Here is a 541,528-nt window from a genome sequence, read left to right on the forward strand (position 1 = left end):
CTTTCCACCGTTTGAACTAGGGGATCAGATGTGGTCCAAGGATTTCATCCCAAGTGGCGACTCTCAGAGTCATGTTTTGAAAGTCCAAGAGAGCCTCTCTTTTGCTTGGTTTTCCTCCTTCCCCTTCTCTTAGCCTGACACTCCTCAAAGTGAAAGTGGCTGTTTCAACTCTTCAGCAGCCTGGTTCCCCAGAAGCTTCTCTGCAAGCTGTCTAGAGCCAGGGAGCCCTCCAATTGGCCCCCTCTACTTCCTACCTCGGAAGATACCCACCAGCTTCAAGAGAACCTGGTAGGACCCTGGTAACACTGCCTAACCCCAGTGAGAGGCTGCTGCTTCCAGCCCTCAGTTGACCTAGGCACCGTGAAGGGGGAGCCTAGGGACTGGAGGCTGTGGAGGAAATACTAGAATCCTTTCCTCAGTCTCCCACACTAGGGCGATCTGTAAGGGCTCCACACCCCCCACTCACTGAGGAGATGTCTCAGACCTTCCTGACCATGTTTTAGGAAGCAACATCCTGGATCATCTACTCCCCTTTAGAGATGGGAAGGTGGGAGGTAACAATCAAAATGGTAGGAGCCCAGTCCAAGCCTGCCTCTGGTATTGGGAGGGGGGGTCCCTGGGGCTCACCCCGCAACTGTGCCCAGTGAGGTTTTCTCCAACTCCTTAACACTCCCACTACCTGACTGCTGGGAACAGGGGGCTCCCTACGCCCTCGAGAGCAGGGATTCTTGGCAGAGAACAGCCTTATCTGTGCATCTTCCAGGATCTAGTGCCCTGGGGCAGCCATACCTGGAGGCAGAAAGAAAGCTGACTGCCACATGCAGAGGGGAGAGAGGTGTAGGGTCAGTCAACCTAATCTTAGGGCCCTGGTGTGGGGGACTTCCTTCCCTTGGGTAGTCCTGGACGCCAGTGTCCAGCAATTCTTGGGAGCCAGGAGACCATCAACCCCTAGCATGGAGTTTTTGCATGACTTCCCTGACCACTGGGGCCCTCTGAATTCCCTTGAGGAGGAAAGCATTGGGCTGGAGGGGGCAGCAACACTGTAAGAGGGCCAAGGGGCAGCCTGGCCTCCTGGCTGCGCAGAACCTGGAGGTGGAGTTTCTTGGCCCTGCAGAGGGGCTCAGCTACTGCAGCTCAGGCACATCTCGGGATCCCAGATGGTGCTCTGGGCCCAGAGGGGGAGCCAGGAGTCACGAGGCACTGCAGGCTCAGTACAGGGTTCACATCCCAGTTCTGCCACTTACTACCTAGGGCTGAGCTAGTTAACCCCGCTGAGCCCCGAACTTCCCATCTTTAACACAGCATCTGTTAGGATCGTGGCAAAGATTAAGTGTACCTTTCCCCAGAAGCTGTTGTTAGAGCAGAGGCTGCTGGGCTTGGGAGGAGAGACTCCGGGGACAGAGTGGCAGGGGTCGGGATGGAGTGGGCAGCAGGTCGAGGGACGCGGTGTAGGCGGCAGGAGACCAGCCAGAGTGGAGCACTCACTTGGCCCAGAAACTCTGGTGGGCACTGGGGCTGGCGGGGGGGGGGGGGGGGGGGAGAGTCCAGAGGCGCAGAGCGGCTTTTTGGGCTGCCTTCTCCAGACTGGCCAATCTGAACGTGGCTCGGAAGGCCACCCCACCTCACCACCGCCCCAGCAGGCTCAGGAAGATGGTGAGGCTTCACCTACCCACCACCACCAAGAGTCATTCAAACATAAAACAGTACCAAACCGGAAAGTACAGGGAAAGAACACTAACAAAATGTTCTAATCCTTCCCACGGGGACTCTCTCAATACCCTCTTTAAAATACCAAGTTATTATGAGGCACCTGGGTGGCTCAGTCAGTTAAGCCACCGACACTTGATCTCAGAGTCAAGAGTTCTAGCCCCATGGAGCCTACTTAAAAGATTTTCTTTTTTAGCTGTCAGTGACCGTACTTTGCAAAGTGCGCGGAGACGGCATCTTGCTCAGCCCACATTCGCCTCTCAGCAGGAATGCACTGGTCTGTCTCCATCCATTTCCCCTGGAGAACGCCTCACCCTTCAGCGCTCAGCCCAACGGTTACCTCCTCCGGAAGCCTTCCTTGATCTCCCCTCCCACTGGGGTTTGGGAGCAGCTTCTGCTGGCTCTCCCTAGCGCGGTACTGTTATTATTTAGGAGTCTCCACCCTCAGCCTGGAAGCTAACTGTGTCTGCCGCGTATCCCCAGCACCCAGCGCCACCTGGCACTTAAGTTAACGCCCAATAAATGTGGGGGCAGGAAGGGGGCAAGCGGATGTCCTGCGGAGCCGCTGCGTTTGCGGCATTCGATCCCACCTGTCCGTCCCACCCTGTCCCCAGACGGCAGCGCCCGCGGGTCTGAGACCCCAGGCTGCCCAGCCTTTGCGTTCGACCCAAGACGGCGAGAAAGGCGGCTGCGGCAGATGGCAGCGGCCCGCTCACCCGGGGCGGGTGCGCCGCGGGGCCCCGACGAGCCCACAGCCTCGGCCTCTGCTCGCCCACTCGGGGCCCCGCCGCCTGCACGTGCGCGCGCTCCTCCAGGCGTGGACCCCAGCGGGATGCGCGTCCCGGCGACTTTCCGGACTTGGGAGCGCGGCCCCAGCTTTCAACCCCCAAGGCCGGCGCGGAGGCGGAGCCGGCGCTAGCTCCCCGGACCTGGGGCCTGCGCGCGGCTTGCCCCCACCCCCGGGGGCTCCTCGTTTCGCCCGGCCACCGGATGCTCTGCGGACTCGGTCGCCGGGCACCCGGGGTGCAAGTCAGGCCGGCAGAGATATCACCAATGGAATTAGGGGAGGCACCCACGCCATCGGGTACAAGATTCCGGGAGGTGCCCTGGTGGGGACTTGGGGGACGGAGGCCGGGCGTTCTCAGAACAGTCCCTTGGACCGGCAGCCGCATGCTTGACCTCAGATGCTCTCGGTCCCCTCTGCCTCCCCTTGGCCACTGGGAGAGATCCTGTGGGTTCTGAGTTCTGGAGAGAGGGAGGAGGGAGAACCAAAGGAACACAGGCTCCTGGGAGGGATGGGAAACCTTGTTTCTGAAGTGTGTCAGGAGAGAAAATGTTCTTATTGCGCATACACAGGCGTGGTGGCACATTTTGTTTGTTTTAAACCAGAGTGATTCAGATGGTGAAGGGTCAGCAAACGCTGCTGGATCTCTAGCCCTGCTAAACTATCCTACCTCACAAACCCAGAATATTCCCACCAGGTCTATGAATAATGGAGTGAGAGATTGCACGAGGAGGAAGAGAAACCCAGGTGCAAGGCAAAGGGACTGGGGTTGTCAGGTGAAAACATCCTTTCACGCCCCTACCCAGGAGGAAGGAGACCTCCAATTCTTACCTCCTCCCCTCAAGTTGCCATTGGGCCCTGGCTCTGGCCAGCCCTCCAGCACCCTCTCCAGTATACTCTGGGCAGAGAAGGGCATCAGACTGAGGGGGCTGGGGAGTGGGTGGGATGCATGGGGCAGCTGAAAGGGCAAGGTCTCCCTGACAGTCCCTTGGAAACAGAGCCATTTAGCAGCCTGTTTTCTGGTTGGATCCCTTCTGGTTTCCTTTCTCCAGAAGACAACGTAAAGTGATACACCACCACTCCAAGGAAGGAAGGGAGGTCATTATAGGAGCCACTCATTCCTGTGTCCTTTTCACCTAGCACAATGCCTGGTTTGAGGAAGCTGCTCAGTGGAAGTTTGCTCTGTGAATGAACAAATGAATCACAGGTATTGTCACAAAACGTTGGAACCTTGGGATCAGAAAGTCCCTTGGAAGACACCAAGTCCCACAGAGCATGTCTTGGAGTTGACCAGAATGCAAAGGCTGCGCTCCATCCTTTTTCCCTCCCTGCTTGTGGGTCTTGGGAAGAAGAGACCGGCACTCTGCCTGGCAGGGATGGTGAGCAATGACTTTACTCCTGCCCCTGGGGCCATTGGTGCTGCTGCCCTGGGAGTGGAGGGACAAGGGGCAGAGCTAAATGAGGCAGGCTGGGGAATAAAACCAGGCCCCCAGGAAACCCCCACCTCACACACCCCATTTTCCAGGCCTCCCCTTTCCCAGCTTTTGTGTTCAGTGTTGTTACCCCTAGGAGGAATGTAGCTCCCAGGCCCAATAAATCCTGAAGGCCATGGAGAGGGGTGAAGACTCAGCCATTCCAGGAAGCAGGCCTCTAGGGTACAGGAGGATCCCTGAACTGAGATGCACAAGAAGAAGAAAGATCAGTTTCCTCCTCAAACACATAACTGGCCTTGTGCATAAGGCAGAGAGCCTCGCATGGCCTTTCTCAGATCAGCTGCCTCATGACCATCAAAACCTTGAAACATTCCTCTCTGCCCCCACCCCCACCCCCCTTTCCTCATTCCTCCATCTACATAGTAGTCTGATTTTCTCCACAGTGCTCTACGTTCTATGCATAGCCATCTACTCACAGCCTCAAATACTGTGGAAACTGAGGCACAAACAACAGGATTCCAGAATTTGAAAGGTCATTCCTGGCTCAACTAAGAGGAGAGCCCCCTGACCTTGTCTCCTAATATGTGCCCCTATGCCTTCTGCCTGGGGTAGGTGGGAGGCAGACTCTACCTTCATTGGAACTAGAGACTGAACTACAAGATGCTAATAAAAGAAAGTACGCATGGCACAGGAATAGAACTCAGGGGACCTAGCCAAGACACTCTCTGGCTTTTCCACCAACTAGCTCTGTGGCCCTGTGCAAAGATCTTAACCTCCTGGGACTGAGTCATCTAACTCCTTTGTTACTTCTCCTGTATTTTGAGGAGACTAGGATGCATCTAAAGGCCTTTCCCACTCTGAAAGTCTATGAAATGAGCTCTCGTTTCAATACCCATTCCCAGGTTTGCCCTTACCTTTCCACTGAGGGATACCCGGGCAGTATGGCAAAGAGCTCTTCTTCGGTTGCTGGCCTTAGGACAGGTGCCCAGTACAAGGAGGAAAGGTGCCCAGTACGAGGAGAAAAGGACTTGCCCCTGAGTTTTCTCTTGGCAGCCAGGACAGAGACTCAGCTCCTGCCTCGCTTGTGCCTCCAACGTTGTCCGGACATGGACTGGCTTACAAACATTGACAGGTGCACAAAACATGTTCCCTCCTCTCATTTTCCTCCCACATTTCTGGTTCTGGCAGGCCCTTGCTGGCTCTCCCCACCCTGGATTTGCCCCTAGCCCTCCCCTGCCCTGAGGGCAGTTCCAGTCCTACCAAAGGCCAGGGTAGCCCCCAAAGAGGGAGGGAGGTGAGTGCAGGAGACATGGGTGCTTCTGGGATGTCAGGCTCTAGAGTACACCCCTCACATACACCCAGGTTCCTCTAGACCCCTGTACACCAGAGGAGGCAGCCATGTGATTTCCCAGGCTCTCCCCAGAGGACTTGAATACTCAAACTCCTGTATTTCCTTCTTTCTTTCACTCCTGCATTCCCTCCTTCCCCTCCATTCATCCTCCCACACTCAGACTTTCTTCATCAATTCCCCTGGGATCTTTCTCCTTTGTGCTCTGCTGAAGCTTCGCTTTCTCTCTCTGAACACTCCCTTTCTCTCCTTCTGGGCCATCCTTGAATCTGGCCTAGGGGAGATAAGGGAAGGAAAGTTTCTCCTTTCGGCCTCCATCAGTATCAAAGGTAATCCTTCCGGGGCATCCTGCCACAGGGCCCCCAACAATCCTGAGGCACCGGCCACCTGAGGAGGGATCCTCACCTGTGGCATTTGGGGGAAGACAAGAGATGTTGTGAAATACGAACTTCTACTCAAAGCAGCCTTGCAGTTAGCTGACCACTAACTTGTCAAGTGGTTGCAGATCGAGCACCGCGAGGCCACTGATGAGCACACAGCAGTGTGGGAAATGCTTTACCAGCATCAGGGTTCTCTTCTCATCACAGCTACAGCTCCAGGTGGGGCGGGGGGGGGGGGGGGGTTCCTAAATTTACAAAGGGAAGAGACTGCCTAAGATGACGTCTAGAGTGTGACGAACCTGAGACTGGCTCTTTCTACCACCCACACTAAAACGATTCTAACGTTTTATAGATTTTACATCTTTCATTTGATCGTATTCTCATAGCAATCCTGTGAGGTGGACAACAGCCCTGCGGAGAAGAATCAGCAGTTCAAAGAGGTGAGATGACTTGCTTACAGCAGACTCCAAGCTCCGAACTCCATAGGGAAAGGAGGAAGAAGGGCTCAGCAGCCCCCGGCCCCCCACCCCCACCCCCGCACCAGGCAGTGGCCAAGGGATGCTGCCCAGGACTCCGCAAGGACACAAGGAGAGATTCAGGCCCCGCCCCCGACCTTGTTCTCTGCCCCCTGGGAAGTGGGGAGCTTGGGGGAGGAAGCCTCAGGTCGTTCCCGGGACGGAGTCCTCACTTGTGCGCGCGCCCTGGGGTGAGGCTTCTTCGGGAAGCTGATGGCCTTGCATTCTGTGCTGAAGGGGCCCCGGACGCGTAGGAAAGCCCGGAAACCTGGAAACCTTGGCCCAGGATGGATGGAACGCGGGAAGGACCCGGAGGGACAGGGCGGGAGAGCGAGAGCAGGACCATCTCCAAGACTGTAGGGCCAGGGGCAGGGCGACCCCTCCCGTCTCCTCGAGGGCGGGCACAGAGGGCCCGCGAGGGCCAGGCCCTGGCTTTGTGTCCACGAGGTCTGGGCTTCCCGGCCACCTGGAGGAGCAACAAGGAGCTTCCCGGCCGGGCAAGGGCCCTTGGAGGCCCGCGCTTTCTCTGAAAGTGAAAGGAGTGGGCGGGGGGCGCGGCCGAGGCGGGGCCCAGGCGGGCAGGCCGCGCAGGCTCCGCCTCGGGGCAGTCTCGCGCCGGGGGCGCCGAGCGTCTCCAGTCCTCGCGGCGGCGCGGGCTGGTGGGCTCCGCTGCGGCTCGCGTGCGGGGAGATGACCCTGCCCGGGGGCCCGACGAGCATGGCGCGGCCGGGAGGCGCGCGGCCCTGCAGCCCGGGGCTGGAGCGGGCCCCGCGCCGGAGTGTCGGGGAGCTGCGCCTGCTCTTCGAGGCGCGCTGCGCGGCGGTCGCCGCCGCCGCCGCCGCAGGGGAGCCCCGGGCCCGCGGGGCCAAGAGGCGTGGGGGACAGGTCCCCAACGGGCTTCCGCGGGCTCCCCCTGCCCCGGTGATCCCGCAGCTGACTGTGACAGCCGAGGAACCGGACGTACCCCCGGCCAGCCCGGGGCCGCCGGAGCCGGAGGGTGGCTGGCTCCCGGCCGTGGGCTCCTCACACCTGCAGCAGCCGCGCCGCCTCTCCACCTCGTCGCTCTCCTCCACTGGCTCCTCGTCGCTGCCCGAGGACTCGGAGGACGATCTGCTGAGCGACAGCGAGAGCCGGAGCCGCGGCAACGTGCAGCTGGAAGCCAGCGAGGACGTGGGTCAGGTATGGGCCGCGGGGGCGGGGCCAGCGCGGGGCGCGGGGGCTGCGCGCGGCGGACCCAGCTCTGAGCTGGCGCGGGGCTGACTTCGGCGCTCGGCTCCCTCCGCCCAGGGTCTGGCCCTCACCGCCTAGCTGGGGCACCGGGGTCGCAGGGAGGCGCCGGGCCGACCTCCCGCCTTGGCAGTTTTCTCCGGGCTTCCACCGGCGGGTCGCGGCCCGGGCCCTAGGGCGTCTAAGAAGGAGAGGAAGGAGGAGTCTGCGACCGGCCGTGGGCACCGGGTGGGGCGGGGGTGGAGATCGTGACTTGCGGGCCGGGAAGTGGGGCCGGAGGGATCGGAGGGGCTTGGACTTGCCCCGCGAACTCTCGGAGAGAGAGAGGGGCGAACGAGTCTCCCTCTCTCCCCGCCCCCTCTCCCGCGCGGCGGCCCCACCCCCGCCGTTGCCACGGTTTCCCTCTCCTGAGTGGGAGTGGAGCGGCGCTCCAGGCTCTGCTCGGGAGCTGCCGCCGTCTGCTCCCCGCGCCCGCACGAGGCGTGGACGCGGAGAAGGGAGGGCCTCGGGGCTGGGGGCTCGGGCAGGGAGTGGAACGCAGCCCTGCCTCGGTTTACTGCTCCTAATCAAAGCCGGGAGAAGGTAAACTGAGGCTGAAAGGGGGGGGAATCCTCCTGCTAACCGCCGCCTCTGGTAACCTGGCTGTTCCGGCGCCAGGTTTGACCCTCGGATAACCCGGGTCAGGGTGCAGCGAAGTCATTCCCAGTGCCTGCCCCTTAGGGGTGTGCAGCCCCTGGGATAGCCATCTTGTCCCCTCTTTTTAACCAAGGCCAAATATTTTAAATAATTGCCCGCGGTCAACGCGAAGGAGTTGTTCTAGATCCACGTTATGCAAGTGTCCCTGGAGCGGAGGGAGAGACGAAGGGCGCCCCGCAGGCTCTGGTGGCTCCGGGCCCGCCCAGAAGGGCGGTGAGAGTTGCGGACGCGCGCCGGGGTGGCCTGGGCGCGGTGGGGGGAGCCCTGAGGCGCGGCCTCCGCCTGCTGAACCCGGGCTTCGAAGCTCGTTCGGATTGGACGAGGCGGAGGAGACCCTGTAACGACTTGCTGTGATCAGTTACCCGCTGAGACTTACATTACCCAGAGGGCAGCGTGATTTGTAAGGGACACGAGGGAAAAAGGGCTCCTAGAGCAGGAACGAACACACACACACGCCGCCGCCGCCCTCAAGTGTAGGGTGCGGGGAGTCCCTCTCTCCTCCGGAGATAAGGATACCCGTGATCCGTGATCATTCCTAGTACAACCCTGGCTCCGACAGGGATGCGGGTGCCACCGAGGGATTTCCAGGGCGGTGGAATGTGGGACAGTGAGAGGACTCCTTCTTTTCCACCTCCTCCGAAATGCGGAGCGGGAGTTCTGGGTGCACCGCTGCCCTGGTCAGATCTCTGCCAAGCCCAGAAGCGGGTGCAGAAGAAAGTACGCCAGGAGCGCAGCCCCCCGCTTCCCTCTTTCGCCCCCAGTCTGAGGAGGTCCCGCGACCCAAGCCTGCCTGCAACGTAGGCAGCCGGGCTGGGGTCAAGACTCTGGAGACCGGTCGCAGCTGTGCCCCGGGCGTCTTCGGCCAGTCTCTCCCTCCCCAAGGTTCGCGGTCTTCCGGCGCGGCCAGGAGCTGGAGCAGATGGCCGCTGAGGGCCTTTCCAGCTCCAAGGCTGCGGCTCCCAGGCCTTCCCAACCCCCAGCCCGCCGGGGCCTCCCCGAAGGCAAACAGGCACGGCGGTGGCAGATAAGCCAGTAGCTGTTGACAGAGGCTGCCTGCGTCCGCGTGGAAGGGCCCGGCGCGGACTTTGCCTTGAGGCCGGTCCGGGAGCGGCACAGAGCGCCGGCCCAGGCTGCCTTTAGGGCTCTCCCAGTCAGGAAGCGGAGGCCATCGGCGGGCCGCGAAGGATGCGCCTGGGAGAAGGGTCCTGCAGCAGCCCTCGGGAGCTGCCGGCTGGCCAGCCCCTTACCCGCGGGCCTGGGTACATAACGGACTAGCTCGGAGCAAGAGGCGGCCCGGAAGGCTCTACCTTGCCTCTGCCTGGAACATACTCACACAGGGCACATGGTGTCTTGAGTGTGTCTTGGGTTCACTCAAGACAGAGAGGCTCCGTCTCCTGGGAACACCGCACGTCCTGCCCAGAGCCTGGAGCTGGGCTCCCCCCAGAGTAGTTGGACTGGGCAACCTGCCTGCCTCCTGGGGCCCCTCTTCTGGTAGAGGAGAAAGTCGTGGGCAGGGAAACCCAGACAGATCAGGAGAGGGGTTGGGGGCCTATCCCCAAGAGCAGTTGGCATGACTGTATTCTTAGGCTTTGCCTGCCTCTTAAAACAATTTTGGGGTGTTGCTGTAGCAGAAGAGATGGGTGTTTGCCTCCTGTTCACTTGGTTCTCTTCTTTCAGTGCTCCAGGATAGGTAAGGAGACCTCGATGCCATCCTGTCCTGGACCCAGAACTCCCACACTTCACTTGTCACTAATTATAGAGCAGAATTTAGGTTAACAGACTTCCTTTTTAAAAAGCAAATGCCCCTGAGAGGGTGAAGTCGTGGGTCACTTATACCTCAGTGCAAATCATTTTATAAATTTAAACTGATTGCTCTCACCACCACCACCACCACAGGGAGTGCTGGTTTGATAGGGCAATGGGAACATGAGGAGGAGGTTGGGCTGGCAGAGAGCTTCGGCCAGAGACTGAGTGGTTAGAGGTAAGGAGTGGGAGTCAGGAGGTATAGGGATGAGTAGCAAAGACGAGGGTCCATTCTGGCAGAAGATACACTGAGTATCTGGTGTGATTTAAGGAGTTCTCAGGCCTTCCAAATGGAGCTTGGACAAAGGAGCATCTGAGGCTAGTGTCCAGCCGTGCCCTTCCCAGAGAGAGAGAGATGTCTCCCCTGTGCAGCCCCAGGGGTGAGGATCAGAAGGGGCCCCTGTGACTTCCTCAAAGACTCTTTCACATAGTCAGCTCTCCTGGGTTTTTGCCCCAAGATGCCCAGGTAGCCTTTGGCTGTGAGTTGGTTTCCCAGACTTCTGTGGGGGAGTAGGCTGGGCCAGAGGTTGGGGCTTTGGCCCTCTTTCCAGCTAGATTTCACTCTGTAACATAATAAATCTGCTTTCTGATATCCATACAATAAAAGCCTTACCTGCTCAAAAATATCTTCCCTGCTGTTGTTCATATGCCAAAATCCCCACCCACCCACTGAAGAATGACTCTTCAAGAGCCTTTTTAGATACATGCATTTTTATCTGCATCATGTTCCCTGGAGGAGGTAGCTCCCTAAGATGGATGCTGGTGAGTTCATTGATACTTGCATAAACTCCTTCCACGTTTGACCTGTATCCATCGCTGGCAGGGGAGAGAAACCCTGTCCTACCAACCTCAGGGGGTGGCTGGGAGGGCTCAGATGAAAGCCCTTTGTAACCTGCGGGGGCCGGAACCAGCCCTAGTTGCTGTTGCTCTTGGTTGATATGATCCTCACAGAATTGGAGAGAGGAGAGTAGGTGATGACCCCATTTTACCTGAGATCATGACCTGAGCTGGAATCAGGAGTCAGACACTTATCCGACTCACCCACCCAGGCGCCCCCTACAAAGCTCTTTCTCATGCAGGGTCCCATTTGACCCCCAAAGGGAGTTGGGGTGGTAGCATGGATTTTGGAAACTGCTGGGGTGACTGGAACATGGGGAGGAGGTTGGGCTGGTAGAGAACTTTAGCCAGGGACTGGGATGCTGGAGGCAGGGAGTGAGGGGATATGAACTCCTCTAAGCCTTGACTTCCTTCTGTAAAATGGCAATAATGCTACCCCCTCATGCACTTGATGTGCATGTGCATGATTTGAAAACCATGAGTGGGAGAAGAGGGTATAAGATGGTGCCACTGAATGTACATGGCACATACATCTTCCTGGAATTTTACTTGAGGATTTGGAGGTGGGAGAGTTTTATAATAAAACTTGGATTTATTATGCAGCAGAATGCAAACCTTGTACATATTTAAAGAGTAAAAAGGAGTTTTGAAAGAGATGTCATGCTTCTAGTGGGCTGCTTCTGGCTACACCCCCAGATCCCTGGGGGTTGGACATGTGATCACACCCTAGTGTGCCATGTAGGAACTTCAGTAGGGAAACAGGAGCAGTGCTTTCTGATGGGAGATGAGAAGCGCCTGGCAGGCTGTAGGCGGTCAGTAAAGGGTGGCTCGTGTTATGGCAGCAGCTATACCCTCCCAGAGGAAATAGGCTCACACAGATGAAATTCTCACTTGGGTTCACTCAGCTAAAAAGTGATAGAGCCACCTGATTCCAGTGCTCTGTCACTAACCCCCATCTCCTCCCCATGGGAAAGGGCTTTCTGGTCAGCAGCCTTTCCCTGCTGAGGCCACTGTGCCAATTCTCCCTGTCTCTCATACAACTTCCTCTGATCAGGGAGGCTGGATTTCTAAGTTGAGTTCTAGCCCTGGAACTCCTGCAACGCATACGTAACTCCTCATAGGCAAGCACGCTTGGGAGGAGGCAGCAGATACACAGCTTGGATGAGCAAACCTGTGTACTTCAGAAGTTGGCACAGGACTGATGAGTTTTGGGTGGGAAAAGGAAAGGTCCAGAGTATGAGATGCTCTCAGGATTGGGTGGAGGCCAGAAGGAATGTTTGTGAAGCAAGAGGTACACCAAGATCTACATTTCCCTCCCAGTTTCATCTGAGATGACAGGCTCTCAGCTCTGCATCCCATTTTCTTTTGTTTTTTTTTTTAAGATTTTATTTATTTGACAGAGAGAGACACGGTGAGAGAGGGAACACAAGCGGGGGGTGGGGTGGGAGAGGGAGAAGCAGGCCTCCCACTGAGCAGGGAGCCCGATGGGGGGCTCGATCCCAGGACCCTGGAACCACGACCTGAGCCGAAGGCAGACGCTTAACGACTGAGCCACTCAGGTGCCCCTCTGCATCCCATTTTCCTTTTTTTTTTTTTTAAGAGTTTATTTATTTATTCATAAGAGACAGAGAGAGAGAGAGGCAGAGGGAGAAGCAGGCTCCCAAGGAGCAGGGAGCCCGATGCGGGACTCAATCCCAGGACCTTGGGATCATGACCTGAGCCGAAGGCAGACGCTTAACCATCTGAGCCACCCAGGCACCCTGCATCCCATTTTCAAAGCTCAGGTTTCTGGGTCTAGAGTAAGAAGACCAAGGGTAGCCTGGCCCTAGCCAACTGGCGAGGAGTGATATGGCATCCAGGAATAGCAAGGGGGTCTTGGGGAGGCCCAAGTCGTTCTTTTCCCAGGCCCTGCCAGGCTAGCCTCTCAGCCCTGGGCCTTTGCAAAGGTTTGTTTCCATGTTTGTCTCCCTAAATGAGAGTAACCAATGGTCCAAAGTGAATGAAACAATAATCCAGATTTGTCCAGCTTCTGCTTCGTGCCAAGGAATGGGGTCCCAGGGTGGGGGGGTAGGCACAGGGGCTGGAGCCTGTCACACTCAAACCTCATTTACTACTCATAACAACCCAGTGAGAACGATTATTTCCCCATTTTACAGATGAAGAAACTGACAGAGGCTTGTTTCTCAGGCCCCTGGAATCTCCTGAGGCATTGTTAGAAATGCAAATTTTTTATTCCACCCAGACCTACTCAGAATTTCCTTGAGGCAGACCTGAGTACATTTTTTTTTAAAAGATTTTATTTATTTATTTGACAGAGAGAGACACAGCGAGAGAGGGAACACAAGCAGGGGGAGTGGGAGAGGGAGAAGCAGGCTTCCCGCGGAGCAGGGAGCCTGATGTGGGGCTCGATCCCAGGACCCTGGGGTCATTATCTGAGCCAAAGGCAGATGCCTAACAACTGAGCCACCCAGGAGCCCCCTGTCTGCATTTTTTTTTAACATGGGTGACCATCAGGTGATTCTCATGCTCAGGAAAGTTCTAAATCCTTGACGGAACACTTTAGTAACCTACCCACACAGCTGGAGCAGCAGAACTGGGGTGCAAACCTGAGCCTTCTGACACTAAGTCCAGGGCTCTTTTCAGCACGATGGAGAAGCTGGATATCTGTCATCACGCTGTACCTGTCTCAGTGTCCTCCACACAGGCTCACAATAAACTTTCCTTGAGTGAGTTAGTGAGTGAACGAATCGCGGGGCCCTAGCTGCTTGCGGTGGGCTGGGGCCGGAGGAGACCCTATGCCAAAGGAGGGAGGGCTTATGCATTGCCGAGACGCCAACGTGCGCGCCCGGGACCTGTCGCTTTCAGAAAAGCCACTGGCAGAAGATCCGGACCATGGTGAATCTGCCCGTCATGAGCCCTTTCAAGAAGCGCTACGCCTGGGTGCAGTTGGCTGGGCACACGGGTGAGCACAGGGCAGGCGCCGCTGGGGTGGGCGGGTGCTCGGGGAAGGAAGGGACCAGGCAGCGCTAACTGGTGCCAGTCCGCAGGGAGTTTCAAGGCGGCTGGCACCAGCGGGCTGATCCTGAAGCGCAGCTCGGAGCCGGAGCGCTACTGCCTGGCGCGGCTCATGGCGGACGCGCTGCGCGGCTGCGTGCCCGCCTTCCACGGCGTGGTGGAGCGCGATGGCGAGAGCTACTTGCAGTTGCAGGACCTGCTCGACGGCTTCGATGGGCCCTGCGTCCTAGACTGCAAGATGGGCGTCAGGTACACGTGCCCTGCCCGTCCGGGCGGGGGCACAGGGCGGGGATGAGCGCTCTCCCGGGTGCCTAAAGCCGCGCGCGACCGGGTCCGGGCGTGCGCTCTCTTACGCCCCCACCGCTGCCTGCGCGTCCGCAGGACTTACCTGGAGGAGGAGCTGACCAAAGCCCGCGAGCGGCCCAAGCTGCGGAAGGACATGTACAAGAAGATGCTGGCGGTAGACCCTGCGGCGCCTACCGAGGAGGAGCACGCGCAGCGCGCCGTCACCAAGCCGCGCTACATGCAGTGGCGAGAAGGCATCAGCTCCAGCACCACGCTCGGCTTCCGCATCGAAGGCATCAAGGTGGGCCAGGCCCGCTAAGCTTTGCAGCGCCCTGGCCCTCCCTCTGCCCTAACCCCACTGCGCGGTGTCTGCCTTCCTTGTTGACCCCCACCACGAGGCACCCTCCGGCGGCCTTCCCGCCGTCCCTGGCAGCCAACGTCCTGGAAGGCACCGCTACTCTAGCCTGATCCTCTCCCCTCGAGCAGTGGAGAGACACGGCGACCCTGACACTTCCTGTCCCACTTCCTTCAGAAAGCTGACGGCTCCTGCAGCACCGACTTTAAGACCACGCGAAGCCGGGAGCAGGTGATTCGCGTCTTCAAGGAGTTTGTGCAAGGGGATGCGGAAGTGCTGGTGAGCGCCGGATCCTAGAACCCTGAGGGGTTGGGGAACCTGAAACCGAGGGATGCCCCTAGGTCGTCCGGCCTGGTGCCCTCGCCTGTGACCCCCATCGTAGCATGTAGGCACCTGGGGGCCTGTGTCTTCCTCCCCACGGTATCTGCCAAGCCAAGCATGCATCATGGCCTCTGATATTAGCAGAGGCTCAATTAGTATTTGGTTAATCTGCCCTCCTATCCTATCCTGCCCTCTCCAGAGGAGGTATCTGAACCGCCTGCAGCAGATCCGGGACACGCTGGAGGTCTCTGAGTTCTTTAGGAGGCACGAGGTAAGAGGGGGTAGGCTCACGTGCCAGGACTGTGGTCTGTGAGGGCTACAGCAGGAATAGGATGGGGGGCTTCTCCAGGAAAGGGCTGCGGCCTGACCGTGTGGGGCTCGGCAGGTGATTGGCAGCTCGCTACTCTTCGTGCACGATCACTGCCATCGCGCGGGTGTGTGGCTCATCGACTTCGGCAAGACCACGCCCCTCCCCGACGGCCAGACCCTGGACCACCGGCGGCCCTGGGAGGAGGGCAACCGCGAGGACGGCTATTTGCTGGGGCTGGACAATCTCATTAGCATCCTGGCCAGCCTGGCAGAGAGATGAGGCTGGGCCCCTGTTCTAACAGATGGATCTGCGGCTGCGTCCCCGCCATGCATGCCGGAGAGAGACTGAAACCCCGCGCTGCGGGGCGGTTCACACGGTTCTGCAGGGCCAGGTGCCAACCACTATGGGACGCACTGCACGCGCTGGGGGCTGTCCCCCATACAAGACCCAGAGTTCCCAGAACCGATGGCACTAATTAACAGAAGGGGGTGGGGGAGGGGTGGCTGGGACAATGGGCTCCTTCCTCAGCCCAGCTCTTCTGAGGGGGCTGCATATCTCTCTCGAGAGGCCAGATAATGAATTTTATTTTGCAGGCACTAGATCTATTGGTCTAACTTCCCACACTACAATGGACAGCCTTTCCCAATAAAACTCAAAAACACCAGCTTTGGTGACTCAGGCCTCGTCCCCTCCCTCCTCTGGTCCCTTTCTCACTTCCCTGGCATCCCTCATGTCCACTCAGATCACTGGAGGGTATGAGAAGAGCTCTTTATTAGAGGCATCTGTAGGACTGGGGACTGCCCAGATGAAGGACACTCATGGGGGAAGGGTAATCCAGAGAAGGCTTCCTGCAGGAGGCAATTTCAACCTCTCGTCCCAAAGACAAAAGGCTGGGAGAGGCCAGGCTCTTCACCAGAAAGCCTGAGCTGGTTTCCAGGATGGAGGGTCCAGTGGTGCCAGGCCAGCCCTGAGACAGGCGCAGACATGCAGCACAGACTGCAGGGGACAGAGGCTCCTGGAATAACAAGCTCCCTAGAAGCCTGGGGAGGAGTGCAGGGAGGAACCACTGCGACTGTCATTGCCTGAGTCCTCACCTTCAGTGCCCCTTGAGGCCCAAGAGCCGTAGGGGGGATTCCTTTGGATGCCTTTGGAATCCCCCCTGAGGTTGGAAGTACTTGGATTTGGGGGTCTTGAGGCTAGAGGGCAGCCACGGGCCAACCATGCTCCCTCCCCAGCTCTTTAAGCTCTCCAGATTCAGTTCCTGGGCCTCTGGGGATCTTAGGCCCTCCAAAGACCTGCTCCCCAGCCCAGAAGTCCCTTCCTGCTCTAGGGTGGGCCCCAGCTCCATTGGCAGGGGTGAATTCACATCAGCGTCCTGTAATGCGGGGGGCAGGAGAGCCACAGCATTGTTCCACGGCTGCCCTCCTGACCCTCAAGATCAAGATGGTCAAGGCAAGAGAGGGGGCACACCTGAATTCAGTATCGAAGATGTTCCAAGATGGCAGCAAAACTGGGGCAGAGTTCAGGCGGATGCTGCCAACACTGGGTCATGATATGGTACCTGGGGAGAGGCAGGAGTTCGTCCCACCCATAGCTGTGAAGGACCTTCTTCCCTGGACAACACTCCATACTCACACAGGCCCTGGACAGCCCCTGGGAGGACCCATCCATCTCCCTCCACGACGAAGTACAGCACGTCCTGGTTGGTGCCCCCAGGGTAGGGCATGTATCCTAATGAGAAGATCTCCCAGAGCAGCACCCCAAAAGACCTGCATCACGGGTGGGGGAAACTGAATGAAGCTTATCAGGCACGGCCTCCCTTTTGCCTCACATGAGGTGGCCCAAGGCGGGGGGGGGGGGGTATGTGTGTTATCACCAGGAGTCTGTCTTGAATGTGAAGATGCCCTCCAAGAAGGCCTCTGGGGGCATCCACTTGACCAGCAGCAGAGCCGGGCCCCCTGGCGGTAACAGCTGGCTCTATAGGAGGGAGGAGGGGCGTGATGAGTTAGTTGCTCAAGCGCCACCAGAGTGCTGGTAAACTCCCCTGGAGCGGTAGCCTCCCCACCTCCCCAGACCCCACACCTATAGATATCTCTGGCCATCCCAAAGTCCCCAATCTTGGCCACTCGGCTGGGCCCAGTACAGCTCAGCAGGCAGTTCCTGGCAGCAATGTCCCTGCAGGCAAAAAATCCCCACCAGAACTCAGAAGCTCTGGCCCTGATCCGTTTCCATAAAAGTTATCGAAGAGCTGTTCCTTGGGGAGAGAGCTGGGCTGCTCCCCCACCCCCTCCGAGCCAGGATCACTCCCAACCTGTGGATGAAGTGATTTTCCTCCAGGTAGTGGCAGCCCTGGGCTATGTCTTGGGCCAGCTGGAGCAGGTCCCGCATGGCCAGAAGTGATGGCTGGCCCTGGGTAGGGCAGAGGGTACATTAGTCCATGCTTGTTTTGGGACACATGGACAGGGTCTTTATGTTTTTACTTTTATTTTTTAAGAGATTTTATTTATTTGAGAGAAAGAGAGCACAGGCAGGGGAGGGCGGGGTGGTGGGCAGAGGGAGAAGCGGACTCACTGCTGAGCAGGGAGCCCAATGCAGGGCTCCATCCCAGGATCCTGGGATCATGACCCAAGCCCAGGGCAGACGTTTAACCAACTGAGCCACCCAGGTGCCCCGGACAGGGTCCTTAGATGGGCTCAGAGGGCTGGGAGAAGGGTCTTACCAAGCATGGCTGGCTGTTCCTCAGGAAACTCTTCATGTCCTCTGCAGACATCAACTCGAGCAGAATTAGGTGAGGGACAGTCCAGAGGCTGAGCCCCACACAGTGCACAATGTTCTGATGGCTGAACTCGCTTAGTGGGAGGTGCACATACCCCAGTCGCCAGCAGGGAGGGAAACCAAGCTCGAGGTTCCACAAAACTGGAGACAGGCTCTGTATCCCTAGGCCTGCTACCTCTCAGCCCCAGGGTGAAGAGAAACCATCCAGGCAGGCAATTCTGCTTTCACCTTCCACCCCTGCCCCTAGCCCCAGGTGCACCTGATGATGAGTGCCTCCATGAGGAAATCCAGCTCATCCAGAGGAGAGCAGTTCTGGCAGGGTCTGGGGAGGGAGAGGGCTCCTGAGCTCCCCCAAACACTTCAGGAGAGTGGGTTGACTCTAGCTCCAGCAACTGTTCCAGAAGTTCCACCCCTCTCACTTTGACAGCCACCTGCAGGGGGCTGGGGTCCCCAGGAAGGCCATTTACCAGTCCCTCATAGACTTCTCCAAAGGCACCATGGCCCAGGGCTCTGCAGGAAGACAGGCTGGAAGGGAATGGGTGGCTGGACCTGGGGAAGGGTCCTAGAGGGTCTAGTGCCTCCTTTTTACCTCCTTGCCATCCCCTATATGCCCAGGCGGCCCTATCTGAGGACTCAGGTCTTCCTGCATCATAGCATCTCCCCAAGTACAAGCCCTACAGAGGCGATGTTGACAGGCACAGAATCAGGGCAGAAGAGAGAGGAGGTATGGGCTCAGGGTGGGGGCAGGAGTCTGTGACGAGGTTTTCCTTACGTCCTTGCAGACACCCTGGGTAGAGGCAACCCTTGCTCCAAAGGAATCATAGGGTCCCCACCATCCTAGAATTGGGGATGACGGCTGACCTTGGACAAGTTACTCTGCCTTTTGGAACTTCTCTGACCTCTATCTCCTCCACACAGAGGCTTGGGGCCAGATGCTCTCTGTGAACCATAATTCACCACAGCAGGGCACGGGATGGGAGTGAGAGGAATTCAGAGTGCATAGGTTCTCAGCGGAGGGGGAGAACTTACTTAAGCAGGGTGACATTGGCTGGGGAAACTTCTGTAAGCCCTGGGGGCAGAGATCAGTGCCAGGCCCAGCCAAACCCCACCTGGCAGTAGTAAGGGTTGAGGGCTGTCTTGATGGTGGAGGTTCGAAGATTGCTCAGCTCAAGCTCAGGGCCTGGCAGCCTTGTCCCCCACAGGCCCTGCCACTTCTTATGGTTCACTGAGGAAGAAGGGCAAACTCTCTACGTGCCCATCTGGCCCACCCTGCTTTGCCACCCCTCCGCCCAGGACATCTCTCCAGATACCCATTAAGGCAAACGTCTTCCCTGGGCCTCCACAGTTGCTTCTACTCTTAGAATCCCAGAGGAGCCCATCACTGCTCTGCTGGAAGCAGAGGTCTTGAAATCAGCCACGTCTGTCCCTGGGACCCCACACACAGCTCAGTGAAGAGGTGGGCAGCCTTGAATCAGCCATGCCTGCTGGATGTTCCTTACCCAGAATCAGGACCCCACACACCATAAGGAGACTCAGTGTAGAGGTCACACGACAGTCACCAACAGAACCAGAGGGGCCTGGTGAGTGGGCAAATCTAGGGAGACATAGAGACACCTCCAGTGGGAAGCTCCTCTCTGTCCCCCTCCTCAAATTTTACCCATGCCTCAAGACTCAGCCCAAGTACTAACTTCTCCCTGATACTTGTCCTAGATAAAAGCAACCTTTCCCTCCTGAGAACCCCTAAAACACTTTAAGCCTCCCATGGCAATTGTCACTTTAATAGATATCTATATCTAAATCTAGATACATATCTGGGTGCCTGGGTGGCTCAGCTGGTTAAGCATCTGCCTTCGGCTCAGGTCATGATCCCAGGGTCCTGGGATAGAGTCCCACATCGGGCTCCCTACTCAGCGGGGAGTCTGCTTGTCCCTCTCCCTTTGCCCCTTGCCCCTGCTCATGCTCTCTCTCACGCGTTCTCTCCCTCTCAAATAAATAGATAAAATCTTTAAAAAAATAAATCTAGATACATATCTAGATAGATAAATAGGTAGATAGATAGATCACCCTTTCTATACTAGACCACTAGTCTACATGCTCCTTGAAGGCAGAGCATACACTGATGCATATCCAATCTCCTGCCCAACACCCGGAATGGTGCCTGGCACACCACCAGTCATCTTTCCCAGTACCTCCTGCTCCTCCCAGCCCATGGCCCCAGGAGTCCAGACCTTGGACAAAGGCAGGACTTACCCACGCAAGTGATGTTATCTGCAGCTGGCTCCATGCCCTCTGGGGCATTTGGCTAACCAGAGCTCTGCCTGACATTGGCAGTCTTTCCAAAGGCAATGACTACAGTTGAGGTGCAGTCGGATCTCCACTTCTCCATGGCTCTCCATGACTATGAGTAAAAGAATGGATATCGCAGGGTGAGGGTGGGGGACAGACATACTTTTCCAGCTACGTGGTTAATTCTAGCCCTGGACTTTGGAACAATGAGCAGTACCAGGCATTTGGCGGTGGGCGGGAGGGCCTGGAGGACTTCTGTCAAGCCTGTATACTTCCTCTTCTGGGATCCTTGAGCTCGCAGATTGAGCTGAGAATTCATAGTAGGAGACGTGTGACAAGTGCCCCAGAATGCCCCATACCGACATCACAACTGACAGCCCAGTTCTTGAGTATTCCTGTGCCATGCAAGAACCAGATAGTTCACAGCACAGAGTTGGTGGCTCAAATGGGAGTGGGCTCAGGGATTGAGGAATAAGGCTAGGCCAGGCTGAGAGATGGGGTGGGGGTAGGGGCCAATACCTGCCAGAGGTTGCAGGTAGGGCTCACCACTAGGGTGTATGAAGGATACCTCATCTTCCCCGTCAACTCAGAGGATGTCATTCTCTGAGGCATCACCCCCTGGAAATTGAAAGTGATAGAGGGTTTGGCTACAAAATGGGGGGAGGAAGGGGCACACAAATGGGAAGCTGGCTTATCAATAGTGGGGAAGCTGTTCTCTCCCAGTGCAAATCCCAGAGTCACCCTCCCTACACTAGCATTACAATACAGGTGCTGCCAGCTCATAAGTGGGAGCCGGGAGCCATATGGGTGGGGTGGGAGTCATCAGCTGGAGCCTGAAGGCCTGGCTCAGGCTGGCCGGGACAACCTCCTTGTCTGCCTGAAATCCTCTGACTTCATGTCCTCAGCTATAAAATGGGAGAGGCCCAATCCACATGTTGCATTTTTGTGAGAATGGAGAAGATGTGTATAAAGTACTTATGAACAGGATAGCTCAGACAGACCCAAAGGCTCTGTCTCTTTACACCAGTGATTTCCAAACTCTGGAGTGTATTAAAATCACCCAGAGGATTGATCAAAACACAGATGGCTAGGAGACTTCCCTAGAGTTTCTGATTCAGTAGGTTGGAGAGGGGCTGGGAATTTGCATTTCTAACAACTTCTCAGGTGGTGCTAATGCTATGGTTCAGAAACCACACTTGGAGAACTACTAATTTAAATTATCCCTGCCTGGGGCCCCTGATTGGCTCAGTCAGTTGGGTGTCAGACTCTTGATCTCGGCTCAGGTCATGATCTCAGGGTCCTGGGATGGAGACCCAGGTGGAGCCTGTAGGTGAGCCTCACCAAACACTCTGCGCTGGGCGTGGAGCCTGCTTAAGATTTTCTCTCTCTCTGAGAATATATATATAAAATAATGATAATAAATTATCCCGGCCTTTCTGCCTCTCTGCTCAGTTTGCTAACTCAGCCAGCTCTAAGTTCCTGGGACTGCTGTAAAACAAGGAGACCTGTTGTGACTTAAAAACAAACAAACAAACAAAAAAAGGTCCTGGATTTAAAGAAAATCTAGGGAATTCTGTCTGCTTGTGTGATTTGCAACTTACTTGATCTCTTTTTTTTTTTAAGATTTTATTTATTTATTTGACAGAGACACAGTGAGAGAGGGAACACAAGCAGGGGGAGTAGGAGAGGGAGAAGCAGGCTTCCCCGCCGAGCAGGGAGCCCGATGCGGGGCTGGATCCCAGGATCCCGTGATCATGACCTGAGCTGAAGGCAGATGCTTAAAGACTGAGCCACCCAGGCGCCCCAGATTTATGAGAGACAGCAAGAGAGAGAGCTTGCGCACGCGTGGGGGAGGGACAAAAGGAGAGAGAGAGAGAATCTTAAGCAGACTCCACACTGAGCGTGGAACCCTAGGCGGTGCTCCGTCTTCTGATCCTAGATCAGGACCTGAGCTGAAACCGATTCAGACACTTAACCGACTGAGCCACCCAGGTGTCCCTACTTAATCTCTTTTCTAAGAGCTCTTACTCTACTTGCTCTGGGGCCCGGAGGGGGTGCTCAACCCCTTCCCCATCTATCCTCCAGAGGGCCTGTTGTAAGGTTCCAACGCCACTTCACCCTGGGAGCTGCCGCGCTGCCCTCCTCGAGAGTGCCCCTTCCCCAGTAGCCGCTCCGCCTCCACCCGCAGTACAGGCCCCGCCGCCGCCCCCGACGCCGCCGGCTGCGGCCCAGCCGAGCGTAGCTCAGGCCTCGGCGCAGCCCGGGCCGCCCTCCGCCCCCTCCCGTAGGGAGCGGCCCGCCCGCGGAGAGGGGGCCCGCGACGTCCAGCCGCCTCCCCACCTGCGGGGCGACAGCCGGATGACTGTCAGCGGGGATGGGGAGCACGCCCGCCTCTCCCCGCCGCCCCGCGCCCTCACCTGCCGCGCCGCCTCTCCCGCGGCTCCCGGCCGCCGCCGAGCGGTTCTCCAGTTTCTCAGGGGCGGCCTGAAGCCGGCCTCGGTCCCGCCGCCTCAGTAGGCCCGCCCGCCTCCTCCGGCCGCCACCCGCCGTGGCTCCAGCTCGCCGGCGCGCAGCTCCGGGGCCAGCGGCGTGCCGTCCGGCCGTCGAGTGAGGACCGGGCACCAGGCACTGGAGTAAGGGGCCGGGCCGGGCCCAGGGACTGGGGACCCCAAGGCCCGTACGAAGAGCTTGTGTGTGCGCGCCCGCAGCAAGACGTTTGGGACCCCAACGCGAACTGCTGGGGGCGGGAGCCGACCGCGCCGAGGCAAGCACGTGCCGGAAAGACATAGGTGGCGCCCCCGCCGCCGCCCGCCCCGCGACCCCGAGACCCCTGCGGCCCCCTCCGTCGCCGCGTCCTCCGCAGCGGCCCGAGACTCTCCGAGGCAGACGAGCTGGCTCTCCGGGCTCGCCTGCGGGCGGCGGGCGCCAGATCCGGCGGGGCCCGGATCGCTCCCCTCGCAGCGCCGCCGTCTCGTCCCGGAGGAGCGCCCCTCGCTCCGCTCGGCCCTAGCCCTGAGGAGCTCGAGCCGCCCCTTCCCGCCGCCTCCGCTTACTCCGGGACAGGCGTCCTCCCCCTGCTGCCCCACTAGGATGTGAAGCGGCTCCCCGCGACCAAGGGAGAAGACCGCGGAGACGAAGACGCCGTGCGCCCGCGACAGGTGGTTCTTGGCACCTTTGCCCCCCGCAGCTCCGTAAGCTGAGATCCTGCAGGAAGAGGACGCTGAGTCGCTGGCCCTCGCTCTTCGGTCCTCGGGCTGCCCGCCTGCGGCAGAGGTTAGTGACAAAAGCCGCTCCAGAATTTGTTATCTGAGGGACTTAAGAGGCTGTCGATTTAGGAAAGATGGGAAGACTAGGTCCGCACACCAGAAAATTCGATTTTACACTTATTTTAGGAGGCTTAATGGGGGGGGGGGGCGCTCAAGCCACCGCTTGGCGCCACCGCTGGTTAAGGGCTCTCCATTTGCAGGGAACAGGCTCCTAGGTATTGGATAATTCAGTGGCGACCATTGCCACCTTCCCTGGTTCCGCTGGAAGAAGGGACAAAGTTGCTAGGGTCACACAGGGTTGTGGAATACCCTACGACAACGTAGTGTGCCCGAGGCCTTGGATCCCCTGACTTTAGAACCTCAGACACACGGGTCACCACCCACCTCTCCCTGCTTCACACTTACAGGTACTTGCTGGTTGGCTGGAGCCTGACACAGCTGCATGCCTTTCAGAGGCTCAGAGGCCCCCACTGTCACCACCACGCTGCTGCCGGTGTGTGCCTTGTTACACTGTGTTTATGTGGGCCCTTGCCGGCTGCTGGCCCCACAGGAGAACAGTCAAGGCCCTTCAGTGCCTTGGAGCAGGGAGGGAGGAAAGGGTCATAGAGCATCTGCCCTGGCCTGGTAAGGTGTGCAGAGAAGGGAGGAAGAGCCTGGAGCTGACCTGGGGGAATTAGGGGAGAAGCTGGCTCTAAGCCACTAAATGGGCCGGTGACGTTCACATCTTGGGGGCTAGGAGCTAGCAGCGACGGGGTGAGGATGGCAGAAAATGTGCCTGGGACCCCAAGCTGGAGTGGAGAATGGCTCCTGAAAGGTGACAACAAGACAGCGGGTTTGGGAGAGGTGGCAGGAGGTTAATGGGGGACGAGATAAAGAGATAACCTCTCAACAGCTGGCCCTTGCCCCTTGCGGTCGTGGTCCTAACCCCACCTAGCCCCACCTAACCCCACCAGCACCCGGAAGCCAGCCCTGACCGGCTCCAGTCACTGAAGCCCCTCGGGGTGCCCGCTGATACCTCTGCAAGTTTCTCCCCTGGGGAGTCCTTCCCAGTGAATGACCTGGGGGCTGCACTGAATTCGGTCCTGCAGGCCCCCCATCCTTTCCTCGACCTAGCTAGGTAGTGTCACCCCCAGCGGTGCTGAGACCCCAGAGCCTGTCCCTCCTTCCCAAGCTGCGTGGTGGGGTACCTTGAATTCAGGCCCGCACTGTGCTTCTGGGCCCACTCACCAGGAACACTGACCTGGAAGCATTGGCCTTGAGGGTTCCAGGCCTCTGGGGGGGCCACTAGGACCCAGTCTGTCTCAACTGCTGTTCCCGAGCCTAGGAAGATGCCTCTAGCCAGATGGTTCCTTGACTGAGGTACTCGCCCATTGCTCTAAGCCACAGCAGCAGCCAGCCTGAGCAGTCCCTGGCTTGTTCAGCCTGCCACAGCTAGGGCTGTGGCCTCAGACCTTGTCACCTTGGCCGGCCTGCCCCTTATAGCAGAGTCCAACTGCTTGCTAGACACTGCCGGTCCTAAAGCCAGCCTGGCCACTCCCACCTCAGACCCCAGGATGCTGAAGGAGGGAGGGGTGGGGCATGTGGGCAGCAAGGTCCCCAAGCTTCCTGGAAGATCTTTGCGAGCACCCCTCCAAGGGCTGTCTGGATCCCAAGGTAGGGGAGAAAGTGCCCCCCGCTTTGAGGCAGGAGTGTGGAAAAAGTGGCAAGCCACACCCCAGACACCCTGCCCAGGCTTCTAGGTCTTTCTAGCTCTCTCACATCAGGAGCAGTGGGGTGAGTGCTTCATTGGTGGTAGGATGTGGGTGTATGTAATAACATATGGGAAGTGCTCTTTTTTTAAAAAAAAGATCTTATTTATTTATTTAGAGAGAGAGAACACAAGCCGGGAAGAGGGGCAGAGGGAGAGGGAGAAGTAGACTCCCTGCTGAGCAAGGAGCCCAAGAGAGCTGCAGGGCTCAATCCCAGGACCCTGGGATCATGACCTGAGCCGAACACAGGCACTTAACCAACTGAGCCACTGAGGCGCCCCTCCAAAACACTAATTTTAAAGGCTAAGGCCTATGTTTAATATAAAGCTCTGGAAAAAAAGAAGTGATAGTAGTTAGCGACTTGGTTGTCTCTGAGAATATAGTGCTAAATAAAGATACTACAGTGATTTTGTAAACACTCTAGGACCCATGCTCTATTGAACTCTGGAGGTATCCCACTGTGAGGTCACAGAATTTACTTGGTAAGGTTCCACTAAGCCAGTGGTTCTCAAAGTGTTTGGGCTTGGATAGCGGCATCAGCACCCCCTGAAAATCTGTTAGAGATGCAAATTCTTGGGTTTCACCCTAGATCCCCTGAATCAGAAACACTGGTGAAAGGCCTAGCAGTTTGTTTTAACACACTCTGCAGATGATTTCGTGCAGATTTCTGTCACGAGTTTGGGGAGTATGCTGTTTGCAGATGCAGTGGTTGCTTATAAAACCTACTGTGTAATTCGGTGTCCAGCGGCTCTGTTTATGGGAAGTGGATTCTCTCTACCTACTGACAGGGCACACTGCACTCACTCTGATGACCTGTGAACACAGCGAATCCCACACAGAAAATGACACTGTAAGAAAGCTTAAGTGTTAGAATTTAAAGATTTTTATTTATTTGACAGAGAGAGACACAGCGAGAGAGGGAACACAAGCAGGGGGAGTGGAGAGGGAGAAGCAGCCCTCCTGCCGAGCGGGGAGCCCGATGCGGGGCTCGATCCCAGGACCCTGGGATCATGACCTGAGCTGAAGGCAGATGCCCAACGACTGAGCCACCCAGGCGCCCCAAGTGTTAGAATTTAAACAAAGAACTGAAAAACTCTACCAAAAGAGATGAACCAATGAACCGGAGTTCATGGTTTGATCCACTCCTTCCCAGCCCTTATCTACCACCACTAAAGTCCACAATGGAGGGAGAGTTGTAGGACAGCACTATAGACTGAATGTTTGTGTCCACTCCCCCCTCCCACCCCCGCCAGTTCATATGTTGAACTCTAATACCCAATGTGAGGGTATTTGGAGGCAAGGCTTCTGGAAAGTGATTAGGTCATGAAGGCTCCACCCTCATGGGTGGAATGGGGGTTAGTGTCTTTATAAAGAAGACCCAGAGGGCTCCCATGTCCCTTCCACCATGTGAGGGCTGTCCACAAACCAGGAAGTGGGTCCTCACTGGAGACCAACTGTGTCAGCACCTTGATCTTGGACTTCCCAGCCTCCAGAATTGTTAGAAATAAATTTCTGTTGTTTATAAGCCACTCAGTCTATGGTATCCTGTTACAGCAGCCCAAACAGATTAAGACAGACAGGGGCGCCTGGGTGGCTCAGTCGTTAAGCTTCTGCCTTCCGCTCAGGTCATGATTCCAGGTCCTGGGATCGAGCCCCGCATCAGGCTCCCTGCTCGGCGGGAAGCCTGCTTCTCCCTCTCCCACTCCCCCTGCTTGTGTTCCCTCTCTCACTATCTCTCTGTCAAGTAAATAAATAAAATCTTAAAAAAAAAAAAGTTAAAAAAAAAGATTAAGACAGACAGCTACTGCACAGTTTGGCTTTTGGTTTCTTCATATCTCAGGATAGCAGTTGATGGACCATAAGGAGACAAGACGCTGACCTCACTAAGGATACTTAAACTCCAAGTGGACTGCTGAGAGTCCTTTAAGAAGGACCCCTTCCCAAGAGCATTACCCTGGCCTGGCTCTACTCCAGAACTGGGACCCACATTTTCATTGTCCCAGGTGTGGACTTAGTTTTTTGTTTTGTTTTTTTTAATGTTTTATTTATTTATTCATGAGAGTCAGAGAGAGAGAGAGAGAGGCAGAGGCAGAGGGAGAAGCAGGCTCCCCGCCTAGCAGGGAGCCCAATGCGGGGCTCGATCGCAGGACCCGGGGATCATGACCTGAGCCGAAGGCAGACGCTTAACCATCTGAGCCACCCGGCGCCCGTGGACTTAGTTTTTACTTCCCCCATCTCTCACAGAAGTCCTGCTTCTCCCCTGGGATAATCCATCCCTCCATTACCAATCCTGAAGTACCATGTCTGAAATCAGTCCAAATCAGATTCCTAGGAGATAAAAAAATTGTTTATTTCAGTACACATCTATAGCATTCATATATCTTGGTCTGGGGCAGGGGAAGGAGAGATGTCCATATTTTGTCTTGGCCCCAAAAGAGGGGTAAGTTAAATTACCCTTCACTCCCAGTACAGACTCTCAGAAACTGAGCTTCAGACATCAGGACATAATGGTAGGGCTCACCCTGCTCCAGAAAAGCTCAAACGGCCTGTTCCCAGGAAGGCAAGCCTTCTGCTCCTGTCTCCTGTGCACCCTTAGTACACAAAATCCTTTTGTCTGGCCAGGCACGTGCTGGTGAACCCCAGCAGAATGGATCCATGTCTTCATCTGTAGCAACTCTACTAGGCCTCTGACACCCCATTCTGGAGCATCCCTGAGGTCACGCTCTGGAGGTACTGCTGACGCAGAGGGGGCAACTGGGGATATAGCTCAAAGCCTTCTGGGAGCGCAGAATTAGGGAGCTTATAGTGGAGAAGGTGCTGCCGGAGACCCTGCAAAAAGGGAAGAAACTTTATGAAGTAGGTACTGAGATCCTGTTGAGATCTCTGCCCCCCAACACCTACTATTTTACTCCCCTCTGGGATGTGCCCCATCCTACCTCATCTGCCAGCAGCCAAGTTTTCTGCAGCATGCTCCTGCGGGCAGCCTTTACCTCATCCTAGAGGCAGAACAGGGAGGGAGAGATGGCACTGGGCCAAGGGCCAAGGGCCAAGGGCTGACACCCATCACCGGCCTTATCCGACCCTCCTCTCTTGCCCAGCTGACCCAGAGGCAGCTCAGTTGCAGTCTCTCTTCTTCCCTCTGCAGATGGGGATGTAACTTACTGAGCTCTTGGGGTCCTGGGAGAAGATGAAGCTGTTGACATGGGCCACGGCCACAGCATAGAGCACAGGGCACCAACGTGGACAGAGAGCACCCGTAACCAGGGCCCGGAAGTAGAGCTGAAGGAGGGCCAGGTTATCTTCAGGAGGCTCTGTATAGCACTCCAAGGACACAGGCAACTGTGACAGGGGGAATGAGACATGCTGAGGGTGAGGGTGGGAATCGGTATCACGGGACAACAGGGTGGATGCTTGATGGTCACCTGGCCAAACCGTGAGGGCAGAGATAAGGTCCTGGACAGACATCCATTCCTGTCTATCACAAGGACTGAGGTTAAAGACTGAAGAGCTGGGAAGCAGAGGAAACTGGGAAATTGGGAAGTAGTAGTGAATTTCTACTGCCTACCACTACTTGTTTAATCTGCTTAAAATTAAAACTTTCAAAATGTCACATTCAACTGCTCAATCATATTATGAAACCTTTCAGAAGTTCATTTTCTTTGGACCAGTTAACTCTCTAAAAAAAAAATCACTTTTAATTCCATGCAGAAATGACTGAGAGGGGCACCTGGCTGGCTTAGTCGGTACAGCATGCAACTCTTGATCTCAGGGTTGTGAGTTCGAGCCCCACATTGGATGCAAAGATTACTTTAAAAAAGAAAAGAAAAAGAAAAAAGAAATGATTATGAGAAAAAGATAAAGTTTATATCCAGTGGTGTTTATCATAGTGTTACTTCAAATAGCAGAAAATTAGAAACAACTGTCATGCCCACCAAGGGGTTCTGATAAAAGGATGCACCTACACAATGGATTATAATGTAATAAAAAATGTTGATTTCTTAGAATATTTAATGATTGGGAAATGCTTATTATGTAATGTTAAATGAAAAAAACATTATGCAGGAATCCCAATTTTATAAAAATATATACGTACATATAAAGACTAAAAAAGGATAAATCAAAATCAAAAGTTACTACTGGGCCATAATGTTCTTTTTAATTCTTTTTTTTCTCTCAAAGATTTTATTTATTTATTTGAGAGAGAGAGAGAGAGCACGAGCAGTGGGAGGGGCAGAGGGAGAAGCAGACTCCCTCCTAAGCAGGGAGCCCGATGTGGGGCTTGATCCCAGGCCCCAGAGATCATGATCTGAGCTGAAGGCAGATGCTTAACCATCTGAGCCACCCAGGCACCCGTTCTTTTTAATTCTTAAAAATATTTTACATTTTCTCTTTAGTTCTTTATATAACTTATTTTATATACATGTTAAATGTATTTATTAAAACATTTAAGTTTACCAGAATAAGTTATAATGAAAATAAAAAACCAAACCTTAAAAAAAGTTAACTCTCTACAGCTTATATAAGTTTAAAATCATTTAGCCTGATTTTTGAGGCCCTCTAAGACTTTATTAGCCTTGTTTCAATAAGTTCCTAAACTGAAATCTGGCTCCTCCCTCTTCCAACCCTGTTATATTCCTTCCTGCCTCTGAGCTTTTGCTGATGGTGTTCGACTAGGGACGTTCTGTCCTTCATCCTCAACATCAAATTCTACCCAACCTTCAGTGCCCACATCAATCTCTTGCTTCTTCCCCAAAGCTTTCTCCTTAGGGGAAGCCCACTTTGATCTTTCCCTTTCCTGAATCCTGGCCTAACATCTAAAATGTGAATAATTTAAAACTATATTGGTTTTTACGTCTCTTATCTAGACTATAGCACTGAGCAATGAGCTATGGCTTGTTAATAATAACCAATACATACTGTATGCCAGATACCCTGTTAAACTCTTTTCATGAATTCTCTTAGTCTCCTCAAAATCCCCCAGAAGTAAGATAAGGAACCTGAAGCCCACCAAAGCTCCCCACTGCTCAGGACTGTCCCCCAGGCCCAGTACAGGAAGGCCGCGGCAGGCTCTGCTGGGCTGAGAAAGTACCTGGGTCAGAGGCAGGCCCAGAGCTCGCAAGGCTCCCACATGCTCCCCGAAGAGGGCGAGGCGCAGAGTGACGCTGAAACGGCGCTGCAGGGGAAGGAGAACCAGGGCTCCAAAGAGGTGGTTCCCATAAGAGACAGCCTCAAAATGCTCCAGGAAGCTGGCATAGAGGTCAGGGAAAGACGCCAGGCCAGGAAGTGGGCAATCCAGCTTGAGGTCTGGCAGGACCTTAGGCTGGCAGAGGCGGGCCAGGAGGGCGGCCACCAGATGTTGTACTGGGGTCTCCCGGAACAGTTCACTGTCCACCAGGAACACACACATGAGTCGCGCCAGGCGGGCGGCAGGAGGCATGGCCCAGAGGGCCTGGGGGCGCCAGCTCTCCAGGACTAGCAGCCACTGCAGAGCCCGCAGAGCCGTGCCCACAGTGTCAGCAGGAGGGAGCCCCGAGGGAGCGTCTGAGGCCTGGTGGTAGAGATGGATCAGTGGCAGGAAAGGCCAGTCGGTGGGCAGCAGCGGCTCCTTGGGCACGGGGAGCAGCAGGCCTGGGACTCGCTGGAGCTCCCCTCGGTACAAGGCCTGTGAGGCCAGCAGGCTGGCTCCGGCCAGTGAGCAGTGGGTCAGGTAGCAGCTGCGGATGCTGGGGAGGTCCTGGCAGGCCTGAGCCAGCAGAGCCCCTCGCCCACACCCTGAGTCCTTGCCGCTTCCTAAGGACAGCCGGTCAGAGAAGTCGGCTGCCTCCGGACCCCCTGATGCTCTTTCCCTGCAACAGAACCCAAAAGGCAAAAGTGAGCGCTTGAACCACAGCGCTCTGAACACCATGCCAGCTCTCCAGGGCTTCCCAGAGGTTCCAGGTCCAATCCTGCTCCTCCGTGTTCCCTAATCACTCTCTATCTAGTGTATGTAGCAGTCAGGAGGGTGGGACCCACAGTCTGCTGCTTAGGGGCAGGCTGATGAGGCTTTTCTGTGCCTCAGTTTCCTCACAGTAAAATGGGGATAACAATACAATCTCACAGTACAGAGAAAAAACAACAGAAATACTTAAGAAGCGGCCAGGTACAGAGTAAGCACTCGGTCCCCGTTAGCTGTTCCGTGTGTACAGCTAATTCATACGCCACTTCTTAGCCTGACGGTCACACGAAAATCTCATAATTCTCTAGCGTGGATATCTTCATCCCCGCTTTACTGAGGAGAAATGGAAACTCTGAAATGTAAAGCACGATCCATGGAAGAAAGCGGATTAAGCCCAGGTCTCCCAGCTCCAAGTTCAGGGCTGCTCCATCAACAGCCACAGCAGCCTCTCAAAGGGCTGAGTTGATGTCACCAACCCCGGACTCACGGGAGGAACTCCAGACGGAATACACAGCTCAGCAGTAGCTCATGGGCAAGGTGCTCACTTCCAGGAAGCAGTCGGCCCAGCAGGGCCAAGACCATACTATGATGGAGGGCAGCGTTGATGGCCAGATCTGGCTGGACTGTTGCCTGTGAGCAGAGAAGTGGGGGGTTAGGGGGGGCGGTGTGAGAGGGGACAGAGCAGAGAGATGGGGGGTTACGTGCAGAGAGGATAGCTGCACAGATCCTGGGCATGTCTAGAGCAAAGAAGGGTGTGCATGGACTGCCAGAAGTAGCATGGGTTCCAAAAAACTGGCGGGGGGAATGGGGGGGGAAGGACAGAGGTGGGGGGGCTGGGGTGTACCCACCGCTCTCTGGGCCAGGATGAGTGCCAGGTATTGCAGGTGGTACTCGTGGCGCAAGACCCACGCAGACAAGGGTGTGAGGGGTGGGGCGGCCACAGGAGCCAAACACTGGAGGAAGTAGTTCTGGAGTCCTGGGGCAGCCAGTACGGCAGCCAGCTGAAGAAAAGCAAGCTTGTTCAGATCTAAAGCTGACTTTGATCTTTCCTGGGGTTCCTCAGGTGGCTGCTGCCTCCCCAGAGAAAGTCACAGAAATGGGGGCTGGCAGGAGAGACCTCCCTTCCCCAAGTGGTACCTTTTGCTCTGACTCTTCCCATCTTGCCCCTCCACGCCCCCCCACCCCCGCCTGACCCCTAACCAGGCACCTAGGTCTCACCTGGTTACATAGCCCCTTGTGGATCCGGGCCAAGGTGTTGAAAAGAGAGAGAAGGGCAGTGAGGAATGGGAACGGTGAGGCTGAGCCAGCCAGACTGAGAGAGGGGTGGCCTCCTGTGCTGCCCAGTGACACGAGGCTGGGGAGAGCTTCAGGGGCCCGAACACAGAACTGCGGGTTGCAGAGAGGGGAGCAGCTCCTGGAGGCAGAATGAAGAAGCTGAGGAGGGCTCCGGCCTGATATGTGCCAGGCTGGAAAAGAGCTGCTTGGTCTGTGACCAAGGCCAGCAGGAACCTGGCTACATAGACCAGTACCCACATTCCTCAGAGCCCTCAAGTGCTGCCCGCTAGGGATTCAGGTTTCCTCTGGCTGAGAGGTTCTACTCAGGATGGATGAGGGAGCTAGACCTAGGAGTCCCAGAGGGAGAAACTGCCTCCTCCCTACTACCCCTACCCCCCAACCACACCCCCCCACACACACACAGAGCACATACCCAAGAGAATCCCACAGGCTGCCCAGAGCGGGTGTGCGCAGCAGGGGTAGCAGCAGGCTCTCTGACAGGCGCTCCATATCCTGAAGCCAATCCCCTGGGCACAGGCTTGGCTGGAGGACCAAGGGGCTCACTGAGCTGACAGCCCAAGACACCCATTCTCCTAGACCCTGGGTCCCCAGGCCAAGCCTATTACTCTAAGAGCCCAAGAGTCAGTGTTTGGAGGCTTCCGCCTTCTGACCCTCTGGAGAGAGAAAAGACCCCGAGGTTGCCCCGACACCCACTGTACTCAGAGCATGAAGGCTCTGAGACAGAGCTGCTGCTTGGGGGTCTCTGGTCCCCACCAACACAGCTCCTTGGCAGCTCCAATGGATGTGAAGGGAGAAAAAGGAAGAAAGGTGGGAGGGAAAAGGCAGAGAGTAGGAAAAAGTGGAATGGGGAAGTAGGGATGGAGAAGTGGAAACAGAGAGGGAGGTAGAGGGTGGTGTGTGAAGAGGGAGGCAGGCACCCAGGGCACAGAGGAAGGCGGGCAGGCCACATTCACCTGCTGGCTCCAGGCCTGGTAGTATGCATCCAGGAAGAGCAGGCAGGCAGTAGGCACTGGGCTCAGGGCCCGCCACATCTCAGGTCTGGGCAGCAACTTCAAGGTCTGTCTTAGACAGGGCTCCACAAGAGGCTGGAGCCCGGACACCTGTGTCCAGGTGATCGAGGAAGGGGTGGCCGACACACCGGCCCCAGCAGCATCACTACAGGAGTGCCAGAAGGGGTCACAGTGAAGGTCTGGCTGCCTCAACGCCCCCACAAGCTCTACCCACCCTCTCCATCCGGAGGAGTGCTTCTGCCTGTTCCGGAGCTTAGAGCTATAACCCACCTGCTGGGCTCAGGGGCGGTGCTGCTGGTGGCCAGGGTCAGCTGGGCGAGGAGAGTGAGGAAGGAGGCTATCCGCTGCACCGACAGGGGCCGAGGGGGCTGGGTGCTGAGCTCCCCTGGCACAGCCTGCAGGGCCTGCATCAGCACTGGGTACAGCTCCCTGGGGGAGAACAGTTACTGTCTTTCAGTGTACGAAGACCCTGGACGTGGAGACAGAAGACACAAGGCAGGGCGCCGCCCCAGGGATCTGCAGGCTGGTTAAAGAAGCTCAGGAGGGAGAGGCTCCAGGGCTGGGCACTCTTAGAAGGCTTCAGAGGGAAGGAAGGCTGGGGGCTGAAGGGAAAGAGGGAGACCTTCCAGGCTTCCTCCCAACAGGGGATTTAAATCGGATTTCAGCAAGCTGCTAAGGCTGTTGTGCACAGAATGTGGTTACCTCAGCTTTGTTCTACTATCCCCCTGGCTAGTCCTGGCCCCCAGACTTTCTTCATTCCTCCCAGAATCCCCTCCTCATTTTTAGCCTCCCTCTGAGCTGGACACCTTGGGCAAGGCTGGGTCATCAGATTAGGCCCGAGTGCAGAACTGGAGGGGTCTACAAAGGAGCCTCCTCCCATCTCTCCTCACCTGTAAAAGTCACCTCCCTGGCCATAGGAGGCAGCCACAGCCCACAGCCGGAAGGCCTCGGTGCTCAGCGTCTCGGCTTCCTCTGGGGGCAAGGCCATTTCCTGGGGAGCCTCTGCTATAAAGCGGCACAGGCGGCTCCGGAGATCAAAGCTGCTCAACTGAGGGCAAGAGGGCAGAGTCTGGACATCCCACTCCCCTGGGGGCCCAAGCGGCCTCAGGTTCTCTTACTATGGCGATGGCCTCAACTCAGCCCATTCCAGGGCCCTCTCGGGCCACGGGGTCTTAACTGTGGGCCAGGATGAAACTACCTCATCCATCTCTCCCTCCCTCCCCTCCTTCTTTTCAGCAAGCACTTGCTTGGGTGACTTGGCTATGGGTGATGGATGCCCATCTCTATGTGGCTCTTCTGGTCTGGGTCCAGGGAAGGGGGAGCCCTCCCTTCAGGTAACGAAAGCACAGTAGGCCTATAGGATACACTAGACTCCAGGTGACTAGGTTCCTGGCTGGTGGTTCCTGCTGCATTCAGAGCAACTGGATCAGAGATGAAGAGGAAGATGGCATGAGCCAGTTATCCAGAGTCCAGAGGCCATGCTTAGACCCCAACCCAGCCCGGTCGTAAGGCCCTCATCCCTTGACCTTCGTCTTGCTCACCAGGCGGGCAGCAATATTCCTACCAGCCGAGGCCAGGACACGAAGTAGTTTCATGGCAGTGGCACAGGGCATTTTGTGTAGACTGGGGGCAGGCCCCACCCCCTTGAGGGACCAGCTCGTGGGCAGGAACTCTCGAACCACGGTCTCTATTAGCCGAGGGCACTCCAGGACCTGTGGGGGACAGGAAGAAAAGGGAGGCAGGGAGGCTGAGGGTCAGGCCCAGGCTCACCTAGGCTCTTTGCCCAGTCCTTGTCTCCTTCTCTTCTCTTTCTCACCCTTGTGGCTGACTCCAGGGAATGCCGGGCCAGACGGATGAGCACAGCCAGGATGTCAAGGACTACAGAAGGTGCTGGGCAGGTCACCTCTAGCACGTAGCGCAGCCGAGGCAGCAGGTTGGTAGCCAGAAGCCCCTGGTGATGAGAGAGAGAAACCCAGTGCAAAACGCAGCTGGGCCCCAAGCCTTGACGACCCTTCTTGCCTAAGATGTGCTCGCCTATAGGGGTGCTGAGGTGGCGCAGTAGCTTGAGCATCTAACTCTTGATTTTGGCTCAGGTCATGATCTCAGGGTTGTGGGATCGAGCCCCACATCGGGCTCTGCCCTGGGCATGGAGCCTGCTTGGATTCTCAATCTCTCTCTCTCTGTACCACCCCCCTGCCCCCAAAAGATGTGCTTGCCCTCAAGGTCGTGGGACAGGTGCAGCTGCCCCAGCATCTTTACCTTGATGACGTCATGTCGAGCCAGGTCAGATGGAGGCTGGCTTCCTTCCTCAGGGCTCTTCCTTTTTGCTTTCTCTGCTGGATGTTCTTCATCTTCATCCTCATCATCCTCCTTGTCTTCCTGGCTGGGCATCAGAGGGAACACCAAAGCTCCATGGTACCAGGAGAAGGTGCTGTCGAGGAGCTCCTGACATAGGGAAGAGAAGGGATGGGAAAAAGAGAAAGGGGGCGCCTGAGTGGCTCAGTCGTTAAGCGTCTGCCTTCGGCTCAGGTCATGATCCCAGGGTCCTGGGATCGAGCCCCGCATCGGGTTCCCTGCTCCGCGGGAAGCCTGCTTCTCCCTCTCCCACTCCCCCTGCTTGTATTCCCTCTCTCGCGGTCTCTCTCTGTGTCAAATAAATAAATAAAATAAAATCTTAAAAAAAAAAAAAAAAAAAAAAGAAGAGAAAGGAGTCAGGCCCGGAAAGAGGGCCTAGGAGTAGTCAGCAGAAACCTCACACCAAGAATAGAAAGGCAAGGCTGCTGGGCTTTGGGGCTCTTAGGAGAGAAGACAGTGACACTGCCATCCCGTTCTCTGCTCTGCCTGGCAAAGCCTTGGCAGGGAGGGTGTGCCCAGCAGCAGGGGCAGGGACCCTGATGCCTCAAAGCCCCATTTCTATCCCTGCGTACCTCATCTCCAGGAGCCACCAGCAGAGCCCGAAGAGCCCGGACGGCCGCTGCGATGACCCCATCCACTCTGTCATCCAGGGAGAAGCGCAGTAGGAAGAGGAAACCAGCATCCAAAAGGAGGCGCAAGACACTGCCCACTAGCCGGTCCCCAAACTCACCAGCCTGGGCCTTGGGGACAAGGGAAAACCTTGCTGAAGATGTTGAAGTTACAAAGTCTTTGTCCTAAACCCTTCACTTGCCCACCTATGACCCTGGGTTTGTCCCATTCCCAGTCTGCCCCAGAGAGAGCTGCTGTATGGGCTCCTGGGATCGAACAGAAAGGACAGGAGGTGGGGAAGTCCAAGGCTGCGGTCGGAGGGGGTGAGGCATGGGGGCAGGCAGTCCACTCACCCTGCCGATGACCTGGGCCAACACATGCAGTGCTAATGCTCTCTGCTGGGACACCTGGCTGCGCGTCAGGTGGAAGAGCTCCTGCAGGGAGTACCCTGCTCTCTGGGGCAAGGACAAGATGTCAGAAGGAGCCAACACACAGGGCAGCACCCCCCAACTAATACACAGAAACCCCTATATTCTAGGCACTGAGTTAGCTGTCAAGGGGAAGACAAAGTTAAGTAAGTGATATCTCTCGCCCCCCCCCCCTTTTTTTTAAAGATTTTATTTATTTAACAGACAGACACAGTGAGAGAGGGAACACAAGTGGCGGGGTGGGGTGGAGAGGGAGAAGCAGGCTTCCCATTGAGCAGGGAGCCCGCTGTGGGGCTCGATCCCAGAACCCTGGGATCACGACCTGAGCCGAAGGCAGACACTTAACGACTGAGCCACCCAGGTGCCCCTCTCTTGCCTCTTCTCTCCATGGATTGATCCTCAAACTGGTAAAGAAGGTAAGATTTGCACACAAGTAACCACGGCATAAAGCAGAGAGGGAGGAATTCAGTAATCCGTGTTTAACTTGTAACAAGAGAATAGGAAAGAGAGAAAAGAGGGACATGGAAAAGTGCTATGGTCTCAGCGGGTGGGTGGAGCTTCCATGGCCTGAAGAACTGAGCCTGGAGGTCCTTGAGCACACGCTGTATGTGAGGGGGTAGAGCACCACAGTGGTGTGGCAGGGGTGAGAAGGCAGAGCTATAGGGTCAGCAGGGAGAGACTGTCGAAGGACTGTCTTGCCAAGGCTAAGCAGCCATGACAATTCTGTGAGCAGAAGGGAGCCAGGAAACTTTCCAAGGCAAGGCAAGGCATGGCCTGGGCTGGGCCAGAGGGAATCAGTATGGCAGCCCCATGAACGATGGATGGGAAGACATGGCGACTGAACAAAGAGGGAGCAAGCCTCTTCTCGAAAAAATACCAGGGGAGGTGACAGACATAAAACTGGCAAGTTCAGGCAACTGACTGGAATGCGAAGGAATGAGGAGAAACATTTTGAGCCTAAGAACCTATGGACAGCAAGGCCATGAAATGGAATAGGCTACACAGAAGGTCCAAGATAACTGACCAGAGGTCCTCTTCCATATGGCTGATAAAAGCACTTGCTGAGAGCTGCCCAGTCCTCCCTGAGCCCCATGCCTCACCTCTGCCTCTTCTCCATGGTGGTGCAGGCCCAGATGGGTGGGCAGGTCCACATCAGGGGCCAGTAGCTCTCCCTGAAGATTAAATCGGGCCTGCATCCTCTAATGGGAAGAGAAAAAAGACTATAGGCTGGGGACATGGCAACTTCCCTATATGCACTCCTCGCCTTTCATCCCAGGCCTCTGGTCCTGACTCTACTCCGGAGTGGAAATGGAACTCCCTTGACCCCAGGGGCCAGGCAGGCTGATGGGGAGAGGAGGAGGAGTGCAAAGGAGAAATGTTCCTCAAGCTCCAGGGAAGAAAAGGGCCTGAGTTCGGGTGCAAGAGCATGGGGGAGAGAGGGGAAGGGGACGTGGAGAAGTGATGTGGTCTCAGAGCTTCCACGGCCACTCCCAGCCCGCTCTACCCCTTACAGGCCAGCTGGCCCTCCTTACCTCCTGTGTCCGCTGCCTCCGGAGTGGAGGCAGATCCTGGGTCCAGTGGAGCTTCTCCAGCTCCACGGTGTCCATGTGCACCCATTCTTTGTGGGGGGTCACAGGCAGTGCCAGAGCTAGGAAGATGGAAGCGGAATAGTATTCCCTAAGGAGCTCAGCTCACTGATCCCCTGGGGTCCCAGCCATTACCCCGCAGCTGCCACATCTCCCTCTGCCCAAGGCTCTGGCAGCCTCTGCCTTTAGCTAGACTTAAGTGGCATAGCCCAGGGGCTGGACTCCTGGGAACTGGGCGGATAGCTCAGATATGGCAGAACACACCTAGTCCTGGGCTCTAGCCCGCTGCTGACCCCAAGTACTTGCTGGGAGGGGCAAGAGAAAGAGGAGAAGGTAAAGAAGAGAAGAGAGAGGGAGCAGAGGAGGAAGGGAGGACCATATGTATCAGTGAAAACACAGTTCTCCACTGCCTAATACTGACCTTCTAAAGAAGTAGGGGAGTGGGGCAATGAAGAGCAGAGATCCTGCTTCTGAGGGGCAAGATACAGAAACACACCTCTGGAACATCCTCCTCCTTCTCCCCCGACCCCCACCTGACCTGCTCAGCTGGCCTGGAGCTCACTGAGAGGCAAGAGGATCCTGGCTTTCATAATCCAATTTCTTCTTTTGTTAATTACTAATAAAATAATCCAGGTCCTGGGAAATGAGTGCTCCCACTGACCTCTCTGCTTTAGGTCTGGCATGTTTGTTAAGACCTGCGTCAGCCTCTTCTCCCATCGCCCTGGCCCTGCCATCTCCCCTGCAACATGGATAGCAAGAGGCAGAAAACTGTGGGGTGGATAGAGCCAGAGCTGGGGCAGCTTGTGTAAAGATAGGGTGGAGATGATCTGCTGGGGGAGGGTCCAGCCGTCATGCCCTGCTGCCACTTCCCGGGAGAGAGGGACAAGGAGCAGGAACAGGACAAGAAAACAGGAAGCATATGTAGGAAGAACATACACATCAGCAAATGAAGAGTCATTTCCAGACAATAAGGAAGATTAATGTTAGATGTCCAAGGACAGAGAAGATTCTCTCTTTTTCCATCTGCCAGGCCTAGGAGAAGGGATACTTTCCTTTACTTTTATTCCCCCAAAGATGTCCCCCTTCCTCCAAACCTGGGGCTCCTGGATCCGGATCATCTTCCTGTCTGGGCTCCCTCGCAGAAGTTGGCACAATGGGTTTGTCTCCAGTGACCTCAGCAGAGTGTCCTCCTGGTCTCTGCTGCTCTGTGGCCTTCTCTGCTGCTTGCTCATGGGTGCGGTTGTGAGACCTCAAGAAGGCGACCATGTTGGGATCTAGAGGAGAGGATGGAAGGGAGAGCGGGTGGTGGCCGATCCTCGCCGGCTCCTGTAGACCTGAAACCTGCTGAATACTGCCTATCTACTGGTGCCACGGCCAGGACAAGCCCCTTCCCACCCCTGGCTGAGCCCCCTGGGCACTCCTGGGGCCTCAATGACCTACACCTGTCACTAGGGCCGGCCCACCCACCCTTCTCTCCATCCTTCACAGTCCCCTGGCCCACCCAGGTTCCTGCCCATCCCTGTGCTTGGCTTCAGGTTAGAGGCCCAAAGGAAGTGGCTGTGGAATAAATGAATGAATGCTGACTAGGGCCAAAGAGAAGGCATTTAGGGGAACAATTTCTTTCACTTTCAGCTAATTTATTACACACAAATATTTACTAGAACCTAATATACGTATGCTCTATGAGGATGCTAGGTATAGAGTTTGGGACAAGACTGACTCGGCTCGGTGCTGCTGTGGTGGTGAATGGAAACCAGGAAGGAGGTATGGCACGGCAGAGCGGCACAGACAGAACATACAGAATGCCACAGCTATAATACGGCACACGTTACCCTAGAATAGTACAGCGTACACGATAGAGTGGTTGAAAGCAGGGCCTGGCAGACCCGAGACACCTGGGTTTACATCTCATCCGTGTTCCTTACCAGCCATATGACCCGGGGGAGAGTTTCAGGTTGTGAGACTCAGGTTTTTTTCCTAAGTAAAAGAAGCTAGTACTACCTACCTTACAGGAACTGTTTGAGGACAGAATGAAATAAAGCATTCAAAGACCCAGCCAAAGGCCTGGCCCTCGAAGTAAGCCTTCAGCAGTAAGTGGCAGTCCCTTCCGAGCCAAGTCCCGGCAGGAAAGCCCGGCGTGCCGTACCGAGCTGAGCCAGCAACAGCTGCTGCTCCCGCAGGATCTCCTCAGGAGCCATGGCTTGCAGTTTTGCTATGTTCTCTTCATGGATGGTCTGGGCTTCCTGCTCAGCATCCTGGCTCCCGAGCCCCCTCCCTGTGACCAGATGGGGTCCCTGGAAGCCACGGCTGCCCCACGGAAGCTGGCAGCCCTGCTCCCGAGGTGTGAGTGCCTCACAGGACGCAGTCCCTGGAAGAAGTGTATCATCAGTTTCATGGCCTTGCCCCAGCCGGGCCTTCTGGCCCTCGTCCCTAATCCCATTAGCTCTGGAGACAGATGGAGGCCCCAGGGATTTCCCGGGCACAGAGTTGAGACACCCCTTTTTCCCCCTGAAACACAAACACAGGTTGGATTGGGTGGAGATCTCTCCACCCATTTTGCCCCTTTCTGAGGGATGTTAGGGAAACATCCTACTTTCTGACTCCTCTCTTGAATCTCCATGTAGCTATCTGCTTCCAGAAGCCTTCCCCCTGCTCTTCTGCTAATAATTTGCATCATTAAAGGAATCTTGGTCTACATCTTTACTTTACAGTCTCTGACAAATACCTCTGTCTCCTTCCTTCCTCCTAGGATCGAATAATGGCCAGCATTCTCCCTGCACCTAAGACCCAGATGTAGACCCAAGCCACCCATACTCAATACTGTAAGTGGGCATAAGGGACAGCTATCTCTTTAGATGGCTCAAATGCCATCTAAATATGCCTTCCTATCTGATGCAGGGAAGACATATACCCCAAGGTGACTCTAAAAGGCCATGCCCAAGTCTCTTCAACCCCAGTTTACCCTCTGGTGGATCCAGGGTAGACACAACTTCTCTAACTGGTAGGACTCTGGCTTCAGATGCTCTCTTTGCTGCAATTTCTTGGGCAAAGATGCTTCTCTTACCAGACGTTGCAGACTTCCCCTATGGGGCAAAAAGAAAACTCAGGTGACTGATGCTCACTACCCCATTTTCCTCTCAACCTCTTTACACTAAGGCCACTGGAACAAAGAGATAAAAGGGACTTGCTTAATCTCCAAGGGTCACAACCCTAGTCCTCAGAAAAAGCAGGGCTCTATAGGAGAACAGGTCTTGAAGTCTGACAAATTTGGGTTGGATTTCTGGTTCTTCTATCTATTAGATGTGTGATGTTGGACAAGTTACTTATCTTTTCAGGGTCTCAGTTTCCTCATCTGAAAAATGGGGATGATACCTACCTTACACGGTTGTTAAGTAACGTGTGTAAAGTGCTTAGCATGGTGCTGCCTTAACAAGAGAATTGCTTAACATTATTCATATTATCTGCCTGAGGAAGATGCACTATGAGGCTTACCTAATGTCTCCTAAGTACCATCTAAGCACCTTGCCTACCTGTCTCTCCTGTGAGCGATGGAACACAGGAGGGAAAGCAACACCACTGGGCACAGGCAGATTCACTGCCACTGAACTTGTATCTCGTTCCTGCAGCAACAAAGCACAAAGTAGTGAAGATATTGAGATGTCCCCAGAATGGACACTATCCCACTATCCCCAATTCTGTATGACTAGAATCTCTCTAGGGAGTCCTGAACCCACGTTGCTTCTTTGGGCACAGTGATTCTAAAGCAGCCCCAAACTGACTGCAGGGGGTTAAAGTCCCACCTTTCTGGAATCAACCTCTACTCATACGGCTCACCACTCCCACCCACTATCCTTGCTGCCCCAGGATGCCTCATCCCACTCAACCAGGGTGAGACGCACAATAATCTTAGTCAAGACGGCAGTGATGTGCTGATCGTGCCTGTTCAGCCTTTCTTCAGGGTCTTCATGTTCAGGCAGGGGGCAGCCGGGGCTGGGTCTAGCTCTCTTTGGGGGAGCAGGAACCAAAGCTGGGGGCGAATCTGGGAGATCTGAGAAAGAAAAAAACCCAGATGTGAGGATACTCATTCCTTCCCAGGAAGAGACTGAGGGCAGGAGGAAACCAAAGAAAGAAAGGCAGCTGCTGTGGGGCCCTGGTTCAAACTGTGTCACCTTGGGCAAGATATTTAACCTCTGCGAACCTCAGTTTCTTCATACGTAAAATGGGGCTGCAGCAACAGAGACTATGCAGTGTCTGAAATAATGATGGGGAAAAATCCAGCCACATTAGGAAGAGGGAGAGGACCCGGAGGCCATACCCTCTCTCCTTCTCAGCCTCACACCCACAGCCACTCACTGTCCAGTGTCACCACATCCCGACGATCCTGCAGCAGAGGCTGGTCCAGGTTAGTGTTGCCACCTCCCCTATTTCCTTTCTTCACCAGTTGTACTGCTGGAGCTGCACCAGTTGCAAGAAACTGACTCTGGAAGCGCAGCAGGTCCACCTCGGACTCCCCTGGCTTTGGTCTCGACAGCATCTTGATACTCCAGCTGCCTCTCTTGTACAATTCTTTCCAGCACTGCTTTGGTGTGGGGATTCCCTCTCATTCAACCCTACAAACAATAAAGCTGATGGGCCCTCTGCAAATGAACCCTGATTCTCTTTATTGTGCATCAGAAAAGACACTTTTGGGGCACCTGGGTGGCTCAGTCGTTAAGCATCTGCCTTCAGCTCAGGTCGTCATCCCAGGGTCCTGGGATCCAGCCCTGCATCGGGCTCCCTGCCCGGTGGGAAGCCTGCTTCTCTCTCTCCCACTCCCCCTGCTTGTGTTCCCTCTTTTGCTGTCTCTCTGTCAAATAAATAAATAAAATCTTAAAAAAAATTAAAGACACTTCTTAGGTTCACATCAAGTCATTCTATTTCATTCATAACTTATTGCCATTCCCTCCCTATTTAGCCCTCCTTGATGTCATCAGCCTAATAATATTTACTGCCAACTGAAGATTGTTTACAACCTGTGGATGATAAAAAGTCTCAGGAACAACTGTAGGGAATCTAAGAAAAATAACATCAGGAGCCAGGTGGATAGGGAGTAATGATTCTGTATCAAACTGGAGAGAATATGCCTGGCCTAAAGGTGTTCAAATTATTAAAAACAAAAACAAAAAAACCTTGGGCTTACAAAAGATCAACATATAAAAATCATCTGTATTTCTATACACCAGCAAAAAGAACAATCAGAAAATAAAATTAAGAAAACAATGTCACTTACAATCGCATCAAAAAGAGCAAAACACTTAGGATTAAATTTCACCAAAGAATGGGCGCCTGGGTGGCTCAGTTGGTTAAGTGACTGCCTTCGGTTCAGGTCATGATCCTGGAGCCCCTGGATCGAGTCCCGCATCGGGCTCCCTGCTCGGCAGGGAGTCTGCTTCTCCCTCTGACCCTCCTCCCTCTCATTCTCTCTGTCTCAAATAAATAAATAAAATCTTTAAAAAAAAAATTTTTTTTTTCACCAAAGAAGTACAAGACTTGTACACTGTCTGGCCCGACAACTGCCCCTAGCGCTCTGCGGCCGCGGACATTTCTGGACCATCCGATTCAACAGAGAAAGTACCGAGTCTCAGCTTATGCAGCCTGCGGATGGAGGGCCGTGGCCGGGGTCTTCACACCGAAGAGGCCGCGGCCACTCCAATGTAGAGCAAAGACACTCGGGGAGGCTCCCACAAAGGAACTGGATACCCTGTACCAGAGCCCTCCGCCGCGGAACTCCGAAGTCCGTTCCTCCAGCGTAGCCCCTTACTTACCTTATTACGGCCTGGGCGCCGCCATCTTGCCCCGCAACGGCCGCGCTTCCGCCACCACCAGATTCGAGCTTCCGCCCCGCAGCCCAGCCCCGCCTCTCCCTGGCCTGGCTCCACCCCCTCTGGGGTTTGCTGGCTTGGCGCCGGGACACACACCCCCTTTTTAAAAAAGTTTATTTATTTGGGCGCCTGGGTGGCTCAGTTGGTTGAGCGACTGCCTTCGGCTCAGGTCATGATCCTGGAGTCCCTGGATCGAGTCCCGCATCGGGCTCCCTGCTCAGCGGGGGGTCTGCTTCTCCTTCTGACCCTCCTCCCTCTCATGCTCTCTCTGTCTCATTCTCTCTCTCAAATAAATAAATAAAATCTTTAAAAAAAAAAAAAAAGAAAAGAAAAAAGTTTATTTATTTAAGTAATTTCGACGCCCTATGTGGGGCCCAGCTCCACCCCGAGATGGAGAGTCGGGTGCTCTTCCAACTGAGCCAGCCAGGTGCCCCTGCGCTCGGAACCCTTGAGCGCGAATATACTCTGCTAGCCCTGCCCTACCCCACCACGTAAGCTCTATGCTGACACCCAAGACACTCATCCTTTGGATGTACAGCAGGCATGATGAGGCCCTTCTGCACATACGACACCCGTGACAGAGGCAAAGTGTACTTCAGACGCCCCTCTGCATTCACCAGCCCGGATAATCACATCCTAAACCCAGCACCCAAGCTTGTGGGCAGCACCCAGACACCGGCACACACCAAGGTGACCTCCCCACTGCGTTTATGGGTGAGCAAGAAGGTAAGCATGTAAAAGGAAAGGCGAGGCTTAAGGAAGAAACTGTAGGAATGGCAGTGATGAGAAGAGAGAAGAAAATAGTCTCATTGCCCACAGGGTGATCCCCTTCGTGAGCATCCCACCTTTGTTCATGTAAGTGTCTCTTCGTGGAAATCCTCCCTTTCTTCTCTCCCACCTCCTACCCCCAAAGTCTTTCTCTTCTTTTAAGGCCTAGCTAGAGTGAACTCTAAAACCTCTGCCAACCAGGCCTATTCACTGAACTTTCCTTGGAATCCTCCATTGTGCCACTTGTATGGCTTGTTGGGGATGCACTGCCAATTATCAGCTATCACTGGTCACCTTTTCACAAGCATATGTGCTGTTCTCTTGCAGAGACTGTGAGTTCCTTGGGGGCACCAGGCCTTCTTTTTGCATCAGTAGTGCTCAGCACCCAGCATATTGCCATAAATTTAGGACCTTAGCAAATCATTGCTTCACTGAAGGCCATCTTAGGGCAGCCAGTGTTAGTCCATTGGTTCTCAAACTTTAGCAGGCATCAGAATCACCTTAAGGGCTTGTTAAAACAGATTACTGGGCCTCACCCTCAAGAGTTTCTGATTCAGTAGGTCTTGGACAGGATCCAAGAATTTGCATTTCTAACAAGTTTCCAGGTATTCTATTGGATCCTTCTTTTGGTCTCAACTGCAGCTGTAAATTTCAGCTACTAGGCTTTAGCCATCCTTGGGGTCCAAAATAGTACTGGACCTGGTCAGAAGTTATGGGGAGTGAAGGAGGGGAACTGGAGCTAGAAATGCTGGAAGAATGATAGTAGAAAATCATTGTTTGTAACCACTAATGAAATAATCACTCCAGGCAATGATTGTCAATGGCTGATAAAACTATTAGGTGAAAGGTTGATGAGGATTTTATGTATGATGGATCAGGTTGCCAATTTATGAACATCACTAAAAGTGAGACCACTGGACATAATGTGCTCCTGATTTGATGAAACTGGAAGTTACAAAACACTTCCCAAGAAACCTTCATGCCAAAAAACTGAACTTGAATCTAGTGAAGGATCTAGATCTCACTACCAGTCTACAGGAAATATGAGTGGTAGAGGAACATTTTAATAACACAAGGATACAATTAACCAAACCCAAATTGTGCAAAATTCTACAAATGACCCAGTTTCTTCTATAAATTTCATGTTCCAAAGAGGAGGGGGACCTTTTATAGATTTACAAATACAAAGATTACAATTAAATATATGGTCCTTGTTTGGATCTCGGTTCAAACAAGCCTAATGTAAGAAGATGTTTTTTTGAGACTGTTGGGGAAAACTAAACACAAACTGGATTTTATAATAAGGATTTTTTAAAAAAAATTATTGGTTATGGATGTGGGTTTTTTTTTAAATAAACTTTATTTTGGAATAGTTTTAAGATTTAATTTATTTATTTTTTAAGATTTAATTTATTTATTTGTGAGAGAGAGAGCACGAGCCAGGGGGAGGGGCAGAGGGAGGGAGAGGGAGAAGCCGATTCCTCTCTGAGCAGGGAGCCCAATGCAAGCTTGATCCAGGACCCTGTGATCATGACCTGAGCCTAAGGCAGACACTTAACTGACTGAACCACCCAGGTGCACCATTTTTTTTTTTTTTGTAAAGTTCATTGAATTATAGAGTACAAAGCTCCTGAAAAGGGAGGGGACCTGAGAGAGTTGCCCTTGCCCCCCATTAAAAAAAAGAAAAAAAAGTTTATTTATTTGAGTAATCTCTACATCCAAAGTGAGGCTTGAACCCACAACAGGAGATCAAGAGTCACATACTCTTCCAACTGAACCAGCCAGGCACACCCCTCCCATTTTTTTAAAGTAAGCTCTATGCCTGACGTGGGGCTTGAACTCAGGACTCCGAGATCAAGAATCACATGCTCAACCTACCAAGCCAGCCAGGTGCCCCAGTTTCCCTTGTTTTTAACATTTTACATTAACATGGTATATTTGTTAGAATTAATGAACCAGTGTGCCTGGATGAGAGCCTGCTTGAGATTCTGTCTCTTTTCCTCTGCCTGTCCCATTGCTTGTGTGTGTGTGCGCGCACATGCGCGCCCCTAAGATTTGCTTTTAAAAACTTTAGGAAGAGGTGCCTGAGTGACTCAGTTGGTTAAGCATCTGCCTTCGGCTCAGGTTATGATCTAAGGGTCCTGGGATTGAATCCCCACATCAGGCTCCCTGCTCAGCAGACTCTGCTTCTCCCTCTCACTCTCCCTCTGTGCTCTCCCTCTCTCTTTATCTCTCTCACACATACACATTAATAAATAAATAAAATTTAAAAAAATTAAATGTCTGGGAAAACACCAAAAAATGGGACAATGGAAGACAAATAGCTAAGATTATTTTTATTTATTTATTTATTTTTAAAGATTTTATTTATTTATTTGAGAGAGAGAATGAGAGACAGAGAGCACGAGAGGGAAGAGGGCAGAGGGAGAAGCAGACCCCCTGCTGAGCAGGGAGCCCGATGTGGGACTCGATCCCGGGACTCCAGGATCATGACCCGAGCCGAAGGCAGTCGCTTAACCAACTGAGCCACCCAGGCGCCCTAAGATAATTATTGAAGCAGAGTGATGGATACACGGGGGATTCATTATACTTTTCTCCCTACTTGTGTATATGTTTGAAATGTTTCATAATAAAAATTTTTTAGGGGCAGCTGAGTCGATTAAGCATCCAACTCTTGATCTCGGCTCAGGTCTTGATCTCAGGGTCGTGAGTTCAAGCTCCGCATTGGGCTCCACACCCATTGTGGAGCCTACTTAAAAAAAAAACTTTTTTTTTTTTTTTTTAATAGAACCAGAGGGGCACCTGGGTGGCTCAGTTGGTTAAACGGCTGCCTTCGGCTCGGGTCATGATCCCGGGGTCCTGGAATCGAGCCCCGCATCAGGCTCCTTGCTCAGCTCCGGAGAGCCTGCTTCTCCCTCTCCCTCTGCCTGCCTCTCTGCCTACTTGTGCTCTCTATCTCTCTGTCAAATAAATAAATAAAATCTTTTAAAAATAAATAAATAAATAAATAAATAAAATAATAGAACCAGAAAAGCATCACTTGCCAGCTGTAAAAAGGGTCAAAAAGAGAAACACAGACAGCTAGATATACGGCATTCAAACAAATATACTCACACTCACACATATATATTTCCTTCGTCAGCTGACAAGGGCCCTTTACTCACACATGGAATGCTTCCTTTCAGGGCCATCCCTAGGTGAAATTTTGAAGACAGTTTTTTTCTTTCATATGCTTAGACCCAGGTGCTGTTTCAGAAACCCCAAACTTATTGCTGTCTTCCGACCTCCTAAGTTTGCTTTTGGGGAAAAAGTCTGACCATTTGAAAGTCCTTCTGTGACTGTACATTGAAGTTTAATCTCTTCTAGGGATTTACCTTTCTGTTTTGTCTTCACTTGGGCAAGGCGTGGCATTGTTTCTGACTCCGGAATTTCAGGCAAGGGGTGTTTGGCAGGCACAGGGGCCATCCCCAGTGGCCCCTGGCATCACACCTGCAGGCAGTTTTCCTCCAAGCCCAGTTTTCCTCCCTGCTTTCTCTAAGGTGATGGGGAGCACAGTCTGCGGCCTGCCCATTCTGGAAGTGGCATTTCCCAACTCACCTCTTGAACCAGTAGTTCAGAAAGAATGGATCCTTGCTCACAGGGCAGCAAGACTACCTTGATCCCATGGCTCACCTTGGTTCTTTCTTGGCCCATACAGCCTCTTCCTTGAATGGGGAGGATGGGAGGAGAAGGTCCTAACTCTGACAAAGCTGAAGCAGCTGTTTCCTGAGACTGATGGAAGTTGTCATCAAGGGATTCTGCTACTATGGGCAGATGGTTTTTTGTTTGTTTGTTTTGGAGAGAGGGGGAGGGGCAGAGGGCGAGGGAGAGAGAATCTCAAGCAGGCTCCATGCCCAGCACGAGCCTGCTGTGGGCCTTGGGGCTGGATCTCACAACCCTGAGATCATGACCTGAGCTGGAAATCAAGAGTCAGACGCTTAATTGTGCCACCCAGCTGCCCCAGGCAGATGGTTTTTATTTCCAGGTTTGTCTGTGTCTTCTCTCTATCCCTGGCCTCCTTGGGCAGTCCTGGATCATAAAAGGCAGAGTGGGCAGATACTTACTTCACCCAAATAGGGAGATGCCAGGGCCCAACCTAGCTCCATCCATAATAAGGGGCTGCTGCTAGCCCTTCCTCTCCCTTGTGGTCCCTTCTTACTCCCCTGGAGTAGATCATAGCTGGCTCTGGTTCTGTTCTGAGGACAGGAACTCCTGGGACAGCTGCTCCTGCATTATGTCAAATACATTTCCTGTTGATTTGATTAGTTCCCGTCAAAGCAATGCGTTTATGAAAGAAAGGGAGATTTTGCAGGCATGTATTTGCACAGGCGGCCAACCTCCTTCAAGTCACACACACACACACACACACACACACACTTTCTCCCCATCCACCCACAAAGTGTCAGTCACATTTAGAGTTTGCACAAATGCACACCCTCCCTCACACATCACAATGCACACCCTCTCACCCACCTACACACTTCTTCCACAGAATCACACCTGCTCACATACTCTTAAAGCACGTTCCTATACCATGCTGAGAGAGAGAGAGAGAGATAGGTAAAAATTTGTTGCTAGGGCTCAGGAAGGTAAGCACTCTATGTGGGAGCTAGAAAGTCAGAAGACCAGGACCCAGAAATACTTAGAAATACTAAGAATTGAGAAGGATTCAAAAGCAGGGGTAGAGAAAGCAGAGACTCAGAGCTCCTTGGCCCCACCAGGAAAGCGTGCTGCCCCAGGGAAACAGTGATGTGCCTGAGGCCTGCAGCTGAGATAAGAATTTGTCTAGGCTGTGAGTGCAGAAGGCGGTGGCATCCCCAACATGTCCAAGAAGCCCATTTGGACTGGTAGCTAAGGGGCATCCTCAGTCTGGGATTCCCTGTCAGAGTTCAGGAAACAATGGAGGAAATGAGGGGAGAAAAGGAAGTGGGAAGTTGGGTTTGGGCTCTGGGTTCAACATCCTTTAGGAGAGAGTCTTTCCAATGTCAACCAGAGTCAATAGGAGGAGGCTTTCTTTCACTGGAAACTTGAAGTCCCCTGGAGAGAGAAGAGATGTGGGAGAGGGCCTTGAGGAGTGACAAGTGCCCGAGGGCAGAGCTGTAGCGCCCCCTGGCCCCAGTAGCTCGGCCCCGGCGACCCTGGCTTCAGCCCCAGACTGCAGTCGGCCTGCCCTGATCCGACTCAACCCAAATGCAGAAGCTGTGGCCTCTGGAAAGGAACAAGTATTTTCCTTTAAGAAAGGATCCTGGAGCCCACCCACAGCACCCAAGAAAACTGGCAGAGCACCCAGCTACACACAGACTTCAGGCCCCTGCCATCCAAGTCTGACAGCCCTTCTGGGGTGTCTCCCCGTGTTGCCACCTGAGGGCGCCCGGAGCTGGGTCTGAGGCTGCCGCCAGCACTGCTGTTGCTGTTATCATTAGGATACTTAATAAGCAAGCACTGATGGGGCCAAGTGGAAGAAGAGGCAGGCCACTGCTGCTTGGGAGAATCCCTGGAAAGATCCAGTGGGGCTGTGGGGACAGGGGACTGAGTGGCTCGTTCCTCCTCCCTACCCAGGACTTCTGGGAAGGGCCCTCTGGAGTCGGCTCTGGGGGACAGGTAGAGAGGCAAGGGCGAGAGGAGGGGAAACACTTGGTAGGCTGCATTTGGAACCGGCTCAGCATCTGCCTGACAGGATGGCTTCAGGCACAGCCACCCCCGTGATGACTGGTTGTGGGGCAGACCAAGCTCTGAGGCAATCATTCATTAATTTAACAGGCATCTGTCTGCTTATTTATGGAATGCCTACTGTGTGCAAGGTGGTCTACTAATAATAGCTAAGGTTTTATTGGATACTGTGAGGACACAGCCAACTTTCACACCATGTCTTAGAGGTTGCGGGGGGGCGTGTAGATGCAGAGGAAGCAACTAGGAAGAATGACAACCCCCAAAGATACGGGCCATGGGGCTTTGGCCTGTGTAGTGTAGCAGTGGGGATGTCAGATATAAAACCTGAGGATTACCAAAAAGATCTTGGAAAACTCGAGACCCAAGGCCCAAGATCCTGGAGATAAAGGGGTGGGAAATGGAGCACGAATATCGGAAATTTGGGTGAAAGGCTCAAGAAAGAGGCAGGAAGGGGTGTTAGTAGGTCCTGAGGGGGGAGCCTTGAGTCACGATTTCGGGGGCCCCGACGATTGGGAATTTAGGGGACTGAGATGCTTTATGGCCTGAGACGGGGGACGGGACTCTGGCATCAGAGCCTGGACAAAAGTTGGGGTGCGATAGAGGCTCTAGCGAGGTTTGACAGCAGGAGCCGGAGTGCTGGGTCTGAAAGGATGCTGGAAAGTGTTTAGGGAAAGGAGGGGCGTGGCTGAGTGCGCCACCCGGGCACCCGGCCGATCCTCTGGTCGGCCCTGGGGAAGCTGGCCCGGGGTGCCGCGGCGGTTGGGGAGGCCGGAGGGCGGGGGCCGGCCGGAGAGGCGGCGGCCGGGTAGGCGCTCCGAGCGAGCCGCCCGAGGCTCCGCGGGGGGGCGGTACGAGCTCGGGCTTGAGGGCCGGCGGGCTGGGGAGGAGGCGGCGGCTCGCAGAACATGAATCAGCGGCGGCGGCGACGGCGGCGACGGCTGTGGAAGGAGCGCGGTGGCCCAGCAGCGGCCCCGGGGACCCCGCGCTGCTGACGGCGGCCGCGGCGACTCGCAGCGGGCGCGGGTCTCGGAGGCGCGGGCCCCAGCGCCGCCCCCCGGGACGGCCCCCGCCCCTCCCGCGGCCGTCCTCTCTCGTCCCTCCTCCTCTGTCCCTCCTCCCTCCTCCCTTGTCGCTCGCGGGCCGGGCCCGGCATGGTGCGGCGTCGCGGCCGATGGCGCTGAGGCGGAGCATGGGGCGGCCGGGGCTCCCGCCGCTGCCGCCGCCGCCGCCGCCGCTGCTGCTGGCGGGTCTGGCCGCTCTGCTGCTGGCGGAGCCCGCGGCCGCAGGTAGGGGTTGGTCGGGAGGCGGCGGAACGCGGGGGCGCTGCGGAGGGGCGCGGCCGGGTGGGCGCCCAGGGACCGCCGCGGAGCGAGTCCCGGCCTGGGCGGGCCGGAGACTTGGGTGGGGGGACGAAGCTGGAAGGCCGAGGCTTGGGGGCTGGGGGAGGGGGGCGCAGCGCAGCGTCCGCTGCAGGTTCTTGGGCCGGAGCCCCACCCCCAACTTTCTCGCGTCCGGGGCTCTTCTGGCGGGGTGGAAGGGGAAGGGAGTGGGGCTGTGGGCTGAGTGGTCAGAGGGGATTTTCCCGCCTCGACGTGTCTGGTTGTTTGCTCTCCCCTCCCAGTCCTGGGGACCCCATTCTGCCCGCCCTGCACACGAGAGCCCCACTCTGAAACCACAGGGGCTGGACTCAGCACCCAAGAGGCACACCTACCCCATTTAGGTACAGGGGCTGTGAGGGTGCCCAGTCACGGAAAACATCTGGACATACTCTAGTTCCTGTACCCGCTCAGAGCTTCCTGAAACAGGGAATGCTGGCGAGGATGGGCTGGAGCGAGGTTGCTGGTCTTCGTGGGGGCTAGCCTTGTGTTCCCACGTGGCCATGGAGACATTGGCCGGTTATAGGAGGGCTACTCTCCAAGTTCCCAGGTCCCTCTGGGACTGTTGGGTGTGTATGGGGTGTGAGGTCATCCCTCCCTGCCCTGTGACCGGCCCTGTGTCACAGGCTAAAGCAGCAGCCTCAGCTGGCACCTTGTCTGAGATGGCACTCCCTGCTATATGAGATTCTCAGGGAAGGGAAGGCAAAGAGTGACAAGTTGACAAGTATTTACAAGCTGAAAGATGTGTATCTCAGGATCAGAGAGCCCAAGAATTTGCCTAGGGTTGCACAGCAAAGGGCAGGAAGAAGCAGGACTGGATTCAGCTCTGTGGATAGTTCACCTGCCCCTCTGCTTAAAAACATGACAGGAGACCAGGAGGGGTGTGTGTGTGTGTGTGTGTGTGTGTGTGTGTGTGTATGCAGAGGTAGCATTACGCAAGGTGGCTCCTGTTGGTGTGACAGCTCAGGGGTCTTGGGCTCCCTCTTCAGGGCCCCTCCCCTCCCTTCTACCTCCTACCTCCCTAGCACCCGCCCCTGCACACATTCAGGTATTAATAGAGCGGGTGGCTGCCAGGAAGGCTGCCATGTGTTTGATCTGACGTGGTTCTGCAGCCATATGTTCTCCACTTCAGGGGAGCACCCCCTCCTTCTCTTCCTCAGCCTCCTTTCATTTGCCAGGGTGGGGTGCAGGGGTGTGCCAGCAGCAGTGTGAAGTCTGGCCAGACACCTCGGGCGGGCAGAGAGCTGGCCGCCTGTTGAACTACAGGGGTGCAGCGGTACCTGCCCCAGGTGTATGTGAGGGCCCTACCTTTTTGGCCTGGCTTGCCTTCTTTTTGGTGGTTGGGCTTGAACTTAACATGGCCCAGTCAGGAGGTATGGGGAAGAGGTCACTTCCTTGGAGCTGGGGGGAACTTGGCAGTGGCAGACATGTGGCTGGAGAGCTTGTCATTTTCCTTCCCCCAGCCAAGGCCCAGACCACCTTCCCTCCCACACTGTCCAACCTCTGCTTTCTTGACCATTAGCTGAGGATGAGCCCTCTGACCCAGAACCTAGGTTCTGGAAGAGGATGGGGGATATTTCCAGGGACAGAGTCCCTGTCAAGCGGGTTGACACCTTCTCCTTCCCACCTCTCAGGCCTGAAGCTCATGGGAGCCCCGGTGAAGCTGACCGTGTCTCAGGGGCAGCCAGTGAAGCTCAACTGCAGTGTGGAGGGAATGGAGGAGCCCGAGATACAGTGGGTGAAGGACGGGGCTGTGGTCCAGAGTGTGGATCAGGTGTACATCCCAGTCAGTGAGCAGCACTGGATTGGCTTCCTCAGGTGCAGGACCCTGGGGGAGAGTGTGCATGCCAGCCTGGGGGCAGGTTGTGCTTTTTCCCTGGGTTTGGGAGCTGGGGGCAATGCTGATGCCCAGAGGTCTGGGTTTTTTTATTCGGCAACCTGTGGAAACTTCCAGAAGGGGGGCAGGCTGAACGCACTGAGTCTGCCCAGCATAGCTGCGCACCCCCTTGACCCTGGGAGGTGAGCCTGGTGTCCTGTTTCCACAGCCTGAAGTCAGTGGAGCGCTCTGATGCAGGCCGGTACTGGTGCCAGGTGGAGGATGGGGGTGAAATGGAGACCTCCCAGCCAGTGTGGCTCACGGTAGAAGGTGAGGAAGCAGAGACACGAGTGGGCATGTTGGCCTGGAGCAGGTGCTGTCTGCTAGTGACCACACGTCTGCAGAAGAAAGCTCAGTGGAAGCTGATTTGCCCCATTGCCCTCTGAGGCCCGATTGCTCCAGGCTCCAGGCCTTCCCTACCCCAGACATCGGAAGACCCTACTCATTGGAGTCTGGGTATTTCACAGCCAAGGGGGTGATGAGGACCTCCAGTCTATGGGGTGCAGTCAGTTTCAGTTGTCTGAGCAGCAAGCCTAAGCACCCATCTGGGGCTGGACCCTGTTCTGCCAAGTGGCCAGGCAGAAGGGCCTGAAGGGGAGGGCTGGGGGAGGGGAGGAAGGATCCGCAGCTGCGGGAGCTCAGAGCTGTTCAGCTCAGGAAAACAAAGTGACTAAGAAAGTAACAAAGGGCCCTGAACGGGATCTGGGGCCTGCCAGCAGAACTCTGCTAAAGCTTCCGCCCACTCCCCCTCCCTTTCTGACCTTCCCCCAGCTCCCCACCCTCTGCCTCCTCCCCTGCTCTGGGAAGGCCGTCAGAGCAGGTCTGGGAAGCGAGAATCTACCATGCCCAAGGGGAGAGCATAAAGGATATTCCTAAGGTGCCCAAAGAAGGGAAGCTTCCCCCCTCAAGCTAGACGCCTGTTCTGCAGTTTGACCCAGTCCTAAGGGACCTGTAGGACCTTCTGCATAGAGGGCTGCAAATGGTAGCAAACTTGTGGCTTGGGTAGTTGGAAACTGAGAAGTGGCAAGGCTCATCCCTCCACCCCCCTTTCTCCCCAGGTGTGCCATTCTTCACTGTGGAGCCAAAAGATCTGGCAGTACCACCCAATGCCCCTTTCCAACTGTCTTGTGAGGCCGTGGGCCCCCCTGAACCTGTTACCATTGTGTGGTGGAGAGGAGGCACGAAGGTGTGGGGGCCCGCTCCCTCTCCCTCTGTTTTAAATGTAACAGGTGAGCAGCCTCAGGAGGGGGCTTTGAGTAGGGTTGGTGAGGCTGGCAGCGTGCAAATCTGTGCAAATCACCAAGTCTGCTCTTGTGAGTGTCTAAAGCACACCCTGGTGCCTGGGTACGTGAGCTGCACCGTTACTAAGCTCATTAGTCAGGTGTGCAAGGCTGGCCAGGGAGCTGATCAGTGGTTCAGTGGTGATCCTGCTGGGCGTGCTTGAGGCCTCTGGAGCCTCTTTCCGTCCTGCACGGTAGTCCAGGCCGTGCACAGCTGGCCCTGGGAGATGAGTCCTGTGAAACCAGGGGCACCCGTTCCCCCCACCCCTCCCAAGGGAAGGAGCCGGGAACCAGCCCACGCAGAGCTAGGAGGAGTGTCTGGCAGGCTTGCCTAGAAGACAAGAGTCTAGGGCTGCAGAGTGGGGAATGGCAGGGAGAAGGAAAGGGGGGGGGGTGCAGCACAAAGAAACAGGAGCCTCCTCTCCTAATGACTCTTTCCAGAAATTTCTAGACATTTTCTCAAACAACTATATTTATCCATACCTCCACACAGCTAGACCCAAAGCAGCAACGCCTGTACACCCACCTGGACCCCAAGATCCTCAGGCACATACGAAGCTTGTGAGGCTCCCTTCTCTGTGAAATAAAGCTCGTGTTCCTGGTTGAGGCTTGAACTGACCAAAGAAGTTGGGAGGCTGAGCTTGGTCTCACATACTGGACTGTGGGAGGGATAGGTTCTGATGTGCCAAGTCCCCTAGCAATATGAATCTTGAGAAGAGGTGGGCTACCGGGCCTGTTCGGGAGGTGCTGGGTTGGAGCCTATGAGAGGGAAGTTCAGTTCTCTCCAGATGTGCGTGGTTGGGACCCTCCGGCAGCTGGCCTGATAATAAGCACTCACTGAACTCCTACTCCACACACCACACTGTGCTAGGCACCATGGGGGATCGAAGGAATACAAAAGATATAGAAGCCGTCAGTCCAGCCCCCAAGGAATTAGTGTAATTGGGGAGACAAGACACATGCATAAGATGCTGAGAACTATTGCAGGGCAAAGAATCTGCAAATCAACAATGATGCGGGCATAGAGCAAACAGAGAAGGGCTCTGGATTGTACAATAGAGGAGCGAACAGAGAAGGGAGGCAGCTTTGTGCTGTCTGCGGGAGGTGGGATTGAGGCAGGGGGAGTAGTATGACCTTTCTCAGGTGCTTACTGTGTGCCGCGCGCTTTATGTGGGTTTGCACAATCCTCCCAATTCAAGAGATGAGAAGACAGAGCCCCAGCCCTGGGGTTTATAGCCAGGCTCGTTAGACTCCAAAGTCCCTGGTTGTTCCAACCTGTCTAGCCCCTTCCTCTGGCTGGAGGGACTTCTAGGATATTCAGATCCAGAGCCTGCACAAACCCCCTTCCCCAGTCCCAGGCTGAATGGGAGTTGCTGCTTGGGGGGCGCTGACTGAGGTTTTCTGGCGTCAGGGGTGACCCAGAGCACCGTGTTCTCCTGTGAAGCTCACAACCTTAAAGGCCTGGCCTCTTCTCGCCCAGCCACTGTTCGCCTTCAAGGTAGGAGGACTGGCAGGAGGGAGGGAGGGTGAGTGAGGCAGGGGCGTTTGCAGCCAGCTGTCCAGCAGCCGGGTGAAGTTACAATCATTTGGTGTTCCGGCTTCCCGAGGCCCTGCTGGGACCTGAGGGATGAAGGGTTAATTGGCAGAGCTCCATCCCTAGTGAGAGCACCTGAGACCCTGCCATGGCTGAGATGAGAATAGAAACCTGACGTCACACCAGATTTCCCATCACGATGCAGAGTCCTCGGGAGGGAAGGAGGGAGAGAGGGAACCAGCAGGAGATGGTCAAGGCTCATGCCCAGCCTTGCTTCTGCCAGTCCCTGTGGAGGGAATGGGGCTGGGAAAAACAGCCTAGCAGGATGATAGCGGAGATCCAAAGGGCTGGTGTGCACAAAGGGAGGAAAGTTGGGAGGGAGAGAACCAGTGGGGGGGGGGGGAATGGGTTGTGGCTGCAGGGGCTGCCTCTCAATTGTCTCTTCCAAGGCAGAGGTACTGTTGTCCCCCCTTCCCCGCCACACCCACTCTCTTATCCTATTCCTTGGCCAGATAGGGACCCTGATTCAGAGAGAGGCGACCTCTCCCCGCAGCCAGCTGATAACACTCTCCCTGGTATGAGCAGCTCTCCCCTACTGGCTTCTTGGCTTGTATATGACTGTGGTGCTGGGAGTGCTGGGTAGCCATCATCAGGTTGGGGGGACCCCAGGCCTTAGGGAGGGACTTGAGGCTTGACTCCTTCTCGGGCACTTGAGTCCAGGACGCTGACTCTCACTCCTTGTCCACAGCACTGCCTGCAGCCCCCTTTAACATCACAGTGACAAAGCTCTCCAGCAGCAATGCTAGTGTGGCCTGGACACCAGGGGCCGATGGCCTGGCCCTGCTCCAATCCTGTACGATCCAGGTAGGGAGGACAGGCTCTCCTGGCCATGTTCGTACTGTGGCTGCCTCGGTGGCACTTTGTTCACAGTGGTATCACATTTACCTACACTTGTCCATGGGGCTTGGTCTCCAGCTCTCTCCAGGTGTTGCTCCCTTACCAGGAACAGCCCAGCCCGCCCCTTATCCTAGGTGCTCTGGCCACCAAGTGACTTGGCAAATTGGCTCAAACCCATACATTCTTCAGGCTGGAAAGCAGATCACTAGAGCAGATTTGGGATGCCTGGAGGAGTTTTTCTTCTGTCGGCAAAACCCCAAACCTTTGATTTAGCTGATACCTGTACCCTCATGCCCCATCCCCTGACTCATGCCAAAGAGAACAAGGGGACTAGAAGGGGTTCTAAGCCCCAGAGAGTGGAAAACCTGGGTGAGGTGATATCAGAAACAAGAGGCAATGCAGACTTGTTTATTTTCATCTGTTTACTCAAAGTTTTTAATGAGCACCTTTGAAAGTGTTCTAGGCAGTTCCCCCAGGCAGGAGAGGCCCCTGCTCTGGGCTGTACCATTTAGAGGACTCCACTCTGGCCCTCTTTTGGCTGCACCCTTGCCCCTGGGTAAGGAATCTGTAGAGACAAGGGGATATGCCCATCTAGATCATGAGGACATCCCCTCCCCTTCCCCCAACTGCCACACTACACCATCTTCTAGATACTCAGGACCTCCGCCCTTATGGCCCCCAGTCTGCTTCTAGGACCTGTGTGGGCCTCCTCCCTGGTCCCTCCTTGGGAGGGCATGGTTTGTGCACCTCAAGTCCAAAGGGCAGCCGTTGTGGGGAATCGGTATGCAGGTAGCATTGTCCACACCCGCGCAGTTGATATTCCTCCCGGTACAGACCCTTGGCTCACAGGCTAGCTCTTCTTGTGCCACCACATTCTGGCTTGGGAATCCTAGGGATGAGAGGATTATAAATGCAAACCTGACCTTGATTGAAGCTTTATTTGTCCATATGCCATCATAGGAAATATTTTGTCCAATAATTTGTTAGCTGATTTATAACATTTAAATATTTAGCCATATGGTATGTGGATCTCCATTTGTACACTTGTCCTGGGCCCCCAAAATGTAAGGTGAAGGCCTGGTTCACTGTGCTCCTAGGCTCCCAGTTACTCTGCCCTTGAGAAACTGAGACTTTGCACTTGCGTGTAGTTATAATAAATGGTAACCCTTCTAACTGAGTTATGTATCAAGCATAAAAGGGTATGAGTTTTCTGGAGTAGTTGGGAAAGTCTTTGACAGAAAACGTTGTATTTGCACTGAGCCTTAAAAGATGAGTTGGACTTTGCTAGGAAGAGCAGGTCATTCCAAGCAAAGGAACAGCATTTGCAAAGGAATGGATGCGTGGAACTTGGTGTTATTAGAGTGGGGGCAGGTGGGAGGGAGTGGGTTGCAGGTGTTTGCTGATAGGCTTAGAGGAGGCATTAACTCAAGATCTCCCCCCACCTCCTCTGTCCCCTGCTCCTGCCCATGCCTATTGCATCTTCGGCCTCCCTCCTCTCCATCATTACTTTGCGGCTTTTCTGTAGGTGACACAGGCTCCAGGAGGCTGGGAGGTCCTGGCTGTTGTGGTCCCCGTGCCACCTTTTACCTGCCTGCTCCGGGACCTGGCACCTGCCACCAACTACAGCCTCAGGGTGCGCTGTGCCAACGCCTTGGGGCCTTCTCCATATGCTGACTGGGTGCCCTTTCGGACAAAGGGCCTAGGTAAGGGGCTTGCAGAGCAGAGTGGCTGGGCAGGGCCTGCACGGGGAACAGGCGACGTTGGCTTCAGTCCTGAATGAAGTTGCTTGAGAGAGAGGTTACCTGAAGGGGGGTTCCTGCCTCATTCAGCAAACACCGAGTGTCTGCTGTGTACCTATGAATTAGATAAATCCGGCCCCTTCTCATGCAGCTTTAGTTCTAGGGGTGGAGCAGACATGCAAATTAGAAAAGATCAGATCATTTGGTGAGGAAGAGTGCCCTCAGGGTGGTCCAGGCATACCCCCATAAAGAGATTGAAGTTTGAATGATAAGGAACAAGCCACACATGGGGGAGGGGAAATCACTGCAGAAGGGGGCATAGCAAGTGCAAAGATCCTGTGGCAGGAACTTGCTTGGAGTTCTCCTATCAATAGCAGAGATGCTGGTGGGGCTATGAGGGGGAAGTGGTGAAGGATGCTGCTGAGGCAGTAACCAAGAGCAGCACTGTACCTAGCAGGGTGCTGTGGGTCCTGCCATTGCTCACCCCTCCTCCACAGGACTCTGGGTGAGAGCAGTCAGAACTGGGAGGGAAGTCCTAACCCCCACCTGTAGCTGTCTGAGCTGTGTAGCTCTTGGGAGTTGGTTCCAAAGGCTAGCACGGGATGGTGATAGTGGGAAGGGCAGGGCTCTTAGCGGCCTTCTCTCTTTGGGTACAGCCCCAGCCAGCGCTCCCCAGAACCTCCATGCCATCCGCACAGACTCAGGCCTCATCCTGGAGTGGGAAGAAGTGATCCCCGAGGGCCCTTTGGAAGGCCCCCTGGGACCTTATAAATTGTCCTGGGTTCAGGACAATGGAACCCAGGTAAGGGGCACCCAGGTAAGGGGAGACAAGCCTCTGCTCTCCAGGTACACCGAGTCATCTGTCAGGACTCTTAAGACCTTTAGAGCTTCCGAATGGCTGTCCTTGGTGGGCCTGGGGACTTTGGTGGGCTGGGCCTCCCACCACCCCAGGGAGTCCACTTTTCCCCACCTTCCCCTGCAGGCTTCCCTCCTTATTGGATTGTCTCCTGTTAGGATTGCCTCGGGTGGCCACTTGTAAAGCAGGAAGCACATTCCTAAACAGACTGGGGGAGGGCACGGATAAGGCTGTCTTATCCTCAGCCTGGTTCCTTCCCATCCCCCACCTCTGCCTGCCTGGACTGAGCCTTGTTTGTGTTCAGGGAAGGCCTCTGCGGCCTGGGGAAGGAATGTGATGACTCCCAGCAGGTTGTGTTCCTGAGGTCCCTGAACCCACAGTGTCCCTTACCTCCTGGGTTCCTAGCTGGACCTTTTTCTGCATTCAGGCCCCAGCTGGAGGCCTTTTCCTCAGACTCAAATGTGGGATGGGGGTTTTTCCTGGCTGCAGGGTGAGCTGACAGTGGAGGGGACCAGGGCCAACTTGACAGGCTGGGATCCGCAGAAGGACTTGACTGTGCGTGTGTGCATCTCCAATGCAGTTGGCTGTGGGCCCTGGAGTCAGCCACTGGTGGTCTCTTCTCATGACCGTGCAGGTAAGGCCTGTAGGGGAAGGGCAGAGGGGATCAAGGCTCTCAAGGCCAACCTAGATTGGTGGAAGGAGCTTGGTAGCACCTTTGCTTCCAATAGACCCAAAGACTCAGCAGTTGAGGCCAGGGTTGGTATTTGAACCATATGTCCTTCTTCCCCTGCCCCAGAACTAGCATAGAAATCCCTGGTCGTATTGTAGGTTCCAACAGCCAGGGCCTGTCACTGACAGGGTAGGAACTCTTGGGGCTTCCTTTGGAGCTTCTTTCCCCTCGGGACCTTTATTGACTTAAGAGAACCTCTTGTCCAGGCCAGATGGCCATCAGTGGAAAGTTCTAAAGGGACTCCTTGATGTCAGCCTCGCTCATGCCACTGCCCCCATCTCCCATAGGCCAGCATGGCCCTCCCCACAGCCGCACATCCTGGGTGCCTGTGGTCCTGGGTGTGCTGACAGCCTTGGTGACGGCCGCAGCCTTGGCCCTCATCCTGCTTCGAAAGAGGCGGAAGGAGACACGGTTCGGGTAAGGGGGTAAGGACAGGAGGGAGAGGCGGGCGATGACCGAAGATCTTGGGGCTGACTCCAAGTCCTGGGTTTCCCCTTAGGCAAGCCTTTGACAGTGTCATGGCCCGGGGAGAGCCGGCCGTTCACTTCCGGGCAGCCCGGTCCTTCAATCGGGAGCGGCCTGAGCGTATCGAGGCCACATGTGAGTGTGGGGAATCATAGGAAAAATGGACTATCTGCGCGCCCCTATCTGTATTCTTTTTGTTAGCTCATTAATTTGGCCAGTGTGTCTGAACATTAATGAGTCCTGAGCACACAATAGTGGAAAAGACACACAGACCTACTCTCGTGGAGGTTGCATCCTAGCTGTGGGAGAGCTAAACTAAGCTCATGCCTTCTCTGAGGGCCGAGCCTGGGGTGTCGGTCAGGAGCCAGAGAGGCCCCTCTTCTGTCTCACCACCCTTCTCCCCACAGTGGACAGCTTGGGCATCAGCGATGAACTCAAGGACAAATTGGAGGATGTGCTCATCCCTGAGCAGCAGTTCACCCTGGGCCGGATGTTGGGCAAAGGTGTGTGGGGCTGCATGGGGATTAGCCGGAGTGGAGTTTGTCTTTGATTGCTCCCAGCACTTTGGGGGTGTGGGCTTGGGGCAGCTCCTGTGAACACGATATGCTGGTAGACTGCTGAGTCGGGGATGTTTGGGGGAATGGTGGCTGGGGATAAGGAGGGCAGAGGAGCACTCCCAGCATACTTTCGTCGGCTGTGGACAAGGGAGCCTCCTGCAGTGGCCCCGGAGTCTAGTGATTTGTGTCCCTGGGGAGGGTCACCTTGAAGAAAAGGGGCTGGGGCTGGTAGGGCAAAGGGCCTCACCATCATTTGGGTCGGTTCCTAGGAGAGTTCGGTTCAGTGCGGGAGGCCCAGCTGAAGCAGGAGGATGGCTCCTTTGTGAAAGTGGCCGTCAAGATGCTGAAAGGTGAGTGGAGAATAGTAGACCTGGAGTGAGGAGTGGAAGGGGTCCTGAGCCGGAAGTAGGCTCTGCTGCACCCCTAGACTTTCCAAGAAGAGTTAGTCAGCACTAACTAGGATGCCGTCTGTGCCACGTGAATAATTCAAAAGCATAAACCCACACATGTTTGCGCCCTTTGCTTTCTGTCGTCAGCAGTGACTGTCCTCTGGGCTCATTCAGGGTGATTAAAGCTGGTTGCCTGAGCGTCTGGGCTATCCAAACCAAAGGGAAGACCGTTAGCAAGTGGAAAGATGGTTGGAGAGCCCCACTCCATGGGAGTTTCTTCTGCTAATGGCCAGACTGTTTCCTGAGCCCTCTGGGAAGCCCAGGAAGGACAAGGCCTAGGAGTCTTAGGTCAGAATTGGGGGCACATCTCCCTTATTCCCTCCCTTCCATCCTTCTAGCTGACATCATTGCTTCAAGTGACATTGAAGAGTTCCTCAGGGAAGCGGCTTGCATGAAGGAATTTGACCACCCACACGTGGCCAAGCTTGTTGGTGAGCTCCTTCTTGGGGGGAGGCAGATATACAATAGGGCTAAAAGTATGCTCCCCTAAGGTGGGAGGGCAGCCTGTAGGAGAGAAGTTTGGACTTAGCTGGTGAGGAAGCAGATAGCAAAATAGCAAGGAAGGTCCTGGCTGAAATCTGATCCAACTCCAGGTAAGGAGTTTATCGTGCAGGCCCTATACCAAAGGTCTGCACTTGAAGACTGCTCATGTGAACAGAGGAGAAGGAGGGGACAAGTAGATGCTCCAGAGATCTGGGGGGCAGCCAAATCTTAGGTAGTCACCAGTAGGTAGGGCCAGTGTGGACTTACGGGGAGGGAGGTAGCAGAGCCAGGGCTAGAGATATAGGACCTAGCAAGTGGCGGACTCATGCAAACACCTGAGCCATCTCTTGACTGCTATGTGCCCTGCTCCTGACTCTCCCTTGTCCCCAGGGGTGAGCCTCCGCAGCAGGGCCAAAGGCCGTCTCCCCATCCCCATGGTCATCTTGCCCTTCATGAAGCACGGGGACCTGCACGCCTTCCTACTCGCCTCCCGGATTGGGGAGAATCCCTTTGTGAGTGCCTGAGGTGGAATGGCCAGGAGTTGGAAAGGGACAAAGACCCTGGCATTGAGTTTGGCTTGGTGGGCAGGGCCGATTAAACTGGTTGGGAAGAGGCAGCCTGGCTTTGACCCTTTTTATGTTAGAAGGCTTCCTTCTCCCTCACAAGCCCTGCTGGGAATTTTAGGCGGGGCAAGGGCCCACTTCTGGGAGAAGAGACCTCTAGAGCTCCACACTGGGAGTGTCTTGACTCTTGGATGCTCTCTCAGATCTGCCAAAGCTTCTTTGCCTTGGGAAGCCCCTCCAAACGCCCTCCTTTCAGTAATTCCAAGGACAGTCTTTAGGCTTTCTGGCCAGGGAACCCCCTTCATCCTGCCCTGGCTGGGTGGGCAGATCCAGCCTGAGCTAGCCCTGTCTGCCCACTAGAACCTGCCCCTGCAGACCCTGGTCCGGTTCATGGTGGACATCGCCTGTGGCATGGAGTACCTGAGCTCCCGGAACTTTATTCACCGAGACCTGGCTGCTCGGAATTGCATGTATGTGAATTCTAGAGGGCTCGGGGCGTGGGGTGGGTGGGGAACAGAGCAGCCTACGACAGGAGAACTAGCTAATGGTCGGCTCTCACCTGGGTGCGTGGGGACAGCTGGGGAGCAAAGATGCCCTGGTTTCCGTAAGGCTGACTGCATCCTCCAACACCCCTCACAGGCTGGCGGAAGACATGACAGTGTGCGTAGCTGACTTTGGGCTCTCCCGGAAGATCTATAGCGGGGACTACTATCGCCAGGGCTGTGCCTCCAAATTGCCTGTCAAGTGGCTGGCCCTGGAGAGCCTGGCTGACAACCTGTATACTGTGCACAGTGACGTGGTGAGCAGGGTGGCACAGGGAGGCTCGGTGGGAACGCAAGCAGCGTGGCCTAGGGTGTGGGTGGCCCTTTAGAGTCCTCAAGGACCTAGCTGGGTCTCTTCTTTGGGCTTTGGCTGCCCCCTTCTGAGGCCCCTGAGCCCTAAGATGTGCTTGCCTTAGGGTTCTGCCCAGCTCAGGAAACCTAGTGACATCTCCCCTCCAACCTTGCTTCCGTCCCAGTGGGCCTTCGGGGTGACCATGTGGGAGATCATGACTCGTGGGCAGACGCCGTATGCTGGCATTGAGAATGCTGAGATTTACAACTACCTCATCGGCGGGAACCGCCTGAAACAGCCTTCAGAGTGTACAGAGGACGTGTGAGTGCCCTGGGAAGGGGACCTGGGGAGGAAGGAGGAATTTGGGGTTTCAGGTGCTGCCTGCCACCACAGCTGCTGGTCCAGTGGGAGCGCGGAACCTCAACTGGACCTTTCGTTTTTTTGGTGGAAATGTCCTTGTCCCCAGAGGGAAGACCAACCTCCACTCCAAGCTGCCTCTTCATCTGCTACCTCCCGTTTACTCTCTCTCCTGCTTTCCCATCCTGTATTTTTTGTTCCACCCTTTCTTACACTCTTATTTTCTCCAGTTTCCAGGAAGAACCAGGAACCCCGAGGGCAGAAGGTACAGGGTTGAGCAATAGCACACGATTCTGTCACCTTCTCCCCCCCCCCCCCCCCCCCCACTCCTTCTCAGTCCCCAGCTAGTCTAAGAAAACCTCCCAGGCTGGGCCCTCCCTCCCCCTCAGAGAGGGCTGCACCAGGGCAAGAAAAAACTGCCTCTCTGTCACATTCCTCGCTGGACAAGGAGGGGGCGTGGGGGGAGCGGGAGGTTGGCTTCCTCTTGAGGGAGTGGAGAGACCTAAGATCCTGGGGAGAAGAACTGCCTTCTTTCCTTTCTGAAAGCCTGGAGCCTTTGGGAGTGGGGTAGGGTGGGGATACACCCACTGCACAGTGGAGTGTTGTGAACCCCTCGTGACTGGAAGACAGGGTTACTAGCATTAGCTGGGTACTTTACAGGCATTCTTTCAGGTAATCCCCCTCTAACCCCATAAGGAAAAGACTATCATTATCCCTATTTTGTAGATGAAAAACTAAAGATTAAAGAGGTTAAGTAACATGGCCAAGGTCACACAGCTATTAAGTAGATGAGTTGGGATGTGAACCTAGATACCTGTGATTTTAGAATAGGTGCCTCTTAACTATGACGCCAAATGTAATTTGTCCATTCTAGTGTTGTATTTCCCACCCTGTGCAAGCCAGTTTCCCTGGGGCCCTGGGGGGCCTTTTCACTAGTACCAGGGGGAGGGAGTCCACAGTGACCCAGGGAAGGAATCTACTCCCTACTTCTTGCTGTGGGGCTGGACCAGAGGTCCAGGATCAGGGACAGGCAGAGGAAGATGCCTGAAAGGTGGGGTCCTTTTTCTCTAGGGCAGTTGGTTTTAAGTGCCCTGATCCTCGACTGTGGGTAAGAGGGAAATCTGAGGGCGTGAGCCAGGCCCTACCCCTCCTGCTCATCTGCACAGTTCAGGGCATGGCAGGGGCAGGAGCTCAGGTTTCCCTGTGGCTGTAGCCTGCCTGGGCATCTGGAGCTGCAGAGGTTCTGCTGGGCATCGGGGATCAGGCTCCAGCTTAGCTTCCTCTCAGGTTGGGGCTAGTGTTGTCAATAGGGCGGGCGCTGGCCTCCTACCAGCCAGCCTGGTGGACAGGCGCCAGTTGGCTCCTAGCATAGCCTTGACAATGTAGCCCAGCCTGGCCACATACCCATGGCCCCACATTTCCATGGCCTCTTCGATGTCTGGCACCATTCCTCCCATCATTGGGGGCCCCTGTCAGGAGGGCCAGTGTGTGGGGCAGTTGTTTGGGGCTTCTGTTGTAGGCACAAGAGAGTCAGGCATTTGCTCTGACTGCATCTGGTCAGAACCCCCTTCCCTTAGTTCTTTTTTTTTTTTTTTTTTTTCCCTTAAGCCTGAGGCATTCCCTGGGAACAGGAATAAGACCTCAGGGAATCTGTAAGGCTCCTGAAAGTGTATGTAGAAAGTGTTCCTTCCCGGGGGGGAGAGGGGGAAGGGGCGGGGAGGGCTGGAAGCTTTTCTAGATTCAAAGGTGTCCATGAACAATGAAGATTTAAGTCTGCCTGAGTGGGTGAGGATTTGGGACAAAGGGTGGCTGTTCAAATCCTTGCCATTAAAATAACACTGACTCCCGCTGTGTTCTGCAAGACAAAAGCACGCCTAGTGCCCCTCCCAGCAGAGCCTAGGACGGACTCTGGAGCTAGCTCCATCCCTTTCTACCTGTGTGACCTTGGGCAAGGTTCTTAACCTTTCTGGGCCTGTTTCCACAGTGGTAAAATAGGAATCATTTATTTCACAGGGTTGTGGTGAGCATTAAATGATAAATGTCAACTACTTAGAAGAGGGCCTGATACATAGTCCTACATATGGGTGTGTTAAAGAAAAGTTTCCCAAATCGTGGTTCCGTATGGTGAAGGGGCCTCAGCTTCTCCTCGGGGGTCCTCACTGCCACCCCTCACGCTCCTCTGCGCCCAGGTATGAGCTCATGTACCAGTGCTGGAGCGCCGACCCCAAGCGGCGCCCGACCTTCACGTGCCTGCGGATGGAGCTGGAGAGCGTCCTGGGCCACCTGTCCGTGCTGTCCACCAGCCAGGACCCCTTGTACATCAACCTGGAGCGAGCCGAGGGGCCCGCCGAGGGAGGCCCCCTGCAGCTGCCTGGCGGGGACCAGGCCAGCAGCGGGGCCGGGGATGGCAGCAGTGTGGGGGCAGCGGGGGGCACCCCCAGTGACTATCGGTACATCCTCAGCCCTGAGGGGCTCGCCGAGCGGCCCGGGCAGGAGGAGGAGCCGCCGGAAAGCCCCGCCAGTGAGGCCCGGAGGCGGCTCCTGCAGCAGCAGGGGCTCCTGCCCCACAGTAGCTGTTAGCCCACAGGCTGAGCGCGGCCGGGGCCGTGCTGCTGGCTGTGATGCTGGCCGCGGACCCTGGCCCGGGCCGCGCGGCGTGGGGGCTCCTGTGGCAGCCCTCCCAAGCTGCGCTGGAAGCCTGGACCGACCAAATGGCCCAATCCCAGTTCTTCCTGCGGCCACTCTGGGCTGCCTGGCATCGGCTCAGGCCGGGGCCGGGTGGAGGTGGGCCAGGCCTGGTTGCCTAAACCCAGGCAGCTGGCAGGAGGGGGTGGTTATGTTTCCATGGTTACCGTGGGTGTGGAGAGGAGTTGGGGGAGGGTAGATCCAGCCCTGTGGGCCTCTACCCTCTGGCCGAGCTGCCCCTGCTGCTTTAGCGCATGCACTGAGGTGTCTCTCACCCCGGGGGCCCCAGCCCTGCCCGTGCTCGGGGTTTAAGTGTCCGGTTTTGCTCTTCCTCACAAAGAGATGCCCTGGTGTTATTCCCCTGTAGGTGAGAGTTGGTAAGGGGTTGATACAGTCAGGTCCCAAGTGCTGGGAGACAGTGGGGCGCTCCCAGGTCTGAATCCTCGTCCCCTTCCTGATGACCCAGCCCGCCTAGGCCAGGAGTCAAGTGCAGCTGACCAGGTCACAGCAAGGCATGCTGGATCACTGCAGGCTGCCATTTGCCCAGCCTCTAAAGGCAGGGCACCCAGCCTGGCAAGAGGAAGGGGTGCTGTAGGCCCTGCCCAGGAATGCGTGAGGCCAGAGAGGAGTCCAGGAGCCCCTCTTTACGCCCTCCCACAGTCTGTCTGAGCATGCTACCAAATCCCAAAATATCCTAAGACTAACAAAGGCAGCTGTGTCTGAGCTCAATCCTTCCATGCAGCGTCCCTTAGTCCCAGTTTTCCCTCTCCCTGGAGACCCTCTTCTGTCCCAAATCTCCAGAGACAGAGAGAAAATAGGCCTGATGGTTGGCGTGGGTGGGGGGGAGTTACTGGAGCCTGGACCCCAGCCCTGGCTAGGGGAGCCCCCGGATTGCATGGGGCAGGCCCCTGCTGTTAGGGATATTTCCAAGCCGTTAGAAGCTGTTTAAAAACAGAAATAAAATTGAGAGCTAAAGATCCAAGGCTTTGTCTCTTAACTGTTTACTTTTTTCCAGATCGCAAAAATGAAGCATCTCTGCATAGAGAAAAATCTGGAAAGACATATGCCAAAATGTTAACAGCTGTTATCTTTACATGATGTGAGTTAAAGGGACTTGTTTTCCTTTGTGCCTTCCAAGTTTTCTGCACTGAGCACAAAATGCTTTTGTAATTAGAGAAGACCCCAAAGAATGTTATCACATTAAAGATAATACATAGTCATGTAGACAATTAGGAAAATGTAGAAAATCATTTTTAAAAGTGGCAAATACCTATATTCCTACCACCTAGAGATAGCCGCCCTTGACCTTTTGAAAATGTAAATGTTTTGAAAAAGTTCTTTATCTTGGAATAAGGACAAAGACTGCTTTGGCTGTCTCCTACTCCTCTATCAGACTTCCCTTCTATCGTTGGGTGTGGATACTTTGTTCTCATCTTTACACCATTGCTGGGAGCCAGAGGAAACTCTGGGAAGAAACAGGCAAAAAGAATGGTTTGCCTCTTCCGAATTAGAAGTTAAGAGCATGAAGTTTGCTTCCAAGTATTTCCACCTGAAAATTTTAGTTTAGAAACTTTATTTATTTATTTATTTTTAAAGATTTTATTTTTTTTATTTTTTATTTTTTCTAAAGATTTTATTTATTTATTTGAGAGAGAGAAAATGAGAGAAAGCACATGAGAGCGGGGAGGGTCAGAGGGAGAAGCAGACTCCCCGCTGAGCAGGGAGCCTGATGCGGGACTTGATCCCGGGACTCCAGGACCATGACCTGAGCTGAAGGCAGTCGCTTAACCAACTGAGCCACCCAGGTGCCCTTAAAGATTTTATTTATTTATTTGACAGAGAAAGAGCACAAGCAGTGGGGAGTGGCAGGCAGAGAGAGAGGGAGAAGCAGACTCCCTGCTCAGCAGGGAGCCCGATGCGATGGGGGGCTCGATCCCAGGATCCTGAGATCATGGCCTGAGCTGAAGGAGGATGCTTAACCGACTGAGCCATCCAGGCACCCCATAGTTTAGAAGCTTTGAGAGCAAGCTCGTGGGAGCATGTAGCAGGAGGCATGAGAACTGGGCCTTTCTCTGTGTGGAGGGGTGTGGGAAGACAGGGAGGGACACAGGTATTGCCCTGCTGGCTAAGGGCAATGGAATGGGGCGGGTGCTTCTGAAAGCAAATATCCTGAAAAACCTGGTGCTGGTACTCCAAATTCTGGTTCTCACGTGGATCGTGAGACCTGAATTCACATCCAGGGAAGTGGCTTTCAGAATGTTTCCTGCTGTAATTAGCTTTAACTGCAGGTAATGATTACTTGCGAGGTCATGTTTGGGAATGATTGAGAAGAGCTTTACTCTCAAATAATTGTCTACCATTAATGGGCTCCTATTATGTGCCAGGCACTGCACCAAGCACTTCATATATATTATCTCATTTAATACAGAGAGCATTCCTACAAGATGGGAATATAATTATCATCCTCCGATAGGACAGAAATGAGGGTTAGTAACTTGTCCAGGGTTATGTAAGCTAATGAATGGTCAGTTCAGGCTTGAAACCCACTAAGAGAGCAGAGCCTGTGCTCCTTCTCCCCCCAGCATTCCAGAGAGCACCCTGAAGCAGCTCTGTCATGATCATGTTATCTTTCGGGTGAATGCAGGTCAGTAGTAGGCACCTTTTAAAATGTACAGGAGCGGGGCACCTAGGTGGCTCAGTCGTTGGGCGTCTGCCTTCGGCTCAGGTCATGATCCCAGGGTCCTGGGATCGAGCCCCGCATCGGGCTCCCTGCTCCGCGGGAAGCCTGCTTCTCCCTCTCCCACTCCCCCTGCTTGTGTTCCCTCTCTTGCTGTGTCTCTCTCTGTCAAATAAATAAAATTTTTAAAAATAAATAAATAAAATGTACAGGAGGCTCCTGGATGGCTCAGTCAGTTAAGCATCCGACTCTTGATCTCAGCTCAGGTCTTTATCTCAGGGGTATGAGTTTAAGCCCTGCATTGGGCTCCACACTGAGCATGGAGCCTACTTAAAAAAAAAAAAGTACAGGAGTTCTAGTGTGTGTGTGTGTGACAAAGTAATTAAGTGGGAGTTACCTACCAGTAACTAAATCTGTGTAAATAATTTCCTCAGCTCAGTCTTTTTTCCCCCAAGCATCTTGGCTCCCCCATGGTAAAGGGGTTTGAGGTAGGTGATAATAGTAGAGTTTTTGAAAACTTTTTTTTGAAGTATAGGACACATCTCAAAAAAATACACCAATCAGAACTACACAGTCCTTAAGAATTTTCACAAACAGATCCAAATAACCAGCAACCAGATCAAGAGACAAACATTACCAGCACTCTAGAAGCAGCCCTTTAGGCCCTGCCCCAACCTCTGCCTCCTCCCATCTCCCCAAAGGTAACCTCTATCCTGACTTACAACAACATCATGGATGAAAGTAGCTCTTTTTAAAGTTTATATAGAAAAAAAATAATAAAGTTTATATATGCTCATATAGGTTGATTTTTTTTTTTAAAGATTTATTTATTTATTTATTTATTTGAGAGAGAGAGAATGAGAGAGCACATGAGAGGGGGGAGGGTCAGAGGGAGAAGCAGGCTCCCTGCTGAGCAGGGAGCCCGATGCGGGACTTGATCCGGGGATTCCAGGATCATGACTTGAGCCGAAGGCAGTCGCTTAACCAACTGAGCCACCCAGGCGCCCTATAGGTTGATTATTTTGTGTTTGTGTTCTTGGAACCCACAATATGTTTTTCAGAATCATCTAACCATACCAATTTTGAGAAGTGCGAGTCAAAAAAAAAAAGAAGAGTAGATAGAACAGTGCTTCTGTTCTGTTTTATATTTTTGTTTTTTATTATGTGCCTAGCTCAGTGCCTCTCCTACCTCAAACAAGCTCCCTCAAACAAATCACCTGAGAATCTTGTTAAAATGTGGACTGGATTCAGTAGGTCTAGGGTGGGGCCTGAGATTCTGCATTCTAACAAGTTCTTAAGTGATGCTGATGCTGCTGGTCCACACATTGAGGTGCAAGCTCCATCAGTAATTTGAAAGGGTGCAGGATGAATTTGAAAAGTCAGTCAATGCCTCCACTATATGAGCATTCTAACAAAATTACACTAGTGGAAAAGATTAGAGCATAATTTAATTTCTACATCTTATAAAATTTAATTACTTTTTCTTTATGTGTGTCTGATTGATATTTTTCTACTTAAAAATATTAATTTATTGGGGTGCCTGAGTGGCTCAGTTGGGAAGCATCCAACTCTTGATCTCAACTTAGGTCTTGGTCTTGATCTCAGGGTCATGAGTTCAAGCCCTGTACTGGGCTCCAGGCTGGGTGTGGAGCCTACTTTAAAAAATAAAATAATTTATCTTTCGGATAGATGTCAAATACCCATCGTAAAAAAATTAAAAGGTATAGAAAGGTAGATGGGGGGGAGAGGAGGAAGGTAGACTGTAAAAATAAGTTGCCTTGTCCCTGGCCCTTCAGTTCTCTTTCCAGAGGCAACCACTGTTACTGATTGATTGTGAAACTTTCAATAACCTATACAGTTATTTTTCTTTTGCACACGTGGTAGGTAATTGTACAAGCTGTTCTGCCCCTTTGCTCTTTTTATTAACAGTATGTGTGGGGCACCTGGCTGGCTCAATCGGTACAGCGTGCAGCTCTTGACGTCAGGGTTGTGAGTTTGAGCCCCATGTTGGGTGTAGAGATTACTTAAAAATAAAAAACCTTAAAAAAAAAACAGTATGTATAAGTAAATAGCTAATGGTATATATTCTGGATATTCTAAGTGCTTTTGGTAAATTTTTTTTTCCTGTTTAAATTACATTAAAAATTTTTTTTTATTGTTATGTTGGTAATTTTTTTTAAAGATTTTATTTATTTGAGAGAGAGAATGAGCTGGGGAGGAGCGGCAGAGGGAGAGGGAGAAGCAGGCTCCCCGCTGAGCAGGGAGCCTGATGCAGGACTTGATCCCAGGACCCTGGGATCATGACCTGAGCCGAAGGCAGACTTAACCGACTGAGCCACCCAGGTGCCCTTAAGTGCTTTTGGTATTTTAATTGTAATCTTCACAACAACCTTGTGCAGAGGTACAATTGTTTCTATTTTATGGAGGTAATTCAAATCTAGTACACCCTCCAGAGCCTCTATATTATGAAGATTTTTTCCTAGCTGTACATCTGCATCTCCACTCTTCTATGTGCTGTGTCATAATTTAATAAGTTCCTTATCAATGGACATTTAGGTTGTTTCCAATACTTGGCTATGAATTTTTTAGGCATACCATTCCATACTTGTAGGAATGTATCCATAGAAAAATTCCTAAAAGAAAAGTTGCTGAAGGAATCTGCATTTTAAATTGATATTGCCAAGGTGCCTTCCAGAGGTGAGTTTTGCCTATTTGGTAAGTGAGAATGGTATTTCATTGTAATTTTAGTTTCCATTTCTCTTATTATAAGTGATGCATCTTTTCATGTTTGAGAGCCATTTTGATCTTTACCATGAACCGCCTTTTCCTTTTCTACTAAGTTGTCGGTCCCTTGTTACTAATTTATAAGTGCTCATTTTATATAAAGAAAATTATTCCTGTGTGATATGTGGCATAGATGATGTTTTTTGTTGTGCTTGTTTGAATGTGTCTGTGTGTGAGTGTTTATGTGTGTGGCTTCTAGGTTTTGTGTTATACTTAGAAAGGATTTCCCCACTCCAAGAGTGTTTTTAGAAACCTGCATTTTCTTCTAGTGCTTCTAAAGTTTATTTTTCAGTGTTTTCATTTTGAGTGGTCTAAAAGAGGTGAGATACGGATCCAATTTTTTTTTTCCTGGTGGCTACCCATTGTCCAATACCATATATTGAACGATCTATATTTTCTGAACATTCTTTAATAATCCATCTCTATGTATATATAGTACTTCTTTTGTCATATACTATGTTCACATATGTATTGGGATTTATTTCCAGATTTTTATTCCATTTCCATGTGCCAGTACCACTATGTTACTGTAGATGTATGGTGTAGTTCTCCTACACGTCCCTCTTATGTTTTTTTTTGCAATGTTCCCTCGAGGTTGAAGGAACACCATCATAGGGCATAGCATGCCAGCAGTGTAATAAAGGAATGCAGGTCTCCCAAGGCCCTACAGAGTGATTTGTCCGTGATGTCACCCAGCAAGAAGGGGCACAATCAGGATCGGAACCCAGGAATTTACCTAGTTCCTCTATCTTTCCAATGCCCCAGAGTTGGAAGGTAGAGGTGGTAGAGAGGCTGGATTGACTTTTCAGTCACCATCCACAATTAACAGCTTTCTAAGTCCTATTGATTCCACTATCCCAGTTTCTTTTGAATGGGTTCTTCCTGTGGTCAACATCCTCAGATCTCCCCTGCTCCCCAGACTACTGCAACAGTTCTGGAAGCTTCCTGACCTCTCCCAACCCAGGCCAGGTCATGCCCCCCTGGTTATAAAGCCCCATCCCTCAGCACCTGGGGAGCTTATCTTCAGGGCTCTCATTCCCCTTTTGTAATTAATTAGTTGTGATTATCCACCCTCTCCCCCTTGTAAGTTGAGTGAGCACAGGATCTTGTCTGCTTTATTAATTGCAGTATTCCCAGGCCCTCAGCACAAAATCCTAACCTCAGTTTTCTAAAAATGGAAAGGTAGAATGGGAAAATAATATTTCACAAATCCTTTTGAGGATTAACTGAAACTAATTATCTGTGCCTATAAGAGGGCCTGGCACGCACAAGAGGGCCTGGCACGTACGTAGCCAAGGCTCAGTAAATGCTAGGCACAATTTCTCACCTTTTCCCCAAATTACTATTTTTCCCACCAAAAGGGGCAAAGCAAAAGGGAGAAGTTGTTTGGGTCCTCCCTAAGACACAGAGGACTGGAGGAAGACCCCCTGGATCATTAAAAGGGAGAAAGGAATTTTACTTCTCAACCCTTGAGAACCCAAAAGGCCCCCAGTCAGACTGCCTGGCCTGAATTTGCTGGCGGGCTCCCAGAAGTGCCGGGTGAGGGTCCTTCTACCCGGTTCCGACAAGGGGAGCCTGGGGCCGGGCCCGGGGCCTAGCGCGGCTCAACGCGCTGCCTCCGCGGGCCCGCGAGGGACCGGGCCGCACGCGGAGCCACGCGCAGCGTCACGTGCGGGTCGCGCCGCCCCGGCGCCGGCGGAGAAAGGCTCGGGCCGCGCGGCGGAGCAGGGGCGCCTTTGTCCGCGGCGTGGAGGGGCGCCAGCTGCAGCCTGGCCGCGGAGCGCGGCCGGCCGGCGGGCCCTGGACTGCGGCAGCCGAGGGAGCACTTCCCCGGGCCGGGGGAGCCGCCGGGAGCGGGAGCCGCGCAGCTCCAGGTCGGCGGATGCCCCCCGCCACGCCGATTGCCCGCGCCCAGTGCCCGCGCGGCTTTTGTCAAAGCTGTCCGAAGTTTGTCTCCTCTGGAGGTAAAATTTCTTTCAACAAGGATTGACGTGGCCACGAGGGACAGAAAAGAACCGTGAGCTCCAGTTTTTCCGCCCTGGGAGCTCAGGCGCTGGGAAACAAGGAAGGCACCCGGAGTTTGCCCAAGAAGAGCTAAGGAGCAGTGTGGACAGTAGGCGCGCCCCGGGGAGGGCAGAGGAGGAGAGAGCTGGCCTGGCCGGGGTGGCTGGAGCCAGCTGGGCAGAGTGGAGGCCGGAAAATGTCCGAGCCAGGTGGCTGGAGCCGTGGCGAGGCCACATGGAAACAAGGTCTGCAGATGCTTACTGGGCAAAACGGAGCTGAAGACCCGGAGGACATTGCTAAAGCCCAAAAGAACGTAATCCAGCTCAGTAGACAATTTTTCATTTTTTTCAGTTTCGTAGCAGAAATCTTTTATTAAAGTGAAATATTATGTATAACGTGTCAATATAAAATGGATGAAAATATATGCAGTCCTCAGAACATTTAAATGTTTCTTAAAAATACTTTCTTCTTTGTGACCTTGAAGGACCTTGGTCCGGCCACCGAGAAAAAACAAATGAGGAAGAAAAAAAAAAGATAGCCGGAATCACTTGTTACTTGCTGAAGCTTCCTTTGTAAAATGGAGCATGTATTTCTACCAGCACTATCTCGTATTACTCTGAGTTGTAAACTTGGGATGAGGAAAGTGTCAAACTTCATGGAAATTGAGCTTTGCAGTGCATCGATAGTGTCCTCCAGAAATACAACTAGTATTATTGGAACTGGGCAGCCTTCTTCCAACCCTACTGTGCTTTCTTTTAATCAGATCATGGCCCCTTTTGATGCTTAAAACTGACACTTAGAATCATTGTTCCTAACAGTCTCTGTTCAAGCATGTACTACATACCAGGTACTCTTGTACCTTTGTAAACTTTATTATTTTTAATCCTCAACCATAGTATGTTTTAGCTTGGTTAGTGAACACAACGGTTTGCTTTGTGGTTTTTTTGTTTTGTTTTGTTAGGGAGGGGGGAGGGGCAGAAGGAGAGGGACAGAATCTTTAGCACTTAACCCACTGAGCCACCCAGGAGCCCCAACTTTATGGGGTTTTTCTTTTAAAGAACTTTATAATATTAACATATTTAATCTTGTTAACATAGGGTGGACGCTATTATCCCCATTTTTTTTTTTAAGATTTTATTTATTTATTTGAGAGAGAGAGAGCACAAGAGGGGGGAGCGGGAGAGGGAGAAGCAGACTCCCTGCTGAGCAGGGAGCCTGATGCGGGACTTGATCCCGGGACTCCAGGATCATGACCTGAGCTGAAGGCAGTTGCTTAACCAACTGAGCCACCCAGGCGCCCTCCCATTTTTTTTTTTTTTTTAAGATTTTATTTATTTATTTGACACAGAGAGTGCACAAGCAGGGGGAGCAGCCAAGGGAGAGGGAGAAACAGGCTCTCCGCTGAGCAGGGAGCACGATTCAGGGCTCGATCCCAGGACTCTGGGATCATGACAGGAGCTGAAGGCAGATGCCCAACCAGCTGAGCCACCCAGGCACCCCTATTATCCCCATTTTTAAAGAAGATTTTATTTACTTATTTTGGGGGGTGGGGCAGAGGGAGAGAGAATTCAAAGCAGGCCTCAATCCCAGCTCATAAGCCTTATACGGAGCTTGATCCCACAACCCTGAGATCATGACCTGAGCCAAAATCAAGAGCCATATGCTTAACTGACTGAGCCACCCAGGCGCCCCAGATTTTATTTTATTTTTAACTAATCTCTACACCCAACATGGAGCTCGAACTTAAAGCTCTGATCAAGAGTCACATAATCTACCAACTGAGCAAGCCAGGTGCCCCAAACCCTCAGTATTTTTTTTTTATATTTTATTTGTTTGTCAGAGAGAGAGAGAGAAAGCACAAGCAGGGGAGCAGCAGACAGAGGGAGAAGCAGGCTCCCCGCTGAGCAAGGAGCCCGATGTGGGACTCGATCCCAGGACCCTGGGATCATGACCTGAGGCGAAGGCAGATGCTTTACTGACTGAGCCACCCAGGCGTCCCTCCCTCAGTATTTTTTAAATTAGAAAATACTTTGAATGCTCAGAAAAGTTTTGAGACAATATAGATCTCGATCTTTTTCCATATTTGATTTTGATATTTTTGAAAAAATAAAACATTGTAGATGCAGTTGAAGCCCCTCATGTACTACTCCTTGATTTCATTTCTATTTCTCCTCTCCAAACATGCATTATTTGAAATTGATATCTATCTTCCCCTGCATGTTTTATACTTTTTACTATATTCATATATCCATAAACAAAATATAAATCCATCAGTTTATTTTTAAAACTTACCCACTTTGATATGTAAGTCTAGTTCAATCATTTAAACTTCTATTTCTCCATAGCATGATCACAACAGAGTTTTTTTCATTTTCCTATTGATGGACATTCAGTTTCTACTTTTTTTTGTAATCTGAACAATGCTGCAATGAACATTCTTGCTCAGGTCTCCTCATATACACAAGAGAGAGAGTTTCAGGCTGGTTTTTAGGAATGCACATCTCCAACTCTGCTAGATATTGCCAAGTTCTTACAGTGGCCGTAAAAGTAACATTTCACCAGCAGTAACTGGGAGTTCCTTTTGTTCCACATTCTCAATAGTATTTAGTATTGTCAGATGTTTTAATTTTTGACAATCCGATGGGTGTGAAATGATATCCCATTTCTTTTTTTTAATGAATTTATTTATTTGTTTGTTTGTTTGTTTGTTTGTTTATCAGAGAATGAGAGAGCACCAGCAGCGGGAGCGGCAGGCAGAGGAAGAAGCAGGTTCCCCACTGAGCAGGGAGCCCGATGTAGGACTCGATCCCAGGACCCTGGCATCATGACCTGAATAAGGCAGATGCTTAACTCACTGAGCCACCCAGGCGTCCCTTTCTTTTATAAATTTAGTTTAAAGATTTTATTTATTTGAGAGAGAGACCGCAGAGCGAGAGAGAGAGAGCACGGGTTGCGGGGAGAGGTACAGGGAGAGAGAGAAGCCAACTCCTGGCTGAGCAGGGAGGGAGCCCGACCCGGGGCTTGATTCCAGGACGCTGGGATCATGACCTGAGCCAATGGCAGACACTTAACCAACTGGGTCACCCAGGGGCCCCTGATACCTCATTTCTGTCTTAATTTCTATTTCCTGACTTACTCGTGAGGCTGAGCATCTTTTCAAATGTTTATGGGACACTGGGCTTTTCTTTCTTTGATTTGTCTATAGTCTTTGCTCATTTTCATTTTACTTACTGATTATAGATATTCTTTACATATTCTTGGGACGCCTGGGTGGCTTAGTCGGTTGGGTGTCCGACACTTTATTTCTGCTCAGGTCATGATCTCAGGGTCGTGAGATGGAGCCCCACTTGGCTCCACCCTGGGCATGGTTCCTGCTTCGCCCTCTGCCCCTCCCCTCCCACATGCTTGTGCATGCCCTGTCTCTTTTTCCAAAAAAAAAAAAAAAAGAAGAAGAAAGAAATTCTTCACATATTTTGGACTAATCACATATCAGCTATATATGAGGCAAACAATCTTCTGGTTGCAACTTATCTTTTCACTTTTTTTTTTTTTTGGTACAGAAGTTTTAAATGTTAATGTAGTCAAATGTATTACTATTTTACTTTATAGCTTTTTGTGACTTAAGAAATTATTTCCTACCCCCGAGGTCATATAGTTGGTCTCCTATATATATATTTTAAAGATTTATTTATTTGAGAGACAGAGAGAGCAAGCGAGCATGGGGGAGGGGCAGAGGGAGAGGGAGAGAGAGTCCCAAGCAAATTCTGAGCTAAGCATAGAGCCTGATTCAGGGCTCCATCTCATGACTCTGAAATCATGACCTGAGCCAAAACCGGGTCGGTCGCCCAACTGACTGAGCCATACAGGCGCTCCTCCTTTATATTCTTTTTTTTTTTTTTAAGATTTTCTTTATTTATTCATGAGAGACAGAGAGAGAGACAGAGGCAGAGGGAGAAGCAGGCTCCCCGCGGAGCAGGGAGCCCGATGCGGGACTCGATCCCAGGACCCTGGGATCATGACCTGCGCCGAAGGCAGACGCTTAACCGACTGAGCCACCCAGGCGTCCCCCTCCTTTATATTCTTTTAAAAGTTTTGAAGATTTTCTTCTCAAATCAAGGTCTTTATCTGGAATTATCTTTGTAAATGGTATAAGGTGATTTCATTTTTTCTCCTATGCATATCTAATCCCAGCATCATTTACTGATCAGACAAGAGTAATTCAGTTAAAAAAAAAAAGCAACATAACTATAGCCTGGGTGTGGATGGGTGGGTGTATAGATTTGGAGAGAGCTCTGAAGGGGGGAAATGTTTCCTAGGGCCCACCCAGGTCCAATCTGGGCTCAGGCACACTACCTAGATGGTGCTCTTGGTCCTGGTCCAACCCAGGCATCAGAGGGGGATTTAGAAAATCCTGAGGAAGGCATTTCTGGTCACCTAACCCCCTGTGGGACTGGTTCCAAACTGGGATTTCCCACCGGGTTGGCATTTGTGGCCCCAGCCATTCCCAGCCACTAAGGGAAGGCACATCAAAGCATGGACTCCCTGAAGCAGGCAAATGTCTGGGGCAGGGAGCTGACTTGGCAGGTCTAAGGGCTATATTGACTAACATGGCTTTTTCCAACCATTTTCCCTGGAGCTAAAAGCTCCATAGGTCTGTCTTCCAAGTTTTTACAGGGAAGAGTTTTTCCAAAATCTGATGTGTCACCAAATATCCAGCTTTCAAAATCTGTTTCTCTGTCACAGGCTGCCTTACCAGTAAGGCAGAACCCCATATTTTAGATTATTGTTATGGTAACAACCCCATTTCCATGTACCAATTTCTACATTGTTAGATTATAGGGTAAATTGATACAACAAAGAGACTACAAAATAGAGTGGCTCCAACCAAACAGGAGTTTCTTTCACTCTCATACAACTGTGAGGAGGCGAACAGGATCTAAGGTTTGTAGGCAGCTCCGTTCCAGCTGCTGATTCAGGGACCCAGGTTCCTTCCATCTTGTTGCCCCACATTTTCCTAAGCTGTTGACCTCTTAGGTGTGGTCAAAGCTGGGTTACTCATGCAACTACATTCTAGCCGCCGGTCTTGATGTCTGCGGCTTTCTGGTCTTCTTTGGTTGATTTCTCAGAAAGAACTTATGGGAACAGCAGTCTCTGAGTGTTTGCAATATTCTTAACAGTTTCTCTGTAGCCTTTTTACTTGAAGCTCAGTTTGGTTGGATACAGAATCTGTGGTTCACATTCTCTGTCTTTGTCTTAAATATGTTACTCCATTACTTTCTGGATAAAGTGTTAACTAATAAAAAGTGTAATATTTTTTCCCCTTGGTCTTTTTTTTGCCTGGAATGTCAATAACCATTTATTTTTCTTCCAAGTCCAATAGTTTCAAGAGACCATGTATTGGCCTTTCTGGATCCATTTACCCAGATACATGGCATGCTCTTTCAATATATGATTCCAAGTTCTAGAGTAGAGCTCCCTTTTTGGTTGTATTCATATAGTGGCTTTAAAAAAATACGGGGTGCCTGGGTGGCTCAGTTGGTTGAGCATCTGATTCTTGGTTTCAACTCAGGTCATGATCTCAGGGTCGTGGGATCAAGTCCTGAGTCGGCCTTATATTTGCCTTATATTTTCTGAGATTTGCCTCTTCGGCTTCCCTCCTTACTTTTATTTGGACCTTCTTCCTATTTGTCCCTCTTCCTGGGATTTCATTGCCAGCAGTTTCTCCTCATTGAAGAGCTGAAGAGCTTTGTCCCTTGGAAGGAGATTTGTTTGTAGTTCTGAGAGCTTCTAGGACCCAGTCCACCCCATCACTATGAGACCTTATTGCATCTTTCTGGTCCTGTTGCACTCTTGGCCTGCTGGACCCTGCAGGATCCCCTCCTGGCTTCCACTGAGAGTTGCCGATTGTGGGGGAGGGGTATGCCTGCTTTCAGGGTTGTCAAAAGCTGAGTTCCTTCCCTTTGCCTCCCTCTGCACAGATTCTGATCCCACACAAGTCTCGTAGCTGACAGGGTTTATTCTTGCCAGCTTGAATTTGTGGATTCCGAGGAATGCCTTGCCACCCAGGTTTGTGGCGCTGTTATCCATGAGCCTTTCGTTTGCCAACCTTGGTGCATTTTGCTGGTAGTCTTCCCTCACGCCACTAATTTTGCCATATATTGCATTTATTATCATCCAACCCTAAATCTTTTATTATTTACACACATTTCCTTTATAAACCAAATAGACTACATCTCTGGACGCTTTTAAGAGCTACGTTTGTCAGTCTTTTCCCTTGGGTGGAAAAGCTGCCGCAGACCCTGGCTATAAGCGCTGAGCCTGACTCTAGTTCCTGAGCTAGACTGAAGTACTTTTTGTCCCCTAATGTGCCTGGCTGCCTCCCCTGCATCTTTACTAGGATTCTCACAGCCTGGAGGCTTCAGTCCTACTCATGACTTTATGTTTCTCTTCAGTTCAGGGCCACAGAGATTATAATCTTGCGTTTGAACTCAGCACTATCGTTTTGGTGTTTTCTTTTTGTGTTTTATCTATCCCTGCTATGTATTTACAGCAGAAGGAGTGGCGAAAGAGTGAACTCAGAGAGCCATCTTGACTCAAAGTATTGCAAAAAACAGTTTTGAATGAACAATACACAATGAACTGACGAGGCACTGCGAGGACACAAAACTGAATAAGAAAGTCCTGCTCTCAAAGAGATAAGAATCTAGTGAAAGAGGGTGACCCACAACATACCACCATAAAACACACTGACAACTGCTCTATTGGAAGTGATGAGTAGAGCTGTGAGCCCTCAGGAAGGAGCAAGGACTTGTGAGTGAGGGAGACAAGGAAGGCTCCTCAGAGGTAGTGGCTTTAGGACAGGAGTGGACATGGCAGTTTGGGGACTGCATCCTTGAAACTGGAGCATAGGCTGCTTTGGTGGAGTGTGGGGGATGTACTGAAGGAAGATGCTGGAAGTTGGAGCACAGGTTGTGGAGTTCACACAGATTTAGTTCCAGTCCCACCTCTGCCACTGACTAGAGGTGTGAGCCTGGACAGTTCATCTTTCTGAGCCTTATTTTCATCTATAGAAAGGGAATAGAGTATCCCTTGCCTCAGAGGGTTATAATGAGTATAATTGTTGGTAATGTATATAAAGACACAGTAAACTCTTAATAAGTAGTACCCATAACTTTATAAGCATTATGAAGGGCCTTGAGTGTCAAGCTATTAACTTTTTTAAGGCTTGGTTAAGGTATAATTTACATGCAATAACAAACTAAGCACTTTGCCACTTACTGGTCCTACTTCTCTCTGGAGCAGTCCCTGGAATACTACCCAGACTGTGATAATCTTTGTAGTAGGCAGGGTAATGGCTCCAAAGATGCCTACTTGTTAATCTCAGGAACCTGTGAATATGTTAGGTAGAATGCCAAAGGAGAATTAAGATTACAGATTGTTTGCTGATCTACTACCCTAGAGCGGGCATATTATTCTGGATTGTAAGAGTCTGTGTGGGTAGAAGAGGGAGGGCAGAAGAGGGAAAATCAGAGATGGTGTGAGAAGGACTCCCTGACTTTGCTGTATATGGCTTTGAAGATGGAAGGAGCCATGAGCAAAGGTTGTGGGCAGCCTCTAGAAACTGGAAAATACCAGGAACCAGATTCCCTCCTAGAGCCTCCAAGAAATCAGCACTGCTAACACCTTGACTTTGGCCCAGTAAGACCTACTGTGGACTTCTGAGCTCCAGAACTGTAGATAATAAAAATGTGGTATTTTATTTTATTTATTTTATTTTAAAGAGTTTATTTACTTATTTATTTTAAACTAATCTCCATAATCAATGTGGGGCTCAAACTCACAACCCCAAGATCAAGAATCACACACTCTACTGTCTGAGCCAGCCACGTGCCCCAAATGCATGTTGTTTTAAACCACTAAATTTCTGGTAATTTGTTGTAGCAGAAATAGAGAACTAGTAGGGTCTTGAATAAATGCTTATTGACTCCCTGAATTAATGAATCAGGACAAATCTGCTATCTTTTTCTTATAATGATACATCTAATTTTAGAGGAGAGAAAATTTAATTTGGATCATACTATCTCCCTGTAAGGTACTCATATCTTAAATAACATGGAATTCCTCGGGTGGTGCTAAAGTGATTCTGAGATTGATTGAAGAGTGAGTGTTCGTATTCCCCCCCAAATTCCTGTGTTGAAGGCTAATTCTCAATGTCAGAGTATTTGGAGGTGAGGCCTTTGGGAAGTGATTTGGTCATGAGGGTAGAACCCTTATGAATGGAATTAGTGTGCTTATAAAAGGGACTCCAGGGAGCTCCCTTGATCCTGCCAGCATAGGAGGACAGCAAGACGATGACTCTTTATGAACCAGGAAGTGAGCCCTCACCAGACACTAAATCTGCTAGTGCCTTGACCTTGGACCCCCAGCCGCCAGAACCATGAGAAATAGATTTCTGTTGTTTATGATCCCACCCAGTCTATGATACTCTGTTATAGCAGCATGAATGGATTAAAAAAGAGCTTGGGATAATTCCAGATTGGATGCACCATTGATATGATAATAATTTAAACCATATTCCCTTTGCTACCTCTCTGGGTGGGCCAACAGAAGGCACACTGACCCCAACAAAGCAGCTTGCTTTCTTCTCCCCTCTGGGTGACTTCTTGGGCAGTGTTCTCAAAGAGGCGGAGAGAGGAACATATCAGAGTCAGCTGAGTAATCTTACAAACTGTGAATGCCCACTACTCCCTTCTTTCTTGTCTACCCTAGCAATCTGCTCTGCCTTCTCCTCACCTTCCACACCCTTGAGAATCATTGTCTTAAAGCAAATGCTGTACGGGCAGAAGGGAGAAGTATACATGTAGGAATACACAAAGAGGATTCTTCGAACTGAAAAAGATCTCAAAAAAAAAAAAAAAAAAAGATCCCATTCTCATTTAGAGCTTGTTCTAATTCTTATGCTATGTTTAAACTGTTGACTTTTTTCCATGGCCAGAACTTTCCCAGAGCACACAAAAGCCCAGGAAGACTGAACCCAGCGGTGAGTTTCTTTCCTTTTGTTACTTTCTGTGTCACCTCCAGTCCTGGGAAGACCAGGTTCTATTAGCTAGTTTACCTCCTGGATGCTAGGGAACCCTCCTGTCCTGCCTGGGACCCAGCCATTCCTATTTTGCTTTGGGCCAGGGTTTTGTGTCCCAGAGTTAGGAACTTCATTGTGCTATGTCTTATCTGGGTCTTTTTTTTTTTTTTTTTTTTTTAAGTAGGCTCCATGCCCAGCATGGAACCCAAAATGGGACTTGACCCCAAGACCCCGAGATCAAGGCCTGAGCTGAGATCAAGAGTTGGACGCTTAACCAGCTGAGCCACCCAGGTGACCCTTATCTGGATCTTTAGTAAATGGATTGCCTTGGCTTCGGGCCTCTAACCTTGCAGAAGCCACAAGTTTCCTTGCCTTTTGCTGGGGTTGTCAGGATCAGGACTTACTTTACTGACCCCTGTTAGCTCTCTGACTTGAAATACCCTGTCTGAAGCCCTTCTACCCCAGTATATCCTAGTCCCGTAAATAAAAAGGATTCTTGATGATCTTTAGGTTCCGCCTTAGCTCTGTGATTCTGGGATTGTTCTGTCTCTACCATGTTCTCCAGCCAAATTCTTAGAGTAATTTCATAGATGAAGAAGTCAGATCTCTCTACTGGATTTTTCTAACCCAGTGTGCAGCTTATTTTCTCTAGAAGGTACTGCTGTCAGGATAATTGCCATTTGCCCATGCTCTGACCATATAGTTTGCCTTTAGGGATCCTAGATACTTCTGTCATTATTAGTTGGGTAAAAAAAGTCTTCTCTCTGTTTATCTTTTAGATTCTCTTCTCTTAGCTGTTCTTGCAGTTCCTCTGTTCCAACCCCAAGGCTGGCGACTCACACAACTCAGGTGAGGCTCATGGCCCTTAGTCCTGCCCATTCATTGCTGCAGCCCTTTTTCTTAGCTGCAAACATCCACTCAGTTGGGGTGAGGAAGTGGAAAATGGACTCCATAAGACCACAGTGTTGCCTTTTATAATACTTTAAAACAAACGTTAAACTAGAATATAATCAGCTCCCAGCACCAGAAAGGGCATCTTTCTCTACAAGGAGATGTGTGCATGTGCTCACCTCTGTTGTGGTGGCCTCAGGACAGCATTTTGGCACCATGCAGGAGCAGAAGTATGCAGAAGATGTGCTCAGCCCAGCACTGTCCCTTCCTGAGGTCCTTCAGAGTAGAGGAGCTTATCCTGAACCATATTCCTTTCCGGCAATCGAGAAGTGGCCTATGTCCCTCCCAGTCTTCAGTTCCAGCACTGACATTCCTCCCACCGGCACTATCGCAGGGAACTCTTGACCCTTGAGTGAGGCTACATTGGATTCCCTGTAGGTTTAGGTTATGTTCCATCTGTCAGGGGTCCCAGATTCAACCTGATTCCAATTCAGCATTTCTAGGGGCTTAAAATCAATTCTGCCTTTCTATTACTGGACCAGGGATTTTTCTAGGACCATCTGGACTCTCTGGAGTTGCTGCCAATAGGACAGCAGGGGAACTCCAGACCAGCCCAGGCTGATTGGCCCTCGGATATCAGTGTGGTATCCTGTGATGTCTTCCACTCACCAGGTCAGTCAACCACAGCCTGTTCCTTGGGTTTCAGAGTCCTTGCAGTGGAGCTGTTTGGTTCCTCCAGGAGCACAGGAGGTAAACAGTGAGGAGGAGGAGTGGGGAGAGAAAGACTCATGCAGAAGAGGGAGAGGAAGTGAGTGATGCTGAGGGAGGGAGAAAAAGGCAAATACCAACAGCAGCGGGAGCAGAAAAAAAAAATGGGAATGTGAGGGCGGGAGGGAAAGGCAGAAGGGCAGGGTTCTGCTCATAACAATATTAACCCAAATTCCGGGGTAACATTTTATAGTGACCCATGAAATGTGCGTAGAAAATAAGGAAGGAAGTTTGCAGTTTTAATCAATGATAAAGGCCACTGTCTCCATGGTCCCCAACCCTGGGAAGAGCTGTGGGCTAACTTCCCGGGTTTCCTCTGCAACACGCCTGGGAGTTCAGAACTGGGGAGATTAGCAGAGCCAAGTGGCTTTGCTGCCCTCCTGCACTCCCACACAGTCAGAGGGTCCCCTGTGTCACAAAGGTTGAGATGCCAACAGCTCTCTGAAGACAGTTCACTTTATCTCTTTCTTTCTTGAATTTTCCCATTCGTCTTGCTTTGTGTCCTCTTTTGTGGACACTCTTGACTCAAAAACACTTTCTCTGGCCTTTTCACTAGAGTGCTGCAAAGATCGGATCAGCTCTCATAAAATGCTTTGTGTATCGCAAATTACAACACAAGTATTAATTGTGATGGCTGTAACCTAGGACGAAGTTGCTTTCCCAACACACAAGCTTGCTGTCCCTCATTCTGATCGTCAGAAAGGGTGCTATTGGTATGCTTTCAGAATTTCCCTATCTCCTCGGTCACCAGGAAATGTTAATGTGAACTTGGAAAATGACTGCTGGATCACTGGGGTGGACATGAAGTCTGTCCTCTCAGTTGGTCTTGTTTTTGGCTTTATGGACAAGGGTCTGCCTTGCATATTCACAACTCACAGCCTTGCTCTCCATTCAGTTAAGCAGGTATTCTAGGGCCAAATTCATGGATTCAGGCTCTGCATATCCATTTAGAATAAGTCTACTTGGGCCCAAGAGCCATGGATTTAGGCTCTGCATGTCCATTTAGAGTAAGTCTACTTGGGCCCAGAACATCTGGACCCCATGTAAATATTGAGTGTGTGTATATGTGTGTCAGGGGCGTGAACGTGAAATTTTTATAGAAATAAATCACGGAGGGGCGCCTGGGTGGCTCAGTCGGTTAAGCGTCTGCTTTCAGCTCAGGTCATGATCCCAGGGTCCTGGGATCAAGCCCCGCATCGGGCTCCCTGCTCAGCGGGGAGCCTGCTTCTCCCTCTACCTCTGCCTGTCACTCTACTTGTGCTCTCTCTCTATCTCTCTGTCAAATAAATAAATAAATAAAACCTTAAAAAAAAAAAAGAAATAAATCACGGAGTGGTGAGGAGGGCTTTCCCTATGATTATGGTGAGATAACTCTAAGCCAATAGGAGCGTAGAACAAGGTGACTGAGAGAAAAGACGAGCTGATTTCTGGTAGAAATGTAAAGACTAAATTTTATGTAGCTAAGCAGTGACTAAGAGGGAATTAAATATGATGTAAACACTCAAAAAGAGGGTTTTAGCCTGTCTAAGAGCAAAAGTAACAGGGGAAAGACAGACTTTTATAATCTGTAGGTATCAGTCTTCAGGACAATATAGAATCTTCTGGAAAAGATATGAAGAGAGCTTAAGTTTAGATGGCATGATCACAAGTCTTCCTCAATCTGTGATTTACTTGTGCATGTGGAGGTATAACATCTCTCTCTGATTAGAAACAGTAATTAGAACACTGCCTTCTTTTGCTTCAAGAGAGTAGTTCCTGATACATGAGGGGCCCCGAGGACTGGGGCTGGATAACAATGGTAAGTTGTTAATGGAATGGTTTTGACTGTCTAAACTGTGTCTACTTTCGTGCCAGGCACTGCTGATCTCTCCTGAGCCTTCACGAGGTACAGTGAGAGACACTGTAGGCTTCATGTCCCAGTAAAGGACTAGATGTTGCCATTCATCACTCTTATGTCTGTCCACAAAGAATGAAGTAGGTCTAAAAGTGCCCCTAAGTCCCTCTGAACTGACCTCTGCTGGAGGTCTCTCAGTTGCCCCAGTTTAGCTCTTTCCCCCTCACTGTGAGGAATTAGTCTTCCCTCCGAGGCCGCCAGGAGGAGACAGAGAGCACGCCCGCCTGGGTGATGCCGGGGGCAGTCTTGCGGCACTGGGGTTTGTAAAACTTCCCCCTACTTCCTTCCTCTGACAGCAAATGCAGAGGTTAGTAAGCTCCAAGTTTGTCTCCCAGAGTGGGGAGGAGAGAAAGGAGAGAAGGGAGACAGCATATCAAAATGCACTTCCAAAACGAAAATGATTTCTGTAGCACATGGTGCTACCGAGGGAGAGGTGATGACAGCCTCCTCCCATTTCAGGAACAGTTCCCAGAGTTGTCCGTAGGCGGATTCACATGACACATTCTTAAACCCAATTCCATTCTGTGCTGTGTTTGCTCCTTGTTGACGTCTCAGGAACAATGGATCTCTACATCTTTGTATCCGAGTTTGATTCCCCACTGGTTGTGTAGCTGAACATCTAGGCTGCCCGGCTTGTAATGTATATGTGCCAGTTATTTATCCTTTTGAGTCGTGAAACCTCATCAAACTAGCTTCGCCTGTGCATGTGAACTGGAATATTGAATGGTGTGTATGTCCACACGTCAAGAAAATTATTATTAAGAAGTTGCTAGTTCTTCACGTGTTTCAATGTGCAAAAATACTAATGCATATTGCTGGAGGAAGTAATAACAATGATGCAAATTTGCCTGGAAACTCTTCTGAATCCAATTTGCCTTTCTGTGAAATAAAATTTGGGTTGTGGCATTTTTTGATTGATGTCTCTATATGAGGAGGTTTTTGGCTTTTTAGTGTTGCTGCTTTTCTGTTCTCACTGCTCTGAGAATCTTTGCCAACACACCATTGACATTTGAGGAAGAGAATAGAGACAGTTTGGCTTCTTGTAAATTCTTCTGTTTCCTTGGTGATGTAAATAATTATGGAACATATAAAAAGTTTTTAGCAAATTCAAATTTGGTTTTGAAAAAGCAGGTTTGTTACCTGTGGTAAGGGCTCCAGGAACAATCTCAGCAAGAAATTGTCTTTTCCTCTTTAACTCACTTTTTTATTATTATTATTTTTTTAAAAGATTTTATTTATTTATTTGAGAGAGAGAGAATGAGAGAGAACACATGAGAGGGGGGAGGGTCAGAGGGAGAAGCAGGCTCCCTGCTGAGTAGGGAGCCCGATGCGGGACTCGATCCCGGGACTCCAGGATCATGACCTGAGCCGAAGGCAGTCGCTTAACCAACTGAGCCACCCAGGCGCCCCCACTTTTTTATTATTATTTTTAAAATATTTTATTTATTTATTTGAGAGAGAGAGACACACAGCGAGAGAGGGAACACAAGCAGGGGGAGTGGGAAAGGGAGAAGCAGGCTTCCCTCTGAGCAGGGAGCCCGATGTGGGGCTCGATCCCAGGACCCCGGGACCATGATCCGAGCGGAAGGCAGCCGCTCAACGACTGAGTCACCCAGGTGCCCCTTTAACTCACTTCGAATTAGAAAATCTTCCACGACAGACAGGGCCTACGGAGACCCCAAGTCTAATGGCAATATAAGATGTGCGTTTTATGGGTTCAGTAAAATCGCCCAGGTGTGTGGGAGGCTTCAAGACCCCAGCGCCGACAGGACAATTCCCTGCCAGGTCATGTCCCAGTGAAGGACTAGATGTTGCCATCCAGCTTTCCTAGGAGACTCCTGTCCAAGGGGCAGACCCAGAGCTCAGGAACTTGAAAGGAAAGGCTGAATCATGTACAACTGAGTGAGGAATTACAAGGAGTGAGGAATCTTCAAGGGGAGAGGTTCTGTTTGCAGGAGAAAATAACCGACTACCACTCAGGAAGAGCTCTGACTGGGTGGCTAACTCCATTAAGTGTCTGCCTTCTGCTCAGGCCGTGATCCCAGGGTCCTGAGATCGAATCCCACATCGGGCTCCCTGCTCTGGCGGGGAGCTTGCTTCTCCCTCTTCCTCTGCAGCTCCCGCTGCTTGTGCTTCCTCTCTCTCTCTGTCAAAGAAATTAAAACCAACAACAAAACAAAACAAAGAACAACGACAAAAAAGAGAGGTCTGACTTTAACAGAGCCCTCGGTAGCATATTTTTCACGCTGGCTCTTGTAAAGTTTCTTACATTCATCAAGTCCCCAGTTTCCCTTTTTCCTTCCTTTCTCACTGCTTCCTCTTTCAATCTTGACAAATCGCCCTTCTCCCTTCACACGTCATGGGGAGAAATATGAGCTCTGCTATTTATTACCTTTGTCATGCTGTTGAAGTTACTTCGCTCCTCAGTGAGTCTTCAACTGTAAATGGGGATAACAATGCAACGCCCCTTATGAGGATGTGCGTTAACCTGCGCAGATGAAATGCGCTAACATACAAAAATTGTTGTTGTTGTTATTGTTGTTTTTAAGATTTTATTTATTTATTTGACAGAGACATGGTGAGAGAGGGAACACAAGCCGGGGGAGTGGGAGAGGGAGAAGCAGGCTTCCCGCCGAGCAGGGAGCCCGATGTGGGGCTCGATCCCAGGACCCTGGGACTATGACCTGAGCCGAAGGCAGCCGCTTAATGACTGAGCCAGCCAGGCGCCCCCATACAAAAATTGTTTAGGCCCGTGCCATGGCGAATGCTTAGTAAATGAGAGCTCTTAATATCACTGAGAAGACAGAGGCCAATGCCGCGGACTCCATCCAGACTCCTCTCTACCTCAAAAAAAATCTCTCACTCTCTGTCCTTACCTCAGAGTACAAGACTGGCTTATTGTCGAAGTCGGTGCCCTCCACCTGTGCCTGGATTCCATCGGTTCCGATCTCCTCAAGGGAACCTGTTGCCTGAATTCTCTTCTCCCTCACATTTTAAATGGATTCCTTTTTCCTCGCTCGCTTTTTGGATTTTGAAAAAGGGCTCCATATGACCCCACTCTCTTTAAGCTACTGTCCCCTTTTTCCTCCTCCTTTCACTGCCAAACCCGGTGAGGCTCCATGTCTTCCTGACGCATCCTCTCATTCTCCCTCTGCCATCTGGCTCCTTCCCCGCGCCCCCACTCTCACGTGGCTGCGTCGATGGTCACTCGACTCCAGACTCAGAGGACTGCTCTCGGTCTCTGCCCTCTGGCTTCTTTGCAGGGGTCAGTATTGCTGACCGTCCTCTGCTCTGAGGAGTTGTCTCCTCTCTTGGCCTGTGTGCAAGTCTGTTGTGCGGCGGCTTTTCCTTCCCTGTGGCCTCGTTGTCTAATGCCTTTTACACGTTCCATTTCTGTCTACGCTCCTCAGGTGTAGGCTTGGAGAGAGGGTCAACGTGCAACCTCTTGATCTGTCTCTATACTCTTACACTTCGATCTCCTTTTTTATTTTTATTTATTTATTTTTTAATTTTTTTTTAAAGATTTTATTTATTTGCGAGAAAGAGAATGGGAGACTGAGACCATGAGAGGGAGGAGGGTCAGAGGGAGATGCAGACTCCCCGCTGAGCAGGGAGCCCGACGTGGGACTCGATTCGGGGACTCCGGGATCATGACCTGAGCCGAAGGCAGTTGCTTAACCAACTGAGCCACCCAGGTGCCCTTCTTTTTTTTTTTTTTTTTTTAAGATTTTATTTATTTATTTGACAGAGAGAGACACAGCGAGAGAGGGAACACAAGCAGGGGGAGTGGGAGAGGGAGAAGCAGGTTTCCCGCTGAGCAGGGAGCCCGATGTGGGGCTCGACCCTGGGATCACGACCTGAGCCGAAGGCAGACGCTTAACGACTGAGCCACCCAGGCGCCCCTCCTTTTTTTTTTTTTAATTAATTAATTTATTTGACAGAGAGAGAGTGAGTGCACACAAGCAGGGGGAGCACAGGCAGAGGGAGAGGGAGAAGCAGACTCCCCGCTGAGCAGGGGGCAGATGCGGGGCTCGATCCCAGGACGCTGGGATCATGACCTGAGCCGAAGGCAGACGCTTAACCGACCGAGCCTCCCAGGAGCTCTGTTTGATCTCCTTTTTGTCTCATGCCTTACCATTATATCTCTAAGTATGGCTCCTTCCTCATTGTTTATACTTTGCAGTCTCATCATGCATCAGGCTTGCTCTCTGTTTTGGCTACTCTGACCTTCTTTTAGTTTCTTGAAGGTGCTGCGGCCTGACAGAGGATTTTTGTTATTGGTGTTGTTTCACTTGCACTCATCTTTATCCTTATTGTAATCTCTTTCTCTTTTTAATTTTGAGATGTAAGTCACATACTGCAACATTCACCCTTTTACAGTAGACAATTCAGTGGATTTCAGTGTATTCATAAAGTTGTGCAATCATCATCAGTATCTCATTCCAGAACATTTTCATCACCTTAAAAAGAAACTCTATGTCCTTTAGTAGGCACTCCCTTTCCCCTTCCCTCCTGGCAATCACTAATCTACTTTCTGTCTCTATGCTATAGGCTTTTTACACACGCTATTCCTTTGCTTAGAGCCTCCCCCACCCACCCTCAACTTCTACTCTTCCTTCAGCAATCAGTGCCAACTTCCTTGAGCAGGTCAATTCCTCCTGCTGTATATATTTCATAGGAATATGTGCCTCTTTGCAGTATTTATTATAAATTGCAATTTTATATTTATTTATTTTCTTTTAAAAAATTTTATTTTATTATGTTATGTTAATCACCATACATTACATCATTAGTTTGTTTTTTTTTTAAGATTTTATTTATTTTTTTGACAGAGAGAGACATAGCAAGAGCAGGAACACAAGCAGGGGGAGTGGGAGAGGGAGAAGCAGGCTTCCCGCAGAGCAGGGAGCCCGATGTGGGACTCGATCCCAGGACCCTGGGATCATGACCTGAGCTGAAGGCAGACGCTTAACGACTGAGCCACCCAGGCGCCGTACATCATTAGTTTTTGATGTAGTGTTCCATGATTCATTGTTTGCGTATAACACCCAGTCCTCCGTTCAATACATGCCCTCTTTAATACCCATCACCAGGCTAACCCATCCCCTCACCCCCTGCCCTCTAGAACCCTCAGTTTGTTTCTCAGAGTCCATAGTCTCTCATGGTTCGTCTCCCCCTCTGATTTTCCCCCCTTCATTTTTCCTTTCCTACTATCTTCTCTCTTTTTAAAAAAAATATAATGTATTATTTGTTTCAGAGGTCAATTTTATATTTATTTATTTATTTATTTATTTATTTATTTATTTGAGACAGAGAGAATGAGAGAGAGCGAGTACATGAGAGGGGGGAGGGTCAGAGGGAGAAGCAGACTCCCCGCCGAGCAGGGAGCCCGATGCGGGACTCGATCCCGGGACTCCAGGATCATGACCTGAGCCGAAGGCAGTTGCTTAACCAACTGAGCCACCCAGGCACCCAGTTTTATATTTATTTAAAGAATTCTTTGATTTAGATTTGTCACCTCAATAAGCCTCATGAACGCAAAAACTATATATTTTTTGTAGGGGGGAGAGAGGCATTCAAAAATGAATAAAATTCGGGCACCCGGGTGGCTTAGTTGGTTAAATGTCTGCCTTCGGCTCAGGTCATGACCCTAGAGTCCTAGTATCAAGTCCCACATTGGGTGTCCCCGCTCAGTGGGAAGTCTGCTTCTCCCTCTGACTCTCCCCCCTCTCATGCGTTCTCTCTCTCACTCTCTCTCTTTCAAATAAACAAATAAAATCTTTAAAAAATGAATAAAATCTGTATCTCCATTTATAACACTGTTTCACTTGAATGTAATAGTATGACACCCAACATGGCTAAGACAAAATTCATTATTTCTCCCCAAAGCAATTCCTCCTTCATACTTACCCATTTAATAATGCTTCCTCATTCTCTAAGGTACACAGGCTCAGTTTCTTGAAGATATTCGATTCCTTCTCTCTCTTGTCTCCAACATTCAGGACGCTTCAAATCCTTAAGTCCTCTGGATTCTTTTGTAAGTCCTTAATGCTCAGTAAACATTTACTGATAATGACTGAATTTTGGAGATATCTATAGTGAAGGAAATCGTTGCAGCCATGATGTTGGATGAGCCTTTAGAGACTGCCAAAGGGGTGGGTGAGAGAGAGGGGAGGGGGAGAAAAGCAGGTAGTGGGGGATGGCAGTGGATGGAGACTCAAGAGACACCTATACCACAGAAGGCTGGAAAAGACCAGTAAAATAATGAGAGGAGCAAAAGGAGCTCCTGCCTAATGTATAATAATTCATTCATCATTTACTGAGTGTTTACTACCTGCCCAGTAGTTAGATTATGGTGACACAAAAATGAATCAGAAGTTGTCTCTTTCCTGAAGAAAGTCAGAGTCTAGTAGAGAAACATGAAAACAAAAATTTACACTAGAATATGGTAAGTATTATAATAAAAGTATTCACAAAGTGTTCTTCGAGCAAGGGCAGGTAGTGACTAAGACTGTCTCAGCATAGGGATGGGTAAAGGTGGGTGTCACAGGATGACTGGGACTTTGGCAGTCTGAGATCAGGAGTGACATGCTGGGAAGAGAGAACAACCTCAAAGAGTCTGGGCCTGTGTGGAACTGCAAATCATTTTATTTAGCTTTAGTGTAAATGATGGAAAGGGAATATCCTGGAAATTCAGGCTGGGGCTACCTTGTGAAGAGTCTCCTAGCAAGCTGAGGATCTTAGTCTTTATATTCTAGCTAATAGAGAGTCATCAAAGTTTTGTTTTGTTTTTTTTTCTTACATCAACTTCATTAGGTATAATTTACATACATTATGATATATAGATTTCAAGTCTATGGTTCAAAAAATTTTGATAAATATATATATCCTTATCACTGCTACCCCAATCAAGATATAGAACATTTCCATCACTCCTGAAAATCCACTTGTGTTTTGCAATTGATACCACTTCTTCCCCAAGGCAACTATTGATGATTTTTCTAATTCTATATGTTTTGGTTATTTATTAGTATGTAACACACCCCCAAACCTAGTGACTTAAAACAATAAAAATCATTTATTCGCTCATTGATATTGCAACCTAGGGTTTTGTGGAATCAATTTGTCTCTGCTTTCTGTGACATCAGCTGAGATAGTCTGAATGAGGCTGGAGAATCCACTTCCAAGATGACTCACTCACATGGCTGGCAAGTTGGGATTGGCTCTTGGCTGGGAGTGCAGCTAGGACTGCCAGTAAGAGACTTTGTTTCTCTTCCGCATGGTTCTTTGGACTTCCTCACAGCATGGGTTCCAAGAAGGAGAAGCTGCTAGTCCTTTTAAAAACTAGACCCCAAGGGCGCCTGGGTGGCTCAGTCATTAAGCATCTGCCTTTGGTTCACGTCATGATCCCAGGGTCCTGGGATCGAGCCCCACATTGGACTCCCTGCTCTGCGGGAAGACTGCGTCTCCCTCTCCCACTCCCACTGCTTCTGTTCCCTCTTTTGCTGTGTCTCTCTGTCAAATAAATAAATAAAATCTTAAAAAAAAAATTATAAAAAAACTAGACCCCAGACTGGTACAGTATCACTTCTGCCATATTCTATAGGTCAAAGCAGTCGTGGTGAGTCTGGGTCGCTCCGTTGGTTAAGCAACTGAGTCTTGATTTCAGCTCAGGTCATGATCTCAGGGTCATGGGATCAAGCAAAGCCCCACATCAGGCTCCATGCTGAGCTGGAGCCTGCTTAAGATGCTCTCTCTCCCTCCTACTTGTGTTCTTTCTCTCTCTCTCTCTCCCTCAAAAAACAAAAACAAAAACAAAAAACAGTCACAGAGCCAGCCCAAATTCAATTTTAGTATATGTGCTGCCGAAGCGAGCACAGCCAGCCCAAATTCAAAGGGGTGGAAAAATTAATCTCACTTTTCAGTGAGGATAGCGGCAAAGAATTTGAGCCATCTTTTTTTTTTTCTTTTTAATATTTTATTTATTTATTTGAGAGAGAGTGAGAGTGAGCAAGCATGAGCAGGGAGGGGCAGAGGGGGAGGGAGAAGCAGGTTCCCGCTGAGTGCAAAACCCAATGAAGGGCTTGATCCCTGAACTCCAGGATCATGACTTGAGCCAAAGGCAGACACTTAACCGATTGAGCCACCTGGGCGCCCCTTGGGCCATCTTTATACCAGCATATCATGGATTAGTTTTGTTGGTTCTAGGATGTCATATAAATGGAATCATATAGTGTGGATTATTATATACCTGGCTTCTTTTGTTCAACATGTGTTTTGAGATTCCTCCATGTTGTTACATACGTCAGTAGTTCATTCTTTTTTTTTTTTTTTAAAGATTTTATTTATTCTTTAGAGAGCGAGCAAGAGAGAAACAGCATGAGAGGGGAGAGGGTCAGAGGGAGAAGCAGGCTCCCCGCTGAGCCGGGAGCCCGATGCGGGACTCAATCCCAGGACCCTGGGATCATGACCTGAGCCGAAGGCAGTCACTTAACCAACTGAGCCACCCAGGCGCCCTAGTTCATTCTTTTTTATTATTGAGTAATGGTTTATGGATAATCAATCTGTTTATCCATTTTTCTGTTGATGGACATTTGGGTTATTTCTAGTTTTTGTTTATTATGAATAAAGTTGGTATAAAAATTCTTATACAACACCTCTTTTATAATCTTTAAGTTCTTTTTTTAAAATTTAAATTCAGTCAATTAACATATAATGTATTATTTGTTTCAGGGGTACAGGTCTGTGATTTATCAGTCTTATATAATACCCAGTGCTCATTACAACACATACCCTCCCCAGTGTCCATCACCCAGTTACCCCATCCCTCTACCCTCCTCCCCTCCTGCAACCCTCAGTTTATTTCCTATGATTAAGAGTATTTTATGGTTTGTCTACCTCTCTGGTTTCGTCTTGTACAACACCTCTTTTTGAAGATACATGTTTTCATTTCTCTTGAGTAAGTACCTAGAAGTTGAATTTCTGGTTCATAGAGTAGGTGTATGTTAAAATTTTTTATTTTATTTTATTTTTTAAAAGCAATCTTGGGGGGCGCCTGGGTGGCTCAGTTGGTTAAGCGACTGCCTTCGGCTCAGGTCATGATCCTGGAGTCCCGGGATCGAGTCCCACATCGGGCTCCCTGCTCGGCAGGGAGTCTGCTTTATCCTCTGACCCTATCCCCTCTCATGTGTTCTCTCTCTCTCAAATAAATAAATAAAATCTTTAAAAAAAAAAAAAGCAATCTTGGGGCACCTGGGTGGCTCAGTCAGTTAAGTGCCTGCCTTCAGCTCAGGTCATGATCTCAGGGTTCTGGGATCAAGCCCTGAGGTGGGCTCTCTGCTTAGTAGGGAGTCTGCTTCTCTCTCTCACTCTCCCTCTGTGCTCTCTCTCAAATAAATAAATAAATAAAATCTTAAAAAAAAAATAAAGCAATCTCTTGACACTGGGGAGTGGGGCGTGGCTTGAACTCATGACCCCCATAGGAGTTAAACATGCTCTACAGACTGAGCCAGCCAGGTGCCCTGCTATATGTTACAATTTAAGCAGTTGTTAAACTGCTTTCTAAAGGATGGTTACCGTTTTATACTCCTGGCAGCAGTGTATGAGAGTTTCAGTTGCTCCAAATCTAGCCAACCCTAGTTATTGTCAAGTTTTTAAATTTTAGACATTCTAGGGGGTATGAGTGGTATCTCACTGTCGTTTTAATTTGTACTTCCATGATAATAGTATTTTGCATCTTTTCATATACTTATTAGCCATTTGTAGATATTTTTTGTTAAGTGTCAGTTCAAGGCTTTTGCCCATCTAAAAAAATATTGTGTTGCTGTCTTATTATTGAGTTATTAGGGGTTCTTTCTGTGTTCCAAATATTTGTCCTTTGTCAGATGTCTGTATTGTGACTACATATTAATGGAGTGGAAGGCAATATTATTAAGGTATTAGTTATTCAGTAATGGAGTCAGTGCAATTCCAATTAAAATACCAGGGGTGGGGGGTCATAGAAATTGACAAGCTGATTCTAAAATTTATGTGGAAATACAAAGGACCTAGAATAGTCAAAAGAATTTTGAAAAGGGTGCCTGGCTGGTTCAGTTGGTAGAGCATCTGACTCTTGATCTTGGGGTCATGAGTTTGAGTCCCATGTTGGGTATAAAGATTACTTAAAAAAGAAAAAAAAAAAACCACTTGACCTCAAGACTTACTATACAGCTACAGAAATCAAGGTAGCATGGCATTAGTATATGGAAAAATAAACAGGTCAATGAAACAAAATAGAGTCTAGAAATAGACCCAAACATATGTAGTCAATTGATTTTTGAAAAAGGATATTGTGGTAGGCAGCCTCTAAGATGACCTCCAATGATTCCTACCTCCTGGAATTCATACCCTTATGTGATCTCCCTTTGGGTGAGGGCTGACGGAAATAACAGGTGTTACTTCTGGGATTAGCTTTAGAAAAGACTCTGGCTTACATCTTGGGCACACTCTTTCTCTCTTGGGTGGCTTGCTACTGGTAAAGAGCTAGCTGACATGTTGTAAAGCAGCCTTGTAGAGAAACCCATGTGGCAAGGGATTAATGTCTGCCAAGAACCACAAGAATGAGCTTGGAAGCAGGCTCTGCTTCCCTTCAATCAAGCCTTCAGATGAGCTCCAGTCCTGGCCGATAGCTTGACTGCAACCTCATGAGAAACTTTCTTCCAGAGGCACCCAGGTAAACAGTGCCCAGATTCCTTAACCACAGGAAGTATCAGGTAATAAATATTTGCTCTTTAAACCTAGTAGGTCTGGGGTAATTTGTTACACAGTGGTAGGTAACTAATACAGGTACCAAGGTAACTCAAAGGGGGGAAAAGTCTTCAACAAATAGTGTTGAATCAACTTGATATTTTTATGGGGGCAAAAAATGAACCTCAACCCCTACCTCACACCATACACTGATATTAATTTGGGGTAGATATTAGACTTAAATGTAAAGGCTAAAACTATAATACTCCTGCAAAAAACAGAGAAGAAAATCTTTATAACTTTGGGTAGGCAAAGATTTCTTAGATAAGATACAAAACTAACCATTAAAGAAAAGGTCAATAAATTGGACTTTATCAATGGTTTTTAAATTAAGGCATTATATGATGAGATCTGTGCTTCAGAAAAGTAAGATATATCTGGGAGCAGTCTAGATGGCTGTTTCTCTTTCTGTATCACACACACAAATGCTCAATACTAGTAATCATTGGAAATGGTCACATTCAGTGAAGTTGAAATGGTAAATGAGTATCAGACACATCAGTCTTAGCTTATATATTTATTTATTCCTTCCTCCTGTCGAGAAATATCTGCTGACTTTTTAAAATTGTGGTAAAATATATATTACATAAAATTTACCATCCTATTTCTAAGTGTATAGTTCAGTAGTGTGAAGTATATTTGCAGTTTTGTACAACCAGTCTCCAGAACTCTTTTTTTTTTTTTTTAAAGATTTTATTTATTTATTTGACACAGCAAAAGAGGGAACACAAGCAGGGGGAACAGGAGAGGGAGGAGCAGGCTTCCCGCTGAGCAGGGAGCCCGATGCGGGGCTTGATCCCAGGACTCTGGGATCATGACCTGAGCCGAAGGCTGACGCTTAACAATTGACCCACCCAGGCGCCCCTACTTTCTGTCTCTATTAATTTGACTACTCTAGATACTTTGTATAAGTGGAAACATAAAGTATTTGTCTTTTTGTGACTGGCTTATTTCATATACTACAATACCCTCAAGATTCATCTGTGTTGTAACGTGTGTCAGATTTTCACTCTTTTTTAAGGCTGAATAGTATTCTATGTATATACTACATTTTGCTTATCCATTCATCTGTCCATGAACATTTGGGTTGTTTCTATCTTTTGACTATTCTGAAGAATGCTGCTATGAATCGGGGTGTACAAATATCTTTTCAAGACCCTACTTTCAATTCTTTTAAATACACATTCAGAGGTGGAATTGCTGGATTATACAGTAATATACTTTTGTTTTTTTTAGGGACTGCCATACTGTTTTCCATAGTGGCTGCACCATTAACTTCTATTAACAATGCACTAAGGTTTCAATATCTCCATTTCCTTGCCAACATTTGTTATTTTCTGTTTTTATTTATCTAATTTTTTGTGGGGGAGGGGCAGAGGGAGATGGAGAGAGAGGATCTTAAGCAGGCTCTATGTCCAGTGTAGAGCCTGACGTTTGGCTTGATCTTATGACCCTGAGGTCACGGCTTGAGCCGAAATCAAGAGTCAGATGCTGAAAAAAAAAAAAAAATCAGATGCTTAACCTACTGAGCCTCCCAGGTGCCCCTATTTTCTGTTAAAAAATTTTTATTTTTAAATAGTAACCGTCCTAAGAGGTGTGAAGTGGTATCTCATTGTGTTTTTGATTTGCATTTCCCTAATGATCAGGGATGTTGAGTACATTTTAATGGGTTTATTGGCCATTTGTATATCTTCTTTTGGGAAATGTCTATTCAAAGCCTTTGCCCAGTTTTTTTTTTTTTTTAAAGATTTTTTATTTATTTGAGAGACAGAGAGCACGAGTAGGGGGAGGGGCAGAGGGAGAGGGAGAAGCAGACTTCATGATGAGCAGGGAGCCCGATGTGGGACTCCATTCCATGACCCCAAGATCATGACCTGAGCCAAAGTCAGACACTTAACCAACTGAGCTACCCAGGTGTCCCCTTGGCCCATTTCTTAATTGAGTTTTTGTTGTTGTTGTTGAATTGGAGTTCTTTGTTTATTCTGGATATTAAACTTTTATCAGATATATGGTTTGCAGGTATGTTTTCACTTGCTGTATTTTATATGCCAGATACTTTTCAGGATGCTGAGAATACAGAGGAGGCTTCTACTCTCATCTTGGGTAGAGGCAGAAGGGAAACAATAAAATAAGGTCCTTTGAGAAAATGAGAACTGCCATAAAGAAAATAAAATGGGGTGAGGGGTGCATGGCTGGCTCAGTTGGAAGAGCATGTGACTCTTTTTCTTTTGATAAAGATTTTATTTTTTTGACAGAAAGAGATAGTGAGAACAGGAACACAAGCAGGGGGAGTGGGAGAGGGAGAAGCAGGCCCCCTATGGAACAGGGAGCCCAATGCAGGGCTCGATCCCAGGACCCCGGGACCATGACCTGAGCCGAAGGCAGACGCTTAACGACTGAGCCACCCAGGCACCCCAGCATGTGACTCTTGATCTCAGGGTTGTGGGTTCAAGCCCCATGTTGGGTGTAGAGATTATAAATGAATAAACTTTTATTTATTTATTTTTTAAAAAGATTTTATTTATTTATTTGAGAGAGAGAGCATAAGCAGGAGGAACAACAGAAGGAGAGGGAGAAGCAGGCTCCCCGCTGAGCAGGGAGCCCGATGCAGAGCTGGACCCATGGACCCCGGGATCATGACCTGAGCCGAAGGCAGACGCTTAACCGACTGAGCCACCCAGGCACCCCAAATAAATAAACTTTTTAAAAAAGAAAAAAAATGGGGTGATAAAATAGAGATGACCAGTGGGTGAAGTCAGTCCCCTTTAGATAGGGTAGTCAGTTAAGACTTTTCTCTTAGAAAGTTACATTTGAGCTGATGAGAATCACAGAGTAAGGATGATAACAATGATCAAGGGTGCACAAACCACAACAATGATAAGGAGGTAAGGGCCAGATCAGTTAAGTTCACAGGTCAAGGTAAACAATGTGAATTTTACCTTAAGTGTAATATGAGACATTGGCCATTTTCAAAGAGAGGAGTCACAAGATCTCACTAATATTTTTAAAAGATCACTTTTGCTGGTCTGTGAAGAAGGATTATATAGTGGGGGGAGATGAAAAGCAAGATTCCAATGATTGTTCTTTCTTTGGGCTCTTCTTTTATATCACAATCAGGCGATTGTCCCCCACATTCTCTTATGTTTCTAAATTTATATCACATCGTGGTCATTGGCAAGTGGAGTCTTCCTTAATAAAATGGACTTCTAGCAACTTCCTCCATTTCTATATCATTCAGTGTGTCCTAGGTTACATGTGCTAACTGACAATCCCAAATCCCAGTGTCTCAAAACAACGTAAGTCCTTTCTTGTTCATACTACATATTCACTCTTAGTTGGCTGGGGATATCTGCTCTGTGTCATCCATTTTATGGGACCAAGGCTGATAGAGTAACCACCAGCTGAAGCACTGTTGGCAGCTGTGGCAAAAGGAAAGGGAAAATGGGTAATTGCACATTGGTATTTAAACCTCCCTAGAAGTAATACATGTCACTTCCATTCACATTCATTGCTAAGTGAATAGTCACTCCTAACTTCAAAAGAGCAAGAAAAACAATTATATCATGTTCTAGGAAGTTGGGTGAACCAGAAATATTTGAGAATAGCATAAATGTCTACAATTACTTCCAAGATCACTACTAATACTCTTCAGCACTCAGTAAAATATCTGTCCAAAACATATAGACTTTATAACTTCCTGTATTCTATAATTAGATATATTTGTTTATATTAAAGAAATTAGGGGCACCTGGGTGGCTCAGTTGGTTAAGCGACTGCCTTCGGCTCAGGTCATGATCCTGGAGTCCCGGGATAGAGTCCCGCATCGGGCTCCCTGCTTGGTAGGGAGTCTGTTTCTCCCTCTGACCCTCCCCACTCTCATGTGCTCTCTCTCATTCTCTCTCTCTCAAATAAATAAATAAAATCTTTAAAAAAAAAAAGCTTTAAAGAAATTATTTCACTCATTCTTACTAAGAGCATTCCCCATGTAGGACATTACAAACCCTTTCATCTATTGTAAAACAATATAGATGAAAGTTGTATTCTGAAATCAACTTTAACATGCTATTACCATTATAATGAAATCTCTATATTTGTAGGGTCTCATAAAGATAGGGGTTGAACTAATGAAATGGTGTAAGAAATGGAAAGTAGGGTTTGGACTTACAAGATGTTTAAGCATTAGAAGCAGCAGAACTTTGTGACCATTTGAATGTGGAAAACAGGTAAGAAAGAGCAATGAAGGATAATGGAGGTTGCCTAGACTGAAAGACTTCTTGGAATGGTGGTGTCATTGCCCATGTAAGGGAATGCAGTAGTAGCTGGTGTGTAGAGTGAAGGGTTGGAAAATTAGTTTGACTTTGGAAATATTAAATTTCAGATGTCTGTGGGAAACTCTGCCTTAGCTAAATCCTCTTTTTGTTAGAAATTTATGAAGGTATTGGAAAAGAAACCACTGGAAGGAGACTGGGAATGGAGCATCTAAAACATTGTGTTATATAAGTGAAGAGTGAACTTTGAGGATGTCTTTACTCTGAGGTATGTAAATGTAAACATTTTTTAACCTACTTGAAGCAAAGGCACAGGTGCCCCCTCCACTCTCTATTTCTGTATCATCATTATTTTACTTCAGTAATGTCTACAGTTCAGCATTTTCACATGTTAAGAGAAAAAAAACTTGAAACGAAGGCAGGAGATAATGTAACAATATGCATCAACAGATGGACAACAGTCACCAAAGAGTCTAAAAAAGATCTGCAGTGTAAAAATCTGTTAGTGTGCCTCTAGCACTGTCTAGGGGAGAAACAGAATAGTGGAGAAAAAAGAATTCAAGAGTGTGCTGTGTTGGATAGAGTACAGGCTCCTGGTTAGAATACAACCTTTACCACTAACTAGTACACACATTTACAGAATGCCTCCTATGCATCAGGGACTGTGACAGGTGTTTTAAATATTTTTATCTCAGAATCATCATGACAGTCCAAGACTAGGAGTGGCCATAGTTTGCAGTTAAAGGTACTGAGGCTCAAAAAGTTAAAAAACCTGTTTAGGGTCAAAGTACAGTAAATGAGAGAAATGCAGGTTCACCCAGATGGGTCTGACTTCAAGAACTGGGCTCTTTCACCTATAGCCAGTAGACCCCAAACCTGGTTGTGCACCACAATCACTGGAGAACATGTTAAAACACATTTTCCAGTTTCCCATTCAAGACAGTTTTAGGAGATGGTAATATTAGAATAGTACTTTGCTGTCATGGTTGTTGTTAGGATTAAATGTAATCAAGTATTTTGGAGTGTTTTATTAACTTCAAGTTTAACATAGTTATGCTTATAATTTAAAGGTTTTATTCATTTTTGTAACAGATTTTTTAAAAAAGGTAATCTTTCCACCCAACATGGAGCTCCAACCTACAACTGTGAGATCAGGAGTTACATGCTCTAACCACTGAGCCAGCCAGGGGCCCCTTAACAGTTTTATAAAATGCGATCAACTAATTCCCTTTCTTTTGTTTTTCTAGTCAGAAAATAATTTTCTGATTATTAATTAGGCTTATCGAATATTTTAAAGTCAGAAAAGTGTGCCCAAAACTGTGTGTTTTGGCTCAGTAACATTATGAATTAATACATTTAATTTCTTTTTTTTTTTTAATTTTTATTTATTTATTTGACACACGGAGAGACAGAGAGGGAACACAAGCAGGGGGAGTGGGAGAGGGAGAAGCAGGCTTCCCGCCGAGCAGGGAGCCTAATGTGGGGCTCGATCCCAGGACCCGAAGGCAGACGCTTAACGACTGAGCCACCCAGACGCCCCAATACATTTAATTTCTAGTTTATAAATCGGCACTCTTGTGAGTCTGACCAGCGCTAGTCAAATTCCCCAAGCTTAATCATCCCTTTGTTAACTGAAAAAATAGCTTTGAAATCAGAATAGCTGAGGAATGGAGTTCAAAGCAAAAGAGGTATGAATTGTTCTAACTGGTGGCTTCATGGGATTAAAATATCAGGGTTTGTCCTGGAGGTTGGTCTGTGACTACTACAAAATTAACTCATTCTGATCTAAGATCACCTTTTCTCACCGTTAGCAGATGGTGTTTTTCTCGGGTCCAATATACCATAGCTAGAGCGGGTTGAACCAGAAAATATAATAGGGCCACATCTCTGGCCCCTTTGAAATGCCTCCTGCTTCTTCTACCCCCACTCTCACCAACAATAGCAGTAACGTTACCATGAAAAGTTTGGTCTTCTAAGAGAAACTCCAAGCATTAGTTCCACTTCCTACTGGGTTTTGTAGTTAAGTTGTATTTAAATTAGCATTCTTTTCCACTAACCATGAAAGGCTGATAGTTTCGTAGTAGGCAAATACTCTTGTTGTTTTGTTGCAATATTCACAAAGGCACTCAACAGGCACTTACTAAATGCATACTCCATGAAGAAAGGTTGAGCGGTTTCCCCAAGACCACACAGATGAACAAGTGGGGAAAGGGGCACTAAAAGTGCCTGCTCTATCCAGTCACACTCCGGTAATTACTCAAACCGCCTCACTCCCAGCCCAAGAACCCGGCTTTCACGGGGACATGAAAGGAACACCCCGGAGGTGAGAGCCAGGAAATCGGGAGAGGTGCTTTTCCCGGCATGCTCTGCAGCACACTGAGGGGCGCCAGGCGTATCCCGGCGTGCAACGGGGAGCGCCCAAGGGCGATGGTTCCCGGCTCCTGAAGAGGCACGCGAAGTTAAACCGGTAGGTGTGAGCTTACTTAGTTTTGAGACCCGGCTTTTTCGTTTCCCCTTTATGAATGTAACCCCAAAGCGGCAAAAAAGGAGGTCCTCTAACTACCCTCCCTTTCCGCGTGCGAATGACTTTCGGCGCCGCTTCGAGCACGGTGCCAGGTGATTAGCGGTTAGGGGCGGGCCTGATATGAACACGTGACCAAACCTGGCAGCCAATGACTAGCCGGGTGGTCCGGCAGCGCGAGGATTCCGGGACCCGTGAGCGGAGCGGCGCGTGGGCCCGTTCCGGTCGGCCCCGGCAGGTACGCGCAGGCGCCTTGGTTGCCACGCGCCCCGTTCGTCCCCACGCGCCCAGTGGCGTGTACTTGGCGCGAGGTGTTAAGAGTCTGTTTGGGTGTTTTTGTTGGGGGGGAAGGGGAAAATGGGGGGGGGCAGGGGCGTCACGTGGACGCCGCAGCCAATCGCAGGTTGAGGCGCACCCACAGCTTTCCCCGGCGCCCCGGGGTGCGACGTGTTCAGTGAGGTTCGGCTCAGCCTTCACTGTCTGAGCGCTCTTTCGAAGCGCGTGTGCGGCCTGTAAAATCTGGCCACGGGTTTTCGTGGCGTCCTGCCCCGCTGTGAGCACGGACGACAAGTTCTCGGCAAAATGGCTGCTGGAAAGAGTCGCCTAGCAGGGGGAGCGCCGGGGCCGCGTGAAGGTCACATGACGAGGTTGGCAGCGCGTGCTGCTGGCGCGGGGAAGGGGGAGGGTGGTGGGGGAGAGGCGTGGCCAGTCACGTGCCGTCGACTGCGCCGACCTGTGGTTTTCTCTAGTGTCCTTGCTGCGGCGTGATCCGTCTGGTTTTGCTCCTCCCACCTCGAAGCGTGGCAGTCGTCGGCGAGAGGCTGTATGGTGTGGTGGCATGAGCTGTGGTCTGGGAATTGAGAGGACCTCGGGTATAGGCCTTTGGCTACTTCTGTAATGAAGAAGGCCTGTTGCCACTCCCGGCCTCCATTTTCTCATTTCTGTGTAAGATTTTTTTAAGTCCTCCCTATGGTATGTGACCTCCACCTAATCCCAGTCTCATGCAGATAACAAGAATTAAGGAACGAAATGAGACAAGCCCGTCTCCCCACAAGAAAAAAGAAATCCACACTGTATCCCTCCCATCATTACAGTGATGTGGGAAACCTGGAGATAATTTCTTATAATATTCTGGGCATATCTGTCCATATTTATCAATTGCATTTATATTCTGCCTTTCCACTCTGTCGTTTGAAAAGTATTCTGGCTTTTAGAGGGCTAGTCTCTATGTGTATCCTGGAAAGAAGTCAAGAGTTAAGTAGTATTGTCTATTAACTGTGGAGCTGGGGGAACAAGTAGTTAGAAGAGATTTGCTGATGCTCCATAAGGCTGTGACTAGAAGGACCTAGAAGTCGTCCTCTCCACTGGGTGGTACAATATTTGTAAAATTTTTGAGGCTTCCTTGCCACCGACCTTTGATGTTTTTCATGGTGTTCTGCTCCCAGCTCTAGCCCTTCATTTTGTCAAGGGATGGGGCTTTAGTGAAATGAAGCAGGCTATTATGTATTTTTCATATCACTGCTTATGTTTTGTGTGCTACCCTTTGATGTATCTTAAAGGGCCTTTGAATTTTGTGGGAGCACAATCTGGAAAACATTTTTTGAGTAAGCATTATAACAAGTTACTTTTGAACAATTATAATGTTAAAATCTTTCAGCTTAGTATTTTGTATGTCTTAATTCATTTAGTTAACAAACTTATGAGGTAAGTACTATTACCTCTATTTTACCAGAGAGTAAAATAGATTAAGTAACTTGCATTAGCTCATGCGGCTGATAATTTCACATAATTCCAACCATAATGCCTTTTCAAATTTGACAATGATTCCAAAGTTCATTTGGAAGAATGAATCTGTAAAGTAAGAAAAGTTTTGAAAGAGTGAAGTGGGGGGGGGGGGGACTTGTACTAGTGAATATATAAATAAAGCTATGATAATCAAAATAATGAGTAGTAACTTTGGAATAGAGCCGTGGTACAGAATAATAAATTTGGAAATATTTAAAGCTATTTAGTATTATACAGGTGGTTTTTCACGTTAGTTGAGAGAGAATTTCAAAATTGTGTTGGAACAATTGGCTAACCGTTTGAAAAATAATAAAATGGAATCCTACCAAATGTAAGTAAAATAAAATCCAAGTGAATTAAATAGTTAAATATAAAATGTGAAGTCAGCAGGCACCTGGCTGGCTCAGTTGGTTGCCACTCTTGAACTCGGGGTTGTAAATTAAAGCCCCGCGTTGGGCATAGAGATTATTTAAAAATAAAATCTTTTAAATGTCAAGTCAGAAAATAACCACTTTAAAAAAATGGGTAAACATTTTTCCAGTCTTGAGATGGGATGAGCTGTTCTAAGCATGACTGTAAAGGCAGAATCCATAAAGGCAGGTATTGTTTGAATTACTGCATAAAACAACGTGTAATTGGCAAAAACATTATAAAGTTAAAGACATTTATTTGCTCAGTATTTAATATATTTATTGAGTGCTTACTATGTGCCAGGCAGTTTTTCAGGTGTAGGGTATCCAGTGATGAACAATGCCAGGCAGATTGTGGGGGAAAAAATTTGCACCATATGTTGGACTTGTAAATTTAATGACTTTAATATCTAGTGGATGGGCTAATGATACGTGAATAGGTAGATCACATACATAGAGAAAAATAACCAATAAAGATACAGATTCATTATTTTTTACTTATAATCAGGTAACACAAAGCAACCCCCCCAACCCCCAGTCTGGCACTTTTGCATATACATAATAAAGTGTTAATATTGTATTGGCATAGGAGTGAGGAAATTGGCACGCTCATACACTGCTGTTAGTGGATATTTATATGGGAACATCCTTCTTGAAGGGTATTTTGGCTGTATGTACTGAAAGCATTCAAAACCTGTATGCCCTTTGACTCAGCAGCTTTTCTTTGTAAGGCACTAATTCGTAAGTTTGGAAAGATGTTTATTAAAGAGTTGTTTTTGTGGTATTTTTTTTTATAATAGCTAAAACTTGGAAAAAAATGTTAAATAATAGGCAGTCGGTTAAATAAATATGGTACTTTCATAGATGATAATACCTTGTAGTTAGTAGACATAATATAGATTTCTACTAATTACTTGGAAAGCTTATATATTTTGTTAGGTAAAATGTGTAGGAAGATTGCATTTTTTGTAGGACTGTACGTATATGTGTCCAAAAGTCTAAAATTTACGTAAAAGTCTAAAATGGTATACATCAAATGTAAACTAATGGTGATTTTATTTGAGTGGTAGGGTTTTTGGATGAATTTAAAAAACAAGCATTACTTTTTAGAACAGTTTTAGATTTATAGAAAAACTGCAAAGATGATATAATAGAGTTCCCATACACCCACCCAACACCCAGTTTTCTGTATTAGCATCTTATGTTAGTATGGTATATGTATTATAAAGAATGAACCAATAAATACTGATACATTATTATTAACTAAAGTCCACAGTATAATCAGATTTCTTTAGTTTTTATCTAATGTCCTTTTTCTTTTCTTTTTTTTTTAAAGATTTTTATTTATTTGATAGAGCACAAGCAGGGGAAGCAGCAGGCAGAGGGAGAAGCAGGCTCCTGGCCGAGCAGGGAGCCCGATGTGGGACTCAATCCCAGGACCCTGGGATCATGATCTGAACCGAAGGCAGACGCCCAACCCACCCAGGCACTCCTAATGTCCTTTTTTAATTCCAGGATTCCATCCAGGATACCATGGTACTTTTTTTTTAATGTACTAGTGCTTTATTTTTATTATTTTTTTAAGTTTTTATTTAAATTCCAGTTAGTTGGGGTGCCTGGCTGGCTCATTTGGCAGAACATGCAACTCTTGATCTCAGGGTTGTGAGTTTGAGCCCCACATTGGGTGTAGAGATTACTTAAAAATAAAACTTAAAAGAAATTCCATTTAGTTAACATACAGTGTAATATTAGTTTCAGGTGTAAAGTGTAATGATGCAACACTTCCGTACATCACCTGAAGCTCATCACAACAAGTGCACTCCTTTTTTTTTTTTTTTAAAAAAAAAAAAAACAAGGGCACTCCTTAATCCCAATAATTTATCCCCATCCTCTCGCCTACCGCCCTCCTGGTATCCATCAGCTTGTTCTCTATAGTTAGGAGTTTGTTTCTTGGTTTGCCTACTTCTCTCTCCCCTGCCGCGCTTAACCCCCTTTGCTCATTTGTTTTGTTTCTTTTTTTTCCTTAATATTTATTTAAGTAATCTCTATATCCAGTGTGAGGCTCAAACTCAACCCAAGATCAAGAGTCGCATGTTCCACAGACTGAGCCAGCCAGGCACCCCTCACTTGTTTCTTAAATTCCACATATGAGTGAAGTCATACGGTATTTGTCTTTCTCTGGCTTATTCCACTTAGCGTTCTACTCTCTAGCTCCATCCATGTTGTTGCGAATGGCAAGATTTCATTCTTCTTTTATGACTAATGTTCCATCTTCTTTATCCACTTATCAATTGATGGATCCTTGGGCTGTTTGCATAATTTGGCTATTGTAGATAATGTTGTTATACTCATGTTCTATTAAAGGGTGAAATTCCAGGGAAGAAGGTGTGAGGGAGGAAAAGGAAGTGAGGTAAGGAACAAGTGAAAACAAACAAGGGATGTATTATCAAGATGGCTATAGCTTCATTGCAAACAAAGCTGATTGCTTGATCTTCCAAGGCATCTCCAGAGAGTTCATATGAAGCTATTGCCTTTCAGAACTATTACACAGCCACAATACTTTTGGTAATTATGTCCCTTTGAGAACTTCTTGGTTATAATAGTTTCTCAGACTCTTTTTTGGCATATGAAAATTCATTATGTCAGGTTTTCACCATCAAAACTTATGGTCTTGGTCTTTCCTTCTTGCCTTTGTGTAAGGCCAAAAGAGAGACCCTGGCTACTTTGACAACCTTAAAGTGAACTCCAGGAATGTCACTGACAGCATGACCTTTACAACCAAATCCAACAACTAGAGCCTCATCATTTTCCTGAATAAAATTCAAACAATCATCATTGGGTACAAAGACTGATTTTTTTTTTTGCCGTTCTTGATCAGCTGGACCCTGATATACTTCCTGATGGCAAAATTTGGCTGTTTGGCTTCAACCCCTACTTTTTCCAGCACAATTTCCTTTGCCTGGGAAACGCCTCCCAAAGGGTTGGCCTTAAGGGCTGTGCCTAAATGAGCTTTCTTATTCTGTTTATCATGTCACTTCTGATCTCAGTCGGTGGCTACAGAACTTCTTGCAGTATGAAGATTGCAGCACTTGCTCATCCTGCCAGTGCCACGCACCTGACAAAAGAGAGCTCAGACTTTCTTTATTTTTGATAGCCTTGACAGTTTTGAGGAGTACTGGTCAGTATTTTGTAACATGTCCCTCAGTTGGGATTTAATATTTTTCTCATTAGTGAACTGGGGTTAGAGTATATACTATCAACATGACTTGTTGCTCTTTGAATTTGTTTTTTATTTTTATTTTTTAAAAGATTTTATTTATTTGAGAGAGAGAGAATGAGAGAGAGGGCACATGAGAAGGGGGAGGGTCAGAGGGAGAAGCAGACTCCCTGCCGAGCAGGGAGCCCGATGCGGGACTGGATCCAGGGACTCCAGGATCATGACCTGAGCCAAAGGCAGTCGCTTAACCGACTGAGCCACCCAGGCTCCCTGAATTTGTTTTTTTTGTTGTTGTTGTTGTTGTTTTTAAAGATTTTATTTATTTGAGAGAATGAGAGAGAGAGAGAGAGAGCATGAGAGGGAGGAGGGTCAGAGGGAGAAGCAGACTCCCCGCCGAGCAGGGAGCCCGATGCGGGACTCGATCCCGGGACTCCAGGATCATGACCTGAGCCGAAGGCAGTCGCTTAACCAACTGAGCCACCCAGGCGCCCCTGAATTTGTTTTTTAAATGTTTACTTTTCTATGGTTTTCTTTTTCTGTACTCTCTATTTTTTCTTTACTTAAAAAACAAACCAACCAACCCAGGGATGCCTGGGTGGCTCAGTCAGTTAAGTGTCTGCCTTCGGCTCGGGTCATGATCCCAGGGTCCTAGGATTGAGCTCCGCATCGGGCTCCTTGCTCAGTGGGGAGCCTGCTTCTCCCTCTGCCTGCTGCTCCCACGCTCCCCCTGCTTGTGTTCTTTCTCTCTGATAAATAAAATCTTAAAAAAAAAAAAAAAAAAAAAGCAAACCCAAACTTGTGTTATAAGCAATATAAAAAATATTGGTTACAACTTTCTTGGCATGTCTGCCCATCTTTATCAATAGCATTTATGATAAGCAGTACATTGAAAATTCTGATAATATAGAAAGGATAATGGAAGTTATAGTCAAAGAAAAACAACTGGACAAGTTGCTGACAAGGCTAATTATAGAAAGGAATTAAAGGCATTAGTATAGTATAGCTTGTTTTAACAGTCTTTAAACTGCTTAGTTCTCTGTTCTAGGAAGAAAAGCCTGGTAATCATGAATTAGATATAAATCCAAAAGTAGGGAAGCAAATTGAATTACGCACAACAGGATAAAAATATAAATAAGGTAGATTAGGCCAATTAGGTAAATTTGTTCATTCAACAACAAATAATTAATGAGCCCTATTGAATGCCAGGTATTATACCAGGGCTTGGGATTGAGCAGTGAATAAGACAAAGTCCCTGCTCTCATGGAATTTACACTCTAGTAAATAGACAATAAACTGATAAATAATATGATTTCAGGTATTATCTAAGTGCTGTGAAGAAAATAGTATGAGAGGATAGTGAGTGGTGTGGTGGGTTTGGTGGTTCTTTTAGATAGGTTGTCAGGTAAGGTTTCTCTGAGGTAACTCTTGAGCATAAAGAGACCTGAATGATAAGGAGCATCCCAGGCTAACATGGTGCATTTCAAGTGGTGAGAGAGAGTGCTAATGCAAAGACTCTGGGGTGAGAATCAGTTTGCAATTTTCAAGGAAGTGTAAAAAGGCTGGTGTGCTATAGTTTGGAGATTGCTGGGGTAATAATTGGAAGTGTTAGGAAATGGTACTGGGTAGTTGGTGGTCTCAGATGGTATAGAGTCTGGTAGACCAGAAGGGCTTTGGATTTCATTCTAAGTGTGATGGGATTCATTGGACAGTTTTATGAAGAAAAATGATAGTCAAATTTATGTTTTATTTTTTAATTTTTTTTAAAAATTTATGTTTTAAAAAGATCACTTTGCTGTAGAGACAAGGGGGGCTGTAGGAGACCATTTAGGAAGTCACTGGAATGATAAAAAGAAGTATGGTGGCTTGGATCAGGGAGGCAGTGATGGAGGCAGTGAGAAAGGATCTGATTCAGGGTATATTTTGAAAGTAGAACCAATAGAGTTTGCTGATGGCTTAGTTGGAGGTGAGAGAAGGAGGGAATCAAAGATGATAACAAGGTTTTTAGCTAGAGCAACTGGTGCCACGTACAGAGATGAAAACTGGAATAGCTAGTTTGGGATTTAAAATGAAGAGTTTTAGGGGCGCCTGGGTGGCTCAGATGGTTGGGCGTCTGCCTTCGGCTCGGGTCATGATCCCAGGGTCCTGGGATCGAGTCCCACATCGGGCTCCCGGCTCAGCGGGGAGCCTGCTTCTCCCTCTGACCCTCTCCCCTCTCATGCTGTTTCTCTCTCGCTCGCTCTCTAAAAAATAAATAAAATCTTTAAAAAAAAAATAAATAAAATGAAGAGTTTTATTTTTATTTATTTTAAAAAATTTATTTACTTATTTTTAGAGAGAGAGAGAGTGGGAGGGGAGGGGCAGAAGGAGAGAATCTCAAGCAGACTCCCCACTGAGTGTGCAGGGGGTGGCGCTTGGGGGAGAGGGAAGAGAGAGCATCTTTCTTTTTTTTTTTTTTTAAAAGAGAGCATATTAAGCAGGCTCGATCTCAGTGACCCTGAGATCATCACCTGAGCCGAAATCAAGAGTCAGATGCTTAACCAACCAAGCCCCCCAGGTGTCCCTAAAATGAAGAGTTTCATTGGATAATGTTGAATTTGAGATATCACTAAATATCTAGGAATAATCGTTGAGTTAGCAGTTGACTGTTTAAGTCTGGAGCTCAGAGAAAAGGTTAGAGCTGTGAATATAATAATACATTTGGGATATCATCAATACGTAGTGTTTTGTTTATTTTTAGAACATTTTAAGATTATTTAATACAGTAAAATAAAATTGTATTTCATCACTCCATGAGGTCAAAGGAATTAACTATTTGAGCATTTCAAAATGAGTCAAAATGTCAATCCAATTTAATCAACAATTCTTTTTTTTTTTTTTAAAGATTTTATTTATTTATTTGACAGAGAGAGACACAGCGAGAGAGGGAACACAAGCAGGGGGAGTGGCAGAGGGCGAAGCAGGCCTCCGGCAGAGCAGGGAGCCTGATGGAGGGCTTGATCCCAGGACCCTGGGATCTTGACCTGAGCCGAAGGCAGACGCTTAACGACTGAGCCACCCAGGCGCCTCTAATCAACAATTCTTAATAAACAGAAACCTTTTACAAATTCCTCCTTTATAGTGATTAGCTTCATTAGTTTGAAGCTGTATACACACACAGAAACACACACACACACCCCTAGGTTTACATACATAATTTAGATATATATTATATATATGAATTCATACATACATAATGCGTGTATACTTATTTATTTATTTATTATTTTATTATGTTATGTTAATCACCATACATTGCATCATTAGTTTTTGATGTAGTGTTCCATGATTCATTGTTTGCGTGTAACACCCAGTGCTCCATTCAATATGTGCCCTCTTTAATACCCATCACCAGGCTAACCCAACCCCCACCCAATATGTAGTGTTTTAAAACCATGGGTCTGGTAAGATCAGGCAGGAAGTAAAGAGGGAGAGGGCCAGTGACTGAGCCCTGAGACTCAGTTGAAAGCATGGACAGAGGAATAGGTTACACTTAGATGTCTTTTGTATCTGCATCAGCACAGTATTTACAGAACTGTGTCTATATGGTGTAATATGAAATCATACCTTTGAGATGATTTTAATATGACCTAGACTCTTTCTGTTACGTGAACTGATTCTTCAGGTTTTTGTCAAAATTTCCTCAAGATTTCCACTTTGTGTCCATTACCTGGGGGCATAAATTCCAACTCTCATAGCTTTCATACCAGACCCATCATTGTCTAACTCTATCCTACCTCTTTCTCCTCTGTTTGCCATGCCCAGTGTGTTCTGTTTGTGTATAGCTCTGCATTTGCCAGGAATATTCTTTCTCCCCCTTTTCTTGCTCTTTGCCTCAAACTCCTACTCAAGTCTTCAATGTCCAGCTTAGATTTGGTAGTAATTTCCCCAAATTTCCACAGATAGAGTTGGTTCCTCACTGCATGGTAATTCTTCAGCTCTGTTGGTAGTATTTTAATTTATAGCAGAATACAAAATCAGTTGATATTTTGACTGTTTTTTTTTTTTTAAAGATTTTTTTATTTATTCATTTGACAGAGAGAGACACAGTGAGAGAGGGAACACAAGCAGAGGGAGGGGGAGAGGGAGAAGCAGGCTTCCCGCCGAGCAGGGAGCCCGATGTGGGACTCGATTCCAGGACCCTGGGATCATGCCCTGAGCTGAGGGCAGATGTTTAACGACTGAGCCACCCAGGTACCCTTGACTGGTTTTCTTATTCATTTGTTTCTCTAGTGCTTAGCATGTGGTAGATGTTCAATCATAATGCTTTGAAAAAGTTTAGAAGTTTTATTTTGGCAGAGTAAATAATTACAGCTAGATCTTACACAATCATATGGACTGGTAGCTGAGATTTTTAGGACTTTTTTAATGGTGAATTTTTGGTTTTAATGATATACATTGTGATAGACTTTAGCTAGTACAAAGTTTAATGAAATTATGTCAGTTAGGGGTCTTAGTTCAGAGACATTTGAGGAATGTTTTAATCTCTAGGACTGAGTAATGCTCATTTCTTTGGAGGCAAGCTATTATAATAGATTGTTCCTTCACGGGGCGCCTGGGTGGCTCAGTCGTTAAGCGTCTGCCTTCAGCTCAGGTCATGATCCCAGGGTCCTGGGATCGAGCCCCGCATCGGGCTCCCTGTTCTGCGGGAAGCCTGCTTCTCCCTCTCCCACTCCCCCTGCTTGTGTTCCCTCTCTCGCTGTGTCTCTCTCTGTCAAATAAATAAATAAAATCTTAAAAAAAAAAAAAAAAGATTGTTCCTTCACTTGCCTACTTTTCCACCCACCTTCTCAGTAGTCGGGAATACTATTTTAACATTAGATGTGTACTTTGAGCTCTTTGCTGGAGAAGAAACCTAATGTAATAAATCCAGTAGAATCAGCAGTACTCGCCCCAGGAGTGTCCTTTAAACTGTTGGGTAGAGGGAGTCTTAATGGTGTGAATTGTAGGTGTGAGGGTTTCAGTCTGTGAGCTCAAAGTAGGGTTAATTATTTTGTCATTCAATTGTAAGCATGTATTGAGCACCTACCATATATGGGCACTGTATGAGGTGCTGTGGGGGACACACAAAAGAAATAAAAGAAATGGTTCCCTGCACATGAATCCCTGACAGTTTAGTGGAAGAACTGGAACAGAACATTAAAAAAGAATTTGACCTTAACAAGCAGTGTATCATTAAGTGCAAAGTACTGTGGTATAAATCAAGGACTTTGCATTTCTTTAAACACATAATTATATTCGCAGGGTATATGTAGTCTTATCTTGCGTCAGTTTTCAACATTTTGACTTGATTTTCAAGCTCTGCATTTTCACCGATCTTTTAACACTTTTAGTTTCATTAAGATACTGATTTGGCTATTTGTTCAATGTGATGAAAGCCCTATGTAGCAGGAGAGTGCCCTGCCAGTACTTGCATTCAAATATTTTATTCTTTCATGTCTATAAAGCAACTATGTAATTTGAAAAGGTAGAATGTCATTTATCCTTTGCAAGTGTGACAGAGGCATGCTTTCATAGTTTTGCTGTGTGTAGGTTTTCCTAGACTTTTCCACCCAAGGGTGGGGGAGAAAAGTATAGAACATATAAAACAAATGTGTGCATATTGAATAGGAATTTAAAAATACTGAGTTTTGTATTTCGGTTATAAAAGCAGCTTTATAATTCAGATTTGAAGATTTGAAAAACATGGATAAGCACAAAGAAGGAGATAAAATTTATTTTTAAGATTTTGAGTAGTTTTTACACCCATCATGGGGCTTGAATTCACAACCCTGAGATCAAGAGTTGCATGTTCGGGGCACCTGGGTGGCTCAGTCTTTTAAGCGTCTGCCTTCGGCTCAGGTCATGATCCCAGGGTCCTGGGATCGAGCCCCGCATCGGGCTCCCTGCTCTGGGGGAAGCCTGCTTCTCCGTCTCCCACTCCCCTTGCTTGTGTTCCCTCTCTCGTTGTGTCTCTCTCTGTCAAATAAATAAATAAAATCTTAAAAAAAAAAAAAAAAGTTGCATGTTCGACTGAGCCAGCTAGGCACCCCAGGAGATAAAAATTTTTAATATGCTATCACTGTTAACCTTATTGATAGGCTTCTAGGCTTTTTTAATTTTTATTTTTTTTAAGATTTTATTTATTTATTTGACAGAGACACAGCGAGAGAGGGAACACAAGCAGGGGAGTGGGAGAGGGAGAAGCAGGCTTCCCGCGGAGCAGGGAGCCCCATGCGGGGCTTGATCCCAGGACCCTGGGATCATGACCTGAGCTGAAGGCAGACGCTTAACGACTGAGCCACCCAGGAGCCCCGCCTCTAGGCTTTTTTTTTAATTTAAATTTTAGTTTTATTTATTTTTTTAAGGCCTTTTTTTTTTTTTAAGTGGGAAGTTTTGTTCTTTTAATAAATGAATAGCTCAGATACCTTTAAAAGCAAGTGGATAAAAGTTTATCTGATCAGATTACTTTCTACACAGTTCTTCAGTGGCTTCTCATAGTAAATGGAATCAAGTTGAGACAAGTTCAGATTCCTTAGCTTAGCACATAAAGCCCACTACCCTATGGTTTATTTCATTTGCCGTGTGTCTCCCTCATACATATCTTTGATTTAGCCATACTAAATGTACTATTTCAGGTTTCTAGACGGGTTGGCAGACTTTTTTGTAAAGGGCAAAATAGAAAATATTTTAAGTTTTGTAGGCTTTATTGTTTCTGTCATAACTATTCAACTCTGCTGTGGTAGCATGAAAGCAGCCATAGACATTCTGTAAACAAACGATTATGGCTGTGTTCCAGGGAAACTATTTATGGACACTGAAATTGGAATTTCATATAATTCCTGCATGTCATAAAATTTTATTTTAATTTTTAAAAAAAAGTTTAAGCAATCTCTACATCTGATGTGGGGCTCGAACTCAAGACTCTGTTACCAAGGGTCACATGCTCTTCCAACAGAGCCAGCCAGGCACCACCCCTATTTTAACTTTTTTTCAACTTTAAATTTTAACTTTTTTTTCCACATTAAAAATGTGAAAACTATTCTTAATTTGTGGCCTATACAAAAACCTATGGCAGAACATGGCTTATGGGACTGCAGTGTGCTGACCCCTGCTCTAGACTACCATACTTACTGTGCTTCTGTTGTATTCCGTACTCCCCACCTCCCATTCCTTCTCTAGTATCACTGTCTTGCTCAAACCTACCTTAGATGTCATAGTCTCAGGGAAGTCAGAATTTGTTTTAGAGCTTTTTTCTGTTGATTGGAAGTATTCTGTTCAAACCTCTATCAATGTGCTTATATAGCTGTATTTTTTTAATTGTAGTAAAAAATATATATATTATTGTAACCATTTTAAAAAAATGATTTAGGGGGGCGCCTGGGTGACTCGGTTAAGTGACTGCCTTCGGCTCAGGTCATGATCCTGGAGTCCTGGGATTGAGTCCCACATTGGGCTCCCTGCTCAGCAGGGAGTCTGCTTCTCCCTCTGACCGCCCCCCCCATGCTCTCTCTATCTCATTCTCTCTCTTAAATAAATAAAATCTTAAAAAAAAAAATGATTTAGGGAAAGAGAGAATGAGCACACAAGGAGGGGGGCAGAGGGAGAGAGAATCTCAAGCCAACTCTGTAATCAGTGGGGAGCAGATCATGGGGCTCAGTCTCACCTCTCAGATCACGACCTGAGCCAAAACCGAAACTGGGAGTTGGACACAATCGACTGTGTCCCCAGGGGCCCCCATTGTAACCATTTTTAAGTGTACAGATCTTTGACACTAAGTACATTCACATGGTTGTGCAACCAGTTACCACCATCCATCTCTAGAATTTTCATCTTTCCAAGCTGAAACTCTGTTCTCATAAAATACTAGCTTACTATTCTCTCCCCCCAGTTCCTGGCAACCACATTCTACTTTCTGTCTCTATGAACTTGACTACTCTAGGTACCTCACACAAATGGAATTGTGCAAAATATTTGTCCTTTTGGAACTGGCTTATTTAGCCTAATGTCTTCAGGGTTCATCCATATTGTAGCATGTGTTAGAATTTCTTTTTAGGGGCGCCTGGGTGGCTCAGTCGTTAAGTGTCTACCTTCAGCTCAGGTCATGATCCCAGGGTGCTGGGATTGAGCCCTGCGTCGGGCTCCCTGCTCAGTGGGGAGTCTGCTTCTTCCTCTCCCTCTCCCCCTGCTTGTGTTCCCTGTCTTGCTGTCTCTCTCTCTGTTAAATTAAAAAAAAAAAAATCTTACCAAAAAAAATTACTTTTTAATGCTGAATAATATCCCATTGTGTGTATATATCACATTTTTAAATTTATCTTGTTATCTGTTGATGAACACTTCAATTGCTTCCACTTTTTGTTTATTTTGAATAATACTGCTGTGAACATGGATGTACAGACATCTCTTTGACTCTGCTTTCAGTTCTTTTGAGTATACATCTGGAAGTAGAATTGATGGATCACATGGTGATTCTATATTTTTTTGAGGAACTGCAGTGGTTGTACCTTCATAACTGAGTTTTTTTTTTTAAATACTTTTTTGGGAGTAATTTTAGATTTATAGAAAAGTTGCAAAGACTATACAGAGGTTTCTGTATACCCCTCATCCAGTTTCCCCTCATGTTAACATCTTAACATTACTGGGGCGCCTGGGTGGCTCAGTCAGTTAAGCGTCTGCCTTCGGCTCAGGTCATGATTCCGGAGTCCCGGGATCGAGCCCCACTTCGGGCTTCCTGCTCCGTGGGAAGCCTGCTTCTTCCTCTCCTACTCCCCCTGCTTGTGTTCCCTCTCTTGCTGTCTCTCTCTCTCTGTCAAATAAATAAATAAAATCTTAAAACAAAACAAAACAAAAAACCCATCTTAACATTACTGTGGTACATTTGTCCAAACTAAGAAACCAATGTTGGTAAATAACTGTTAGTAAACTCCAGACTTTATTTGGATTTCATTAGTTTTTCCATTAATGTCCTTATTCTGTTTCAGGATTTAATTGAGGATAGTACATTACATTTAATGTATATATTTTTTAATTATTATTTTTTAAAGATTTTATTTATTTATTTGAGAGAGAATGAGAGAGAGCACATGAGAGTGGTTAGGGTCAGAGGGAGAAGCAGACTCCCTGCCGAGCAGGGAGCCCAATGCGGGACTCAATCCACGGACTCCAGGATCATGACCTGAGCTGAAGGCAGTTGCCCAACCAACTGAGCCACCCAGGCGCCCAAATGTATATGTTTTTTATTGTACTTAACGTGGAGTGTGGTGCATAACAAAAGGAGAGTGTTTCTTGAATGAATCACCTTTTAATTTTCCTCCATTTAAAAAATTTTATTTATTTATTTATTTTAAAAGATTTTATTTGACAGAGACACAGCGAGAGAGGGAACACAAGCAGGGGGAGTAGGAGAGGGAGAAGCAGGCTTCCCCGTGGAGCAGGGAGCCCGATGTGGGGCTCCATCCCAGGACCCTGGGATCACGACCTGAGCTGAAGGCAGACGCTTAATGACTGAGCCACCCAGGGGCTCCGATTTTTCTCCATTTTTGTGGGATGTTTATTAATCTTCCTTTAGGTTGGGTTAGCTGACTTATTTTCCTTTATATCCTTTCTTCCCTCTTCCTCTGCCATCTATTTCTAAGGTCCATTACAGGTTTTTTCACGAACTTTTTTTGAGGAAAAGTAACCATTCTACTCAAATTTGCTCTCCCTTTCTTTGGGCATGTAGTTAGGCAGAATCCCCCAGTCTCTATTGCAGTTTGATTAGTTACATGACTTATTTCCTCTAGTGGAAGTGGGCCTGACCTCCTTCATGTATTACAGTTTTGTCGGCCTTCCCTGGCTATCTGGGCTGCAACATCTGGGATAGCCTTGGAAGCCTTGTAGTCAAGATGGCAGAACTGCTGTCAGCCTGAGTCCTGGGATGACTCTGGAGGAGAACTGGCTTAATTAATGACCTGAATATTCACTCACCAGGCTGATATTTTGGGATCTGTTTGTGTAGCCTAGCTTAATAAGTATGCTGCGTGCCCAGCTCCGAATAAGATTTATATGAACCTTGAGTATTGATTTAATTAGAATTATATAATTATATTGGGAAGACTAGGGGATGGGAAGTGTGCACATGTATATATAGAGATGTGAAGAGGAAGGAGAGCTAAATTCTCATCTTCTATGGTGGGAAGTTAATAGTGCCTAAAACTGGAAAGAAGAAAAAAAGAAAAAAAACATGTAATGATATGGAAGTATATACCAAAAGATTCAGCCATAAAAGTTGAATATTTGCCCCTGGGAATTGGGAAATTGTTGGAGTAGAGGATCACTGTCTTTTGTAATAAGCCATTGTACTTATTTACCTCTTTAATCTCTGTTCATGGATAACTTTGATAAAAACAAAAATGAATTAAAGATACTGGTAAAGAATAAGAAAAAAACCCCTGTCAGATTCTGATTATCCTTTACAAAGCCACTAAAGTTGATCACCTTTTTTTTAAAAGATTTTATTTATTTGAGAGAGAGAGAGAGAGAGCATGCGCAGGGGGAGGGGCAGAGGCAGAGAGGGAAGCAGGCTCCCCGCTGAGCAGGGAGCCTGATGCAGGACTCTGTCCCAGGACCCTGAGATCATGACCTGAGCCGAAGTCATGCACTTAACTGAGCCACCCAGGTGCCCCAATCAGTCACTTTTTGCTAAATACATCTGGTGTCAGAGAGCTTACCACTTTTCCTTGTACTGACATGAAATCTTTCATCCAGAAACCTCAGTTCCAGGATCCTCTGGAGCATATGAAATAATCTATACCTGCTTCCATGACAACCTTCAAATGACCCTTTAAATGATCTTCATAAAAAAATTATCTTCATGATCCATTCCCACATCCTTTTTTTTTTTTTTTCTTTAAGATTTTATTTATTTGACAGAGCACAAGCAGAGGGAGAGAGAGGGAGAAGCAGGTTCCCTACTGAGCGAGGAGCCCGATATGGGACTCGATCCCAGGACCCTGGGATCATGACCTGGGCCGAAGGCAGCTGCTTAACCGACTGAGCCACCCAGGCGTCCCTCCATTCCCACATCTTAAATCTTCTAGCCAGTGATAGTGAAAATCATCTTTGATTTTGAGACTGATTATTATCAAGTCCTTGCAAATCCTCATGGACTATTCAGTGGCTCATGACTATTTTTGGATGTCAGTTTGTTGGTTCTGCATAGACTTTCAAGGAATTTGAGAAAAGTTACTCTGGGCTTGATAGTGCATCATCTCATAGTGCAAGCATGCCAGAGGATTCTATCCTTACATATAGTCAACCAGAGTTCCTGAATAGAGCACACATTTCTCGACTGGCACCTCAACAAGAATTCTTTTTATACCTAAGGTTTTGCCTGGAGTGGGTGGATATGACCTTTTTCTTTTCTGCTGGATGTTGGGGGAGGGGCAGAAGGGGAGGGAGAGGGACATGCAGACTCCGTACTGAGTGCTGAGCTGGATGAGGCTCAATCCCACGACCCTGAGAGTGAGCTGAAACCAAGAGTCCACTGCTCAACTGACTGAGCCACCCAGATGCCCCTGGCCTGTTTCTTATTTAAGCATGTTAGTCCTAATGATGTGGGTTCCTACTATCAGTTGTAATGATCTGCTGCAAACCCAGCAGCTCATTGCCTGCGCTGCCCAAGTTCCTCTGGAAAGGGGAATCACCTCACTCTGGTCCTTTGTTGCACATATAGCAAAGGCTGGAGGTAACATGTAATGAAGAATAGGGGACTGAAGAATAGGGGAATATTAAGTAAATTGTAGCATTAGAAGTAAAAAAATACAAATTAAAGGTTTTGTAGCAACTTTGAAAATAAGTTCTCAAAATAATGTTAAATGGGGGCACCTGGGTGGCTCAGTGGAGGTCCCTGACTCTTGATTTCAGCTTGGGTCATCATCTCAGGGTCGTGGGGGTAGAGCCCCACTGGGCTCCGCTCTCAGCATGGAGTCTTCTAATCCCTTTCCCTCTGCTCCTACTCCTGTTCCAGCTCTCTCTCTCAAATGAATAAATAAATAAATAAAATCTTAAAATGTTAAATGAATAGAACCCAAAATGCCAAGATTACTGCTTTAAATTATGGAAGAATTAAATCATAGAAAAATTTATATACATGCATATGGAAATTCAGAGGAATAAAAGGTTATGGTCAGTGGTAAGATTGTAGGTATTTAAAATTACATTATTTGTTGTTTTATTTGTTTATTTTCTGTGTTTTGCACTAGAATGTAAGCTCTAAGAGGTCAGGGATTTTTATCTGTCCTAGAACAGTGCCTGGCCTATAGTAGTTTTTCAATAAATATTTGTTGATTGTTCAATGAATTTTTAAAAAGATTTTATGTATTTATTAGAGAGCACGTGAGAGAGAGCATGAGTGGGGAGAGGAGCAGAGGGAGAGGGAGAAGCAGACTCCCCACTGAGCAGGAAGCCCAACGTGGGGCTAGCTAGGTGCCCCTGAATGTGGCTTGGCTGTGTTTCAATAAAACTATTTACAACAACAAACATTAGGTTGAGTAGTTTGATGACCCCTATCATAGACCCACCACTTTTACCATCCGTGAAAATAGAATAATAGAAGTCTAGGTTGGAGGTCATTTTTTTTCTTTTTTTTTCCAGGATTTCTGAAGGCAACAACCCTTCAACAACCCCCAATGTCTTATTATTTCTAGCAAAATAAAATCTAAAATCTTTGCAGTGGTTATAAGGTTCTGTGTTGAGCTGATCCCTGTAACTTCTCTGACCTCATCTTTTACCACTAACCCTCCACTCTCTGCTCCAGCTCTTTAGCCTCCTTGTTTTTCCTTGATCATGCCCTTTCATATCTGATTTCTTCTGTCTGGAACTGCGTTGGCTCGTTTCCTCAATTCTTTTGTGTCTTGAATAAAATTTTGCTTTTTTCCTTTTCCCTCTTCTCTATTATTTTGTTTTCTGTCTCATCTATCACTGGATAGCATATCATATCGTATATTCATTTATTTTGCTTGTTTGAAGGTTCCCTTACTAAAATATAAGTACCACAGGGCAGAGACTTTTGTCTCTCTTGTTCATTGCTGTTTCCACATTCATAGAACAAAGCTGGCATACAGAATGAGTGCCCAGGAAATGTTTGCTGAGTGAGTGAATAAATTGCCACAATACTGTGACATGGGCATTGTTATTGCCTTCATTTTGCAGGTGAAGAAACTGAAGGCCAGAAAGGTTAAATAATTTGCATAAGGCCCCATAGCTCTTTTTTTTTTTTAAGATTTTATTTATTTATTTATTTATTTGACAGAGAGAGACACAGCGAGAGAGGGAACACAAGCAGGGGGAGTGGGAGAGGGAGAAGCAGGCTTCCCGTAGAGCAGGGAGCCCGATGCGGGGCTTGATCCCAGGACCCTGGGATCATGACCTGAGCCGAAGGCAGACGCTTAACTGACTGAGCCACCCAGGCGCCCAGGCCCCATAGCTCTTGACCATCCTACTGAATGGCTTTATTTCCTATTATATCTCACCATGCCTTATTTGCTCAATCATAGACACTATTTTTGTGTATGTGATTATCATGTACATATCCAGGCTTCTGTGCTTTTCCTCATGTTATTTCTTCAGTGGGAGTAATCTTTCTTGCCCCCTACTTAGGTAGAACTTTCTTTGCAGAAGAAATGGTGATGTAGAGGAGTCAAGGTTATAAAGTTTGTTTGGGGAGGTGGAGGGATGAATACTGTGAGCTAAGGTCATATGGTGGGAGATGCATGTACATTCAGGGAACAGTTTGGCTAGAATGAGGTTTTGTTTAGGGCTATGATAGAAGGTAAAGTTAGAGAGAGGGAGAGGATTAGGGCCTTGTTACAGGGAGCTTTGAGCTTCTAAGGAGCTGGTGTTTTTATCTTGTTGCCCCTTGAAGGTTTTTGAGCAGAAGAGTGATAATGTAATAACACTGCTTTTATAAAAATGTTTGATTTTGCTGTGGTGATGAGAATGGCTTGGAGTGGGACAAGGCTAAAATTAGGAAGGAGATGTTGGAGATTATCATAATGATATAGTCCTGAAGTGAGGCAATAAGGGCTGAAATTGAGAAGTTAGAGTGCAAATTAAAGCACAGAGATCGGATACTTAAAATATGGCTTATAAAATCCAAACTCCATACTGTGGCCTACAGCATGCTACATGAGCTCACCTTTGCCTATCCCTGCAACCTTACCTCTTGCCATCTTTCCTTTCTTTCTGCAAGCGGTAGCCACACAAGCTGTTTCTTTTCCTTGAATGGGCTGTTTGTGTTGACTTTAATGCCTTTTGCACTTACCTTCCTTTGCCTAGAGTGTTGTTCTATAAGTCTGATTCCTTCCTGTCATTCAGTTCTCAGTTTAAAACACCTATCAGGTCTTTCCTGATCACCAGTTTTAAAGCAACTTCCCTCATTGCTGCTGCTGCTTTTTTTTTTTAATTTAATTTATTTATTTGACAGAGACACAGCGAGAGGGAACATAAGCAGGGGGAATGGGAGAGGGAGAAGCAGGCTTCCCGCTGAGCAGGGAGCCCGATGAGGGACTCGATCCTAGGACCCCGGGATCATGACCTGAGCTGAAGGCAAACGCTTAACGACTGAGCCACCCAGGCGCCCCTCTATTTTTAAATTTTTGAGGAACCTCCATACTGTTTTCCATAGCGGCTGCTCCAGTTTACATTTCTATCACCAGTCCAGGAGGGTTCTCTTTTCATTGCATCCTCACCAGCACTTGTCATTGCTTGTCTTTTTGATACTACGTGGTACTTTCTGATTCTTACTGGTATGAGGTGTTAGCTCATTGTGGTTTTGATTTGCATTTCCCTGATGATTAGTGACTTGAACATCTTTTCATGTGTCATTGGGCCGTCTGTATGGCTTTGGAAAAATGCCTATTTAGACTCTGCCCATTTTAATTTTTTAAAAAATTTTAAATTTTTAAAAAAGATTTTACTTATTTGTGAGAGAGAGACAGAGATAGCAAGAGAGAGCATGAACAGGGAGGAGAGGGAGAAGCAGGCTCCCGCTGAGCAGGGAGCCTGACGTGGGGCTCGATCCCAGGACCCTGGGATTCATGACCTGAGCCGAAGGCAGACACCCAACCAACTGAGCCACCTGGGCACCCTGGTTGTTGTTGGTTTGGTGTTGAGTTGTGTGAGTTCTTTGTATATTTTGGATATTAGCCTCTTTTTTTTAATTTTTTTTAAAGATTTTATTTTTTGACAGAGAGACACAGCGAGAGAGGGAACACAAGCGGGGGGGTGGGAGAGGGAGAAGCAGGCTTCCCGCGGAGCAGGGAGCCCGATGCGGGGCTCGATCCCAGGACCCTGGGATCATGACCTGAGCCGAAGGCAGACACTTAACGACTGAGCCACCCAGGCGCCCCTTGGATATTAGCCTCTTATCAGATATATCATTTGCAAATATCTTCTTCCAGTCTGTTTTGTTCGTATTTTTTTTTTTTTTTTTTGCTGAGGGAAAGCTTTTTAGTTCAATGGATCTAGTCCCATTAGTTTAGTTTTGCTTTTGTTTCCCTTGGCTGGAGGAGACAGATCAGAAAATATTGCTAAGGCTGATAATCCAAGAGATTACTGCCTGTATTTTCTTTTAGGAGTTTTAGGGTTTCATGTTTTACATTTAGGTCTTCAAATCATTTTTTTTTTTAAGATTTTTATTTATTTATTTGATAGAGACACAGAGAGGGAACACAAGCAGGGAGAGTGGGAGAGGGAGAAGCAGGCTTCCCGTGGAGCAGGGAGCATCATGTGGGGCTCGATCCCAGGACTCTGGGATCATGACCTGAGCTGAAGGCAGACGCTTAACGACTGAGCCACCCAGGTACCCCTTTAATTCATTTTTTAATTTTTATTATTATTATTTTTTTTAAGATTTTTTTTTTTTAAATTTATCTTCAGTAGAGACAGAGAGAGAGAGAGAGGCAGAGGGAGAAGCAGGCTCCCAAGGAGCAGGGAGCAAGATGCGGGACTCGATCCCAGGATCCTGGGATCATGACCTGAGCCGAAGGCAGACGCTTAACCATCTGAGCCATGCAGGTGCCCTAATTCATTTTTTTAAAAAAAGATTTATTTGAGAGAGAGAGAGCGAGCAGGGGGAGAGGCAGAGGGAGAGGAGGAGAATATCAGGCAGACTCCCCTCTGAGCACAGAGCTCAGTCTCATGACCCCGCGATCATGACCTCAGCTGAAATCAAGAGTCAGACACTTAACTGACTGAGCCACCCAGGCACCCTGGTCTTTAATCCGTTTTGAGTTTTTTTTTTTTTTTTGGTATGTGGTGTAAGAAAGTGGTCCAGTGTTATTTTTTTGCATGTAGCCATCCATCCAGTTTTCCCAACACCGTTTATTGGAGAGACTGTCTTTTCCAGTTGTATGTTCTTGCCTCCTTTGTGGTCGATTAATTGACCGTGTATTTGTGGATTTATTTCCGGGTTCTCTGTTCTATTCCATTGATCTATGTGTCTGTCTTTTTTTGCCAGTAACATAGTATTTTGATTTGAAGCTTTGTAGTATAGTTTGAACTCTGGGATTGTGATACCTCCAGCTTTGTTCTTTCTCGATTGCTTTGACTTTTTGGGATCTTTTGTGGCTCTGTACAAGTTTTAGGATTATTCTAGTTTTATGGAAAATCTTGCTGGTATTTTGATAGGGATTGCATTTAGTCTATATATTGCTTTAGGTGGTATGGACATTTTAACAGTATTCTTCCAATCTGTGAGCATGTGTACCACCACTTTTTAAATCTAGTAAATCTCTCAATTGTCCTTTGGGTTTAAGCCAAAGCTCTTGATAATCCATCACTACCACTTAATTTATCACATGTTGATATAAATTGTGGTAGGAAGGACCTTGTTACTAGGAGATTGATATTAACTATTAAGTTATAATATGGGAAACCACTTAGTTGGGGATGACTGGCTCTAATTTTTCATGTAGATTTTTTTTTATGATCATTATAAGTTATCCAAATATTGCATATCTCCATCTGGAAGATGGAAATCATCATTGTATTTCTGTTCCTTGGTTTTTCTGCCCCTAGGATATATTTCTGTGTTCTAGTTTTGACTAGGGATGTATTTAATAATGGTCACCTTTTATTTAACCTTTTAACTCTGCTTTCTTCAGTTCATTGATGCAGATGAATTTTAATGTTATTAATGGAAACCTTGCTAACTTTAGCAATCCCATAATTTCAGGTCACTCTGAATGGAAATATTTTCCATTGTGGCTCACATGATAAAAAGTTGAGTGGAGTAAGTAATACTTTTTCATAAGATAGAATATTAAAGTTTTTTAAAAAAGATTTTATTTATTTGAGAGCGAGAGAGCGTGCGTGCATGCGAGCATGAGTGGGGCGGGAGGGGAGGGGCAGAGAGAGAGGGAGAAGCAGACTCCCTGCTGAGCAGGGATCCTGAGATCCTGACTTGAGTTGAAGGCAGATGCTTAACCAACTGAGCCACCCAGGCATCCCAGAATATTGACGTTTTAATTTTTCTCTAAAAGAAATACATCACAGATATCTCTAGAAACATGAAAAGTCAAAGCGATGAACACTAAAAGGAAAGCACTAAATAATGTGTTAATAGGCAAATTTTTTTAAGGTTTTTTTTTAAGATTATTTATTTATTTGACAGAGAGAGACACAGCGAGAGAGGGAACGCAAGCAGGGGGAGTGGGAGAGGGAGAAGCAGGCTTCCTGCCGAGCAGGGAGCCCGATGCGGGGCTCGATCCCAGGACCCTGGGACCAAGACCCAAGCTGAAGGCAGACGCTTAACGGCTGAGCCACCCAGGCGCCCCTTTTTTTTAAGATTTGATATATTCATTTGACAGAGAGAGAGAGAGCACAAGCAGGGGGAGCAGCAGGCAGAGGGAGAAGCAGGCTTCCCGCTGAGCAAGGAGCCCGATGCGGGGCTCGATCCCAGGACCCCGGGGATCATAACCTGAGCCAAAGGCAGATGCCCAACTGACTGAGCCACCCGGGTGCCCCAATAGGGAAATTTTTAACCTAAGTACAAAGTTGTCTGAAGGGTTGCCAAAGAGGTCTGTTAATCTGAGTAATTATAATTCTCTACCTCCTGAGGAAGTGTATAGTGACATTTGGTATCACTTTTTAGAATTAGCTAGAAAGAGTTGGTGTGTTCAGTGCAGCATTTCTTCTAGCTTCCTGACAGTATTGGCTTAAATGACAGGCAGAATATGTTAGCCTAGCTTACAAACTTCAAAATGGAAATCTAGATGATAAGGAAGTGAGCTTAAGGGACTTTTTCACTTTTTATAGTCTGTGCGTATTATAGAATCTGGCACTTAAAAGGTACTTAGGAAACATATGTGAAATGGAAGAATGTGAATAGACAGTTACTTTCACACATTTACTCAATCAAGTAAAATGGCCTGTTCATTTTTGGTACACCCCCCCACCCCTGCCAGGCATTTAATTTGTCCCTTCCTCTCTGTTCTGCTAATCACTGAAACATTTTTTTTTTATTTTAAAAATTTTTATTTATTTATTCATGAGAGACAGAGAGAGAGAGAGGCAGAGGGAGAAGCAGGCTCCCAAGGAGCAGAGAGCCCGACGCGGGACTCGATCCCAGGACCCCGGGATCATGACCTGAGCCGAAGGCAGACGCTCAACCATCTGAGCCACCCAGGCGCCCAAACATTTTTCTAAATTATAAAATTTGTTGACATCTTTTGTTGTTGTGTCCTTTACTAATCCTCTTGTCCCTTCTTTTTTCTTTCTTTAGGGGCCTCATTGTCCTCTTTTTCCTTTTTAAAAATGATTTTACTGTTGTTTTAGAGGAGATTAGAGAGGGAAAGAGAGCATATCTGACTAGTCTACTATCTATTCAGTTTTATTCAGTTAACATTTTAATAGAAGTGTTTTTTCAGTTAATTAACATCCTTCTAAATTGAGAAAATGGGCCTCTGGGTGGCTCAGTTGGTTAGGCATCTGCCAGTGATCCCAGGGTCCTGGGATCGAGCCCTGTGTGGGGCTCCTGGCTTGGTGGAGAGCCTGCTTCTCCCTCTTCCTCTGCCGCTTCCCCTGCTTGTGCTCTCTCTCTCGCTCTTGTTCTATCTCAAATAAACAAATAAATCTAAAAAAAAAAAAAATTGAGGAAACATACCTTAAACTTTTAGTAGCCCCTGTTGTTGGAAACTTGGGTGTTCCTATTACTATTTAAAGAAACTAGGATAAATTTTGGTGCATAAAATGTTTTCTAAGCTTCAAGGTATTTCCTTAGGAGCAATACTTAGATATAGCCTCTGAGGCAGAGGATATGAACATTTAAAAAGCTATTAATTATAATAAACATATTCATTATAGAGCATTTGAAGAATACAGGAATATTATAAAAAAGAACAAGTCAGCTTTAATCTCACAATGCTGTGATAACACTGCTTTAACATTTTGTTGTATTTCTTTCTAGAGATATATATTATCTGTCTATCTGTATATCTTACACATTTTAAAAACCAGTTGAGGTGTGTGTTAGGGCTCTTTCCAGAGGTTGTACTGCTTTTTTAATTTTTAAAAAAAATTTTTTTAAAAGATTTTATTTATTTATTCATGAGACAGAGAGAGAGAGAGGCAGAGGGAGAAGCAGGCTCCCAAGGAGCAGAGAGCCCGATGCGGGACTCGATCCCAGGACCCTGCGATCATGACCTGAGCCGAAGGCAGACGCTTAACCATCTGAGCCACCCAGGCGCCCGAGGTTGTACTGTTTTATTTTTCTGTGAGCAAAGTATGTCAATTAACTTGAGTACTTGACAGGATTAAGCATCATACATTCTTCCATCATTCATAAATGTATGTTTATTTAGAGTGACACTTTTGTCTTAATGTTTACAATTAATCTCCTCCCATTTTTTCTTAAAATCAGGTAGGCTTTTGTCCTCACCACTTCTCTAGAATTATACTTTGTGACCTTTTTATCTCCACATTGCTAAATCCAGCAGTCTTCTCATTCTACATGATCTTTCAGCCCCTGTGCCACTGTTGATTACTTTCTTCCTCTTGAACTGAACCCACTTTCCCACTTGCTTCCAGGACATCACATTTTCCTAGTTCTACTCCTTTCTCAGGGTCTATCCTTCCTGCTGTGTGCTAGTTCCTCCTAATCTCCCTACCTCTCAATGTTAGAATGCTCCAGGGTTCACATCTTGGTTATCATCTTTTAAAAAAAACTATTTCTTCAGCTCATTTAGTTTCTTACACTGATGACTTTCAAATTTGTATCTCCAGTTTTGGCCTTTTCTTTGAAGTCTGGACTCATATTCAGTTACCTACCCAGTATCTCCAGTTAGATATCTGATAGATTTTAAATTTGTCCAAAACTGAGCCCTGATCTCTTTCTGTCCCCAAATCTCCAACTCCCTACCCACCCCCTTGGAGTGAGCAGTCATACAGTAGTCAAGCTGTGGTTACCTTATCTTATTTATTAATTGCCTATGTGAGTAGCCACAGAAGTGGCTTAGAATTAGAGGACAGTTAAGCCTTGTGGTTTAGCATACTCAGAAAATATGTGCAGAGATACTCAGGGCCCATGGTGGACATTAAGTAATCTGCTTCCTCTTCCCCCAGTTACTCCTCTGATCTCATTTTCAATTATTGTTCTCCTCTGTCACTTCTCTTTAGCTTTAATGCTTCCTTGCTATCCCTCAAACACTCTGGGAAAGCTTCCACCTGCAGGCCTTGCCTGGAATATTCTTCTTTCAGATACGACTTATTCCCTCACCTCTTCTCTTTACTTAAGTGTCACCTTTTCATTGAGTCCTTAACCGCACTCCTTAAACTTATAACCCTTCTCAGCACTGCTAATCTCCTTTCCTACATTATTTCTATAGCACTTAGTCACCATACAACATATATATTACTTATTTAATTTTATTTGTCTCTTCTCCCCATCCCCAGACTAGAATCCTATATAAGCTCCAGAGGGACAGTGATTTTTATCTGTTTTGCTGACTGCTGTATCCTCTAGCACCTAGAAGAGTGCCTGACATTTGATAGGGGTAACTGTGAGTGTTAAGAACATTAGCATAATGTTATTTAAAAGCTAATACAGTAATACCTCATGTTCTTCCTTTCCAACTGGGGCCTGGCACATGGCTCCTGCAAAGAAGGGTGATGAGAAGAGGAATGGCAATTCTGCTATCATTGAAGTAGTGACCAGAGAACATACTGTCACTATTAACAAGTGCATCCATGGAGTGGACTTGAAGAAGTGTGTCCTTTAGGCACTCAGACCCAGAAGTTTGCCCTGAAGGAGATGGGAACTCCAGATGTGCGCATTGTCACCAGGCTCAACAAATGTGTCTGGGCTAAGGGAATAAGGAATGTCCCATACCATATCTATGTGTGTTTATCCAGAAAACATAGTAAGAATGAAGGCGGTGTATATTGGTTACCTTTGTTCCTGTCAGTACTTAAAAATATCTGCAGATAGTCTGTGGATGAGAACTAACTGCTAATTGTCAAATAAAGCTCTAAAGCCACACACACACACACGTAAGGCGGTCTTAGAACATGAATAGAAATGTGTCTAGAGTAGTAGTTTCTTTTCTTTCTTTCTTTTTTTTTTTTTTTTTTTTTTTTACAGATTTTATTTATTAAAAAGAGGGAGAGCACACACGCGTGTGAGTGTGGGGAGGGGAAGAGGGAGAGAATCTTCAAGTAGACTCCCCGCTGAGCGTGGAGCCAGACATGGGGCTTGGGGCTCGCTCAATCTCATGACCCCCCAGATCATGACCTGAGCCGAAATCAAGAGTCTGACTGACGCTCAACCTGCTGAGCCCCCCAGATGCCCATAGAATAGTAGTAATTCTTGATTTGGGGGCGTTCAAGGACAGTTTTAAAATTTTACGAAAGCTATATGGATTGCCTTGTTATTAAAAGATAATTAATAGACCTGAAGTGGACTTCTTTAATTACTAGTACTATTGAACATTTTTTTTTTTTATAAAGGTTTTATTTATTTATTTGACAGAGAGATAGAAGAGCACAAGCAGAGGGCGTGGCAGAGGGAGAGGGAGAAGCAGGCTCTGCACCGAGCAGGGAACCCGATGCGGGACTCGATCCCAGGACCCTGAGATCATGACCTGGGCCGAAGGCAGACGCTTAACCATCTGAGCCACCCAGGCGCCCTCTATTGAACATTTTTAGTTGTTTTTAAAAATAGCTTACTTTCTTTCTAAATTTCCTTATTTTTTCCATTTATTTATCAAGTTATATATTTATGGATATGTATGTAATTAATATGTATGTATATTTTATTTCCCATGTTGTCTGTCTTAGTTTATAGAACTTTAAATTTTTTATACAGTCAAATCTGTGTTTTCTTTGTTTCTAAGCTTACAAAATGTTTCCATTTTATCCTTCCTGTCCAGAGATTTGATAAATACTTACTTTTGTTTTGTTTTAGCTTCCTCCTAAGAAAAATGAAAGGGTGTGTTGAGACCATAGAGTTTAGGAAATCATAGCCATATGGTTAGTAACTGAGGGCATGGGTGTGGAAGAGATTGTTCAGGGAGAATGTTTAGCCGAAGAGAAAAGGCAGGGAGAGGGGAACCTCTGCAGAAATGTGTAGGTAGATAATCTGCAAAGGATGATTTAATAAATGAGGTTAAAAAGGAAGTCAGTGGTAGGAAAATAAGGAGAGAGGGATATAGAGCCCAGGGGTGACAAAAGTTTTAGTAAGGGTAGGGGCGCCTGGGTGGCTCAGTCGTTAAGCGTCTGCCTTCGGCTCAGGTCATGATCCCGGGGTCCTGGGATGGAGTCCCACATTGGGCTCCCTGCTCAGCGGGAAGCCTGCTTCTCCCTCTCCCACTCCCGCTGCTTGTGTTCCCTCTCTGTCTTTCTCTGTCAAATAAATAAATAAAATCTTAAAAAAAAAAAAAGTTTTAGTAAGGGTAGAGTGATCAATAGTGTCAATTACCTTAGGACAAAGACTGAACACCTAAGGATAAGAACTGAAGAGTGGTTATTGGGTTTGGCCACTAGAAATTCACTGGTGACCTTTATTTTATTATTATTTTTTAAATATTTTATTTATTTGAGAGAGAGAGAGCGCACGGAGGAGCAGAGCAGGGTGGGGGGCAGAGGGAGAAGCAGGCTCCCTGCTGAGCAGGGAGCCCGATGTGGGGCTCCATCCCAGGACTCCAGGATCATGACCTGAGCCGAAGGCAGACGCTTAACCGACTGAGCCACCCAGTGGCTTCATTGGCGACCTTTTTTTTTTTAAAAGATTTTATTTATTTATTTGACAGAGAGAGACACAGCGAGAGAGGGAACACAAGCAGGGGGAGCGGGAGAGGGAGAAGCAGGCTTCCCGCGGAGCAGGGAGCCCAATGCGGGACTCGATCCCAGGACCCTGGGATCATGACCTGAGCCGAAGGCAGACGCTTAATGACTGAGCCACTCAGGCGCCCCTTCACTGGTGACCTTTAATAAGGAATGTTTCAGTGGAGAGATGAAAGGTAGTGCAAGTGCCTGTAGTTGTAGACTTTTAAGAGTTTAAGTAGGGAAAGGATGGAAAGAGAGTGGGTCACATCTTGTGGGATAGGTAGAGTCGAAGAATTTTGTTTTCTTTTAGGAAGGGAAGAGTTGAGCATTTTTATAGAATGTGGAGATAGAGGAAAGGGAGATATTGTGGAAAAGGAGTTACTTGAAGATTCTACAGGCACTTGGGGTTCTAGGCTTAAGGGTCTGGGTGGGGACTAGTTTTAGAAAGCAGAGATACCCCTTCCTTTAAGATGGATAGGAAGGGGATGCCTGGGTGGCTCAGTTGGTTAAGCATCTGCTCAGGTCATGATCCCACGGTTCTGGGATCAAGTTCTGCATCGGGCTCCCTGCTCAGCGGGGAGTCTGCTTCTCCCTCTCCCTCTGCCTGCCGCTCCCCCAGCTTGTGCTCTCTGACAAATTCATAAATCTTAAAAAAAAAGATGGATAGGAAGGAAGTAAGTTGTTGAGGATAAAGGAGTAAGAGAGCTGAAATTTGAAGGTAATTGTGCCTCATTGCCATGTTTTAGGTATTTGATTCATAATAATGGACAACTTAGGTTTTAGTTTTTTTACTGTAAGAAATTTCTTTTTTTTTTTTTTTTTGGTAAGAAATTTCTTACAGTAAGAAAAGAATATTAATGCTTGCCTTGATTGTTTTATAGACTTCACATGAGTTAAAAATGAAGAAAGTATATGTTAAAATGCTCTAGAAACTTAAAATGCTATACAAATCTGTAGCTTATTGTTAGTAATGTGTTTGAGAAAGTTATGTGCTTTTGTATAGAGTATGTAAATCTTTTTTTTTTTTTAAAGATTTTATTTATTTATTTGACAGAGAAAGACAGAGAGGGAACACAAGCAGGGGGAGCGGGAGAGGGAGAAACAGGCCTCCCGCTGAGCGGGGTGCCCGATGCAGGGCTCGATCCCAGGACCCCGGGATCATGACCTGAGCCGAAGGCAGACGCTTAACGACTGAGCCACCCAGGCACCCCTAGAGTATGTAAATCTTATTAAATCTGGGGCGCCCAGGTGGTGCAGTTGGTTATGCATCCTACTCTTGGTTTCAGCTCAGGTCTGATCTGAGGGTTGTGAGATGGAGCCCGTTTTGGGCTTCTTGCTCAGCTCAGGGTTGCCTTGGGTTTCTTTCTCCCTCTGCCCCTCCCCCTCGTGTGTATATGCGCACACTCTTTCTCCCTCTCAAATAAATAGATCCTTAAAAAAAAAAAAAAGCTTACTAAACAGAATGTTTCTAATAGCAAGAAGGTGTGGTGTTTTAGGACCATGATATGAGAGTCTTAGGTCTCTCAGGCTTTATCTTGTATCTGGAAAGGTTTCTTCGCAATTCAGGAACCTGTTTTAATAAGAACTGCTGCTGACATTAGCACTTGAAATCATTTAAAATGTTGACGGTGGGAATAATTAGGGGAAAATGTGTGGGAAGAAATCTACCTAGAAACAAAGTAAAGTGAATTTTTCAGTAATTTCAATTTGGCATGAGACTGCAAGAGTTCTACATTCTCATGTGTCTTCTGCTTGTTCATTTCTGAAAACATTTGAAAAAACTTTTTTTTTTTTTTAAAGATTTTATGTATTTGACAGAGAGAGAGATAGCGAGAGCAGGAACACAAGCAGGGGGAGTGGGAGAGGATCAGGCTTCCCACTGAGCAGGGAGCCCGATGTGGGACTCGATCCCGGGACCCCGGGATCATGACCTGAGCTGAAGGCAGACGCTTAATGACTGAGCCACCCAGGCGTCCGAAAAAACTAAACTTCCCAAGTGTTTATGAATTTTTTATTTTTTTTTAAAGATTTTATTTATCTATGAGAGAGAGAGGGAATGAGAGAGAGAGAGAGCACATGAGAGGGGGGAGGGTCAGGGAGAAGCAGACTCCCTGCTGAGCAGGGAGCATGATGCGGGACTCCATCTAGGGACTCCAGGATCATGACCTGAGCCGAAGGCAGTCGCTTAACCAACTGAGCCACCCAGGCACCCAAGTTTTTATGAATTCTTAATGTTTTGGTGCCTCAGATTAATTTATGCTTAGCTCTTTTCTGCCATCTTTCCGTGTGGCCGTAATGGTGGGTGTGAATGTCCTGGCAGATGCACTCAAGAGCATTAACAATGCTGAAAAAAGAGGCAAATGCCATTTTTTTTTAGGCCGTGCTCCAGAGTCATCGTTTCTAATGGTGATGATGAAGCATGATTACATTGGTGAATTTGAAATCATTGATGATCACAGAACTGGGAAAATTGTTTTGACCCTCACAGGCAGATTAAACAAATGTGGAGTGATCAGTCCCAGATTTGATGTACAATTTAGAGATCTAGAAAAATGGCAGAATAATCTGCTCCCATTCCCGCCAGTTTGGTTTCATTGTACTGACAACCTCAGCTGGCATCATGGGCCATGAAAAAGCAAGACAAAAACATACAGGAGGGAAAATCCTGAGATTCTTTTTCTAGGGTTGTAATGCACATGTGCAAATAAAATGCCTCAATGGAAAAAAAAAAACCTTCTGAAAAAACTAAACTTCAAGTTTTTATGAACTCTTAAGGATTTGGTACCTCAGAGTGATTTATGCTTAGCTCTTTTCCACTTTATCTGTGTCCTTATGGCATATAGGTATAGTTTTTATATGTAGGGAGTCTATCACATTGTATTTAGTTAAAAAAAAAAGTTTGTATTGTGCTCTTTCTCTTTCTCTCTTTTTTTTTTTTGCGTTGTGTTTTTCTTAGCACTCTAGATTCCACTAGCATTTCCATTACTTTGCCCTTGCTTATCATCAGTCATGGATTTCTGTTTATGATTTCTGGGTGCTGAGGATGACTGGAGAAAACCATATAATTGAGCTGATTGTTCCACTACTGACTGATTCATGCTGCTCATGGCCCTTGATGTTATAGTTAATTACCATGAACATTTCTTGGGATATTGACTCTTTCTCATTCTCCTGGCAGAAAAGTGCATGATATTGTTTCATTTTGTACCCCTATTAATTTATTCAAATCTATTTGAGTGCCAGCTATATGTCAGCCAATATGCTAACGAGAAGAAAATATTAAGAGGGAAACAGTAACAGTGCCAAATACAGTACATTGGTATAGAAAAATAAAGATAGGAAAAATATTAATTTGACTTGATAATTAAGAAGTCATGGTGATCCTAAAAGTAGTATCAGTAGGAAGTTAAGGTGGAATCCCCCTTATAGTTGGTGGAAGAGTAAATGGCAGGTGATAAAGGAGGAGGATAAAGAGAGGAGACGGGAGTGGGGAAGGGAGCCGGGAGTGAGAGGGAGGAGGAGAGGGAGAGCTGGAGCGGAGGGAAGAAGGGAAGAGGAAGTGGGGAGAGGGAAGGAAAGAAAAAGGAGAATAACTTCTCTGTGAGAAGGTTTGCTGAGAAGGCTGGATGGAGCCAGGAAGGACTTTGTTTTTATGTTAAAACCTCACCTTGTATATGGAAAGGTGCTAATAGGGAAGGAGAGGTTGAAGATTCAAGATATGGTGTGTCTGATAGAGCAAGATGTTGAATGAGGCCGGAAGCAGGTGGGAGTGATGATGTGGGTCAGGGTTGCAGATGGATGGGTTGGTTTTGTACAGGAGGAGGAACATCTCATTTTCTGGGACTGAAATAAAAATAGGTAGGGAGATGTATGAATATAGATAAGGTTATAGGTAGGGAAATGGGGATAGAGGGAGGGCATGCCTGATAGTTTACATATCTTTATAAGATCAGAAGCAAGGTTGGACAGGGGATAACTGGGGAGCTTGAGTTGAGAAAATAATTAAAAGAGTTGTGTAGGGGAGGAATGCCTGGGTGGCTCAGTCTTTTAAGCGTCAGACTCTTTGATTTCGGCTCAGGTTATGATTTCAGGGTCATGGGATTGAGCCCCATGTTGGGCTCCTCGCTCACTTGGGAGTCTGCTGGAGATTCTCCCTCTCCTTTTCGCCCACCCAAATAAATAAATAAATCTTAAAAAAAAAAAAAAGTTGTTGAAGGGAAATGGAAGAGGGAATTTGTTAAGTTTATTTTAAAGGACTAAGATTGGAAATAAAGGATTAAGGTTGGAAACTTTATATTGTTATCAGTGTATCTAGTGTGTTTTTCTTTTTTTTTTTTTGTATGGGGGTGCAGCAAAGCAAGATTTATTTATTTATTTTAAAGATTTTATTTATTTATTTGACAGAGACACAGCGAGAGAGGGAACACAAGCAGGGGGAGTGGGAGAGGGAGAAGCAGGCTTCCCGCTGAACAGGGAGTCCGATGTGGGGCTCGATCCCAGGACCCTGGGATCATGACCTGAGCCGCTTAACGACTGAGCCACCCAGGTGCCCCCAAAGCAAGGTTTATTGAGTGATAGCAAAGTGATAGTATAAAGATCCCAAGGAGGGAGGGGACCCGAGAGGGTTGCCCAAGTGTGATTTTTCTTTAGAATGTCTCACTACCCAGAAACAGTATTGACCTGGAGCTGTGGTTTTGTGGTCAGGTTCAGAGAGGGCAGTGCAAATATGAAGTTGCTGCTAAGAAATTTAGATGTCCTACTATGGGGTCTGGTTTGGGGGGAATCAGGATCTGAGAGACAGGAGGTTTCTATAAAGTCATAGTGAGTATGGTCAGAGTAAGATTTTTGTGAGCAATTAGAATAATCAAGGAGAAGGAGTTTTAAATGACAACAAGATCTAGAGTAAAGAGGGATGCCTGGGTGGCTCAGTTGGTTAGGTGTCTGCCTTCAGCTGAGGTCATGATCCCAGGGTCCTGGGATTGAGCCCCGCATCGGGCTCCCTGCTCAGTGAGGAGCCTGCTTCTCCCTCTGCCTGACACTCCCGCGGCTTGTGCGGGTGCAGGCGCGAAGTCGCCCGCTCTCTTCCTCTCCCCCTGACAAAAATTTAAAAAAAAAAAAAAAAAAAAAAAAAATCGAGTAAAGAACTGAAGAATAGGTTCTTAAAATAGAGTTGACCTAAAAATCTTTGTAACCAGAGGCCTGTGAATTCTAATGTACGGTAATTGGATGGGTAATCTTCATGGACTTTGAAAATAACCCAGGATTGTGATAGGAGGTTTAGTGGGAAAGAAGACTCTGAGCTAGGCTCTCAAGTCTTCAGTGATTGAGGAGTTACGACTAAAGGATCAGAAGATCCTAGTGAAGAGAAGATATATCTTGAACATGATACTGTAAAGGAGGATGATCATGATCTAGAAATTTCAGTAGAAAGGCAAGTGAGTGCCAGTCATTCCTGGCTCTGTGGAGGTATGGACTGCAGTAGAGAGAGAGCTGTGAGAAAATCTTAATGGATAGAGAGCCAGGTTTAAGTCAAGGGAAATAAATAGAAGGAGCATTGTTCATAAAGATTGAGGAAGCCTGGGGTTTGGTAACAAGAGAATGATTATTTTCTTGGGCATAATGGAAAAGATTTGAGCAAGTGACATTACAGAAGAAACCAGGGCTGAGGACATTTAGACAAGGAAGTTAGATCATGGTGGGGATATTACTGCCTTTGAAGGTTGGAAGTTTTTGATTGGGCTCTATTGTCTGAACTTTGACACAAGTTATTTTGATACTGAAACTGGTTTAAAGTATATGACTTGATCTCATAGAGGTGGTAAAGCCTTTTATAGAATTAATGGCAAGGGCAACAAAGGCCATATTCTAGTGAGAGGTTGATGTCTTCAGCAAAGTTAAAGTGTCCCTTGTTAAGTAAAGGCTCCCAGGAGGAATGTGGTCAAGGGCTGGTTGTATCCAAGGACTCCTATGATGCTTGTATAAGGTTTTTAAGCCTCTGCTGGGGGGGATATGGTGACAAGGATTATTTTAGAATAGAGTGATTATCAGTTTAAAATTGAATGGCTTGTGTATGTGAACTAGAAGCAAATGGAAATGAATATTGTTTTAGGATGTTGGGATATGGGTTAATTTTTTATTTTAAAATGTGCTAGAATTTTTGTAAAAATTAAAGAGAAATGTGAACCATGGATTTTTGGAGAGCTTCTATATGAATTAAGAATTTTGGTTGCAAATGACAGAAAACCCAATCCAGATTGCCTTAAAAAGAGAATACTTTGTTTTATGTTACTGAAAAGTCTAGGGAAAGCTGGCTTCAGGTGTGGCTTTTATAGTTTAGGTGATGTTACCAGGACCTAGTCTCTTTCTTTCTCTGAACTCAAATCTGCTCTCCACTGTGTTGATTTGATCTTCAGGTTTCATATGGCAGCAAGGTAACTGAAATAGCTCCAGTTGCTGTCTTTTCAGTTCAAGTGTAGTAGAAAGAACTTCTCTTCATCCAACAACTCAAACAAAAGTCTCATGCTTGACTGTCATTGACAAGGTGAGCCGTGTATCCATGTGTCACAGCCAGGGGAATGTGATGCCCTGATTTACTTGTATGTAGGTCACTAGTATTTACAGGTTTGGATCAGTATCTCTCTTGTTTTGGACCCTTTTATGTACAGAGGAATAGTCTTATATGTCTGGATTTTCCTCTAGGTCCAAATTGCTTCTTAGAACAATCTGGGTATCTGAGATTTTAGATTAATATTTCTACAACAAATGAGGTGAGTACTGAGCTTTGTGAAAGGCCCCATTTGAGGTACTTTTGGCAATTCTAAGTTGAGTAAGCCTAGTCTTTGTTTTCAGGAAGGTGACTGCTTAGAAGGGTTATTGGTGTGTGTTATGCTTCTTTCCATCACAGATAACAGATATTTGGATTTCTTTAAGAACTGGATGTTCATTACTCAGGTCCACATGGTAAAAGGGAGCCTGGAATGCCATAATAATCCAGGATGAGCAGAGTGGATCCATACTTCAGAGAGACTGGAGTGTAGTTAGGGAACTGTAGGGATCCACTGAAGCTATAGAGAATATGTTTTCTTATAGCTTTTTCAGCATGTGAATTTGTCATTCTTCCCCTCCATTAGGGTTTCTTTTCTTTCTTTCCTTTTCCTCTTCCTGTTCTTCTTCCCTCTCCCCCTCCCTCCCTCCCTCCCTCCCTCCCTTCCTTCCTTCCTTTCTTTTTCTTTCTTTCCTTTTCTTTCGTTTTTAAAGTAAACTCTCTGCTCAACATGGGTCATGACCCTGAGATCAGGAATCTCATGCTCTGCCTACTGAGTCAACCAGGTGCCCCTGCATTGGGGTTTCTTAATTTTTTTTTTTTTTTTTTTGAACTCTGGTTATACCATTCCTGTCTCATCCATGCCCTGACTTCATCCTCTTCTTTGTGTATGCTTTTCCTTACCTTATGGTGTCATCTCATGTATGGTCTGTGTTATCTTAAGGCCTCTTTCTGGCAATTGGTTCAGATTCTTTTCTTGCTTCTCACCTGCACAAGTCCCTCCTACTACTTCCCATTCTGTTGAGAGAAGAAGTGTATTTGCTTCTAAGAGAGAGAATCTGTCATACCTGTTGGGCTAAGCTCCTGGCAAGCTCTTTCTTCCTAGGCTGATGGCCATTCTGTAGTACTGGTGACCTTTGGGTCAGGTGCATGCCTCTGTACCAGGATCTTGTGGTACTTATATGGAGATTAGGAGAGAGCACGAAATAAGAGGCCACCACACAGCTCTTTAATATGCAGAGGGCGGTTGGTAGAGCTTTTACCTTGAGGGAGAACTGTGATTTTGTTGACCAATCTGGTGAGAACTAGATTGCTTAGAAGACCAGTGTTTACCTCAGCAAGGGCATCTAGATAGGCTCCATAAAAGCACTAGACTTTTAAGAATGAGAGGATTTCTGTATGAGAAGATTAGGGAGAAGGATGTTGATAGACTATGAAGACCAGGGAGAAGATGCTAAAGCAGTGGAAATTGTAAATGCAAAAGGTTCAGGTAAAAAAAGTGTGGGACATATTTAGTCCAGCATACAGTAGTAATGAGAAAGTAGACGAATCCAGAGTATTGAGGTCTTTTTATACTAAGCTAGGGAGTTGAGGTGCAACATGATGTTCATTGTTTAGTTGTCTTGAAACTCTCACTAACCTTAAAATTACTGTGAGAATTTACGAATGAGTAAAGTTCAGTCTAGAGAAGTGTTGTAATTTTTTTCTTGTAGGTAAGATTGCATAACATTTGAATTTAATTTTGTGACATTAGTATTCATTTATTTGTAAGACTTATGGGATTTTCAAAAACGTTTTGAGATATAATTCACATACTATAAAATTCATTTAAAGCATACAGGTCAGTGGTTTTTAGTATATTCACAGTTGTGTACCCATTCTTTCAGCCAATTTTAGAACATTTTCATAACATCAAAAAGAAACCTTATTCCCAGTAGCAGTCACTTTCTATCTGCCCCCCTGTAATATCCCCCGCCCTAGGTAACCAGTATTCTACTTTGTGTCTCTGTAGGTTCATACAATATGAGGTCCTTTGTGATTGAGTTTCACTTATAATGTTTTCAAAGTTTATCCATGTTGTGCCATGTATTGGTACTACATTTATGTTTGTGGCTAAATAATATTCAATTCTTTGGATATACCATATTTTGTTTATCCATTCTTTAGTTGGTGAACATTTGCATTGTTTCCCCTTTTTGGCTACTATAAATAATACTACTAGAAACATTCATGTACATTTTTTTTTTTTTAAGATTTTATTTATTTTTTAGAGAGCGAGCGAGAGAGAAACAGCATGAGAGGGGAGAGGGTCAGAGGGAGAAGCAGGCTCCCCGCTGAGCCGGGAGCCCGATGTGGGACTTGATCCCATGACCCTGGGATCATGACCTGAGCCGAAGGCAGACGCTTAACCATCTGAGCCCCTCATGTACATTTTTTTGAGTATGTGTGAACATATTTTCATTTTTCTTTAGTATATACCTAGTAGTGGAAATACTGGGTCATATTTAACCTTTTGAGGAACTGCCAAACTGTTTTCCAAAGCATCTGTACCATTTTACATTTTCACCCAACAGTATGAAAGTCCCAATTTCTCCACATTCTTGTCAACACTTACTAGTATTTGTCTTTTCTAACTTATTTTTTTGAAGATTTATTTATTTTTTTAGAGAGAGAGAACGAGTGTACAAGAGCAAGCATGCACAAGTGGGGAGAAGGGCAGAGGGAGAGAATCTCTAAGCAGGCTCCCCACTGAGCACGGAGCCCACTGCTGGGCTTGATTTCTCTACCCATGAGATCACACCCCAGCCAAAACCAAGAGTTGATGCTTAACTGACTGAGCCACCCAGGCTCCCCGCACTTAAAAAAGAAAAAAAGATTAATTTATTTATTTTAGAGAGTGTGAGGGAGCGAGAGTTCATGAGTCGGGGGAGGGGCAGAGGGAGAGAATCTTAAAGCAGATTCCCTGCTGAATGCAGAGTCCAACATGGGGCTCGGATTCCACGACCCATGAGATTATGACCTGAGGCGAACCAAGAATAGGTCGCTCAACTGACTGAACCACCTAGGCACCCCAGTATCTGTCTTTTTAATTATAGCCATCTTAGTCTGAGGGAAGTAGCATCTCACTGAGGTTTTGATTTGCATTTCCCTAATCAGTAATGACTTTTAGCATATTTCCATTTGCTTTTATTGGCCATTTTTGTATATCTTCTTTAGTGAAATGTCTGTTCAAGTCATTTGAATTGGCTTGGTATTTTTGGTTATTGAACTGCAAGAGTTCTTTATGTATTTTGGATATTAATCCAGTATCCATGATTTGCATATATCTTTTCCCATTCTGTGGATTGTCTTTTCAGTATCTTAATAGGGTCCAAAACCCAAGGTCATGAAGATTTTCCCTGTTTTCTTCTAAAAGATTTATAATTTTAGTGCTTATGTTTAGATCATTGATTTGTTTTGAAGATTTTATTTTTTTAAGTAATCTTTACACACAACGTGGGGCTCGAACTCAAAACCTGCAGATCAAAAGTGGCATGCTCCACCAACTGAGCCAGCCAGGTGCCTCTAGATTATTGATCTGTTTTGAATTAATTTTTGCATGTGGTATGAGATAGAGGTCCACCTTCATTCTTCTGTATGTGTATAGCCAGTTGTCTCAGAAGCCCTTGTTGATCTTCTGTGATTTAATAAAGTATTCATACTTTGGGTAGTAGGACATTTCTTCATACTTTATAAACTGGCATAAGCTCCCATTCAAAATATTATCATATGAATGAATATAGAAGATACTATTAGTATTGGAATATTATGGTTGTAAGGTACCATAGAGATTTTGTTCAATCCCTCTCATTTTATAAATGTGGAAACAAAGACCTAGAGAAGTTAATTGATGTCTAAGGCTGTATAGCTATTAGCGATAATGCTTTAACCCAAGAGTTAGCAAACCTTTTCTGTAGAGGACCAGAGAGTAGATATTTTAGGCTTTGTGGGACAAGAGGCAAAATAGAGTATTATGTAGGTACTTTTGTAATAAACAAATTTCCACAAATTTTTTATTAGTGAAATTCAAAATGTAATTATAGAGTCTCTCTCTCTCTGTCTTTTTTTTTTGGGGGGTAATACATACCTACTGATGAGAAAAACTGATTCCTTTTTTCGGAGGACAACATTTTATTTGATGTTCAAAATTAGTGTTCCTTAGCATCAAAACTGATTGGAAATGTTCATCTGTTATTGTTAATCTGTTTGAAGTTTTGTGTGTGTTTGTTTGTTTGTTTAAGAGAAGGAGAGAGAGAATCTTAACCCTCCTTGGTGCTGGGTGTGGAGCCGGTTGCTGGGCTTGATCTCAACAATCCCGAGATCATGATCTGAGCCAAAATTAATAGTTGGATTCTTAACCGACTGAGCCACCCAGGCACCCCTGTATTTCATCTTTGAAAATGTCTTTTACATAGAAAAAATTACTGCCAAATACTGATAATCAGTTTGCAAGCATGCTTCTAATTGAGCATGTACATTGCTTGGAAGGCATTTAGAGAATTGCTAGATTTTTCTCCTTGGTATTTGCCTTTTTGATATGAATTGCAGATTAATCACTTCAATTTAAGGCTAGGTGGAACCTTCAGCTGCACAGGCACAGGTAAATAGATTTTGAAATAGGGAAATATACTTTCATTTGTACTAAGGTCTGAAAAACACTGCTGAAATTATAGTTTGAACTTGGAACATAGATCTGTTATGAATTTGTATAGGAATGGGCATCTTTTTTGCCCATTTGTTTATTGAGATATAATTGACATAAAGCACTATTGAGATATATATAATTGACATAAAGCACTATTATTGTAGAGCATAGTGACTTACATATATTGTGAAGTGATTACAATGGTAAGTTAACATTCACCATCTCATATAGATACAAAAAACCAAAATGGGGGGAGAAAGTCTTGTCTTTTTTTGTTTTTTTTTTTACTTGTGATAAGAGCTTTTAGGATTGAGGCTCTGAGTAGCTTTCAGATATACCATATAGCAGTGGTAACTACAGTCATCTTGTATATTACATCCCCCCAGTACTCATTTATCTTATAACTTGAAGTTTCTACCTTTTGACCACTTTCATCCAGTTACACTACCCCCACAACTCCCTTGCCCCCTGGTAACGTCAGATCTGGTCTCTCTTTCAATGAGGTTCCCCCCCCCACCCCGTGTGTGTGTGTGTGTGTGTGTGTGTTTGTGTGTTTTTAAGGATTCCACATATAAATAAGATCATACAGTATTTGCTTTTCTGTCTAACTTATTCATTTAGTGTAATGCCCTCAAGGTCCCTTCATGTTGTTGCAAACGGCAGGATTTCTTCATTTTTTATGGCTGAATAGTATTCCATCATGTATATGTGTGTGTGTGTGTGTGTGTACACAAATATGTATCATTTTCTTTATTCATTTGTTGATGAGACTTAGGTTGCTTCCATGCGTTGGCTATTGTAAATAATTCTGCAGTGAACATGGGAGTGCAGGTATCTTATACATACAGTGATTTTAGTTCCTTCAGATATATATCCAGAAGTGGAATTGCTGAATCATATGTAGTTCTGTTTTTGGTTTGTTGAGGAGCCTCCATAGTGTTTTCCGTAGTGGCTATGCCAATTTAGTGTCCCACTAGTAGTGCACAAGAGTTCCCCTTTCTTTACATTCTTGGCAGCTTTTGTTATCTCTTGTCTTTTTGATGGTAATCATTCTAACAGATGTGAGGCATGGGAGTGGACATCTTGCATATTAACTCTTGACAACATGATGTGTTTATGTAGCTTGACATTACTTGTGATTCAAACCATGTTAATTTTCATTTAAAGAACTTCGTTGCAGTGTAAGTTTTGCACATAATTACTTTTGCCTTTTGATTTTAGGTTGATTTCATTGTGAAACATTATCAAGTCTGTAGGAAAAGTTAATTTCCAAAGCTATTTTATTGTTCAATAAGAGTGTTTGAGGGTGGTTCTTCTCAATCAGAAAAATTTCAGCTAGAAAAAATTGCAATAAAGCTTTACCACTGCTAAGCCTGCCAACTTCTTAGTGGTAAGGCAAATCAGGATATACATCTTCTTTTTCTGACAAAAATTAATGGAATCAAGGATACTTAAGTCCATGAGAGCAAAGTTAACTTTTTTTTTTTCCAGAGTTAACTATTGACACTACTAGTTGAGTAACACATGATAGATGTTTTCTGCAGACTGTTTTCTGATGAATATTGCAGTGAATAACCCTAGGCTTGTTTAAACACCCTACATTTTCACGAGCTTTATAAATTTGTCCAATTAAGTCCAATTAAGACTTTTTTTCTGCCCATATGTATTTTTACCACTATCAGTTGTAACACATTGTAGCAGATTCCACTTCAGATTGCACTGAATTAGTGTTTTCCCAGAATCTTTGAAAATCTTCTTGCCTGTTGTTGTTCCATGCAGATTATTTATTTAGGCTAATTTTAATTACTTAGTTCAAACATGTATTAAATTCTCAAATAAATGGTAATAACTGAGAAGTATTGGTAATTCCTATCAATTCATCAAGAGCCAAGGAAACACTCAAAATCATTTGTTTTGATATTGTGTGATTATTTTATTTATTTACTTATTTAATTCATTTATTTAATAGTAATCTATACACCCAGTGCGGGGCTTGAACTCATGACCCTGAGATCAAGATTTGTATGCTCTGCTGACTAAGCCTTCCAGGTGCCCTCTTTCTTAATTGATAAACAAAATACTTTAATTGATAAACAAAATACTTTTTTTTGAACTACTGTCCTTACCAAAAGGCTTATAATCTTAAATAAATTTTATTTTTCTAGATGCATTTCTTTGGCTTCTACAAACATGATTTAATTAACTCACTGTTGATAAAATGCTTTCCTTGTTTGGCTAACAAGTGAGCACTCAGAAGCTTACTTTGTATAGTCATTTTTATTTTTGTGAAGAAATTCAGCTGTGATGAGGTCTACTGTTTAAATTTTATAATTTTTCTGACTGTGTTTTCCTGTGAATTGGAAATATTGTGATGAGTGCTTAGTCTGGTAATGTTGATGTATAAATAAACATAATGCTTTGTTATCTAATTTGATAGTAAAATGATCTATACTGTATTTAAAAGTATATTTGAGGCCCACTTTTTATCTTCTTTTCTTGTTTTGACTTGAAGGGTATGCTGTGGTAATAAAAAATAAAACATATGGCAGTAAGTATAGTGTTCGAAAAGCTGTCAAGTTATATAATTGCATCACTGTTTATTTGTAGTTTTCTGAGCAGCAGTGTAAAACCATTAGAATGCCATATATGGTCTCGTAAATACTGAAGTCTGCCATTGTAAAAGCAGTCAGAGAACGTAAATAAATGTAGAAGTGTTTTAATAAAGCTTTTTTTTATGGACACTTACAATTATATATAACTTTATGAAATTATTATTATGGAACATTCCTCTTAAATTTTTTCCCAACCATTTAAAAATCTAAAAACCATTCTTAGCTCATAGACTGAACAAAAACAGGCCCTAGTTGGCCTCTGTGGGCTGTAATAGTTTGCCAACTGCTTTAATCCAAAAGAGTAAGTCTAATGGGTGGAAAATCATGCTGATGGAGGTAGGTCTGTGAGAAAAATAAATCATTCTTGACATTTTGGAAACCCTTAAATCAGGGTTTGTGTCAGGATTAATATCAAGATGATATTAGGAAAAAAAGAGAAAGATTGAGAGTTTATGTAGTTTGGTTTTTACTTATTTAAGAAAAGACTTGTACAATTTTGTGTTTTTTGTGCACTGCGTGAAGAGCTCTTAGACTTCTGAGTTTCTAATCTTAGTTTCTTATGTGAAAATATTATATGAATATGAATTTTCTTTTTCCATAAGAAAAATGTGTGTAAGATTTTTGACCTACTAGTAAATCTAGAATAAGTTAAAAAAAAATGGGATGTACTTTTATCTTTGATTTGTAATTTTAATTTTGGCTGATTTTGCATAGGATAGGAAATAAAGTTTTTATTTTTGTAACTCTTCATTTCCACATGTCTTTTTTTTTTTTTAAGATTTTGTTCATTTATTTGACACAGAGAGAGCACAAGCAGGGGTTAGCAGCAGAGGGAGAGGGAGAAACAGACTCCCTGCTGACAAGGGAATCTGGTGCAGGGCTCTCTCTTGGGACTCTGGGATCATGACCCGAGCCAAAAGCAGACACTTAACTGACTGAGCCACCCAGGTGCCCCCGTTTCTACAAGTCTTAACAAATTACGAGGTTGTAGAAACTTTGACAGAGTGGTATGAAATTATAAGTAGATGGAGTTTTATCCCCAGGGAGGATTCAGGAAAGCCAGGTATGCTCTTACTATAGGTATGGTCCAAAATCCTTTACTAGGATTGAGTGAAAACCACATAATCCTTTGTTTCTTCTTATTATGTGTTATGTCTGTGGTGATGATTGTTCATTCTTTAATTTTTTAAAAATGGGTTTTTAAAGAAGATTTATTTATTTATTAGAGAAAGCGCATGCGTGAGCATGAGCAAGGGGGAGGAGCAGAGGGAGAGGGAGAAGCAGACTCCCCACTGAGCGGGGAGCCCCACTTGGCCTCCATTCCAGGACCCTGAGATCATGACCTGAGTTGAAGGCAGACACTTAACTGACTGAGCCACCCAGGTGCCCCCAAAAATGTATTTCTGAAAGAGAGGCTATTATAGCTTAATTGCTAGAGTTGCATTAGATTAAATTAACACCTTAGAAAGACGAGAATCAGTACAAATGTAAGTTTATGTTTTTTTTTTTTAGATTTATTTTAGAGAGAGTGCATGTACATGCGTGCAAGCAGGGGAAGGGGCAGAGGGAGAGAGAGAGAATCCTTAAGCCAACTTCCCACTGAGCACGGAGCCCGATGTGGGGCCCGATCCCAGGACCCTGAGATCATGACCTGAGCCGAAATCAAGAGTTGGCCATTTAATCGACTGAGCCACGCAGGCGCCCCCTAAGTTTGTTTTGATATTTATTTGTTTTTAAGGGGCTTGAACTTATGATCCTGAGGTAAGACCTGAGCTGAGATCAAGAGTTGGATGCTTAACTGACTGAGCCACCCAGGCACCCCAATTATTTCTGTTTTAAAGATGATGAAACTGGGGCACCTGACTGGCTTAGTTGGAAGAACATGGGACTCTTGATCTTGGGGTTGTGGGTTTGAGCTCCACACTGGGTGTAGAGACTACTTTAAAATCTTTAAAAAAATAGGGGCGTCCGGGTGGCTCAGTTGGTTAAGCATTGGACTCCTGATTTTGCCTCAGGTCATGAACTCAGCGTTGTACTGAGCCCTGTGTAGGGCTCCACGCTCAGCACAGAGTCTGCTTGTCCCTCTCCCTCTGCTCCTCCCCCAGCTCATGTACTTTCTCAAATAAATGGATAAATAAAATCTTTAAAAAAAAATTAAGATGGTGAAACTGAGGCACAAAGAAATTGAGTAATTTGCCCAAGTCACACAATCAGGAGTGGTAGAGTTGGGAGTTTATTGGGACTCTAGAATCTTTGCTCTTTACCATTTCATGGAACTGCTTTGATGTATCTGCTCTTATCCTTCTTTTTCAAACTTTAATTACTTAAATTGTGCAATTTTAGGGCCTGCACTTTAGAGATCCTACTCAGAGAAGAGCCGTTAGTCTTTAGGCCCTTGGTGTTTCTTCGATTTTTGCTGAATCTTATCTGCCTACCCTCCCATCTCATCTCTTTTTCTCTTCTTTTGGTAGTGAGAGGTGGTATAGATCAAGGGTAAATAAAACTAGTGAAGTAGGGAAGCCAGGGGATATTTTAGTTTTGGCTCTTGAAAGAAAAAATGTAAAAAGTTTTTATATATATAATTACTGAAAAAATTAAGTTAAAGATAAATGTCTAAATATCAGAGATATTGCAAAACAAGTAAAATCAGAAACAAAAGCCCAGGACCTTAAATAACCTACTCTTTATAAACTCCAGTCTTTTCTCCCCTGTTCTTAGAGATGAACATTTTAGCAAGTAAATGTTGTATTGTGATCATTCCAGGTTACTGGAAAATTATTTTCATAATCTGTGTGTGTACATAGGTTAGCAGTGTATTTTTCATTCTGAATCACAAAAAGTTTGAGAAATACATAGCATATATAGTAACACATTTATTTATTTATTTTTTTATTTTCTGAGTTCCATGCATACTGTCTCTCTTCCTGTATACTTTTAGTTCTTTAGATTTGTTAATCTCATTTGATGAGCTTCAGTTTTTTTTTTTTTTTGAAGATTTTATTTATTTATTTGACAGAGAGAGACACAGCGAGAGAGGGAACACAAGCAGGGGGAGTGGGAGAGAGAGAAGCAGGCTTCCCGTGGAGCAGGGAGCCCGATGTGGGGCTTGATCCCAGGACCCTGGGATCTTGACCTGAGCCGAAGGCAGACGCTTAACGCAGACGCTTAACGACTGAGCCACCCAGGTGCCCCAAGCTTCAGGGTTTTTTTATATGTTGATGTTCTCCAGAGTTACTTTCTCTCTAGCTCCTCCTCTTTTCTCTTTCATCTCTGGAGGTTCTTAACTTTTTGGGGGGTCATACACCCCTTTGAAAATCTTATAAAACTTAATGGATTCTCTCTAGAAAGTTGCTACCATATATACATTACACAAAATTCTCACAATTTTGGGAGTTTCATAGGTCATCCTCCCCCAAGATCGTTCATGGATTCCAGATTAGAGCCCCACCACCAGATGAACTCCCCGAACAATTTCATTCATTTTTTTATTTTTTTAATTTTTATTTATTTTTTTTGTAAGATTTTTATTTAACAGAGAGAGAGAGAGCACAAGTAGGCAGAGAGGCAGACAGAGGGAGAGGGAGAAGCAGGCTCTCCGCGGAGCAGGGACCTCGATGCGGGGCTCGATCCCAGGACCCCAGGATTGTGACCTGAGCTGTAGGCAGCTGTTCAACCGACTGAGACACCCAGGAGCCCCAACTTCATTTCTTTTAATTCTTCCAAATACATTGATGATTTCCTAGTCTATATCTTCAGTGTGAGTCTCTCCAGAGCACTAGACCCTGATATCCATTTACTTCCTGGTCATCGGGGTGTCCTGTTGCACTAGTCTACTTTGTTTATGGGCTATTGATTTATTTTTTATTGAAGTATAGTTGACACACAATGTGTTATTAGTTTCAGGTATACAACATAGTGATTGGACAAATTTATACATTATGTTATGCTCACCACAAGTGTAGCTACTATCTGAATATATACTCTTTGCTGTACCTTTTATTCTGGTGACTTACTCATTCCATAACTGGAAGTCTGTTCTCTCACTCTGCACTATTCTACTTTGTATTTTAAACTTATGAAACGGTGTGTAGTTCCTTGGAAACATTTTTTTGTTCTTCATCCTTTGACTCCTTGGTCATTAGGCCCTGTTGACTGATTGCTTATTCTTTGAGACATTCTTTCCACCTTAGCTTCTGTGATGTTATGCTCACCTATATTTCTCTTACCTCTGTGACATCTTCTCTTCCTCCTTCCTAGATTCTTCTTTTACTGCTTATCCTGTAAATGTCTATTTTCCCAGGGTTCTGACCTTAACCCTCTGATATCTGTCACTCTCTGTATATTTTTGGAAAACTTTTACAAATCCCTGGCTTCAATTACTTCCTGAAACTTTGTATATAGCTAAAGTTCACACCTTTATCACCAAATGCCTGTTAGATGTTTCCACTCAGATCAGTGGTTCCTAAATACTTGGGGGATTACATATCCCTTTAAGAATCTGATTAAAGCTATATCCTTCTCCCCAGAGAAGTACATAGGTACACCAAATTTTGCATACCCTTTTGGGGTGTTCGTGCCCCCCACCCAGAACCCCTCCATGGACTCCTTAGAGGTCTGTGGTCTTTTTTTTTTTTTTTCTTCAGATTTTGTATATTTGAGAGAGAGCACAAGTTGGGAGTAGGGGGTGGGGGAAGCAGACTCCCTGCTGAGCAAGGAGCCCCACTTGGGCCAGGACCCTGAGATCATAACCTGAGCCAAAAGCAGATACTTAATCGACTGAGCCACCCAGGTGCCCCAAAACATTTGGATTTAAAATGTTTTAAGGGGCGCCCGGGTGGCTCAGTCGTTAAGCGTCTGCCTTCGGCTTGGGTCATGATCTCAGGGTCCTGGGATCGAGCCCCACATCGGGCTCCCTGTTCAGCGGGAAGCCTGCTTCTCCCTCTCCCATTCCCCCTGCCTGTGTTCCCTCTCTCGCTGTGTCTCTCTCTGTCAAATAAATAAATACAAAATCTTTAAAAAAAAAAAAAAAGTTTTAAATTGAGTGCTTCTAAGTGCCAGATACTATAATAGGTGCTGAGGGTATAATGTAGAGTTTAAAAAGGTTATGTTCCTAATTTATAGTCTAGTTTGTAGTGTTGGTGGGATGAGGGAGAGAGAGAAGACAATGAAAGAATTACACAAATAAATATAAAAATTAGACCTGTGGTAAATTCTAGTAAGGGCAGGTATGTGGTGTTTTGACAGTGTATCATGGTCAGGAAGGTCAAGGATGTAGAATCAACAAGAACATTTGGTGATTGACTAGATGCAGGGGCCACATGAAGAAGAGATAGGTTTCAAGAATGACTACGTTTCTGATATGAGCAACTGTGTGCATACAGAGAGAAGTCTTGATTGTTTTCTAGTTTCGTCATGGTCCACACCATTTTAAGCAGTGGCCACAGGTAATTTTCTTAAACCACATGAGTTTGAGTATGTCATAGATCTTATTATTTTTAAAGATTTTATTTATTTATTTGACAGAGACACAGCGAGAGAGGGAACACAGCATGGGGAGTGGGAGAGGGAGAAGCAGGCTTCCCGCGGAGCAAGGAGCCCGATGTGGGGCTTGATCCCAGGACCCTGGGATCATGACCTGAGCCGAAGGCAGACGTTTAACGACTGAGCCACCCAGGCGCCCCTGTCATATATCTTCTTACAATCCTTTGGATGGCTCTTCTTTTTCTGCAAGATGAATTCCCAACTCTTGATTGCTAGCTGTATTGTATAATACGGTTCCCTTTGCCTTTTTTAGTCCTATAGCTTTGTTCCTCCACAGATCATGGGCATTTTTAATTGTAGCCATATTACAGTAATTGTGCTCCCTGAATTTGTTCCCTCTCTTGTTCCTCTCTCTTTACATAGGTTGCTTTCTCTTGGAAATGCTTTTCTTTTATATCCATCCTGCCTCTGTTCTTTGATACCTTAGTAATTTCTACTCATTCTTCATTTTCTCTGGGAATTCTTTTTGGACTTCCTTAGTCTGATTTAGCTGCCCTTTGCTTGTGCTTCCATTGTACCCTGGGCAGAGAGCCCATCCTTACTAATAGGATTCTATAGTTTTTGCTTCTTTATTGATTATTGGTTATATGATAATTGGTTGATAATTGATTGCAAGCTCTTGAGAGTGGGAATGTCTTGTCTTTGTATTCCAAAATCTATATGTGGTGAATGCTCAGTAAATGTTTGACTTGAGGAATTAAGGAATACTCTCTTCTTTTATATAGTGTGACTTTGTATAAATTGTTCTGTTTAGAATGCCTTCTTTGCTTTGTCAACTTCTAGACATCCTTTATTTAACACCAAGCCTTCCTTGATACTTCAGTGACAGTTCCTCCTTCCATTGTGCTTCTATAGTTTTCCTTTTCTTTACCCTGGTAAATATTTGACAGTACAGAGTAGAGATTAAGTGTCCATCAGTAGATGAATGGATAAAGAAGATGTGGTGTATATATGTGTGTCCAAAACACACACAACACATACACAGACACACCATGGCATATTACTCAGCTATAAAAAAAGAATGAAATCTTGTAATTTATAATAACATGGGTGGACCCAGAGGGTATAATGCTGAGTGAAATAAGTCAGTCAGAGAAAGACAAATACCAAATGATTTCACTCACACCTGGAATTTAAGAACAAAACAAGCAGAAAAAAAAGAGACAAAAAATGGACTCTTAATACAGAGAACAAACTGGTGGTTGCCAGAAGGGGGGATGGGTGAAATAGATAAAGGGGATTAAGAGTATATTTATATTGATGAGCACTGAGAAATGTATAGAATTGTTGAATCATTATATTGTACGCCTGAAACTAATATAGAATTAATATAGTGTGTTAATTATACTTGAATAAAAAAGTAGATGAGTGAATGTATATATATCATGAGTATCATGGAGTTGTAGATTGAATAAATATTTCCTAAGTGTCTGATTCCATTTCACAGGGTAGGTTACTTCTGCATGGTACTAGTCTTACCTGTTGCATTGACTTATACTTCATTATCCTCTAAAGGCAGCCCTATTCCAAATTCTGGATAATTTATTATAGTTCTTTGTTTAGTGACTATGTAGATCCTACCTGCAATGCCTCCTTTTCTCTCTTTGTTAATTTTATTTCTCCTTCATGACCCGGCTCAAAAGTCCACTCCTCTTTTGTAACCTTCCTAGATTACCTAGGTTGTATGTGTTCTACAGTGTTCCTAGAAGGCTTTTTCCAAAGTGCCACCAGCAGTATTGCAATGTGATCATCTGGTCTCTTTACCTAGAACTTGAGCTTCATAAAGGGACTTAATTTTATCCATTCCTTAACCCTGGTTCATTGCCTAGTTGGTGCTTAACAAATACTTATTGAACTGATTGTATCCTTATTTATTTTATTTGTGTTTAGATAACTCAGAGAATGTTGGGTGGAACTAGTCTTGGGATGAAAAATACTGTCCCTGTATAATCTCTACAATATATGGTCTCTATATAGGTAATTTGGATAATGCACTGCATTCAGGTTGCTTGAGTAATCTTTATATTTTCTATTTCAGTACAGCTTTCTCCTCTCCTTTAACAGGTGTTCCCTGCCCTCCAGTGGTTAGATCATGGTTAACATTTTTAGTCAAGGTAAAGGTTTTTAAATCCTTTTATGGTGTTTCTTTTTAAGTCATATTTAAAATCCCATAGGTTAATTTTCAGATTAAACAGTGCTGCCCCCCCCCCCAATTTTTCCCTTATGTCTGATATGCCTGAAGCCTAGCTTAATCTAAGTGTAGCTTGACCTGCCTCTTTTGCCACAGTGAGCTACCATGTGTCCCACAGTTTTTAAGTATGCAGTGATTAGTTGGGAGATTCACTCATTCTGACCTTGGTTCTTGGTTTCACTACATTGTTCTCACATAGCCCTATCAAGTTTCTAAGATTTTGCTACAGTGCAAAAGCTATCATCTTGTTTTCAGAAACCTGCCTTCCCCCTCTCTCCCCAGCACACACTTAAAGTAGCTTGCTAATTATGTGGCTCTTCCTTAGGCTGGATTGGGATATCTTCTGTAGTCTGGTTTGGGGTATCTCCTGGCTAACATCCTTTTCTCCTGTATTGTTATTGATGAGGAGAGGCTGACTCTTGATTTCTTGGCAAGGTGACTTATACACTGTCCTATGCCTTTTGTGTGTTTTTTTTTTTTTTTTCCAGAAACCAAATCTTAGTTATCTGGGGAGCCTTGCTTATATATATGGCTAGCCGTTATTTCTAAATACCTGCTGCAAAGTTTTGTTTTGTTTTCTTTTCTTTTCGTAAAGATTTTATTTATTTGACAGAGAGAGAGAGAGCACGCACAAGCAGGGGGAGTGGCAGAGGGAGAGGGAGAAGCAGCTGTCCCACTGAGCAGGGAGCCCAACGGGGCTCTATCCCAGAACCCTGGGATCATGACCTGAGCCAAAGGCAGATGATTAACCACTGAGCCACCCAGGTGCCCAGCTGCTGCAAAGTTTTCAATAGTATATCATGAAATAAGGACAATGTAGTGAATTTTTCATCTATCTAAATGTATTCAAAATAAAAGACTATTACTATTACTCGTTATGAGATGTGTTCTCCCTAGATTTTTGGTCTTAAAATATCCATTATTATTTTTAAAAGATTTATTTATTTGAGAGAGAGACAGTGCGAGCGAGCTGGGTGGGGGGGCAGAGGGAGAGAGCAACAAGCAGACTCCCCACTGAGCAGGGGGCCTGACATGGGGCTCGATCCCAGGACCCTGAGATTATGACCTGAGCCAAAATTAAGAGTTGGATGCTTAACTGACTGAGCCACCCAGGAGCCCCTAAAATACCTGTCATTTTAAGAAAGAATGGTAATAGTAGGTGGCACACTTTGTAATATAAAAATTTGTTTTGTTTTCTTTTCTTTGGTTCTTGGTTTCACTACATTGTTCTCACATAGCCCTATCAAGTTTCTAAGATTTTGCTACAGTGCAAAAGCTATCATCTTGTTTTCAGAAACCTGCCTTATGATGGTCAACATTTTACTGATCCATAATGTCCAGTAGTTTAGGAACTGCTGTGTTGACTGTCACTCATTTTCATAAAGCATTGTGGTACTTCATGTAAAGTAAGCATGACTTCTTTCATATGCATTTGTGGACAATTTCTCTGTGTATTTTTCTGTTACAGGCTTCTTGATTTTTGCCTGATTCTAGCCTTGAAGGTTACTTGAATATCTCCCAGTCCTCTTCTTTGGCCAGTAGTTCTACTTTCTGTTTTTATACGTTCTCACCTGTGTTTTAAATCTCTGTGCAGCTCTAGGCTTAGTTAGGTAGATTTCTTTTTCTTTTTTTTTTTTTTTAAAGATTTTATTTATTAGAAAGAGAGAAAGCACAAGCAGCAAGAGTGGCAGGCAGACGGAGAAGCAGGCTCCTCGCCGAGCAAGGAGCCTGATGTGGGACTCGATCCCAGCACCCTGGGATCATGACCTGAGCTGAAGGCCGATGCTTAACAGACTGAGCCACCCAGCCAGTTAGGTAAATTTCTTCCTGTTTTTTCTTGTATGCTTTTCCAGATAAGCTGTTTCTTTTAAGGACTCAGTAGTACATTGACAACTTTCATTGTTTATGTTTCTTTTAGACTTGTTCTTTTTTATTTTGTAATTCATCTGAAACTAGCTTTTAAAACTTCATTTATGTTACTGATTTCTGACATTTTTTTTGAGGTCTTAGTAAAACAAACAGAAAACAAACCGTTACTAAGGTATCCTTTAATTCTGAAGATATTTACTGATTTTTTCTTGTAGATGAGTATATGCAGATGGCAGTCTTCATTACAACTTGTTGCTTTTATTACCAGATGGTAAATTATAGAATCATAATATTTCTTACAACGCAAAGTATCTGTTTGCCTTTGTTGATTTTCTAAGTAATATTCAGTTGAAAGTCATTCAGGCAAAAAGCAGTCAAGAAGTAATTAGACTTTCCTAGGAAAATATTCTTCTCTCTTCAAGTATCTGTCAATAATATTTATCCATTTCTCTAAGGAGAAATAATTTGTGATGAGAGTCAGTGGTACTAGTTTTTTCTAATTAAAACTGCACCTCTTTGGAAAACATTGGTCAAAGCAGAATGCTTATTTGCATTTGTAATGTGAGTGTGGTTAAATGTATAATGATCCTGTTTTCCAAATCCCAACTTGTTGACAGTAAATCAGTACTTGATATTTGGACTTGCCTGGAAAACTGGGACCTGTGGTTTCATAATCATTTATTCTATAGATAGTATGTATTTGCTCTGTTCCAGACATGTGGTAGGCACTGGGATAGAGTGGAGCTAACAGTCTAGTGGGTAAGATATTAATTAATACATAGTTTTAAAAATAGAGTTGTGGGGGCATCTGAGTGGCTCAGTCAGTTAAGCAGCTGCCTTTGGCTCAGGTCATGATCCTGGGGTCTGGGGATCCAGCCCCACATCAGGCTCCCTGCTCCATGGGGAGCCTGCTTCTCTCTCTCTCCCCTGCCCCTCACTGATTCTCTCTCTCTCTCTTTCTCAAATAAAATCTTAAAAAAAATAAAAATAGAGTTGTGGTAGGTGTTATAAAGGAATACAGGGCATTATGAGAGCATATTATGAGGAGACCTCATCTGATCCTTGGGGGTTAAGAAATGTTTCTTGAGGAAGTGACATAAGCTTACGCATGAAGGGTGGGTGAATAGCAGGTTTGAGGCATCTGGGAAGATCTTAGCAAAGGGTAAGGAACATGATTATGTGGGCTTGAGATAGGAGGCAGCAAGAGAGAATGATATTTCTTAATGAACATTGATAACATTCTGTCACATTTATGTCGTCCTCTTTTTCCATCTTCACCTCTCAACATTTTTTAAAACATGCTTTTAATCATATTACTATGCTGGTTAAGAAACTTGTAGAGCTCTGGGCGCCTGGGTGGCTCAGTTGGTTAGGCGACTGCCTTCGGCTTGGGTCATGATCCTGGAGTCCTGGGATGGAGTCCTGCGTCGGGCTTCCTGCTCAGTGGGGAGTCTGCTTCTCCCTCTGACCCTCCCCCCCTCATGCTCTCTCTATCTCATTCTCTCTCTCAAATAAATAAAATCTTTAAAAAAAACAAAAACAAGAAAACTTAAAAAAACAAGCTCCTCTTTGAGTAGATTTTTGGCTTCATGAAGGTAGGACTTTTTACCACTTTTAATTCCTTAGTTCATGTTTTACATATTGGAGCTAGTCATACTTTGCCCCTAGATAGGGGTTTAGTTGCAGTACTAAATGGTAGGCAAGAATGGCGTTGTGTATAAGCTAGTACGATTCCCTTTTTTTTTCCCGCTGCCTAGCACATAAGTTTATTGCTAGTGAAGGAGTTGGTTTTTTGTTTTTTGTTTTTTTTTTGGTAAAAAGCCTGTTTTGTAACCTAGTCTGTATGTAGCTCTTATTCTAAGAATGGTTTTTATTGTGTTGACTTAAGAATACTGTAAATAAGGCCATAACCCCGGGGATTTTGGGGTGTGTGTGGTGATGGCTTTGTCTAAAGATTTAAGATGATGAAGACCAAAGATTTTAGTCACTTGAGAGAGGTATGTCACTACTGTAGATATTGGAACTGAGTAGGTGGGATCTGAGTAGATTGGATAAGGAATATAGTTTGTTTTGTTGGTGGATTCTGTTAAGTTGTGCCAACTTTCAGAATTCTAGTGTAGACATCTGAACAGTGAAAGAAGTGCCAGTCTTTGCCCTATCTTCAGCACATACAAGGCATTCAAATATTTGAATAGGAAAAAGTGTGCATGTAAGTGGAATAGGGCCTATGTGTTTATAGAGCAATCTTGGATCAAAATTGTGTTTATATTCCATGCATTCTCTATCCCTACCTCTCTCTTTTTTTTTTTTTTAATTTTATTTATTTATTTGACAGAGAGAGACACAGCAAGAGAGGGAACACAAGTGGGGGAGAGGGAGAAGCAGGCTTCCTGCTGAGTAGGGAGCCCGATGCAGGGCTCGATCCCAGGACCTGGGTTCATGACCTGAGCCGAAGGCAGACGCTTAATGACTGAACCACCCAGGCACCCCTCACATTTCTTAGATTTAGTAAAATATCTTTGAAAGCTCAAACAAGGGAAACCAAGGGAAAGATTTTTATGTTAGGCTGATGAGCAGGGGTTAGCTGTGCTAACTGCAATGAGAGAATTTTTTTCTTTTTTTTTAAGATCAAGAGAGTGAGCGTGCTTGCACGCATGAGCAGGGGGAGGAGCAGAGGGAGAGGGAGATAATCTCCAAGCGACTCTACGCTGAACCAGAGCCCTACTTGGGCTCCATCCCAGGACCCTGAGATCATGACCTGAGCTGAAACCAGGAGTCGGATACCTAATGGACTGAGGCATCGAGTGCCCCTGAAATGAGAGAATTCTAATAGCTAGGTGAAATGCAGGAGTGTCAGCTTTAGCAGTTAGCTTGGCATTTTAAAAACTTGGGTTATATAAGGATGCCTTTTATTTATTTTTAAAATATTTTAGAGAGAGAAAGCAAGATGGGGGAGGGGCCGAGGGAGGGAGAGAGAGAATCTCAAGCAGACTCTGTGTTGAACACAGAGCCAGATGAGGGGCTCAAACTCACCATCCTGAGATCATGACTTGAGTGGAAATCAAGAGTCCCACACTTAACCAGCTGTGCCACCCAGGCGCCCCTGGTGATGGTTCTAAAAGATCTGGCATTTCATGTTTGCTTGGTGTAGGGTAAGAGTAGCAAAAGAAATTCTCCACTCTCCCTGTCCTCCAAGGTGTCCTCTGAGATTCTCCAATGAGAGATTTTATGTTAACTTGTCTCATTTGGGATGCAGCTACCACTAGGTATGGTTGTTAACCAGTCATCAGTCATTTACATCTTAGATGCTTTAATGCTAGGTCAACACATTTCTGCTTTTAATTTTGTATGAGGAAACCTTAGACCCTTGAGAGGAAAGCATTCTTGGAAGAGGTGGGAGATTTTGACAAGGCAGGAAAAGAGGTTTTTGGGGTCAGGGAAGAGGAGGAAGGTGTTAAACTGGTGTTTTGGGGCACCTGGGTGGCTCAGTTGGTTGGGCATCTGCCTTTGGCTCAGGTCATGATCCCAGGGTCCTGGGATCGAGTCCCACATCCGGCTCCCTGCTCAGTGGGGGCCTGCTTCTCCCTCTCCTCCCTGCTTGTGCTCTCTCTCGCTCTCTCTCTCACTGTCTGTCCCTCTCTTTCGCAAATAAATAAAACCTTAAAAAAAAAAAAAGAAACTGGTGTTTTTCAGTTTTGCCTAGGATTTTGGGTATTATTCATTTGTTGCACTTGTGATGCTCTTGTTGACAGTGCCTGCATGGGGGTTTCAGAGCAACTTCAGAAGTCTAATCTTTAGCCTAACATTTTCCAGTCCATACTAATTCCAGCAGTTTCTTCCTGTGGTGTGGCAGAGGAAGAGCAGAATGAAGGGAAACAAGACCCTTCTTCCTAATATCCGGTCCAGCTCTGGTCAATTCTGTTGGATAAGCCTCTTCCTCTTGGCTCCTTTCTTTCAACCCCCTCATTCTCCTTCTTCATAGTGTTTTGTATTAGGTCACCTAGCAAATAATACTTCTTAGTACTTGCTAATTCTTGTAAGAGTGAAAGAATACAGTTTGGAAACATGGACCACAATTTCTACTCTTTCTATTTTGCCTCTTCTTTCTCATTTTAAACAACTCTCCCTTTTTACTACTTGAGTGTTAGCAGCTCAGAAGAAGGAGCAACTGGTAAGGGGTAGGGAAGAATAATTTTTGATGTTTGGTTGGGAGAAATACTGTTCGTTAACCTGTTCAGCGACTGCCTGACATAATATTCAGCAATTTTTTCTTTGCACTTCATAGCTTAAATATCTTGAACAAACAAAAATTGAAAACACAGGATCAAGGCATTAAAGCTTAGATAATACTTCGTCGTGCAAAAAATTCTTGTTTCCATGGTTTACTGTCTTATTAGGACATCTTTCATCTTTGTCAGGCAAATTAGTGGCAACTCTTCTTCCCTTCCTAATTGGTAGTGGAGTTTTCGGTCTCCTTCCTACTTTCCTAGTGTTCTTCGGTCGTGGATGTTGCAGACTCGACCACCCGTCTCTCAAAAGTCTTCTCTTCAAGGTTTCCCGACGGTCTGGCGCTATCCAAACCTACAGCACCTTGGGGAGAAGATCTCGGATTCATTTGACGAGCTGGTGAAGCCCCCGGGGCTGTGGAGCCAGATGTGGGTGGGACTGGGTGCGGCAGGGGCGGGGCCGCTGAGAAGCCCGAGGGAAACGGTGGAGGGCACAGCTGAGAAAGCCTGCGGGCAAAGGTTTCACAGTTTTCACGAAGCCTTCGTGTGCGAGGCTGAGGGAATTGGGGTGCCTTCTTCCTCCCTCGCCGTTCTTGATTCTGGAAGCTTCATTAGGCTTTTACCGGTTTGCTGGACCCGGAAAAGCAGCGGCTTGAGCTCCAGGGGCGGGTCCCAAGGGTCTTGTCGCTGCTCCGGGGCCGTTTGGCCTCCTGATGTTGGGGGAGGGGCGAGGGAGGTGCAGCTCGCGCCTCCTTTTGCGCTTGCGCGGCGGACTCTGAGCGGGTAGGAGCGCGTGCGCGGTGACGTGGACGTCCGGTGCGCGCGCAGGCTCTTCAGCTGGAGCGGACACACGGTGTGCGAACCGAACAGAATAACCCGCCCCCAGCGGGATGTGAAGGACTCCGGGTGAGGCCGACCACGCCCCGCACGGTAACTCTCGGGCCTGGGTGGAGGGCGTCGCTTTAGTACTGGCCCGATTAGAGTTTTTTGAGAGTTTGAAGTGCTTGTGGATTTGAACAGCGTGAGAAGCGTTCTGCTGTGCGATCTTCGCACGCCCCAGCCAGGCCGGGCCTTGCGCGGGGCTGCCTTTGGCGCGCGCCTGTGGCCCCCTCAGCGAGGCTGCGCATGTCACCTCGCGCGCGTCCCCGGCCTCACTTCCGCGTCGCGCAGCGAACTAACTGGGAACATCGACGCCAGAGGGAGAAGCCACGAGGCGGGCGGGGTGAGAAGCGCCCTTGGCGCGGCCCTGCCCTCGCGTGCGTGGGGTGCCGTACCGCGTGGTACGATCCGCGTGATGACTTTCAGCGCGGCCCGGGGCTTTAGGTCGAGAGCTGTGCTTGTGCGCTTTGCATTTTAGAGCTCAGGTCTCGGGGTTCCAAAACTCTGAGGGAAACGGTGCTGACGTCGCTTTTTAAGGAGCTATGTGTAGCATTTTGACACCTGTGTAAACGTCTCATTTAGCATGTAATTTCCGGGCAAGTTGTTTGAGGCAGGACCGTGTGTGAGTTTAATAAAGGAGGGCGAGGAAGTGAGCCGTACAGGAGTGGGAACTTGGTAAACAAAGGACCGGTGGCTAGTAAGTGCAGAAATGAGGGCGGGGAAAACAGGTGGGAAGAGCAGGTGTTATTTTCTTTTTCCCTCTGTGGGCAGCCTTTGGCTAGTTTTCTGTTTATGAGGTTTCCGTCGTCTGTTAAATTGTCAAGTAGGTCTCTGCCCTCAGTGGTAGGTGCGTCTGGGATATAACTAAATCTATTCGAACACCAGTAACCAGAGTTGAGGGATCTATGTGCGAAGAGTATGGAGAAGTTAGATCGTTTCAGACTGGGTTGAGAGCGGAAAGTGGTAATGTCTTCCTGTGAAGATTTTTGCTTTGCTTTTGGAACCCTGGGGATGCCTCCTCCTGGGGAGGGTGCAAACCGGGAGGGGTGAGTGAGGTCTTAAAGGAGGGGTGACTGATGGCAGAACAACGTGAGTGACCAAAGTACAGCTTTCTCTGAGAGAAGACCACCCTCAGGGTTCGCGTCGCCGGAGCAGACACGTGGATCAAGAGAACTCTCGAGCCCACCCGCGCACCCCCGGTGGGTGTTGTGAAGGTTCTCAGGCTTCTGCGGCGTAATAGCTGGCAAATACTGCCTGCTCTCCCTTTTCTTTTTGGGCACGACGCCGCGGCTAGGCTGCAGGGAAAGTGCCTGGAGGCGGCGTGACGACTGCTGGGAAGGGGGCTGGCCCGAGAGGGCCGGGTGGCCAGGTCTGTAGTCTCCACGGTAACAGAATGCGACTGGATCCCGCCGAGCGTTCGGCAGGTTCCGGCCGACGGCACGTGATCTGTCGGGACTCCTCTTCTCCGGAAGAGCTTTCCTTGCGGCATTTTTTCACGTGGTTGTCGGCCAGCTAGCCTCTGCAGTTAAAAAGCGGTGATTTTGGGCCCTTGATAGTCGACGGCGACTGCTCTTCCCGGGGACTAGCAGGAACTAGCAGGAGGCCTTTTCACTTATAAGAATATGGGATCATGCTGGTGCTTCTTGCTTCCGAATGGTTCTGTTTCCAGCGGTTGTGTGCGTAGAGTGGGTTGAGTTCACTTAACAAAAAACACATGCTTAGGACTTCAGGAAATTCAGTGCCCTGGGTACTTTGCCATACTTATTCTGGGGTAGAGTGGCTGTTTGGTTACTGTCCGTTTCTGCCATAAAAGTTAGTTCTTCAAATTCTGCTTGTGCAGGGCGCCTGGGTGGCTCAGTTGGTTAAGCGACTGCCTTCGGCTCAGGTCATGATCCTGGAGTCCCCGGATCGAGTCCCGCATCGGGCTCCCTGCTCGGCAGGGAGTCTGCTTCTCCCTCTGACCCTCCTCCCTCTCATGCTCTCTGTCTCTCATTCTCTCTCAAAAAAAAAAAAAAAAAAAAGTTAAAAAAAAATTCTGCTTGTGCAACTGCTGGGACCTGAGAGCTTGATTACCTCAAGTTGTAGTTAAGGGACCATTCCTAGGAATAGAAAATGCTCCTGGAGTTAGTATTAACTAGTGATATCTGGGAAGAGAAGGGATGGGGCTTAGTATCTTAGGCAAATTCAGTTCTGTGCCTTAAAACCTAACGTATTTCAGGTAGTATTTTGAGATTTACTTTACAGGATTGTGGTGATTATAAAATGATCAGGATGTTGTCTGGTCTAAAGTAAGTGCTTACTAATAGCATGTATCACTTAATTATGAAAATCAACCGAATGCTTAAGAATTGGGTGTTTGGATATTTTACTGTTTTTGCCGCCATTTGCTGTCATGTTTTCTGATTATATCCACATTCTGTTTTTCTTTTTTTTTAATGTTTTTAATTAATTTACTTAATTGACAGCGCACACAAGCAGGGGGAGGGGCAGAGGGAGAGGGAGCCCTGACGCGGGGCTCGATCCCAGAACTGGGATCATGACCTGAGCCGAAGGCAGACGCTTAACTAAGGCTGAGCCACCCAGGTGCCCCCCAAATTCTGCTTTTCTTTAAGATTTTTTGAATTTCTGGGCCCATTGTATATTGATAAATAGCGACACTCGAATGAACCCATTCTCTTAAAATTTGTGTTTCAGAAACTTAATTTAACTTAAACCATATTTTTGTAGTGTTTATTTTTTGTAGCGAATGGTTATATTAAGGAACAAACTAACATCTTGGTGCCTACCATACCGTAATGCATTTGTGGTATGAAGGGTTACCGTTATTTTTAGCAACGTTGGAAACCTTCAGAATAGGTTGATCAGCGTATGAATATTTTGTGTTTTTATTTATTTATTTATTTTAAAAAAGATTTTATTTATTTGACAGAGACATAGCGAGAGAGGGAACACAAGCCAGGGCAGTGGGAGAGGGAGAAGGAGGCTTCCCGAGGAGCAGGGAGCCCGAAGCGGGGCTCAATTCCAGGACCCTGGGATCATGACCTAAGCCTAAGGCAGAAGCTTAACGACTGAGCCACCCAGGCGCCCCGTATTTTGTGTTTTTAAAGTAGTTATTTTGATTGGGTGCTTTTTCGGAGGGGCAAGTTGGGGGGGCAGGGAGCAGTACATGAATCATTGAATTAGGTAACTACCTAGTAAACTAACTAGTGTATTTTGTAAGTTGTATGAGGGTCATGGCTTTAGTAGTTAAACATTTCCCAAAGAGGTCATTGGTGAAAAGACATTTGGAATAGGGACTCTGAAATTGTAACAATTTATGGCACTTGCCACATTATTTATCTGAAAACAACATTCTCTCTCAAAGCCTGTGTGTGTGTGTGTGTGTGTGTGCTGATGGGATTTTTTTGGAATGTGAGTTATTTACCATCCACTAGTAAACTTACTTCCTTGGCTCATTATTATAGTTATATAGATAAATGCTTGATACTGAAAAGCTGAACTGAGATTTTTAAAATTTTAAGCTGTAATTACCAAAACTGTGGTCTTCCTTAAAGCTTTTAGAGAGCCAAATACAAGGTATTTTTAGAATCTTGCTGGGAATAGATTTATTTCTTCATGAGTAACGTAACCCTTCCTAAAGTACATTGGATTTTTTGCAGTTGGTTAAAGCCTTTGACTTTGGAGTGTTGTGTGTCTGAAGTAGCTAAATATACTGAATTGACTATCCTCTTATTGTAAGATCCTATATAGATCCCAGAATTGTAGACATGCTTATAGTAGACTCTGTGCTTAAAGATTATGGAATAAGAATTCAATTTCTTGTTTCTATACTAGTAGCAGTATATAGTTCAAGAAGTAGAGATTGTTTTGGTCGTAAGTTAGGTTTTTGGTTTTAAGCATTTTCATCAACTCATGGAATAGTTTAGAGGGGTTTTTTGAAAAAGACCTTACACAAATCATAAGTCTGAAAGTTCTTTTTCCTGTATTAATACACATTTTTACATTGTTTTTATATTATATTTCTTATCTGTGCAGAGTTCAAATAGAGCAGGCTGACTTTTCTGCACTTAATTTTTTTGTTTAGGCAAAAAGAAAAATTTGAAATATGTATGTATGAAGTTAGCATAAAATTTACTCAATGCATTCTGTAACACTAAATGGGATTTCTGTCATTTGAATCTTTGACATTTCATAGATTTTTAAGAGTGCTTCTTATTTAGGAGGGGGTGGTGCAGAGGGAGAGGGAGAATCTTAGGCAGGCTCCATGTCCAGCAGGGAGCCTGTTGGGCTGTGTCTCACAAACCTGAGATCCTGACCTGAGCTGAAATCAAGAGTCAGACGCTTAAGGGACTGAGCCACCCAGGTTCCTCTTAAGGGTGCTTTTTAAAGCATTGGTTAAAACTTCTTTGCTCTATAGTTTTACTTGTAATCTGAAAATCAAGATTTTAATATTATAGAAGATAATGTTTAAGAAATTTTGAACCCTTTAATGTATTCATTGGTTTGGAATATCTAAAATTTTTTTCAGGTAGTTCTTTGCCACCTTGGTTATATTTAAATGTACTTTTTTTTTTTTTCTTAAAGATTTTATTTATCTATTCATGGGGGGGGAGGCAGAGGGACAAGCAGGCTCCCCGCTGAGCAGGGGGCCTTTTAGGGACTTGATCCCAGGACCCCGGGATCATGACCTGAGCCGAGGGCAGATGCTTAACCACCTGAGCCACCAAGGTGTCCTCTTTAAATATACTTAAAAAGAATATTTTACGGGGGCGCCTGGGTGGCTCAGTCGTTAAGCGTCTGCCTTCGGCTCAGGTCATGATCCCAGGGTCCTGGGATTGAGCCCCGCATCGGGCTCCCTGCTCCGCGGGAAGCCTGCTTCTCCCTCTCCCACTCCCCCTGCTTGTGTTCCCTCTCTCGCTGTGTCTCTCTCTGTCAAATAAATAAATAAAATCTTTAAAAAAAAAAAAAGGAATATTTTACGTAATTGCTTGCAAACATAGTTGGTGGTTTGTGAGAAAAACTTTGAACTTTATGAACTAAGTACAGGATTTTGTGTTCTTTGAGTTATATGCCATTGTAGAGGTATTAGTTTTTGTGAACTCTCTAAGCTTTACTGTTTATTTTTACAGTTACCTTAATTTTGATTTTATTTATTTATTTGAGAGAGAAAGAGAGCAAGCGAGGGAGAGAGCACAAGCAGAGGGGAGCGGCAGGCAGAGGGAGAGGGAGAAGCAGGCTCCCCACTAAGCAGGGAGCCCGGAATGGGGCTTGATCCCAGGACCAAGCCCCTGAGCGGAGGGTAGATGCTTAACACACTGAGCCACCCAAGCGCCCCTTAATTTTGATTTCTTAGTCTGTTTAAATTTTGCTTTATCAATCTCTGATAGGTGTTGCCTAAACTTGTTAGTTTTAGGAAACAATAAGCTTAATTACCTTAAGCCTGAAGCAGCTTTTGAAAAGAATCACCCTAAATTTTATCTCTTAAAAGTAAGCTCCAAATCGGAGAAGAGATTTTTTTTTTTTCATCTTTCCTGGGTATTATTGCTTTAGTGTAAGAAAGTAGATTTCTATTTTAATGTTTAGCCATAACAGGAAACAGTAGCTAACCTTTTTTGAAGTCTTGACTTTTAAAATATCTATTATCCTCAGGCTAATTGTGAATATTTTAAGTTTTGGAGCTTTTTTTGGTCATGTGGTCAGTTCTTTAAAAAGAGGTAAGGTTCAGATCATATGATTCTGCTGCTTGTCAGTAGCTCTGATGAAAGATAAAATTAGACTTTTTAATTAAAATGAGAACCAATAAAAGATGGATTTGATTAATCAAAATTACTGACCCACTTAAACAGGAGTAGTGATGTAGCATCTTCCTTTTTGTGTAAAAGCTAATTGGAGATAACTTTATATCTTATAGAATATTTAGGTAATTGAGCACATCAGTTGAATATAATCTGAGATTTCTTTATAACTTTTTTTTTTTTTTTAAGATTTTATTTATTATTTATTTGAGGCAGAGAGAATGAGAGACAGAGAGCATGAGAGGGAGGAGGGTCAGAGGGAGAAGCAGACTCCCTGCCGAGCAGGGAGCCCGATGCGGGACTCGATCCAGGGACTCCAGGATCATGACCTGAGCTGAAGGCAGTCGCTTAACCAACTGAGCCACCCAGGCGCCCCATCTTTATAACTTTTTATTGAGATATAAATCACGTAACATAAAATTTACCATTTTTAAGAGTACACTTCACTGGTTTTTAGTTCCTGAACATTTCTGTCACCCCCAAAAGAAACCTCATCCATACCCGTTAGCAGTCGTCCCAGTTATCCCTTTCTCCTCCTGGCAACCACTAATCTGCTTCCTGTCTCTACAGATTTACTTATTTTGGACATTACATATAAATGAAATCATACAATGTATGTGGGATTTTTCATTATAACTTTAAAAAATTAACCAATTTTAACCCTTTTTTGAATAGGTTGTATGTTCACAAGGTAAAAAATTTAGAACGTGTTTTCCCATTCTCCCAGTTTTCCCTCGATACAGCCAACACTACTAGTTCTTTTCCTATCTTTATAAATAGTCTAGGGGCGCCTGGGTAGCTCAGTTGGTTAAGCGGCTGCCTTCTGCTCAGGTCATGATCCCGGGGTCCTGGGATCGAGTCCTGCATCAGGCTCCCTGCTCAGCGGAGAGCCTGCTTCTCCCTCTCCCTCTGCCTGCCTCTCTGCCTACTTGTGCTCTCTATCTCTCTGTCAAATAAATAAATAAAATCTTTAAAAATATATTTATATATAAATAGTTTATATATGTTAGGCAAATACATATTTCTTTCTTTCTTTGGCTTTTTGTTTTTAACTTTATAAAGAAGTGTAACGTAATCTATCACTCTTTGGAACATTTTGCCTTTAATATATCTTGTAAAGTATGAGTCCATAAAATTTATACATTCTCTATTTTAGCTGTAGAATATTCCATTCTATGGATGTAGCACCATTTATTTAACCAGTCTTTCTTGATGGATTCTCCCACAGCCCCAAAGTCTTTTGCTGTTGTACAGGGAAATACAGGGAAGAATCTTGTATGCATCACTTATCATGGATGTGTGTCTGTGCGTGCATGTACATATTTAAGATAAGGTCTTAGAAGAACTGATGTTTCATAGGATATATGCATTTGTACTTTTGATATTTTCATGTTGCCCTCTGTCATAGAGATTCTGTTGTTTTATAGTCTCAGCATCTTGTTAGGTGAGAATGCTGGTTGACTTAAAACCTTTCCAACACCTCTACCAAGTTTCGATTTTTGCCAGTGTGGTAGGGCGAAAGACAGTGTCAAGATGGTTTTATTTTGCATTTTTCTTATTCTGACATTATGTACATTTTCATAGGTGTTTGCTTTTCCTATCTTTTATCCATTTTTTGATACAGTACAGTACTGCAAATGTTTTCTTTTTTAGGGTTTTCTTAGTTTTTCTTTACTGTAGGAGTACAGTATATCATACATATAGCATACAAAATATATTAATTAGCTGTTTATATTATGGTAAGTCTTCCATCAGCAGTAGACTATTAGTAATTAAGTTGTTGAGGAGTCAAAAGTTACATGTGGATTTTTACCGTGTGTGCAGGGAGGGGAGGTCGATGGTCCTAATAACCCCTGAGTTGTTCAGGGGTCAGCTGCAATTAGATTAAAATGAAATATTTATTTATTTACTTATTTATTTATGGGAAAGAATGCAGGGGGAGGAGCAGAGGGAGAGAGAGAATCCCAAGCAATCTGACTCGGAGCTCGATCTCATGACCCTGAGATCATGACCTGAGCTGAAATCAAGAGTCGGCTGCTTAACTGACTGAGCCACCCAGATTCCATTCTAAAATGAATTTTAAAATATATTAAATATTCTGGAGTGAATATCCTTACAGTGATGAGAGAAAGGTAGAAGCAAAGTCTTCAAAGAATTGAGAAATATATTTTGGGGATAACATAATCATTGTATTTATAACAAAACAAACATTCACTTGATTAAAAGGGTTTTGTTTTTTGTTGCAGGCTGGGAAGGCCACTGTGACTATGTGGTGACTACAGTTATCTTACGACGGAGTTTCCCACTGGAATCATGGAGGAGAAACAGCAGATTATATTGGCTAATCAAGATGGTGGAACAATGGCAGGAGCAGCACCTACCTTTTTTGTCATCCTCAAACAGCCAGGAAATGGCAAAACTGATCAAGGAATTTTGGTTACTAATCGGGATGCCTGTGCTTTGGCTAGTAGTGTGTCATCACCAGGAAAATCTAAAGGGAAGATTTGTCTTCCAGCTGATTGTACTGTGGGAGGAATCACTGTCACCCTGGATAACAATAGTATGTGGAATGAATTCTATCATCGAAGCACAGAGATGATTCTGACCAAGCAGGGAAGACGCATGTTTCCATATTGTCGTTACTGGATAACAGGTTTAGATTCAAATATGAAGTATATCCTTGTCATGGATATATCTCCTGTGGATAACCATCGTTATAAGTGGAATGGTCGCTGGTGGGAACCAAGTGGGAAGGCTGAGCCCCATGTTTTGGGGAGGGTTTTTATTCATCCAGAATCTCCTTCCACAGGTCATTATTGGATGCATCAACCAGTTTCTTTCTATAAACTCAAACTTACCAACAATACACTGGACCAAGAAGGGCACATCATCTTGCACTCTATGCATCGGTACCTGCCGAGGCTTCATTTGGTGCCTGCAGAAAAGGCTACTGAGGTGATACAGTTAAATGGCCCTGGTGTCCACACTTTTACCTTTCCACAGACTGAATTCTTTGCAGTAACAGCTTACCAGAACATTCAGATTACCCAGCTGAAAATAGATTATAATCCATTTGCTAAGGGCTTCCGGGATGATGGGCTGAATAGTAAGCCCCAAAGAGATGGAAAGCAAAAGAACAGCTCTGACCAGGAAGGGAATAGTGTTCCCAGTTCTCCTGGTCAGCGGGTCCGTCTTACAGAAGGTGAGGGGTCAGAGATACAGCTAACTGATTCAGATCCTTTATCGAGGGGTCATGAAACATCAGGCAAGTGTTTGGAGAAGCCTTCTCTCAGTATAAAACGGGACTTTCTTGGTTTCATGGATATTGATTCAGCCCTTGGTGAAGTTCCTCAATTGAAACAAGAGGTTTCTGAAAGGTAGGTAATAGCCTTTCTGTTCTTAGAGATAAAAGGAAATACTGGATTTAATATATTGGTTGTGTGGACTACTGACTTGAAATACTGATAAATGTAAGCCACTATCAACTATACCATAGTTCCTTTTACATTTTGTGAAGTAATGGTTTATTTTTTTGTAATAAATATGAGTTGGGTTTGGGATTTAGAATTAGAGGCAAAAATAGATGGTTTTTCAGAATGGGGACCTTTTGTTCATTTAGATTTAGAGTTTTAGAGTTTTTAGGTTTAGGATTTTGTTGATAAAGCATGACTGTTCCTTGGTAATATATAGAGAGAACTCTTGATTAATTGGGGAAGGGAAAAGAAAATACTTTCAAATCATAACTGGAACAAATGAGGCACAGAAGGATTCAAAGTGAACTTATTTGTATCTGTTTAAGAATTTAATGCCCTGTGGACAGCTAATATCCAGAAGTTGACTAAAAAATAAGCTGAAAATTCTTACATGTTAAAATAGCAGGATGTGCTGTTGTCTTATTTATTTGAACTCGCATTACTTATTTTTATTTTTTTTTTTAAAGATTTTATTTATTTATTTGAGACAGAGAGAATGAGAGACAGAGAGCATGAGAGGGAGGAGGGCCAGAGGGAGAGGCAGACTCCCCACCGAGCAGGGAGCCCGATGCGGGACTCGATTCCGGGACTCCAGGATCATGACCTGAGCCGAAGGCAGTTGCCCAACCAACTGAGCCACCCAGGCGCCCCTCGCATTACTTATTTTTTAATCAAAGACTTTTTTTAGAGAAGTTTTAGGTTCACAGCAAAATTGAGAGGAAGGTGGGGCACCTGGGTGGCTCAGTCATTAAGTGTCTGCCTTCGGCTCAGGTCATGATCCCAGAGTCCTGGGATCGAGCCCCCGCATCGGGCTCCCTGCTGGGCGGGAAGCCTGCTTCTCCCTCTCCCACTCCTGCTGCTTGTGTTCCCGCTCTCACTCTTTCTCTGTCAAATAAATAAATAAAATCTTAAAAAAAAAAAAAAAAAAAAGATTGAGAGGAAGGTGTAGAGATTTCCCACATAACCTCTGCTGCTACACATACGTTGCATCCCCCACTATTAACATGCTCCACAAGAGTAATATATTTGTTACAATTTATAAACCATTGATACATCATAATCATCTGAAGTCCACAGATTAGGTTAGGGTTCATTTTTAGTGTTTCATATTCTATGAGTTTGGACAAATGTGTAATGATCTATATGTACCATTATAGAATCATACAGTATTTTCATTGCCTAAAAATCCTCTTCTCTGTTAATCCTTCCCCTCCCTCCCCAACCTCTGGCAACTTCTGATCTTTTTATTGTCTCTATAGCTTTGCCTGGTCCAGAATGTCATATAGTTGGAATCATACTGTATGTAACCTTTTCTCATTGACTTCTTTCACTTAGTAATTTGTATTCAAGTTTCCTTCATGTCTTCTCATGGCTTGGTAGCACATTTGTTTTTAGTGCTAAATAATACTCCATTGTCTGGGTGTACCAGACATCCATTTTTTATCTATTCACCTACTAAAGGGCATCTTGGTTGTTTCCAAGTTTTGGCAATTATGAATAAAGCTCCCATAAACATTCATGTTTAAGTTTTCAGATGGTTTTAGTAGATACCAAGGAGCGTGTTGCTAAATCGTATGGTAGGAGTATGTTTAGATTGGTAAAAAATATCCAAACTGTCTTTTAAAGTAGTTGAGCTGTTTTGCATTCCAAGCAGTAGTGACTGAGGATTCCTGTTGCTCTACCTCCTTGTCACCATTTGATGTCAGTTTTATGGATTTTGGCAATTCTAATAGGTGTATAGTAGTATCTAATTATCTTAATTTGTAATTCCCCGATGACGTGCAATGTGGAGCATCTTTTTATACACTTAATTGCCATCTGTATTTTTTCTTTGGTGAGGTGTCTGTTAAGGTCTTTGGTCCATTTTTTTTGTTGTTGTTGTTAAAGATTTTATTTATTTACTTAGCACATGAGTGGGGGGAAGGACAGAAGGAGAGGGAGAAAGAGAATCTCAAGCAGGCTCTCTCTGCTCTAAGTGCGGAGCCCGGAGCGGGCCTTGATCGCACTACCTTGAGATCATGACCTGAGCTGAAATCAAGAGTTGGCCGCTTAACTGACTGAGTCACTCAGGCGCCCCTTGTGGTCCATTTTTAAATTAGATTTTTTTTAAGTTTTAAGAGTTTTTTTTTTAAATATTTTGGAAGAGCAGCCCTCTATCAGATGAGGCTTTTGCAGATGTTTTCTCCCAGTCTTTGGCTTCTCTTTTCATTCTCTTGATACTGTCTTTCACAGAGCAGTTTATTTATTTATTTATTTATTTTTTAAAAGATTTTATTTATTTATTTGAGAGACAGAGAGTGAGAGACAGAGAGCATGAGAGGGAGGAGGGTCAGAGGGAGAAGCAGACTCCCCGCCGAGCAGGGAGCCCGATGCGGGACTCGATCCCGGGACTCCAGGATCATGACCTGAGTTGAAGGCAGTCGCTTAACCAACTGAGCCACCCAGGCGCCCTATTTATTTATTTTTAAAAAGATTTTATGTATTTATTTATTTGGGAAAGAGAGAGAGAGAGAGAGCACAAGAGGGGGGAGCGGGAGAGGGAGAAGCAGACTCCCCGCTGAGCAGGGAGCCCGATGCGGGACTTGATCCAGGGACTCCAGGATCATGACCTGAGCCGAAGGCAGTCGCTTAACCAACTGAGCCACCCAGGCACCCCAGAGCAGTTTATTTTTATGAAGTTTAGGCTATCGATTATTTCTTTCATGAATCTTGCCTTTGGTGGTGTATTTATTTTTTTTTATTTTTATTTTATTATTATTATTTTTATTTGACAGTGAGAGACGTAGTGAGAGAGGGAACACAAGCAGGGGGAGTAGGAGAGGGAGAAGCAGGCTTCCCCGCAGAGCAGGGAGCCCGATGTGGGGCTGGATCCCAGAACCCTGGGATCATGACCTGAGCCGAAGGCAGACGCTTAACGACTGAGCCACCCAGGCGCACCTTTGGTGGTGTATTTAAAAAGTCATTACCATACCTAAGGTCATGTAGGCTTCCTCCTGTGATCTCTTTTAGGATTCTTACAGTTAAGTGTTTTACATTTCAGTTTATTCATTTTGATCCATTTATTTTTTGTGAAGGATGGAAGGTGTGTGTCTAGATTCAGGTTTTTACATGTGGATGTCGTGCCATTCCAGTACCATTTGTTGAGAACATGATCTTTGCTCTATTGTATTGTCTTTTGCTCTTTTATCAAAGATCAGGTGATTATATTTATGGGGGGGCTATTTCTGGCCTCTCTAGTCTGTTCCATTGACTTGTCTATTCTTTCACCAATACCTCACTGTGTTGGTTACTTTAACTTTATAGTAAGCTGAAGTTGGGAAGTGTCAGCCCCCCAACTTTGTACTTCTCCCTCCTTCAATACTGTGTTGGGTGCTGGCTATTTTGGGTCTTTTCCTTCTTCATATGACCTCAGAATCAGTTTATCAGTATCCACAAATAACTTGCTGGGATTTTGATTGTGGTTGTATTTAATCTATAGATCAAGTCGGGAAGAACTGCTGACTTGACTGTATTGAGTGTGTCTATTTATGAACATGGAATCTCTTTCCATTTATTTAGCTTTTTTATTTTTTATGTTTTTGGTTTTATTCCAATTCAAGTTAGTTAACATACTCTTTGGGGTAGAATTTAGTGATTCATCAGTTGCATATAACACCTAGTGCTCGTTACATCAAGTGCCCTCCTTAATACCCATCACCCATTACCCCACCCCCTACCCACATCTCGTCCAGCAGCCCTCAGTTTGTTTTCTGTCGTTACGAGTTTCTTATGGTTTGCCTCCCTCTGTTTTTATCTTATTTTATTTTTCCTTCTCTTCCCCTATGTTCATCAGTTCTGTTTCTTAAATTCCACCTATGAGTGAAATCATATGGTATTTGTCTTTCTCTGACTTATTTCATTTAGCTTAATTCGCTCTTAGTTCCATCCACTACGTTGTAAATGGCAATATTTCATTCTTTTTTATGGCTGAGTAATATTCCTGTGTGTGTGTGTGTGTGTGTGTGTATCACATTTTTATCTGTTTAGCTCTTTAATTTCTTTTATCTGAGTTTTATCATTTGCCTCATGTAGATCTTATACTATTTTTTTTTTTTGTGGCTTTTTCTTTTTTTGAGCTCTGTGCCCAATGTGGGGCTTGAATACATGTCCTCAAGTTCAAGAGTCGTATGCTCTACTGACTAAGCCAGCCAGGTGCCCGATCCTATACATATTTTGTTAAATTTATACTTAGGCATTTCATTTTTTTGGGTGATAATGTACATAGTATTGTGTTTTTACCTTCCAGTTCTTTTTAACTTGAAATCCACGTGTTCATTGATGGTATATAGGAAAGTGATTGACTTTTGTATATTAAGCTTATTTTCTGTAGCCTTGCTATAATAGCTTATTAGTTCCAGAACCTTTTTTGTCAACCTTTTGGGTTTTCTACCTAGATGATCATGTCATTTGTGAACAAAAACAGTTTTCTTTCTTTTCCCCCAACCAATCTGTATTCCTTTTATTTCCTTTTCTTGTTTTATTGTATTAACTAGGATTTCCAGTATGGTGATGAACAGGAGTGTGAGAGGAGCCTTGTTTCTGATCTTATTGGGAAAGCTTCTACTTTCTTACCATTAAGTATGATGTTAGCTTTAAGTGTTTTATAGTTATTCTCAGTCGAGTTGAGGAAATTCCCTTCTATTAGTTTAACTGAGTTTTTATTGTAAGTGGGTGGTGGATTTTGTCAGATGTTTTTTCTAACTCTTATTTATATGGTCATGTAATATTTTTCCTTTTAAGTCTGCTAATATGATGGATTACATTAATTGATTTTCGAATGTTGAAGCAGCCTTGCATACTGGGATAAATCCCATTTGGTCAAGGTGTATAATTCTTTTTATACATTGTTGGATTCAATTTGCTATTAAACAATTGTTGTCATTTTCTTGCAATGTCTTTGTCTGGTTTTGGTATTAGGGTAATTCTGGCTTTGTAGAATGAGTTAAGAAGTACTCTCTCTACTTAAATTTTTGAAAGGTTGTAGAGAATTGATATAATTGCTTCCTTAAATGTTTGGGAAAATTCACTAGTTGAACCCACCTAGGACTTGTGCTTTCTGTTTTGGAAGGTTATTAGTTATTGATTAAATTTTTTTAGTAGATACAGCCCTATTGTGATTGCCTGTTTCTTGTGTGAGTTTTGGCAGTTTGTTTTCTTCAGGGAATTGTCCATTTCATCTGGTTTGTCAAATTTATGGACAAAGAATTGTTGATAGTATTCCTTTATTATTTTCTTTCTTTTTTTTTTTTTTTAAAGATTATATGTTTTTGAGATAGAGGAGAGAGAGAGAGAGAGAGAGCATGAGCCGGGGGGAGGGGCAGAGGGAGAGGGAGAAGCAGGCTCTCTGCTGAGCAGGGAGCCCAATGTGGGGCTTGATCCCAGGGCCCCAGGATTGTGACCTGAGCCAAAGGCAGATGCTCAACCAACTGAGCCACCCAAGCGTCCCTCCTTTATTATTTTCTTGATGTCCATGGGATCTATAGTGATATCCCTTCTGATAACATTATCACATTATATACTTTTTTTTTTTTAAAGATTCTATTTGAGAGAAAGCGTGTGTGTACGCATGCCTGCATGTGCTAGCAGAAGGAGTAGAGAGGGAGGGATTGGGATAAGCAGACTGCGCTGAGCGCGGAGCCTGATATGGGGCTTGATCACAGGACCCTGATTATCATGACCTGAGCCCAAACCAAGAGTTGGATGCTTCATCGACTGAGCCACCCAGGGACCCCTATATATTTGATTTAATTTGTGTCCTCTTTTTTTTTTTATAAGCCTGGCTAGAGGCTTATTAATTTTTTTTTAAAGATACTATTTTTAAGTAATCTCTGCACCCAAGATGATACTTGAACCCACAACCCTGAGATTCAGAAGTCACATGCTTTACCTACTGAGCCAGCCAGCTGCCCCTAGAGGCTTCTTGATTTTATTGATCTTTTCAAAGTAGCAGCTTTTGGATATTTCTGTTCACTTAGGGCAGTTAGGCTCTGATAAAACCCTAGCAGGTTAGGCTCTTGTTAACTGCTTTCTCTAGAGGTTAGGCCTCATTGTTAAACAGAGTGCTTCCCCCTGCCCTGCTGGTTTTTGTTTTTGTTTTTGTTTCCCATGAGGAGATATCTCCTGTGAGAACCTGGTCTAGCTCCTGGGGATAAAACTCATAAAAAGTGAGGGAGCTCTTCTTTCCACTGGAGTTTTTAACTTTCAGACTTACTAAAACTGAGCCTCTAGCAATTTGTCATTTACAATTCAGGTTTTTTTACCCTGGCTGGCATTGGTTCCTGAGATTTTTTTTTTTTTAAAGATTTTATTTATTTATTTGAGATAGAAAGAATGAGAGAGCGCGAGCATGAGAAGGAGGAGGATCTCAGAGGGAGGAGCAGACTCCCCGCTGAGCAGGGAGCCCGACGCGGGACTCGATCCTGGGACTACAGGATCATGACCTGAGCTGAAGGCAGTCGTTTAACCAACTGAGCCACTCAGGCGCCCCCCTGAGATGGTTTTTACTTGTTAGTCTATGCTGCACTAAAGCCAGGACCCCCTTGTATTCCACCTATCTCAGTAGTTTGCACTGTGTCTTCACCTATCTTACAGATCCAAGAAGAGTTGATTTTTCAGTCTGTTTAGCATTTTACTTGCTTAGGACATAGTGGCAACTTCCAAGCTTCTTACATGTGGAACTAGAAATCAGAAACTTGCCTTATTTGGAATGTTAGAACACAAGTGCGGCAGAACTAAATCCCAGCCCAGTACTTTTCCTTTTCTTTCTCACTTAATTTGTATCCCGTTAACTATTGCTATTCTTTGAGTTTGGAATCCCCATGCGCATGAGTTCCCCTTGACTTGTTTATTATGGACAAGTTAGTGCTTCGCTTTTTCTAAAGGATGTTTTTGGAGTGAGTGCTCTTTTCAATTTTTGCTTATCACTGTAGTATTTTTTTTTTTTAATTTTATTTTTTGACAGAGAGAGACAGCAAGAGAGGGAACACAAGGGGAGTGGGAGACAGAGAAGCAGGCTTCCCGCCGAGCAGAGAGTCCGATGCAGGGCTCAATCCCAGGACCCTGGGATCATGACCTGAGCCAAAGGCAGATGCTTAACGACTGAACCACCCAGGCGCCCCAAAAAAGCACTCTCTCTAAAATCTATGAGTTATTGTCAGACTGGATAAAAAACTACATCCACCTATATGCTGTTTTCTAGAGAAACACTGTAGATTGAGAGAGAGAAATCGGTCGAAAGAAAAAATAATGGGAAAAGATACTGCATCCGAACAGTAACCATAAGAGAATTGGCTATACTAGTATCAGACAGTGTAGACTGTAGTATTTTTTTAATAGTTGTAACTAGCGAATGTCATCTATAACTGATTTTCCAACCATAGTCTAATCATCTTTATTACCCAACACAATTAAAAAAAATTTGAACAGTTCACTATCAGTATTTTTAAGCTCATTATCCAGGAGTTTAATCTATCCTTAGATAATGGAGAATTTATTTTTATTACTTTTGTTATTTTTTTATTATTATTTTTAAAAGATTTTATTTATTTATTTGACAGAGAAAGGCACAGCGAGAGAGGGAACACAAACAGGGGGAGTGGGAGAGGGAGAAGTAGGCTCCCTGAGGAGCAGGGAGCCCAACGCGGGGCTCGATCCCAGGACCCTGGGATCATGACCTGAGCCGAAGGCAGACGCTTTAACGACTGAGCCACCCAGGTGCCCCAGATTACATTTATTTATTTATTTTAGACTGCGAGAGTGCGTGGGTGCTTGTGAGCCTGAGTTGGGGGGATGGGCAGAGGGGGAAGGAGAGAATCCTCAAGCAGACTGCCTGCTAAGGGGGGGGTCCCTTGCATGGGGCTCTCGATCCCAGGACCCTGAGATCATGACCTGAGCCAAAATCAGGGGTGTCGTGTTGGACATTTAGCTGACTTAGCCACCCAGGTAACCCGGAGAATTTATTTTTAAAATTACCTTGGAGGCCAGGGTGAGAAGGAGTTTGTTAGCTGAAAGGGTCAGGTGTATTTCTTTGTTATAGAGAGCAGTTTTTTGGTGTTAATGTGGTTGAGTTTTTGATCTTAATGGATCGAGGAAATGGTTCAGATTTACAAATGCATAATCTGTTTCAGAAAAAAAAAAAGGAACAACTTGAAGTGCATGCTCCAAGAAATAGCATTATTTTCAGTTGTGAAAATGGTATTTAGCTATATGTAAACTTTGTCTCCAAATGCTTGTTTTAGGAGCTCAGATTATTTTTAGGCAGGTGTTGGCTATATCTGGCCTACAGCCTATTTTGTACGTACATAAGAATATTTAAAAGGGACTATATGAGGCCTGCATAGCCTTAAAATATTTACTGTCTTCCTCTCTACAGAAAAAGTTTGCAAATCTCCTATTTGTTGATTTAAAAGTTTTTTAAAAATCATACATACATATTTTAATTCCTTGACTCTTTTCTGCTCAGTCCACTGAATATGATTACATTGCTGGGGCATAGAATTGCTGTATTTTAGTTTTAGTAGATAGATAGTGCCAGAATTTTTCAAAATGATTATACCAGTTTACACTTCTACCAACAATGTACAGGAGTTCCTCTTACTTCCACATCTTTGTCAACACATAGTCTTTTTTGTTTTTATCTGTTTTGGTTTCACAAATTTTTGAGGCAGCTAATTCCATTAATGGATCACTGCTTATTTTGTGTAAGTTGAAATTTGTCTTTTTATCTTTGTGCTCCCTCTTTTGTAAGTTTGCCCCCACTTTTACTTTTTCTTCTTAAGGTAATTGTAGTTGTAGAGGGCAGAATCAGTCCATACCCTCTTTGACGTGACTGTCCATTAAACATTTGGACAAAAAATTTTTATATCCCGCCAAGAGTTCTCTTCTTTATTTAGGCATTAACAAAACGTGACTGGCCATCTTCTGTTTTCAGAACTTTTCTAGGCCCCAACCAAAATAACTCTTGCCTTAATGATATTACCTTCTACATAATTCCAACCTAAACACTTACAGATCCTTCAACTTTTCCAAGTATGGCATAGTTTTTATTTGTTTTTACATTTGATTGGCTAATTGAACACTGACATGGGTGTACCTGGAATCACTGGCACATATATTTTTTTCCCAAGAAATGGGAAAAGGTAGGACCCTGGGATCATGAGCCAAAGGCATTCATTACCTTTTTTCCCCCACATCAGAATGCAAGTAAGGGAGAATGACATTATTATAGAGAAGAACCACTCTGAGTTAATAGGAAAGAAAAGATGAAGTCACAAATACCAAAATTAGAAATAGATGAAATGGTTTTTTTAAATAAAGATTTTTTATTTATTTATTTGGGAGAGAGAATGAGTTAGAGAGAGCATGAGAGGGGGGAGGGTCAGAGGGAAAAGCAGACTCCCCGCTGAGCAGGGAGCCCGATGCGGGACTCGATCCAGGGACTCCAGGATCATGACCTGAGCCGAAGGCAGTCGCCTAACCAACTGAGCCACCCAGGCGCCCTATGAAATGGTTTTGTGAAATAGTGTTCTGTAGTCTAGAATCCCTTTTTATTTATTTTATTTATTTGTAAGATTTTTATTTATTTATTTGACAGGGGGAATGGGAGAGGGAGAAGCAGGCTCCCTGCTGAGCAGGGAGCCCGTTGTGGGGCTTGATCCCAGGACCCTGAGATCATGACCTGAGCCGAAGGCAGATGCTTAACCAACTGAGCCACCCTAGAATCCTTTTTTAATCACAACAGTGAACATCCTATGTTAAGCGTTTTCAAAGGGCCGTTTGGTATCCATAAAATGAATTTAATCAGGCCTCTTGATGGACCTTGAGATTGTTCCAGTTTGGCTATAACAAATGTAGCAGTAAAATTTCTCATGCACATGTTCTTGGACACTTTTCCAAATACAAGGATTTCATAGGAATGGAACTGCCTGGATCAAAGGGTACACAGGTTTTAAAATTTGATTAATTGCCAAATTCGGTAACAAAAATTTAAAACCACTTACATCTCCACCCTTAGTATATGAGCGTAATGATTTGTACTATCTCTTTTGCTAACATGGTGGTCCAGAACATCATTTCCACTGCATACCATCTAACTGGTTTCCCAGTTGCTTCTCTTTTTACCCCCTGCAATCCATGCTCTACTTAGCTGACTGAATGTTCTTTGAAAAATGTGAATTAGATTATGTCATTCTTCTCTTAAAACCCTTCAGTGGCTTACTTTTTTTTTGAAGATTTTATTTATTTGACAGAGACACAGCGAGAGAGGGAACACAAGCAGGGGGAGTGAGAGAGGGAGAAGCAGGCTTCCCGCAGAGCAGGGAGCACGATGTGGGGCTCGATCCCAGGACCCAAGGATCATGACCTGAGCCTAAGGCAGACGCTTAACGGCTCAGGCGCCCCCAGTGGCTTACTATTATACTTTAAAGGCTCCTTGCCTTATCTCTTTGGACTTAATCTTGTACCATACTTTTCTGAGTGTGCTACATTTCAGCCACCTCAGTTCACCCCCTTTCTCTTCAAATTCCCTTTGCTTTTTTTTTTTTTTTTTTTAAAGATTTTATTTATTTATTTGACAGAGCACAAGCAGGGGGGAGCAGGAGAGGGAGAAGCAGGCTCCCTGCTAAGCAGGGCTTATCCTGGGGACTCTATCCTGGGACCCTGGGATCATGATCTGAGCCGAAGGCAGACACTTAACCCACTGAGCAACCCAGGTGTCCATTCCCTCTGCGTCTGCCTTAAGTGTTTCTGCATATTATTATACTGTTGGTACTCCCTCATCGTTCAGGTCTAGTCTCATACTTATTTTTTTTTAGATCTATTATCTTATTTTTAGTGAATTTCTCTGTTTTGGTCTTTTAGGGTTTTTTATAGCATTCATCACCTATCACCTTATTGGGTTGGCTAGTATATACTCTGCTTTTCTTACTAGCTTATAAGCTTTGTGACAGTAAGGATTTGTTTTACCTGGTACCGATTCCTCAATCCTAGAGTGATATTCCATAGGTAGTAAATATTTGAATTTGTGTACTTTAACCAAAACCTGAATAGTGTCAATGAAATGAAACTTCTGGAATATTAAAAATACCATTTGTGAACACTCAGATTTGATTTTTCATTACTTTGAGTAATTAGCAGTACATCTTTAACTTGTCATTTAATTTGGTATGTTTCTGTCTAAGATTATGATATATTTCAGCATAGTTTTAGGGGACAGTATTTTATCCTTTGGGAATTAGAGTTTCTTATTAATGAGAGCTGGTGCTTTTACGTTATTCTCTTTCCAGGATCTTTAGTTTCTTTCTACTTCTGCTATTTCTTTTTTTCTTTGCTTTGCTTTTCTTCTTCTTCTTCTTTTTTTTTTTAAAGACATGACAAAGTTTTTTCTTAGTTGTCTTTTTCCATTATCATTTACTCCCCCTTCCCTTCTCTTATTTACGGTCAGTGTTTTTTTTTTTTTTAAGATTTTATTTATTTATTTGACAGAGACAGACACAGCGAGAGAGGGAACACAAGCAGGGGGAGTGGGAGAGGGAGAAGCAGGCTTCCCACTGAGCAGGGAGCCCGATGCGGGGCTCAATCCCAGGACCCTGGGATCATGACCCAAGCCGAAGGCAGACGCTTAACGACTCAGCCACCCAGGCACCCCCTGCTAGTGTTGTTGAATGAATAATCTTCACCCATTGCTTGAGTTTTCTCACTTCTTTCTTAATATCCCCTGCAGTCTTTCCTGGTCACATTACTGTACTTGTTCTCTTGAAGGTCATGTGTGATCCCCTTAACAGATTGATCAGCTTGTTTATGTCCTATTACCACTATTCTGACATTATTTGGCAAATAAAGTCCTTCATTTTTTTTTTTTTTTAAGATTTTATTTATTTATTTGAGAGAGAGAGAAGGAGAGACAGTGAGAGAGTACAAGCGGGGAGGAGAGGGAGAAGCGGGCTCCCTGCAGAGTAAGGAGCCTGATGTAGGGCTCGATCCCAGGATGCTGGGATCATGACCTGAGCCAAAGGCAGACGCTTAACTGACTGAGCCACCCAGGCACCCCATGACTAGAAATTACTTACATTTAAGCTAAATCTATGCATGAAGCCAAGGTATCTGCTGAGGGCAGGTACCATGCACTGCGAATCCGTTATTTTTTCTCTCTTTAGACTCTCCTGCATAGTGCCACCAAATTTAACTTTTTAACACTTTTTTTCTTTACCTTTTCTTTGTTTCAACATTCATTTTCTCTTTATTTTTGTGTGACTTACTAAATTGGAATGTGATACATATCATACATACAGTACAGCTAGATGAATTTACACAACTTGAACATAATCATATAACCAGCATTAATATCACAAAAAATATATATCAGTACACCAGGAGCCCCTCTAAAGGCTTCTTTCAGTTGTTGTCCTTCCTTCCTCCCCAGTAGGATGAACATTATCTTCTAATGTTAGATATTTTTGCCTCCTTTAATGTAAAAGGAATAATACAGTATTTATTCTTCTTTGTCTACCATTTTTAGCTTTACATTGTTTGTGAGATTCACCTATGTTGTTACATGTTGTTGTAGATTTATTCTCATTGATCTACAGTATTCACCTTTTAGATAATACCACAGTTTAGTTTTTTTTTTTTTTTTTTTACACATGGACACCAAGTCAACCACAATTTAGTTATTTTAATGGTAATGGGCATTTGGATAGTTTCCATTATAATTATTTCAGTGGGCGCCTGGGTGGCTCAGTTGGTTAAGCGACTGCCTCAGGTCATGATCCTGGAGTCCCTGGATCGCGTCCCGCATCGGGCTCCCTGCTCGGTGGGGAGCCTGCTTCTCCCTCTGACCCTCCCCCCTCTCATGTGCTCTCTCTCTCTCATTCTCTCTGTCTCAAATAAATAAATAAAATCTTTAAAAAAAATTATTTCAGTGACCATTATAAATAGTGCAGTTATGGATATTCTAGTTTGGGTTCACATTTGAGTGCTTTCTTTGGAGCATATACTTGGAAGTGGAATTGCTTAATCATAGGGTATACATATGTGGTTTTTTTTTTTTTTTAAGATTTTATTTATTTGAGAGAGAGAGCATGAGTGAGGGGAGGGGCAGAGGCAGAGGGAGAAGTCGACTCCCCACTGAGCAGGGAGTTGTACGTGTGGCTTGATCCCAGGACCCTGGGATCATGACCTGAGCCTAAGGCAGGCTCTTAACCTAGCTGAGCCACCTAGGTGCCCCGTATGGTTAGCATTAGTATAAGTCCTCACATAGTTTTATCAACTTATTCTTCCACAGTCAGTGAGTAAGAATTGAAGTTGCTCAACATCCCTACCAGGTTTAGTGTATTTTTTCTTTTTCATTTTAGCTATTCCGGTGAGTGTAGTGGCAAAGTATTGTGGGTTTTTAAATTTTTTTAATTTTTATTTTAAACTTTTTTTTTTTTTTTTAGATTTTTATTTATTTATCTGACAGAGACACAGCGAGAGAGGGAACACAAGCAGGGGGAGTGGGAGAGGGAGAAACAGGCTTCCCACTGAGCAGGGAGCCCGATGCGGGGCTTGATCCCAGGACCCTGAGATCATGACCTGAGCCGAAGGCAGACGCTTAACGACTGAGCCACCCAGGCACCCCAAACTTTTTTTTTTTTAAGATTTTATTTATTTATTTAAGAGAGCAAGTGAGTGAGAGCACAAGCAGGGTGAAGGGCAGAGGAGGGAGAAGCAGACTTCCTACTGAGCAGGGAGCCGGATGTGGGACTTGATCCCGGGATCATGTCCTGAGCCGAGGCAGATGCTTAACCATCTAAGCCACCCAGGAGCCCCCCGCCCCCCTTTTTAAAGATTTTATTTATTTATTTGTCAGAGAGAGCAAGAGTACAAGCAGGGGGAGAGGCAGGCCGAGGGAGAAACTCTCCTTGACGAACAGGGAGCTGGATGTTGGACTCAATCCCAGAGCTCTAGGATCATGACCTGAGCCGAAGGCAGATGCTTAAGTGATTGAGCCACCCAAGCATCCCTATTGTGGGTTTTTTAAAGTTGCGGTAAAATATACATAACATGAAGTTTACCATTTTAACCATTTTTAAGTGTACAGTTGAATGGCATTAAGTACATTTTACAGTTTTTTGTAAACATCTCTACTATCCATTTCTAGACATTTTCTTCATCCTAAATACATACTTTATACCCATTAAGTGATAACTGTTCATCTGTGCTCCTGGTAACTTCTCTTCTACTTTCTGTCTGTGTTTTACCTAGTCTAGATACTTCGTATAAATGGAATCAAAGAATATTTAATCTTTTCTGTCTGGCTTCTGTCACATAGCATAATGTCTTTAAAGTTCATCCATGTTGCAACATGTATCAGTACTTGATTCTTTTTTGTGACTGAATAATCTATTTTGTGTATATACCACATTTTGTTTTTCCATTCATCTGTTGGTGGACCCTTGGGTTGCCTCTACCTTTTGGCTATTATGGATAATGTTGCTATGAACATTGTATTCAAATATCTCTTAGAGACTCTGCTTTCAGTTATTTTGGTTATTTTTCCAGAAGTGGAATATATGGATCTTGTGGTAATTCTATTTTTAATTTTTTGAGGAACCACCGTACTGTTTTTCATAGTGACTGAACTCTTTCACATTTTCACCCACTGCACAAGGGTCCAATTTCTCCACATCTTTGCCAACATTTGTTACTATTATTATTTTTTTAATAGTCACTTAATCATTTAATGGGTATGAAGTGGTATCACTGTGGTTTTGATTTCTGTTTCCCTTATGAATAGTGATGTTGAACATCTTTTCATGTATTGGCCATTTGTGTATCTTCTTTGGGGGAAATATCTAAGTCCTTTGCCCATTTTCAAATTGTTTTTTTGTTGTTGAGTTGTGACAGTTCTTTATAATAGATGTTAATCCATTATTAAGTAAATGATTTGCAGATATTTTTCTTTTTTGTGTGAGTTGACTCTGATAGTGTCCTTTGTTGTACAAAAGCAAGTTTTTAATTTTGATGAAGTATAATTTTTCTGTTTTTTTTCTGTTTGTCCTCTTGGTGTCCTGTTTATTTATTTATTTTGTGGGTGTCCTGTTTAAAGAACCAGTACCAAATTCAAGGTTATAAACATTTTCCCATGTGTTTTGTACTAAGAGTTATTGAGAATTAGCTCTTAAATTTAGGCCTTTGATCCATTTTGCATATTTTTTTAAACTTTCTATTTATTTAAGTAATCTCTACACCCAGCCTGGGGCTTGAACTCAGGACCCTGAGATCAAGAGTTGCATGCTTCTCTAACTGAGCCAGCCAGGTGCTCCCATTTTGAGTATGTTTATGAGTGTTAAAAGGGCCAATTTTATTGTTCTGCATATGTATACCCAATTTTCCCAGCACCGTTTGTTAAAAAGACTTTTTCATATAAATGGTCTTGGCACTCTTGTTGAAAATCAGTTGACCATATATGTCGGGGTTCATTTCTGGGCTGTCTGTTCTGGTCTATATGTATATGTCTGTTCTTAATCTGGTACCAGTGGTTTGATTACTTTAACTTTTGTAGTAGGTTTTGGGTTTGAGAGGTGTGGGAGTCTCCCAACTTTGTTCTTGTTTTTCAAGATTGGCCATGTGAGATCCCTTGAGATGCCATTTGAATTTTAGTATCACTTTTTCTGCAAAAAGGACCATTGTTTTATTTTTGATAAGGATTACACTGCATCTCTGTGTTGCTTTGGGTAGTGTTGTTACCTTAACAATATTATATTTTCCAGTCCATGGACATGGGATATCTTTCCATTCAGGTCTTTAATTTCTTTCAGCAATAATGTATAGTTTTCAGTGTAAGTCTTTGCGTCCTTGGTTAAATCTATTTCTGTGTATTTTATTCTTTTTGATGCTATTGCAAATAGAACGGTTTACTTAATTTTCTTTTTGAGAAAAAATTTTTTAAGATTTTTTTTTTTTTTTTAATTTATTTGAGACAGAGAGAATGAGAGAGAGAGAGCACATGAGATGGGGGAGGGTCAGAGGCAGAAGCAGGCTCCCTGCTGAGCAGGGAGCCCGACGCGGGACTCGATCCCGGGACTCCAGGATCATGACCTGAGCCGAAGGCAGTCGCTTAACCAACTGAGCCACCCAGGCGCCCGAGAAAAAATTTTTTATATTGTATATTGCTCAGTATAGAAATATTGCTGATACTTCTTGACTTTTGTATTTTGTAGTTTTGCTGCATTTGTTTATTAACTGATTTTTTTTCCTGTGTGTGTATTCTTTAGAGTTTTCTACATATAAGATCATGTCAGCTATGAATAGAGGTAGCTTTATTCCTTTTTCAGTTTGAATGTATATTATTTCTTGCTTAATTGCTGTAGCTAGAACTTCCAGTATTATGTTGAATAGCAGGGGTGAAAGGAGCATGTGGTTTTAATTTGCATTTTTTTTTAATTAGTAAAGTTTTTATATTCGTTTTTATATACTTACTGGCTATTGGGAGTGCTCAGGTAGTTATACACGTGAGGGTCTGTTCTTGGATACCATTTTTCCCCTTTGATTAGTTTGTCTACCCTTAGGTAAAATATTGTTTTAATTAGTATAGCTTTGTAATGGTAATTGCCTGACTTTTAGGTTCCACCTACAGTCCTTCCCTACTCCACCTGAGCCACCCCCCTTTTTTAGAAAAAAATAGTCATTGTTGGTTCTTACCTACTTTGATGTATTTATTATCTTGTCTCTTTATCTAGTGTATTACTCTTGTAGAATGCTGCAATGCCTTTTTCTCCAGTTTTGCCCTTATTTGTCAGAGTTTTGATTTTTTTGATTTTTATTTTTTTTAGAGAGAGAGAGGGAGTGCCTATGCACGGGGAGGGGGGGCAGAGGGAGAGAGAGAATCCCAAGCAGGTTCCACGCCCAGTGTGGAGCCCAATATGGGGCTGGATCCGACGACCCTGAGATCATGACCCAAGCTGAAACTAAAAGTCGCTTAACCGACTGAGCCACCCAGGCACCCCAGACTTTTACTTCTTTGTTTAATTCTTCAGGGTCTACTGATTGCCTTAAAATAAAAGAAAATTTTAAGTGAAAGGAGTACTATTTTGTTTCAACACCAAGTCTGCAGTTTAGTTCTGACACTGACTCCATAAGTTTGGAGGTACGGTCCCCGAGAAGACTGCCCCTACTTCAGATGCCATCGTCAGGTAGGGTCTCCAAGCTACTTGGACTTTTTACCAAGTGGCTATGAATTCATAGGTTCCCATGACCACCCTCAGGTTTACTAATTCACCAGAATAACTCAAGAGAACTCAGAAAGGACTATACTTATGAGAGCAGTTTTATTATAAAGGATACAGGTTAGAATCATGAATCATCCAGATGAAGAGACTCAATGTGAGGTCAGGAAGGTCTCAAATGTAAAGCCTCCGTGCCCTTTCCCTAGGAGGCATAGGGTATGTCACTCTCCTGGCATATTGATATGTTCACCAGGTAGGAAGCTCCATCGAGTTCTGGTGTCCACTTTTAGTTGAGGTTTCATTAAGTAGGTGAGATTGATTAAATCATTGGTTAGGTGATTGAACTTAATCTTCAGCCTCCCCTCCCTCCCTTGGAGGTAAGGCTGCTTTGTAGTCCGAATCCTCTAATCACAGAGTTGGTTTATCTAGTGCCCAGCCCCCATCATGAAGCTATCTAGGAGCTCACTGTTGTTACCTCATTAGCATAATCTTAGATGTGATCCAGTGGGCTCATGAATAGCAAAAGACATTTCTGTCACTTAGGAATTTCCAAGTGTTTTAGAAACTTCGTGCCAGGAACACTGGAGGAAGACCAGACAAATTATTATATGCTGAATATATATACATAATTTAAAAAGCTTAACTAAAACCACATGGTGAAAAATACACTCTTACTTCACTCCTCTTCACCCCCTGTATTTCTTCATAGAGGATATTTGTTTTTCCACTTATAATCATTTCTTGTGATATTTGCTTCTGTCTAAATCATATACAGTGCCAGCTAATTACCATTTTACATGTTACCCAAATCTTTCAGTTGTTATTCTTTTCTCATTTTATCAGTATATTTGTCACAAAAATATCCATTTTTAATGTTACAATATAAATTTTCTATACCGTTGAGCCAAGTGGTATACCATAACATTTTCTTGTATTACTTTGTTTTTTAGTAATTATTGCCATTTTTCCCTTTTCCTTAGTTTTCTTTAGGCCTAGTGTTAATTCTTTTCAAATTCTTCAGTTAAACTTGAAATTTCTCAGTTTATTCACACACATACTTTCATCTAATTAAAGTAAAAATTTTTTGTCTCGTCTGAACACTGTCTTCAGTTGCTCTTTATCTTCCTTTGCTAATCTGAAATGGTTGTTCTCTAAGACCATACAAAGCTGCCTTGGGATTTCACTTTGCTGTCATCCTGCTGACTACATTTACCTTTCCCTTATGTAGGTCCTCCTGTTTCTTATATTTTAAGCTGTCTGAGTTGCTTTGTGTTCTCTTTTTTTTCTCAAGTACCTCTTTCAGTAGTTCCCTCAGAAAGGATGTATGGAACATAGAATTTTAGAATATTTAAATAAAATCACTTCTGATGGAGGGGTGCCTCTGTGGCTCAGTCAGTTTAAGCGTCTGCCTTTGACTCAGGTCTGATCCCCCAGGGTCTTGGGATCGAGCCTTGCATTGGGCTCCCCGCACAGTGGGGGTCTGCTTCTTCCTCTCCCTCTGTGCTTGCGTGCGCTCTCTCTCTTTCTCAAGTAAATAAATCTTTGTTTTTTAAGAATTTTTTTATTTCTTTTTTAATTTTTATTTTTTATTTTTTAAAGATTTTATTTATTTGACAGAGAGAGAGACAACAGTGAGAGAGGGGGAACACAAGCAGGGGGAGTGGGAGAGAGGGAGAAGCAGGCTTCCTGCTGAGCAGGGAGCCCAATGTGGGGCTTGAACCCAGGACCCTGGGATCATGACCCGAGCCGAAGGCAGACACTTAATGACTGAGCCACCCAGGTGCCCCAATAATTTTTTTTTAAATTTATTTATTCATTTTAGACAGAGATAGTGAGAGAGAGAGCAGGAGTAGTGGGGAGAGGCAGAGGAAGAGGGAGAGGCAGGCTCCCTGCTGAGCAAGGGAGCCCGATGTGGGGCTCCATCTCAGGACCTGGAGATCATGACCTGAGCTTAAGGCAGATGTGTAACCACCTGAGCCCCCAGGCGCCCCTCAAGTAAATAAATCTTTAAAAAAAATCACTTCTGATGGAAATAGTCTTTCAACCTGCTTCACCCCTTTCAGCCTTTTAATTTTCTTCTTGCATGGTGAAAAATAACTTTGTTATATGTTTCCTCATATGTTATAAATTTATTTGGTCGGGTATCTTTGCTTGAAAATGTGTTCCAGTTTCCTGTTGAGAAGGTTTTTTTTTTTTTTTTTTTTTAAAGTAAGCTCTATACCCAATGCAGGGCTTGAACTGACAACGCTGAGGTCAAGAGTCACATGTTCTACTGACTGAGCCAGCCAGCTGCCCTCACTGTTGAAGTTTGATGCCTTTTTGATTCTTGGTCATTTGAAGCTCTTAACATCTTTTGTTGTTGATCCCCTTATATTATGAAATTTCACAGTGATGAGCTTTGGTATGGTTCTTATTTTTGTGCTGCATTTTTCAATCAAGAAATTCATGTTCCTTAGTTCTAGGAATATATTTAGTATTATTCTGGTACATTTTCCACTTAAAGTTTTCTTTTGGTTGTTCCATCTCCTGGATTGATTATTTTACATGGTCTTTTTTTTCTTCTGTCATTATCTTTTGCTTTATTTTATATGAGGTTTCCTTGATTTAACTTATAACTTACTGAAACTTTTATTGCAGCTATCAGATTTCATTTTCTGAGAACTCTGTTTTCTTTTGCATTCTACAGTCCCTTTTTCCAATGGATTTTTTTTTTTTTTTTGGTTAATCAAATAAGTACCAGTTTCATGGAAGCCATCTGTACACATCTTTACAGTAGTGTTTATTAAGTTAAATAACATTGTATTGTCTCCTTGTCTGTCTCCTGTACTGGTCTGTAAGTTCCTTGAGTGTAGGGGACTGTGCTTTATTTATTTTGGTAATCCCTGTGCCCAAGAAAATATACTGTCACATTGTAGATGTTCAGTTAATGTTGACTGAATGAGTTTATCCGTAGCACTTAGAGTTTTTATTTATCTATTTTAAAAAGATTTAGTTTGTCAGAGAGAGAGCGCGTGCATGCACAAGCAGGGGTTGCTGCTGGCTGAGGGAGAAGCAGGCTCCCTCCTGAGCAAGGAGCCCCATGCAGGACTCGGTCCCAGGACCCTGGGATCATGACCTGAGCTGAAGGCAGACACTTAACTGACTAAACCATCCAGGTGTCCCACACTTAAAGCTTTTAAAATGTGTTTCAGAGTGACTGGTATATGTCATATTTATTTGTTGCATTGATTATGTGCTATCAACAGAAAAGTGATCCTTTTCTTCAAATTGTACAAATTGTTTGTTTTGCTTGTATTCTTGCTTAAATAATCTTTCACCTCATTTGAATAGACTTCTTAGAACTGAAAATTCAGGGTTGTATGCAAAATCCTCCCGCCAAGACAAATTTTCATGCTTTATGCATAAAGTTTTTTTTGGAAGATAAGGAGAGATACTTTCTGAGAATCTTTCTAAGAGCAAGTTTAATTCCTCAGGAAAATGTGAAAGCAATTATTGCAATAGCAGCCAAGATCTAGCTTTAGGAAGTTCTCAGCTACTGAAAACAAATTCAGGTCATGTGGTTAAATGAAAAGAAGATACAGATTTTTTTCTACATTTTGGGAGTTAATGTCTTGAAATGTGAAGGTAATGAGAGAACTTTAATTAAATAATTTTCAATTACTTGATATAGAATGGCATTTCTTTGTGAACTTATGTAAAGACTGACATTATAGGGAGGAGAAAAAAAGGGCTTGTTTTGCTTAACCTTTTAAAAAGGATGAAGGAGGGGAGCCTGGGTGGCTTAGTCATTAAGTGTCTGCCTTCGGCTCAGGTCATGATCCCAGGGTCCTGGGTTCGAGCCCCACATTGGGCTCCCTGCTCAGCAGGAAGCCTGCTTCTCCCTCTCCCATTCCCCCTGCTTGTGTTCCCTCTCTTGCTGTGTCTGTCAAATAAATAAAAAATCTTAAAAAAAAAAAAAAAAGACAAAGGAAACTGGATTGCGAAACTAAATTTATTAAAAATCCTTGAATTGTCACTTAAAATGGTGGATTTTATTTCTTATGTTTTTGTTTTTAGCGATTCTGACAGGTGTGAGGTGATACTATGGTTTTTGATTGCATATCCCTGATGATAAGTGAGGTTGAACATCTTTTCATGTGTCTGTTGGGCATCTGTAGGTCTTCTTTGGAAAAATGTTCATGTCTTCTGCCCATTTTTAATTGGATTATTTATTTTTTTGGTGTTGAGTTGTTTAAGTCTTTATATATTTTGGATATTAACCCCTACTGGGGCATATTGTTTGCAAATATCTTCTCCTGTTCAGTAGGTTGTCTTTTTATTTTGTTGATGATTTCCTTTGCTCTGCAGAAGTTCTTTATTTTGGGGTAGTCGTTTTTTTGCTTCTGTTTCCCTCACCAAAGGAGACATATCTAGAAAAATGTTTCTATGGCTGATGTCAAGAGATAACTGCGTATGTTTTCTTCTAGGAATTTTCTGGTTTCAGGTCTCATGTTTAGGTCTTTAATCTATTTTGAGTTTATTTTTGTGTATGGTGTAAGGAAGTGGTCCAAGAAATGTGTTGGTGAGGATGTGGAGAAAAAGGAACTCTTGGCACTGTTGATGGGAATGTAGGCTAGTGCAGCTACTCTGGGAAACAGTGTGGAGTTCCTAAAAAAATTAAAATAGAATTATCATATCCAATAATTCCCCTAGTGGATATTTACCCAAAGAAAATGAAAACTCTAATTTGAAAACATATGTGCATCCCTGTGTTTATTGCTGCATTATTTACAATAGCTAAGATATGGAAGCAGCTTGAGTTGCTTCATATGGTATTTATCTTTCTCTGATTGACTTATTTCACTTACCATTATACCCTTTAGGTCCATCCATGTTGTTTGCAAATGGCAAGATTTCATTCTTTTTTATGGCTGAGTAAATTTCCATTTCCATATTATCACATCTTCTTTATCCATTCTTCTGTGGATGCACAGTTAGGTTGAATAAAGCTTTTTAAAGAAAGCATAAAGAAAAATCTATTTTTCACCAGTTAAGTGAAATTTTTGAAAGAGGGAACTTGTTTTAGCTTTCACATTTAAGTTTGTAATCCATCCTGGCTTAGTTTTTGTGTATGGTGTGAGGATGAAGGTCAAGGCTCATATTTTTCCATGCAGCTGTCTAGTGGCTACGATCATTTATTTGAAAGACCTTTAAAATTGTCATGTTTTTGAAAATCAGGTGACTATATATATAGTTGGATCTACTCTTGTACTAAGTTTTCCACTTACTAGTTTATTCTTTTGCCAGTACCATTCGGTTTTGATGACATTAGATATAATAAATCTTGGAATCCAGTAGTGTAACCCTCCAACCTTTGATAGCATATAGAAATACAATTGATATTTATATATTGATTTTGTATCTTATTACCTTGCTGAATTCACTTACTAGTTTGTAATTCTTTGGATTTTCTTTTTTTTTTTTTTAAAGATTTTATTTTTTTATTTATTTGAGAGAGAGAGCACAAGACGGGAGGAGGGTCAGGGGGAGAAGCAGACTCCCCACTGAGCGGGGAGCCCGATGTGGGACTCGATCCCAGGACTCCGGGATCATGACCTGAGCTGAAGGCAGTCACTTAACCAACTGAGCCACCCAGGAGCCCAATTCTTTGGATTTTCTACACACACAATTGTGCTGTCTGTGAACAAAGTTAACATAAGGGCTGTAAATGCTGTACCAGCTTTGCACTTGTGGGATAAATATTACTGGGTTATAATAACAGCCTTTTTAATATTGTCAGATTCATTTGCTAATATTTTGTTGAGGGTTTTTAAATGTAAATTCATGATGGATATTTGTAGTTTTATTCTGATATGTTGGTTTCAAGGTTATGCTTTCTTCATAAAACAAGTTGTAGATTGTTGCATTGACCTGCATTTTTCTGGATTTGTGCAAGATTAGTATTTTTTTCATTATGTGTTTGATAGACTTCATCAGGGAAGCCTTGGAGTTTTCTTTGTTGGCAGGTTTCAGATCACAGATTCAGTTCTCTATTGTTTCCTGTTTCATTGTTTTATTTTTCCTCTCATCTTTATTTCTTCTTTCTTCTTACTTTTGCTTTAATTTGCCTATTTTAGAACAGGGCTTGGCAGACTAAGACCTGTGGACCATACGTAGCTCACCATTTGTTTTGCATGGCCTGCAAATTAAAAATGATTTATATATATATATATTTTAAAGATTTTATTTATTTATTGGACAGAGACAGTGAGAGAGGGAACACAAGCAGGGGCGGTGGGAGAGGGAGAAGTAGGCTTCTGGCAGAGCAGGGAGCCCGACGTGGGGCTCGATCCCAGGACCCTGGGATCATGACCTAACTGAAGGCAGACACTTAATGACCGAGCCACCCAGGTGCCCCTGATTTTTAAATTTTTAAATAGGTAGGGAAAAAGAATAAAAGAAGAGTAATATTTTGTCACATGTGAAAATTATATAGTATTCAAATTACATTGTCCATTTGTTGCAATACAGTTATGCTCATTTGTTTATATATTGTCTGTGCTTTTATGTTACAGTGGCAGAGTTGAGTAGTTGTAATAGAAACTGTATGGACCTCAAAGCCTAAAATTTTTACCATCTAGCACTTAGCAAACAAATTTATCACCCCTAAGATAATTGATTTTAGACTTTTTACTTAAAGCTATAAAATTTCCTCTGAGCATTGGTTTAGGTGCCTTCTACAAATTTTGGTATGTTACACTGATATTTGTTACTGATTTGTAGCTTGATTCTATTGTTAGAGAACATGTGACTTAAAACCTTTGAAATAGAAATTTATTGTGACTTTGCTTTATTGTCATATGGTCAGTTTTGATTAATACTAAATGCACACTTGAAAATGTATGTGTTGCATATTTGCTGGATGTAGTGTTCTGTAGTTTTCTCAGGTAAGTATGATACTATTGTTCATTTCTTTCTCAGTTTGTCTGTCTGTACGATGTCCTCTATCAGTTACTGAGAAAGGTATGTTAAAATCTCCCATCAGAGTCAGCGGACTTGTCTTTTTCTTTGTAGTACTATAAACTTTTGCTTAAACTATCTTGAAGGTATATGATAAGGTATATATACTTTTAGGATTGTTGTCTTTTTGATGAATTGAATTCATAAAATTTTTATAAGGTCCCTTTTTATCTTTGATGGTACTTATTTTTATTTTTTTAAAAATATTTTATTTGATAGAGACAGATAGTGACAGAGATAGTGAGAGAGAGCAAAAGCAGGGGGAGAGGCAAAGGGAGAGGAAGAAGCAGTCTCCCCGTGGAGCAGGGAGCCTGATGCTGGGCTCAGTCCCAGGACACTGGGATCATGACCTCAGCCAAAGGCAGACGCTTAACCGACTGAACCACCCAGGCACCCCTTATTTTATTTTTTTTAAAAGATTTTATTTATTTATTTGAGAAAGGAGAGAGTGAGAGAGATCATGAACGGGGGGCAGGGTTAGTGGTGGAGGGAGAAGCTGACTCCTTGCTGAGCAGAGCCCGAGGTGGGACTCATCCCAGGATCCTGGGATCATGACATGAGCCAAGGCAAGACGCTTAACCGACTGAGCCATCCAGGCGCCCTGATAGTACTTAAAGTGTACTTTGATGTTATTGAGCCACCATGGCTTTCTTCTGATTTTCTGTTTACATGGTTTTATCTTTTTCCCTTCTTTCACTTTGAATCTATTTCTGTCATTGGATTTAAATTGTGTGGTGGTTTTTTTTTTTTTTTAAGCAGCTTATAGTTGGAACTTTTTTCTTTGTTCACTGTTAAAATCTATTGACCTTTATCTGGATTGTTCATTTACATTTAATGTTATCACTGATAGGGCTAGTTTTTAAGCATTCCATCTTGATATTTTCTGCTTTTCTCGTGTTCTTCGATTATATTTCCTTGTTTTCATTTGGATTGAGTTTTTTAAATTACATTTATATTGCCTCTTGCCTTTTTAGCTATGCCTCTTTTTTCTTTCTTTTTAAAAAGTGGTTGTATTAGTCTGCTTAGGTTGGTATAACAAAATACCATAGACTGTGGCTTAAACAATGAAAATTAGTTTTCTCACAGTTCTGGAGGCTGGAAAGTCTAAGGTAATGGTTTTGGCAGGGTTCTGTTTCTGTTGCAAACTCTCATCCTGGCTTATAGACAGCTGCCTCTGAGCTGTGTCTTCACGTAGAGTGGGGAGAGACCACCCCCACCTTTATGACCTCATTTAACCTTACTTATGTCTTCAAGACTCTTTCTCCATGTACAGTCACATTGGGGGTTAGAACTTCAACATAGGAATTTGGGAGGGACACAGTTCAATCCATTGCAGTGCTTGTAAAGATTATAATGTGCACCCTTAATTTATAAAGTAGAATTCAGTTAGTTGTAGCATTACATGTATAGCTAATTATAAGGACAGTCCTTACAGTTCATGTCTTTGTACATGTGTTATAAATTCCCCAAACATTATTATTTTATTTGCTTTAAACAGTAGTCACTTAATGAAATCTAAGAAAAAGTGTTATAAATGCTCACATATTTATTTTTCATTCATTCTTGGATCCATTTTCGTATTGGTTCCTGTCCAGTCAAAGAACTTCCTTAGTATATATTTATTAACTTTCTAAAAATTGAGATTAATTCATTGCCATAAAATTCGCCCTTTTATTTTTTAAAATTTATTTTTATTTTTATTTTTTTTAAGTAGGCTCCATGCCCAGTGTGGAGCCTAATGTGGGGCTTGAACTCATGACCATGAGATCAAGATCTGAGCTGATATCAAGAGTTGGATGCTTAACAGACTGAGCTACCCAGGTTCCCCTAAAATTTATCCTTTTAAAGTGTATAGTTTAGTGGTTTTTAGTATACTCATAGAATTGTGCAGCCATGACCACAGGTTTGTTTTTTTTTTTTTTTTAAGTATATACTTATACTGACGACAGATGTTTTTAGGACATTTTTGTCACCCCCAAGATGAACCCCTTGCCCTCTGTTAGTCACTCCTCACTTTCCCACATCCCCTCCTCAACACCACCCCATCCATATACAACTATGGATTTGTCCGTTTTGGACATTCATAGAAATGCAGTTATATAATATGTGTGGTCTTCTACTTAGCATGACTTCTTCAGGGTTCATCCATGTTGTAGTGTGTATCTGTATCTGTATATATTTTTAAAGATTTTATTTATTTATTTGACAGACAGAGAACAAAAGCGGGGGGGGGGGAGGTGGTGGGAGAGGGAGAAGCAGGCTTCCCGCTGAGCAGGGAGCCTGATGTGGGGCCGATCCCAGGACCCCGGGATCATGACCCGAGCCAAAGGCAGACGCTTAAAGTTAAACTGAGCCACCCAGGCGCCCCTGTATTGTTTCTTTTATTGCTGAAAAATAATCTTCTATGGATGTGGCACATTTTATATATCCATTATATATTAGTTGATAGACATTAAAGTTATTTCCACTTTCTAGCTGTTATGAATAAGGTAAGCCTGTTCTTTCTCCACTTAATTGTTTTGGTACTCTTGGCAATTGAAGATCATTTGATAGAAATGTGGGTGTATATTACTAAACTCTGAATTATGTTCAGTTGATCTCTGGTTTGCTTTATGCCAATATCATCACACCGTTATGATGACTACAGCTTTGTAGTAAGTTTTGAAATTGTGAAATACAAGTTTTAGAGAACTTCATTCCTATTTTTCAAGATTTTTTGGGTTATTTTGAGATCCTTGCATTTTCATGTGTAATGTTAAGATCACCTTGTGAATTTTTTACAAAAGTCCCAGGTGGGATCTTGATAAGGAAGTATTGCTGTTGTACCAATATTAAGTGTTACAGTACATAAATGTAGGGTATATCTTATTTAGGTTGTCTTTAATTTCTTTCAACAGTGTTCTGTAATTTTCTGTGTACAAGTCTTACACTTTTTTGGTTCAGTTTATTACTATTTTATTCTTATTGATGCTGTTTTAAATGGAAATGGAATTTTTTTCTTTCATTTTTGATACTTCTCATTTGTAGAAATAACATTTTTTGTGTATATTGATCTTGGATACTCTTGCTAAACTCATTTATTAGTTCCAGTAGGTTTTTAGTGGTTTCCTTAGGATTTTCTGTATACAAGATCATGTCATCTGAAAATTTCTGAATAGAAAATTTTACTTTGTCCTTTTCAGTCTGGGTGTTTTTTATTTACTTTTCTTCCCTGGTCACCTGGTGGAACCTCTAGTACAATTGAATCCAAGTTGTGAGAGCTAACTAAGTTCTTACCTTGTTTCTGATCTTAGGAGGTAGTATTTCTTGTGCAGTCTCAGTTTTCTCAGCTGTCTGAAAATTGTCTATCTTTGAAGGCTTCTTTGGTAATCTGGAACATTAGGTTGACTCTTTCAATACTGTTCTCTTTCAATACTATCATTCCATTGTTTTCTGGCTTACATTGTTTCCTGTGAGTAGTCAGTCTGTTCTTGTTGTTTCTCTAATGTGTCTTTTTTCCTGATGTTTATAAGACTTTTCTCTTGATCTTTAATTTTCGGCTGCCTGATCTTTATGTGCCTAGGTTTGACTTTCTTTTTATTTATTCTCCTATGTATTAGCTGAGATTCTTGGATCTGTGGGTTAAAATCTTCTACTTTTGGGGTATTTTTGTTCATTTTTCTATCCAAATGTTCTCCTTTCTTTCTAAATGCCTTTTAGGAAGTGCAGTTCATACTATGTTAGGTCGTTTGGTGTTGTCCCACAGATTTGACACACCTTTTTCTTTTTTTTTTTTGTACCCTTCATCTAGGTGATTTACTTTAATAAATTTTAGCTTCATGTTTCAGATGTGTTAGGGGTGGAATTGGACTCCTCTGCGACGGGAACTTGGAATCTAAGTTGTGGGAGAGTACAAGTTCTTGGTTTTCAGGCCAGCTTCCTGCATCACTGCTGCTTATTCTGCGGAAGTGCCCTGGAGGGTAATTGGTGGGAGTGAGGACTAGTTTTCTCTTTCGGCTTCTCTAGATTTTAGTGTGCTCACACTCAGGTATTGAAAGTTTGACTGATTTCTCTGTATCTTACTAAAGATTCTTTATCACTGCTTTTTTTCTTTGTGCACTTGTGCTTCAGGCAATGTAAATGGTACTCAGCGTTTTTATTTATTTATTATTAAAAGATATCATTTATTATTTGACAGAGAGGCACACACAGCGAGAGAGGGAACACAAGCAGGCGGAGTGGGAGAGGGAGAAGCAGGCTTCCACGGAGCAGGGAGCCCGATGTAGGGCTTGATTCCAGGACCCTGGGATCATGACCTGAGTCCAAGGCAGATGCTTAACGACTGAGCCACCCAGGCGTCCCGGTACTCAGGGTTTAAAGCAGTATTCATCTGTGGCCAACTGGAGAAGGCTGGTCCCTCTCTAGAATTCAGTTCATTTGGACTTGTGACTAGAGATCTTTGAGGTCTTTAAAGAAGAGAAGGGTTTTAATTTACCTAGTGTTTTCTAATTGTTTTGACAGAATTGATTGTCTTTGTGATCTTCCACATTCTAACTGGAAGTGGAAGTCCTCCATTGAAGGATTTGAGTAAGATCAAGATCTTAAGTTGTGCAAGGAATGAGTAACTACGCATTGTTGTTAGGGTTGCTTTGTGTGTATTTGAGATTAATGAAAAATTTTACAAAGACAAGTGACTTTAATTGGGTTAGTGAGTAGTTCTAACAGATCCTCAAGTTATATTGGACAATTTATATGTTTTCAGTGGTTAATTGGGAGGAGGGGGAAGCTAAAAAGATGATTTTTTTTTTTAATGAATTATAAACACTGAGTTTAACTGGGTTGTATGTACTTGCCTTCAACTACCCTCCCCTTTTATTTTGGAAGAATTAATGGTGGATTCATTACATTGAAAGTGAGTTTTTCTATTTTATTTATTATTATTATTTTTAAAGATTTTATTTATTTGACAGAGAGACACAGTGAGAGCGGGAACACAAGCAGGGGGAGTGGGAGGGGGAGAAGCAGGCTTCCTGCGGAGCAGGGAGCCCGATGTGGGACTCGATCCCAGAACCCTGGGATCATGACCTGAGCTGAAGGCAGACACTTAATGACTGAGCCACCCATGTGCCCCGAGTTTTTCTTTTTTCTTTTTTTTTTTTTTTAAAGATTTTATTTATTTATCTGAGACAGAGAGAATGAGAGAGACACAGAGCACATGAGAGGGGGGAGGGTCAGAGGGAGAAGCAGGCTCCCTGCTCGGCAGGGAGCCCGATGCGGGACTCAATCCCAGGACTCCAGGATCATGACCTGAGCCGAAGGCAGTCGCTTAACCAACTGAGCCACCCAGGCGCCCCCGAGTTTTTCTATTTTAAAGTTTACAATCACCTGGCAGCAACATTGTGAATATACTAAGAAACTACTGGCCTGTACATTTTTAAATTGTTAAAACGTTATATTTTATGTTTTTTTTTTAAAGATTTTATTTTTAAGTAATTTCTACACCCATCATGGGGCTTATAACCCCAAGATAAAGGGTCGCATGCTCTAGCAACTGAGCCAGCCAGTTATGTTTTATGTTGTATGAATTTTATCTCAATTAAAACAGATCAGGCAGTTTGAAAGTCCTTTCCTGATGTTTATTGCAATTCTTAGTTGTAATGGACACTTGTTTGCTTTTTATTGTTAGTGGTTAATTGGTGTGTGGATTAGTTCTAGAGTTTGATTTTGGGTCATTGCCAGCTGACTTTCAAAATTGAGTTTATTTGAAAAATACCATTAGTAAATAAGTGTTATATCTTTCTTTTTATTTGTTATAAGGTTACTTACTAAAACCTACTCTTTATCCTATATAGTTTTTATGAGAAATTGATGGAAAGGATAAAAGTGTGATGTTGATAAACTGCTTTTGAGAACTTTGCCAAGTTATACAGTGTTTTTTGAAGAATGGCTCATGATATCTGATGTGTCACTTGGTTTCCAATAGTCTTTCTTTTTTTCCTCCTGAGTCTTAATTTTGCCCTTTTTAACCTCCCTCCCCTGTCTCTTCAGTCTCGTTGCCAACAATTTTGAAGACGGTTCCCATGTAGTGTCACCATTAGACCCGAATGGAAACTTCAATGTTGTTATTAAAGAGGAGCCTGTAGATGATTATGAATACGAACTTGCTGAGTGCCCGGAAGGGGTAACTATAAAACAGGAAGAGACAGATGAGGAAACAGATGTATACTCAAACAGTGATGATGATCCTATACTAGAGAAACAGCTAAAGAGGCACAATAAAGTTGATAACCTAGAAGCTGACCATCCGTCTTCTAAATGGCTACCAAATAGCCCATCAGGTGTTGCTCAAGCTAAAATGTTCAAGTTAGACGCTGGAAAGATGCCAGTAGTCTACCTGGAGCCCTGTGCTGTCACCAAAAGTACAGTGAAGATTTCTGAGCTCCCTGATAACATGCTTTCCACATCTCGAAAGGATAAATCTTCTGTATTGACAGAATTAGACTATTTGCCTACGTACATTGAAAACTCCAGTGAGACTGGCTTCTGCTTAGGCAAGGAATCAGAAAATGGTCTTAGAAAACATTCACCAGATCTCAGAGTGGTACAGAAATATCCCTTACTTAAAGAGCCTCAATGGAAATATCCTGAGCTATCTGACAGCATTAACACAGAAAGAATACCTGACAGTTCAAAGAGTTCAGCTGGGGACCCATTTTTAGGAAAAGAGGACTTGGGCAGAAGGAGAACAACTGTGCTTAAGATTTCAACAGCCTCCAAGGTTGTGAATGCTAATCAGAATGCCCCTTCAAATGTCCCTGGAAAAAGAGGGAGGCCACGAAAATTGAAACTCTCTAAGGCAGGGCGACCACCTAAAAACACAGGAAAATCTTTAACTTCTACAAAGAACACTCCTGTGGGTCCTGGGAGTACCTTTCCAGATGTGAAGCCTGATCTGGAAGACGTGGATGGTGTTCTCTTTGTTTCCTTTGAATCGAAGGTAAGATTATCATTTTCAGCATTTCTTTGGAGGTCAGATAGTGATTCTGGAATTGTATACTGGTTGATAACTAACTTAGAATCTTGTTTTTTCGAATGCACCTGCTAGGTGAAGATGTATGTGTAGGGAGGGGAGTGTCTCCAAAATGTTTGGTTTAATTAACAGGCTCCACTTAAGGTATTTTGTTTGAATGGACTTAAATGTCTGCTTTGGTTTCAGTTCATGATTGTTGAACTGTATTTAGCTGGAATTTTAAAAATTGTTGGATCTTACTGGAATTTACATCATTATGGACTCTAAAAAGGCATACATACATGAAAACTTGACTATTTTAGAATACCCCATCCTCTGATTTTCATCAACAATAACAGAGTACCACTGGGGAACTAATATTGTCTTGGAAATTCTGTTGTCTCACACAGATAGTTTATTTTACTGCAACTCTCCAACTACATTATTTTTCTTTTAGATCTTTATAGAAGCCTGGTATTTCTAAATTGGCTACAGAGAGGTTGAATTCTCTTTAGCTGGTCTTTTCCTCTCTGTTAATTGCTGAGTAATCTGTCTTTACATAGGCTATAAGAAATCAGTACATAAATTGGCATAAACAGTTTTATGAGCATATGAGCCTATTCAGATTTTTTTGCCTTTTTCCCTTCTGATTGAAATGCTGTTAATGTAGAACATTTAGAAAATATCGAATCAGAAAAAAAAGGTTCCTGGTTTACATTTAAACTTCTAGAAGTGATAGGAACTTCTTTCTTTTTTTTATATAGGAAGCTCTTGACATTCATGCAGTTGATGGGACAACTGAAGAACCCTGTAGTCTTCAGGCATCAGCCACAAATGACCCAGGTATTATATAATAGTTTAAAAGGAGAGATATTTGGGATTTGGCTCTAGAAGTGAAAGATGCAATCTTTCTTTTTCTTAGTATATAGCAACTTATTTTGTTATTGTTTGTTTTCTGAGTAGGTTGCAGAGCAAGAATTTCCCAGTTGGAAAAGGAATTGATAGAAGATTTGAAGGCCTTGCGGCATAAGCAGGTGATACATCCTGGTCTTCAAGAAGGTAATACTTAAAAAAAATAAAATAAAATACAAGCCAGTTTTTAATTTTGTTCTCTTTTTTTCTCTCCTTTCTTTTTTCCCCTTTTCTCCCTTCCCGGTTCTCCTTACCCATTTTTGTTTTTCCTCCTTCCCCCCCCCGCATCCTTGATTTCATTTCTTTTAGTGCCTCTCTCAGCTTGTGTTTTTCTCTGATTCTTTCTCTTAATTTAAAAGCTTCTCTAGGGTTATTTGTTTTTTTTTATTATAACAAAAACCTTTCCAACTCTGAAGATATTGTCTCTGTGAAGCATAATATCTTATGCATAAAAACTATCATAATAAAGTATTTTCTTCCCTATTTCTTATTTTTAAGTTTTAGTTGCTTTTGTTTTGTTTTGTTTTGTTTTTTTTAAAGATTTTTAAAAATTTATTTGACCGAGAGAGAGACAGTGAGGGAACACAAGCAGGGGAGTGGGAGAGGGAGAAGCAGGCTTCCCACTGAGCAGGGAGCCCGATGTGGGGCTCGAACCCAGGACCCTGGGATCATGACCCGAGCTGAAGGCAGACGCTTAACGACTGAGCCACCCAGGCGCCCCATAGTTGCTTTTGTTTTTGTGTGCTTTTTTTTGTGTGTGGGGGGGTCCTACTTATTCTTATATACTTAGTAATATGTAAGTGTGTAAATAGAATACTTTTCTCATTGTGTGACTGTAAACATATTTTGTGTATTTCATGTATTGCCTGGGACGTCAGTTAAAATTTTCACTATTATCTCTATTTTGTTGTAATAAATTATCTTGGCTTTGATTATGTTGCTTAATCCCGTATTTTAATACTGAAATCTATACTAGTCCTACTTCTGACGTATGGTCAGAAGGCTGGTAGTAGCCTAACACTATGTCACAACGCCTACATCATTCACCTTACTTCATTTTTATCACATAGGCATTTTATCATCTCATATCGTCACAAGAAGAACAGTATAATATTTTGAGAAAGACCACACATTCCATAATTTTTATTGTAATATATTATAATCTATTATTTTCTCTTACTGTCCCTAATTTATAAACTTTATCATAAGTATGTATGTCTAGGAAAAAACATTGTGTGTGTGTGTATGTGTGTGTATCAGGGTTTGGTACTAGGTGGTTTCAGGCATCCACTGAAGGTCTTAGAATATATCCACTGTGGGTCTTAAAATGTATCCCCTGCAGATTAGGAGGGATTGCTCTATACTTATTACCATCATAGGAACTACTGACGTTGCCACTTGCTGTAAGTGAGAGATTGTAAACCATGCCCCAGTTTTTAGTTTCTTGTATATTTGATTTTAGGTGTGCTTTTTGGAATAGTTTATTGAGTTTTTGACTATTAGTCAGCCCCCCCCCCCCGCAAAGGATTGTTGAATTGATTTACATTATATAATGGATCATTTATATGAGAGTCTAAGTAGTATATGCTAACAAAATGATATATAAAATGATCATTCAGTTTCTAAATCAGCTAGTAATACTTGAAGAACTTTTGCTTTAATATGAGGCTGCTTGTGTGACAGTGTGGTCTTAGAGGGGTACTGTGGATTGTAATGGGACAATTACAGTCACATCATAGTCTTAATAGTAAATAACATTATTGCTTATTGTTAGCTTTCATTTCTGCTATTTTATTTTAATAATATTCTCTTACCTCTATCAGTTAATTTTTCCTTTATCTTTTTTTCTCTCTCCTACTTCCATATTTTGTTAGTTATGTACTCTGATAATGTGTAAATATCTTTCAACTATCTTTCCCTACCTTTGTTTCCGTCTTAGTTCTAGAGGTAAATACGTTCAGACCTGCTGGTCTTTTTGCTTTGGTTTGTTTGCCTATTATTTCCTGGCTGGTTAAGGTTTGAGTTTGTTTTTTCCTTCTCCTACATACATTGTAGTCAAATCTAACTTTTTCCTCTGTGTAATTGTGGTTCAAAGTCAAATGCTCCTGGAAACTAAGCAGGTAGCCAAATAAAATTAGCCTGATTTTGTGTACGAGGTTGGACTCTTGACAGGCTGGAGCACAGGTGCCTCTTCTAAAGGGGCAATCACATCTGTGGATTATTGTCATATGGGAAGGTTGGCCCAGTATTTTCAGAAATTCTCATTGTTCAGTAAAAACTGAAGTCAGCATTTTTATGTAATGATGCTCAATTTCTAAGTGGTAGAAGCTGATACTGGTCTTTTGGGCGAAGCTTTAAACACTGAGCCAAACAAAATGTGGGTGAACCATCAGTTTTCATCTGCTATACGGATTCTGCATTTGGTGTCATGTACAAGTTTTTACTTAATCTTCATGTTGTTAAAATTAATTCAACTGTATTCTTACATAGTTTTATATTTTTTAAAAGATTTTATTTACTTATTTGAGAGAGAGAGTGCAAGTGGGGGTAGAAACAGAGGGGACAAGCATACTGCGCTGAGTGTGAAATCAGACACGGGGCTCAATCCCAGGACCCCATGATCATGACCTCAGCTGAAATTAAGAGTTGGACACTCAACTGACTGAGCCACCCAGCCGCCCCACATAGTTTTACTTAAAAAAAAAAACCAAAACCAAAAAAAAACCCAGTTAAATCTGTAATTCATAAGGTACTATTCATAAGGTGTGAGGTAGAGATCTGTTTTGGGTTTTTCTCTCTATTTTGTTTTGGCAGATATCCCTTCACTCCTCAACCTTTGTTTGTTAAGACTTAGAATATCAGAAAAATAAGTTACACTGGCTAAGTATTCGTAGTAACTGTGAGTGATCCCAATCACAGGTGTCCCTTTAAGGTCCCTCTCTAAAAATTGATGATTGAAATAATTTGTTAAATTTTACTCCAATAATGTCATATTTCTTTGCTTTTCTGTTAACTGTGGAGTTACATTGTTTTTTAGAATATAAGCACTTAAAAATCTTTGAGCTGGAAACTCAAAATACTTGAAAAAAGTTTTGAGCTTGCTTTGAAGTTGTGGAAGAAATGTTAAGCCTGAGGAAGTGTTTTTACTAGTGGTGGTAGTCTTGTTGCTAAAATAAAGTAAGAATCTTAATTTTGTTTTCCACAGAACTATATTTTTTCTGTCTCCTGTACTACCTTTACTACATCCAAATTGATTTATTTCCTATCAACCTGAAATTATCATCTGTTTTTGAACTCTGAAGGTATTTTCGTAGAAGCATTTCTACTTCACTGCTACCAAGTCAATTCTATGTCAATTTAAAAATTTTTTAAAAAGATTTATTTACTTGAGAGCGAGAGAGAGCACACATGGGGGGCTAGGGGGGTGGAGAGACAGGGAGAGAGGAAGAAGCAGAGTCCCCGCTGAGCAGGGAGCTAGATGCAGGGCTTTACCCCAGGACCCTGGGATCATGACCTGAGCTGAAGGCCGATGCTTAATGATTGAGCCACCCAGGCATCCCTAAAATATTTTTTAAGGAGATAATAATTTAGCTAATTATTTTAGCTAAGTTTTAGGTTTGTAGAAAAATTGGGAACGTAGTAGAGTTCCCATATACTCTTCATTCCGTTTCCCTTATTATTAACATCTAACATTAGTGTATTTGTTACAGTTAGTGAGACAATATTGATATATTAATATATTTTTTAAAAATTTTATTTATTTGACAGAGAGAGAGACAGTGAGAGAGGAAGTACAAGCAGGGGGAGTGGGAGAGGGAGAAGCAGGGTTCCTGCTGAGCAGGGAGCCCAATGCAGGGCTCTATCCCAGGACCCTGGGATCATGACCTGAGCCGAAGGCAGATGCTTAATGACGGGAGCCACCCAGGCACCCCTCATATATTAATATTAACTGAGGTCCATTCAGATTGCCTTACTTTTTTTGTTCCAGGATTCCATCTAGGAAATCACATTTAGTAGTCATGTCTCGTTAGGATCCTCTTGGCTGGGACAGTTACTCAAAAAAAAAAAAAATTTTTTTTTTTTAAGATTTTTATTTATTTATTGAGAGAGAATGATAGATGAGAGGGGGGAAAGCCAGAGGGAGAAGCAGACTCCCCGCTGAGCAGGGAGCCCCCAACGCGGCACTCGATCCCGGGACTCCAGGATCATGACCCAAGCCAAAGGCAGTCGCTCAACCAACTGAGCCACCCAGGCGCCCTGTTTACTCACATTTTTAAATTTTTAATGACCTTGACAATTTTGAGGAGTACTGGTCAGATATTTTGTAGAATGTCTCTCAGTTGAGTTTCATCTGATGTTTTTCTCAAGGTTAGACTGAGGTTATATGTTCATAAGAGGAAGATCACAGAAGTGGAATGTCATTCTCATCCCGTTGTATCAAGGGTACATTTTATCAACATGATTTATCACTGACCTTTCCATGCTGTACTCTTTGGAAGGAAGTCACCGGGCAGTCCATATTTAGTGAGTAGGAAGTTATGCTTCACTTTCTTGAGGTGGAGTATGAGCATAAATTAATAGGAATTTCTCTGCACCAGAGAGTTACCTTTTTCCCCAAATTTTTAAAAAGTTTTTATTTTAGGGGGCGCCTGGGTGGCTCAGATGGTTAAGCATCTGCCTTCGGCTCAGGTCATGATCCCAGGGTCCTGGGATCGAGCCCCACATCGGGCTCCTTCCTCGGCGGGAAGCCTGCTTCTCCCTCTCCTTCTACTGCTCCCCCTGCTTGTGCTCTCTCACTCTCTCTGTCAAATAAATAAATAAAATCTTAAAAAAAAAAAAGTGTTACGAGGGCGCCTGGGTGGCTCAGTTGGTTAAGCGACTGCCTTTGGCTCAGGTCATGATCCTGGAGTCCTTGGATCGAGTCCCGCATCGGGCTCCCTGCTCGGCAGGGAGCCTGCTTCTCCCTCTGACCCTCCCCCTCTCATGTGCTCTCTGTCTCTCTCATTCTCTCTGTCTCAAATAAATAAATAAATCTTTAAAAAAAAAAGTGTTTATTTTAATTCCAGTTAGTTAACATACAGTTATATTAGGTTCCGATGTACAGTATAGTGATATATCATTTCCATACATCACCCAGTTCTTATCACAAGTACACACCTTAATCCCCATCCCCTATGTCCCCCACCCCCCCACTCCTCTCCCCTCTGGTGACCATCAGTTTGTTCTCTATAATTAAGAGTCTGTTTCTTCATTTGTTTCTCTTTGTTCATTTGTTTTGTTTCTTAAATTCCACGTATGAGTGAAAATACATGGTATTTGTGTTATCTGATTGACTTACGTCGCTTCACATTGTACTGTAAGGTTGTTGCAACCTATCTATTATATCGCTAATGAACTTTTGTCAGTTATAATGTTAAATTCCTTTATGGCCATCTTTCTAGAGCTCTGTGACAATTTTTAGTTAAAAAATATTCTGAGTGTAGTGTTAAATTGACAGTTACCTGGAGCTTTTCTGTTTTATATATATTTGCTTTTCTGTTCTCTGCTGGTTAGTTACATAGGAGTTTATTCCTCTTGAATGTGTTTTTGTGGGTCCTTTATATTTTAGTGTGTTTAGCTGGGGCAGGCATTTTTTAAAATGCTTTATTTTTTAGAGAGCGCGAGCATGCTGGTGCGCACAAGTGCGCACATGCGCACAGGCAGGGGGAGGAGCAAAGGGCGGGGAGAGAATTTCAAGCAGGCTCCATGCCCAGCGTGGAGCCGATTTGGGGCGCAGTCTCATGACCCTGAGATTATGACTGAGCCAAAGTCAAGAGTCAGTTGACGCTTAATCAACTGAACCACCCAGGCATCCCAGGCTTTTTTTTTTTTTTTAAACTATGGTGAGTCTGCCTTTGAACCTGAAGTGTATCTTTTTTTCAGTTCTAGCTTTAGGAGTCTTTTTTTTTTGTAATGGTGTGATAATATGTTTTTAAGAAGTAGTTCCTAATCTGGTGAAAAGGTAAAAGCATTTAGAAGTTATAATTTAGTTTAAACCGTCATATGTGGAAAGGATTTTGTTTTTTGGGGATATGCTCTCTGCGAATTATTTAGCTATCTTTTCTGCAACTTACTCTTCGTTCATAGGAAACCAACTAAGTCTAAGGTCTCTCTCTAGTATGTGTTAAATGGGGAAGGATTTTCTTGCAGGGCAAACATTTCAGGATAGTATAGATAAGCTAAATTGGGAATTACTTTGAACATGGTTTATGTGCCATTGACTTTTACTTTTATGGCTTTAAAAATATTGATAGGTATATTTAAAATAAATTTCATCTTTTTGTTGTTTTTAGAACTTGCTTTCACTTTTGGGGGAAAGTGGAAGTTTAAAATACAAGTAAACACAGACAAGAAAATAGGAAAAACAGTCTCTAAATTTGATTGTGTGGGGTCTAGAGTTTGTAGGTCTACATATAGGTACATTTTTTTTATCAACTTAATTCCTTTTTTTTATCATCTATGTAGGCAGCTGTTCTGGCATTTTTTGGTCAATAATAAGTATTTTTCTCTTCTCAAAACACTAGAATATCTTATTTTATCCTTTATTTAGGATTCAGTTCTCACTTGAATTTCTGAGTATATTGCTTTGTGGTTCCACTCTGCTGTCCCTTCCCACCTTTCCTAGTTAATTCTACTTATTCGAATTTAAGAATTACATACTCAGTAAAATTTTACCACATTCCCTTGGGCTTTTCAAGTGTTACTTCTTTTGCTTACCTCTCTTGGGACTTATTTATGCCATTATAACTTCTAAAGAGTCAGTTGGGAAAATAACACTAAAGTTCCTTGAGGTCTGGGAAATGTCTTTTATCTCTATTACCATCTGTATTACAGAGTATTTCATAGAGAAGGTACAATAAATCCTTAAAACATAAAACCCGGTATGGTGGATTAATATTTTAATTGATGAGGAAGTGAAAGCCATGAGAAATTTAGCTCAAACACAAGATAGAAACCAGTTGTTTTGACTTCCAATTGTATTTTTACCTGATTGATTGGAAACATGAGGAAAGACTTAAAAGATTTTATTTTTGGGGTGTCTGGGTGGCTCATTTGGTTAATAACTGTAGAGCTGGTTGTCTCCAGCTACAAGCAGCCTCAGATTTATCCCAGTTTTTTGTATAATTATCATTTTTTAAAAGATTTTATTTATTTGACAGAGCACGCACAAGCAGGGGGAGCAGCAGAGGGAGAGGGAGAAGCATGCTCCCCACTGAGTAGGGAGCCCGATGGGGGTGGGGGTGGGGGTGGGGGGCCTTGATCCCAGGACTGACCCGAGCCAAAGGCAGACACTTAACTGACTAAGCCACCCAGGTACCCCTAATTAATCATTTTATGTGCTGTTATACAAGAAGGATTCAGAATAACTAAGTGTATCATTAAACTTCTTAGTAAATACCAGACTCTACAGACGAAGTAGAAAACAAATTTATTAAAGAGTATTAGATGACTTACACAATCTCCTGAAAAGCCAGAAAAACACACTCTGGGACTGCAGTCAGAAAAATGCCCACATTACTTTTGTTGAATGCTCATACAGGCGGTCCCACAACACTGGACAATCACCACCATTTTAATATGGACATTGCACACAGTATACGTAGAGCTAGGACCTTGGTTACTTCTGCCTCTAAAAATTCTTTACTTGGCCAAACACCGTCACCCTCGTTCACACAGTTCTGCGTAGTATCCCTTCATGGTGCTCTTTCCCAAATTGAAGTCTTTCATGGGTACATTGGCAAAAACTGTTACATGTCTGCACATAAACTGCAAGGGAAGGTAGAAGATGAATTTTTCCTAACACCCACCTTGCAGAGGTTGGTGTTATAATGGAGAAAAGTAACAGCTGGGGGAAGGGTGTTGAAATATTTTGGGCAGCCACAAATATGTTGAGCACTCACAATATCCAATACAATTTGAACATGAACATACCCCAATATATAGCAATTCACTTCCTGGTTAAATGTCTCAAGGAAAAGCTAAATGCACTAGAGAAGCTCTCACACATCACATATGTGATGCACATTGTACACAATGAATAATTACACTGGAGCATTGCTTTTAATTATTAAAAATAGGAAAAAACTAAAATGGGTGAAGGGAGCTGGGAGATACAGGCTTCCAGTTAGGGAATGAGTAAGTCATAGGAATGAAAGGTACAGCATAAGGAATATAGTCAGTGGTATTTTAACACTGTGTGTCAGCTATACTCAAAAAATTAAAAAGAAAAATAGGAAACAACCTAATTCTCATCTGTAGAAGAATGGTGAATAAATTGGGAGTACTATATATTCATAATCTGGAGTAGTGTACAGTGGTGAAAATAAATGATCCAGAGATAAATCTGTCAACATAGACAAATCTCAGTTGTAAAATGTTAAGGGGAAAAAAAACCACCAAAAGCTGTAAAAGGATATGTTAAGTAAATACTTTCCCAAAAGATTACCTCTTAATCTACAAATAAGTTATATTTAAGGTTCAGTTAACCATAAATATCACTAATAATTACAAGGGAATTAGGAACCATAATTCGGGCCAGAAGCTTAGTTTATGGCAAATTTGTATTAAATGTTCTAGAAAGTCTCTGGATCACAAAGGATCTTAATTCTTCTATGTTTATGTATTAGTTATCCATTGTTGCTTAACAAATTACCATAAACTTAAGATACATACTGTCTCGTTTTCTTTGGATTGGGAGTTTGGGCATGGCTTAACTGGGTTCTCTGCTTTATGTCTCACAGTGCTTCAGTCAAGATGTCAGGTCTGGTTTCTCCTCAGAGGCTTGACTGGGGAAGATTCTGCTTCCAGTTTCCCTCAGGTTGTTGGCAGAATTTATACCCTTGCAGCTTTAGCAAGATGGGTGATACATGCACTCATATTATCACATACACCAAATCATGTACATCCCATCCCTTTGGCCACTTTTTGTATGCTAGAAATAAAGCACAGGCCCTATTCGCAATCAAGGGAAGCGGAAGAGGGAGGATTACAGAAATACGTAATATCAGGAGGTGAGAATCATGGGGTCACCTTAAAATCCCTCTGCCACTTTTTTTTATTTTTATTTTCTGCTGTCCACTCTGTCCGTACCCTCTCCCCACACCTCAAAAGTTAAAAAAAAAAAAAAAAGTAACTTGTGGTTCTCTTCCCTTGTAGTGGGCTTAAAATTGAATTCAGTGGATCCGACAATGAGCATTGATCTTAAGTATTTGGGAGTACAGCTACCTTTGGCTCCAGCCACTAGCTTTCCTTTCTGGAACCTTACGGGAACCAACCCTGCCTCTCCTGGTGAGTGTGTAGTATTTGTAAAGTCAAAGTTGTGTTATAAATAAAAAACTACCTTTGTTAGAGACATTTAGGATATTCTAAGGTAGATTTTTTTGCCTAGTGGCATAGTCTTAATGATGTATACATTTTAATTTTATTTTTTTAAAAGATTTTATTTATTTGAGAGGGAAAGAGAGAGAGAGAAACAGCATGAGAGGGGAGAGGGTCAGAGGGAGAAGCAGGCTCCCTGCTGAGCAGGGAGCCCAATGTGGGACTCGATCCCAGGACCCCGGGATCATGACCTGAGCCAAAGGCAGTTGCTTAACTAACTGAGCCACCCAGGCACTCTGATTTATACAATTTAGATTAAGTTTTAATAATTAGATGTTAAATATTAGCTGGCTTGAATTTTGGTCATCTCATTTACTTTTTCTTTTATAGATGCTGGGTTTCCCTTTGTTTCTAGGACAGGGAAGACCAATGACTTCACCAAAATCAAGGGATGGAGGGGAAAGTTTCATAGTGCTTCTGCATCTAGGAGTGAAGGTAATCAGCTTTTTAAAAAATTGTAAATGTGGTCTGAAACATGTGGCCCAAGCCTTTTTTTAAAAGTAAGTTTTGGTGGTTTTTCTTCATCTCTTCTTTGCATGCCTTAAAATAAATGGAAAATAATTGTCTTGCCAATGTCTCTTCATTCCCTGTGTTCCATATCCCTAACCATGTCAGGTTTGAATAATCCCTGAACCCTTTTTTAATTGTACTTCCTTTCTGTTACTCCTACAGTTATTTTTTTCATTTTCATTTTTTAGTTTTTGTGGGTGGTGGGGGGACACAGAGGGAGAGGGAGAAAGAATCTTAAGCAGGTTCCATGCCCAGCGCAGAGCCTGATGTGGGGCTCGATCTCACAACCCTGAGATCATGACCTGAGCCGAAATCGAGAGTTGGATGCTTAACTGAGCCACCTGGGCTCCCCACTCCTCTAGTTATCATAAGCATCATTCTCAAGTATTATTTCAGAACTGTATACTTCAGAGTTGTAGAGTGATTCCTGACAGCATTACACTTCCAAGTAAACTTCTAACCCAAATGTTGTGACTGTATGCCTGTTGGTCTCCTTTCTTAGTGCTTTTCCTACTGCACTTATTTGCAGTTTACATTCTAGCCAGATAAATTGACCATGTATCCAAAATAGTTTTTCTCATCTTTGAATCTTTGTACAGTGTTATAATAGTATAATGCTTGTCTGTCTACTACATTTGCTTTTTCACTCTAAAAACTAAATTTTATACTCCTCTCTTTTTTGTGTCTGTGTGTTTTACATCAGAGTCCAGGTACTACAGTCTTTTAAATAATCTCTTGGTGTTCTGTTGAGGTTTGACTTAAGTATAATTTTTGCTCTTATGTTTTTACTTAAATGTGGTTTCTCTGCTAAGGTCATAAGTTGTCAAAGGTTGTAGACTCCTAATGTTAATTATTACTATTGTTAGCACTTCACAAAAATTAATGTAAATATATGTAATGAGATGGTTTTAGATAATGGGGGATTTTAATGTAATGAATATATGATTCCATCTCTTCACTTGGTTTAATATTATGTATTTTTCCTATGTTCTGAGGAGGGACAATTTAGATGATTCAGTAGCTTATAACTTAATACTCTTGACCTTTTTAAGTGTATTTTTCTAGAGATCTAAAGATCTGCCATATATTTAAGTATCTGCATCTCTTTATTTCTAGGTGGAAATTCAGAAGGTCCACTGAAAAACCGTTCTGCCTTCTGCAGTGATAAGCTAGATGAGTACTTGGAAAATGAAGGCAAGCTGATGGAAACAAGTATGGGTTTCTCTTCTAATGCTCCCACATCTCCTGTGGTATACCAGCTTCCCACCAAGAGTACCAGCTATGTACGAACGCTTGACAGTGTACTAAAGAAACAATCTACCGTTTCCCCTTCTACCTCCTACTCTTTGAAACCTCATTCTGTGCCCCCTGCTTCTCGAAAGGCAAAGTCTCAAAACAAACAGGCAACTTTTGGTGGCCGAACTAAATCATCTTACAAATCCATTTTACCCTACCCTGTTTCACCAAAGCAGAAACATGCTCATATGATTCCAGGAGATAAGGTTGCCAAGAATTCTTCAAGTACCATCTCAGAAAATCAGGTGAATAACTTTGTTGTGCCAACTTTAGATGAAAATACATTTCCAAAGCAAATTAGTTTGCGGCAGGCACACCAGCAGCAGCAGCAACAGCAACAGGGAACTCGCCCTCCAGGCTTGTCTAAATCTCAAGTGAAGCTAATGGACCTGGAAGACTGTGCACTTTGGGAAGGAAAACCAAGGACCTATATCACTGAAGAGCGAGCGGATGTATCCTTAACAACGCTGCTTACTGCTCAAGTAAGTATCTCTTGGTTTTTTTAGAAGTGTATTAGTTCATGGTTGGAAAGAATTAGGTTAGTGAGGGGAAATGGGAATGGGCTTTTTGGCGGAAGGATGGGGCATTGAGTTACTTTCCTGATAGGATAATTAAGGAGATTGTCTTGTCTTCTGTATTCTTTATAACTAGACATCTTAGTGTAGATCCCCTCCTGCCAGTAGAGGGAGACAGTACAGTTGTGCTTTTCGGTAGTCTTTCACCTTGTAAAAAGTCAGCTGGCCATTCTGAAAATCTCTAATTTCATTCTCTAGCATGTGGGCAAGTATGTTTGCTAATCTTGTTAAAACTGTTTTGAAAGTTCTCCTTAAAAGGTACTACATTTCAGAAAAAAAAATTTTTTTTCCCCAGAAAATTTTTAAAAATTACAAACCTGTGGAGAAAAAGCTTTTGTGTTTTATAAAATTTTATATTGAGAATTTTTCACTTATTGATTTACCTATCTTAGCAGCCTCTGGTGCATGTGAAAAGATACAACAGCATGTGCCTAATTTTTTTTTTTTTTTTGGTCATGAAATTTTTGTGCCTTAACCTTCCATTTTTAAATTATGTGACTAAATTCTAGACCTGAAGATCATGAGATGTTGGGATTAAATACACAGTATGTCCTTTATTATTAATCATCCCTAAAGACTGTTATGTACATATTATCCTATTCCCTTTTTATTAGTTACTGGAAAGCAGGTGTCAGCAAACTATTTTTGTAAAGGGTCAGGCAGTAAATATTTTAGGCTTTGTAGGCCATACACACTCTGTTGCATTTACTCAACATTATGTGTGATTTCTACTGAGAATAAATTCATCACTATTGGTACTCTGGCTCATAGTTAATTTAAATAGTCTCTTGTCTGTGCTATGCTTTAGAAAGGCAGATTGTTCAGAATCCTGGTTATATTTATGTTCCATCCTTTAAATATACTGCTAATCTTGTGCTATTAGTACTGAGTGTTCAGAGTCCAAAAAGGCAGACTAGTATTTGACTTGTAAGTAGTGGGTGGTGTTGGGACATAATTCAGTAGATTTACAAATTTTTATTTTAACTTTAGGCGTCTCTCAAAACTAAACCCATCCACACAATCATAAGGAAACGAGCCCCTCCATGCAACAATGACTTCTGTCGATTGGGTTGCGTGTGTTCCAGTCTAGCTTTGGAGAAGCGCCAGCCTGCTCACTGCCGCCGACCAGACTGCATGTTTGGCTGCACGTGTTTGAAAAGAAAGGTTGTACTTGTTAAAGGAGGCTCCAAAGCTAAGCATTTCCAGAGGAAAGCTGCTCATCGTGATCCAGTATTTTATGATGCTTTGGGAGAGGAGCAAAGAGAAGAAGAAGAGGGAGTCAGGGAGGAGGAAGAACAATTGAAAGAGAAAAAGAGGAGAAAGAAGCTAGAATACAGTGAGTATTAATTGAGAGTTAAAAGTGTATAGTTTTATTTTTTTTAGAACAGTTTGGTTATTTCAAATATTACTGTTATTTATTTTAATCCTTCAATCAGTGGTCTAGTAAGAATTTTGAGAAATTCTTTTTCTTAAACGTTCTTTCTTTGTGGCTTGTGTGCACACACACACACCTTTTTTTAAATGTAATTTTTCTTTTGAAGATGGCTTTTTTGTATTCCTTTTGAATCATTCTCTCATTTGGACTTCCAGAATGCCTTTGAAGCTTCACCTATTTTTCTGTCTCCCTTTTCTTCCCATGTTCTTTGAATATGCAGATGATCAGTATAACGCATCACTCCCTCCCCCCCCCAGCTTTTATTGAGGTATAATTGACAAGTACAATTTGCATATGTTTAAAGTGTATAACATGACTATTTGGCATATGTATACATTGTGACATTATCACAGTCAAGTCAGCTAATATATCTCATTATTTTCTAAAAGAAAAAATTTGTAACAAGACCCTCTGGTCCTGGTTTGAGCCATTCACCAGGTGATTGGAGTTTTGGGGACAGGATAAGGGCATAACTGAGTTAAGCATTATGTACTATTTTGAAAAGCTTATTTTTCCTTTTTGATAAAATATTAAGTAGACCCACCAAATTACATATTGTATCATTCTTGATTTTTTTCCTTTCTACTATAGCTTTTTATTTTGTTCACATACGTTGAATATATATTTCCCTTACAACTGAAGATTTTTTTGCTTCTTAGTTTAGGAGACTAATATTCCTTTTTTGGCAATTTATATTTACATTCACTGTTGATTGCCACATACTTTTTCAGTCATAGTAGATGTTTAATATTTCAGTGTATGTTCGTCCAGGATTTTCTGTTAATACACTTGTGTGTATACATACATGTTTACATAGAAATGGAACTGTGTGTATGTGGTATCATAACCTTTAGAAGTTTGGTATCATAAAGTCATGTTTTGTTTTCCATATCAACAAGTATAGATCTATATTATAATTTTAGTTTTAATGGCTTCATATTATTACAGTCCTTTTGGTCAGACATTTAGCCTTTTTATATTTTCTTTATTATAAACAGTACAGTGATGAACATCCATGTTCATGATAGGCTATTAAAAGTGGAATTGCTGTGGCAGTGAGAGCACTTTGAAGGTTTATAGATGTTTCTAGGGTTGTACCAAGGTACATATTTACCATAGTTGGATAGTGCTGGATTTTCTATACTCTTAACACTGAATAGTTCAACTGATAGGCAGAAATTGATATTTTGTTTTAAAATTTATATTTCTTCAAGTAGTGGGTAGATTGTCCATTTGTCATAAACTTTCTTCTGTAAATTTGACTTTTTGAATTCTTTGTATGTGTTTTTCCCTACATTTCTTTTAAGATTTCATTTATTTATTTGACAGAGAGAGAGCACAGGCAGGGGGAGTGGCAGGCAGAGGGAGGGGGAGAAGCAGGCTCCCTGCTGAGCAGGGAGCCTGATGTGGGGCTTGATCCCAGGACCCTAAGATCATGACCTGAGCCAAAGGCAGCCGCTTAATTGGCTGAGCCACCCAGGCGCCCCTTTCCCTACATTTCCAAGAGCTTCATTTTTCACAGGTTATAATTTTGTAATTTATATTTCAATTTTGTTAATAGTTCTTCCCTATTCTCTCATTTGCTCTGAAAAAGGAAAAAGCAGGGATGGTTAAGTCTAGTGGTCTTTTTAAAAAAATTTTATGTTTTCTGTCTTTGGAGTCTTGCTTAGAATGTCTTTATCTGCAAGATTTTAAAAAATACTAATTAGATTAATAAATGGGCTTAAAATAATTAATATGATCTGGAATTTATTTGGTGTGAAATTTGTAGTAGGGAATCTTTTCTTTCTAATATGGCTAGGCAGTTTTTTTTTTTTTTTTTTTTAAAGATTTATTTATTTGCGAGAGAGAATGAGAGAGAGCACATGAGAGAGGGGAGGGTCAGAGGGAGAAGCAGACTCCCTGCCGAGCAGGGAGCCCGATGCGGGACTCGATCCAGGGACTCCAGGATCATGACCTGAGCCGAAGGCAGTCGCTTAACCAACTGAGCCACCCAGGCGCCCATGGCTAGGCAGTTTTACCATGACTTACTGCGAAGAAATACTTTACCTACTGGCTTAAAATGTCACCTGTCATTTAGTAAATTGAAAAATATTTATGTCTGTGCCTGTTTCTGGTTTCTGCTATTTTGTGATCAGTGCCAGGCTATTCTAATTGCTATTTCAGTGTTTAAATAAGATACTGCCTCCATATACCTAAACAATCTTTATATAAATAAGATTTAAAAGGTTTAAAATGAAATAAAAGAGGGAATTATTAGTTTAGTTCTATGTATCTCCTGAGTTTTTTCCCATTTTGCACTTTAAAGCAATACTTTTCCATTTCAAAGTAACAAGAATAAGTTACAGAAGCCATGTAAGTATGAAAAGTATGTATCTGTTAGGCTTTATTAATTTGCTTTTTTGCTTAAGTGTATTTACCCTGTGTCTTATTCTTGACCTGAATTAACTCCAAAAGCTAGCCAATTATCAAAGTAGTTTCTGTTTTTCTCACTGATAAAAAACATGTCTTACTGTGCTCTAGGAGCCATCAGTTTTCTTGTACTGTTAGGGAAGATGAGGAAAGGAAGGAAGATACTTTTGTTATGACTGCTATGGAAAAGGAACAGAAATAGGGAAGAATTCTTGGAGGCAAAAATGTTGCTGAAACCAAAACCAAACAAAAATAGACATAAAAACTGGAAGAAGATGAAATCTTTTAGGCTGTTTTGAAAAAAGGTAAGTGATGAGAAAAAAATTGATTTAGAGAAGTTGTAGAGGTAAGAAAATGAAAGAGGAAATACTCAAATGATGGAAAAAGTATCTCCAAAGGACATGAAATTTCAGTTTTAAAGGGTCCCCTGAATAGCAGGCAATAACAACTCTAAGAAGATTCTATCTAGACACATGTTTCTGACATTTGTAGATTAAGAATAAAGAAGATACTCTGATCTCTTTTAAAGAGAAACCACTTTGTTTAGGAAGGATTTAAAATCAATTTGATGTCAAAGAGATCATCATCATCAGTAATTAACACTGATTTAAAAAATTAGGGGCACTTGGGTGGCTCAGTTGGTTAAGCGACTGCCTTCGGCTCGGGTCATGATCCTGGAGTCCCGGGATCGAGTCCCGCATCGGGCTCCCCGCTCGGCGGGGAGTCTGCTTCTCCCTCTGACCCTCCCCCTCTCATGCTCTCTGTCTCCCATTCTCTCAGATAAATAAATAAAACCTTAAAAAAAAAAAAGATTTAAAAAAAAATTAATTTTTAAGTGTACTCTTGATTAAGAGTACTCTTTAATCCCATCCCCTATTTCCTTTCCCCCAAACTTCCCCTCTGATAACCATCTGTTTGTTCTCTATAGTTAAGTTGGCTTGTCTTTTTTGTTTTCTTTTGCTCATTTGTTTCTTAAATTCCACATGTGAGTGAGATCATATGGTATTTGTCTTCCTCTGAATGACTGGTTTCACTTAGCAATATATTGTCTAGCTCCATCCATGTCGTTGGAAATGGCAAGATTTCATTTTTTCTTATGGCTGAATAATACTCCATTGTATATATATACTACATCTTCTTTATCCATTCATCAGTCAGTGGACACTTGGGCTGTTTTCATAATTTGGCTATTGTAAATAATGCTGCCATTAACATAGGGGTGCATGGATCCCTTTGATTTAGTGTTTCTGTAGTTTTTGGGTAAATATCCAGTAGTGTGATTCCTGGATCATAGGGTAGTTCTATTTTTAACTTTTTGAGGAACCTCCATACTGTTTTCCAGAGTGGCTGCACCAGTTTACATTCCCACCAACAGTGCAAGAGGGTTCCTTTCTTCCCCCACATTGTCTTCAACACTTGTTGTTTCTTGTGTTTTTGATTTTAGCCATTCTGATGAGTGTGAGGTGATATTTCATTATAGTTTTGATTTGCATTTCCCTGATGATGAGTGATGTTGTGCATCTTTTCATGGTCTGTTGGTTATCCCTCTTTATGCAGAGCACTCTGTGAGGGTTATACCATTTAAATCTTAAAACCTGTTATAAAAGGGCTTCTCCATTTTACAAATGCACTAATTGTTTGCTTAGAGAGTTTATGTAACTTGTTCCCCAAGGTCAACTTGGTTTTAAGGGAGTGGTAGAGATTTGAACCCAAGTTTTTCTGACTTGAAAGTCTTCATGTTTTTTTTTCTATTGTATAAAATATGATTTTTGATATTTGGCCTTCACCTGATCATCTCTTTACCCTTTTGTATGTAAAAAAAAAAAAAAAATACTGCTGCTAATGTAAAGGCACTGTGCTTAGCTACCATGGGTGGTACCAAGAGAAAGGATAAAACATGACATTTCTGCTTTCTTAAGCCCACTTAGAGTTTTGTTGGAGACGTGTCTCTATCTACAAGTTAACTATGTAAAGGGAAGAAAAAAAAATTGATACCTGATTAGGAAAAAAGGAGAACACACAAATTACCAATATCAGGAATGAAAATTTACATTACTACAGACATCCAAAGGTTAATAGAGAACAGTTTAATGCCAATAAATTAGACAGATGAAATGGACAAAAACTTTGTTAGACACAAAGCTACCAAACTCACTCAAGAAGAAATAAGTACCTGCTTACCCCTATACAAATGAACTTGTAGTGAAATACTCCACAGTAAGGACTCTAGGTCCAGATGCCTTCACTGGTGAATTCGCAAACATTTAAGGAAGAAATAATGCCCATTTTATGTAAATGCCTCCATAAAATGATCTTATTCTATGAGACCAACATAATACTGGTTTGATACTCAAGCCAGAAAAAGACATTACAAGAAAATGATAGAGTACTATCTCTCATGAACATATGTACAGATTATAAATACAATTTTAACATAACAAATCCAGGAATATATTTAAAGAATAAATACATCATGACCAAGTGGCATTTACCCCAGTGGTGCATGGTTGATTTAACATTTGGAAATAATCAGAGCGTTGTTCACCATTATCATAATAGACTTAAAAAAGAAAAAGGCCATATTATCATTTCTTTTTTAAAGATTTTATTTATTAGAGCACATGTGGGGGGAGGAGCAGAGGGAGAGGGAAAAGCAGACTCCCCACTGAGCAGGAAGCTTGATGTGGGGCTCAATCATGGGGCTCTGGGAACTTGACCTGAGTGGAAGGCAGACACTTAACCAACTGAGCCACCCAGGTGCTTCCATATTATCATTTCAATAGATATTTTAAAAAATGGACAAAATCCATTTCTGGTAAACATTCTTAAGCATAACAGAAGGAAACTTTCTCAATCTGATAAAGAGCATCTATGGAAAACTCTACAAACAACAATTAATTGTGAAAGACTGCTTTCCCCCCAGTGATTAGGAATGAGGACAATGTCCTCTTTTGCCATGTCTATTTAAAATTGTATTGGGGGTCGTAGCTAGTGCAGTAAGGCATGAAAAAGAAAATGCATCCAGATTGGAAAAAGAAGTAAATTGGTTTTATTCATACACTGGAAAATCCTAAGGAATCTACAAAAATACTACTAGAACTATGTTAGTTTAGCGAACTTACAGCATACAATAATATCAGTAGACAATATATTTGTATATATGCCAATAAAAACTGGAAATTGAGATAAAAAGTACCATTTAAAATAGCATCCAAATAAACCAGACACTTAAGAATAAATCTGACAAAAGTTGCCTAAGACCTTTTTTTTTTTTTTTAAGATTTTATTTATTTATTTGAGAGAGAAAGAATGAGACAGAGAGAGAGCATGAGAGGGGGGAGGGTCAGAGGGAGAAGCAGACTCCCTGCTGAGCAGGGAGCCCGATGCGGGACTCGATCCCGGGACTCCAGGATCATGACCTGAGCCGAAGGCAGTCGCTTAACCAACTGAGCCACCCAGGCGCCCGCTATCAAATTTTTCTTATAGACCCACTTTTGTTGTGTCTGTATTTTTGGTAGTTGTATTTTTGTTTTCCTTTGTCTCTAAGTATCTTCTAATTTCCCTTGTGTTTTCTTCTTTAATCCATTGATTATTTAAAAGTATGTTAATTTCCACAGTTTTGTGATTTTTCCAGTGTTCCTTTTGTTACCCATTTCTGACTTCATCCTCTTATGGTCAGAAAATTTACATGATACCTATCTTTTTAAGTCTATTCAGACTTAATTTGTGGCCTAACATACCATCTATCCCAGATGTCCCATATGCACTTGAGAAGAATGTGTATTCTGTTGTTGGGTAAGGTGTGTTCTGTGTATATGCCTGTTAGATCTAGTTTGTTGATTGTGTCGAGTCCTTTCTTTCCTTATTTATTTTCTGTCTGATTGTTCTATCCATTATTGTGAGTGGGGTTTTGAAGTCTCCAGCTATTACTGCAGAACTGTTTTTTGCCTTTAATTCAAATCATTTTTTGCTTCATATATTTTGATGGGTTGTCATTAGATATATTCATGTTTATAATTGTTACTTATTCTGGATGTATTGAAACTTTTATTAATACATAATGTTCTCTTTTTGTCTCTTGCAACCTTTTTTTAAAGATTTTATTTGAGAGCGTGAGCGTGCACAACGGGGGGGAGAGGCAGAGGGCGTGGGAGAGAATCTCAAGCATATTCCACGCTGAGTGTTGAGCCCAGTGTGGGGCTCGATTTCATGACCCTGAGATCGTGACCCAAGCCGAAACCAAGAGTTGGACACTTAACTGACTGAGCCACCCAGGCACCCCAACTTTTTCTTATTTAGTATTTATTTTGTCTGGTATTAGTGTAGCCACCCCTACTCTCTTTTGGTTATTATTTTCAGGGAGTATCTTTTCCTAGCCTTTCACTTTCAAGTTGTTTGTGTCCTTGGATCTTGGGTCTTGTGTAGACAAGGTATAATTAGATCATGTGTTTTTATCTATTCTTCCAGTCTGTCTATAATGGGAGAATTTAATCCATTTACATTTAAAATAATGACTGATAGGAACTTCTGTCATTGTGCTTTCTTTTTCTTATTCATTGTATATTTGCTATATATGCTTTGAAGCCTTTTTGGCCCTTATTTCCTGCATTATTGTCTTTTGTGTTTAGTAGGTATTTTGTAGTGCATTGCTTAAATTCTTTTCTCATTTTCTTTAATGTGTATTTTATAACTATTTGTGGTTACCATAGGATTACATTTAACATCCTAAATTTATAAGACTCTAATTTAACTTCAATAACATGCAGAAACTCTCCTTTACAACTCCATTCGTACCCCTTTCAGTTGCTCATGACACAGTTTTACAACTTTATACATTGTGTGCTTGAAAAGATAAACAAACTTTAGAAAAAATTATTAATCTCCCAAATTATCTAGAAAACAAAATTTGGAGTTACAAACCAAAGTTAAAGTAATAGTAGCTTTTACACTAATAATGGGTTTTTTTCTTTAAATGTATTAGTCTCTTAAATCCTGTAGGAAACAAAGTACAGCTACAAGTCATTGGTATAATAATACTAACTTTTATAATTGCCCATGTGTTTACCTTTATTGAGATCTTTATTTTTCCATATGGCTTTGAGTTATTGTCTGGTGTCCTTTCATTTCATCTTGCAGAACTCCTTTGAACATTTCCTGCAAGTAGGTTTAATGGTCATGAACTTCATCAGTTTTGAAAGATGTTATTTATTTATTTGACACAGAGAGAGCACAAGCAGGGGGAGAAGCAGACTGGAGAGGGAGAAGCAGACTCCCCGCTGAGCAGGTCTCCATCCCAGGATGCTGGGATCATGACCTGAGCCGAAGGCAGATGCTTAACAACTGAGCCAGCCAGGCGCCCTGAACTTTATCAGTTTTTATTTATCTGAAAATTTACTTTTTTCCTCACTCTGGGGGGCAGTTTTGTCCGACATGTAGGATTCTTGGTTGATAGTATTTTTTTTTCTAGTGCTCTGAATATATTTGCCCACTGTGTGCTGGCTCCCAAAATTTCTGATGAGTAATCTGCTCATATTGTTAAGGATCCCTTTTGTTTTTCTCTTGCTGCTTTCAAGGTTCCCTCTTTGTTTTTCTCTTTCAAGAGTTTGATTATAATGTGTCTCAGTGTGGGTGTTTTTGAGTTCATTTTGGAGTTTGTTGAGCTGTTTGGATGTTTATATTTATGTCTTTCTTTAAATTTGAGAAGTTTTCAGCCATTATTTCTTCAAATAATCACTGTGCTGCCACATTCTCTCTTTTCTTTCTAGATCTCCCATCATGTGTATGTTGGTCCTCTTGATTGTGTGTGGTAGGTCCCTTAGGCACTGTTTGTTTTCTTTAACGTCTTTTATATCTTTAATTCAGATTTCATTATTTTCTCTGTCCTGTCTTCCAAGTTCACTGATTATTTCTTCTGCCTGTTCAAATCTGCCTTTAAATCCCCCTAGTGAATTTTTCATTTTAGTTCTTGTACTTTTCAGTTCCAAGATTGTGTTTTGGTTTCTTTTCAAGTTTTCTCTTTATTGATATTTCCATTTTGTTCATATGTCAGTTTCTTGACTTTCTCCACATCTTTATTTCTTTGGACATATGTTTATAAGACCGTTTTTAAAAGGTCTTTATCTGGTATATCTACCATTAGCTCTTTTTCAGGGATAGTTTTCTGTTGATTCCCCCCCCCCCCCCTTTGAATGGGTCATACTTTATTTTTTCTTTGTATGCCTTGTGATGTTTTGTGGAACATTGGACCTTTGAATCTAATAATGTGTAACTCTGGAAATCAGATTTTCCTTCCCTAGAGTTTATATATTTTGTTATTGTTTTTGTTTTGTTTTGTTTTGTTTTGTTATACATAGTCTCTACTAAGGATCATCTTGATGTATATGTAAGCTTAATGTGTTTTCAGGTCTTCTCTGAGCCTTTTTGTTTTTTTTTAAAAGATTTTATTTATTTATTTGACAGAGAGACACAGCGAGAGAGGGAACACAAGCAGGGGGAGTGGGAGAGGGAGAAGCAGGCTTCCTGTGGAACAGGGAGCCTGATGTGGGGCTCGATCGCAGGACTTTGGGATCATGACCTGAGCCTAAGGCAGAAGCTTAACGACTGAGCCATCCAGGCGCCCCTTCTCTGAGCCTTTTTGTTTGCATGCATAGTCAGTTGGTTTTGAATGTTCTCATTTTTAATATCTGGCTCTTGAAAGGGGAAAAAGTAAAAAACTAAGGGGATAAAGGGTGCTGGCCCTTTAAATGCCTTGGAAGTCACTTAAGACTGATGGGGGGAGGGCTTGCAGTAGTGGGGGGAGGTGCAACAACAATGGCTGCCTACCTCTGTGCGCCTCTGATTAGAAGCAGTCCACTGTCAGAGATCCCTGATGTTTGGAGGACAGAACCCTTTTTGCCTGCCTCCCACAAGCTGCAAGCTACTTCTGGAACACGCACAGAGCTGCCTGCCAAGTGATTAGAAGATGGGGGAATGGGCAGCTGCTACTGTGCTGAAAGCTAGAATAGACCACAGTTAAGGACCATTTACCATGCCAACTCTTATCCTGGAACTTGTAAGCCTTTAACAGGCTCCAGAATTCCAAATTATTCCAAAATAGTTACATCAGGCAGATTCTCCCAGTGCAGTTGTTGTTTATGAATGGGCAGACAGATTTCTTGGTGCTACCTGTTCTTTAATCTTCCTAGAATCCTCTCATCATCCAATCTTGACTGGGAGTGTGGGGGGAAGCAAGTGAAACTGAATATTGTAAAGGTGTCACTTCTCATTTTTATTTGTAATTTCATTGTAGTCCTAGCTTTTTATGTGAAACTTCAAAAGCCAATTCTAAAATTTATTTGAGGGGTCCCTGGGTGGCTTAGTTGGCTGGGTGTCTGCCTTTAGCTCAGGTCATAATCCTGGGGTCCTGGGATCGAGCCTCATGCCTGGGCTCCCTGCTCTGCGGGGAGTCTTCTCCCTCTCCCTCTGCCCCTTCCCCCTGTTTGTGCTCTCTCTCTGTCTCTCAAAATAAATAATATCTTTAAAAAAAACTAAATTTATTTGGAAATGCAAAGGACCTAGAAATAGCCAGGGCAATCTTGAACAGTGACAAGGTGGGAGAATTTGCTGTATTGGATGTGTCAGAACATGTAAAATGACCACATAATAATACAGGGTGATACTGGCTTGGGTATAAAGGAAGTAAGTCAGTAGAATGGATTCAGACATATGTGGACACTTAATTGGCAGAGGAATAATATGGAAAGGATGATCTTTTTAAATTGTGATAGGCTCATTGAATATTCATATGGGAAAGAGTGAGACTTGATTTTATTTACTATACATAGAAATAATTTCTTTGAGATTATAGACCTAATTGTGGAAAGCTGAGCAATACAACTTTCAGAAGATATATATGTATGATCTCATATTAGGAAAATATATTTTTTTTAATGTTCATTTTCAAGATTTGTATTTTTTTTTTTAAAGATTTTATTTGTCAGAGGGAGAGATATAGAGCACAAGCAGGGGGAGCAGCAGTCAGAGGGAGAAGCAGGCTCCCCAATGAACAGGGAGCCTGACGCGGGGCTCGATCCCAGGAGCCTGAGATTATGACCTGAGCCGAAGGCAGACGCTTAATCCAGGCACCCCTAGGAAAAGTTTCTTAATCATGATAGAAGAAAACATTCCTTACAAATTAAAATGAGAAATTTAGGTCTTTAAGATATTAAGCCAGTGAAAATGTACGCTACAGTGAGAGAAAAGATATTTGCAATATCTGACTAAGAATCTATATCCAAATATGTAGCGAGGTCTATAAATTAATCAGAATCAAACAGTCCCATAAAAAATGGGCAAGACTTTGAGAGGTACTTCATGAAGAGGGATGTTGAACATCTCATTCATGGTCAGAGAAGTACAAAGTAAATCCATAGCAAGATTCTACTGCATGACTGCCAGAATGGTTATAATTAAAATTATATGATAATATCAAATGTTGATAAATGGGAACTCTCATACACTGCTGATGGAAATGTGAATTGGTATAACTACTTGGAAAAATAGTTTGGCAATATTTATTAAATTTGATGATTCACATGCCCTTGATCTAATAGTTTGACTTCAGAGTAATCTGCAGAACTGCATTTTTTTAGGATTATTTAGGGTACCATGATTCACAGTAGCTAAAACCTGAAAACAACCCCAGATATTTTAATAATAGTAGAATGATAAACAATACTATGACTAATCAGAGTAGTACGTCATAGTAAAAATAAATGAATTATTTAGGTATGTGCAACAGCATAGTTGCATTTTACAAATACAGTGTTGAGTGAAAGGAAACTCAGGCAAAATAATATATTTCTGTGGTTACATTTATATAAATTTTAAAATCAGGCAAAATTATGCTGTGATATTTAGGGGTATGTACTTTGGCTTTAAAAAGAAAGTGGAAAGGTAGCTATCATTTAATTGATTTCTTTTGTGGGAAGGAATTGTGATTGATAAAGAGCATGCAGGGGCTCCTGGGTTTAATGGCAGTATTTCATTTCTTGACCTGTGTAGTGTTTATATGGGTATATACTTGTTAATATGTTTTAAGTTATATATACATTGTTTTTGCATCAACTGAATATTACATTTCACAATAGAAAGGCTTAAGAGGCATACAAAAATGGGAGGGAGAGGAATACATAGTATGCTGATTATTAGCATAGCAGTTTTGTGGGACTTCTGTGTCTAACACTATTCATTTCTGGAGCAACTGCTATGAACTGTGCTAAGAGTGACAGGAGGTAAGATATAGACAATTAAAATGAAGTCCATCTCTTAAGAGGTTACTCTCAATTTGACAAAACAGATATGTGGGAACCCTATAAATACGTATTTATTGTAATTTTTAAAAAGATTTTTACTTATTTATTTGAGAGAGAGGGAGAGAGCATGAACATGGTGGGGGGAGGAGGGAGAGGGATAAGTAGACTCCCCGCTGAGCAGGGAGCTCGACCGACCGGGCTCAATCCCAGGACCCTGGGATCATGACCTGAGCTGAAGGCAGATGCTTAACCGACCTGAGCCACCCAGATGCCCCTCTTTATTGTAATTTTAAGTGCCACAATAACAAATGTGCCATAATGTTGTGTCATGAACAAAAGGCTTTTTGAGAACCCAGAAGACATTGATAATGTTAGAGGACCTTGGTCAGATAATATTAGGAAGCGTTTAAAATAGAAATAAGGGGATACTATCCACTTCTTGAAACAGGTTTCTGTTCTTGGCTTCTGTGGATATGCGCTATTCTGGCTCTCTCCTTAAGTAGCTCTTTTTTTTTCTGGATTTTTAGGTGAAGGGTAGGAGGATCCCTGGTATATTGTGAAGGGGAGCAGAGAAGTACTGTATCTTTGATCCCTAGCAGTGTAAAGGAATCAAGTGCAAAGCGAGCTAATGAAGTATAAGGAATTGGTTTGTTGTTCTTGCCTTTGTGTGGAGTCTGTCCATTTTTATGGCTTCAGATGTAGGCTCTGCCAATGGCAGTTCTCATCTTTTTTTTTTAAGTTCTTATTTATTTTTTTAAGTAATCTCTTTGCCCAACATGAGGCTTGAAACTCCTTACCCATCGATCAAGAGTTGCATGTTCTTCCAACTGAGCCAGCCAGGTGCCCTGACGGTTCTGATTTTTATTGTGTGCCCTGTTTGATATGTTGCTGGCACATCAGTCTTACATGCCCTAAAGAGAACTGAACTCTACCCTTCCCAACCAGCTCCTTTTATGAAGTCCTCTGTTTACTGGAACACCATTTTTCCATTTATCTATAGTTGAAACTTTAGAGTTGTCTTTGATTTCCTATGAGGAATTAAGATGTCTTAAAATATTTTAAGAGGTTTTCTTCTGTAGTACTGTACTGTATATTTTGTAGCTATTATTTTCAAAAGAAAAAGTTGGAAAGGGACCTTTACTTAGTAGAATCCTTAGCTTTATGGAGGCTTGGAAAAGCCTTAAAGATGATTGAAAGAGATCAAAGTTGTCTATAGTGTTTGTCCTGAAGGCAGCTTTACTTTTGTAGTAGAATTAATATGTGTATGAACTAATTAGCAACACTAGAAAATAAAGTTGTTATCAAATGAGTGGTTGAACCTCTGTTAATACCCACCTCCTTTGTGGGGGCATCCCTGGTTACCCTTTTAAAAATGCAACTCTCCCCCCTCAAAATACATAGTCATACATGCTCACTCACTATACATTACTACTTATTTCCTGTCTCTGCTTTTTTTTTTTTTCCCCCCCATTCCTCATAAGCACTTACTACAATCCAACGTATTTTCCTTGTCTGGTTTATTGCCTGTGTCGCCCTCTTCCCCCAACTTAAATGTAAGCTCCATGAAGCCAGGGATTTTTGTCATTCTTGTTCATTATTATATATCTGCAAAGTCTGATCCATAGTAAACATTGAAATATATAAATACTAGGGTGTTAGAAGCCTTTGTGAATTATGTGAGTAAATGAACTAGGTTATAAAAGTTGGACAGTAGATGTTACCTGAATTGGGTTTGCCTCTTGCTGGTTGTCCAGCTAAAAGACATAACCAAACCAAAGAACAGGGAAAGAGTAAAGGTTTTACTTACTCCATACCAGTAAGGAGAATACCGGGACTATTTCCTAAAGCTGTGTCCACACGAACAACAAAATTATGGAAGTTTTGAGCTAAGGGCGCATACATATTCATGAAGGGGCTTGACAAAGGAGAGTTCTGTATAGAACTGGGGCAAAAGTCATCCTGGTTCACAGAATCCAGGTCCTAATTGAAGCCATGAGGGCCGGCCAGCAAGGGTTGACATCATCAGTTCTCTGTTCCAGTTAGTCCACTGTTGGAGTGCTCAAAAGGGTTTGAATCCTGCAAAAATGACTCAAGAATGTGTGATATGTGTTAGGTCAATGTTTACTTTTGAAACAGCACTGGGAAGGAATTTTATCATTGATTTATTGTTGCTGAGAGGGTTAGGCTAATTCCTGGTCTGGTAGAGACTGTTACTTTTTGCATTCCCTCTGTTCTCTTAAAATCCTTAACTGTGGAGGTTTTTGCCATTTTTTGGGGGGGGTAATTCCAACACCTAGGGAGTTCTGCAAGAAGTGTGCTTGGGCAAGTAGTACAGGTCACAAAATGGCTGGGGGCCTAAAAGGACGTTAAGAAAGCCAAGGCTGGTCTTTTTTTCCCCATGGGGATCCCTAGCCCTATCTGCCTACACAGAGACCGCTAACTAGCAGAATAATTGGGTCAAGTACTTACTAGCTCTGAAAATTTTTTTCCTCCCTATTTTAATCTTTACATATTTATTCAACATTTTGTGGTTATGCTCTGAATGGTACTAGCCCTTAGGGACCCTTTAGATAAAGTTGTTTTTTAGTGGAGTCTTAATGTTCAGAGCAAATGCAATTTTGATTCAGCTTTGTTAGGATAATTGAGCTAAATGTTTGAATTAAATGTGAATGCTGCTCAGTCATATTTTATGTGACTGTAGGCAAAGATTTTGGATTTTAGGCTTAGAACCAGCTAAGTCTTCTTCTCTGAGGACTGACCATTAAAATGCAAAATACAGTCTTTGTTTCTCTTTAGCTGTCGTCTTTATGGGAATGGGCACTTTACTTAGAGAATAAAGCCAGCTTCCGCTTAACTTAGATCTTCCATTTATGATTAAATAATACCTGTTTTATTTTGTGTAGACCTTCTTGATAGTATGATTTCATCTCTGGTTTCATTGCTTTTCCATTGATAGATTTTTGCTCCTATGCTGAGTTCAGGCTGTCCTTTTTTTTTTTTTTTTTTTAAGATTTTATTTATTTATTTGAGAGAGTGAAAGAGAGCTAGTGCTTGCGCACGAGTGGGGGAAGGGGCAGAGGGAGAGGAATAAGCAGACTCCCTGCTGAGCAGGGAGCCTGGTGTGGAACTCGAACCCAGGACCCTGGGATCATGACCTAGGTGGAAAGCAGATGTTTAACCAACTGAGCCACTCAGGCACCTTAGGCTGTCTTTTGAGTACATTTTGTTGTTAGAGAGCTACGGTAACAGCTGTGTCTCTGGAGCCAGATTGATGGGGTTTGATCCTGGTTCTGCCTCTTATTGTTGGATTTCTGAACCTCAGCATCTGGAAATTGGGAATAATAATGTCTGCAGGGCTATTGTGATAGTTAAATAAGTTAAAACATATTAAGTGTTTCATATAAGTATGTAATGAGGCTCAGTAGATACTTGTTTTATTTGTAAAATAGTGTAGCATAGAATGATTATCTTTTCAGGGTAACAGAGAAGGCCTTTTCTGATCATGCTAAATAGCATCTCCTGTTAACTCTTCATGCCTTACCCTGCTATATTTTACTATGTGGCACTTAGTATTACTTGATATTAAATGTTAAATTTGTTTTCTCCTATAAACTCTGTGAGGGCAAGAACTTTGTTTTATTCATAGCTGTGTTCCCTCTGGTGCTTAAAACAGTATCTGACTTATAATAGGTATTCAACAAATATTTGTTAATAGATGAATAAATTAAGGTGTATGATGGCAACCAAAGGTTTTTTAGGGGGCATCTGTTAGATTGTTTTAATGAGTTATGAAACTCATTTCCTCATTTCCTGTGAGGAAACACATTTTGTTTTGGCAGTGCTTCTGAACTTCTGTTGCTAAAGTCACTTAAAATCTTATCCTTCTTTTTTATTAAGCTATATGTGAAACAGAGCCTGAGCAGCCTGTTCGACATTACCCATTATGGGTGAAAGTAGAAGGTGAAGTAGATCCAGAGCCAGTTTATATCCCAACACCTTCTGTCATTGAGCCTATGAAGCCATTGTTGTTGCCTCAGCCAGAAGTTTTACCTACTACTGTGAAGGGCAAAGTGCTCACTGGAATTAAACCTGCACGGGCATATACTCCCAAACCCAATCCTGTGGTAAGCCCAGGTTTTCATCTTTTGTTGCAAGTTATATAAACCATTTGTAAAGATAATGGATTTCAAGATTTTTGGTTTATATTCTGTGAATCATTTTGCTTTTAAGTAATACGGCTGTAAGCATCAATCTTATTTAATCAGCTTAATTGCTGGCACTTTAGAAATATTATTAAAAGTGGAGTGAATATACTAAGAATTACTGCTATTTTTAAGGATAGCCAAATCTCTCTTCAGGAAGATTATATAAAGTTGTGTTTTTGTTTTTAAACATGACTAGCAAAAGTCTTTTAAAGGTACTCTTCTTCTTCCTGTAGTGTAGAATATTGAGTAATTGAGACTTAATGCATACATATTGTTAGTAGGAGAGCATTAAGAAAAGTTTTAAGAAGTAACTGATCTTTTTAAAGCTGACTTCTTTATATACAGTAGCAGTAAAGGATTTAAATAATAGTTGATACATGACTATGAAGATTGATAGGTAAAAGAGCTGATGCTTCTGTTAAGAGTTTAAGCATTTCTCATTATTAGATGCATTTCAGTCTTCAGTCTTTTTGAAGAAAGATGCCTTAGTGCAATGCTATTCAGTGTGGTCTTTGTGCTGATACAGAACTACTTGTTACTAGGTTATGATGAAATAAATATAGAAAATGAGAGTAAATATTTAGAAGCTTTTTACAGATACTTGATAGAATAATTGTATGTGTACTGAATCTAATACTAAAAAACTTGGGCTTGTATTTTACATGTCTTTTGTTTTTCTAAAAATTTATTTTACAAAAGGATCAGTCTATGTTGGACTGGTAATTCAGAAATGTATCCTCATTGCCGATAATTTGAGAAGCACTTCTCTGATGTGATCTGAGATTTCTTGATAAAGAACCAGATCTTTTCTGACTGCCCAAGATTTAGCACATATTAACTGTACTTGTTAAAATTTACATTTAAAAATTTCAAATGTTGTAATAGAAATAAAGATTAAGCATTCTTTTCCTTTTGGAGTCTAGGATGTTTTTTCCCCAGTGTATGGAATGTTTTGTTTTATGAAACTTACAGATTCGGGAAGAGGACAAGGATCCAGTCTACTTGTACTTTGAGAGTATGATGACTTGTGCCCGAGTTCGAGTATATGAACGAAAAAAAGAGGAACAGAGACAACCGTCACCATCACCATCCCCATCATTTCAGCAGCAGGGCTCATGTCAGTCTAGTCCCGAGAACTGTAGTGTAAAGGTGATTTACTTATTGCATAATTTGTCTTTCTAACTTCCATTTCCCTGTTGCTGGTATTAGAATTTACATTACTATCAGAATAATTTGGAGTAATTCTTGTGGGGCAGAGAAATCTTACGTGATGTGCATATCAATTTGTTTCTCTGCATACCTGTTCTAGAGAACAGTCCCTTAAGGTTATTTAAAGTACTATTCTTTCTGAAGCTGAAGTAATTTTTAAAAGTTTAAACATTTCTGGTTTTTATTAAATCCTTTATCTGTAATTATTAGGATTTGTGTCTGCATTGCTGAATTTTTAGATTAACTGAAGCTTGTTCTGTTAAACGTCAAATATTTTTCCTTCTTTACTAGAATACACTATAAAGTGTGGGTGTAAATTTTTTTCTTGGTGACTCAGTTACTGTCAAGGACATTAGAGAGCAAGGCTACTTGTTTTTGCCAAGGCTTATATGATAGTAGTGCAGCTGTGCATGTAGATGTGAAGCTGTTGACACTTGAGTCTTCCTGCTATTTCAGCCTTCTTTGAGAGATTCAATGTTTATGTCCTAGTCTCTATTGGTAATAATTATGTGTTGAAGTATTTGTGTTATTTCCTTCTTTAGGAGCCTGATTCTGAACAGCAGCCCTTGAAACCAATCACCTGTGACCTAGAGGATGATTCTGATAAATCGCAAGGTCTGTTTGAAAATTAAGTCTCAAATCATTTTATAGTAATTAAGGAGGGCACACGCATACACCAAAACATTTTTACCTACCCCTTTTCTAGATTCTGCTAAAAATAGAGACGATAGAGGTCTTTTCCTATTATTCGGTCTGTTTATCACTCCTTAGAAATAAAATTCATTCCTGTTGATATGGCATGTTATTGCAAGAGACACTTAGGATACGGTTAGTGCTTCTCTCTCTTTTTTAAGATTTATTTATTTATTTTTTAAAGACAGCACAAGTTGGGGTAGGGGCGGAGGGAAAGGGAGAGAGAGTCCTCAGGCAGACTCCCAGCTGAGCATGGGGTCCAATGTGGGGCTTGATCCCAGGAACCCTAGATCATGACCTGAGCCGAAATCAGAGTTGAACGTTTAACTGACTGAGCCACCCAGGTGTGCGCCCCCCTCCCCTTTATGGCTTAATACACATGAAAAGTGATACTATTTTTATAGCATATTGAGGTTATGTGGGGGAGGCTGCTGGGGTGGAGAGAACCTGTCTGAGAACACAACCACCTTGAAGGCTGAGGGCATCTATATCCTGACATACTTGTCATTAGAACATTGGTTGGGAGACTATGATGTAGAAATCTAGGTGTCCAGTGAAATAGACATCCAGTTAACATGTTGTCATGAATGTAAATACCTGGTGAGCTAAATAATCTTCACATAATGTAGAAATGGAGCAGTCATATCTAGAGTCACAGAAGTAATTCAGAAGTATTTGCAGTAGAAATTAGAAGTAGAAAACACTTTTCAACCACAATATTCTCTCTCTTGTTCTTTAGGATTGATGGGTAGACCCATCATATGTTACAAAGCATCTTGCAAGTGTCTTTGCTTTTCCTGTATGGATAGCAGAACACTAAACTATATCAAATCTTAACCTTGGTTGTAGGTCATGCTTTGTTTGCAAGGTAACACTTACATAATTAATAGTCATGGCTTTTTAGAGCAGTCTTAAGGTGGGACTCTCTTTTTATTAGTGACCCCTGGCAGCAGGATATCCTATTATAGTCTGATTCTCTGGACTATTTCTTTTTCATGGAAAAGTCCCAAATTGTGAGTTGTTAAATTACCACTGAAAGTACATGGGATTCAGACACTGGGCAGGTGCTCAATTTCTGTGCCATTGGCACTTTTCTGAGAACCCAGGGAAAATAAAAATCTTTTATTTTATTATTTTTTTAAATTTATTTATTTGTTGGAGAGAGAGCACAAGCAGAGGGAGTGGTAGGCAGAGGGAGAAGCAGACTCCCCGCTGAGCAGGGAGCCCAATGTGGGACTCAGTCCCAGGACCCTGGGATCATGACCTGAGCCGAAGGCAGATGCTTAACTGACTGAGTCACCTAGGTGTCCCTAAAAATCTTTTAAAGTTCAGTACAAAATGCTGTGATGCAGAAATATCTTTCAATTCCTTATCAGAAAAAAGCTGGAAATCTTCCTGCAATGAAGGGGAATCCTCTACCTCCTATGTGCATCAGAGGTCACCAGGTGGTCCCACCAAACTGATAGAAATCATCTCAGACTGCAACTGGGAGGAGGATCGGAACAAGATTTTGAGCATCTTATCCCAGCACATCAATAGCAACATGCCACAGTCACTTAAGGTGGGCAGCTTCATCATTGAGTTGGCTTCTCAGCGAAAGAGCCGGGGTGAGAAGAACCCTCCTGTTTATTCTTCTCGTGTGAAAATCTCTATGCCATCATGCCAAGACCAAGATGATATGGCTGAGAAATCTGGATCAGAGACTCCTGATGGTCCATTATCCCCTGGGAAAATGGATGATATCTCTCCTGTGCAGACAGATGCCCTGGATTCAGTGAGGGAGAGATTACATGGAGGCAAAGGTCTGCCTTTTTATGCAGGGCTTTCTCCTGCAGGGAAGCTTGTGGCCTATAAACGTAAACCCAGTTCAAGCACATCTGGGCTTATCCAGGTGAGAATTACCTTTAATCTGGATGTAGAACCTTTTTCTACTTAGGTAACATCTTGATTTTTCAGAGCCCTTTGTGGGTGTTATATCATATATCTTCACATTTCCTGGGAACTGGGTGACAAAATCATCTCTTTTTGTAATAGGCCTAGTTTAGATGCTTACCTAGAGTGAATTTTTGACAAATTTACAAACAGAACTGTAGAGCCCTATATTAGTTTGTGATTTTATTTCCAGTCTTCAATTTTATTGCTTGGGCTCTAGTGATACCTTTGACAACTAAACAGGATACTAAGGAGTTCCGTCTAGTTCTTGGGATTATTATTAACAAATAGCTTTCAAAACAAAACAAGGGGAAATTGATTGTAAGAGAGCAGTATATATTTGGAAACTTGGAGAAAATTTTAATTTTGTAAGGTGTTACTCAGATGTATAAAACTTTAAAAAATGGAGCCACAGTTCATTTTTTTTTTTCTTTATTTGGTCCATAGTAGGGTTTTTGCTAATATAATCATTGTCATAGTACAAATAAATCCTTCCTGTTTAGTAATTCAAGCAGGTTATATTAGTAAAATTACACTGGCATCTAGAAAATCCTTGGAAGGAGAAGTTTTAAATTAAAATGTAATTAAAAAGGTTTTCTCCTCTTGCTCAGTGATATTAAATGCACTTTTATGTCAGAGTAGCAAATGGGTGGAAGTGTCTGACATTCTTGCTAATAAGGTTACTTCACTTTACTAGTTTGACCACTTCTCTGGGCTGTGGACTGTCCCATTAATAATATGACTGATCTATTTAATTAAAAACTTTTTATTGCAGTTCACTCTTGATGGTGCTATGTAACTGCTTCTGTTTGTATTTCTTAAACTCTTAATAATGAGGAGAATAGTGTTTTCTTCATGTTTCATTTATTGATTGATACTTTGAGAACAGAGACTTAACTGAGCTTATTTCTAGTGAGACTTGACCCCCCCTGAAATACAGGTATAGAAATTTGTGTTCTCCTCTTCTGTCTAGGACTCAGAAAGCCGCCATAAAATATGAATTTGCATAAGCAGTCAGGCCACTGTAATGTAGGCTTTAGGGAAGCTGTTGAATAGTCTTCAGAGCAGGTCCCCAAGGAGAAGATAAGGGTATCTGACCTAGACTTCCAGAGACCCTGAAAACTATAGTAAATTTTCCTTTAGGATGGAAAGATCACATTCTATATATCAAACTCAAGGCAGAGGTATTCCTGATCTATCTGGGAATAATCATGGTTTCACTTAAGTAGTAAAGTGTAATTTTGTGTCTTTGAGGAGAGGGTGGCTTTCTGTAGCTATTCTCTTTACCAATTTAGAGAGTAGGAGTTTCTCCACCACTTCACCCTCTCCCCCTTTTCAGTGATGGAAAGGAGGAACAGAAAAGAATGTCTTCTCTAGTCACCTAGGAATAGGACTTTGAGAACATGGGTAAGAAAATTAGGGAAGGTTTTGTTTTTCTTTCTTTTTTAAAAAAGCAATTGTGCTGCCCCAGATGGGTAATATGTCAACTCAGGCAGTAGAGAGAAATCTTTACCTCATTTATTGATTACTTTCTTCTGATGGTTCAGTGATTGTTTCTGAAGTTATAATTGAGTTTCTCCATTTATCTTGAGCTCAAGTTTTGTCCAAGAGATGATAGGATCTTCAGAGTTGAGTTTTTGAAAACTAAAAACTGAGGGGACCTTTTGGCTTAGGATATTAAAACAGTGGCCTTTTATAACTTAAAAGTAGACTCACCATATATTTTTCAAATATGAGGGATGCTTGAAAGGACCCTTGAGAGGGCTTCATTATGCCTCCTTGGTCTTGTCAGAGAGATTCTGTGGAACATAGTTATTCATTTTTTGCTGGTGATTGTTAATAGTTTAACCAGAATTGCTTATTAAGTAAAACTGTTGGATGATTCCTTAGATTTGACTGTATCTCTCACAAATCTAGGAGCAGATATGATGGGTTTCTAAGATACTCTGTTTCCAAACTACCAAAATGAAGATGAGATTAGTTCAGAATATCAGATGGCAGCTTTTTTTTTTCCCACCTTCTAATACTCAGACTTTATATCTAATGGAAAAAGTCCGTTTCTTTTTCCCTTTAAATCTGAAAGATAGACTTTTAAAACCTTGTAAAAATGAAACCCCTGTCAAGGGAGATAAGTTAGCAAGAGAATTTTATCTTTACAGAATTTCTCTTTGCCACTTGTTTCAGGTTAATGGTAAGAGTTACCCGCAGGCTAAGTTGCTATTGGGACAGATGGGGGCATTGCATCCAGCCAATAGGCTAGCTGCTTATATCACAGGCAGGTTGCGACCCTCAGTCCTGGACCTCTCAACCCTCAGTACTGTCATCTCCAAGGTAGCATCCAATGCCAAGGTGGCTGCATCCAGGAAACCACGTACCCTGTTGCCTTCAACATCCAATTGCAAAACGGCATCCTCCTCTGGCGCTACAACAAATCGCCCTGGGAAGAATCTGAAGGCATTTGTCCCGGCAAAAAGACCAATTGGTAAGTTGGACTGTATATATGTATTAGGCCTGTGCCTTGGTCCTTGTCCAGGGGATACTGGCCCGGTATGGAGATTGTGAAAAGTAGAGAAATGTAGAATTTGGCATTATTCATACTCTTGATGTCTGTCTTGCCTAACTTTTGTCTGTTTTTGGTAACTCTTCCTGATCACCTATGATAGTAGACAAATTGAACTCTAGTTAATAGTTATTTCCAGACTTTTAGATGGATTTTATTAACATAGAGAAGACTTAGGTTTTTAATTTTGTTTTTAAAAAGAGAAGACTTATTCTTAAATATTTTACGTAATTTAATATTTCTTTTATGGGCACTGGTATTTTTGTAACCCATCAAATGTATGTTCCTTGAACTTAGGAAACCCAAGGAGCTAGCATACCCAAGCGTGTTGAGTTTGTAGTATAGGCTTAGAATAAAAGGCTCTTGTAAAACATAAGTTTGGAAGTGTTGATTTATTCTATTCATCCTGTTCTGTGAATGAAAACCTCATTTGTTTAACATTTTGGTGCTAGAGTCTAATAAATTACCTTCTTGAAAGCATTTGTGTTTTAGTATTTAGAGTGTATATAGTCAGTTTATTGAATTCTTCTTTTTGTTCAAATCTGTTTAGGAATATTAAGTGTAAGTGTCCATTGCTGTATTCTTACTCCTCTGATGGGAAATTGAAATATCTGGCTGAAAGCTGGAGTTATATGAAGATGGAGGACAAGCATTGTATGCCTTAAAAAGACCCCATTTTACCTTTTTAAACAAAGCAGCTTTAACTGGTGATTTTTAAGTCCTATCCTGCCCTCTTTTGAAAAGTGTCTTTATACATTTTAGAAATACGTAAAACTTCACTGTCTCATAACAGGATAGCAGTAATAAAGAGGTGGAGGTGCTGGGACAGGAGGAAGTGGTGAAACAAGTTTTAAAATTAGAGTTAGGGGAGAAAAAATGCTCCTTACTTTCTCTTCATTGTTTTAGATGATGAAGTTGTGTGCTGCTATATTGTCTTTTTAGTGTCCTGGCAATTTGGCTATATTGCACAGTCAAAAGAATCTTGGTAGGAACACCCAATTTTAATCCCTTTCATAGTATTATAAAGGTTTGGTTTGGTTTGAGAGAAGTGTTTGATTTCTATGGGTGGAAATTGGCACATACCATGCAGGTAGGTGGTACCTGTAAGAAATTGACCCAGTGGTGTGCAATAAATGTTGATAAACACAATCACTAAGAGGATAAAATATGAGAACTGAAGATTTTTGACCTGCAAATTTTTATTTGCAGCGGCTCGACCCTCTCCTGGTGGTGTGTTCACACAGTTTGTGATGAGTAAAGTTGGAGCCCTGCAGCAGAAGATACCTGGAGTTAGCACACCCCAACCCCTAACAGGGCCACAGAAGTTCAGTATCAGACCTTCTCCAGTAATGGTCGTCACACCTGTGGTTTCTTCTGAGCCAGTTCAGGTGTGCAGCCCTGTGACTGCTGCTGTCACTACTACCACCCCTCAAGTGTTTTTAGAGAATGTTACTGCTGTGACACCTATGACTGCTATTTCTGACGTGGGAACTAAAGAAACTACTTACTCTTCTGGTGCCACCACTGCAGGGGTTGTTGAGGTTTCTGAAACTAATACCAGCACCCCTGTAACACCTTCCCAGTCTACAGCCACTGTGAACCTTATCAAAACGACTGGGATAACTACCCCTGTGGCTTCAGTTGCTTTTCCTAAGTCTTTGGTAGCATCTCCTCCAACTATAACTCTTCCTGTTGCTTCCACTGCCTCCACCTCCATAGTCGTGGTGACCACAGCTGCATCTTCCTCCATGGTGACCACACCAACTTCATCTCTGGGCTCTGTTCCCATTATACTCTCGGGAATTGATGGGAGTCCACCAGTGAGCCAGAGACCAGGTAAGGCTTAGATGTTACTAGCTGGTTTACCTACTGTACAGCTGTTTTTATAAAACTTACGGTTTTGATAGGATTACAGATATATCAGGGTAACAGTGTAGGTGTTTCTGCTGTAACATGATACATGGATCTGCAGAACTGAACACTAGAAATAATAGACCTCATGGCTAATATCGGTTAGGATAAATCACTGAAAATCTCTGCAACTTTGTAACCAGAGCACTGATAAAAACCATAATTGGTACTTTGGAAATAAATTGAACAGCCTTGACAGATGGTTTAGTGTGGGGCTGGAGATTTTCTGAGGAGATTAAAAATACTCAAACATTATAATGGAAATATTGAATCTGAAATAATGCATGTGGGAGTGGAGTTCTGAGCCAGTAGAGTGGCCATCAAGATGGGCACAGGACAAAGTGCACTACTGTGTGCTGAGATCGAGGGTTGCATATCTCTGAGGAGATAACCCAAATGTAGGTGTTCCCTTTTGGCGGGGGTGGGGGCTGTGTGTGCTTCTTTTTTTTTTTTTAAGATTTCATTTATTCATCTGCCAGAGAGAGAGCCCGTGCGCACGTGTGCGTGCACACATGCGGGGGGAGCGGCAGGCAGAGGGAGAAGCAGGCTTCCCACTGAGCAGGAAGCCTGATGTGGGGCTCCATCCCAGGACCTGAGAATATGGGATTATGACCTGAGCCGAAGGCAGACACTTAACTGACTGAGCCACCCAGGCATCCCTGTGTGTGCTTCTTTTTAATTAAAAAGAGAGCAGAGGGCTTCTGCCATGCTACAGCCAGGCTAAGGGCTTTTATATCCTGTTATATTTTAATTGAGATTTTCTAAACGATATGGATTCCAGCCTTTTTTAATTCTGTCGTGAAACTATGAAGTAGTTTAGCTTTTTGTAGTTCATGGTTTCTCAGATTCCAGTCACTTGGAATATACATTGAGGTATTTGCTCTGATTCTCATTTGTACTATTATTGACTTAATATTTTTATTTAAATCAACTCCTTTGTTTGCTTAAATGTATTTTTAAAAGCAAAAACCAACATTACTTGCCATAACAGAGGTTCGTACACTGGAAAGAATAATAACAAGAAATATATTCTAGCTAGCTACCATATGTTAACATGTGGCTTGCAACTCTCTTAATGAAGAAACCAAGAAAATGCTGATGTAATATCAAAGACTGGTATTTTCTTTTGTATATAATCAGAAGATTGAAAAAGAAATTACTTTCTGACAATGTGATATGGTGATTCTCTATATCCATATACCATCTAAAAATATCTTCTGTAATACTACTTGAGGAAATAATGTTAACAGATTTTCTTAACTGCTCTATTTTATTTTTTTTTAAAGATTTTATTCATTTATCTGAGAGAGAGAGACACAGTTAGAGAGGGAACACAAGCAGGGGGAGAGGGAGAAGCAGGCTTCCCACCGAGCAGGGAGCCTGACGCGGGGCTCGATCCCAGGACCCCGGGATCATGACCTGAGGAGATGGCAGATGCTTAACAACTGAGCCACCCAGGCACCCCTTAACTGCTCTATTTTAAATGGAGCTAACTCTGATAACTTTTTTTAAAAAATATTTTTATTTATTTATTTGAGAGAGAGAATGAGAGAGAGAGAGCATGAGAGGGGGGAGGGTCAGAGGGAGAAGCAGACTCCCTGCCGAGCAGGGAGCCTGATGTGGGACTCGATCCCGGGACTCCAGGATCATGACCCGAGCCGAAGGCAGTTGCTTAACCAACTGAGCCACCCAGGCGTCCCTAACTCTGATAACTTCTAAGTGTGTGTAATTTTGTTCTAGGTTCATAAAGAGGATCCCAACTCTGGCACTTAGACATCTGTGACTTTCTCGTTTAACTTCCCTTCTTTTTCTTTTCCCTTCTTGCCCTCACCTGTATGTGAATAAATAATCACATATTTAGTGTGTGTATTAAAAGCTGCTTTCATTCTCTGGATTAGAGTGCTTTGGGTTTGAATCACTCCCTAAAATGTTCTTTGAATAGAAATGTTCAGGAAATTAAGAATGCTTTAATGTGTTTCTTAAATTACGTAAGATGTTTTTTATTTAAATTGCACATTTTTACCCCCCTGGAACAGTTGGGTTTTTGCATTTTATTTCATTTCCAAGAGTAGTTCTGGATCTTATATATAATTTGTCATGTAAATGTTAGCATAATTTTCTTTTAGAAGTTTGGTATGTTTTGTGGGTAGAGTGATTAATAGTCTCCATGTTAAACTGATTTGTTTGGTTTGTTGATTTTTCTCTTTAGCGACAAACTAACAAAAATTTTTATTTAATAATGTTAAGTAAGTTCACTAATTTGAATGGTAATGTTAGATTGGTTTCATTTCTGCATACTGTTATCGTTATTCCTACCTTTTTATCCCTATGACCAAAAATCTATCTGTAGATTATTCACACTGTTTTTTTCTATGTCTTCAGTATTTCTAAATATCTCTTCCAAACATTAAAATGGGCCTTTAGGTACTATTAATGGTTTGAAATTTTTTTAAATTCACATCTTCTGCATTAAATTTTTGCTTTTTCTGTTTGTTTTAAAACTGTCTTTTGCCTCTTCCTAACCAGGCTTTATTTCCCTGCTTCTTTGATGTCTCTTAATTTCATTCCATTTTTTGGGGGTATGTATTTTTTTTTCCTTCTGAAAAATAATTTCCACAGATCTTTATGCTTTGGTTATTTGTCAGTGAATTTTAAAAGCCAAGGAGTTTTTTATGCCTCATGATTTTTAGTCCTGGACTTTATCTTACTTGAGTATGACCTGTGAAATGAAGTCTTAATTTTAGTAAACGTTAACAACCTGAATTATAAGGTTGAAGAAGAGAATTTTATCATGAATGATGTTTAACTTTAATGAGAATCCAGATTTAGAGGCCTGCCATATTTTTCATTAGGCAGAGGCATTATCTCTATTTTTAAATGCACCTGTTGACAATTGATGCTTTCTTTTTTTCCTTTCTTTCCTTCCTTCCTTCCTTTCTTTCTTTTTTTACCATTCTAAATGTAAAGTCCTACAATGTCTTGATAATTAGGTTTTAAGATAAATTGTTCTCAGCCATTGGACTATTAAGTAATATATGCTAGAGGTACAGGATTTCACCAACTGTATAATTCAAATTAGAAATTATTTGTAGTGTGGTCAGATCCTGTATCATAATAATTTTTTCCTAACATATATTAAAGGGAAATTCTGATAACTGTGTTTCCATTTCCTGTTTTTCAGAAAATGCCCCTCAGATCCCAGTGGCTACTCCCCAGGTCTCTCCTAACACAGTGAAACGTACTGGACCTCGATTGTTGCTGATTCCAGTGCAGCAAGGTTCTCCTACTCTTAGACCTGTCCCAAACACACAACTTCAGGGGCATCGGATGGTTTTGCAGCCTGTTAGGAGCCCAAGTGGAATGAATCTATTCAGGCATCCTAACGGGCAGATTGTTCAGCTCCTCCCTTTGCACCAGCTTCGAGGCTCTAATACCCAGCCCAGCTTACAGCCTGTTATGTTTCGGAACCCAGGTATAAAATTGGAGATTTTTCTGATGCGTTTTTCTTTTGTGGAGTCATTTGGCCATATGGCATGTTAATACAGTAGGATTTCTTAGTCTCTTAGAGTTAACCTGTCCAAAAAGAAAAGCATACCTTGGGAGTCTTGATACAGGCAGTGATAATTAAAAAGGAAATTTTTTTTTTTCTTACCAGGCTCTGTGATGGGAATTCGGTTACCCACTCCTTCCAAACCTTCAGAGACTCCACCATCTTCTGCTTCATCCTCTGCTTTCTCTGTTATGAACCCTGTAATTCAGGCTGTTGGGTCGTCTCCACCAGTGAATGTTATCACTCAGGCACCATCATTGCTTTCTTCTGGACCTAGTTTTGTGTCTCAGTCTGGTACATTGACCCTGAGGATTTCCCCTCCTGAACCACAAAGCTTTGCAAGTAAAACAGGCTCCGAAACCAAAATAACTTATAGTTCAGGAGGGCAGCCTGTTGGTACAGCCAGTCTTATTCCTCTCCAGTCTGGTAGTTTTGCTTTGTTGCAGCTCCCTGGACAAAAGCCTGTTCCCAGTTCCATTCTTCAACATGTTGCTTCTCTTCAGATGAAGAGAGAGTCTCAGAGTGCAGACCAGAAAGATGAAACAAGCTTTTTAAAAAGAGAGCAGGATACTAAGAAGGCCCTACAGTCAGAAGGAGAAACTATAGATTCTGAAGCTAATGTAATAAAGCAAAACTCAGGGGCTACTGCCTCAGAAGAAATCCTGCATGATTCTGTGGGAGATGGGGGTGATCATTTAGATGAAGAATCTCTTACAGAAGAGGGTCCTATAACTGTTAAACCTTCTCAGCACTCCTATATCACTGGGTCACGCATAGATGAAGACTATAAAGATGTTGATGAAGAGTATGGGATTAGAAATCATAATAGTTCCAAAGAAAAAGTGACTGTTCTAGAAGTTAAGACCATTTCCAAAAAAGCCAGCAATGTGACAGTCCAAAGTATAAGTAATATACAGCTTAAAAAGCTTGGTGATGTGAAAGTGGAACAGCAGAAAGGATTGGAAAATCCAGAGGAAAAATCAAGTGAATTTCCAATCATCTCTAAGGAAGGTAAAATCGAATTATCAGGGAGCAAAGTTGTGGAGCAGCAATCTCTTCCACAGCCAGAGGCCAAGGAAAAGGGATGTGGAGACTCTCTGGAGAAAGACAGTATTAGGGAGAGATGGAGAAAACACCTGAAGGGCCCTCTGACCCAGAAATGTGTTGGAACTTCACAAGAATGCAAGAAAGAGGCAGATGAGCAGTTAATTAAAGAAATAAAGACCTGTCAGGAAAATTCTGATGTGTTTCAACAAGAGCAAGGCATCTCTGATCTACTTGGAAAAAGTGGAGCTACTGAAAATGTCAGAGTTTTAAAAACTGAATGTGATTCTTGGAGTAAGATTTCTAGTCCTACAGCCTTCTCCATTGTTCCGAGGAGAGCTACAAAAGGGAGCAGAGGGGAAGGACATTTTCAAGGTCACTTACTGCTGTCAGGAGAACAGATACAACCAAAGCAAGAGAAGAAGGGTGGGCGAAGCAGTGCTGACTTGACTGTTTTGGATTTGGAAGAGGAGGATGAGGAAGATGAGAATGAGAAAACCGATGATTCTATTGATGAAATTGTGGATGTTGTTTCTGACTACCAGAGTGAGGAGGTTGATGATGTAGAAAAGGTGGTGAGCCCATTTTTGTTGTGACTGAAACCTCAAGAATTTAAAATGATTTATTAGAGACAGTAGCTACTGATCTTCCAGAAGATCACTAAGACCTGATGCATTGATTTGGATGCCTAGGTTTAGATCATGATTAAATGACTTTGTAGTTTTTAGGCTATGTCAGTCAGGTAACATTTATTGAGCTTATATTGTTCTTTGAGACTTGCCTGCTCTTACTGAAAGGCTGGCTCATGCCTTTGGGGGATAGATGCTTGAGAGTTCCTTTCAAGTTAGGTTTTAAAAAAGAAATCCTGAAACTCCTACTCCTATTTGTTCTCATTTTTTTTTGTTTGTTTGTTTTTTTGGACATTTTCTGTGTGAAGTGGTTATAGCCTATCTGGTAGATATATAAAAAACAGGGAATGGGTGACCTTAGAACTAGAGGAGAACTTACTGCTTACATTTAGAGAGATGTTTCTCTTTTTGGAGAAAAATGGAAAATACCATTTAATATTTTATTATCACCCTGCCCTAAGTTGCTTTTAAATTATTTCCTAAAATTAGTTTCTAGAGTTTATGTTTTAAACTTTGGTTATCTTCCTTTGTAATGTGACCTTTATAATTTTTACAAAAATTTTTTCTGAAGCCGTTTTTTGTAGACTTCCTATTTAAGGTTGTAACCCTATCTAAGTGAGAAACAGATATAGGGCAGGAGTTGGACAAACTTTTTTTGTAAAGGGCTGGATTGTTAACATTTTAGACTTTGCAGGCTGGATGGCTTGCTGTTGCAACTGCTCAGTTGCCGTTATAGTGTGAGAGCAGCCATAAACAATAGTAAGTGAAAGAGTGTGGCTGTGTTCCAGTAAAACTTTTATTTATGAAAACAGGTTGCAGGCTGTGGTTTGCTGACACCTGACAATGGGGTTTGATGTAAAACATAAGGAGATTGTAGCCAGCTGCCTGTAGGGTGCCCTCAAATCTAAATCGTGTCCCTCTCACTAGGAGCAGATAATGTGGCCCTCTGGTGATTGTCATGCAGTTCTCACTTCCATGAGATTCAGTCTCTGTGTTATCTGGTCCTTCTCTGTTTTGTTTTGTTTTTTTAAGATTTTATTTATTTGACAGAGACACAGCGAGAGAGGAAACAAGCAGGGGGAGCGGGAGAGGGAGAAGCAGGCTTCCCGCGGAGCAGGGAGCCCGATGCGGGGCTCGATCCCAGGACCCTGGGATCATGACCTGAGCAGAAGGCAGATGCTTAACGACTGAGCCACCCAGGCGCCCCTGGTCCTTCTCTGTTAATGCCTAACTGCCTTACACAGATAAAATATAACAGAAAGATTAGTATTTTAAAACTCTAAAATGTTTAAATATTCCAATGTTCCTGTGTTGGTTATTTCTCTACCTCATTGTCTCATTTGTAAAATGAGGATCTAGCTCTACTGTTAGATGATTTTATATACATTTGCCTTATATTCTGTCTGTAGCCTCATCCTTTTTGAGGACAGATACCTGTGGGTAGCTGAAGAATCTGAATTCATTGAGTTTAAGAGTTAGATTGCAGATCTTCTGCTTTTTGCAGAATCTCCCATTGTAAATCAGCTTGGGTAAGCATCAGACCAAAGACAGTCCAACTTTAAAACCAGTGAAAACTGTTGCTGTCAGTAGAACTGACTTAACAGAAGCTTTGAAGTGTCTTAATCAAGGGTGACATTGCTTGAATTTCCTAATAGGGAATCTGACATACAAGGTACAGTGACCTTTTTAAAAGTACGGGCATTATATTAAATGAACTCTAAAAACTAAATTCTACATTGTATTTCTGTACCTGTCCGACATGTGTGATATTTTTGTGCATGTGATTAGCATTATACTGGAATAGTGTAAGGAAGGTAGTGAGTAGCCTCTTTAATTTAAATCTTGTATTGTGAAGTTTATTGGATATTATTTATAAAGCCTGCAGTTAAAGCCATGCTGTAGGCAGACATTCTTTGGTTTAAATACCATAAAGAATCTACCTACATTATAATTTAGACTCTTTAGATTCTGTCAGGACTCTGTTGATTTAGCTTCCTAGAGTTAATATATATTGTTCACATTGTTTAAATTAAATAGACATTGTTTAAATTGGGGACCAAGGGGAAAAAAAATAAATTGGGGACCATAATTGATGGCTTGCATTCAGTGTCTATCAGCCTTATGGAACCTATAAGTCATGGGGGTAAGTAATTTTTCCATCACGTTTAAACAGAATTAATAAGGTGATTGGGATGCTTCATTTTAAGTTGTGCCTCTCAGGTATAGTACTATTATAAACAGATAACATATTCCCAGTTTAGTTTCTGGCATAGTAAACACTACTTTTAAAGGTGGACTTAAATATATCTACATATTCCATAATTTGTATATTCTACTGTTTACATAAAATAATACAGTGAGTTTCCATAATAGGTGCTCAATAAATGCTCACTGGTTGACTTTTTTAAAGATTGTATATTTTAGAGAGCGTGCGCATGAGTGGAGGAGGAACAGAGGGAGAGGGACAAGCAGACTCTGCGCTGAGCATGAAGCCCAGTGTGGGGCCTGATCTCACAACTCTGAGATCATGACCTGAGCTGAAATCAAGAGTTGGTCGCTCAACCGACTGAGCCACCCAGGCGGCCCAACTTTATTACTATTTTTTTTAATGTACAGTAAAGCAAGTACAGTAAGCTTGGGCTTTTTTTGATACCTGAAATTCTTCAGAAGCTTTCCTTGTGTGGGATTAAGAGGCTTAGAGGACTGACTCTGGGCTGTATTCTGTTTTCATATCTGCCTTGAGTTTGTTTTTGTGGGTGTGCAATAAGGGGTTAGCCATGAAGCATTCTTAAAATAGAACCTGAATTTTTTTCCTCTCCCCCTACCCATTCACCAAATTTTACTTTACTGCTATTTAATCTTAAGATTTATGAAGCTTTAATATATTTGTACCTGAGTTTTGTCCACTAGAAGTAACACCTGAAGCATATACAGCCCTCTGGGGACTCTGTTCAGTCTAGTGATGTCTGTTCTGTATGTATCTATGATTTTTAATGTAGTGCTTGGTTGTTAGCTCTAACCATATGTTGTCTTCATAACTAATTCCTTCTTATGATGAAGAAGTTTAGGATCATCAGTATTTATGGTGTAAAATCAATGTTTGGCCCTGGTTGGTTTTATAAAGGGAACATTTGGTTGAAAAGTTTAGGTGTGTTTGCTTCCCAATACTTTATTTACTGTTGGAATGCTTTATTTCAGAATAACTGTGTAGAATACATTGAGGATGATGAGGAACAGGTGGACATTGAGACTGTGGAAGAGCTCTCTGAGGAAATTAATGTTGCCCACATGAAGACCACAGCTGCCCAAACACAGACTTTCAAACAGCCGTAAGTCTTACTTTGTCTTTGGAGTTTTGTGACCATATACAAAATTAAATGTTCTGTTTAGGAGCTCTGGATAACTGACCTGGTTTCTTTATTCCTCTAGCTTTTTTCTGATTAGTAGAGGAAGAGGGAGCTGGAATTCAGAGGTAATTAACTTGCCTTGGTTATTGCTAGACGACCACGTGTGAATGTGAATAACCTATGCTTTTGGAGCCTGACACATGGGTATTAAAATATTAGTTTTGTTTGTAGCTGTTTAACCTCGGGGCAAGTCTTTGAGTCTTAGATTCTTTACCTGTGAAATGAGGAAAATGCCCCTAATTTGCGACTAGGGTAACTGACACAAGTGGACTACTCAACAGAAGTTAGTTCCTTTATCTTTTAAGAATAGACATTAAATTCTAAATTTGGTTACTTTACTGGTTAAACAGTTGAGATACAGTTGGGAAATTTTTATGTGTTCACAGATGGTGAGATGAAAATAGAGTATGATGACTTGGTCAGGAAAATTTATTCCATTTTTTGTGTTAGTAAGCCTTGTATTGATTAGGGATTGGGGTGTGAGAGGTTGATGGAAGTAAGGTAGGAGTCCTTATTTTGTGCCAGACTTTGTGCTTTTCCTGTTACCTCATTAATCACCATGTAAAACAGCAGTGAGTTGAGAAAGAGTAATTCTTCATCCCTGATGATGCTGAGAAAGTCTCAGGATGGGGACATAGGTCTAATTTTCTTCATTCCAGAGCTATTTGGAGGCTACTTCAGCTGCCTATTGGTTAAGGTTGAAAGAGTTTAAATCTTGTGACAATGTAATTAATTAGACAAGGTTAGCAGTATCGCTGGATATACTAAAGTTGATTTTTCTAAACAGCAACAAACAAAAAATACCATTTATAATAGTAACAGAATAGTAACAAAAAAAACGTGTTTGGGATTATTAACAAAAGCTGTGTAAAACTTTTATAAAAAGTTTACCGTGTGACATTGAAGATCATTTCAATAAATGGAAAGATACCATCTTAATGGGCTGGAATAATAAAGGGCCAAAAATAACACACAAAGAGCACACATTGTAAAGGAACAGATTGTTAAACATTTAAAAATTTTCTGTCACTACACCATGAAAACTGAAAAGGCAAACTTATACTGTAAGGAAAATATTTGCATACATGTTTGACAAAGGATTATTATCAAGGAAATAAAATAATTCTTTAAGTCAGTGAGAAAAAGATGATGGAGTAGATAAATATGTAATGGATATCACAGGCAGTTCACTGAAGAGGAAACCTGGATGGCCAGTAAACACATACAAATTTGTTTAACCTCACACAAGTATTTGGGGATATACAAATTGAACCACAGTGACTTCATTAATTCACATACATAAGATTGGCAAAAGTTGTGAATTTTTTTTTTTTTTTTTTAATTTTTAAAAAAAGTTGTGATTTCTGATGGGACTATTGTGTCTAGTTGTGGAGCAACGGGAACATACTGCAGGTGGGGGTATAAATTGTTAGCACCACTTTGGAGAGTAGTGTGATATGACTGAAGTTGACTTCCATACCTTTCTTCCACCCAGAAATTCCACTCCTAGGTATATGTATCCTGGAAAAGTTCACACATATGTACAAGGGGCCATGTATGGGACTATACATTGCAGTATTGTTTGCCATTGAGAAAATTTGGAAACAACCTAAACAATTATTAGAATTCTGAAAAATAAATTTTGGAAATTTCACACTTCGGAACACTATATAGCAGTTAAAATGATTGAACTAGAACTGTGTCTTTCAATATCTCAGATACAATGTTGAGTGAAATCAGATGAAGAAAGATACACTATAATAATATTTAGGGGTAGGGGCACCTGGGTGGCTCAGTTGTTAAGCGTCTGTCTGCCTTTGGCTCAGGTCATGATCCCAGGGTCCTGGGATCGAGCCCTGCATCAGGCTACCTGCTCAGCGGGAAGCCTGCTTCTCCTTCTCCCACTCCCCCTGCTTGTGTTTCCTCTCTCACTGTGTCTCTCTCTGTCAAATAAATAAAATAAAAACTTAAAAAAAAAAAAATAATGTTTAGGGGCACCTGGGTGGCTCAGTTGTTAAGCATCTGCCTTTGGCTCTGGTCATGATCCCAGGGTCCTGGCATCGAGCCCTGCATCGGGCTCCCTGCTCCGTGGGAAGCCTGCTTCTCCCTCTCCCACTCCCCCTGCTTGCATTCCCTCTCTCGCTGTGTCTCTCTGTCAAATAAATAAAATCTTTAATATATACACAACACACACATACAATGTTTAAACTGCTACATAATATTTTCTGTTTAGGGATGCATACATTCCTAGTAAAACTGCAAAAATACGCATGGTAAAAACTCATTTTGGGGGCACCCAAGGTGGCTCAGTTGGTTAAGCCTCCAACTCTTGATTTTGGCTCAGGTCATGATCTCAGGGTCGTGAAAACGAGCCCCATATTGGGCTCTGCGCTCAGCAGTGAGGCTCTTTGAGATTGTCTCTCTCCCTCTGCCCCTCCCCTCCGCTTGTGCGTGCTCTCTCCCCCCTCTCTCAAAATAAATAAATCTTAAAAAAAGAAAAGAAAACCCTCATTTTGAGAATGTTCGCCTATGAGAAGGAAGAGAGGAAGGAAATGTGATCGGGTGGGCTGCACATAGATCTCCTGTGTTTTTTGATGAATGCATAAAGAAGATGTGTGTGGTTGTATTCCACACACAATGGAATATTCCTCAGCCATCAAAAAGAATGAAATCTTGCCATTTACAACCACATGGATGGAGCTAGAGTGTATTATGCTAAGTGAAATAAGTCAGTCAGAGAAAGACAAATACCATATGATTCCACTCATGTGTGGGATTTAAGAAACAAAACAGATGAACATATGGGGGGGGAAGGAAAGAGAGGGAAACCATAAGAGACTCTTACAGAACATACTGAGCCTGGTTGGGGGGGAGGGGTTGGTGGTGGTGGTGATGAGGGAGGGAGGTGAGGGGTGATGGAGGGAGGCTAGATGGGTGATGGATATTAAAGAGGGCATTGGTATGATGAGCACTGGGTGTTGTATGTAAGTGATGAATCACTGAATTTACTCCTGAAACCAATATTGCACTGTGTGTTAACTAAGTAGAATTTAAATAAAAATTTGAAATGGAAAAAAAGATTTCTTGTATATTTGAGATGTTTTATTTCTCGAGCTACGTGGTAGGCACCCAGATGTTCATTATATATTTTGTTTAAACAGTGTTGTATATATGAAATATTTCATGATTGAAAAAGTAATTTGCAGTTTTAGGGACTATTTGAATACTTAGTGAAAAAAGTATACTATTGAAATAAATCATATTGCCCCATATCAGACCTTGGCAAAAAGAAGCTGGTTATACTTTTAAACAGTTTGGGATGGTTTTGTTTAGTGTAGCTGTGAAATAGGTCTTGGGTTTTTGAATTTCAGTAAGACATTGGAAAATATTGTCTTTACCTAGGTGCCGTACCCATATCTCTGCAGATGAAAAAGCTGCTGAAAGGAGTCGAAAGGTATTTACAATATATTTAATGACAATTACTCATTTAACTAAATTGATAACATTTGTCATTAGGGTTTAAAATAACATTCGTTGTATTAGTTATGACTAATACAGGCTATTTTTGCCAGTGAGTTAATATAATTAGCTTTTTTTCTTAATGAAATTATACTATTAAAATGTTTTTCCCCCCCCCTCTTAACTCTCTACTGCTAAATATTAGAATACTTTAGAAGAATTAAAATGGGTACGGAGTTGATGAAAACAGATGTGCTTATTTGAAAACTAATCCTATATTCTAATTGTGTGATGTGAAAAAAGGCTGGCATTCTTTCTTGTCTAGGCTCATGATTTTCAGTGACCTAAAGAATTAATTATTCTCTGAATGATGGCTAGCAATTCAAGAAGCCATTAAATTATGAGCCCTCTTAGATTTTCTTGATGTATTTAAATGTATGATGTCGTGGCACCATAATTAAGCAAGGGTTTTTTTCCCCTTATCCTTAGGCTAAGCATGGAAGAGAGTTTGGTTGTTTAAACCATTTTCCACTTAAAAACAGTGATGGAGATGGGGTTGAGGTGGAGAGTGGTATTCAAGCCTTTTCAAAAACCACTGGGTGATTAGTTTGGGTTTGGTCTGGTTTTGGATGGTACATATTTACATGATTGTAATCATTTTGCATATATCACTATATTTTTTCATTCATCCTAAAACATTTTTCAGATGTAAGAATTTTCATAATAGCTTATATACACAAGCCACTGTTTTGTACCCTAATTATTACATGCAAATCATTTGTAGCGTCTTACTATAATTAAACTTGGTATTAATTTTCTATCTTGTATCTTTTATTTTCTCATACTGTATTAATGCACAATGAGTTTGACTTTAGAAAGACAGTGATTTTATATAAGAGTTTTGGGGTACTATCTGGGTTTGATAAAGGCCAACAGTGTCAAAAAAAAAAAAAAGCAGAAACATTAGAGAGGGAAAAACACAAAACCAAGAAACTGTAGAAGACAGGGAATATAATTATGACTCGCTTTGTATGAGTAGTATTCACATTGTCTTGATTTAAGGTAGCCACTGTTAATGATTTTTTTCAAGTTTTCATAATCTGTGAATAAAGTATGGAAGACTTGCAGTCTTGAAAAATGTGTAAGTACAAATGACAAATTGGGAGGTGAAAGAGGGAAGAAGAAATGAAGGATACGAGTGCTGATATCCTCATTTTACAAAGAGATACTGTGTTGATGAAATGAAAAATTGATACAGAATTATATTCAAGTTGCAAAGGGATCAATATAAGAATTAAAATTAATGACATGTCTGTATTAGGAAGAATGTGAGATGTTAGTGGTGTGAGCTAAGTCTTCTGCATAGCAGGAAGCAGATAGCATTGAAAATGGAGAAGAATAAGCTTAATATTACTGTTTTTTACTTAGAATATAGATTTAAGAACCAGAAGAAGCCTCTAAAAGAATGTGGTTGTTTTTAAGGATCCAGGTACAAATGTAGGGCACAGTTGGTTTTTATGATAAGCTCTTCAAATATTTATATTTAAAACCCTGTGTGCATCTATTATTACTTTTTTTTTTTTTTTAAGTAAGTAATTTTTTAAAGTGAAAGAGAGTAACAGAAAGAAGCCTAAGGCATACTGAGGGTCAAGAAAGGCTTCTCTGGAAAAATGCAAAGTTTGACTTTTAAATGTTAAGTTTTGGAGGATAGGATGGGAGGGATAGGTTCAGGCAACAGTTCATAATGGCAGGGTGGTGTGAGATTGCATAGTGGGTTTTGTAAACTTCTAGCACTTTGGAATGGTTGGAGAGAATGGTGATTTAGGAAGAGAGGAGGTTGATCCTTTACCAATTGTAAAAGGTCTTAAAGCAGTTAAAAATTTTAAACCTGTTTTCCATCAATTAAGATTCTGTTGAAATTTTTCATGTAATTTGTGTCATGAAAACAAGTTTTAATAATAAATTTTATGGATAACCTTTTGTTAGATTTCCCTCTTCAAATTCTTCCTCATTTGAGAACCACTGAAATTTGAGCTGGGAAGTGATTTACACTGTTGGTTACTAGATTGGAGGAAGGATAGACTGAAAGTAAGATGACCAATATCAAGAGGTTGTTAAAATAGTCCAGACAGAAAACAGTAGATACCTGGTATGGAACAGTGCCATTTGGGTTGGAGGTAGAGGGCAGGTACAAATGAAAGATAATTAGGTGGCAATCTTTTGTTTGGATAGGCTCCACCAGTTCCTCTGAAACTGAAGCCTGATTACTGGAGTGAAAAACTCCAAAAAGAAGCAGAAGCTTTTGCTTATTATCGCAGGACACACACTGCCAATGAGCGTCGTCGGCGTGGTGAAATGAGGGATCTCTTTGAGAAATTGAAGATCACATTGGGATTGCTGCATTCTTCCAAGGTTTCCAAAAGTCTCATTCTCACTAGGGTAAGTGTTCTCTGTAAGTGACCCACAAATAAGAATTTGACTAAGAGAATCTTCTAGAGATACTATGAGAAAGAGAATCATCACCCTAAGAGGGACAATGAAGTAGAGCTTATGTTTTAACATCTGAATATGGACTAGTGAACACCCAACAAATCTCTTAAGGGGAAAAGCCCTCATGTTGAGTCAGAGTAGTTTATTTAAAGTCAAGTTCTTAACCAGCCGAGCTATATTTACTTCAGATTAAGTCAGAAACTCCGGTTAGCTCTATTTACCACAATCTCTGTATGTTGGTGTTCTCCATAGCACTTAGGATAATTTACCACAGTGAAAAGCACAACATAAGTGATACTTTAACATAGTTTGAACAGTTGCCAGTCATTTTATTTATTTATTTTTTATTTTTAGATGTATTATTTATTTTAGAGAGAGAGTGGGGAGGGGCAGAGGGAGAGGCAGAGAGAGTCTTAAGCAGACTGTGTGCTGAACTCAGAGTCCGACACGGGGCTTGATCTCACGAACCTGAGATCACAACCTGTCCTGAAACCAAGAATTGGATGGTTAACTGTGCCACTCAGGTGCCCCTAGAATAGTTTACCACAGTGAAAAGCACAACATAAGTGATATACTTATATATACTTATATATTTTAATGTTTCTGATTTTTTTTTTTTAAGATTTTATTTGTGTGTATGAGAGAGAGAGGGCATAAGCAGGCGGAACAGCAGGTAGAGGGAGAAGCAAGCAGGCTCCCTGCCGAGCAAGGAGTCTGAGGTGGGACTTGATCCCAGGACCCTGGGATCATGACCTGAGCAGAAGGCAGACGCTTAGCCGACTGAGCCACCCAGGTGGCCCACATAAGTGATATTTTAACATAGTTTTTAACAGTTGCCAGTCATTTTAAAAGGAAATCTGAAATATCTAAGGTAGTTTCATTTAAATTGCTTTTAAGTAGAAGTTGGAGGAGTACAAGGCAAGCATTCATATCCGTCTAGAACATAGTTATTTCAACCAGATTTTACTTAGACTAGTAGGAGGTGATTTTAAAGTTGATTATTAAAATCTAAGCAGAGTAAAATGTCTTGTATCTCCTTGTAGTAGTAGAAACACCTGTGAAACACTCAGTGATGCTCTTTGGAAATAATCATGTTCCTTAGAAGTAAAGCCAGAACACCTCCTACAGTTTAACAAATAATAGTTTCTGAAGCATTAAGAATTGTTTTAAATGACATATAAAGTTTTCTAAAGTATTAGATTAAAATTTTTTCATTGAAGAAATTGTATAGGCCTTACTTGTTTTTATTATTTATTTATTTATTTTTAAAGATTTTATTTATTTATTTGAGAGAATGGGAGAGAGAGAGAGAGCTTGAGATGGGGGAGGGTCAGAGGGAGAAGCAGACTCTCCCCGCTGAGCAGGGAGCCCGATGCGGGGCTCGATCCCGGGACTCCAGGATCATGACCTGAGCTGAAGGCAGTCACTTAACCAACTGAGCCACCCAGGCGCCCCGAGGCCTTACCTGTTTTTAGAAAAGAGCAAATCAATTCACATGATACTAATTTTTTGTTCTTAGGCATTCAGCGAAATTCAGGGACTAACAGATCAGGCAGACAAGCTGATAGGACAGAAAAATCTTCTGACTCGAAAACGGAATGTTTTGATACGGAAAGTCTCATCTCTTTCAGGTGAGATACGTGAATAATCTCTGGTAAAAAGAGTATAATACAACATCTTTAGTGAGGAGAAATCCTCAGTTAGACTTTACAGATACTTCTTAGTTTATGGCTTGGTTCCCAGAGTTTACAGTTACCTTTTGATTGGGTGGGGCGTTTCCTCTGGATTATAATCACTCTTGCCTTCCATAGTTTTGGGGAATATAGTTAAATCAACTGAATTTCAGTTGACTCTATTTCTCATTATTATGTGGGGTTATATAAAGGGTGACAGTTTATTCCCTATCAACCTATAGGTAAGACAGAAGAAGTGGTCCTGAAGAAGCTAGAGTATATTTATGCAAAACAACAAGCACTAGAGGCACAAAAAAGAAAAAAGAAGATGGGATCAGATGAGTTTGATGTGTCTCCCAGAACTAGCAAACAGCAGGAAGGATCTTCTGCATCATCTGTAGATCTTGGACAGATGTTTATAAATAACAGGAAGGGGAAACCTTTGATTCTTTCCAGAAAAAGAGACCAGGCCACAGGTAGGAGGGACATTTTTTGCTTTCCTTAATGTAGGTGAACATGAGTTTAGTTCAGTGGAGTGAGTCTTCTCTTGGCTGTAATTTTAGATTTAATTAAATGAATTAAAGATGGGTTGTATAAAAAGAATATTAAGTACATTAGATTTTAGTTTCTAGCTTTACACACTCAAGCAGATCTTAAGAAGTTACCAGTTATGGTAACATGTAAGACCTACTTTTGATAGCAGTCATGTTATTCTAATGTTACAGTGAATATTTTTTTTTAAGCTGCCATCCTTTCATACTTTATACCCAAGCTCTTGATTTCCCTGCAGTTTTGCTCATGAGTTGAGTTGTCTTGCGGAGACAAATAAATTGGAATTAAAAAAAAATTCAATTTTGTTGAGTCAGACTCCGTATTTTCATCAGATTGCCTATCAGTGAATTGCTGTTAAGGAACAAAGTAAATTGGTTTTAAGTTATTGTTCTCTCCTATCTTGATTTTGGAAGTGAGGCCTTGTTGCTTTTATATTACTTGTTTTTATCCTTAGAGAATAGTGTATCCTCTTTTACTCTTCGGGTTGCCCAGTGTATGAACCAGGAAATCTAAGAAAGTACTGAGGGATACTAAAATATGAGTTAGTTTTAACTTCGCTAAGAAGGGATTTTAATGATCGTTTAATCCACCTCATTTCATAGATGGAGAAACAAAGTTTGAGGGCTAGAAACTTGTACTTTGTTAGAGGTGTATAAGAAAAGCCTGTCTGGGGATAGAATTGTGCATGCCTTCATTTAGATTCACTATCAAGACTGTTGGAACTATTCCATTGAAAAAGTGGTTGCATGTTGAGTTTTCCTCAACATAAGTTCTGTCCCTTAGGAGAATCAGTGGACAGGTAACCCGTTAGGCAGTGACAAGTGGTTCAAAAAGTAAATTCCAAGTTGAGGTTCCCTAACTAATTTGAAATTTACTTCTTGCCTTTTAAGTCAAGAGTGTGGTTTTAGGGATATCTCCCAGACTCCTAGGTTATACCAGCATAATTGAAGACCTTTTATCCCTAACTTATTTCTTATTTTCTTTACAGAAAATACCTCCCCCTCTAACACTCCACATACCGCTGCCAACATCGTGATGACTCCGCAAGGGCAGTTGCTCACCTTAAAAGGTCCTTTATTCTCAGGACCAGTGGTAACTGTTTCTCCTGCTCTCTTGGAAGCAGATCTGAAGCCTCAAGTTGCTACCAGTGCTGTGGCTCAGTCAGGTATGTTGTTATAAGTGTTGTCCTCTCTGGGTGGTGAAAAAGAGTTATCCCTGGTATCTCACTGTGACAGAGAAAGCCTTTGAATGTGTTCTGTAATGATAAAGATCTCTTCTATTTGCATTTTCCTTGGAAAGAGATGACCCTCTTTTTATAACATGTTTGGCTCTATTGATTTTTTTTTTAAACATGGGATTGGGAACTATTTTGTGAGTTTTAGTTATTTCTAAGTAGGAAAAACATTGTAAACAAACGAAAGTAAAAGGAAGATGAGTCATTGTTTTAGGTTTTGGTGTTAATAAATATTTATTAATTTTGTGTTGTAATCTGAGATGGTGCACTCCTACTTTACCAGCCTGATTCAGTTTGAGCACCACTCCCTTTTGGGGAAAAGGAGTAGAATTGAAAAGGAAGTCTCAGTTTGATGATTTAGGTTGTAGGCACCTAAATTTCTATTAAGGTAAAAGGGTATCTTTACCAGTACTAATACTGCTAAACCCTTTCTGGAGGGGTCATCCTTTCTTCTACAGTGCTGCCTCTAGGGCTTCATTTTACCCTCAGAGTAGCAGTTAATTGGGTGAATAGAATCAAGATCCATGTTTGTCCCAGGATAAAAAATAAACTGGGGAGCATTTCTATAAAAGAATTAAATAGAACTTAAAATAACAAAGAATATTAGAGTACTTTGGTTAGATTTTACCTATTTTCTTGTTGGGCTAGGTTCGTAATTTGAACCTAATATTCCTTTCATCTTCTTGATAAACGTAAACTGGTGAGCGGTGCCTGGGTGGCTCAGTATTTAAGCATCTGCCTTCGACTCAGGTCATGACCCCAGGGTCCTGGTATCAAGCTCCGCATCGCATTGGGCCCCCTGCTCAGCAGGGAGCCTGCTTCTCCCTCTCCCTCTGCCTGCTGTTCCCCCTGCTTGTGCTCTCTCTCTTTGTAAAATAAATAAAATCTTAAAAAAAAAATAAACTGGTGAATTTTGACTACTAACGCTCTGAGATCTCTGGTCATTGGGTATGAATGAGAGTGATGCTTACCACTGTAGATCTGAACGAATTTTTTTTCCTCCTTCAGAAAATGACGACTTATTTATGATGCCAAGAATTGTTAATGTGACATCATTGGCCACAGAAGGAGGTTTGGTAGATATGGGTGGCAGCAAATATCCTCATGAAGTTCCTGATGGCAAGCCATCTGACCACCTGAAAAGTACTATCAGGAATGAAGATAACTCCTTTGAAGATTCGGGTAGAATCTCTTCCAGAAGCAACCATAGAGATGGCAGAATGGCATTGGGTCCAACACCAGTTTTTCTGGCAAATAAAGATTCTGGTTTTCCACAGATAGTTGATGTTTCCAGTATGCAAGAAGCACAAGAGTTCTTACCCAAAAAGATTTCTGGTGAAATGAGAGGTATTCAATATAAATGGAAAGAGTGTGAATCTAGACGGGAGAAACTGAAGCCAAAGGAGTCTACGTTTCATAAATTGAAGATGAAAGAGCTCAAAGACTCAAGTATAGAGATGGAACTGAGAAAAGTAGCATCTGCTATAGAGGAGGCAGCGTTGGATCCAAGCGAACTGCTGACAAACATGGAAGATGAGGATGATACTGATGAGACACTGACTTCATTGCTCAATGAGATTGCCTTTCTTAATCAACAACTAAATGATGATTCTGTTAGCCTGGCTGAACTGCCCAGCTCTATGGATACGGAGTTCACAGGGGATGCTCGACGGGCTTTTATCAGTAAGCTTCCTCCTGGGAACCGAACAACTTTCCAAGTTGGCCACTTGGGAACTGGTTTGAAAGAGTTACCCGATGTACAAGGGGAGAGTGACTCTGTCAGTCCTCTCCTCTTGCACTTGGAAGATGATGACTTTTCCGAGAACGAAAAACAACTTGCTGAACCAGCCTCTGAGCCAGATGTCCTTAAGATTGTTATTGACTCTGAGATAAAGGATTCCCTCCTTTCCCATAGGAAAGCCAGTGATGGAGGGAAGAGTACTTCTGGCGTCCCTGCAGAGCCTGAAAGTGTGTCCTCGCCTCCTGTTCTACACATGAAGGCTGGCCTAGAGAACAGCAGCACAGATACTTTGTGGAGGCCTATGCCAAAGTTGGCACCTCTAGGTTTAAAAGTAGCTAATCCTTCCAGTGATGCAGATGGCCAGAGTCTCAAGGTGATGCCTTCTTTGGCACCTGTAGCTGCCAAAGTTGGATCGGTTGGACACAAAGTGAACTTAACAGGGAATGACCAGGAATGCCGGGAGAGCAAAGTGATGCCTACACTGGCACCTGTTGTGGCCAAATTGGGCAACTCGGGGGCCTCACCAAGTTCTGCAGGGAAATGAACTTATTTGTCCTCAGGCAGAAGCCAGGCTATGAGGGAAACCTCCTTTCTCTGTAGGCATCTGTTTGTGTCATGGAACTGTGATCCTTGACTTTGATGCGGTGGATAATGGTAGAGAAAGGGGGGTAGGGTGCTGACCTCGATATTAGAAATTACTACTATGAAATTCTGATCATGTTAAAATGTGTTACCTCACTTGTGGTGCTGGGTCTCCTCATCCTCTCTAAGAAGATGTGATCCATTACTGAACACGAGGTGCCCCTCTTACCCAAGGAATTCATAACAAGACTCTAGGTCCATAGTGGTTCCTAGTTCTTCCCTCCCAGAGAAAAAGCTGCTTGAGACTTTGGAGTTGCTATGGGCTGAACTGTAGTGGATAGCTGTTGTTTTAAGTGGTTTAAGTCTGAAATCCAAGGAATGTGATGCACTTGTGCAAAGGGATCCAGAAGAGAGAGTTTTTAGTTGGTGTTTCAAGAGTAGCGGGAGAGAGGATGGGTACCATGGAATACCAAAGTGAAACACTTTGTGTCATTCAGCAAAATTTTCTCTTCTTTCATATCCCAAGTAGCTTCCATTCCCTTTTCAATCAGAATTATAAATCCAAGCCTTCTGGTAACGTAGGAATGCTTTTAACTTTTAATACTAAGGTGATTATTTGAGATGTTAAGGAAAATACTAGTTCTCCCTTACTGTCTGGGTGTTGAAAGACATTTCACAGTATCAGGGATTTCTACCTGGAATATATATTTTGGAGGTAGGCACAGAGGGAGCTCTCCCCTTTTCACAGATCACATCACTCAAGAGACAGCTAAAATGAAAAGCATTCCCTGCCCAGACCAGAGACAGTGGCCAAAACAAAAAATTGTGGGGCTGGATGTTTCCCAAATCAAACCAGCCTCCTGGTGCTTGAAGGTTTCATTCACTATTACCTGCACAGGATGTAAAGAAAAGAAAAGTCACAGTAGGCACTCTTTACCAGGGAAATGAGGCAGTATTTGAATCACGAGATATATTTTTTATTATCTGCTACCATGGATTCAATGATCTGTAGAGCTTTTTCACTCATTAGCTGTCAGGGTATGAAGGACTGACAGCCTGTAAAGATAAAGATATTTATATTTTTGTATAGTTGTTTTCATAGATTTCTCAAAGGCTGAAGTTTTCAACCTAGAAGATGAGATTTGTATTGAGTATAGAAATGACGTTTCCTATCTAGTTTGTAAATAATCATGGTGCACTTGAGGGGTCTCTTGGAAACTCCTGGGGGCAAGAATCACTATTCTGAAAATGTATAGATTGGGATTTAGCTGCTGCATTTTGCCTTTCTTAAATAATTATATTTTGGAATGTAACCCCTGTTCTGTCTTCATTGACAGGATTTGCTTGTGTTGTGAAACACTAACACAAGAGCTTCCAGTGCCTGGGCTGTGCCTAGGTGATGCTATTTCTTCTGCATTCTCCCCCTCCCCCACCCCCCTTTGCCTTCTTTATGCCAAATCCCACTCAGCATATCTTCAGACATAGGTTGTGAGACCAGCTTTGGAATGGTTCTAGCCAGTGAATTAGTACTTCCATGGTTGGTTCCCTTTCTAGTAACTCTGGTAATCAGCAGATTGAAAAAGAGTGGAAAAATTTCCTCTGCAAATTGCAGTGAGAGCAAATTCTTTGTTGGTTTTGTGTTACTTGCCTTTCTAGACCTGCTCATCAGCATTCAACCTTCCCTCCTTTAAAGGTTTTTGAAGAAGCTTGAAGTAGGTAATGAGTGCCCCTCAGCTTCTCATTATCCCTCCCTCTCCTCTTTACCCAGCAGATTTCATTCAATGCCTTAGCCAAGGAGTCCAGCACCTGTCTCCCCTGCTAATAATTGTCCTTGGAGATCCTAGTACTTTAATCCAGGTATAGCAGTTTCCCATTATTAACTTGCTTGTCTAGTCCTCAAATTTCCTCCTGACTTCCCAAGGCTCTTGTTATGGCTTTTGAGGGTCAGCCAAAGGAGAAGGCAAGTTAGTTGAATAATCCTCAGGAAAAGAAGGACCATTCTGCTTCTGAACACTGTTCCCTTTTTTAGAAGAAAATAGATTAACAGGTAATAATCAGTTTTTGATGGGAAGATAGTTGACATGAGAGATGTACAAAGATGGAAATGAGAGATGATTCCAGGTGTTTAAGGAAGGCTGCAGATGTCTTTACAAACTCCCAAGATAATGGTGTTTTCAAGACCTCTTAGAACTAGTAAGTTGTGAGGGCTAATTTGGAGGGCTCAGTCTTCACAACACTCCTGCAGTCATGACAGAAATCTCAAATCTCCAAAAACTCCTTCCTTTTAACCTTACCCCAGGAGAAACTGATCTATGAAAATGACATGTGTGATTATGAAAGATGTAGTTGAGTGAGAGGAGTTGAGGAATTGGGAGGATAGTGAGTTCTCACCCTAACACTATAAGAAGCATGATCTCAGTAGACCAATAATTCGCCTTTTTATACATCTGTAAATAAATGGAATGTTTTTAAGAATATAATTATGTCAGATTTAGCCTTTTCTTTTATATATTAAATATATATCTTTCCTTTTCTGCTTTTGAAAAATGACTATTTTTTTAGAAATGTAAGAACAGAAGTTTGGTGAGTGGAAGGCAGAATGTATAAACTTGAAATAAATCAGTTATAATAATTAAAGCAGGATTTGGTGTTGGGAGGTTTGTGCTGAGTTGGAGCAGAGCAGTCTAATGCCCTTGAGTCATTTGAGAGAGGTGCCACTGAAGTTTTATCATAGGAATTCCGTACTGTTTTCAAAGTTTCTGACATGCCATCTAGGGGAGATTTTTGCTAATTGTAGCATGTTTTACATGGAGACTTCAAAATTTTGCATAAATTGACAGCGGGTGTTTGTCTCAAGAAGTTCTACAGTGAAGAAAGGCTAGCCTCATAATACTAATGTATGCAAGGTAATATGTCAGTTACCTTAGAGAATAACGGGACGTTAACACAGTCTCAGGGGCTAAGGACAATAAATGTTCTTAAAACAAGGTACATGTTAACTAGTATCAAGATTTACAAAACATTTTATTAAAGGAGTCCTTTAGACATTGAAACTAAGATCACTAACAGATGAAGTCTGTGTATTATGAACTTCATGCAAATTACTTTGGGTAAATGTGTAATAAATTCAGGTTCCCCCCCCCCTCCCCGGAACTGTGGATGAAATACCTGACAGGCCCTTCTGTAACAAGTTTGAAATGTTTTGAACACAGATGAAAGGCAGATAATCCATACATAATTTGGGGCAGTGTTCAGTAATGTGTTTTTTGTTTTGTTTTTCTTTTAATTATACTGGTTAAGATAATTGAATGGGATCAGGTGAATTGAGAGGTAAATGCACTTTGAAGACGGGTCTGAAAAATGGTGATAACCCTTGTTCCTCACATCTGGATTAAAAAACAATGCATAGAGTAGGCAACACATTTTCAGGTACTTTATAGAGAATGATGGATAACCAAGAATCTGAATACATTTCTGGCACATAATTGTTGATTTTGAAGAAAATCCTTATAAGGACATCAAATCTTCATGTTATTGTATTATCTCTAATCAAATTTTACATGAACATGAATGGCTGGATACAGAGAAAATTAAAGCTGAGGTATACAGACTGCCATTTGGAGAAAAAAGATCATTCAAAAATAAATGCATTTTTAAAACTAAGGGGAATAATTTGATACAAACATTCTGAACTGAGGCATGGTTGCAGTATATTAAGTATGACTGAACTGCTCTACAGAGATAATAATATGTGTTGAATAATAGTGTGATGGAGGCGTATGTGGAAGGTGAGAAGGCTAAACCATGGAATGAGTTGGGTATTTTGAGACAAATCTAAGCTCTACTAAATTCTTCTATCATTGCAAACTCTGCTGTTAGAAGAGATTTTGTTAAGTAGGAAAGCAGTCTTGGAAGCATTGTTTTGGGATCCATCCTGTTTCCAACTGCAAGCATTGATCTCAGCTGTCCCACAGTGCCTTGCATGTAAAGGTGCTCAATAAATATTTGAACTGATGAGCAAATGTTTACTCCAGCCTGTTAGTTTTCCAGGATCTTATAATTGCACCTTTTTGCATGTTAAGCCTAGGGTGAATTTTAAAATCTGATCTAATGAGCATAGTGCAAAATTGTATGCATCTATTCCTAGACATCTACAATTTTAGAATCTGACAACCATGTATGTTTAGGACATATACAAGCAGAATAAAAAGTGAAATAGTGTATGGATGGTGAAATACTTATGTAAGGGTCAACTGCATTTGGAGGGTGGGTTGGCAGTTAGTTTGGAGAAAGGGATAGCGCTTTTATTCATGCTAGACCTAGGATTACTATTTTATGAGGAATTAATTCATGAAGCATGGGAACAGCCTACAGCCTATTCCCATATTGACAATTCAAAAGCTGCATGATATCTAGACAATGAATGGATTAAATGGTGAAGAATTAAAAATACATGGTTGGCCTTAGACAAAGTATGCAGATTCTAGACTTAGAATATCTCATTACACTGTTCTCAGTCTTTCAGCTAGATGATTTTAGACAATGAAAGGAGCTTGGATTTGTCTCTACAGCTTCAGCTTCAAATTAATTTGGGGAACGTGTCTGAGGGGATAAACCAGGCTAACTCTGGACGGGAAATGACCAATGACACTTTGTAACCTTACCGACCTGGCCACAAGTGATGTGAGAAAACCACTAGTGGACACAAAAATGATGCAGAGAGAATTAGGGACAACTCTTGAGGGTGGAGGTGGCAGTTGCTGGGGCATGTAGCACACAAGTAAAGACAGCAGGTGGCACCATTAGTATTTTTTTTATAAGTTTTTTTTTTTTTTTTTTTAAAGATTTTATTTATTTGACAGAGACACAGCGAGAGAGGGAACACAAGGACGGGGAGTGGGAGAGGGAGAAGCAGGCCTCCCGCCGAGCAGGGAGCCCGATGTGGGACTCGATCCCAGGACACTGGGATCATGACCTGAGCGGAAGGCAGATGCTTAACGACTGAGCCACCCAGGCGCCCCCATTTATTAGTATTACATTCACTCCTCCCTCTCTCCCCCATAGAGGTAAAATAGAGTAGCAAGGAATTGAAGGAACCAACTTTCCATTTCATACTCTGTGGCTGACCCTTGCCTCCTTCCTTCAGATTTGAGAAATAAATGGAAAATCCCATTTTATGTTGCTTTATGTCTCCATTGGGTGGAAGAGAAGGAAGCCTCATGCTTCTGGTAGCCATTGCCAGTTAATCGTCTAGGAGGTGACTTGCCAGATCTTTGTTTCAACGTGGGCTTTGCAGATCCTACTTTACAATACATGGCTGCAATACATACAAGTACATACATACCTCTTTTGCCAAATGGCTGTACAAGGCGCACCCACAGCAGTGGGTTTAGGGGTCCTTCCGTTTTGCTAACGCGTTGTGTCCCCCAGGGGTTCCAAAGATTTGGATAGGGTGAGACAGACTATACATAACAGACTACGCTTTGTCTGGGGTCCAAGTCTTTTGGCTTACGTTAACCTTTTCATAGGCAATCTTGAAGTAGCAACGAGGCCAAAGGACTTCTAGAAAACAAACAGGCCGAGACACGTAAGAAGTAGTATGCGCGCGCGCCACTTCTCTCCCCCCACAATGAACTAGAAAAACCACACCACTAAGTCTAGTGCCGGCAAGTTTGACGGTGACCTCGGCAAAGTGACGATACTAGGGAAAAGAGTAAATTTTGACAGAAACAAGGAAAAGATCTGGATCAACAAAATCCTGTCAACTCTAGGGGAGAGAGTGCGGTGGGATATCGGAGCCTAAAGGAAACAAATGTATTTTAGGAGCATTCACTTCTCTCCCTTCCCTCACACACCTAAACTCAGTTCTTGGCTATCATCTCCCGCCCCTTTTTCGATCACGGCCAATCAGGTTGCCCAGTTCAAAACACTTGTTACCGATCTAAAGAGTTACTCAGGGGAGTCATTTCACGTAGGTCAAAGCGCCGGGGAGGCGGCGAGCAGAAACGATTCAAACCGCTTTAAATCTTGGGGTCGATGGGAGCAGAGCCTTATAGCTTTACCTCAACCTTGTAATTGTGAGCTAGGAGTTAGTTTTGGCTAAGGTCCCTCGGGCCTATCAAATGCCAACCGCTGCACCCTGGGGGCGTGGTTACCGGCTTGTTGGGGCTCTGGGAAGTGCACTTCTCCGGAGGACCGGGCCTGATAATACCATAAAAGGCTGGTTCTCCCAATTCTGAAGCTATGTTCTGTTGACCTTCCTTTAGGAGCGCTCCCCGCGACTGCACTGTGCGGAACCCTTAGTTTTCGAGTCCCATCTCTGCTTCCTAGGCCCTTTCATTGGCTCCGCCTCCATAAGCCTTACTGGTCCACTCTCAGAACGCCCTCCTGGTTACAGACCGCACCCCCTCGCCTGGGCTCCGCCTCACCAGCCCGTAGCTTGGCCCAGGCGGTAGTTCGCGTTTTGAGCCGCTCGTGCCACCATAGCTGCTGCTGCCGCCGCTGCTGCTGCGGAGCCGAAATCGCCGAGCGCGATGCCTGAGGGCGCTGTGAGCGGGGTGCCTCCCGCGCCCTGGGGCTGGTGAGGCTGGGCCCGAGCGGGGGCGCTAGCGAGTTGCTGGGGCTGCTGAGGGAGGTGAAAGAGAAGGGTCCAGGGCCCCTGCGGAGGGCCGAGAGCGAGCTCCCGAGGGTCGAGGGTGGGGGAGGGAGGCTCCCGTGGCAGAACGGGTTGCCGGGCCACAGCGAGCCCCGCCGCGCCGAATGTCCCTGCGGCCGCCAGCTCAGGTGTCCAAGCCCCGGGCGGGACTCCTCGGTGGCCTCGGCGGCCTCCTTCTTTAGACACTGCAGTTGCCATGGGAACAGTTGGGAATTAACGGGGACCAGACCAACCACAAGCCCTACCAGGGCCAATCCCATCCCTCTGGCTGAACGTCTCTGGCAGGCGTGGGCCTGGTATTTCTCTGCAGCTCTGGCTTTTCCCCCCCTCTTTTTCATGGGTTTGTCCTTCAGACGTAAGAAACCGCGCAGGGCTTGAAGGCAGGTATGAGGAGAAGGGAGAGGGTAATGCCTAGAGATAAAAGCTGCAGACACGGCTAGGCAGAAGATAAGGTGGCCTCTGCCATCTTAGGTCAGTGGGAGGGCATACTGGAAGGACCTGTGGAGTGGGAAGGCAGTGCCCCTTTTGAGACAAGTTCCAAGACTGGGCCAGGAACTGTCCCCCGGGGCTCCTCATCATGATGGCTGTGGAAGGGTCAACTATTACCAGCCGGATCAAGAACCTGCTGCGATCCCCATCCATCAAATTACGCAGGAGTAAGGCAGGAAACCGGCGAGAGGACCTCAGCTCCAAGGTGAGTCCTAGTATTGGGAGGCACTCGTTTCCCACCGTCCCTCACTTCTGTTCCGTGTTCTTCTTTCACCTTCCTCTTTCTCGGGAAAGAGAAGAACCAGAAGCTCTTGTTGGCTCTAAAGGATCAAGTGTGCCATCTCTGCGCCTCAAGGAAGCAATGATTTAATTTTAGGTTAAAGGAAAAAGAGCAGCAGGAGTGAGCATGCCGAGATTTCTCCGTGAAAAAGAATAGGAGGAAGGCAACCTGGATTCAGTTTTGGCTTCACTACAAACTAAGACTGTGCTTGGGGAAGCCAGTTCATAAGCGATGACTCAGTTTCCCATTTTGGATGAGGTAGTGGGACCACATACCCTGTGAAGGGCTAAGTTGTGACTAATATAGCTGCAGGTTTTAGTGTCACAGCTGAGGTTATGCAAGACAGTAGTAGCAGAAAGAATACCTAGTTTGAGGAATTGACTTGCTAAATGCTTTTGCCTGGGGTCAAAACAAATTTATTTGTCTCTTCCAGAAGCCTAAATTAATTTAACTGGAGTCTCTTGGATGCTTAGGAATGATAACATGCAAGGAGCCAGGTATCTGCTAGCAAAACAGTCCTCCTGGTTTGTCCTTGAACACTGCCTGTCTTACTCACTCTGTGCCACCCTGCTGCACAAGTTCCTCAGAGGCCAGTCCCTTTCCATCCCCTCACTTGCCTGGGTGTTGGTCTTTATGCTTTCTTCAACTTCGTTGAGCCCCCACAACTTTGGGAATACAAAAGCAGACCAAATTTATTTAATCCCTGAAAGAATCTAGGGTTTTGTTCCCACAGAATCAGATTAGATTTTTGTGTCATATTAGCAGCCTATAAACACAGTAGCCTTGTGCAGTCCAGGATTGCTACAGGGAGAGACACTGGAGACAGCAGCATTTTATTGCCTTGCCTGTATCTCTTCAGAGGATGAGTAGAGCCAATGAGTAGTGACTTAGAGTGCTCATGTGCAACATGGAAGGATTCTGGGAGGACTTGGTTCAGATCTCTGTCCTTTAACAGAACCTTACTTGGATGTGGTCAGAAGGAGAACAGCCTTCCTGTGTATTTCAGCAGAGATCATATTGAATTGAAATTGGCCACCAGGTTCCATGGCAGTGGCGTTGGTGACCTTTCTAAGGACTCTAATAGGAGTTCATTGTTCATATTCTCCAGAGGTAGGAGAATGAGCCTGGAACTTAGAAACTGTCTTAGATTTGACTCTCTTCACTCATTTACTGTGTTGGATCATTCTTAGTACTGCAAGCTCTCTTACTCTTGGCTGGTAACTTGACAGTGACCACCACTACTAGAGCAATTGTCTCATCTGTTTTGGCTTCTTTTTCTGACCACGAATGCTATAGGTAGTAGAAATGTGTAATGGGAGTTTATTCTTCAGTGTTAATACTGTAATTTTGGTCTGGATCCAGAAGGTGCAGTCCACCATTCTTTAAAACTTCCCATATCACTCATCATTAATGGACTCAACAAATGTTAATTGTGTGCCTGTTATGTATGGAATCAGTGATGAATAAAACATCCTTGCCATCAAAGAGCTTGTAGCTAGTCATATTATATATAAACAAATAATTACAACTTGGTATGTTAAGTGCTGTTCTAGAAGTAAGCATAAAGGTCTTAAGGGCGGCACAGGGAAGGGAACCTAAGTCAGCTTAGGGGAATTAGGAAAGACTTCACAGAGGTAGGGATGCTTGAACTGTGAGTCCTGAGGCAAGAGAAGAGGAAAAGCTCGAGAGGAAAACAGTGAAAAAGAGCATCCCAGTGGCATCACCATTAAACATCCCTGTTTCAAATAGAAATTCAGTGTTTCAGACTGCTTTAAATGGCTTTGTTTGTCCTAGAGCTGTGAATGAAGGAAATACTTAGCTGAAGTTGAATGACCCTTGAGTAGTCCGACAGAGCAAGAGTGTGGTGTCTATCTTTAGCACCCAAAAGTAATTGCTGTCTTTGTGTGCCTGGGACCCTACAGATGCCTGATTCCCCACACTCCTTATTGAAGTCTCGACTTAAGATGATTCTAAAAGCCTGCCCTGTAGTAATTCACATAGGACCTGATGTATAAAGCTTTGTGAGCTGCTCTAATATGCGGTGGCTGTGGGTTATCATGGTAACAATCAGAAAGCTTGTAATTCACGGATAACTAACTCTGAAATAAAATTTGAAGACCAAAAGACATATGCCTTTGAGGATGGGAGGGGGGGTGGCAAAGAAGGAAGTGACAGAGGGCCTTTGTGCAGCTCTTACCTGAGATGGCTTGCTGCTTTGAGTCATACTGTTCCCCCTGTCTAAAGTAGCCTTTTCACCAAATTCTCCCCTTACTTTTACATACAGCTCTGTATTTACTGGAGTCTCAGGGACTTCTCTGAGTAGCCCCACTACCTTAGAACCAATCTCTAATTGTTCTTTTACGTATGTCTTCATTTCCTAAGGCCAGGGGGGTCATGTTCTTTATTTCTTTTACATCGCACTGTTTAGTATAGTGTAAGGTGTGCAGTAAATCCTAAGTGAATAAATGAATGAAAACACTTTAATGATGTCAGAATTAGTGGGGATACACTTGGAATTCCAGAAGAATAGGAGATAATCAGGAGGAGTTTGGTGATGTCTTTAAAGAAAAATTGAAATTAGGAATAATAAGATATTGAAAAAGAAGTAGAGATGTAGCCAGCCTCATTAGGTGTGAAGGGCACAAGTGAGAAGGGAAAGTGCATAAATGCAGAAAGCAGTGCTCATTAAAGACTTTTTAACTCAGGAGAGACTTAGTTAAAAATACAGTTGACATATGGTTAAAAGCTGGAATGAGAGCCAAGTAGAAATGGGGATTGAGAGTCTTGATTGAGAAATGGGTAATTGAGAGCTAGGATTTGTATTGAACTTTCTCTAAGGGAGGGAGTCTCTGCAGTGAGATAGAATTAGCAAAGAGTAATTTGAGATTTTATTGCCAGATCTGAGTCTTGATGAAGTGTAACTCAAAGTTATCAGTTGTAAACACCCTTCAACTGCAAATTCTGTACAGTTGTCAGTTCTGCCGTTCAGCTGAGGCTGTGTTTTCCTTAAGCATGTGTGTGCTCTGTGTAGCTAGCCCTCCCCCTCTTTTCTTAAAGTTTCTGGAAGATTTTTATGTGGAGGGAGCTGGGTCATTTTTCTATTTTAACAAAGGACAGAAATGGAATGAAGCCGAGTAGGCACGATGTAAATTAGGGATACAAAAGGATTGCCTGTGCTGGAGAGTTAGATTTTGAAAAAGTAAATGAAGAGGTTTTGAAATCCTCCTCCTCCTTAATAGCCATTTGTCCAATCTGGGTTATGTATTATTCTTCTGGAAACAATGGGTAAGATGACTTGTAGCTTTCTTCTAGTTCTCAGTTTTTATGGATACAAGTCTAATGCATTCTCTCTCTTTTTCTCTCTCTCATTTTTTCCCCAAGTTTTCTCATGTCTGGTTATATGGTGGTGCTTTGAGCCTTTTAATATGTGGCTCTAAGAAGAGTTTGTGTAGGGGATTTTCATGGAAGAGAAAAAACTGGCAATAATCTAATTGCAATTTTTGCTCAGTGTTTGAGTCCAGGTATTAGTACTGAGACTCTTTAATCTGCCTATTTGGTAGTGGGAAAGCATATTCATTTCCAAAGCATTTATGTATGGATCATTGGCTTAAGCTTGATGGCTCTCGACTTGGGAGAGAAGTCAGGACAGCAGTGAGATAGAATACTTTGGCAGCTTTTTAAAAATACACATTCCTGGGCCCCATCCTAGCTATATGGAATCAGAAGCTCTGGGGGTAGAGTTTTTTTTATTATTTTTTTATTATTTATTTACTTATTTTATTATTTATTATTATTTTAATTTTTAAAAAAAGATTTTATTTGTCAGAGAGAGAGAGAGCACAAGCAGGGGGAATGGCAGGCAGAGGGAGAAGCAGGCTCCTCGCTGAGCAAAGAGCCTGATGCGGGACTCCATCCCAGGACCTGAGCCGAAGGCAGACACTTACCCAGCCTAGCCACCCAGGCTTCCCTCTGGTTGTAGAGTTTGGTAGTTGTTTTTTTTTTTTTTAAAGATTTTATTTATTTATTTGACAGAGAGAGACACAGTGAGAGAGGGAACACAAGCAGGAGGAGTGGAAGAGGGAGAAGCAGGGAGCCCGATGTGGGGCCCGATCTCGGGACCCTGGGATCATGACCTGAGCCAAAGGCAGACGCTTAACGACTGATCCACCCAGGTGCCCCGGTAGTTGTTTTTTAAAGATTTTATTTATTTGACAGGGAGAGAGCGAGCGAGCACAAGCAGGAGGAGTGGCAGGCAGAGGGAGAGGGAGAAGCAGGCTCCCCACAGAGCAGTGTATACATTAAGTTCCACCAGAAGCCCGCTGCTGGGTTACAAACCTGTGGCTTAAGTGCTAGGACCCTGAAATCTGTTGGCTTCATACCCAAGTACTCATTGAGGCTTCTTCTCTCTTTTTTAAAAATTATTTTACTTTATTTAGAGATTTATATATTTATTGGAGAGAGGGAGAGAGAGCATGAATGTGGGGAGGGGCAGAGGGAGAGGGAGAGAGAGAGAATCTCAAGCAGACTCTTCACTGAGTGTGCAGCCCAATGTGGGGCTCAATCCCATGACCCTGAGATCATGACCCGAGCTGAAATCAAGAGTCAGACGCTTAACCGACTAAGCCACCCAGGTGCCCCCTCTTTGAGGCTTCTTGAGAGTGTAGAAAACTAGCCCAGTAAGTATACTCTTCTCCTGGGGTAGTTTTTATCTCCACTGTGTCTTTTAGACTGATTGCTCTGTAAACTGGTATGTCAGAGATAGATCTGAGAGAACTGCCCTGTTGTAGGGTCAGATATGAGGAACTGATAATTGCCTAACTAAGACAGATCAGCAGGAATTTCCTCTGTGGGCAGGAATAGGAAACTTTGATAATATCTCTGAGTCCTGGCCGGTTTGTAATATCACCATTCCACTACCCACTTCCCTTGGCACTCATAGGAACCAAGAGTTTTTACTGTTTAATACACACTCTCTGGGTTCCCCACCTAGAAGTAGATGGCCAAGGGTAGAGGGCCCCTGTGGGCAGAAGCCCTGCCCCCCCACCTGCCTTTTGTGAATGACCTTGAGCAACTTACTGAGTTTTCTGTCTATGATATATTCCTCAAGTAAGGCTTATGAAGTGTGTTGAGATCCTCAGAACAGGTGGTGTACAGTGAAAAGTGTGAGGTGTTCTCCTGGTTTTGTTCCTTTGATCTCTGCTTCATTTCTCCTTCCGGTTCCTGCAGCTGCCCTCAGCCTTCAAAGTGATTCTCACTGGAGAGGGAGGATTCCTCTCTCCCCAGCCCAACTCCTCCTTTGCTGTCTAAAATAGCCCAGCCTCTTCAGGCTCTAAGTTGTCTTGCAAAGCCTTCGGTCATCTACTTGGTCTCACTCATTTCAGAGTCTACAGCACTGCTGCTTTCCAAGTTTCTTTTCCCTCCCTCCACTTGTAATTTAAGGCAAGTGTCCCCCGTTGGGTCAGTTTGAGTCACTGTCTTATTTCCTGTCCATATTTTGAATGTCTCTGGGGCCATTGGTATTTCTCTGCCTTTACTCTTCCCTCTTCCATTTGTCACTTGCGTGTTTTTCATCCCTTGACTAATGAAAAAACATTGGTAGAAGTGAGCCTTTAATCCTGACTTCTGTAACCTCTCCATCAACCTCCTGCATCTGAAGTTGGGCTTGTGGCTGTTATCACTGCCCCTTTGTTTGGAAAACAGTCCAGGGCTTGAAATTTGGGACTATGTTTATTCAAACTAAGCTTCTCTGGGAACGTGGTCTGTTGCACTGTTGTTCTCAGAGTATCTATTGGTTTTACTTCATGGGCTGACTGCAGTGTTGGTTAGAAAAAAAGCTACAGTGTTTTCAGTAGGATTTGTTGTATTATACATCACATTCCTACTGCTGCAAGCTAAGCCTCTTGTCTAGGCTCCATTGTTTAATGCTGGCCAAGGCCAGGTTTTCTGTCAGCTTCCTTTGACAGCAGTTCTCAGTGGATTTGTGCAATGAGAGCTGCCCACCTGCTGGATGTTTGCTGAATCAGATCCGCATTGTGGTTTTTACCTTAACTTCTGTTACCTCTTAAAATGAAAAGAAAGGGTAGGGGAGGGCAAGAATAAAGGGAGTATGACAGACAGATGGGGCAGTGTGGATCTTTAGGGTTGGTATTTTTGAGTGTTCACATTTTCCACATCTTGGTTTCCTCCCTCCCAGCAGTTATATCAGCAAGTCTACAGTGCTTCTTAATTGGCTACAACATTTTCCTCTGGTTTTGAAGGGCATTTACAGAAGAATGAGTTCACATCACAGGATGGGTATCTCCTCTTAGACTTCTGGGGAGTAAATTCCACCCCCTCTCATTTTAGCACAGAGAATGTTAATAATGCTTTTTGTTGCTTCTCTAGTCTATAAAACAGTCTTGTTGTTGTTGTTGTTGACTAGATTTCTAAGTTTATATGCCTTATCTCTCTTCCTAAAACTGGAATGAAGCTAAAGATCTTTTCCCCTCCCTGCCCTTTCTTTGATAGCTGAAATTTAAATTTACTTGAAAATCTTGGAGCGCTTAGTGAAACCACATGGCTGATTTCTTGTTTTTTTTTTTTTTTCAGTGTAGCACATTCTTTTTTGGAGGAATCCTGAGAAGGGAGTTTCTTAGGTTCTTCTGGATTTGAACATTGCTTCTCATTCATGCTGAGCACACTACAATTTCCAACTTCCCATCATACCTCTCATCAGGCTTTGAGATCTGTATTCCTTTAGTGGTGCCTCTGGTCATTTCCCCATACGCTCAGCTGACCTCGTTAAAGGTGCTGGCACTTAAAAAACAAAACTAACTTTAAAAAAATTATGAAATATAACAGACACGGAAAAGCTTATGAAATATAATAATATAATATTGTATGTACTTACGACATGGTCCCCCATATCATCATCACCCAAAGTCAAGAAATAGAACACTGCCAAAGTGTTGGTAGTTTCTGAAGGATATGATGCTAACAGTGTCATCGTGGTGGGTGAGGCCGGAGATGAGTGAAGTTTTTGTGTTAGGTAATTAATATGGTTTTATTTAAAAAAAAAAAATTAAATCCCCAAGGACTTGATCTTGACTGTTTGTTCTTTTACTTTTCAAGTTTCCTTTTTCCCCCATCCATTATGGATTTGTGCCATTCAGCATTTTCAGGCAGTGTGCTTACTGGAACCATGTTTTCCAGATTTTGTTGTCAGTGCTTCCTGCCCTTATGTTGCTCTCTTAAAACCATACTAGAAATAATATTTGTAGTGCTAATAATGATGAACATTTGTTTATTGTTTGCTATGTCCTGTGCTATTCTACATATATTATCTCATTCACATTTCACACCACTCTTCTATCAATACTGTTACTGTCCCCATTTTGTAGATGAGGAAACGGATGCTAAGAGGTCAGGTGAGTAGCTGGTGGTTACATAGCCAGTAGATGGTGCAGCTGGGATGCAGACTCCCTTAACTTATTGGCCATCTTAACTCCAAAGCCGACACTTAATCTTGATTCTTTACTCTTCCCAGAGTCTTCTTGTGCACAATGTGACACTGAGCACAGAAGTTTATGCCTAGTATTGCTATAGTCAAGAGTTGCAGCCTGTGTTCAGCTTGGAAAAGCACAGTACCTTGAAAACTATACTTTTCCCCCAACTTGCCCCATCCAAGTTGATTTGATGCATTTCTCAGACTATTTTAGAGCCATCATTCGGTAACCCTCCTTTCCCTCTACATCCTTGCTTTTCTTCCCACCCCCAACTCCAGATTTCCACTTCTTGCCCTATGGTACCATTAGGAACAGTACAACTTGTGGTTCTGTGGGTCCGTGAATGTCAAGTTGACAGGCGCAGTTCTGTGGTGTCAGATGACCATAAGCCGCAAGTAGTTGCTGCTTCTCTCTCTCGGGTTGGAGTGAGGTGGGGGAGTGAAGTGGAGGCCAGTAGATGATTTGCTTGTTTTGGTGTGGGGGATTCATGGGCCTTGAACCTGTTTGCTCTTAGCTGGCGGTTGATTGTGTAGCTCACACTCCTGACTGCTTGCTAGTTCTCCCCTACCCCAAACCTCTCCTTGTTTATCTCTGTACTCCACCTCTCTGTTATTGCTGTGCCTGTCCCGACTCACAACTGACCTTGTCTTTGAAGCTGTGGAGAGTTGCTGAGTTAAAATGCCTATTTTCTGTGGAAAAAAACTGGGCCTAAAATGCCCCGTGCCAGAGCTGAACTGGATGATGACAGTTGGAGTTCAGTGACCATGAAAAAGAGCAAAAATGAGGTCATTTGCCCACCTGACTCTGGTTGGTTGGGCAGGCTCCAAGGTTGCTAAGTTCCTTGAGCAAGTGTCTTGCCTCCCCTGACCTCAGATTTGTATTATTTTGATGTCTTTCGTCACATAGGCAATGATGATAACATTATGGATGCAAAAGCATGGGATCTTAATACATGCTTTCCTGCAGCTGCCCTGGTTAGTCTGAGGAGAGGAAGCCCCAAGCCAGGTGGACTGGGTGGAGAGCAGCCCACAGGCAGTTTGTGATCGTGGGGGAGAAGCTCAGCATGCTCAGAAACTCTAACCCTTGCCACCTCTCAACTGCTGCGTTGGAGAAAAGCAAGCAGCTGCTTGTCAGAACTAAACATGCAGCAGACAGGCTGTAGGCCTCCCTCTGTTCGTTACCCTGATGCTCATTGGTCAGCTTCTATTTGGGAAAATGCACGTATCCATGATTGTTTTCATATGACATAGTAACCTGTTGCAGACTAAACATGTCCTTTCTCCTTATGATGTCCTTCCTTCCCCAGGCTCCTTTGATCTCTCTTGTGAGGCCCCACGCTCCTCCCCGCCCACCCCCCCACCCCCACTCCCCGCCCCAGCAACTGTCTTAGAGACTTGCCCTCATAGCAAACCCAGAACTGGCTAGTGAACGGGGTTTCTAAGAGTGAATGTGCAGGCAGATTAGTGTGTAGGGGCAAGAGGCAGTGAGTGGTTTTGTTAAAATGCAGATTCAGACTCAGGTCTACCCTGGAACTCTGCAGTTCAAGAAAGCTCCCAAGTGAAGTCCATGCTGCAGTTCCTTGGGCTATACATTGAAGAGTCAGGCGTGTGTGTGTGTGTGTGTGTGTGTGTGTGAGAGAGAGAGAGAGAGAGACAGAGACAGAGAGACAGAGAGAGAGCTGGCTTCTCTCTCATTTGTAAAATTAGAATACTGAGGGCTTCCTCCTTGGGCTGTTGTGAGGATTAAAGGAGATCTCATGGATGTGAAAGCACACTGTAAGGTCTAAATAAGTTTATAGCTGTTAAGGGGTTGCTAATGTTATCAGGGTCCATAGATTTCTAAAATATTCAGGAATTTTTTTCTCATTTGCTGGCAAGATTTTATCCCTTCAAGTTTCCATTTGTGAGAAGTCCTTTTTTGCAGGTTCAGCCTCTTCTGTTCCAACATTTAATCATTCTCCCTGTGCAGCTTTTTATTGTGACCTATCTTCAGTACATTTTTCTTGCCTATATTGTAACTTGTATCAACAATACTGAGAAAGAGGAAGGCTTAGCAAATATTTTTTTTTATACTAACTACTGTGTAATTTATTTTTTCAGGGCCATGAGTATGTTTTTTGGGAACTCAAAAAGTCAAACCAGTGAACCAGGAGCCCTAATTTACTGTGTCTGATTAGAGATCACAGGAGTGATGCACATGCTTTTTAACAGCGATGGTTCTTCTAGAGATAACTTTTCTTCTTTGGGGGCCAGTTCATTTGTATTGAGAACTAATTTGGGAAATGAATTAGCCCTAGAGCTTCCTTTCAGACTGCGAATTTAAAGGCAGAGTGAAAACGTGTTAATTTTATAACCCATTGTTTTAAGTTTCTAATTTGGCAATTTGGTGATATCAATAGAAGAAGCATTAATATATTCATATCTTTTGATCTAGAAGTTATAATTCTGGGATCTATTCTATGCAAACATTCACACCACACAAAAGTGTATATAACTGAATTTTTTTTTTTTTTTTTTTTTTGGTGTTACTCACAATAGTGAAATCTTTGGAGTAGTCCAGGTAGCCATCAATAGGGGATTGGGATAAATCCATTAAATGAAATACCTTGTACTTGCTGAAAAGAATGAGGTCAATCTATATTTACTGACATGAAACGGTATACAAGATATATTAAGTGACAAAAAGCAAACTGTATAACTGTTTTTTATGTTAATGATTATTTATATTTTTGTTAAAACCTGTATGTTAGTATACACATAGAAAAAAAAGTGAGGCTATAAATACCAAACCGTTGTTAATATTGGTTACCTCAGGGAGGGCTAGTAGATTATGGCGGACATTCACTGTCTACATTTCTATATTTCTGTAATGTTGGAAATTTTTACAATGAGTCTGTATTATTTTTGTAAGTAGAAAAAACTAATAAAGATAAAGGTCTCAATTTAAACATGCATATTTCATATTTGAATCTAAAATGTTTAAATTTAAAAAACTGTATACTCATTCAAGCACAAAGTTATGCACAAATGTTGAAAAATATATGTGAAATAATAAACTTGGGGTTTTTTTAGTAATAATGGGACATAAAAATGTTTTCTCACAAATTCATCATTAACTTGTTGAATTTGAGATAATTCATTTTTTGCATCTTCAGAAATATTTTCTTGGTTAGCTTTGGTAAACAAAACATTTTTTAATACTTTCTGAAGTACATGTGCTTTCTGAAAAGATTTTTTACACAAGTAATATAGAGAAACATAAAGAAGGAAACAAGTTATTCATAATTTTAACATCCAGAATAGCTACTTATAGCTACATCCATTTCTGATTATAAAGGACAGGTAAAGCTCTTTTTAAATAACAGTATTGTCACTTTTATTTAAAACGTTACCTCTGAGGGGTGCCCGGGGATTCTCAGTCAGTTAAGCATCAGACTCTTGATCTCAGCTCAGGTCCTGATCTGAGGGTCATGAGTTCAAACCCTTCCTTGGGCTCCATGCTGGGCGTGGAGCCTACTTTAAATAAATAAATAAATAAATAAATAAATGTTATCTCTGATCTTTTTAGACTTAGTCTTTAATTATAATTTAGATATATGCTGTACATATATTTACTGAAGTCAAGGACGAAATGGTTTTGTTTGTATTCCATTCATGCCTTCCCCACTGGAAAGGCGTTGAAATCCTGTTCCTGCTCCAACTTCTAGGACTGGCTATGGTAGATGGAGAATTCTCTGGGGGTTAAAGAACTTACTGGGTAAGATGAACCAGAGTATTCACAAATATTTTTTAAAATACTAAAACGTGGACTCAAATATTTATTAAACACTGTGCCTTGTGCTATAAGCATGGAGTTGTAGATACAGCCTCTGCCTTTCAGGAGACTAGTAGGAGAGAAACGACAGAGCCATAAAGTACTTCTGTACGAGGTACTAAGTAGCACATGCCATGTGAATGATGCAAATAAGTGCAGCTGTAAGAGTACCAACGAGGGACGAATCATTCCTGGCCATGGTGATCACGCAAAGAATCACAGGGGATGTGATATTTGAGCTGGTCCTTGAAAGGAAGGGAAGGATTTCAGGAGGGGATGGTGGAAGGGAAGGGATTCTCGGTAGAAGAAGAATAAAAACTAAAGCCCCAAAGCGCCTTTCCAGAATAATGAATAACCCAGATTGACAAGTGCACATGATTCATATAGGTGAGTAGTAGGAAACAGAATTAGAGGAAAGGTAGGATCACTTGACAGAGAGCTGTAGTTGCTAGGCTAAGACATTCATAATTTATTTTGTTGGCAGTGAGGAGCCATTGAAAGTTTTTGAGCAGGGGAGGGACGTGATCAAAGCTGTGCTATGGCAAGATTATTCTGACAGGTTGAGGGAGGGGAGGACATGGTCTATAGTAAAGAAATTGATTAGAAAGTCATTGCTATATACAGGAATCTGGTGCTGAAGGCCTAGTCCAGGGTGTTGGCATTCAGAATGGAAAGGAAGTGAGCATTTTATAGAGAATAACATGTTGAAGAAACCTTTCTTCCCAGGGGAATCTCATAGCCCAAGCTGGCATGATTACAGGGGTACCAGGAGTTCCCTCCCCACTTTCCTTTTTGTCCCAGATCACACATTCACATCGCACACTTAGTTCAGGTAAGGAACAGTTAGTATTCTCCCTGGTTACAAAGTTTGGAAACCAAGAGATTAAGAAAACTCAGGCATGTAGAGCTGGTGAATGAGGAGGATTCAGACTGTTTTTCATGATCAGACTTTTGCTTATAAAGCATTGTTTGTGGTTCTGGTCTTGCTGTAGGGAGGACTGATGCTAGAGAGGAAAAAAAATTTTTTTTCTCTTATTCTGGTTGCTTAAATTGAGGTACCTCCTATCCTGGCCTTTCTGGGAACTGGAAGAGAAAGAGAGAGTAGAAGTGCCTGCTCTGTATCAGGCACTGTGTTGTCAAAGCTGCTCTTTGGACTTGGGTGCATGCTGATGGTGGTATCATAATTGAGTCCTTTAGCTAGAGGCTTCTGATTTCCAGAACTCTGGTCTGAGGTCTGATGCTGCCCTCACCTCTTCCTCCATCTGTACACGAAATCAGATTCTGCTGCTTTGGACACTACAATGTCATTTGCCTTGGAAATGGGTGTCAGCTCTCCATGTTGACTGTAGGTTCTAGTGCTGGCTGGACATGAGCAGGCTCTGACCAGGGGGGATACTCTGGCATTAGAAGACCCTCTATTTCTTTTTCTCTGCAACCATTCAGTGAGGAGAGGCCAGAGCCCATTTTTTAGACCCATTTCAGGTACTGATAACACCTGCTAATTTAAAAAAAAATATGTTAAAACTAGCAGGAGAGGACCCTATTGCCCTTCTACTTCATCTGTGCCCTCTGCCTTCTACCTTGGTTCTCAGACCTGTCCCTGATGCTTCCACGAAGGCATGGGGACTTCCCCAGGTCCTCTTTCACAAACTGCACCTTTCTGATGGTTTTGGAGAACCCGAACTCCCTCCTCAGGTCACCAGAGTTTCTGGAACCAGGCAGACAGACCTAGGTTTAAATCCTGGTTCTTCCACTCACTACTTACCTGATTCCTTCATCTGTAAAATGGAGATAATACCTGTCCTTCATAAAGTTGTCAAGGGTATGGGGCGCCTGACTGTGGAGCATGCGACTCTTGATCTTGGGGTTGTGAATTCAAGCCACACATTGGGCATAGAGCTTATTTAAAAAAAAAAAAAAAAGTTGGTCAAGGGTATTAAATGAGATAATCTTGTAAATTGCTTAGCGCATTTTTGGCAGAGTACACATTCAGTGAATCGTAGTTCTTAGAGCTATAGATCCTGTCTCTGCACAAGACCTTTCGCACCCCATGGGTCTGGATATTCTTTTTTTTTTTTTTTTTTTAAGATTTTATGTATTTATTTGACAGAGAGAGATAGAGAGCACAAGTAGGCAGAATGGCAGGCAGAGGGAGAGGGAGAAGCAGGCTCCCCGCTGAGCAGGGAGCTGGATGCAGGGCTCAATCCCAGGACCCTGGGATCATGACCTGAGCCGAAGACAGCCGCTTAACCGACTGAGCCACCCAGGCGCCCCGGGTCTGGATATTCTTATAAGAACATTTGGAGCGTTGTTTTCTCCTTAGTCCCAGGAGGGGCTGAAATTTGGAAATAAAAGGACAAAATGCTTTAATTTCGTAGTTCCCTACCTGATTAATCATTAGAGCTACCTGGAGAGCTTTAATATGCAGACTCTTGAACCCCACTCCATATCTGTTGATTGAGAATCTTGTGGAGGCAAGGGAGGTAGATAGGGTAGGGACTGATATCTGAAACTTGTTAAACCCTCTGAGTAATTCTGTTGGTAGGCCAGGATTGAGAACCTTTGTTCTCTAGTCTCCAGGGTTTTATGGCTGGAGGATCTCTAAGGTCACCTCCTCCCAAGCCGTGGCAGATTTACCTTCCTAGAAGCTGAGGCTATTTTAATCCCAGCACCGGAGAATTGGCTCAGCTCCAACTAATGCTGAACTCTAAGCTGGGGAGCCCAGTTTTTCTGTCATATTGGAAGTTATTTGTTTCTGGGAGTCTTCATGGTATAGAGAGTAGAACTATAAATCAGCCAGACAGGATAGAGACCAGGAGCAGAGTGGAGAGGCAAGATCTGTCCTGCAGTCTTGGAGTAGCCATCGTGTCCCTTCCTGCCTCTGACCAGATGGCCCTTTGGACTCTGAAGGAGCAGGAGTGAGCTTGGGCATGATACCCGCCTCTCCCTTCCCCCTCCCCAGGCTAGTCACTGGGTCTCTGCCCAGCTGGCTAAGTCTCTGCACAAAGCCTCCTGGCCTTGGGCTTTCTCTGTGGCTTTTTCATAAGCAGCAATTCTCCGAATCTGGTGGAGAATCTGCTCTGTGAGATTAGAGTGCAGTGCGTGGGTAAGAGACAAGCATAGTTATTCTTAACCTGCAGGAAGGGAGGGGAAGGCGGATAGTGCTCTGCTGTAGACAGGTCTGTGACATGCTTGTTTATAGAAATAGCAAGCCCATGGTTTGGCTGGAATGACTTATAACTCAGGTATTTATAACTTGTGTTAGTGGGATTGAGAAGTAGGGAAAAGGAGAAGGGGGAAGAAAGAAACTGGTGGCAACAAAAACAGAGATTGGCTTCCTCCCAGTTGCTGGGGTTTCTTTACCACTTTGAGGTCAGCTCAATCCTAGGTGACCCCGGCCTTTTGTGGCTCTGGCCTCTTCTCTTCCTCAAGGGAGCATCTGCTGACTTGCCTTTGCAGACTCCCTGTCGTGGCCCCTCACAAGAAAGGAAGGGCAAATCCGAACCAGTTATATCACAGACTCCAACAAGAAGCCCTTCTCCAGCAAAGCCATTGTCTTGCCTCCACAGACTGGATCATCATTGACTGGTGCCTCTACTCTGGCTTGTGGACTGATCAGATCTCGGGACCAGATAGAGAGACCAGAAACGCTTAGACGGCCCTGCCCCAGGCTTCCTGGGATCACGTGTTTCGGGGTCTGGGACTGCTTGGAACCTTGTGCTGTGCTGCCCATGTTGCAGATGGCTCTGGACTCTGGAGAGTCCTTTTCTTGACTCCTTCACTTCTTTTTGGCACTTCCATCAACTCCCCCTCCTTTCTGGGAGCTCTCCCCTTCCCTGGCTTCCTGGGTCTCCTCCTGTCTTTCTAATTGCCTGGCATCACATCTTCTCTATACTCTAAAAATAGGTATTCCCCATGGTTCTGTCCTCAGCCTCTCTCTGCCTTCCTGTCTTCTCTTGTACTTTCAGTGGTGGTTTTCACCTCCATGCGAATAATTCTCAGATACTTATTTCCAGCCCTGACCTCTTTCCCAAGCATTTAATTCCATGTTTATGTTGCTAAAGTGAATGTTCTGTGGTTCCTACTAAATATCCCTGAAGTGTCTTGGATTTAGCACGTGTAAAACACATCGCTGGCTCCCATCCTTCCTCCTTTGTCCAGACCCAGGTCTGCATTCTGATCCTGGCACCATTTCTTTTCATGTTCCCTTTCTCTGAGGTTCAAAATTTGAGTCTTCTGTCTTCTTCCTCCATAGTTGTCAGGTGCCCAGTCCTGCCGATTCTATTTGCTTTACTACTTTTGAATCCACGATGTCTTTTCTGCTCTCACTATCTTCATGCTGGTCTAGATCCTCATTACTTTGCACCTGAACTATTGTAACCGCCTCCTAATGGGCTCCCTGCTTGTGTTGTTTTTCTCACATACATCATTACCAAAACATAGCTTTGATTGCGTCTCCAGCTTGAAATCCTTCAGTGGCTTCCCAGAATCTACAGATGACCCCACTTAGTTTGGCATTCAAGTCTCCTAGTCTGGTTGCAAGTCTACCTCTCCTGACTTGCTCTCTTGACACTGTCTGCATTCACAATTGCTCACCTGCTCTGTTATTTCCTTCTGCCAAACTTTTTATTTTATTTAATTAATTAATTAATTTATTTGAGAGAGAGAGAATGAGAGGGAGGGGGGTCAGAGGGAGAAGCAGACTCCCAGCCAAGCAGGGAGCCGGATGCGGGACTCGATCCCGGGACTCCAGGATGATGACTTGAGCCGAAGACAGTCGCCCAACCAACTGAGCCACCCAGGCGCCCCCTTCTGCCAAACTTTTGTTCATGCAGCTTCTTCTACTGAGAATTCCTTCTCTCTGTATTTCCACCTGTTAAGAACTTATCCTCAAGGCAAGGCCCAGGTCAAATACCATCTTGCCCTCCAAGAAAGCTTCCTTAGTTTTCCTTTCCTGATCCTGTTCAGAAATCATTTCTCTTCCTCCCCTTTGAGCACTTTATATCTTTCTTATGACCCTTATCACATATTGGATTGCTTTGTAATATACCATTAATTTTCCCTGATGGATTTTGAGAATAGAGAGTAGAGTCTGTGTATTCTTCATCTTAGGATCTCCCATAATATCTTGGTGATTTTCAAACTTCTTTGAGAATGACCCACATTAAGAAATACATTTTATATTGTGACCCAGTACACACCCCCCTAAACAAAAGTTTCATGATCAATACTTAACCCTTACTATATGCCGTGAGATCTGTTTTGTGTTCTGTTGTATTTATTCACTACCCACTAAATCAGTCAATTTCAGGTCCCATTAATAAGCTGCAATCTGCACGTTTGGAAAATATTATTCTACCTAGTATGAGTGAGTTGTCCTGTCTATTGCCCCTTAGCCACCTGTTTTTTCCATCTACTCTAATGAGAGCCAGAAGAGCACTTAAATAGTTGGCTTTAGTCTTTCCTTCTCTCTTGGGAATAGGCTATTATGATGTTACCCCTTTATCTCATTAAGGTGAGGGATGATTTTGCTTTCCTTCTTTCTCTCAGGAGGGTACAATACTGCCCTGCATAGTGCATGCTGGGAGTGATGGCTATTCAAGCCCTCCTTTGCAATATGTCTGTAGTAATTCTGCCCTCTGGCAGCCTTGCTTCTGGGGACAGATGACACCCTCTCTCAGGCTGGTGTAGGCTTTCCTCCATCTCAACACTCTCCACCTGCCAAAGCAAAGGCTGGGTCACACCTTGAGTATTTTCTCTGTTTCTAGGCTGTGTTTTGGATGTGGAGGAGATCACTGTAGAGTACGATGTGGGTGCTCTCTTTTTTGTTTTTGCTTGTGCATGAAGCGATGTTCTAGAACTGTATGGCTGTATCAGGGTACCAGCTGCCTGTAGTAGTTGTGTCCCAAGTCACTGGACATAATCAGTTACCTGGACTGGTTGTCTTTTTGGCTAAGTTTCACTGGCATTCGGGCTGTGAGGGTTTATAACTGACTTTCCTTTCAGTACCTTGGGCCCCATCCCAGACTTGGAGAACAGCTGTTTTCTCATAGGACCTCTTCCCTGCCTCAGTTTCCTCAACGATGCTTGAGGCCAGAACTCGCACACCATTGGGCTTGCTTCCTTATGTGGAGAAATGCTATAGTTTTCAAGACAGACTAGGTCTTTGGTTCTCAAAGTATGGGCTTGGAATCCTTAGTGTCGCCTTTAGGGGATCTATGAGATCCCCCCTTTTCCAGTTACATATCCAAATGAGGCCAGATTTTCTTCATCTTCAACCAGAATAGCATATCAAAACAGATTGAATGCAGATGCAGATAGGAGAATCCAGCTGTTTACTATTAAGCCAGACATTAAAGAGATTTGTAAAAATGTTAAGTAGTGCCATTCTTCTCACTGAATTTTTTTTTGTTTCGGAAGATAGTTATTTTTAATAAAAATATTAACATGTATGGATTTATTATTATTTTTAAATGAATTAAGAAATATTTTAAACTATTTCCATTGTAATTTCTAATACACTGATACAAATAAAATCTCTTTGGGGTCCTTGATAATTTCTGAGAGTGTAAAGAAACCAAGAGTGTAAGAGACCAAGAAGTATGAAAATTGCCAGGTTATGTCATGCTGTGGTAACAAAATCACCTCAAAATCTCCCTTACTTAACAGATAGTTTATTTCTTGCTCATGCTCATATTCAGTGTGGGTCAGCAGAGGGGCTCTGTTCATCAAAGTTACTCAGGGACCCAGGCTTAGGGGACTCTCTCATTACCTGCTGCCATGCTTAGCAGTCAGGAGAAGGGATAATGATTCTCGAAAGCTTCCACTGGAACCAGCGTGTCAGAGCATCATAAAAATGTGCAGTCTTAGAAGCACTTAAGTGAGAAACCTAATCAAACAAAAACTCATATTCTTGAATTCTTTGTACCCTTTCCCCCAACATTGTTGGGTCAGTGAGTATCAAAAAGCCATTGTTTAAGGATGAAGAGAGAATCAAGGGTGTGAATTATAGAAGGATGTTGTTCATGAGGTCCTGAGCCCCATGCCACATCTGGGACCATGTCTTTTCTCTCTTTTCAACATTGAATGTGCAATATTTAGGACATCTAGTAAAGACATAGGGAATAATAGAATGAACAGCTGTGTGTCCACCATCAGCTTAAGAAACAAAATGTTACCTGTACCATTAAGCTCCCTTTGTGCTCATCCTCATCTGGGCAGTAAGACAGACAGTAAGTGTATGGACGGAAATACAATCAGTGTTGGGTTGCTACCTGAATCTAAGTGCTATGAAGAAAGATAAAATAAGATAAGTTAGGTACAGAATGATAACAGTAAAGTTAGTCTGGAAAGCCTGCTCTGAGGGGAAGACCTTTGAGCAAAGACCTGAGTGAATTAGCTATGTGAATAGCTGAGGGAAAAGCATTTTAACTGAAGGAATAGCATATGCAGGACCTGAAGCTAGAATCTGCTTGAGGTGCTTGAGGCAGCCAGGGTGACTGAGGTAGAGGAAGAGGTGGAGAGTGTAGGAAATGAGGTCAGAGAAGGAGCCAGAGGCCAGATGATTTAGGGCCTTGTAAACAGGGTAAAGTATTTGAATTTGAACTTAAGGATGGGAAGCCCGTGGAGGGTTTTGAGCTGAGTAATGACATGATCTCATACATATTTAAAAAAAAAAAAATCACTGTGGGGGTGCCTGGGTGGCTCAGTCAGTTAAGCATCTGCCTTCGGCTCAGGTCATGATCCCAGGGTTCTGGGATCAAGCCCCACATTGGGCTCCCTGCTCAGTAGGGAGTCTGCTTCTCCCTCTCCCTGTGGCTCCCCACTGTGTGTACTCTCTCTCTCTCTGTCAAATAAATAAAATAAAATTTAAAAAAACCTTAAAAAAAAATCACTGTGGCCTGTCATGTTGAGAAGAGAGAGAATACATGGGAATTATAGTCCGAGTGAGAGATAACAGTGGCCTGAACTTAGTAGTGTATTGCTGAGTGTTTACAGCCTCTCTCAGGGGACAAAAAAAAGAGCCCTGATTTGTAGCATTTGCTGATTTCCATGGTGTAAGTACTCCCACTGTGGTGATCTCAAGCTACCAGGGTGCTGTCACTGAGTGAGGAGGTGGGAAAGGAAGGGCACAGTCAGCTGTCCTGAGCCCGTGGAAGCTGGCTGTGGCACACCACTGCTTGAACTTGGGTGTTTAGTCGATGGTGTGTTTGCAAGGGACATTCAGGTCTGTCTCCATTTTCTGCGGTAGATGGAAGCTGCATCACCTTTTTGGAAGGAGAAAATATGGAGGTTATGACAGGGAGAGAGTCCATTTATAATCTCCATTATGCTGGGCCCTTTCAAAATAAGCCTAGATGTTGGAGGCCTTGCAGGAGCTTTGGACTCTCTCAGATCCTTTGAAAGTGGAGTTCAGCCCAAAACCTCCCTGCAAACAGGAAGCTGGTTTGAGTTAGAACATAAAATAAAAACCAGCTGATGCCCCTGAATGTTTTTCCCCTGCTCCTCCCACTCCACAGAGCCAAAGGAAACTGCCTTTTTTTGTCTTTGGATAGTTGTTCAGAAAGTCAGAAAAAGCCAAAAACCATAAATCCTTTGAAAATAAGCCAAGTTTTGAGCCCAGGCAAACTTCTGCCCATGGGGTTTCCTAGCCCGGATGTCCGTCCCACTGCCAAGAGTCCTAGGAGGAAAGGGCCTGAGGAACACAAAAGTTGCCAGAGATCAGAGCCTGGAACCCAGGCCCAGCAGGAATAGATGGTCTGTAGCAGTTTCTCAAACTGGAGTTTCCAGCCCATTTGTAGGTCATGAAATCAACAAAGTGGGCCATGCCCAGAATCATTTTTTAATGAAATAGAATGTGATAGAAAATAGAGTGTATCACATGGAGTAAGAGAAGTATTGTTTTGTGAAACTTTTATTTCAGTTTTAGGCACATGCACACATGTACATGTATGTATGTACCAGCTCATGATACAAACTCATAAACTATCTCTCTTACCATGGGTCATGGTCAAAAATGTTTGGTGAACACTGGCCTTAAAGGTATGAGTAACTGACATCTCCTTCCTGCTTTAGCTTGCTGTTGAAAAGTCCAAGCTAGTTTCAGAATGAGTCTTTTATGGAACTGCATCCTCTGTCCACAAAACACCTACCCAAATTCCTGTCAGAGGGAAGGAAAGCTGAGAACGGAACAGACTGGTCTAATTCTTTGGGACCAAAGCTGAAGCATAAACGAGGGATTGATACAAATTTGAATGCAAAGGATTTGCCTGCAATGATTCTCCGGAAGGGAATAGGATTTGAGCAGTTTTTTAGCTCACTGCACTTGATCTATGACCTTTCCCATCTATGTGGGTAATGCTGGCCTTGGGTTCCTCTCTCTCCTGTCTGCAGTAGGCAGTTGGTATAGCAGGAATGTTCCTGAGTACCCTCCCTCTGGGATAGCTGGAGGCACAGTGCCAGGATGGGGAGGGGTGCACCGAACTGAGCATCCCCTGGACTTCCCCAGGGGTATTTTGTGCTCTCCAGTCAGTGTGCCTGGTGCTCAGGCCTTTCAACAAGGTGACTGGGTGCCAGGGCATCATGCAGCTAAGAAAAAGTAAGGAAGGAGGCATAAGTTAAGGCAAACTATCAAGAACACAGGCTACAGTTAGTTTATCCCACACTAGGCTTAGTGCCTCAGGTAGGCCCAGGGTTCCTGGCAAGTCTGGTGCTTGCCAGGTGGCTGTGGGTTGGCTGTGGGACTAAACTGCCTCTGTCAGTGAGTAGACACATGCTGGAATTGCTGGTCCACATCCCCAGGAAGCACAGAAGACTCTTGGGGGCCTTCCTGGGGAATAGGTTTTAACTGTCATGTCCCAGGGGATTTATTTTGGTCTTTGGCCACCAAAGGGCATTTCTTTCCAACCTAATTCAAGCTAAAATGGTCCTTGGAGATAAGAATTTAAGGGCGCCTGGATGGCTCAGTTGGTTAAGCGACTGTCTTCGGCTTAGGTCATGATCCCAGGGCCCTGGGATCGAGTCCTGCATCGCCGTCCCCCTGCTCTGTGGGAGCCTGCTTCTCCCTCTGCCTCTGCCTGCCACTCCCCCTGATTATGCTGTCTCTCTCTTCTCTCTGTCAAATAAATAAATAAAATCTTAAAAAAAAAAAAAAAGTTTAAACCAGCCCTCTAGAGGGACTTTGAATTCTCCAGCTGGGACAGTAAGAGAGGAGGAGAGATCCTAACCACCCTAATTGATTCTGGGTTTCCTCTCCCTATTAAAAAAAAAAATTTTTTTTTAAAGATTTTATTTATTTGTCAGAGAGAGAGAACATGAGCGCACAAGCAGGGAGAGCGTCAGGCAGAGGGAGAAGCAGGCTCCCTGCTGAGCAAGGAGCCCAATGGGGACTCGATCCCAGGACCCTGGAATCATGACCTGAGCCGAAGGCAGACGCTTAACTGACTGAGCCACCCAGGTGCCCCATCTGGGTTTCCCCTCTCCAGAAACTGGCCTGGACTAGGATAGACCACCCTACTACAGACATGAATACTCCTGAAGTGTTTCTGGTTCACACCACCCTCCTAGGGCCTCCGAGACTCTTAGTAGGGTACAGTCTAGCCTATTTACATGACCTTTCTGCATTCAGATGCCTCTCTCTCTGAGCCAACAGAGAGACCAAGGACATCTCTGAGGAGGGCCAGTGCAGGGGGTCCAGACAGTACTAGAGGGTGGACCTGGAGTGACAAGCAAGATGTTCTGTTGCAGACGGTGAGGTGGAGTGAGAAGAGGTTCCAGGGCATTCTGAATCTCCCATGGGATCATCTAGCAGAAAGGCCAGTGAACTAATTTGAGGTTAGTTCAGTGTGCGCCGTAGGGCTGCGTCCAGTGTTGGGTAACAATATTGTTGGTGAGAGTGATGGTGAATGTTGCATGTGGCCATGTCCTCAGAATCTCTGAGCACTTTACACATGTTTCCCTTTCATCTCTGTGGGAGTGGGGCTTAATAATAATAATTAGAGTACTCTGAGCATCTGTGCTTGGCAAAACACAGCATTAAGCCATGTTTCTGTCTCCTGGGCTCATAGTCTGTATGAACTGGCAGATGTTTGGGGTGGGTAGAGTTCTCTGATGGAGGGGAGGAACGTGATGGGATGCAAAGATCAGAGATATTATGAGTCACCTAATTAATACCTAACATTCCTCTGACTCTTAGTAGATCACAGTAGCCTTTCTTTCATACCTGCCAAGGCACGAAGATCAGTGACTTTCCCTGACTCTCAGAGACCCAAGAGGCCAGTCTGGGGACCCAAGGCTTTATCTTGTAAACGGAGCCTTCCTGGATTGGGGGAGTGCTTGTTCCTCTGTGGCCATGAGCCCAGCTTTAACCCTTCATTTTCTTTCCCAGGGTCCCCACAGATTGAGCCCTGTTAAAAGCCTGTAGTGCACGCTGGCTTTTCCCCATGTGACCAAGGGACCTGTGGCCAGGACAGACCCTGGAGAAGTCAGTAGCCCTATTCTCCTGAAGAAAGTAGTCAGCATTTGCTAGATGGTCGTGGGTACCTTCAGCACCTCCTTCCCGACCCTGCTCTGTCCATATGTCACTTCTCTGTCTCCCTCTAACAGGTGACATTGGAGAAGGTGCTTGGAATAACAGTGTCTGGAGGCAGAGGACTTGCCTGTGACCCCCGATCGGGTTTAGTTGCCTACCCAGCAGGGTAAGTATATTGGAAGACGGCTTATTGCATGGGAGTTTATAACCATGCTAAACCAGTTAGGGTGGGCAGGGATTTTTTGGTTTCTTCTGGGAGATATAGCCAGGTGAATGTTTTGGTACCATTTTTGTAAAGGAGATACAGGGCCAGGTCAAGGCTCTTTGTTGAATGCTGTACTTGTTGCCATCCTGTCCTGTTTTTTTGGCCATCCACCTGTACATACTGATTCACACTTTATATTACACACAGTTCCCAACACCATCTTTAATATCTACCTTCTAGTCACTTAAAAACAGCTTTATTGAGATGTAACTCATGTACCACAAGTTTGCCCATTTAAAATGTACAATTCAGTGTTCTTTAGCATATCCACAAAGTTGTGCAGCCATCACCACAGTCAATTTTCAAACATTTTCATCACCCAAGAAAGAAACACCATACCCATTAGCAGTTATTCCCTATTTCCCCCTCAAGACCCCCAGCCCCAGGCAACCACTAATCCACTTTCTGTCTCTGTAGATTTACCTGTTCTAGACAGTTCATATAAGTGGAATCATTCCATATAAGTAGAATATTTGGCCTTCTGTGACTGGCTTTTTTCTTTTTCTTTTTTTTAAATTTATTAGAGAGAGAGAGCTAGAGAGGGAACACGAGCAGGGACAGAGAGAGAGGGAGAAGCAGGCCTCCTGCCGAGCAGGGAGCGTGATGCAGGGCTCCGTCCCAGGACCCTGGGATCATGACCTGAGCAGAAGGCAGACGCTTAACGACTGAGCCACCCAGGTGCCCCTGTGACTGGCTTTTTTCACTGAGCATCATTTTTTTTTTTTTAAAGATTTTATTTATTTGACAGCGAGAGACATAGAGAGGGAACACAAGCAGGGGGAGTGGGAGAGGGAGAAGCAGGCTTCCTGCCGAGCAGGGAGCCCGATGCGGGGCTCGATCCCAGGACCCTGGGATCATGACCTGAGCCGAAGGCAGATGCTTAACGACTGAGCCACCCAGGCGCCCCGAGCATAATGTTTTTAATGTTCATACATGTCATGGCAGGTATCAGTACTTTGTTTCTTTTTATGGCCGTATAACATTCTATTGTATGGATGTCCCACACTTCATCTAGTCATCAGTTGATGGGCTTTTGGGTTGTTTCCACTTTTTGGCTATTTTTATGAAAAATACCAGGCGCCTGGGTGGCTCAGTCGGTTAAGGGTCTGCCTTTGGCTCAGGTCATGATCCCAGGGTCCCAGGATCGAGTCCCGCATCAGGCTCCTTGCTCAGCGGAGTGTCTGCTTTTCCCTTTCCCTCTGCTGCTCCCCCCTGCTCGTGCTCTCTCTCTCTTTCCCTCAAATAAATAAATAAATAAAATCTTTAAAAAAAAAAAAAGAAAGAAAAAAGAAAAAGAAAAACACCGCTCTGAACATTTGCCTACTGTTGTCACTTGGAGAGATGTCAGTGCCATGGAAGAAAAGTAGGGATCTGGGGCTGGGGTTCCTCTGTCCCTTGCTGCCTTTTCGCTCCTCTGCTCGTGCAGATGAGAAACCCCCAGCCATAGCTTCTTTAGGCTTTTACAGAAGTGTTTCTTTGGGAGGCTTGGCGCCCTTGCTGCTTCTGGTTCTCTCTGTCAACCTGTGTACTTTGCTGCTGGGCATGGGAGCACAGGCATGGGAAGGCCCCCGCCCCTCTTCCTTTCTTCCCCACCATCAGCTCGGGAGTGCCCACTTTCCCAGTATGAGTTCCACAGCAACTCTTGGAGTTTTTGTACCAGTATATGATTTCCTTAGTTTGATCATCCCATCAAAAATCTGCCTTTGTCAACAACTTATTCTGTGCCAGGCCCTTTGCTAAGCACTTTGCAAAGAGCAACCCTGTGAGGTTGGTACTATTATTATCCCATTTAGAGAAGGAAACTAAAAAAAAGAGAGTTTAAGCAGATTGCTCCAGGTCACACAGCTAGTAAGTGTCTGTATTGGAATTTTAACCCAAGTAGTCTGACTGCAAAGCTCTTAATCTTAAAATGGTGTGGAGTGGGGGAAGACCTGACTTTCTGCTGATTTTTGAAAGCTGCTTCTTGTGTCACTATGTGGCATACAAATGAGAAGAGCCCAATTTATGGGCATCTCAGTCTATGCCAGGGAAACTTCTGCCCCTGGGTTCTGGGGCCGGTGCCTTTCCTGAGCGGCCCTTTGGCATCTGATGTCTGTGGTGGGGGTGCTGTAAGAGCTGCACCAGCCTTACTCTGCAGAAGCTGAGCTGGCCGCCTTCTTCCCCTCCAGAAGCCAAGTTGATGAATGACCTCTGTTGCTGGATACCCGTGCAGCTGGCCTCAGGGGAATTCCTCTCGTGCCTGCCTCTGCCTGGGAAAGCCAGGTTCCTTCTTGTTGGAGGTGGGGCTGGGGCTGGATGTGAGATGGGCAGGAAGGGCCTGGGCTGCTGCCTGGTATGTGCTGAGCCTAGTGTGCCTGCCCTAGGGATTGTAGAACCATGCTCCCCACCTCTTCCCCCCATGCCCCTGACCCCAGGCCTGGTGCTTGGGTGTGTGCTTCTGTGTGTGGGCAGGACCCAGCCTGGCACATGTGTCTGGGAGTCATTAGCCTTCCAGATGGTGTATGGAAGCTTCCCTTCTGTGATATCTAGTAGGTTTCCTCAGTGTGCTTGGCTCGGGCGAGCCCTGGGCGGTGACATGATCTACTCCCTGACCTTTTGATTTCCTAGGACTTCAAGTTCTCTCTTTGCAAATGGCCCCCTTTTCTGAGTATTTTCATTTTGCTCTGTTCTAGAGGTCCCTGTTGTGCCTCTGGAGTGTCTGGGGGCCACCAAAGTCTATGTGAGCCAAGTACGCTCTTTCCCTCCCTCCTTCTCTTCTTCTTTCCCTATCTGGTGATCCTAACCCCACCCCCACTCTCTAGTTCCTACTATGCTTGTTGCTCTCAGAGCGGCTCAGGTATCCTAGAAACAAGAAGAAAAACAAAGCTCAGAAAAGTCTCCCGGAGGCCTAGAGGCAAATATCAAACCAAAACAAAGTTTTCTGAAAGGAAATGAAACCGCTCCAAGAGGGTGGGGTAGAGGGGGATTGTGTCAAGCAGAGGTGGGTGAAGTCTCTGGGTAGAGACCCCTCAGTTTTAGTGGCTCCAGAGTTCCCCCTTTGCTGTTCTGTCCACAGAAAAGCCTACCCCTCACCTGTCACACTTTGAGCCCCCCTGCTCCAGGAGGCTAGGTGGTCCCCAGATAACATCTTCGAGGGACTCAGCTTAGTTGAACATCCATAATTGACTTGGGCCCGTTCGCTGGTTGGCTTGGTAGAGGGCTCAGGTGCTGTAGAACCCAGCACAGCCCCCATTGCCGCGGTGGGGCCAATCAGTTCTGAGAGTGAGTCTCTCTTGATCCCCGGTGCTGAAGTGTGGGCCTGGCCTGGGTGAATGCTCTGGGCAAAGCAGCTACTGGAGTGGGAGGTGCCCTATCCAGCAGCCCCGAGGAGACCTCTTGGTTGCTGTTAACTAGGGAGGAGGAAGGCAGACTCAGATTTCCTGAGAAGGCCCTCCCATTTACTCAGCCCATACTGGAAGTTATGCTGAGGTCCCCCAGCTCCAAAGCACTGGAAAAGGTGTGAAACCACAGTCTCCCAACCTGAACTATGTTCTAGTGACAGCTGAGCTAAGGGAGCACAGAATTAGCTCCTTACGGTCTGTGGGCAAGCCCTGTGTGCTGGTTTGCCAGGGGGTGTGTGGGACTGTGGACACCGGATGGGCCTGGGAGAAGATGCCTGCTTTGTGCCCTGGTGGATGGGAGTTATGTGCAGGGGTCCTCGCAAGCGTCGGTCCCCTCAGGGCCTGTCTTCTGGTTGCTCTGCAGGTTTCACACCTGAAACCGAGCCCCCTTAGTTCTTCCTCAGATGGTTTGGTCATAGATGCCTTCATTCATTTGTTCAGCAGGTATTTGTTGAAAACCTGCTCGGGACCAGGCACTGTTCTAGGCACAAGGTATATAGCAGTGAGCAGGACAGGAAGGGTGACCATTTTTGGTGGGGTTTAGGTTCAAGAAGGGCAAGCAGACAATCAGCATGCCAGCCCATAAATGAGCAAGATAGTGTCAGAGATGGTAAGTGTTCTGAAGAAAGTAAAACCAAGTGACAGAAAGGAGAGTAAGTGAATAGCTGGCGGGGCGCGTGGCGGGGCCGGGGCCAGGGCGGGGGCTACTTTAGGATTGGGTCGTTAAGACGCAGGGGGAGGTCACATTCAGCTGATGTCCGAATGACCAAGAGGAAGGAACTCTTGAGGATCTCCAAAGTGGTCCAGGTGGAGGAAGCCTCAAGTGCAAAGGTGCCAGGGAAGGGAGGATTGGGTTCACTTGTTTGAGGGGGCTAAATGGTTGTCGTGGTGGCTAGAGCATAATGAGTGGGAGGACGGGGGCCCAGGCATTGCATTTTGACAGGGCTCGTAAGTCTTGCAGTGCACAGAGATTCACGTCTTGTCCCAGAAGGGAATGTGTGTAGAGTCCTCTGGGCAGAGAGAAGTGCACCGCTAGCTCTCCACTGGTACCCATGTTATTCTCTGTCTTCTTTCATGTTTTTGAGGAGGGATTTGTAAAATGCCCCAGAAACAGAGATGCCAGTGGGTCCTGTGACCTGGCCTAAGAGGATTGCTTATTTGGAAGGTCCTGGATTGCAGGCATTTAAAGAGGACCACAACGGAGGATGCCTTAGGAAACATCCTTGACTCATTCTCTCTTAGAATAATTAAAGCTATATTTCATTCCCTTTTGGGAGTGAATCCAGAGGGATGGTTTATAATTCCACACCTGGGTGAGGATCCTAATGAGTCATTAGTGTCCAGCAAGTCATGTATGGGATGCCACAGTTGGGGCTTCTGTTGTAACTGCTGACCCCCTGGATCTCGCTTTCCTTGTTAGTGGTGGAGCAGAGTACCCTTCAAGAAGATGGCCAGGAGCACCATGCTGCTTACTCTGCACACTGTCTTCTTCAGTCCCCACAGCAATTCTGTGAGGTAGATTTTGTTCTTCCTGTTCTACAGATGAGGAAACAGATTCAGAGAAATTAAGGAATGTGCCCAAGATCACACAGTATGCTAGCACACAGGTCTGCCTGGCCCCAGTTTTCTCATTCCTTCCATCATCACACTGCCCTTAAGTGTCTGTGAGTCCTAAAAGCCTAAGGTAGGGGAGAACCACGCACCTGCCCTAGGGCCCTAGTAGTTCTCAGTTCTGCTGATTGGGAGGTTCCTTGGCTTTGAGATCTGGTGGCTAGTGACTTAATAATTTATTCACTCATTCACAAATATTTATTGAGTGCCTATCTTCTAGGCCCTGGGGATGTAAACAAAACAGATAAAAATACCACCTGCACAGAGCTGGCAATCTAGTGGTGAAGACAGATCTCCCTGTCCAAAAGTGAATTCTATAGAATATAAAATGTGTGCTTTGGAGAAAGTATAAGCAATAAACAGTGAAAGGGAATAGGGAATGGGGGTAGGGTATGGGGTTGTGATGTTAAATTGTGCTAGAGAGTGACATTTGAGCAAGGCTTGAAGGACCTCTTGTCCCTGTGTGAGTCACCTTCTGTTTTTACCTGGTCTGAAAGAAGAGCGTCCAAGGCACAGGGTCTCCGCTTGAACCTTCTGTGTTCTGCTCCCTGTATGTGCTGCTATGTTCATTGCTCTTCCCACGCTTCTTTTGTTCCTGCCTTCTGGAGGATGGAGAGTGGTAGGAGGCAGATCCTGTGAGAATGCCGGGCTCTTGGTGATGGCAACAGGCCTGGACCTGTCTGGGAAAGGGGTGTGTTGAGGGCTTGGCCCTTCCTGGTTCAGAGGAGCTCCTGGGCAGTGGGCCCAGCACCTGGTACTGGCGTTCCACCATGTGACTACCGGGCTGAGGCCCCGGGGGACCGAGAACTCATGGTCTCCCTACACCCGCACCCTGGGGTTCTGAATTATGGGACTCAGCCGGTTGGGCCAGCCTAGCCCTTGTTGTGGATTGCAGCCAGCACTACTGCAAGGACACACGTGCAGATGACTGCCTGTTGTCCTGGGTGACGTCAAGGGCCCGGGCGGCCAAGGCGGAGGGCCAAAGACATGCGGACTGCACCCCGCCCTCTGCTCCCCGGTAGACTGGGGAGCTTGCTCAGGGTCACAGAAGACTGACGTGGCTCCCACATCAGTGTCGCTGAGCTCTCTTCTCTTGGGAGGACCTCAGCTAGCGGGGCACAGGAGGAACCTTGGATGTCTGTGCCAAGTTCTGCCCTCACCTCGGCATCTGCATTATTGTTCCCACAAGTGGAGCTGTGACCAGGGGTTGGTTTCTTTCCTCCTCTTCCTCTGTGTGGGGAGGTTTCCATATTTGAATAACTAAAAGTAAAAATTTCAGCTTAGAGGTCTGTCTCTGTGTGTGTTTCCCTCCTTTGCACGTTTCTCTCCTTTGCGTAACTCCTCCATGCCGCACGTGAGAATTTTCCAGGCTACGCTGGGGGTGTGTGTATATGGGGGGGGGGTGTCGGAGAAGGGAAGGATTGCCTCACAGCTAGTCATCTCCCTCTCTACACTGTAGTTTTACACACACACACTGCTCTCCTTCCTCCTCCCACCATGGAACTGCACTTACCAGGAGGAGGAAACAAGATGCTGTGGTCCAGCAAGACTGAGTGTTTTAAGCAGTCTGACGCATTGCTCTTCGAAAGTCACGAGGCTGCTTTGGGATGATGGGCTTAAAGGAAAACTCAAAAGCGTATCATAGAACCCTCATCACCTACTTTTCCTGGATTTGGAATGTGGCCGGCTGGAGTATGTGTGGGGTCAGCTTGAGTCAGAGCAACTTTCAGCCAAAGCCCTTTGCCATGGTTTTTGTGTAGTTGATCAGAAACTAGGTAACCTGTAACCACTCACCCTGGAAGTCACTGCTAGAGAGATGAGCCTGCAGAGACGGGCCTCCTCAGCAGATCAGCCCGATAACAAGAAAGTTAGAAAACATCAGTTAGAAAACATGGTGGCAGACTGGTGTGTGTGTGTGTGTGTGTATGCTTTTTCACACACTGAAAAAAGTATTAAAATCTAAATATCTAAAACTATGAACTTGGAACTGTAACTGCTATAGTTTTCATCTGCCCTGTTCTGATTTCCAGAAATCCTGTAGCCCAAATCCTTTTCCCCTCAAAGTGCTCCAGTCATCTTTCCCTCTTCTCATAGGCTCCTGGCCAAGCACCCTGCATGTTAGGTCAGTTGTGTTTCACGTCTCTCATCTCCAACTCCACTTTTCTCTTCTTTCCTCAACTCACTCCACTCCGCAGCCCTTAGAGCACTGCTTCTGGAATCCCGACTCTCTTTGGCTTTAGCTGAGTGGCCTTGAGCCAGTTACCTCACTGCTCTGATCTCGGGTCTCCATCTGTAAAGTGGGGATAATTGTACTAAGGGTCACAAGGTGCTGGAAGGACTAGCTAAAAGCAGACATCTAGGCTGCTTGGCACAGTGCCTGCTACCTAGAAAGTGACAAATGGTAACTCTTATTACTGAGCCCCACTGTATGAAGAGCGGAGGACTGGTTATTAAAGGAACTGGAAGCCTTCATGTTTCGAGTTCACTGACACTCTTGTGGGCTGCTTCCTACCTTAGCCAGGAGGTGGCCCTTCACTTTTCCTTCCGTACCCCTGTGCTACTGTCCTAGACACTTGAGGTGGTTTCTCACTCCACGTTCCCCCCATCCCTTCCTTTCTCCCCTCCAAGCTTGTCATCCCTTCAGTGAATGAAGATGCAGATATTTTCTTTCCTCAAGCTTAATGTAGCTCTCCTTTCCTGGCTGCCTCCCCAGAACAAAAAATAAAGCCTCCTTTGAAGTTGTTACCATTACTGAGGTCCTAACAGGACTTTCCTCCATTCTTCCAGAGGAAAAACCTGACATAGTCCCTTAGCACCTCGTTCCCCACTGCCAGGAGCCCCCTTGCAGCTTCCTTTCCATGCTTAAGGAGTAGTAATATTAAGATTTGCCATTTGTTTGGCTCCTACTGTGTGTCAGAAAAAATCATTTAATCTTCACAGAAGCCCTAGGAGCTAGATCTGAGTGTCCATCCTTTATTATAGGTAAGTCAACATGCTTGTGCCCTACCCAGGGTCACAGAGCTGTCCATAGCAGAACAAGCCTCAAACCCTGGTCTCTGCCTCCAAAGCCCACAGCATCCCTACCACCCCAACACTGCCTCTGAGGATCCAGATGTCCTCAGTCCCTCCTTCCATAGAAGACAGGTGGGGCATGGAGTAGGGAGAGCTGGGCCTACTGATGCCCCACAGGACCAAGCTAGTGGACCAGGGAAGACACTCTCCCATTCAAATCGTTCTTGAACAACTGCAGTGGGCCAGCCTCTGCTAGGCACAGGAGACAAAGCAGTCAGCAGAACCAGACCCCGTTCCTGTTCTCGTGAAAGGCACATCAAAAATAAATGTAAAATTACAGCTGTGATAAATGTTACAAAAGATTGATATGCTGTGCTTGCTGTGAGAGCATATACTGAGGCCATTTGACCTGAGATCTGAAAGGGGACTAAAGATTAACTAGTTGGAAAAGGGAGAGAAGAATGTTCTAGATAAGGGAAACAGTTCCTGGAAAGGAGCGTGGCAGGTTAAAGAGAGTGAAAGAATGTGGTTGGAGCATGGTTCAGGGTGAAGCTGGACGGTGGGCAGGGGTCATACCACCCAGGCCTTCATGGGTACTTGAAGGAGTTTGGTTTTGGAAGCCCCCCAGGGCTGATCTTGTGGGAGTGTTGCGATCAGATCAGACATGCATGTGTGTTTGATGTAAAGCACACCGGAAGTCAGGAGGCCTGGGAGGCCTGGCTCTGCTCTTTCTGGGACCTTTCTGAGCCTAGGCTTCCTCATCTCAAAATTCTGGAGGGTTGAACTAGGTGATTTTAAAGTCACCTAGCACGGTGCATTTAATTCCTTCCGTCCTTCCTTCCAACTTTAAGGTTCTATGAGTCTATCTGGAGGAATTAGGCTCCCTGTATCCTGGACTGCCCCTAACAGAAGCTGGGCAAGTGTGCATGGGTGTGTGTGTGTGTGTGTGTGTGTGTGTGTTCGGGAACGGGGAGGGAAAGTGATGGGGCACAGGGTTTCCAAGGCCATCTGACTTTTGTCATATGTGTAAGGGAAGCAGGAGACTAGAAGCTGGTGGCAGGAGAGAAAGGAGATGAGAAAGGGGAACAAAGAAAGATGAGCAGATGGAGAGAGAAGGAGAAAGGAAACTGAGGACGGATTTGGGGAGGGGTTAGAGGAGCAGATGTGACTCAGGAATTCCGAGGCTGTTTGTTGCCCAGCCTGGCAGTTCTGGGCATACCTAGTGTACCTCAGAGATCCCTGGGTCCCCAGAGATTACCTGCGGAATGTGCATATTGAAATGGTTTATGGAGCCTAATATGCTAAGCGCTCACCAGCAGCTGTACTTGCCTTTGCTTCAAGCTTCTAGCAGGCAGTGGGTTTCCCATTAAACAGGGCTGGTCTGGGGGCTATCACCCTCTGCTCATTCCGTCCCCATCCCCTGACCTGGCGTAGCAGGTCCCACGCTTGCTCCTGTCAGTACTAATGAAGTGAGGCAGAAGGGGCCACGGGCCCAGGCCTGCTGACAGCCACGGAGACTAAGGGAGAACACTGCCTGGCTACAGCTTTGGGCTTCCTGCCTTGACTCCTACCACCTGGCCTCCTCACTGGAACTGCCTCTGGAAAGTCCATCTAAACCTGATCCTGTCCACCCTCGCTGCCTGGTTGGAGAGGGTCCTCCCACCCTTCTCTGCATGGCAGGCAGGCGGGCCGAGTCTCTGACTGTCTTCTGGCAGTCTGGAGGGCCCTTCGCGGGCTCTCTGGGGCCAGGGACTCTGAGGGCAGGGCCCGGGAGTTCCAAGGCACTGAACAGATTGGGCTCTCTCTGTCCGTCCTCCTAGTCTTACTGAGCCTCCCTGCAGTTCAGGCCTCCTGCCTCCTACCCCCTTCCTCATCTGACACAGAGGGTGTGGGGTTGGCTCCTGCCAGATACGCACGTGGGCACCCACATGAGAGGCCTCACTCCTCCTTGGAGCACAAATGCTTGTCAGACATATGGCTCCAACCTGTGGACTGGCTGTACACCTGTGGCCTGCTTTGCTCAAATCACATGGACTCTTCCCTCCTGCACCCCTTCCTGGGCTCTGTGCAAGGGCTGTGGGGAGGCCTGAGTCCTCGCTGCCCTTTGTGTGTATGACCAGAGATGGTGCTGGTGCTTAGGGACCTGGTGGGATAGGCTTCCAGGGAGCCTTCGTCCTCAAGGGGCTGCAGAGATAGGCCCTGGTGGATGGGGAAGGGAAGTAAGAAGAGTAGGTTGCCAGAAAGCAGTCAGTTGCCCTCGGTGGCAAGCAGAGCCCCTCTGAACTTGCTCTATGCAGGTCCCTGTGCTGAGTGATCAGAATTCCCAGGTGGCCTGGGTGCTTGTCGGGGAGCCGTGGTTTGGTGCTAAGTCTGTTGTCTTACTTATCTCCCCAGGTGTGTGGTTGTGCTGTTCAATCCCCGGAAACACAAACAGCACCACATCCTCAACAGTTCCAGGTAAATGGGTCTGGGCACTGAGGGAGCACCTCCTTTTCCTGGGAGCTGGGAGAAAGGCACTGTCTGGGGGCTTTGTGGCTCTGCAGACTGGGGCCTGGTTGGGCCACATGTAGGTTGGTGTCTGCTCATCTTGCCTTTTGAGGGGACTCTGAGGGAGCTGGGCTTAGGCCAGGCTGTCAGTGCCCCTCTGAGCCTGCCTCGTCCTGCAGGAAAACCATCACGGCCCTCGCCTTCTCCCCTGATGGCAAGTACTTGGTCACTGGAGAGGTGAGTGAGGAAAGTGAGCTGCAGTCCTCTGAGGAGGGTGGGAGGCCTGGCCTCAGCAGAGGGCTACAATCTTAGGCCTACTTAGGGCTGCTGCCACTCTGGTTCCCTGTACAGATGCTAAATCCTAGTTTTTGCTCTACCTGAAAATAGTAGTTCTTAAGCTTCCGTGAGCACCAGAATCACCTGGATTGCTTGGTAAAGTACACATTGCCAGGCCCGCCCCCAGGGTTTCTGTTTCTGTAGGTGTGAGCTGGGACTCCGAAATTGGCATTTCTTAAAGGTTCCCACATGCTCATTCTGCTGGTTGGGAGGCAGCTTTGAAAAACCACTGCCTTAAAATGTTCCTGGTCCCCGGAGGCCCCCTGCTGGGCACATGAGGAACGCCTCTGTCTTCTCAGGCTGATGGAGGCGGAGGGGCAGAAATAGGCCTGAGTGGTCGTGGTTCTCAACCCTGGAGGCCCATCAGACTCACTCAAGGAGTGACACAGACATACTGAACAAAATCTGGGGCCATTTTCTCCCGGATAATCATTGTCGTCCTGAGATATTTTTGTTTGTTTTTGTTTTTAACCTTTGCCCTGTATAGCACTCTGCTCCTGACTCTTGGCCAAGGGTCATTAGAGAGATTGTATGTAGTGGCTGGGGAGGTAAGGGCCCCCACTCTGAAAGGCTCGGGGAGGCTGTATGCCTCTGCCCGCACTTCCAGTTCTTGCTTCCCTGCAGAGTGGGCACATGCCTGCCGTGCGCGTTTGGGACGTGGCTGAGCATAGCCAGGTGGCAGAGCTGCAGGAGCATAAGTACGGTGTGGCTTGCGTGGCCTTCTCCCCAAGCGCCAAGTACATTGTCTCCGTGGGCTACCAGCATGACATGATCGTCAACGTCTGGGCCTGGAAGGTGAGTGGACTGGGTGGGCTGGCCTGACAGCCTCATGGGGGGTCACGGAGTTGGGGAGCCAGGAGACTGCTGATCTGAGCCCCTTCCCTCCACTCTGCTGATCTCAGTCTCATGCTAGAAGATAGCCTGAAGCAGAAAAAAGCAACTGTGTAGCCACATGTGTTGGTAGAAAGGGGCTAGCTTTATGCCTTTGAGGGCCTCCAGAGGAAATGAATCTCTTCGACTCCTCTAGAAAGAAATTCTTCTCTCTCCTCCTTTTTCTGACCAAAAAATCTTGGAAAGGAACATTTGTTAAAATACAAATCCTATCCAACCCCTCCTCCATCCTCTGAGCCTCTTTCTTCCTAGCCCCAAGGGGCAGAATTTTGATTCTTCCTTTGGCTTTCCCTCCAGAAAAACATTGTGGTGGCCTCCAATAAGGTGTCCAGTCGGGTGACAGCGGTGTCCTTCTCTGAAGATTGCAGCTACTTTGTCACTGCAGGCAATCGGCACATCAAATTCTGGTACCTCGATGACAGTAAGACCTCAAAGGTGAGCGGCTGCGGCTGGAAGTGGCCCCGGGGTCAGAGCCTGCTCAGCCCTCCCTAGGAGACCCTGTTCCACTTGGGCCCCCCTCTGCTCACTCAGCAGCCGTTCAGAAGTTCCGGGTGAGCCGGATGCTGTCTGGGCCGAGGAGGAGTCTCAGAGAGCAAGGGGGGCCTTGCTGCGTCTCCTTCCTCCCATAGGGCCTCATTTGTCGGGGCAGGCTCCGGGGTGGGGGGTGGGGGATGGGTGACAGGAGCGGTGCATCTCCACAGGTGAACGCCACTGTGCCTCTGCTGGGCCGCTCAGGGCTGCTGGGAGAGCTGCGCAACAACCTGTTCACTGACGTGGCCTGTGGCCGAGGGAAGAAGGCCGACAGCACCTTCTGCATCACGTCCTCAGGCCTGCTGTGCGAGTTCAGCGACAGGAGGCTTCTGGATAAGTGGGTGGAGCTAAGAGTAAGCACCTCTGTCCCCATGGGTAGGGGCTGGCCGCCCATGTGTCAGCTCAGGGGAGATCTGCTGCCTCTGGCTCTGTAGCAGGGGCTAGGCCCTCATGCGTGCGGGAGAGAGGAGCCTGGGGAGCCACAGCTTGGCCTCGTTCCAGCCCACGGAGATCTGTGTAACTCCCTCCTCTCTGCGTTCTCTTTCCACCTTTCTTTCCCCTGCTTCCCTCTTGTGCTCAGAATACAGGCAGCTTCACAGTAAGTGGTGCCTAGACCCTCCTGTCTTTCTCATGCTGTTTCTTTCTCTTTGCTGGGCTTTTCCTACTTTGTCCTCTTGGTCAAAACCTCTTGTGCCTTAGAAGGGTCCCCGGCTCCCATCCCCCAGTTGCACGTGGCTGTGGGCCCTCTGGCCACCTGCTGCTGGAGGGAGGGGCATCTCCAGATAACAGCTGAGGGGCTCAGGCCAGAGCAGCTGGGCAGCTTTCCCCTCGCCTCTGCCTTGGCTGGTCTCTCCTCTTGGCAGGCGACTGTTGAGGAGGGGTTGGGCAGGGGACCCTTGCCAACCCAAGCCCCTCTGCCTGCAGACCACTGTGGCCCACTGCATCTCTGTGAGCCAAGACTACATCTTCTGTGGCTGTGCCGACGGCACCGTGCGCCTCTTCAACCCCTCTAACCTGCACTTCCTCAGCACGCTGCCCCGGCCCCACGCCCTGGGGACAGACATTGCCAGTGTCACTGAGGCCAGGTGAGCTCTTTGGGCCCCCTGCCTCCACCCAGAGCCTCCCTCTGCGCCCAGCCTTCCCTGGCTGTGCTTCAGGGCACAAAGTGAAGAGTGTATCTGCCCCAGTGAAGGCCAGGAAACACCTCTGTAGAGCTACAGATTTGGGTTTATCAGTACTGGTTGCCACCAAGGAGACCGCACACCATGGGAAAGCAGGGAGTGTCTCAGTAGGGGGGTTAGGCAAGGCTTAGTGTAAGATTTGGGCTTGTAGTAGATGATTTTAGGGATGGTTCAAGGGATTGAAGTTTCGCTCCGGTTAGATGCGGTCAGGAAGTAGGGGTAGTTGCCCAGTGGGACATCTTCATAATTTTTATCTACAAGGTGGAAGGGAAGGTATGGGGCTAACGCTGTAATTGGTAAAGAAGCAGTGGTCAGTCACCACAGATGGGCCTGGAAACGTTTGGTCACGTTTGTGGTTGGCACAGTGCTGTGCGTTCATCTGTGCTCTCAGACACGGTTATAGAGGGGTCTTGTTTTTGTTTCCCTCTGTCACGGCCACAGAGTTCCCTTGTCTGACTGTGGCGTACCGTGACATTGGTTGTGTTCCTCATGAGAACTTGATGGTCTGACAGCCGGTGCTGGGTCAGCTCTGGCTGACAGCTGTCAGACGCTGCTTTTTCCTTTCTCAAGCAGCTACCCCCTGCAGGTCTGGAGACAGTTCCCCATGCTCGCTCCGCTTCTTCCTTTGTGGTTTGGCTTCTGTTTTCATTCTTTTCAGTCCTTCATTTCATCAGCTCTCCACTCACTTTTTGCCCTGTCCTCTTCCCCACAGTCGCCTCTTCTCTGGAGGGGCCAATGCCAAGTATCCAGACACCATTGCCTTGACCTTTGATCCTACGAATCAGTGGCTGTCTTGTGTATACAACGACCACAGCCTTTATGTTTGGGATGTGAGGGACCCCAAGAAAGTGGGCAAGGTGTACTCGGCTCTGTATCATTCCTCCTGCGTCTGGAGTGTGGAGGTATGTGGGCTGGGCTGGCCTTAGACTGGCCAGGTTTGCTGGGGTACCCTTGTGAGGCGGGAAGTGGGGATCCCTGAGTATAAAGTTATATTCCTGCTGCCTTCTTGTTTCTCCAGCAGCATCCCTGTGTATCCACATATCTTCAGATGGGTCCAAGGATTGAGCTTGAATTTAGAGCTTATATATCTCAGGCTTCTTCCGTTGTGCCCCTGTCTGTCCTTAGCTTTGCCTCATCCTGGGCTGGGTGATCTTGGACAAGTTACTGAACTTGACTCAGTTTCCTGAACTGTAAATTGATGCACCTGATTTATCTAGTTGCCCTAAGAATTAAATGAAATGATATAAGTGGGAGACATGGAAGAATGCCTGGAACATAATAGGAGCTTGGTTAAGGTGTTTGCCCATAGCGATTATAGAGAGTATCTAATAGTTATGGCTTGCTTACTATGTGACAAACTCTGGGCTAAGTCCCGGCCAGCAATCTCTCTTTAATCTCATTCCCCTCTATCTCCTTGGGCAGGGAAAGGACTGCCCCCTAACTAGAGATCTGACTTTGTTCCCTCTGCCCCTCAGGTCTACCCTGAAGTGAAGGACAGTAACCAGGCCTGCCTGCCCCCAAGTTCCTTTATCACCTGTTCCTCAGACAATACCATCCGCCTGTGGAACACGGAGAGCTCCGGGGTGCATGGCTCCACACTGCACCGAAACATCCTCAGCAATGTGAGCCCTGAGGTCATAGGGCACCCCCTCCACGCTTAGTCCTCCCCTCCCCGCCAGCCTTCACGCCTCCCTCTCAGGAACTGGGTCCCCAGATTTTGATCTTTCAGCTCTGATTTGGCCGGGCTCCTTGAGCCAGGGGTTTATCTTGTCCAGCATTCCTCTCCCCTTGCAGCTGTACTGGGTCAGGCCTGCCTTATCCACCTCCTCTCCTGACCTGCTCCATTAGGACCTCATTAAGATCATCTATGTGGATGGGAACACTCAGGCCCTGCTGGACACAGAGCTGCCCGGAGGAGACAAAGCCGATGGGTCCCTGATGGATCCCCGTGTGGGCATCCGCTCTGTGTGTATCAGCCCCAACGGACAGCATCTAGCTTCTGGGGACCGTGTAGGCACGCTTAGGTAATGCCAGGCCTGGGGTGGTACCGACTGCCTCCCACAGCGCAGGCTGGGGGATTTAGGTCCCGAAGGACAGAGCTTGAGAAAAATGGGCTCAAAAAGATTGGGGAACAAGATGTCTATATACAAGGGGAACGATAATAACCTTACAATGAAGAAACCCAGCAGAAACCATCCTAACCAAGTGATTAAGCTTAACAGCCTCATATCAGCATCGTGAAGCCTGAAAATATGATGCACTAAGAAGCCACATAGCATGGTTTCTGTGGTATTCTTGCCAAAAAAGGATTAACTCAGTCCAGTCATGGGAAAAAGGCAGGCAGACTCAAACTGAGGTACAGAGGACAGAGTAATCAATACTCTTCTAAAGAGTATTGGAGAGTGCTCAGTACTCCTCAAAAGCATCAAGGTCATGAAAGATAAGGAAAGACTGAAGAACTGTCACCAACTACAGGAGACTAAGGAGTAATAGCAACTAAGTGCAATTTGGACTCTTGATAGGATCCTGGATCCAGAAAAAAGATATTGTGGAAAAACTGGTGAAATTAAACTAAAATCTTGAATTAGTAGTATAGTACCAACGTAAATTTCCCGATTCTGGCATTTGAAGTGTTAACATGGAAAATCCCTGTACTCATCGCCACTTTTCTCTAAGCCTAAAAGTTCAAAAATAAATAAAAATTTAATTTTAAAAACAGGCTTTGGGGGGAAGATATAGCAGAGAACGGAGGGTAAGTCTCTCCTCCCATAGCCTGGCAGTGATGTCCTCCCTCTCCTCATCTTTGCAGGGTGCACGAGCTGCAGTCCCTGAGTGAGATGCTGAAGGTGGAGGCCCATGACTCAGAGATTCTCTGCTTGGAGTACTCTAAGCCGGACACGGGTAAGAAGGATGCCTGGTATCTGGCCCAGAGTGGCCCAGGGCTCCTCCAGTCCTGCTAGTGCCACTTGCATCTATCCTGGCTCCCTGCGGTGTGGGACCGAACGCCATTTGAAGCATTTGGTGTCTTCGCAGGGTTAGCGTAGGACAGCTCCATTCCTGCTCTGTGGTTCACTTGGCTTAGGGTTATGGGACTCGGTTCCTGCGGGCCTTTTGCCGGGCCCAGATGGGGGCCTGCTCTGGGCACTCATGGGCTGATGGAGTTCTTTGAACGGCAGGTCTGAAGCTGCTGGCATCAGCGAGCCGGGACCGGCTCATCCATGTGTTAGATGCTGGCCGGGAGTACAGCCTGCAGCAGACGTTGGACGAGCACTCATCCTCCATCACTGCCGTCAAGTTTGCAGGTGGGGGCAGGGCAATTGAGACACATCTTGCCATCTACCAGCAACATCCTCCACCCCCACCCCGACTGCCACCAGCCTCCTGCCTCCATGAGAAGGGTGTGCCAGTCACAGGGGTGTGTTGGACAGCAGCTGGGAGGCCTGGGGCCAGATGGGAAGGCAGGTAGAATGTAGACTCTCTGTCTAGGGGACCCTGAGCCAACCAGGTTGGCTGAGGATAGAGAGAATGGCAAGCTTAGGTTTGGAGGGAAGCGACCTGATTTAATTGGTTGTCTGGGTCATGTAGAGAGCTCAGTAGTTGGGTAGTAGAGGAGGGACTGGCCACTTGTGGTGAGAGCAGTGGGAATAGCTAGGCCCCCCTCTTCCATAGCCAGCGATGGGCAAGTCCGCATGATCAGCTGTGGAGCAGACAAGAGCATTTACTTCCGCACTGCACAGAAGGTGAGGGTATGGGGCTTCCCTGAATGGGACAGGGGTTGGGGGGTGTGGGTTTCTACCGTTCCCCCAGCTGAGGTTGTAAGAGGTGAAGGGAGGTGAAAGCGGGGTTTTCTGGGCCTGGTGGAGCCACATATTCTACCCCTGCAGTCTGGAGATGGAGTCCAGTTTACACGGACACACCACGTGGTACGGAAGACGACCCTCTATGACATGGATGTGGAGCCCAGCTGGAAGTACACGGCTATCGGCTGCCAGGACCGAAATATTCGGTGGGCATCCCCTTCTCAAACCGTATGACCACATTTCTTCAAGCCCGAGGGGGTCAGCTCTTGGCAGCTCTCTCCCCACTTCTGTCTTTTTGTCCAGGACTTTGTGGCCCCCCCTTGAGCCTATAGAATGAGCACTTTGCCGTACCCAAGAGGCGGTAGCCCCTTTGGTGTTGGGGAGTGGCTCCCAGAGAGAACAGGGTTGGGACTGAACGCTGGGGTCTCTGCCACCCAGCTGTGCTTGATCACGGCCTCCTCCTCACGTGAACAAGAGCATGTTTCTTCACAGGATCTTTAACATCAGCAGTGGAAAGCAGAAGAAGCTGTTTAAAGGGTCACAGGGTGAGGATGGCACTCTGATTAAGGTAAGGGCCCAGGAGGATGGGCCCTGGGCCAGAGAAAGGGAGCACTGGGATACTAGGTGGAAAGGGACTGGTGCTTCCCTTGTCCTCTGCCAGCTATGTGTCCACTCCTCAGGTGCAGACAGACCCCTCAGGGATCTACATAGCCACCAGCTGTTCTGACAAGAACCTCTCCATTTTTGACTTCTCCTCAGGCGAGTGCGTGGCCACCATGTTTGGCCACTCAGGTGAGTGTTGCCCCAGTACTCCACTGCTGGAACTTTGCTCTTTCTTCCTTTAGTTTCTTGGGACCTAGCAGAGCTGCCTGCCCCTCCCTTCCGACCAACATCCACCTCCACTGTTGGGACAGAAGCTTGGTTGGGACTTCAGGGTGGTTCATAGGTTGTATTCTTTCTTCCTCGCAGAGATTGTCACTGGCATGAAGTTTAGTAATGACTGCAAACATCTCATCTCAGTGTCAGGGGACAGGTGAGCAGAAGCCAGCTCCCATGAGACACAGATTTTTCCTCTGTGACACACACACCCTGCCCCCTCCTCTCTCTTCACATCAGTGATATCTCTGGGAAATAGGGCTAAGCAGGGGTATTTCTAGGGCCTGACGTGTCACTAGAGGGTGGCTCTGGTCTTCTTGCCAGCCCGTGGAGAAGGGGAACTAGTGGGGTTCCACCCCAGAGTCCTACCTTACCTCTCCCTCACCCACCTCTGTGGCTGTACCCAGCTGTATATTTGTATGGCGCCTGAGCTCTGAGATGACTATCAGCATGAGGCAGCGCCTGGCTGAGCTGCGCCAGCGTCAGCGAGGGGCCAAGCAGCAAGGATCGTCTTCTCCCCAGAGGGCTGCAGGACCCAACCGGTGAGAAAAGAGTCTGGATACGGGCTAGCGGTAGGTGGGCATCCAGACTGCTCGCTGTCTCAGTGCTCCTCCTTTTTGCTCTGCACCTGCCATTCACCTGTACCTCCTGGATCCCCCAACACCTGTTTCTTACCTGAAGACCCATGAAGTTTGGCCTCTTCCTGCATTGAATCTCCTCTTCCCATGACCTTCCTTGTCTTGGACTCAGGCACGAGGCCCCATTGATGCTGTCTCCTGGACCAGCTCTTTCATCAGACAGTGACAAGGAGGGAGAAGATGAGGGCACTGAAGAAGAAGAACTTCCAGCTCTGCCCATCCTTGCCAAGGGCACCAAGAAGGAGCCAGGTGTGTGGAAGTCTGGAGCAGGGCCAGACAGGCACCAGTTGGCACAGTGGCTAGATATGCCCTTTCTGGGACAGGGGGTGAGAACAGGGTGAGCTGAGGAAGCCAGAGCATCTCTATGGCCACACAAGGGTATGGGCTGGTGCGGGGTCAGGGAGCTGGGTGGGTGGGCAGGAGACACTGTCTCTGACTGCCTGTCTCTGTCTAGCCTCAGTGCCCGGCCCAGGCCTGCCCCGAAGCCTGTCCCACTGGGAGATGAGTCGGGTGAGTCACCATCATTAAAAATGGCCTTCCGAGGTTACAAGGAGTGGAGGAAGGTGGAAGCAGGGCTCTCTGGGCCTGCCCACGTGCTGCACCCCTTGTGTCCAAGGCAGGGCCTTGTGGGAGAGTTTGAACAGCTTGGCTGGTCCCAGGTTAGGGATGATGAAGCCCGGGGGTCTCCCTCCTGCAGGCCAGGTGGGGTGGCCTGCAAGGTCTAGTCACCACTAGAAGAAGCGCTCCACTAGTTCAGCTGCCTGGGGGCCTGGGGGTAAGTGTGAACAAAGAACAGTTTGAGGTGGGGAGTAGACAAGGGGTGTCTGAGCCAAACAGAGCTGAAGTTCAAGGTGTGCTCAGTCGGTTAAGCGTCCGACTCTTGGTTTCAGCTTAGGTCATGATCTCAGTGTTGTGGGATCGAGCCCTGAGGGCCCCGGCGTTGGGCCCCACTTAGGGCTCCATGCTCAGAGGAGAGTTTGCTTGTCCCTCTCCCTCCCCTACTGCACCCCCCTTGTGTCCATGTGCCTGTGTGCAAGCTCTCTCTCAAATAAACAATAACAAATAAAATTTAAGAAAAAAAAAGAACTGAAGTTCAAGAACATCAAAGGTTCAAAGAGTAGGCATCTGGAGAAACTAATTCTAAAGACTCCAGGTTAGGAGGTAAGGTCAGAACTTCCAGAGCAGTTATTTCGAGGGACGGGGCCGTGAGAGGACCGGTAACTGGGCGACTACTTCAGGGCAGCCAGAAGCAGGGTCAAGGCTTTCTGAGCAAGCCCGACAGCAGCCCCGCCCTCGCTCGTGCCACATCAAGACTTGAAGTGGCAGTACCTTCATTATCAGTGGCAGCTCCATGGAATGATGGTGGCGTGGTGCCTCTCGTGCCTTCTGACCAGCCCGGGGGCTCAAGGCTGGACTGTTTGTCCTTGGTGCTCTGAATGGACTTGGGGCTAACCTCAGAGTAAGGGACTTTTTAGAGATCACCAGGTCCAAGGTGCCCAGGCTGAGAGTAGAAGGCTGAGACTAGAAGGTCTAAGACAAGATGTAGAGTGAAGCTAAGAGCGTGAACTCAGGAGCCAGACTACTTGAGTTGTAACCTGCAGGCAGGCCACTTTCTGTCCGTGGGACTAGGTAAGTTACTTAAGCCCACTGTGCTTCAGTTTTCCCATCTGTAAAAATGGGGATAATAATAATACCTACTTCATAAGGTTGTTATGGGGATTGAGTGAGTGAATACCTGTATGTAAAGTGGATGGCACACAGTAAGTGCTATGAGTGTTTGCTAATACTATTGTATAGTGGTTGTGACCCCCTCCCCAACCCCTGCCTCACACCAGGCACAGGAGACGGTGGAGTTCCTGGCCCCAGCCCCTGCAGCCAACCAAGGACCCAGAAGAAGGGGCCGCTGGGCCCAGCCAGGTGTGGAGCTGAGTGTCCGCTCCATGCTGGACCTGCGGCAGCTAGAGACACTGGTCCCAGGCCCTCGAGGTGCTAGCCAAGACTTGCTGGCCATGACCCCATCTTGCCCTGGGAAGCATGGTCAGCAGGCCCCTGAGACCTCACATGCTAGCCAGGTGAGCCAGCTTTCTCCCAGCAACCTAGCGATCTCCAAGCAGCCGTAGCCAGCCATATGCCGACAGCTGGGGCCTGAGGGCTTGGCCAGCTGTGCTTGCTCTGCCCCTGTGGCACATGGGTAACCTGGATTGCAAAGGTTCAAGCTTGGCTAAGCTGTATGGTCTGCTGATTGGGGTGGTACCCTTTGTCCTGGGCCAGGTTTCTTAAAGGGCTCATGGTATTAAGTGGTGGCTGGAGATTGGCAGCCCGGAGTGTGACAGAATATCGTTATTCCAGAAACTCAAGAACCTTAACTGGAGTTCTCCTCAGAGTTGGAATATTCAGCTTCCCCCAGAACTGATGCACACCAGATCCTTGCCTACCTTCACCTCTTTTCCCAGACCCTCTCTCACATCAACAACCTCAGTAACGCCCCTTTGTGTATTCCCAGAGCGAAAAGCCCCCTCGGCCTCAGGCTTCCCAACCCTGTTCCTGTCCCCACATTATTCGATTGTTGTCCCAAGAGGAAGGGGTCTTTGCCCAAGATCTGGAGCCTGCACCCATCGAAGATGGTATTGTCTACCCGGAGCCGAGTGACAGCCCCATCCTGGATACCAGGCAAGGGTCCTTCCCTCACCAGACCTCAGGGGCCATGCAGTCTTCCTTTCCCAGGCTTCCCTTCCCTGAGTGTTCTTTAGTTAGGGGAGGGCTGGCCCAGATTCCTCAGGGCTTGCCCGCCACTTTGCCCCTGCTTCATCCCTAGTCCCACTCACAGGTCGGGGAGAGGGAAGCCAGGTGTCGTGGTAGGGCTACTCACCCCTACTAACTGCCTCTTCTTTCCCCTGCTGGCCTTCCTGGAAGTGAGTTCCAGGTGCAGGCTCCAGCCCGAGGGACCCTGGGAAGAGTGTATCCAGGCAGCAGGGGCTCCGAGAAGCACAGTCCTGACAGTGCCTGTTCTGTGGATTATAGTAGCAGCCGCCTTTCCAGCCCTGAGCACCCCAACGAAGGTGAGGCTGTGGCTTTGAGGGAGGTCAGTGGACTGAGGTGGGAGTGGAGGCTCTGGCGATGGGTGGGTGCAGCATGATGCTTCTCTCCCCTCCCTGCATCCAGACTCTGAGAGCACGGAGCCCCTGAGTGTGGATGGCATTTCCTCAGACCTTGAAGAGCCAGCCGAGGGTGATGAGGAAGAGGAGGAAGAAGAGGGAGGCACTGGTGCCTATGGGCTGCAGGAAGGCAGTCCCCATACCCCAGACCAGGAGCAGTTTCTAAAACAGCACTTTGAGACTCTGGCCAATGGGGCTGCTCCAGGTGTGGTCAGAGGGCCAGTATGTGGTCACTGTAGTCTGCCCTTCTTCCCTCCTTGCCTGGCTGAGAGGGAGGGTCCAAGGGCAGGCCATGCCCTGGGGTTACCTTCGGGGGTGGGGCAGAATCTGGGGCGAGGGCTGGCTTCGATTCATGATTTCTGTCACCTTGGTAGGGGGCCCAGTCCGGGTACCAGAGAGGACAGAGTCTCGGAGCATCTCTTCACGATTCCTGTTGCAAGTGCAGACCCCCCCGCTCAGGTACCTCCCCCACAGCAGCTCTCACTCTCCTACAAGGAGCTGTGGCTCACTTGACTTCCCAGCGCTCCCCAGAGGGCCAGTCCTGCCCTTGAGGCAGCAGGCCATCCTCCTCTCTCCAAGGTTGCCGTCTGTCTTCCCACGCCGAACAGCGTTCTGCACTCCCGAGTTTTGGGACAACTGGCCTGCTGGCTTTGTGCCTGCCCTTCTCGCCCAGAGCTTCTGGGTCTGTGAGAGCTTCTCCCTGTCTTGGCAGGGAGGACTCCTAAGCCTTCTCTGGGCCTGCTTCCACATTTCCTCCCTGTAGGGAACTGTCTCCGTCTTCCTCAAGCCTGGCGCTGACATCGAGACCAGTCCAGACGCGGCTGGCTGCGGGTGAGCAGCCGAGAGGCAGTGGTGCCAGTCCTCCAGGAGCACCCCCGGAGGCAGAGCCCTCCCCTGGCAGTGCTGGCCCCCAGCAGGCAGTCCCTGTGCTTTTGCCGCGACGCCGTCTCAACCCTGACAGCAGCTGGGCTCCCAAGAGAGTGGCTGCAGCCAGCACCTTAGGTGGACTCCAGAAAGCCCAGTCTGTGCAGAGTCTGGTGCCGCAGGGTGAGGAGCCTGGTGGGCTCAACTCCAGGGTGTGGGGAGTATGGAGGGCATGTGCATGCTAGAGGAAGGAGGGCCTGATTTAGCCCTGACGTGTCAGTGTTTGCCACTGGGTGTCCCTTAGTGGGTATGGGCAGGGCACCGCAACTTCTAGGGAACTAGTGCCTGGGAAGCCTTCCTCACCACCTGACCTGTGTGTCTCTGTCTTCTCAGCAGATGAGGCCCCTCCACCAGGCCCATTGCTCTTACGGGAGATGGAGGCCCAGGAGGGCCTGCGCTCCCTGCCACACGCTGATCGCCGTCTGTCTCGGCCTCAGTCCTACCAGAACCCCACCACCAGTTCCATGGCCAAGATTTCCCGCAGCATCTCTGTTGGGGAGAATTTGGGCCTGGCGGCCGAACCTCAGGCTCCTGCTCCCATTCGGGTCTCACCGCTCAGCAAGCTAGCCCTGCCCAGCCGGGCTCACCTGGTCCTGGACATCCCAAAGCCACTGCCCGATCGTCCTACCCTGGCCACATTCTCACCTGTTACCAAGGGCAGGGCCCCTGGTGAGGCAGAACAGCCTGGCTCCCCAGTGGGCCTAGGAAAGGCTCACAGTACATCTGAGAGGCGGGCCTGTTTGGGGGAGGGTGCCCCTCCCAAGCCTAGGACAGAGTGCCAGGCTCAGCCTGGGCCCAGCAGCCCCTGTGCCCAGCAACTGCCGGTCAGCAGCCTCCTCCGAGGCCCTGAGAACTTGCAGCCCCTGTCCCCCGAGAAGACTCCCAGCCCCATGGAATGCACCAGGCCAGGGGCAGCCCTGAGCCAGGACTCAGGTGTGCACAGCTCCCCAGCTCTCATCTCCTGCCCCATCCTCTTTCTTCTGTCTCTGTTGTCTGCACTCTGGCTCCATCCCATTTCTGTGCATCCAGCCTCTGGCGTTTTCGTCCTGTCTGTTCCCGTCTTGGTCCATAAGTCACACCCCTGATGGTGAGACACTCCTGCCAATCTTCACAATCTCCTTGTGACCCACTTGCCCCCTCACTGCCTCTGGCTTCTTGGGCTGGAGCTGGCCCTCCCCTCAGGACCTTGTTTTCTGTGTGGTGTTGGGGGTGGTGTTGGGAAGGAAGAAGGCAAGGAGAGGGCAAGCAAAGGGGGTGTGACCCTGCGGGTAGGCCTCTCCTGCTCTCAGGGGCCCCTGGGTGGGGAGGCCTGAAAGGGCAGCTTTGCTGGGCCTTCCTGAGTTGTATGTGTCCCTCCCAGGACCATCAGTGAGCCTGGAGGAGTGCGAACAGCTTGTGGCAGAGCTCCAGGGCAGTGTGCGCCAGGCTGTGCAGCTCTACCACTTGGTACGTGTTGGGCACCCACCGTGGGGGAGACGGCTGAGTATCCAGAACAGCCATAGGCTCTTCCACTGACGGGTGGGTGGAGCAAGCGAGAACATCTGGGGCAGAGTAAGTGAGGGAGTTAGAGGCCAGGCCAGGCCTCTTGAACCGAGCACCTACTGGTCATCTCTGGAGACTTCCTCAGACTGGAGGGGTAGGGGTGGAGCGACCATATGTCCTAGTTTGCCTAGGACCTGGTTTGTCCTAGGACCATCCCAGTTTATGCCTGTCGTCCCAGTGTAATTATTAATAGTAGCCCTTGTCATATTCAAAAACTATTTGGCCACCCTAGACATGGGGACGGTCCAGGAGGGCCTTCTCTGGGGGCAGGCTAGACCCAGGTGGGGTCCCTCCCCTTCGCAGATCCACTGACAGGAGGTTCCTCCACTCTTCCTCCGACTCACTTCCCGGCTCTCGCTGCAGGTGGCTGGCTGCAAGACGCCCTCAGCGGAGCAGAGTCGCATCGCCCAGCTCCTCAGAAACACCTTCTCCTCAGTGCGGCAGGAGCTCGAGGCCCTGGCCGGGGCAGTGTTGTGCAGCCCGGGCGGGAGCCCTGGGGCCGTGGGGGCTGAGCAAACACAGGCCCTGCTAGAGCAATACTCAGAGCTGCTGCTTCGGGCGGTGGAGCGGCGCATGGAACGAAGACTCTAGTTCCGGAATCCTGTCCCAAGTGAATGCTCCCCCTATTCCAAACTGTAGCCCCTGCTCCACTCTCCAAAACCTGTGGGGATGCTTGGAGTGGCTAGCAGGGGTCAGTGCTCAGAGGGGAAGCACCTTTTCCAGCTTCCTCATGGGGCCCCTGTATTTATTAATTTATTTCCCTGACTGTTGCCTCACTTTCTTGGAGCTCCTGCCTCCACAGCCCCTTCAGTGGCTCATGCAGGGTAGGTCTTGGATCCTTGTCATCTTGGTGCTGTGAGGAGCAGGAGGGCAGCCTGCCCCATCTGGGGGAAATTGGGAAGGGCTGGCCCTCTCTTCTTAGAAGCCATTTGAAATTACTGCAGGGATCAGCTCCCTGGGGTGGAGCACACACAGGGTATTCAGTGGGGTGGAAGTGAGAGGCCATGTGGTATCAGTGCCCTTCAGCCAACAGCGGAGCTTCACCTCTACCTCCACTTCCCCTCCCACACCAGCTGCACTCCCCTGGCTGCCAGAGCAGGGGTTATCTGTTTTCCCCAATTCCTGGCAGTTCCCAAAGGCAAAGCCCTCTAGCCCTCCAGGGCGTTCCCAGCCATCAGGAGGCTTGAGTTGGTATCAAGGCCCGAGCCCCCCACATTCCACTCCCATCCCCCCCCAAAAGAGCCCTAGCATTCTCTCTCTCTCGGTGCCCCCTTTCTCTCCTGGCCAGAACTTGTGGAGACAGCTGTGGGATGTTGCTGCAGGACAGTAAAGCCCTCTGCTGGGCAAACATAAAGCCCTGGCCTCCTTTTCCCAGCCCCTTGGTCTTCCCTGTCTTCCCAACCTTGATCCCCAGCAGGCTGCTAGACCCAGAGGCCACCTTCTCCTTGCATCCTGAGTGATGCTGGTGTTAGAACTTCCCTCATGGTTTACAGGGCGCCAGCCCACCTTCTGAGGACCTTGGCCACAGATGAAGTACGCGCGCGCACACACACACACATACACACAGTTGAGTGTTCATTGCTAGAGTACTTGGCTGGCTGATGTGTGCCTGGTTTCCCTTCATGTGCTACTCCTGCTTTGCCACCCTGGCTCATGTGGAACTATCAAGGGGCACGAAAAGGACTGGAACACACTAACCCGAATTCTGGATTCTTGGTGTCCACAACCTAGCCAATACGAGATGGCGTGTAGGTTTCTGGTTTGGGTAGAAGGAACCTCCTCAAAGGCAGTGCTGGGCACCCAGGATGCTCTGGATGCTGGAAGTTGAGGGGAGGGGGAGGCACGTGGGACTGCAAAGGGGCCAAGAGACACACTGGAAAGGTGGTAGGTGGGACAGGTAAGTGGTAGAGGGGAGGGGATAGATTAGAATTAGAAGGACAGCTGTTAGGAGTGAGGGGAAGGATGTAGGGCACGGGGCAGGTAGAGTAGGACCCAGTAGTGAAGCAGTTGTTGAGTTGGGGTGAAGAACATGTGTCTCTGGGCCCTACTGCTTTCCTCTGCCTCAGGTAAGTCAGGGTAGCTTTCCTGAAGATTCAGGTTAGAAAAACCAATTGTCCCATGGACAGGCCATGGGGTCCTACTGGTTCTATAGGCAGAAACTTAGAAAGAAATTGGTTTGCATAGAGTGCTCAGCTCTTGTTTGCATCAGCTGGAATACACCAGAAGAGATGAAGCCTATTTCACCCCCACTCTTCTGTACTACCACCACCTGCATGGCCAAGCTGCAAAGAACTGCAGCTGAGGGTGGACCCCGGCAGGGCTGCAGCTGCCCTTTGTGAGGGTTAGAAGTCTACTCCATTCCCCGTCCCGGGACACTAGCCACAGCCCAGACCAAACAGGCTCAGGCCTGGCCCTCTGGCCTGGGTTCCTCCCGATCCTCAGCCAGCCAGCCCCTCAGAGGAGGGAGCTGCACTCCCGCTGTTTGTAAGAAGGTGGCCGCCCTTTCCCTATCCCCAGCCGAGCGTGGGGTGGGAGAGGGGGTCTTGTGGTCGGCCGGCGCCCGTCCCCTTCTGCATGTCTGAGGCCACCGGCAATTGCCGCCCCCCGACCAGATTTGCCCTGACCCAGTTTTGACACCCCCCCCTTATTTATAACTTTTATACTTTGTCCAGGCCCGTGGCGCTTCCCTCTTCCCCAGGTCTCACGGGGCAGGGGCTGTTTTTAACTCGTCCGTTTGTATTGATGTATGAACTCGTCAATAAATACAATCATTTGTTAACTCTAGGATGCCAGCGCGTGGGGCAGGCGGGAGAAGGCGCGGCTTCTCACCGGTGGTCGGGTTAGCCGAACCCCGGCGCGCCGGGGGCGGGGGCGGGGCCCGGCGGGGGCGGGGCCCGGCGGGGGCGGGGCCTCGGGGCGGAGTCTTCAAGGGCGGACGCGTGGTCTCGCAGCGGCGGCGGCGTCATGGCGGAGGCGGCTTTGGACGCCGTGCGGAGGGAGTTACGAGAATTCCCGGCCGCCGCAAGGGGTGAGTGGGTTCGCGCGGAGCCTGCGGCGGCCTCGCGTCGACCGCCGGGCAGCCTCAGGACGCGGGCGGGACCTTGGGCATGCGGGGAACCGACGCCCCGAGTCGGGTGCGCCCTGACCCTCCTGGGCCGCCGACAGACACCACGGTTCCCTCTAGTTCATGTCCCCAAGGAGCGCAGAAGCTCGTGCACCTGATTCGTTGCTGGCCCCTCTCCGATCACTCTTCTGCCCCACCCCCGCCCTCACCCCCGTGCTGGGTCCCCTGCTCCTCTGCTCCCGTGTCCTCGTGGCTTTCTGGGGTGACTCTTCGCTTTACTCCCAGGGCCCGGGCCAGTCTTCCTCCTGGTGTGTTTCCCACAGTCAGCCCGTCCTGAATAATGGGGCAGTCTGTTGCCCTTCCCAGCCTTTCCTGTCGCTAAGTTTTAAGATGGTCGGATGCTCCCTTTCTGAATCCTTTGCTTGGAACGCTTTATTCAGGAACAGACTTCCCTGAGCTGGTGCAGAGCTTTGGGAGAATTGTAGGCAGCTGTAGAAGTAATTCCTGGCTCTTCCCCTGCTTGTTTTTTTTTTTTTTTTTAAGATTCATTCATTTATTTGACAGAGACACAGCGAGAGAGGGAACACATGCAGGGGGAGTGGGAGAGGGAGAAGCAGGCCCCCCACGGAGCAGGGAGCCCGATGCGGGGCTCGATCCTACGACCCTGGGATCACGACCTGAGCCGAAGGCAGACGCCCAACGACTGAGCCACCCAGGCGCCCCTCCCCTGCTTGGTTTTTTAGTTTTCTCTCTCTTTGATTCCGTCCCTCCCATTTCTGTTTTACCATTAATTAGCAACACGTGCAGTGGCTTAAAAAAACAAAAACGGATTTATAATGTGAAGTAAGCATTCCTCCCATTCTAGGCTCCAGTTTGCATCCTTCCAGAAATACTCAATTTATATCTACACACATACACATACACTCGCGTGCCTATATAGCTCCTTCTGTATACAAGTGGTAGCCTGCTAAACACACTTTTCTGCACTTTGTATCCTGAAGATCGCCCCGTATCCCTCTTCCTCAGTCTTTTTCACTCCTGTGTACTAGTATGGTAATTTACTGAATCAGCCTACTATTGATAGGCATTTAGGTCATTTGCAGTCTTTCGTTTTGCTAATGCTGCAGCGAATATTTTGAGCACCTCAATGTGTGCAGCTCTGATCAATGTGTTTAGGATATATCACTGAATAAAACAAATGTCTGCCTTCATGACCTTACCTTCCAGGTGAGGAGACAATTAATCCTGGACACACTAAATGAGTTAATTATACAGTAGAAGAAATGGATTAGAAGATAGATGTTGTGGGAAAGAAAGTAAAGCAGAATAAGAGGTCTCAGGCCAGGTATGGAGTGGGAGGGCAGGTTCCAAGTTTAAGTAAGATAGGGTAGGTAGGCTGCCTTGATAAAGCAGCATTTGAGCACAGGCTTGAAGAAGGAGGGGTAGGGAGTGAGCCACTCAGACATCTGAGAGAAGAGCCTTGCAGGTAGAGGGCACTGGGGCCGATGCCCTGAGGTGGGAGTGTGCCTGGTGTGTTCACGGAACAATGAAAAGGCCAGCGTGCCTGGAGCAGTCTTTCTGCACACGTGCGAGTATTTTTGTTGCTTAAATTTTTAGCAGAAGAATTGTCAGGCCAGAGGAATTGTCTGGATTCCTTTTGAAATTCTCTCACATTGAAGCCTCGAGGGAGCAATAGCCCTTCTCTACAGGAAGTCTTTTAACTGGAGGTAGTAAAACTGAAATAATTGCAGAAAATGCAAAAGGTGAAAAACAAATGGTAGTGTCCACATATTTTAAGCATCCCAGTGAGAACAATAGGGAGATTTACAGAGCCCCCCCAAATCACCTTCCCAACGTCACTGCGTTGGTGGGCTGGCTTGACTGGGAAGGCCCTTTGCCAGGTTCCACCCCCTTGCTCCCTTGTCTGCTTGGCAGGTTCCACTGTGCCTCTCTGGACAGCGAAGCAAGCACATGGGCCAGGTCTTTCCTTTTCAGTTTTCTTGGGCCCGCCAGGGTCTTCCCACTCAGTTCCAATTTTTGATCTAAAGACATTTACTTTCCAACTGCAAAGCAAAGGTGACCGGTGTGGAGACTGACATGAGAGAGAGGGCATGACCTCAGAGATGAAAATTAGTGCAGTGGTTGCTGACTGGGGCCAAGACATTCAGGCTAGATCTCATGGATGAAACTAAAAAGCCAAGCCCTGTGTACCCTTTGTAGAAGCCGGGAGAGAGGCATTCCAGTCTGAGTGAGCAGCAGGAATAAAGTTTGGCTCTACCTGAGAGTGTGGTAAGGGGCCGGCACCAGACAGGAGGAAACCAGACTGGAAAAGTAGGTTGGGCCTGATCATGTATTGACTTGAATGCATGCCAGGGTGGATTATAATTTATAAACCATTAAAGGATTTTTTTTTTTTTTTTTTTTAAACTAGGGGTATGACAAGATGAGATTGTATTTTAGGAAGATGATTGGGGCCAGGGTGAGGGATGCTTTGAGAAGGAATGGAATTAAGCCAAGGAAACCAGTTAGTTGACTACAGCAACCAGCCAGCCAGGAGATGTTGGAGACTTTTTTCAACCATTTCTGAGCACCTGCTGTGTGTTAGGGACCATTCTATGCCCTGGGGATACACCGGTGAACAAGGCTTACGTCCCTGCCCTTATGGAGCTTACATTCTATTCTAGCAAGAGAGACCAATGAACAGTTTTGCTAAATGAGATACATAGTGTGTAACATGGTGATGAACGAAAGGGAGAGAGAAGGAAAAAAAAGGGAAGGGGTGTAGGGTTGTTGTGGACAGGTTCCAATTTAAAAGCATCACCAGGGAAGGAAGCCTCATTGAAGTGACATTTGAAGACCTGAGGAGGTAGTCTGAATGTAGATACTAGCAGAGGAAAGGAGGGGGTGGTTTGAGAGACCGAGGAGGTAGAATCAGTAGAATTTCGGGATCATCAGTAGGTGACCTGAGTGAAGGAGAAGGAAGAGCCAAAAAGAGTAGATTTGGGAGAGGTGACACAGGGCCACCATAGACGTCTGCGCAGGTAGCATACCGCACAACCTGCACAAATGCACGTGGTAGCGCTGGGTGTCTGGGGGTAGTGATGCTCTTCAGTAAGATCAAAAATATAGTTCAGCCCTTACTTTTCCTCTTAGGGTTTTGTGTGGCAGCCTGTCTGCCCAGTTAGGTTGTAATCTTCCTGAGATGACAGTAGGATCATCACTTGATACCTCCACATGGGCCAAATCAAGTACTGAGTACATTCTAGGTGCTCGGTGGGTATCACTGTTGGTGGGTGCTTTCCAGAGTCTTGACTCACCCACACCAGCCTGTGGCCTTGGGGCCTCAGCTCTACTCATTCTGGAGTTCCCTGCCCTGCCTAAATGGCTGCCTTCCCAAATGGCTGTCTTCCCTAATGGCTGCCGGGAGGTTGGGCACTGCAGAGTGGGAAAGCTGAGGGTTCACTGTACAGGGCCGGACATGGTCTCAGGGAGGGTTTGGGTTTGGGGCTGAGCAGCATCCCCTGGCCCTGTGGACTCTTATGTCCCAGCTTGGTGTGTTTGTGGGTGCTCCACTCTTTGTCCCTTAAATTTCCCTCATTCTTCAATTCCTGGTTGTCCAGGGTCCCTTGGTCATCAGTGGGCATTACCAGTGGTAACGGTATGTCCTGCCCAAGGAGGGCATCTCTTCTGTAGGCACTGGGGCACAACTGGGTGCTGTTGGCTTCAGTCCCCCCACCCCCCTCTTTCTCTCAGAGCTCTGTGTGCCTCTTGCTGTGCCCTACCTGGACGAGGCCCCCACTCCACTCCACTTCTACCGAGACTGGGTCTGCCCCAATAGGCCCTGCATCATCCGTAATGCCCTGCAGCACTGGCCAGCTCTGCGAAAGTGGTCCCTCCCCTATCTCAGGTGGGGGCTCCCCTGGGGGGTGTTGGGTGGTACTTTGTGGTACCTGGGTATGGGCTGAAAGTCCTTTCCTCCAGAGCCACAGTGGGCTCCACAGAGGTGAGCGTGGCTGTGACACCAGATGGTTATGCGGATGCTGTACGAGGGAACCGCTTTGTGATGCCTGCTGAGCGCCGCCTGCCCCTGAGCTTCGTGCTGGATGTGCTAGAGGGCCAGGCCCAGCACCCAGGAGTCCTCTACGTGCAGAAGCAGTGCTCCAACCTGCCCACCGAGCTGCCCCAGCTGCTGCCTGATCTAGAGTCCCATGTGCCCTGGGCCTCCGAGGCACTGGGTGAGTGAAGGTATCGGTCGGGCAGGGAAGAAATGGGAAGGAAGGAGTCAGCTCTGCTTGCTGCTTCTCCCTTTGTTGATGACTTGGCCCATACTCTTGGCCCCTCAGGGTTAGGAGCTATGCACTAAACCTTCAAGTCTCCAGGCCATGACTTTGAATTGAACTACTGAACATTGCTATCCTCCTTTCTCCCCCAGGGGAGGAGGCCCCTTCTGGAGCTCACCCTCTTCTGCCCTTTCTCCCTGTTTGCTCCCTGTGAGCCTCTGGTCCCCCCTAGGCTTTGGTCCAGCATCACTCTATGGTGGTTATTCCCAGCCTGGCATTTGAGGATGGCCCCCCCCAACTTGCTCTCTTACCTCTGACCTACAGGAAAGATGCCTGATGCTGTGAACTTCTGGCTGGGGGAGGCGTCTGCAGTGACATCTTGTAGGTGTCAAAGGAATACAGAGGTGGGGGAGGAGGGAAGAGGCGGCCAAGAGTGGAAGGTTGGGTCTGGATGCAAGTTAGACTGACTATTCTCTAAGATTTCTTCTGGGATTCCGGGGTTTGGACACGACAGAGGGCCTCCCGATAGCTCAGGTTGGGGAAGGTCCCATGGCACTGGAGGTGGAGGGCACTGTGTCTTCTGGGTCTCTAGAAAGCTCTCCAAAGGCCAGCTGGGTCAGGGGTGAACTCAGGAGAACGCTGTTTGCTTGAATTCCCCTCTAGGTAGACATGAGCCCAGGTGAGCACCAAGTCCCTGGTGAGCAGAGATCTGAAATGCCGAATGCTTGCCCAGCTCCTCAGCATCCCCTTGGGCCTGCTTTGTGCTCTTCTGTTATGCCATCTGTCACATCGGTCTTAGGTGCAGGGTCCTGAATGTGATCATTTATCCCCTCCTGTGCCCTGCCCCTCATAACCCTGGGCCTTCTTTGTATTGGCAGTACATAAGGACCACTATGAGAACCTCTACTGTGTGGTCTCAGGGGAGAAACGCTTCCTGCTGCACCCACCCAGCGACCGGCCCTTCATCCCCTATGGTATGGGACTCAGCCTGCAGGGGCTGGAGAGCAGGTGGCCCAAGGTAGAGGGAGGGCAGCAAGGGCCCTGGGCAGCCTGGTGCACCAGGCCTGAGGTGTGGACGCAGTGTTTCCATTGCACTCAGGGAACAAGTGGGAGGAACTGAGAAGCCGTGGGCCATTTGAGTGTCCCCACACCTTTCTCTGGTTTCAGAGCTGTACATACCAGCAACCTACCAGCTAACTGAAGAGGGCTCCTTTGAGATGGTGGATGAAGAGGCCACGGAGAAGGTGTCTGCCTTGTTTCTGGGCCCTGGGGAGAGGGAAGGGTCAGAACCTGGTCTCTGAGGAGCAGGCACGGTAGAGTTGGGGAGATGGCACCTGGCTCTGAAAGATCCCTAAGTCTGGATCCTCCCAGTGCTGAACAGGGCAGGTCTTGTGGTGTTTCCCTCTGGAAGGCACAGAGCTGGAGGGCCTGGGGGCTTTGGGCCTGCTCCCTGGCATCCATTGTGTCCCCAGGTACCCTGGATCCCACTGGACCCACTGGCTCCAGATCTGGCCCGGTACCCCAGTTACAGTCAGGCCCGGGCCCTTTGCTGCACTGTGCAGGCCGGTGAGATGCTCTACCTGCCAGCCCTGTGGTTCCACCATGTCCAGCAGTCCCATGGCTGCATTGCTGGTGAGGAGCTGCCCGCAGGGCAGCTGGGGGATGGGTTGGGGAGGCAGTAGGTTAGGAGGGGGACCTTCATGCTCAGGTCTCCATTTTCCCCACAGTGAACTACTGGTATGACATGGAGTATGACCTTAAGTACAGTTACTTCCAGCTGCTTGACTCCCTTACTAAGGCCTCGGGCCTCGACTGATGGAGCCCTGGTGAACATTGCCACGACACCTGGTGGGAAAGGTCGTGCCTCCCCGGCCAGGTCACTTCCAGAGTGTGCTGGCTGCCGGCCCAGCTCGGCTTGGGATCAACGTTGGAGAATTTGGGGAGGTGATCTGGAGGCCCAGGAGGTGCCAGACAGGTCTGGGTGTGGGCTCCCAGGAAGTTTCCACACAGGCGAGGCAGCAGCCTGTCCGGAGGAGGCGTGGGGCTTCGGGTGCGACGCCGCCTCTCACTGCCACCGTGGCCTTGGGCAGCTTAGCACCTTGGAGCGCTGGTGTCCTGCCTGGAAACCAGAGAAGCTGGTGTTTCCTACCCCACGGCGTGTTGTTAGCCCCGGACAGAGAGCCTTAAGGACCAGAAGGGCTGGCACGGAGGGAAATGCGCAATAAAAATGACCGTGATTCATGGGTGCTGAGACTCCCTCTCGAAGTTGCCTTCTGTGGTCTGGTGAGGGCTGGAAGGTTCAGGTAAACATTTCAGGGTTACTCTGATTGTGGCTGAGGCTGGGTCCAGACCTGAGCCCGAGGAGCTCTCTGCTGCCAAGACCCCTCTATCTGTGACAGCCGTTGCAGCCCCTCTCAGGGCAAGCCGACCGCACCGACTCGGCCTGTAAAGCTGTGGCGAGCTTTGCTCTGGTCTTGTGGCCTGTCCTCCAGCTCCCGGGCAGCTGGCGAGGTCTGGGGCCCCCAGGGTCACCCCTGCTTCTCCCGCAGCAAGGACAGGTAGGAGGGGACAGAAAACCCTGCCGCCCACCTCCACGGCAGGGGTCTCTGCACGCAGACTCCCTCCCTCCCTGCACCCACCCAGAGCTGGAAGAGCCCCCTTCCCCGAATGCCACCCCGAGGCCTCCTCATCCCGGCCACCCGGCTCCGAGGGTGGAGGCAGCCGCGCACACCGCTTGGGAGGGCTGTTTCGTGGAACGAACCACACACCCCTGCCAGGTTGTGACGGGCCTGGGGCACTCCTCTCAGATTGGCCAAGCGCTTCTGTCAGGACTGGGCATTCCTGTCCTACTGGCACCAGAGGTTGTGAAAGACCCTGTGACAGGGGACGAGGCTCTTCCACTTGCTGCTGCCCTGGGCCCACTCCCTGCTTTCTAGATGTCAGTGGCCCTTCTAGGTCCAGGCATGAGAGCAGGGCTGGGTGGGGTAGGTGCTGATGGTGGCGGCTGGAGGGAATGGGTCTTCGTGGGTGGCAAGCCCCCGTCCCAGGGGTGTCTGAGTCTCCATATAGGTTTAAGGTTCCTCGTTTCCTCAGCAGGTAGCTTGTCCTGGAGTGGGTGTGAGGCTTGGGTGGAGTGGAGGCCGTTGGGAGGGACCAAGGAGGAGCTTGGGGCCAGCTGGTGGTGCATCACTGGCTCTGGGTTAAATAGCCAACAGTCCTCGGTCCTGCATCCACTGCCTGTCATCTGTGGCTCCTGAGGACGGACAGCCTCATGGCTCTGGTAAGACCTGCTAGGGAGCTGGGCCCCCACTCTGACACTTGGTCTTCCTGGGGCCTGGTTAATGCTATTTCTTTTTTTATTTTATAAAGACTTGTTGCTTTGAGAGAGAGTACGCTTGTGGGGCGGGGGTAGGGGCAACAGAAGGAGAGAATCTCAAGCCGACTCCCCACTGAGCACGGAGCCTGACACGTGGGGCCTGACATGTGGGGCTCCGCGGCTGGATCTCACCTGAGCCGAAATCAAGAGTTGGATGCTTAACCAACTGAGTCACCCAGGTGCCCCCCCACCCCCCCAGTTATTGCTGTTTCTTAAGGGGAGCTGTGGGTGTCTCCAGGTGTAGAGGGGAGTTTGCCCACATCGGACCAGGGCGTCCTGCCCTAGAGATGGGCTCAGGCAGAGTTCCTGGCCCCATGGATCGGGCCCTGAGAACTCAGGCTCCCGGGAAGTAGCTGCTCCAGTGGTCCCGACTCAGTTGCTTGGAGTGTGGGGGCCCCAGGGCGGACACTGCCAGATGAATTTCCCCAGCCCTGCCCCTGGACTCCAGCCATCAGGACCCTTCTGAGGCAGGGCTGAAGGCCAAAAGGAATAGTTGGTACAGGTTTCTCTGGCACATTTGTCATGGTTTATATCCCCAGATCCATGTTTGTGGGTTTGGATGGACCCACCTGGGGACCCTCTTTAGCCCGACCTTGTAGCATCTGGAGGACTTGAAAACCTGTGGGTGGTGTGAGCTGCTAACTGCTGTTCCTACTCAGGCAGAGGGCCCATTTCCAGAAATGATTCCCGGCCAGGGGTGGGAGGCTGTCTGAAAACCAAGTCTGTGCTCTCCACTCCTGCTTCTCCAAATAGAGGGTTTGCTTAACTGGATCAGGCCTCCATTTAAGCTGCTTAACCAGGGGAGCAGCCCCACCAAGGGGCCCAAGGCCAGGCTGGGTCTTACTGTGCTTTTACCCCTTACCGTGCTTCTTCCCCTCTCTCTGTAGCTATATATGCCCCCAGGCCTCCTGCCACCCAAGGCCAGCCTCCAGGCTGCTTAGCAAGGGTTAGCTGGGGATGTGGGGTGGAAAGACTGAAAGATACTCTAGTAGGAACTGGAAGCAGATAAGCGTGGGATTGAGAGCCAGCCTGGTCCAGTCCTGGCTCTGGACCTCCGGCAAGTGACTAGCCTTTCTCTGCTTCTGTTTCCTTGTGGGATGGGTTATAATAAGTAGTCCCTACACATAGGGTGGTTGTGTGATTAAAGAAATTAACATACATATAAAGCCCTTGGACCAACGCCAGCCTGGAGTGCTGGGTAAGTGTTGGCAGGCATCGTCGGGAGCTCCCGTAGCCGCCTTCCCATTCAGGACTCTGATGGGGGGTGGGGCAGGGCCGGTCCCTTTGGTTCAGGATTAGTCCTGGATGGGTCACCCTGGCCTCTTTGGGCTTGCCTTGTCTCCTTCGGGCTCAGCAGCCTGCAGCAAGCCTGTCCTCTCCGTCCTCTGCAGGCAAAGGTTCCTGGGACCTGCCTGCTCACCATTCGTGTCCTGCAGGCCCATGGCCTGCCCTCGAAGGACCTAGGTGAGTGCTGGGCCCAGGGAGGACAGTGGCATTGTAGCTGGGCTCAGAGTGGGACAGGGCCAGTGGGAAGAGACTCTAGGGCTGGGCGTGCAGGGGGTCCTAGAGAGGGTGCCAAGAGGAGGTGCTGGGGGGAATGTTGGGTAGCGCCCCAGCCTCTCCTCCTGCCTCCCGACCTAGCCCCATTCCATGGGTCTCTAGGCCTCCCAGGGCTGCCTGGGATGGAAGGTCATGGACTCTGGGCAGCTGGGCTGGGTCGGGCTGTTGGCCATCAGCAGGCACTGGTTCCTCCTTCCCGCAGTGACCCCTTCTGACTGCTATGTGAGGCTGTGGCTGCCCACAGCCTCTAGCCACAGGCTCCAGACACGCACGGTCAAGAACAGCAGAAACCCCGTCTGGAATCAGAGCTTTCGCTTCCGAATCCACAGCCAGCTCAAGGTGGGCCAGGTGTCAGTCCCTGCCCTGCCCACCGTCCCTGCCAGCCCTTGTTCCGTGCCCTGGCCCCACTCACCTTCCTACTCCACTCCTCCTTCCTGCAACTCCTCACTCTCTTCTGTTCCAGAATGTCTTGCAGCTGCAAGTCTTTGACCAGGATCTTCTGACCAGCGATGACGCCATGTTGTCAGTGCTATTTGACTTGGGGACTTTGCAGGCTGGGGACTTTCGCCGAGAGAGCTTCTCACTGAACCCTCAGGCAAGGCTGTGCCCAGGGTAGCGGTGGGCCTTAGCTCCGGGAGGGGAGGTGCTTTGGAGGGGAGCTGGGCACATGGCCCTCTTCTCTAGTGGCTGGTCCAGGCTTCCCCAGCATTGCAGGGGCTACGGGCAGCCAGGAGCTGCTGTCACTGAGGAACAGTCCCATCCCCAACCCTCTTTCTTGGCCCTTAAGCCAAGAACAGCTTTCTAGGAGCCACCCAGAGAAGGTGGACAGAGAAACCTGGAGATGGACATTGGCTCTCCCCGCCTTTGGGGCCCCAGGAGCCCCTGCTGGCGTCTGCGTTGAAATCTACACACCCACTCCTCACCTGTTCTAACTTGCTGCTTTATTTCTCCAGGGTGAGGAGCGGCTAGAAGTTGAATTTCGGCTGCAGAGATTGTGAGTCAGGGGTGATGGGTGATTCCTGGGTGGGAGTGTTTCTCGGGGAAGGACAGAGCCCAGCACACCCAGAGCTGACAGCCTCCCCTGGGAGACACCCAGTGATTGGGGGGTGGCCTTCCCTCCTTGAGGGGTGAGAGCCTGGAAAGCTGGACTTGCGATGAGGGTCACTGGTGGCTTTTTCAGGACAGACTGTGCTGAGCAGCTTGTCAGCAATGGCATCCTGGTGGTGAGTCCAGAACCTCTCCCTCATGCCCTCTTTCCTGGGCCTGAAGCGTGGGCCCCTGTTGGGGATTCAGGGGTAGAACTGAGTTGGGGGGCCCTGGGATTTCAGTTCTTCAAGAGGATACAACCTCAAGCAAATGTTTGGTGACTCAGGGCCAATGTAATAAAGTGCTGAGGACCAAAACCAGGGTACTGGGAGGGTGGGGGCTTCTAACAGGGGAGGGGTGTGAGTCTGAGGGGCTTTCTTAATGACTCAGGCCCGGGAGCTCTCCTGCTTGCATGTTCGACTGGAGGAGGCAGGGGACCAGAAGCGTAAGTCCCCAACCTACTGGGATAGCCCCTAGCCATCCGCCCTGGTCTTCCCCTTTCTATGGGGACCCTGGATGGGACCTTCTATTAGCTGCCCTCAGCTCAGCTCTCCTAGGCAGCAGTCGAGGTTAGGGGCAAATCCATGCTGGGCTCCCCAGGACTTGAGCATGTCCCCTTAGTCCTCAGAGTGGCTGTGGTCGGGGCTCCATCTCCCAGCCTGGGCCTCTGCCAGTCTTCCCTCGCGGTGGGAGGGAAGTGCCCCTCAGGCCCCTTATGCGAGACCGCCTTGGGCCTCTGTGGGCCAAGACCTTATTCGCAGCCACTCTGCTCTGGTTCCTGTTTCCAGAGTCAGAGGGCAGAGTTCAGCTCGTGGTTCCTGGGTCCTGTGAGGGTCAACATGAGGCCTCCGTGGGTGCTGACCCCTTCTGCTTCCATTGCCCGGCCTGCTGGGAGCAGGAACTGGGTATTCTTCTGCAGGTAGTGTGCTTCTCCGTCACACGAGGCGGGGCCTGCAGGGTCTTTCTCCCTCCTTCCCTCCCCACTTCCTCCTAGCTGGTCCCTCTGCTCATGCTGAGCCCCTCGCCCCCCCACTCTGGCAGAATCAGGCATCCTGGGAAGAGGATGGGGTCGACGTTGGCCTCCTAGCCCTCTTCCTGCCGCTTTGTCACTCCCCGGGGCAATGGGCGAGGTCCTTGCGGAAGGGTCTTCTGAGGTCTTCTGAGGTCTTCTTTCATCCTCCCTGCAGGATGCCCCTCAAGAGCAACTGAAGGTGCCCCTAAGGGCCTTGCCCTCTGGCCAAGTGGTGAGGCTTGTCTTCCCTACGTCCCAGGTACTTGATCACCCAGAGGAAGAATGCCAGAAGCATGGGTCGGGCTGGGCCCTAGGCCTTGCAGGACTGGCCTGCTTTGGTAGGAGCTGCAGTCTTTGGGCCAGGCTCTGGGGAGAGGGGGTCTTCTGAGCAGCCCTGCCTTCGAGCCTCAGGCCTTGCCCCTGTGGAGATGGCCAAAGGCCCAAGGGAGCATGGGGGGCATCACAGGGTGTGGCTTGGGCCGGCATGAGAGGAACATGGTGGCTGACTTTTGTGACTGGTGTTCATGGTTTCCAGGAACCCCTGATGAGGGTGGAGCTGAGAAAAGAAGAAGGGTGAGAGCTGGGCCTGGGAGAAGCGGGGATGGCGGGGGAGGAAGCAGGTTGCTACCTGAGCTTGAGATTAAGGCAGAGAGAGGGCAAGGGAACTACCAGAGGAGAGAAATCTCGATCCTTTTGGGTGGCAGCCATTGTGGGTGCACCTTAGGTAATCTCCCTGAGACAAGAGGAGTCACCCACCATGGCCCTTCTTCACATGTCTGCGAAACTAACTTCTCACCACGAAGAGGTGGGAGCACTGTTTCTTGTCTCTTCTGGAGTTATTTTTGGGTGAGGGAGGGAGCAAAGCTCAGAGTGGGGAAGTAGATCTGTGGTGGTGGGACCCACCCAGGGGCCTATGTGCAACCTGGGACCCCAGAGGGGCCTATTTATTTATTTATTTATTTTTAAAGATTTTGTTTATTTGACAGAGAGAGACATAGCGAGAGAGGGAACACAAGCAGGGGGAGTGGGAGAGGGAGAAGCAGGCTTCCCGCTGAGCAGGGAGCCCGATGCGGGGCTCGATCCCAGGACCCTGGGATCATGACCTGAGCCGAAGGCAGACGCTTAACGACTGGGCCACCCAGGCGCCCCCAGAGGGGCCTTTTAAGGCACCAGCATTTCTGGTCCTGTGAATCCACTTTGTTGTATTCCCTGTGGTCCCGCAAGGGTCCAGGTTCACCTCCTCCCCCTCACATCCACGCCTGACGCTTCAGTCCGGGCAGGGGTGAGGGGTGGGGAGACTCTGGAGAGTTGGCAGTGGGTTTCTCAGGGGAGGCAGACCCAGCTTCCTTTTCTGTGAGGAGGCCGGGAGCTGCCTCATGGTCCCTTCCTTCTCCCCCCCAGACCGAGGGAGCTGGCGGTGCGGCTGGGCTGTGGCCCCTGTGCGGAGGAGCAGGCCTTCCTGAGCAGGAGGAAACAGGTGGTGGCCAGAGCCCTGAAGCAGGCCCTGCAGCTGGATGACGACCTGCAGGAGGACGAGGTCTGTGGGCCGGGCTGCATGGGATAGGCTTGCTCGGGCCCAGAGCTCAATGATTGTTTCTTCACCAGAGCAGAGTGTGGCCACCTCCTATCTGCCTGGCCCTGCTCTGCTTCCCTCTCACGTGATGTTTTCGGGCGCCCGATGCCATCAGATGCAGAGCAGTGCACGAGGCACCTGGAGCTTGTAACTGCCGCCCCCCCCCCCCGCCCCCGGCCGCCCCCGGGCTAGCTTTCCTTCTCCTTGTTTCTTGATTCTTGGCCTGGTCCAGGTTTTGGGACTTGGGTCCAATCTGACTGATCAGTGAGATGTGTGGGCTGAGGGCTGCCCGCCGGCCCGGGGCATCTCTTTCCAAGAGGGAAAGGGGGGGCTGTGTGGGAGACTTTTGAGGTGGCCGTGGGGCTTCCAGAAAGTGATTATGAGACTCCTCGGGCTAGGGGTGAGGAGATGAGGTCTTGTACTTGGCCATTTTTCCTAGAGTTCTTAAAACCAGACAAGCCCAACCCTTGAGAGGCTACTTCTGATTAGATCCTCCTCAGCAGGCCTGACCAGCACTGGTTCCAAGAGCCCTGATCAGCTGTTGACTGGCCTGGCTCTTCTGTCTTCCAGATCCCCGTGGTAGCTGTTATGGCCACCGGTGGTGGGATCCGGGCGATGGTTTCCCTCTACGGGCAGCTGGCTGGACTGAGGGAGCTGGGTCTCTTGGATTGCATCTCCTACATCACAGGGGCCTCGGGCTCCACCTGGTGAGCTGGCTGCAGGTTGAGCGCAGGAGTCTGGGGGTGGCAGTGGTAAGGCTCAGTGCCTCTGACCCAGTTGGGAGAGCTGGGAGAAAGGATGTGCCAGAGGGAAACCCGCTCAGTGGGACCACTGGGAGGTGCCTGCTAGACTGTTGTCCTAGGATAGAGAGCCCACGGTATACAATGACCCCCTGGGCTTTGGCTTTTCCCAGGGCTTTGGCCAACCTCTACGAGGACCCAGAATGGTCTCAGAAGGACCTGGCAGGGCCCACCGCGACACTGAAGACACAGGTGACCAAGAGCAAGTTGGGCGTGCTGGCCCCCAGCCAGCTCCAGCGGTTCTGGCAGGAGCTGGCTGAGCGTGCCCGCCAGGGCCACCCGACCTGCTTCACCGACCTGTGGGCCCTCATCAGCGAGGCACTGCTGCACGATGAGGTGCGGGGAGGGGTGTGGCCAGGGCATGGTCTGAAGGTGGGGAGCAGCCCTGGGCAGCAGGGGTCTGGCAAAGGTCTCAGGCACCAGAAAGCCACAGCTTTAGGTTCAAATCCTCTCCGTCCACCAGCCCCATGACCACACACTCTCAGCCCAGCGGGAGGCCCTGAGTCACGGCCAGAACCCTCTGCCCATCTACTGTGCCCTTAACACCAAGGAAAAGAACCTGACCACCTTTGAATTTGGAGGTGAGTAGCCCTGGAGTTGAGAGCTGCGCTCTCGTGCTGGCAGGGTGAGGGAGAGCTGGGCCTGTGTGTAGATGGGTGTTACACCCACCCCTTTGGGGCCAGGTCCCATGCTTTCCAGAGACTGTCATCCTCCCAGAGTCACTCAGGCTTCGGGAGGGGGTTAGGTCCATGCTCAGGGTGCCTGCACCCAGCCTAAGCCTCCAGGTCGCCAGGCTGCCCTGATGTGACGCCTGTGGTGTTTGAGGGTGTTGGGGGTCTGAATCCCACCGTGAAGCTGTGTCGTCTCCTCACAGAGTGGTGCGAGTTCTCCCCCTATGAGGTTGGCTTTCCCAAGTATGGCGCCTTCATCCCCTCTGAGCTCTTTGGCTCCGAGTTCTTCATGGGGCGCCTGACCAAGCGGCTTCCTGAGTCCCGAATCTGCTTCCTTGAAGGTGAGGGGTGGGGGGGCTGGAAGGTTATGGAAGCGGGGGTAGTGGGGAGAATGGGCCTGGGGAACTCCACCTCTCTGCTCAGTCACGGGGACGTTGCCTGGTCTAGGATGGGCTGTGGGGAAGGGTCAGGTTGTGATGGGGTGGGAAACTCTCCCCCTCTGGTCACCTCTGTTCCCCTCATGTCCCCTTCTCAGGTATCTGGAGCAACCTGTATGCAGCCAACCTCCAGGACAGCTTATACTGGGCCTCAGAGCCCAGCCAGTTCTGGGACCGCTGGGCACAGGATCGGGCCAACCTGGGTAGGTTCCTGGGCTCCTTGGAAGGAGCTGGAGAGACAGCCACTAGGGAACCTGGGGGATGGTCCGGTGGCCTTTGGGAGTCCACAGAAGCTAGGGTAAAAGTTCAGGGGTCCCCCTTTCCTAAAAGATGCTCCACTTTCCCCTTTCTTGACTGTGCAGACAAGGAGCAGGTCCCTCTTCTGAAGATAGAAGAGCCTCCCACAGGGGCCGGCAGGATTGCTGAGTTTTTCACTGACCTTCTGACACGGCGCCCACTGGCCCAGGCCACCCACAATTTCCTGCGAGGCCTCCATTTCCACAAGGACTATTTCCATCATCCTTACTTTTCCGCCTGGAAAGGTATCTTTTCTCTCCCTGGTCCCAGTTCTCCAAGGTCTGCCCATGGCCACCTGAGCCCTGGGTCCCTGGTCCAGACACCCCCACCCTCCATCCCCCAAGCTCCTTTGAGCTTAGTTCACTGGGCTGCCTAGCCCGGCAACCCTTTTTCCTCTCCTTATAGCGTGGATCAGTGCCCATCTGTGGGGTCTTGGGAAGTGGCAGGGCTACTTTGGCAGGAGAGGTCAGGGAGCAGAGGGCAGGGTTGGCTTCTACCACTAGCAAGGAGCTAGCGTTAGGCTAGAGGGGTCTGGAGGCCTCGGCACCAATGATAGCTGCTTTTTCACCCCATCCCCTTGACCTTTCCAGCCACCAAACTGGATGGGCTCCCCAACCAGCTGACACCTGCAGAGCCCCACCTTTGTCTGCTGGATGTTGGCTACCTTATCAACACCAGCTTCCCGCCCCTCCTGCGGCCCACACGGGATGTGGACCTCATCCTGTCGCTGGATTACAACCTCGGAGGAGCCTTTCAGGTGGGCTGGGGTGGGGGCAGGCTAGAGAGGCAGTGGTGACCCCAGGCCTGGCCTGACATCCTGGCTCTTGCCTCCAGGGACATCTACCTTAGAGTCCAGGATCTGGTCCAGCTTCCCTGAGAGGCTGAGACAGGGACACCATGGGAATGGCAGCCTATGAATTGTGGTTCCTGTGAATTTACCACCAGGGGAAGTTACAGTGACAGGGAGATGGGTTTTTTTTTTTTTTTTAATTCATTTATTTATTTATTTATTATTCTTATGTTAATCCCCATACATTACATCATTAGTTTTAGATGAAGTGTTCCATGATTCGTTGTTTGTGCATAACACCCAGTGCTCCAAGCAGAACGTGCCCTCCTCAATACCCACCACCAGGCCAACCCATCCTCCCACCCCCTCCCCGCCCAGAACCCTCAGTTTGTTTTTCAGAGTCCATCGTCTCTCATGGTTCGTCTACCCCTCTGATTTCCCCCCTTCATTCTTCCCCTCCTGCTGCTACCTTCTTCTTCTTCTTCTTTTCTTTTTTTCCTTAACATATATTGCATTATTTGTTTCAGAGGTACAGATCTGAGACTCAACAGTCTTGCACAATTCGCAGCGCTTACCAGAGCACATACCTCCCCAGTGTCTATCACCCAGTCACCCCATCCTTCCCACCCCCCACTCCAGCAACCCTCAGTTTGTTTCCTGCGATTAAGAATTCCTCATATCAGTGAGACAGGGAGATGTTTTTAAGTGTATTTTATATTTGGGGTCCCTGCTACCCCCATTTGGTCCAAGACCTCTGGAACCCTGTGCTGTGAGTTTTTGTGTTGGTCCAGTGAAGTTTCCTACAGAACCTGGGAGTTGTTAGCAGCCCCTCGCTGCAGAGGTCAAAGGAGCTGCAGCAGAGAGGTTGTCAGGGTTCGAGCACTTTCCCACGTCTGGCCTGGCCCTGTGGGGCTGCCTGGGTCGGATTTGGCATCCGGGCACTGAGTCCCCCGTGTCTCAGCTGCCCTCCAGCTTCAGCTGGCCCAGTGTTGGAGACACAGGGGAGCCCCGCCCTCTGACACCCTCTCCCTGCCACACAGCCGCTGCAGCTCTTGGGCCAGCTGTGCCAGGCGCAGGGCATCCCTTTCCCGCCCATCTCCCCCAGCCCTGAGGAGCAGCGCCAGCCTCACGAGTGCCACTTGTTTCTGGACCCAGCCTGCCCCGAGGCCCCGGCTGTGCTGCACTTCCCGCTGGTGGATGGCTCCTTCCGCGAGTACTCGGCCCCTGGTGAGCGCCCTTGTCCTCCCCCCTCCAGCCTTCATGCCTCTCCACAGGGGACCCCCCAGCCTCAGCTCCACGCTCTCCCCCAGGCATCCCGCGCCCCCCTGAGGAGAAGGCGGCCGGGGAGGTGAACCTGTCTTCCTCCGACTCCCCCTACCACTACTCGAAGCTGACCTACAGCCCGGAGGACACGGACAAGCTGCTCCGCCTGACCCATTACAACATCTGCAACAACCGGGAGCGGCTGCTGGAGGCGCTGCGGGGCGCCGTGCAGCGGAGGCGCGGGCGGCACCAGCCCCAGTGAGGGCGTGGGGCTCCCCTGCCGCCCGCCACACTCACCCCCAGAAGCTCCAGGCGAACAGGGCGAGTTTCCTCCCCCCCGCGTTCCGGAGCCCCTGGGGCCTGGAGGGCCCCGCAGCCCCCAGCAATCTCGCCACATCCACATGCGGGGACCTTGAGCATCTTAAAAGCAAGGAGAACATTCAGGGGGCTCTGGGGTCGCTGAGGTAGGCCTGGGGGACGAGGGCTTGAGCCCAAAGCAGTATTGACCCTATTTGCAGAAGCGCCCAAAGCCATGTGCCCTTCCCCGTTGCTACCTTGAGTAACTGTACCGAGTGAAATAGAGCGGTTTATGTGTCACAGAGGCTCATATAAATGTGAGGTGGGACCAGATGATCTGTCCTTGCTGCCAAGAAAGGACAGGTCATGCTGGGCTCCTGGGCACACAGAACAAGGACTGGTCCCCTACAGAACTAGCGAGCAGGTCCCGTCTACCCTGCTGGAGCCCTCGCCCTGTGCAGGGGACAGACTCACAGGCAGTGGCAGCCAGCACCCCTGTCCCCCCCCCCCCCCCCAGACGGCTGCTTCCTATCCCACAGTAGGGGTGGCCACACCTGCGATCAGAGGAGCCATGGGGACAAGCGCACATGGCCTACGACAGCAAGCTGTGATCTTGGCGAGGGCTGCCTCTTAACAAGGAACCGTCCATTCCAGACTTTGGTCCTGGTAGCAGAGTCCCATGCTGGTCCTCTAGAGGTTGTCCTTGTTTGTAGCCCTGAGGTTTGCTGCCACCTCAGGGTTTGCTTCAGGGCCCAGACCTGTTGGGGTAACAGGGAGGCAGAGTGAACTTAGGAGGTGGGATGTCTTAAGGGAGGCCAGGCCCTAACTTGCTGGGGGATGTAGATACCGAGAGCTGACAGGCAGCTGCAGGACGGACCATAGTGTGTGGAGGGTGGATGGGAGAGAATGGGTTCTCTGTCGCTCAGAACTCCCCCTCTGCTCTGGCCCCCTGATGCTTGGGCCCTGCCCTGGGCATGGGCCAGTGTCACAGCGGAAACAAGGGAGGCCCTGGGAGCCGTAGAAGCCACCATCCAGGACAAGGCCTATTCATTCAGCACCATGTTATCTGAATTCTCAAATGGAGCCCATGGGCCCTGCGGGAGCGGGCTTGCGTAGCTGCCAGAGACCACAGCCATGGCCGCCCTCCCGGGTGCTCCTTGGGCCTGACCCAGGGTGTCTGTCTCTGCGAGAGTCAGTGTGGGCGGGTGACCGCCTGACTGCTGGCCTGCTCTAGGACAGTAAGGCTCCCCTTTCCCGTCGGAGCAGGGGAGAGCAGGAGAGGCGGCCGAGGGCAGGCCGGCCCTGTCTTCTGTCGGACTGGAAGAGGAGGCCGAGGAGTGAGCGCTGTGTGGGCGCCTGGGCCGTCCTTACCTTGGGCCTGGCTGGGGCAGGAAAGGCAGTGGGAGCCGTGGGCAGGTGCTGGGGCAGGGCCCGCAGCCTGTAGGAACCCCAAGGGTTGTGGCTGGCCGTCGGCACTCACGGGCGTTTCCCTCAGTGAGGAAGTCGGGGGACAGCCATGGAATCTGTGGGGAGAGGGAACCTCAGGGCCTGGACTCTGAGCAGAGCTTTGTACCCGATGGGGTGGGTGCTAGGATTTTCTATTGCTGAGGGTCTCAAATACGGGGGTTAGTCCATACCCTAGCAGCTTAGGGCTGAGTCTCCAGATCTCAGGCTTGAGAGGGCAGCAGCTGTGCCAGTTATGGGGCTCAGGACTCCCACCTGCCCACATAGCCACGGGCCCTACCTGAGCGGGCTGGCGGTGCTGGGCGCACTCTCAGCAGCATGTGCAGCTGGGAAGCCCACGGGTCTGGCTGGGAGCTCCAGGCTCAGACTGTGGGCTGCAGAGCAAAAGAACAGTGGTCAGCGCTGGCCCCGGTGGTAGGCCCTCTGCAGCCGGCAGCCTCCCTGCATGTTCGTGTCTATCCCCAAATCCCTCTGTGGAAATCCTAATACCAAGGGGACGGCACTGGGAGGTGATGAGGTGATGAGGTGATGAGGGTGGAGCCCTTACAAAAACCCCAGAGAACAACCTGGCCCCTTCCACCAAGTGAGGACACAGTGAGAGGGCACCACTCACGACCCAGAAGAAGACTCTTACCAGACCCCCAATCTGGTGGCGCCTTGATGGACTTCCCAGTCTCTAGAGCTGTAAGAAATAAATGTTACCCACCCAGTCTGTGATAGTTTTGTTAAAAGCAGCCCAAACAGACTGATGTGCCTGCTCCAGGAGGCTGTGGTACGCACCAAGCCTTGCCCACGTGGTGCGCAGTGCGGGCCCAGCACTCGGGCAGGTCCCCCAGCGCACCCCTGCCTCCTAGAAGGCTGAATGCAGATGGGCTAAGAGAGGCTTAGTCTGGAGAAGATCCTGAAGACACTCAAGATCCCCTTGGGATTCTGGAAGGACAGACTCCGCTCCCAGGGGACCAGAGAGTGTGAGGAAAGAAGCCAGGAACCCCGAGAGACTGGGAGGAACAAGAAGGGACTCCCACCTGGGGCTCACAGCAGCCTGAGGACATGACCTGAATATCACTGTCTCTGGGTGGAGCCTATCTGACCATAGTGACGACAGACTTCGGGGGCAGGGGTGCTCTCCAGGCATCCTTCCTGATATAACTGGGTTTGGCCACTGTCCACAAGATACCCCAAGGGCAGTGCATTCAGAGCTTTTTGAGGAGTGGAAGGTTAGAGAAGGTCCCGGGGTCACAGAACAAAGCCTAGGAGCATGCAGGGAAGTCAGAGAGGCAGATTCCAAAGGGGGCAGAACAGGGCCAGGGGGCAGCCAGGGGGGCAAGCCCGGCCCTCCCTCTGGTACTAATTAGCGCTGTGATCTTTGGCAAGTGGGTTACCCTTTCTGGGCCTTAAACTGAGAAGACACTAAGTCCCACTTACCTCTCAGGCTAGAGAGGTACTAGTTGGGGGCCAGGTACTCTACCCCAAGTCCCTCCCCAGGTGCCCCTGGTGCTTACCAGTCGCGCTGCTCAGGGCTCGATGCCAGCTCTCAGCCTGCCCTTCCGAAGGTGCCGCACGCAGGGTCTCCACCCCGCCGCTCAGCCTGCCACCCACAGAGCCGGCGGTCAAAACTCTTGGCTTCCCACACCCGTGGGCCCCTGTGCCTCCAGCCCCCTGCTGCTCTTGGGAGGCCATGCCGGCTGGGTCAGGTCATGTTCTGGGGCCACTGTCTCCCTCCCCACCTGGCCCTCACCTTAAGGAGAAAGCATGTTTCCTGCCATGCTGGTTCCCCGGCCTCTCACACTGGGCTCCTCCGAGGTCAAGGGTGGCCATTGGGGCCATATCCTGAGAAGAGATGAGAGGGGTCACCAGTGCCATGTCCGCTCTTCCCCGTGGGCCTGTCCTCTGCCTCCCCCACATTCCACTGCCCAGTACCTCTGCTGCCCTCCTCTCGTCCCAGGAGAGGCTCAGGGAGCTGCTCCCCAGGGTCCCGTGGCAGCCATCCCAGGGGCTCGAGCAGGGCTGTGGAGAGAAGGCAGGGAGGCTGCACCAGCTGGGCGTGGAGGGGAGGCTGCAGCCCATCCTCGCGATCGCCCGTGTGTCTCCAGAGGCTCCCAGGCCAAGTCCACGGGGAAGAGGGAGCCAGGGAAGGCTGTGCCGGGAAACCAGCAAGAGGAGGAAGGGGGGGGATGGAGCCCAGCTTCCCAAGGCCTTGGAGCCCCTAGCAGAAAGCGAACCCCTCAGGAGAAGGCCCGCAAGGAGCAGAGAGAGAAGCAGAGAAGGGAGGGGGAGGGTCTGGGCCTTGCCCGGACGCCTCCGCTGGGCCCTCCAGCCCCATCCTGCCTCGGTGCTTCCGCTCAAGCGCGGGTGGGGGCAGCAGCTGTGAGGCAGCTTAAGAATGAAACTGTCCTGGGGCGCCAGGCTGGCTCAGTCGGTAGGGTGTGAGACACCCCGATCTCGACCTCGGGGTTGAGTTTGAGCCCCACGCTGGGTGTAGAGATTGCTTAAATAATAAAGAAAAAAGAATGAAATGGTCTTAAGAATGGGGGGGAGGGGGTTATCCACCATCACGTCAGGATGCCAGGCCCTGACGGCCCCTCTGAGCCCTCTGGTTCTGCGGGGGAGAGCAGCCTGGAGAAGGAGCCTCCTCATGCCTCCCTGCCTCCCTGCAGGCGGGAGCTGCGGCCAGAGCTCCAAAAACCCCTCCGCGGTGGGGGCACCCTTTGCATCCTGAAGGGGCAAGATGGGGCCCAGGAAACATCCAGCAACAGAGGACAGGCCCCCTCTGAAAGGTGGGCTAGGAATCCACCCCTCTCTGACCACTTCATTCCTGAGGACTCTCGGCTCTTCTGCCCAGTGCCCACCCCCCGGGGCTCACTGCTGGGTCCAGGGTCTGGGCCTCACCCCCGCGGCCCCGGCCCCACTGGGCTCCTGCTGCCGGGCTGCAGGCTCCAGAGAGACAATGGTGGCAGGGGGTATGTGCGGCCCGACGGGGACACCTGGCTGCGGGTCCCTTGTCTCAGCCAGCTGTACTCCGGGCCCCCAGCTTCCAAGGGGCCTCTGCTGGAGGGCGATGAGCGCATGGCCAGCACTCCTGGGGTTCAGCCCTGGCCCCTGTTGTGGCAGCTTCTGTTCCACCTTGGAGAGGGGAGTAAGGTGAGCCAGGTCAGGGCTCCATGCCCCAGCTTCTCCTCCCCAAATGCCTTCCCCCTTGAGAGCATCCCTGTCTTCTCAGGGGTCTTCATCTCTTCCCGCTTCAGCTTGCTTAAGAGGCTTCCCCGTCATCCTAGCCCCACAGTGGGGCTCCAGCCTACCTGGATGCGGGGGTGGGGTGATGGGGCCCTGCAGCTGGCCAGGCAAAGAACAGGGTTTTCCTGAGGGGTCGGATGTGGGCTCAGTGCCCTGGGGCGGCTCCATGCTCAGACTGCTCCCACCCCAGCCCTCAGGCCCCTTGCTGCTGGCATACCCTCGCCCAGCCTCCTCTCACCCCCGCCTTCCTCTGCAGTTGGGCAAACTTCTCTGCCTGGGCTGCCAGCAACTTCTCGAAGTCCTGGTGTCTGCAGAGCAGCAACTCCACATCGGACACAGTGTGCTGGGGAAAAGCCAGGGGGGTGAGGCCCAGCTCCAAGGGGTGCCGAGAGCCGCCCCCCCCCCCCCCGCCCCCGGTCCACAACCCGGTTTAGCGGGTCAGGGAGCCCAGGGACCGCAGGGCCCGCCCTTGGCTGCGGCTGCCAGTCGGTGCAGCTGGCTCGTGGCGGCGGGGGGCTGGGCTCACCCCACAGCTGGGGTCGAGCAGTAGAGCCTCCCGGGAGGCCAGCCAGGCCTCGGCCCGGTCCAGCTCCTGCTGCAGCTGCTGCAGGCCCCAGTTCTCCTTGCAGCGCTCCTGGCGTAGGGCGCAGGCCTCTGTGAGTGCCTGCAGCCGCCCTTCTAGCTCCTGCAGACACCCTGTCACCTGGTGGGAAGGGGTGCTATGCGTCAGACGCTCGAGCAGAAGCACCGAGGCAGGATGGGGCTGGAGGGCCCAGCGGAGGGGCCCGGGCAAGGCCCAGACCCTCCCCCTCCCTTCTCTGCTTCTCTCTCTGCTCTTTGCGGGCCTTCTCCTGAGGGGTTCGCTTTCTGCTAGGGGCTCCAAGGCCTTGGGAAGCTGGGCTCCATCCCCTTTGTGCTCGTACCTCCGGGGACATGAAGTGGCCGCTGTCTACCAACTGCTGCCCTTCCCGCTGTAAGTCCTGCGCTCGAAGGCAGTGCTCCCTGATTTCTTGCCCCAGCTCCGCGTGCTGCACCAGGAGCCGCTCGGCCCCCACCACGTCCCCGGCCAGCTCCCCGGAAGAAACCAGAGCTTGCTTCTCCTGAGCCCATGCTCTGAGGGTAGGGAGATGAAGCTGCCGTCAGGGCTGAGAGCGGCCTCGGGCGGCAGGGCATGAGGTGTGCCCGGGGAAGGGGAGTCTGGCTCCCCGAAGAGCTGCGGTGACCCCCCACCCCGCGGGGGCAGCGCTGAGCCAATACCAGGGCGGGATGCCACCTACAGCAGTTCTCGACAGCGGCCGAGGAAGGCCTGGCCCCGGGCCGCGTGCTCCAGCTGCCAGCCCCGCTCCCGGGCCTTCTCACTCAGGGTGGCCCAGGCCTCCTCCACCCTGGCCAGCTGCTGGCACAGGCCCTCCCAGGCCACGGGGTGTAGCCGGCCCAGTCGGCAGGCCTCCAGCCGCACCCGGGCCACCTCCTTCTCCACAGCTGCCAGGTCCCGCTGCCACCAGAATACCCGATCAGGCCTCACGCCCCGCAACCTGATGCACCCCCCTCACTCCGGGAGCACCCGGTCCTCTCTGGGGGCCTCCTGTTTCCCAGAACTTCCCCAGCCAACTCCACTCTGTTCCGCAACCTGGGCAAGCACTCCCAGGCTAGGAGGGCCTTCCCTTCTCCCCTCTGGGGGGCCCTACCCCCACCTGCAGGGAGACTGGGGGCACCCTCACCTCCAGGCACCTGTGCTGTCGCTGTAAGGTCTGCACTGAGGACGAGCTGTGGTCACAGATGTCTCTCACCATCGGGGTGGCCTTCTCCTGCATCCAGCCCTGGAGCTCGGTCACTGCCTGCTCAAAGCCACGGACCTCCCGGGCTGTGGCCAGGCTCTGGGAGAAGGGGGAGGCCTGCTCTGGGCTGAGCTCACTCTTAGGGTCCTTCCTCCCTGGAGACATGGCCTCGTGGACCACCTCCCTTTAAATAACCAAGACCACGGGGCTCAGTGACTCGTTCATGACCACCAGGTACGGAGAATGTCCTAGATGTGGCAAGTGCTCAATGAGTGTGTGATGTTACTGATGAGGGGTAAGGCCTCGGGGGGCCTTCTGTGACAAGAGGGCCTTTGGTGTACAAATCACGAGAAAGGCAGAAATGGAGGCTCTGAGGCAGCGGGGGATGGGTCCACGTGAGGGAGGAATTTGGTTTCTGGGAGGACTGGCTAGGACGGGCGGGCCAGCTCAGGAGGCTGCCCAGGCTGTTGGGGGCTTGGGGGGCAGCCTGCTTTTATAGAAACCAGCAGCTACAGCTGAGAACACAGGTCGGGGAGCAACATGGAGCCCATCCACTGAGGGCATGGAGCTTCGAAGAGGGAGGGGGCGCAGCGAGGGAGCCAGTTAAGTATGCATGGTTGAGGAGAGATCAACACGGTGTGTATCTTCAAACCTGAGGCCTGTATTTAGGGGAGGTTTCGAGGGGTTCGAAAGCTGGCCAGACCTGCCTTCTGTTTCTCCCAGGTGTGAACTGCCGGCAGGAAAGCAAACTGGTGGAGAGGGCTGGGGTGGGGTAGAGGTGCAAGATTTCGAGAGTCCCCATCTGCTTAGTGCTGGGAATCAGAGGCAGCCACCTCCGTCCGCACACGCATACCCACCCATGCTCATACTCACTCGCACGCTCACCCTGGTGGGCCTGCTCGTCCCTGACCCAGGCAGAAGGCACGGGTGCTCCTGCCCCGTGGCTGCTCCTGGCCTGGCCTGGGCGCACTTACCTGGCTGCGGGCTTTTATTGCCCTGTCCAGCCTCTCCCAAGTGGCCTCGATGCGACTCCTCTGCGCCTGAATCCGGGGAGAGCACCTGGGGGCCGTCCGTTCCAGGGAGGCCGCCAGCTCCCTCAGGGCCTGCACCTTGGCCTGCCCCAGGCTCTGAACTTCCTTTCTGAAAGCATCAAACTTCTCTTCCAGCACCTGCGGGGATAGAGGGCCAGGGAGGGTCACTCCGGAGGTGGTGTCCAGCAGCTCTTGCAGCTCGCGAAGGGCCTGGCAGCATCTGACAGTCCCCTCATCCGTACTGGACGAGGCGGGAGCGGACGTTGCCCGGCTCTGGCTCTAGGACCATGGGGATCCGCCCAGAGCCCACCTTCTTCCCTTCAGCTCACGCCCTCGCCTCCCTCTCGCCCAAAGGCACACACCTCCCTTGCCCTGGCTCAGCCTCCATCCACTCTGCCACGGGTTCGCTTGGGAGAGACTCACCTTGACGGCCTCCAGGTCCCGCCCGAGGTCCTGGGACTCAGCCGTGGCCACCCTGCTGGCCAGCCAGGTTTCGAGGAGCAGGGCCTCCCGTTCCAACTGGTGGCACTGCAGCTGTTCCCGCAGGCCTTGCCCCCTGCCTTCCGCCCTCTGCAGCAGCCCTGAATGGGCCTCCCTCAGCGCCCGCATCCGGCCCAGCGCCCTGGTGCTGTGGCAAGGAGGACAACCCCGCTGAAGCCCTTCTTCTCTAGGCCGGAGCGGCCTCGCGGGCCTCGGAAGGGAGAGCCCTCCCTGTGCCTCCCTGCGCCCCCCTGCGCGCGCCTGGCTCCCACCCACCTTTCTGGGTTCTGCCTGCTCTCCAGGAGGGCCGCGGTCTGCTGCAGTCTCTCAATTCGCATGCCGAACGCCTCTAGGTCTCTCCTGGTGGCCTCCAGCCGCCGCAGAAAGGCGCGTGTGGCCTCGGCACTCTGGCCCACATCCTTGACGTCCAGGGCACAGCCCCGTTCTTCCAGCCAGGACTCTGCCTCCAGGAGCTGGGGTGGCAGAGAGGAGAGTCCTCCCTGGGTGATGGCCTCTAGGGCTCCCAGCCTGGAGTGCCCGGCCTCGGGCTTTGGAGTCGCGGTTCGCACCCTGGCTGCACACGGGAAGCGCCGAGAGTTTTGACGCTCCCTGTGCCTGGCCCTCAGCCCTAAAGATTCTGATCTGGTCTGGAATGGAATGGGAGTATCTGCATTTCTTAAAGGTTCCAGGTCATTCTGATGAAAAGCAATGACGGAGAACCACCGGTTTAGAAGAAACAACACAACAAAATAACACCGAACCCAGGGAGGGGCTGAGCTCTGGGTGCCATGCAGAAGGAAGAGCTCGGGGCAGGGGGCAGGGGGCGGGGGGGGGCAGAAGACCACTTACTGGAGGGAACAGGAGATGCACAGAGCCTAGGCCCTGCTTACCCTCTGGGTTTCCTCGCGCCCAGCCCCCGCCCCTCCGCGCTCCGCCTCAGCCCCTCACCTCCGTCAGGAACTGCTGGGCCTCCTGAGCCTGCTGTAGCTGCAGCCGCCTCCGCGACGCCTCTGCCCGCAGGCAGCCCATGGCGCTCTCCAGCTGCTGCACCCGGGCGGCCACGGAGCCAGCTGCCAAGTGCCCGGCCTGCGCCAGCTTGTGTCCCGTGGCCACCACGGCCTGGGTCAGAGCCTCGTGGCTACTCAGCTCGCTCTCCAGGTTCTGTGGAGTCGGAGGAAGACTTTCCTCAGGGGACCCCAGTGTCGTGCAGGAAGCCTTACAGGATCCCATGGATTTGCCCCCGAAGAGTTCCCTGTCCTTATGGCCAACGAAGAACTCAGGGTGCCCCCCAAGCCCCCCAGAGGTACAGAGCTCCCAGCACCACTGGCTGACTGAGGCTTGTGCTCAATCTGAAGTTCGGGGTGCGGGGGGGAGCCCACACCTGGTGCTTCTCTTGCAGGTGTCGCATGGTGCTCAGGCTCTGCCCGCAGTCCTGGGCGGTAGCCAGAGGCAGCTTCTCCTGCACCCACGCCATCTCTTCGTCAACATCCCTGAAGAACTGCAAGAGCAGGTTCCGGGCCTCCAGGGCAGCTCTGCGCTCCTGCAGGGACTCCTGCAGGCTCTCAAACCTGCAGTGGTGGAGGGTGGGGACGGGGCAGGCAGGGACCATGGCCATCAGTGTTGGGGCCAGACGGTGACCCAGCGCTCGCCCATTCAGTGCCCCCCACCGTGGGGGGAGGGGACAGCCCAGAGGAGACAAGCTGGAGGGCAGGGACGAAGGGGGCGGGCGGGATGCACAGGGGCAGCTCTACCTCCGAAGCAGCTGCTGGGCCTGGTCCTCCACGTCTTGGGCAAGGCAGCGGCCTTCCCCTGTAAGGACCCGGGCCTGGTCCAGCAGCCACCATGCCCGCCTGGCCTGCCCGTCCATGGCGGCCTCCAGCTCCCCCAGTGCCCCCAGGAGCCCGTCCAGCCCAGACTGGTCTGGGTCCCCGATGGGGGCGCTCAGCTCGACTTCCACAGGCTCCAGCCAGCTCTCTAGTTCCTCCACGCTCTGCCGGAGATGCAGGGCCTGGGGCAGAATGGGAGGTGGGCACAAGGGGGAGAGGCCCAGCGCCCCCTCCAGCTGCTCCGTGGCGCACAGAGCCCACCTTGCAAGCCTCTTGCAGAGCGGCTGCCTCCCTCCGGCTCTTGGCCCACAGCTCGTCCCAGAGCTCTCCCAGCTCCCGCAGCCGCTCCCGGATGCTCTCTGAGGCCGGGTGGCCCTCCTGCAGCAGCCTCTGCCCCTCCTACAGCCACATGGGGCACACCGCAGGGACTTAGGACTGCTGGTGCCAGGGGGCCTGTGCTGGCTCCACCCCCAGCCTGTGTGCTCGCTGTGTGTCCCGGGGCAAATTCTTGAACCTCTCAGAGCTCATTTTCCTTATCCATAGAATGGAGAGAACAACCGTTATTTTGTTTAAATGAGATAAAACATCAAACATTTTTAGCAGGACACTTTATACTAGACGGAGCCAGCCTGGGGCCAGGACCTGCCCTTCGTAGGTGGGAGAGGATAAATTTAAAAGATGCTACACTTTGGCTCCTTTACCCACAGGACCACTCACTGTGGCCTTCTCCGTCCCCTAATGTCTTTCCTAGATGGCTTTAAAAACTATCCCGTCAAAACATGATCTTTAGGATTCTTGAAAAGGCACTTTGTTTTGGAGAGGGTGCTGCAGGAAAGCTACTGTTTCTCGCTACCCTTGGGTGCTTAGCATGATGCCTGTCTACAGAAAGCACTCGATGAATGTCGGCCATCTGTGACTCTGGATCAGAGCCCTCGTCAGGGCTCTGCGGGGTCTCCCCCTGCTCTCTGGCCTGCAGGCCCTTCCCACGGCCCTCAGGGCCTCACCATCTGCAGCCTTTGTTGGTGGTGGACACTTGCGTCTAGCTCGGCCTGGAGACTCTGCTGCTTCCACAAGTGGGCCTGCAGCACAGCGGGGTCCCTCCAGCCCTCCTCCAGGGCCACCGACTTCTTCTCCCTCAGCCACGTGGCCACCTGCACATACGCGGAGGACCAGGCTCTGCTGCCTTGGGCTCTCCCTTTCCCCCAAACCTCTGGACTGCCCCAAGGAAGGGGGGCCTCTCCCCAGAGCAGCTCCTTCCCCACCACAACCACTACCCACCCCCCAACCCAAGGGGAACCTCAGAGGAATCCTGCAGGAAAGTCTGCAGCTGCCGGAGCTCCTCTAGCTGGCGGCGACGGGTGCTGGCTCGCTCTACCAGGGCCTCTTTCCTGCCAGAAGGAGGGTGTCATGGGTCCTCAGGTCCCCTCCCTGGACCTGGAGCTGCTCAGGGCTGTGTGCACATGCCCCCCATGGCCCTTCTCCTGGACCAGGATGTCTGGAATCTGGGGTTCCCTTTGAAACAGAGAGACCCTCTACTCCCCCTCTTCACTAAGTCCTCATTCCCAGTACGTCACAGTGTGACCGTATTTGAAGACAGGGTTTTAAAGAATTAAGTTAAAATGAGCTCCTCAGGGCGCCCCCTAACCCGCTACGTCAGGTGTCACACACACAGGGACAACCCTGTGAAGCGAGAGGAGGATGGCTGTCTGCAAGCCAAGGAGAGGGCCTCAGGACAGACCACTGGCCAACGTCTGGATGGAGGACTTCTGGCCTCCAGCATGGGGAGGACATCCGTCTCCGGCGTTGACGCCGCCCGTCCGGGGGGTTCGGTCGGGGCCGCCCCAGCCAACTAGCACAGCGTCCAAACCACCGTCCGGATCCTGCACTGCGATCAGGAAGAACTTTGAGCGGGTCCCCACCCAAACGTGTATGTACTTGTGTGTGTGCGTCTACTGATTTATGTATGCGCGTACCGCTCTCTGTACCAATGTATCAAATACATTGCCATAGGCACAGAAAGAGTAATTAGGCACGTGATCTAAAAAACAAATAGGAACAGATGTCTAACTCTGCCCGCATCCGTATAGTCTCCACGCCGGTGTTGAGTGGAAACTCTGGTCTCCCTCTGCTGGGGCTACCAAAGGGTGTGGGGGCTGGAGATGGCGCGAGGCTTGATGAAATGTGTACCCCTCCCCCCGCAGAGGATGCCAGAAGCCCAAAGGGAGGGGTCAGGGTGGCACTGTCCCGGGGGGCAGTCAGGCCTGCCAGAAACCACCTAAGGTGATTGGGGGTCACGAGAGGAGGGTGCTGACAGAGACCAGCAAACCAACATTTGTCATCTGTCAATCAAAGACCTCCTGGTAGCCACGTGGGGTCCCACGTGCAAGGAGTAGGAGTGAACGGCCCAGCCCTACCCTTGCCGGAGTGTCTGCACGCGGACTGACAAGCACTGCGGACCCCGGTGGGCTCTCTGGGAAAGACAGAGACACCCGCCAGTCTGAGATCTGGCTTTTGGCCAACTCTGCCTTGCTCTAAAAGTCTGAGAAGCTGGATGAAGTGGCTGAACCAGATGGGCTTTTACGAGGACAAAACGCAGAGCCTGGCGTCTCGTAAGCCGTGCCAGGTTCATTTAAACGAGCGTGAGAAATGTGCCAACCTGCCTGAGTGGCGGGCACCATGCTGAGACATCAGGGTATCTTCTAAATCCTCCCCACTACCCTAAGAGGCAGGCATTGTTACCGCCCACCCCCCCCAGACCCGAGACTCTGTGAGGCATTTCCCCTTAGTCCCACCATGAGGGGGCAGCACAGGAACTCAGGACACGGTGGCCCTGGAGGCCGAGGACACTTAGCCACCGTGCTTCCATGAGGTCTTCCCTCCTTCAGTTTCCCGGGACACGCTTCTTGGTAAAACTCCCTTTTATCCCCCTGGGTGGCCACACGCTGGGCTGGGCAGGAGTGCTGGGGCCTTGGCATTCACCTCAGCCCCTGGAAAAGGCTGGTGAGCTTGGCCCTCCCGCCCATGGCCCAGAGCCAGACATACCTCAGGAGCATGGCCTGGCACCGGCCCAGGGCACCCTGGGCCTCGGGGTGCCCACCCTGGTGCAGGCTGCGGGCTGCGGCCTCCAGCGCACTGATCTTTTCAGCCTGAGCCTCCAGGCCCCGCTCCAGCACCTTGTGCTTCTGCAGGAGGGTCTCCACGGTGGCCAAAGAGTCCTGGCAGGAGCAGGGAAGCCGCTCCTGTCCACGGGGCTGCCCCTCCCGTCCCAAGCTGCCTGCTCACCGACGGCCACGCCACCCAACGCTCACCCACATGGTGAGTGCTCTGCCCAAACCCGTCCCCCTGATTTCTCAAGGCTGCGTTTGGCTTTAGGGCAGTGATCCTTAGCCAAGGAAGGTACTGGGGATAAGGGTCAGTGTCAGATTCTTCAGGGCAGTTGGAGCTTTTACACCTAACAGGAACACCCCCTCCTCCGCACTCTGGTAAGACCGTGTCAGCACAGGACAAGCTAGCCCCCGAGTTTTCTGAGGTCTCCCCTGAGTCAGGCTTGCCTGCCACAGGGGTTCAGACAGTGGCTGGAAGAACAAACCTCAGTGGAGGGAAGTGAAGAGGGCAGAGGTGAGAAGTTGTGGGAAGGAGGCAAGAGTGGGTCAAAGGGCCCGCGCTCACCCTCTAAGCTCCCGGGACATTCCCTGTGGGGCCGAGCCCCCGCCCCGGTGCACAAGGACTGCAAACATGGACGGGTGAAGACTTCGATGACTGATATGGTAGAGGGTGGGGGGGGGGCCCCCCTTGGCCTGGGGAGCTCAGGCAGCACTGGTCGCTGCTTTGGTAAAGCCCGTGTCGGCACCTACCCCCGGACCCCCGCTAGCAAGGCAGGCCTCCTGGCTGCAGAGCCAACTTTCCATCTGCTCCATAGAACTCAGAACCAGCTGTCAAGAAAGGAAAAGGCAAAAGGAAGTGAGCAGAGGGTCCTGTTGCTGGAGGTGGAGTGACCGTGTTGGTGCCCCGAGGAGAAATCAGGGACCAAGACCCTGGCTCAAAAGAACGATTGCACAGCCGGCAGGCTTGCTGCGGGCGAGCTGAGCGCTGGGCGGTGGGCAAACCCCTGGAATAGCGGCCTCTCTGGGCTTGGCTCTGACCAGGGGACGGTGGGGTTAGGTGGGGGCAGGATGGAGGCTGCCTACCTGGAGCTCCAAGGCCTGCTGCAGCTGGAGCCGGTGCGCCTGCCAAGCCCCCTCCAGGCTGCTCAGCTCCTGGTCTAAATCAGCCAGGGCCTGGCGGAGGTCGGGGGTAGATGGGCGGCCGGCTGCAAGCAGTCGCTGCCCAGTGCTTCGGGCCAGGCCGATGCTGTCTGTCCGGGAGTCCAGTTCGGCCTGTCGCAAGACTGGCCTCAGATCCCCGAGGCTGGGGCTCCCTCCATGCGAGAGAGGAGGCGCGAGACGGGAGCACAGCGGAGTGGGTGGGATGCAAGAGGAGAAAGGCAGAGGCAGGTGAGGGAGAAAGGACCCAAGAGAAAGGTGGGATCACCGGTCGGGACAGGGCAGAGACGAGGTGAGGTCCCAGGGTCCCGGCCCTCACCTTGAGCTCCTGGTGCTCCTCCAGCCTGCGCCGGGCCTCGGCCGGGCTGCGCGGGGTGCTTCGGCCCTCCATCTCCGCCCGCAGCCCCCGGGCCCAGACCGCCAAGTGCCGCAGCTTGGCCTGCAGTTTCTGAGCTTCGTGTAAGGCATCCAGTGACTCCCCGCTGCCCACAGGTTCATCAGCTAGCCCTGGGGCCTCTGAGCCCCTCTTTCCCTCACACCCGCACCAGTGCTCTCCATCCCCAAATCCCCTTAGCCAGAGAAGGGCCCATGGGCTGGGAATTCATAGGGGGACAATGCCAACGGTTATTTGAAGGACAGATAAAGGCTCTCAGGGGAGATGAGGGTCTAGGGGAAGGGGAGAGACAGAGAAGCTACGGGGACTAAGTCTGTGAGGAAAGAGGCCCAGGGGTTCGTACCGCTTCTGGGCCCCCCTCCAGAGCTGCCACCAACTGTCCATCACCTCCCGCTGCTTGCGGCTGAGGCTGTGGGCTGTCCCAGGGCTTCTCTGGCAGACGCGGCCCACCGCCCTCTCTAGGGACTGTGGGGGAAAGCCAGGCTCAGGGGCTGTAGTCAGGGGAGCCCTGGCTGCAGGAGGCCCCCAGTCTCCGGGTGGGTGTACTGCTGAACGCAGTCTACCGGCTCCCGGGGTCTCGAAGCCCTCCTGCCCTGTGTGCCTGAGCCGCGTCCCACAGAGGAGGACACACCTCCACCCGGGCCTGGAGGAGGCCCATTTCTTGCTCCAACTCCTTGTGTTTCCAGATCAGCCTCTGCACGCTCTCCAGATCTTTCCCATAGTCCGGGGCCTGGACCAGGGCAGCCTGGGAAGGAATACGTTACTGGCTTTGCCTTTGCCCCACTGCCCCCTCACTGAGGGGACACCGGCCACGGGGTTTCTGTGTGAGAAGCAAGTACTCCACCTGACCCCCTTCCCCATGCCCTCTGCTGACCCCAGGCCCCTTCCTTCAGTGAAGGAGGACGATTCCCAGGAGAGACCAGGGGATGGATGTCCTTCCGACCCAGTCATCTCTGTGGTGCCCCCACACACCGTGTCTCACTGGTCTCTCATTCCTCTGGGGGGAAACTGAGGATGGACAGACAGCCAGGCCTGGCTGGCTCGGGCGGGGAGCAGAGGAGTAAGAAGATTGAGGCAAGAGCCCCTTGCACGCCGAGAACAGAGCACCATCTGTGTCGCACAGGACTTCCTGGGGGGGCAGACAACTTCTCCACTCCCACCCTCCGCCAGCATGTAGCCCACGTTTCTCTGTGGTTGCTGACGCGCTCCGGGGCGACGCTCCTGCACGCTCTGGGCTTGCTCAGGGACATCAGAGGGAAGAGTGCGAGGGGAACCTGTGCTCTGGCCTCTTGACCCGCAGTGTTTCTAGAAGCCAGGTGGGCCAGCCACCAAGCCTGTAATGGGCTCTTCTGGGGCCCAGAGTTGATATCCCGAGAGCCCCTGGCAGACCCCTCTCCCCAGCCCTGAAGGACCCCAGCAGCATCTACCGCCAGTAAGCCAGCTGAAGAGGAGAGGGGGGCCGGGGTGGGACACACAGGAAACTCTGGGTGAGCGCACCGCCTCGCTGCTAGGTCTTGCTGCTTACCTTCTCCCCTATCTGCTCCACGAGGTCATCCAGCTCTAGGGACAACGTATGTATCTCCAGGGCCCCTTCCAGCTGCAGCTGGTACCAGAGTAGGTTGCCATGGAAACTCTCCCATCTGCCAAGGAGGGTGTAAGGCTCAGTCGGAGGTGGCCCTCCAGCCCCCTCTCCTGGCCCCACTGCCTCCCACTCTGGGACTGGCCTGCTATTCAGCTGCTGTCGCCGCTGGTGGATGGTCCTGACTTGCTCAGGGTCCAGGTTCTCGAGCTTCAGGGACAAGTCATTGACGCTCCTGATGTGGGTGTCATTCACTGTGTCCTGCAGGGGGGGAGCGGGGGGGGGAGACAGTGAGGGCAGCGGCAACACCCACCCCGAACAGTCACAGCACGTGGGGGGTCTGCCCGGCCCGAGAGAGGTGAGGGGCAGGGTGTTGGGGGAGCAGAGGCAGCCGCACCCCCGGCTGGGTGCAGTGAGCTAGATGCCCTAGCGGCCTGCAGCCCCAGCGTGTCTGAGCCTAGGAAACACGCTCCTCGGTCAGAACCCAGCAGGCGATGATTAACAGAAGCTTTAAAGTTAAATTGCTCAGGAAAGCAGTTGGTAAGAAAGCAAGAGTAAGAATTGAGAATAAGAATTGATAAAAGCAAAGCAAATGGTGGAATGAAATGGTGAGCTTGGGTCTCCTGGTGTCGGAGTGTCTGCACCCCTACAAGTCCTGGGCTGGGGCTGCTTAGTGAGAGGGGCTTACGGGTCCATGGGGTGGGGGTCCCCGGCAGTGGGAGGGAGCGCAGGGGTCCTGCCCCCAGTAAGAGCAGCTAGTACTGGTGGAGCTGCTTAAAATTCCCAAAGTGCTTCCAAGGAAGGGTCTCGTACGAGCTGGGCAGGGAAGGGGGCTTCTCTCCTCGTACAGACGCCAGAGCAGAGTCAGAGGCCACCATGGCTGATGCGTGGCCAGGCTGGGATCGGAGCCCCGCTCCTTGAGCCTCTCTGGCGCTCCTTCTACCGCAGCGCCTGGCACCGAGGCTGTGAATTCCACTAGCAAAGGGGAGCTGGGGGCGAGCACCGCGGCCTTTTACAAACTGTACGTACTGATGCCGGAGGGAGGACGGGAGCGTGTTTGGTCTCTAACACCTGACTATGACTACATTTGTCCTATTTCTTTCGTCTAGAGCACATAAGAGAAAGAGATTTGGGGGGTGCGTGTGGTGAGGAGGAGCCAAGAGGCTGAACGGGGCTTATGGGTAGTTGCAGTTTACTGCTGGATTATCCACTCCATCCAGGCAGACGTGCATTCTTTTTTAAAATTTTGAAATAATTACAGATACACAGGAAATTGCAAAAGTAGTATGGAGAAGCCCCACGTACCCTCCCCCCAGGTCTCCCTGAGGGTAAAATCTTATATAACTGGGGCACAAAGTGGAAACCAAGAAATGGACATTATAACTACGAACCCGACTACAGGCTTTATTCGAAGTGTGTCTGTTTCTGCATGCGTGCATCTGTGTGTGTGGGGTACAGTTCTCTGCAGTTTTATCACAGGTATAGACTGGTGTAGCCACTGCCTCATGTCCTTGCTCCCTTACCTAAGAGGCAGGCGTTATCCCCATTTTATTTTATTTTTTATTTTTATTTATTTTTTTAAAGATTTTATTTATTTATTTGAGACAGAGAGAATGAGAGACAGAGAGCATGAGAGGGAGGAGGGTCAGAGGGAGAAGCAGACTCCCCGCCGAGCAGGAGCCCGATGCGGGACTCGATCCCGGGACTCCAGGATCATGACCTGAGCCGAAGGCAGTCGCTTAACCAACTGAGCCACCCACGCGCCCTGTTATCCCCATTTTAAAGATGGAGAAACTACGGCTTGGTGAGATGAGGGGGCCTGCCTGAGCACATGCAGATAGTAAGCATGGAGCTGTGGCTGGAGCCCTCCCCTGACCCATGCTGGGTCACTACTTGAGCGGTATGTCCCCCGTGGGGACACAGTGACTGACCTCTCCCCCACAGGGCCCCCTTACCCGGGCCCAGACTCCTGGGAGCTTGCAGAGCCGCCTGCGGAGCTGCAGACAGTGCTCAAGGTCCTGGCCCAGGTCGCCCAGGTTCACCATCGCCTCCTGTGGAGGCCGAGGGGTGAGGGTCTGGGGGCAGTGCTCTGAGGCCCGGCACCAGGGCACCCAGCCCCCCGAGTGGTGTTGGGGCAGGGGGTGGCTTTGGGGACTTCCTGCTGGGGCTCCCGCCTGTCAGGGAGCTGGGGAGCTGCAGGCCCGTCCTTGCCCTTGTCTCTCAGCCCGGCAGGCCCACCCCAGCTCTGCCCCCGCCCGGCTGCCTCTCACCGTCCCCTGGATCCAGGCCTCTGCAAAGTCAGCTCTCCGCAGAAACTCCAGGAAGTTCCATCTGTCCTCCAGGTCCCGGCCCCGGAGAGCCACTGCCTGCCTCAGCTTCCGCCAGCGTTCCTGCAGCACCAGCAGCCTCCGGGAGACCTCTCCTGCCCGAGGGTGGCTCTGGGCCAGGAGAGCCTCGCCGTCCTGGGAGACCGGACACCCGGAGATCTTGCCTGTCGCCCCACCCCCTGCCTGAGACCTTTCCCCTTGGCCACCCGAGAGCCCACACTTTGGGGTAGGACTGGGGCCGAGGGCCTGGCTGTTACCTTGGTGACAGAGGTTATGAACTTCTCGTGGGCCTGGACCTCAGCCTCGAAGGCCTGGTGTTTTCCCAAGAGCCTCAACTTGTCTTTCAGGTCCCCAGGAGGGATTGGCTCTTTCAGCTGCTGGACTCGCTCCTCGATCCAGTCCTGGGCCTGGTGGGGGTGGGGACATGAATCCCATGATGCCGGGGCTGCGTCAGTCCACAGAGATTCCCACACGCTCACTGTCAGCTGAGCCCAGGGAGTGGACTGCTGGCCCCCAGGGCTGGGCGAGTCAGTGCCGGGTAGGTGTAATCCAGTGCTTCTAGCCCAGCCGGCCCCCAGCCCCAGGGAAGGGCTGGGCAGGGCCTCTGGAGGGGAGGCTGGCCTGCTCCCAGGCCCAGATACTTGGCTCCCTCCCTCTGCCTCCCTGCCTCTCTCTGGCCTAGCCTTCACAGGCTCAGGAAGCAACAAGGTCTCTGCTCATAGTATCTTTGAATCAAATGTTCTGGGTCCCAGCAAGGCCTCTGGGAAAGCCATTGAACCTTCCAGACTCCAGTGTCCTCATCACAGGGATGTGGTGAGGCCTGAAGGAGCCTGTGAAGGTGAAGGTCATCTGTGCACTATAAAATGTTGCCCAAGCAGAAGGCACAGGGTTGGGGGTGGCCCTCTGACCTGGGTCACGGCCCTGGTGAAGCCAGTCAGCAGCAGAGAGGCATGCAAGGCTTGTCCCCGGCTCTCTGCCAGCTCCTTCACTCGAGCCCGATGCTCTAGCACTGTGCGGAGCCGATCCTGCACGTTGGGGCCCCCAAGTGTCTTCGCCTGCTCACACAGAGCTGCCTCCTGCGGGGGAGGGTTGGGGGCTCAGTCTCCTGCTCTCCCACACTGGGAGGCTGGCCCAACGGGAAGCCCTTCCCTCAGCCCGCCATGGCCCAGGGCTGGCTGGTCCTCCCAGCAAGCCAGAACCAAACTCACAGCTCCCCTGTGACCATGTCATGTGGAGCCAAAGGGCCCTGGTATCCCCACAGTGTGGCTCTCTTCTTGAACCATACATCTCCCTCTGCTCAGCCAGCCCCAACCAGGCACCCCTATTCCCATAGGCTGTCCCTGTACATCAACATTACCTGTGGGTCACCAAGCACTCTATGTCCCCCATTCAAAACTCTCCAAAGTTTCTAGACTCCGCCCTCTCCCCCCTACCCCCGATTTCTGAGCATGCCCAGTTCTCTCTGAGCCTCTTACCTTCTCATCTTGGGCAGTCAGAACTTTCTGGAAAATCTTGTGTTTGCGGATCAAGCGTTCTACCTCTTCCACTGAGTTCCCCAGGGCACTGGTTTTCAGGGAGACCTGGATCAGCCCGTGGAGAAGTCAAAGAGGCCATTAGGGACTGTCCAAACAGCTGGGCCTCCCCACCTCCATTTGCAGCCATGTGGGCCTCCCATCAGGGATAAAGAAGGGGGAGCACGGGGAGCATGAGTTGTGGGGTGAGGGGGACCTGCCTCCTGGGCTGTGAGGATCTGGTCCAGGTGGCCACACTTTCTGAGGAAGAGCTGCTCCCGGTGCATGGCCTGCAGCTTCTCTTCCTTCTGCTCCCAGGCCTGGAACACCTGCTCCCGCTCATCCTGTAGGGCTCGCAGCCCTTCCTGGACCTGGGGACGGGCATGTGGGGAGCCCGCACTGGGGAGAGCCGCACGGACAAGATGGAAGCCGATCCTGAGGGAAGCCCCTGACGAGAGGCCAGCAGGGCACAGCGGGGCAGGGCGTGGGGTGATCGGGCTCAGACGAGGTCAGGGCAGGCTGGAGGGGGGGCACCGGACAAGGGGGCCCACCTCCTTGCTGGGTGTCCCTACAGCCAGAAGCGCCTGCTGGCCCAGCTGGGAGGCCCTCTGGTGCAGCTCCTCCCGGGCCTCCAGCTCTGCCCGAAGCTGCCGGTGGGTGCTGAGCAGCGTTAGAAGGCCACTGCCAGGCTCCTGGGAGTTCTCCTCTTCCTGCAGCTCCTGCCACACGGCGGCCACCCAGGAGGTGTAGTCCTGCACCTGGGTCCCCAGGAGACGGAGGGAGAGAGCTGGGTGAGGGCTGGGCTGGGCGGCAGAGAACCGGGTTCTGAGGCCAAACTATAGCCTGCCCACGTCCACTCGCACGGCCGAGTAGCTGTCCCAGGTCAGAGCCTCCGCTGAGGCTCACAGGGCCTTTTGTCACCAGGTTCCTCTGAAGTCATCCAACCTAATCCTTCCAGGTCCACGAAATGTCCACATTTGCCACCTCGTCACCCTCACAGAGACTCCTCACCCTTTGCTTTGGTGCCCGTCCTTAGAAGCTCCTTCTCCTCCCTTCCGAGTCTTCCCAGCTCACCTGCTCTTCAAGGGCCAAGGCCTTGTTTGCCTCACGAAGGCCTCCCGGACACTATGACACCTCACTGCTCACCTCGTCCTCAGGATTTCTACTTTAATACTTACAAACTGTCTTCTGATTTGTGTTCAGTGTTCGAGCTGGAGGGGCCTCGGATCCTTGTCCAAACACCTCATTCCAGAGGTGAAGCAAGGTCAGTAGCACAGTGTGTATGAAGGAGGTACTCGCAAACAGAGGGCGACAACTAAGGCTCCGTGCCTTGCTCACGCTCATGCTACTAGAAAGTAGCCAAGGAGGACCCCTCAGCTCCAGCCCACGTGCTCAGTGCCCTGACCGGCCAGACAGCCTGCCAGACGTACCCACAGTCCTCTAACTCATGTCCGCACTGGGTTTCCCTCCAGAGCAGGAGGGCCTCAGTAGTACACGCACGCACACGCACACGCGCACGCACACGCACACCGCCCAAGAGGAAGGAGCCCCCACCGCTCGGTGGAAACGGGCCAGGAGGCACGCCCGCTCCAGCTGGGTCCTGCGCTGTGCTGAGCGTAGCTTCAGGGCCTCCCAGGCCCGCACCAGAGTCTGCTGCCTCTGCCGCACGGCGTGGGCCTGGGGCCCCGGCCCCAGCTTCTGTACTGCGCTCGCGGCCTCTAGCAGTTCCTGCAGCTGGGGGCAGGTGGAGTATAGGGAGGGAAGGGTCACGTCCTCCTAGAGGCTGAAGGGCCTGCCCATCCCGCAGAACCCCCCCTCGAGCCATGCCCTGCCACGCACAGTAGGCCCAGTTGGGGGCCCTGCGGGAGGATGGGAAACCCAGAGGAAGAGATGGACAGGCCTGAGGGGGCCTGTAGGGGCCCGGGGGGGAGAGGCAGCCAGACCGGCTCACCTGCTGCCCAGTGCCCACGAGCTCATGCTCCAGCTCTTCGTGTCTCCTCAGCTGGGCCTCCAGTCCACGCAGGTCTGGGGCCACCTCACTGGGGAGGCCTGTGGCTTTCTCCTGAGGAGAGGAAATGGCCAAGGCCGTCAGAAATAGAGGGTGGGGCACTGAGCCTGGGGTGGATCCACTTCTAGAAAGAACCCCCTTCCTCCCCTCGGGCTCGTACCTGGACCTGCATGAGGGCTTCCAACAGATCTCCGTGTACTCTGAGGGTGACCTCGGCGTCTTGGAGCAGGTGGCCTTGGGCCTGGGTCAACTCCCACAGCTCCGACCAGGCAGCCCTATCCCCGGGGAACGTGGAAGACCAACGGGAGGTGAGCCATTGGCGCCGCATCCCATTCCACCCTTGGCTAGTCTTGTCAGCCCTCCTCCTCTCTGGGCTGCATCCAGGACTGGCCCAAAGCTCCCCTTCTGAACCCCCTTTCCTGCCTCAGGGCCTGCCTGGAGCCTTTCCAGCTTCACCATGAATTCAGTCCTTCGTCGCTATCATGCTCAGACCCTGATTTCTACGCTTTGTGGTCCTTCTTCCGTCTTGTGTATTCCAGTCTCAATTGTCAATCAGATTATGAATGTTCAAGGGCAGAAGTCACATCTTTTCTCCATTCCTCATGTACTCGGCCAACTCTCATGAGCTTCTAGGGCTTCCACCAGGCCAGGCTCCATGCCAGGGGTCATGGACAAGTCAGGCCTGGCCTCAGAGCCCGCAGGCTGGAGTTGGGGCCGGGAGGGACCCACGCCAGCCGGGTGGCAGCTAGGCAGTTCCTTCCCCAAGTCCCGGGAGCCAGGGGTTTGGAAAAGTGTCCCTGGGGGTCTGGGCAGGACTCCCTGACCTGCACACCCAGCTCTGCCTCCCTTCTAGGCCGCGGTCACCAGGGCCTGGCTCAGCCTCCCTGGGACCCGCGCCCTCTCTAGAATCCTCGCGGGCAGGCAGAGCCAGCGTGGCCCTCAGAGCAGCCTACGCTCTCTTAACACCCCAAGAGCTGCCCGCACCGTTCGCTCCCCCAAACCTGCACCCCCGGCCTAGCCCACTGGGCACTCACTGCAGGTCCTGTTGCCTCTGCTGGGCATTGGGGGCGGCCCTGTGCCCGAGCTCCAGCAGGCTCTCTACCAGCGGCAGGCAGGCTACCACCCACCGGCCGCCCAGCTCCACCTGGTGCTGGAACCTTGCAAACTTGGTGCGGAGGTGCTGAGGAGAAGAGGGGAGTGGGTGACGGAGCGGCCCCCTGCTGGTGAGGCTGCAGGCGCCTCCTGACCGTCTGGGCAATGACAGGTGGGACAGCCACGTGCCTGCACACCTCCTCAGAAGGCCTGTCCTCGGCCAGCACTCCCGACTCCCACGGCCCCCTTCTCCACAGCCCTGCAGGCCAGCCCGCTGCCCCCAGCCTTCCACCGGAGGGTGTCCTCCCAGCCCCAGCCCTTCTCACCAGGATGTGCGCATGGTCTTCTCCGAGGCTCTCCACTGGCCCGGCCGCCAGCTTCTGGCTAGCCAGCCAGCTCTGCAGCTCCTCAGCCTCCCCCATGAACTCATGCAGCTTCAGAGTCCCCTCCAGCTCCCGGCCCCTGGGGGGACAGCCCGTGGTTCCCACCTGCACACTCCCCTGGGGACAGCTGGCCCAGCGGAAGGGGGGAACCTGAAGGAGCTTATTTGTGGTCTCTGCGCAAGCCTGTGGCTCTGGATTCGGGGAGAAGTAAAGCCAAGAGGGCCAGTGCAGGGCAGTGGGTGCATATGCAGGGAAGAAACGAGAGCTGGGAGCTGGGTGCAGGGGGCTGAGCTCCTGCCCAGTGGGCCTGGTTGCGGACTTGATGGAAGGAGGTGAGTGACACCCAGCAAGGACTCCTCTGACACATCTCTGTGGGCCTGGGGCCATGGTTTGCTTCCAACTCAGGGTCACAGTATGGGAACAGTCAACCGTGGCTAGGCCCCCCGTACCCAGAGTGGGTGCAGTGGCCCTTACCATGTGGCTGCCCACTCCCGCAGTGCTTGCAGCTGCTCCCGGAGCCTCTCCCGGACCACGGCCAGCGGCTCAGCGGCCCCGGGGCCAGCGAGCTTTTGCGCCCTCTGGTCAAGCTTCTCCAGGGAGCTCCAATAGAGAGTCAGTTCCTGCTGCAGGGCCTGCCAGAACACATGCACCCAGGCCAGGCGCAGACTGGGTGGCTCCTTCATCTACCCACCCATCCATTCAGCCACGGATCCTCAGACCCATCCATCCACTCATCTACCCACCATTCATCCCCAACCCATCTCTCCAGCCATGCACCCATCACCCACCTCCCCGATACTGATGGAGTTCTTACTGTTCCATAGAAGTGAGGGCTCATTATTTAGCAAGGGAGGGTAAGTGAGGCCAAGGGGGGAGGGCACGGGAAGCACTGCACTAGATCCCAACGATATAGTAGACCGCGACAGCCGGGGCTAAGCGAGCTGCCCAGGATGTCTGGGACACCGAAGCGCCACAAGGGCATGGCTCTAGGCACGCCCTGTAGGAATGGCTGAGAAACCCATGCCCAGGCAAGAGGACGCTTCAGTGCCAGCCGGAACCAGGGCTGCTGTGGGGTCCAGGGCTGTGGGGTCCTGAGAGTCCGAGACCAGGAAGGAGGAGGGTGCTCCAGACCTCCCTCCCTTTAACCAGGGGGATGCTTGTGGGGGGAGGTAGGTTTCAGGAGGGCATTTGGTTAACTCAAAGGGTGACATTCAAAGTGTGGGAGGAAGAACCCTGCGGAAGATGTGGGGAGGGTTAGAACAGGTGACCCCAAGAGGGGAGAAGGTGCTGGGGCAAGAGAGGAAGAAAGCAGAGAAATCCCAAGGCTGCAGGGGTGTAAACTGGTCAGTGTAAACTGGTCCAAGAAGGGGGGCAGGAATTCTTCAAAGGGCTGTCTCTGAAGAAGGGGAGCACTGGGGATGGGCAGGGGGCCTTGCTGGACTTGGTGGGCTGGCAGGAAAGGAGCTGGCCATATCTTCAGGGAGAAACAGCAGGGCTCTGTGCCTCTGGAAAGGAGGATGTGCCCTCTGCAAGTGTGACAGCCCTCTCCGTGGCTCATCGTCACCCCGGTGCAGACCGTGTGGAGGCTGCCCGGGACATGGTACCTGGTGCTTCCCAATGAGCCTGATGGTTGCTGCCTCGTCTTCACCACAGTCCTGACTGCTCACCAGGGGCTGCTTCTCCTTCACCCAGTCCTCCAGCTCCGACGCAGCCAGCAAACACTGCCAGGAATGAGGCCACCTCACCCTGATGATGTCAGATGGGACCTTCCACCACCCCTCGGGGACATCATGCTAGGCTCTCCAACAGCCCGAGCGGAGAGGATTCTGTGCCTACTGGGGACTAGCCAGCTCCCGGGCCAGGGTTCTCACAACTGACGTGCCCCCTGAGAGGCCCAGCTCCTGTAGACCTCACAGCGTGATCCCGGGTGCTCTCCACTTCCTACCTGCTGGAGAGCGACAGCCTGCTGCAGGCACTGGGCCTGCGCCTCACACGTCCGCTCGAGCTCTGCCCAGCGGTCCTCCAGCTTCTGGCACTGCTCCAGGATGCGGGGGGCTTGGGGGTGCCCCGAGGCTGCAAGGCTCCGTCCGGAGCCCAGAACCTGCTGCACCTGTCCCTGGTGGGCTTTCACCTCCGCCCGGAGTTCCTGCCATAGAACAGGATGACAGGCTGTCACCTCCGGGTTCCCTTAGTCACAGGGGGCCTGGAACAGAGCCGTGGATGTGGCTCCGGGCTCCACTGGGGCAAAACTCCTGAGCAGGGAATAACTGGGGGCAGAGACTTGGAAATCGGGACACCCTGACTGGTGATATTCTAAAGTCTAGGAATGGGAGGTCAAGGATCCTGGAAGGAAAAGGGGGCCGCTACCTCGTGCTTGCGGCGAAAGCTCTGGGCACCGCTGGTGCATGGGGCAGAGCCGGCACTGCGCATGTGCTCAGCCACCCAAGTGAGCTCCACGTTGCTCAGTTGGTAGAACTGATACAGCTCCACTGAGGCCTGCAGCTGTAGGCGCCGGGCGGCCAGATGTCCCTGCAGGGACTCGAACCTGGGGGGAGGCAGAAGAGGGCGGACGGTGGGAATGGCGGTGGAGGGGGACGGACAAGGCCCTCAGGGCTTTCCACAGCCCAGCCAGGGACCCACGAGGAACAACGCAGAGGATGGGGGAAAGCCTCATCTGACAACAGGGAGGCAGCTGGAGAGGGCCCAGGGCCCAACCCTTCGCCCAGGTGACCTGCTTGACTTCAGACTGTGGGGTACTGAGGATGCCAAGTTGGGGTCTCTGGCCTTCCTAAGCCAGGAATGACCCTCCTTGTAAGGGAAGGAGATTTGGACAACCTCAAGTCCTGTAGATGCCACTGCTGGGCTCAGGGGGTGAAACCGTCCTCATATTCACATGGTGGGGGGTGGCACAGAGTGGGGTGAAGATGGAGCAAGCCGGTGGGTACCTCTGTAGGCACTTTTGGGTCTGCTCCACGATGGTCTGGGAAGTGAGCCCCTGGCGGGCCTGGGACACAAGGGCAGCCATCTTGCCGGCCAGGGCCTGGCTCTCGCTTCCCAGTTGGCCGTGCCGCTTCTGGAGCCCCCGGCTCGAGCCCAGGTCCTGCCCGGTTTCTGTGCTCTGCAGGGCCCCGTCCAGCTGCTCCATCTTCTCCTCGGCAGCCTGGGGAGAGTGCAGAGCTCTGCAGCGTAGGCTTGCAAGTTCTTGGACTCCGAGACCACACCGCCTGCAGCTTACCAGATTCACTGAGGACCTGCTCGGGACCCCGGACCCCCCGTCGTGCCCCCCCGCCCCGCACCCGGAGCCTCATGAACACTCCCGTCCCCTCATGCTTCTTCCCCCACAGGGATTCCGGTTGTGCTGACTACACCCTGGGCACACAGGAGGCACACTGACAAAGCTGGGCTCCCCTTGCCAGAAGCTAGAGGCCTCTAAAGACTGCAGAACTTCCCAGGGCTACTCCAGAGTTAGCAGAATACCCCAGACTCCTCCCCACCCCTTCCCGTCCTGCTTGTTCCCCCCACCCCCCAGCCTGGCCCAGCGCAGCCTCAGTCTCCCTCCTGTGCCCTGCCCCTCTTTGGCAGACCTGCAGCAGCCCCAGAAGCTGTCTGGCCTGCCGGAGCCGGTCCCCCTGCTCGGCCAGCTTGTGCTTCAGCTCTTCCCACTTGCTACTCAGGCACTGGAGGCTGGCCTGCACATCTTCCCGGGCACGGGGCCTGTCGCTCGACAGCTGTCTCCCCACCTGGAGCGGACACAAAGGCCGAGGGAATTTTGTTGAGTTGCTGGTACCATGAGGGGCCACAGCAGGCGGGACCCAGGTGGCGGGGGCGGGGGCGGGTAGTTGGCTACAGGTTGCATTCTCCAGGCTGCAAGGGCTCAGGCATTTCCCGCAGCCCCAAATCTGTGGGCAGAGGCGGGCGGGCTTTCCCCCGATGCTCCCAGTCGAGCAGGGTGAGCGCGCAGTGGATCGGTAGGGAAGTCTTTGTTCAGGTGGAGGTGGCAGCACCAGAGCTGCCCGGAGAGCTGGGGGTGGCGTTGCGGGGAGAGATGATGGAGGCGTTCTGGGCTGGTTTGGGCACCAAGACAGAGGGGTACCCAGCTGAGTGGGGGAGGAATCTGGGGGATCCTAATTCCGCAGTAACTGAGAATGAGTCTTCCTGCGGTGAATTTGTTCCATGGAAACAGGCCATCCATCTGGGCTCGGTATTTGAAGAAGAAAAGGCCCTGCACCCCTGTCCGGCGCCCCCACCTGCTGCAGGCCCTCCACGTGCCCACAGGTGGCCAGCAGCTCGCGCTCAGCTGCTTCGTGCCGCTTGAGTTGCTGCAGGATGTTGCTGGGCTCTCGGGAAGGCTCATCCGCTGCCCTCAGCCCCTTCTCCTCTATCCACAGCACCAGCTCCGCCACATCCTGCTTCCATTTCTGCCCAAGAACCAGGAGAGAATGGGTCTCATGACCAGGGGTGAGGGCTGTTGCATGAACCTCTAGAGAGAGGGGTCTCACGGACCTCCACGGGAAAGCGCAGGACCCAGTGTGCCAGGTGGGGCCTGGGTTACTGCTCGCAAGTGGGGGCAGGGAAGCTGAGATGGGGAGGGAAAGGTTTCCCCTCATGGTAGGAGGAGGCCCGGGGAGGGACGGCCTGGGCCCCATGGTCCCTGGGCCCAGAGAACAAGAGCACTCGGTCAGTTCTCACTACTCAGCCCACCTCAGATCATGTACGGCCATTTCTCTCCTAATAGGCTTATGCTACAGGAGGCCTGTAGACTGACCCAGCTCTGAGCCCCTGTGGGGGCTGAAAAAATATGTGACAGAGCCGAGGTCTGCAGCGGGTGCCCATGGCACACACATGGGCCTAGACTGTGGCCAGAAATGATGGGCAAGGGGAGTCAGCAGACAAGGGAGGGCAAGGGGGTTTATCAGGACTTTGGGTCCAGTGCTGCCTCCGAACAGTGTGGCCTCAGCCTGTTCTCCTCATCTGGAAAAATCAGAGCCATAATGCGGTCTCACAAGAGGGGCCATGAGGGTCAATGACAGAACACATGGGAAAGTGCTTTGCAAACTGTAGAAGGCTCTGCACGGCTCCGCAGCCGCGGACTCCTAGGCACTCCTGGGGGGGGGGGGGGGGGGCGGGGGCGGCCCCCCCCGGGGGCGGGGGGGGAGCCCGCGCCCCCCCCCCCCTGCTCCCCCCTCTCCTGGACCCTGGCCCACTGTACCTGGATGCTCTGCAGCCGCTCTCGGACCCTGCAGGCCAGATGGAGAGGGGGAGGGCTGGGGGGGGGCGCTCCACTCCGCCCAAGGCCCACCGCAGCCCAGGGTGTGCCCCGCTGCTGCCCTGCCCCCCACACCCCCTCCCAGCCTCCAGGCCGCAGGCTTTGCAGGCCGGGAAAGAAAGGTGGCAGGTACTGCGCACGCAGGCCTTGACTCACTTGTGCGCAGCAGGGTGTTGGCTCGGGGCCAGCTTCTCGCCACGTGCCCACAGAGCCTCTGCTCGACGGCCAAGGACACCCAGGAGCCACCCAAACTCCTGGTGCTGCTGCAGCAGGCTCTGGGCCTCCCCTACATCGTCCTGGGGGTGCAGAGACCCGGGGTCATGCTTGGGACGATGGGGTCAGCACCATCTTGTCCACCGCTGGCCCCAGGGCCACCAGGCCCACCCCCCCGACTTCAAAGCTCCCCCCAGTGATGGGGAAGCAGCCCTGCAGCCCCGTATCCCTGGCCCCCTACCCCAAGCTTGTCCTGCTGCAGGAAGGCCTCGCGGCTGGCACAGGTAGCAGCAAAACCATCTATTTCTCTGCCAAATCTCTGCAGCTCCAGTCCCTCCTGCAGCTGCTGCCGTCGCCGCTCCCAGGCGGCCTGCAGGCCCTGGCCTTGCTGGCTCAGGAGCCTCAGAGCACGGGCCACCTCTTGGGAGTCTGGGGAGTCCAAGGCAGAAATGGCCTGGCCCTGGGCCTCCAGCTGCTGCAGCCTGTCCAGGATGACAGGCAGAAGGTCAAACCCCGTCAGCTCCCCTCCTCCCCCTGCCGCTCCTCTCGCTTGATCATTCATTTCAGAGCTCCGATAGAGGGGGACCTGGCAGGGGCGTCTGAGGACGGTAGCCCCAGTGGTTCACCTGTCCCCTGGAGCAGCTGCGCCCGCGCGCACCGGTGATGCGCAGAACATACCAGGCCTAGCACACTCCTTAGGTCTCAGTAGTGGCCCTGCTCCCTGTCCTGTCACACCCTTGTTCCAGGCCACCATTCTACTGGCTATGCCCAGGCAAGGAGAAGGGTCCCTCAAACCGCATCCGTGCCACCGTATGCTCATGAGCATTAGAAAGGGTGTCTCTCAGCCAGTTGAGTGCACGGGCACACAGCTTGGGGACAGGTGACACCTTTGTGTGGGTTAGAAAAGGTTCTACTTCCTCTGAGGTGAGGCAGCCCTGAACCATTAGTAGAGTCCAGAAGCAGAGGATGGGATGGATTGAATGCCCACTTGGTCATCTTCGGGCTCCCCTACATGGGCACAGCCTGTGGACTGTGCGTGGTGACCCTGCCTGCCTGACAGACCTGTGCCGTCATCCCTGCAGGATGAGAGGTCCAGCCATCCTGAGGAGGAGCCATCTGACTCCAGGAGCCTGTGGGGTCTGCATTATCTGGAATGCCTTGGGAGGCTAGGCTGCCCTGACTAAAAGCAATCCATCAGGCTCACCTGGATGGAATATGGCCAAGCCTGCACTTGACAGAACCTTCCAGGAAGCTCAGATTCTGCCCTGCATCCCAACCCCCCTCCCTGAAGTATGCAGAATGCCTGACCAGTTCTTGGTTACATCCCCCTCCTTAAAACCTGCTGGACACTAGCTTGGGCTACTCTCCCGGGTGACACTCTGCTTCCTGCCTCTCCCTCTCTGGTGGCCTGTCCCCACAGGCCTTAGCCAGCCTGAAGCCCGCCCTGTCTGCCCTCCCATCCTGACCTCTCCTGCTGCAGCTGGATCTCCTCCAGCAGGTCTCTGTGCTCCATCAGCAGCCGCTGGGCCGAGGCCACATCTGAGGCCACATCCACCACCTTCGCCTCGCTGCGCAGCTGAGCCCAGACACCTTCCGCCCACAGCAGCAGATGCTGACTCTCCCGCAGGAAGCTCCGCCGCGCCCGCGCTTCGGCCTGGGCCCTGGCCTGTCGGGCCACATGCTGCTGTCCCCGCTCCAGCAGCCCGTGCAGCCGCTCCACCTGTTCTTGCAGGGACCGGCTCTCTGTGGGGTCCGACTCCTCCGCTCTGGGAGATGGGGTCCACCGCCTCGTCAGTGCACTGCCCCGGGGCCTGGGGTCCAGGCTTGGATTCCCCAGGGGAAGGGGTGGCGATTCCGCACTCCCATCTCCCCCTCCCCTAGGGGCAGCAAGTCTGTGTGGCTCGCCCTTTCCTCGGAGCATTTCCTCATGCTCTTCCCCCACCTGCGCCCCTGCCTTTCAGACAGCACATCCTGCCCATCCTCCAACTTCTGGCCCAACCTCATTCCACAACCCTGCTCAGTCCTCCCCTGCCTCCCAGGGCCCCGTCACCGTGCCAAACCCAGGCTGTACTTCATGGCCGCTCTTTGCAGGTACTGGACGCTGCTCTCCAGCGTTAGCATCTTCTGCTGGGCCAGTTGCAGGGCGCGGTGGCTGTCCTCTGACTGCCCCAGCTCTAGGGTTTCCAGCTGGAGTATCAGGTCTTGCAGTTGGACCTGTGTGGATCCACACTCGTGCAGAAAACTGCACACACCTGTGGTGCGTACCAGCTGCGTTTCCTTCTCTTTCTTCAGGGCTTCCAGCTGCCCCCACCTGAGCGGAGGGAGCAGGGATGTCTCCAGCACGGGGACATCCCCATCCATCCTAGGGCCTTGGCCAGGGCCTCACAAAATAGCTGCTACCAGGCTGGCCGTCCCCACACCCTGTCTCTGACATGCCCAGTGTTTGCTCTTGGCATCTGGGGAGGTGGGTAAGCAGGCATGCAGGCCTGGGAACTGCATTCAGCCCATCCTGCACTCCCTCATTCTTACCTCCGGCTCAGTTCCTCCTGCTGTTGCTGGATTTGGGGGGTATCTTCAGGATATCTCTGCTTCAGCTGCTCCGCATTGCTGCTGACCTCAGCCCAGCAGCCCCTCCCCACAGCCAGAGCAGTGAGGAAGTTCTGAGGAAAGGAAGACCCAGGCCTTGAGGGAGCTTCTTCTCTTCCCATACGGCCCTCAAGACTACAAATGACCTCAGACACGCTCTGCTACATAGGTGTTTGAGTTGGATCCCTCTCGAAGGACTGGGATCTCTGTCCTTAAAGGGCTGGGAGGGTCCTTTAAAAGTTCAAAGCCAGGTATCCAAATTAGAAAGAAGTAAAACTGTCACTATTTGCAGATGACAGCGTATTATATACAGAAACCCTAAAGACCCCACCAACAAATTGTTACAACAAATAAATGAATTCAGCAAGGTTGCAGGGCACAAAATCAATCTATGGGAATATTTTGCGTTTCTGTACACTAATAATGAACTATCAGAGAGATTTAAAAAAAAAATCTCATTTACAATTGCATTAGAAAGAATAAAATACCTAGGAATAAATTTAACAGAAGAGATGAAAAACCTACACACTGAAAACTATAAGACACTGATGAAAGAAACTGGGAAAAAACCCATAAATAAATGGGAAGATATAGCATGCTCATGGATCGGAAGAATTAATATTATTAAAATGTCCAAACTACTCAAAGCAGCCTACAAATTCAATATAATCCCATCAGAATTCCAATAGCATTTTTCACAGAAATAGAACAATCCTAAAATTTGTATGGAAACACAAAAGACTCTGAACAGGAATAGCAGTCTTGAGAACAAAGTCAGAGGCATCACGCTCCCCGATTTCAAACTATATAGTTTACTATAATGAGCTATAGTAATTACTTATAGTAATCAAAACAGTGTGGTCTTGGCATAAAAACAGACATATAGATCAATGGAACAGAATAGAGAGCCCAGAAATAAACCATGTACATACGGTCAATTAATTTATGACAAAGGAGCCAAAGATATACAATGAGGAAAGGACAGTCTCTTCAACAGTGCTGGGAAAACTGGACAGCCACATGCAAAGTATGAAACTGGACCCCTACCTTATACCAGAAACAACAATAGATTCAAAATGCTCAACACCAAAAGCAAATAATCTGATTGAAAAACAGGCAGAGGACCTGAATACACATTTTTCCAAAGAAGACATACAGATGGCCAACAGATACATTCAAAGGTGTTCAACATCACTAATCTTCAGGAAGATGCAAATGAAAACCACAACCAGAGATCACCTCACACCTGTTAGAATGGCTGTTCTCAAAAAGACTAGAAAAAAGTGTTGGCGAGAACTTGGAGAAAAGGCAACCATTGTGCACCGTTGGTGGGAAAGTCAAGTGGTGCAGCAACTATGAAAAAGAATATGGACGTTCCTCAAAAAATGCAAAATAAAACTACCACATAGTCCAGCAATTCCACTTCTAGGTGTTTAGCCAAAGAAAATGAAAACACTAACTTGAAAAGATAATCTGCACCCCCATGTTTGTAGCAGCATTATTGACAATAACCAAGATATGGAAGCAACCCAAATGTCCACTGATGGATGGAAAAAGAAGATGTGGTATATATACCTACCACATCCAAGAGAATTAAATATTTCTTTCATACTATAAAAAAGAATGAAATCTTGCCATTTGGGACAATGGGATGGACCGTGAGGGCATTACGCTACGTGAAATAAGTCAGATAGGGATAAACACTGTATGATCTTACTTCAATGGGGGACTTAAAAACACAAAACAAAACAAGATACAGAGGACAGATTGGTAGCTGTCAGAGTAGGGAATTGGGGGTGGGTGCAATGGGTAATAGGGGTCAAAAAGCACCAACTCCTAGCTATAAAATAAATAAGTCATGGGGATGGAATATATAGCATGGGAACTACAGTTAATCATACTGTGTTGCATATTTGAAAGTTGAAAGAGCCCCCCAGTTCTCATCCCAAGAAAAAAATTCTGTAACTATGTGTGGTGATGGATGTTAACTAGACTTATTGTAAAACGTATACGTGTATTGGGTCATTATGTTAATAGTATGTTATATGTTGATGATAACTAGACTTACTGTGGTGATCGTTTCACAGTACATACAAATATCCTATCCTCATGTTGCATACCTGAAACTGATATCATGTCATATATCAGTTATACCTCAATAAAAAAAAAATTCAAGGCCAGACGCCCTGCTCCTCCTTCCCAGACAGGACTAGAGTGAACATGGCCAGGTCAGGCACGGGCGCAAATACCGGAGAGGCAGGGAGGGAGAAGGATGGGGGAGAAGGAGGGGCAGCGGGGCCGAGCAGCTGAGACCCCCACCTCGGCCCAACGGGGGCAGTACCTCATATGTGAGCTGTGTGACCTCCAAGTTGTGGGCCTGGGGCTGCAGCGTTCGGAGCAGGGCTGTCTGGTTCTCCAGCCAGGACCACAGCTCCCCACAGAAGCCATGGAAGCCACACAGGGCTACTGTCCCCTCCAGCCGTGCCCTGTGGTGCTGAGGAGAGGCCGGCCCAGGGGTGGGGGTGAGGTCAGCTTCCCCATAGGGCCCTCAGAGCCATCCCGTCACCCCTCCGGGCAGAATGTACTCTTTTGATCTGGCTCTCAGGTGCAGCCATACTTCTGTGGGAACTGGCTCTGCCTAGCCCTCCAGGCTCTCCCCCTGCAGCCTACCCCTCCCAGCTTCACTTCGGGGCTCCAGGCACTCTGACCTTTACTCCTCCAGGGCCTCCTTCCTGCCTTGGCATAGGTCCTGCCTAGGGCATGGTCTCCCCGTCTCCCCTGCCCCCCCACCCCGCCCGGCTTTACCTGCTCTTAGCCCCTCCTTGTTCCAGTCTCAGCCAAAGTGTCCTTTCCTCAGAGATGCCCTCCCCAGCTCCCAGCCTGACCTGGGCTCCCAGCACACCCACAGCCATCTACTGACTTCTCATCCTCCCTGCCATGACGTAAACTCCTTGCGGCCGGCGTGCACGTCCAGTAAGTGCTCAGTCCCTGGGCTCACAGCTCAGGGTCCTGTACAGAGCAGGTGCTCCCTGACCATCTTCTTGAACAAGAGTGGTACCTTTGCCAAGGCCTGCAGGCCCTCATAGTCCTGGCTCAGGCAGTCCTGTGTCTGGAGTATGGTGTTAGGGTCAAAGTTAGCGTCAGGCTCAGCCGAGAGGGCCATCTTCTGGGTGCCCGGGGGGGCGGAGTGGCAGGAGACCTCACTCCAGGTCCCCAGGTGCCTCAGGCCTTCCTTTGGAGAGCTCAGGGCAGACACCACCTGTAGTGACAGGACAGAGGGCAGCATGTCCACTGCGGGCTCCCCTAAGCACAGAAGGCTTGGCAGGGAGGGGCCAGCGGTTGTCCCTGGGCTGGTAAAAGAGAAGAGGGCATTCCAGAAGGAATGCCTGGTTAATGCCTGGAAACTGGCGGGCGAAACGAGCAAAGCCAGACTATACTGGATGACCTCCATAGGCGTGGGCAGACAGGATGCCCCGCACTGGGCTGGGCGGGAGGCGGGCTGTTGCTGGGGATGGGTGCCCGCTCCCCCGGCCCAGCGGAAAGCCAGGATTCCCAGGTCAGCGGCCACAAAAGCCCTCCCATCTCCACCTTCCGAGCGGTCACGGGACACAGGCGCAGCGCTGAGACCACGCGTGCACTGGGAGCTGGAGGCCCGTAGTTCTGGGGCCCTGCCGGGCCGCACGCACCGTGAGCGACACCTGGGCCGCGGCCGCCCGCGCCTGCTCGTCCAGCTGCCGCAGCTCGGCCCCGAACGCGTGCAGCGCGCGCTCCAGCCGCCGGTGGCGCAGCAGCAGGGCCTCGGCGGCCTCCGGGTCCCGGCCGCACGGAGCGCTCGCCAGCGCCGACCGCTGCTCTCGCAGCCACGAGGCCGCGTCCGCCGCGTCGGCCAGGTACTGCGGGGAGGAGGGCAGGCTGAGCACCCGGCGACCCCGCGCGCCTGCCCGGCCGCCCGCCACCCCGCCGCCCCGCTACCTGCTGGACGAGCAGAGCCGCCTGCAGCCGCGCCCCCCGTCGGGCCGCCCGGGCCCGGAGCCGCTGCCACGCGCCCTGCAGCGCCTCGGCCCTCTCGCGGGGATCCGGCCGCGTGGGGGGCCCGCGGGCACCCAGGTCGCATCCCCTCCGCACAAGATCAGCGCACACGGCCTGGTGGTGGCGCAGCTCGGCTTCCAGGGCCTGGCGGGGTGCAGAGTCGGGAGCTGGGCGAAGGGAGGGGAAGAAAGGGTGGCAGCAAGGTGGGGACTGGCAGGGCAGCGGGCGGCAGGTACCTTGTGTTTCCGCAGGCCCGCTCTGATCTGGCTGAGGTCCCGGCCCACGGCCTCCTCCTGCACCAGCTGCTGGCGCTCCCTCAGCCAGGCTTCCTCCTCCCCACAGTTGTGCAGGAACTCTGCCTGCTGCACGCTCTGCTCCAGCAAGGCCCGCCTGAGGGACGGCAAGGGACCCCGAAGGGAGTGGGGAGTGGCCTCCCCACCAGGCTCAGACACTTCCCCTGAGACAGGAGTTTTCTTGTTCTGGATGACTCAACAGGGGGCCCAGAAGACTGGGGGGTGAGGGTCAACGTGGAGGAAGTTGCCAAGTCAGCAGTATTTTTAACCTGGGCAGGAGGTACACTGGGTTACACGAAAATCCTGGAGAAGGTAGAAGAGGGGGCTGAGCTCTTACCGGGCCTTGACGAGGGACACCAGGCTCCAGTGGAGCTGGGCCAGCGCCTGGGCCTTGGCCTGCAGCACCTCCACACTAGTGCCTGGGGACGAGTCCAGCTCCGCGGTCTGGAGGGCAAGGTGGCGCACATGGGCTCCGTGGGCCGAGACCTGGGCCTCCAGCAGGTCCTGCTTCTGCAGCAGCTGCACTGTCTCTGCCAACTGCTGCCCCCAGGCTGTGGAGCTGGCCAGCACCTGCCAGGGGTGGACAAGTGATTGCTGCAGCCCCAGAGCGCTGGGGCCCCCTGAGTTCCCGTGCTCGGGCACCTGCTGTGTTGGCCTGGGGGGGGGGGGTGCTGTCTGCTGGTGCGGGGCCCACCTGGAGCTCCTTGAGCTGGTTGGAGGCGTTCTCCATCTCCTGCAGCAAGCTCAGCACAGCCTGCAGGTCTGCCATCTGCTTCTTCTGCCCTCGGAGACGCTCAAGGAGTCGCTCCCAGCGCCCAGTGATCTCCAGTTGCCTAGAGGACATGAGAATAGGGGTGGTCTTTACTGGGCTGCGGTGGGGTCTAAGCCAGTGGGGGCCTTGGTGGTCAGGGAGGAGCCTGAGCCTGGTGGCTGGGGGCTTGGAGCATCCCAGCCTGGGGTGGTTGGGGCATCGTGTTCTTGCTTCTTAGACACAGAGAAGCCAGAAGGAGGGCCTGGAAGGTTCAGGTCTACAGGGCCCCCAAGACTTTTTTCCAGTCCCCATCTCAGATGATAGATAGCAACTCCAACCTTCTAGGTGCCTGCGCTAAAATCTGGAGAACTTACTTTCTCACACCCCGCATCTGATCTGTCTGTAAATCCTCTTAGATTCAAAATATATCCAGAATCCCACCATTTGTCTTCGCCTCCATTACTTCTCTCTGGCCTAGATTATTGCATAGCCTCATGCGTGGTCTCTCTGCTTCTGCCCCTTCTGTCTGTCCCCGACGTGGCCTCCAGAGTGATCATTGGAGAAGAGTTAGATTGTGTCACTCCTCTGCTCAAGCTCTCCCACAACTCATTCCCCATCTGCCTCTGAGTCAATCTTGTCTTTACTGTGCCTTACAGATCCCAGCATGCTGTCTGCCTCCACCCTTTGCCCCTGTCCTCCCCTGACCTCAGCTACTACTGGTTCCTTCGGTTAATACTGGCCTCCATGCTATTTTCCACGCATGCCAGGCATGTGCCCACCTTGGGGCACTGCACTAGCCACTCCCTGTCCCTGGGAGAGTCTGTCCCCACATCTGTAAGGCTGGCCCCTCACTCTTTTCTGGTCTTTGCTCAAAAGTGAACCTCCTCTCACCACCCAATCTAACTCCCTCCCCCTATCTTGGCATTTCATAATCCCCTATACTTTATTACTATTTTTTATCACGATCTCACATACTATTATATGTACTTTGTTTTCCTTCGTTATGTGTAAGCTCTGTGAGGGGAGCGATTATTGTTTGTCCTCTTCACTACTAAATCCCCAGCACCCAGCACAGTGCTTGGGATATAATAGACACTCAATAACTGTTTAGTGAATGAATTAGTAAGAGGTATCTAGAAAGGGTGGTGCTTTACCAAAAGGGGTCAATTACGGATGCTGGAAGTTCAGGCATCGGGGGGAGTTAGATCTTTTCAAGGATCCCTGAACCTATAGATCACACCTCTATGGCCAGGAATGGGCACATGGAAAGATAAGGGTATGATAGGGGGGCCTTAGCCTGTTCTGAGGATGGTTTCCGTGCCCCGGGCTCACCTGCAGGCCACATCTGCCCAGCCATGGTGCTGCTCCTGCTGGAGGACGTCTGCAATCTCGGCCAGGGCCTGGAAGCGCCCCTCTTGGGGCAGGATGCTGGCCTCCAGCATGCCCAGCTTCTGGGCAGCCGCCTCCACTGTGGCCAGGCTGGCTGGCGGGGCTGCGGCTGCGGCCTGGCCCAGCATGCACTCTGTGTCTGTCAGAAAGCTCTCCCTGAGGGCTGCCTTGCGCTGGAAGCGCCGGACCAGGGCTTCCAGCCGCTCTAGCTGTAGGATCCTCTGCAGCAGGGCCTGGCTCCGGGAGGCCTCTGCCCGCTCCAGGCCTGCCCAGCGCTGGGACAGCTCTGCAGGGCCCAGGCCCTCGTGAGGCAGAAAGGGCTTGCGGTTCTGGGCCCGAAGCGCAGTCTGCAGCCGGAAGAGCAGGGCCTCTGTGGCCCCTCGCTGCTGCAGCCGCAGCGGCTTCTCCTGGGTGCGGAAGCAGGCAAAGGCCACCAGCAGCTGGCGCGTGGCGGCTAGGGAGTCTGGGAAATCCCGCGCCTCCAGCTGCACCTGCTTCTCTGCGATCCAGCACAGCAGGTCGGCCACCAGCTGCTCGTACTGGGTCCGCAGCTCCTCCGTCTCCTGCAGCTGACTCAGGATCTGGAGGCGGCAAGGGAAGGGAAGGGGCAGCACCCCGGAGCAGGTCCTGGAATGGAGGTACTCCTCTTTTGGCTGCTGAGTGACTGCCAGGGTTCCCTGGGTGGGTGGTAGCTCCTTCCCCCCAGCTGAGGTTGCACTAAAGTGGGGGTCCTCCCAGCCCCCAGAGAAGCGGGTTGGCCTGCATTGCACACTTAGACCCAGGAATGTGGGGCACCCATCCTGCCTTCCTCCATCTTATTTTACCCCATTTGGTCTCACGTCTAGGGGGTACTATTTTTCTGAGCTGTCTTTCCCTTCCCTGAGGCCCCCACATCCCTAAAGCAGCTCAGAGCCCTTAGCCTTGATCATCTCCCCCATGCCCAGCTGAGACGCCAACCCTAAGAACAGCTTCCCAGGCCTCCGCATCTGCCAGTGTGCCCAGAGAGGAAGAGAGCCTCCCCAAAATGGACGGAGCCCAGCAGAGCTGCTTCTGTGCCTCTCCTTACAAAGTCCAGCTCTCTGAGCCTTTCAGTCCCATTAGGAGCTCAACAGCCTAAGAGCAGGGGGGAGGGGGAGGGACTAGAGGGGATGGAGCTCACCTGGCTCTTCCTGTGTGCCAGGCCCTGAGCTAGGCACTGAGCCCAACATTCCCAAAAACTCATGGCAGCCTTCTGCTACCCCAGGCATTATCGGCTCCGTTTGACAGAAAAGTTAGGGGACATGGTCAAGGCTGCACAGCTGGGAAGTGGCAGAGGCAGGCTTCAAACCCAGGTGTGTCTGACTCTGAGCCCATGCTCCCGCCGCCTCTCCTCGATGCCACCTTCGCTTTGTCACCAACCTTAGCAAGTCTCCTCTGGACCGTCTGCTCCTGGTGCAGGCGGGAGAAGTGATGGTAGTAGAGGGAGACATAGGTCATGATGGAGCGCTCGTCAGGATGGGGGGCCGCCACGTCCTCGGGGTCCAGCAGCTGAGCAATGCCCATCTCCTGCTCAGCCACGCGGAAAGCCAGGTCAAGGTTGTGCAGTGGGTGCTCGGGACGCAGGGAGCAGTAGTCAAGCAGGTCTGGCCTGGACAGAGAGCAGGCCCAGCTCTTCACCAGAGCCGCTTGCTGCTTGGGTCTCAAGGCCTTGGTAAAAAGGCCAACCAGCTCCCGTTGGCCGTTCACACCTTACCACACATTAGTTTCCCCTGTCGGTAATCTGAACCGCTAATGAAGGAATGGGGCTCTGATAGAGAGGGGAGGGTTAATTTCCTTCGGGGGGGGGCAGGCTTCTGGGTAGGGGAGAAACTCCAAAGGGGTGGGTACTTGCCAGGAAGAGAATAGAGAGAGAATAGAGTCAGGGACACAGAAAGTGGAGAAAGGCAGGGGTCAAGGCAAACGTGGGCCAATTCCACGGGATTTCCTAGGGAAGGGGGGAGGGCCTCGGCTATCAGCCTGCTCTACTTCCGAGCCCCGGGTGCAGGGGCCAGAGGGATGTGGGAGATGGGCGGGTTCAGGACCCAAGCCCATTCTCGGTGTTCGCCTGGGTGGTGGAGCCCCACAGGAGGGAGGTTGAGGGGCTGGGAGGGCACCGGGTCCGCTCTCTGTCTGGCGCACCTGTGTGCATGGATGAGGGCACCGAAGCCGAGCCCGTCACTCCAGCTGCGGGAGAAGTTGGTGATGTCGACGTCGGGGTAGCCGGCTGTTTTCCGTTGGCACCAGACCAGCAGAGCTTCCTTGGCAGACAGCAGGGCTGCGCTGGCCCCAAACTCCTCCTGGCAGGGTGGGACAGCGGGTCACCATGCAGGGACGGCTGGGAAGGCAGCAGGACCCGCAGGCCGTGGGAGAGGCAGGCTGGGCTGGGTTGTGATCCTTCTCCCCTGACCTGGAGGCAGGTGCAGATCGCTCTCTCTTTAGAGCACCTGATTTGACTGATTTCATTTGTGGTGGGCAGGGACTGGGGCTGAGGGAGAAAGATCGTCCTTCCAAAGAAGTGGGACGCCTGAAAGCTGTCGCATTTGAGCAGCCGGCTTTGAGTCACAGCTGGTGACCACAACAGCGGGAGCTCCCGTTTCTCCAGCCCTTCTCATGGGCGGGACATTGAGGAATGAGGAATTGAGGCTGGGATTTGTTAGACGGGCTCCTGGTCCCTGGGGGGCTGTCTGCCAGCCGGGCACAGGGCCGTGGCCCTCCAGCCTCTCGTGGCCCCAGGAGCGGGGCACCATTACTATTTCCATTCTAGGGCTGACACAAGGAGGAGCAGAGGGGCCATGAGGAGGCTGCCCAGCATCCCTCCCCCAACAGGGCAGGGCTTGCCTGCGGGGGAGTGGCTGACAGCCTACCTCTGACGGGTGAGCCCCCCTGTCTGCCTCACAGGGCGGCTGAGGGCAGAGCTTGTGCTGCTTCGTCAGGCCGGGCAAGGACATCTTTGGATTCAATCCCCTCCCTCCATCAATGTTTCTCTTCCTGACAGTTTCCTTTATTCCGGTACTCTTGGTTCCACCTGCCTGCAACCTGCCCTGCTATCTCTCTTTCCCTCAGTGCTTCTCTTTCCCCCTCTTCTACTCCCCTCCCCCCTCTTCTACTCCCCTCCTCCAGCCTCCATTCCTGGTCCCTGTCCTGCCCTTACTGGGACTCTCCTTCCACCCACTCCCTCCCTCACGCTCACCCCCCAAAGGCCCCTTTCCTCCTTCCTCCCCAACTCATGCTTCCTCTCATTTGCTCCACCCCTCCACTAATTCCTGGTTATAAACTCAAAACGTCAGAGCAGAGCAGGCTGCCTGTCCTTCTTCGCCCTTTGGGACCAGGAGCTTGGGTGGCAACAGTGCAGGGGGGACGCCTCGAGGCCCAGAGCTCATGCCCTAAGCAGTTGGGCTTGGCTGGCAGACACGACCCAGGAGAGAGTCTGAGGGTGAGCATGGGAGGGAGTGGGGGCAGCCTATTGCGGTTACGTCTGTTTGGCAGGGAGCAGAGCCTGAGCCGGTCAGGGTGCAGGGTGACCAGTCAGGGGATGACTCACCTGCTGCTCCCAAGGGAAAGGGCAGCCAGGGCACCTGGAACTGGCTTAGGGGACCAAGGAAGGGAGTGTAGCCACACGGAAGGGCTTGAGGCCAGTTAGAAATCCACCCATCTCTTCATTCATCGCATAGGTGCGAGACCCTGGGGACATATCCAGGCAACGCTCCTGCTGTCCTGGGGCTCACAGTCACATGATGGGTTTCAAGGGTCCTCCTGGATTTGAGCCAGATCTATGGCTTCTTTTCATTAGGGTCTCATTCTCTAGGTTGGCTTTTATAACCTTTTGGAATTGAGTTTTAGGTGAGGTTTTGGAAACCATAAAACAAATTGATAAATATAAGGACTTTATGTTTTTACTCTTTCCCATTCAGTTGTGGGAAAACAAGGTAGAACAAGAGGAGGATGGAGGAGCATCTCTTTGGTGTTGAGGATACTGGGGATTTGGAAAATTCTGGGGCTGGGACTCCCTCCACATGTCTAATTTCTCCCAATAGCACATTAGAGGTATAATAGAAGTTAGAGGGTTTCAGTGCCAAGTAGGGAACAACCAATCGGGGTGAAAGGCAGGCACTGGGCAGTCACCTGAACCCCTCACTTGTGAATGGCTTGTCCCAGATCAGGACTGAAATCCGTGAATCTAGTTGTCATTTTAGCATATTACAATCTCTCTGACATTCTCAATTCTTTGCCCGTGGTTGAAGAGTGGGTATTCCTTGTGTGGATGCCAGGGTCTGTTGTGGGGTTCCTAAATAGTCAGGTGGAGCTGCTCTGTCTCCAGGGGCCGGAGGTGAGGCCAGGGCTGGGCTGGGCTGGGCTGGGTGGTTGGGGGCTGGGGCATACCCTGTCCAGGGAGATGTGGGAAATCTGGAAACGCAGAATGATGACCCAGATGAGTCCCAGGATGAGTGTCTGGTCTCCGTCCACGATGTTCTCTGGCCCAATGAGGGGTATTGGCACCTGTGGGCACAATTGGCGGGGCTCAACCGTGAAGCCTGTGTACCAGAGAAGACTCAGAGTACCCCAAATCCGGGGGGCCTGCTGCCAGATGGGAGGGTCCTGGAATCCATCCTGTCCCAGGAGGTTCCCAAGGGAGGAACAGGCAGGGCACAATGCCAGGCAGGTGGAGACTTTCTAAATGGTTGCAGCTTTGGACTCAAGTCCTCCCGGGCAAAACCCAAGCCTGGTGAACTGGGCTGGACCACTGGGGTGGGGGATCTCCCTGTATGTGGGCTACAGGTAAACAGAGGCCAAGATCAGTGGTTCAGCCATGGGGGTTGGAAATGAGGGGTCATCATAGTCAATATATGAGCTCAAGAGACAACAGAAACTGTCTGCCTCCACCTCTCAGGGCATGTGGGGATCTTCAGGGAGGGCTTGGGTCCTTGGCTCCCACTTCAATCTCAGTGCTCTTCATCAGTGGTCCATCTCCTGGTAAAAAGGCAGATTCCCAAGCTGCTTTTTTACCCAATCAGACTCTCCTGGGCCAGGGCCCAGGACTTGCATTTGGACAAAGGCCTCAGGTGGTTTTCCTGTGCACTCAAGTTGAACACCTGCTGCCCTAGATCTTGCCTACATGGACAGGGAGGAGGAATGAATGAGGGGAGAAAGGAACAGAATAAACATCAAAGCCGCACGGGACCTGGGCCCCTTCACCCTCTGGCTCCGTCTTCCTCTCCTGGATCACAGCACTCCAAGGCCTGTGGGATTCTGGCTGTTCCTTGGGATTCTAGGCACAGGCCTTGGGGCCTTTGTACTGTCTGAAAATACCGTCCCCAATAGCCACATGGCTACTTCCCTCTCTTCTTCTAAGTCTTTACTCAAATACCACTTTTTCAATGGTGTTTTCAATAGCCACCTTATTTGAAATAGAAGCCCAGGGGCTATTCCTCCTGCACAAACACACATGCTCGACCCCCTTACCCTGCTTGGGTGGGGATCTTGGTTTTGTTCTCTGATGCCTCCCTAGTAGAGAGGCTGGCAGATAGTGGGTAATGGATAAGTATGCACTGAATGGAGAAAGAAGAGGGGCGACTTTCCATAAGACCGGCGGGAAGCCGGCTTCAGCCAACCACCAGCCTGGTGGGCAGGGCTGCATCCCTGGGTATCGCAGTGGGGCCCGCCCCATGCTCAGACTTCTCCTCCTGGCACACCTGAGCTGGAGCAGCTAGCTGGTCTGTGGGGGCCTTGGAGTCTGCTCATACCAGCTTGTGAAGGCTGATCTTCCCACTTTGTGCTTAGTGATATCACACTGGTAGCTTGCAGTCAGCTGTGGTGGAGGCCGCAATCCCAGGGAAATGAGCAAATGCTACAAAGCAGGGCTTTTATGCCCCCTGCGCTGAGAGTGGGTTGTTAAACATTTACCAGCACACACTGATCTGGGTTCAAATCCACTGTCTTCCCTGAAACTGCAGGCCCCTGGCAGCCAGGTCTGGGCTTGCTGCCTGTGGTCCCCAGAGCCTGGCATGGAGTGCCCAGCAAATGACACAGTCTCAGAAATGAGTCCATCCCACATTCTGCTGCTCGGTAACCCTGTGTTGGGGCAACAGTATGTAGAGTGGAGACAAGGCTGTCACTTTCATAGACTATGTATCAGTGACATGCTGGGCTTGCGGGGAGCTGCAGAGCCTCTGACAAGGGCCACGGGGCGCCCACTCTTCCCAAATACCTGGAGGGGTGGTGGCTGGCTCACAGGCTATTGTCCCCGGGACCAAAAAAGGGCCTGGCATTCTGTAGCTGTGAGCTTTCTGCTCCTCCCTGGGCTTGGGGACTGCAGTGGCCCCATGCCTAGCTTTGGCTTCTAACTCAGGCAAGCCAGGCTCCCGGGGGGCTGTGACCTCCAACCCAGGACGTAAGTGACAGGCGCACACACCCAAGTTCAGCCCAGCCAGTTCCAGCTCAGTGACTTGCAGGCTCCAGGAACAGCTTCCTCATGGCTTCTGGACCTGCGGGCTTCCCCCGTCCTGGCTCCCAGTATAAACGACCCCTGCCTAGGCCCCTTGACGCTGGCCATGAGGGTCCTTCCATGGCCCTGGAGCTTTTGCCTCCTTTTAATGACTATTTCTTTGGCCAGTCTCTTTCTTTCGGGAGACCGTGGCTCCCTCCTGCTTGCTGCAGCCCCTGCCTGCTAACGGATCCAGCTTCTCCGAAGCAGACCTGAACCTCTTCCCTCCACCACCTGGCTCAGTGTCCGGGGGTCTTCTCCGGTGTCCTCCTCTCAGCCTGCCCCCCACAGCCCCGCATCCGGGCTCGACTGGCCCACTGACCGTGGGTCTTGCCTGGTAAGTTATTTCCTTAGTTAGGGAAGGAGAGAGTTCAGAGTATAGGGAATCTTTCGGCTTAGAATCCCACAGTTCTCTCATGGCAGGCGGCAGTGCACTTCAGTCCCACCCACACGATGTCCCTGCTCCGGCCGGGCGGTCCGGGGCCCTCTAAGCTGCGAGTGCTGCTCAAGGAAGGGCTTGACCTTCTGGACCTCTGTATCCCAGCAGCTATGCCTGGATTCGGGCTCCAGAGCCTCTGCTCTGCCCCGGCCAGCCCAGGAAAGATGATCTAGGAGCCCAGCCGATGCCCTCCGTCCCCGCCCCAGCTCCTTGTCCAGAAGCCGTCTCCCCAGCACCCACCTTGGCCCTGAGGAAAGCCAGAGCGTGGCTGCTGTTCTCCAGGAAGTGCGCCCGCAGGCGACCCCGGCTGGGGGGTGGCAGGGCCTCCCCCGAGATGAGCTCCAGCAGCCGAAGTAGGTGGGTGCCATCAGCCAGCTCCGTGTACAGGTTCTGGAGCTTGATGCCCACCTGGGAGGGGTGGGGAAAGGGCACAGGGTCAGCCCCCCTCTCCTGTCTGGCCTATCCCAGCACGGGGAGGGGCAGGCCAGAGCAGCTTCCTTAAGGAAGGAGCATGGCCCTCAGCGGGGCTCTAGGGTCAACAGAAGCAGCTTCAGCTGGGCTCTGGGGTCTGCGAAAAGTCTCAGCCAGATGACCTCACAGCTGGCCCCCAGAGTCCACTGGCCAGGGAGTGAGGGGGACAGTAGAGGCAGGCTGCGGGGCATGCCCCACTACACTCACCCGGCCATGCTGGAAGACGTTGTTGATCCAGTTGGTGAAAGTCTTCTCCTGCATCCTCATGTGCTGTACCTGCAGCTTGCGAATGTGGCTCGTCTCGTATGCAGAGTCCATGGTGGGACAGGACTCGGGGAGCTGCCCTGGGGCTCTGGGGCTGGCCTCCTGCTGCAGGTGCCCTGTGGCCCCAAGGAGCTGCTGGGGACCGTGGGACTGACCAGCCAGCAGGCCTGCAGCCCTTTAGGGATGAGGGGCCACTGGGTATTTCTCTAAGCTGGAGATGTTGAGGGGCATGGAGATTGGGGAAGGAGTGTGAATGGTCCCCACATTTGGAGGGGGCGCTTGTGGCTTAGGGCCTAGCCAGGTAAGGTTCTGGGGCTCCCGGCTGGTGCCCTACACTTAAATGCCTCCGAGCCCTTTGCCCCACCCCACTTTCCAGATTCCTCGGACCACGGGCGACTAGCTGCTGCTTCTCAGGATGAAAAGGGCAGGTGGGAGGAAAACAGGACTCACCTTGGCGATGTCTGTGCCGGGAAGGAGACCCTACTGGACGGATGGCAATGGCAGATAGTAGGGGCTGCGTGGGGAGGGAGAGAACCACAGGAGAGGCCAAGGCTGGAGCCGGGGCCACACCATGGCCCTCCTCTTGAGCCACGGGGCAGGGGTGACGGCACACAGCGGGCATTGTCCTCCCACCTGCCAAAGGGCGTGGTCCAGACAGGGAGGGGGTGGCTCAGGAATGTTCTAGCCTATGGCCCCAGGATCTCCTCCTTCATCCTCCCCCCACCTCTGATGCTCCCAATGTCAGGTGGGGGTCCTGGCTGTCAAGGCACAGAGGCCCGGGGGGCTCCCCGAGCTGGCTCTGGGTGGGAGTGCCATGGGGGTGCTGCAGTCCAGGTACTCACAGGGCAGAGCCCCTGGTCAGAAGCTTCTGCCCCCACTTCCCAGTCTGGAGCTGCCCTTTGGCACCACGGCAGGGCCTCTTTTTGAGCACCCACAGGGGTGGAAATGGGAGGGGGCATGCCAGCCCTCTCATCCTGTCCAGGGGAATGCCACCATAGAGGGAGGGGAGTCCTTGGAACCCAGGCTCAGCTTTCCAGGCCCTGACTTGGCCCAGGGCTGAATGGTGGGTGCTCCCTCATGCCCAGGGGCCACTTTCTGAAGGGGGCTTTCCCTGGGAGAGGGTAACTAGGAGCTGCAAAGGCCGTGGGAATGGCAGAGTCTCCTCCAAAGCCAGGGACACAGTGTTCACTTCGGGGGGCTTCATTGTGAGGCCCCCAGCACCCATGCTTCCACAGAGCTGTCTGGGTCTCAGGGCTCAGGGCAGGAGCTGTGGAGGGAGCCCGCAGGCAACTCTCTCTCCCTCCCTGAACAATCTTGAACTGCATGCCAGAGAGAGTTCTAATTCGGGTGGCTTCACAAAATGTTCTGGCTAACCTTGGGGTCATAGTCACTGGTCCAGGGTGGGTGTCTGTGGTTTCATCCAGCAGCCCCAGAGACTCTGAGAGGAGATGCGGCACTTCATGGGCAGGTGTCCCTGGCAGCCAAGGCTGGTGAGAGAGGAGTGCGGCCACAGCCTGCCCTCCAGAGCTGCGCAGGACAAAGCACTCTGGAACCCCGGGCCTGTGGCTGGGAGTGAGGGGCATGGCGCTCTCGGGCTGGGGGCAGCTCCCCTGCATCTGAGAGGAGCTTCATCCCCTGTTGCCCTCTCCCTGTGAGGTCCCTCCCGCCACTGGCTGGCTTCCCGGTGTTGGAGTGAGTCCGGGTTTCTTCCTCGCTCACAGCCCCAGATGGAGCCAGTCCTCAGGGGCAGCTGCTCCGTGCTCCCCAGAACCCCACGGTCTACTGTCCCACCCTGTCTACTTGCACTGCCCCCGCACAGCCCCATCACCGTTCCCTGACTTGACATCTTACCTGCACATCAGTCTAGGCACAGCCCCCCAGTTTATCCCCCAGAGCACAGCTCTGCTCATGCCTATGAAGACGCCCCATTGCCTCAAAGGGACCAGAGCTTTTCTGCCCGCATCGGGGCTTCAGCTGTTCTTTCAGCTTAGAATGTCCCTTCTGTTCCTCATTGTCCACATTTTCCTATCCTATCAGCCCCAGTTAAAAACCCTGCTCCTTCTAGCAGGTTCCCTGCCACCTAGCCCCTCTCTCTCAGCTTGTTTCTCCTCCTATTAAGAGCCTTGGCCCAGGGCATCTTGTATGATGTGACCACCAATGGACAGGCTGGAGCTGCATGATGCTTTGCACACAGACCTCAGCAGAGGTTGTTGTATTAGGTTGTTGAGTGGGGCTGGGGAACTGTTTTTTTTTTTTCTGTTTTTTTTATTTATTCATTAAAAGAAAGATTTTTAAAAAATTTTTTCTTATGTTAATCCCCATACATTACATCATTAGTTTTAGATGTAGTGTTCCATGATTCATTGTTTGTGCATAACACCCAGTGCTCCATGCAGAATGTGCCCTCCTCAATACCCACCACCAGGCTAACCCATCCTCCCACCCACCCCCCTCCCCTCTAGAACCCTCAGTTTGTTTTTCAGAGTCCATTGTCTCTCATGGTTCGTCTACCCCTCCGATTTCCCCCGCTTCATTCTTCCCCTCCTGCTGCCTTCTTCTTCTTCTTTTTTTTTTCTTAACATATATTGCATTATTTGTTTCAGAGGTACAGATCTGAGATTCAACAGTCTTACACAATTCAGAGCGCTCACCATAGCACATATAAAAGAAAGATTTTATTTCTTCATTTGAGACACAGATACAGAGAAAGAGTGAGAGCATGAGCAGGGGAGCAGAGGGAGAGGGAGAAGCAGGCTCCCCACTGAGCCAGGACCCCGATGTGGGGCTTGATCCCAGGACCCTGAGATCATGACCTGAGCCGAAGGCAGCTGCTTAACCATCTGAGCCTGCTTTTCTTTCTCCTTAGCTCTCCTTAGCAGATGCAGCTAAAGCCATTGCACACGCAGCAAGGCCTGGCTCCTCTTGCTGCCACTGATTGCAGCCCCTGCTGAAAGGAGAATCCCTTGTTAGTTAGTACCTAGTTTTGGATTATTTATGTGGTGAGTAACTAAGATCTCAAGTCAAACAGATTTAAACAACATAAAAGGAAGGTATTGGCCCAGAGGACTGAAATGTTTGGCAGGAGGAGGACTTTAGGTGAGGTTTGATCCAGCAGTTTCAAACGATGGCACCATAGGCCTGGACTCCCTCTGCCTTTCTCGATGCTTCCTTCACCTTCATGCTCCAGAGGGTGGTTGCTGCCAGCCTAACCTCACTCCTCTGCCCCCAGTAGCTCTGGACACTCCTCTCAATACCATTCATATTGTACCAATGGGCTCACTGCTCTACACTGCATGGTTCAGAGAAGAGAGGACATTTCCCTCAAGAGTTGGAAGAAAAGTCTGAGGGGCTTGGCTCTCATAGGCTTGAACTGAGCCACATGTCCATTCCTGAACCAATTTTTGTGACCAGGGGGATGAAATACTCTCATTGGCTGAAGCCAATCATGACCCACCCCGGAGAGGTGTCTATCCCACCCAAACCTTGTGGCTCAGACGGAGGGTGGGGAAGTAGGGAGTGCTCTGCAAAGGAAATTTCGGGTCTGGATCACCACAAGGGTAGATGGGTGACAGTGGGAAAAACCCAGACGTCTGCTATAGGGCTGTGTGACAAGAGGCAGGAGCAATGCCAGCCGGCCAGGGGGCGCCCACCCTAGCACTCCTGCACCTTCAGGCACAGGGGCTTGCCTCCGAGCTGGACAGGATGAGGCAGCAGGCACCCAACTCCTTTGAGGGTGCTCAGCGATGCCCTTCCCAGTGTCTGAAGGGCCTCCTTCCATGGTTCCGTCCTGGTCTCCAGTCATCCTCAGCTGGGGCCTGCTCTCAGACCTGGCCTCTGCCCCCAGCTGATGGAGCTGCTTTCCAGCTCAAGAAGCCCCACTTTGGGAGTCTCCCAGCCTAGAGGACATAGGGAGAGTTGGGGGTCACAGGGGTGGCGTACAGAGGGGCACACCCTCCCCCCTAACTCCTCTGCCTCATTTCCGTTGGATCCCTGCTTTACTTTTTTTTTTTTTTTTTAAGATTTTATTTGACAGAGAGAGACAGCGGCGAGAGGGGGAACACAAGCAGGGGGAGTGGCAGGCTCCCCACCGAGCAAGGACCCTGAGATCATGACCTGAGCTGAAGGCAGACGTTTAATGACTGAGCCACCCAGGTGCCCCCCTGCTTTACTCCTGAGACAACTGGGTCACTGGAAAACCAGAACCAATGTTGGAAAGGTAGTAAATTTTTCAGAAGTTTATTGATCAATAGATTGTTTCGTTTGTTTGACACTTCTAAACAAGATTACAAAAAAATAGAAGCATTGTGTATTAACTGCATTGGCTAATGGACATGTAACTTGATACACTCTTAACTTAGGCCCATGTTTACCTGATTAAACTCAGTGGTTATCTGTCATAAGAGCGTTATTTCTCTGCTACATTCTGCGGAGGAAATAAACAGCGCCTCTGTTAACCGCTTTCCTGATCTTCAAGGCAATTTGCCTGGGGTACTGCTCTGGGCGTAAGGAAAGAGTGTAATGGTGCAAAGTGGGGAGGTCCCAGTGGTGGCTGTCAGGCCGTGACTGGTGGCTAAGCCCCCCGCTGGGCAGTGGGCTGCAGCCTAAGACATTCGCTGTGTGGTGGACAGGCGGCTTCTCGGGAGGCCCAGCAGAAGCATGGCAAAGGGCTTGGTCAGGGGTGGTGGGGCCAGGGCTCTGCGGAGGCTTCCCCTGTGGGCTGGTAATCAGGGTGCGGGTTGAGGGCAGGGCAGGAGGCATTGGCTTCTCCGCACATGCTCTTTGACCCGCCTGGACACTCAGTCCCATGATACAGAATTTAATGCCTCAAAGGCCCACTGTCCTGCAGGAGGAACCACAACTCCAAATCGAAAGACGCTATAGCTCCATAATGACAAGTGCTCTGAGGAGAACCCAGTCCAGCCCTGGAAAGATGAGAGTCAGCTAGATGAATGGCCCTCCCCATCGCAGGGGGACCCGTGGGCCATGCCAGTGTGCAGTAAGGAAGGACTCCATGTACAAAGCTGGGCTGGAGCACGAGGCTGGAGCAGGTTGGACATCTGCATGTCGCCACGAAACCGGAGGGTTGTGAGAGGTCTTGGTGCAACGTTTCTTTACAGATTGGTTCAGGAGGGCCTCACTGGCAGGCTTCCAGCTTGCAAGCTGACTTTGGGAGGGGGAGGCCGAAATTGACATCCCCCCTAAACTCAAGGCTGCGGAGGTTTGTTACCTGGTACCAGGGGCTGTGTGGAAAATGGAGTCAACATTCTTAGATCTTCTTCCGTGGAGTTGTGGAGAGCATGGAGAGTCTCAGTGCTAGAGTTTACCTACCTCCACCCTCCTGCCCTGCTGTGAACGCTCTGCCGAGGGAGTACTTTGAAAACTGGGGTGATGTGGGGAAGGCAATGCGGTCGGGCAGTGTGAACAGAATTCTAGAGCGCTCTGCTCTCCCCCAGCCCTGCTGCACGGGGAGGCAGGATAAGGGGTGTTTTGGACACAGACTCAAGGAACTTTGTGCAGGTCCTGGGAACATACGGGTCCCTCATCCTTGGCAGCCATCCCTGAGGTTTTCCAGGGCTTTTCTTTCCAATCAACTTTTTCACAACGAATGACTTCATGTTGTAAGAAAAGATGTTAAGAAAAATGGGCATGTGATTTCCTTTTTTTTTTTTTTCTTTCTCAGCAGGGAAAGGATGCAGCTGCCAGATGTTCTCCCACCTGACGGCATGGGGGTGGCGATCACAGTGCCACGAGAAGTTTCCTTCCGTGTAGAAAGCAGAAACCTCAGTCTGCTAAAAGCTTTCCTCTATGTCTCTGCATAGACAAAACTGGGCCATATCTGCATATGTACCCATTGACAAGTATCAAGAATACACATTCACGTGGTGTATGTGTGTGTGTATATATATATATCTTTATGACGATTGGGAAGAACTAAAGGAACAGGATAATTCTGAATGGAAAATCAGCTAACCCTGGCATCGCTAAACCTTTGGACCAATGAATTCTCTCTTCTTCGCTCTGCTTTGCCCTTTGGAGGACCCCCTTGTGGGTACACACTTGGGCAGTCCTCATGCGTTCACCAAACCACCTGCTTATATTACAGTACTGACATAAACCTTTCTTTGCTACCTATTTGATTAATTTCAAAGTGCTTATTAAGATTAAAAATCCTATTATGAATTTACTTCTCTTAAAGTGATAGTATTTAAAAAGTAAACTAGGGAGTGTGAGGGGTGGCATCTGGATAAAAGCTTCCCCAAAATAAAAATGTGAAGTCTGCATTTCTGACCCTGATGTCACAGGCAATATCATAAAAAGAAAAAACGGTGGTTTTTGGAAGGCTCGGGCGGGACTGTTCTGATTTCCTTCACTTCGGTGCCATGTGGCTATCACCATTTTGTGCCTCTCTTTTGTATTGCATAAATAACAATGGAGTAGCCCACAGAGGAGGGAAGGTGGCAGTGAGCATTACCTGCTTCCGCCTCCGCCTGACGGGCACCTGAGCGAGTGGACCAGAGAGCTTTATCCGGAGACTTAGAGAGAGAACACTCAGGAACCAAATCCCGCCTTGTGATGGGCATGCACACTATGAGCCTCACAGCCTTTTGAAGAAAAGGTTTCATATGAAAGATTCTGTCCTGTTTCTGTATAAAGGCTTTTCTTGTAAGAAAAACTGGACATAATAAAAATGCCCATTTTTTTAAAAATAAAAAGTGTCTAAAGCTAGAGAATGACCTTTACTACCTGACAACCTGAGGCGGGCTGACCTTGCATTCCCCTTGGGTCCCTAGGCCCCCCACACTGCAGGCACCAAGACATGGGTTTAAATTTAAATCCTGTCATTGACCAAGGAGCCTTGGGGACATGTCACCACACTGACGACTGCAGAGAACCACCTCTTTCCTTTACTGTAGTTTCATTATGATAAATAGACTTTGCTACAAATTATTGGACAGACCAGTAAGAAAAGCCAACCTTCAGACTTCAACATGACTTGAATACTAGAAATCTTGCCAGGGGCTAATAAAGGTTCTGAGTTTCAAATTCCCAACCAAATGCAACTTTGCTGGGAAGGTCTGGGGTGGGGGGAGCTCTGGGTGGGTTAGTCAGGGGGGGTGCTGGGTATCACAGATGCTCTCTGCTGGCCTGGCTGCCTGTCCTGCTCGAGCCTGCAGGAGGGATGGGGGCAAACACAGGCACAAACCCGGGGGAAGCAGTCTTCTCTTTGGTAGATGGCCTGGAGAGAACAGAAACCTTCTGTGCTCTGTTATGTTCCACTCTCAACACAGCAGGAAACGAAATAAATAAGATCAACTTTGCTCCCTCCTGATACCCTCTAAGGGACAGACAGGAGCCAAGGCAGGTGCATGATGATGTGTGGCCCAGCGCAGCTCAGGCTCGCCAGCTCCGGAAGAGCCCCCGGCTCACTCCCTGTGGTTGTGGGATTCTATCCAGAAATGTCTATGTCTCTCCAGGCTTCCCAGTACTCTCTGGTCAATTTCTCTTTCTTCTCAATCCTTCAATCTCCTTATCCCCCCCCCCCCCCCCGCCTCCCAATATTTTAATAGAAACTCAGGGAATTTTAGAGGTAAAAGAACCTCATCTAGTGACCTGTGTCTGCCCGCCTCATTCCACAGGTGGGGAAACTGAGGCACAGAGAGGGCAGTGCCGTGGCCAGGGTCAGTAAGTCAGTGGCAGCACGGGCCTCAGGCCTGGGCCTCCCCCCTCCCCCATCCCTACTGCCCGCTGCCTGCCCTGAGAGCAGCCCACCCCTCAGTCGGCCTTTGGCAAGGACTTCCTGTGGGAGGGGGGCACGAGGTGGGGGGGCAGGCTGTTGGGCAGCTCGTAGCCGTCGAGCTTGATCTTGATGAAGTGCTTGGCCAGCGCGAACTCCTCCTCATCCAGCATGCCGTCACAGTCACAGTCAGCCAGCTTCCAGATCTTGCCCAGGACGCTGTTGGGCAGCTTGGATGTCACCATCTCCTTCTTGGCGTTGACACCTGATATCTTGCCGTTGACAGGCGACAGGGTGTAGAAGAGCTCATCGTAGATGGGCTTGTCTTTGGCCACGACCCACTCCTCCTCGTCGGCACCCTCCTTGGCGCCTTCCCCGTAGCCCTGGTTGAAGGGGCCCTCAGTGGTGCCGTCGAAGGCCCCGCCCTGCACGAGCTGCGTGGGCATGCTTATCTCCTCCTGGCTGATGAGGTTCATCAGGGACGAGATCTTGCTGCTCAGCATGTTGTCCACTGCCTCGATCAGCTTGGGTTTCAGCGAGTGGAATTTGGTGAAGTCATAGTTCTCCAGCTGCTCCTGCAAGAGGAGAAACCACAGACTTGGTCACAGGCCCTTGCTTAGGAAGCAGACAGGGAGAGGGCGAGCTGTAGGCAGAATTTTCCTTTAAGCAGACATCCCATCCCTGGGCTGCTCCAGAGCTCTCTCTCTTTGGTGGGGTCCCCACACCCGAATTCACCAGATCCAGGAGCGGCTTTTGGAACAAGAAACAAGATGCATAGAACACAACTTTTTTTTACAGTAGCTAATCTTTGGTGGGCAGCCACGTGAGGGATTGCTGTCCCCTAGAGCTTCTGGACACCCTTCCTTCAAGCTTGCCTTTGTGTGTGTGTGTGTGTGTGTGTGCTCTAGAGATTAAACATTTTACCTTCTAAGGTGATCTTATGACATACTTCTGTTGGTCTTTACAACAATGCTGGGAGTAAGGAAGGGCAGGGGTGAATAACCCTGTTTGATGGACAGCACATGGGGTGTTCTGACAGAGCCAAAACGAGAGCACCTGGCTCCTGCCTCTTGACTAATGCTCTTTTGTGCTGTAACATGAAGCTGCGTCACAGGGTCTTTTTAGGTAAAACAATTATTTAAGGATGTTGTTTTGGGATGTTAAAAAAATGTTGTTTAAGGTACAAATAAGTAAAAGTTGAAACTGGTAAGTGGGAAAAGAGTAGGAATGGGGAGGGTGAGTAGAAATCCAGCCAGTGGGGCTGAGTATCACTAGCCCGGGCAGGGCAGGTCTCAGCTCCACCTGCCAGGAGAACTGGCCCATTAGCAGACAGAGTGTCAGGAACATGGCAGGAACTGGGGAGGGCCCTGGGACACAGCAGTTGCCCGACTGGGATGGGAGCCAACTGTAGATGCCACATAGGCTCTGTGGATGGCCCTGTAGAAGCAGTCCTTCCTACCTTGGTTCTCCTTGGTTACTCATCCATCCATCCATCCATCCATCCATCCATCCATCCATCCATCCATCCTTGCATCCATCCTTCATCCATTGACCCATCCAACAGTTATTGCCAGGCTCTGTTTAGAGCCTGGGGATAATATAACCACAAAGAGCCACAGTCTCTGCCCTTAGGGAGCTTATGTTCTAAAAGAGGGAAATTCTAGTTTTTTTAGTTCCTGTCTACTTTCAAAAAGGGTTTGACTTAGCTTACAGTGGAAAAATGATAACATGAAATAGAAGAAAGTCATTAGAAAGGGAAAAGCTAAGTAATTGAGAGGGAGAGCAAGGGGACCATTACATCAGACTTCTAAGGTGAGAAAAGCTACTGCCCCTCAGACGCCCTGGCTGGGGCGCAGGGGCAGGGGGGCACCCTCTCACTGCCTGAGGGAAGAAACCACCTGTTTGTTGCAAGAGACAAACTTTTTCTGAATTATGAGAGGTACCTGGGGCCTTTTATGATCTTCGAAAAATGTCTTCAACAGCAGTTTTGCCAAATAAATGCAGAAAATTCCAGATATGGAAGTTTTTATATGGGCTTTATGCGAAATATTTCTGTTAGGAAAATTCTAGAAGGCCAGTGAGGAGCCATCCAGGTGTGCAATTTTCTGGCGATGAGGTAGGGAGACCCCTGAGTAAAAGAGTTTTCACTCAGACCTGACTGTTCTGGGCAGAAGTAATGTGATGGGCAATTAGGGGGGAAAAAAGCAAAATTTTGTGCAATCATAAATATCACATCTTTATTGTAAAAATTTGGGAAAAAACTGATAGACAAAATAAAAAATTTCAACCACTTATAATTCCATCACCCAGGAATACCTTCTGCTAACTTTCTTTGGGCACATATTTCCAGCCATTTTTATAAATGCGTGCAAGCATGCGCGCACACACACACACTCTTTAACTGAAATAAGACCATACTGTTTGACAACTTCCATTTTTAAGAAAAGAATGTATCACATCTTTCCCTGATGATAATTTTCATACAACCCTATTCATAAGAGCTGTATAATATCGAACTGTACAGCTGCACTGTTCTTCGTTTACCCTATCCCGTGTGGTTGGACACGAGTCAGAATTGTGGTCTCTAGAGGGTACCAGCAGGGCAGACATTCTGTGCTGTTACTTGGAAGGGGGGCCCTGAGCTTCAGGTGGAGGGACAGAGCTAAAAGCTAAACAGCTTGATGGACGTGTAGGGGGCACGTCCACACTCTTCTCAGTAGCAAACTCTGAGGCCCTCGAACCACGCAGGGCCGGACTGGGCTGACACCCGGTGGGCAGCCGGCGCTCCGCTGAGAGCCACCCGGTGGTGCGGGCCCGGTTTCTAAACCCATTCCGGTTTGCGTGTCGTCTATCCTCACTGACAGACCACGGCCACCTGCATGCCACTCCAATACCAGCACTCAGCGTTGCCGACTGCCGCTCGCTCAGTCAGCCGGGGGAACGGAGAAGGCGAAGCCCAGGAGGAGGAGGAGAGCAGGCAGCCTACACAAAAATCCGAGTGCTGCTGCGGTAAACAAGTCTGGATTCCCCTGGGTGCACAGACACCTACCCTCCTTCCCCATGAATGAGCCTGAGCTCTGAGCATACACAAAGTCCCTGTGTCTGGCCAAGCAGACGAACGAGGGCGGAGTCCGCCTGAACCTTCCAGCTGCCTGCGGGGTCCATGGTTCCGATGGCAATCTGCTGGAAGGGGAAATGGCCACATGTCTGCAGGGGTGGACAGGAAGTAACAGTGGCAGCCACCCCTTGCCTGGAGGGCACAGAGGAAACAAGCCCTCTACTCTCATCCCAAGGCCTGACCAGGGAGTATGGGTGCAAGTGAAACCGTGCCATCCCTGCCCTCCACCGGGTTCGCTCCCAAAGGACATCTTTGTATTGGGATGAATACACACAGGGGAATTTACAGATTTACCCGTCAGCAGTTATATCCATCAAAGCCAGCAAGCCCGGGATCCTGGAACTTCTCCCTCCCAAGGCACAAAAGTCAGTTCCCAGCCCAGCTCCCTGGCCTCTCTCTTGCCCGCTCACTGCCTGCGTTCACCAGAAGCCGTGTTCCAGTTTACAGTCGGGCTGAGCAGGTGGCGAAGGCTCTGCTGCCCTCTGCCATGGGAACGCTGCCCCCTCGTCAGCTGAGGGGGGCGGGCTCTCCGAGGAGGGAAACTGAGTCCTCGATCCAAGGGGCCTTGCTAGTGTTCTCACTCTCCAGGCTGGACCCTTCCGTGTGGTAAGTCGGATTCCCTCCCGAAAGGGGGCAGGGCAGACCCAGGCTGCTTCTGCAGCAGGTCACGGGCCTTCAGGCCCGCCCTGTTCCTTGGGGAGTCCCTGAAGGGACTGGGGTGGTGTGATCAGGGCCTGGCCAGCTTCTCAAGGAGGAATCCTCTTCCAGCTTCCAGGGACTTGCTCTGAAAACTGCTGGGCTCTCTATAAGTCATGTGGGTGTCAGGGCGAGGTCACGGTCCGAGAACTGCACTATCCTCCAGCCTGCTCGATATAAACACGCACTAACTTGCCAAGGAGCTCATCTAACTGTTCATTGGGCGCCTGCTACCCCCCTGGGGATATGGCAGTGCCAGGACATGGGTCACTGGCCTCCAGAGCCTCATGAGGTAGAGAGCCACTGAATAAATAAATGAATGACACTGAAGCACCACAGCACTAGGGCTGTAACCAAGAGCACAAGTCCTAACATCAGGCTTGGCTGCCGAAACTTCACTGCCAGCCATAGTCACAGTGGCTAATACTGTAATCCAGAACATACACTCCGTAGGGGCAGGGATGTGTGCTGTTTGTTCACGGATGTATCCCAGGGACCTAGAACAGTGCCTGGCATGGTACACTTAATTAATATTTCTTGGTGAGTGAATAAATGAACACGGGCAGATGAGGGTACCCGTCGGGTGGCGCTCCTCACTGCAAGGGCTGGGGGCACTCAGTTGTCTACTGACGGTGCTAAGGCCTCTCCTGAGATGCTAAAACAGGGGCCCATGGTTTCCTGGTCTTCTTCCCCAGGGACCGCCCCCCTGCTCCAGCTCAGAGAGGCCTGGGCTTCCTCTGACGTGGCTGAGCCGAGGCTAACACGGCCGTGAGAAGCTCTGGTCGCCGCGTGCTACCTGTGTTATGGGAGGTCACCTGGGGACAGGTGTGCAGGTCCTGTAAAGGAGGCTTATAGCTGCTTCCTGCTGGGCTCAGGGGTGCCTCAGGTCTTGGGAGTGGCACCTTCTTGTGGGTGGGGCACTGTGGTAGCTCATGAGGCTAATGAGCCACAGAAGCCCCATCAGGCCATAGTGTGCACTGTGTATTTATTCTTAGCTTTCATTGCAGCCAAGAAACCAACTTCCCTTAAAAAATATCTGAAGGATGCAAGGAGACAGCTGTCCCTCAGTTTGCTCGTGGGGTGCAGGGCATAGCCCAAGGGCGTGAAGGCGGGTCTGCCCAGGAAGACCGCTCCGGAGGCCCAGTAGCCCTCCAATTAGCCATCTTGTGATCAGAACCATCCCCCGCCCCCCAATTCATCCTCTGAGTACCGGACTACCTATTTCATTTCTGGAAGAAAAAAGGTGTTCTGGACTTATTTTGAAGCCAGCTAAGTCGTATCTGACCCCAGGATATATTCCGTGCTCTTATCACCTTGAACCCTGCCACCTCAACAGTAAGTAGGACCCACTCCTATGTTAGTGTGTCCTTTATAGAAAGTTTACATTACAAAACTCCTCAAGGCCGAAGCGTCCCCTCCTGCTGCCTGTTGATCCTTGCCTCCACTGCTCCATCTCTCCTCCTCCGACGCCCTCCTGAGGCAGCCAGGCAGCTCGCCGGCCCACCTTCCAGCTGCATATCTTTGACCTCTCTTCTTCTAGCCCCGTCCTCCTCTGTGGCTCAGGGCAGAAGATGGCACCTGGAGGTCTCCAGGGTGTGGCCAGAATTGCAGGATGCTCTGTCTGGCCTAGGTAGTACTCTTCGAAAGTTTGAGCTACAAGTTGAAAACCAGGGGACTTTACATACAAATCTAGATTTGCAGCTTCTTTTGAACCATCCAGGCCTGTGTTCCCACCGGGCAGGTCCGGCCTTTTCCACACAGTGAAGCGGGGCACAGATTCCCCAACCGGCCCCCACAAGTTCTCACTGTACTCGCACACTTGTTTTCCTCCTGGGAGAGTCCCGTTTCCCAGAACCCACATCTCCATCAAATGTGGGAAGACAAGAGAGGATCAAAGAGGGCGATGTGGTTTTTCTTTGCCTGGCCTGCCTCACTAGCTATGGGCATCTGAGTTTGTGTGGCCCGCTTTCCAGGAGGACGGTGGCCTCTAGGGCAGATGGGTCCTTGCTCTGGACAAAAAAGTGGTCAGCCTGGCTCTGTGAGGAGCCAGGTGGGGTGGCCTCGTTTGGGAAGACATGGTTAGCATTGATGTGCTTTACTAATGCCACGGCAGGGTGGTAGATATAGACACACCGGACAGGCCAGGGTGGCTGAACGCAGCACCCATTTGGGCTCATCTGGGGCTGCTCAGACACAACTCAGGGAGACCCTAAAATCGGGCCCAAAGTTGCCCAATGCCAACCCGTAGGCAAAACCTTTAGTGAGCACAGCTTGCTGCACCTGTGAAGTCCAGCCACGCCCGGAGAGCCCTCTGGGCTCTGAGCAGGGCCCTGAGCCTACAACAGCAATGCTGCTTGAGTGCGTACTCTCACAGTGCCTGGCGGTCCAGGCTTGAGGGTGCCGCCCGAGGTGACCTCCATGGTCACTGCCAGCTCTTCTTCCCTTAGGGTTCTGGGATTCCAAAAAACAGGGGTCACTTAATGCCAGAACAACTTTGAACACAGCCTAAGAGGCCTGCTCATCTGATTTTTTCACATGACCTAAATTTACTTCTTTTTTGTTACAAATGTAATTTTTTATTTAAAATCAATTTAGGTAACCTAGTATATTATTAGTTTCAGGGGTAGAATTTAGTGATTCATTGGTTGCATACAACACCCAGTGCTCATTACATCACGTGCCCTCCTTAATGCCCATCACCCAGTTACCCCATCCCCCCACCTCCCTCCCCTCCAACAACCCTCAGTTTGTTTCCTAGGGTTAAGAGTCTCTTATGGGGACACCTGGGTGGCTTTGTCGGTTAAGCATCTGCCTTCAGCTCAGGTCATGATCCTGGAGTCCTGGGATCGAGTCCCATATCTGGCTTCCTGCCTCCCGCTCCCTCTGCCTGCAGCTCCCCCTGCTTGTGCTCTCTCTGACAAATAAATAAATAAATAAAATCTTAAAAAAAAAAGAGTCTCTTATGGTTTGCCTCCCCTCTCTGTTTCTACTTTTCCTTCCCTTCCTCTATGTTCATCTGTTTTGTTTCTTAAATTCCACATATGAGTGATATTATATGGTATTTGTCTTTCTCTGACTTATTTCACTTAGCATAATACACTCTAGCTCCATCCACATCATTGCAAATGGCAAGACTTCATTCTTTTTGATGGCTAATATTTCACTGTATAAATTTACTTCTTGAAATGTGTCCCTTTTTGGTTAAATGTTTTGGGGAGGCAGACAATCTCTGCTTTATTCACAGAAGCCTATTATCATGGATCACCATTAGGAAGATGCATTCATTGCGTTCTCTATCCTTTTTTTTAAGAGGGGTGGGGGGAGAGGGCAAGACAGAATCTTAAGCAGCCTCCACACACAGCACGCAGTCTGACTGGGACTTGATCTCATGACCCTGAGATCATGACCTGAGCCGAAATCAGTTGTTGGATGCTTAAGTGACTGAGTCACCCAGGTGACCCGCATTCTCTATCCTAAACCATGAAACCCTCATGAGTACCCAGCAACCAGCCAGACAAGGTGGCATTGCCTCTCCATTACCTGCCCATGATGCTACAATGGGCTCTCAGTACCTGCATTGTCTTGACTTCTGGGAAGTCTCCGGCAGAAATCTGGTATTCTCGCTGCAGCTGAAGGTAGATCTCTGGCAATCTGCTGATAAGCTCTCTCTTCTTGTTTTCCTTTCCGAACACAGTGGGCATCTCCTTCTTCAGGTGGCTGATAATGTAGGCATGTACCTGAAGGGGAATATGTCAGTAAGGACATGCTATTTAGAACTGCACCAGAAAGATAAACAGGAAGGCGTCTTAAATGTATCATAACACATAACAGGTGCCTGTGCAGGACCATGGCCCTCCGGACAGAAGAGTGAGGATCAGGGGGCTGGGGGCTACATTACAAAACTGTTCTGGGCGTCTAGAATGTGAAGTACATGAAGGACCCCAAGATGGCGCTGTCTACAGGTGCCTGGAAAGAGGGTCCCCCCCCCCGCCCCCCACCGCCCCACTGCCAAGTCCGAGCTCCAGAGAGAGCTGGCCTGGGTGTCGGGTTTAAGAGCTGGAGCAGAGATGGTGGCCAGAACCACAGGAGTGGTTGAGACCACTGAGGGAAAGTGGGCAGAGAAAGCCCCACCCAGAAGGATCAGGAGGGGGAGTGGGCTGTGACAGATAAAGGCTGTGGGAGAGAAGGGCCAGGAAGAGGTGACACCTGAGTTGGGCCCCGAAGACTGGGGGGATGTGAGGGAGGGCTGTGGCCATCCAGGAGAGTGGAGAGCGCAGACGGTGGTGTGGAAGTAACACGCTGTGGGCCCTATTTGGGGCAGGGCCGTGTATGTGGCTGTGGCACATCTCAGAAAGTGGGGAAGGCAGACTGCTGTGGGGGCCAGGAGCCGATGGAGGATTAGAATGAGCCTCCGCTAACCTCCTGTGGTGTGATGAAGGTTCTGGGAGACCAGGGGCCAGCACAGTGCCGTGAGCTCCCTGCTTTGGAAGCGGGCCGGTGGTGCGTGGCTGGGGATGGGGTGGGGCGACTGACTTGGGCAAGGTCTCTGGCGCTGAGTTGTGCCGAGTCTGCGCAGGGAGCAAGGGGGGTGGGTGGGGCCTGGGCAGAAAGACCTTAGTTCTGGAGATTAACCAGAAGACCTAAAGAAAGTTTCAGCAGGGCCGGTGCCCGGGAGCACCAGGAAACGAAACTGGAGGCTGATGCAAATGGCTGATCTGACGTAAGTGGCTAATCTGCATGGAAATCTGTGCCCAGTGAACAGGGAGATGAAAATTCCTGTAACCTCTCCGTGGAGAGTTTGAACCCCAGGATCTCTATAGATGGTACTGAGGTCCTTTCTGCACAAGACCAGCTGTGTGGGACCATGCCAGACGGCAGAAGCTCCCTCTGGGACAGGGACCCCCAGTACACGAAGGGGAAACTCCAGAAACCCTGATCAGCGAGCCGTAGCAGGCCAGGGACTGTCACCGGAGGGGTGGTGAACCCTGCTGGGTGGGCTCTGCTCGGCTGTGTCACCTCCTTCCTCAACATTTCCACTCTTCTGCTGATTTCCAACTTTAGGACGTGAAGAAATGTTTGTTACAAAAGTTCTCTTTGTATGCCAGAATGCTATAGTGTCATTTAGAAGTCAAGAAAATAAAGTGGGAATGGATGAAAAACAGAACAGTGATGACAAAAAGAAAATGACTAGGTAGCTATGGAAGATCCTTTATTAAAGAAAACAGACTTCTATAATCTTGTGGAAGAATGGAAATTGAATAAAGGGGGTAAGCAGAGACATCTTCTACCTCAGCTGAGAGCCTCTGTGTATGGACACACACTGGGCACAGCCCAGAACATTCTGCTAAGATCTGAAACCTAAAATAAGTGCGTATCATAAACGCGGATGGGCTCAGACCAGACGATGCGAAAGGGAGGTGTCGAAACCTCTCTGTCACTAGTACACTTATTTACCCATTTTTCAAATTAAAACAACTTAAATCATTTATATGATTCTTTGAGAAAGGGAAACCCCAAATTTGGGAATGCTTTATTTAGAGTGTCAGACTTTAACTGCATTCCTGAGGATATAATGAATATGTGGTAAGACTAGCAATTTCCTTGCCTTGGACAGTGAATGCCTGGCTTGGTTTGGTGGGGCTGGGGAGGGTACTGTATCACACCGAAGGACTTGGAGGGGCTGCTGTACTCAATTGGGAGAACCAGCAGCCACTAGCTGTCCTTGTGTCATTTCCAGGTGCTCCTGGAACTTCTGGACTGGGCCAGTGGATCCCTCTCCCTTCCATACTCAGGCCTGTCCCGCGCTGGAGCCAGCCCCAACTGAAGCAGGAACTCCCAAGCTGCTTAGTCTCCTATCTACAAGGGTTTTTACTAAACTCCCACCCCCAGAGCCCAGGCCTGGGGCAGCTGCTGGACCCCTGCAGGGCTTCCCAAGACTCGCTCACTACCTACGAATGTGGACCTTTTGAGTTGCCAGGCCTGTGCTCAGGGAAGACTGACACCCCACACAGCCGCCGGCCACACTAGGATTGGCACTCGGTTTCTGAACACTGCCTGGTACCCAGGGGCCTGCATTACCTGGCCTGACTGCAGGTGATGTGCACCTGCCACAGCTCTCCACCATGGCCTGGCACCTGCTCCCTCATCTCAGCCCTCACGGTGTTCTTTGCTGATGACCAAGACTGCTGGATGGTGGGCTGCCCTTGGACACCAGGCCTCTGATGCCCTGACAGAAGCTGGGCCTCAATCCCTTCCTCCTTCCACCCTGCCTGGCACTATCTGAGTCATGATCCTCAGGGGCCCTACTCATGTTTCAGGCTGCTCTCAGCCTCAACCTCCACTTCCAGAAAGTTCCACCGGCCTGTTTGGTGGGAGTCTCCTGTTGTGCTGTCTTTGCCTCGCCACCCCCTCCTGCCCTTCCATGGGCATGCTGGCAATAACCCAGGGTCAGATACGATGTATGGGCCCTGCCTTTAAGAAGCTTATTGAGTTACAAGGTAAATTATAATCCTTAGAATCATGGAACATTACATCTGTAAGGGACCCCCTATCCCTTCTAATTGCACTTCCGCTTCCAGGAAATTCACATGACTTACTCAAGGTCACACAGCCACCTTGTGTGGGTGAGGCAGAGCTGTCACGAGCATTCAACTGCCTCATTCCTGTCCTTACAGAGTTAATTGCTTTCTGTGGGGATGCATTAAAAAATCTTACTAAAGCTGTTGAAAATCTGGAACTGAAAATGAACTGTGTCCTATAGAAAATCAGTGTGGAAAACTGTGACTTGATAGGTTTTGATTGTCCCTAAGTCCCAGGGACACTGTGGGAAGGTCATTTAGAGTTTCCCTCCCCATATGAAAAAAACGCATATATTATGGCATATACCACTACGAAACACCACGTAGGATGTGGGTACAGACAGCAGTCTTCTGGCAGGATGGCACCTTGTAATTTTCTAAAGACTCTTGGTAAACAGAGGGGACAGCCTGGAGGCATATTCCTGCCCTTCTGTGTCAAAGAAGTTTTTCCAGATAAACACAGGACTGAGGGCCAGACCAGGCGATGGTCCCTGGGGAAGGAGGTGGACACAATCTAAGACCTTTTGTTCTTTATAATGAAAGAAAACTAATTGAGAAGAAGGGAGATAGGAAAGACAAGAGGGAAGAGAAAGGGGAGAAGGGGGAGGCCTGATGAGACCCAGCGCTGGAAGGCCAGGGTCAGGCCCTGCCCTCACTGCCCACTTGCTGAGCAACGCCAGGTGACTCAAGTCCCCCACCTCAGCCTACTCACACACAAACTGGAAATGACAACTCTTACCTCACAGGGTTGTTAGGATGAGAATCAAAAGAGATCATGGATTTGGGTATACTGGAAAGAGGAGTAAAAATGTTCCTTGTTATTGCCTAACGGCCAAAGACCCACAGTTGGAGGGTTAGTAATGCCAGAGAAGGCTTGTGGTTTAGTTCTTACTGAATAATGAATAAACTCTTACTGAATTATTAATCGTTACTGAAAAAATTAATAAGCTCTGTGTATTTGAATAGTAATATGATGAATCTGGGTCCCAAGTGCTTCATTCACAAGTGACATTGAACCCTGGGGGCTTTTGAATATTCTTATCTTGTCCAATTCACCCTTTCTCTCGTAGAAAACTGGGAAAGCCCCAACTCATCCAATATTGATGATTTGGGCTAGGTCAAACGCATCACAATGTCAGTTTCTCTCTGGGCTAATAACACGATGAGCAGAAAGAGATGTCCTTCCCTTTAAATGAACATGAATTTATATCTAGTTAACATACATATTCTGCTACAATCTCATTAACTGTGTCCAGTGACAAGTGTTCATACATACCCAAGGCAGAGAAGCATGTACTCAGAGTGATACTGGATGTATCCACCCTGGGCATGGAGGGCAGCCCCAGACAGCGAGTCCTGAAAGCTTCCATTGCTCATGGTCAGTAGAAGTGGAAATGCTCATGGGATTTGGATATTGGGGAGCAGTTTGGGGGGATTCAGGCTGGGGGAACATGGTTCTACAGTATGCCATCTCAACTGCAAGTTAACCCAACCTGGTGGAGACCTGCGTCTTTGGAGGCCCAGCTAGAAACTTGCACCGAGCATTTAACATTAAGAGATGAGCACATTTTAAAAGCGGGTTTATGATTATATATATATATATATATATATATATATATATATATATATATATATATATATATCAGTTAACGAAGTAGAGACCCAGAAGGTGGGGTCAGCCACTGTAGAAGGATCCTCACACCTTAGCCTGGGCCCATTTGGTGAATTTCAAAACATCTAACTTCTCCACAGAAGGAATTGGCAGTGCAGACAGACCGGAAAGCTAGGCTCTGTGCTTTGCATGTGACTGGTGGAGAACACGCTTTGAAGACAAAACTGAATGCCACAGACCTAGGGTGGATGCTGAAAATCCCTGACCTCTCCTTTTCTTTCTCATTTTTAGCTGTTCCTTCCTCAAATGTTGACTCATTTTTTGTTGAGTGAAGATTGCTAAAGGGGTGGGAACCTTTCCTACTCTTGGGCAACGTTTACAAAGGGTGGAGTCCTCACTATTTTTGTTCGTTTATTCCATTAAGTACTCTTATTTGGGGTTTGTTTGTAAGAGCCTAATTTCCTCAATTTGGCTATTTTAGTGATAGCTGAATAAAAGTAAATGACATTTTCTAAATGCTTTTTTGGGCTTTCCCAAAACTGCAAAGAATCATGAAATGAACCTTGATTAGCACCTTAGATTGTAAATCGTCTTCAAAAAAGGATGCCTACTGATATCATTAAGATGCAATCTTTGAGGTTAACCAAAAAACCCACTCTAAAGTTTTCTTGTTCCTTGAAATACAGAGAGTTGTGAAAAATACATATAAAAATGGAAAAAGCAGGGAAATCATTAAATTTCAAGAGATCTTTGGTAAGAGTGCTATTTTTCAATTATTTAAAGTGTCATTTTTATGGTACCTTGAGCTTGGTCACTGCAGACCCTGGCAGGATATTAGCAACAGGACATATATGCTTTACTTCTGGACGGGACGTGAATTCTGCCTAATTAAGGTGTTCTATAAATAGACACACTCCATACCCCAAGTCGATCTGACACCTCCTAGGTGACATCTAAAAACTTATCCTTTGCATGTCTGTCAGCTTGATAAACCTCTAAACTTTGCAGGGTTCCTGTGGATAAACAATTTCATAGAATACACAGAATGACAGATGAACGCAAAAAGCAATAGTGAAAAGCTATAGATGCTGTCCACTCTGCATTTCAGGTGAATGCTCTCCAGACCAAGGAGCCAAACTAACTAAGGTCTGAATTTATATTTTGCAACTCACAGGCTGTGAGGCGTTGGGCAAGTTGCTTCACCTCTCTGAGCTTCAGTTCCCTTGCATGAGAACAAAGATAATGCCCGACTTTGTGCACAGTTATGGACTGGATCAGATGAAATAACACATGTAATACACATCGTGGAGCTTCTGGAATGCTGCAGACCCTCAGTAAGGGTTGGCTTGCAAAAGCAACACAGGACCAAGAGAAATAAAGATCAATATGCCAAAATCAAAGAGCATTTTCATGCAATATAAATACCACAAAGAGAAAAACTTGGGTGACTCCTTGTCCATTTAAGCGACGAGTTCACAAATGGCCATAAAGTGGCAGATGGTGTGAAGCAGATGACATTGGTTAGTAGCTAAGGCCTTTGTGCTGAGTTCTGTTCCTTCTTTGCCAGAGCCTCTGTGTCCTGTCCCCCTGTGCAGGATGGTACTGCCCCCAGGAGCACCCTGGCACTGAGAAGCTCAGGCTGGAAACATCCATACTTCAAACATTTTCTTTTATGAAAAGGAACAAGCCAGATACTATTCTTAGGAAGAAAAAAAAAAAGACAAGCTTTTTTCCTAGACATAAGCTCAGCAAGTTGCCGCCCCCTGCCCCCTCCCCCGCCCCGCACCCCTACCCCATGCATCAGCCCAAGGGCTTTCATTATTCTCAGTGTCAGGACAGAGCAGCATTCTGTGGCCATGCTGGTCCGTCCGTTCAGAGGGCCTAACGCTCAAGGAGGGCAGAGAAGTCCCAAGGCGCTTGGCACTCCCTGTGAACTCTCTGCTCTTTATTTACTCCTATGACCAAATACAGCTGTGCCTTGAGTCACTAGGCCTTCCACAGTGACTGGTAAAGTAGAAATGTCCATGGGCATTTATAAATCGCTCCAAGACAATCTTGAAATCTACAAAGGCTAGCACAGGATTCATCATCTTGGTTATAGAATAAGGTTAGGTATTGTGGACCCTGAAGTGGGAGTTCAGATGTATCAGCTGAAGAAGAGAAATACCACACGCCAAGGGGCTACCAAAGGGGCGAAAGCAGACTTCCTGCCACCAAGCATTAGGCCCAGGACTAGTGCACGAGAGAAATCACTTCAGGAAAGCTGTAAGTAAGTGGATCTACAAACTGATTAGCATGACCTACGGCCTTGTAGAAAAAATCTAGCACCAGAGAGGAACGAGTCTGGACCAGGAAGAGGGGATAAAGAATGGTACCTCACAGGCGCACCGTGACTGCAGATCAGCCAGGCGAGGCAGGGGTATGTGTGAGCACGCACTGGGATGGGAGGTGAGCAGAGGGCAAAAGAGCAGATGGGTCCTATCTGTGGGGCCAGAGACAGACGGCGCCGGGCGTCTCTTTGGATACAGGAGTGATGCTGCTGGGTGAGCACACTGGCACGGAGACGGAGGCTGCTGGGCAGTGATGAGGAGCTGTGAGAAGGCCAACCGCCTGTCCAGCAGTCACCCTCAGTGAAGCCCTCCCTGCGTCCCCCAGCCAGACCCCCTCCTCAGAGCATGGTGTCCACACCCCACTCAGCACACAGCTCATCATTCTGTAATGGGGGTTTGGGGGCCTCCTCCTCTGCCGCCAGCTAGGCTCCCCAGCTCTGGCCCTGGTGCTTAGCAAATGGGGCCTGCATGAGGCAAAGTGGTGGTGGATTCCAGAAGGCTGGCCTGCTGGACCCCAAGGCCAGACCGGAAGTCACTCTCTGTGCAGCAAGAGAATAAGGGAGGAGACATGGTTTCTTTGCCACCAGAAGATGAAGGGGAAGTAAACTGCCCTCCCTTCCTGACCAGGGTGCCAGTGGATTTGGCAAGGCAGGCCTGTGGACTGGTTTTAGCTGATGTAACAAGGCGCGGGGCTAGGCTGAGAGCAGGAGTGCTGTCTTTTCGTCCTAGTTATGTTACTCGTGGATTAGGTGACCCTGGAGAGATTGCTTATTCTACCTCGTCCTTCCAGAATTAGGGAGTGGATAGATCTCTGGCTTCCAAATGTGGCTGATTATCAGAATCACCTGGGGAGCTTTACACACACACACACACACACACTCACTCACATACACACACGCAGACATGCATACACACGAATCAGAAGCTCCTGGGCAGGGCCCGGGAATTTACATTGGTTCAAGCTCCTGGGTGCATCTGATGATCCCTGACACCAGACAAACTCTGGAGCCACTTCCAGCATTAGAGGAATATAGGATTTTATGAAAGGTGCACACAGCCTTTAAAGAACCATTTTTTTCCCTACACTTTTTCTTAGAGGAGTCATGCGCTTTTCTCTCTTCAGAGATGTGACAGAATCAAAGACAGTGCTTGAGGATGGCGAGCAGATGAACACTCACCCCGTCGGGTACACAACCCTGGGGCTGCCGAAAGGCTCGGCTGTGCGGTGGGGAAGCCCAGAGCCACAGTGGGCATGCTGTGGACACCCACGCAGCGTGGGGTGCGTCACAGCCTCCAGAGCAGCAACTCAGTGCGTCAGGCTGAGCCAGCCTTCCTCCCGGGGCAGCTCTGGCCCCAGTGACAGTGGACACTGGCTTCTGTGCCTTAGGCACAGGGTGACTAGCGGTGGCATCTCAGCACCCTAATGGTCCCACCAACACCACCTCTCTGGCTCGGCTGGTTACACTCTCCTTGTCCTAAGATAATAGCAGCTTCCAGGTGGTGAGTGCACCGATCCCTCTCTGTGTGCCCCGCAAGCGAGGTCACACTGGAGCCTCACAAGCATCCTATGCCATGATCTTACTAGCTCTATTTTACAGATTAGAAAACAGGTTTGGAAAGGTTGAATCATCTGCCAAAGATCACAGAGTAGGAGTCAGAATCTAAACAAGCATATTGATCTTGAGGCTCTCTTCTTAACCTTTTCCACTTTCCATTCCCTAGGGCACCTGGAATGGAACCTCCCGCACCCTCACCTTCCCTTAGAGAGGAGAGAGCGGGAAGGGTCCCCTGCTGCCCAGGGTGTCTCCTTGGCTCACCTTGGCCAGCCTCGCTCGCTTGATGAGGTCGTTGAGTTTGCGCACGGCCGCCTTCTGGGGAAGGCTCTGGATGTCTCTGAAGAGGTCCTGGGCCTCAGCCTCGAAGAGGCGGCGGTTGTCAGTGTTCTGTAGGGGCTGTGCCCAGAAGGAGCCGATGTAGACACGAAGCACCTCGGGTGTGTTGATGACCTTGCCCAGGGACCACATGAGGGCCCCATAGACGCGCATCAGCTGCTGTGTGTCCACTTGGTCGGCCTTGTTCAGCACCACGCGGATCTTGTCATCCTGGCCCCGGAAGGCCTTGATGGCCTCTGAGAACTCATCTGAGATGTCCAGTTTGTGAGCATCGAAGAGCAGGATGATCCTGTCCACGCGCTCCGCGAACCACTGCAGGACCTGGCAGAAGTCATAGCCTAGATGGAGAGAAGGGCACATCAGTGTGGCTGATGCTCAGGGCTGGGGACGTGCTGGTGCGCTGGCGGCTGCCAAGGACAGAGCGCCACCTCCAAGGACGCAATGGAGGCCTCATGGCCTGCAAATCACTTCAGATGAGCCCCCTAGGGCTGGATGCATTCAGGAGTTAAAGCTGAGGATCCCAGGAGTTCATGATCATTCTGATTGGACATCACTTACTTCCGGATCTGTGATTTCATTTAGTCCCCACGAGTATCTTACTTCCCCCGGTACAGTCCTTGGGATTGATGGCAAATTTGATCAATGGCTCTGTAAAACCACAGGCCCTGGGTCAAAAGCTCTCCCTTCTGCCAAAGGCTCGCTTTTCGGAAAGTAGCAGAGGTGGAGAAGGAAGAAAACCCAGGGGTCGCTCGGGGTTGTGCCCAGTAAGCACAACAAAAGAGGAATTGTCTTCTCTTATCCTAAGTGTTTAGGGGTTAAGGAGGCCAAATGATGACCTGCCCCAAAACTGTGACCAATATTTATCATTTGGACTATTTATATCTTAAGTAAGTTGTAAATATTTTTAAAAAATCACGTCTCACAGCCATTGTGTGAAGTGGTCTCTTGCCAATTTCGTTTTAAAAAATGGCCAGGCCCACAACAAGTTGTTTAGTTTGCTTTGGCTGCATGCCAATATGCTCCAACTCATGCAGCTCTGTAAACACTCCTCACCGGCCATGGTCAAGGCCTGTTTCTGGCCTGCCCCTGAGGAGGCAGAGGCCCACGGAAAGCAAACAAGAGAGGACCAGTCCCACAAGGTTTATTTTTAATCTCTAGGCTATGACTGATTAGCTGTGGGCTCAGGCTCGGCGCAGCCCAATTAGAGCCAAGATGGTACCTTTCGTGACCTCTACTTTAGTCCTATTACCCCTTTTTTTATAGATCTTGAGAACTTCCAAACACACATAAAGGTCTAGAAAATAATATGATGAATGCTGATATACCCATCACATAACTTTAATAAATTTTGACCTTTGGCCTTATTTGCCTCAGATGCTTTAAAGAATTTAAGTGTACTTTATTTATATAACAAAATTCCATATAGCAGTGAGGATGAATTAGATTTTCACTTGTCAACACAGGCAAATCTCCAAAAGACTGGTGAGCGAAAAGTCAGTTTCAAAAAGATATGTCCAGCATGATAACATTCACATAAAACGTTAAAAAAACAAAGCAATACTCAAGAGCCAATAGATACATACGACAGCACAAATACAAAAATATTAACGCTAATTTTGGAATACTGGTGAACTCTGAGGGTTCTAAGGTAGATGAGAAAGCATCTAGAGAATGATCTATTTTCAAAAATAAAGGGGGTCGAGGGACTAAAGTTTCCATAAATTTGTAGAACAGGTGTAAAGGGAGTAGTTGAAGAACAAAAGGATTTAGACACAATTTTAATAAAGAACACAAAACATTCCAAAAATGCTGAAATCCCCTGTGGACCCCTCCCCAAGCACTCTCCCCAGAGGAAAGCACTGCCTTTGAACATGGTGTTTATCGTCATTACATGTTTGTGTGTTTCCCGTTCATACTTCTTCTCTATTCTGTCTCACAGTGGCACTCCCTGATTCCTTGGGGACAAGGTGGGCAAAGGTAGTTGTCAGAATGTGGGCCCGAGTTTATTTTCATCACGATCAGCAGTCAGGTGAGAACAGAAGAAAATCAAAGACCTGTTGTATGGGGTCGCACAGCAGTATGTAAAGATTCAGAGTCCAGATTTCACTCTGAGTTCTGTCCCTGCAGGGCCAGAACAAACTGCCTCCCAAGGTGCTTCTGTCATTCCAGACTGATTTGGGTCCATCAGATAGTCCCAGACCCCGAGTAGGAGATCCTCAGCAGATGAATGATGGCTCTGTGACCTGGGAGCCAGGAAGATGTTTTAGAACTGACCACCAGAAAGAGCCGCGTGTGGACACTGAAGTGGACATGAGTTGAATTTGCTGGACACCCTTCCTGTTGGACGAGGGGTCCCGTGTGGGCCATAGATGCTGAAGGTGTAGCAGACAGTCCCTTACCCTACTCACTGCCAGGTTGGGGAACAGACAGGTGATCTAGAACCAGAGAATCATCTCCTCCCACCAGACGGGGGTGTTGAATCTTGAGGGAATGATGCAAAGTTACAGGGAAAATGAGAATTTCTTTCTTTCTTTCTTTCTCTCTCTTTCTTTCTTTCTTTCTTTCCTTCCTTCCTTCCTCCCTCCTCCCTTCCTCCTTCTTTCCTTTCCTTAAAAAAGATTTTATTTATTTGAGAGTGAGCGAGCAAGCGAGTGAGAAAACTATCGGGGGGAGGAGCAGAGGGAGAGGGAGAAGCAGACTCCCAGATGAGCAGAGAGCCAGACTCGAGGCTCAATCCCAGGACTCTGGGAACATGACCTGAGCCCAAGGCAGATGCTTAACCGACTGAGCCGCCCAGGTGCCCCGAAAAATGAGAATTTCCTCATGGCAGAGGTGCTGAATTGAGAGTCCAGTGGTGGTGGCTTCCTAACCTAGTTTTTGAGACTAGCTTTCCAACCTATCCATTAATTCTGTGAACAACTGGATTTTCTGGGGGCGCCTGGGTGGCTCAGTCGTTAAACGTCTGCCTTCGGCTCAGGTCATGATCCCAGGGTCCTGGGATCGAGCCCCGCATCGGGCTCCCTGCTCTGCAGGAAGCCTGCTTCTCCCTCTCCCACTCCCCCTGCTTGTGTTCCCTCTCTCGCTGTGTCTCTCTGCCAAATAAATAAATAAAATCTTTAAAAAAACAAAACAAAACTGGATTTTCTGAAAATTTCCTTTTTGGCTTACATCAGAATCAGCTTCTCTGGTTTGCTACCAAGAACCATGATTGGTGAATAATTTTCCCCACAGCAGAAATACTCTTACAATCAGTGCCAAAAGACATTTGGCATCCCCATCGCTGTCAGCACCCGCACATGTTCAAATTCAGCCACGGAGACATGAATCTCTTCCTCCAAGGACCACCCAGGTTGAGTGGTGGGCCTCGACAGTATCCGTATTTAAACTTTCACTTAAATTTGGGTTTCTAGTAGTTATCTTAAATGTCTTTTTAAAAGATGTCACTCCAATGCTTCATTGAAATAAAAAAGTTAGTGCGAACAGAGCTGCCAGATATGTTTACTATAAGTGAGGTCATTACTCATCTCTGGAGGAATGGCCACATGTCTATATTTTCTTGTTTTAAAGTAACTAGGAGAACTTAAAGTTTAAGAACTACAGGTAGATATAACTGTGTTGTCATTGAGCAGGTGTAAGGAATTATTTGTTACACATTAGGGAGTATAATCAAAGGTAAAAAAAAATCACCAAGTGTCTTAGGAGACAGCAAAGAATTACCACAGCTGGGAGAGGTTTTTTTTTGTGCTCATTTTTTTTCATACACAGTTGTTGTTGTTATTAGTATTTTACCACTTTAACCATTTTTTAAAAAGATTTATTTATTTTAGAGGGGGAGGAGGGACAGAGGGAGAGGGAGAGAATCTGGAGCAGACTCCCCACTGAGCACCAAAGCTGACGTGGGGCTCAATCTCGCAACCCTGAGATCAAGACCTGAGCCAAAATCAAGAGTTGGATGCTTAACTGACTAGCTACCCAGGTGCCCCCCACTTTAACCATTTTTAAAGTGTACAATTTATTGGCATTAAGCACATTCACATTGTTGTGCAATCACCACCATCTGTCCACAGAACTCTTCATCTTCCCAAACTGAAACTAAGTACTCATTAAACATTAACTTCCCATTCCTCACCCCCCAGCCCTGACAACCACCATTCTATTTTGTCTTTATGAATTTGACTACTCTAGGTACCTCATGTTACTGGAATCATACAGTATTTGTCTTTTTTGTGACTGGCTTATTTCATTTAACACAATGCCCTCAAAATCCATCCGTGTTGTAGAATTTGTCAGAATTTCCTTCATTTTTAAGGCTGAACAGGTCTGCTCAATTCTTATATCTTCATGATATAAGATAGGCACCCAAGTAGTTATCTACCAAAAAGTTCCAGCTGATTTTAAAGAAATGATTTAATTTAATGATGTTAGTCTGTCTGCTGAAAGAAAACAGTGACTCAGAAGGACCTACAGATCACTGATTCTCAAAGTAAGGCCTTGGACTCAAATAAGGTGCTTGCCAAAGGTTAGACTTGCAGATCCCGCCCTAGAAGCACAGAATCAGAATCCCTGAGGCTGGGCTTGGTGGTCTGCATTTTTTAAACCTCCCAGATAATTGGCGATGCCTAGTGGTATAAAGACCACTACTCTAGACTGAACACCAAAGCATGGGATGGCACAGATAGATCTACATTACTATTGGTCTAAACACATCTAAAGTAGCTTCTTTTTATTCTAAAAAGTTACCAATAGATGGTTAGATGGTGCATCAAAGAAATGAGGAAACAAGGAATTTAACTCTGCTTTCATTTGAAGATGGATTTTGAAATTTATGAAAGTTCCCCTATCTTTGCTGATGCTGGACCTTAGCCCTGGCGAGCCCTTCCCCTTTGGGGTAGGACCGAGAAATCTAGCCTAAATCCTCATCATTCTTCAAAATACCTGGACCTTGATTCAGTTCCATGTTACTTAACTTGCTTAAGCCCCAATTTTCTCCTCTGCAAAATCGAGCTATTGAGTGATTACATGAGAAAATACTCTTAATGTGCTCAATATAATGTTAAGACTTAGTAAACTTTCAATAAATATAAACTTTCATTATTATTTCTATCTCCCAGGCTCCAACCCCTGCTGTATGTGGACTCAATCACTCCCACTTTTGAGCCCCCCAAGCCCTTTAATTATACTTTACACAGTGTATTATAATCAGGTGGATGTACGGGTCTCCGTCATTGGATCATAAATTCTTTAACTGCAGGGACAATGTCTTGCACAAGATATGGTTAATAGTATGGGCTTTGCCTTGGACTTTTATAAGAGATGTTCTTTTTTCAAGGCTTTTTTTTTTTTTAAAGATTTTATTTATTTATTTGAGACAGAATGAGAGAGAGAGAGCACATGAGAGGGGGGAGGGTCAGAGGCAGAAGCAGACTCCCCGCTGAGCAGGGAGCCTGATGCGGGACTCGATCCCGGGACTCCAGGATCATGACCTGAGCCGAAGGCAGTCGCTTAACCAACTGAGCCACCCAGGCACCCTTTTCAAGGCTTTTAAAAACTGAAACATAATTGACATAGAACATTATATTGTATTAGTTTCAGGTGTCCTAAGAGATCTATTCTTGACAAAGTGCTTCCAATTAAAAACAACAACAAAACCTGAGTCAGAAGTGGTTTCCTCAAAACAAGTGGAAAGCAGTGGTCAGATTTTTCCTTTACTCTTATCCACTTAGGGATAAAAGATTTTGGGGGCTCACCTGCGTAACCCATTCTTATCTTGCAGTGGGGAAAGATCTAGGTGCTATTTTTTTTTTTTAAGGATTTTATTTATTTATTTGAGAGAGAGAATGAGAAACAGAGAGCATGAGAGGGAGGAGGGTCAGAGGGAGAAGCAGACTCCCCGCTGAGCAGGGAGCCCGATGTGAGACTCGATCCCGGGACTCCAGGATCATGACCTGAGCCGAAGGCAGTCGCTTAACCAACTGAGCCACCCAGGCGCCCAAGATCTAGGTGCTATTAAAAAATGGAGAAAGAACAAAATAGACAATTGCAGTGAAATTTATTGATGGTAGCATAGATGAATTTCCTCATTCAAGAATTTCTGAGAGAATACTATGTGCTTATACACATGATCTTCTACTATCAGATCATTACTCATAAACTCATATAATCAGTGGTTTTGTTCACTGAACTTGTGAGTACAAGTTATTTAAGATAGTGTACATTATTAATGATAGGGAACTCTATGATCAACTTGTAAAGAGGGCCATGAATAATTCTGCTTTAACAGTAAGTATAAGGGTGATCAAAACTGGAAAGTTACAGACAATAATAATAATGGCTAATGGTAATAATATACTTACTGAGGCATTGTTCTATTCAGTGTACAGACATTAATTTATTTAATCTTCATAAGTCTGGGGGTGGGTACTATTAATGTTTTCATCAACATTACTGTTTTTGCAAATACATTATTTTTATACCGTGTAAAGTTAATACAAATTACATACGATTAGAAACAAGGTGGTAACTAGGTAAGGTGATGGATGTGTTAATTAGCTTAATTGTAGTAATCATGTCACTGTATATGTACATTAAATCATGTTGTACACCTTCAATATACACAAATTTTATTTGTCAATTATGCCTCAGTAAAGCTGGGGAAAAAAAAGAAAAAGAGTATAAGCTTTGGACTCAGGCTGCCTCAGGTCTAATCCTGGCTCCATCACTTACTAGTTTTGTGAGCTGGGGCAAGTTACTTAACCTCTTTGTGCCTCATTTCCTCATTTGTAAAATGGGGCTGGGCGCCTGGGTGGCTCAGTTGGTTAAGCAACTGCCTTTGGCTCAGGTCATGACCCTGGAGTCCTGGGATCGAGTTCCACATCGGGCTCCTTGCTTGGCGGGGAGTCTGCTTCTCCCTCTGACCCTCCCCCATCTCATGCTCTCTCTCTCTCAAGTAAATAAATAAAATCTTAAAAAAAAAAAAAATAAACAAAACGAGGCTAATAATAGCATCCACATACCTCATGGGGCTGTGGAATTAACAGATGAGAAACATTTGAATCATCCTGACATCTGGAAAGCTCTCCAAAATGTTATCTACTGGTTATTTAAAAAACCTTTGCAACGGGTGCATGGTGCGAGTGCAGTAAATGTTGAAGGATGCCTGGCTGGGGCCAAGTATAGTCTGCAGCCACGGAGAAAACACAATTAGGGTAAAGGTGACAGCGCTAGGATGCTTGAGCCAAGTGAAACAACCGGTGCTCAGAAGATAGCTAACAGAAGATACGACTTAGCAGAGAACCGCCCATATTTTATAAATAGAGCTGGTGGACCCTCAAAGCGTGAAGCTCTACCAGTTGGTCCTAAAGACCCTGGGTTGCTCCTCAAATAAAGCTATGATTCTAATCACAGATACTTCCTGGCTTATAAAAGTCCTGTGCATAGCCATACTGGCTGGGATAACCAGGGCATACATTGTACCCAGTGGGAGGAGAGTAATGAATTTTCCCAAAGATTCAGTTACAGAGGGTGGTCAGGTCTCTCTTACCAGCTTGAGTTCAGTCACATTGTGCTAACTGGGTCTGTGACAGACCTACAATTTAAAGTGGAAACCAGTGGCCCCGAGACTGAATGTGGCCCTCGGCTGCTATTCTGTTTGGCCTACAGCCTACACAGTGTCATTACATTTGGAGTTGCCTGTTTTTGGTCCAGACACGCTCTGTAGTTCTAACAGCCCATTCCACCTGCTGCCCACTTCTGAGAGGAAATACCACAGACTCTGCCTCTGAAAAGTCACCTCCTGCTCCTGGGCTTCCACTGGGATCTAATAGCTCCCCAGAGACCTGTACCATCTGAGGTCACAGCTGTGTCCCCCACTGGGCCGTGAACACCCAAGGGTAGGGGCCCTTTCTACCCTGCTCCTTACAGCACCAAGATAGTGGTCACCAAGGGCAGGCCTTAGTACACGCTTCCTGAAGGACTGAGTGTTTTCTGTGGAAAACTGTGTTCAAAATTCCCAGAACTGGCTTTACACAAGCTTTTGGAACGCCTCTCTCTGGAATTTAGAGGTACACTCAACATTTAGAAATGTAACAATACATTTCAAACACAAAAGTCAAAATGGATTAATTAATAATTATCAAATGCCTAGGATGTGCTTGGAATACTTGCTGAGGGACATACTTCTATAAAACAAAGGCTGCTAGCTTTATCCATACTAACCCCAAACTGGAAACATTCCAAATGTCCCTCAACAGGTGAATGGATAAACTGTACCAGTGGATGAGTGCTCAGCAATAAGAGGAATGAGCTACTGACGTGCGCAGCCCACGCGGGGCCATCTTGGGAACACCAAGCCGAGTGAGAGAAGCCAGACGCTAAAGAGTACGCACCGTAGGATTCCATTTATGTGAAATTCTAGAGCAGGTGAAACCAAGCTACAGGGACCAGGAGCAGGCCAGTGGTTGCCTCTGGCTGAGGGTGGGGCTGGGACTGACTGCAAAGTGGCACGGACAAAGAAGGAACTTCTCGGGGGGACGGAAAGGTTCTATTTCTTGATGATGGCGGTGGGTGCACTGGTCAAAACTCACCAAACTGGACAATTAAAATGAGTGCATTATTATGTTCTACTTCAATAAGAATGACTTTAAAAAATTTAAAAAAAAAATTAGAAAGAAAAGGAAATGAAGAAAGAACGAACTCAAGGCTGCTAAACTTGTTTGAAGATACAAATCTCCACAAACTGCTGGATGGACCAGGAAGTTGAAATCTGTTCATCAAGGGGAATATGTAGCGCATTTGGCTGGGTAAAGAGTTGAATGTAGCTAAAGCAGGAGCCCTAGGCTTTAGTCGAAATCAGCCTTCCCCAAAAAGGTTAATGTAAAATTTGGCTCATCCACTGGAACTTTGAGAGTTGTGTAATTTCACAAGTGTTCTACCTTCTAGCCAAGGTGATAAGTGAGTCTCCCACAGTGATGATCAGGGATGAGAATGCTCTGAGTTTGAGAATCCGTTCTAGCTAGGGTGAATGCAACAGAGCCTAGGGTACATACACACCTGGGTGTATGTGTGCACATGCATGATGTGGGGTAGTGCATGTATGCTTGTATTAATGAGTATGTATGGAAGGCACAGGAATCCACATCATAACACACTTGTCCCCATGGTGCTCAATGTATTTTTAAAATTTATTCATTCAATTATAGACATCTCAGTTCTATTAGATCTAATGGAACTTTTATTAGTCTAGAACAAAACAGAGATGTCATCAGCCCAGTTGGTTAAAAATGTAGTTTCTATCTTCGCAAAAGGACCCACAAGCTCTATAGCTTTGGGAGCTGAGAAAGAAAATTTGTCCTGTGGAAGATCCCAGCTTGGCATCCTGGCTCCACGTTCTGGGAACAAAGGGAGGGGGCAGGAAGGAAGGGGCCCCTTCCACCCAATCAGGGGCTTCCATCACAGCCCCCGTGGAAGCTGTGGTCTCCATCCAAAGGGACCCACCAGGAAATGACATCTGAGATTGTTGCCCCCTGGCTCAGGTAAATATAGGGTGGGGGCCTTGAGAAAACTAATTTGGCAGTCTGTTTTTAATAGAACAGAAAACAAAATGCTTAAATTTCTTCCCAGAGCCAAGTTGCTAATTACGTGAGTTTTAAACAAGCTGTGTGTCAATAAAAGGATACAAGACAATGGAGTACCAGCCAGAATGGAGGCCGGGTTCTCCCTGCCCATGCCCCTGGCCCCATTCTTGGGGTGGATGAAGCCACTTGCCCAGTTGGACATGGTCCAAGACTCAGCTCAGACCTGTCCTCTCTGGCGGGTCACAGACCTGCCCCTTCTACAGCCCCCAGCTCCCGTTTCATGCCAGGCCACTCAAAACCCCACCACAGCTCTTACTGACTGTGCTTATTTGTCTGGGTAACCCCGGCCTCTCTCCTGGAGGTCCCTTCGGCATCGTGTCCATCTTTGTGTCCCTCCAGCACCTAGGTGACTGTCCAGTGCAGACCGTCCAGAAAGACACCAAGAGTGTGCTGGGAGCACCTCTAAACTGTACTTCTTGTCCCAAGGCTCCTTCCTCTCCAATCCAGCTCTCAAATGTCCCCACCCCTTCTCAGAATTTGGAGATAATCCCCAAAACATTGAGTGCCCTGATTACTTTTAGAAGAGATGTTTGCAAATTCTCCATGACTAGCTCCCACCTTCCCCCTCTAGCCTTGTCTCAGGGTCTCTTACTAAGCCGCACACTCCCCACCCCATATGACTGCCTCCTGCAGTCTCCTGCCTCTGCACCTTTGCCCAGACTTCCTTCAGCCTAGGATGCCCTGCTCTCTCTTCATCTCCAGCTTCCCTCTCCTCTGGGTCACTTCCCTCTAGGAGGCCTTCCCCCACCTGAGTAGAACAGACCCACCTTCCCCATTTCCTCCCAAGAGGGTCTGTGCTCTGCCACAGCTCATCCACTAAACTATAAGCAGCCCGAGAGCAGGGGCCAAGTCTTAATCATGCTTAGAACCCAAAAGCGCACCACAGAACACTTTGTACTGTCTGAATCAGGTTCCCTGTGATGTATTCTTATAGCACCAATGACTTTTCTTTAGTAACACTTATACTTTCCGGTGATATATTTATTTGGTGATAATAAGACAGAAACTCTATGAGGGCAGAGACTCGATCTCTCACTGTATACCCAGTACTCAGTACCTACTATTAAACAGAGTAGGTGTCCAATAAATTTGGGTTATTCCTCAAAAAATTAAAAATAGAACTACCATATGATCCAGCAATCCCACTTCTGAGATTAATTCAGAAGAATTAAATTGAAAAGAATTTAAATCAGCATCTCAAAGAATTATTAGCACTCCCATGTTTATTGCAGCGTTATTCACAATAGCCGAGATAGGGAAACAACCTTAATGTCTTTGGCAGACTAATGGCTAACACAAATGTGGTTTAGCCATCCAATAGAATATGATGCAGCCTTAAAAAAGGAAATTCTGTAACATGGATGGACCTGGAGGACATTACACTAAGTGAGATAAGTCACTCATAGAAAGAAATATACTACATGATTCCGTTTATACAAGGAAATCTAAAATACTCAAACTCCCATAATCGTAGAGTGGAATGGTGGTTGCCAGGGGGAGGGGGGGGCAGGAGGGGGATGGGAAATTACTAAGCAACAGGCACAAAGTTTCAGTTAAGCAAGAAGAGTAAGTTCTGCTGTATGACACTATGCGTATAATTAACAATAATGTACTGTGCACTTAAAAATTTAAGAGGGTGGACAGCATTTTAAGTGTTCTTACTACAATACATATGTACACATCAATGTACATAAATAAAATCTAAAACAATAAAATAAATTTGATTAATGAACTGAAGTGAACAAGACGCATAACTGATTTTTAGCAAGTTAGAGGGCAAGGCTTAAACAGTGCTGTGAGTTTCTAAAAAAAGAGCTGTTACTAATTATAGGAAGTACAAATAACCTCAAAATAAACATCAAATATCTGGGATTGCTCAGGTATTAAATATACATTTTCAAAAATAGTCACTTCGGTTAACAATAGCAGCCACTTCAGTTAAACATGTGCGAGGAGTCCTTGTATTGTTTTCAGGCTGGGTTTACTTTGCAACTGGAAAAGGCTGTTTCTGAAAATGTGATTGGGGTTGGGTACAGAATGATAGCTCAAAATAAACGATGGCAGCAAATATTTACTGAGCTCTCTCAACATTCCTGCACTTTCTACCAACATAATCTCTCCTAATCCTCACAACAACCCCATGAGACAGGGGCTATCATTATCCCTATTTTCTAGGTGAGGATACAGAGACTCAGAGAGGTTAAATAACTTACCCAAGATCACACAGCTATTTCCTAGGAGAGCCAGGATTCACACCCAGGGACTTGCATCCCAGAGCTTGTGCTTTTATCCACTGCAGGGCACCACAGGTATGCCAGGATGGTGGCATTCGAGGTGATTTTTACTTTTTTCTTTTTGATCTTTTTAAAAGTAAAGTAGTTTTATAAGTATCCTACAATAAATATATACTCTTTTTGTAATAAGAAAAGAATAAGCATATTGTAAAGATTATTGGTCCCTATGTGACTGGGCTAACAATATCACTGAGGAAGGCTTTCCTTTTCTTCTATAATGGTGTTTAGCAAGGGTCTGGATTTCTAGCATTTTCCAGCCTATCACTATCTCAAGAAACCCTGAGGGTGAAGTACTGTCTTTGCAGTTAGTTACAGGTAACCTCTGGGGGAAGAGTCGGCCCTGGATCGGCTGTACTTGCCAGAGCAGTGGGAACAAGCTGGTGGGGAGATGAGCCACAGACACTCTGCTCCTGCTGCCCTCTCTGCTTCCCCTCACCCCAAGCTGATCAGATGCACAGGTGGGGTGCGGTGGGGGTAAGCGGAGGCGGGGGCAGCAGTGGGGTGGGGGAAGGGTTCCAGGCTCCCGCTGGGTGTGGGGGAGGGGCTGATCCTAAACCCTGTCCTGGAGATCCAAGACTGCCAGGGAAGAGGAACAGGGGCCTCCCTATGGGCGCACACCGTGGAGGGGTTCAGGGTGTGTTCACCTCAAAGTGTTCAGTTGGTGGTGGCCCCCTCTTGGAGAGTGTAATTGGCTACAAGAAAATCCCTGTGGTTGCAGAGCTCCCTGTCTGACTGTGCCTGGCCTGAAGGGGGTTTGGCCACTGAACATACCACAGTTGAAATAAAACCAAGGACCAAATCTGTCCTTGGAGGGGCTTGGTGTTGTTTATCCCCTATTTCTACTCCCAACTCCTTCTTCCTTTGGAATTTAGTTCAAAACTCTCTGAACGAATTTATCGGTGCCTGTTTCCTCCTAAAATAAACAAGCCAACCTCACAGCCTCTCTCTTTCCTCTGGGGCTGCTGTAAAAATAACAATGGGGCAGATGGGGGCCATGTGACCCCCAAGGCCGCTCACATCATGGGATCACACCATCCCGCACCCAGGTGGGGAACAGAGAAAGGCTTCATTTGAATATTTAGCCTGATGAACGCCATGGCCTCTGGTCAGGTGACCACGTCAAAGGGGGAAATTGGGTTTCATATCTCGTTTTCCATCTCAGACTAAAAATGAGGTTAAGAAGCAAGTACATTTAAAGAGCACTGGGCCCCGGAAGGAGACAGCAACACTGTGTGGCATTTTAGTCTCTTTGCCAGAGAGAGAGGTTGGTGAAAATTTACCAAGAAAATCCCCCAAGTTCTGGAGCCTGGTTCAGCCATTTCGCTTCGCTGGGCCTCAGTTTCTACATAAATCAGATGGGTTAGATGATCAATAAAAATTTTTTCTTTCCAGATCTTAAATTAACTATACTAGATATTGGTTAGTTATAGTACCAGCATAAGAACATAAAACCGCTCAGCTGGCTACAGGAATACTCAATGACTAAGGGAAAAAATTATCAAGTAACAAGTTTCATTTTACTCTCTTTGTACCACTGGACTCATGTACTATGGCACACAGGGCTGACTGGAAGGTCCTTGCATGTTTCCACAAGGGTCTTTAGTTGCTCTGAAGTATAATTTGTCACCCAACTGCCAACACCTCTGTGCTGAAATTACCAGAGGAAAAGTCACAGAATTTGAGGCATTCAAGAATGCTTAAGAGATCATCAGATCCACCCTTCTAAGAATAGAAGTAAGTGAATCCAGGAATCAAGTGTCATACACCTAGAGATTGCCCATTCCTCATTTTCAAGTGGGCGTTGTGTACCTAAAGCAAGAAAGCCTCTCACAATACATCTATAAATCAGACAGTCAGTTTGTACTTGTATTGGATTTTCTTGAGGCAAAAGGCCAATGAGACACAGTCTCCACCCAAGCGTGAGAAGGCTAAATATTTACAAACAAGGCTTCTACCTTGACAATACATCTTGTCATTTTGTGGTTCAGAAGGGCAAAAAGACAATATTTCTTCAAGCTACACTTTTCTCAAGAGAAATGTTAAACCAAGAAGGTGACAACTTTGGGATCAACAAACCGCTTGCAAGCAACTTCCGACCCTCAATACCCTGCCCTGCCCTGTTCCTCCTTTTAAACAATCCCAGTGTTGCGTGAGTGTTCTGTGAGCATTTGGACAAGAGCCAGTCATGAAGACCAGTGCCAGCCATTAAGTTATTGGCTAACCCGCTCCTAAAGCCAAACTATTAGTTATTTCTGGGTTTATGGCACCGATGGAAAGATAGATCAAGTCAGTGGGGACCATGTGAATCCACATTGGGTTCTTTATTTAAAAAATGACTCAATTGGGGCGCCTGGGTGGCTCAGTTGGTTAAGCATCTGGCTTTGACTCAGGTCATGGTCCCAGGGTCCTGGGATCGAGCCCCACATTGGGCTTCCTGGTCAGCGGGGAGCCTGCTTCTCCCTCTGCCTGCCGCTCCCCCTGCTTGTGCGCTCTGTCAAATAAAATCTTAAAAAAAAATGACTAAATTATTTTAGTTAATAAAAGTTCACGTAGTTACCAACAGTATTTCAAAATGGTCAAATACCTCCAGAAAGGAAATACTTTGAAATATTTGTAAATAGGCAATGGTGCTCAACCACCCTAATAATAAAAATGAAAATTAGAATTATAATGAGACGCCATTCACCTATCAAAGATAAAGTGAAGATAAGGGGGAAAAAAATCAGTAATGCCCTGAGTTGGGGAGGATGTATTGTTCTAGAAGAGTAGGTACATCTTCTAGAAAAGGCATTTTGGCGTCGGCTAACTCCGTAAAAAGACCACAATTCCATTTGACTCAGTAATTTCACTACTAAGTGCATCTTTTTTTATTTTAACTGAAGTATAATTGACATGCAATGTTATATTAGTTTCAGGTGTGAATATAGTGATTTGACGATTCAATACATTATCCAATGCTCACCCCAATAAGTGCAGTTATCATACAACGTTATTATAACATTATTGACTACATTCTCTATGCTGTACTTTTTACCTCTGTGACTTATTTATTTTATAACTGGAAGCTTGTACCTTTTACTTCTTATCAATTTCACCCATTCCCCAACCACTTTCCCTCTGGCAACCAGACCCTCAGTCTGTTTGATTTTTTGTTTCTTTGCTCATTTGTTTTCTATCTTAGAGTTCCACTTGCACACTACTATGTAAACCGTATATACTTGCACTATGTGCAAAACTATATTCTGTAGCACAGTTTGGATGCCATCCATCAAAAGGATATCAGCTGTTAATTTGGGCACATCTATATGATGGAACACTCTAAAAGTCCTGACAAGGACCTGCTGCAAGATTGACTGCTAAGTGGAAAACTCTCAGTGCAGAGCAGTGTGCGGGACCCTCCCGCTCTGGGAGACACTGCAGACAGGGTTTGCTCTGGGAGAGGAACTGGGGGTGTGGTTGGGACACTCTTCACCATCTAACTTTCTGTAATGTAAGCTTTTCATCTCAAGTATGTACACACACTTGTGCAAAATGAAACGTGAAATGCTGAGTAATGGTCTGATTTGTGCTTTGTCCTGTGATTTGGATTCAAGCAGGAGTGGTTTTGAGAAAGAGACTGACATAATCCAGGCGAAGAAGAGGTTTCTAAAGGAAACTGTGTCATGGCACATGTGAGAAATATCCCCAGATACCAGAAAGAAGATTATGGCAAAAAGAAGTGGAAACATGACGAGAGCCGGGGCCCTAGGCCACAAGAGAACACCTCCTCCGGGTCATTGTCTTTGGCAGGTTCGCCCAGCTCCCTTCCTGTGCTGCATTCTCCAAGCATTCTTTCCACACACCTATTGTCAAATCCATCTATTTCCTTTATCCTCCCCTCTCCTTTTTTGAGTTCCTGGAATAGCAAGGTCCTTGTCGGTCTAAGTCCCAGGATATTTCTCATCTTCCATGGAAAGCAAAGATGCCTTGAAAGCGCTGCTATTTTCAGCATGTGTCCACGTCTGCCGGCTCCAGATGCCGGTGTGTGAGGCCCGACTTCTGGCCATACTCTGGGTCCTCTCACTCTATGCATGCTTCATTACTCATGTCTCTGGGGCACTTAAGCATTCACACCTATCATTCAGACCCTCACAAGGTCTAACTCTGTGAGGAAAGTACTTTTCTTCCCATTTTATAGAGGAGGAGACTGAGGCTCCCAGAGCTGGAGTAGCTTACCCAGGTCACCCCGCTGGTAAGGGGAAGCACCAGAGAAATGGAAAAATGTCTCAGGTCAGTGTTGCTCGGCACTATACTGCTCCACTTCCATCTAGAATCCTGCATTTACAATCTCTCACTCCCACCCTCCAGTCTGGGGAGGTCCCCCACTGGTGCACAGTGACTGGGGGGAGAGGGCTTTTGCCACACCTAACAGTTGGGATGGAGGTTATATAACAAGAACGTCCTCATTATAGCAGTGAACTTATTAAACATCTGAAAATGTAAACGAGACATCTTTTAAAAAAATCTCTTCTTTCTTTTTTAGAGGTTCCTAAAACTCCTAACTTCCAAAGAAGTATAGAAACGTTGGGGGGTGCTCCTCCATGGAGTGAAGACCCAGGCAGAGGAGAGCAGTGTCAGGCCAGGACTCCCTGTCAGATGCCCACGAGCTAATGCAACCACGGTCACCGGGTCACCCAGGGACCACTGTGGGGTAGTGAGCTCCGCTTCCTTTCAAAGCCCTCACCGGGGAGGATGGTGGCTAGTCACAGAGCACAGCCCAGGGCTCCTGCCCCACCCAAAGACACCCCCTCCCTCAACTTACATCCTCCAAGAGGGCAGCATTCATGCTGGCAAGACAGGGATGTGGGGCACAGCTCAAGTCCATTTTGGTAGTTTTCCCAGGTTTGTAATCCTCTCTTCTTTCACTTGACTCCAGGGGCGGGGGGCGCAGAGTGCACAAGAAAGGGCAGGCTCAGAAGGCAGACTCAGAACCACCCCAGATTCCTCCAAGTGGGGATCCGTGTGCAGCAACACCCTGGACAGGCTGCTTTCTGGACCCCACCCCACACTCCCCATGTTGTTTGTGCTGAGGTCAGGAAGTAGCCTGTTAACAAGTTCCCTGGGGCCTGAGAATCATAGCAGTAGAGCTTCTTGGCCTCATTCACAGACCCATCAACTCCAGGGCAGAAGTGGGGTGAGACAGGGTGACCTGTGAACAGGTCCCACAGAGGAAGAAATGACAGCGATAATCAGGGAAAAGAAAACCAACCAATCAGCCAAACCCACACAAGCCAAGTGGCAGACCCAGGGCTGGTTCTGTTACTGTTCAGTGCGACACTCCCGGATGCTCATAGTCATAATTCTGGGTAATCAAGAGAACGTTAAAAAAGATAATCCTTCAATGGCTTCCTATTCCTCCCAGAAGAAAATCCATGCACTTCCCTAAGGCCAACAGCTCTCCCCAGCAAGCCCTCCCAACCTCACTGCCCACCACTTCCCAGCTAATCACCAGCCTCTAGCCTTCCCTGGACCTGCCAGGGCTTAACTTCCCTTGGCCTTGGCCTACGAGATGTCCTTCCTCCAATGCCCTGCCAGGCTAGTCCTTTTATTCTTTGGGTCTTCACCTAAATGTCACCTCCTCAGAGACCCCTCCCCTGACTCCCCATCTAAAGTAAGACCACCCTGCTGTGGGACTCAGCAATTACTTTCTTCAAGTCTTTGTTTCAACTTGCATTTGTTTTGTATTTCTGCTCTTCTGTCTCCCTCCCTGGTGTATACTCCAGGAAGGCGCGACAGGGTCTATCCTGTTCTGTTAAAAGTAAAGCGCCTGATACCTGAAACATAAGAAATGGATCAGGAGGAACCTAGCAGAGTTTGGTGCATGGCAGATATTCAATAGAAGAAAACCTCTTCCCCTTTCTACTATCCTTTCAATGAGAATGCAGGGCCGTGTGTGTGGGTCTTTCCCAAAGACACCATCAACAATTTGCTGAAGGTAAAAAACAGAAGGTTTGGTGTTTGTAGGGGAAAAGCAACAAATACATGGAAACTTGCCCCACCTGGTACCCCTCCCCAGCTGCCCCCTGTGTGTGTGACAGTAAGAGAGAGAGATATATTTCCCTGGTTTGTGTCCTTGTCTCTTGCGGTTAATAGCACGCATTCTGGAACCAGGCTGTGTGGTTTGAATCCCACTCAGCCACTTACTAGCTGCTTTGGTTATCAGTCACCTTAAAACTCAGTGGCTTAAATAATAACTTACTATTTTCTCCGGTCTGAGGGTTGACTGGGCTCGGCTGGGTGGTTCTCCATTGGGGAGTGTCATGAGGTGACAGTCAGATGGTAGTTGGGGCTGGAACCATCTGAGGGCTCAGCTTAGCTGGTTGTCCTTGATGGCTTTTTCACTCACCTCAGCTAGGCTAGAGGCTGCCTGAGCCTGCTGGCCTCTCCATGTGACTAGCCTGGGCTTCCCTCACAGTATATTGGTCTCTGGGTAGTTGGACTTTTTAGATGTCAGTTGGCTGCCCATAGATCCAGCTGGAACCTTCAGGGCTTCTTATGATTTAGACTTGGGAAGTCATGAAGCATCACTCCTGCTGAATTCTACTCATCAAAAAGTGAGTCAGAAGGCCACCCTAGATTCAAGGGGAGGAGACTGCACCAGGGCATGAATATTGGGAGCACTGTTCATGGTGGTGGGGGTGGTGGGAGGAGGAGAAGGCATTTTTTTTGAGACTAGCTACCACACTTCTAGAGGACTGTGGGCAAGTTACTTAACCTCTTTGTGCCTCAGTCTTCTCTCCTATGAAATGTGGTAATAGTTCCTACCTCATAGAGCTCTTGTGAGGAGCAAATGAGTTAATAATATATGAAAAGCAATTTACAATGTGCTGTGGAAGTATTAGCCATTATTATTATTATTATTACTCAAGAGTAAGGAGCAAACATTTTCTCTGACTAATCTCTGTAATCCAATGTCTATGAAATGTTTGATAATCATGAGCTGCTCCACAGAGGATAGTAAGATAAGGGATCTTCTCTCTACTAAAAAAAAATTGTTTTTCATTTAAAAGCCTAGGTAAGTTTTGAAGTTTGGGTAGAAGCAGTCATTCCTCATGATCAAGTATGCATTTAAAATATTGACAAAAACTAAAAAGAGCTTCCAGGGCTTGGCGAATGCCCTTCTGAGTCACAGTGATGACAGGCTCACATCAGGGACAGGAGCAGCAACATTTGTGGTGTGGAATTTCCTGTGGCAGTGGCAGAAAAGGAGCCATGAATGCGTCTGTCAGCAAACTTCCCCAAAACAAAAAGGAACCAGGATTTCCTGTGGGAGGCCCAAGGAGCGAGTGGTGTCCAGGACCTCACACCCCAACTGGCCTTAGCACTGCCAGAAAACAGGATCCGCCAACAAATCATCGGTGGTCAGCCCCATTCCCTGGGGATGGACCCTTCTGTTGCTGCCAAATTCAAACAAAGCTCTGAAACAGGCATTGAGCTCAAGCTCTAAACATAAAAAATGGCTTCGTGATCTGAGCCTGAAGACTTATGTTCTGTTCTACAGAATTCTCTACCATGTCATCCTTTACCTTGCATTCGTCAGTATTCTGTGCAGCCTTCAGGACAAAATCCAGTCTCCCCCCGCCCCCACATGCCCATGTTCCAGCCACACGCACAATGCACGTTCCTCCAAAGGGCCCCAGCTCACACATCTCCCCCTGTTCTTGCACATACCCTTTCTGCTGGCTGGAAAGGGGTAACAATAGTAAGGGCAGCCATGGTTATCTTTCCCTTGACTATGCACCAGACAGGTGCTGTGGTAGGAGCTTCATATCATCACCTCACTGTATCCTCACCCTATGTGATAAGGTCCTGAGCCTGCTGGCTGATGAACTCGCTCGTTTACCCTGATCAAGATGCACTGCTTCATAAGGTCAGACATATAGATCAATGAAATAGAATTGAGAGTGCAGAAATAAACCTTCATATTTATAGCCAACTGATTTTCAACAAGGGTGCCAAGACAATTCAATGGAGGAAATTATTGTCTTTTCAACAAATGATGCTGGGACAACTGGATATACACATGGGAAAGAATCAAGGTGGACCCCAACCTCACACCATATATAAAAATTAACTTAAAATGGATCAATGACCTAAATGCAAGTGCTAGAACTATAAATCTCTCAGAAAAAAATATAGGATTAAATTTTCATGTGCTTGGGTTAGGCAAAGTGACAAAAATTAAAATAGATAAATTAGCTCTCATTAAAATGAAAAAGTTCACGCACGTTCATGGGGAACCTGGTGCTAAACCATTCGTAGACGACCTGCTTCTGGGTCGGGGTTTCATACGTAGCAGAGCAGCTCCCTCGCTGCTATCTATTGAAAGTCAGCCCTCGACACAAGGGTTTGTAAAAAAAAAATAAATAAATAAAATAAAATGAAAAAGTTCTGTGCTTCAGACAATACTGTAAAGACAGTGAAAAGACAACCCAGGACATGAGATAAAATATTTGCAAATCATTTATCTGACTAGTATAGAGGATACATAAAGAATGTTAAAACTCAACAATAAAAAGACAAATAATCCAATTAAAAATGGGCAAAATATCTACATATACATTTCTTCAAAGAAGATATATAAATGGTTAACAAAGCACATGAGAAGATGCTCAACATCATTAGCTATCAGAGAAATGCAAATTGAAATCACAATGAAATACCACTTCATACCTACTGGGATGGTTCTAATCAAAACAACAGTGTTGATGAGGATGTAGAGAAATTGGAATGCTTGTACTCTGCTGGTGGGAATGTAAAATGATGCAGCCACTTTGGAAAACTGAGTTCCTCAAAACACTGAGTTACCATATGACCCAGCAATTCTGCTCCTAGGTAAATACCCAAGAGAACTAAAAATGTATGTTTTCACAAGAACTTGTACATGAATGATCACAGCATCATTATTCAAAATGGCCAAAACAGTGGAAACCCAATTGTCCATCACTTGGTGAATTAATAAAATGTCACAGAGCCATACAATGGAATGCTATTCAACCATAAAAAGGAAAGAAGTACTGATACCTATTATAACATGGATGAATGCTGAACACACAATACTAAGTGAAAAAAGCCAGATAAGAAGGCCACATATTCCATTTATATGAAATGTCCAGAATAGGCAAATCCATAGAGACAGAAAGTAGATTAGTGGTTGCCAGGGTCTGGGGGGTGGGGAAGAATTGACAGTCATTGCTAATGAGTGCAGTTTCCTTTTGGGGTGATAGAAATGTTCTAAAACTTGTTTTGGTAATGGTTGCACAATTTTGTAAATACATAAAAAACCTACTAAATTGTTGAGAGAGAGAGAGAGAGAACGCAAATCCAAAAGAGAAAAAAAAGGAGGGGGAGAAGAAGAGCCCCTTCTCTTAGTAGCTTCACTGATTACCTATTTCCCATTCCCCACTGGGGGCTGGTGGAGTCCCCACTCACTGGACTTCTTGATCGGAACTCCTGTAACACACAGGATAGACCTGACTTGTTTGCAGGTCTATCCACCCCAGCTGAGTATAAGCACCCCGGCCAAAGCTCGTGTCTAACTCATTTTGAATCCTGGCATCTAGGACAGTGCTTGCCACCTGGTAGATAATCAATCTAAATGTGTGTTGAATGAATAGTCTCTAGCATGCCCCTAATATTACACACTTTTTATACCATCACTTCTAAAATAAAAGAATATCAAAAAGATCACACACACACACAATATCTGTCTGTTATTTTAAAATTCTATCAAATATTTTTTAAACTGGATGATTGATTAGAGTGGTATCTCTTTTCTATGGTTAGCAGGACATATGATTTCAAAATTTAAAAGCGAATCATCAATGACATAACTGAAATATGTGGAAAAAAGGCAGGAACACTTATCTAAAAATAGAAAATTCAGTTCCTGAACAACAAACTATATTTCAGACAACTTGACAAACATTTCTCTTACTCTATAAGACAGAAGACTTTAAGAAGCAAGACACCAATATGAAGGCTGATTAAAATCAGACTTTGAGAACTCTTTGGCCTTCCACAAAAACAACAACAATAATACAAGGAGATGTTGAAAATCATAACAGCCAACATGTATTGAGCACTTACTGTGTGCTAGGCGGGGCATCGTTTTCTGCTTTCTATGTGTTAAGTCAGTGACAACAATGTGGCGCGTGAGGTATTATTATTACACTCCTTTTCCAGACCCCTAACTTCCCTGAGGCCACATGAGTGGTACATGGCGGAGCTGAACCCAGGGTGTCCAAAGCTACTGCCCACGCTTCCCACTATACTACATTCACGATTTCAATCCCTTGATGGACTCAGGAAAGCAATTTGTTTGAGTCCAGGTTTACAGACTGATTGAGGTAGGTCACAGAAAATATCCCAGGGGTTGTGGGAGGAGAAAGAAAACACGAATATTCAGGAACTGAAATCCAGCTGTAATTATCTGACAGCTGAACGTCTCTTATTTTATATATCCCTTATATATCAGGTGGGAAATATCTGAACAGACAATGTCAGTCAAAACTTGCAAAACCTCACCCCACCCCACGCTGAAGGCTGGTTCCCTCTGGGCTTTCAGCCCCAGGCCTCCCTACCTCCAGAGAGTGGGCAGCTCCACGTCAGTCCCTCTCATTGTGCTCAGTGTCTCATCCGTTTCCTTCCTGGCCTTCACCACTATTTACAAGGATTTATTCGTTTGTTCATTTGTTTACCTGCTGTTCTTGTCTGACTCTCCCATCAGAACATGAATTCTGTAAGGGCAGTGACCGTGTCCATTTTGTGGCCTACTGTTTGTTGAACGGATAACAAGTCTATTGAGGTGACACCTTCCTTTCATAACAATTGGGTGCATCAGTGACCGGCTGGGTGACCACACTAGGCTGTAGCCACTCCAGGCCAGGGGCGGTACCTTGTTCATCTCTATGCTCCCCGTTCCTAGCCTGGTACCTGGTACACAAGGGCTCAGTACATCTCAGTGGAACTTGTTCCTTAATGAGATGCTGTCAACCCAGAAGTCAGTCTCTATTGGTATGCCTCAAGGCTTGCCCCTGGGCCCTGTTCGCCCAACATCTGGATTCAAGGGTGAAGGTCCAAGGGCATGCTGATGAAGCCTGGGAATGCCTCAAATGTGGCTGGGAGGAGCCACAGCAGACAAGGGGAGGGGCTAAGAGAGCATGAACTGCAAACCCCAAGAAATGAAGCAAAAAATCAAGAAACCCTGCAGCAACCACAGGATGGGGAGTTGGGGCCGCATGTCCAGGGAGCTCACGGGATTGCAGTCTCAGGTGCTGCAGAAAAGCTGGGATGGTCCTGAGCTATATCTGTAATTGAGTGGTGAACAGAATGAGGGAAAGAATAATGCTGCCTCACCCACCCCGTTTATTCAGTTATTATTTCTACCCAAGTAAGGCCTGAACATCCTTGCTCCAGGGGTACTCAGCAGGCATTAGCAGGCTGCTCTCAGAAAGTCTTCATGAAGTTCTGCGCTCCCACTCACAGCCGAGGCTGTGCAGCCACCTTAAGGACAGGATCCACCTGCCATCGCTGCCCGAGCAGGGAGCTGCTGGCCTCCTAAGTCTCTTCAGCTCTCTGCTCTCCCCAAGCTTCTTAGAAGGGTCTTTGCTGCAGTTGAACGTGGCTAACATCTTGCTCCAAGCCTTCTTGGTCTCTTAGGGAGAAGACTCCTTCCTCTTTGTGTACGTGTGTGTTTTCCTCCCTAGGCCTTGTGGGTCCCAAAGCCTGAGAGGGGAAGTCAGTCTTATCGGGACACCCCTAAATGTTCTCTCTCCTTTCTTGGGCAGCCTTCAAACTCCGGCCTTTCGTCTTTCAAGTTCAAAAGATGTTTCAAGTAGGTGTGTCTCCTTGATTATGGTTTGCTTGCACCTTTTCTATGTTTTCTGCACCTTCATTAATTCCAGGTTGGAGCTGCATGCCTCTTTTCCCCAGGTCTGTCAGCTCTTTTGTGATATTACGTTTGGGCGCTTTTGCTGGGTTGGCAGACCCTTGAAATTGCCTGTTCACATTTCCTGTCATGTCTTCAGATGCCCTTTTTATTCTTGAAGGCTTTCCTTAATGCTGCTAAAAGTAAGAGGACTCAAGGATGTCAGTATGTAAATGTTAAAACATGCATCAGTTTCTGAAGCTAATGTGATTGTCATGTTATCTGAAGCACATTTCGATTCCTTCTGTTGCATGCATTACTATAATTTATTGCTTTTACTAGCAGGACATTTTCTGCCCCCCCCCCCTCCATCTTCCCAGTTTCACTCATTGACTTAAAATGAGAAGGGATTATATAATGAAGGACTTAAACATCAGAAGGTGCTCTCAAATTTTCAACTGACAAGTACTGGTCTTGGAGGAATAGGCACAGCTGTTGGAAAATTCAGACCAAGAGTTTTTTTCTTTTAGTGTTATTAACATTTCTAAAAGAGAAAAGTTGTACTACTCTTGTTACCAAAGTGAAGTCTGTTGAAGGCAACACAAAACCTCATCCTTTCAGGAAACCACAAGAATAATTATCCGCTGCTAAAACAGCACCTTCCACATGCTTATATGTTAAATAGATGGACAAGTAGACCAGTTGCCACATTAGAATTTTTCACAGTGCTCTTCTTGTCAGACCAGTGCATTATGATTAGAGCCCGAGCCCAGAGATTCATACCAGGAGTTGGGAACATACTTGTGTTCATGCCCAAGTCCAGAAATAAGTCCCAGATGATGTTTAGGATCAGCATGAATTAACAATATTTTAGGAAGTAAACAGGCCAGGAGCCAGAATAATAAGAGAGTGGGAATGAAAATAAGGATGTTTGGGTAAATGTGCTCTCTTTTCTCATCACGTCAAGTCAAAAACCTGGATGCTGTCATCAGGGGCAAAGGATGTTTCTTAAGAGTGAACCAACTCATATCTTACTCACACCTTTCAAGAAGATCATTTAGAAAATCTTAAGAATCCAAACATTCTTTTATTGGCTACAAGAAAAGAATCAGGAAATGTTCCTCAGACTTTTAGTTAGCTATTACTAGAATAAAATTATTATTATAAATATATCAGAAATTTTTATCCGGGCTTGATGGAGATTTTTTATGTCAGCCAAGAAAGCTACAGTTTAGTAACTAAGCTCAATCCTTTGTTCCTAAAGATTTTCTGCTAACTATAATTAAACTAAGGAACATCTGAATGGTAATGGGTTTCCATATGGAGTACACTAAAAATTGCTCCAAAATCAATCACCTTGGTCGGTTTTATTTATAGAGCTCCCAAACGGATTTAGGTAACACTCTCCCCAGTGTTGCCTAAGCCTTCTTGTTTTACTCTGAAGCAGAGAGTAGGGACACAAGGGGTCCAGTGATCTGACTTCTAGGGGTAATGTTAAGATTTTGCTGAACACAAGGATGTGCTAAGGCACATCCTAATTGGTAAAGGTCACTTCTTTCTTTTTTGTTTATCCTCATTACCTGTTTCCCCCATACCCCCACTCTCTCCCCTCTGGGAACTATCAGTTTGTTCTCTATAATTAAGAGTCTGTTTCTTGGTTTGTCTCTTTCTCTCCTTTTTGTCCCTTGTTCTTTTTGTTTCTTAAATTCCACATATGAGTGAGATCATACGGTTTCTGTCTTTCTCTGATTTATTTCCCTTAGCATAATACACTCTAACTCTATCTATATTGTTGCAAATGGCAAGATTTCATTCTTTCTTATGGCTGAGTAATATTCCATTGTGTGTGTGTGTGTGTGTGTGTGTGTGTACCACATCTTCTTTATTCATTCACCAATTGATGGACACATGGGCTGCTTCTATAATTTGGCTATTGTACATAATGCTGCTATAAACACAGGGTTGCATGTATCCCTTTGAATTTGTGTTTTTGTATTTTTTTGGGGTAGATACCCAGTAGTGCAATTACTGGATCATAGGGTAGTTTCATTTTTAACTTTTTGAGGAACCTCCATACTATTTTCCACAGTGGCTGCACCAGTTTGCATTCCCACCAACAGTGCAAGAGGGTTACTTTTCTCTACCTCCTCGCCAACACTTGTTGTTTGGTAAAGGTCACGTCTAACATAAGAGTGAGTCTGCCATGTTTGTTAGTTTTTTTTTTTTTTTTTTTTTAGATTTTATTTATTTGACAGAGAGAGACACAGTGAGAGAGGGAACACAAGCAGGAGGAGTGGGAGAGGGAGAAGCAGGCTCCCGGCCGAGCAGGGAGCCCAATGCGGGGCTCGATCCCAGGACCCTGGAATCATGACCTGAGCCGAAGGCAGACGCTTAATGACTGAGCCACCCAGGCGCCCTGAGTCTGCCATGTTTTGCCTCAAACCTGACACCACAGAATATGAACTATCATGTAGAAATGTCAAATGTTTCTTCCCATCACCTATGACTTTGGCCTAGAGAAGAGCCATGACTGTGAACGTTATGTCCTCCTTGTAATTACACTTACCCCCTCTACTCAGCACCGGATAAAAAGGAACCAGGCTTATGATATCATGAGCGAGAGGAATGAGCCAGGAAAAATGGAGCCACTGGTGAGGTGAGATATGTTACTGAACCCCATGTTCAGAGTCCCCATTTTTGCTTTCACCACTAAGGCATCAGGATTCCTTCCTGGAGTTACACCCTCACTGATCATCTGGTCCCCAGAGCTCTGGACACCTGGGCAGTGCCCTAAGGGTGCCTGGGGAATGCCAATGATGACGTGAGGCCAGCTCTCCAAGTTCAAGTCCCTCCTTCCTCATTCGACCCCCCACAAGGCAGTGCAACGCTCTACCATCTCACCTGCCATTTGCCCTGTCCCCTACTGATGGGGAGAACTCTGGGTGTGGTGGAGTCAGCGAGTCTTCCTGGGGGGCTCAGCAGTCACCAACCCTCCCCACCTCCTCCTGTAGCCGCACTGCCTGTCCAGCATGCTTTCACTGTCAGCCAGGGCCGCACAGTCCTGCAGCTAGAGGGTGGACTGGGTCCCACGGCATCTGCAGCCTTCAGCGACTGTCCAGAGCACTCATCCTCTGAACCTATGCTTCACAAGTGCACCCTGTCAACAGTGTTTGCCCTGTCCACTCCCCAGACATCAAGCTCAGTCACCCATCTGCCTAGTCACTGGGGAAAAGGCTCTCACGATCCATTGGAAGGTTCTGCTTTCCCAGGAAAGGGAGGGCAAGTGGGGTTTACTTGACCAGGGCTGAGCTTTTGTCAGTGCATGAGTATCAGCAGGTTTAACATAGACAGCAAATCCCAAATGATGAGCACAGTATAGACATGGAGCAAGGGCTCAATATGGTGGCTGTTCTCATACTGCTATTATGGATACACACCTAAAGAGACTCTTTAGATGTGTAAGAGGGATCTGCCTTATGAGACTCTGCTTCTTGAGGGTTAATCCATCAACTGCACCAAGGGATAAGTAGAAGGCACAGCAGCTGTTATCTTTCCTCTTTTAGAGACAGAACACCCATAAGGAAGCTAGAGCCCCACTAATAAAGTCAATGGCAGATGTTTCAAATGTCCTGCGGGGTCACAATTTTTTTTTTTTTAAAGATTTTATTTATTTATTTGACAGAGGGAATGAGAGAGAGAGCACATGAGAGGGGGGAGGGTCAGAGGGAGAAGCAGACTCCCTGCTGAGCAGGGAGCCTGATGCAGGACTCAATCCCGGGACTCCAGGATCATGACCTGAGCCGAAGGCAGTCGCTTAACCAACTGAGCCACCCAGGCGCCCTGGAGTCACAATTTGTATCTCCTCCCTTATCCAATGTTGACATAAGCGACTGGCGAAGGTGGTGCCGTGATTTATGAGGCCGGAGGGATGGAAGCAGCGTGAGGATGAGTGGGAATGCAGCACTGTGTGCAACAGTTTAAGTTGAAGCAGGTTTAAAGTAGTATAGACTCTTCGGAGTTAACGTGTTGAAACTGAGAGCTGAGGGACTCCAGCCACCAACTGTCCCAAACACAGGCTGGTACTCAAGCTTGGGAACGCCAGCCCTGGTGCAGAGTGCCGTCATCCTTAGCAGCTCTTGGTCCTTGCCCAACAGCTGCTCTGTCTGTCAGGGCGGCAGGGGCCGCCGAGCACCGACTGCTTGGAACCATGTGTACTATTTCTGTGCACGGGATGTGAGTAAGTGCATGCCATCATAAGTTGGACCAGGATGTGAGTCAGATTGCTATAAAGAGTTAAAAAGAACTGGTCCTCAAAGCCTCCCAGAAGCAGTCTGCCATGCTATAAAGGAGCTACAGTCTGAAAGACAACCGTAATTACTGAGCAAAGGAGAAGCCCTGAAGAATATGGACGATTAAAATTGGCCATGTGATAGTAGCAGTAAGAGACGGACAGCTTGGAAAAGCTGAGGGACATGGAGTTGCTTTACTTTCCTCTTAAAATAAAACATTTTATCTGCAGAGCAACTTTTATGGGGCCAAATGAGTGGTCCTAAACTGGCTCTGAAAAAAAAAAATCTATTGGCTCTGAGGCATAAAGATACAAAACCGACGTCTACCTATAGCACACTTTGTAACAGTAGAAAATTATTAACCATCCCTATATCCACAGATTAGTTAAATAAAGGGTGTTATGTCCCTTTGATGGAAATTAAGCAGCTGTAAGAGGAATAAAGTAATTTGGCTATACTGGCATGGAATACTGTCTGTGATAGACCATTACGGCAAGAAAAATCAAGTTGTAGAAAATGTGCTGGGAAATGGCATTTCGGTTAAAAATGGTATGTTTGTACATGCGCAGGAGAAAGTCTGTAAGGAGCTGGAGCAAACCATTAACAATTGTTCATTGTGACAGAGAGGTTTTGTACATCCCTACTCATCGCTTGACTCCTTTACAACAAACGTTACTTTTACAACAGAAAGTAAAACTAACAGATATTTATGAGTATTACGCTGTTTTTCTCTATAAGCAATGTTCTTGGAGGCCTCAGGGTGGCCTAATGGCCCACAGAGTCCCTGACCGAATGGGTAAAGGCACAGCAAGGCAGGACCCAGCTCTCCGCGAGTCCATGGAGGCTGCAAAGTCAGCATTCCCGAAATGCCATGAGAAAGGAGGGCTTAGAAGCCTCAAGAGCCTTTCGTTACCCATCTTGTGGACCTTGCTTTCTAGCTCCTGGGAGTGTCCCCACGGCCTACGTAGCTTTTGCTTCATGCGTGCTGGGGTAGTTCACTGCCTGCCCAGAGCCTGGGGCTGTGATCCCAGGCACATCACCGCTCAACCCTGGCACTTCTAAACGTGGTTTTACTGGCTTGCTGTTCAAGGGGTTGTGAAGACTTATCTGGGACAAGTGACAGCAGCAAGTCATCTGCTCCATCTTTTCCCTCCCAGCAAAGCCTCAAAGGACTGTCCTTTGTTTCAGGGGCCAGGGCCAGGAGAACCTGACCTGCCTCTGTGACTACGGGAATCCGACCTAGTGCCCTCCCGGTCAGGCTACCTCACTGGGAATAAGCCGTGCCCTCTGGGCCACCCCCGAGGGCCCCTTCTCCAGCGGGGGCAGGGGAGACAGCAGGCCCATCTGTTTAGCCACACAGACAGGCCCAGAAATGGTTATGGCTCAGCCTTCTGAAGGCTGAAGAAGCCCAGACGTCACTTCTCAAGCATTTTCTATGCTCCACAGATCTCTGAACACCTTCCAGTCTCTCCTCCCCGACCGCACGGCCTCCCTTAGGTAATTCCCGCTCACCCTCTAGGTCTTGGCTCAGATGTCGCCTCCATTGGGGAGCCTTTCCCAACACTGCAAGGCCAGGCCAGTCACCCCTCCACCCTGATATATGCTCCATCTCTGTTCTCACTTTCTATTTCCCCTGATATATGCTCCATCTCTGTTCTCACTTTCTATTTCCCCTTGATAACTGGCTCGATGTCTGTCTTCCCCATGAGAACGTGAGCTCCTCGAGGGCAGAGCCTCGGCCTGTTTTTTCTGCATCCCCAGCATACGGAGCAGTCTGGCACCACGACAAAGGCTGATGCATGGGAAGCGTGCCACGGAGGCCATGAGCGTGGGACGCGTGCTGACCGGGGAGGGAGGAAGAGTGGTGGGCGGGGCTTCTCTCCTTTGCAGTGACTACTCATCTCCTTTATTTGTTGTCATATGCATCCAAGGGAATGGTTAGTAGTGAAACGTATGTCCCCTCCTAAACTCAGAAGAATTACGTGGGGTGGGTACTAGTGGTAGACGGCAGCGTTTAGAGGAACTAAGAGATTACAGCTAACACTCCAGAAAGTTTCTCAGTTGAAATGCAGAAGCTTTGATGCTATCTATGCCTCCCTGGTTGTTTCTTGGGGCCCCTCCACCTCTGGACCCCTGGGCTATCCAGGGCTGCTGGGGGCATCCTGGGGGGGTGAATAGAATCCTCTTGAGACCGAAATCCTCTGCTGACACGACGGTGAGCCTCAGCAGTGGCAGAGGAGGGGTGGGCCAGGGGTGGGCACTGACCTCGGCTGATGCGCTGCTTCTCCCCAGACAGGATGCCGGGACTGTCGATGATGCTGATGCTCTTCAGGACCTGATTGGGCAGCTGGGAGCACATGAATCTGGAAAAAAGGGATCAAGGTGGGATCAGGAACTGCACATCTCCGAGCTCGGAGGAGCTCCTTGGCTTCTCAAGGTTACTGATGCTGTCCCTAAAGTGGGGACTTGCAGGGGATTGACAGCACCTCCGCTGGTGCCACAGGGACAAGGCGCTGGACCAGGGGGCAGGTATGGGAAGGTACCTGCTGCTACCTGCCACCAGATCCTTAACCGTTAATTTTGATTTTAGCTGATATTTACGGAACACTTAGATATTTTACAAACATCATCTCATTTGCTCCTCAGAGTAACCCCTTGAGGAAGAAATTCCCGTTAACATCAGAGAAGTAACTTACTCAGCATCACTCAGAGCTAGGCCTTAAAACCAGGTCAGAGTGATCCAAAGCCCATCAGCCTCACCTGCCCCTTCTCCATGCTGCTCCTTGCCCAAGCGTCCTGGGCTTCTTCTCCCAGAGCATACCATGCCTCCTTCGGGGTCACTGCCCCACTGTGCTGGAGTACCCTAAGCTCCCTGTCCAGCCGCGCCGCCTACTCCCTAGTGTGACCATGGAAGTCCAGTGCCCATGTGGCTTCAGGCCCAGCAAGGGGCAAGCACCTGTGGGCAACACCCCAAATCCTCCAGGTGCCTTGGAGTCCAAGGGGTACCCTAAGAGTGGACAAAGTGGCAGGGGTGGGGGAGAGTCCTGGCCGAGCATCTCAAGCCTCCTCCCTTGGCCCTCACTTGCCTAATACCATTTCTTCCTTCTCATCCTGATCCCCCTGAAGTCAGTTGCCCCGGCCTCAGCCCCACGGAGTGGCGTGGGAGGAAAATTTGGCCTTTAGGTCAGCAGACTGGGTTCAGGTTCAGCTCAGCCTTTGCCAATAATTTGCTGTGGGACCCTGAACAAGGGCTTCCCAGCTCTGGGCCTGTGTCCTTATGTGTAAATGGAGACACTTGGATGGGGACCGGTGAGATCCTTTTTAGCTGTTACTCTAGAGTAACTCTAGAGTAGCAGAGGGAAACACTTTGATACTTTCACCCAGGCAGCAGATCCACCCAAGGTGGATCTCTGGTAGGCACTGTGTCTTTTTTTTTAGATTTTATTTATTTATTTGACAGAGAGCAAGAGAGAGAGCACATGCACACAAGCAGGGGGAGTGGCAGAGGGAGAGGGAGATGCAGACTCTCCCCTGAGCAAGGAGCCCGATTTCAGGGCTCAATCCCAGGACCCTGGGATCATGACCTGAGCTGAAGGCAGACACTTAACCAATTGAGCCACCCAGGCACCCCGCTGTGTCTGTTTTAAGGCAAAAACTATAGAGTGCCTCTCCTTCTCCTATATTGTAAATGACTAACTTTTGTATCTGTGTGGGCAGAAGGCTGGAAAACCCTCAGTGAAAGCTCAATTCTTCCATTCAGTGGAACTGGTGGGATCACTGGAAAGTAAATATGCTGGGAATGCAGGACAGGGCGGCCACACCAGCCTTCACAGTGCACACGTGGATGGCACAGCCCCCGGGCCAGGGTGGGGTCATGGCCCCACGGCTGGGGGTGGGCAGTCCTGAGCAAGAGGTACAATTACTGACATTTCAAAATAGCTTTCTTTGAAGGTGCTCGGGACAAGTTTCCCACACATTCTTTCCTATATTTTCAGGTCAGCCCGGGGAGGTGTTGGAAAAGATATTATGATCATTTTGCAGCTGGAAAAGTTAAAGCCCAAAATCGTTATGACATCTTGAGGTCACACCGTGAATGCATGGCCGGCTGGAGACGGCAACCTAATATTTCTGATGTCAACTGAGTTGAACTCAACCCATCAAGTTAAAAACCTCAAAACACTAAAAATAAAGGGTCAGGTTAATTTAAGAGAACCCTCATTTCTAATTTTCTCCCACCCCTCATGCACCCTCCAGTCCTTTCAATAAACCCCACTGCCCAACATGGGGAGAGCAGATGTATGAGAACGAAGTGCACAGAGATCACTAAGCATTCATTCTTTGTAAGTTCACGGAGAAAAAACCACCACATCTGATGCTCTAGAACTGAGGTAGGACCAGAGTTCTGAGCACATCTGTGGTAGACCACATTTCTTGTCAGTAATGATTCAGTCTCTTATCATAATCTCATCCTTTTTATTAGATGGCTTGAGACATTTGACAATGCTGAAAAATTGCACATATGTGAAACTATTTTATACTAAGTATTCCTGTGAGAGACTGACCTTTCTCCAAAACCACAAGCTCACACTCAATATCAACTTTTCCCAAACACAAAACCCCTGGATTCTAGTGTGGAGTTAATAGAGGCATCCAAAACGTATAAACTGTCCACTCTCTCTGCAAAGTGACAAACTTTCAGCAACTCCCATGCCTCCTGACATAACAGCAGAGGCGAAATCAGGTGAAATCTGTGAGCCACGAAACAAGATGCCAAGATGCCGTCAGATATGGTGAATGTGGTGACCGTTACCACACAATAAACAAGGGGGCAGGCTGAGGGGCCCACAGGGATAACTGCAGAAAAAGTGAGGAGGGGGAAGAGGAGGGAGAAAGGGGAGGGAGAAAGGGGAGGGGTGGGGGCGGGGGCAGATGGTGAGGAGAGGAGGAGGGAGCTCTCCAGGGGCACCCTGAGAGGGGGTGGTTGGGTTGTGTGTGCAAAACCAGGCCACACTCCAGGAAAGAAAGCAAGAAAGTCTGTGAGGTAGGGGGTGGGGGGGGCGGTATGGGGTATGGGGTCAAGGAGTGTGGTGGGGGGAGGGGGTGGTGTGGCAAGGAACACAGAGCATGAGTCAGCTTTCAGACCCTTGTGTGGGGGCAGGCCTCATACATGAGGAGTTAGAACCACACATACATTTTCTTAAATAATTATATTGTAATCAGAAAAAATCCTAATGCAATGCTATTACAGCAATCCTGTCTTACTTTTATGCTCTAAGAAAGAAAGGTGAAAGGCAAGGTTATTTATTGGGTATATTAGAGTCAGCCCAGGTCAGGCTTTTCTTGCTTATGCTTGTGTGCTGAAATGTTTCCAAGCACAGATTTGCTGTCCCAAGATGGATTTCCTCCTCCTTCCCAGAGTGACGAACATAAGTGTATTTGTGCCCTTGCCTTCTACATTTCCCATGAAGTATGCAGACCTGTGGCCGGTGAAGCCCAGGAGCCTCACAGAAGCTGTCAGGCAGTGTTGCCTCACCCAGGGCTGCCCTGATGCACCTTGTTCTCTGATAAAAGGAAAGGAGGATGGGCACAAACTCTGCGTGTGACCCCCATTCTCTGCTACTCCCACACCCAAAGGCGGCTCAGGGGGAGCAGAAAGGGGGCTGGATCAAGGAATAGTCTGGGCTGCAAGGTCCTGCTGCATAATAAAACTGGGAGGTGAGAGGAGCAGGGATTTTATTTTATTTTTTAATTTTATTTTATTTATTTTTTAAAGATTTTGTTTATTTATTTGACAGAGAGAGAGATAGTGAGAACAGGAACACAAGCAGGGGGAGTGGGAGATGGAGAAGCAGGCTTCCCCCAGAGCAGGGAGCCCGATGCGGGGCTCGATCCCAGGACCCTGGGACCATGACCTGAGCCGAAGGCAGATGCTTAATGACTGAGCCACCCAGGCACCCCGAGAGGAGCAGGGATTTTAAAATTGCCTCTAAATGGTAACATTCCAATTTGATGATCAACATTTTAGAAGAACCAGGCAGTACCTTCACGCTGCTTTTGATTTCCAAACAATGTAGGGATATCCAGCAGGTACAGTAATAATAAAACGACACATTTTCTGCCCACCTACTATGTGTCTAAACACCGCTTTAAACACTTTCTGTATACATTTTAACTCACTCAATCCTTGCCACAACCTGAGAGGTAGGGGCTATGTGCTGCCATTTACACGGGAGGAGACTGGGGCACAGAGGGGCACATATCACAACGTGCCAAGTCACACGGCTGGTAAGTGATGGAGCTGGGATGCTAACCCAGCAGTCTGGACTCGGGCCTGGGTTTTCGACTACTAGGCTGCTACCACCATTTTGTGCATCTGAACCACTACTATGTACCTTATCACAAAGGGCAACATCCCCCAACGAGGGAGTGACGTGCCACAGCCCTGGAACTCCGCACCTGGAGGCTCCCTTGTGACGTGCTCTCAGCCCACTGCTGGAGGGCAGAGGTGCCAGGAGCCAGACCTTGCTCACTCACACTGCGAGCTCTAGGGATCTGAGCAATTCTACCAGCCCGAACCATCAGGTTCGGATCACATCGGATGCTTACAACGGACAGAGTAGGCTGCAGCTTCAAAGCACCTCCTTCAACCCCAGCTCACAGAATAATTAGAGAGAGACCAGACAGAGGACATGACTTCCTAAGATAGCACAGTAAAGAGCACACGATACACAAAAAGACTTTGACAACCATTATCATTACATGGTCCTGCCACAAATGGCTGATCGAACCTTCCCTGCCCAGGGGGAATTTAATTTCACATCCAGACTATAAGAAGCCCACAGCTACCCCCTTGGATCGAATCTTATAGCAACACCACTGTTACAAGTCAAGGCTGGCTGAATATGGGCACCTGCATGTGGTGCAACACAAACATGTACTTTTCTAAACCGAAGCCTCTCTTTCCTGACGGCCACAGTGGGGAACAGCAAGGCCCCGGTGCTGGGAAGTTGTGCCCAAGTGCAGCGGGTAAAGCTGGTTTTCTGGACTGTCAGGACCAGGACCGTGGAGGCAGCTGCCAGTGAACAACAATGGTTAATGAGCTGGCAGCCACCACAAATCCTGAGCTTGAAGATTAATGGGAAGAGCTTCAGGGGGGTTATTACAGATAAACACACCACAAAATGAACAAATAAACAAACAGGACCAGTTCATCACTCAGATTAAAAAGAAAGTAACAAATTTGCTGGTGACTCTTGGCAAAAGCATCTTTTCCTTCATCTCTGCATCTAAATTAGCTGACGGAGCTCGCATGTGTCTGCACTGATGCGGTATGCTTATAGGAAGCCAGTTAAAAAAATCCCAATGGTCCTCAGTGACTGTAATATTAATAGAAAAAAAAGCCTATTACCAAAGCTTCATTTAATTACAGAGAGGTGGCAGAGTATAAGTCCCAAAATACACATACGTATTCTATTATTGCTAAATCTTCACACCAACATGAGACAGTGGCTCTGTATTTTATCATCGCTGTCATCACGCCTGGCTAAAAGGACAGGTGCGCTGGAAGTACCATTCAGATTCCTTCAGCTCGAAAGAAAGTTTCAAAATTTCAATCCCTAGGGCCACTGGTTAAAGTTATTTTTCAAAAGGAAACAGAGGCAAGGAGGAGATGAGATTAAGAATTTCTTCTGTGGATGACTACGATTTAAAATTAAACTAGATCCTAAACTAAACAATGCCTGCAGCTATCTGGATTAAAAAAAAAAAAGGACTACCATGTTTAGAAAAGCAGACTGAGGGAGAAACATAACATCCAGTTCAAAAGCAGATTGCTGAGGGGAAATGTCAGAGCCAGTCCTGACACTTCTGGAACTGACCAAGATACGCAGAGCCTCCCAGGCCTTGTGTCTTCGGGGGGGCGCTGCTGGTCATCCATCTCCTCCTGCGTGAGCTGGAACTGCCTCCTGGTAACAGACTGTGGAGGCTCAGTGACCACATTCCCACAGAGCAGCTCCAAGACAGGCCCGACTGTGGAATTCCTCTCAAAAGCAAGGTAGCATGGGGGCGCCCGGGTGGCTCAGTCGTTAAGCGTCTGCCTTCGGCTCGGGTTGTGATCCCAGGGTCCTGGGATCGAGCCCCGCATCGGGCTCCCTGCTTGGCAAGAAGCCTGCTTCTCCCTCTCCCACTCCCCCTGCTTGTGTTCCCTCTCTCGCTGTGTCTCTCTGTCAAATAAATAAATAAAATCTTTAAAAAAAAAAAAGTTAAAAAAAAAAAAGCAAGGTAGCATGGTGGAGTTCTGGAATGCCGCATTAACGTTGTTTCCATAGAACTTTTTGTTCTAGACTCAACTCCTTTGATTGTTCAAGTGTGGAATTTCTATAATTTGAAGTTGCCTTTTTGGGAATTTGTCTTCTTTTCTCAGAACTGCTCCCTAGACCCTCTGTTATTTTCTTAGAAACCATCCTTCCACGTTGAAACTCAGGCTGCACGGGTTTGCCTAATGCTTCAAGGTTGACACCCTCCAGGTGTCACCTGGTACCAGCTTGTGAAGTACTAAGCTCTTTGAAAAATGCCCCTGGGGGCAGAGCCTCAAGCCAATGCCCTGTAATGAGAGGGCCAGGGTAATGAGACCTATCCCAGGGGTGACTGGTGGTTGCTCGGTGGGTGGGGGGAGAAAGTTCTCCCCTGCAGACAACCAATTCCCATTCCTATTAAGTACTGTATTTGGACCTGGTTCCCAGAAAGTATGCTATGTAAAGAGGAGTTTGCCTGCCTTTAGAGCTAGCCCCGCTGGTGTTCCCATAGGGACACTATAATTACATACACATGTTCAAGCGCCCTACACTAATTGACTTTTTTCTTATGTAAGCACTGGGAGAAACAACAGCAGCGTTGGGTGGATACGACTTAGTCATGCTGTTTACTCTTAGGTGTGATGAGGCACGTCCCTTACACGTGAGCCTCACGTGTGCGTGGCCACCAGCATGGCTAGAACAGAAACTCTTCTCTGCCAGTGCTCCAGGAGGTGCAGGGTGGTAGACAGAAGGGAAGAAGAAACTGAATTCTCATATTGGCTCTGCCTTTTCTTGGGTAAGTCATTTTACTTCTTTGCTCTCAGTTTTCTCACCTGTCAAATGGCCATTGTAGCATTGTCTTATTAACCCAGAAAAAGGAGTGTGTATGAAATTATTAATCGATAGTTGGGGACAAAAATCATCACCTTTATCATCGTTGTTCATGGGCTACATTAAGGACAGCCTTCAAAGTTCCATAGAGGGCAGTAGGCAGTGATTCTCAGTCCAAGTGTCAAGCCCTTCGGCGGTCCAGTGGTCACTAGTAGGGACTGTGGGCCACGTGGCCTGAGTTCCAATTTGAGTGGAAGTTAAATTAACTTCTATGCATCAACTCCTCCTGTCTACCCTGGGGGTAAGAGCAGCACCTAGGTCACAGGGGTTTGCTGAGGATTTAGAGCTAATATACAAGTAAAGTCTAGAACTCTATCTCACACACAGTAAATGCCATATAATTATTTGCTAATATTTTTCTATGTATTCTCAATTAACGCTTGATTATATAATGCATGGATTATTTTCAGCAAGTTTTAGATCCCAGATAATGAGCTTCACCAACCGAAATTTTCTTTTTTTTTTTTTTTAAGATTTTATTTATTTATTTGACAGAGAGAGACACAGTGCGAGAGAGGGAACACAAGCAGGGGGAGTGGGAGAGGGAGAAGCAGACTTCCCGCTGAGCAGGGAGCCTGATGCGGGAGCTGATCCCAGGACCCTGGGACTATGACCTGACTGAGCCGAAGGCAGACGCTTAACGATTGAGCCACCCAAGCGCCCCTTGGAATTTTCTTAAATGCTTCTTTTCCATACTCATCTGCTGTATCTTTGGCATTTGAAAAAAGATTTGTCAGGGAAGTAAATCATCTGCCAAAAGAAAACAAGCCGACAGCCATTCTTCCAGGGTTTCCCCTTGTGAATGTGGACTTCACAAAATAGGAATTTGAAAAAAGTGGCAGCTTATTTCTTTTTTAAGCCTTTGTCCGGCAAAAAGAGAGTAAGACTCAAGGCAGTGGTAATGAAACCATGGGATTCCAAGCCAGTCTCTCATGGAGAAGGACCTTGTGCCCTGCACTTTCCAGGCCTCTGGAACCTTCCAAGGCCCATCTTGGGACAGGAAGACTGGCTATTGCCTGCTCCATGACCAGGGCTCCCCGGAGGCCCTGATGGGGGAGCTTTCTGTCCCACTTCCCCTCAATTGTCTCAGGAGACCTTCTGATGTTCTTCCGCCTGGGCTCAACCCCCACTTCTCCCACAGGAGAGGCTCTGGTGCCAACCAAAGCCGCTCTGGAGATGGGGAGGAAACTCCTGCCTGAGAGCATCCTGCAGGTGGAAAAAAATCATCTGGACAGTATTCTGCAAATCACTGTGAGCAGCAAGATGGGATTTCTCTGTGACTCCATCTACATCATCTCTGCATTTCTGTTCATCCTACTGCCATATTCCCCGGCTGCCATTTGGATGCCTCCTTCGATTTATGAGAAGAGCATAAAAAAGCCCTTCGAGTCCGGTTTCTCCCAGAGGCAGCTCTGGAGGTTGCCTGGGATGCCCTCGGCAGAGCCACTGCACAGCGCCTGGACACAACACTCTTCCCCTCGTCCTTGTGAATGGCGCCTCCCGGAGTTGTGTGATGAGACATCTCAGCCTCTGGGAGGACGGCAGATGGCTGGGAGGATCCGTTTCTATTTTTTAAACCATTTAAAAAGTTTCTTTTGTTTGGATGACCCCTCCCTGGCTTTGCACCCCCATAGCCCACACCCCCAGAGTAAGGCAAGAGACTCATAAAAGAGGGGAATGGAGGGGCGAGGGGTAGGGCAGGAGAGAAGAAAGAGAAAAAGGTTTAAAAAAAAAAAAAAGCTGGGAGTAGCAAAGAGGAGGAAGGAGAGGGAGGGGATGGCAGGTCAGTCCAAGAGGGCAGGTGCCCTGCATCCACACCCACCTGTTTCACTGGGAGCCCCGGGGAGAGAGTACAGGGTAGTACAAATGAAACACAGCTCCAGCTAAGACAGAACCTCAGCCATCCCACAACTTTACTTCTGTCATAGAATGACCAAGTCACAAATTTAACTTTTTGTATTGTTTTGCCTCTATTTCCCCTGCCCAGCCTTAATGAATAAGGAAGAAGCTCACAGCATGGGAGTGAGAAGCATAAGAGGCAGCCAGGCAGGTGAGGTGACCTGTCCTGGAATAATCAACAGGCTGAATCTGGGGGTCAGGCGAACCCCAAGGGTCCTCTGGGCTAAGTTCTCAGTACAGGAGTCCCCAGCACACCATGCCTGAGCAGCGGCCATTCAGCCGCCACTTAATATTGTCAGTGATGGGGAGCTCGCTTCCTCACAAGGCAACTTGATCCATTTCTGTGCAGCTGAAATATTAGAAATGTATTCCTTGTAGGGGCGCCTGGGTGGCTCAGTCGGTTAATCGTCTGCCTTCGGCTCAGGTCATGATCTCAGGGTCCTGGGATCGAGCCCCACGTCAGGCTCCCTGCTCAGCGGGGAGTCTGCTTCTCCCTCTCCCTCTGCTCATCTCCCTGCTTGTGTGCTCTCTCTCTCTCTCTCGCTCTCTCTCAAATAAATCAATAAAATCTTAAAAAAAAAAAAAAAGAAATGTATTCCTTGTACTGTGTGCCCTTATAGCGTCCAATCCTGGGGCCTTAGCTCTGTCCTCTGAGGCCACCCAGAATAGGTAATAAATGATCATTTTCTATGATGATCTTTGCAAATATTTGAATACAATAAGCATATTCTCAATATCTTCTCTCTTCTAGAATAGACATGCTCCATTCTGTTATTGAAACTTTATATGTAATTGGCAAGAATTCAAAGAAAAAGTTTAAACAACCTGACCAAAGATGGCGGGCTGCTGGTCCTTACCGATTCAGGAATGCATTTCCAAAGCGACTAAGCTTTCGAAATGGCTTTTTGGGGTCCACGACTAAAGCGTTCCCTGGGGTGCTGCCCTCAGTCTCCCCGTACATCACAGCAATGAAGGAATCGGTGGTGGGCTCTGGACCAATCCTCATGCCTGGGAAATCTTGTTCCAGTAAGTATCTAGGGGAGGGAAACAGAAAAGAAACTTAGCAAGTTATCACAAAGCAAGAGGCCAGAAAGCTTCCTGGGCCTAGACACATAATCACCAAGAAAAGGAGAATGATTGGCATTTTACTCTTTTGCTAATGACAAATTTTCAAAGCTTAAGATCTACAGACCTAAGCCCCACCTTCCCTCCCCCTTGAGGGCTAGTAACAGGTCAGGCATCTTGCAGACTTCCTGGGTCTTCTGAAAAACATACCTCTGCTCAGCACAATTCCCATTCCTTGTCCCATTGGCACCATAGACACCACCCCAGGGAAGTGTACCCAGCCAGCTCCTGTGCATTCTGCGAGAACCTGCTCAGGCCCACCTCCTTTTGGGAAGTGTCCCCATCCCTCAAGCGTGTTGGGCACACCTCCTCTGTGGGCCCTGGGCACCCTGTGCCTGCAGCCATGATGGTGCTCACCAGGGGCACTGCATTTTTCTCATCGTGGGCCCTTGTAGGCAGGCCCATGCCTATGGCCAGATGCATAGCCCCAGCACCCAGCACCATGCCTGCCCACAGAGGTCACTCAATGTAGTGAATGAAATAATGAACCATCTCCCTTCCTTGTCACTGGTGATCAATGAGGTCGGCACATCCTCCCGGTGCACTTTACAGTTCCCTTGGGTTCCTGGAGGTAATGGCCATAGAAGCCGATCTCCAAAGAATTCTGCAGCAACACAGGCTGCTATAAGGAATGGGGGTTGAAGAAGGGGTGTCTTGGAGGGGTCAGATTAGATACCACCAGGGCCATTACTAGCCCTATGTGCAAATTGGAAGAAGATGCCCCTTCCTCTGGGCAGACACAGCCCTGCACCAGGGTTCATAGCTTAGCAAGCTAGCTGGATTTTACCCCCCAACATGCTCCCCTGCCCAGTGCCTTCATGGAGTTTAACCTGCACAACTGGGCAGGTGGGCCTAGCAAATGTCACTGATGGTTCCTATTCAGGGGGCCCAGAAGACCAACTGATGGGATACAGGCCAAGGACTGGCTCAGTGATATGGCTGGGGTGGGGCAAGGCGGCCAGAGGTAGAGTGGTGGGGAAAGTCTGCTTTATATGGAAAATGGCTTCCACCACCAGCACTTCATTCAGCCGAAGCCCCTCGGAGCCCCTCCCTCCCCACCAAGATTTCCTTTCCATGAAGAAGAAACACACTTCCCTGTATTTATGCATATGTGGAATGGGGCGGGGCAGGGCAAAGACTACTCCCTCCTTCCTTTGCAGCCGAGGGGAACATGAAGAAAGGAATACTTTGGAATACATTTCCCTCATTACCAAGCAACAGGTGGAAAGGCAACACCTTCAGAGAACACTTGAAAGTGACTGGGAGCAGGTTCTGGGAGTGGGGAGCAGTGGAAAGGAATCCCTGTTGGAGGTGATTAGGGCGGAGCCATGTCCCAAGCCTGCCAGGGCGATGACCCTTGACCCTGGGAGAGAAGCTCCAGGGCATGAATGTGCACAGTTTTCTCCAGCTCCCCATTCCTAACAACTATTTGTTTATTTCTAAAACGTCCCAACTGATCAAATTTAGGTCTGAACCTGTCATTTTATTTCCTGGGACAGAAGGGACTGCACTCTCAACTGTCCAACACAATTTTGCCATCTTTCTAAGAATAAGAAATTAGGCCATCCCTGACACCTATGTTTTCTATATAAAATAAAAAACTGAAATTGTTTAGCCATCTTAGCGGCTATATTCTGAACATTTAATTGATTTCATTGCTAGTTTTTATGTCATCCAAAGTTTCTACATTTCTGTGAAGTTGTGGAGCACCAGAATAGATGACATTTAAATATGTCCCCTAAATTTTGAGGAAATGTGAAAAAATGATCGGATAACAGCACCCAGCATTTACCAAGTGCTCGTTATTTACCTGGAGTACAAAGCCCTCCATGTGCACAATTGTTTGTGTAATCCCCGTAACACTCTGTAATGGGCACTAACATTATTCCCATTTTACAGGTGGGAAAACTGGGGCATCAGAAAGGCTAAGCAACTTGCCTAAGGTCACACAATAAGTGTGTTTCAGTGGAAATGGAATGCAGGCAGTTGGACTCCAGGTCTTGTGCTGTCTCCAGACAATGTTTTTCTTTTTGTTTATTTAAAGATTTTATTTATTTATGAGAGACAGGGAGAGAGGGAGCGGGTGTGCGAAAGAGTGAGAGAGAGCATGAGCAGGGGGAGGGGCAGAGGGAGAAGCAGGCTCCCCGCTGAGCAGGGAGCCCGATGCGGGGACTCAATCCTGTGACTCCAGGATCGTGACCTGAGCCAAAGGCAGAGGCTTAACCAACTGAGCCACCAGGCGCCCCTTCAGACAATGCTTTAAACCTGCGTTTGAGCCAGTGGTTTGCTCTGAGATGAGGAGCACAAGGAGAGTTCAGGGCCCTCATGCAGAGTGTGCTGGCCATAGACACTGCAATCCTATTTCTCCTCAAAAGTGAGGGAGGAGAGTTCTCCCCACTGGCTTCCTGCATGGTCCCGGGGCTGCCCTAACAGCAAGGCACCAGCTCTCTCTGTTCTCCCTAGAGAAAAGCTGGGGAGAGAAGGAGATACTTTTCCAAACATGTTCAAATTTAATTTTTAAAAAATTTCAAAACATTTTCAGGCACTGAGCATACTAGTAAATACCCTTAGGAGCAGAAATGTTCACATTTACAAATTCTTACGAAATTCCACACAAATCTTAGAAATACTGGTAGAAGCCAGCAATAGCATCTCACGCTCCGTGAAACTCCAGCACTTGCAGAGTGTAAACAGAGTGTGTGAATTTCATATACACATAGGAATGTGGAATTTCGGTTTTACAGCCACTCTGGGATCTCAAGTCTGAAGTCATTCATCAGCAAAGCTAGAATTCAATTCCAGATCACACCGCTCCCAAGTCCACTCTGATTTCCACGCCCCATGGCCTGGATGACACTATGCCAGGAGATCCGTGGGACAGAGGAAGGGGGACCACCGAGGAGGGGGGTCTGGGCTTGGAAGAACAGCAGTCAATGTCACCAGGCTCCCTGCGGCACACAAAGTTCTCACAAAAGGCTCAGGTCCAAGTGTTGGCTTGAAACTTGATAGGCACTCTCCCACGGAATCAATGTTAACAGCAATGGCTAGCTTGCAAGATAGCCTACAATGTTCACGGACACCCCAATAAAATAGAAACCAGACAAGAACTGTAGCACTACCTTTTGGGGGAACACCCAGTGTTGGGCCCTGCCTTGGGTGGTTTTCTGCAATCTTGCCCCTTCTCAGCACGTTCCCAGGCCTGAGCAGGAGGAGGGCCTTTTAGCTCCAGGCCTCAGGAGGTGAGGATGGGGCTCAGGCAGGGGTGGAGGGGTGTGTAGATGCCGTGGTTCAGCAGGGAGTCCCCAGCAGGGAAGTAACTCACACGTAAAGGTGTGTAAGTCAGGCCATCATTGCCAAGGAGAGCCTGAATTGCTTTTGATGTTTACATAAATATATAGGTTTATATAAAAGAACAACAAACCCTACTAATTTGGGAATAATAGAGGTTTCAATGAAAAGTCTAAAGTATGAAATTGTTTCAAGAAGAGTATGTGTTTCTTATTTTCAAGTTCATAATGTAAGAGAAGCTAGAACTTCCCAAGTAGCAACCCTGCCAGACAGAACTTTAATAAATTATTTTTAAAGTATACTTACATATATTTCGGTTTATATTTGACAGGTATTTGTTAAAGTATGTTGCTAATGTGAATCAGTTTGAAGTAAAAGGTGCCTCTGAACTATGACTTTGATAAATCACTCCATCTTTGGGTCCCAGACACAGAAGAGAAGTAGAACTAGGAAGGGCTCTTGTATAGCTTGTTTACCTTGTTAATCTGCTTAGTGATACTTTCTCCCGCAGATAATAAAAAGCCAAAATTCAGTGTTCAATTTCGTTATCAAAGCGATACCAATGAAGACAATGTATTAACACTTTAAAGAGCTCATAATACCCAACTCTGGTGAGGGTGTAGTAAAATAAACACCCTTATGTATATTAGCAGAATAATCAGTTGGTATAACCTCACTGAAAAGCAATTTGATACTTTGTGTCAAAAGCCTTTAAAATGGGGGTAGTTCTCCTTTTTGAAATCTATCTTTAGCAAAAATCCTAGATACATGTGTGAAGATGTCCATTGCAGCATTATCTTTAACAGCAAAAAAATTAGAAAAAAAAATTGTGTTCTCTTTCCCATGGCTGTAAAATTCACTTTTTATATTTATGACTTATTCCCTGCCTCCACCTGGTAGAGTATATGTTGCAGGAAAGCAGGGCTTTTAGTCTCTTCTGTTCACTAATGCTTCCCACATGCTTGCAACAATCTCTGGCACATGGTTGGGGTGCTCAATAAATACTTGTTGGAATAATGAGTGTTTGAATGTCTGATCACACTGGACTTTGTGCCACCTTTTCAATATGCCAAGGCCATTCCCATCTCGGGGAAGACCCTCCCCCAGATCTCTGCATGCCACATACTTCCTTGGGGAGCACCCTGACACAGAAGCCTCTCCAGTCTGATTCCCCATCCCTCCCCCTCATAACCTAATCAGAGCACTTAGCAAGAGTTGATATTGTGCCATGTTCCTGTTGGCATGTCATTGTCCCAGAATATTAGGAGCATCTTGAGAGGGAGACCCTCGTCTGTCTGGCTCTCTACTGTACCCTAGCATCTAACAAGCATCTGGAACAAAGTAGGTGCTGAACCAGTGTCTGGGGGCTGACTGGCTTTCTCCACACCCTCCTTCAGGTGGCCTCCCTCACTTTTCTGCCTCCTCATCACACCTCATGTGGGCTCTGGTCACTCTGTCCTGTCCAGCTGTCTCCCAGCCTCCCTCTCCCCCATCTGCCCTGCAAGATGAGACTGCTTTTCTAAAGTACCACTTTCATTAGACAGCCTTCACCAACAACCCAGTCCTTCCCAGATGACTTCCCTTCCCCACGAGCCACCCCCTTCTGCCTTGAGCTCTGGGGTTCTTGCTCCTCACCTATTTTAGGCCTTCTTCCCTCCCTGATTAGTCTTTTCCAGGCTTAAAATTCCTGACCCTGACTTCCCTTACTTCATTCCCTCTGTCTGGCAGGGAATCATGTCTCATGATCTCTACCATCTATCCTACTTGCTCTTTAAGTCACTTTATAAAGTGTCACCTCCTTCGGGCAGTCCTCTCGCTGAGCACTCCAGGACCTTTTTTTCTGGCCACTCCCCACCTCCTCTTCTCTTGTGGACCTCCTCGGGAACACCTGGTATTGGTGCTGTTTGTGGGCCCATCTCCTCTTTTCTGATACGTTGTCATTTCCTGCCTGGTGTGATCCACACACTCAGAACTCTTGAGTCCCAAACTCTCTTAGGAATCATGTGGCTCAACCCCATGTCTCGACAGATGAAGAGACTGAGGATTAGAGCCGGCAAAGACTTGCTGGTCAGACTTGCTAGTGGCCGTGCAAGACTTGGAGCCTGGGGCTCCTCTCTCTTGGCCCGAGGCGTTTGCTTTTACACCAGGCTCAGCCCATAGCGCTGGGGTCCCACACAGCTCCCAGCTGCTGGCACCCTAAGAAGGACCTGTCGGATACATGAGTTAATATATGATACTCTAAGCCGACTGCCCAGAAGAGTTTTACATCGGGGGATGGGGAAACTCAGGTACACTGACGTCACACAGCCAGGTGGGCAGGCACATGTCAGATGCAGTGAGGGAACTAAGACCAACCAGGACACGGGGTATCTGATGTGAACAAAGTGCGAAGAAAGTGACGAGGTTCAAAACCAGAAACCTCGGAGAGTGTGAGTGGATTCTGAGGTACGACATACAAAAACGAGTCACCTATAGGCACAAGGCTGATCAACTGTGTTAAATGTTGATGTATCAGAGGCTTTCCCAGAGCTACGAGTTCCGGGGACTTTGTGGTGTTACCTGCAATAACAAGAATCAAAGGAACGAGAGGCCACAGGAAGACTAGGGAAGGGTATTGCCACAGCTCACAGTCGACAAGCCCCCTGCACATGCATCCCGTGCGTTAGACAGGGGTTTGGTGCCTGGCTCCACCCGGCTCTCCTTTTCCTGTGTTCTCAGAAAGGGCTGCCACTTCCAGGGGTGATTGCTCCAAGCCATCAACATAAAAAAAAAAGACAGACATCTGGGATTCCAAGCAGTTGGGCAGGGGGCTGGTGGGGAGGATGGGAGACCAAACATATCTTTGTCCCTGTCTGCTGGCTCTTGGGCACACTGGTCCAGCCTTGGTTCAAGGAGCTGATTTCATGCAAGGGTATATGTGGATAGTGTCTTTTTCCTTCCATTGCTTAGACTAGAAAAAAATTTTTTTAACGTCCTAGTAAGAAATGTCATTTGTGTCAAGAGGAAAAGAAAATCTTCAGGATGAAAAGTCCCTCAAGATACTCAAGCACCATCTTCTCAGAGATGGGCTTAAGAATGACTAAAAACAAACAAACAAGGTATATTATTCAACGACAGACTTCTGCAAATGTTGTGTCCCCTGGGTATTCATCCATGCGTTCTGCCTAGGTACTGACTTGTGCTTGGAATCATGGACAAGGCATTAATTATTTTAGTAATACAGTAGTCCTCCCTTATTCATGGAGGATACGTCCTAAGCCCCTCAGGGAACGCCTAAACCCTACAGGCACAATGTTTTTTCCTACACATACACGCACATGATAAAGTTTAATTTATAAATTAGGCACAGTAAGAGCTTAACAAAAATAATAAAATAGAACAATTATAACAATATACTGTAAAAAAAATTAGGTTATGTGGTCTTTCTCTCTAAATATCTTACTCTACTGTACTCACTCTTCTGATGATGATGTGAGGTGATAAAATGCCTACATGATGAGGTGAGGTGAAGTGAGGTGAATGACAAGCACTGTGTGACGTCGCATTAGCTACTACCGACCTCGCCATATGTCAAAAGGAGAATCATCTGCTTCTAGACTGCGGTTGACAGTGAGTTAAGTGAAACCATGGGAAGTCGAAGAGCGCATAAAAGAGGACTACCATATACCTAACTTTTGAGGATTTGGTAGGTCCTAAAGTCTTTATATGAATAAATCTATTTCATCCTAAGTGCCTTACAGGGTAGGTATTATTTTTATCCCCATTTTACAAATGAAAAAACTAAGGCTCACAGAGATTAAGTGGTTTGTTAGAACCTAGATTTCTTGCCCGTCCTGTGAGAACACCACCTGCCCTGAATCAGAGCTTGAGAGGCCGAGTCAGCCTGCAACAGGAGCATTTACAGGAACGCATTCTGTGATTCATAACAAATATACAAATCTAAGACTTTTTAGTAGGTATTCAATAATTAAATCAGCACTCTAAAAAGTAAGATGGTGCATATATTTGGGGTGTTTTATGAGCATTCTTTTTAAATTCTCAAGCCCAAACCTAGAGAAATGGCTTGTGTAATGATGAGATTTTTAGAAATGTTGGTGCCTACATCGGTATCTGTGCAGACTTTGAGAGTTCAATTCCTTGCAGTGGACTAGGACATTTTTAAAAAGAGCATGAAACCATCCCCAACAGTCATTTTGTTCTTTTGAGTATCAGTTACTGAGGTTTTAAGCCATACAGATGTGAAAGAAATACATAAAGTACAACTTTTGAGTGCCGTGGAGAAGCAGTTATATTTCCTTATTTTAAAATTCAGGGCTATGAGTTTAAACACATTTCAGTTTATAGTAAGCGTTGGAAAGCTTTACATAATGTATTTTTTTACTGATAATACTTGATCCACTATTTCACTAGGTGAGCGAATGAAAAGAAAGGGTTAGTCCTTCAACTCTGATTTGTGTTGAATCTAGATGTCCTTTGTTTATCCTTGTGTTTAATCCCAAGAAATGCAAGTGGGAGAAGAATCAAACATTTGTTATCACAAAAGTCTTACAAAACGGTCAGGAATATATAATTATTTCCTAGCAAATAAGCACCACTGCCACCAGCACTCCTGGACATCACTGAACAATAGATTATTATGAAACCACACTGTACCGTTTATAAGGCATTTCATACACATTTTATCACTTTGCCCTCACTGTTGTTGGAGCAGGCATTTTATCCCTGCTTAGGACAAGGTAAGCAGCTCGCACGAGACCACATTAGCACAGGATGACGACTACTTTTAACACTTTGATCTATTTCCATCCAGTCACAGTTCTGTGAATATAATTTTTTCTTTCTAAAATTGGGATCAAAATGTTTAAATAATTTTGCATCTAGATTTTTCACCATTAGTTTTTCCTCATACCATCAGAAATTCTTTGAAAACAATTTTTAGTAGCTGCAGACTATTCTAAGACGAATGTCTAACAACTGAGTTTGCCACTTCCTTACTCTTGGGCATTGAAATTGCTTCCCATTTCTGGCTCTTATAAATAATGCTGAGATAAATATCAGAAATATCTCCCTCTGTTTAAAATTTCAATCCTCTTTAAGTTGCCGAAAAACTAAGTTAGGCCAAGCTTCACTTCCATTTTAAGACTCTAGGTCTTCCTTGTGTGTGAAACCTGACTTTTATTTTCCTTTTTGTTTTTTTCCTTTAGTTGAATCATGGACATATTACGGCCAGGGCTCCTTGCTCAGGTGACATCATTTTTGAAAGTGCTGTGCCTACTAAGGAATCTACAATACCCTGTGGGATCAAGAAACCGGAATTTGCTGGATAAAGCCTTTTCACAGCTTGATTTTCCCAGCTATGAATGGCATTTCAACCACGCAGGGCTGTGATGTGCTTAAGGCACCCTGCTGTCTAACTGATACCAGTACCAAAAGCTGTTCCGTTCTGCCTTCCATGCTACTATGGAAGGAGGCTGGAAGAAAGAGAAAGGAAGGAAAGGAAGGAGACGAAAGGGAGCGGAAGTTCACTGGAATCCAAGGCAACATGCTTCCCAGTTGTTTATAGCCCTGTTAATTTCTCCAGTCATTCATCTGCTCATGCAATGAAGATCTATTAAGTGTCTTCTGCATGAGGACTTGTAATTTAGGAACCAGACAACAGACTTGAGATTGATTTGGGAGCACTGGAAAGCTGCATGACGAGGCTATAGAACACAGCCTTTGCCAAAGTTCCTTAACGATAGGACCCTTTTTGAACACCTATTACCAGTCTCCCAGAATTACCTTCCACAGAACACTGGTTAAAAGAAAAAGTAAAAAGGCATTTAATGAAGCTCAACATCTGTTCTAGTGCTTTCAAATGAAATTCCTTTAAGACTAGTAATAGATAATTTCTTTTTTTTTTTTTTTAAAGATTTTATTTATTTATTTGAGACAGAGAGAATGAGTGAGAGCGAGCACATGAGAGGGGGGTAGGGTCAGAGGGAGAAGCAGACTCCCTGCCAAGCAGGGAGCCCGATGTGGGACTCGATCCAGGGACTCCAGGATCATGACCTGAGCCAAAGGCAGTCGCTTAACCAATTGAGCCACCCAGGCGCCCCAATAGATAATTTCTTAATGTGATTAATTTATAAAATATTAAACCAGCAGCTAACATCACGTCTTAAGGTGAAGTAACAAAAGCACTGTCATCACTATTAGAAGCTTGGTGTAGATGCTCGCTTCCCAATACAATCAAATATGAAACAGCAGAGGAAACAAAGTAATCATGAATGTAATTGATACAGCTGTCTATCTAGAAAATCCAAGAGAACCTACTAAAAAGCTGTCAGAGTAACTTCAATCAAATGAACAGATACAAAACGAAAATGCATAAAAATCAGTAGCTATCTCACATACTTGCAATACCAATCTAGAAAATATAAAGGAAAAAAATCTGATTCATAAGAGAGAAGGAATATAAAATACCTAAGAACAACATAGAGTATATAGAAGTCTATGTAAGTAAATCAAACACCTCTCTGAGATGGATAAAAGGTCTGAGTCAAAGCCATGCTGTGTTCCTGCTTGGGAAGAGCAAATACCAAGATAAAATGCAGTTCCAATACAAATGGATCCCAATGGTATTTTCTGGGAAGAATCTAATGAAGTAATTTTAAAGTTCCCCTGAAAGAATAACAGGAAATGATGATTGACAGTATTAGCAAAATAAAGAGAAGTAAGATCAGAAGGGTCTGCATTACCATTTAATTAAAGAATGTTTTAATGACAGTCCTTAAGACAGTATGTTGTGGGCATAAGAATCTACCAACAGAGCAATACAACAGGAGAGAAAGGCTCCAAAAGATCCCAATATTTAATAAGTTAGCATATGAGGAAGCCTCATGTGGTAGTGGGAAAAGGTAGGATTATTCAATAGTGCTAAAAAATAAAAAAACAAGGGGCGCCTGGGTGGCTCAGTCAGTTAAGCATCTGCCTTTGGCTCGGGTCATGATCCCAGGGTCTTGGGATCCAGTCCCACATCGGGCTCCCTGCTCAGTGTGGAGTCTGCTTCTCCCTCTGCCTCTGTCCCTCCCCTCTGCTTCTGCTCTCTCTCTCTCAAAATAAATAAGTAAAATCTTTAAAAAAGTAAATTTTTTCCTGTCACACTTGTTTTTAAATAATACATAGTTTTACTGACAGTTTGGTGAAATAATGATCCTCATATTAGATTCTGTGGTGGGAATCTAATTTGAAATGACTTTTCTGAAAAGGAATATATGTACATATACATATTCCAGATAAAATATATGCTTTATTTTATATAAGATATATATTATATATACATATATGTATTACATAGGTGTACATATAATCAGCAATATACATAAACTTGACAAATATTTATAACTTTTGATGTAGTAATTCATACTTGGGCACCTATTCTAAGGAAAAGAAAAAACTAAGACATACAAAGATTTACAGCCAAGAATGTCCACTGCAATATTACAGATAACAGCATAAAATTAGAAACAATGTTCCAAGCTGTAGGATAGACTAGGATGCAGTCATGAAAGCTATTTCTGAAGATTACTTCATGACACAAGAAAAAGTTCATCATATCATATTAAGTGAAAAAGGCTGTTTATTAAATTGCATTTTTTGCATAATTCCCAGTTTTGTAAGCATGACTTCTAGGTCTTCATCTAGGTCATTCACTAAGAATGTGAACAGATGGAGCTTGGACCACATGCCATGGAAGGGCCACCAAAGTGAGCCTCCCTCTTCTGGGTTGAGGCTGACCCGCTTCAGGCTTAAAAAGTTCAACCATCATGATTCCATTAGCTGAACCTTTGTCTATCAATGGTTCCCAAATATTTCCTGGGGGAGGCTACCTAAGAATTACTCTGGGAGGTGGTTTATAAAAACCAAACCCAAACCAAACTCAAACCAGATTTCGGAGCCTCTCCTACAGAAATTCCAATTCAGGAGGTCTGGGATGGAGGCCCCTGGAATCTGTTCTCAGGCTCCCAGTGATTCTGACCCATAGCAGATCCAGGGACCACGGCTTTCTAGTTCATAATTTTCCAAGGTCTTGAAAATTATACTGAATGTCTTTTAGAAGTAAGCTTCTAGATGTGAGTTAAGGAAGAGAATTTTATAATTAAAAAAAACCAAACAAACAAAAACCAAAAAACCCCGAACACATTTCCCCTCACATTTCTCCTCATCCGGTAGCATTGCTACCGTTCGTCAGGCAGGTGATGTAGTACGTGGACAGGAGGCCAACATGCAGGGTCTCCCTCCGTGACTGCTGCCACCCCCACCCCCACCCCCTGCCCTCGAGCTCCCCCTCCCCTGCTCCGAGGCCTGCCTCTTCTGAGATTTCTGAGATACCGGCTGCTCACATTCTACAGGCCCCTCCCATCAACTTATAATGGCTTTCATCAGAATGCCTGTCACCAGGGCACAGTTCCTTCCCTGCAGTACCCAGTTGCTGAGAGTTTTCTATATTTGACGCTTCACCTCCCACTCACTCCTCAGCCCACTGCCACCTGGCTTCCATCACCACCACTTACTGGCATGGCTCTTGCCAGGGTCACCCTGGCTCCTGATGGCTGATCCACGGGATCCATTTCAACCCTTTTCGCAGAAGCATCCGGCCCTGCTGACCATGCCGTGCCCTCTCTTTCCCTGGCTTTTGTGGGGGCTGCCCGATGCCTCACCTATGTAGCAGATATTTTCCCTTTTTTGATAGCACCGTGAGGAGCCACGTTTCCCCACTCTCAGTCCACATGGTTTGGGGGCCAACCACCCCACTGCAGGCATGGGTATTTCATTCCCCTGCCCCAAGGAATTGGTTCAGGATAGGTATATGGCCAAGGTCTAACCAATGAGACTCAAACCTAAGACTTTTGCAGAAACTGTTGAGAGGAGGTTTTCTTTTTTCCCCCACTGGGGTTGCTGAGCTGGCAGAAGGTGAGTCTGGAATCAGAGATGGCCACCTGCCCCTACCCCATGAGGGGCAACTGCCTGAGAGGGAAGCCAACATGAGGAAGGCAGCAGAGCTGAGAGACAGACAGAGACCAGATGGCGCCACTTGGGGTCCTAGGCCAGGCCTAAGGCCAGCACAGCCTGGTCTGATCAGCTTCATGAGAAAATGTACGTTTTTCCTTAAGCCTTCTTCACTTGAGTCTCTGTTACTCGCAACCAAAAGAGCCCTACGATGGCTCTGAATCACCATCCACCTCCCTGGTGACACAAGCTCGTCTTCCTCTCACTCCAGACCTGTATGTCCAACCCCTTGTGGACTCTACACCTGGGTGTCTACTTAAAAGTGGGTTTAAGGGGTGCCTGGGTGGCTCAGTTGGTTAAGCGACTGCTTTCGGCTCAGGTCATGATCCTGGAGTCCCTGGATCGAGTCCCGCATTGGGCTCCCTGCTCGGCGGGGAGCCTGCTTCTCCCTCTGACCCTCCCCCCTCTCATGTGCTCTCTCTCTCTCATTCTCTCTGTCTCAAATAAATAAATAAAATCTTTAAAAAAAAAAAGTGGGTTTAAGTCTAAACTCATAATTATTCCCCCACTCTTCCTCTCTGTGTGTCTCCATCTCGGTGGATAGCTCTACCACCCACCCAGTTATCCAAGGAACCTGGGCCTCATCATTGACACTTCTTGCCCTCATTCCCTGGTCTGGTTTGGGCAGCTAATTCTGGCTCATGCCTCAGGGCTCAGCTTTAAGTTGTGTCATCAGGGAGGCCTTTTCCAACCTCCAAGCCAAATATAGGACCCCTCTTATGCCCACATCCCACCCTGTGCTGCTGGTATCACAGCTCTGGTCACTCGGAGCCCTAATGGCCTGTGGATTCTTATCCATATTCCCCACAAAACTCTAAGTTCTGGGATAGCCAGACCCTTCCCGGAAATCAGTATTATTTGAATAAATGGACACTGGGGTATACAGGTATGATCTTATATTGTATATTATAGAGAGTCCATTCTTCTGTAAAAACTAAATATTTCAACATTTCAGAAAGATCTACAAAGGGCTTGGTATTTGGCAGAAAAGACTATCATTTTCAGGGGCTCTAGTGCCTGGAGAACCACCCAATGCGGCCCACAGTGTTTCCTTAATGGGAATTTCTTTAATGGGTAAACCAGGCTGCCTCCTAGTGAGCGCCTTCACTTCACTTTAATAACAGACTTTAGAACTTATCAAAGGAATGAAGTCGAGCTTTGTTCTTTAATAGAATCTATTTCCCCCTTTTTCTGAAAACTGGGACATTTTGCCTGCTTCAAGTTTTCTGATACTCCTCATATTCTTTGTAACTTTTTTTTTTTTAAAGATTTTATTTATTTATTTGACAGAGAGAGAGCACAAGTAGGCAGAGTGGTAGACAGAGGGAGAAGGAGAAGCAGGCTTCCTGCTGAGCAGGGAGCCTGATGTGGGGCTCGATCCCAGGACCCTGGGATCATGACCTGAGCCAAAGGCAGACACTTAACGACTGAGCCACCCAGGCGCCCCTCTTTGTAACTTCTTAAAAATCACCAGACACAGCTCTTTGGGCACAACTACAAGGTCTTCCTATCTGACCCTGCCATCTAGCCCCCGCCCCCTGGTATTTATGTGGCCATGCTTGCTCCGCCCCTGGGGAGCTCCTCACCCTCTGGGCTTGGATACCCTCTCCCATCTGGCTAGGCTCCCTTTCCCATCTCTGGATCATTTGCTTTTGAGAGAAAAGGAGATAAGACAATAGTAGCTGACTAGTTCTGCTTTCTCTGAAAGTTACAGCAAAAGTCCCAAGCAGTGGGCCTATCACTTCCTGATTCTTTTTCTTGTTCTAATCATACCGGAAAAGGCCTCTTCTTATCCGAAGTATTTTCGCCTTCCTAGCCTGCTTACCAGCTTCTTAACACTTCACACTGCCCATAAACCTTGTTTTCACACTTGCAGATGGAACTCGAGTCCCCCTTTCTCCTATTAACGCTATATTTAAATAATATTTAAAGTTTTAAAGCACAATTACTTTATCAAGTATTTTATAGGAAAATATTAGACTTTGATTTTACTGACTTAATTTCAGTGTTAGGAAGAATGAACATGTTTATACACTGACAAGAATATATGGGGGAAAAATATAGGGACTGTATAATAGCTACTTGTCCTCCCTTTCCTTTCTTTTTAAAAAGATTTATTTATTTATTTGAGAGAGAGAGAGAGAGATATCACGCAAGGGGGAAGGACAGAGAGAGAGACAATCTTAAGCAGATTCTGCGCTCAGTGCAGAGCCCACTGTGGGGCTTGAGCTCATGACCTGAGATCACCACCTGAGCTGAAACCAAGAGTCAGACGCTTAGCTGACTGCGTCACCCAGGCATCCCTGTACTCCCCTTTCCCCTCATGTATATTCCTTAGTTCCTTTTGTCCATGTGTTCTTTTGGCTTATTTCCACAATTTTTGGTTTGCTTTCTTTCTGGCAACCATTTTTATTTTAAATTATTGCATACAGATGCAGAAATTACTTGACTGGTGCTAACTGCACAATTATGGAAATTAATCACAGGATGCTGAACTGTTGGAAGACTGAACTGTCTTATATTTTTAACCGAGATAAAATTCATATACCACAAAACCTACCCCTTTAAAGGGTAAGGTACACTTCTCTGTTTTTAGTAACTTCACAAAGTTGTGCAACTAATACCACTATCTAATTTCAGAACATTTCCATCACCCCAAAAGAAACCCTGTATCCATTAGCAGTAACTCTCTATTCCTTTTGCAATGTGGATATCTAGTTGTCCACCATTATTTGTTGAAAAGAATGTTGTTTCCCCCATTGAATTGTCTTGGAACCCTTGGAAAAACAAATTTACCAGACATATGGGTTTATTTCTGGACTCTCAGTTCTATTCTGTCCGTCTCTACGTCTATTCTTATGCTACTATCACGCTGTCTTGTAGCTTTGTAGCAAGCTTTGAAATGAGAAAATATGAGAACTCCAATTTTGCTCTCTTTCAGGACTGTCTTGGCTAATCTGGATCCCTCACTTTCCGAGTGAATTTTAGGATCAGCTTGTCAATTTCTGTAAAGAAGGCAGTTGGGATTTTGGTAGGGACTGCATGGAATCATAGATCACTTAGAGCAGTACTGCCCTTCTCAAAATACTAAGTCTTCCAATCCATGCACATGAGATGTCTTTCCTGTTTTGTTTTGTTTTTAGGTTTTCTTTAATTTCTTGAAACAAAGCTTTGTATTTTTCGGTGCATAAGTTTTACACTATTTTTGTTATATTTATTTCTAAACATTTTATTCATTTAGATGTATTATAAAAGGAATTATTTTATAAATTTCAGATCGTTCATTGCTAGTGCATAGAAATATAACTGATGTTGTATATTGATCTTGTATCCTAACACTTTGCTGAACTTGTTTATTTTAAAAGTTTTTTAGAATTTTCCTAAATCCTTAGGATTTTCTATATATATGATCATGCCCTTTGTGAACAGAGATGGTTTTACTTCTTTCCAGTCTATATTCCATTTCTTTTTCTTGCCTAATTGCTTTGGGCTCTACCCTTTTAAAGCCTATACAGTTTCTTGAATGACTTCCCTCTTTTGTCCTCATTAGAATAAATTTTTCTGGGAGAAGGGGACAGGGTGTAGGAGGAAGAGAGAAAATGGAGCTCTTAAAAACCAAAATATTGCAACCGTGTGGTTTGAATTGATTTTCAGTGAGACTCACATCCTCTCAGTGGAAATGTCTTCCTTCATAGCACCTGGGCCCAGGGATTTTCTGGGGGAATCGCTGAAATCTGTTTTCCTCAGGTTTTGGATACAAGCCTGGCTGAGCCAAATATCCACCCTTCCTTGGTTGTTACATAGTCTAAGAAAACATAGCCACTTTTCCCAATGCCCGTCTCTTCTTCTTTGGCCAACTCTTACTTGCTAGTTAGAGGTAGAGCACCCGTGGTTTCTCTCATAGCATCCTCTGCCTTCTGAGAAATAAAACAGTTAGTGAGACAATAGGTTTATCAGCTGTTCTGCTTCTATCTCAAGAAGACTTTGACAAATAGCTCCATCACATCTGAAGTCACCTTCTGGGCCAGTTTTGTGATCCAGGTGAGGAGGGGCCACCAAGACTCTCCTTCCATATACTTCCATACACTTCCAAAAAATAAACATAGTTTTTGACACTCAGGTTCTTCATCCCATCTAGAAGACCTTTTTATTAGAACAAGGCACACATTTAATTTCCTCATTCCTGATGAAGTCTTGGCTCACCATGTTCTAGTGGAGCTCTTCTTCCCAGTCATGGGACAAAAGGAGGGAAGAATGGTTTTATTAAAGGTGTCCAATGCACACCAAAGGCTTTGCTGACTGCCTTTAGAATGAGAGAAGTTTCCTTCCTGTGAGTGCATGCTCTGTGTTACCAGTGACCTCTTGGGATATACAGGAAGCCAGGTGGATGGAAATCTTTGACTCTGTAAATAGGTACACCCCATAGCCAAGTATGAGCGTCTAGTGCTCAATGGCTAGACATGAACAACCTAGGCACTGACTGGCTTCAGAAGAAAGATAGCACTGGATGTAGGCAGGATCCAGGATGGTCAGCACCCTGGGCCAACTCCACTGCTTCCCAGTTCCAGGGCAGGCTCTAGAGGGTAGCTGCCCTTTTGTTTGGGGCTTTCCTCCTAGGAGTTAAATCTCTGCCTCCTAGCTCCACTCTGAAACCAAACTCAGGTCTCTGGTGGCTCACCAAGCTTCCTGTCCACCTTGATTTCCTTTTAACCTCACAGGTCCACTTTGTGCCCACTGCCTAAGGACAAAGTCACTTAGGCCAGGGAAGGTCTCAAGAGCAAGTGACTTCTTGGTAAGCTGACTCCTCCCTCACCCTGAGGTTGCACATGGCTCCAGTGCCTACTGAGAAGTGGTCCATTTGAAGGAAGTAGCCAGGAGTCAAATCTCAAAATCCTTCTTAGAAGTATGCTTAGCCATTCCACAGAACTCCCCACAAATGATGAAAGAGAGAGAAGAGTGAGGCTATGTAAGCAGAGAGGTGGCCACATCACATCCCGGGGGCCACAGGAGCACCAGGGCTCCCTAATCACACAGGGCACAGGAAAGCCCCGTGGCAGAGAGACAGGAGGAACTGCCCAGGGCGCCATGAGCGCGCCACTGCTCATGTCTGCGATTATTATAATTATGACAATGCCAGCCTCTTATCCTCTATCTGTGTGTTTCAAAAGGCCCACCTCCCACTCTTGTACCACTTGGTCACAATATTTCAGTATCCCATATACTTCAACCGAGACCTTAAAGGTATTGTCTGTCATCTTTCAAGGTCCCGGTTACTGTAACATTTCTATGGTTTGAGTGTCTGCGGTGATATATTTAATACTATTTTCACCTTATTAATAAGCACCAAATAAGTCAATTTAAAAATTATTTCCTTCAGTCTTCCTTCACGTTCACTTTACTATCTAGAACTATATTTCAATATAGTGTATTTGCTTTGCTGAATCCATTCATAGTGTATCTGTACGTCTGTATTGAACACATTTCCTGTAGTGACAACTACTCTATTTGTAGGAACTATTTAGGTCACTGGAGTGGAGAAAAAGAGGCCACTGTTTAATAGAAAGGGCATATATCCAAAGATAGATGCAGTTTTCTGAACACCTGTTGAACATCAATGATGGAGAGATTGTTACAACTTCCCAAACCCTAGACCAAAACCATAAATGATTAGTCACTTTGTTGAAACTGACCCAGAATTTAATCCAGGAAAATAAGTTTCCTAACCCCTAAAAAAGTGAGTCTTAAAAAGTGTCTTACTTCTGCTTTAGAAGTAACATAGTCTCTTCAAAAAGCAATTTGTTTCGATGTAAATGATTTCCCAACAAAAATCACTTCAGAGGAAGCTATATGAGTTGAGCCTTAGCGCATGCACAGTAATTGTTTGCTTTTGGAGACAGAGCAAGCATGACAAATATTTTCAGTTGTCAAGGGAGGAGGGAATGACCCACCTAAGAAATGGAAACTAACGAAGAGTAATATGACACTCCCCCTTAGTTCCACCGGGCGCCGGCTGGGGCTGCTACTCAGTTAACTTCCTACGGCCGGATAAAGGCGAGGCTGTGCAAGAGCCCAATAAAAGCGGCCTCTCTACCCGCTCCCCCCAACACTGTGGTGGGGGACGACATGCAAGGACTTCAAGGGAAGGGGGCATTGGAAAAGTACCCTTTACTGTTGCCATTCATTCATGCATGCATGCATGCATGCATTCATTCATTAATACATTCCTTCAATAAATAGCTATGCGTTGGGGGCTTAATTCTTCAACTATGACTCAATAGCCCATTCGGATACCACACACCTCCGTCCCCATTTCTAGCCCTAGGCCTCACTCGCTCATCAAGAAGATGCTTATTACAGCCTCGCTCTCCTCCCTCCCTTCCCCGGGTCCCCGGGCCAGGGTGACAGGACAAATCAGTCAGAAGAGTCCCTTACCAAGAGCAAGGAAGGAGGGCTCAGAGTACAGGGAGAAGGGGTTTCGGGGACTTTCCTGCCTGCAACGGGGAGAGGCAGCCCCTTCTTGGGCGGCCGCACCCAGGGGCGAGGCTGAGGGCTCACGGGCACCGCGCTTGGACGGGGAACCTGAGCTGACGCCGATGCTGGAGGGGGAAACGGCCGCGAGGGGATTCCGCACGGGGGGAGTGGGCGCTGCAGGACGTCCGAGGCGGTGGGAGGCTGGTGACAGCACACGCACACGTGGGGAGGACCGCCTCCACCTGGGTGGTGGGAGCAGGGGTGCCGGCAGGGGCGACGAGCGGGCGGGGCGGGTTACCTGATGAAGGTGGTCTTGCCCGTGCTGTACTGGCCCACCAGCAGGATCATGGGCTTGTTCTCGAAGTCGGCGTCCTCCAGCGCCGGCGAGTGGAACTCGTGGAAGCGGTACGCCTCCTCCAGCGGCAGCACCTTGCGCAGGTAGAGCGAGCGCAGGCCGCCAGTCACCGTCTGCACCGCGTCGGCGCCTCCCGCGCGCTCGCGCCCGCCCGCCTGCCGCCCCATCCAGCTGAACATCGTGCAGCCGCTCCGCGCCCCGCGCCGGCCCTCTCAGTGCCTGCCCCGCGCTCCAACCCCGCTCTGGGTTCGACCCTCCCCGGCTCGCTCTGAGCTGCCCCAGCCGCTCTCGCCACCGCCCGAGCTGGCCCCGCCTCGTGCCGTCGCAGCCAATCTCCGGTCGTTACGTCACGGCAGCTCGTTCACTATTCAGAAGGCTCGCTCAAGTCCTTCCTCATTGGGCCGCTGCCAGGACGGGTGGTGACGTCAGTCAACGGAGAGGAGGTTCTTAATGAATTATTGATGACGGGGTCTCTCCGCGGGACTGGGCGGAGGAGAGGGTGTCTCCCGCGCCCCTTGGCGCAGACGGGTCACGGGAGGGGCCCCTTTAGGTCGCCGGAGCCGCACCTCTGGCCAGGTGGCTTCGGCTTCCGGGCAAAACTGAGCTGGCAAGAATGAGCCTCCGGAGGCTGCTTAGTCTCCCAGGAAGTTTACTCCTTCCAGTCTTAATGATACTGGGGACAACAGTGCAGAAAGTTGATAGGCAGGTTATTATTTACCTTCATTTTATTAGTGAAGAGACCTTGACTCACAGACATACTGACAAGATTTGAATAAGGGGAAGGAGACTGCAATTTACTTGAGTAGATATTTCTCTTCACACTGCCTCCACTAAATTCTGGGATCGATTGAAAGCCTTTTGCCCTTATTTTTCTTTATTTGATTTAATGTAAAATTGAAGGTTTAATCATCATCCTCATTATTACAACCTAATTACCACATATGGACATGTAAAGAGTTATTATTACCTCTAAGCTCTCTCTTTTTCAGGTTAAAAGGACACATCTAAATTGAGACTGGGAGAAATAATCAGCCGTCACTTTTGGTGTTCTAGGTAACAGTTTGAGAATATTTCTCCGTTGTTTTAGAGCGTTTCTCAGGTGTGATCCATGGAGTCACCTGCATAAGAATAACCTGGGATGCTTGTTAAAATGTGGATTTCCGGTCATCACCCCAGACACACTGAGTTAAAATACTGAGGAAGGATGGCTCAACAAGTGCTCTCAGGAGATTCTGACACACCCTAAATTTGGGGAAATAAATTGCCCAACAGTACTTCTCTAACTTGATAGAAATGCAGATTCTGATTCAGGGGTGTGCATTTCTGACAAGCTCTCAGGTGTTTCCAATCTGTTTGTCTATGGACTATACTTGCAGGGCCAGGGCTGTGGTGAAGAGAGAACAGGAGTTGGCATCAAAAGACCTGGGTTTGAATCCTGACTACAGAAATTAATGGCTATTTGGCTTTAAATGCAATGAGCTGCCTCTCTGCCTCAGTTTCCTTGTTTGTAAAAATGGGAACTCCTCGGGAGTTGTTGTGTGGATCAAATATTTAGAGGAAGCTGTATGTAACTAAGGAAGTGAAAAGAAAGCCAAAGGAAAATGAACTTAGATATCTGCCTCATGTCAAAATAAAACAAAGATTAAAATGTAAAAACAAAATAAACACATAGAACTACTAGAAGAAGGTACAGGTGAAGATTTATAAAATTTTGGAAGGGAAAAGCTTTTCTGATCAAAACCAAAGACAAATTATGAAGGAAAAGGTTGACAGTTTTCTCAACAAAAAAGTAAAAGATTTAGTGTATTTTTAAAAATACAAACCCATGTAAACATACTCTTTACCATATGATCCAGAAATTGTACCCCTTGGTATTTACAAATAAGTTGAAAACTTATGTCTGCACAAAAACTGCACATGGATATTTATAGCAGCTTTATTCATGATTGCCAACCCTTGGAAACAACCAAGATGTCCTTCGCTAGATACACTTCACTATGGTACAACCAGCTGATAGAATATTGTTCAGTGCTAAAAAGAAACGAACTATCAAGTCAGGGAAAGACAGAGAGAAACCTTAAATCCATACTACTAAGTGAAAGAAGACACTGAAAAGGCTGCATACTGTATGATTTGACTATATGACATTCTGGAAAAGGCAAAACTATGGGGACAGTAAAAGGATCACTGATAGCCAGGGGTTAAGAAAGAGGGAAGGATGAATAAGAGGAGCAAGAAGACTTATAGAGTAGTGAAAATAATTCTGTATGATAATGTCATTATACATTTGTCCAAATTCAATGAACATATAACACCAAGAGTGAACCCTAATGTCAACTGTGGATTTTGGGTGATAATGATGTGTCATTGTAGACTAGATTCATTGATTGTAATGAATCAATTACACTCTGGTGCAGGATATTGCTGATACGGGCTGTTGATAGTGGGAGGCTATATATTGGGGAGGCAGGGGTACATGGAAACTCTCTGTATTTTATGCTCCATTTTGTTGTGAATCTAAGACTGCTCTAAAAAATTCTATTAAAAATAGCATATGTAAAAAATAAATAAATCCATAAACAAAGGTAAAAGGCAAAAGACAAATTGGGAAAACTATTGACAGACATATATAATAAATATATTTAATTAAGGATATTAGAACTTTAAAAGCTACTGTAAAATTATTAAGAAAGAAATGATGCTCCATTAGAAAATGAGCAGAGGACATAGGCAACTAACAAGACAAATATAATTGACCAATAAACATTAAATGATGCTAACCTCCATTAATAATCAAAAAACATAAATTTAAAATAAATAGATAACATTAAGAATGGCAGACTTATTTTTATAAGATAATGCCTAATGTTGACAAGAGTGTGGAAAAAGATACCATCTCATACATTGCTGGATATGGTATAAACTGGCACTTTAATGGAGCCCATACTTATCAAAAATCTTGAAAACACACATTCAAGACTTCTGCAACATCATACTTAATGATGAAATAACTGAATGCTAAGATCAGGAACAAGGTAAAGATGTCTACTCTTATCACTTCTGTTTAATGTCATACTAGAGGTTCTAACCAGTACAATAAGAAAAAGAAAAGGTATCCATATTGGATAGGGATAAGTAAAATTGTCTTTATTTGCAGAAAATATGACCATCTGTGTAGAAAATTCTATGGAACCTACAAAAAAGCTACTAGGATTAATAAGTGAGTTTAGTAAGGGTGCTGGATATAATACACACATACAAAAGCCAGCTATGTCTTTATATACTAGGAATGAACAATGGGACGGTGAAATAAAAAATCAATGTCACTTGTAATAATATCAAAAATATGAAATATTTAAGGATAAATCAGATAAAAAATGTACAAGGTCTAGGGGTGCCTGGGTGTCTCGGTTGCTTAAGCGTCCGACTCTTGATTTCGTCTCAGGTCACGATCCCAGGGTCCTGGGATCAAGCCCCGCATTGGGCTCACTGCTCAGCGGGAGGCCTGCTTCTCCCTCTCCCTTTGCCTGCTGGTGTTCCCTCTCTGTCTGTCAAATAAATAAATAAAATTAAAAAAAAAAAAGATTCTCTCTGCCCCTCCACCCTGCTCTTGTGTGTGCTCTCGCTAAAAAAAAAAAAAGAAAAAAAGAAAAAGGACAAGCTCTATACACTGAGAACCACATAGTATTTCTGAGAGAAATAAAAAAGGCCTAAATAAATGGAGATATATACGATATACCATGTTTATGGATCAGAAGACTCAATGTTGTTAAAATGTCAATTTTCTCCAAATGAATGTATAGATTTAGTGCAATTCCAGCAGGCTGTTGTTTTTGTAAGAATTGACAGGCTGATTCTAAAATTCATATGTAAATGAAAAAGACCTAGCCAAAGCAACTTTGAAAAAATTAACAAAGTTGGAGGACTTACACTACCCAATTTCAAGACTTACAAACCTACAGAAATCAAGACAAGACTGTGGTATTGGTATAAAAATAGACTAATATATCAGTGAAATAAATAGAGTTCAGAAATAGACCCACACATATATAGTCAATTGATTTTTGACAAAGTGCAAAGGCAATTCAATGGATGAAAAGAAGTCTTGTCAACCAATAATGCTAGAACAATTGAAAACCCATATGCAAAAATATAAACTTTGATCCACACCTTGCACTGTATGTAAGAATTAACTCAAAATTACTATAGACATAAATGTAAAACTTAAAACTATGAAACTTCTAGAAGAAAACATAATTCAGGGGCACCTGGGTGGCTCAGTTGATTAAATGTCTGCCTTCCGCTCAGGTCATGATCCCAGGGTCCTGGGATCTAGCTCTGCATCGGGCTCCCTGCTCAACGGGCAGCCTGCTTCTCCCTCTCCCTCTGCTGCTCCCCCTCCTTGTGCTCTCTCTCTCTCTCTCTCTCTCTGTGTCAGATAAATAAATAAAATCTTAAAAAAAAACCACAGTAGAAAATCTTTGGATATTATGTAGGGAGAGTTTTCTTAGATGATACCAAAAGCATGATCCATAAGAGAAAAAAATTAATAAATTGGACTTCATCAAGATTAAGAACTTCTGACCTTTGAAGGATACTGTTAAGAGAATGAAAGGACAAGGCACAGACTAGGAAAATACATTTTCAAATTACATATCTGATAAAGGACTTGTATCCAGAATATATAAAGACCTCTTAAAATTCAATAATAAGGAAACAACCCAATTTAAGACATGGAAAAAAATTTGAACAGATACTTCACCAAAGAAGATGTATGGGCAAATAAACACATAAAGAGATGTTCAACATCATTAGTCATTAGGAAAATGCAAATTAAAACCACAACAAGATACTACTACATACCTATTAGAATGCCTAAAATTAGAAGACTGACCATACCAATTGTTGGTGAGGATGTGGAGAAACTGGAACTCTCATATGTTGACAGTGGAATGTAAAATTATACAACTCCTTTGGAAAACAGTTTGGCAATTTCTTTTTTTTTTTTTAAGATTTTATTTATTTATTTGAGAGGGGTAGGGGGCACAGAGGGAGAGTGAGAGGGAGAAGCAGACACCCAGCTGAGCAGAGAGCCTGATGCAGTGCTCGATTCCAGGACCCTGGGATCATGACCTGAGCCACAGGCAGACGCTTAACCAACACCCAACCAGGTGCCCCCGTTTGGCAATTTCTTAAAAAGTAAAGCATATACCTACCACATGATGCAGCAGGGGAAGAGCATAGGGAAGAATTACAAAGGGCATGAGTACAAAGGATTTGTTCATTACCTTGATTGTGGTGATAGTTGACAGTTGTATACATCTGCAGAAACTCATCAAATTGTGTACTTTAAATATGTGTGGTTTATCATGTGTCAATTATACCTTTATTAGTTGTTAGAAATGCTCATACTTCTAGACTCAGAAATTTTACCCTGAGGAAATAGTCAATGTAAAGCTTTATCTAAAGCATGTTTATCAGCATAACACTTATAATAGTGAAAAGCTGTGATTAGCTGTTCCCGCATGGAGGATTAGTTAGATAGATAATGGATTCCTATGCAGTCTCTGAAAATTGTGTCATATAAAAAGAATGTTAATGACCTGGGAAAATACTCAGAATGTATTTTTAAGTGGAAAAAAGATTACAGGAGAGAATACATTCAATTACTATGGAAAACAGTATGGCAATCCCTTGAAAAATTAAAAATAGAACTACCATATGATCCAGTAATCCTACTTCTGGGTATATATCCAAAAACCTTGAAAGTAGGTTCTCTAAGAGATATTGCACATCCGTGTTCATAGCAGCACTATTCACAATAGCCAAGAGGTGGATGCCACCCAAGTTTCCATTGATGGATGAATGGATAAACAAAATGTGGTATATACTTACAATGAAATATTATTCAGACTTAAAAAGGAAGGAAGTCCTGTCATATGCCACTATCTACAAGAACCTTGAGAACATGATGCTAAGTGAAATAAACCAGTTACAAAAAGACAAATAGCATATGATTCCACTTCTATGAGGTATCTAAAGTAGTCACATTCATAGAAACAAAGTCAAATGGTGGTGACCAGGGACTGGAGGGAGTAGGAAATGGGGGAGTTTTCAGTAGTATAGAGTTTCAGTTTCGCAAGATGAAAAAATTCAGGAGATCACAACAATGTGATCATAGTTAACACTATTGGCCTATACACCTAAAAATGGTTAAGGTGGTAAATTTTATGTTATGTATATTTTACCACAATTTTTAAAAAAATGAATCTATAGGGTTTTTGTACTTTTGAAAAAAAATTTAAAGTAAGGAAGTGAAAACATGGGAAAGACAAACCCCAAAACAGTAATGATCTTTGAATTTTGGAATGATAAATGATCTTAGTTTCCTTCTTTATGTGCTTTAGCATTTTTCAGATTTTACACAATAATCATGTTCTTGTTTTATAATCGGAAAAAAATTTGAAGGAAGAAAAAAAGTTACTGCCTTTAATCTTTAAAACCAGTGAAAGTCCTGAAAGAGCCTGGAGCAAGAAGACACATCATAATGTCTTACTTTTCTCCCTTCTCTGTCTTCATACAACTGCAGCCCCTGCTTTCGTGTTCTTGATCTGTCCTTAGTGGGGCAGGAGAATGATGGGCACTCCTTAGGATAATCATCTTGCATCCATTTGCAAGCTGGAATCCTCTTCTAGTTTTCCTTCTTCAGACTCAACAATCCCAGTTATAGTCACCTTTTCATCTGAATCGAATTGTTTTTTTCAGGCTAAATCCTATTTCAGGTAGTTTTACAGAGAGTGCCATTAGTTACCTGGATTTTTGTTGGATTAAATAATTCATGAAATAAGTATTTTGATAATAAGACTCAACTCTCTTTGCTATATGGAAATTTTAATTGTAATTCTTGTGGAAGGGTTTTTTTTCCTTCTTATTCTTGGTAATTTGACGTTCACAAGGTCTGCTTTATTTATTTATTTATTTGTTTGTTTGTTTGTTTGTTTATTTATTTATTTATTTATTTGAGAGGGAGAGAGAGAGCGTGTGCGAGCTCCTGGGCATGAGCAATGTGGGGAGGGGCAGAAGGAGAGGGAGAGAGTGAATCTTAAGCAGGTTCCACGCCCAACCTAGAGTCCGACATGGGGCTTTATCTCATGACCCTGAGATCATGACCTGAGCCGAAATCAAGAGTTGGACCCCCGGGGCGCCTGGGTGGCTCAGTTGGTTAAGCAACTGCCTTCGGCTCAGGTCATGATCCTGGAGTCCCGGAATCGAGTCCCACATCGGGCTCCCTGCTCAGCGGGGGGTCTGCTTCTCCCTCTGACCCTCTTCCCTCTCGTGCTCTCTGTCTCTCATTCTCTCTCTCTCAAATAAATAAATAAAATCTTTAAAAAAAAAAAGAGAGTTGGACCCTTAACTGACTTCACCGCCCAGGCGCCCCTCACAAGGTTAGCTGTAGATGGTATTCAGGGCTTGGTTCTACATGCATAACAAGTGCAGTGTCTTACTCTGATACTTTAAGTCCCAGAGTAGTTAAAGTCCTGAGAGACACATGCTAAAGAGATTAGAGGAGGTACTTTGGCCTGCAAAGAGCCCCCTTCATTCTCAGACACACCTCTCCTTTCTCTGTGCCACTCACCCAGGTCACTGCTGCCACTTGGAGATGTAGCTTATAGGACACGGCAGGTGGAGATGTCTGGGAGGTACTTGCAGTAAGACAGCCAGCTGCCTACACATGGTCTGTTTTTCAGCAACGGAACTCTCATTTTCAGCCAGGCGCATTGCCCCCCAGGTAAAAACAAAATTTCCTGTCTCTGTGCAATTAAGTGTGATCATAAGACCAAGGGCTGGTTGCTGATAGGTTACCTGAAGGATGTGTGGGAGTTGCAGGAAGTCTCCTTTAGAAAGAAAAGAGTTCAATCTTGCTCTCCCCTTCCTCTCTCTTGTAGTCTGGGATAGGGATACGATGGCTGGAGCTTCAGGGCCCATCCTGGACCATGAGGCCAAGAACTACACATGAGAAGGTAAATCAGAGCTGGGAGGGGCAGAATCCCTGATGAATCCTGGACATGCCATGCCCGCCTTGGATGACCTCCTTGTGGGCTTTCACATGAATGTATTGAAGCCCCTATTCGTTAGGTCTCTGCTAGTGAGAGATGAAAGTAATTCCTAACACTGAGCTTGTTCCTAGAAATGGAATCTCCAGTAACAGAACCCCAAATGTGACATTCCTTAGTGGAAGAGAGGTGAGGGTCAGCATTAAGTATTCAATTACTGCAGGCTGGGATTTAAAATATAGCCACACGTATTTTTCGACATGCCTCTTATCGAGAGATGGGATCCTCGTCCTGTCCACTTGAATCCAGGCTGGCTTGTGAGTGCTTCCGCCAACAGCATACTGTGGAAGTGATGTTCTGTGACTTCGGACACTCGGTCATAATACACTGTGCATGTGTCACCGAGTAACACTCGCTCTTGGAGCCCTGAGCTGCCATTTAAGAAGGTTGATGATCTTGAGACCATCATGCTGAGGAGGCCGCGTGAAGGTGCTCTGACAGTCAGTCGGACTGAGCTTGTCCTCTGGTCACCCAGGAACCAGATATGTGAAGGAAAGAGCCATCTCAGACCCTTCAGCTCCAGCTATTCCAGACCCCAGCCATCTGAGCCCTCCCCAGGCAGTTCAAGTCATTTCAGGGGAGGCCCCACCCATGAATAAGAGTTGTCCTTGCTGTGCCCTTTTTAAATTCCTGACCCATAGAATCTGTGGGCATAATCAAATGGTTGTTCTTTTATGCCTACATTTTGTTTTGTTTTGTTTTTGTTTGTTTGCTCAACAATAGATAATTGGGACAACTGGTAATTCTCATTATCTTGTTAAGGTAAAAGTTTAGTTTTCTGTCACAGAAAAGAAGTTCAGAGGTAGGCAGACCAGGGCTAGATTGGTGTGTTCATTGTCAGCAGGAGTTCAGATCCCTTTATCCTCCCTGCTGTCTGGAATGTGGACACAATGGGTGGAGCTCCAGCAGCCATATTGGACCAGAAGGCAAACTTGAGGATGGCAGAAGCAAGAGCTGAAAGGAGCCTGGGTATCTGCTAAGAAATAGATAAATCAATTTCTTCTATCTTCTTTAAGACACTCTTAAGAATCAAAAGATCAAAAGTTTTTTGATCTTTTTGATTATGTAATGAAAAGTAATGCTAACTGGTATAGAATTTGAATACATGAAACAAGAACTTAGGAAACTGGCTTGGCTGGAGCTAAAGGTTTGAGAATTTTCAAAATGGAAGTGGTAGTTGAAGTCCTGGCTGTAGACGAGATTGCCTAAGGAGAGTACAGAGTGGGAAGAGAGGAGAGCTGAGGAGAGAACCTCAGGGAATACCAGCAGTTAATGGAGAGCAGGGGAGGTGAGACCACAGGAAGGGCTGGAAAGTGGGAAGGAAACCAGGATGGATGGTGTCCAGCAAACCTGGACCCTTCCCTCTAGGGGGAAGCCTAGTTGGCAGCCCCTAATGTGTTCCTCATGTGTACACGGCTAATACCAAACTTCCCCTTTGTTTTGCAAGGCTCTGTTTTGATGAAGCTCTTCTATGTGGGACGAGGAGGAAGCTCCTTGAAGTGTGGGGTCAACTGTTAATCATTTTTATTGTCCCAGTGCCTACCACAGTGACTGGCATACAGCGAGAAAGCAAGAAATATTTGCAGGCGGAACTGAGTTGAACTGCTGTTGGCAAGGAAGTGTGGGAAGGGAGGGTTTCAGGAAGGAGGGGTGGTCTGCGGTGCCAAATATTGAGAACAGTCAAGTAAGATAAGGCCTGTAAAGGGCTGGTGCCATTTGGCTTAGTGTATCTGGCAGTCAGGACATTGGTGACCTTGGGGAGAAGTGTTTTCACGGGGACGTGGGGACAGAACACAGTGGTGTGTGAGAAGCCCAGGCAGGGGTGAGGGCAGGAGTCAGGCTGGTTTTGCAGCACCAGATAATGAATGAAGATGAGTCAACAGCATTTACCCACATGGCCATTTTATTCTGGGCTCAAATACTACAATGATTTTATAAGCCTCATTGTACACACTTTGATGAATCCAAGGCAGGGCTGTCTTTACTGTCCAGCAAACAGGTCTTACAGCATGGCTCACTCTAATTTAAGGAGAGCCTGTTTGTTGCAGATGGAGAGAAAAGATGTCAAAGTGGAGGCTGTTGGCTGCTCTGGCGTAGAGGATGGGCGGCATCCCAGGTCCGAATTATCTGGGTGGGGACCAGTTTTGCAGGTCCAGGAGCCCTGTTTACCAGTGGGTTAGGGGCACTGATGAATTCCTGCTTTCCAAGCTTATAGGAGAGTATGGCATAAATCCACACCACTGAAATTTAATACGTGTAGCCTCATGGGGATGTGGGTGGTGCGCAGAGAGGAGGTGGGAATCTCCTTAAAATGCAGATTCTGATCCAGCAGACCTGGGGTGGGGCCTGAGCTTCTCTGCATGTCTAACCAGTCCCCCACCACACTTTGAGTAGCAAGGATGGATTTTGGAAGCCGACTTTTCTGGACTTTCGTTACTTGTCACCACTCATCATTTCCTAGCAACCCAAGGACTGCTTCAGGAGCATAGAGGCCAGGAAAGAGGGCCAAGTCTTCCACGTTTGTTGGGCTTCATGCCTTTCTGGTCACATCTTCCATCGGCCTGGACATCTCCATGGCTCAGGTTACATATTTCGTTAGTCAAATTCCTAGTAGGCCTGGATACTTTGGGCTTCTCTGTGTCCCAGGGCTTTCCCAGTGATTTGTCTGCCAACCTTCTGCAAGGATGGATGGGCTTCTTCCTCAGGGCTAACCTACTCCTTCAAGGGTTGAGTCTTCCTTGTTGAGAGTCGCCTCCGGCCATGGTGTTTACATGATAAATAAGAGGAATCCCGTTTAGAATAAATAATCCCGTCTGGAAACCCGAGAAGAAGGTGAGAAGGGAACCGAGGAGTGCTCCTGGGACAGGCTGGCCGGCGAGTGCTGGCCTGATGCCTGACTCCGTTTCCCTGCTCAGACATCCCTGAGCTGCACCCCAGATTCTCGTTCTGAGAGCTTGAGCTGCAGACGCGGGCTTTGCTGGGCATGTCATTGGAGCTAGGTGCTCAGATGAGGCTGCCTGGTTGAGATCCCAGGGATCAGTGTTCCAGGGGCTCTGAGCGTCTGGAGAGGGACTGCTGAGACCTGCCCGTCACCTGTTTGGCTTTGTTGCTGAAGAGACCAGTTCTCGATCTAGTGCTCGGTCTAGATCTTCTAGATCATCACACTATCTACGAACACCCTGATTCAAAACAACGAAAACCACAAAATAAAATAGCCTATAAAAATAATGATTGCCTTAAGTTTAAAAAGGCGTTTTTTCCAGAGAACCCAGAGTACTCTTCAGGTCCTCCTCTTGTTTATTCCTGGAGGCCCTCTGTGCCAGGAGGCCGAGAGGAGTAGAATCGAGGGGGCTTTTAGCTCCAGCTCGCAGGCTGTTTCTGGGGAACTCATCTCTTCCGCAGGCCACGCTTTTATTCTCCATACTTGAGGCATGTGTGGGACCCTGTGGCTACTGGACCCCTTCCCTGCAGGGAAAGGTTTAAAAAAATTCCTGTGGGTTGAAAATCCCAACACATGCCTGTGTTATGTTCCTTTTGTTTCTTTCTCTATCTCCCTCAACTTTGTAAAATTTTTATTTTTTTGATAAAAAGCCCTGGTCAGCCTGCCTATGCCCCCTGCCAGAGAGCAGAGCCGGCTGAGCAGGCTGGTCAGCCCTGATGGGCTCCACGCCTCTGACCATAGAAGCAGACACAAGATCGGTGAGGCTCGCTGGGACTTAGGAGGGACACTCGCTCTTCAGGTGTTTCTTCTTCTCCACCGCCAGTCTCAAGGCCCAAAGGAGCTTGTCCTTGTTATTCAGGATGTTGTACTCAGAGAGCTTCACCAGCTTGTCAAAGGCGGCCTCTGTGTATGTCAGCTCCTTGGTAGCGTATGGAGTTTGGGGGCCATAAATGTCCACGTGGCCGTGTTCCAGCTCCTCGGGGCTTCGCTCCACACCTGGAGGCAGCAGAAGGACTTACTATACATAGAAGGTTGTAATGGCTTGTGTCTGTCTCTCTCCCCATGGCCTGTCCCAGCACATGTGGGCGCACACACACACATGCACATGCACACCTCCATGCTCCTCAGAGCAGGGATGCAGCTTGCCCATCTTAGGACCACCCTAGCAGGATACAGAGCCAGGCACCTCGTGGGATGTCAATAAATGTTGAATGACTGAAAGAGTAGAGGATGACATTGCTGGCTTGTGCAGGGGTGGGGGGCTTTGCTTTCTTCCAAAGCCAAGGTTGGTTCAGACTAGAGCTAAGCTGGGCTTCCCTGTTAGTCAAGTCAGAAGACTGCACAAGTCCAAACATAGGAGCTCTCAGCCCAAGACCAGTGAGTGGTGGGAACCGAGTTCAGAGGCGGCTTACCTGGGGCCTTGTATTTCTGGAAGGAGTCGTTGATGAGTGGGAAGAAAAGGACGATGGGGCCATCAGGCTCCTGGGAGTTCTCCAGCAAGTAGCACTCCTTGAGGTTTTCCTCGTCCTCTTGCAGCTCGTATTTGGGGAAGGGGATGTTCTGCACGGTGCAGTACTCACAGGTTTGTTTCATGGGCTGGAAAAGAACAGGACACGTTGGAGGATTAGGAAGGGTGGGGGTGGGTAAGCAACATGGAGCTCTAGATCCAGCTTCCTGATTTCCCCAGCCAACAACTCAGGTCTCCAACTACTTTGCCTCTTTGTGCTATTTTCAGAACAAAGAGCCTGAGACAGTATGTTGGTGTGGGTCCAACTACAAGCTCCTTCTGAAGGTGCACAGAAGCCCTTTCAATGATGCTTCACCCAAACACAGACCTGGGTAGATGTGGGCAGCAGTAGGAGGGTGACTGGAGCGATGCACATCTGGCCATGTCCGGCCAGGCTCCTGGGGGATGTGCATGGCCTTTGGAACGGACAAAGGGCCACAAGGCTGGAAAGGACTCTGAAAGGGCATCTTTATAAACATGATGTAACAGAAAGAGCGGTGGACTGAGAATGTCAGAATCCCCTTACTTCTGCCCCCCGTTCCAAGCTCACTAGTAGTGTGATCTTGAGTGAGCCACTGACCCCTCTCTGTGCCTCAGTTTCCCAACCTATAACACAGGAATAATAGCAGTTGTGCCATCCACCTTGAAGAGCTGGTGTAAAGATCAAGAGAGAGCAGGTGTAGGAAAGCACGTTGTCACTCATTTATAAACTTGACTCCTTATAGTTGGTGTCAGGCTTATCCTCTGTCTGTACGCCCCTTTCCTGGGCTTCAGGATAAGACTGTACTAAAGGAGACCAAAGAACAGTTTCTTCCCCTTAAAAGGCCAGAACTTTTCAAAGGTAAATAGAGAAAAATAAATAAAAACCTCTGGCCCTGGCTTTTAATATAATCACATGGAGGGTCATATTTCCTGAGGAAAAGGGCAATGTGATTATTTTGAAAATAGGACATTAGAAACTCTTGAAGTGGTATAAAACTTTAGAACTGACTGGACTCCATTAAGGTTATTTTTAAGAACTCCTTTTTTTTTTTTTTTTTTTTGCAGCTGATGAATTGCCAAATACAGCAAATGGTCAGATAATAAAATTGCTGAAATAAAACTAGAATTCACTCCCTGGGTCTCTTTAAAGCCCACACTGCATGTGAGGGCCAGCCAGCTGCCCCCCGAGGCTTGGATGGCTAACCTCATGTCAGGTAGAGCCACCTGAGTTTCTCTGATGCTAAGTCTTGGGGCCTGTGGGGAACGCATGTTCTTCCATTTCCCAGTTTCGTGAAGGCTCAGTATGTGGCCTGTCTCAGAAGAGGCACAGCGCTCCTGCTCAGGCAGGAGCATTTCTTTGTCACACTCGCCTTTGTCTGGGACCCAGCACAGTAATTGAGGTGGATGATGAGGTCGACTTTTCTCTCGGGCCTAAGGAGGGGAGGGTAGCTGGAGTTGATGAAGAATGCGGTGTCCAACAGGCACAGGTGGCTCACAGACTCTGTCAGCTGGTTTGGGAAACCATCTAGCACCGTGTCTGAAAGCCAAGATTTCCAGTTACCATCACGCCCTGGTGCCCTGATCTCAGCGGATGGTCCCATTCTGTGGACAGAATGCCCTGCCTGGAGCTCCTTCCCCTGGGCCTGGGCTTTGGGCCCTCCCCCTTCCAGCCAGGACCCCCAGTGAGTCCCAGTGCCCCTTGGGGTGGGCTGATAAAGAAGAGCATTATCTTGGTGTTGTAGCAAGTCTTTTATGGAACACACAGAGAAAAACCACTCTGACTCAGCCACAGAGCTTTGGGGTTGCGGGGGTATAAGACTATCTTATAAATTAGTGCACACCCTGGGCCCAGAGCCAGCTACGCTTTCTGCCCCAGACAGCGAGAATGAGGATTACTAGGCTAGGTCAAAGCAGCCATTTGCAGGCTGTGGCCAAGGAAAATACCAACGATGGGGGCGAGTCAATCTTCAAGCACTGAGTTGAAGCTACATGACCACAATTTAAGACCTGGCTCTGCCACTTACCATTTGGGGGTTCTTGAGCTGGGCCTTCCCTACCCAACTCTTGGGGGCACCATTCACATTAAAAGGTGCCCCCAGAGCACAACGAGAGAAAGTCAGGGCCCACATTTCCCCAACAGGGTCCCAACTTCTACCTGCTGGGATTGTTGTACAGATTCAAGTAATTAAATACCAACACTGCTCCACCTACGTTCAGAACCTCACCAAACATGGAAGACGCCCTCGGGAGAGTCTGCCCCCCCTTCCCCCCACCCCTACGAACATGGTCAGAGGAGCTTTGCCACCCTTTCTCCACGGCAGCCTCGACACGCACTTCCGCTTTATCCAGGCAGAGGCAGGCGGCCAGGGAGGGTTACCTCTCCACATGGAGAACTGGCTGTTCTGGAGGTAGTCGGTGTGCAACTGCAGGCCCAACAGGAAGTTGTGGAACTGAGACACAAAGGCCCGGTGGGTGAGGATGCTGCGGAAAGTATTGGAGAGCCACGACCCTGGGATCACCACTGTAGTGTCCAAGACGTTGGCATCACATTTGGGGATTTCGGGCAGGAGTGGCTCATCTTCTGCAGGGGAGAGGGAGGACGGAAGGCGGGTCACAAGAGCTGGGGTCCCCCGGTGGCCCAGGCGGAGCCTGCATGGTTACCCGGCACCCAGGGGTCAGCACTGTAAGTGCGGTTCACACCTTCTTTGCCTAGTTGTTAAGGCCCTGGCATTGGAGACTTAGAGACCAGGGACAGGGTGGTGGAGAAGAGGGGTGATGACAGGTAAGGGGCGCGGGTCCCAGAGAGGACAGGGAACCTAGAAGCCCCCCTGTAACTGTGCTTGTGGATCCCTACCCCCTTAGCTCTCCTGGGCACTGTACCACTCTGCTGGCCCCTCCTCCACCCCCAGCCAGGCCCCGGGCGGACCCCTGAGGTTTGTGCCGGAGACTTGATCACCCTCCCCTCCAGGCAGGGACGACCCCACCCTAGCTGCTTTCTCATCTCTGAACCACAGAGATGACGTTGAAACATGAGGCAGGTGGACTGGGCCTTGCTTTGTGATCCACCCCTCTCCCGCATCACCCAACCAAGAGGGGAAGCCAGCGGGGTCACCCACCGATGTCGTGCACTCTCTCCCTGGTCCATCTGTGGAAAAACTCCTCCGAGCTTTGGGACAGATTCCAGGCATCAAGCAAGTTTAGGGAGAAGATGCTGCTCCACAAGCCTAGGGGGCAGGGCCAGCTGTGAGCACCTCTGCCCCAGAGGCCCCAGCCACCCAAACATTGACTGCTTCTACCTTGGCCTTGATGTTCCCTCCCAGTCGGGCTGCTCAGGGGGTGAGACAGACTTTGATTCCCCTCCCCCCACAGGGCAGCGGGACCCCCATGACAGATGAGGGCATGCTGGCAAATGCAGGAGGGTTGCATGCTCCAGGGATAACCCAAACCAGCACCAGCACCCAGGACAAGATCCTGGGGGAACGGAGCAGGCCTCCCTGTCACGCCTCTAATTCAAAGGGGGGCCTGCCCAGCATGGGGCGGGGTGCCCATGGGCCTCCCTGGGTCAGGAGTCACCTAGCATGTAGCATATCCGTGACTCTGGGATCCTCTTCATCAGCCGCCCCATGAAGAACTCGGAGCCGAAGAGCTCGGTGGGGATGAAGGCCCCGTACTTCTGCAGGCCCACCTCGTAGGGGGAGAACTCACACCACTCTGCCCAGGAAGCAGCAGGGTGGGGTGTCAGTCTCCAGCCTGGACAGTCCAACCCTCCCTCCTCAGGGCTCCTACAGGTCCCGGGCCTTGGGGGACCTGTGACAGGGAGGCCGCAGTCCCCCCACAGGGCACAAGGGGGCGCCCACGACTGGTTTCTGTTGGCCAGGCAAACCAGCTTTGCCACCTGCATGGTTCATTTGCTCCACCAAACTGGGTAAACAGAGACCACAACCGACCTCGAAGCAGGGCAGGTTTCTAGGGTCCCTCATTCTGTCACTCCTCTAATTCAGAGGGGGACCCTTTGCCCTCCTAGAACCCCTTCCCTTCATAACTTTATTACCCTGTCCCATCAAACGTCTGCTCCTAGAAAAGCCACAAGCCCCCACCAGCCTGATCTAGCCACACAGAAGGGGTAGCAAAGTCGAGATGGAGGGAGGCAAAGGTATGTGGTGGGTTGTGTGTGTGCTGGGGCGCTGGGTACCTTTGCCTGCCGAGAAGGGACACCCTTATAAATTTCTAGCCACCAGTGTTACCTCTGAAATCCTGGTTGCTTACATCATCCTTGACATTGATGGTGAGGTAGATGGGCAGGGGGTTCTGGCCCTCACACAGAGCAGCACGCTGATCTGACAGTTTGGATTCATCTCTCTATGGGGAAATGAAATGGTGAAGGAGCAGAGGCAGTCTGGAGACAGTGCAGAATAAGGGGGACGGTCTGGACCTGCAGCAGGCCTTTTCCCGATTCCTGAGCCCACCCGGCAGCTCTGCAGGTCCCAGCCGACACCAGTCAATGTACCCATACAATGTCGCTCGTCCCTGGGCTAGTCACCATCCGAGACGTATGGACGGGAGTGGGACTGAATCTACAGCTTAGGGCTGTCCCTCAGAGTCCCAGGATTCTCCTTGCGTCTCAAGGACCAGGGAAAGAGAAGGTAGGGGTGGAAAAGGCCACCACTGTCCCTCTTCATCCCCATCATCTTCCACCTGATGTACCCTGGAGCAGGTCCATTTTTCTTATCTGCTTTGCATGTTAGACTCCCTCATAAAATTTGTTTGGGAGGGGGAAAAAGCTGCTTGTAAGAAAATTTAAACAAAAGGCTTGGAAATGGTGCACCAGCTGTCAGCCAAGGTCCCTCTGAGTCCCCAGAGCATGGTGCTGCCAAATCAGAGGGGAGCCTGCAGACCAGCCAGGGCCACAAGCCACCTCCCGAAATGAATCAGCCAGTATAGCCAGGCCAGTTGGGGGGTTAGAGGCCCACGCTCTGACCCCAGGCTCTGAGCAGCTGCCTGCTGGCTGCCCATCCCTGGTTCTTCAAGTGTGTGAAGGCCCTGACCTTGTGTGGGCCTGCTAAACACACTTGTGGGACAGACAACTCTTAGGCTTCCCTTGAAAGGCAAGCAGGGTGCCTAACATAATGGCCCAGGGATCTGGGCACTGCAGAGCTGAGTCCTGGAAGTAGAGAGAAAACTATAGACTCAGGGAAGAACCCAGTCCATACTCACTGTCAAGGGGGCCCAAGGGAAAGAGGCTCCTGCCCTGGCCAGAGTGGAACAGCAGAGACCTCCTAATTTCAATCCTACACTTGCTCCCTGGGAACCTTGGCTCCTCCTCATACCAAACCCCAGGCAACACTCAGATGTCTGTTGTCAAAAGCCTGGGTGCTTTCCTCTCATCACACGGAGCACTAAGTATTGCTAGAAATATTAACTACCACTCATTGATGTAGTTCCCATTTAAGGAATAGCACAAAGCAGGACCCAGATTTAAATCCTATCCTGCCTGAATCCAAAGGCCAACGCCCTCAGTCTCTGCCTGCCCTGCTTCATCATAAGCACAGATTAAATGGTGGGGTATCAAGAGGGGGAGGGTGGTGGCTCCATCAAAAGCTGTGAGTGCCTCAGTTCTCAATCGCCATTGCCTAGCACAGTGTCTGACGTGCAGGAGGTACTTAATTTTTTTGAATGAAAAAAAAAATGAAGGAATGAATGCACTTTGAAGATGAGGTTCAGGTCATCCTTCATTTTAGGGATGACCTGCATTTAGACCAGCACATGACTGAGAGCGGCAGGGATCCTGAGGCAGGCCCATTTATGCCCATGGCAGGCACCAAACTCCTCTGACAGACAGCTTGTTTAGAGGATTCTCCAAGGGCCTTGCTGAACCTTCCAGACCAGCCGTCTAGGATGCTTCCACCCAGCCCTTCTTCCCTCTCTCCTCCACTTGGGGTCAGACTTGTATCACAGTCTGATGCCTCTCCAGCCTCCCCCAGCTCCCTCCCTGTGTTCTCTCCTGGTGTCTTGGCATGGCTCTCAGAGGACATGCTGCCACTCGGCAGGACTGCTCCTAAGCCATCCCCACCACAAGGGTCTCAGTCATACACGAAAGGCATGTGGGAAGACAATTCCACCATCTTTCTCCATCATGCACTCAGGCACCTCATGCTTCCTACTGTCCACAGATGAATCTGCAGGTCTAAGCTAACTTCCTTCTCATGAGAAGTAAGTCCAGAACCGCACCCCCCTTCTTCCCAGCCATGAAGAAAGAGAGCTGGTCATCAGCCAGGGCAGGTTGGACCTCGGAAGAAGCTGAGTACCTACCTCATCCCCCAGACAGGCCTCAATCAGCAGGCCCCAGAAATCTGTAAAGGTGACCTTGTAGCCTTCCTGACTGCGCTGCCGAAGCTCCTCCTGGAATTTGGAGAGCTGGTCTGGGAACAGGGCAGGCATCTTGTCTTTGACCACGTGCCTCCGTGCCTCAAATATGGCAGGCTCTAGGTTTTTGGAGGACCAGTTAGGGTCACGGTACAAGGTAGCCATGGTCCTGGAGAGAGAGACACACACATGGAGATAGAACTGAGCCAGTCCAGGTCCGATCAACACTGGACCCTGGCCAGAGAGAAGATGGACAGATCGTGGGAGACCCTAACTCACCAGGAAAGGAGCCTGGAGGAAAGGGGTGAACATTATTATTCATAGTCACAATGGCCACCCTGTGCCAGGTATAGCATGTTGCTTGAGAGTGAGGATTCTGGGGACGCCTGGGTGGTGCAGTCGGTTAAGCGTCTGCCTTCGGCTCAGGTCATGATCCCGGGATCCTGGGATCAAGCCCTGCATCGGGCTCCCTGCTTAGCAGGGAGTATGATTCCCCCTCTCTCTCTGCCCCTCCCCCCGCTCGTGTTCTCTCTCTCTCTCAAATAAATAAACTCTAAAAAAAGAAAAAGAAAAAAGAGTGAGGATTCTGGACCCAGATCTTCCTGGGTTCAAAACCAGACTCTACCACTCACTAGCTGTCTAATCTTGGGCAAGTTATCTAACTGCTCTTCACATCAGTTTCCCCATCTGTGGGAATGGAGAGAATTATTACTGTACCTACCTCAAAGAGTTATTGTGAAGATTACACGAGTTAATGCAATTTAAAGTGGTTCGAACAGTGGCCAGCACAAAGTGTGTGCTGGGTCGTGGGGCCGTGAGGCCAACATTGGAACCCAGGCTTGGCTGATTCTAGATCCTGGACTCGTTCCACTCTGCCACATTCATTCCCATAATTATGATGCTGGCTAAAGATTTATTTCCCCTGCTTCTGCTGAACTTATATGGGGGCAGTGGGAAGGAGTAAAACAAAGACGGAGACCCCTCTAGCCCCGGGTCTCTTCTTGGCCTGGACCCAGCCTTTCGGTAGAGGTCAGGACAGCACCCTGAAACCCTGTGCCCTAGGTGACCTTGTCTGCAGCGTCACTGTTGTCTGAACAGTGGCCTCTTCCTTCACAGGGCTTGTCCTGGTCTGGGAAGGTGGGGGTTGGTCAAGAGATTTCGTGGACAAAAAGCACGCTGCTCTCCATAAGATTCACTCTTATTTTTATATGTTTAAAGAGCTTTCAAAACCATTAGAAATGATTGATTTTAAAAGGATACTTCCCAGTGCTTTCCCAGGCCAGGAGACCCTTCCCTTCCCCCCACTTCCCCCTAAGTTCCTCCCAGTCTCCTGCTCAGAAGGATGCAGGCACCCCTTGGCCCTGATGGAAGCAGGTTTTATCTCCTTAGTGTACCACCCATGGGCCATGCCAATAAACGTCAGCTGTCCTTCTATCCCATCTGGGCTGAAGTCTCGGAGTTCCTGATGCACCAGCAGCCTTGGCCTTTCTAGGGAAAGTTCACATCCACTGCTCAGATGAAAGTTACCTAGAGCTCCTCCTGGATGAGGGGCCAGCTTGGGACCTCGGGGGCTCAGAGGCCCCAGTCCCTGACAGAAGAAGATGCAGCCCCTCGTGGTCAAGGGTCCCCTGCCAGGGCTGTGTTATGACCTCGGTGGGTCTCTTCCACCATAAAAATATTAAAAATTATGTTTTATGATTGTTGTATAAAAACAAATATAATAATGTTATATTTGTCTTCAGGAGAGAAGTTCTTTTTTTTTTTTTCCTGATCTTAAAAGAAGGTAAAACATTTTTCTGGGCTTCTACAAGCAGTGTGGGCCCTAGGCACGGTGGCTCCTGTGGAGAAGTCGACCTCACACTGGCCTCATGTTGTGGGGGGGGGGGGGTTGGCTCGCAGTCCTTGCTCACCAGCAGAGAGTGAGGGAACCCCCAGGGCAGAGAGAGGGGCAAGGCAAGGATGGGGGTGCGCTGGGGTGGGGACAGCCAGAGAGGCTGGGCCGGCTCCGCGCGGCCTCGGAGAGCTGGCACGCTTGGAGAGGGCACCTGCATCTTCCCGGCAGGATGGGTCAGTGGCGGGAGTGGTTCATGCGTCCTAGCCACTGTGTTTCTGGGTCCCTGCTGCAGCCCCAGAACACCCAGTACTGGGAGAGCCTCACACAACGACCCCATGGGGTCAGTGCTACTGTTAGACCCATTTTACAGATTCAGAAACTGAGACTCAGAGAAGTGAAGCTGCTGCCCAAGGTCACACAGCTATAAGGGGTAGAGCTGCCCAGGTTTTGTGAGTCACCCTACTGGGGGTGGGGAGAGCTTCACCAGAGACCCCCAGCTACCCTGTTTAGTGCTTGCTCTGGGCTCCACAGGGCAGTGGCAGCCAGCTCCTTACCAGGTGGCCCCAGACAGGCCAGTGATGTAGCTGGCACAGTTCAGGATGTTCAGCTTCTGCAGCCCCAGCAGGTGGCCATACATGGCGGTCATGGATCTTGTTCCACCCCCGGTGGCCATGATGGCTATCAGTGGTACCTGGGAGCATACAGAGGCAGACTATTGGGGCGGTGCGGGGTAGGAGAAGACACAGACTGACAGACGGAAGCTTAGAAAGAATAGTGGAGGAGGGAGAACTGGCTACAGACAGCAGAGAGCGAGGCACTGAGTGACCTGAAAACTGCCTTTCATAGAGTGATGGGCCACCTGGTAGGTCTAGAATTAGATCTTCGCTCCAAACCCAATAGTTGGTGAGGGTAAGCAGCTCCGAAGCTTCACACAGCTTGCTCAATCAGAACGTTGTGGCTGGAAGAATTCTTTGCACTGTTAGTCTAGCCCTCAGTTAACAGATGATGACGCTGGGGTCCAGCAGGCCGAGGGACTTGCTCGAGAATCCAGCTAGTGTGAGATTCCCTACTGGTTCCTTCTGTGCAAGGATATGATATTAGGGCACCAGGCCCAGACCTGGCACATGAGAGGTGCTCGGTATATATTGTATGTACAACAACAGGAATCACTGCTCCTACTTGATGTGGGAAGGAGCAGGGTTGTCACCTCTAGATTTACATAGGTCGAAGATGCCCTTGGTGTTTTCCCCTAAAGATGGGAAAGTGGGGAGGGCGATCCTTGCCAAGATGTACTCTCTTTATTTGAGCAGGGACGGTAAGATCCTTCTGTCTGCTAAAGCCCCATCAGAGCCCTCCTTGGGCACCAGGTCTCCATCCTCTTGCACTTGGAGGGTGACCTGCTGCCTGGGAGGTGTGGACCTCAGTCCCTAGCAGGGAGGTGACAAAGGGCTCTAACAAAGGCACACCTTCTGCCCCGTGGGAAGAAGCTGGCCCTGCAAGGGAAGCTGCTTCTCTGTAGTTTCCAGCTGCTGTTTTTTTCTGGGGGGGTTATGTATGTGTGCTATTTGGGGAGAAGAGAGAATTGCAGAACAAAGAGCCCAGGGCCTTTTGAGTGGAGGTGGTAGAGCTTCAGATGTTTTCCTGGCTGGGGAGAAGAGGCCGTTGTGTCTCTGTGTAAGTAAGACTTCATTAGTCACCTCCGGACCTGTTGGTGCATGGGGAGGAGCAGCCGAGGCCCCTTCCTTGCTCTCTCTACTTTGCCCTCCCCGCCCTTCCCCTTGCAAACACACAACTGAATCACATCCAGCACAGCCCTCAGATGGGCACCCAGGAAAGGCAGTGGCGAGGCCACCCTGGGGCAGAGAAGGGCTTGGGGGCGGCTGGCAGGGTGCGTTGTGGGCAGGACAAGCTCGGCTCAGAGTGGGATGAAGCCCCGGCCGGCAGGCCTCTGCTTACCCACCTCGTCCGCAGACAGGTCCTCCTCCAGCTGCAACACCTGTTGCAGGGCCTTTGCCGCCACCACCTTCCGCTTCTGCAGGAACTCCTGCTCGGCGGGGCACAGGCTGAAGCCCAGCCGCACATCCAGCGTCGGAGGGCTACGGGGACAGAGGACCTTGATAAGCGAGCCTGTAGACTTCACCACAATGAAGACATGACTTTAGGGTCAGTGGGTCATAGGCTTGAAGACTGGTTCTGCCATATACCATTTCTGTGACTTGGGGTCTCTGTTTCTCATCTGTAAAATGGGGCTAATCGTGCTTACCTCCCAGCACTGTCTTCAGCACTTAATGAGACTGACAAACAGAAAACCCCTAAAGCCTCAGCTGACACACTCTGAGCAGGTCCTCGACAAAATCGGGGAACTCATCAAACCCTCCGCATCCTCAGCCTGATCTGGGAAGTCCAGGAAGGCTGCCCCAGGTATCTTCTACAACCTGAGGCTAGACATGGGTGACAAGGAGCCCTGGGATCATTTTGGCGAATCCCTCTGGACCAGGCTTTACAGTAAGGGGCTTTCCTGTGGCATTCACATTCTTTGGTAAGTTCTCCCTGCTCCTGGAGTAAATACTCCTGTGTGTTTGTGCAACTGACAAAACCCCTTCATATTCCTGATGTCACCCTCTCATCCGTACAGGTCCGCAAGGCAGGTGGGGCGGAGCTGCCATAGCATGTCCAACACTTGCCTTCTTTTTACCACATCCCTGCCCTGGACAAGTCCAGGCTCCTGGCCTGGCAGTCAAGACCCTAGCTGCTCTGTGCAACCTCACCATTTGCTACTTCTTGGAGGGGCCCATAGGCTTTCAGATTCTGGAAACAGTCCCGGTTCTGAGCCTTTGTGCAGCCCTTGCCTTCACCAGAAGCTTCCTCCCTCTGCCTACTCACATCCCTGGTGTCCTCCCAGGCTCAGTTTTCCAGGGACTCTGGGTGAATGGGCATTGACAATTTCTGACCTGAGTCTTACTTAGTGGCCTGAGTCACCAACCAGATCACATGTCCTTGAAAGCAGAGCCTGGGAGCTCTGCCATCATGTTTCCTCCATGCTGAGCACAGGCCTAAGACACAACTGTGAGGAAATAACTCTTTCCTTGGCCTCAACAAAAAATAAATAATAAAACAACAGTAATAACAACACTGGTTGATAGTTGCTGAGTGTTCCTCTTGTCAGATCACTGATTTTCAGCAAGGGTGCCAAGACAATTCAGAGGGAAAAGAATAGTCTTTTCCACAAGTGGTGTTGGGACAACCCGATATCCACATGCAAAAGAATGAAGCTGGATCCCTATTTCACACTGTATATACAAATTAACTCAAAATCTGTCACAGACCTAAATGTGAGAGCTAAGACCATAAAAACTCTTAGAAGAAAACAGGGGAGTAAATCTTCATGACCTTGGATTAGGCAATAGTTTCTGAAATATGACACCAAAAATATAGGTGACAAAAGAAAAAATACTCATGCACCAGACTTCACCAAATTTCAAAATGCCTTTGCTTCCAAGGACATTGCCAAGAATATAAAAAGAGAACCTCCAGACTAAGAGAAAATATTTGCAGATCATATATCTGACAAGGGACTTGTATTCAGAGTATAAAAAGAACTCCTACAACTTAGCAATAAGAAACAAGTAACCCACTTTAAAAATGGACAAAGGATTTGAATAGACATTTCTCCAAAAAGATATAAAAATGGTCAGTAAGCCCATGAAAAGATGCTCAACATCATCAGCCATCAGGGAAATAGAAATCAAAACCACATTTCACTCCCTAGGTTGAGTAAATCAGAGGGACAGACAGAAGGAGGGTACTTTACCAGGGTGTAGACTTCATATGTAATTCACAGTTCTCACCCTGGGAAGGGAAAGATGAACAGCCTTTCAGGGATGACAGTTTAGAGCCAAGTGGTCCCAAGCGAAGGAGCGGCGTCTCGCCACATGGTCCACCCTGACTTGACTCAGCACACACATGTGCACATGCATATGCACACGCACACACGCTACCCTCCTTCCCTCTCCTGGATTCCCTCTATGATCCTCAGCTCAGCCTCTACACACCCTCTTTGGCTCCACAGTGCAGCCTGCAGTCTCCTCCCCCACAACACTCCTCTGTCCTGCCTGAGAGACCCCCCCACTGCATCTCCTCCCCTCCTGCTCTCCCCCTCCCCTCCCACAGGAGCTTCGGGCCGCGCTGCTACTCAGGGGCCCCTTACCACGGGCAGGGTCACCGTCTGGCCATCGGGGAGGCAGTCAAGGGGCTGGCGGACAGGGCTGGTCTTCCTCTGTGCACAGCAACAGCAAAGCTGGAAGGATGGGAGGGTTCTGTGAGGGGGTGAGGGGCTCCTCTGGCAGCCCCGCCTGCACGGGTCCCCCCCAGCCCCCACCGCCACTGTCTCGTACCCCGTGGCCCCACGGGCTCTTGGGCATGTCCACGTGCAGGCAGGGTTGGAAGTACTCGGGGTAGTGGAAGCAGGCTGGGTTTGCGCAGCAGGGCTCCAGGCAGCATGAAACGTGTTGGGTGTGCTCGAAGGACTCCTTCACTGTCACCAGGAGGTCCTTCACTGAAAGAGGGGACAAGAAGCCTGAGCCCCTAGAAGCCTCTCACTTCTCTGCCACAACTTGGGCCAGGAGAAAGCTGATGAGCTGGCAGAACCTGGGACAGGGATTTAGAAGCATCTAGGGCACTGGTTAACATGTAGGTCCGGGCAGGGCCCAGGAATCTGCATTTAATGAGGCTGTGTATGATGCGGACAGACAAGGTCCCCAGCAAGCCCTGAGATGCTGAGTCCTCTGGACAGGTCCTCCTAGATTCTGCTTCTCCAGGAGGTGCCCTGCACTGAAAACAGGCCCTCACCATACGACCAGTTTGGGGGTGCGGCTTCTTCCCCCTCCCTCTCCCATGTCCGCACAGCCATGCTGCTCTCCTGAGATGGGACGGGGCAGTGAACGGAAGCTTCTTGTAACTGTGGGTCTCTTAGGTCCCGGCCAGCCATAAGATGCTGGGACCTTCCACGAGGAAGGGGCACAGCTGGAGGGGCCGTGGGTGCTGTCAGTGCCCACCTGTCCTGGGGCTGACCAGTGCGCCAGACCAGGGGTGCAGCCCCGACCCGTGTGGGCAGAGCGGGCCGTGCTGTGTCACTGACCCCGGCCCAGGGCGCTCATCAGGCCTGAAAGCTTCTGAGGGTCCCATGGGTGCCTGGAAGTGCATGTCCCTACAGAGCAGGGGGGAGGCCAGGGGTTCATGGCCTCTGAGGGTGAGGTGATCCTGAGGAGCCCCGGCCAAGCTCAGCCGGGACTGAGCCCAGGGCAGCTGTGGGAAGAAACACTGACCACCATGCCTGTCCTCCCAGCAGCAGAAGAGGTCAAAGGACTCACTTTTCCTGCTCTTCTTCCGCCTCTGGCATTCTGCATGAACCTCCAGGCAGGAGACTTGCCGAGACTGAAACAAAGGAAGGGAGGGTCAGTCTGAGCACCATCTGCCCCCTCCCTCTGCCAGGCCAAATGGAGGAGATGAACCAGGGGATAAATTCAGCGCTAGTCGGATTTGGGGCTGACTCCAGGGAACAACGGTGTGCTGACCACCCAGTCAAGACTTGTCATCTCATTAAGAGATGGAGTACTTGAAAATGAAGCAGTCCTGAAAAATCTAGGCTATATGGTCACCATTTACTAGGGGTCATGTTCTCAGCTACAGGTCAGGGATGGAAGCTGCACAATTTGGTCCAAAATAAAAAGAGGGAGCTTTCCACTGTGAGCTTTGGAAGTGAGAACTTCCAGCAAGATAGTCTTCTAAAAGTCAGATTCTTTTACCACAACCTCCTAAAGACTGATTTCTGGGGGAGAGATCTCGAATCCTGAGGCTTTAGATGCTGAAGTGTCTGTACCAACAGCGGAATTATGAAAATCTTTTAAAACACCGAGCTTATGCTTGTAGAGGAATTGGAGCTGGGGGGGAAGGGGACAGAGGCTGAATATGGGAGGAGGCTGCTTGCAAGTAGGTGCTTTTATTGGGGAGGTTCCCAAGGAGAGGGTTCACCCTTGTGGGATATGGGATGCTGGGCCAGGGGATGGATGCCCGAGCTCCCGCCTCCCCAGCAGGGGCCTGGCCCCTGCCCCACCTGCCCAAGCCCCGTTGGCCTGCTTTAGTTAGTCCGACTCCTGGCAGGCTCTAGGACAAGGGCTTAGGTGGGCCGTATTCTCCCCACTGTTCTGTTCCCCTGGGAGCGGCAGCTGCGGGTGGCCTCTGGAGCTACAGGAACCTGGAAGGACAAATTACCACGAGCACGCCATTGGTGATGAGCATCTCGGGTGGAGAGGGACTGGAAAACAAAGTGAGAACTCCTGGTCAGTTATATCATTCTTGCTTGATTTCTCAAGAGGTGTTAAAGAACCTGGATAGGGTCAATAATGAGATAGCAGAGCCTCCTTGATCCTTATCAAAAATAGCAGCTTAAGAAATCTTAGATCACAGGGCGCCTGGGTGGCTCAGGTGGTTAAGCATCTATCTGCCTTTGGCTCAGGCCATGATCTCAGTGTCCTGGGATCAAGCCCCGCATGAGGGCTTCCTGCTTGGCAGGGAGTCTGCTTCTCCCTCTCCCTCTGCCCCACCCCACAGCTCACTCGTTCTCTCTCTCTCAAGTGAATAAATACAATATTAAAAAAAAAAAAGCAACCTTAGATCTGTGGATTGTCAAGGAGAAAAGTGGCATACATTTTAAATAGAATAGGAAAAAAATAAATGTATAGGTTGGAAAGAAGAGAAGAGTTCCTTTTTTATTTTTCTTTTTAAAGATTTTATTTATTTATTTGATAGAGAGAGAGAGAGAGAGTACAAACAGGGGGAGTGGCAGGGAGAGGGAGAAGCAGGTTCCCGCTGAGCAGAGAGCCTGACGTGGGACTTGAACCCAGAACCCTGGGATCATGACATGAGCCGAAGGCAGTCGCTTAACCAACTGAGCCACCTAGGTGCCCCTCCCCACCTTTTAAAGGGTTAACTATTCTTTTTTTTTTTTTTTTTTAAGATTTTATTTATTTATTTGACAGAGAGAGAGAGAGAGCACAAGCAGGGGAGTGGCAGGCAGAGGCAGAGGGAGAAGCAGGCTCCCCGCAGAGCAGGGGGAGCCTGATGTGGGACTCGATCCCAGGACCCTGGGATCATGACCTGAGCTGAAGGCAGTCGCTTAACCAACTGAGCCACCCAGGCGCCCAAGGGTTGACTATTCTTTATGCTCAACTAGATGCATAAGTTGTGCTTTATGCACAACTGTAAGGAACTATGAGGATAAACAGGTAGCAGGAAAAGGCCCGAGCCTGCCACCTGCAGCAGATGTAAAGAGTTCTGGTAGCAGAAATGACCCATTCTCCTTTCTGGGCTTTATTTAATTCATGCATTAAACAAACAGTTCTGACCCAGCCGGAGAGGGGCCTGGTGCATATGAAATGTCTTCATGTTATAAAGTCAAGAATATAAGTCTCCAAGGTTACAATTAGCCTATGGGAGTCCACAGCTTCCCTTGCCAAAATTAGGCCCAAGATGATTGTGCCTCCAGATCAACTCTTACTACCAATTTCGACATGTTTCATTTTGCAAGCTACAAGGACTTTTTCCCCAAGTCTTACTGAGTCAAGAATTGGAGGAGAGAGCCCAGATGTTCTTCAATGGGAGACAAAGTTGATTTTAATTTGTTAAGCAGCTGTTGTGGGTAAATGAGGCAGCCCAAAGAATTCCAAGTGCCCCTAGGTAGAGGACTCTCTCAGAGTGGAGTTTGACAAGCTCTTGTTCTAACTCCTGCCTCTCACCCTCTGCATTTTCCAGGGCTGATCCTAAGTCCAGGGGCTCAGCCCTATCAGGGCTACCAGGAGAGGAGTCGGCTGCCCAATCACAAGGCACACTAGTATCCTGAGCAGGCTTCTCCCTTCTCTCCCTTTCTCTCTTTGTCCTCTTCTCCTTCCTATCCTCCAGCTCTGGGGCCCAGTTCTACTTGAGTGCCCAGCATACTCATATCTCCAGGACCCTGGGTCATTTTCCTAGTTGAAAATGATGAGAAATAACCCCACGTGTTGGACCTGAGCATCTCCTTGATGTGGTTCTAGAGTTGGCTGCAGAGGGGGACAGGCTGCTTCAGGCCAGAGTTTGGGGGAGGTTTTTTTTTTTTTTTTTTAAGATTTTATTTATTTATTTGAGACAGAGAGAGAGAGAGAGAGAGAGAGCGCACACATGAGCAAGGGGGAGGGGCTGAGGGAGAGGGAGGAGCAGACTCCCTGCTGAGCAGGAAGCCAGACTCAGGGCTCGTGGGGCTTGAACCCAGGACTCCAAGATCATGAACTGAGCCAAAGGCAGACAAGTAACCAACTGAGTCAGCCAGGTGCCCCTGGGGCAGTTTGTTTGAACAGTTCAGGGCCAAGGAGGAAACCCCCTGGTCCTGACCTCTTTCTCAGCCTGGCCTCTCCAAGGCCCCATCACCATGTGGCAGGAATTCTTCCCAGAGGCCACTCTCAGGAATGCAAGGGAGCTGAGGCAGGCAATTTGGCCAGAGTTCTAGATCTCTGAAGCAAAACTGATGTCAGTAGAACAAGATGAGTAGGGCTGGGGCCCAGGCACCTACAGTATTTAGAAGCTCCCAAGTGACTCTGAGGCGCAGTGTGGGGTGCCAGGGGTGAGAGTGGGAGAGGCGAGGGCAGCAAAAAGGCAGACCAGGCTCTGAAATGCCTGCTCGGAGCCACTTGGGAGTCAGGACCATGGCGGGGTCCTAGGGGGCTGGGCCTACTCACCTCTCCTCCAGCAGGAACTCTACCTCCAGCTCTTCCATGCCCTGGCAAGGGGGTAAAGGGAAGGCAGCTGTGACCTGGGGCTGCCCCTGTCTGCCCCCCAGACATGTCCCTTTAGCTTCTACCCCCAGTCTCCCATTGCTCGCCTGCCTTCCCAAGGGGCTCAGTACCCAGGGCAAGGGAGAGTTGAGATATCGTCCCCAGCCAGCTCAACTCTGAAGGATAGGGGCCCCTTCCCTCATCTATTCCTTCACACCTCTCGTTGTGTAACTTCAGGAAGTTGTGACTTCACTGGACCTTAATTTCCCTGCCAGAATGTAAGCCAGCCAAGAGCAGGGATACTCGTCCCCTGCCGTGTCCCCAGGGCCTGGAACAGTGTCTGGCCCATAGTAGGAAATCAAGGATTTGTTGAATGATTGAATTGATAACACCTTGGTCTTTTCTAGCTCTGATGTTCTCTGATGTGCAGATTTGCCCTTCTTTACCCTCATCTGCCCTCCGTCCCCTGGGCTATCTCAGCAGCAGGACTCTGAGGGGAAAAAAGGGAACCAACACGTACTTCATCTCCATTTTGTACCGTGAGCGGTGCTAAGGGCCTTAATTATGTTTTCCCATTTCAGCACCACAACAGCCCTGTGAGGTACGTATCATCGTTGCCATTGGACAGATGAGGAAACAGAACGCAGAGGAATCGAATACATTCTGCAAGGTTACACAGCTGGTAAGCATGGCACTGGGACTGAGCCAGCAGTACTGTTGTTTCCTGACTCGGTGACACAGAGAGAAACCGTAGGGTGGCATCATGAACATAAGCAGCTGCTCCCATGGGGCAGGAGGCCGCAGGCCTGGACACCAGCACCCACCTCCGGGTTGAGTGGGAACTTCACATGGGTTTTCTTTCGGAAGCAGAGTTTGGTGAGGTCATAGAGGATTGTCAAGAGATGGTCATCTGGTGTCAGTGTATCTTCATCACAGATGCTCAGCTCTAGCACGTTCTAGGGGAGAAAGGAGGGTGCAAGTCTGGTTACCGTGTTTGCATGGGCCCATTTTCCTAGGAAGGAGGTGGGTCTGAGGGATGGGGAACAGCACAGAGGTCCCTGCTCAGGTGTGAAAGACATTTGTAGAATAATGAACTCAGGGGTGATGGTATCTAAACCCTCCTTTCTAATTCTCTGAAGACTTCCTGACCCTCTGCTCTGATTCTCCTGGAGAATTTTGCTCTTTTGCAAGGTTGGCAAGGGCCTGTGAAGTGTAAGGGATATCATTTCACTTGGGGGAATGATAGGAGGGCAGAACAAGCCCGATCCTTGCCAACTCATAGACTGTGTTCCACACTGGGGCCCCTGGAGCTGAAGACAGCCCATTAAATGCTAGAAAACCCAATTAAAAAAAAAAAAAACACCAACAATTCAGGGAAGCTAACACCTTAATACTCCTGGAAGGTGATGTGGCAGATTACAGGGATTCTCATACTTGATGGGCTTGGGGTGAGGTGTTTGAACTCTATCCTTTGATTCATCAGCCCCTAAAGAGGTCTTATGGGTGGTCTCAAAGCTGCATGTCAAGAGTTGAGCAGCTACCCTGACATCTGGCTGAACACTGAGGTCAATGGTTTTGGGTAACATGGATTAGCCTCTGAGGTCTCTTGTTTCAAGGACCATGGGAGATGAGGGTTGGGGCTGGGTTTGCCTCTTTGGTCCTTATTAGGTGGACATAAAGTGGTCTGAGGGTTCCTTATTGAATGAGATCTGTTGACCTTGTAATTACTAGAAACACAGACATGCCCCAGAACCAACCCCATAGATTCATATGAGCAGCCCCATAGGTCTTTAGACAAAGGAAGTCGAAATTCTGATTTCAAGATGGCAAAGCCCATGCCAAAATCCTCCTTCCTCGCCAAAACCATAAATATGATAGAAGAGATATTTTTATAGTAACAAATATAAAGCCATTCTTAAAAAAAGACTTATTCATTTATCTTTGGGGATGGTGGTGGGCAGGGGCAGAAAGAGAGGAAAAGAAAATCCCAAGCAGACCCCGAGATCATGACCTGAGCCATTATCAAGAGTCAGAGGCTTAACTGACTGAACCACCCAGGTGGCCCTAAAGCCCTTCTTGAAAACAAAAAAGACTTATCATGAACCAGAAATAAAGAATCACCCTAAAATATGGAAGCAGAAAGCTGGAGATATCAAGCCTCAAATGCCCCAAGACTGGGGTTGATACCTCCATGATGAGGCCAAGTTTGTTTTAAGAGCACTCTGCTGAGGGGGTACTGGGGTTGGCTCAGTCAGTTAAGTGTCCGACTCTTGATCTTGGCCCAGGTCTTGATCTCATGGTCATGAGTTTCAGCCCCACATTAGGCAAAAAAAAAAAATAATAATAAAAATAAAAAAGGGTACTCTGCTGAGTTGGTCACAGCTCAGTATGCTCAAGGGAGAACTCTCCCATAGGAGAGTTGCCATATACCTGAAGAAGGCCAACACAATGAAGCAAAAGCCCAATAAATGAAAGAACAGACACTCAAGGAATTAGAAATAATAAAGCCTTCTAAAAAGGAGTTAAGATAAGGAAAACCCTCTGGCTGGAATTAGACTGGCCTTGGACCTAGTGAATAGAATGGCCCTTCCCCTCCATGTATTTTCCTACTTGGAGCATGTTCTGAAACACGCTCAGTTTTGTGGCAGGAACCACAAATTCCGGCAACAATTAGGTAGAAGGACAAGAGAGGAAGGAAAGAAGGTAGAAGGATAAGTAGACTCAGAGGGACAAATATGAGGCAGGCCTAATGAAGAAGTGGGTGAGTGGGAAGATGGGGTCACTAGGAGGAGAAGAAGTGGGTGGGAAGAAAGACAAATAGACATAAGAAGGACACAAAAGCAAACAGAAGGACAAGCAGGCATGGAGGAGAATAGAAATGTAGGCAGGGCTGACAGACACATGGTGTCCTCTGAGTCTCACCTTCACTTGGCTCTGGATCTGGAAGCTGAAGGTTTCATTCCACTCTGGGTTCGGGCAGTTGGAGATAGTCCTAGTCTTCAGCTTCTCACGAGAAGCGGTGGGCAGCCAGAGGCTCACAAAGCAGTCTGTCTGGCTCACTGTCCAAGGAAGACAAGGGTTGGGGGGGAAAGGTGGGGAACCAACCCGGGTCCAGAGAGGAGAGTGGAGAGTCAGAAGGAAACCTCAGGCAAGTCACTTCCAGAGCAAGCCCTAGTCTCCCCTCCTCACTCATGGGTCTGACTCTCCAGAGACCTTTGTCCCAGAACCCCCGAGAAGACCACAGCCTACAGGCTAGAAAATTTAGAGAGGGGGTTCATGTCCCACTGATCACTCTCCTGGACATAGATGGCTCTGGCTCTTTTCAGAAGCATCCCAGCTCCCTGAGCAAATGCCTGCTAGGTTGGGACAAGGTCTGGCTGCACAGTTTTTCCTCCACCAGGGGAAGATCTGGAGGACCAGTCCCCACAGAGTCCAGTTTAACTCTTGCCTTAGCGCAAGGTACCAGGAAAAACAAAGTGGGGCTCTGCTCTTCCTCCAGGCTGGTGAGAAGCAGGGGAACAGAGCCTGCCCAGAGGGCCAGGATGGGGAAGGGCTTGGGTGGAATAAGAGTTTAGGAGAATCTAGAAGCAGGGGCCATCATTTACATAGGACTAATGTCTTGACTGCACCTAGCCAGGCTCTTTATCCCTACACTGGTCTCCTAGCCTGAGGCATGTGACCCAAGAAACCTTCACATCTGAGGGCATGTACTTTTTTTTTTCTCATTTGAAATGAACAACCCAAGGGTGATGTTGCTGGATGTGTTCTGGAGAAGGTACAAAGGCTTTGTTCTTAAAAGGCCCTCCCAAAGTAGAGGAAGGCCTCTCAGGTCTTCTGGCTGGAGCAGCAGAAGGCATAGAGGTGAAAAAAAAAATTCTACCTGGGAGGAGGGAGGAAGAGGTGCTGTACCTGCCCTTGTCCCTCTCCTGGCAATCTGCTGGGGTAATCCCCAGGGTACACACCAGATGTGTAGAAAATGGTAAAAGTCAATACAGTCTCCGGTGTCAGAGAATCCTCTAGATGGTGGAGCTGGTGTGAAGATAGGACTGACCAAAACTAGTTCATAGTTATTAGTAGTAATGTCCTGTGAGAATGAAAGGTGTCCCCCCTGGACTGACTAGTCTTACATTGTCACTCCACTGAGAACATTAGCAGAGTTAAGAACCATGGTTTGCATCATAAGCATCCCTAGCTTCTGATTTCATCTCCGATGTCTGATTAATCTTTGAGGCCTTGACGTTCAGTGAATTGGAATTCATGGCCCTCTTCCCACTGAATAAAGGTGGGATGACACTGCCTTTTAGAGGTCATAATTGCTTAATCCAGACACAAAGAATGACCAAAACCCAGAAGAATCTAAAGAAAATGATGACCTCATCATCCCAACCCATCCCCTCCATGTCCAACCTGCTCCTCCGCACCATCAATTCAGATGGCCAGGCCAGACCTCAAGTACCATCCTTGGCTCTTCCATGACGTTTAACTCCGTTGACCTCTCCAGCCCACCCACTTCTTACTTGCACCACCACTGCCCTGTTGCAGGCCACCGTCTCCTTTGCTGCCGCTTACCGACTGGGCGCCCTGGCTCTTGTCTTGCCCTACTCTCGTCTTTTCTCTCAGGAGAAACCAGAGGGATCTTTTGAGAGCTGACCATATTACTCCCAGTTTAAAATCTTGCAGTAGCTCCCATCTGCCCTCAAGAAGAAGGAGTTCCAACCGCTCAACATGGCTGTCTCTCCCACTTCCCCAGCCTCAGCCTCCTTGTTCTACTCTCCCTATCACCCAGCCCCTGCCCTGCCACCACACACACACACACACAAAGTGCTTGCGCTCACCCTCTAGACTCCAGCCAAACCCAGTCACTTGTGGGTCTCAGAAGTGCCATGCTGTCTTGCCATTCCTTCTGCTTAGAACACCGTTCTCTTCCACTTTTGCCTCACCCTTCCCTTGGCTAGCCCCTTCAGGTTTCAGAAGGAACCTCCTCTGGAAGCCTTCCTTGAACCCCCACATCTTGGCCAGGTGCCCCCCCCCCAGCTTAGAGTCTCTGCCCTTCTCTTGGCAGGGCTTGGCTACACTGCACCCCAGTGCAAGTCAGAGCATCTGTCTCCACTGCACCCTGAATGCTGGGAGGGCCTGGAGACCATGTGTCAGCACTTGCTAATCATTTGTTGAATAAATGAATTGAATGGAAAAGCCCAACTTCCTGCTTGAGAGCACTGTATCAAATTCTGGGCTGAGTCACCCCAGATATAGGTAAGCAACTTGGATCTCTAATTGCTCTGCCTATAGGGAGACTCCCCAGGGATCTCCTGGGATCCCTCCGTTGGCTTTTCCTGGAACACCCACCATTCCTCCTCAGCCTGAGACATTCTCCTCAGGTCTGCCTCTTGTATAGTAGGAAGGAGCCTGTAGGCAGGGACCCCACCAACTCTATATACCCATTTACTTAGCATGATTTGATCGACCCCATAAAGGCCCCTTTGCTTCTAAAATCCCTTTCCTATTATCAGTCCATGCCTAAAATTCTCCCATTAAGCCCATTAAATAAAATCTCAGTATTTTTGGGCGCCTGGGTGGCTCAGTTGGTTAAGCGACTGCTTTCGGCTCAGGTCATGATCCTGGAGTCCCTGGATCGAGTCCCGCATCGGGGTCCCTGCTCGGCAGGGAGCCTGCTTCTCCCTCTGACCCTCCCCCCTCTCATGTGCTCTCTCTCTCTCTCATTCTCTCTGTCTCAAATAAATAAATAAAATCTTTAAAAAAAAAAAATCTCAGTATTTTTTACCTAAGGCTTAAATCTCTAGGTAAGATACAAATACTCCTAGAAGAGACAGGATTGATCAGACACCCACACTTCCAGCATTGATTTGTTTTTCAGTTCTTTCTGAGAGAGCTGGTCCCACCTCTCTCCACAAGGTTGGGAAGGAGAGTGCAGCCGAAGAAAGGGTAAATCCTCGGAAGGGAGAGATGACTTGATGGAGCAAGGCCGCCAGGGGCCCGGAGGATACTCTGACTGGAAGGGGAGTGACCGCCATGCTGGCAATAGAGAGTGGTTGGGCAATGCTGACCCAATTCTGAGGATTTCAGAGACTGCAGGGGATTTCCTAGGCATAGATGGTTCTAATCCTTGTTCCTCTTAAGTGATAGAGGGTTTAGTCATTTGAATGACATGTCTCCTTTCCTGGGATATGGAGGGCAGAAGATGACTCAATGAGATCTACAGATGTTGAGAACATGATCTTCCTAATACCTCTAGAGACACCGCCTCGCATCACTTGGGGTACTGGTTTGAGTTTTAACTTCATTTTCCCAAGAGGAATAAAAGCTCTTGGCCACTGGGAGGTTTCCAGGTCCACCCTATCCAGTCCTGGCCCAGGGCTGGGTGGAATGCTCCTTGACAAGCGAGTCATCCCCGAATCTCATCCCTTTCAGGCTCCTTGAAATCTTGGGAAACTCAGGCACACACTAGAGGATTGAACCAGAGTGAAGCTCATTTTTGATCCAAGCTAGAAGAGAACAATTTGGGGCAAGAGTAACCCAGGACCCAGAAGACATCATGATAGTCACCAACCATATCAGGCAAGGCAGCAACAGAGCCCAGCCTAGGTCCACTGTGGGGTCTACACACAACGGGCCCTGGGCTGGCCCTCCCAGACACCATGGATGCCTCCCACCCTGTTCCTCAGGGGAAATGAGGACAACATAAACAATAAGGGGTTCCCCAAGGGGACCTGGAAACCTCCCAAAGGCAGTCTGTGTGCCAGAGGGACTCGTGGGGAAAGGGAAGAAGAAGGTGGTGGGTCCGACTTCAGCCCATTTGTCTGGCTGCCTCTTCCCCCATCCCCTTACCTCTGGGATGTGCAGGGGATGCGTGTGGCAGGAGAAGACAGAAGAGAGAGGCTTGGACAAAGGGAAGGTCTGCACACAGATACAGGCATGCCACAAGAGTATGCAGCCCGGGTGACCCGCAGGGTTGGAATGGACACACCTCAGGAGTGGAGACAGATGAGGGCAGCTGTGGGCGTGTGCAAGCTGTGGGTATCCCGGGGATGTGGGGAGTGGGTGGGCACTGCCCGGGGGTGGGTGAAGTGTCTGAGTGACCCACCGTGGCATGGGCAAGAAAGGCAGAAGAGGTGGCCAGGCCCTGCCCAGGGAACACTTCTCCTCAGCTCACTCTCCGGTGGCCTCGGAGGCCCCGAGAAGCCCGAGAAGTCCCCGGCTCTCCTGCCAGCCTCTTGGCAGAGCCGGGCCCAAGCTGGACGCTGGCTGACCTGGGCTCTGGACACCCGCCCTCCAGGGGGTCCAGCTGGAGTCCTTCCCGACCACTTGGCTTTCCCTCAGCCCCAGGGCCCTCCCGCTTCTGCCCTGCACACTCATGCCTGCATTGTGGCAACAGTTTCTCCGCAAGTTTGTCAGCTTCTCCCCACCTATGCTCCAGCATAGTCTGCCTCTTGCCTCAGGAGATCACGCAATCCCTTCCTCAGGAGCTCGGGTGCCCTGTCCCTTGGATCCCCATCCCTCCTCTGCCGGGCCCCAGCCTCCTTCTCCTGCTTGTCCCCTCTACTACTCCCACCTTTAGGCAATCATTAGCCCTCACGTGCTGAATGGGTGACAGCAGTACCCTCAGGTTGTTCAGAGAAGCAAGTGTTGTTTGGAGGCGGCCCCTGGCAGGTGCTCACAGAGGCCAGGTGGCTTCTCTCCCGCCCTCAAGATGGCCTCTCCCCCCAGATCGGGCTCCCAGGACCTCTAGGCGCTCACACTCTGCCCCTCTCAGACTCCAGGTCCTCAGAGCAGCCTTCCTTAGCTACTCCCGGCTTTCAGTGCCCTCCTCCAGTTCTTTTTTAAAGATTTTATTTATTTATTTATTTATTTATTTATTTATTTATTTGAGAGAGAGAGCATGAGCAGGGGGTGGGACAGTGGGGGGGCAAAGGGAGGGGAAAAGTCTCCAGCCGACTCCCTACTGAGCATGTAGCCCTACGCTTATGCTGCTCCCCTCTCATAACCTGGAGATCATGACCTGAGCCCATACCAAGAGTCAGAGGCTTAACTGCTTCACTGATTGAGCCACCCAGTTGCCCCCAGTTCTTTTTACTTTTTTAGTTTTTAAAGATTTTATTTATTTATTTGACACAGAGAGGCACAGCAAGAGAGGGAACACAAGCAGGGGGAGTGGGAGAGGGAGAGCAGGGAGCCCGATGCGGGGCTCGATCCCAGGACCCTGGGACCATGACCTGAGCTGAAGGCAGACGCTTAACGACTGAGCCATCTAGGCGCCTCCCCCACCCCAGTTCTAAATTCTATAATGACAAGTTAGAATGCCATCTCCTGTTACTAGTCTATAATTGCTTCGGGTATAAATGTCTCCCCTTGTTAAAATGCACACTTGGTATCATAGCTCTCTGCATTCTCTGCCCCCCTGAGGCCCTCTCTAGCCTGAATCCCAGGGTGAGGGTAGTACGAATATAATGGAGCTCTGGGGAGCCCTGGTGGCTCTTGGACTATTCCTGTGTGGTCACCAGTGAGTGGGGACATGCTCTCAGCCAAAGGGCCTTGACACAGAGCTTTCTCCTCCTTGAGGGCCAAGCTTCTCTCTGGATGGGGCAGGTTGAAGGTGGCATAGGGAGGGGATCTGGGTTCTCCGGAGTTCTCAAATTCCACCCCAAAGACAAGCGTGAGGGGAGCATCCTGCCTACCCAGATGCATTCATTTCTCACTGAAGCCAGAGACTTCCCAGGGCCCCCCATAACCTGGGAATGCAGCAGGGGCTGGGATGAGGGCGAAGTTAAGTCTGCGAGAAAACACCGCACAAACAGCGCCAGTGAGTCAAACTGCATCCACGGGACTACGCTGCAGAGCTGGAGCAATGTGGCTTCTGTCGTGAACTCCAGAACCCAACTTAGAATCCATGCGCTGAGAAGGGGCACTGGGGCTAGGCTGACAGATGGGCCTCTCCCTCTCCTTCACCTCTAACAGCACATCAACTCATGCAGAAGCAAGGAGGGCCCAGTGTGGGAGAAGCTGATGCTCCTGGAAATGGGTGCTAGAGGAGGGGGGAGTGGGGAGGAGAGAGTGAGGTGAACAGGGTTCTCAGACCCAGGCGGACTGCAGGGGCTGGTCGTGCCAAGGTCACAGGTGAGAGGAGGGGCCTGGAAAAATGATGTAAACCCCAAAGTCTGAAATACAACCTGACTATGGCGGACACCCCCCCCCCCGCACCCCCCCACACCTCTGATGTGTCTCCAGCCAGAGCCTGACTCCAGCCACGTCCCTCAAGCAGAGAAGGAGGGAAGACAGGAGGATACTCACCCCTATCAGCCTGTCGGACGTTTTTCATCCGGATGACCTTCACGGTCAGTAGGTGGCATGGAGACAGCTCGCCCTGTGGATTGAGATGAGGTTAGCAGGCTCACTCCTCAGGCAATGACAACTGACAGAGAGAGCGGCTCAAGTGGGCCACAGGCTCCCACTGCTCAGACCCAAGAAGCCTCCTCCCAGTCAATCTGCATTTCTGGGCTCCGGAGGATGCTGCTGGTCCCCAGGGCTGCTGAGGTGAGGGGCTTTCTCCTCCCCCCACTACGAGCCAGCACCCCTTGGAAGGGGACGGCTTCAGGCCTGTTCTGTTCATGCTTCTCCTGGTTGAATCTCAGGATTTGAAGTCCCTTCCCCGAGAGTTTTACCCAGGCTTAGAGGAGTCTGTTTACCATCACTCCTAGCCCATGTCTATGGCAGATGCCCTGGGATACCTCCCACGGACCAAATGACCATATTTATAGAGGCCTTTGAACTAGAACCCTTTACACTCCACACAGTTCACCCTATGTTGCCAAAATCTCGTTATACATCTTTAAGAGGATGCAATTCTCTATTTAAAATATTATGGGGGTTTTGGGAAAATCACAAAAATATGAAGAAAAAGAAGAGTCTCCAGCATCCCACCACTCAGAGACGATCACTATTATCACCTTTTTGGGGTTTTTTAAATGTTATAATTATTTTTATTTTCAACACAGATAGTTCATCTGCCTTGGCTATTGTCAGAGATAATAATACTGCAAGAGCAAGCTAGCATCTATTGAACACTTACTATTTGCCAGACACTTTTCTTACATTTTAAATCTTGCATTTTTAAATTGCTATCTTTTTAAATTGTGATATAATTGACATATAACATTGTATTCATTTTAAGTGTACAATATAATGATTTGATATACAGATATTGCAATATGATTACCACAATGAGTTTAGTTAACACCCACCACCATACATAGTGACAATGATCTTTTTTCTTGTCATGAGAACTGTCATCATTTTGATGTCTGTCCTTCCAGCCTCTTCCGGGGTTTCATTCTAGGCAGCAACTCCAGAATGATGCCTGGGAAGGTTGCTACATAGACCCTGAGATAGAATTAGGGCCTCTTCCTCCTCAATCCCCAACAGCTGCCTCAGAATCAGAGCAAAAGCCAAACGGACAGTTATAAATAGGTGTGAGGAATCCCTTCGTGAGGTTAGCTCTGAAATATTGGGTGTCTTCACGGTCAATAACTTGATCTCACAGGATTCTGTTTGGAGCTGTATGACTCGAGCCAAAGGCCATAAACACCACTTCTCCCCTGGCTCTGGAAATAGGGCTGGGCCTTTGGCCAGACCCGTTCTGGGCAGGGTGGGCTCCTCATTTCTCACCCCCTGTCAGGCGGAGCGGGTGTCCTGGTCGGATCTGGCGAGAAGAGGGAGTCGGTTTTCACCCAGGAGAGAGGTTGTGGCAAAGCCTGTTCTCACTGGCCTACATTCTCAGAGGAGCATCTAGAGTTCATCTAGAGTTCAAATGGGCGGCCAGAGGCCTCAGCCCAGGCGAGGGTCAGTCCTCAGGGACATTTCATAGTGTTGAAGGGCTCTCAGCCATCACGGCCCTTCTCCTACCCCCCAGAGGGGCTGCCCTCCCCCATGTGTCTTGTCTGGAAGGGCATGAGCATTCATGGCTTCCCTCAGGACCTCACTCGAGGTCCCCCTGCCTTCCAGGAAAAGCCCTCTGCTGTCATCTAATCCTGGCACCCTCTAGGGAGGCTGCCCACCTCTTCCCACTCTGACTCAGCAGCGCTAACCACCTCAGCGACGACCTGACGAGCGTCTGCCATATGCTAAGCGTAGTGTGTGTTCCACCTCACTCAGTCCTCACAACGCCTCCCCCCTCCACGGAGCAGTTATTATTAGCCTCACTTTACAGATGGCGAATCTGAGACTGAGTCCTTTGACGGTGGGCCCTCAGCTAGAATCAAAGGAGCCCAAGTTTGAATCCAGCTTTAATTCTTCAGCTTGAGCCCGTAACCATGACCATGGTGTCGCCTTACTTGGAAGCGACCGTTAACGTTCAACGCAAAGACAGGTGTCACTTGTCCCTACCCCCTCCTCCTTCATCTTTTCCTCTTAGAACCTCTTTTCCTGACAGATTCCTCTTTTCACTCTGAATTCCCCCAAGACTCCACAATAACCCCCAAACTCTGATAGTCCTTTTACTTGCAATGCTTGCACTCGCTATATTTCTGCCACCATATTCCACAATCTCTCTCTCTTTTTTAAAGAGCCAGCGCATACCAGAGCCTAAGGTTCGTGGAGGAGTTCTACTTCCCAGGAGCCACAGAAGGCTCCTTTGTGGTCTACCTGGAGTCTCAAATCACAACTTCTAGCTCAGGAATTTTCAGGAGAGACCCAATTCCAAAGTGCTCTACAAATGACTCTGAGATCTCACCAGCAGGGAGACAGAAGCTGGCAAGGGGGGTTGAGAGAGAACCCCTCGGGTCACACCGGGAGGAAGGCTGTGGGAACATGCGACTCAAGTCTTGGGCCCAGATGATTCTGATAACCAGGTCTGTGAAAAATGACCGTCTTGGATAAAAATGAATGTACCTATTTTGCTCCTGCTCTAAGCAGCTCGATAGAAGTGGTACTAGGGAGAAGTGAAACTTCATGGCCCTGGAGGTAACTGATACACAGTAGAAAGATCCAATAGAACAAAGCACAATGTCTGTGGCTGTGCAGATGGGAACCAGAAACTGGTGACATTATGGAACCCAAGTTTATGGGGTAGCTTACCGTGTGGTAAGGGTAAAACCCTTTAAGGACTTGGACAAGCCTGTCCCTGGGATGGGATGCCTTGGCTGGTTATCAGGGTGAAAATCAAATTATTTAACAACAGCCACGGCCGGGCATCAGGCCAGCTGGGCCGCAGCCCTGGAGCACGGGTGGGCACGGATCCTCTGGTTCGTGGGGTCTTTGGAGGGTTCTGGGTAAGGACCAGGGAGCACTCAGGGGGGTTGGAGCTCAAGGCACGAACTGTATGGCCAACAGGAGAGAAGCGTATTCAGATGCACTAGGAACCATACAGCTGTGCAGGGAGGGTGGGCCTGATGGGTTTCGGAGAAGCCCCGTGGGAGAAAGGGCACTGCTGCTCAGGCCGCAGACACCCAGCTCTGGCTCCGGCCTCCTCTCGGGCCTGGATTCCTGGGGCTGAGAGTGCCAGGACTCTACTTCCCCTTGAGACCTACTCAGGACAGGGGGATCTTGCCAGCTCATGTGGAAAAGATGTCGCTCTTTGACCCTCCGGACTGGCTATTAGGCAATCCAATAGTCCCCCTTCCCGCCCCCAGCTTCATAGGCAGGACCAGTGCGCCAGGCCCGGAGCCCGCACGGGGTGCGCTGCCTCTGTTCTCATCTAGCTCCCCCAGCACGCTCCGAGGAAGGTGCTGTTAGCCCTACCTTGTGGAGGAGAAGCCTGGGTTTAGGGAGACTGCTTCTCACACAGGGGCACATGGTGCAGAAGCCGCAGGGCCAGGCCTCGGGCGCAGATCTACCTGATCACAGGGCGGCACATGTTCCAGCCGCCCGGGGGCTGGCTCTCACCGAGAGTTAACCAAACTGGCTAAAAGCTTGCTCCGGGTCATGCACTGGACTACTTAATAGCAGAGGCAGGAGTAAGCCCTCAGCTGCCAATTCAGGGCACCCCAGGTCTAGCTGTCACCACCAGTCGGTCAGACGAATAGTTACCAATGGGCTCCTGGGGGCAGGCTCCCATGTGGGGGTGGGAGATGGGGAGGGGGTCTGACACGTGGGGTTTCAGAAGTGGTGGGTGTGATCCCCATTACCCCAGGGCCAGGCGAACCCTAACCAAACCAGTCCACAAGGTCTGGAGTGCAGGAGAAGGCAGACAGCTCCTAGGGAGCCTGTAGGAACTCCCTCCCCAGGGCTTCTCAGGGCAGGCCTGGCTGGTGAGGCCACCTCCTCCTCCCCAGAGAGCTGGGTGTATCCATCCCACCAGTTCCTTGCAACACCTGTGTCAGAGCTCCCAACAGCCCGGTGATAGCTTCCAGGGTGTGTGGGCCCTCCCTGAAAGGACACCATTGGGTTGGGGACTTCATGGGACCTCAGAACGTTACCCAGCTAGTCTGAGCAACATCCCAGACCAGGGCACTCCTGGGAGGAGCTACCATGGCTGTTTTCCTTTTTTATCACACAAGCTAGGCGAGGGGTCAGGGCAAGAAGTCCAGCTCTGAGGCACGGAGCCTCGGGGTCCTGAGAGGGACAGGAACAGTTCTCAGCTGCTCCATGCCCCCCTTCAAGGTGCTCTGTCCTTTCTGTGGAAGCTCTCCCCCCTCCCAGCCCAGGTTCCAGAGGCTCCACCAGACTAGGGAGGCAGGAACAGGTGCTGACCAGAGGCTCTTCCAGCCCCCCTGAGGGCTGTGGGGAAATGTGGGGACACCCCAGAAGGTGATACCTATCCTGACCAGGGCAACAGGGCACCAGACACCATGCAGCTTGGAGCTCCCCTCCTTGGGCTCCTGGGAGGCTGCGTGGGGTCTCCAAAAGGACAAGACATTTTCAGGGCATCACTCATCTCATTCAGGGATTCAGTGTGGGCCGGGGGAGAGGCCTGGAGAGGAGGATGAGGAAGAAGGTGCTGCTGCCAGGCCTGGCCATGGCGTGCCTATGGCAAACTGGAAGCTTGAAGTAAGTGGGAAAGCTGAGGCAGAGCTGGTCCAGAGCCCTGGCTACCTGACCTTTGACCCCAGCGTCTCCCTAGGAAGCTACGAGGAGTCAGATGGACCCAGGAGTCTTGACCACAGACCCAGCTGGGCTTCTGGGCTGATGTGACAGGTTGGCAATGCCACCGATCCTTCCGAGACACCACACCACACACTCACACAGCATGGCAGTTTAGAATGTCCATGGGGTAAATGCCCGCTCACCACTAGGACAGGAGAGCACGGATCCACCCTGGCAGTGCTAAGCACCATCTACCTGGGTGCTGGCCTGGCCCCAGAAGGCCCTGAGCCACACCACAGCACCCGGTCGAGTCTGTGGGTACCCTCAGCTGGGCCATCCACCCAGGAGCCCCAACCGGGCCAGACCACAACCCCGGGTGCCAGGTCGGGGCCGCCCAAGCCCAGGTGCTCTGTGTCTCTGGGATCTACAGTGTTCCCAGTGCTCCTGGTGCCTGCCTCCTGCCCTCAGCTTCGGGGCCCACCTACCCAGCACGGCTCCCTCACCTCCAAGGCACAGGGGGCTGAAGGCTTGCCATCTTCTGCTTGGCGTAGGTCTGGTAGGTAGTGGGAGAGCCAGGCGGGCATTTGGCTGCTGAGCATCGTGGCGGCTCTCCAGCTGGGTGGCAGGATTGGGTATTTATATTCTGACTCAGAGCTCCGCCCTCTGGACACCTCTCTGCTGTGCCTGGGATTGCATGGGGAGGGGTTACGGTGGGTAGGAAGATGGGGGCCCTCGACTCCTTAGTATCAAGGGACTCTGAGGCCTTCAGATCTTGGAAATGCAGGAACGAGTAGGGGGTTGTGACCCTTGGGGTCAGCAGTCTGCTGCCCCCAGAAACTCAGAACCGCCTGGCTGTCCAAGGGAACGGGTGGTAAGAAGAGTATGCTGGGCCCTCACAACTTTAGGATGAGCCCAGCCATGATTTGGGAAAGACCCCTCTCTTCAGGTTATCAAGGTCATGGCTCAGAGACACCCTTCTGGGCATCGGGGGGGGGGATGGGGGATGTACCCTCCCTCCTAAACTCCGCATAGTCCCACAGCTTGGTGCCCAGGAGCTGTGGGCAGGAACCACATGGGAGGCAGGGATGATGGTCAAACTTAGAGGGAGAAGAAAAAGTGATTGCCTGAATCCTTGGTGAGGAAAGGGTCAAGTGCAAGTGTCCCCAGCTCTCCCTCCTGGGAGGCCAGGTGGAGAGAGGTTGTGCCCAGCCTCTGCCTATCTCAGGGCAGCTTAGAGGATGCTTCTGCTCCACCCAGCTGATCCCTATCTCTGGCCTGACAGCGGGCTCACTCAGGGGACTGGTGAGGTGACTTCGCCTGCTCGGCCACCCAGCTAGGTACACTGGGAGTTTCCTGCCTGAGCTATCGCCCGAGGCCCTACAACCGGCTTTTCTGGCCCACATATTAAAGCAATTTTGTGAAACTGAGGGTGAGATCCGAACACAGGGCTGATGAGGCCCGAACGCAGGGATGGAACCGGTTGGTGGTATCTGTGGGACCTCTTCCTGTGCCAGGCAGAGGTGCCCCCCACCCTGCTCCCCTCTGCTTGTCTGGCCCTCCAGAAGGCAGATGGGGCCTCAGTCTGGACCCCTCTCAGCTTGTATCCGTCCCCTCCCCTACCATCTACCCCACTGCCAAGGACACAAACTCAGCACCCACACCCCTCAGTGGAATCTGCTAAATTCAATTTCGTTCACACACTTAGGGAGCACCAACTGTATATATGCTACAAAGAGGAAATTCCAGGCTTGAAGTTGCTGATAATGCAGGTGAGGGGACAAATGCGTCCAACCCCTCAGAGGCTCAGAGGTCCAAGTCTCCCATGGTAACAGGGGGCATCCTAGAAGGAGCAATACAAATCCTTCACATTTGTAAACATCTGTGGTTTATAGAGCTCTGTCACATAGCTAATAACTGGCTAGGGAGCCCAGAAAATAGGAGGTAGATGTTGGCTGGGAAGCGAAAGAGTAGATCTGGAAAGCAGATCACGGAGGAGGTGGCGCCTGATTTGGGTCTTAGAGGATGGCTAGGATTTCAAAAGCTAATGATAGGTGAGAAAGGTATGTTAGGAGGAAGGAAGAACATGAGCAAAAATAGGGAGGCCAGAAAGCAGGGTATGCTCAGCTATGCAAGTAGTCTGGAATAGTAAGGTGTGGAAGGGGATGTGGGAATGTAGAAGTTGGGCAGAGAGGAGGGATGCTCTGTGAAGGAACAAATCTGGAAAGATACATTAGGGCCCAGTAGTTGTGACCCTCAAAGGCCAAGCTTTAAATTTGAACTTAGTCCATAAGCAATAAAGAGCCACTGATGGTTTTTGAGCAGGAGTGTGCCATAATCAGAGCTGAACTTTAACAAGGCAATGCTGATTGATGTTGCGGGCAACCCAACCCACAGCACTACAGTGTCCTGAAAGTGAGGGGTGAGGGGTATGGTGAGTCCTGGGGGACCTCCTCACTGGGGATCCTTCCTGTCTCTCCCTTCCCTTCACTCCCTTACCCTTTGCCTATCAAATAGGCCCAGGGCAAGCCCCAAACTCCAGGGCATTCCCCAAAGCCTGGTACTTAATCCTCTCCTCACTGAAGAAGCCCAGCCACATCCCGCTCCATCCATCCAAGGTAATGCATGGAAAAATCTAGGTCTCCAATCCCTGTATTTCCTCATTGTCCATAAATGCCTCAAGAGCAGGGCCCCATTTAGCTGAATGAAATCAAATTGAATAGGAGGCTAACAGGAGGTGAGCTGGAGCCCCTTCCTCCGCACCCTCTGTGTGGCTTCTGACCCACGTGGGAGCTGGTGCGGTGGTAAACTAAGGGGAACAATCCAGCAGCAAGCAGGCCCTCACTGCCCGCTGTGTGCCCAGCTCTGTGCTGACTGCTCAGGGCAGGGTCTGGAAGGAAAGGACCAAGAATTTATGATCTAGTGAAGGGAGAAGAGGGAGCTGAACTCAGGGGTAAAGGGTCCAGCGCGGACTTTAAGTGGGGCTGGAGGGGAGAAGGGCCTCCATGGGGATGGTGGGAAGTGTGCTGGGAAGGCGAGTAAGGAGTGCCAGTCCATGTGACCAAGTAAGAACTGCATCAACCTCCCCTTCTCATCTAACACGTCTCCAAATGAACACACATTTTAAGCTAAAACAGTTCTCTTGGTACACAGCTGATACTCCAGGCCAGGTCCCCTTTCTCCCCTCGTCCCAGAGTCGCTGTGTGGGGAAATTCTAAACTGCTGCTGCAGAGTGGAAGGGACTGAGTTCTTTCCCACCCAGCCCCTCTCCTCCTGGATGAGCAGGGAGCCTGAGATCTCCCCCAGAAACCCCAACCTGCGTCCTCGGACGCCTCTGCCCATGGCAGTGTCCGGGGCCTCGTTAACTGACTCCCACTGACTAGGGTGACCAGGACCCGCCTCTCGCCAGCAGCCCCTTGGCCTCAGGTAAGCCAGCATTGAAAAGTACATTTGTTCCGCTGGTTCAGCTGACATCACTTCCCCGAGAGCCCCACAAGGGTGAATTCCTCACCTTTCCTCTTTCAAGATGCCTCTGGTGCCTGTCCCTTCCTTCCCATCCTGCCAGTGGCATCTGTCTCTCAACCTTGTCCTCCTCTCGGGGATTCATCCCCCACACACCTGGCTGGCCAGGGAGCTTTGTAACCACCCCTTCGATCTGCCATCCTCCTGCTCAAATGCATCCGACGCTTATCCATCCTTTGCCAACAAATTCTGGATTCCAGTACCTTCCGTAAAGCAAGTAAAGCCCCCAAACAGGGGCGCCTGGGTGGCTCATTCATTGGGCGTCTGCCTTCGGCTCGGGTCATGATCCCAGGGTCCTGGGATCGAGCCCTGCATTGGGCTCCCTGCTCAGCGGGAAGCCTGCTTCTCCCTCTCCCACTCTCCCTGCTTGAATTCACTCTCTCGCTGTGTCTCTGTCTGTCAAATAAATAAATAAAATCTTAAAAAAAAAAATAAAAAAAATAAAGCCCCCAAACAGTCCTATGTGTATATGGAATTTTAGTATATGATAAAGGAAGTCTTTCAAATATGGATGAAAGGATGGGTTATTCATTATTGGAAAAGCCAGCTTGCCACTGGAATAAAATAGTTAGATCTTAATTTCATAACAACACAGAAACAGATTCCAGACAGATTAAATATCTAACCATTAAAATAAAACTATAGAAGATTTAAAATAAGATATTAGAGAATATTAATAAGATACTGGGATGAAGAGAATCTTCTAGATGAGGTACAAAACCTAGAAGCCAATAAGGATATGTTACCAGATTTGAATATACAGAAACATAAAATTTCAGTAAAGCAAAAGATGCCACAAGCACACTGCTACCTGCAAAATATATCCCAAATTTAGTCCTCTTAATAAATATCCATGGGTAATAAACCCATCGTTTAAAAATACTGACAAGGGACACCTGGGTGGCTCAGTCAGTTAAGCATCTGCCTTTGGCTCAGGTCATGGTCCCAGGGTCCTGGGATCGAGCCCCACATCGGGCTCCTTCCTCAGCGGGGAGCCTGCTTCTCCCTCTCCCACTCCCCCTGCTTGTGTTCCTGCTCTCTCTGTCTCTGTCAAATAAATAAATAAATAAATAAATAAAATACTAGTAAACAGGAGAGTCTTACCCTACCAGATTCTGAGATAAACTACAAAGCCACACTTAGACAAACAGCATGTTGTTGGTGTAAGAACCAGACCAATGGGACAAAATAAAGGGATCAGAGACACGCCCTGATAGTTAAGGGAACGTAATCATTGATAAAGTTGGCACCACAAATTAATAGGGAAAGAACAGCTATTTAACAGATGATGTGGACATGAGTGGCTCCCTAAATAGAACAAATTAAACAGTATTCCCACTTATTTCTATACTAAAAAAAAAAAAAAAAAGGCTATAAATGGGATCAACACCTGAAATGGAAAACTATAAAGTTAATAGAAGACAATGTAGGAGACTCTACTTGTGATCTGGGGATAAGAAAGATTTCTTAAACAACACTTTGAAACCATGAACCATAAGGCAAAAACATTTCTAAATGTCATTACATAAGGATTAAGGATTTCTATCAACTAAGAACACACCGAAAAAGTTGGTAGAGTGCAGACAGAATGATGAAAGGTATTTTGAATGCTTTTGCAAATCACCAAAGGATCAACATCTAGCATATACAAAGAGTTCTTACGTAATCCGCAAGAAAAAGATGACTGTGCCAACATAAAAATGGACCAGAGATTGGAACTTGCAGTTTATGTAGGAAGGGAAACCCAAAAGGCTAACAGGCATTTGAGGAGATGCTCAAAATCATCTGCATTCAGGGAAGGGCACATTGAAACACCAATGAGATTTCACTGTAGCTATTAAATCGGAAAACGCTGAGAAGGCTGAATCATAGTTGCCTTTCCCAACAACGAGAGAATGGGGAAGGATATGTGGGTACAAAGACATAACAACCAATCAAGAGGGCAAGCACAGGGCTCATGGGACCAAAGAGGACACACTCCACACTCCACATCCTCAGCCCTCGGCACTCAGGGGAGATTTTTTCCCTCCAGCGCTCCCCAGCTTCACGGCCACTGGTCTAGTGCCAGTCATCACCTCCATTCAGCTTGACGACTGCACTAGCCAGACTGGTCTCCCTGCTTCCACTCTTGCCTTCCTACAAGCTTTTCTCTGCAGAAGGCACAAGTGGTCTCCTAAAAACATAATCCAAGATATGATACATTAAATCAAACCAAATAACCACATCAGCTAGGTTCTGTGATGGCCCTGAGTAAAATCCCCCAGCCCCTGGGGGCTCTCACTTCTTGCCATGGCCCTGAAAGGTCCGGTGTGGTCTGGCTGCTCACGTCTGTTCTCCTCCTCCCCTCACGCACAAGTTCCAGCTACACCAGCCCTCCCCGCCTGGAACATGGCAAGCTCTTTCCTACATCAGGGATTCTGCACTTGCCATTCCCTGGCCTGATATCCTTGACCCTGACTCTTGTGTTGCTGCTCTTTCTCATGGTCACGGATCTGCTCAAATGTCCTTTTCTCCAGCAACTCTTACCTGACCGCCCTCCAGAACATGTATGCCTCTCACCCACCTACTTGCTTCTGGGTCACTGTGGTTATTTGGTTTGATTTAATGTATCATATCTTGGATTATCTTGTTCATTGATTCTTTTTGTCTCTTGCTATCAGACTGTAACCTTTTATAGGGTAGAGATATTGCTTGTCTTGTTCATCAACTGGAAACACCTAACCCCACCAGTAAAGGAATGGTTTGAATGTTCAGACGCATTCACACACCTGGAACATTACGCAGATGTCAATAGAAACGAAGTGGCTAACATTTACTGAATGTAAACAAAGTGACAAAGACTAATCTACATATCTTATATTACCTGTGAAGTAGCTAGTGTTATTATCTCACGAAAAAAAGAATTGAGACATGGAGAGGATAAGTAATTAGCTCAGGGTCACCATGGTAAGTGACAGGACTGGGAGGCAAGTCAGTCTGACCCCGGAACTTCTGGCTCTAACGAGACACACATCGGGAGATGAGTGTTAATATGTTGAGACGTATCAGAACCTCTGGCCAACAAGCTAGACGTGACTCCATTTCATGAGGAGATACAAAATGTGCATAAACATGACAAGAAAGGACCTTCATCCCAAAGAAGGTAATATTCTTTGTGTTGTCAATAGATCTGGCTCACAAGTATTTTCCGTTCTTTCTCTCTTATTTTTTCTTTCAATATTTTATTTATTTATTTGACAGAGAGGGAGAGAGAAAGCACAAGCAGGGGGAGTGGGAGAGGGAGAAGCAGGCTCCCCACTGAGCAGGGAGCCCGACGCGGGGCTCGATCCCAGGACCCTGGGATCATGACCTGAGCCGAGGGCAGACGCCTCACCGACTGAGCCACCCAGGCGCCCCCCATTCTTCCTCTTTATAACAAGATGTTTAAGGCCCAGCCGAGCGCTTCGCATCCTGAAAGTGCTTGTGTCAAAAGCCCAACATTGCTCCATCTTGTGAAGTTCCTGCTCCTAACAGTTGTGGTCTCTGGTTTCAACTAGAGGATAGGTTTTATTTCCTAGCTCTTGACTCTCTCTCACATAGCAAGACTGGCTGGAGCCTTTTGTACACTGCACTTACCCTTTGTCACTGGTCGCTTCCGTGAGGATGACATTGCCATTGTCTCCAACCTGACTGAACATGATATAGTTGGTTAGGGGTCTAGACTTTCAAGTTTCAAAGACCTGGATTTGAACACCGCTTCTGCTATCCATTAGCTGCCTGAACTTGGGTGAATTTATCCCTATACACTTGAGTTTCTCCATCTGTGAAATGGAAAGCATAATGACTTCTACCTCATGGGGTGGTTACGGAGACTAAAGGAGATAAAGCGCTTAGGACATGCTGACCTTCAGTCAGCGATGCTTTCACCAGAGATGTGTGATGCACAGTAATACCAGAGACACCAAGACATCATCCCTGCCCAAGGAGCTCCTGTCTATTTGGGTGAGTCGGAAAGGTCACACAAGTGGTCTCCGGATGATCCTGTCACATATGAGGAGAGGTGTGAAAATATGCCACTCAGAAAGCATCGCCACCCAGGGCCGGAAAGGTCAGAAGAGGCTGCCTGGCCACAGGAAGACCTTGCACTTGCCTTTGAAGGAAGGGTAGAGACCTGATGAATAAAGCAGGAAGGGGCATCTGTGTCAGGCGAGATAGCATGAGCAAGGGGATGAAGACTCAGAAAGGAGACCAAAGAAAGTCTTGGATATCAAGTGCAAGAATCATGATTTTTGCCGGCCGTGGTAAAGCTCAGGGAAAGTTCCTGAGCAGAGTGTTTGAGAAAGACAGCAAATCCCGCCCCCCGGGGTAGAACAGGTGAATAGTAGCACTGTGCGGCCTGTGAGCGCTGGAAGGCAGGCATGCCTCCTTTATCAGCCCCGTGTGGCCCCCGGGGGCAAGCCGTGGGCTATGAAAGGCCCCATCCACCTCTCCCTCTGCACCTGAGAGGAATGCTCCTGGGTCTCGTCCTCTCCACATGCCCGATCGGCTCCATGCAGCCTGGCCCAGGTTCTCTAGCTGCCACTCGGGACCTAAGGGGCTGGGGCTCGGGAAAGATAAAGGTGTGCTTATCTGTGGAGGAGGGGGCTGACTCCAGAGCAGGCTTGTCAGAGGGAGATGGCGGGGGGTGGGGGGTGGTGGGAAGGGGGCGGGTTGCAGATTCTATTCATTTCTTCATTTTGCCTTTAGTCAGCCCCGCCAGGCCAGAGCAGAGTCCTGTCCGTCGTGGTTAGGTAGGGGTAAGTCCACATAGGCAGACACTGTTTTTCCATATGGCTGCTTTAAACGGTTGGGAGGGCCTGGGTATCGGGCAAAAGTCACCTGGCCATGGAGCCCACGTGGCGCCAGCTACCTGCAGCAGATGACATTACACTGGGGGAGAACATTGGCTCCTTACTAGGCTCTGATTCTGGAGAAACGGACTCTGAACAGACACTGCTTTGGAGTGAGGGACTCTGATTAGGAATTATCCTCTCCTGAGAATCAAAGATTTACCAAGGGGATTAAGAAAAAAAAAAAGATGATCAAAACCACAATGAACATCCTGGAAGAGGCTGCTGAGAAGTTCTCCTCCTCCCAGAGCTAGAAGTTCTCCACTGTGGCAGCAGCTGTGACCCCCGCCCCACTTGGAAGACCCCAGTGACCAACAAGCCAGCCCCAGAGTCATGGGCCTTGAGACAGATCTGGAGACCAGCTCGGGTGGGAAGCCGGCCTGCCATCAGGCCATCCCCACCGCTCACCTCACTTTTGTCATTGACTGTGCTCGTGGCAAACAGCTCTCCCTGGTGGCACCCCCAGTGCCGCCCCGAGCCCCCAGTCCCCATCTAGGACCTGTCACTCCTCCAATGAAGACCTGTATCTTGTTCTGTGGAGAAAACCGGCCCCACCTGACTCAGGGGGCCCTCTGGGTGGGAGACACCTGGCCCATGCCGGGGGGACCCTGCCACCCCGCAGTGGGACGGTGGCCCCAGCTTCCTCCCCAGTCGGTCCACGTGTCCCCCAGGAGGCTCCTGAAGCCAAGGGGAACCCCTTAAAGACTGTGCCCTCAAGGTCTTCAGCTTGGGGCACGGTCATCGGCTCGCTCAAAGCCCTCTCCTCCTGTGTCTGTGGGCAGGCAGAGTAACAGGAAGAGCCTGGCCCTGGAGGAGGGGGTTGGCACAGCAGGCTTGAGAGCTCGGGGTGGGGGTTGGGGGCTGCAGTTCCCAAAGCCCAGCCCTCTTTCCCCACCAAGCAGAAGTCTTTGTGCCTGAGCCAAGGAAGAGCATTGGATCAGATCAAGGACATCTGAAACAGCCACTAAGTACACACTCAAAGGTCTCCTCCTTCCTCCTCCTTATCTTTGTTCACCTTTCACTAGAAGCAGGATAAGGCACCTATGCATGGAAAGAGACTAATTCATTGCTACAGCAAATCCTAACGGAGCATCTTCTGCATTCCAGGCTCTGCAAAGTACTAGGGAAGAGACCACAGCATTCTTGGAGCTTATCCTTGGGGCGGTGGGTGGGGGTGAGGGGAAGGGTTAAATAAGTAAACAAATAAATAAAGATGATTTTGAACAATGAAAAAAAAAAAAAAACCACGATGAAATACCACCTCACATCTGTCAGATTGGCTGTTACCAAAAAGACAGTAGATAACAAGTGTTGGCGAGGACGTGGAGCAAAGGGGGCCCTTGTTGATGGGAATGCAAACTGGTGCAGCCACTGTGGAAAACAGTATGGAGGTTCCTCAACAAATTAAAAATAAAATTACCGTATGATCCCGTAATACACTACTATTTATCTAAAGAAAATGAAAACACCAATCAGAAGGGATACGTGCACCCCTATGTTCATGGCAGCATTACTGACAATAGTCAAGATATGGAATCAAACTCTGTGTCCATCCATAGATGAATGGATAAGAAGAGGTGTCATATATATACATATATAATATTATATGTATAATGGAATATTACTCAGCCATAAAAAGAGTGCGATCTTTTCATCTGCAACAACGTGGATGGATCTAGAGGGCATTGCGCTAAGTGAAATAAGTCAGAGAAAGACAAATACCACATGATTTCACTTATATGTGGAATCTAAAACACAAAACAAAGAAAACAGAACCAGACTCATAAATACAGGAAACAAGCTGTTGGTTACTAGGGGAGAGGGTTTAGGGGGTGCTCATGAATGAGGTAAAGGGGGTTAAGAGGTACGAACTTCTAGTTATAAAAATAAACAAGCCATGGGGATATAACATACAGCTTAGGGAATCATCAATAATATTATAATAACTGTGTATGGTGACAGACAGATGGTAACTAGACTTATCATGCCAATCGTTTCATAATGTATAAAAATATCACATCAGGGACGCTTGGGTGGCTCAGTCATTAAGCTTCTGCTTTCGGCTCAGGTCGTGATCCCAGGGTCCTGGGATCGAGCCCTGCATCGGGCTCCCTGCTCGGCGGGAAGCCTGCTTCTCCCTCTCCCCTCCCCCTGCTCGTGTTCCCTCTCTCGTTGTGTCTCTCCCTGTCAAATAAATAAAATCTTAAAAAAAAAAAAACAAGAAACATGGCTTCAGAATTTCTCTAGGCCTCAGTTTTCCTATAAATAACAGATATGGCATGTGCCCACCTCCGCCATCCAGTAGCAAGGGTTTACTAGTTAGAGACTCTGGAGACCCCCAAGCTGAGAGCACGTCTGTCCTGCTTCCCACTGATGCCTGGGAGATGTGGTCTCCCAGCGGTGCCCTTTGCCCACTGGAGGGCAGACGAAAGAGGCCAGGGCAGATTCATGGAAACTCTGCAAGGCTCCCGGAGCGAGGAGGGCTGTGGGCCTGTGGGAGAGGATGGGGCCGTGTGGGCTGATGGCCGGAACCGCGCAGCGGGGCTTGGGGAGGCTGAGGCCCCAGCTCAGGGGATGCCGCATGATGGGGCACTTGCGGATGGCCTGGTAGGATGGTTGTGCTTTTGGTAAAGTGACCATTTGGTGGATTGACTTATTTTTTTACTTTAAAAATCAACTTTTGGAGGTATAACTTAGTACAATAAAACACACCTATTTGATGAGTTTTGCCAAACATACACAGCTGTGTAATCACCACCACAATCAAGATGTAGATCATTTGCATCCTTTCCAAACGCTGCCTCATAGCCCTTTGCGGTCAGTCCTTGGCCTTTCCCCTGGCCCCAGCGTGCCACCGATCTACTTGCTGTCACTGCAGATTAGAGGTGTCTTTCCTGGAGTTCCACATAAATGGGTCAGAGTGCTCAGTCTTTTGTGACTGACTTCTTTTGTGTAATGTCAGGTTTTTGAGATCTACCCATGTAGCTGTATTGCATGTGTTCTTTTTCATTGCTGTGTAGTATTCCATTGTAAAAATATTTACAATTCGTTTGTCCATTCATCAGTTGAAGGACAAAGCTGTTTCCAATTTTTATCACTTATGAATAAAGATGCGGTAAACATTCGCACACAGGTTTTTGTGCAAATATATGTTTTCATTTCTCCTGGGAAAATACCTATGAGCTGAATGGCTAGGACTGAATGATTTTTACAAAGTGACCCAGAGCTAGGGGCTCATGTGACAATCCCAGGCCCCAGAACAGAGCCTCCCATCCTCAGCCCTTCTCCACTCTCGCTCTTTTCTCTTGTCTTCTCTTCCCCTCCCCTCACCCTTCCCTTTGGCCTTCCCATCCCACAGGAACCCATAGGATGGATGTGGAGGGAGCTCCTGGCTTCACCCACAGAAGGGTGACAAGCGGCCCTCACTTTTCTTGGTCTAAAGCTGGCTGACCAAGCACCCCCAAACTCTTCCAAGTCTCTTGACATCCGCTTCTCAGTCAGGGAACCTGGGGGGACCCCAGACTCCACAGGGAGAGGACTGGGGGAGTCTTCTAGCAAGCTCAGCCCTGGGGTAATGTGTCAGGGCTGTTTGTACTGGTGCTGTTGTTTTAAGAACTGCATCCGATGGATCTAGTCTATCCCATTCACTGGTGCTCTTTTTTCTTTGTTTAAGGATTTTATTTATTTATTTTGGGGGTGGAGAGGGCGAGAGAGAATCTCAAGCAGACTCCCGGCTGAGCACAGAGCCCGAAGCAGGGCTCGATCTCACGGCTCTGAGATCATAACCTGAGCCGAAATCAAGAGTTGGACACTCAACTGATGGAGCCCCCCAGGCATCTGTGGTGCTCTTTCACCTGAATTTGGTTCTAGACCAGCTCTAGCGGAGGAACATAACTCCCCACCAGTTTCGTCCGGTTCAAGCTCCTGAGCCACAAACTGGATTCGTGTCGTCAGCCCCTGGGGGTCCTAGAACGTGACCCTAAAGACCCATTTCCACCTGTCCCCACAAGCCTCAGCCCTGCTTGCTCTGCCAGACTCGGGGTTCGTGTAAGCCTTGTAACCGGTTCAGGCAAAATACCCTGAGGATTTTTTTTAGTGGTACTTGGTCGATGTTGGTGTCGTGACCAGGGTTTGAGTTAAAGAATTTGCACGGAGGAAGTGGTGAGTGGTGCAGGTGACTGACACAGCAGTGACTTCTGGGAGGCCCACTCGCCCCTGGCTGCTTGCCCTCCTCTACCCCCGCCCAGCCCCCTTACAAGCGCTGGCTGGTTGGTGGCTGGTGGGCTCCAGGGCCCGGGCCTGGAGGGCAGAGGGGAGCTGCCGGGAAGCTGCACTGGGCCAAAGGGCATTCCTGGCGGTGGCGTGGGTGGGGCCGCCCTTGGGGCCGACTCTGCAGCTGGGTTGCTATAATCCAGGCTGTGCCTGGGCAAGCCTGAAGATGGGGGTGACCCAAGCACAGCAGGCAGAAGGGGCCCTTGGGTCTGTGAGGAGCAGAGGGGTGGGAGCCCTCTCCCCGCCTGCCGCCAGCCCTCTGGCAGAGCCGCCTCCTGCTGCTAGCTTGGTCCTCCAGCTCTGTCCAGAGTGGGCCCTGGAGGGGGCTGGGCTCAGGCCTCGTGTCCCGAGCATGTGGGAGTTGGCAGGCTTGTAGCCATCTCCTGCCAAGTGCAGGTGACACCTCCCTCTTCCCTCTGTGTGCATGCCTTTGTAGGGGTGTGGTGGGTGGGAGTAGGGGGTGCCAGTCCTCTTTCTGGTGATGCACATCCTCAGAGGGAAGGACGCTGGGCCCAATAGTGCAGACCAGGCCCCTGTTGTACCCGGCTTGGAGCCCTTAGCTCCCGTTTGCTGCAAACAATAACTAAAGGCTCATTTAGGGTGACCAAATGACCCGGTTGGCCAAGGAATGAGGGGTTTCCTGGGACAAGGGACTTTCAGTGCTAAAACCAGAATCCTGGGCAAACTAGATGACTGGCTCCATTATTTCTAACTTTTCTTGAAAAAAGATCTTTTTTTTAAAGATTTATTTATTCCCTGGAGAGAGAGAGAGAGAGAGCGAGCGAGCGAGAGAGCGGGGAGGGACAGAGGGAGAGAGAGAGAGGAAGTTTTGCAGACCCCTCACTGAGCTCCAAGGCTGACATGGGGCTCAGTGTGGGGCTGGATCCCATGATCCTGAGATCAAGACCTGAACTGAAACCAAGAGTTGGAAGATCAACTGATTGTCCCACCCAGGGGGCCCCTTGAAAATATTTTTTAAAGCAGAGACAAACCTGGTGTGCCACACCTGCAATTTGTAATTATTTGTATTTATGAGTATTTATAATTACTCCTAGATTTATAATTATTTGAGATAAAATAATTTGACTGTATTCTGGTTTTATTTTGCAGTATTTAAACAAAATCTATATGGAACAATTTCACGTATTCAAGCCAATTCTTTTTTTTTTTTTTTAAAGATTTTATTTATTTATTCATGAGAGAGAGAGAGAGGCAGAGGGAGAAGCAGGCTCCCAAGGAGCAGGGAGCCTGGGACCCTGGGATCATGACCTGAGCCGAAGGCAGATGCTTAACCATCTGAGCCACCCAGGCACCGCAAGCCAATTCTGAGGTTAAGAGGCAATTGAGTCTGTGTGGGGGATCCCAGGTATGTGCACATAATGACCCCAGAATTCCTTTCCCCTTCTTCTGATAAAAGCACATTTGGGATTTTATGGAGTTGTCAATCGTGGGGAATCTTCCTCCTTCCTCAGAGGTGGGGCCCTGGCCAGCCTGGCTAGTCAGCATTCCCATCCCCTTAGATTCAGAGATTAGTTCAGGAACAATTAGATCTTTTCCTGCTTCTTCTTTTTTAGGATTATATGGGGGAAGAGGAAGATTAGTGGGAGGGAGAAAAAGATATTATTCTTTTCTCTAGATTATGAACTCTAAGGAAGACGTAAGCTTTGAGACATCACCCCATAGAAGGGCTTAGCATAAGAAACTAAGCTGACATAGAAAAAAAGCAAGGTTGGGCGCCTGGGTGGCTCAGTTGGTTAAGCGACTGCCTTCAGCTCAGTTCATGATCCCAGGGTCCTGGGATCGAGCCCCACATCAGGCTCCCTGCTCAGCAGGAAGCCTGCTTCTCCCTCTGCCTGCTGCCCCTGCTTGTGTTCCCTCTCTCGCTGTGTCTCTCTCTGTCAAATAAATAAATAAAATCTTTAAAAAAAAGAAAAAAGAAAAAAAGAAAAAAAGCAAGGTTGAGAGATACGGAGAAAAAGAGAAAGTTCTGAGCATGTGGTCTGGGCCCCTAGATCCAGCTATGCTTGAAGCCCACACATCCCTTGGGCTTATCAATTACCTGAGACAATAAAGGCATCCCCTGACCCAGGAGACCTCATACTTACTTGAATCCAGCTTCTGTTACTCTGCCACTCATGACTGAAGGGGCTCTGACTAATACACCTGGCCACCACCTCTGTGGCAGGACTCTACTCGGGGCTCTCCATTAGGGAGAAGGGAGGGGAGGACTACCTGGGTTGTATTCTCTGTATCCTGAACTGAGTCCTTTATGTCTTTAGATTAGGGAGACCTTATCTCCTCCAGGACACATCTAGGGTAGGAGGTACATGTCTGTGCTTTTATTTTCAGGGGTCTCTTTCGGGCATCATGGGGAAGAACTGTTCCAAGTGCTTTCTCCCATCTGCTCCCATCCCTGCTCTTGTTTCAAGGATTTGCTGAGATCTCTTGTTGGTCCCTGACTCTGGAAGTCAACCGTATGCTATTGCTACCTCCCACGCACATACCTGTTGCCTTTGTGACATCCCTGCATAGGTTAAGCCTTTCCTAGTCATAGGAGGACCAACCATCGCCTTCATCATTCCATCTCAACACCAGGTACACTGGAATGGAGAGAGAGCATTGGTTACTGTTCCTGCCTAGAGCGGGGGCAAGAGCTCTCTAGTGACTGCCTAGAATTTAATCATAGGAATTATGATTCTTCCTCCTTCCGGCTGGGAGTGGAAAGAGGCAGCCATCCTTCCCCAGTGAGTAAGGCTGAGTTGACGGAAGGGAAAGGCAGGCAGGATGGGGCAGGCCCGGAGATAATGCATAGGAAGAAACAGATGGCAGAAAGATCCCAGGAAATGGAAATCATATCCTGAGCAAGTCGGGATAAGAACTCACAAATGAGCTCAACACTTGACCTTCAGGATGACCTTTTAACCCAAAGACATCCAGCTGGGAGAGGATGGGGGGAGGGAGGGAGAAATTGCTTTCGCGCCCACATGAATCAGCCTCCCAGCAAAGCACATCTTCCCCGGCTTCGTTTCTAATTTGAATTTCTCCTTTTAAAAAAGTATTAAGCAATTTTATGACATACAAAATGTATAGAGAGTAACAAAGTGAACATCCATAAATCCACTACCCAGAGTAAAAAATAAAACAGTGGTAACAGAGTTAAGTCCCCCTGTGTGCCGCTTACATGGTCATTTCCCCTCTGGGGATAGCCACAATCCTGGATTTCTATCCATCATTCTGAGGCATTTCTTTATTCTTTTTCTAAATACGTCTGTATTTCTAAGCTCCATTTAGTCTCACTTTGCATGTTTTAAACTTTATATAAACGATATCACGTAAAGGATATGTATTCTACAGTAAACTTGTTTTTTTTTCCCCACTAGACATTATGTTTATAGAATTTGCTTATGTTGATAAGTATAGATCTGGCTCATTCATTTTCAGAGCTGTAAAGTATACCACAATTTATCTACACATTTTTGTGTGATAGACACTTAAGTTGTGTCTAAGTTTTTATTATTACTATATTTTATCAATTCTAAAGCATGCATTTTTTCGCATTTAAAAAATCTCTGAATTAAGAGATACTTATTAAAACCAATGATGTGTTATACTTTAATTGGCAATGTTTTCCCTTAGAGAATGATGTACCTTAGATTCAATGAAGTATATAGTAGCGCTAACCCTACTGTGAGCTTTCCTGTACGTGTCGTGTTTCTTTAGTATATATCCCCCTGGAAGTAGAAATTGTTGGGTTATAAGGTATATTACCACCAACTTTACTCGATATTGCCAAATTGTTCTCCAAAGTATTTTTACTGATTTATACTCCCATCACCATGGAAGAGGGTTCCCATTGGGGTATACCCAGGAGTATTGGCTGACTTTCTGAGTTATGCTAATCCAATGGGTATGAAATGGTATCTCATTGTGGTTTTAATGTGTATATCCTTGATTATTAGTAATCCTGGGTAACTTTTCAAGATCTTTTACTTTCTCCCACCCATATTCTTGGGACTTTTTTTTAATCAATTCCCCTGCCTCAGTCCTTCTTTACCATAGTCAAACCAATGACCATCAATATTTAATAGCATACAGCAGGAATTATCAGAAGTTATAAAACTATTCATGCCCAAGTAATTCTACTCTTGGAAACTCACACTGGGAGAAAAAAATGCTACTGCTTAAAAACGTTAATTGCATCTAAATTTTTGATGGTTAAGAGTTGAAAATCATCCAAATGTTCAATATTGGTAGATATATCAATATAAAAATTGTGGCACATTCCTATGATTAAATTCTATGCTGTCACTAGAGAACTATAAAGAGAATGTATGCATGTATCTATTTGAATTTAGGGCATAATAAGGATGGCTAATTAAAAAAATAAGCAAAAATCATAAATATTCCCATAAAAATTATAACCACCAGAGAAAATGAGATCCCATACACAATAGCAAAGAAAATATAGTAAGTAAACTTGAGGGGAAATAAATAAGAAAGTTACGTGTGAAGATGATAGCATTACAAATTAATAGGGGAAAGATGGATTTTTTTATATTATATTGGAAAAAAGTATTTTTTAAAGATTTTATTTGAGAGAGAGAGAGAGAGAGAGCACGAGCAGGGGAAGGGGCAGAGGAAGAGGGAGAAGCAGACTCCCTGCTGAGCAGGGACCCCCCCCCCACCTCCACCCCAGGCTCAATCCCCAGACCCTGGGATCACACCTGAGCCAAAGGCAAACACCTAATCAACTGAGCCACCCAGGCACGCTAATATTATATTGGAAAATTAACTGCTTTCTGAAAAAAAAAAAAAAAAAAAAAAACTATTTTGCCATATGGAGAAAGAATAAGCTGGATCCATACCTCACTCTTTACATTAAAATAAATTTCAAAACTAAATATAACCTAATTAGTTATTGTCTTATCATCAGTGAGGAAATGAGATCCAAAACTGAGATGCAATGAAGGAAACAAATCAATAATTCTGACTATAGACCTATTAAATTTCTCTGTATCAAAACAACCACAGACAATACTAAAAGGTTAATTCGTAAAAATATTTGTCAAAGTTATGACGAAGGGTTAATTTTCCCAGTAAACAGAAAGCTCTTTCAAATAAATACTAAAGAGCAAACAATTCAATAGAAAAATTGACAAAAGGTACAGACACGCTGGTGGTTATGCGCATGCTTCTCCATGTCAGCATCTCCCCAGCTTTGATAAATGTTAGAATTAAACTGGAGATCATTAAACAAATATTGATGCCTGGCTCCCAGATATTCTGATGGACTTGATGTGACATGGGACCTGGACACTGGGAGTTTTAAAAGCTTCCCTGGTGATTCTAATGTTCGACAAAGTCGGGATCATTGGAATATGCAATAAGCCTATAAGAGATTATCACGAATAATAAGAATGTAAATTAAAACAAAAAAGTGATGCCATTTTTCATCTATCAGATTGGCAAGGATGAGAAGTTGACAAGGCTTCATGTTGGTCAGGGTATGGGGAAGACTCTACAAGACTTTGTTGATAAAATGTAAATTGGCACGATCTTTTTAGCGGGCAGTTTGGTAATCTTTATTAATATTTAAAACTTGCATGAACTTATATCCAGCAATTCTATTTCTAGGAATTGATTGTACAGAAACTCTTATACAAATCCTCAGAGATATTCTATGTAGCATTATTCCTCTAACTGCCTTTCATTTTTGTTGTTGGTTGTTAGCTTAGCATTCAGTATTGAGCTCATATTGTAAAACTTTTCTACCTATCAGCAAATAGTAATCATTTTCCTTTGCCATTAGGAAAAAAATTTTTTTTTAAATGATTACAATTATCATCACATCATCTCAGTGTGATCATATCCACCAATTTTTGATTCTGTGAGTATTACCTCAAAGCCTAGAAAACATGTCATTAATATCCAAACTATAATGATCCCTCTCTCCTCTTCACCAAATTGGCAGAGATTTCAGTATTTCCCCAAGATTTCTCTCCAAGCAACTCAGAGAATTCCCAGGATGTTGTCCTTGTCCATGAGGCAGTTGGTTGTTAGCTTAACATGTTGTTAACTTAACAAGGACTATGCCTTAGAAGACATTGATGAACAGAGGTAGCAGTCATTCCCTTCTTAATATAGCCATGGCTTTTGGGCCTTGGGCGTTGTTGAGTGGAGCTGGGTAGCACTCTCTCTTAGGAATCCAGTTGCATCCATAAATTTATGTAGGAGCAGAGAAGCCTCCTGGTGGAAAAAGGAGGTTGGGACCCTGACCCCTACCCATTGGCATGCAAATTATTGACATGTCTATGATGAATTGAAGAGACCTCAAGAGACCCATTTGAGGTCAAATGGCAGGAAAGGACATTGGGAGTCCCAGGGAGGAAATGCCCATAGAAATGAGAGAAGGTTGGACTGGTGTCTGGGACTCAGTATTAGCGCTTAGCTTACTGAAATCTAAGGCACAGGAATAATGTTGAAACTTCTTTGTTCACCTTGCTGCCATGGGTCTATCTGGGGGGAAACTGATTCCCTGTGTGTGTGTGGGGAGGGGTTTGAGAGAGGCTTATTACCAAGTGATAGTTGATAACCTGGTAACTTTTCTGGGGGAATTCTCCTCATTAATCCTGACCAGGCAGGTGCATTCCTTCGCCTGGGCAAATCAGCAGAGATACTTCTGTAGAGAAGTCTAGAGTTAGCAGAAAAGTGATAGGGGAACCAGCTCATGGACAAGGACAGCAGCTTGGGAATTCTCTGAGTTGCTTGGAGAGAAATCTTGGGGAAATAACGGAAATGTCTGCCAACTTGGCAAAGAGGAGAGAGGGATCATTGTAGTTTGGATATTAATGACATGTTTTCTAGGCTTTGAGGTAATACAGCATCTCAGAGAAATTGGCGGATATGATCACACTTAGATAATGTGATGATAATTGTCACCATTTTTTAAAATCCTTTTTTTCTAATGGCAAAGGAAAACAATTACTATTTGGTGATAGGTAGAAAAGTTTTGCAATGTGAGCTCAATATTGCATGTATATATAAATAAAACTGATTTCTATGTATCTATGTGCCTAAAAAAAGAACTGAAAGGAAATCTCTTTTTTTTTTTTTTAAAGATTTTATTTATTTATTTGAGACAGAGAGAATGAGAGGGAGGAGGGTCAGAGGGAGAAGCAGACCCCCCGCCGAGCAGGGAGCCCGATGCGGGACTCGATCCAGGGACTCCAGGATCATGATCTGAGCCGAAGGCAGTCGCTTAACCGACTGAGCCACCCAGGCGCCCCTGAAAGGAAATCTCTTAAGGGTTCAAGAAGTTATCTCTCGATGATGAGATTGTTGGGAATGTTTATTTTCTTCATTAAACTTTAAAAATTTTTAGTACCTATCCTGAACATATCTTACATGTTCTTGACAGAAAACCAAATTTTTCAAAAAGTAGGATTACTGTATGTTAAATAAATAGATAAAGTGATTGTGTGTTAAAGAACTTATATGTTAAATAATAAAGAGACAAGGGAAGGAAAACTACTGGACTTCAAGCTTACTCCGCGCTGTCATCATACAGGATATTTACATATGTTAATTGTAAAAAGTACACAGGTGTATTCTCTTGGGCCTATTCTCTGAGAGTAGCAGGAAGCATTGAGCAAGGACAAGGTCAGGGACGAATTTTTCCTTAAGTGCTCAGAGGCCCTCTCCTCCTCCCACCAAGCAGCTGGCCTACTGCTCACCATCTGGATCCTCCTCTTTCCCCCAGCTGGAACAACCACGAGGGGATGAGGCAGGGAGCAAAGCCAAGGCTCACTGAAGACTTGACTGGAGCACAAAGCAGAGCCCGGGACAGCAGGGTCCTGCCACCGCCAAACATGGAAACTAACTCAGGGTACGTAAAGGGCTGTCAAGTACAGAAAAGGATTCGACTGATGTTGTGTCACACCTGGTGGTGGAAATGCGCCTTTGTGGGTGGGTAGATTTGACCTCAGTGTAAGAAAGAACTTGGTCACATGGGAGGTATGAAATTTCCATTGCTGGAATTATGCGAGGGGTACCTGCCTGGGAGCACAGAAGAGATTCCTCTACTGTGCAGGAGATAGCTCTAAAATCTAGATGATCTGCTTCAGCTTTGAGATTGTGTTACTCCCTATCCAGACACACCCTTGATCCAGGGGACAGTTCGCTAACCCCTTCAGCAGCTTGAAACGTCTGAGGGAGAGGCCTTCTGAAGGTCAGGCCAGCCTTTGTCGCCTAACATGTAAGCGACTCCCGTGATGGGAATTTCACTGGGCAGGGAGGAGAGGGTGGGACAAGGCCAGTCTGGCCTGGTAGGGGAAAGATTAGGAGACGGTGGGTCTTTGGGCCCCCACAAGTCAGGTTCTGTAGATGGCCATCTGCCCTGCCCTTCTTAGACCCAGCCCTGGCCCTCGCCTCCCAGGGCAGCTCCGACAGACATCTGGAAAATTTTGTCCTGCATGGCTCTCACCTGCCTGCTGATGCACTCATCATAAGGTGACACGTAAACGACAGGTACTTATGGGGACCTGCAGCATAGAGATGGAAGATACCAAAAACAAAACAAAACAAAAAAACAACCAAACCAAACCAAACCAAAACAACAGCAACCACCACAAACCAAAGAGGCCACTAACAAAACACTTACAACAACAACAACCTTTCACAGACTAGCCGGACACAACACCCACACAGACAAATGTAGAGGAAAGAATAAGAGTTTTGGAGTCTGAGAGGCCTGAATTCCTATCTTGCCTGTGACACTTACTAGCTGCATAGCATTAGGAGATCACTTTCTCTGAGACTCATTCTCCTAATCTGTAAAATGGGGCTAATAGCATCTATTTCACAGGATTATTGTGAAGATACACACACACACACACACACGACAGGCGTGCAGAGTCCGGCATATAATAAACCTTAATATATTGTAGCTATTGCTATTTTTAATGTTTCTGCTATGAGACAAATAAATTGGGAAGAACTAACTAAAGGCAAAGAACCGAAGAGTCAGTTTGAGCAAGAGAAGTCAGGGAAAGCTTTGCTCATTGATGGCGACGACCTTTGAGCCCCTGTTAGTGCTAGACGCTATACTATACTGTAGGTTCTGGGTGTCAAGTTGGATGTGGCACCTGCTCTTGTGGAGCGGTGAAGTACGGTTGCTAGGCAATGGACAAATAAGCGAAAAGCAATTTATAATAATAAACTCTGGTAAGTCTGATCAAGGAAAAGCAAAGGGTGTTATTAAAGACTCTAGTAGAGGGTACCGGATTTTGCCTGGGGGAAGAGTCAGGGATGAGCTCTTGGAGGAAGCAGTCTTTAAGCTAAACCTAAAGAAAGATCAGAGTTAGCCCCACATGGGCTCCAGGCACAGCATGTACAAGGTGCCGAGCGGTTGTAAAAGCTGGTGCATTTAGGAGCTGAAGGTGTGTGTCTATAGCATCCTAAGTAGGGAGTGACAAAGTGAAAAATGCCTGGGAATGTGGGCAGTTGGCTGAATCACATGAGGTCCTGAAGATGTGGTAAGGATTTGGTATTTTATCTTAAGGATTGGATGCCATTGACAGATATTAAGTGGAGAAGTGATGTGAACATGGTCACTGGCTACCATGTGCAGAATGGAGGGGACAAAACTGGAAGGTGGGAAGATGGGTTGCAGTGGGTCAGATGGGAAATGGTGAATTGGGCCAGGGCAAGGGGCAGAAATGGAGAGAAGTGGTGGGATTCGAGAGGGATGTCGGGCCAGACCCTACGCAGGAGGAAAATGGGTTAGATATGAAGGGCGGGGAAGGGGCGTCCAGTGGGCTTCTGTCACCTGGCAGGGAAATGTGTAACCATAGGGGTGGTCCTGAAGGGAGATCTACCAAATAGCAAAGTGGGAGGCAGGCGGGGAGAGACTGAGGAACTGAGCCTTGAGTAGGCCTAGAAGGAAAAGCAGCAGGAGGAGAGAAGGGCTCTCCAGGAGGGGAAGTAGCAGAATCCAGAAGAGGTGGGAAGGAGCTTGCCTCATGCCAGGTGGGCGGCACCGAGGGAGCGAGACCTACTGGGCCACAGGGCGTGTGACGGGAGTAGGGAAGGGGCGAGGGTGGGGCCTAATTTCGCCCGGGCTCTGCAGCCTGCTGGAGGTATCAGCCTTGATGTCAGAGATAATGGGAGCCATGTGGCTCTTGGCAGCTAGCCAGCCAGCCAGCCAGCCAGGGGCCCATCTCTCAATGTTCCAGGACTGTGCCAGATGAGACATGAATAAGTGGCACAAAGCTTGTGCTTTTTACCAACAACCTGCTCCGATAATAGTATGGGGCATTTATAGAGCAAGTCTCTGGGCTCCCAGGACACCACCTCCTCCTTGGTATCCTCCAGCCTCATGGGCTCTTCTTTCTCAGTCTCCTCTGATGGCTCCCCTGCTTCTGCCAGGCATCCAGAAGGTAGGGAGCAGGAGAGCATAGACATATGCCTCTTCTCTTCCGTCTCTTCACCCCATCGTTTGGAGATCCCATCCAGCTCTCTGGCCTTAAAAACCATCTATACTCTGCTTTATGTATTCAAACAGATTATCTCCCTACCCTACCTCCTGAGTCCCAGACTTGTATTTTCAACTGCCCATCTGACATCTCTACTTGGGTATATATCCGGCATCTTAAATTTAAAATGTCCAAGACAGACACCTCCAGTCCCCTCCACCCTGGACCCATTTCTACCTTGGTGCTCCCCAGCCGAGTACGGGTACCCCCCTCCACTTATTAAGGCAAAACCTAGGAGGCATCACTGATTTCTCATTCCACATCCAAGTGACAGTAAGTCCTGTAAGTCCCACCTCCAGAAAAATCCAGAATCTGTCCACTTCTACTGTCTACCATGACCACCCCAATTGAGCCTCGGCTATGTCCTCCTGGACTACAGCAGACGCCTCCTCACTTGTCTCGCTATTTCCCCTCTTGTCTCCCAGGCAGCCCATTCTCCACAGACCAACCAAAGCGATCTATGTGAAACACAAATCAGATAAAGCCGCCCCTCCGATGAAAACCCTCTGGTGGCCCCCCACTGCTTCAGAACAACACGAAAGCCGCCTCTGTGACATCAGGGCCAGCATTAGGCTCTGACTTCGTCTTCTACCACCGACTTCTTCCTCTCTTTCCCTGCTCTCTTCTCCCCAGACACACTGGTTTTCTCTGTTTCCAGAACAGATCAACCTTGTACCTGCCTCAGGACCTTTGCATGTAGAATTTGCTCTCTCTCTGGAACATTTTCCCGTCAGTCTTCTCATGGTTCAGGTCTGGGTTCAAATGTTACCATCCTATTGATGTCCCCTCCCTGCTGCTGGTCCCTCATGATCACATATTTTGTTCTGTTACCTGTGACACAGAAATGGTTACCTATTTGCTTATTGTCTGTCTCTCCCATTAGAATGTAAGTTTGAAGAGAGCTAGATCTTGTCTGACCTGCTCAGTGCTCTAGCTCCCTCCTAGAACAACACTAGGAACACAGTGGTAACTCAATAAATATTTGTCCAACGAATGAATAAATGCTTTGGATGTGATTCCTGGTCTTCTTGAGATGAGAGATATGTAATGAGCCACAGGACAAGTTACCTAAGAATGCAGTGCAGGAAATGGTGACTCTGAAAACTGATCTACAACTAGTCTGATAAACTGATTTTTCCTGAAGTATTGCTGGATGACAATATGCTACCCAGTGATGCTGGCCTCTAAGGGGGCTCTAGAAGGACAAAGACAAAATCCACATGGTGGTCCTGGAGGGAAACCCTTCCAGGACCAAAATGGAGGGCAGAAGAGGAGCTATTTGAAGATTGGTGGGTCCTTGTGGTTCCCACTAAATTTGCCGTATAAGTAATCAAGGACTTCTCTGTCACCAAATACACACACATTCTCCCCCAAAATACGTGCCCCCGCCAATACATACACTCCCTAACGTTAAACCCCCTCTTACAGAGCTGTGTTTCTTTATATCTTGTTCAGATATTTCAGAAGGTCTTAGGAAATGACCAACTGACCAGTTTCTGAGAAATTCCACACAAGTTTGCAAAAATAAAGCACCTATAAAAACTCTAGCATTTCACCATAAATCTTAATAAATTATAGTACAGGCACACAATGGAATAGGATTCAGCCATTGAAGTGACAATTGTGAAACTTAAGTATCAGCCCAGAAAATATTTATGACTATAATTTTAGGTTAAGAAAAAAAACCCTGGACATAGGTCTGGTATAAATATTATAAGCACCACTCTATCAACATTATCCAAGAAGAAAAAAGACTAAAAGGGACAGTTATTGTATTAAGGGATTATGATGGATTTTTCCTTTATGTTTCCAAACATTTTTTGAAATGATTTTATATATATATATATATAAAATGAAAATATTAAGATTAAATACAATGCCTTTGTGTGGTTGCCTCTTTCCCAATCATGCAGCCTCATTGCTGAGCTATGTCAGGCATGGGGATGACGAGGGCAAAAGGGAAGAAAGAATCATAAAGTCTCTAATGGTCAACATTGCTCCAACCTCATCCTTTCCAAGGGTCTGCTAAGCATGCTATTTACTCCTCATAATTTTTTTCTCCTTAGGTGAAGAAACTCAAGTCTTAAGAGGTTAAGAAACTGGTCTAAGGTCACAGGGCTGGCAAAGGACAGAGAAAGGTATCAAACCCTAGTGTGACTCCACAGCCCAAGCTCTGCACCACACTGTGAGGACAACACTCTCACAGATATTGAACCATTATGTTTTATTGGCCAGCTGCCTCTCAGTGTGAGTCAGGAGGTTTCTGATACCAGGGGAGGCAGGGGCTGACCGCTCTGTCAGGGCCAGAGCTGACCGTATCTCCATCCACGGCAGCATATTAGGAGCAGGAGTCGTCTATTGGACCACAGAGACTTCTGGGAAGGAGGTAGAGTCAGGAAAAGGGGAAGAAAGCCTGCTCACTGAGGACTGGGGGATTACAGGAAGAGTGGGAAGGGTGTGGGGCAGGGAGGTTGAGGGAAGCACTGGGGTGGGACCCTTGGCCACTCTTCACTTGCGACTCTGACAGAAGTCAATGGCAGGGGTCCTAGTGATTCTATGGGGCAGTCAGTCTGGTCAAGAGGTAGAGTGGTGTCCTTGGGAGGATTGGTCATCCCCCCAAGAAGCCCTCATTGCCTTGTGTGGTGGATGCTGGTTGACCACTGCAACTATGAAGTGGGGCCTACTGGGACCAGGCAAGGGGACCCTATGGTCAAGGCCCAGGATCAACCCACCAACCCTGGGGCCAGACAGAGGGTGAGGCAGGGACAGAGGGGTCCATAGGAGGCCAAGGGACCACCATGGCCAGTGCTCCTTATGAGCGAGGCCTAGACCCACAGAAGGAAGAGGCTTTCCCCACAGAGCTCAGCCTGGAGCCACCGCCGAGACCGTAGCTGCCAGAGGGACACAAGAACATTGCCTCCTTTCCAACTGCTGGACGCCTCCAACCTCACATGCGCACCCACAGTAGAAGCTGGTGGGCAGATCTGGATCCACTGATAACTACCTAAAGACACTGTTCAATTTTTGTAGCCCACTAAATTACCAGTGGCATTTATCTATTTAAGGTTTTCTCTTCACTGACCAATAGGTGGGGCTCCTGAGGAAGGCTGATTCAGCACATTCCCCTCAACATTTACGACCCTGCCCTGTCCCTGCCATTGCACGGTTTGAGCGTCTGCTATGTGTCACGCACCCTGCTACATCCGTGTCCACTCTCCTAGTATCATAATACAAATGTCTTCCAAAGTAGGACATGTGGAGAAGTGAATCCGAGGTGATATTCGGGAGGATAGACCGGTGGGGGGGGAGGGGCCTCTGTCGGCCGCTTCTGGCAAGTGATAGAGCCACGGAGCACAAAATCGGAACTTTTAGAAGTCTGCTCCGCTGAGGGACGCACTCCAGTAGCTAAGCAGGGGGTGGAACCCTCGCAGGACAGTGTGGTCTTAGGACCCTAGGGGTCACAGGAAGACCGGGGGTGCCTGAGTGTGGCAGAGCTCCCAGGTATCAGAGCCGGGAAGCCGGCTGCAGAGACGGAGCCGAGGCGCAGGCTCTCAGCTCCGGGTTGTCATAAACTGATCCACAGCACAGTCGGGCCAGTGCTCCTCCAGCAGGGACCCAACAAGCAGCAGATCCAGGGAGACTCCCTTCCTCCCCCAGGAGGAGAGGTGCGGGAGCGCACTGCAGGGGTCTGCGGGGTTTGGAGACTCCACATGGGGTCAGGTGCCAGAGATAGAAACGCTAGGTCACAGGACTGGTGATCACGGAGTGTGGGCGGAGACCGGGGAGACAGGAGTGACTGACTGCTTTTCTCTGGGGGCGCACTGAGGAGTGGGGCCCCGAGTTCTCGGCTCCTCTGGGGTGGAGATTGGGAGGCCGACATTTTCACTCCCATCCTCCAAAGCTGTACGGAAAGCTCGCAGGGAACAAAAGCTCCAGAGAGCAAACCCGAGCAGATTACTTAGCCCAGACCGGGCAAGGGCGGGGCAATTCCGCCTCCAGCAAAGACATTTGGGAACCATGGCAACAGGACCCTCCCCCAGAAGATCAGCAAGAACAGCCAGCCAAGACCAAGTTTACCCATCAATGAGAATGGCAGAACGCCAGCGCTAGGGGAATAATTCATATAGAATCCATGGCTTTTTTACCATGATTCTTTAGTCTTTCAAAGTTAATTTTTTTTAACTGTCTTTTGTTTTTTGGGTTTTTTTGAATTTTTCTTTTTCCCTTTTTCAACCAACATCTTATCAATCCCTTTTTTAAAAAATCTTTTTTATTTTTCATTTTTAGAGTCATATTCTATCCCTTCATTGTAGTTAACCCTATTTTTGGTATATATATAAGTTGTTCTCTCTTTAAAATTTTGGGATACAGTTTCTTCTAAGAGACCAAAATATACCCTAAATCCCTAGTGTATGGCTTTGTTCTAGTCTCCTGCCTGATCACAGTCTCTCCCTTTTTTTTTTTTTAGTTTCTCTTCTTTCATTTTTCAACCAACTTCTTATCTTATTAATTCCTTTTATAAAATCTTTTATAATTTTCATCTTTACAGTCATATTCTATCCCTTCATCATATTTACCCTTATTTTTGTACATATATAAGTTTTTCTTTCTTTGAAATTTTGGGAGGCAATTTCTTCTAACAGACCAAAATACGCCCCAAATCTAGTGTGTGGCACTGATCTATTCACCAGCTTATCATATTTGATCATATTCTTTTTTTCCCCTTTTTTCTTTCTTTCCCTTTCTTTTCCCCCAGTTTCAGGTTGCTTCTGATTTGTTTAGTGTATATTTTTCTGGAGTCGTTGTTACCCTGTTAGCATTTTGTTCTCTCATTCATCTATTCTCCTCTGGGCAAAATGACAAGATGGAAAAACAACTAAAAAAACGAACAAGAGGCAGTACTGACTAATCAATACAGACATTAGTAAGGGACCTAATCAATACGGACATTAGTAAGATGTCAGAACTAGAGTTCAGAATGACGATTATAAAGATACTAGCTGGCCTTGAAAAAAGCATGGACGATACTAGAGAAACCCTTTCTGGAGAAATAAAAGAACTAAAATCTAACCAAGTTGAAATCAAAAAGGCTATTAATGAGGTGCAATAAAAAAAAATGGAGGCTCTAACTGCTAGGATAAATGAAGCAGAAGAGAGAATTACCGATATAGAAGACCAAATGATGGAGAATAAAGAAGCTAAGAAAAAGAGAGATAAATAACTACTGGATCAAGAGGGCAGAATTCGGGAGATAAGTGATACCATAAGACTAAACAATATTAGAATAATTGGGATCCCAGAAGAAGAAGAAAGAGAGAGAGGGGCAGGAGGTATATTGGAGCAAATTATAGCAGAGAACTTCCCTAATTTGGGGAAGGAAACAGGGATCAAAATCTAGGAGGCACAGAGAACTCCCCTCAAAATCAATAAAAATAGGTCAACATCCTGACATCTAATAGTAAAACTTACAAGTCTCTGAGACAAAGAGAAAATCCTGAAAGCAGCTCAGGACAAGAGGTCTGTAACCTACAATGGTAGAAACATTAGATTGGCAACAGACCTATCCATAGAGACCTGGCAGGCCAGAAAGGACTGGCATGATACATTTAGAGCACTAAATGAAAAAAATATGCAGCCAAGAATACTATATCCAGCTGGGCTCTCATTGAAAATAGAAGGAGAAAAAAAAAAAAAAAAGAAAGAAAGAAAATAGAAGGAGAGATAAAAAGCTTCCAGGACAAACAAAAACTAAAAGAATTTGCAAACACGAAACCAGGCCTACAAGAAATATTGAAAGGGGTCCTCTAAGCAAAGAGAGAGCCTTAAAGTAACATAAACCGAAAGGAACACAGACAATATACAGTAACAGTCACCTTACAGGCAATACAATGGCACTAAATTCATATCTTTCAATAGTTACCCTGAGTGTAAATGGGCTAAATGCCCCAATCAAAAGACACAGGGTATCAGATTGGATAAAAAAAACAAGACCCATTGATACGCTGGCTGCAAGAGACTCATTTTAGACACAAAGACACCTCCAGATTGAAAGTGAGGGGGTGGAAAACGATTTACCATGCTAATGGACACCAAAAGAAAGCTGGGGTGGCAATCCTTATATCAGACAAATTAGATTTTAAACCAAAGGCTATAATAAGAGATGAGGAAGGACACTATATCATACTTAAAGGGTCTATCCAACAAGAAGACCTAACAATTGTAAATATCTATGCCCCTAACATGGGAGCAGCCAATTATATAAGCCAATTAATAACAAAATCAAAGAAACACATCGACAACAATACAATAATAGTAGGGGACTTTAACACCCCCCTCACTGAAATGGACAGATCATCTAAGCAAAAGATCAACAAGGAAATAAAGACTTTAAATGACACACTGGACCAAATGGACTTCACATATATATTCAGAACATTCCATCCCAAAACAACAGAATACACATTCTTCTCTAGTGCCCATGGAATATTCTCCAGAATAGATCACATCCTAAGTCACAAATCAGGTCTCAACCGGTACCAAAAGATTGGGATCATTTCCTGCATATTTTCAGACCATAATGCTTTGAAACTAGAACTCAATCACAAGAGGAAAGTCAGAAAGGACTCAAATACATGGAGGCTAAAGAGCATCCTACTAAAGAATGAATGGGTCAACCAGGATATTAAAGAATTAAAAAAATTAATGGAAACAAATGAAAATGAAAACACAACTGTTCAAAATCTTTGGGATGCAGCAAAGGCAGTCCTAAGAGGAAAGTATATAGCAATACAAGCCTTTCTCAAGAGACAAGAAAGGTCTCAAATACAAACCTAACCCTACACGTAAAGGAGCTGGAAAAAGAACAGCAAATAAAGCCTAAACTCAGCAGGAGAAGAGAAATAATAAAGATCAGAGCAGAAATCAATGAAATAAAAACCAAAAGAACAGTAGAACAGATCAACAAAACTAGGAGCTGGTTCTTTGAAAGAATTAATAAGATTGATAAACCCCTGGCCAGACTTATCAAAAAGAAAAGAGAAATGACCCAAATAAATAAAATCACAAATGAAAGAGGAGAGATCACAACCAACACCAAAGAAATACAAACAATTATAAGAAAATATTATGAGCAACTATATGCCAGCAAATTAGATAATCTGGAAGAAATGGATGCATTCCTAGAGATGTATAAACTACCAAGAGTGAACCAGGAAGAAATAGAAAACCTGAACAGACCTATAACCACTAAGGAAATTGAAGCAGTCATCAAAAATCTCCCAACAAATAAGAACCCAGGGCCAGATTGCTTCCCAGGGGAATTCTACCAAACATTTAAAGAAGAAGTAATACCTATTCTTCTGAAACTCTTCCAAGAAATAGAAATGGAAGGAAAACTTCCAAACTCATTTTATGAAGCCAGCATTACCTTGATCCCAAAATCAGACAAAGACCCCATCAAAAAGGAGAATTACAGACCAATAGCCCTGATGAACATGGATGCAAAAATTCTCACCAAAATCCTAGCCAATAGGATCCAACAGTACATTAAAAGGATTATTCACCACGACCAAGTGGGATTTATTCCTGGGCTGCAAGGTTGGTTCAATATCCGCAAATCAATCAATGTGATACAGTACGTTAATAAAAGAAAGAACAAGAACCATATGATCCTCTCAATAGATGCAGAAAAAGCATTTGACAAAGTACAGCATTCTTTCTTGATCAAAACTCTTCAGAGTGTAGGGATAGAGGGTACATACCTCAAAATCATAAAAACCATCTATGAAAAACCCACAGCGAATATCATTCTTAATGGGGAAAAACAAAGCTTTCCCCCTAAGGTCTGGAACACAGCAGGGATGTCCAATATCACCACTGCTATTCAACATAGTACTAGAAGTCCTAGCCACAGCAATCAGACAACAAAAAGAAATAAAAGGCATCTGAATCAGCAAAGAAGAAGTCAAACTCTCACTCTTTGCAGATGATATGATACTTCATGTGGAAAATCTAAAAGACTCCACCCCAAAACTGCTAGAATTCATACAGGAATTCAGTAAAGTGGCAGGATATAAAATCAATGCACAGAAATCAGTTGCATTTCTATAAACCAACAACAAGACAGAAGAAAGAGAAATTAAGGAGTCAATCCCATTTACAATTGCACCAAAAACCATAAAATACCTAGGAATAAATCTAACCAAAGAGGCAAAGAATCTGTACTCAGAAAACTATAAAATACTCATGAAAGAAATTGAGGAAGACACAAAGAAATGGAAAAACGTTCCATGCTCATGGATTGGAAGAACTAATATTGTGAAGACGTCAATGCTAACTAGAGCAATCTACACATTTAATGCAATCCCTATCAAAATACCATCCATTTTTTTCAAAGAAATGGAAAAAATAATCCTAAAATTTCTATGGAAGCAGAAAAGACCCCGAATAGCCAGAGGAATGTTGAAAAAGAAAAGCAAACCTGGTGGCATCACAATTCCAGACTTCAAGCTCTATTACAAAGCTGTAATCAAGACAGTATGGTACTGGCACAAAAAACAGACACATAGATCAATGGAACAGAATAGAGAACCCAGAAATGGACCCTCAACTCTATGGTCAACTAATCTTTAACAAAGCAGGAAAGAATGTCCAATAGAAAAAAGACAGTCTCTTCAACAAATGGTGTTGGGAACATTGGACAGCCACATGCAGAAGAATGAAACTGGACCATTTCCTTACACCACACACAAAAATAGACTCAAATGGATGAAAGACCTAAATGTGGGACAGGAATCCATCAAAATCCTTGAGAACACAGGCAGCAACCTCTTTGACCTCAGCCACAGCAACTTCTT

General features: G+C 47.2%; 11 protein-coding genes and 1 pseudogene across 27 annotated transcripts; 7 read left to right on the top strand and 5 right to left on the bottom strand.

Moving 5' to 3' along the window:
• The first annotated feature begins 6,857 nt into the window (after positions 1-6,857).
• Positions 6,858-15,680, top strand: ITPKA (inositol-trisphosphate 3-kinase A). The gene is made up of 7 exons (XM_034994027.1): positions 6,858-7,346; positions 13,596-13,692; positions 13,778-13,994; positions 14,127-14,331; positions 14,563-14,664; positions 14,906-14,977; positions 15,092-15,680. Exons 1-7 carry the CDS (start codon positions 6,858-6,860, stop codon positions 15,293-15,295), a joined length of 1,386 nt encoding a protein of 461 aa, XP_034849918.1. The 3' UTR covers positions 15,296-15,680.
• A 432-nt stretch (positions 15,681-16,112) lies between these two features.
• LTK (leukocyte receptor tyrosine kinase) lies at positions 16,113-25,628 on the bottom strand. Its single transcript, XM_034994600.1, is given in 26 exon segments — positions 16,113-16,391; positions 16,487-16,577; positions 16,652-16,697; positions 16,700-16,785; positions 16,893-16,987; positions 17,092-17,191; positions 17,328-17,425; positions 17,736-17,865; positions 18,051-18,101; positions 18,103-18,113; positions 18,211-18,301; positions 18,821-19,016; positions 19,291-19,338; positions 19,341-19,385; positions 20,042-20,085; positions 20,087-20,189; positions 20,597-20,695; positions 22,495-22,590; positions 22,593-22,650; positions 22,854-22,893; positions 22,895-22,986; positions 23,131-23,339; positions 23,745-23,918; positions 24,008-24,094; positions 24,097-24,150; positions 25,571-25,628. Coding segments are annotated over 26 exon segments (2,481 nt in total).
• A 1,622-nt stretch (positions 25,629-27,250) lies between these two features.
• On the bottom strand, positions 27,251-44,166 carry RPAP1 (RNA polymerase II associated protein 1). 3 transcript variants are annotated; one of them, XR_004677250.1, is made up of 25 exons: positions 42,664-42,984; positions 42,210-42,358; positions 41,841-41,930; positions 41,273-41,393; positions 40,457-40,678; positions 39,405-39,584; positions 38,257-38,372; positions 37,825-37,923; positions 36,650-36,751; positions 36,260-36,427; positions 35,592-35,777; positions 35,149-35,283; positions 34,874-35,044; positions 34,223-34,380; positions 33,603-33,761; positions 33,276-33,477; positions 32,735-32,844; positions 32,245-32,440; positions 31,875-32,027; positions 31,514-31,656; positions 30,181-30,937; positions 28,254-28,430; positions 28,028-28,087; positions 27,613-27,920; positions 27,251-27,419 (listed from the first exon to the last, which is right to left on the bottom strand). XR_004677250.1 is itself a non-coding variant. In XM_034993796.1 (25 exons), the coding sequence occupies exons 2-25, from the start codon at positions 42,842-42,844 to the stop codon at positions 27,771-27,773; spliced, it is 4,185 nt and encodes a 1,394-aa protein (XP_034849687.1). In that variant the 5' UTR covers positions 42,845-42,920; positions 44,115-44,166; the 3' UTR covers positions 27,421-27,770. The 3 variants fall into 3 exon arrangements, 2 of the variants coding, with proteins under 2 accessions (XP_034849687.1, XP_034849688.1); XM_034993796.1 differs by lacking the exon at positions 27,251-27,419 and adding an exon at positions 44,115-44,166 and having other exon boundaries at positions 27,421-27,920; positions 42,664-42,920; XM_034993797.1 differs by lacking the exon at positions 27,251-27,419 and adding an exon at positions 43,005-43,045 and having other exon boundaries at positions 27,421-27,920; positions 42,664-42,920.
• A 7,562-nt stretch (positions 44,167-51,728) lies between these two features.
• Positions 51,729-68,845, top strand: TYRO3 (TYRO3 protein tyrosine kinase). Of its 3 annotated transcripts, XM_034994049.1 has the most exons (20): positions 51,729-51,934; positions 53,659-53,842; positions 54,070-54,170; positions 54,959-55,129; positions 56,592-56,678; positions 57,227-57,289; positions 57,463-57,578; positions 59,137-59,314; positions 60,007-60,152; positions 60,696-60,840; positions 61,224-61,353; positions 61,436-61,536; positions 61,809-61,904; positions 62,228-62,308; positions 62,746-62,838; positions 63,281-63,402; positions 63,814-63,923; positions 64,093-64,252; positions 64,472-64,608; positions 66,834-68,845. In XM_034994049.1, exons 1-20 carry the CDS (start codon positions 51,820-51,822, stop codon positions 67,222-67,224), a joined length of 2,727 nt encoding a protein of 908 aa, XP_034849940.1. In that variant the 5' UTR covers positions 51,729-51,819; the 3' UTR covers positions 67,225-68,845. The 3 variants fall into 3 exon arrangements, with proteins under 3 accessions (XP_034849940.1, XP_034849941.1, XP_034849939.1); XM_034994050.1 differs by lacking the exon at positions 57,227-57,289; XM_034994048.1 differs by lacking the exons at positions 56,592-56,678; positions 57,227-57,289 and having other exon boundaries at positions 51,780-51,934.
• A 36,079-nt stretch (positions 68,846-104,924) lies between these two features.
• MGA (MAX dimerization protein MGA) lies at positions 104,925-264,027 on the top strand. Of its 11 annotated transcripts, none has more exons than XM_034994280.1 (24): positions 104,925-104,946; positions 170,316-171,446; positions 201,812-202,760; positions 203,537-203,615; positions 203,736-203,831; positions 212,880-213,011; positions 213,432-213,536; positions 214,728-215,389; positions 216,473-216,818; positions 232,520-232,746; positions 233,800-233,976; positions 234,579-234,651; positions 236,106-236,620; positions 238,846-239,143; positions 240,431-241,057; positions 244,314-244,604; positions 244,788-246,301; positions 249,554-249,684; positions 253,165-253,216; positions 255,454-255,660; positions 257,231-257,342; positions 257,627-257,860; positions 258,925-259,101; positions 260,179-264,027. In XM_034994280.1, the coding sequence occupies exons 2-24, from the start codon at positions 170,383-170,385 to the stop codon at positions 261,453-261,455; spliced, it is 9,345 nt and encodes a 3,114-aa protein (XP_034850171.1). In that variant the 5' UTR covers positions 104,925-104,946; positions 170,316-170,382; the 3' UTR covers positions 261,456-264,027. The 11 variants fall into 11 exon arrangements, with proteins under 11 accessions (XP_034850171.1, XP_034850172.1, XP_034850177.1 ...); XM_034994281.1 differs by lacking the exon at positions 104,925-104,946 and adding an exon at positions 105,006-105,238; XM_034994279.1 differs by lacking the exon at positions 104,925-104,946 and adding an exon at positions 162,143-162,325.
• LOC118003353 lies at positions 135,695-136,411 on the top strand (annotated as a pseudogene).
• Positions 264,028-267,943: 3,916 nt separating the features above from the next.
• MAPKBP1 (mitogen-activated protein kinase binding protein 1) lies at positions 267,944-319,152 on the top strand. Of its 2 annotated transcripts, XM_034993573.1 has the most exons (31): positions 267,982-268,073; positions 268,620-268,842; positions 291,819-291,910; positions 302,407-302,469; positions 302,679-302,736; positions 303,460-303,630; positions 304,024-304,161; positions 304,428-304,610; positions 305,182-305,342; positions 306,151-306,340; positions 306,914-307,060; positions 307,287-307,462; positions 308,248-308,339; positions 308,615-308,740; positions 309,108-309,178; positions 309,323-309,444; positions 309,731-309,806; positions 309,919-310,030; positions 310,208-310,271; positions 310,522-310,656; positions 310,865-311,001; positions 311,207-311,262; positions 312,588-312,824; positions 313,256-313,422; positions 313,666-313,811; positions 313,915-314,112; positions 314,282-314,366; positions 314,671-314,954; positions 315,168-315,764; positions 316,192-316,277; positions 316,737-319,152. In XM_034993573.1, exons 2-31 carry the CDS (start codon positions 268,726-268,728, stop codon positions 316,962-316,964), a joined length of 4,515 nt encoding a protein of 1,504 aa, XP_034849464.1. In that variant the 5' UTR covers positions 267,982-268,073; positions 268,620-268,725; the 3' UTR covers positions 316,965-319,152. The 2 variants fall into 2 exon arrangements, with proteins under 2 accessions (XP_034849465.1, XP_034849464.1); XM_034993574.1 differs by having other exon boundaries at positions 267,944-268,842; positions 313,960-314,112.
• Positions 319,153-319,311: 159 nt separating this feature from the next.
• Positions 319,312-337,665, top strand: LOC118003418 (bifunctional peptidase and (3S)-lysyl hydroxylase JMJD7). 2 transcript variants are annotated; one of them, XM_034994460.1, is made up of 25 exons: positions 319,312-319,401; positions 323,191-323,344; positions 323,419-323,672; positions 324,042-324,098; positions 324,596-324,691; positions 324,885-324,961; positions 328,485-328,557; positions 328,856-328,992; positions 329,117-329,248; positions 329,607-329,647; positions 329,834-329,876; positions 330,130-330,184; positions 330,528-330,658; positions 330,927-331,010; positions 331,287-331,324; positions 332,153-332,288; positions 332,895-333,031; positions 333,238-333,460; positions 333,588-333,705; positions 333,999-334,136; positions 334,331-334,435; positions 334,595-334,774; positions 335,120-335,286; positions 336,360-336,546; positions 336,630-337,665. In XM_034994460.1, exons 1-25 carry the CDS (start codon positions 319,338-319,340, stop codon positions 336,842-336,844), a joined length of 3,042 nt encoding a protein of 1,013 aa, XP_034850351.1. In that variant the 5' UTR covers positions 319,312-319,337; the 3' UTR covers positions 336,845-337,665. The 2 variants fall into 2 exon arrangements, with proteins under 2 accessions (XP_034850351.1, XP_034850353.1); XM_034994462.1 differs by lacking the exons at positions 328,485-328,557; positions 328,856-328,992; positions 329,117-329,248; ... (14 more) ...; positions 336,360-336,546; positions 336,630-337,665 and adding exons at positions 325,190-325,349; positions 325,445-325,970.
• SPTBN5 (spectrin beta, non-erythrocytic 5) lies at positions 337,570-382,502 on the bottom strand. Its single transcript, XM_034994601.1, has 69 exons — positions 382,392-382,502; positions 381,954-382,121; positions 379,174-379,290; positions 376,933-377,090; positions 376,174-376,402; positions 374,719-375,356; positions 373,330-373,468; positions 372,973-373,205; positions 372,579-372,732; positions 372,286-372,486; positions 372,000-372,206; positions 371,372-371,572; positions 370,655-370,807; positions 368,257-368,387; positions 367,799-368,038; positions 367,194-367,493; positions 365,969-366,209; positions 365,671-365,810; positions 365,410-365,485; positions 364,496-364,693; positions 363,833-363,988; positions 363,194-363,408; positions 362,616-362,793; positions 362,194-362,394; positions 361,853-361,969; positions 360,723-360,880; positions 360,192-360,327; positions 359,808-359,953; positions 358,934-359,048; positions 358,717-358,827; positions 358,320-358,499; positions 357,317-357,523; positions 356,987-357,136; positions 356,730-356,834; positions 356,163-356,330; positions 355,512-355,661; positions 355,198-355,389; positions 354,883-354,978; positions 353,073-353,188; positions 352,874-352,988; positions 351,980-352,093; positions 351,692-351,813; positions 351,274-351,436; positions 350,880-351,068; positions 350,547-350,624; positions 349,735-349,907; positions 347,990-348,080; positions 347,697-347,843; positions 346,954-347,091; positions 346,618-346,874; positions 346,248-346,434; positions 345,815-346,027; positions 345,143-345,339; positions 344,810-345,014; positions 344,330-344,524; positions 343,299-343,454; positions 342,855-343,072; positions 342,501-342,690; positions 342,104-342,280; positions 341,816-341,920; positions 341,326-341,466; positions 340,991-341,058; positions 340,264-340,354; positions 340,082-340,173; positions 339,846-339,931; positions 338,978-339,025; positions 338,624-338,717; positions 338,251-338,402; positions 337,570-337,637 (listed from the first exon to the last, which is right to left on the bottom strand). The coding sequence occupies exons 1-69, from the start codon at positions 382,500-382,502 to the stop codon at positions 337,570-337,572; spliced, it is 11,202 nt and encodes a 3,733-aa protein (XP_034850492.1).
• Positions 382,503-386,668: 4,166 nt separating this feature from the next.
• Positions 386,669-466,167, bottom strand: EHD4 (EH domain containing 4). Its single transcript, XM_034994463.1, has 6 exons — positions 465,850-466,167; positions 446,474-446,650; positions 436,798-436,895; positions 406,335-406,747; positions 397,570-397,734; positions 386,669-390,758 (listed from the first exon to the last, which is right to left on the bottom strand). Exons 1-6 carry the CDS (start codon positions 466,083-466,085, stop codon positions 390,222-390,224), a joined length of 1,626 nt encoding a protein of 541 aa, XP_034850354.1. The 5' UTR covers positions 466,086-466,167; the 3' UTR covers positions 386,669-390,221.
• An 11,079-nt stretch (positions 466,168-477,246) lies between these two features.
• PLA2G4E (phospholipase A2 group IVE) lies at positions 477,247-525,276 on the bottom strand. The gene is made up of 20 exons (XM_034994149.1): positions 524,646-525,276; positions 504,755-504,827; positions 498,371-498,507; positions 496,273-496,404; positions 495,413-495,453; positions 492,918-492,960; positions 492,017-492,080; positions 491,042-491,202; positions 490,855-490,944; positions 490,459-490,496; positions 488,608-488,743; positions 487,202-487,338; positions 484,760-484,982; positions 482,695-482,809; positions 482,024-482,161; positions 481,567-481,674; positions 480,828-481,031; positions 479,821-479,987; positions 478,374-478,557; positions 477,247-477,957 (listed from the first exon to the last, which is right to left on the bottom strand). Exons 1-20 carry the CDS (start codon positions 524,718-524,720, stop codon positions 477,737-477,739), a joined length of 2,487 nt encoding a protein of 828 aa, XP_034850040.1. The 5' UTR covers positions 524,721-525,276; the 3' UTR covers positions 477,247-477,736.
• Positions 518,203-518,660, top strand: LOC118003468 (steroid receptor-associated and regulated protein-like). The gene is given in 2 exon segments (XM_034994553.1): positions 518,203-518,431; positions 518,434-518,660. Coding segments are annotated over 2 exon segments (456 nt in total).
• Positions 525,277-541,528: the final 16,252 nt, after the last annotated feature.

This window comes from Mirounga leonina, unplaced genomic scaffold (genome assembly GCF_011800145.1).
Source record: "Mirounga leonina isolate KUSES-001 unplaced genomic scaffold, KU_Mleo_1.0 Mir_91, whole genome shotgun sequence".
NCBI lineage: Eukaryota > Metazoa > Chordata > Mammalia > Carnivora > Phocidae > Mirounga > Mirounga leonina.

Excerpts from the sequence above, each read along its gene's own strand:
- ITPKA (XM_034994027.1), top strand. The coding sequence starts at position 6,858 with ATGACCCTGCCCGGGGGCCCGACGAGCATGGCGCGGCCGGGAGGCGCG. Across the intron at positions 14,332-14,562 it reads TCCGCATCGAAGGCATCAAG|AAAGCTGACGGCTCCTGCAG; the intron begins GTGGGCCAGGCC and ends CACTTCCTTCAG. Across the intron at positions 14,978-15,091 it reads AGTTCTTTAGGAGGCACGAG|GTGATTGGCAGCTCGCTACT; the intron begins GTAAGAGGGGGT and ends GGGGCTCGGCAG.
- RPAP1 (XM_034993796.1), bottom strand. The coding sequence starts at position 42,844 with ATGCTGTCGAGACCAAAGCCAGGGGAGTCCGAGGTGGACCTGCTGCGC. Across the intron at positions 38,373-39,404 it reads TCCGGATCCAGGAGCCCCAG|CTCTGGCACTGCCTGTGACC; the intron begins GTTTGGAGGAAG and ends CCATCTTCCTAG. Across the intron at positions 35,045-35,148 it reads CCCTGGAGTCAGCCACAAGG|GTCCTGGAGTGCCCTCGGCT; the intron begins GTGAGAAAGAGA and ends TGTCCCCCACAG.
- TYRO3 (XM_034994049.1), top strand. The coding sequence starts at position 51,820 with ATGGCGCTGAGGCGGAGCATGGGGCGGCCGGGGCTCCCGCCGCTGCCG. Across the intron at positions 61,537-61,808 it reads TGAGCGTATCGAGGCCACAT|TGGACAGCTTGGGCATCAGC; the intron begins GTGAGTGTGGGG and ends TTCTCCCCACAG. Across the intron at positions 63,924-64,092 it reads CTGGCTGCTCGGAATTGCAT|GCTGGCGGAAGACATGACAG; the intron begins GTATGTGAATTC and ends CACCCCTCACAG.
- MGA (XM_034994280.1), top strand. The coding sequence starts at position 170,383 with ATGGAGGAGAAACAGCAGATTATATTGGCTAATCAAGATGGTGGAACA. Across the intron at positions 236,621-238,845 it reads GCACATCTGGGCTTATCCAG|GTTAATGGTAAGAGTTACCC; the intron begins GTGAGAATTACC and ends CACTTGTTTCAG. Across the intron at positions 244,605-244,787 it reads TGTTATGTTTCGGAACCCAG|GCTCTGTGATGGGAATTCGG; the intron begins GTATAAAATTGG and ends TTTTCTTACCAG.
- MAPKBP1 (XM_034993573.1), top strand. The coding sequence starts at position 268,726 with ATGATGGCTGTGGAAGGGTCAACTATTACCAGCCGGATCAAGAACCTG. Across the intron at positions 305,343-306,150 it reads GCCAGTGTCACTGAGGCCAG|TCGCCTCTTCTCTGGAGGGG; the intron begins GTGAGCTCTTTG and ends TCTTCCCCACAG. Across the intron at positions 308,340-308,614 it reads GTACTCTAAGCCGGACACGG|GTCTGAAGCTGCTGGCATCA; the intron begins GTAAGAAGGATG and ends TTTGAACGGCAG.
- LOC118003418 (XM_034994460.1), top strand. The coding sequence starts at position 319,338 with ATGGCGGAGGCGGCTTTGGACGCCGTGCGGAGGGAGTTACGAGAATTC. Across the intron at positions 324,962-328,484 it reads ATGAAGAGGCCACGGAGAAG|GCAAAGGTTCCTGGGACCTG; the intron begins GTGTCTGCCTTG and ends CGTCCTCTGCAG. Across the intron at positions 328,993-329,116 it reads GAATCCACAGCCAGCTCAAG|AATGTCTTGCAGCTGCAAGT; the intron begins GTGGGCCAGGTG and ends CTTCTGTTCCAG.
- SPTBN5 (XM_034994601.1), bottom strand. The coding sequence starts at position 382,502 with ATGGACTCTGCATACGAGACGAGCCACATTCGCAAGCTGCAGGTACAG. Across the intron at positions 373,206-373,329 it reads ACCAGCTCAAGGAGCTCCAG|GTGCTGGCCAGCTCCACAGC; the intron begins GTGGGCCCCGCA and ends CACCCCTGGCAG. Across the intron at positions 347,844-347,989 it reads TCCTGCAGGATTCCTCTGAG|GTGGCCACGTGGCTGAGGGA; the intron begins GTTCCCCTTGGG and ends GCGTATGTGCAG.
- EHD4 (XM_034994463.1), bottom strand. The coding sequence starts at position 466,085 with ATGTTCAGCTGGATGGGGCGGCAGGCGGGCGGGCGCGAGCGCGCGGGA. Across the intron at positions 436,896-446,473 it reads GGAAATGCATTCCTGAATCG|ATTCATGTGCTCCCAGCTGC; the intron begins GTAAGGACCAGC and ends CCTTTTTTCCAG. Across the intron at positions 397,735-406,334 it reads AGCGAGCGAGGCTGGCCAAG|GTACATGCCTACATTATCAG; the intron begins GTGAGCCAAGGA and ends ATTCCCCTTCAG.
- PLA2G4E (XM_034994149.1), bottom strand. The coding sequence starts at position 524,720 with ATGATGAAGGCGATGGTTGGTCCTCCTATGACTAGGAAAGGCTTAACC. Across the intron at positions 496,405-498,370 it reads AGATCCAGAGCCAAGTGAAG|AACGTGCTAGAGCTGAGCAT; the intron begins GTGAGACTCAGA and ends TTTCTCCCCTAG. Across the intron at positions 492,081-492,917 it reads TCACCAATGGCGTGCTCGTG|TCTCGGCAAGTCTCCTGCCT; the intron begins GTAATTTGTCCT and ends CCTTTGTTTCAG.